The sequence below is a fragment of the Bacillus rossius genome, chromosome 1 (assembly GCF_032445375.1).
Source record: "Bacillus rossius redtenbacheri isolate Brsri chromosome 1, Brsri_v3, whole genome shotgun sequence".
Taxonomy (NCBI): Eukaryota; Metazoa; Arthropoda; class Insecta; order Phasmatodea; family Bacillidae; genus Bacillus; species Bacillus rossius.
Genome location: NC_086330.1, coordinates 109552099 through 110040722, shown reverse-complemented (window position 1 = coordinate 110040722; position 488624 = coordinate 109552099). Strand labels below are relative to the sequence as shown.

Genomic DNA, 488624 nt, shown 5'->3' with positions numbered 1-488624 from the left:
AATAAAAATAAAAATACTCAAAAAAAGATACAAAAAACACACAAAATTAAGCAAACAATTGCTGTTGTCAACATTTGTCATCATTTGTGGGGATTTTTTCGTTCTCTTAGTACATTTTTCTTTGTTTTTTCTTTGTTTGCTGACCATATTCCTGTTTCGGAATATTTTGTGGTGTTCATATCCTTGTTGACAACAGCAATTGTTTGCTTAATTTTGTGTGTTTTTTGTATCTTTTTTTGAGTATTTTTATTTTTATTTTTATTTATTTATTTTATTTATTAGTTTTTCTTCAACAGAAAAAGTTCTTAGCAATGGCGTATGTCCAAAAACTTACATCAAGTCATGCACTCCCATTGCACAAATCTTTTAAAGATAACATCTGAAGTGCATTATTATTAATTAAACCTGGGTGTTAAGTTTTCCTACTTGGACCTAGAGAATTTCTAAAATAGCCATTTCTGTATGAATTTGTATGAATTGGTTTAGATTTCCATTAATGTTATTAGGATGGAGCGAAAGGTACTGACGTCGACCCAAGTGTCTCCTCGACTCCTTCAGGCCATTATGCCTCGTCAACGTCCTCTCTTGCAATACCAGTGCAACCTAAGTACAATGCTACGAGCAGGGACGCACCCGCGTGCGCCCTGGTACGTCAGCAGACGTCACAGTGTATAAATAGTTATGTTTTTATGCCTTTTCTTTAAGTGACCACGAGTCTCCACGAGTGTGTAAATGTTGTGTAAATACTTATTTTGTATTAATTCTTTAACTCATCCAAGTGCTGTATCATATCATGTAGATCGTCAAGCCTGGCCCGCCGCGCGAGTCGCGTCTTCCCCGCCGGCCCGTTTCCCCTTCCTCCCCTCCATAGCCCGCGCGGGCGGGCGGCGGAGCGTCAGTCAGTGGCCAACTGGGAGTCGCACGGAGCGGACCTCCTTCGCTCCGCTCCGCGAGAGGTAGTACAGGGTCCGGGTCGCAGCGTGGAAGAAACGTTCGTCTACCGACGTGGTCGTCCAGGCTGTGACAGGATTCCTCGCGATAAGCCTCGTTAACAAGATCGCGTCTTCGTAACTCCGCAACTCATTCCGCTCGAGATGCACACAGTGCTCGTCTGACTTTTCTACTTTCTTTATCTGTATATACCGTCATAGAGTCGTCTACGCATACATCACGAGTCGCGTACATGCTACGAAGCACCAGTGAACTTTTCGTAACCGGTACGATTCGCTACGGGACCGCATTCGCTGTTACGCCGGTTCTCATTTTGTCTCCAAGTGTTAGTTTCCGGGAGTCCGGGTCGCGGCAGAGGATGACGCTCGTTTCGCGACGTGCCGGCCAGGCTGCGACAGGCTCTCTGTACGGAAATAAAAGGAGCTCGTGAAAACGGACATCATCGCATTATCCTTACTACCATCTACCATTCCTTCCACATACGCATAGTTCCCTCCTGGTCCCTTACTTTCCGGTCCCGGCCACGTTGGCCTGAACTCACTTCCTCACCGACGAGAGCTACATGGGCAAAACAGGATATTTTCGCAAACAGGAAATCAGGGACCATAGGCCGAGGGACGTCAGTACATTACTAGCAAAAGAGTGAAACCACTTGGCATTGGCATCACCTTCTTGTAAGCGACTTGCTCTATTGGTTTCAAAGCAAAAGACCTGCTCTATAATTGCACACATGTATCATGTAGGCAATAAACCACTATTCAACCTGCTTGAAGACACGTGACAACTTAATTATTTTTTTAAATTTTATATTTCTTTGATTGACATTCTAAACTGAATTATTGGCAAGAAAGTGTTATGTAGAAACCACAGTAGCGGAATATAAATGGAGTAATTGACATTTCGCCAATATTAATTTTCATTAGATCAATCACATCTGACACATTAGTGATGCATCGTGTTACAGCACTTGGTGAGTAGAAAATAGGGATGCTAAAAAAGAGAAAGGACATTGCAAATGTTGAGCGCCATGGGCCTGTCTCCACAAGGCATGTAGAAACATGACGGACGTCACTCGGTAGCACTGCTGCTTGGGTCATTGCCCAGCTCTAGCTCTCTCGGGAAGCGCAATTTCCTGCAGGGATACATTTCGCGGACCGTCCAGCCCGTGTAGCTTACCAAGAGACATAACCATGGGGGAAAATGGTTTTGCGTAAACTAACCTCCAGTAGTCGTCCACATGTTCTGACCCATGGACACACTTCTTTCAGATTGCTTCGTCTCTCTAGTCCTAGGTGATTAACTAGGTCTTTGCGGCCAGTCCCATTACTAAACTAACACACCACTAAAACACGAGTTGAACAGATAGGTACTTATTGGTAAGAAAAACAAGTGACAAAAACTGGCGGTTCGCCTCCCGATCACATCTGGACTCGGCGGTGGCCTGAGAAGGACTAGAGATTTTGGGACGCCACTCCCCAGTGCTGCGGACAGGGCTGAGACCTGGGCTTTAATTTACGATCAAGTAGGTGCAATGTCAGGACCCACACCTCCTTCCCCCACACCTCATCGTCCTGGCAAGAATGGGTCAAGGCCATCCACATATTCACTGCGGACAGCAGAGTCGGATGCACTCTCACATGGCAGTCGTAGGGTCTAGGAGGACTGCCTCTCACATTCCGAACTCAACAGGTTGCCATTCACCAACACGTCCAGCTTTTTGAATTTCTCACAATAGCCGATGACCAGAGATACATCGTTAGTTCCAGGTCAGCTAAAGTTTTCCACTTGTTTATCACTCTTGAAAAAAAGTATTAACTTTTCTACTTTAGTTGGTAAATGAGTTTTATTAGTTTCAGAGACGAAGGATTAAAAAAAATACTTAAGTTCCTAAATTTAAAAGCAAAACCTGTATTAAGAAATGCTTATTTTATGACTAATAATTCCACCATTTAATGCTATATATGTGCATTCAGGTAAAACCTGTGTTGCCTTATAGGGGTTAAATTTATTTGTACTTCAAGAGTATTTATTACAATAAATACTTTTCTAACCTTCAATAATTTAATGTAATGAATGGCTTTCAATTATGTTACCAATGCAGCAAAATTTGTAATAAATTAGTAACTTTGACGTCGTCCCCGCTGCCTGTTTTAGAATTTGTGAATTTGAGCTGTGGAAACTTAGGATGTTACTCGAGGGTGGGTTTCTTTGCCTCGTGGCTGCAGTCAGGGACGTATCGACAGAGGACCCGCCGGGCTGTTTAGGCCACCCAGGATGCCGTAACGATTAAAAGAACACGTGAATATAACTGAATTTATTTGCACGTCACATGGTACATTACGTCACCTGGTACAGGACGCCGTCACGAAACTGGCCGTATCATCGTCAACCTTCTAATCTCCGCACACACAGCCCTCGAATTGCGGCACTGTTTCACGGCTTGCGGAATTCCGCGGAAATACCCCACCGAGGGTTGCAGGTTATCCTGAGACTAGCGATAGTGGAGATGAGGTCGTCTGGAAGCTGTGAGTAAGGATGCGATGGACGGCGAAACAAATGAATGACTCTAACTAACTAATTATAAATTGACCTATGTGAAAACTGGAGTTACAAAATATACGGGCGGCTATCTCCGCACCTAGCGCGCCCTTGGCATAGGTAGGGAACACACGTGGCTGATAGCTGAAGTTAAGACTAGAATTAATACCATAGGATAAAATCTAACAAGGAAGTGTTCCGCAGATCGGGATGAATCTGATATGTAAATACAGTTAAGGTTATGATTAGCATAATTACCAAAAGTCCGTCCTCGTAGTGGCGCGGGCGCGGCAGTACAGGGGCACGGAAAACTCACATGCGACCGCGGCACGTCCCAGGAACTGATTCGTTATTAAATGTCACTGTACGCGTTTATCTCTACGCCACCCCACGTGGGCAAAGTTCAATCTCCTGGCGAAGGTATTACGGCGTGAAGCACGGGCACATCGGTGTGCTGCCCTTAACAATAATAATTACGTATTAAAAGAAACTGCTCATGACTGAGCCACACACAGTTAGTAAAGGACCGCGCGACACTTCGTACGGTCGATTTAGGGCCGGCCGTGGAGCAGATGAAAACAGATTGAAAGATTGACCTATGGAAGCTACATGTTGGTTTTGGCGCGAAGAGTGAAGGCTCCACGTGCGCTGAGCTGCTGGCCCTGATTAGTGCTGGATGGCGACTAACTGCTCTCCCTGGCAACCTGGACAGGGAGAGCTCGATTTCCCGCGGAAAGTTACGGAGCGCGGGAAGATGGTGACGGCCAGTTTTGTGACACAAAAGCATCTAAATCAACATGTATTAATTATTTAGGAATATTAAAGACATAAAATTTGTTATTTCTCTTAATTATAATTGCATGTGCACTATGTTCCGATTGCGCATCGCAACACCCGGCCGGGGCCGTCGCACAACACAGCCGGCCGTGACTAGCGTCAGGCCGTTCGATGCACTGCCCTAACTCACTCTTCCTTGCACGTGCGGGCGTGTTCGTTGCCTTCGTCCTAAACAGGCGTTGAGGACACATAACGGCCTGTGCTCTTAGAGGGAGCACCGACGGGCGGCGTCAACTTGCATTAAGTTACTGAAAAATTTGAATTTATTTCATAGAAATTATGTTTGTTTACCAGTTTCTCAAAAGAAACAAAAGTGTTACATATCCTGCAATTACAAATGTCTGTCACATAAATTCGGCCATCGACTACGAACCAGGGAAACTCCGGGAAGATTTTTCGGGAGGGACTATCGTACAATAAATGATGTGGTTGCAAACCATGACATTAAGTATGTCAGAGATTAGCCTTAACATATTAAAAAAATGTATGGTCTCAAATCGTGAACTTTAGTACTTTCCTATGCGCTTTGATAAAATAAAAGTTTAACACATGAATCGAAGTAGTTAGATAAACACCAATATACCCTCCAAAAAGGAAAAAAAAAAAATGGGCTTGGGAAGAGTTACCGCCTCTACCATCCCCTCTTTAAAACCACACTTGCTATGAACCTTCAATTTCGCTCGGAAATTTACCTACAGCAATTCAAAACCATCTGTCTTTAGTGTGGCTGTTTGAAAATACATTAATACAATTAACTATTCAAACATTCTCATTGGAACGTTGTTTTGTCATGATTTCCCTTTGCATTATTTCATACAAATTATTCCGGAATATATGCATTCTTGTAATTAATATGCTCATATCATTCCACGCATAATGCTTTAAAACGAAAATTAAATGAAAATAACACATTTTACAGTTGGGTTTTCAAACAGGTAACAGGTTCATTAGGAATGCTTGTTTAAAATTTTGTTACTTAGCACATTGTCCGTCAAACATTGCTAACATTTCAATAGATGGATGTGAAAACAAGCTTCCCTAGATGGCTGATGGTGACAGGTTATCTTGATTTCAGCCATTTCTGACTAACGGATTTAGAGGCTCACCCACATGGAGGTATGTTCTTTGTAAGTTAGTCTCCGAAGCTAGAGAGAGAGTTGAGGTCGAAAATAGCATTCAGATCAAGTGGTCTATGGCCTTTACACGCAAGAAACTAAACAGTTCATTTTATCGTGTTGCATGCAACTGTGGTAATCCTGCGCATTCGCAGTATCTCAGGTAAGCAGATATCATAAGCGTGGCTCTCATTTAACCTTAAACATGTCACCTGCACACTGGAGACAAGAGTATGGCTTTGCAGCTACATCTACAACATCGTGGTACTCAATAATCCAAACTATTCGTAAAAATATCTTTAAACTATGCATCTGAAAGTCTCTCTTCACAAGTGACTTTGTAATTGTAATAACAGTGTCATGATTTATATTGCTACTTGTTTGATATAACTCCTCCTGGCCCAAACACATTGATTTATGTGTACATAGATAACAAAAGACAAGTGAAAGTTTATTTTTTAAGGAAATAATTGTCATAGAACTTTTAAGCAAGAAAATTATAGATGTGGTTTCATCATATAAGTTAAGGTCTAAATTAATTAAGTAATGCCAGTAACAGAATAGAATGCACTGGATTGTATTTAACTTCTCGTTTACATAGAGGTCGCTAGAAACATTGACATAAATGCTAATGAAGTAAGTAGTATATAAAAGAGGCTCCGAGTACAGGCGTCAGGCTGTGGTGCCTGGTGCCGAACGCCATCTTGGATTTGTGATGTCACAATGCCCATCTTGGATGACATTGCCTTGACCTTTGACCTTACAAATTTGCCAAAACATCAGCCAAAAACCCGTTTATTGGAAAAACACTACACCAAAAATCTAAAAAGAAAAAAAAAATTCTTTTTTTTTGTGGGAAAAGTTCTCGTTTTCATCCTTAAAAAATGAAAAAATTATGATTTCGAAAAACATCAAATGACGTTTGCCTTAGAAATAACACAAATTCCTAAAAACAAAATGCTTAAGCATACATGTCTACAGCCTTCGATAAGCCGTTTATATGAATTAGGATGCCATGACCGATATCTTGGATTATGATGTCACCATTGCAAATATCGTTAAGACCGCCATCTTGGATTCTATAAATGTTACAAGTTTCATTACGCCTTGCCATTTTGGTTGATTATGACATCGTTGCACTTTTCATTACTGCCAAAATCTTGGAAAACCGTAATTTTTACGCTAGAAATTCGGGAAAATTTTTAAAAATGATAAAAAAATTCAATAATTAAAAATATAATAAAATACTATTTGAAAAATGCACTTAGACTCTGAAGTCCTCTGTTCGAACCAGGTAAGAGCAAAAAAATATATATCGATAGCTCCTTCTTCCATGGAAGGCACCGGCAGAATGACAGCCCACCACTAATCCCAAGGGATGTATATATGTGTGTGTGTATATATATATATATCGCCAGCAAGTATAACATCACATCCGCAATCTTGTTTACGTCTGCTGGATGCTACCATCTCGTTTTCTTTTACTAGAGCATTATACCACTGTATTAGTATAATTCTTACCCTGTAGAGTGCAGTAATTATTTATTATTACTGTGGCACCCATCATCTTGTCATTTAGGTGCCATATTGGACTTGTGTAATTATTTAGCTAGAAATATGGGTTGAATTATAACTTTCATTAAATCAATTTGCAATAAATATACTGATTGAACCGACCGATTCTGTCCCTGGTACAATCCCTGGTCGATACAAAGATAATTAATTTTCTGTAAAATAATAATTTCAATAAGTAATGTTCAAAATTCTTAAAGAGGCTTAAAATCCTCTACTACCAGTCTCTAGCAAGCCGTTATGACCACCATCTTGGAAATTTGTATTTATTGACCTAGAAATTCGGGAATAATTCCAAAAGTCACAGAAAAAATCACTCATTAATTTACATATTGAATCAATGGATTACTGTCCTTGGTTCGATTCTAAGTCTGTGACAAGTATAACTAATTATTAAAAAAAAATATTCGTTTTTCCATTACCATTCGCGGAGTTTATTAATCATTCACTCTACGAAAAACAACTCAACTGTCCGACGAATTAAATACGATGTCGATAAGCCTAACATGAAAGTCTAGTTTTTTGATACTTAGAATAACCTCTAAAATGTTCATGTACAAAACCATAAATTCATATAGCCCAAGCGTCTTCGAACCGCGAGACAGGCTTATGAACAATGTCAGACATATAGACCAGTCATTCCTGGAAGAAGAATCAATCGACATTTTTTTTTGCCCTTTCCGAGTTCTAACCGAAGACTTCAAGGCCTAAGTGCATTTTAAAAATACTATTTTATTATATTCTAAAATCAATTGCAGGTTTTGATAATTTTTGAAATTTTTTCCTAATTTCTAGCATAAAAATTACGGTTTTCCAAGATGGTGGCCGTAACAAAAATTTGCAACGATGACATAATCAACCAAAATGGCAAGGCGTAACGAAACTTGTAACATTTATAGAATCCAAGTTGGCGGTCGTAACGATATTTATAATGGTGGTTTTTAAGTAATTTTTTATTAAAATTTAATTAATTTTTTTATTAATTTTAGAATTTTTTCATTAAAATCGGATAGTAAATCAAAATTTTCAAGATGGCGGCAGTAACGGAAATTGCAAGGATGATGTCATAATCCAAGATGGCGGTCATGGCATACTAATTCCTAGAAACGGCTTATCGAAGGCTGTAGACATGGATGCTTAAGCCGTTTTTAGGAATTGGTATTCTTTCTAAACAAAAGTCTTTTGAGGTTTTTCGAAATCCAATTTGTTGAATTTTTGTGGAATAAAACGATCATTTTTCCTGCGAAAAAAAGAATATATATATAATATATAATTATATATATATATATATATAAGTACTGGAAATTTTTGGCAAATTTTGAAGGTCAAAGGTTAATGTCAATGTCATCCAATATGGCTGTTGTGACGTCACAAATCCTGGATAGCGGTCGGCACCAGGCACCAGGCACCAGGCACGACAGCCTGAAGTCTACGCCCGGAGACCCCTTTTATATATTACTGAAGTAGCATTGAATGCGTTTTTCCTTTTTTAGAGGGAGGGGGGTGGAGTACCTATGGAGAAACCATAATTTTTGCATGAGGAGATTCAAGGTATTTAACTCGTTTTGGATAAAATCTTTGTCCGGTCTACTAGTGTGCTGCACCCCAGCTTGCTGAGGGCACTCCACTACAGTCGCAGTAGGTCATTACTCCCTACTGCCGCACGACCATGTTTCCAGCATGGCTGCATCTATAGCAGCTTTCATCTTAGGATAGCTCGAGTCCGTAGCTGTTTGGCTGGCTTGCTGTTTGTGAGTGATGTGTTTGGTTAGATAGATATGGCAGGAGTCCACGCAGAGCATTTTCTAGTGAAATTGGAGCAAAAAAACCGTACAGTTGCTTATCAACGACTATCTGAACGGTATTTTCAGTACGGAGGTCATACAATTCGCTAAATACCTTATTATTAGCAAAAACAAAAAATATATATTAAATATTGCGCGAAATCTAAATCCCCGTCAGTAGTATTTAATAGCCGGTACTGGCACAGGCCCCAGGCGGTGATGTGTTTTCCACCATTTTATATTGGATTGTCATGGCGGCCATCTTGAATGACCTTGACCTTTGACCTTGACATACAAAAATTGCCAAAAATTGTCCAAAATTTGCTAAAATATGCCTAAAATTCGCAAGTAGTCGCCAAAATTGACATTTTTTTTTTGGAAAAAATTCCGCCAAAAAATCTCAAAAAATTTAAACAGTAAAAAATTTATCTTTTCGAGGGAAAAATCCCCGTTTCGAGGAAAACTGTACCGTTTTTAGTCCTTAAGTGGCAACCGATCCTTCTCTCATGGCAACTGCTGGCAGACTGACCTCCGACTACTTGTCAAGTTATACCTATATATCGTCAGCTAGTATGATGTCATGTCCGCTATCTTGAAAATCTGTAATTTTAATGCTATAAATTCGGAAAATTTTTAAAATCTATAAAAAAATTAATTAAATTTTAATAAAAAGTTATTTAAAAATACAGTTGCACATATCGTTACGACCACCATCTTGGATTCTAGAAATTTTCTATGTTACATTATGCCTGCCATCTTGGTTGATTATGATGTCAACGTTACACTTTACGTTACATCCGCCATATTGGATTCTAGATCGTTTCACTTTCTGTTACGGCCGCCATCTTGAATAACGGTAATTTTTATGCTATAAATTCGGGAAAGATTCCAAAATTCATTAAATAAATTTGCAATTAATATACACATTGATACGACCGATTCCTGTGTTTGGTTCAATCCCTGGACGATTCAAAAAATAATAATTTTATGTAAAAAATATTAACTTCAATAAATCATGTTCAAAATCCTAAAAGAGGCTTAAAATCCTCTACTACCAGCCTCCAGTAAGCCATTATGACCGCCATCTTGAAAATTTGTATTTATTGACCTGGAAATTCGGGAAAACATTTCAAAATCCACCGAAAAAATTCACTCATTAATTTACATATTGAATCGATGGATTCCTGTCCTCGGTTTGATTCTTGACCAGTGTTAAGTGTAACTAAATATGAAATAAATTTTATATTATGTTTTCCATTACCTTTTGCGGAGTTTATTAATCATTCACTCTTCGAAAAACAACTAAAGACAATATATTTGTCCGACGAATTAAATACATTGTCTATAAGCCTTAAACGAAAGTCTAATTTTTCGATACTTAGAAAAACATCTAAAACGTTCATGTACAAAGCCATACATACATACATACATATAGAACAAGAGTCTTCGGACCGCGACCGGGTCATAAACAATGGCAGACATATAGACCAGTCTTTTCCGAACCGCATGACCTTCTTCGACGTCAGCTAATTATATTCAATTAAACCATCGAACATGTTTTACCTTACAAGATGACCAAGATTCCGTGAAAAATGATTTATCAAGACAAAGAGGTTTTGGACTAGTAAACATTCAGAGATACTACAGATCTAAATACGCGCATTTAACGAAACGTCACACATTCAACAAAAGAATGCACTGAAAATACAGTACATACAATACACACAGGAAACGGAATGAACACACAGTACACACCGGAAACGGAATGAACACACAGTACACACAGAAAACGGAATGGACATACAGAGGCTATAGACATGGATGCTTAAGCCACAATATGGACATTTCTAGCCGCTGCTATTTTTAAGGACTAAAAACGGTAAATTTTCCCTTGAAACGAGAATTTTTCCCCCGAAAAGATAATTTTTTTGGCGGAATTTGTTTTCAAAAAACTGGAAATGTTGGCGAATTTGGGGCAAAATTTGAAAGTCAAGGTCAAGGGTCAAGGTCATCAAGTGGCCGTCGTGATATCACAATCCAAGATGGCGGGAAACACAACACCACCGCCTGGCGCCTGTAAATAAAGTTTCAATATGGCGGCCGAAACGGAAATTGCAATGGTGACGTCAGAATTCAAAATGGCGGAATTCAAAATGTTGAAATGTTCGAGAAAACAAAATTACGTCATCCAAGATGGCGCATCCAAGATGGCGCATCCAAGATGGCAGATCCAAGATAGCCGCCGGGGTCAAGGTCAAGGGTCAAGGTCAAAATAATCCTAGATTGCCGCCGTCACGTCACAATCCAAGATAGCGGAAAACACCACAACACCACCGCCTGGCGCCTGTGCCAGTACCGGCTATTACATACTACCTTTGAATATATATACTGTATAGAAGTCGCGAGTGGATAGGATTTACTCTACGTTTTTCAAAAGCGTATGATGAGCAGCTTGGGAACTTCACCGCTGCAGTGCGCTGCCGTAACGCCCTGTATTGTCTTAATTGTTATTTACACGTTAGAGCGCAGCTCTGTCGCCCGCTGTCATTCCCCGCACCCCTCATCCATCATTCACTGCAGCTCAACGTCGTTCAACGGGAGGGGGAAGGGGTGTTTGAAGAGTTCGAAACTTGACCGCTAGGGACCACCACAAGTCGATGCCCTAGCGATGGTGGCGATTGCAGCGGTGAATTAACCAACTACCTCAAAACCGTATTAGAAATGTTAACCTGGGCTGGCGACTTCTATACAGTATATATATTCAAAGATACTACGCCCGTCCTCTTGACTCAGACCCCCTTCCCGGACCAAAATCCAGCTTAATGCATCCCCCCCCCCCCCCCTGATTTTCCACCCGTATAAAGCGTGAACACTTACATTTCTTCCACTCGATTGTTTGCAACGAAATTTCATAAGCCTATTTGTTTTTTTAGCTTCTAGATGTATTTTTCATACATTGTCTAAATTGGTTTGTAAACACTGGCACTTTACTAAGGCCCTAAATAACCAACTCTCCATTAGGGGAAGGCGGGGTAACTGGACGCAGTGGGTAATGGTACGCACGTCAGTATCTGGCTAAAGAAGAGAGACGCACGCGGGAGCGCTGGTGCTACCATGCTGAGAAAGGCGTAACTTCGTTCTAGTCGAGTTGCAATGGCGTGCGGCTGAAGTTGTGTCGGATATACGTGTTTTTTTAAATCGGAGATTTTTCCAATAAAATACTGCATTCATTGCATTCGAGGTAAGGGAAAACTGTGTACTTTTGTAGAATTTTAGATGTTTATAAATAATTAGTGGTGTTTCTGCTATAATTTAACGCGGTAAGGGCTTGTACTTTGTGATCGTTTCAACTGTGACTGTCAGTAAACTGACATGGCGTCGTTTGGGGTATCCGTACGCAGGGATGCGTACCAGTTCCCCATCTGCGTTTCATTCACCCGTGCGAAATTTGGTAACTGTTATGTTCAAATGGATCATATCAATGGTTTTGTACATTATTAAAATAACAAACAAATATGTATACTAATTTTCCCAGTGTGGTGATATTGGTTTTAACCTCTTAGCAACCTCTTAGCAACCTCTTTGTGTGAACATTGTTTAACCTTCAATATTACCTCTTATTCAAATCTATGTATTAATTCATGTAAATATCTAAGTCATGTTTTGTGCTTAATAAAGCCTTAGTTTCTGAATATAAGGTTTATTATGTCACCCAGTTACAAAACCATCGACATCAAGGACTGCAGGGACCAGGAAGGCGCCGACACGAAAACGGCGTTCAGAAATTCTAACAGCCACTCCAAGAAAAAATAGTGCTGGAAGAAGTGGAAACAAAGATGAAAAATAAAAGGAAACACAAGCTGAACATGATACAGGGAAGCTAAAAAAATGAAAAAGAAGAAAACAAAGTAAAAAAGTATCAGCGATTCGTCCGTTTCTTCTAGCAAAAACAAAGGAAATACAAAAGATCTTTGTCAAGATGATGACATTGAAGATTTGGATATAGTGGCTTCATCTTTCCAACAAAAATAGTACTAATGAGATCTGTATGTTTTGTGGCGAGTTTGTTAAGGACAGAGAACTGTGGTACCGCTGTGGCAGGTGTTCGGGCTGGGTCCATTCAAACTGTAGTGCTGCAGAAAATCATTCAAATTTTGTATGCGATTTTCGTCAAGTGAAAGTATAATTATTTCAATAACTTTATGCTGAAATAGTCTACTACTTTGTCAAATAAAAACTGTGATTAGTTATTTTTATGAAAATTTAATTTTTCCATATATTTGCAACTATGGTTTGTCAGTGTGTAAGTGTGTTGTTTTGTGTTAGCTCTCCCTATTTGTTCATTAACAATGCAAATAATGAGTAAGCTACTTTATAAACTATATATAATTTCATTCAAGTACCTACAAAAATATTTTAAAAATACTTAACTGCAAGTTTGAATTAGAAGCTATGAAAAATTAAAAAAAAAACTGTAGATTAAATCATGTATGTATTTAATTTCAAAACTAATAAATTTTTATGTCCTCAGTATAGTACGAAAAGTGTATTTTGTTATTTAGGTACATTGTCGTATTTAAAAAAATAATATTCCCATTCAGGGAATATTCGGGAACATTTTTATGCACCAGAATTGGCATAGAGGGTAATAGTACGCAACATAAATTTAGTGCGTACGATTACCCACTCAAGTCGGGTAATCGTACGCAATACATATTTTAATAGTTTAAGTAAAAAAACACACTTCCCTTCTAAACAATGTACTAATACTCATTTAAACTGACTTAATGTCGCTTTGCTACAAATTAATTACATAGCTTTTTAAACTTTGTTAACAGAAATATAATGTGTTAAAGTTAAGTGCGTGCATTTTCCCCGCCTTCCCCTAACTCGCAAACTGTGCATTGTAAAAAATGTTTGTTTTTTTGTTATACGTTTTTAAATAGAGGTCACTGGAATTTCATACTTTGGCATTTTTAAGCTTCTAGATTTGACTCGGTAACATTTGGCTAATTAATAATAGCACTTAACTTATTATTACACAATTTGAAATATTGCCAAAACATTAGTTGCGTCAAAAGTGTTTTTAAGCAAAAAGAAAATAGTAGTATATAATAGGGGCTACGAGATCAGGCGCCAGGCGCTGGTGCTTGGTGCCGACCGCCATCTTGGATTGTGACGTCACGGCGGCCATCTTGGATTGTGACGTCACGGGGGCCATCTTGTATAAGCGTAACGTGACACTTTTTCGTGCGTATCGCCAACGTAACGGGACACAGCGTAACGGGACACAGTGTAACGGGACATAACGTAACGGGACATAACGTAACGGGACAAGAATATCACGGCGTCCATCTTGAATCCGCCATTTTGTATGACGTCATTGTGTGTTCTCGAAAATTCCGGTGATGTGTTTTCCGCCATTTTGAATTATGACGTCACCGTTGCAATTTTCGTTACGGCCGCCATCTTTAACTTTTTTATTATCCGATTTTAAAGATTTTTTTTAAATTTATAAAAAAATTCACTTAATATAAATTTAATAAATTATTTATAAAAAAATTACATAAACGACACGGAGTTCGGAGTCCTCGGTTCGAACCCGACAGAGGCAAAAAAAAAATAAAAATGGCGACCGATCCAACCCTCACAGTGGACGCAGGCAGACTGACCCCCACCACTTATGTCAATGCACATATACCATCAGGTAGTATGACATCATGTCCGCCATCTTGAAATTCGGACGCCATCTTGAAAATCTTTATTTATTATCCGATTTTAATGAAAAAAATTCCAAAATTCATCAAAAAATTAACGTATTTGAATTCTGTTTGATTATATCGATGCACGTCCTTGGTTCGATTCCCGACGAGAGTAAACAGTCGATCCTTCCTCCATGAAAGCTACCTAGACTGATCTACCACCACCAATACCAAAGTATATACCGTCAACTGGTATGACATCATGTCCGCCATCTTGTCTTCATCTGCTGGAGACCGCCATCTTGTTTTGGTATGCTAGAGTGTGCCGATACCATGTAGTATAATTATCTGGTCACCACACCTTTGACCTTGACCTTGAAATTTGACCTTGACCTTGAAATTTGACCTTGACCTTGAAATTTGACCTTGACCTTGAAATTTGACCTTGACCTTGAAATTTGACCTTGACCTTGAAATTTGACCTTGACCTTGAAATTTGACCTTGGCCTTGGAATTTGACCTTGACCTTGAAATTTGACCTTGACCTTGAAATTTGACATTGACCTTAAAATTTGACCTTCACCTTGAAATTTGACCTTGACCTTGAAATTTGACTTTAACCTTGAAATTTTACTTTGTCCTTGTCGACCATCATGGACCCGGCATTTAATGTTCAGTACATGCTACCAGGAGCGACCAACTGCTGGAGTACGTCATCTTGTGTGTGTACTCATATTATAGAGTACATTTACATCTGTTTAATTTTATTTTAACCTGCTACAGTGCAGTAATCATTTATTACCGAGGTGCCCACCACCATCTTGAAATTCGGACGCCATCTTGAAATCATGTAATAATGTAGCTAGAAAAGCGGGAAAAAATCCAAAATTCATCAAAAAAATCACTCATTAACTTACAAATCGAATCGATGGATCCCTGTCCACGGTTCGATTCTTGACCAGAGACAGTTGTAACTAATTATTAAATAAATGTTAGGTTCTGTTTTCCATTACCTTTCGCGGAGTTTATTAATCATTCACTCTACGAAAATCAACTCAAGTCAATATACCGGACCAACGAATTAAATCAGTGCCGATTAGCCTATTATGAAAGTCTAATTTTTCATTAATCTGAATAACATATAAGCCGTTCATGTACAAAGCCACACATATAGATCAATTGCCTTCAGTCCATGAGACCGAGTCATGTCATTATCAGACGTATAGGCTAGTCATTTCAGGACCACATGACCTTCGTAATCCATCGTGACATTTTTATACATTCTAAAGGACCAAGTAACCTTGTAAAATATTTTAGTAACACCAAGAGGTGATAAACTAGTAAATATTCAATCACTACATTTTGTACTACGCGCAATCAACAAAAAAGGAAGCACCAACAACGAAAAGACAGCACCACCAACGAAAAGGCAACACATTTGGAAGCACCGACTACGAAAAGGCAGCACATTTGGAAGCACCGACAACGAAAAGGCAGCACCGACAACGAAAAGGCAGCACCGACAACGAAAAGGCAGCACATTTGGAAGCACCGACAACGAAAAGGCAGCACCGACAACGAAAAGACAGCACATTTGGAAGCACCGACAACGAAAAGGCAGCAGCGACAACGAAAAGGCAGCACATTTGGAAGCACCGACAACGAAAAGGCAGCACCGACAACGAAAAGGCAGCACATTTGGAAGCACCGACAACGAAAAGGCAGCACCGACAACGAAAAGGCAGCACATTTGGAAGCACCGACAAAGAAAAGGCAGCACCGCCAACGAAAAGGAAGCACATTTGGAAGCACCGACAAAGAAAAGGCAGCACCGCCAACGAAAAGGAAGCACATTTGGAAGCACCGACAACGAAAAGGCAGCAGCGACAACGAAAAGGCAGCACATTTGGAAGCACCGACAACGAAAAGGCAGCACCGACAACGAAAAGGCAGCACATTTGGAAGCACCGACAACGAAAAGGCAGCACATTTGGAAGCACCGACAAAGAAAAGGCAGCACCGCCAACGAAAAGGAAGCACATTTGGAAGCACCGACAAAGAAAAGGCAGCACCGCCAACGAAAAGGAAGCACATTTGGAAGCACCGACAACGAAAAGGCAGCACCGCCAAAGAAAAGACAGCACATTTGGAAGCACCGACAACGAAAAGGAAGCACCATCAACGAAAAGGCCGCACCGCCAACGAAAAGGAAGCACATTTGGAAGCACCGGCAAAGAAAAGGCAGCACCGCCCACGAAAAGGAAGCACATTTGTAAGCACCGATAAAGAAAAGGCAGCACCGCCAACGAAAAGGAAGCACATTTGGAAGCACCGACAACGAAAAGGCAGCACCATCGACGAAAAGGAAGCACATTAATTTGTCATTGACTGCAATATTCATTGGTTCCAATATTCATTGGCTCCAATATTCATTGGCTCCAATATTCAATGGCTCCAATATTCATTGGCTCCATCAGTCATTGACACCTACAGTCTTTTGGTTCCAAAAGTCTTTTGGCCCCAAATATATTAGGCTAGAATTCTTCGAGCCATGAGGTTACGAGACTACGTGACTACGAATCTTCAAGTTTACGAGACTACGTGACTACGAATCTTCAAGTTTACGAGACTGCGAGGCTACAGAGCTACGAAGTTTCTAGTACACAGGTTTACATGACTGCGAGGATACAGGACTACAAGTCTGCAAGAGTACTTGACTACGAAGGTACTCGTCTACATGACTCCAGTTACCGCATCTGTCTTCGACAGAATTTTCTCTTTTGCTCCAACTGCTTCATCAGCATTATGTTATAAGATTACAAGCCCTCTTGCTTACGTAGCTTCAAGTCTACGAGCCTCCAATGCATCATGACTACGAGACTACGAGCCATGAGGTTACGAGTCTATGCGATTGCGAGTCTTCTAGGTTACGTGATCGCGAGGCTATAGGACTACGAAGCTTCCAGAACGCATGGTTACGAGACTGCGAGGCTACAATTCTACGAGGTCCCAAGACATCCTGGCTACGCGACTACGAGCCATGAGGTTACGAGACTACGTGACTACGAATCTTCAAGTTTACGAGACTGCGAGGCTACAGAGCTACGAAGCCTCTAGTACACAGGTTTACGTGACTGTGAGGATACAGGACTACCAGTCTGCATGAGTACTTGACTACGAAGCTACTCGTCTACAAGGCTACAATTACAGCATCTGTTTTCGTCAGAATTTTCTCTTTTGCTCCAACTGCACCACCAGCATTATGTTATAAGATTACAAGGCCGCTTGCTTATGTAGCTTCAAGTCTACGAGGATACTTGGATACGTAGCTTCAATTCTACGAGGTCCTAAGACTTCATGACTACGCGACTTCGAGCCATGAGGTTACGAGATTACGTGACTACGAATCTTCATGTTTACGAGACTGTGAGGCTACAGAGCTACGAAGCCTCTAGAAAACGAGTTTACGTGACTGCGTGGATACAGGAATACAAGTTTGCATGAGTTCTTGACTACGAAGCTACTCGTCTACAAGGCTCCAATTGACACATCTGTCTTCGATGGAATTTTCTCTTTTGCTACATCTACGCCATCAGCATTATGTTATAAGATTACAAAGCTACTTGCTTACATAGCTTCAAGTCTACGAGGCTCCAATACATCATGACTAAGAGACTACGAGCCATGAGGTTACGAGACTATGCGATTGCAAGTCTTCAAGGTTACGTCATCGCGAGGCTATAGGACTACGAAGCTTCCAGAACGCATGGTTACGAGAATGCATGACTAATTGGCCGCATGGCTACGAAACTTTATGTCTCTAACTGACTACAATAGCACTATTCAGTGGTGAGAGTTAATTTATTTCATGCAAAGGTACTTGCTGCAAGCAGTTCCGCTTTTCAACATCAGATGACGTCACGTTTTGCTTGCAGGTAAAATAATATTTATTTATTTTATGCGGGATGCGGGTTGTTCACTATCGATCGCATAAGAAGAATGGCATCGATAGTCTTCAAGGAGAAGGAAGTTCGTCCTTCCTGCTAGTGCTTCTCAGATTTCTCACGGTCCGCCATATTGGATTGCGACGTCACGGCTGCCATCTTGGATGGGTGTGACTTTGACCTTTGACCGAAACCGCAGGAATGATCGCAAGCACTCGGATTAATCATCAAAATATTGATAAGAATAATCAGGAGCACACGGAGAAAACCATCATAATATTGGCAAGAATAATCAGGAGCACACAGAGAAAAACGACACACGATTTCTTTGATATCATAAAATTACAGAAAAAAATATTTAAAAATAAAAATAAATTAATAAAAAATTTAAAATAAAAACAAAAAATACATAAAATTCTGGCTTGTACTAGAACTCTATCTTTGCTCAACAATGATAAGTTTACAAGCTAGCAGAATCTGTTTATGTATTTTTTGTTTTTATTTTAAATTTTTTATTAATTTATTTTTATTTTTAAATATTTTTTTCTGTAATTTTATGATATCAAAGAAATCGTGTGTCGTTTTTCTCTGTGTGCTCCTGATTATTCTTGCCAATATTATGATGGTTTTCTCCGTGTGCTCCTGATTATTCTTATCAATATTTTGATGATTAATCCGAGTGCTTGCGATCATTCCTGCGGTTTCGGTCAAAGGTCAAAGTCACACCCATCCAAGATGGCAGCCGTGACGTCGCAATCCAATATGGCGGACCGTGAGAAATCTGAGAAGCACTAGCAGGAAGGACGAACTTCCTTCTCCTTGAAGACTATCGATGCCATTCTTCTTATGCGATCGATAGTGAACAACCCGCATCCCGCATAAAATAAATAAATATTATTTTACCTGCAAGCAAAACGTGACGTCATCTGATGTTGAAAAGCGGAACTGCTTGCAGCAAGTACCTTTGCATGAAATAAATTAACTCTCACCACTGAATAGTGCTATTGTAGTCAGTTAGAGACATAAAGTTTCGTAGCCATGCGGCCAATTAGTCATGCATTCTCGTAACCATGCGTTCTGGAAGCTTCGTAGTCCTATAGCCTCGCGATGACGTAACCTTGAAGACTTGCAATCGCATAGTCTCGTAACCTCATGGCTCGTAGTCTCTTAGTCATGATGTATTGGAGCCTCGTAGACTTGAAGCTACGTAAGCAAGTAGCTTTGTAATCTTATAACACAATGCTGATGGCGTAGATGTAGCAAAAGAGAAAATTCCATCGAAGACAGATGTGTCAATTGGAGCCTTGTAGACGAGTAGCTTCGTAGTCAAGAACTCATGCAAACTTGTATTCCTGTATCCACGCAGTCACGTAAACTCGTTTTCTAGAGGCTTCGTAGCTCTGTAGCCTCACAGTCTCGTAAACATGAAGATTCGTAGTCACGTAATCTCGTAACCTCATGGCTCGAAGTCGCGTAGTCATGAAGTCTTAGGACCTCGTAGAATTGAAGCTACGTATCCAAGTATCCTCGTAGACTTGAAGCTACATAAGCAAGCGGCCTTGTAATCTTATAACATAATGCTGGTGGTGCAGTTGGAGCAAAAGAGAAAATTCTGACGAAAACAGATGCTGTAATTGTAGCCTTGTAGACGAGTAGCTTCGTAGTCAAGTACTCATGCAGACTGGTAGTCCTGTATCCTCACAGTCACGTAAACCTGTGTACTAGAGGCTTCGTAGCTCTGTAGCCTCGCAGTCTCGTAAACTTGAAGATTCGTAGTCACGTAGTCTCGTAACCTCATGGCTCGTAGTCGCGTAGCCAGGATGTCTTGGGACCTCGTAGAATTGTAGCCTCGCAGTCTCGTAACCATGCGTTCTGGAAGCTTCGTAGTCCTATAGCCTCGCGATCACGTAACCTAGAAGACTCGCAATCGCATAGACTCGTAACCTCATGGCTCGTAGTCTCGTAGTCATGATGCATTGGAGGCTCGTAGACTTGAAGCTACGTAAGCAAGAGGCCTTGTAATCTTATAACATAATGCTGATGGAGCAGTTGGAGCAAAAGAGAAAATTCTGTCGAAGACAGATGCGGTAACTGGAGTCATGTAGACGAGTACCTTCGTAGTCAAGTACTCTTGCAGACTTGTAGTCCTGTATCCTCGCAGTCATGTAAACCTGTGTACTAGAAACTTCGTAGCTCTGTAGCCTCGCAGTCTCGTAAACTTGAAGATTCGTAGTCACGTAGTCTCGTAACCTCATGGCTCGAAGAATTCTAGCCTAATATATTTGGGGCCAAAAGACTTTTGGAACCAAAAGACTGTAGGTGTCAATGACTGATGGAGCCAATGAATATTGGAGCCATTGAATATTGGAGCCAATGAATATTGGAGCCAATGAATATTGGAACCAATGAATATTGCAGTCAATGACAAATTAATGTGCTTCCTTTTCGTCGATGGTGCTGCCTTTTCGTTGTCGGTGCTTCCAAATGTGCTTCCTTTTCGTTGGCGGTGCTGCCTTTTCTTTATCGGTGCTTACAAATGTGCTTCCTTTTCGTGGGCGGTGCTGCCTTTTCTTTGCCGGTGCTTCCAAATGTGCTTCCTTTTCGTTGGCGGTGCGGCCTTTTCGTTGATGGTGCTTCCTTTTCGTTGTCGGTGCTTCCAAATGTGCTGTCTTTTCTTTGGCGGTGCTGCCTTTTCGTTGTCGGTGCTTCCAAATGTGCTTCCTTTTCGTTGGCGGTGCTGCCTTTTCTTTGTCGGTGCTACCAAATGTGCTTCCTTTTCGTTGGCGGTGCTGCCTTTTCTTTGTCGGTGCTTCCAAATGTGCTGCCTTTTCGTTGTCGGTGCTGCCTTTTCGTTGTCGGTGCTTCCAAATGTGCTGCCTTTTCGTTGTCGGTGCTGCCTTTTCGTTGTCGGTGCTTCCAAATGTGCTGACTTTTCGTTGTCGCTGCTGCCTTTTCGTTGTCGGTGCTTCCAAATGTGCTTCCTTTTCGTTGGCGGTGCTGCCTTTTCTTTGTCGGTGCTTCCAAATGTGCTTCCTTTTCGTTGGCGGTGCTGCCTTTTCTTTGTCGGTGCTTCCAAATGTGCTGCCTTTTCGTTGTCGGTGCTGCCTTTTCGTTGTCGGTGCTTCCAAATGTGCTGCCTTTTCGTTGTCGGTGCTGCCTTTTCGTTGTCGGTGCTTCCAAATGTGCTGCCTTTTCGTTGTCGCTGCTGCCTTTTCGTTGTCGGTGCTTCCAAATGTGCTGTCTTTTCGTTGTCGGTGCTGCCTTTTCGTTGTCGGTGCTTCCAAATGTGCTGCCTTTTCGTTGTCGGTGCTGCCTTTTCGTTGTCGGTGCTGCCTTTTCGTTGTCGGTGCTTCCAAATGTGCTGCCTTTTCGTTGTCGGTGCTTCCAAATGTGCTGCCTTTTCGTAGTCGGTGCTTCCAAATGTGTTGCCTTTTCGTTGGTGGTGCTGTCTTTTCGTTGTTGGTGCTTCCTTTTTTGTTGATTGCGCGTAGTACAAAATGTAGTGATTGAATATTTACTAGTTTATCACCTCTTGGTGTTACTAAAATATTTTACAAGGTTACTTGGTCCTTTAGAATGTATAAAAATGTCACGATGGATTACGAAGGTCATGTGGTCCTGAAATGACTAGCCTATACGTCTGATAATGACATGACTCGGTCTCATGGACTGAAGGCAATTGATCTATATGTGTGGCTTTGTACATGAACGGCTTATATGTTATTCAGATTAATGAAAAATTAGACTTTCATAATAGGCTAATCGGCACTGATTTAATTCGTTGGTCCGGTATATTGACTTGAGTTGATTTTCGTAGAGTGAATGATTAATAAACTCCGCGAAAGGTAATGGAAAACAGAACCTAACATTTATTTAATAATTAGTTACAACTGTCTCTGGTCAAGAATCGAACCGTGGACAGGGATCCATCGATTCGATTTGTAAGTTAATGAGTGATTTTTTTGATGAATTTTGGATTTTTTCCCGCTTTTCTAGCTACATTATTACATGATTTCAAGATGGCGTCCGAATTTCAAGATGGTGGTGGGCACCTCGGTAATAAATGATTACTGCACTGTAGCAGGTTAAAATAAAATCAAACAGATGTAAATGTACTCTATAATATGAGTACACACACAAGATGACGTACTCCAGCAGTTGGTCGCTCCTGGTAGCATGTACTGAACATTAAATGCCGGGTCCATGATGGTCGACAAGGACAAAGTAAAATTTCAAGGTTAAAGTCAAATTTCAAGGTCAAGGTCAAATTTCAAGGTGAAGGTCAAATTTTAAGGTCAAGGTCAAATTTCAAGGTCAAGGTCAAATTTCAAGGTCAAGGTCAAATTCCAAGGCCAAGGTCAAATTTCAAGGTCAAGGTCAAATTTCAAGGTCAAGGTCAAATTTCAAGGTCAAGGTCAAATTTCAAGGTCAAGGTCAAATTTCAAGGTCAAGGTCAAAGGTGTGGTGACCAGATAATTATACTACATGGTATGGGCACACTCTAGCATACGAAAACAAGATGGCGGTCTCCAGCAGATGAAGACAAGATGGCGGACATGATGTCATACCAGTTGACGGTATATACTTTGGTATTGGTGGTGGTAGATCAGTCTAGGTAGCTTTCATGGAGGATGGATCGACTGTTTACTCTCGTCGGGAATCGAACCAAGGACGTGCATCGATATAATCAAACAGAATTCAAATACGTTTATTTTTTGATGAATTTTGGAATTTTTTTCATTAAAATCGGATAATAAATAAAGATTTTCAAGATGGCGTCCGAATTTCAAGATGGCGGACATGATGTCATACTACCTGATGGTATATGTGCATTGACATAAGTGGTGGGGGTCAGTCTGCCTGCGTCCACTGTGAGGGTTGGATCGGTCGCCATTTTTATTTTTTTTTTGCCTCTGTCGGGTTCGAACCGAGGACTCCGAACTCCGTGTCGTTTATGTAATTTTTTTATAAATAATTTATTAAATTTATATTAAGTGAATTTTTTTATAAATTTAAAAAAAATCTTTAAAATCGGATAATAAAAAAGTTAAAGATGGCGGCCGTAACGAAAATTGCAACTGTGACGTCATAATTCAAAATGGCGGAAAACACATCACCGGAATTTTCGAGAACACACAATGACGTCATACAAAATGGCGGATTCAAGATGGACGCCGTGATATTCTTGTCCCGTTACGTTATGTCCCGTTACGTTATGTCCCGTTACGCTGTGTCCCGTTACGCTGGCTGCACGCAAGAAAAAGTGTCACGTTACGCTTATCCAAGATGGCCGCCGTGACGTCACAATCCAAGATGGCCGCCGTGACGTCACAATCCAAGATGGCGGTCGGCACCAAGCACCAGCGCCTGGCGCCTGATCTCGTAGCCCCTATTATATACTACTGAAAATATTTTTGGGTAACTAAAAAAATAATCGACATTATTTATATCTATAATTTGAACTAATTTTCTTACTATGGTAACATATGTATTGCATTTTAATACTTTAAGTTCTCCAATTTCAATGAAATGTAGTATTTAATATTTTTAAAGTATATTCAATAAACCTATTTTTATAACAGTGGCTTTTAAACACTAGAACTATACTCAGCGATATATACCATAATTATAAATACGTCGAAAAATATTCATTGTTTTAATAATTGTTTCAATTTTTAAAATGTTATTCCTTTATTTGAATTTGATACTTTAACTTTCCGGTGTATTGTCAAACATAAATAATTTTATTCAAATAAAATTAACTGTTAACAGGGCTTTATTTTACTAAAACAATAAACACAGTTAATCTAGAAATACGTGGTGGATGAAATCAATTTGAAGAACAAAACAACTCTAACTAGTTTTCATTAATATTTTAGCGTTAACCATTTATTGAGGAATGAAAATGTTTTACCCAATTTCGATTAAATTGGTTGATTTTAATAAAGAGTAATATTATAATTGTTAAAATATATCTTGTTAGATAAAAATAAGTGTCGCTGAATGTTTGAAAATAATTAGCACTTTGACTAGATCAAAAGTTAAAAATTTTATCCAATCATATATTTAAACATGTATACCAGCTAGGCAATGTAAGAATATCAAATGTGCATCAAGGTTCAAATATCAAATCGAAGTTTACTAAATATTGTTAAATATAACAATTTTCGCAATGGTCTTTTATGTTTTCAGGCTGCTGTCTATCGCAATGCCCCTTAGTCTTAATGGTTATAATACTTGAACATCATCGTGTATATATACGAATGGCTGTACCATTTAATACAATTTATTTTCAAATAAACATATAATATGTGGTCACAAACATTTTTATATATTTTTTCATTTTAGTCCTAATTAACATAATTCTTACAAATAATTTGTGAATCACAGGTCATGATCAAAGATAATTTGTTTTTAAAATTCTGTAAAATAAGTTTGTAAAAACGTATTGCCTGTTTGTAAAAAAACGTTCTGGCAGATGTTTCAGTCTATTTTTCAACAAACATCTATTTTATATTCTTCTAATTTCCATGTGTGGTGAGCGAATTGAATGGGCCTATACATTTGGTCAGATAATATTTCAGATTGGTTGGTGAATTGTGTTATATAGAAGGCTAATTTAAAAAACTCAATCTTTAGAATGGATGGTATTGTAAAAGGATGAAAAACGCTTGGGTTGGGTTTATATAATTCTGTGCATATTGTTTTACAATAATAGTGATATTTTGTGGGTATCAAAATTGTGAAAAAATAATATGTGTATGTGTTTATGCGTGCTTGTATTTCTTACGACGAACGAGTTCTGTTTGGCAGCAAATTATAAACGTAATATCTGGTAAGTAGTTTATTTTATTGTTTATAATTAGATTTAAAATTTTTTCGTAAGATTAGAACAATGCAACATTTAAAAATTATTAATTAAATTTTAAATGTCGTATTTATTGTCGTATTGAAATACACACAAATTATTTCTAAATCCATATACAAACAAACGCTATGATGTAAAATACCATTTATAAATCCTTCTGTATAGAAGCCACTATTGGTTCAATGGTTCATTGGTTAGAGTATGCAGATTTAACAATGTTCGGAAATACTGAGATTTCAAACCCCCGTTCAATAAATTATTATCAACTAAATAAAAAAAAATTACAAAAAATATTTTCTTCATTCGTAACCTCCAATGTACGAATTCTTTCTAACCGTGCTAAAACAATGCTAAAACCATTAAATGTATTTTAACTGCGAAAGTGTTTTACCTATGTTTAAACAAATTTGTTAATAATTTTACACACAAGCTCATTAATTTCCTGAGCTTTTTTATACCACACTTGAATATCATGTACATATTGTAATTTAAATTTAAGATGGTAATCTTATCGTAACGCGTTGGTGATAAAGTGTTCCAATAAGATTTCAACCAAAACTAGGCATGCCATTTCTTACCCAGGATTCTAACCAAATGCCAACACCCTTGCACATAAGTTTCCAATTCAATTACTTGCAACAAAGACGTCAACTACTGATTATAAATATATAAGTATTTCTAATGTTAGTCATCTAACATTTGGTCTTATTCCCATTAATTGAAAACATTTTTCAAATGACTAGAGTTATAAGTTAATTAAAATATGCCAAGTTGTTTGGTTTTATTTCATTATTTATCGAAACAGAATACAGTGTTCAAATCAGGAACAAATATTTAGAATAATGCTTATTATAGGTTAAATTATATAATTTTCTATTATATTTTGATGCTTTAAGTACGTTACTTTATCGCCGATTACGTAATTTATGTCCAAATTAAAATTATGCTAGACAAACAAGTAAAATTTCTCATAAGCATTTATTCCTTAGGAAATTATCTAACAACCTAGAGCATTTTTTGAGACGGTTTTTCTGAAGCAATTACCATTGTGTAAGTGCGAGCGCGCGCGGAACCTGAAAACATACAAGACGATTCTGAGCGAACGGCTATGTCCACCAAACTAGTAAACATCTTTGTGATATTTGGTCTTTAATGAACATTTTATATTATTACATTACATTTCTAGTATCTACAGGAAAGAAATATATTTCAATAACGAACATTGTACCAAATCACCTGCCAAATTTTAAAATTACTGTGAGAGGTTTTTTTCTGCCGTATTACAGTGAATTAGGTATTAAAAACGTAACCATTAGAAGCTTCGTACATTAAGGAATAGAACCTAAAAAAAATATTTATTTTGGCTGCTTAGTGTCTTCTCGATGACGAGTTTATTTTATCGCGGCGTACTGCTGCGTCAGCCGGGCACTTCCAGCCCGTACACCATCCTCCAAGTGACGTGGGACGCCTTCCGCCAGTGAATGCGTAGTGAGTGAGGATGGTATTGTTGCGGTTTGAAATTTTTCAGGGTTTTTGAAATCAAATTTGGGGACTATACTGATGGGACGCTGGGCGCGGCACAAGTGGCGTGACCGGTAGTTGGGGCGCGCTGCTGGCTTGCAGACTGCACACTCTTCTGTAGTTTGTTTGTTTGTTTGTCTGCCGCGCGCTGGCGCAGCCGCTGGCCGCGGTCACTGGGGCAAAAGGCCGCGCGGTGTGGCCGCACCTGCTCAGCTGTCCTGGTTAGTTGTCTGTGCATTTGGTTTCAACAACCCAGGATTGTTCTGGTAGGCGCGGTGCGCGGAAGGTGTGGTCGGTCGGTGCTCACTTTGGGGGGGGGGGGGGGGGAGACTATGCCCCTCCCCAAGGCACGAGTTTGTAGTGTTCACGGTCGGAGATGAAAATTTTAAGGATTACTCTAGAGGAACGCTATTCCTCTCCTCGTCAGTACTGGTTCCAATCGACTTCAAGTTTTGCCTCAGCAGTTGCTCATCATGAAACCCGTGAGTAAGGATCAGTTGTTATTAATTTTAAATAAGAGTTAAGTTTTAAATTTAAGAAAAACATCATAAATGTTAGGGTAAAATTTCGTGATGCTCTCTATAATTTCTAGTTGCACGGTTTTAACCACTATCTAAATCATTGTCTAAGTTTAACAACCGTGAGGCTAATTCTTATGTTTAACTGTAATCCATGTATACATCCTGGTTGAAACAAAAATACTGATTTGTATTAAGTTATTTTAACTCTTTTAAGATAAATGTAAGTTATTTTTGAATTGGTATTAAGCTATTTTTAAATAAGTTCAGCCCTAGATTTTAGAATTGAAACTTCCGTCAGTACCGTCCTGTGAAGGACAACAAAAACTACGATTTGAATAGGTACATTAAATATCTCGCTGGCAGCGGTACTTTTTACCTTTTTAACAATTATATTTAAGCTACGTTTCCCCTTTTGTTGTTTGAAGATGTGAATAGTTGTGCAGAGCTACTCTAAGACAGGATGTCTTAAATTTTTAGTGTAAATGTAACTGAACACTTCTACTTTTAAGTATGGATTTTCGTCCCTGTATTTGGTATTTATTACATTTGATATTTTCGAAATTATTTATTTAAAACCCGCGCGTGACAGTATAATTTAATTACCTTGGAGGTGGGTAAGCACTTCACCCACAATGGCATGAAATGCAGGTTATCCGCATTACCGGAGTGCTTGTCGCATTGCATACCCTGACATATCCAGACTGAGTCAACACCACCACCATCAACTTACTCAGTACTTGAGTCTTCATGCATGAAACGTGAACAAAAACAAGTTACATATGTCCCATTGTTTATTGCAATTGTATCTATTTCTCAGCTTCACATCCGTGTCTACACTGTTAAAAATTACAGTAAATTTACGGATTTTCAAAGAAGAATCACACTCAAATAAACGAAGATTTCTTCGTAATTTCAAAAAAAAATTGAATCTTCTTAAAAAATATTTAGTATTTTGATTTTAGAGTTAATTGTTTAATTCTATATAAAGATAAAATAACACGTGGACAAAAAATATATTAAATGAATTATTAAAATTACTATGAAATCCATCTTTATTGAAAATACATACTATTATGAAATCCGTATATTCAAATAACATTGTAATTCATCTACACTTGTTAATATTCTTTGGGATTCATATTCAAAGAAAGTGATCACAATGTCCGTAAATTTACGAAGATGATAATTTGTAACCAGAGTTCTTTGTTTATGAAGGTGAATATTTAACAGTGTACAACATACCATAGTAACTTTCAAAGGATTGCGTTTCACTGTGTTAGTTTTATAATGAATAAACGCGTAAAGACAATTTTCGTAGTTACAATTGATAACAGAATTTCTTACGTGTACTCTCGAGGAGTATAACACTGTACAAGTTAAATTTCAGTGTAAAACAACATTCATTTGAAGGTAGATTCACGAAGATCTTTGCAATTTTGAAGAGGGTCCGTGCAAGCTGGACTTCAGTACACTTCAGAGGGATGATGGTTACTGCCGTGTTGATAACTGCAGAGTGAAGTGGTGAAGTCTTGTGGGTGCGTGCGGATCATTTTCCTGGCCGGCAAGCAGCGGGTTTGTCACCGCTGATGTATCTGCACACCACGGCCAGGAAATTCGTCAACGAATCCCTCTGGTCTTCTTCAGAATACACCTGAAAAATAGGCGTTCACACAGTATACACATCAACAAGGACTTGTTCACGCATTAATGGGCCCGCTTAGTCAGGGGCGTAACTGTGTCAGTTGAGGCGAGATTATGATAGCCACGCTCGCTGGTGCTTCTAGCGCGGTGTCTCCTCTGAACTGCAGCGCAGTCTTCTCGTCGTGCACAGGACAACTACGATATTTGAGCGGTAATCATAACAATTTATGGCGGGGAAATGAAGATAAAGGTGTAATGCAAGCAAGTCCTTTGAATGCTTTCAAGAATCCGTTCCGGGCGTTTCAAACCTCAGACTTATTCTGAAAACACGCGTTTTAGCCATTTTGTCTTTTTAAAAAATACAGTTCAGAAACGAAATACGGAAGCCATTAAACCAAAGCGTGTCGTGAGCAGTTATCAAAGCACGTGTTTTATTCTTAAGCACTCACTGCACAACGCATGTGTGCCCAGGTAGACGGGGACCTGAGTGCGTTGACAGTAAATAAAATTGTACTTTTACACGGAAAGTCCTTGGAAACTCAGTTGCCAACGATATCACTTGTAAAACTGCTATAATTCGACAAGAAACAAACGAGCCTTCTCCGACGTCCCTGTGCTCCATCTTAGACCTATTTCCGTATATGACTGCTAACAAAAACTTACGCGGCGTATAGCATGAGCAAACGTTTCGTCAACATAAACTACGGTTCTGCCAGCCTTGCGAAATTCACGTATTTGTTCAAGATAGCGCCTTCTCCAAGCAGCTATTTCTAGTTTTTCAATCAAAATCTTTCCTTTTGATTGACACTTTTTCCCGTGGAATCCTACCTTCTTCAACAAGTTTCGCAAGCATTACCTTCTAAACTTCAAAACTCCGACTTCTTGCAAAGCCTTATTCAACTTATTTAATGTGGGAACCTTTTTTCTTATAGTATATATAAAACTCGTGAATTTTTCGCCGCGCAGCACCACATGTAATAAAATCGTCTACTTCGATTATTTTCCTGTGTTCTGTTTTCTTACTTGTTGGTGTCTAAAAAGTCAAACTGGTTTTACTCTTTGCCTTACCCTCTGCTAGAATTCGTTTAACTGTTGATATTGAGTCACCTGTTGCAGCACTTGTTTCAGGGACATTGTATGTAAATTTAAACAAGTTTTTTTTTGGTTCACTGACATGTGTTGCAACATTGTAGTGTATCGCCCAAGCTTGTCTTCGCAGTGGCGTGCCAGTTTAACCCGCGATTTAAATCTCGACTTAGACGCCATAGCGTAGATCGGTTCGTGTAATTAGGACTGCCGGACAGCCGATCGCGATCGCGATCGGTGTTATCAGCCAGGAAGCGGTTGCAATACTAATACCCTCCTCTATTCGACGCTCTTGTCACGTGATCACCCAGAGACCTTGGGATCTGCACAGGTTTTTTTGCTTCTTATCGCACTACAGACATATCTTTGTACATTTTGTAAATTTACAAAGCTCTGCAGTATATAAATGTATATCCGAGCCCTGGCGTCGGAATGAGTAGCCGGAGGCGATGTCCGCCATATTGAATTGTGACGGCATGGCGGCCATCTTGGATGACCTTGACCTTAACCCCCACCACCATCTTGAATTCCGATGTCTTGGATTCCGCCATCTTGAATTTAGCCATTTTCAGTTATGACATCACATCGGCAATTTTGTTTTTTATAAATTTCCGTCATTTTTCATTCTATAAATCTCCATAAATTTTGAATTATGATGTCATCGTTGTAATTTACGTTACGGCCGCCATATTTAAAATCCATAATTATAATCAAAAAAGGAAAAATTAGAATTTAAAAATATTATACCCAAAATTTTAATACAATTTTTTGTTTTCCGCCATGTTGAATTATGACATAACCATTGCAATTATTGGCACGTCCACCATCTTTATAATTCGTAATTATTACCAGAAACTCAGGAAAAATAAGAAAATAAATTATTAAAAAAATTATAAGATTTTAATAAAAATGGCAAATACGTCATGGAGCTCGGAGACTTCGGTTGGAAACCCACGAAAGCAAAAAAAAAAAAAAAAAAAACTATGGATCCTTCCTCCACGGAAGCCACTGGCAGACTGACCTCCCACGATAAATATCAAAGAATATATTATGACAGCTCGTATTTCATGTCTGCTAACTTAAACCACCATCATTTTTTCGTCTGCTGGAGGCCACCATCAGTGATTATGACATAACAGTCACCATCTTGTATTAGTCTGCTGGAGGCCACCATCTTCGATTATTAAATAATAGCTGTAATCTTGTTTTCGTCTACTGCTTTTCAGTAGTTTCTACCAGGATCACTAGTGTCATGTAGTACACACATCATCTGCTAGAGAGTGCTGCTACTATTTTTTTTCGGTACTTGATACAAGGAGTACTAGTGTTATGTAATATACTCGTCGTCTGCCAGAGTGTGCTGCCGCCATATTGATTTACTTTTAACTGCTAGAGTTCAGTATATTTATTTCCGAAGCGCCCACCATATTGTAGGCCGTCTTGGTCACCATATTGGAAATTTGTAATGATCTAGCTAGAAATTCAGTAAAATTTCCAAAGTTCATGAAAAAAATATTCATTATGTATTGACTGATTCCATCTATTCATGTTCTTGGTTCCAGGCCATGTACAATGTCAGGCATATAGACCAAGAGTATCCGAACCGCGAGGCCTAATTGGACGATACTTGTTATTGCTTTCAAACAAATATGACATTTTTCAAGCAGACAAGACAGTCTCCCAACTGTCAGAACTACAGTATGGATAAAATCTATTACAAGGAAATAGGACATATAATTAAGCATGTTTTTACACTTACTATAGAACCAAGAATCCTGAAAAATGTTTTACGCTTACTAAAAGACCAAGCGGTGCTGAAACTAAGACCTTCAGTCCTGACTACGCACATTTTGTACAAACATTCAAATCATAATGATAAGATCTCATCAGAGGGATAAGATCTCATCAGAGGGATAAGATCTCATCAGAGGGATAAGATGTCATCATAGGAATACGAGGGATATGATCATATCACAGGGTTACGATCTCATCACAGGGATACGATCTCGTCACAGGGATACGATCTCGTCACAGGGATACGATCTCGTCACAGGGATATGATCTAATCAAAGGGATTCGATCTCATTAGAGGGATACAATCTGTCTCAGGATACGATAGGATACGATCGGCGGGATACGATATGATGTTACGAGAACTCAGTCTTAGTTAGAAATCAGATTAGAAGAAATAAAAAAATAAATTTTGAAATCTAAATAATGGATTTATTTTTAAATTTTACACAGATGCAAGTAAAACAAGTCATTATAGTATGTAGCCTGCACTTCTTAGTACACATAGTATGGTGACTACTTCTCTGAAGTGTGAATAGTTTCCTTCACTAAGTAAAGCAAATAGAAGTCTTAACCTGTCTGCTAATATGTTAGGATCTTCCCATGACTTGTAATCAATCTCTTCTTCTGCATCTATCTTTTATCATGCATGTTTATTATTTTTAAGATCTCTGAAGTCTTTCGTTTTAACACCAGCCTCAAAGTCACTGTCGTCATCGTCCCAGTGACCATTATTCGAGTGTTTAATTTAGTTTAACGTGTCTTTTACATCGTTTTGGCTTCAGTGCATCATCACAATTTTCTGTCTTGGTAGCTTCAAATTCTACTATATTGCTCTTTTTTTCTGAAAAACTGTTGTTGCTGTAATGGTTTCCAGTAGGTAATATTATTTAATCATTAAGCCCGAGTTGCAGAAAATCCATCAGACAATTCTGGAGAAAGATCAAATCCTTCATGACTCATCTTAGGAAACTTATCACTTCCTTCATGTAGTGCTATATATTGTTTCCGTTCTTTGATGCAAAATTCTCATTACATTTCTATGTAGGCGGTACTGATGTCCAAGTATGATGATTTATGCCAACTTCACATACATTCGGTCCAAACACTAACTTTTTCAAAGTAGACGAAAAAAGTGTACCTTCACAGGTTTTGATGAGATTTTTTTTTTTTTTTTTTAATTTATCACGTCGTCCAAACTGAAAGTAGTAGTTGTCGCAACGTAACATTTGCCGAAAAGGACTCTTTGCACAATTGCTTTTCTCATGACGTCTAGCATTGTCGGTTTTAGTGAACCAAATGCCACAGTACCGACATACACACACACACACACACACACACCTACACGACACACACCTACACCAACAAACACACACATATATATAATGACACTACTGCTTTTGGAACCACACTGACTGTTCTTGATATGTCATCAAAATCGTCTTCCTTAGTCCAAACAGAAAATGTCCAACCAGGGTCTAACACTTTCACTTTCGAAAAATTTCGCCAATATTTCTCTCCTATATGTAGGCATTTAAATATTTCGTCAGCGAGAGTTAATTTATCTCATGCAAGAAAATTGTTGCAAGTAGTTCCTACTCCTGCCAACAGATGTTGCCACGTGTTTTTTGAGGTAAAAAAAAAATATATATATATATATATATATATATATATATATATATATATATATATATTAATGTGGGATGCAGGATGCTCTCTCATGGTCACAGGAGGAGGGATTCACTAGACATCAAGGAAAAGGAAATTCCTCTTACATGGTGGTATTTCTCAACCGTCACAAGGCATAATAATCGACTCAGTAATGAATCTATTTTGTTTGAATTCCACAAAATAAAACATTGTAAGTGTTGTTTTAATAACACGAATTCAACAATTAAACGATATTATGAATACAACTGCATGGCTAATATCGAGAAAAAAATGGATGCAGTGAAATTTTTCAACAGAAATACACGGACAAACCCAATAAAATCTTGCCAGAAATAACCAGGAACACACGTAAAACACCAAAATCAGTCTAGTCAGGTGTAATCAGAAGCAAACAAAGAAAACCAACATAAGTGTGGAAAATCCAGCTCAGTGAACACATTTAGATGAATGCTTGCATATTATATATAATAATATGACTATCATATTTATATGTTTTGTGCTTATGCATGACACATATTTATATATTTTTATGCAAATGTATATTTGTTACAGATATATGTTAAGCATATTATTATGACAGGCATAGGTACTATAACTTTATATTTTTCTGAATATAATTACGGATTTTAAAGATGGCGGAATCTGTTTTTATAATTTTATTAATTAAATTATATTATTTTTCTATTTTTTTCAATACTATTTAGGTATTTTCAAGATGGCGATCATCTGATAATAATTACGGATTTTTAAGATGGCAGGTGTAACAAAATTTGCAACGATGACATCATAATTCAAACTGGCGAAAATTTCTAGAAAACAAAATGGCAGATGTAACGTCAAAATTCAAAATTTGTGGAATCAAGATAATGAAGATGAGGTCAAGGGTCAAGGTCATCCAAGATGGCCGCCGTGACGTCACAATCCAAGATGGCGGACATTGGCTACGGCTCCACACTCCGAATACAGGGCTCGGACATACATTTATATACTACTTCTGGCTTGCAGTTTTACAAGCGATATCGTTGACAACTGACTTTCCAATGATTTTTCTTGTACAAGTACAAAAATTTTTACAGTGTGCAGAAACTGGCTGACAAAAGTAATAATATGGAAGTCGGCTACTGAAATTTGGAATTTCTTTTTCATTGATTGTGCTCGATACATCTGAATACGGGCATAGCGTTATTAATGTGTGTGGTTTTTTTTAAACGTGTGACGCTAAATAAGTATGCGAGTAGCAAATTGAGTGTGGTGATGTAAATAGAGCCGTGAGCAGTGATACGCGTCTAACTGGTGTGCAACAATGAAAGTGAATCATCATACATGCATCAAGCAAAATTGTAAATTTTATGCTTTGTATATATATATATATATATATATATATACACACACATACACACATATATATATACATACGTATATATATATATATATATGTGTGTGTGTGTGTGTGTGTGTTATGTTTATTGTTGCCAGGAACATGGTTTACTTCACATCTTTGCCCCATTATTAATCTTACAGCTTATCATAACCTTAACACAATAAACAGTTAACTTACCCCGTAAACTGCTATAGTTGGTATGAAGGCTATTTTGGGTCGGAATTCGTGTGTTCGGTCGCCCATTTCTGCCAGAAGTGTTTCACCTTCCTGTCCATTGCTGCATTCTTCTATGGGGTCGTACGATATGTTGAGATTGTTTGCACACTGTAATCACACGAAAAACACACATTAGATTCGTCTGTAATGTCAAACAATAAACCAGTTAATTACATCTCGAAACTTGAAACGCGAGTTACAAATAGTAGATCAAGCTGTGGAACAGGATATGATGATTAAGTGTGTGTAACAAGAGAACACCACATATGATTTTACATATTCACAAGAAAAGCCATACAATTTTACAACTAAAACAAAATATAATTTATTAATGACTTAGTCGTGGATTCGGTTTTGGAGGGGCCCTAGCTGTGTAAAGCAAAACAAAGCTTATATAGGCCTATATATATAAATGAGATCGTTAAAAAAATACGTTAACATTGAAGTTCAACGTCATCGAATAAGAACGACTTAAGTAAAAAAAAAAAAAAAAAGTTTTGTTCAGAGCTTCGGAAGAAACCACGCAATTTGAAATCTGTTCAAAGATATCAGACTGGTGTCTGTTGACGAAAAGCATTTAAGAATACGATGTGGGCGGATGGCTAGTTCTGTTTACATATTTAGTTTTTAAACTGAACTATTATGAGAGTGAAAATGACTAAATGGCGTGTTTTCGGAGTAATCTTTAGGCATGAAAAACACAGGTTCTTAAAATGCACTCAAGGGACTTGCCCTGATTTCTCCGCCGTTTAATGTTATGGTTACTGCTCAAATCTCATAGTTGTCCTACCAGACGAGAAGATGCGCGCCAGTTCAGAGCCTTGCGCTATAGAGGTGTTACCGCACTAGAAGCACCAGCGAAAGTCGCACTTGTCATCCTGGCTCTACAACAAAAATACAATCCCGGCTAGGCGGGTCCCTCAGGGTTATTCCATCTTCTTGTAATGACCATTATTTAAGGGATTTTCCAGTCTATTTATTTGGATAGTTGTGTTACTACACTTGCTAGGTCGGAAATGTTTTCATCAAGATATTTAATTTTTATTTCAAGTTGTAATATTTACGCGAATGATGTTAATAATAAAAACTTGCGTTATATTTTCCCCGTTATTAGATAATATCCAGCAAATATTTGTTGAATATATTTTGAGACTTGACATAAAATGCAAAAGAGTTATTGTGATGAATAAAATGAAAATGAAGTAACCAACAACGCGTATTTAATCTTCGGGGAGCGTCCTCGCGCCACTACACCGCAACCAGGGGGAAGCCTACAGTTCACAAGGATGAGTGTCACACCCAGTTCCGAAGTTAACCGATCGCTCGTGGAAAAAAAAAAACATATTGCATGGATTTATATATATTTACGGTCATAGTATATTTTAAATAATGCTAACCTAACCTACTCAACCTTTCATTTCAGTTACTATAACCTAACCTAACCTAACCTCCTGAAAAAAACATATTTATTACACTGATCTAACATAACATAACCTAACATAACCTTTTACTTCAGTAAACTTTGGAACCGTTCGGGTTGTGTGTGTGTTCCCTGTGAACATTAGGTTATGCGTAACCAGGGGGTGGCCACATCTGCTTGATTACATAGCAACCGGATGAAGCCTATTTTTTAAAAAATATAAATTCATGGTCTGTGCTATGTTGGTTGGACGCTCAAGCATAGGCTCAAGTTTGGTGTTTGCATCGTGGAAACAGTTTTAAATCACTTTACTTTACTGTTTAACGACGGAAATTTTAATTCATACTTGCTAAACCTCATCAGAAGTTTTCAAAAACAATTCCCACAATGTTTTTGGGGTTACAGTTTGGTGATGGCGAGGTAAAAAAAAGAAAAAAGTAATCAGTTTTAATTTATCATAAAATATCAAAATAAAGAAAGGAATTGGATATTTTGTGATGCAAAACTGTTATTACATACACACACGTATGTGTATACATGTGTATTTGTGTATAAAAATATGAGATATATTACTCTCGGGAGAAATAATTGTACTGTGCGATATTTAACGTAAAAAAATTAAATTACGTGTTTTTATGCGACACTGTACTACAACAAAATTAAAAATGATTTTGATAATTTGAATTATAAAACTTGTATGTAAACTGGATAAGCAATAATAGCAATTACCAAAAAATAATGACTTAAACTACGTGACAGCATGACAGGCACAATTGCTAAAGCTGGGTTCGCAATTAAAAAAACAAAAACAAGCTGGTACATAGCAGGCCATGCACATAACTGTGCAATGACCTGTGCGAATTGGGTTCACAATTGAAATCTTACTGTTAATTCGCGGTGTGCCATTATAACCAAGAACAATTTTTATTTTTTTTATTTACATTATTTTCTAGTGAATTTTTTTAAAATTAATAGCATTAATTAATTTTTAATACAGGATTAATACTTGATAATTGTAATATCTTGACAATTTCTTGCCACAATATGATTGATACATTATAAAAGGTTTTCTAGTCCAGCCAAAATGACTTGCTAATCTACTCCCGTTGGCTGTTGCGCCATGCGTCCGTAACAGAAATAAAATATCTTAAATTTCTCTTGTATGCACACGACCTGCGAGTCAGCAGGTCCTGTGTGCTCGACCTACTGTCACCCAGCTCGACTGCAGCACGCGCAGACCTTGGGGCCGGCGGCGGGCGGGTAGCCGTCGGCCATGGCGCAGTGCACGAACTCCACTCGCTGCGAGGAGCTGTTCCGCAGCTGGCGTAGCGCGCACGCCTGCACCTCGTTGCCGCGGCACTCGGTGTCGCCGTGCTGGCACGAGAAGCTCCAGCGGCCGTCCGCGGACCTGTGCTGCTGCGGCGGCAGAGACCGGCACCTCTCTCATCCGTCTCTCGCACGTCATCTTCCTTATCATTGCTCTTACCTACGTGTAACATCTTAGCTCTCGGTATACGGCATCTGGTAGGAGCCATGTAAGGAACTGTGTCACGAAGTTGGCGGACCCACGTAAACCCCTATGTAATCACTTTCGTAAACAATATTGGGCACACCAAAAGTATTGTTGCGCCAAACGAAACTTTATGATAGTGAAACTACCCTGGATTATATTTGGTATACTAAAATAGTCATAGTAAAAAGGTAGTCGGAAGTTTTTTAAATACGTAAGAAATCTGGCATTACACTAAGTATAATACAGATTGTCCTAAATTCCCAATACGCTTAGTAGCACAGCGGTAGAGCGCGTGCTTGGTAACCTCAAAGGGCGTGGTTAAAATCTCGTCACTGAAATATTTAAACTCTTTTTAATAACATTATAATTTAATAATAATGTTGAATCAGCTCAATGATGTTAAGGCTCGTTTGTAGGAAGTACTTATATACAGACTGATTTCAGTCCAAGCAAAAACAAATATATATATATATATATGTCATAATATATGTTTTAAAAATTTTTATGTTAATATTTTAGTAATGCCATAGAATTACAACTTCTAACTTTGTAGTATTAACTGCTTATTGCATTTTAACCAGATGGGCAGTATTTTAATAAAATCCCAAGTCGAAAATCAGGTTCAAAGCAGGGTTTTATCGGAGCCTTTTCTAATAGTTTATAATTGCCTGTTGTTTCATGCTGCTAATTGCTATCTGCGTTTGATGATTGTAAGCAACGCTTACGATTCAGGCAGCGAATTCTGGCGGCGGGCGCAGAAATTATGTGTGTGGTATTTAAAAAGTGACTATTCTATTTATCAGTTTATTTATCACGCTCGGCATTATTTTAAAGAATTCTACGTTAAATTTCATGTCCGATTTCCGTTTTTTAAGTTCAATTGCCACATAAAAATCATGGGAACACATGGACTTGTTTGTTACCGAGCTCAGATGGGTTACTCATCATTGGCGAGCATTGAAAGACTCATTCAATTTTTTCTTGTCATTATTATTAATATTTAAGAGCTATTTCTGTAAATTATTTTCTTCATATTCACTATTGTGTAATGAAATTGATGTAAAAATGCGCGCTAGTCTTTGTGATTAACATCACGTTCGCGACTTTTTCCACCCATGATTTTACACTAAGAGAACACCTGTTTAAAATATTCGTGGCGGAACATAAAATGCAAGCGAAATATCTAAACAAAATGTTTAGAAAAATAGCCCTTAAATAAAACTAATGACGAAAAAACAGAAACAATCTCCATGGCGTGTGAGACCGAGAGTAGTATAGGATAGCCGGTCCGGGGACAGGATGCAGTATGTGGTGCCGGTGCCGGTGTCCGCCATCTTGGATTCTAACGTCACGGCGGCCATCTTGAACGAGTGTAACGTGACAATGTGCATAACGTGACACTTTTTCGTGCGTGCAGCAGGCGTAACGGGACACAGCGTAACGGTACACAGCGCAACGGGACATAATGTAACGGGACAAGTAGATCACGGCGGCCATTTTGGATCCGCCATCTTGGATCCGCCATTTTGGATGACGTCATTGTGTTCTAGAAAATTCCGGTGATGTGTTTTCCGCCATTTTGAATGATGACGTCACCGTTGCAATTTTCGTTACGGTCGCCATCTTTAACTTTTTTATTTATTATCCGATTTTAACGAATTTTATTTCTGTTCCACTGGAGGCCGCCATCTTGGATACCGACGACTCTGTTTCTGTTGTTTGTTCCTAGATAGCGCCAACGTCGCTCTTGATTTTTTTCTGTTCCACTGGGGGCCGCCATCTTGGATACCGTCGACTTTGTTTCTGTTGTTTGTTCCTAGATAGCACCAGCGTCGCTCTTGACTTTTTTGTGTTCCACTGAGGGCCGCCATCTTGGATACCGTCGACTTTGTTTCTGTTGTTTGTTCCTAGATAGCGCCAGCGTCGCTCTGTCTCATCACATAAGGTCGATGTTCCATTACCTACCATAGCTATTATGAACCTTATCGACATTTTAAATTTAATTTTTTATGAAAAATATATTGGAAACGCTGTGATTCGAACCATCGCAGCTCTGATCTCTAGGTTGGAAAACATACGCCTTTAACCGCTCGGCCATCGAGACATTGACCAGACCGAAGATTAAATAAGGTATATATAAAAATAACATGCATATTTGGACTTGTAATTTTTTTTAATTTAAAGTAATAATAGCACCACCTGTTCGAGACAGACCTACCATCTTGTCATTTGGCCGCCATCTTGAAAATCCATAATTTTTATGCTAGAGATGCGGGAAAAAGTTCAAAATTCATTAAATAAATTGACAATAAATATAATGATTGATTATATCGATTCCCGTTCTTGGTTCGAAACCGGTGAGGGTAAAAAATAAAAAAAACATCAGATCCTTCCTCCACAGAAGCCACCTACAGACCGATCTACCGTCACCAATACCAAGGTTCATACATCGTCAGCTGATATAACGTCATGTCCGCCATCTTGTCTTCATATGCTGGAGACCACCATCTTGTTTTCGTCGGCTATAGTGTGCCGATACCATGTTAGTATAATTATCTGGTCACCACACCATTGACCTTGACCTTTGACCTTGACCTTGATATTTGACCTTGACCTTGAAATTTGACCTTGACCTCTAAATTTTACCCTGACCTTTAAATTTGACCTTGGCCTTGAACTTTGACCTTGACCTTGAAATATGACCTTGACCTTGAAATTTGACCTTTACCTTGAAATTTGACCTTGACCTTGACCTTTGACCTTGACCCCGACGGCCATCTTGGATCCGCCATCTTGGATGACGTCATTTCGTTTTCTAGAAAATTCCGGCATTGTGTTATCCGACATTTTGAATTATGACGTCACCGTCGCAATTTCCGTTACGGCCGCCATCTTTAAATTTATTATCCGATTTTAATGAAAAAAATTAAAAAATTATGAAAAAAATTTAAATAATATAAATTTAATAAAATATTTATATAAAACAAACATTAACGACACGGAGCTCGGAGTCCTCGGTTCGAACCCGACAGAGGCAAAAAAATTAAAAAATGACGACCGATCCTTCCCCCGCGGTGGACGCAGGCATACTGACTCCCTCCACTTTTTTTTCAAAGCATATATATATCGTCAGGTAGTATGACGTCATGTCCGCCATCTTGTCCTCGTCTGCTGGAAGCCATCATCAGTGTATCGTCGGCGAGAGTGCGCTGACGCCATGTTAGTTTAATTCTTATCCACTAGAGTGCAGTAATCATTTATTATTGCTGTGACACCCGACATCTTGTCATTTGGCCGCCATCTTGAAAATCCATAATTATTTAGCTAGAAATTCGGGAAAAATTCCAAAATTCATTAAATAAATTTGTAATCTATATACTGATCGATTAGGTCGACTAAGGTCCTTGGTACGATCTAGGACGATGCAAAAAAATTAAATATAACATCAATTTAACATAATAGTAACAGGTTCGAGGAATTAAACACCACAAGTTCTTTTACAAACATAATATTTATTACATAATTTCTATTCTACTACATGATCATTTGCGAAAGCCAGCAATCTTATAATCATTTAGTTCCGCAGCGGTGTGAAATGACTAATTCTTAACTCCAATCGGTTTGTACTAGACAGAGTCCAGCCAGAACCTTTACAGACATAGTCCACCTCTTCTTGACAGAGTTTCAGGATACCGTTTTTAACAGTTTGCTTCACATCGTTAGAACTGTAAATTACTGCAGCCGATGTCTTGAATGCACACTTCTTCACTTTGTCATCGAACGGATATGGCTTTCCATATATACAGTCCAACCACAAGTTATATTTCAAAGGTCCGTTTGTTGCTACATCATCAGTAAGCTGATTGATTATCTTCTGTCTGATATCGTCAAGAAAATTACAAATGTCCTTTGACTCACCGAACGTATTTAGATAATAGTAGTCTTTCAACGTTCCACGAAATGCAGACTGCGCCAAGTAGAAGCCATTATCGTTCGCTTGTAATGCTCCGAACACAGTCTTAGGTTTAGTTCCATGTTCAGACGTCATACCAATCGGTTGCTGCACATCGGTTTTTTTGGTTGTACGCTTTCATGTCTCCAATCTAAAGCGAGGAGTCGAAATTTCTGCAGGTAGTTCAGCAGTAGGAGCACAGACTCCACCTTTACATTTTTTCGCATGATGTCGCAAACTGTCAATTCGAGTAAACCATTTAAGGCAATCATCACATCGAAACTTCATGCGAGAAGGATTCTTCGTGCATTTGCTCCGCTCATGTCTTCGTGCATCATGGGAAAATGCGAACGACGTATCACAGTAGCTGCAAGGATACCGTGGTGATGAAGACGATCCTTTCAGACCCGATCCAGATACTGACGTTGCCGCAGTTGCACCATCTCCAGGCATACTCTTATGAACATCAATGCATCGTTGTTGCGCCGAAACCTTTACTTTCTGCCGAACAGCAGGACCTTTGCATGCCTTCATGTGCGTTTTCATATTATCTTTTCTGGCAAACTGCTTATGACATTTCTCACAAACAAGCATTTTACGATATAGGTTCTTGGCACATTCGCTCCTCTCGTGTCGCCGAGCATTGCTGTTGTTTGAGAAAATCTTGTCGCAGTAACAGCACCGATGTTCGCTAGTTGTCAAATCAGCATCCATTGAAGTCTCCATTGATGGCGAACCAGCGTTCGCCGAGTTTCCCTGTGCAGACAGCACTAGCAGCATTAAAGTCTCTTCTGCTGGCGGTACCACGTCTGTTGAAGTCTCCTCCAGTGTTGACATCGACGTTGCCAACGGGATCTGCTCCACCATCGTCGACGCTGACGTCATGGTTCCCGGAGTCGATGGTACAACCTCCATCGAGTTCGTCGTTAAAGTCGGTAAAGATGCCATCGAGTTCGCAAGAACAGGTAATTACGTGATTAATGCACCAGAAGAAACAAACTAGGTGATCCTTACACCGACGACGTCAGTAAAAAACTAAGCATCCTGTTGTCTAGAGCTCACTTATATATACATGCACCGTATGGAACAATACGCTAGTCAAATCAAGAACCATTTACAATAATACTAGAGTCAAAACAACATTAAAAATAGAAGGACCATCAATGAAAAGGCAGCACATTTGGAAGCACCGACAACGAAAAGGCAGCACATTTGGAAGCACCGACAACGAAAAGGCAGCACATTTGGAAGCACCGACAACGAAAAGGCAGCACATTTGGAAGCACCGACAACGAAATGGCAGCACATTTGGAAGCACCGACAACGTAAAGGCAGCACATTTGGAAGCACCGACAACGTAAAGGCAGCACATTTGGAAGCACCGTCATCGAAAAGGCAGCACATTTGGAAGCACCGTCATCGAAAAGGCAGCACATTTGGAAGCATTGTCAACGTAAAGGCAGCACATTTGGAAGCACCCACAACGTAAAGGCAGCACATTTGGAAGCACCGACAACGAAAAGGCAGCACATTTGGAAGCACCGACAACGAAAAGGCAGCACATTTGGAAGCACCGACAACGAAAAGGCAGCACATTTGGAAGCACCGACTACGAAAAGGCAGCACATTTGGAAGCACCGACAACGAAAAGGCAGCACATTTGGAAGCACCGACAACGTAAAGGCAACACATTTGGAAGCACCGACAACGAAAAGGCAGCACATTTGGAAGCACCGACAACGAAAAGGCAGCACATTTGGAAGCACCGACAGCGAAAAGGCAGCACATTTGGAAGCACCGACAACGAAAAGGCAGCACATTTGGAAGCACCGCCAACGAAAAGGCAGCACATTTTGGATGCATCATCGAATAAGGAAGCACATTTGGAAGCTCCATCAACTAAAAAAGGCAAAAAGGAAGCACAAGTTACGAGATCTAAGTCTTAGTAAGAAATCATAATACAAGAAATAAAAACATTACATTCTTATAATTTAAATTATTTATTTTATTGCTTTACATTATACAAATGCAAGTAAAACAAGTCAATATTGTATGTAGCCAGCATTCCTCAGTTCCTTGAGTATGAAGGATATTTCTTTGATGCACGAATAGTTTCCTGCACAAAGCGAACCATGTAGAAGTCTTAGCCGGTCAACCAATATGTTTGGATCTTTCCATGATGTGTAATCATTCTCTTCTACCACCATCTTCCTTGCACCTTTATAATAAATATTATGATCTCTGGTGTCTTCCGTTTTACCACCAACCTCAGGGTTACTTTCATGTTGGAGACGGTGATCATCACAAGCTTGATCAGATTTATTTAATATATCACGTCGTTTCCATCGTTTCGGTCTCAGGACACCGCCACATTCTTCGATCTTGGCAGCTTTAGGTGCTTCATCATAGTCTATGTCTTTGTCAACAGCCTCAGAGTCACTGTAACAATCACCGTAGAAGGAATCGTTTTCACCCAATTTACCGTAATAATTCGATGTTGATGATGTTGAAGTGTCTTCATCGTCTTCATGCTTCCTTTTTAGGAGTCCATCATTTTTACAAAGTAGGAAAGATCTACTTGAATTCGGCTGGAATATATTCTCACTTTTCACGTTAAGGATTCTTCCACTGTCTTCATTCTTCCGTAAATCATCAACCTTCTTCAATTTAAGTTCTTTGTCGAGATCGGAAGAGCCAAGAAAATTATTGTCGTAATGCAGATCACTCTTTCTTAGGCTAGTAGATTCATCGTTGTCCTCTAGCTTGTACGCAGGCTTGGCGCTACAAGTTCTGCCATGTCTTTTTAGGCTCTCTCTCCGCGTAAACGACTTGCTACATCGAACACAACTTATCATATTGCGCAGTGGATTTTTAACACAGTCATTCTTCTCGTGTTGTCTTTTATTCTTTCTCAAGATAAACTCTTTACTGCAAAACTTACACCTATGTTCTTTCGATACAGCGTCAGATCCCAAATCGGAATTCATATTAGTTACTGAGACTAATGCCAGATACCAATTGAGTGTTTTAAATTAGATTCAATACTTAAATAGAAATTTTTTCATATTTCATCAGCGAGAATTAATATATCTCATGCAAAAGTACTTTATGCATATAGTTATGCTTTTCAACAACAGATGTCGCCACATGTTGCTTGCAGGTAAATAATATTTAGTTATTTTATGCGGGATGCGGGATGCTCACTATCGATCGCAAAAGAAGGATTGCTTCGTTAGACTCCAAGGAAAAGGAAGTTCGTCTTGCATGTTGGTGCTCCACAGATGTCTCATGGCGTAATATTAATTTGACTGAGTAATGATATTTGTTGATTCCACCTGATTATTCTTGACAATATTTTGATGGTTTTTCCCGTGTTCTTGCAATCATTCCTGTGGTTTCTTCAAGTGTTTCTGACTATTCTGAGAAACCGCTCTCTGCATGGATTTTTTTTGTTCTAATGAGATATGTCATTTTATTTGGAGTTACATTTAATTCGATAATTTCTGCTACTAAATCAAAACTTGCAATATTTTTATCAAGCTTGTGATGATCACCGTCTCCAACATGAAAGTAACCCTGAGGTTGGTGGTAAAACGGAAGACACCAGAGATCATAATATTTATTATAAAGGTGCAAGGAAGATGGTGGTAGAAGAGAATGATTACACATCATGGAAAGATCCAAACATATTGGTTGACCGGCTAAGACTTCTACATGGTTCGCTTTGTGCAGGAAACTATTCGTGCATCAAAGAAATATCCTTCATACTCAAGGAACTGAGGAATGCTGGCTACATACAATATTGACTTGTTTTACTTGCATTTGTATAATGTAAAGCAATAAAATAAATAATTTAAATTATAAGAATGTAATGTTTTTATTTCTTGTATTATGATTTCTTACTAAGACTTAGATCTCGTAACTTGTGCTTACTTTTTGCCTTTTTTAGTTAATGGAGCTTCCAAATGTGCTTCCTTATTCGATGATGCATCCAAAATGTGCTGCCTTTTCGTTGGCGGTGCTTCCAAATGTGCTGCCTTTTCGTTGTCGGTGCTTCCAAATGTGCTGCCTTTTCGCTGTCGGTGCTTCCAAATGTGCTGCCTTTTCGTTGTCGGTGCTTCCAAATGTGCTGCCTTTTCGTTGTCGGTGCTTCCAAATGTGTTGCCTTTACGTTGTCGGTGCTTCCAAATGTGCTGCCTTTTCGTTGTCGGTGCTTCCAAATGTGCTGCCTTTTCGTAGTCGGTGCTTCCAAATGTGCTGCCTTTTCGTTGTCGGTGCTTCCAAATGTGCTGCCTTTTCGTTGTCGGTGCTTCCAAATGTGCTGCCTTTTCGTTGTCGGTGCTTCCAAATGTGCTGCCTTTACGTTGTGGGTGCTTCCAAATGTGCTGCCTTTACGTTGACAATGCTTCCAAATGTGCTGCCTTTTCGATGACGGTGCTTCCAAATGTGCTGCCTTTTCGTAGTCGGTGCTTCCAAATGTGCTGCCTTTACGTTGTCGGTGCTTCCAAATGTGCTGCCTTTACGTTGTCGGTGCTTCCAAATGTGCTGCCATTTCGTTGTCGGTGCTTCCAAATGTGCTGCCTTTTCGTTGTCGGTGCTTCCAAATGTGCTGCCTTTTCGTTGTCGGTGCTTCTAAATGTGCTGCCTTTTCGTTGATGGTCCTTCTATTTTTAATGTTGTTTTGACTCTAGTATTATTGTAAATGGTTCTTGATTTGACTAGCGTATTGTTCCATACGGTGCATGTATATATAAGTGAGCTCTAGACAACAGGATGCTTAGTTTTTTACTGACGTCGTCGGTGTAAGGATCACCTAGTTTGTTTCTTCTGGTGCATTAATCACGTAATTACCTGTTCTTGCGAACTCGATGGCATCTTTACCGACTTTAACGACGAACTCGATGGAGGTTGTACCATCGACTGCGGGAACCATGACGTCAGCGTCGACGATGGTGGAGCAGATCCCGTTGGCAACGTCGATGTCAACACTGGAGGAGACTTCAACAGACGTGGTACCGCCAGCAGAAGAGACTTTAATGCTGCTAGTGCTGTCTGCACAGGGAAACTCGGCGAACGCTGGTTCGCCATCAATGGAGACTTCAATGGATGCTGATTTGACAACTAGCGAACATCGGTGCTGTTACTGCGACAAGATTTTCTCAAACAACAGCAATGCTCGGCGACACGAGAGGAGCGAATGTGCCAAGAACCTATATCGTAAAATGCTTGTTTGTGAGAAATGTCATAAGCAGTTTGCCAGAAAAGATAATATGAAAACGCACATGAAGGCATGCAAAGATCCTGCTGTTCGGCAGAAAGTAAAGGTTTCGGCGCAAGAACGATGCATTGATGTTCATAAGAGTATGCCTGGAGATGGTGCAACTGCGGCAACGTCAGTATCTGGATCGGGTCTGAAAGGATCGTCTTCATCACCACGGTACCCTTGCAGCTACTGTGATACGTCGTTCGCATTTTCCCATGATGCACGAAGACATGAGCGGAGCAAATGCACGAAGAATCCTTCTCGCATGAAGTTTCGATGTGATGAGTGCCTTAAATGGTTTACTCGAATTGACAGTTTGCGACATCATGCGAAAAAATGTAAAGGTGGAGTCTGTGCTCCTACTGCTGAACTACCTGCAGAAATTTCGACTCCTCGCTTTAGATTGGAGACATGAAAGCGTACAACCAAAAAAACCGATGTGCAGCAACCGATTGGTATGACGTCTGAACATGGAACTAAACCTAAGACTGTGTTCGGAGCATTACAAGTGAACGATAATGGCTTCTACTTGGCGCAGTCTGCATTTCGTGGAACGTTGAAAGACTACTATTATCTAAATACGTTCGGTGAGTCAAAGGACATTTGTAATTTTCTTGACGATATCAGACAGAAGATAATCAATCAGCTTACTGATGATGTAGCAACAAACGGACCTTTGAAATATAACTTGTGGTTGGACTGTATATATGGAAAGCCATATCCGTTCGATGACAAAGTGAAGAAGTGTGCATTCAAGACATCGGCTGCAGTAATTTACAGTTCTAACGATGTGAAGGAAACTGTTAAAAACGGTATCCAGAAACTCTGTCAAGAAGAGGTGGACTATGTCTGTAAAGGTTCTGGCTGGACTCTGTCTAGTACAAACCGATTGGAGCTAAGAATTAGTCATTTCACACCGCTGCGGAACTAAATGATTATAAGATTGCTGGCTTTCGCAAATGATCATGTAGTAGAATAGAAATTATGTAATAAATATTATGTTTGTAAAAGAACTTGTGGTGTTTAATTCCTCGAACCTGTTACTATTATGTTAAATTGATGTTATATTTAATTTTTTTGCATCGTCCTAGATCGTACCAAGGACCTTAGTCGACCTAATCGATCAGTATATAGATTACAAATTTATTTAATGAATTTTGGAATTTTTCCCGAATTTCTAGCTAAATAATTATGGATTTTTAAGATGGCGGCCAAATGACAAGATGTCGGGTGTCACAGCAATAATAAATGATTACTGCACTCTAGTGGATAAGAATTAAACTAACATGGCGTCAGCGCACTCTCGCCGACGATACACTGATGATGGCTTCCAGCAGACGAGGACAAGATGGCGGACCTGACGTCATACTACCTGACGATATATATATGCTTTGAAAAAAAAGTGGAGGGAGTCAGTATGCCTGCGTCCACCGCGGGGGAAGGATCGGTCGTCATTTTTTAATTTTTTTGCCTCTGTCGGGTTCGAACCGAGGACTCCGAGCTCCGTGTCGTTAATGTTTGTTTTTTATAAATATTTTATTAAATTTATATTATTTAAATTTTTTTCATAATTTTTTAATTTTTTTCATTAAAATCGGATAATAAATTTAAATATGGCGGCCGTAACGGTAATTGCGACGGTGACGTCATAATTCAAAATGTCGGATAACACAATGCCGGAATTTTCTAGAAAACGAAATGACGTCATCGAAGATGGCGGATCCAAGATGGCCGTCGGGGTCAAGGTCAAAGGTCAAGGTCAAGGTCAAATTTCAAGGTAAAGGTCAAATTTCAAGGTCAAGGTCAAATTTCAAGGTCAAGGTCAAAGTTCAAGGCCAAGGTCAAATTTAAAGGTCAGGGTAAAATTTAGAGGTCAAGGTCAAATTTCAAGGTCAAGGTCAAATATCAAGGTCAAGGTCAAAGGTCAAGGTCAATGGTGTGGTGACCAGATAATTATACTAACATGGTATCGGCACACTATAGCCGACGAAAACAAGATGGTGGTCTCCAGCATATGAAGACAAGATGGCGGACATGACGTTATATCAGCTGACGATGTATGAACCTTGGTATTGGTGACGGTAGATCGGTCTGTAGGTGGCTTCTGTGGAGGAAGGATCTGATGTTTTTTTTATTTTTTACCCTCACCGGTTTCGAACCAAGAACGGGAATCGATATAATCAATCATTATATTTATTGTCAATTTATTTAATGAATTTTGAACTTTTTCCCGCATCTCTAGCATAAAAATTATGGATTTTCAAGATGGCGGCCAAATGACAAGATGGTAGGTCTGTCTCGAACAGGTGGTGCTATTATTACTTTAAATTAAAAAAAATTACAAGTCCAAATATGCATGTTATTTTTATATATACCTTATTTAATCTTCGGTCTGGTCAATGTCTCGATGGCCGAGCGGTTAAAGGCGTATGTTTTCCAACCTAGAGATCAGAGCTGCGATGGTTCGAATCACAGCGTTTCCAATATATTTTTCATAAAAAATTAAATTTAAAATGTCGATAAGGTTCATAATAGCTATGGTAGGTAATGGAACATCGACCTTATGTGATGAGACAGAGTGACGCTGGCGCTATCTAGGAACAAACAACAGAAACAAAGTCGACGGTATCCAAGATGGCGGCCCTCAGTGGAACACAAAAAAGTCAAGAGCGACGCTGGTGCTATCTAGGAACAAACAACAGAAACAAAGTCGACGGTATCCAAGATGGCGGCCCCCAGTGGAACAGAAAAAAATCAAGAGCGACGTTGGCGCTATCTAGGAACAAACAACAGAAACAGAGTCGTCGGTATCCAAGATGGCGGCCTCCAGTGGAACAGAAAAAAAATTCGTTAAAATCGGATGATAAATAAAAAAGTTAAAGATGGCGACCGTAACGAAAATTGCAACGGTGACGTCATCATTCAAAATGGCGGAAAACACATCACCGGAATTTTCTAGAACACAATGACGTCATTCAAAATGGCGGATCCAAGATGGCGGATCCAAAATGGCCGCCGTGATCTACTTGTCCCGTTACGTTATGTCCCGTTACGCTGTGTACCGTTACGCTGTGTCCCGTTACGCCTGCTGCACGCACGAAAAAGTGTCACGTTATGCACATTGTCACGTTACACTCGTTCAAGATGGCCGCCGTGACGTCAGAATCCAAGATGGCGGATACCGGCACCGGCACCACATCCTGCATCCTGTCCCCGGACCGGCTATCCTATACTACTACTGAGCCTTAAATAACCAGGGCAAAAAAATTACCCCTTAATGATTACATAAAAACTAGTCTTTTCGTTAGCACAATACATTAAATTAAAAATACACACATTTAAGAAGCAAGAATTTTGTTTTGGCGTGAGATTAAATGCTTGTGTGTATGGCCTTCAATGATTGCTGCTCCCATCTCAAACTATTCTATAAAAACATATAATACTCTGTAGGATTTATTTTAAAGTAAAAAATGAATCTATAGAAATATATCATTGGTCCTACTTTAATAAAAGTTACTACCGTAATATTAACAACAAATCTTTAGTTTCAGTTCCGGATAAGCTCAGAGCATGATATGAATTGCGATATAAATTCTTAATTTTAATGCATAATTCCAAAGACCATTCGATCTTTTCTAAGAAAAAGATTACAAGGTATGTATGCTACAGAATAATTCACTTTATACTATTATTAAAACACTTCATAATATTTTTCTATAGTACATAATCTCACTAAAAAAAAACTAATATGGGAAGCTTCATCTCACAAAGCCTTTTCAACACGCCAGAATACTTGCCTTCGCGTAAATTCGGGATTTTCTTTATAATTGAAAAATTGCACGGCTTAAAAGCACCACGATAAAGGGTATCAAGTGACATAAAGATACTTAACCAATTAAAAATAAGAAAATAAACATTCGATAATGGCAGGAAGTATTTTTGTTATGTCACTTGATACCTATCGCTAAAAGATATGTTCTGACTAAGGTCCCCGTCATTATTAATGCAAGCTGTTTGCAAGCACGGTAGGATCTCATTCATGACGGTGCATGCGAAGTTCAAAAAATCCCTAAGTTATTTACACTAAGGTAATTATTGGGGCGTGTTGAAACTTTGTGAATTGCAGGTTTCTCTCTCTCTCTCCCCCCCCCCCCCCCCTTTTTTCCCTCAAATATATTCCAACACATTCTTACACAATAATCTATAGAGGTATTAAGTAACAAATTGAAATCAAAAACAAATAGTTGTCACCCCAATCCCAATAATTTTTAAGTCTTAAAAATACATACATATGTCAACAATTATGTAGTTAATTATTGTAAAACATTTATTATACATCATGCAGAAGTTCGCAAGTCACAGTTATGTGTTTTCGTATTCCACAACCGTCTCAGCTGGCGTCACGGGCCACGGAGAAGTAGCTATCGATGTGGCCCTTACAGGAAGAGGTCCAAAGGTGCTAGTTCCGGTGATGGAAGTGGCACTGCTGAGATGCTGGCTCACGGCTAGCGACACGTCTTCTAACAGCTATGGAAGTTATGTGTTGAAGAAAATGGAGGTAGGCATTACACTGTATTTTTTTTTGTAAACGGGACTGTAATTATCGTGTAAAATTACAGATATTTTTTTACTTGTACATTTTAATGAAAGCAACTGTTTCGCTACAAATAAAAATGTTCGCATTACTACTGTTATCGGATTCTTACCAGGGCATTTATGCTTTGTGTTATCCCAGTTCCTTCATTAGTTCAAGTTATTTGTAAACCCTTCCTTGAATAACATATAATTATTAACTGGGCACATTAATAAGCATGACAAAAAATAAATGTAAATTAATGACAATTCGATTACCTTTCGCATGGTTACAAATATTTATGATTGTATTAAACGTCAATCAATCTTTAATAAGTTTTGTAAGTGCGACTATATATATATATAGAGTATATTTTACCCCCGAAATCGTATTTCATATATGCAAAAATAACCATGGCATTGTCTTGTAAACATTTACAGTAGTTTTCTTGTATTACAAATTATTTCTTGGCCACTGGTTCCCTAAGGAATATGTTGTAAAAGTACAGAAAAAATGTTTTCTATGTACAGTGCACTTCGTTAACCGCGAAATTACATTTATCGCGCGACTGTTGGCACCTGTAACTTTAGGGGTTGCGTTTCCGGACATGTGATCCTTAACAAAACAATGCTTGTTTTAGCATTCCCCTCCAACCATTAAATTCATGTTCAAAATTTTATGAACCGCCTGTTTGAAGTTTTAGAATTTTCATAGCCCAATAAACATTTTTAAAACTGGTTAATTCTACAGTAAAAGCACTCTTCGTTTGTCCCCGTTTGTGTTTATGTTTGTTTAGAACGAAACATACAACTCGGAAGTCGAAATCCGATGTAGTTCCTATGAAGATTAAGTTATTTTAAATGACGAAGCACTATTCCTTTAATTGAGTTAAATTCTTCTTTAAAAAGTCTGTAAATTTAATGTAATATATAACAGTGTACTAATTACATAGTTGCTCTTGACATCAATTTAGATATATGTTTTTACATTGATTAATAAAAGAAAAATCAAACTGATAATAAAATTTCAGCTACCCGTGTGTAGCTAGCTTGTCTGAAAAGCAAGGTTCCAAAGTTTCTTCAAAACTGGTGCACGCGTGAAGAGATTGGTAATTGGTTTTGGCAGCAAGTCATTTATTTTACTGCGCTTAGGCCGGTGTCACACCATGCGGTTGAACCGGAGCGGTTGCCAGTTTATACAAGGTGATCTTCCAGGTCAGTTGTTTACATGTTCGATTCTGACAAATATATTTACCGCATTCTTGAGAGACCTGCATTGTGCACTCTAAGAAAATGTTTTAGCCGCAGCGGCAGAAACGCATCGTGTGATACGGCCTGAAAGAAATGATGCATGACGTCACGGCGTTGAACTCACAGAAGCTTTCCCATATGGAATGAAGTCCACGCTGAGGTATTTCTCGGTCAGATTGGTCCAGGTGGGGTACAGCTGTTCGTCAATGAATCTTATGCTGTCCGGACATAGGCTCTCGTAGAAAACGGACACTTTCACAGCAGTCTGGAAAATGAAAGTCATTTTTGATGCGTGACATCTTAGCTCTCAATATATGGCATTTGGTACGAGTGATTTCGGAATGGAACGGAAGTCGATTAGAACGGAAATGTGTAACCATGGTACTGTCACATGTTCACAAAAGGAAACTTCTTTATTAACTGCTTAATGAATTTTTTCAACATGTACAGCATTTTAGTAAAATCCCTTGTCGAAAATTAGATGCAAAGTCAGGGTTTAGTATAAAGTTTCCTTTTTTCGTTTTTATCGGAGCCGTTTTATTATTTAGTTTAACCTTTTGCTCTGCAAATCGAATCATTCGATAATCGGTGTAGCTGCTTCGCCAACGAATTCTACCGGCGGGTGCGGAAACTAGGTGTGATTCGCGTCATGAAATGTAATTGAAAATACAATTTGCGCATATATTTATCACGATTGGCATTATTTTAAAGAATTCTACGTTAAATTTCATTCCAAATTTTATTTTGTAGGTGTATTTGAAACATGACAACACATGAATTTGCTCGTTACCGAGAATACTGAAAAACTCTCTTACGCGATTATTTTTTATCATCCAGTATCTGAAAACCTCACACGAATGTACTCACACCTAAGTTGATGGATAGGATTGATACAAAATTTGTTGTATTGAATGGCAAAACGAGTGTTGTACTTAAATTGATTGAGGGAGGGACATTCTTTAGGAAATAGGACTTAACGTGTTTCTGATTACGGAATGTAACAAAGGTCCTCAACTCCAGCATCATACATTTCAACAAAAAAACATACGATTTTATTGCAAATTGTCCACTTGAGCGGGTTCTGACAAAGAAACTTTATTCCTTCTGTTAATGTCTACATTAATATTAAAATGGAACACAACAAGAAATTCATAGCTCACAAGTTGAGAGAGAGCATTTATCCCATTTTGACACTGACAGAATATTTATTCCCTATTTTAGGAATTAAATAATATTTTGGATATACAGGTTCTTCACTAGACCTAAAGATAAATATTCACATTAAAATCAATTATAAGTGCATTTTGACCTAATTTCTACGAGAATTTCCTCACGAATGAATTACGCTTAGCATGTGTTAATTCGCTCCAATTTTTTAAAGATTAAAAACACAACTGCCAGTACATTGACATTTTTTTAAAAGTAGTAATGGGTTATGACTACATATAAACTTATATGTACAGAAGCCACACACATTCGGGTATCATCCGGTACTCGCAATCTCTCTCGCACGCCGCGCCGTCTAAGGTGGAATGTATTGTGGCCAACTGCACAGTGGAGGATTGTCCCTGCGCGCGATGGAACACGCGTGTTAGATTTTGACAAGAGCGGCATAAAACGTTTTTTTTTTATAAAAGGCTTATCGTCCTGCATGTATAGCAAATAGTTGACCAGCGTTCGAGGTATCACGGGTTGTGTACATCACGACTGGCTTCGCTGACGTGAATAATGCCACGTGATTCATACTGCCAGTACAAGGAAGGTACGTTGCTTGTAGTTTTCTTGCGAACACCTTTGAGGTCTTTGTCGTATTATCGCACACAACAGGAAACAGCGATTATCTGATGAACACTTTCAGGCAATACAGGCGTACATATCTAGCTGGCATCCGTCAAGGTTATACGAGAACGAGGAAAAGGCCAGGAGCGAGTTGAGTCCGCAGGGTGACACAGGATGACACGGGGTGACACAGGATGACGCAGAGTGCCTCATGGAAGCAGTTACTCCACGCATGGAGAGCGAAAGTTGAGGCGATAGGTATATCGGCACTGCGTGTCTGTGACGTTGTACGTGATCACTGAAATGTACATTAAATCTTTACTAAGTTGAAAATCCGATTTTGATGATCTTCGATAATAAATAATTGGAATTATGTTTTTAACATTTTCTTAATTTGTAGGAGATTAATAACAATACAGCTAGTTTTTCGTCAACTGCAGTATGCCTTCACGCATTGCACCCTACAGCATCTATTGACTTCCTGATGAAAATAATACAATTTAGAAAACTGTTCGTCGGTTAGACGGTAATATTTGTCATATTTTTCATTAAAAACTCATCCTAAGAATGAAATCTATGCGGGTCTTACTTTTCTTGAATTTTTTTTTGGAAGATTTTCATGACATAATTTTGCAATTATGTCGTATCCGAGAGCATCGGAATCGGATTCTGATATTAACAAAGATTCAATTTACATGTCAGTGATCGCGTACAACGTGACACGTGTCGCCTCAACTTCCGCTCTCCCCGCTCTGCGCAGGTCTCGACCTGCACCCGCCTGGCTGCAAGTACGCTCGCTACACGGCCACCAGTAACCAGTTGCAGCTCGCAAGACCTCCGCGTGCTGGCTCGGGTTGTATCCGCGTGCCTGGGCCGCTTCACGACGGGCACTGCTTCAGAAACGAAACAAAAATAAAACTATAAAAATAGTTTTACCAATAATTTATTTTTAATCGTCTGCAGTCTGCTAAGAAAAACTTTCCTTGGCCCTATACGAGTAAGTATGTTTTTTTCGTTAAGTAAACCATTTCTGGACAGTGGAAATGTTTCAAAAGTGTATTTTCTGAAGAGTCAAAATGGCTGAAACAGTAGTTTATCTAGATCGTTTTACTGGCACGAAAAATCATATTTTACCAACCAATCTTAAAATTAAAATCTGTGACATGTTGGTCATTTACCATATTAATGTAGATATAGGAAATTATCTTAGGCATATAATTAAAAGTATCCAGAACGCATGTACTCAATATGCATACAACTTGAATACAAGACAGCATATCACAAAATATTTGCAATGTTCTAAATGGGTATGTATGTGAAATAAGCGACTGCTAGGTAGGTAGCAAAATTAGAATTCATAAGAAGCCTAAATACCTATTCAATAAGCTCTTGCAACTGTCACCTTATCTCGGACATATTACTATGCTAATAGTTAAACAATTTAAGAGTTCCACCGCATAGAGTACAGTTTACAAAAAAAATACGTACTCTGTTATTAAACTGTAGAAAGTCTTACAAATATTTAAGTCCAAACAAAAATTGATTTGAGAGTTATACTTGAGAATTGCTTTATAAATTAAATCTGGGTCATTCATAGTTATTTACATATCCATAATTTTTGAAAACTTATTTTTAAATTATTATTTATAAGATTAGTTATTACGATTAAAAATGTAAAATTTAAGTGTATGAAATACACATGTACCTATGTCGAAAACCGGCTCTTGGCCGATATGTACTTGTGTAAATAAACAAATAAAATACCTGTACCAGTGTATTTACCAATGTAAAGTAACCAGAAAATCCGTATTATCTAGTAATATGTAAAGTTGAGTAGGCTTATGTGCCAAAAAAATCGACCTTACCATTTCACTCAATCACACAGCATACAAACGTCTACACAGTGGTGGCGCAATTGTGTATTACTCTGGTTTCCATAAATAACTAGAGCCCAAAGCATTGTGTTCGTTGCATGTGTCCTTACACAATGTCCAGTTCAGGATGTCGTAGAGATGCGTCAACCTTGATTAAAATATTAATAAAAAAAATGTTATTTTGACGAGGTGGGCCCCTTGACATATGGATCCTATAGCGCATTAATCCAAACTTGATTTAATACTTAGAATATAATATTTATAAGTCTCCTCTGTCCTCAAAAGTGTTGGTGCAACTGCTAATTCCTCACGTCACAAAATTTTAGGTTTATTTATGAAAGGTTGCACAAATATTACATGATTCTGGAATGTACTGCTGTATGAGATTAAGTCTATGTCATTCATTTTTCTCCACTTTGACAGTTATCGATAGTATTTACCTAGGGCAACAATTAAAAAAATTACACATGCAAATCAACATGTGATGTTTGTTTACGAACAATGACAACCACATGAAGTTGTTTACGAATTTTGTTGACAGAACAACAGTGGCGGAAGTAAGAAGTAGTACTTTTGGGAACTGTTAAAATTTCATGACAGATTATGCTACACTGTTGCTGTACGTTGTTAAGCGCAAGTCTCTGAACTGGCGCGCAGTCTTCTCGTCGTGCACAGGTCAACTATGAGATTTTAGCAGACGTCATAACATTTTATGGTGGAGAAATGAAAATACAGATGTAATGCACGACCCTTAAGTGCTTTCAAGAATCTGTACCTGGTGTTTTAAGCCTAAAAAATATTCTGAAAATACGCGTTTTAGCCATTTTCACTCTTCTAAAAATTCAGTTCAAAAACGAAATACATAATCAGGAGTACTGATCCGCCCTCAGCGTATTCTTATTATTATTTTTTTTTTAACAGACGTCACTCGATTGTATTGAGCTGTTTTCAAATCGTGTGGTTTTTCCTGAAGCTCGGCATACTGTGAATGCCCAGATGAGCGGGGCCTTCAAGAACTGAACCGAAGCACAAAAAACGTAACGGCAGTGCTCAGATCAGCTAGGATGCAGCGTTGTTACCTGCGAAGCTACGACCACGTAGCCGAGACTCAGCGCCGCCGACAGCCACAGCATCATCGCGACCACTGACGCGCGCGGCGGCCTCGACTTCCAACGGCCCGCGGCCAGCCACGTGGCCGAAGTGGGGGAATTGGGCGGGGAGATAGGGAGGGCAGCTCAGGACTGCAACCTTGGCGCGCCAATTGATCTGCGTGTAAGCTACAACCGCCGTAGTACCGAGGGGAAAAATAGTATTTGAATAATCGATTACTCAATCGATTGTCGATGAAGAATTCGTGACATATTCGAAATACGAGAACTCGATTTTCTTTTACAACTGTGATGGCCATTTACACGAAGAATATTGAATTTGTATTGTTTTTATCATGCAAAATAATTTTCAAGAAGTCAGTTTCTTCTCGTTTTATGGGTAATCCAAAAATTAAATTTACCTAAAAAAAAATGTTAAAAAAGGTAGGGGTGAGGGGACCATAAACATAATAAAATCTCACTCTTATTTAATTTTAGTTTCATCATACAACTGACACAGTTTTTTGAAAGTAATAGTTTGTAAAAACGTTAATTTGGAGCTAATACTTAAAGCATTTCATATTTTAATAATTTCTAAACTTTTCTAGTGAATAGTGTTTTAGCATGTTAAGAATTCGGTAGTGGCGTTGATTTACTTCTTCATTATTTCAACAAATGTTCGTGTCTGTTGCAGCACCATTTGTAAACAAAAGCACATGTCATTATTTACGTCGTCTAATTCTGACCAATCGTACCTAAATGATATCCCTAAGCGCACTAGACAAGACTCGATCTACATCCATCCGGTCATACTAGTACGATTGTACAGTATGTTCGCACTAATTCAAAAGCTTTTAAAAATGAGTATTTGAATTAAAATAATTACCCCATCTGCATTCAGTTTGGTTTAAGTTGGCAAAATGTTAGAAAGCATTCTTCTACATCTTCACGCCTTATTAGAAATGCTGTTGCTGAATATTTTTCATCGCCTAAACCGCCTCCTTTTTTATTGATTCATTTTCAATAAAGCCGAAAATTCCCAAAACGGTGACAATGGGTGCGGTTACACGGGACCTTGAACTACTTCAGGTAAACATGTTCAACTTTAGCGTGCGGTTACACACAGTCTGAACATGTTTCGTTAGAAGCCATATCTCATTCAACATAAACATGCTGGCAAAGTATTTCAGAATTACATATCTTATACATAAGCCTCTGATTGATGAGTGTTGAGAGCACAAACAGTCTTTGCGATAAACGCAAGATGGAGAATTTTCCTGGCACAAGTTCGTGTAATACTGGTAAATATTTTATTGTTTTAAAATTGATGCTGACAGTGATTCTCTAACAGAGGTATACTTTCTCAAATAAATAAGATCCACTACATATCCCTACGATGGCAGTAGAATATCGGTTTGGAGATGAACACACTTTATACCAACTGCCGTGTATAACCGTACACTTTCGCGTTTGTAAACATGTTCATTGTTCACCTGAACAATGTGAAACCGCGCCTTATGTTTAAGACTTGACTGATTCCATTATCTCACGTGGGTTGGTAGAAGAACGTCCGATCTGTCGACTTGGAGGTTGCTGACCTCCGTAGCGCAGTCGGACGCTCGCCGGCTCTCGGTGCGAGGGATTCAGGGTTCGAATCCCGAGTACAGCATTGGTGTGAATTTGCAAAGTCTAAATACGGTAAAAAGACTTGCCTCTGGTCAAAGTAATATCAATATTTAGTTGAACCATCGAAAACAAATCAATGAAAATTTCTAGCGAGCCAAACCATCTATAAAAGTGGTTAGGTCTTCTGGCTGGTGAGATAAAGCTCCTAAACTCCTTTCTGTGTCGGCCTACAAATTTTGAGACATGAGGAAAATATCCTTCATTGGTTCAGGACTGGGTGCTGCGCTGTCCCTGCGCTCCATTCTGCGGAAGGCAGCGGCGAACCATCTAAAAATTCACCTCGCCTTGTCCGTTCCAGCCCCACCTTGCCACCTTACCGTGGTGACGGCTTTGGGTTTTCAAACCAGCCCCATCATGATGGCGGAACAGCAGATGCTGGCTCCCGGACGCGTTCAGTGAAGAGAGAGCCATCTCTGGCCAGCACCTGCTGTGTCGACTAGGCACAGCTGTGCACACACGCGCGCTGCTCCGCCACCCGGGCCGAGTGGGGCAATATGTCCGCCGCAGCGACGACTCGCGCCGAGCTCCTGAGACGACACTAGGTGCACGACCATTTCACATAGTCCACATTCAGTTTTGACGTGAATATGCAGTTCAGCTCCGTTCCAAATTCCTGCTGGGCAGAGGGGAGGCCAAGGTCATTCCGAAATTTAGGCTCAGCTCCCACGACACAGAGTTAGTAGTTATTTAATTTTATTGCAAATGCCACGGACATGACTAGAAAATTTTCCACCCGGGGCAAAAACTCATCTTGGAACCCCCTCCCGCCATTTTTTTTCAAACCAACCAAACCAAAACCTTTCCCGACAACACCTCATATCGCCACCACATATTAATTCCATTATTACAAACATTTTAAATTCAACTTTAGATAGTAAATAAATATATTTATTTGCAATCATTTCATTTTTTATTCATCGCATTTGGATAGAACGCGAAAAATACCAGTTTTTAAATATTTGACGATAAATTTGTATCTGTATCTTTCAATACAAATAATTCCGTAGACCTGCCCTCCAACTTTTTTTTGTGTTTTTACATTACGATATTCAAGTACTCTCCCAGTTTAGCGCCCCCCGGAAAGCCCTTGACACAAGCCCTTCTCTAGTTACTTCCCTGGTCATTTCAATTGTTAACCCCTTGCTGCCCAGCAATATTAAAATACTTGAAAAAATTTTTTGATGGCATTTTATTTTTCTTTAGCAGCTAATTATTTCATATGAATTTTTGTAATATTTTTGGACTAGTGTTTGTATAGTTTTTAAGTTTGTATCACATGTGATACACTGGGCATTCACTTCATTTTTTTTAATACTTAAATGTTTGTATCAATTTTGGTGCGTTGGGAAAGGAAAGGAAACATATTGTCTTAACAAATGTTACTTGTAAACAAATAATTAATGTAAATCATTACAAGAGCTACACAACAGCCACAAAATTAAATATAAAAACACCTTACAGTATTTACAAATATTCCTTTGAAGTAAAGTTTTCAAATCTGGAATTGATATTTTCTATTGTTGTTATAATATTTCAGTAAAGGCAATCCACATGAATGGTACTTCATACTAAAACTACTCGATACACACTAAAAATAACAAATTTACATACAGCTACTTTATTCTTACTTCTTTAGTTAGAAGTGGGAATTGTACAAACCTGGTCTGTCTTTGTGAACAACATATTATTATCGTACATAAAACAATTCACAAGATTCATTACATTATATGTACTAAAAAGATACAATGTACAAAACAACTATATTCAAGAGCTGAAAACTAACTACAGCCTAATAAAGTTTACAAATTCCTAAGAATTATACAATATTGTTGGAGTCCTACAATGTTGACATTTGAAATGAATAGGTCAATAAGTTTATATTTACATAATATTACACACACTATGCCTACATTATTACATGTGGAATTCCAGTAAGCAGTTTCGTCCCTGTGAAAAACACAAATTTACATTACACTTAGTACATACAACAATTGACAAATTTTTACATGTCGGATGTTTACATCTTTACCTCTTTTCTGAGAAAGATGGCCAGTGCCCAATGCTATCCCGCCTTGTTTCAAAGTTTGGAATTGCAGCTGCTGGTCCCCTCTTGTTTTTGATGTGAAACATTTTGTCAACCTCATTGCCAGATGGTGATGGTCTTCCACGCTTCTTCATGCTTTACCTTCTTTACAGAGCGATTCAGCCACATCTGCCTTGAATTCTAGTAGGTCTGGTACTAACTTCTTGTCAATTCCATGTGCATTGCAGTCTTTTCAATACAACAGTCTTGATTTTGATCATTCTGTGTCTTCATTTTGTCTTCAAATAATGTCTTCGTTTCTCAACAGCTTTGTAGCTAAGCGATTTTTTCGATTTACATTATTCTTTTTCATCACCTCAGGTGTCCATAGGATATCTTTGAATGAAATGTTTAGACTAGGTTCTGTGCCATCACAGGATACAAGAGAAGAGTCACTTGAATCACTTGTTCCTGACGATGAGTCTTCTAAATACCTTAGTTTGTCAACTATTTTTCGAGTTTTCTCTTTTACCTGCCCATGCTTGCTCTCTTGTGGGTTAACTGGGGCTGCAGACTGTGATCCTTGTGCTGTTTCATCTGGGTTTTCTATTCTGGTAAGTTCTGAAGGAGTGTAAGCACTCTCGTGGATAACAGTAAGTAATATTTCTTTGACCTGATCCTAATTCTGTAGTACGGAATAAGGGAATCCAAAAGATTCACACCACCCATGAACTGGTTGTATGTTTTCACTATTCTGGTGCGAGGAACTGTTGTTTCACTTCGTATCTTTGCATCATAGCGTGTCACCATGTCCACAGGCTCAGCAGAGTCAAATGTTGAAACCAGTGTAACTGCTCTGTTATCAAACCACTTGACTGCTCTCAGGTCGATTCCTTCTATTGTTGTCTCCTTCTCCTCAAAACTTCCCCTGCCCTTTTTCTTCAACTCCTTGTCAAGAGTAAACATTAGTCCGCGAAATATATTTAGCTGGACTGTGCCTAGTGCTCCGATTCCTTTTTTTCCTAAGGCAACAAAAAGTGCAGGTGAAGCAAACCAGTTATCAAAAGTACACTAGGTATTTATGGTTACTTGGAATAATTTGAGTCAACTTTAGTACCACATTTGAGCTTGCACCCAAATCTGGAAGATTGGGCACAGGCGAAATTTTACCCGTGTAAATGTCAAAATCATGTAATATTCCATGTGAATCACACAGAGCAAATAGCTTATAGCCCCACTTATGCGGCTTTTGAGAGTGTACTGCTTCAATGAGATTTTACCTTTGAAAGGTATGATTTGCTCATCTACACACAGTTGTTGATCATCCAGAGGTAAGGCATTGAAAGATTGTTTCAAAGAATCAACCAGAGGACGAATTTTAAACAACATGTCACTATTGGGATCATCTCTTGGAGGAATATTAGAGTTATCATTGAAATGGAGTGAGTTTTTCAATTGTTCCCATCGATTTCGTGGCATTACACTCTGAATTTTTTCCACACTTGTTTTTGCAGACCAATACAAACGTGACCTTGGAAGACCACAAATTGACATGTAAATAAAAAGGCCTATAAACTGTTCAATTTCGTTTGGATTTGTATTCAGAGGCTTGTTTGCATCTCTTTGAATGCTGTAAAGATTTGATTGATAAGCAAGGAAAGCAAGAATATTATTATCAGAAAAATATCTGAAGTAATCTATACTTGATAGTAAAGGCTCTGGCTCTACTGGTGTGTGCTCCCAAATGGGTGGAGGATTCTCGCGGTTGTTTCCTTGAACATCATGCCATCGTGTTGCTGGAGAATGCCGACTTCCTAAATCAGGTTGTTGGCTTTGGTAGACTTCATCACTGGAATCATCATCTGAGGAAGATCAAAAACATAATTTATTATATAGAACAAAAAAAAAATGAAAAAGGAAGAACTTCATCTGCCAGTATATCTGGCTGATTCATGATCCTGTTTTGATTACTTGGCAACCAGTCTGGATCATCATCACTATTTTCTAGACCTTCATCTTTACTATCGTGTGGTATTTCACTCATCTGTAAAGAATATTTTATCAGAATAGCATTTTTCGATAATAACAAATAATAAACAATCTGTTTTGATTTTTGTGCTTTTTTAGATTTATTTTTGCTTGTACTGATGTATAATACAGAGGTTTCTAATAAAACTTATTTAGATTACATTATAAATAGAGAAAGACTGAATCTACAAGTTGGGATTTGAAAATTATAATTGTGTTCAATGATTTATTTAGGAAATGTATTTATAACCTAAAAATACTGAAAATTTTGATAGTGCCCAATGTATATCATATGATACATACTTAAATAACCACTGTAATAAATAAATTTCATATAATTATAGTGATTTTTGACTTTCAAGAGCAAAAACATGGTACAAATAATGATACACAACATTTTAAAGCAATAAAAGTAATCTTACCTTGTAACTGATTGTTCAAAGTTGCTAGACTTTCATCACAAGAAAAAAGATGGCTGCTCAAACTTAAACAACCATAGCTGTTATATGACAATCAAAATGTTGTACCACTATGTTGCAAATTATTTTGCAAGGATTCAAGAACATGCAGGGACCAGCATACTAAAATTTATTGGTATGCAATTTTTTTATTAAATATGATACACAAGGCAGTAAGGGGTAACGAGGTTTTCCTGTAAATTTATCACGATAACTCCCTTGCATTTTATGTTATATTTCTTCCTCAGTAGAAATTTACTGAATATTATCTAACAGAGGTAAAAATTCACGCAAATTTCTAGTAAGACTATGAGGCGAAAAATAAAATACATGAACGCTAACGTGATGAATTTACAGAAAAAAAATCCTTAACAAATGTAACAACAGAAAAATGGAATAACCATAATGGCGTGTGAGACCGACCTTTACTTCCATCTTCAAAAGGTTATTACTTTAAGACAAAAGGCCCTGTCAAATTGTCAAATTTTCGCTTCCAACCCCTTCCAATTTGTTGTATCAAATAAAGTTGAAGAGTTATGACGTCACCGAAAACGTCACTAGTGCAGCCATGTTTGTTTGACAAGTTCGATGAAAGTAGTATAGGTATATTGATTCCCTCTGGCACTAGCTTCTGGCTGAGGTGCTGGCTTCTGACGGAGGTGCGGGTCAATGACCGATCGCTCTGTCACGGCAGCCATTTTAGTGTCAAATTTTCTCAAAATATCTCAAAAATTAATTAAAATTCCTAAAACTTTTCACGTTTCGAGGGACATATTCCCGTTTTGAAGGAAAATTTTCCATTTATTCCTAAAAAATTTCATTGACTTGCAAATTCCTAAAAGAGGCTTAGTACTCCAAAATCAAGCCACCCTAAGCCACTGATATCAGGATCTTAACCTCGGGCGCCACCGTTGCAATTCTCGTTACGGTTACCATTTTGAAAATCCGTAAATATTATCTTATGTTAACGGAAAAATATTTAAAATTTATTAAACGTTATTTAGTTAAATTTTAATAAAAACAACCTCCACCATCTTGGATTATAAAATCACGGCCACCATTTTGGATTCTAGAATGTTACCCTTTTCGTTATGAACGCCTTCTTGGATTCTAGAATGCTGCACTTATCGTCAAGGTCGCCATCTTTTATATGTCATCGTTGCATTTTCGTTACGGACGCCATCTTAAAAATTCGTAAATATTATCCAATTTTAACGGGAAAAATTTTAAATTAATAAAAAAAAATATGAAATAAAAATTTAATTAAAAAAAGAATGTAACCCTCAGTTTGAACCCGGTGAGGGTAAAATAAAAATGACGACGAATCCTTCCTTCACGGAAGCAACCTGTAGACTGACCTCCCACCACTAATTCCAAAGCAAATATTATGTCAGCTGTATGATGTCATGGCGGCCATCTTGTTTTATCTGCTGAAAGCCGAAATCTTGGATCCGACATACTGTTCTCATCTGTTAGACGAAAGTGGAGCCACAATAATCTAATTGTTTTACCCTTAGTATTCAATATTATCAGTTCGCCCGCCATCTTGAAAGTCTGTCATTTTTAAGCTAAAAATTCGGAAAAATATCCCAAAATTCATTTAAAAATTCACAATATATTTACTGGCTGAATTGATAGCCTTTGTTCGATCAGTGAATAATGCAAAAAATATATATAATTTAATTAAAACTTACTGACTAATCTCAGCTCCAAACGGATTACCGAAGACAGAGACCAGCCGGATCCTTTTCCTACATAGTCTTTTTCTACATAGTCTTTTTCTTCCCGACCGAGTTTTTCGATGCCGTGTTTAACACACTGCTTCACATCGTAAGAAATGTAAATTGTAGCACCCATTGTCTTGAAAGGGCACTTCTTCTCTTGGTCCTCGAACAGATATGGTTTACCATATACACAGTCCAGCCACAAGTTATATTTTAGAGGTCTATATGATGCTACTTCATCAGTAAGCTGAATTATAATGTTCTGCTTGATATCGTCAAGAACAGAACAAATGTCTTTCGACTCACTAAATGTATTACGATAATAGGAGTCTTTCAATATTCCTTGAAATGCAGATTGCGCCAAGCGTATCCATTATCATTTACCTGTAATGCACCGTGCACAGTCTTGTGTTTAGTTTCATGTCCAGGCGTCATCGCAATTGGTTGCTGTACATCTGCTTGTGTGCTTGTACACAAACGATTCTCCAACCGAAACCGAGGAGTTGAAATGTGTTTAGGTAGTTCCACAGTAGGAGAACGCATGTCATCTCAAAATGTCAATATGCGTGATCTAAACATGACACTTATCGCATCGAAACTTCATACGAGATGTATTATTCGTACATTTATTTCTCCTATGTATTCATGCATCATAATAAAATGCTAACGACATATCGAAGTACCCGCAAGGATGTCTAGTCAACGAAGACGTACATTTCAGACCTGAACCAGATACTGTTGTTGCTGCAGTTGTACCAATTCTCCGTGTACTTTTATGCACATTGATGCATCGTTTTTGCAGCGAAATCTTTACATTCTGCCGTGCAGCACAACCTCTGCATGTCTTCAAGTGAGTTTTCGTATTATATTTTCTGGCTAACTGCTTGACATTTCTCACAGTCAAACAATTTGCGAGGAGACAATTTTTCTCGTGTAGTTTAACATTACTGTTGTTCGAGAATATCTTGTCACAGTAACAGCAATAATTTTTTTTTTTTTTTTTTGGTGAATAACCATCCTTTGAAGTCTCCTTCGCTGACGAAACGTCATTCATCGATGTTTCCTCTGCAGCCTGCAATACAAATATTAATGTCTCTTCTGCTTATGGAACCACACCTGTTGAAGTCTCCTCTAATGTCGTCGGTGGCGATGATACACATTCCATCGAGTTCTGATTCGCCAATTGGCGTGACTTCCTTTAAGGGTGCATGCCACTTGTAGTAAGAAAAAATATGACGTGGGCTGATATTTCTCCCCATTTAGAGTGCATTGTGACTAAAATGATTATTCGGGAAGTTGTCGGCATCTGAATATGAAGACGCCAAAGTAAAAAACAGAATAAGCGGAAGTTAAGTGGGAATTGAAAATAAAAATACTTGCCTAGCCTAATATCGTCATCTCGTGGTGATCGCTGAAGAGTCGGTCAATTACAGACCGATGACAACTTTATGGCAATCATGAGAGTCGAAGTAAATGTATAGTGGATGGCAGAGAGGCAATACATGCCTGCTATGAGTAGCAACGAGAAAATACAACACACATATTTCAGCCACAGTTTCCTTTTACATTGTGGAAACATTTAACTTTTTCAGTCACGTTTCTGACTGTACCTGAGATATTGTGTGCTTAATGTGAGATTTTTCAATTTGTCACTGAATTATGAGATGTTCCAATTGGGATTCCTGTACTTTAATATGATTTTTTTTTATATTCTTCATTGTCTCACAGTTCTTCAGATAATTTGGCCAAATTGCAGAGGAAGCACAAATATACATTTACTGTCTATATTCATGAGCATCAGTTCGTCCCACACAACCGCTCTGTGGCCGTCCTTCGCTAGTAAAAGTTTGTCACCCGGGGTAGCGCTGATTTCGGAACACTTTCCTTTAGCACGTGCTAACGGCGGGACGCTTAAGTGAGATCGCCTCTCCCTGGGGCGGTAAGGGGTGGCAGCTCAGCTGCTTTAGGAGGGTGAGTGAGACGTCCGCTTTGATTGTTTATTGACGTCCCTCGATCGATACCCCGAGAGCCCCCAGGGTGATTGGCGAACATGCGCGCCGGGTGGAGACTCTGTTCTCCGCCGACGTCTCTAGCTTGCGCGGTTTGACTGGCACTGGTTGACTGATGATCACTCGACTACTCTTGGCAAGGTGTCACACAAAACTGTAAGGTATGATCTCTGGTATATTTTAAATCAAATTTCATATTCTTGTATTGATACTAAATGTCGGAAAAATGTAATAAAACGAGACGGTGATAGGCTTATGTACATTATCACATTATCTAAATATACATAAGATGATATTATGCCATATTCACACACAAAGAGTATAGACATTTGGTTATTTAAAATTTATTCGCGTACCAAAATAAATGTCCAAAATGATCAAAAGTTGGCAAGAAATTTTAAATTCCCAACAGAGTTTATATTTTTAGAAGAAAACAGTCTTCGATTAGCTAAAATTTCCAACTTGCATAAAATCTTTCACAGAAATTTTAACATAGCCAATTTCTAAAACGGTCGTGGAAACGGTCAGCGCTCTGCTAAATCTTCCATAGAAATATCTGTACCAGATACCTTGGACACTTACCAGGAACCTTTCATGGAAAATTCCATCGTGGCAATAATCGCTTTAGCATTGGACTCGTTGAGCTGTCAATTTGACATATTTACATAGGAGTCCTCCTAGGCGTCTTAGCTTGGGCACGGGACTTGGTTTGGGAAAAGAGTCTGCCGAAAATTCCTGCCAACGGTGAGAAGAAAAAAACTGTATCGTTGAGCTAACTTACTAAAGCATAGATAGTTATTTTACTCGCAATTGGATTATACATGTTATGAATATGCACGCAATTGTGTTGTTTGTCGTAGCTAATCTCGGTATTTGACATAATGAAACAGAAAAAAACAAGCCAATAATTAATTAGCTTTTATGTGCTAGATATACGTTTGCCTGAAGAAGAGGAACAAGTTCCCAAAACTTATGCTCCTGAATTAGCAATCAATTTGAGTGTACATGCATTCTCCTAACAGCACCTTTAATGGACACAGACATTTTCTTGCCATTAGATGGTCTGAGCTCATTTGTCACATTTGAAGCATACAGCAGCAGCATTGGTGACGACAGCGTCCGCAGCAAGTGCCCCGTCTCTTTGGTGCAAAACAAAGAACCGCGCCACGTGGTCGACGCGCTGCATGCGGATATGGCACTTTGAGCAGCAAAGCTTCGCTTTCTAATACACGCGTCAAAAGACAAAGATTCACTCCGTGTCCCTGGATCACATAGATGTTTTATATAAATACATTTCTTATCCAAACATAAATTTGAAAATATCTCTATTAGCCATTTTAACACTTATAATAAAATATCTTTTAGCGAGCCGTAAGTTAATGAACGTGTTCTGCGCCATTATCGCAATGGTTAGAATGTCTGTCTGGTGGATCAAATGTCTTGAGTTCGATTAAAAGCTTGTGTGATTTTTAGCACCATACAGCGAAGGGCACTGGCAAATCACTGCTTAAACATTTAGTATAGTCTTTCCTTACCACAGCGATGACTGAGAAATCAAACCAGATTCCTGGCTGAACATCACATCATCTCCATCATCATCAACTTCATCATCACCTTCATCATCACCATCATCACCGCCATAGTCATTATTTCCATTATCATCATATTCTTCTCCATTATCATCATTTTACTCTCAATTATCACCTTTTCTTCTTCATCATAAAGAAACTTTCCACATATAGGCGTTTATTACGTGTGTGTTATTACGTGTCAGGCCCAAAGGAATGTTTTCGTAAGATCGGCGTGCCTATTCGTGCCACACTGTCGCACTTGTAGTTATACCGAAAAGTGATAAGATGACCTTGCAGGTATTTAGGACACAGCACAACAAGTCTTGCAACGCAAACGCAGATGACTGGTGCCAACCAATTCAATCTAAAGGTGGCGATTCGGCATTCGCAAACTGCAGAAATCAAATTGGTAGAGGCTAATTATACAGTTTCCCACTCGGAAATGGTAGATGATGTTGAGCTCATGAATGCAAGTCAGTCACGCTCATAACCTCAATCGTGCCGACGATACCCGGAAGTCGGACGCCAACTGTTTGGCCGGTGCCCAATGGCAACGGGAGATGCGGGTTGCCATGGCGACGCCAGACAACAACCGGAGGTGGTCGTGATCAATAAGCACTCGGGGGAGGGGCGGGGAGGTAAACAAGGCAGGTAAGGCGCCGAGGCAGTGTTTTCCGAGTCGCGGCGGAAGAAGCGCACGACCCCCGCTGGTGTGTTTGGCCCCTGCGGGGCGGGAGGGGCCAGGGGTTGCGCCCTCGGAGGTCGCCCTGCCGGCGGGGCGACTGGGCGCTGGACGCCTCTCCGGCGACGCAGGTCAGTGCGCCCCTCGTGCTGTCAGAGTCCCGTCATGGCTGCGGCCCACGTGCCGCAGACCACTCGCCTCCCACCAAGCCGGCCCGGGTTCGATCCCTGGCGGCCAGTTCACTCCGTCAAAGCTGCATTCTCATTTCATCCCTGGTCGTCTCTAACTACCTCACTGTCGACGGCTGGGATCATAAACTACGCAAGGGACACAACCACGCAACACGCAACCAACTCAAGAAAATCACGGCCGTTTACAAAGCACGCAAGTCGCAACACGTCACCAGCCCTACAAACATGAAATTGTACAACAGTAGATAATAAATGTCTTCCCAAAGCTTCTTTTGATATTCCACATTTATCATTAAAACAAAATTAATTGTTAATAATTGGATTTAAAAATGTTCTTTACTTTTCAAGTGTAAACATGATGCGTATAATTAAAATATCACGTCCTTCTACGCGTGTAATTCCTGCGTCTTTATAAGTTTTCGGAATACTTCTCTACAAATATGGTCGTCGGGAACGCAAGTCAAAACGCAAGAAGTTGGAAGTAAGCTGAGCTTGCTTTACATTTCAGCGTTTTTCATAGTTTATAAATGTGTATTTGAAAACTTTATTGAACTTTTTGCCTCATCTCGAAGATTGCAAACTCACCGATGTTTTATCATGAGTTGTTATATTCCTAGCATGTCTTTTTGTTTTGCACAAAGCTGTTTCCGCATTGTAATTTCCAACGACAAGAAGCCACTTTATCGTACACATGTTTTAAACCCCATTAAATAAATCAATTAAATAAAGAGCCTGTTAAAAGGCATATGTGGTTCTTCGCGCACTCTACTGGTAGCCATCTACATGTTCTCACTTATTTCTTCATATGCGACGTCATCTTACGCGCATGTTCCGACCTATGAAGAAACTGCTGTACTTCGACAATCATGTTCTGCTTGGTCTTATATGTTTTATTACATCCAATCACACCGTATATGTCTGATATTTTTTTGGATGAGATGAAGGATGTAACTTGAACTTCACAAAACAATGTTTCTCTTTTCGAAATCTATTGAATAATTATTTTTGCATATTTAAAGAAGAAATCAAAAACACTTCATATCATCGGTCGAGCACGAATACAGGCTGTAAAGATAAGTGTAATACCCAGAGCCGTAAACCGGGCGGGGCAGGAAAGAAAGGAGGGGGGAGTTCCTGTAGGCCCCGGTTGAGTTCAAAAAAAATTTTATGCCTGTGTTTACTCTGATGGGACGAAAATTTAAAATCTATTGTTAATAGAATTCATAGAAAACCGTACAAGTAAAACAATACGCACAGATAACGTTTATATTTATACCCAAAGAAAATTTTGCAGTATTAATTCATATATATATACATATAATATGTATTATATATTATATAAACTGTAAGTTTTCAAAACTTTTACATTAAATATTAGTGAAGGGTCCCAACAAAATTATTTCTCTCGGTGGCCCTGCTTATTACTTAATTGTTTACTCCTTCAGTTCTATTTAAGCTAGCTCATGTCAAGTTTATTCCTTCTTCCAGCTTCGCACAGTATGTTGGTTTATAACCCCGCAGTATTTGAATTTTTATAACCTCAGATCGTTCGAAACAACAATTATTTTGGGACCGCAAATACTGCCAACTAGAAATCCCAAGATCTCGAGACCTGCGTTGAGCATTAGGCACCACATAAGAGTGATTCTAAGGCGCGATCAGATAAAAAAAAGGGCCAAAAATAAATAAGGCCAAAGAACACACTTATAACTAGATGGAAATGGACTCTGTTTGAACTGTAAGTCACTCTGTGAGTAGGTCTCAAGATGTCACCGTCCAAGTCTCCTCGTATCCTGGAACACCAACGCTACTTTTGCTACTGAAACACTACTCCAGAAAGTATCCAGCTTTAACATTTATGCTCGCAGTAGGTTTAAAGATACGCAGATCATAGTGGTGGATGCAGGAACTTTTTCGGGGGATGGCGGGAAGGGAGGAGTTTGAAAAAAATATTAAAATATTTAAAATTTGAACACATGTATTAAAAAACTTAAGTACATTAGGTACTTTTGACACGAACACATTGACATATGGGCCTACAGTAGCAGCCGTAGACGACTTGGTTTCTTACACAGTAACTTACAGTCATCACTGATATTTTGCGATTTTTTTCATAACTTCTTAGAAAGCGGGCACTCCCCCCCCCCCCTTTCCAACATTTATTTCTCGATTGCGTCCATTATTGCGCAGGTGTATAACTTAACTGCAGTGATTTTTCCGGGTGTCTCTCCGACAGAGCTATATTACTTTCACCCCCCCCCCTCCCCCTCCTTTCCGTACCCTTGGGAGAAATTTTTGTTGATGGGTAACATATTAGCTCTCGGTACACGGCATTTGGTTGGAGTAATTTTGTGAATGGAACGGAAGTAGAATGTGAACGGAAGTGAATAAACACGGTGCTGCCATCTGTGGCGGATGGCGTGAACCAAAGTTCACAAAGCCAAAGGGAAACTTTATAGTAGTAACTGTTTAATTAATTTTAACAAGATGGGCAGTATTTTAATAAAATACCTTATCAAATATCTGGTCCAAAGGTGGGGTTTAGTATTTTTTCAAATGTTTTTCGCTTTTATCGGAGCCGTTTTATTACATATTTTATTATTTAGCTCTGCAAGCCGAATGATTCAATAGTCGACGTAACTACTCCAGCAACGAGTTCTAGCAGCGAGTAAGGAAACTACGTGTGATTCACGTCAAGAAATGTAGATGAAAACGTTATTTGCATATAATATATTTATAACGCTTGGCATTATTTTTAAGAATTCTACTTTAAATTTAATGTCTGAGTTTCGTATTATATGTGTATTTGCAACATGAGAACACGTGAATTTGCTCGTTATTGAAGTTAGATGTTAAAAATCTCTTGTGAGTACTGCTAGACACGCTCACAAGTTTTTTTTAAGTGGTCTGATAGTTTTGGATAATCAAAAACAATCCAAAAATTAACTTTCAGAAATATATTTATGACATGTTTATACTTGTATTCAATAAAAACATTACAACTTAAAACTGTTCTTGTTACTTATTTTGAGATACTGCTGAGTGAAATTCAGTCAAATAATGTACCCCTCGGAAAAAACTCTAGGAGAAATAATGTTCGATATCCACCAGCTGCGAAAGAAGCAAATCTGCTGTGTCTGTCTCAATGGGCTCGCTGTCCTAAATATATGTTTGAGTGAATGGGACGAAGTAATAAGGTCAATTTTTTCTAGAGTATAAGATGCGGATTCGGTTATACGATTCCGTGTAGAACAAACTCCGGAATCAAAATACTGTAGTAGTATGTAAATGTCGGTTAGGGACAGGCTTCAAGCTGAGGTGTCGAGGTTTCAGTCGCCATCTTGGATTGTGACTTCACGGTGGTAATCTTTGTGACAAATTTCCTCAAAATTCTTAGTAAGTACACTGTTGCGAACGAAAAATACCAACAGCTTGAAAATTACTAAAAGCGGCTTAATACTCCTAAACGTAAGCCGCCTTAAATCGCTGATATCAGGACCTTGACCTTGAGCATTATCGTTGCCCTTTTAGTTACGATTGCCATCGAGAAAAAAAAATTTTTATAAAAAAATAGGGAAAAATATTAAAATTAATAAAAAAAATAAACAAAATTGTAATATAAAAACTTCCGCCATCCAGAGAATTTTCCGCCATATTTAAAATCCCTAATTTTCTTCCAAAAAATCGAAAAAAAATTAATTAAATATCAATTTAACAATAATCATGGAGTCCCCGGTGAAGTCAATAGATTAAAAATGGTGACTGATCCTTCCTCCACGGAAGCCACCGGCAGACTGACCTCCCACCACTAATTCCAAGTCTGATATTACGTCAGCCAATATGACGACATGACGGCCATCTTGTTTTCGTCTGCTGGAGGCCACCATTTTGGATCCAACATTTTGTTTTCGTCTGCTAGAGGGTACTGTCGCCATATTAGTTTAATTTTTTTACCCGCAAGAGTGCAGTATACATTCATTTTCAGGGCATACACCACCTTGACATTTATCTGCCATCTTGGAAAATCTGTAATTATTAAGCTATAAATTCGGGAACAAAAATTCAAAATGAATAAAAAATATTAAAATAAATATTGACTCGGTCTATTTCCTTTCTTGGTTCTATCCTTGACTTACACAATAAAATCAATTTAAAAATTACCATAACATATGGCAGTTACCAGAAAAAATATTACATATAAAAAATATTACAAATAATTTGTACTCTACTAAAAGATCACTAGCTAAAATTATCAATCTAATAAACATTTAGTTCTGCATTGGTTTGAACTAATTCTCAACTCCAAACAGTTTACGGAAGACAGAGACGAGCCAGATCCTTTTCCTACACAGTGTTTTTCTTCCCGACAGAGTTTCTCGATACCGTGTTTAACACACTGCTTCACATCGTCAGAATTGTAAAGAGCAGTATTCAAGGTCTTGAAAGCGCGCTTCTTTTCTTGGTTGTCGAACGAATTCGGTTTACCATATACGCAGTCCAACCACAAGTTATATTTTAAAAGTCTGTACATTGCTACTTCATCAGTAAGATGATTGATAATTTTCTGCTTGATATCGTCAAGAAAATTACAAATGTCTTTTGACTCACTAAATATATTCAAATAATATAGTAATCTTTCAACATTCGACGAAACGCAGATTTCGCCAAGTGGAATCCATTATCATTTAACTGTAAAACACCGATAACAGTCTTGTATTTAGTTTCATGTCAAGACGTCATCGTAATCGGTTGCTGCCCATCTACTTGTATGCTTGCAGGCGCACTAGTCTCCAACCGAAACCAAGGAAATGTAAGGTCTGCAGATAATTCCACAGTATATGAACGGACTTCATCTTTACAGTTTTTCGTATGTCGCCTCAAACTGTCAATACGTGTGAACCAAACAACACTTATTGCAGCGAAATTTTATAGGAGATGGATTATTCATACATTTCTCTTCTCTCATGTCTTCGTGCATCATGATACAATGCGAACGACATATAACAGTAGCCACAAGGATGTCTAGGTGAAGAAGGCGTATCTTTCAGACCCGAACCAGATACTGCAGTTGCTGCAGTTGTACGGATTCCCGGTGTACTTTTAGGCACATCGGTGCATCATTGTTGCAGCGAAACCTTTAATTTTTGTCGTGCCAGCACTACCTCTGCATTTCTTCAAGTGCGTTTTCATATTAGGTACCTTTTCTGGCAAATTGCTTATGACATTTCTCACAGCCAAACATTTTGCGAGGAGAATTCTTAGGATAATCTCTCTTCTCGTTTCGTCGAGCATTATTGTTGTTCGAAAATATTTTGACACGGTAACGACATCGATGCTCGATAGTTGTTGACGAGTCACCAACCTTTGAAGTCTCCATCGATGGCGAAACGTCGTTCATCGTGGTTTCCTCTGCAGACAGCACTGCAGACATTAAAGTCTCTTCCACTGGTGGAACCACGACTGTTGATGTCCTTTAATGTTGTCGGTGGCGATGATACACATTCCATCGAGTTCTGCGGCGCCATCGGTGTCACTATCATTAAAGGTTCTGTGGTCGCCGGGGAGTCAGCTGCCATCGACGAGGTTCTGCACTACTAGTAGTAAACCATCCATCAAGGTCTTTGTGATTGTCGTCGACGATTCTAATGAGATCTGTGTCGCCGTCGCTACCGTCAGGGTCCCCGCTGTCGTTGGTAGAGTTTCCATCGAGGTCGTCGATTAAGATGGTATATATGCCATCAAGTTCTCAAGAATAGCGGATTTATATGCGAGACGACTCAATCTAAGTAATCCTTACAACGTCGTAGTTAGGAATAAACTGTAAGTCTTTTGCCTGGGAATCGTTCAAACACTTGCGACCGATGGATTGTCAAAAACGATCTATCTTAATTAATAAGCGATTCTAAACAACATTAAAAAAGGAAGCATATCCAAAAATAGGAAGCACATCCAAAAAAAGGAAGCACATTTGGAAGCTCATTTAAGAAGAAGAAAAAAAGAAATACATTGAATGAAAAGGACGCACATTTGGACAAACATTAGACGAACAGGAAGCACATTTAACGAAAAGGATGTACATGTGCACGGATATTCGAATCAGCGGAAATACGATCTGGTCACAGGGATGCGATCTGGTCTCAAGGATACATTCTCGCCACAAGGATACGATCTGATCACAGCTATACTTCTCATCACAGAGATATGTTCTCACCACAGGGATACGATCTGGCCACAGGGATACTCTCTCGTCGCAGGGATACGATCTCTTCGCAGGGATACATTTTTGCCAAAGGGATACGATCTGTTCACATGGAAACTTCTCGTTTCAGGGATACGTTCTTGCCATAGGGATACGTTCTAGTCACAGGAATACGATCGGTTGCAAGATGCAGTATGATACAATGCTTCCAACAGTCTTTGACTCCAAAAGTATTTGGCTCCAACAGTCTTTGGTTCAAACAAAAAATTTCGGCTTGTGCTAGAAATATATCCTTGTTTAATAAAGGAGAAGTTCACAAGCTGGCAGAAACTGTTTTTGTAATTTTTTGTAATTTTTAATATTTTGTGATTTACTGATCTTGATTTATGAAATCATGCGTTAGTTTTCTCCATGTGCTCCTGATAGTCCGGTCGATATACAAAGGTCCGTGCGGTTTTTTTTAGGGGACCTTTTTTTTATGATTGGAAATCATTTTTGGAATGCCAAGGATGAAATTTAGCATGGGAGTCACCTTTGTAATTTTGGCATTTGGCTGCCATTTTGAAAAACCGAAACTAGTGTATGCTATATGATTTTTCAGGTTAATACACCACAGCCTGTGCATTTTTAAACAGGACCTTTATATTAAGTTTGAATTTCATTATTAACATTGAAAGAATGAAATTTAGCATGGGAGTCACCTTTGTAATTTTGGCATTTGGCCGCCATTTTTAAAAACAGAAACTAGTGTATGCAATATGATTTTTCAGATTTATACACCACAGCCTGTGCATTTTTAAACAGGACCTTAATATTTAGATTGAATTTCATTATTAACATTTAGAGAATGAAATTTAGCATGGGAGTCACCTTGGTAATGTTGGCATTTGGCCGCCATTTTGAAAAACAGAAACTAGTGTATGCTATATGATTTTTCAAGTTTATACACCACAGCCTTTGCATTTTTAAACAGGACTTTTTTTTTACATATGGAAACGTCTTGAATATAACATCATACATAGTTAATGTTCACTGTATATGAAAATCATCTCACTGATCTTCTACTGAATCACTATACTCTTCATCTGTATCGCTGGTTTCCAATGATGAGTCATAAAGAATTCCACTGACTTGCTCCTTTTCATCTTCTAATTCATTGTCACACTCCTCTGAAAGGGTTTCATTGGATTGAGGCAATTGGGTTCCAAATGGAAGTGCGGGTATGGTGTGTGTGACAGGTCGCAATCCATCTTTGTGCCTTTCCCACCCGAAGTTAGTAGGGGGCAACTGCTTTAGAAGTCTCGCATTCTTGTATTCATAAGCTTGCAAATGACTTCGGAGACAGTGTTGTCTAAATGAGTCCTCGTCTGGAGGCAACCTGGCAGAATCATAATGTCGTAACTGCCTCCATTTTCGTTCTCGTGCTTTACACAATCGTTGACTCACAGAGTCATTGTAGATAATCCTAATCGTTAACAACTCCAGTTGAATGAACATTTCATGGGATAGTTCTTTGCCGACTCCTAGTTGTAGTACTGTCTGTAGGTATGTCAGATTATTTGATTGGAGAATGCGTTTCATTGCTGTCACTTTGCCACAGCCAAAGAAACCTTCTACCGTGTCACAACCTGTAAATGTGTAGAGACCAAGAGCAGCACATGCTTTGTCTTTTTTAGAGAACAATGAGCGACAGATGTAGAATTCTGCAGAACTTCCCGATTTCCTTTTATACATGTACATATCCTGCTCAGTTATATGACTGATGTATGAAGCAATAACCCATACGTCTGTGTCTTCGAAATCAAGTACAATTGGATGAGGATCATCTAAGTGTGCTGCTTGGAAGAACGCCCTGATATCTGCTTCACATGGCAGTGGTGCTTCGAATCGGGGATCACATTCGTTGGATGTGAGATCATAGCAGAGAAGATCTTTCGTGTAATACCAGTTAGTATTGTGCTTATAGGATTGCCATTCATTGAGAAGGAAGTGTTGAAGTCTTAGTTTATTTGCAGGCTTTGAGAGAAATGAACGCCATGCACTTCCTGTAGGCATTTGCTTGTCAGAAATGGGGTAAATGTTCGGCACGAACCCATACGATATCATACGACGTTTTTGCTCATGATATTTAGTACTGTCAATCAATGTTTCTTCGTTGTAAATATCATTGACTATATGAAATGCTACTGCTTCAGGATGGCGACTAAGTATGAAGTTGTAGAGGTTGTAGGCATAAAGACTCCAAGTCTTGCAAGCTGATATCTTGTTCCAGGCCATTCCGAGATCTACGATAGCATGGTAAAGCGGTGGTGCCATCACAGGGTGCAGATCTAGTAATGTCATGAATTTTGACTTAACTGGTTTATGGAACATACCATCAGCTGTAAACAATGATAAACACACAGTTGTTATTCTATACTGCATGATATCCAGTAGTGTCATGGTCGCAGTTTCTCCACTTGTTAACATATCGACAACTTGCTTTGTTGCAGCATGATCTACCAATGTCCTCAGTGTTTGCCTGCTCTTTGCAGTGGAGACAGTCTTCGTCACAAACGTTTGGCTTTTCCTCTTTGTAATCGGGATGTGGAGTGATGTAGTTTCTGAAGAAAGTCGGTTCAATATTGCTTCTGCCATGGCATTTCCCTCGTCATGAGCTGTGTCCAAACTTTTCACTACATGTTCTGGTGCTGGCTGTCCAGTGCAAAGTGAGCGTAGAGTTGACCAACTTAGGTCCCATGGGTTCGCATCCCATTCCTCTAGAGCAAGTTTCACTTCGTGAATCACTCGCAAGTCTTTCTTCATCCTCGGTGGACCCAATTCTGGGTGGCTGTAAATAGGCTTCTTCATATCTATGGCTTCTTGCAATTGCTCTCTCAAGTACAACACAGCAGGCCTGCTTAAAATGTTAATAGCAATCATGGATAGATTCTTGAAAAATCCCACCCAGCCACCACTTCTACGGTTCTTGGATTGTTTGTTCATAGTCATTTCAATGACCTGGTCAGGAGGCAATTTGCTGTAACTCTTTCCAGTCAATGAAAATGAGTATATTGAAGCCATATGTTTCTTCTCATTATCTGTCAAGTTGGACATTCGCCAATAATAGAGAGAGAGGAAGCGAAGGTAATTTATGTTTCCATATGATGCTAGTAGAGGAAGCATTCTACGACAACTGTTTAAGTATTCATCAAAATTTACTCCACTCCATAGACAGTGGTAGTGCTGAAACAAGACTTCCACATCAATAATATAAGATAGTCAAAATTTTGCCATATCTGAGTTACTGTCAAAGATATTTTGGAACATCAATTGCACGAATTCATTAAATGAGTGTGATGCAACAAATTCATCAAATTCTTTTTCTGTTGAAATATCCACCACCTGTTCTAAGCCTTCAAGTATATCTGGGTGATTTTCAATGTAACTTTGTGTAAGCATATGTATTAAAGCTTCTGCTATCAATTTGTGCAGACGAATTGCCCTGTTGTAATGTTTCCCAGATAATGCTTGACTTAAACTTCCTACAGCTACAACACCTGCAGCAACAGCTAATTCTTCGATACCACTTCCAGAATATCTTTTTCCTACAGCATTAAGGTATGACAATTCTGTGTGAAATCCACCTAACACACCCTTTACGAGAGACCACCTATCCTCATCCTCGCATAGGCATTCTTCAATAAATTTATATATTGCTTGGTCACCAACAAGTTGAATAAGAGGCTTTTTTTTTGTGTTTGGCAACTCGTTGGCACCAATTCAACACATCTTTGACAACTTCCTTACCTGGTGGCTGTGAATAAGATTTGACATTATATGTTTCCCACTTGTCCGTATCACTTGAAAGGTGACAATGGTAACCAGTATATGAAGGCACAGTTCCTTCTTTTTGAATCACACAGTGAAGTGAGTGAGCTACCAGTCTGTGTACTGTTACAGTGTTTTCAGCAGGTTTCAATTGATGTGGTTGTGGGTCGCTATGTATGCCATCATTTTGCAAGTTTTTGGTAACAACAGGGCAAACTAGAGCTCTTCTGGCTTCAGGGGTTGGTATAATTAATGTTGTACTATTCGTCTGTGCATCACAACGAAAAGATTTTGATTGTGCCATTATGACATTCGTGTAATGACTAGTCTCAGAACCGGTAAGTCCGTCTTCTTTAAAATCATCATTATCCATCACTACTGTTCCCGGCTGACCTGATGCTATTTGTTGTGGACATATTAGGATATCTGAACCAGTATTATTAAGTTCTCCGTTGTTGTGTTGCTGTAATGCTAATGCTGACAACTCGTCGAGTACATCATCATATGAAATGCCAATTCTCAATTTTTTGAGAACATTGATAAGCTCCTTGCTGCCTGTCAAGTTGTGTACAGATATTGATAAACTTACTTGCAGTGGTTGGCGTTTTCTTGTAATTAAATACATTACACCTTCAGATAGGAAACGAACAGCTGACTGCAAACGTTCTTCAACAACTGCACGGTCTTCTTCCAATTTAGCATAAGGGTCAGCAAGCAAGGCTATTAAGTTATGGATGTCATTAGGAGTATTATCATTCTTGAGTTCTTCAACCTGGCATGGCCATGGTATTCCAGGCACTTTTCTATGTTTACCATGTAGAATTTTAGCAACGTTCTGTATCCAATTTGAAGTGTTCATGCCCCAACTATTCAAAGCACTTTCCACATATACCCCACCATGCTTAGTAAAAAACACTATTGAAGATTCGTTTCGCTGGTATCTCGGCTGAAATCCAATATTGTTTCCAAAACGTGTTTCCAGTTTTTGGCGAAGGGAACGTAGGGCGTATTTGTCGTCACATGTGTTTCTGATTTCATCATTTCTGATCATCATGTATCTCTGAATTTGCTCATATTCTGACAATAAGTCTCTCAGAGTATAAACCTCTTTGCGGATGTCCAAGTACTCAAAAATATATTCACACAGGCTATTAAATGCTTCAGTTTGTTTTTCTTCCAACCATTTTAATCGCTGTTGCTTATGTTCCTTTTTTATGCCGCTCGCATTCTGGTTCTACACTGGTCTGCAGTATGTCTTCTAACAGTCTTTGTGATATTTAATATCCAACGCAGCTGCTTTCAGTATCCCTCCTTCATTGTCACAGAAAGTAATTATAGCCTGCAGTCTATCCTTAGTTTGTTTATCATCAGCGTACTCGACTGCTTTGGAGAAAGTTTTCCAAGCATCTTGTGTTTCCAGTCTGTGAACCTTCACTGGTGTTCTTCCACCAACATTGTTTCTAACAGTTTTTCCCTCCAAGGTTTCTGTACAGAAAACACAAACAGATTTAGAAACAATGCGGCTGCTTCGTATGCGTTGTTCTTTTGTGTGTTCTGCAGAGGTACCAGCAGCTTCTACCGCATTTTCTTCAGGCATAGATTTTCTATAATATGTATCCTGTGCTCGTAATAGCTTATGACCAACGACTTCAAGCCTGCAGACTTTATGAATTTTCCTAGGCAAAGCATTTACCTGTATCTTTTCGTGAATATCATCAAAGCTCGTCCCTAAATCCTTCCATTCTAGTGCTTTTTCTGCAATTTTGTTCCAGGTGTCCTGATTTGGATTCTGTAGTGGATTTCTTATAGATGTAGTTGATTGCTTACATATCACACAGTCGTCTTCTGCACGTGTTTTCGTTTTCTTGCCAATAGGTTCAGGTGGCGATGCATTCAATAATGCATGTCTTTTTCTTAATTTTGATGCACCAGGATCATCCATTTTCCATTTTCTATTGTACTAACTCACTGCAACAAAGAAAAGAAAATATATACAGACTATAGTACTAACATAACAATCACACATAGGACATTTGAGACTTCCAATTAAAATTGTCATATAGTATATACTGGTTTCTTTTTTTACATTAATAGCACGTAAATGCTAAAATTAAACAAATGTATACCATGCTAACTACATTATATAATGTAATGAATGGAATGTAATTATTAAAAAAAGCCCCGACCTAAAAAAAAGGTAAGTTTGGTGAATATACCAAGAATTATCATGTAAAAGCACTGGGTTTTGTTTTTTCAAAGTGGCGGCCAAATGCCAAAATTTCAGAAATGGCTCCCATGCTTAAATTCCTCTTTAGCATACCAAAAATGGATTGTAATAATAAAAAAAAGGTCCCCCTTTAAAAACGCACGGACTTCAATAATTTCTATTTTTTTAATTTTTATTTATTTTTTGGTATTCTACATGTGATTCTGACTGTCCCTGTCAATATTTTGTTGGTTTCTCCCAGTTCTTCTGGTCATTCATGGTGATGCATCTGTTGGGTTTCTCCGTGTTATCTTGGTTATTCTTGGCGAAACTTCTGCTGATGTTCTCCGAGTGCTTCTGGTTATTTCTTAGAAATATATCTCTGCATGAAAAGTTGTTTACTTAATGAGACATGGAATTTTATTCAGAGTTACATTTAATAAGTTAATTTCTGTTTTTAAATAAGCACTTACAATAATTTTATCAGGCGTAATTCAAACAAAAATCATTACTTAGTCAAATAATATGCCTTAAGACGGCTGAAAATTACTATTATGCTAGACAAACTTCCTTTTCCTTGATGTCTAGCAAAGCCATCCTTCTTTTGCGATCGTGAGTGAGCATCCCACATCCCACATCTCACATAAAAAATAAATAATATTTACCTCAACACAACATGTGGCGCCAACTGATGCAATAATCGTGACTACTTGCAACATGTTATTTGCATGAGATAAATTACTCTCGCTGCTGAATGGAGCTATTGTAGCCAGTTGTAACCTTGTAGTCTCATAGTCCTGTTGCCTCGTAGCCATGTAACCCCGTAGCCATGTAACCTCGTAGCCATGTAACATCGTAGCCATGTAACCTCGTAGCCATTTAGCCACGTAATCTCGTAGTTTCGTAGTCTTGTAGTTTCGTAGTTAATTGGAGCCTCGTAGACTCGTTGTCCCCTAGTCCTGTTGCCACGTAGTCGCGTAGTCTTTGTTGTCATGTATACTTGCAGTCTTGTAGTCTCATAGACTTGTAGCTTTGTAGCCAAGTAGCCTTGTCACCAAATGTTGCTGGAGCAGTTATGCAAAGACAGCTGGAGCCAATGATATTTGGAGTCAATGATCTTTTGAGTCAAAGACTGTTAGAGCCAACGACTATTGGATCCAATGACTATTGGATCCAAAGACAGTTTGAGGCATTATAACATACTACATCTTGCGACGGATCGTATCCCTGTGGAGAGAACTTATCCCTGCGACGAAAACATTCCTGAGACCGGATCATATCCCTGTGGCAAAAAACGTATCCCTGCGACGAAATCGCATATCCTTGTGGTGAGAACGTATCCCTATGACCAGATCGTATCCCTATGTCAGAAACGTATCCCTGCGACGAGATTGTATCCCTGTGACCAGATCGTATCTATGTGGCAAAAACGAAGGAAACATTGTGATAAAATAAATTATTCTGTTAAAGCTTGTGATTATCACTTGGACGATAGTGATATTAAAAATATTTATAATAAACATGCAAGGAAGATGACACCAGCAGAAGAGATCGATTACACATCATGGGAAGAGCCTAACATATTCGTCGATCATCTGAGACTATTGATGGCTTCGCGTAGGGCAGGAAACTATTCGCGCCTCAACGAAGTAAACATCATACTCAAATAATTAAGAAATGCAGGTTGCATATAATTATGATTGTTTTACCTCCTTGTGTATAAAAATGAAAAATTATACCATTATTTGGATTTTTTTTTTTCGTAATCTTATTTCTAAGACTGAGTTTTCGTAGTATCCTACTAGTCGTATCCCTGTGTCGTATCCCTCGATGATATCGTGTCCCTGCGTTAAGATCGTATCCCTGTGCCGTATCCCTGCAACGAGATCGTATCTCTGTGGCCAGATCGTATCCCTGCGACGAGAATGTATCCTACTGAGTTGAATTTTTGACCAAAGCTACATCCTTGTCGTTAAATGTGCATATTTTTTGTCGAATGTGTTTCCAAATGTGCTTCCTTTTTGACGTATGTGCTCCATTTTTGAATGTGCTTTCTTTTTTGAATGTGCTTCCTTTTTTGAATGTGCTTCCTTTTTTTTTCTATGTTCAACGGCAAGAATGAGTCAGATATGATTGACCTCGAGGTTCAGAGATGCCTGGTCTAAACGCCTACATTGAACATGACCTGTTTAAATGTATCGAAGAAAAATACCTCTTGGCTACTGACTGGATGTGCCGCTACCGACTGGGCGTAAATTGCCACCGACTTGAGGTCTTAGCCTAACCAATCGACTGGACGTGCATGTCTGACCAACCTATCTGACGTTCCTAGCCAACCAAATGGACGTGGCTGGCCACCTACTGGACATGCTTTCCTGATCACTAAATAGACATGACTGGCCACCGACTTGGCGTACTTTGCCACCAACTGGACGTGATTTATTTTCCAACCGACTGGTCGTGCGTGTCTGGCCAACCGACTGAGGTGCATGGTCACCGACTGGACGTAGCTGGTTAATCGACTTACTCGTGGAAATGCACTGAAAACACATGTTAAGGCATGCAAGGGCTCGCTTCGTCTTCTAAGAAGATTGTAGACATCGAGAAAGTTAGTACTTTGTTTTTGTACTTGTAGAATTTCCGGAATAAATTTTTTATTTGTAATTTTGCAGTGATTTATTTATCGAACCTGTCACTTATTTTATTATTTTTTATTAAATAATATCTTTACTATAATAAAAAATTTTGCATAAGTATAGGGTTGAATTGAGGTGATATAATAAATCATAATTTTAACAAGTGATTTTTAAAAATGCTTTTTGGAATTTTTCCCGAATTTCTAGTTTAATAATTAGGGCATTTAAAGATGGTCCTCAAATGACAAGATGGTGGTTGCCACAGTAAAAATGATTCCTGCACTCTAGCGGTCAAAATTTTAACTAATATTTCGGTAGCATACTCTAGCAGACGCTCGAGGTCAAGGCCCTGATATCAGCGGCTTAGGGGGGCTTGCGTTTAGGAGTACTAAGCCGCTTTAAGTAATTTTCAAGCTGTTGGCATTTTTCAGGAATAAAATGGGAAATTTTCCCTCAAAACGAGAATTTTTTCATGGAAACAGGGAAATTACTAGGAATTTTAATAAATTATGAGTCATTTCTGAGGAATTTTGAGGAAATTTGATACAAAGTTGGCCGCCGTGACGTCACAATATATGATGGCGGCCGACATTTCGACGTCTCAACCTGAAGCCTGTCCCCGGACTGACATTTGCATACTACTCAAAAGTTTTTTATAATATTTTATAACTGAAAAAATATAATTACAAAGCAATAATTGTTCGCTCCAAATGTGTTGTGGTTTTTTTTATGGTAGGTATACCAAATATTTACTTGCTGCAACAAAATATTTTGTTGGCCCATCCAAATTTCATGTGAAAAATTTTATGTTATAACCTTACAAAATATACAAAATATACAGTTGATTTGATTAAATCATGATGCGGTATCAACGCATTTTTTTATACTCGCATTTCATTTTTTTCTTTTATTCAATTCAATTTATATCACCAAATTTTAAAGAAAATAACTATTTCTCTAGGAATGGCAACTCTTAAATACAATGGGTTTAATGTCTATAGAAAAAATATGTACTTGGTTCTTTTTTTAAATTAGAGAACTTTAACGAAGATCATTTTGTTGTTGTTGTTGTATTCAATTCAGGTTGCTACAGTGTCCCAAAGTCTTTGAAAAGTAAATTATCCCCTAGTAGAACTGGGTGACAGTTTTTGGGACACAAATGCAAACTCATCGAAACTTTTAGGTAGAAAATTCTCCGTGCTCTCAGAATGCTTACTTTCCCCCTGACAGTTTTAGTCGATCAATAAGCACCGCGCGCAGTGGTAATTCGTGCCCACTGGCCTGCTAATTTTCTTTCGAACGAAGATGAAGAGGAATGCGTTTTATGATTGCTTTAAAATTAAGAGGGTGTAATAATCTAACCACCTTGAAAATATTTTTCTTTTGTAGACAACTATGTTGCCTTTTCATGTTTGCAAATAATGGTTGTATTTCTGTAGGGAAATATTCAACACTCACTGCAGCAAAGACGAAAAATCCGGCATTTGGGGTGTCATAAACACGCGGTTCATGGATACCGCACAGACTAAAATGATCATATGTATTCCGATTATTGTCTCTTCTTATGCACGTGGCTTCAGCGTTGGAAAACGATTTGCCAGTAGAGATGTCAAAATCAATGGGTTACTTCATCAGACAAACGGCTCGGTTTAAATTATTAAATGTAAAGTTTTATGTTGATGGTAATTATATTATTATAACAGTTACGAAATACAATAAAAATGAGAGTCCAATAGCGTACACAGAATTTCATTTTGGTAGAAAAAAAGGGGGGGGGGGGGGAGGTTAGCCACTTTTCACGCTGCTTGCTTTCAAATTCTTTCCATTTGTTAATTTGTTTTTGGAAGAGATAGACGTTTTAGGGTCTCCGGGGGGAGTGCATGTATATCCCCCCGCCACCTCCCTCCTTCGTGTGTCCCTGACTGAAACATACTAAGTGTCTGAAATTGTATAACGCATCATTTGCGTCCAACCAAGACATGCATTGTATGGCAGTTCTATTACCATATATGCAGTTCAATTGTGTGGCTACAAAAATTGAAACATTTTTTACCGGTGGTAGGGTAAGTCGAGACAATGACTCATCAGAGCGTAACAAAACGTGCAATGCGCTCGATGATTGAGAAGTGGAGGGTAAATATTGAGTGTCCCACTGCTCACTCTCAAGGAAGCTTTATTGAAGTGATAAAAAGGTGTTGTACCTTTCGTTAGGCTGGAAATGGCAAATAGATTTATTCTTGAATATTCAATTAAATTCAATTAGAATTGTGAAAATGGCGTTAGTGTGGTTTTAAAATGATTTTGTTTTTTTCATTGCTTAGATATATCGTTAAAGTGGATCATTGATGTGTGAAGTTACTCTTCTAATGCGAGTGGCGACCATTGAATAAGTATTCTCTGCACAGCACGCGCTGGTCTGGCTCACCGTTGGTTAACGGCCCAGGGACACGGGCAGTGAAAAGACCTGAACGCTCCAGCAACAGAACGCAATGCATACGACCAGGCACTTTTCACGAAAAAATTTTAAGACCACATGTGCGTTAAAAATTTGTACCATTGTCTTTGTTTCGTAGTTGGCTGGGTTTATTTCAGTTACATGTGGAATGTGAGCTCACCAATCATAGCCATCCAGTGCGGGAGCAAACACGTTCTGAAAGGCCCGGCAAAATGGAGCAATGGCTTTTCTTGCAGACGGCCGCCAATATTACAAAGAAACGATCGCTAGTGCAGGCGTGCGTTTTTGCAGTCTAATGAGAAAAAATAAATTTCGTTAAAAAATACATACCTACCAATACGGGTTCCTCCCTTATCAGAGCTTGTCTGCCAGATATGCCATCGCCTTATTCGGGCCACGCCATTCCGAACTCGTTTTGCTTCCGCTTTGAACGACGGTGACACGTGTCCACCAGTAGACACGTAGTCCCAACTGAAACAAAAAAAAAATACTACTCGAGAAACACAGACGATGCTTCAGTATTTCCGAGAGCAGATTGTCTCGCCCTCTTTTCGTGAAAAGAGAGAAACCGAGGTCTCAGAGGCAAATATTTTTTTACCCATCTCCCTTCACATTATTTAATATACAAATTTACGAAACCTCACAATGAAAAAATCCAAAGACTGTTAACACTTCTGTGGTCATAACTGTAAACGTGGTCTGTGTGTTATGGATTAGACTTGTAAGGTGTTCCTATGAATTCTGTTAACAATACACGTGTGATTTTCGTCATATCGGAGTAAACCAAAGTGTTAAAAAAATAGGCGGAAACTCAACCGGGCCTCCCCCTACCCTGGTGCTCTGCCCCCCTTTTTTGCCATGCTCTCTCTTGACGGCCCTGTCCTTTCGGATCCCGACGCGGCGGTTGTGTGCCAGTTCACACGCTTCCCACAGAGACAACCCGGGTACTATTCCCGGTTGGGGAGGGAGGAGGGTTGTTTGCCAAACCAGGATTTTTCTCGGGGTACTCTGGTTAATTTCCTGAGAGCTGCATCCTCACCTGCGTGTTCCCTGAACGCTGGGCGCAGGTGGGCCGCGATGGCCCGGCCCGTGCGCCAGCTGTCTCTCCAGCAGCAGGCGGCGGCCAGACAGCCGCTGCGCCGCCAGCAGTCCGAGGACCAGGGCGCGCTGCTGCTGAGGGTGACGGCCAGCTCGCTGGGCGGAGGAGCGGCCCCCGCCGCCACCCCCCGCAGGCCGCAGCAGGCGCGGGCCGTGCGGGTGGCGTGGGGCGAGCAGCAGCAGCAGCAGCAGCAGCAGCAGCAGCAGCAGGTGGAGGTGGTGGCCACGCGGTGCGCCGGCAACCAGAGGAAGCCGCCCGCCGCCCGCCCGGGTCGCTGCGGGCCCCGCGCCGCCTCTGGCCTCGGTGCGTACACCAACCAACCACACTACGTTCTTTCAGTGTTGCTTGCGATGTGCTTGTGTACGCTATCACTGGTTTATACTCTATGTCACAGAGAAAACCCGCGAAGGATAGCCAAAGAAAAGAAGAAAAAAAGCACAACACCCAGACAACAAGCCAATATCAGCTTATGTCAAAAATATTAAATGTACTTGCTGAAGTAGCCGGAGTTGCCCGGACTAAAGACATCATGATATAAAGAACATCACTGCCGAGTTTCAAGTCTGCAGGACATTCACTGGAAAAATGGGAAGTTTTTATTTTAAAGTCCAATTTATTGCAAAATCTCGGTGCATTGAGGCTACGCATCAGCAAAACCGGGACGCTAATCTTCAGCTTCATTTTGTGGGAAGGCAGGCAACCCCTAGGCAAGACGTGATAGACGCACCAAAACATAGCGCGTAACACATTCGAGGCAACACCATCTATTGACGAAGTTCCAAACTAAAATGTTATTAGCACCTTTAGTTCATTAAGCGGATGGGTTTCGCCAAGGAGAAGGATATAAAGTTGCCAGACATTATATGACCGTGGGACGGTCATTAAGAAATGACAAAAACTCACTGTTTGTGTGTATGACCTACCTTCTATGATTTTCTATTATAAAGCTGAATGTATCCCCTTTTTCACTCTCTTAGGGATGGTAGTTCATTATTATATGTAGTTCTGTGTCACTCTCCGGCCCATAAACTATCTATACCCAAAATTTTTATCGATACGTTGATGCGTTGCTGTGTGAAAGAAGGACAAACAGACAAACACATTTTCGCATTTATAATATTAGCAGGGATAGGGATAGACAGCACAGATAATTCCGTGAAAGTAATTGGTCGGGGCAATATTACACCACACGCGAACACAGTTGCAAAAAAAAAAAACAGTGAATACTGACAAACAACAACGTTGGACAATACAGCGATAGAGGAACCCAGACAACCAACGACAATACTGTGACTCATACAGTTAAAAAATAATTGTTACCTTAAATTCACCATGAAGACTTGAAAATTCATAAACTAACAGTAGGTACTCAGCAAAACCTTCGAATAATATTTTAAATCCACAGAAAAAAAACACGCTTCGTTATTCTGTGTGCAGTTCCCTGGCTTTCAACGTAAAACTTATTCTGAAATAGGAATTCCGATAATATTCAATTACGAACTCTTCGTATATTCTACGCCTATTCTCTGTTGAGATCTGTAAATGTAGGTAATTAATTAATAATGTGCACTGAGCCTTGGTAATGTTTTATCTATTCTCAAGCAAGGGCATCGAATACCAGTGCAAGGCTTGTATTCCCCAACTAACAACTATGAAACTCCACAGATTTATTTTGCCTTGGTTAAAAGGCAGATTTTATCGTTCGCCAATCTTTCAGATGTAAATAATGTGTCCAGTGTACGCCTTCGGTTTCAGTTTCTCTAAAACCAGACTGCTTTCAGTGGATTGAGCACAGCAAAGTTGCTGGTGAAAACGGCAATTTCACCTGCGAACTGTTGGTTGACTGGATAAAAGCATCATCGTTTAACGTCTCAAATAAATAGAGGTCGTAAGATTGCAAGAACAGATCTGAATGGAGAAAGGTGGCCCCGGAGTTGTCAGAGTATCGGGAGCGGTGGGAGGAGGAAGAGGGACATGGAAGTTCGCGGAGAAAACCAGGCGATGTCCGCCAAGTCTTACATTTACGAAAAATATCTGAACTGGTCGGTAATCGAAACTGTATTGTCTTGGTAGGAGATGTGTGGTTTGGACACATTAAAACATCTTGGTCCTTGATTCGGTGGTTATTTAGTCTCTTGCCGTGGATTATATACCCTTCTAACTTAAAATTAGATTTAGGAAATAAATGTAGAGAATTTTCAAAGTCTACGAGCAAAAACTATTAGAGTTTTTGACAAGTAAATTAATTTAATAATCGCTTCATACAAGTACCACAGTATGGATTCTAAATCATCAACGTATTTATTATTTGGGAAAACAATCAAAAAACACAAATCACTTTTGAATGTGTTAAAATATGAAGAAAAAAATTGCAGATAACAATTAAAAAAAAAAAAACTTTCAAGAAAACTTACAGGCGTAGGTAGATTTCGAATTACCTATTTATTCTGAAAATATTTTGGAAACTTCTGTAAAATCCTGAAACATTTTAAGAACTTAATGTACATGACATATTTATGTTCTCCAACATTACAAAATGATCGAATAAATATTTTCTCATTTTCCATGCAGCAAAATTATTACGAATATTTTTAACTTAACGTATACATTATTGAATAGCTTTGAACGAATTCCATATTGTATGCCAACAAAGGTAATTATTAAGTTTTTTGGCCTTCAAACACTATTTTTCATCCCTTGCACTAATAACGTGGTAGTATAAAAATTAGCTTTGCGCCAAGGTTTAAGATAATATTAAAATGGTTTAAAATAAATTCGAACGAATTTTATACTAAAAAGGATTTGAATTTTTGTTAATTCCAACACTTTTTTTTACAGTTTAATTCGTTTCATCAAAAATTGTTTCAGACAAAGTTTTAGATGAAGTTTAGAATTTTTACAATAAATTATAATGGATTTGATAGTAGCAAAAATCTATTTTAAAGACAATATTTAGAAAGTTAAACAAAAACAAGAATGGATTCGATAGTGAATATGGCAGGGGAATTTTATTTATTTTATTTTTCCAATCCCAGATTTTTTTCAAGCCCATGCAATAATGGTTTGTATTTTCAAAAATATTTTTAGGCAAAGGTTTTAGATAAAAACTAAACGATTGACAAACAATTTGAACGGATTTGATAGTGTGGCTACTAAGGGTCTTATGAATGTCTTTATAATTTAACCCCTGTTTATTCCACCCCTTTCAGTCATGGTAGGTCGTATAAAATAATTATTTCAGAAAAAATTTGTAGATATTAATTCACGGTTTTACAATAAATTAGAACGAATTTTATAGTGAACATGGTACGAAAATCGTGATTTGTTTTAAATTCTACCCTTGTTTTTTCAACCCCCTACAAAAATGACTCATCTTATTAAAAATTATTTCAGACAAAAAGTTTTAAATAATATTCGTATGGTTTATAAACAATTTTAACGGATTTAATAGTGTGCGTATGAAAGGAGTTATGGATTTTTTTGTCTTTCAACCCCTGTTATTTTCCACCCGTTTTACCCCTTGCAGTAATCGTTGGTAATATAAATAGTAATTATGTACGACAGTTGTAGATAATATTTTTAGGTTTAAAGAAAGAATGGATTTAATACAAACTACGGATTTGGAGATCTTTTTAAAATCTCTACCCCATTTTTATCAACCCTTTGCAGCAGTGGTACGTCTAATCAAAAATTGTTTCAGACAAACATTTTAGATAAAAATTATAAGATTTACAAACACTCTGAACGAATTCAGTGGTATGCCTACGAACAGACTTATGACTATATTTTTTTGTCCTCCATCCATTGTTTTTTCCAACCCTTGCAGTTATGGTTAGTCATATCAAAAATGCTTACAGACAAACGTTTTGGTATTACTCCTAAGAGTTATAATACGTTCAAATGGCTGTAATATGCATCATATTATGGGAGTTATAGCGATTTTCGTGATTTTCAAAAACCCATCTCCATTTGTACCCCTTTGGTTGGATGTTGCCTATTAACGAACTCAACCGAGATTTTCCAAGATTATATTTTATGTATAAGTTTGGAAGTGATTTGTGAAAAATTACGGCAGTTATAGTATTCTTAAAAATGTGATATGTAGGTGTGTGTATATATACATATTTTAATTGAGGATGGTTTTGGGGTCTATTGACCATGAAACGAAAAACTATATAATTGTTTTCCGAAAGTAGCACCATGGTAACGCTTTATGTAGTATTTCTTCGAAATCTACCTAAAATGTAAGTGGTGATAAATACATTTTAGACTTGTGGTTTAGCACTGTATACATTTATCTGAGATCTAAATTATCCATACTAATATTATAAATATGAAAGTGTTTGTCTGTTTGTCCTTCTTTCACACAGCAACGGAGCAACGTATGGACATGATTTTTGTGTATACATAGATAGTTTATGGGCCGGAGAATGACATAGACTACATCTAATAATGAAATCCCATCCCTAAGGGAGTGAAAAAGGGGATGAAGTCAGTTTTATAATAGAAAATCATAGGAGGTAGGTCATACGCATAAAAAGTGAGTTTGTGTCATTTCTCTATGTCCTTCCCACGGTCATATAATGCAACGACGTATATACGTCGTTGATATAATGTCTGGCAACTTTCTATCCTTTTCCTTGGTGAAATCCATTCGCTTAGTGAAACTCACGGCTGCTAGCGAACTAAAGGCGCTAAGAACATTTTAGTTTGGAACTTCGTCAATAGATGGTATTTCCTCGAATTCTTATACGCGCTTTTGTTTGGTGCGTCCATCACGTCTTGCCTAGGGGTTACCTGCCTTCCCACAAAATGAAGCTGAAGATTGGCGTCCCGGTTTTGGTTATGCATAGGTTGATGCAACGAGATTTTGCAATCAGTGGGACACTAAAATCAAAATGTTCTTTTTTTCAAGTGTATGTCCTATAGCCTGAAACTCGGTAGTGATGTTCCTTATATTATGATGTGATTAGTCCTGGAAACGTCGGGTACTTAAGGGCGGTGTGCAGAGCTTCAGGAAAATCAACGCGATTTCAAAACTGCTCAAGAATCCGAGTTGGGCCGGTTTCTGAAAAGCATTTTAGAATTCGATGAGGAACGAAAAGTGCAATTGATTGAGGGTTAGGTTTGTAAACTTTATTTTTAGAAGAGTTAAAATGGCTACATGGCGTGTTTTCAGAGTAATTTTTAGGCATAAAATAAACGGTTCAGATTCTTTAAAGCACTCAAGGAACTTGCATTACACCTTTACCTTCACATCTATGCCATGTAATGTTATGGTCACCTCTTATATTTCACAGTTGTTCTATGGACGACGAGAAAACTGCACGCCAGTTCACAGCCTTGCGCTTAGGAGGCTATACCGCGCTAGAAGCACCATCACTAACCCGACTAGACGGGCCCCTTAAGCTAGTATATAAATAGATGAGAGTTTAAAAAGAGTGAAGTGTAATGGCATCGTGTGGTACGTTTTGCATGTCGAACAATGAGACGACTGGTGAATGTGGCGGTCGTGCAGGGCTGGACAAGGACGCCGTGATGTACACGAGGCAGCAGCTGGCCGAGAGGCTGCGCAAGGCGTGGAAGGAGCGAGAGAGGTCGCGGCCCAACCTCAACATCATCCTGTCGCACGTGACCTGCGAGGACAACCTCAGCTCCCCCGCCGCGCCGGACCGGCCGCCCTCGCCCCCGCCGCCCCCGGACATCTCGGTGGTGGTGAGGCCGGCCACGGGGGTGTGCAGGGCGGCGGGCGACCCCCAGCACCAGAGGCTCGTGGTGGAGGTGAGCGTCTCACCCAGGCCGGGCGCGGCGCCCTACAGGGAGATGTCGGCGAGCGCCAAGCGGGTCACCTTCAAGAACAGCTCCGCCAAGGCGGTGTTCAGCAGCTTCAGCCCGGAGCCGGGGCCCGCGCCGCCCCCGCCGCCCCCGCTGCACCGGGCGCTGTCGGCGCCCTCCAGCAGGCGGCTGCCGGCGCGCGCCAGGCCCGCGCCGGACGGCGAGGAGGCGCGCTGGAGGAGCAGGCCGGCGGCCGGCCGCAAGAAGCCCCAGGACCAGCCGCCCTCGAGGCGCGGCGTGCACCGCGGCTCCGACGTGGTCACCATGGTGTCGCTGATGAGCCCGTCCGACAGCGACGACGAGGAGGCCTTCTGCCCCGCGCCGTGCGTCCCGGCCTGGCTCGATGAGAGCCCGGGTCCCCAGGTCAGGGCCGCGGAGAAGCCTGCCCCCGCGACGAGTGTTCCTGTCACCAGGCCCTGCTCCTCCTCGCCGGCCACTAGCACCGCCGTCCCGGCTGCGGCTGCGGCCCGGGCCGCGCCCGTCAGGAGAGCCGCCGGCAAGTCAGGTGAGACCGCCATCTGCTGCTGCATCAGACTGCTGCCATCTAGGGCTCGATATCGTACCAAGACGAGTGAGTCATTTTGCTGTCAAGACACATTTCAATGTATTCACAAAATAAGTAATATGTAAATCAAGGAAACAGTTTTAAATCGACGTTGAGTTGTTAAGTTTAAATTTTAATGACATGGATCTTGACATTGTGGAATTATAATAGCAACGGTATTCTTAAACCTGACACGACAAATGCTGTCAGCGAGAAATGGACTCTCATTGGAAAGGAAACCTCATGGGGACAGCAGTCAGCAGACCGAAAGACATTCGACCAAAATAACGGAGAAACGACTGTTGGTCAAATGACTTTCCGGTTAAATGGCTTCCGCCCAAAACAAAACTTTAGATCGGCTGCCCGTTGGCCAACTTGTTTGTTGCTAGCGTTAACGCATTTCAAGATCGAGACACTTTTTTTTTTTTCTCGTTCAATGGACTGCCTGTCAAATTACTTTTTTTCGGTCTCGTCGGCCCTACTTCGTCTAGCGTTCTACACACTGCTTCCGTGACGTTCCTTTTTTCTCAGCCACCTTTGTATCACAGAGCGTGGGAATTAATATAGTTGGCATGAATTATAGTTCACGAGGGGGAGGGGAAAGATACCGGTAGGGGTTGGTAACCATGTCAAAGGGACAACCCGACGAGGGATCTGGGGGCGAGCATAATCAGTGGTCGCGAAGAAGAGGCGGAGAGAGTTGATGGCGTGTTCGGCGCGCCAATTAAGCTGCCTCAGATAAGGGGGAGAAGTTCAGCACTTGCGGATAAAACACCCTCCTCCCCCCCCCCCGGCACCCTTCCTTCACGCAGGCCACTCGCGTGACCAAGGGGCCGCGAGCTGCGAACTCTCACTCTCCGCTGCTCAGTTGGAGAGCACCTTCTCTGTCCGCCACACCTAACTGTGCACTCCCCCTTCCATCACACACACCTTTTTCCTTCACCAATCCCTTTAGGGAAACAAGTTTAAGAGCTCTGCTTTCTTAATTGCTCTTCTGGTCACCGGCTAAACTTTTCACTATGCTTAGACCCGAAAGCACAAGTTTATAAAACTTAACCACTTAATTTTTTTTTTATTTTTTTTACTTTGGACTCAGCCCCGCACCGCAGTTACATGTTGAACCTTGAAAATATCAAGTGCAACAAAGTAGTAATATTTACGATTTAAAATAAACGCCAAATAACACTGCAAATAATGTCTTGCAAATTCTTAGTTGAAAAAAAATGAAACACCATTAGCCAGGGACCAATTAATTACAACTAAAATATTATGTGTATATTAATTTCCCTGCAGAAGTAAAATAATGGGATAGAAACATAGAGCAGAAAACAGCCAAAGAGCGGATAAAAATGACGACTTCGACCTTGACACTTGTTCATGGCCATGACCTTAGAATTTAAGCAAAGCTTTTGACAATTGCATATAAATTATGAATCTCGAATAAAAATTGAAACTTTGATCACATTTTGTTAAAATAAAAGCACAAATATCTAAGTATAAAAACATTAATTTTAAAACATTAAAAATATATATACAATTAGCTAATGCCCGGCATACGTTGCTATGTTTCTTTCATTTTTTTGTACTTTGTTTGAAGTAGGTACACATATACAAAACATATCTGATCTCTCTATCTCTCTCTACAGCCCTCTAAAAATCTCACTATAATTCAATTCATAAAATCTCTCTATAACTCTATATTTTTCTATAGCTCTCTATATATATTCATATCTCTCCATATTACTCTATATCTCTATGTATCTTTGTTTCTATCTATATCTCAATCGATCTCCCTATCCATATATCTCTACATCTCTATATGTATACATCTATATCTTTATATATTTATCCCTCTCTCTATCTCTCTATATATATTTATCTCAATATGTCTATATCTTCCTATCTGCATCTTTATCTTTACAAAACATAAGACAAACACACAAACATTTATATATTTTTGACGTGACGTCTAATAAATCGATGAACGCCGGCTGCACGCACGAAAAAGTGTCCCACTACGGATGTCCCACTAGGGATGTGTTCTGTTTGCTCATTGTATGCATGCGTGGCATCTCGCTTCATGCTCATTGTACGCATGCGTGACATCTCTCTTCCACTCGATTGGAACAACCATCGATTTGACTTTTCAATCATATTTTTGTCGTTTGAATTATTAATATTATGTAATTTAACGATCGTCCACCGATTTTCAGCACAATCGGTATGGTTATTTTAAGTAATGTTGAATTATCAAATACGTTTTTAACCAACAATGGTGTTTTACAGTTACACATAATAATTCAAATTAAAACCGGGATCTTTTGCACAATGTTTTAAAAAATATTGTAACAACTTATAAATAAGTTTGGTGTATTTGGGATGCGTATTTGTTATAAAATCGAGTTATTAAAACGAAATAATATTATTCCCCTACCGTGAACAAAATTTTTATGAATGTATATATACCATCTGAAACTCGTGGGTGAGCTATCAGCGGCGCTATCTTCTAATTGTAAAGTTGTCGGTTCGAATCCCGGCAGGTGCGAAATTTATTTTTAAACTTGTAAAAATAAATACGGCGCACGTAACATTTCAAAAGTAATAAATATACTTGAAAAATAAACGCAAATAAAAGTAAATTTATTAATTAAATTGTACATTTCATTTCACTCCTTTGTATCCATACAAAATAGTGATAATTCAATAAAAATGATTCAATTTTATTCATAAAAGTATGCAGAGGTAGATTTTATCATACAAAAGATAGAAAAATTAAAAAAAATTTCTTCCTCAAAGAATATAATATTTTTAATGCCTAAATGGTTTGGTTGCAAAAACCTATTACGGCTTAGTCTCAGGCCGAATATGATATTTCCTTTTCTTCTGGATCAATCATTTCATCAATGTTTTGTTATGACGTTGTCACGTTAAACTATCGTCCGTAAACCGACTTTACAGACAACCAATTTTTTACCTATATTTTATCTGTGACAGGTGTGACATAGATAGGCCTATATAAAACACGCCTTATTCGAATGCAACGTTGTGTCAGTATTCCAAGGCAATTGATGAAGAACATCCAGAGTTTTAAGTTTTGATGGAACATTTAAATTTTCAATTATATAGATAGGTTATTTGGTATTCTTTATACTAAAACAATTTAATTATTTATATACCCAAATTGAAATTCGTAATCAGCTTTTTTTTTAAATTTACAACAGATAATTCAAAACTAAAAAAATTTGTATGATTTAAAAGTTGATGATTGTGGCCTCATGTCCTCTAATTTGTGTAACATGTATCTAATGACCTCACTTCCATCGAGATCAATTCAATAATAATGATCCAGACAATGAATTTAACCATCAGTTAAAGTGATATTACCCTTCCCCCTTTCCCTCCAGGAAGATGATACATGTCCGTATTCTCCACACGTATATACTTGTGTGTACTTGTCCCTGAAAGAGACATAATGATGGGCTGTCAAAACTGGAAGTGAAAGAGCAGGTATACGAATGAACTAATCAGCGTTCTTATGGCGTACTTCTAGTGCATGAGCGTAGATCCCAGGAGGGTAGGGGGGGGGGGGGGCAGAAGTCCCGGACCCCTCTGAAATCACAAAGCCCCTTTCTGTGGGGGCACGCTTACGCCTGCAAAATCGTAACGAATGATAAACGTTATCCCCCCCTCGGTAACCTAACAGATTTTCGCCCATGCTACCAGGTAAAGAAACATCACCATTTTGAAAAGAATCTTGTAAAATATATTTAATAGAACATTTAAGTAATTTATTTCTAATAGTAAAATCGTTTTCACTTAATATTTTACTAGGATCAGTTAATTTTATGGAAAAATAAATATTTAAACATGTTTATAAGGAAGTTTTAATAAATACATACACATATGTACTTATCATAACATACGATACAATGATATCTTAAAGTACGTCGTCGTCGTGTGTCATTAAATAAGTGTACCAAGTTCCTTTACTTTACTTGAACATTTTTTTTGAATAAAAAAAATATTTATTGAAAATTAATTCCAACAACTTGTATGGTTGGTTTGCTTATACCGTTTGCAGAGGCCAAAAATTGTACGCGTCCGTACTGGCGTACGGCCTACGTCTGTACCAGAAAAAAATTTCAGAGTGAGCCACCTGAAAATATTATTTGTGGTGGAGCCAACTGTAGAAATTCTAAAAAAAAAAAAGAAAAAAAAACTAACGTCAAAGAAAAAAATTAAGATGCTAATCATATAGATATTTCACTAACTTAGGTTCCGTTAACGTAGCCCATTAGAGAGTTCCAATTTACTTTTGATCTTTTATCCTCTTCAACACAATATCGTTTCTAATTTGACCTACTATTTAGAGTCATTTTCACAAAACGTTTTATTACACAACTCTGACATTTACAAGGAAGTATAAGTCAAAATCACTCACTTTAAAATCAAACATACAGTTCTTTTGCGTGTTTCCTAAAGGAATACCGTCAAGCTAGTTGTATTCACATGTCAATTTTTTTTTTTTTTTATGATTTGTCTCTTTTATCGGAATTTCTTGTTTTCAGTTTGCGTTCCCAAGTCAGCCTTTCCTTTCCTCCCCTTCTGCTCCGCGACGCCTGTCCTCTTGCCGGCGACTGCCTCGTGGCCGGCGGCCATCTTGTTGGCCGGGGCGGCCATCTTGTTGGCCGGGACGTCTCCCGCCTCGCGGTGTCTGAGCGCGCGCGCGTCCGGCCGCAGGGTGGCGGCGGCGGGCCAGGGCGGCGGGCCCCCGGCACTCATCCTCGCCTGCGACCTGCGCCAGTGTGCCTAGAGCTAGCTCGTTCACATTTATCTAGTCGCTGGACCCTTGGAAGCGGGCACGGATCACGTACGCGGATAAGTAAATTACCAGCAATGGCACGCACGCACACACAGGAGCGTGCTGATTAGCTGGCCAATTTCATCTCTCCTGTGTGACAAATAGAAGCTCTGCATTTGGCCTCATTGTTTCACGTGCAATGGTTAAGGGCAATAATATTTTTATCCCTATTGTGATAATATCACGTAACTAAAAAAAAAATTCAGATAAATTAATGTTCCGCAAATCATGATATTCGAGATCATTTTTATAGCTTTCCGCAACTATCATTGTTCCTTCAAACTTAAAATATTTAAAGATTTTTTTATTGCAAGTAAAATTTAAATTTTTTCAACACGCGGGTAGCTATGTTGTAGGTAGTTGTATTGACCACAGTACTCTCTCACTCTCTCACATACATACTCTGTCACAGTACTCTCTTTCAGTACTCTCCAGAGATGTGTTTCATCTAACCTCGGTAACGAGAAAATTCGTGAGTTCTAATATTGCAAACACACTTATAATTCGAAAATCGGACATGAAATATAACATAGAATTATTAAAAATAATGCCGAGCGTGATAAATATTCGCAAATTGTGTTTTCAACTACTTTTCAGGACGCAAATCACACGTAGTTTCCGCACCCACCACTAGAATTCGCTGTCGGAGCAGCTACGTTGACTATCGAAACATTCTATTTGCAGAGTGAAATGTTAAACTATATAATGAAACGAAAAGCTAAAAGATTGAAACGAATACAAAACCTCGGCTTAGGACCTGATTTTCCACAAGAAATTTTATTAAAATACTGCCCATCTTCTTAAAGTTAATTAAAAAGTTAATACTATAAAGTTTCCCTTTGGCTTTGTGAACTCTGGTTTGCACCATCCGCCACAATGGCAGCACCACGGTTGCTACACATTTCCGTTCCAACCTACATCCTTTCCATTCACGAAATCACTCTCATCAAATGCTGTTTACTGAGAGCTAAGATGTTACACATAAAAAAGCATGGTAAACAGTAAATTATGTAGGTGAGATCGTGACTCGAAGCTGTGTCTTCCGGGAATGCGAGTATATAACTCTACCATCGAGCCATCTCGCGGCTCCAAGGCTCCCAGGCAGGACAAGCCCCAGGACCCCACGCCCACCATTTTCTTTTTTTACGGTCCTGTTGCCTAGTTTTTCTGAGGAAAATAACGACATTAACAGGAGAAGGAAAAATTTCATAGTTATTAGCATTTAATATAAAGATCTGATCATTACATTTTGGTTTCAACTGAGTTTTCAAATATTTGACTCTCTCAAAGAATGACGCGATTCCATAGGAATTTTATCGTTAGCATTAATAAAACTAACCCGATTATAACATTTACAAAAAGGAACATCAAATTTTTTTAAGTTAAAACATAGTTTTCAAGTGTGTATTTTTAAAACATCTTGTTCTTTTTATTAGGTGGCTATTCTAAATCCCCCAGGTCCCCCGGTAAGGCCCCTTCTCCGTAGTGTTAGGGCTCTGGGTCTCCCGTAGAGTCTAGGACCACCACTGTGCCTCATAATGTGGTGGACGCCAGGGTAGTGGGAGACTATGAGGGGTGTCGGTATGGTATTGGAGCATTGACGGAATGAACGAGTGGAAATGGAGGAAGGGGTCACAGGAGTACCCCGAGGAAACCCACCGGCCCACAGCAACGACCGCCACGCTGGGAATCCCGATTCGACACCCACCAGCAATCGAACCAGCATCGTCTGGTCGGATTACGAGCAAGCACATCGTCGGCGATTAATGTATTTGCTTACAATCTCCATATTAATGATTCGTATTTGAGGGATGCTAGTTTGTGTTTAGACCACTTCAGCGACGGTGGCAAGTTTTGAGATTTACTTAGGCCCATGACGTTGAAGAGACATTAAAATAAATTATTTTATTCATAAATCAATATAGAGTGACGTTAAAGCTCACAGTCCCCATTTTAAATTGATAATTTAATTTTTACAGCAGTATACACTACTCTAAGGGCTATTTCTGGGAATTTTATCACTATAGCTCTCTTTAGTTTGTTGTTTCGTAGAAACTTTAATCACTTTATATTTATTAAACTTACAAAATCAGTAAATTAGAATTTGAATTTACGAGATAAAATTTAGGCCGCGTGTCTGGAATACCACATCACATAAATAAAATATATAAAAAAAAAAACAGGGAATTTAAGATGCAGCATTGGTTGACGTAACTGCATTGGAAAAACCACCACGGCAGCTGTCAGCAGTGTTTGCCTATACAAACGTGGAAATAAAATAGGCTTAACGCTTGTCCACGAGTGAGGAGTAAGGCCCTTTATATTCCTCCTCCCCTTCTCTGTTATAGCGTGCCCCACTACTTAGCGCTGCACTTTTCTTGACCTCCCAAGAAATCAGCAGTTAGATTCACCCAAACGTCTGTAAATAATTCGAACTAAAACAAAAATAAAAAAAGCGCTACGTAGCGTGTGGTGCTGGAATCACAATAGCGTGAAGGCGGCAACGAGAAGATTTCTAAACAATCACGTAAGATACCTATGACGTCAGCGTGACAAATATATCAATATAGGGCAATGGCCAATTACAAGGGAACAATCGCTAGCGCGAGCATGCTTTATTGCAGTCTAATGATATAACGGTTTTTTTTTCTCGCGAAAAATACAATGTTGTTTGCCGCGCGGGTAAAAACCGTATGTTTACGATAAGGCGTTATTTCGCTGTGGCGCCTCGCCTGCTCACCGGCGGAACTCGGCGCGCACGCGGCTGCAGCTGAACTCCTTGAAGCCGTCCTGCGCGCGGCGCGCCAGTCGCCACGTGGCCTCGCCGTTGGCGGCCTCCAGCGCCCGCAGCTCGGCCAGCGCCGCCCCCAGGCCGCGCTCGGCCTCCAGCCGCGCCGCCTCCGCGCGCGCCGCCCCCAGGCGGCGGTGCTGGTAGCACGCGAGGCAGGCCGCCGCCGCCAGCCCGACGCTCGCCGCCGCCTGCCGTCACACGTGGACCGCCTCGCTCTCGGCTTATGGCGCGCGCTCTTGCCACATCTCTAACGCATTATACGAGGGTTATTTTTTTTTCAACCTCCGATCGGCTGTAATAAAAAAACGGGAATGAATTGGGAAATTATTTTAATGTAAAAAGAAACGTACATCTTTACTCTATTTTTCCACATAATCACCGTGCAGATTGAGGCATTTGTCGTACCGATGCACCAGCTTTCCAATACCCTCTGCATAAAATGATGCCTCCTGCCTATTCAGCCACGTTTTAACAGTGCTCTGCAGTTCATCATTGGTGTTGAAGCGTCGTCCTCCAAGCCACTTTTTCAACGTGGGGAAAAGGTGATAGTCACTCGGTGCCAAATCCGGACTGTAAGGAGGGTGATCAAACACAACTGAGGTGTGAGTTGGCCGCTCCACATGGTTGGTGGAAGGGGGTAAACACTACGAGACGTGTCGATTCGTGTACGAGCGATTAGAGTATCGATTAATGGGCATGCCATGGAGAAATGAAACTGTAATCACACTTCAGGGCATAGTTAAAACATGGCTGAATAGGCAGGAGGCATCATTTTATGCAGAGGGTATTGGAAAGCTGGTGCATCGGTACGACAAATGCCTCAATCTGCACGGTGATTATGTGGAAAAATAGAGTAAAGATGTACGTTTCTTTTAACATTAAAATAATTTCCCAATTCATTCCCGTTTTTTTATTACAGCCGATCGGATGTTGAAAAAAAAATAACCCTCGTAAAATCTCAGGAGATGAGATTTTTTTTAAAATTCTGATTATACAAGGTTTTTAAGAAATCATATCCTAATTTATTATATTTCAAATTAGATATCGCGTTAACACAACTGTGTTGTTCCAAGAGGACGTTTTGAAAGGGAATAGGTGTTAATTAATCATTGCGAAGATTTTGATGAAGTAAAAATGTTTCTATGATCTTCCACAAACGCAGGTAGCTTAATGATCATAGCATGTTCATGTTGTATGAACTGGTTCTAAAATTAGGTACTAAAGTTTTATTTTATGACGGCATCGACTTACGTTTACATTTAGATTTGGTTTGGTCTTTTAAGTAATAATGTTAACCAATTAATATTTATTCATTGTCTTATAAATGCACTGCAATGTAAATTTTCGTAAGTTGAGTTACATATCTGACCCTATGCAGGTAGGTTAAATAGTGTGTACCAGTGTGTGCCATATATTTTTGTTGTATGTTTAATTGAGTCATTTGTATTTTGTAATATTTGTTTATAAACCAAAACACTCTTAAGTAATTCTTAATTTTAAACTTTGATTTATAGTAGCTATAAACAAACACAAAAATACGCATTTCAAAAGAAAGTTTAAATAAAAAATGCGCTCAAATAAAATAAGCTTATTGTAGGATGTTTAATGTGTTTACAGTATTCACTGGAACAGTAGGACCTAATAGGTAGGTTAATTAGTGAGTTTCTAGCTTTGCAAGCTACGAGGACAGAAGCGTAGCTTGGCCGAGCCTTGCAGCGGGCAGTACGGCCACCTTCAGGGAAGGGGGGGAGGGGCCTGAAGTCCAGTGGAGGTTGAGAGGCGGCTGACTGGTAACTGGCATGAACACTGATACGGTCCGGGTACCGCGCGGGACTGCGTGTAGCCGGCCGAACGTCTCCTTCAGGAGGAATCGAATAAACAAACTTAAAAAAAAAAAAAAAAAAAAAAAAAGGTTCGTGGGCGCCACGCGCGTTACAACGAAAACTTCGCATTTCAGTAATCAATTTGAACGATGAAACAAAGTATTAAAAAACGCACTTGAGCGATTAAGTGCGCAACGTGGGGTTCACAATGATTGAAACAATTATTATCTTACAGTTGTCTTGGTCTACTTTAATCCTTATTCCCTTTCCCCTAAAAACCAGCACTCCTTTGCGTTGCACTTTAAGTCACGCTCTGACGCGTCATCGCCTCGGCTTACCTCGGCGGCAGGGTCATCGAGAGAGAGAGAGAGAGAGAGAGAGAGAGGGGGCCCGCTCGGGTTTGCAGTTCACCCTGACAGGACGAAAATTACAAGTCAGGATCTAATAGCAAGGGCGCAAATCTGTAGGATTTGCAAGGGGGTGGGAGTGTTTTGGGCATAGGGTTTATAGCCGACACAAGCCATCTCTGGATAGGGTAAGCAGAAGACTGCGAGCGCAACGCCCCGCGCCGGCGAGCGAGGCGGTGCTGGGGAACGGGGGGAGGGCCGTGCCTGCAGCGCCAGGAAGCCGGCGCTCCGCAGCAGCGCCGTGCAGGCCGCAGCCAGCGCCGGCCAGTGCAGCAGCGCGGCGACCAGCAGCGCCGAGTCCACGGCCAGCAGCAGCAGCTCGCCGGCGTGGTCGCGCAGCGCGTCCCTCGCGGCGCCCGCGAGAAGCTCGCCCCTCGCGGCGCCCGCGCCCGCGAGAAGCTCCCTCAGCATCGCATCTGCTCCCGTGCTACACTCTTCTGTTATTGTTTGGCGGGGGGAAAAACAAAACACTGCCCGGCGACCAGGGATGAAAGCTACAACCACTACCCGAACACTCCCGAACTTTACCGAAGTAGATTAGGTTGGGTTATTCATTTTTTTTATTATATGTACATTTCATTCAGCCTTGATTTTGGATTGATACCACGAGGCTATGGAACACGTCATTTACATTTTTACAGTTTACAAATCCAAAACATGCTGAAGTGAAACATTGATACACTGAAATCTAAAATTACTAGAAAGTAATACGTATATCGCTTGAAAGTTATAATTTTCAGAGTTTTTTTTATTTAGTTTGTAAGATTAACACATATATACCTATACATTTTTTTGTATATACACGTCTGTTATAAATTTTAGCATGCGAGGTTTGGGCAGTGTAATAAACAATAGTTTTTTTTTTTTTATTCCAAGAGGGTAATTTAGGTTAGGTTAACGTTTTAAAATACTATATGACCGTTAAATACAGAATAAGCAAAAATGATCTGTAAACATTAAAAAAACAACATAAACCTAAACGTTCGGCGGATTTGCCTGAAACTTATTTCAGTCAATATAAAATCTCGATTTTTATTTATTTTAACAAATTACAGTGACTCAATATGCGCTCCTCGAGCTACGCGGCAAATATCGAGGCGGTATTCAATCTCGGCCCGCACGTTGTGCAATGTCTCTGCGGTGATGGACTCAACTGCCACTGTGATTCGCTGTAGCAGCGCCTACCGCACGGCAGAAGAGTTGGTGCGTGCTTCAGTTAGCGAAAAGGGAGTCAGTAACTGTTGTGCAACGTGAATATTGTACACATTTTAGCGCGAAACCACCAAGTCCGTCATCCATTTATGCCTTTTTCATCGAAAAATCTGTCACAAGTCAATCTTACCTCGACATTCTTACTTTGTGGCTTCTCTGCCTCAATTGGGAGAAGATTCAAACGACTTTATCTTCCAACAAAATGGTGTACTGCCTTTCTTCCACTTGGCTGTAAGGGAACACCTGAACGCACATCTCCCTGGGAGATGGCTTGGTCGTGCAAGTTCGACGATCCAGTGTGGGGCAGATGGCCATTGCGATCACCAGACTTAACCCCATGTGATTTCTTTCTGAGGGGTTATGTCAAAGACAAAGTGTTTGTGCCACCTCTGCCGCTATCTTTGCCGGATCTGAGACAGCGCATCACAGTGGCAGTTGAGTCCATCACCGCCGACACATTGCACAAAGTGTGGGACTAAGTTTGCCGCGTAACTGGAGGAGCGCATTGTCACTGCAACTTGTAAAATAAAACTTTCAGAGATTCTCTATTGGCTGAAAATGTTTTAGGAAATTTCGTACCACATTTTTTTTTATTAAGTATTCAGACCAGTTGTGCTCACACTACATAAATTTACAAAATGATGTTTCTTTCACGAGCCATAGGCATACTTCGAATAACTGTTCGGTTATGGCTCTCATCTCATCTTGCGACCATATAATTGAAAGACCGAAACTCAAAATTGATTTTTTTTATGAACCCACATACAATCGCAGACTACGCTGCCACATATGAATCTATGAATTAAGTAACGTGGTCGAAAGTGCAAGAAGATAGAATGAATATAAAAAAATCGATTGTCCGACGCGTTTCGAGCTCGAATGGAGGCACTAGATTGCTACTATTAGGTATTATAGTGATGATAATAATAGTAATATCCTGAGGACTTAGTTATTGTCATATATTTACTTGCAGTATCCTAGGTACAATTTTAGTATGCTGAAAGTTATTCTCCTCAATAGAATAAGTGTACTTCCTTGGACTATTTAATTATGGATTTGATAGCACATCCAAATTTCATTTTCCTCAGTTATAGAAACTATCGGCTGGTATCGTGAAATGTATGATTAAATATTAAGTTTAAATTTTTTATTAACATTTATTATTTAAAACATAAATTGAGTTCCGTGATAAACCTTTTAATTGATATTTGTTAGTAAATCCTAATGTTTTTCTATGGATTTACAAAAAGAACTAGTTAACAAATGTAGTGGCGATTTCAAACATTACCTGATTACGTATAGGACTTTGAGTCGCCACCAGCTGCGCGGCCTAGCCTAGCATCTAAGAAGCATTACGTGCCTAAACAAGCCTAGTTATGTTCGTAAAATGATTCGTGCTGGTAGTTGACTCGAACCGATGATCATTGTCACTTGAGTGTGACGCCTAACTGCGATCGCAACCGAGGTCAGGTATAAGCAGCAAGTAGTACACAAATGTTCCCCCGAGCCCTGGCTTCTGGCTGTGGTGCCAACCGCCATCTTGGATTGTGACGTCTCTGTGACCATCTTGAATCCGCCATCTGGGATCCACCATTTTCTTTTCTAGAACTTTCCGCCATATTGGAATCGAATGTTCCACTCCCTAATGTTGCAATATTGAAAATTTCCATATTGAAAATCTGTAATATTTATGCTAGAAATTCGGTAAATAGTTTTAAAATTTATAAAATATTAAGTAGGTAATCAAATTTTAATAAAATATTATTTTAAAAACACCGCTGTAATTTTCTTTGCGGTGGTCATCTTGAAAGTCCGTAATTATTATCAGATTGTAATAGGAAAAATTTTAAAATGTATAAAGAAATTAATCTATAAAATTTTAATAAATTATTATTTTTGAAAAAATGTACTTACGTCATGGAGCTCGGGGTTCTTGATACGAACCCAGTTGGGACAAAAAATTTCAAAATTGTGACCAATCCTTCCTCCACGAAAGCAGCTGGCAGACTGGCCTCCCACCACTAATGTCAAGGCATATATATCACCAGCTAGTATGACGTCACGTCAACCATCTTGTTTTCGTCTTCTTGAGGCCGCCATCTTGTTTTCGTCTGCTTGAGGCCTCCATCTTGTTTTTGTCTGCTAGAGTGCACTGCCGCCATGTTAGTTAAATTTTTATCCACTAGAGTGCATTAATCATTTATTATTACTGTGGCACCCGACATTTTGAAATTTGGATGCCATCTTGGAAACCTGTAACTATTTAGCCATAAATTCAGGAAAAATGCCATAATTCATCAAAAAAATCTGCAATTAATCTACTGCTTGAGTCGGTAGATTCATGTCTTTTGTTCGATACTTGATAGATGCAAAAATAATAATTTTATATAAAAATAATAATTTAAATAAATATGGTAGAAAATCCTAAAATAAGCTTAAATTTCTCTATTGCCAGCTTGTAGTAAGCCATGATGACGTACTGACCGCCATCTTGAAAATTCGTAATAATTAACCTAGAAATTCGGAATAAAATTACAAAAATCATCAAAAATTACTCATTAATTGATTGAATCGATGGATTCCTGTCCTTGCTTCGTTCCTTGGGCAATGCAAGAAAGGTAATTTTATTTTTAAAAATACCATAAATGTGACAGGTTCGAGAAATAAAACAACACGGTTATTTTACAAAAATAAATTTTAAAACTTAAATTCTACATTACTGCAAAAAAAAGCACAAAAAAATTATTTAAAAAGTAGATCCCCTAAACAAAATCTGTTCAATATTTATTTCCGAATCCCTAGCTCCATAATTTTAGTTAGTTTTTTAAATAATAATTGATTAAAATTTGATTGATTAATTTTTTTATAAATTTAAAAAAATTTCCCAGCAAAATATAATAATTACGGATTTTCAAGATGGCAATCAAATGAAATTGAAACGGTGTTTTTTAAATAATGTTTTATTAAAATTTGATTACTTAATATTTTATAAATTTAAAAATTTTTCCCGAATTTCTAGCATAAGAATTACGTATTTTCAATCTCGGCGGCCGTAACGAAAATTGCAACATTAGAGAGTAGGACATTTGATTCCAAGATGGCGGAAAGTTCTAGAAAACAAAATGGTGGATCCAATAATCCGGATCCAAGAAGGCCATCGGGGTAGAGGTCAAAGGTCAAGGTCATCCAAGATGGCAGCCGTGACGTCAAAATCCAACATGACAGTTGGCACCACGGCACCACTGCCAGAAGCCAGGGCTCGGGGGAACATTTATATACTACTGTAGGTGTAGCCAATCACCATCAAAATAATTCCGAGACTTCTAAATGACCAATGAGAGTGACACTTGTTCCCACTACCGCTCAGCCATATATATATACATATAAAATTTCTTTTGAGGTTTTACTCTTCACCCAAGTTTCCAACATTTTAATACTAAACAGACTATAAAGATTAAATATTCTATACATTTCTTATTTTTCTAACCTAATAAATCACGAGTTAAAAAAATGAAACCAAAAATTTTCCTATGTTATAAACAGACAACGTATACTTAGGATTTACAATACATATTTATTACGTTAATTAATATATTATTTTATTTTATGTTTAACCTGCGATATTTAAATCAGTAGCGAGGAATCATGTATTTCAGTGCACCTGCATACAACCAGTTCTAATATGATTGGTGCAGTCACAAACGATGACGAATCATGTGATCCCCTGCTGCTGAATGTCTGCCGGGCACGAAGAAGAAAAATTAAAGATTATATTAAAATTTTAAAATACCCTGGCTTCGCAATTCTCACTTGAAGCTACTATTAGTGATTAAAATGCATTAAACACTATCATTGTATTCTACCATTTTTTGTTTTTGTAGACTGTACCGTACTACACCATCCATACCATACTGAATCAGGTAAAGGTAGCAAGGTTGTTCTTGCAATATCATTGAAGTAACAGGTTACCAAATTTCGAATCGATTAGAACTGTGGAAGTTGTTCATATCTCTTCATCCACTAGAAAAGATCTAATGATCTTCAAACTGCTGAACAGATTTTCTTGAATCATAGCTAAGAACACTCTCGATCAATTCACCTAACAAACAAACAAAACAATCTAAATCGGTTCGTTCGTTTGGGAGCTACGGTGCCACAGACAGATACTAAGATACACACGTTAAACTTACAACATTCCTCTGGGGTAAAAAAATAGTGACGTCACGCCGAACGTGGGTCAGTCATATTAAATAATTGGCTAAACAGCACGTAGCAGCACATCTGAGGGCCGTTCCATTGTAACACGGCCTTTATTTATTCTTTACTATCCTCGGAAACCTAACAGAACACGCAGGTACCTTTTGCGTAGTTGTCCATACACACTACATTCGTAAAGTTTTTCGATGCGATTTAAAAAATGCTCGAAATATCCGAGAAGGGTATGTTGAAGAAAAAACCTTTAAGAACGCTGAGTAGTATTGTTTACATATTTTGATTTTAAACTGTTTTTTTTTTTTTTTTTAATAGGGAGATGGCTAAAACGCGTGTTTTTAAAATAATTTTTAGGCATGTAACTGCCAGTAGAGATTCTTGGAAGCACCCTATGGACTTGCGCTACAACTTTATCTTCATTTCTCCGCCATATAGTGCGCTTAGAGGCGTTGCCGCGCTAGAAGCACCAGCGAACGCCGCACTTATCACCTCGCCTCGCTAGCACGAATACACCCGCGATGACTAGGCGGGGCCTCCTAAGCCCTGTTCTCCACGCGAAACGTCTGTTCGCGCTGAATGTTTAGTTAAACTCGCGGGAGGGCTTCGCGTGTGGGCTAATTAGCATCGCTCCTTCAGACTGCCAAGCGCCTGGCCGCTCCATATGCCACCTGTTCGTTCAAGTTTCCGGGCAGCTTTTGTTTCCACGAAACCCGAGCTCTCTCTCTCTCTCTCTCTCTCTCTCTCTCTCTCTCTCTCTCTCTCTCTCTCTCTCTCTTCGCGCGTCCCTCGCAAACACGCGAGACACACATTTTATCGCCCGTGCTCGTGTTTGCACCTCAGGTTGACGTGCAGTGCCTAAAGTCACGTGACTTAGGAGAATTATCTCCCGCCATCTTGGTTCATGTGGCATTAAACCACAGCTTGCCGCACAACTTCCGTGTTGTGTTTTACGACTGGTCTGACACAAGAGTAGGGCCATGTAATTTACGTGAAAAGATTCCCACGCCAGATGTGCGTTAGAACTTTGTAGCCGTGTCTGTGTTTCGTGGTCGGCTGTGTTTATTCCAGATACACGTCTGCCGTTAGCGCACCAATCACAGCCATCCATTGCGAAAGCAAACGCATTCCGAATGGTCCGGCCAAATAGGGCAATGGCTTCTCTTGCAGACGGCCGACAATTACAAGGGAACATTCGCACCACGGGCATAACTTATTGCAGTCTAATGAGCGATCAGAATATTTCGCGAAAAATACATACCCCTACGCATGAGCAATTATATCATGGGCTAGTGTAATAATCAAAGCAATTGTAAGTTCCCCTGTGGAATATTCTCCCAGTTGTTCCTGACTATTGCGTTAGTTAAGAAACGTGTGATTATTAAAAATATATTTTATATTTGATGATGTATTTGGCTTTGTGCCATAATTCTTTGGCTTATAAAACAAACCCTTCTTTATGGAATTTGTAGCTACCGTCAACACTAAGAAAAGTATTACACTAGGTACTTATAAAATACTGTCAGTAGACTATGTATTTTTTTAAACTATCGTTTTCGTAGCAACGTAACTTTGTAGTATTACGCAGTCAAATGTATAATATATTATTTCTCTAGTCTGTTCTTCTGTCGGTCCGGGAGATCGTCCTTATTCCTTTATCAAATTCCATTATTTACCCCTCATTTTAAAGCTTATTATGCCAGCTAATGATGAAAAATATACCCACGGTCTAAAAATCTACCGCTTCTCTTAAATTTGAGATTTAAAATCATCTAAGAAGTCCTTTAATTTATGCATCGATTTTTCAATATATATGAAATCGGATTCGATAAAAAATATCGAAACGAATATCCACTTGAAACATCAGCGTTTACATATTTATTTTTTTAGATTGCACTTCCGTCATAATAAACATAACTTAAGATAAAGAAATCTTAGAGGATCCTTCAACTTAACCAAAAAATTCCACCCAAAAAACCACTTAACGAAAACTTCTGGCACGTCAAACTTTTCTTATAAGTAAGTACATTTGAAATTACTGTTGATATTTTGTATCACAAACATAACCTACAAACATAACCTCTTACATTTTCTTCTCATACCATCAGTTAGTATTGAAGATACGCACAACCAAAAAGTGAACAATGATCATATCATCACTTCTAACAGTGTATTTAAAGAGGTTTTGTAAACGCGTATATTATTGGTATGTTTGAATGTAATACTTCTGTAAAAAAATGTGTAACAGCTCTTTGTACTTATGCGTTCAATTACATGTCTTCTTTTGTACCAAAACCCGTTTACTGTTTTCTATTCTTCTTCAAAATGTAATTTCTCCCAAATTTTTAAAGAATGTAATGCCACCCAAAACGATTTGGTGCGCACTGCGGAATTCCGCACGGGTCGACTAGTATCTACAGAGACATACATGCATATACATTTATATTAGTAATGGGTCGAATCACAATTTTCTCGAATCCTAATCTCGAAATTGAATTCGAGAGAGTACCTCGATATACCCCTCAAATTTGAATTACTAATACTATTATTATTATTATTATTATTATGGTCTTCGACCCTTAAAATGGTTGGTTGTTTCACAAAAAACGTTTCCAGAACAAATATGTATTGTAATTTTATTTATATAATTACATGTTAAAAGTTTAATATCTTGCGGAATGGAAACAGGATAGGTATGAAGGAAAAAAATTAGACCTAGTAAATTTCAGAAGTTATCAGTTTTAATTTTTTTAATTACTTTATTTCCTCTTTTATTTTTCTTTGAATATTTTCCCTAAAATATCGAATTCTTCGAATACTAATGATCTTATGGTATTCGAGAATTTGAGAATTTGATTGGTTTATTCCTTATATATATTTATTTTTACAGGCTTTCACGACCCTTTTATAAAAACTTATAATGCCATTCGGGATTGAATCGCATCGTAGTGGTATCATTCAACGAGGTTTGGCCTCTTCATTGCAGTAGGCATCTTCAAGGTTAATAATCCAATGATAACTGGATTCACAACCCTGAGGATGCCTACTGAAATGCAGAGCGAAGCGTCGGTGAATACTACCACTAAGACGCCGCTAAACTCCTAGAGCCAAGAAGGCTTATTTTCCGAAGTGGAATTTCTTTACAACCGGTATAATTAAGTCGCGGCGATGACTCATCAGAGTGTAACGAAAATTTCAAAGGTTAGGAGTGGGTTTGGTCGATGCCGGAAACGTAGAGTCAGACCAATATCACACTTTGTAGGTTTTTCGTCGCCATGTCCATGCACAAATGTCCATTGTGCACTTTATTGTTTAATTATATCGTGCAAGTGGATTACTGAAGTGTGAAGTTTGTTTTTTAACGCGCGCGGTGGTCACGCACCTGTACTTTTTTTATGTGTAGCATCTTAGCTCTCCGCATACGACATTTGGTGGTAGTAATTTTTTGAATGGAACGGAAATTGCATGGAACGGAAATGTGTAACCATGGTGTTGCCATCTTTGGAGGATGGTGCGAACCAACGTTCACAAAGCCAAAGGGAACCTTTATAGTATTAACTGTTTAATGAATTTTAACGAGATGAGCAGTAGGCCTAGATATTTTAATAAAATGCCTTATGCCATGTCGTATGTTGTTTCATTATATAGTTTAAAATTTCAGTCTGCCAATCGGATGATTCGATAGTTGACGTAGTTGCTCTGGCAGCGAGTTCTATCGGCAGGTGAGAAAAAATGTGTAGTTCGCATCAATAAATATAGTTGAAAACACAATTTACGTATTTTATCACGCTCGGCATTATTTTGAATAATTCTACTTTAAATTGTGTCCGGTATTATAAGTGTGTTTGCAACATGAGAACATACGAATTTGCTCGTTAACTATGATATACATCTTTGGCGAGTACTGATGAAGTGTTTTTTTTTTTATGTGGCGGTTTTAGTTTTCTAAAAGTAAACGCAATGAGCACACGCAAGGCAACTGCAACGCTTGCGAGAATAAGTTACACTTCTTATGGCACAGAGTAAGTAAACAGTAAACATTGTGTGTTCTCAAGAACGACAGTTGGATCGCCGTTTTCCACGTGCGCAAGCGCGTTTCTGCTACACCCACAAGCCGACCGCTTGTGGCGGCTTTAACCTTTACATGTTCGCTTTCGTAAATCAGGCGTTTCGGTGTGCAAAATATGGTTTTTTTATAGCAAAACTATCATGTAATACACTTCATTAGCTAATATTCACGAAAAGAAAAATCCGCAACTTTAAACCTGTTGTAATCTTGGGATTATTCTATTAATAATTCATATATCTTCGTACTTTTGAAACTTGTCGACTTAGCTCAGTGGTTAACTGCATGCCATCGCAATTCAAAGTTCCTGGTGGGTTCTATTTCAGCCAGTGACCAGAAACTTTTATTTTTACTTAACTTTGTCGTGGAAAATTATTGGACGCGACGAATAAAGCGTTTTTCACGATGTTGCTGGCTGCGGCAGTGTGTTGAAACCCAGAAATTCATCCTCTCCTCCGACGAGCGCCAGTGTTGCCAAGCACAGCCTCTGGCCTGCTTTATTAACTGCGTGGGATCTCTGGATGCAAACTGTTCGGCGTGCCGGTTATTCAACTATACAAGGCGCAATAACGCAACATCGTTGCGTTTTGGCTCGATTTTCCGACGGCCACATTCAAAGATAAGGGTTCCGAAAACTTTTAACGTTATGTGCATGGAACGTTCATTCATGTCCACACTTGACGTAGAAGCTACCGCCTACAACTGGTTGTTTTACGTGCTGCCACTCTGAGCTGACCTTCCGCCGACACGGCACGGGCTCCCTAGAGCCGCAGGGAAACGGATAGTCATTTCAACGAAACCTGCAAGTGTCTGGAGAGGAGCTACACTGAGAGGCTGAGGAAACCCATCCCAGCATCGCCACCACCACTCCCCCTTGACCACTAGGCTAACCTGTGCACTGTTAAAAATTTCCACCTTAAATACACGACGAACGCTGGTTACAAATGATCCAGAGATCTTCGCAAATTTAAGGGTATAAATTTTACTTACTTTGAACTTGAACCCACGAGAATAATCTAAGTACATAAGCAAAACGTTCAAAAACTGGTAGAGACGACTGCAAAAACCACGCTTATTCCTTCCATGTGTGTATTTGCCCTGTTTATATACCGGGAAAAAAAACGAAATTTGTAATGTGCCTTCGAATAACCAGTAATCTGAAATGATGAAGCGGTGAATTGTCCGTTGAAAAGACGGTAAACTGCATGTGGTTGGCGGCAGTGTGCTTCCAGAAGCCGCCGGAGGGGCCGCGGGGCGGGGGAGGCGGCGAGCCCAGCGCGCAGACCCTCGGCAAGCCGCCCCGGCAGGGCGAGGCCCCGGAGCCTGCCCCCCACACCGCCCCCGAGGAAGGGACCCCGCCGTGAGTGGCACTGCAAGTGCAAGCACTTACAACTCCCTCGCAAGTACTCTTCCCAAATATCACAAGTTTACAAGTGATTTGCCCGTAGGCTATCAAACACCAAGGGTTTATGAAGGCCCGTCTACAACAGTCCGAACCTGTGGGCTGTCCGTGTCCTTATCCTAATGTGAATACGTCACATTGTCACACGGAGAACTGCCCTGTCTACAATTGTGATGTCCGAAGTCCTAATATCCTGAATCCTAAAGTATCTATAGACCGCAGTATATGGTTTCAGATTTTTTTTTTCCTTTTGTTTATTGTTTTCATGCATGTTTTTTTCTATCAAAATGGGAACAGGAAACTCAAAATATCGTGAGTGTTATGTTGTTGTTGTATACTACCAAAGGACACAGAATGGAACAATAAGTTTAAGTTGACCAAGGTGTTCGGACCAGGGAGATTCGGACCATCGCCCATATCCCGCATGACGTCAGAGGGTCACGTGGACCAATGAGTATCAGTGTCCGTCGGACACAGTTTAGGACATTGTAATTGTAGACGGGCCTTGAAAGTTGTAGCTTACAAACTTGTAGCTGACTACTAATTTCCTACCTAACGTAAAAGTTTTTTTAGGTTACAATTAATTACGAGTTTACCAATAATATTGTAATAGTTAGTTATTACCCTACTGAGTTAAAATACAAAATACAGATGAACTAGAATATTTTACAAATTTATGCTGAACCTAAATACGAATAACTGTTACCAGCACATTGATTTAAATAAGCTTATGTTGACAAATCTTTGTTTATTTACAAATGTACCAACTAAACAACTTGTCACGTGGAAATGCCTGTTGGTGACAACTTGTGATAACAATGGCTTATTTGTTACTTAGAAGACTTTTTTTTTTTACTTTTGTGAAATGGCCTCCAAGCCGTGCTCCGTGACAACCCTAACCATGCATCAGTAGGGCCACAACTATTCCACGAATTCATTGAAGAGCAAAGAAGGCTTGAGACAGGCATTATTTGCTTCACGTTGATGTTTAGACTACAGAACTCTCGGCACACACTTGACAATCCTGAGCTGGTAATGAGGCAAGATCAGCCCTACCTGCACAGAAATAAATTTTCTGTACTTTTGCAAAAAAATCCTTTGGAAACAATTCCCAAAATTTATAATACTTCAAGAAAGATATTGTAACTTTGTTCAACACATGGCTATGGTTATTTTTTCATATATGAAATACATTTTTTGAGATAATACTGCGTCTTCCTTACGAAAATTGGGGCATATTTTATATTTAAATTCATTTTTCATCCAAACATAATTTTTGACCATGGAAAATATTATCTAATATTCAACAATTTGACTATATTATGTTTTATTATGCTTATTAATGTGCGCAGTTAATACTGGAAAGCTATTCAGGGAACGGTTTTCTAATAACTTTAACTATTGGAGGTACTGGGAAAACACTAAGTATAAATGCCCAGGAAAGAATCCGTACCCAGTATTACTGCGAACTCTATTTTGTAGTGATACAGTTGTTTTAATGTAAATGTACATATTTGCAAATATCTGTAATTTTACATGAATATTTCTGTCCCATTTACAAAAAACAAATTGCAGTGTGGAGTGAAATTAATTCAAGAAGTAATCGTGGTTCTATGTATGTATTAGGCTTATGGTTCGGTATCGCATGCCATGTTGATGATTTCAATTTATTTTTGTACTGCTATACTTCGAGGGCTATTCCCGACACGATAGCTCACTTGCATTATGTCCTGCTCCAAATTGTATCGCCAGCTATAAGTTTTCTCGACGGAATTACGCAATGTTCATAGTTAGGACGATTTTCGTGGTATTTGACAGCTGACGCCTAGCAAACGCGGGATGTCGAACTGTGAGCCCGAACAAAGCAAACACGGGAGGTGAGCGACTCGCCGATGGCCGCGTGACCGCGCGTGGATGGTCAGGATCCTCCAGCAGACCGCTGCTGTTCCACGTGCCGTGTTCACTGGCAAGCACTGCCGTGGAGGCCAGGGTCCGCCGACACGAGCTCCAGAGAGCTACAGGGGAGTGGATACGCCATTTCAACTCGACTTGGAGCTGTTTGAAGAGGAGCTACAACGAGAGGCTTAGACTACCCGTTCTTGCACCGTTGCCAACCGCCTCTAACCTATTTAGGTTGACTCAAAATAAGCCCCACCCCTAGAGTCTCACATATATGGACTCATCATTTCGCGACTGTTGGAGTTCGGGATTCCACGTCTACGATTCGAATACGGACAGCGTTCTCGTGTTTAGCAACACGCCGATAAACTACATCCGTTCTGTGCAAGGCCCGGGCCCGGAAAATGGCGGGTTTCCCCGTAAATTCATCGCAATAGTACTCTTGAATTTTAACATTTGTCTAACATTTTCTTAGCAGATATATACTAAACGATATTGTTACGACATATGTGGGGAGAACTGGGTTCGTAATGCATAGCCCAATTGTTTTATTACATTTTTATTAATTACTAGTATTTACATTAATAATCAATAATTGTACTTAAAAATGTCCGATCACCAATCACTGACCCTTAAAAATGTTTATTCGCAATGTCTGTCAAGTTCCACAGTTTACACTCCTCACTGTAGCTAATATCAATAATGTTTCGCCCCTTTTTTCGCGCCTGTCCACATACACACACAGTCTCGCGCCACTCGGTCGCACTCTCTTGATCCCGTCGCTCTGCGTCGCGCCACTCTCGAGAAGATCGCTCATCCTCTTCACCGATGTCGCACTTCCTTTCACTCGCTGAACTCTCCGAACTCTCGGAACTGTCGCGGAACTCCCGCGGAGACCGACGTCACTGCTTAAGTACCTGTCGCCCTTCTCGAACCGACGAGAGCGCTGAGACATGTCGCGTCATACCAGGCCAACCCGACGCCCGAAACATCGAGAATGGCGATGCTTATTCACGCCACTTCATGTGGTGGCCTCTGTAAGCCCAGAATTTCGAGGCCGCTCAAGGTAATAATAGCCCGAGGCGTGACGTTGCGCGGCGATTGGAGGGGGAGGGGAAATTGACGACCTTTGAAATCCCGCCAGGCACGTATGGCATGCCTTACGTCAGTGGACGACACGTGACACGGCGCGTGATGCCAGTGGCCGTGCAGGGCCGCCAGACAGCTCCGAACCTGGCACGTGTTGCGGTCCTGTCTGCGTTCATAACAATATTTTCGAAATTTTAAATATCAAGCAAGTAATACAATTGTTGTTATGAACACTCTTATGACAATTTACAACTATTAGATAATATATGTTGAAAAATTGGAGTCAGAACATAAGTTTCAAGAGATAAATTTTTAGGAAAAACGAAAATAAAATACTCGACATGGCGTGAGAGACCGAGCCTCAGTCACTGTTTTCAAGGATACCATTACTCTAGTTTCACTACTGACAGAATCCACCATGGTTTTTAATTTTACCTGCAATGGACAAACAGCATTTCGGAGCACATGTAAGAATTAAAAATGATTGATTATCTGTGCCATAAACATGCAAAGAAACATACAGAGAACGACCCAGGAAAAACTTATTCATTTTAGTTTAGTCTCTTTTAATATTTTGGCCTAATTCCTTCTGCAGAATACTTATGTATTTCCGTACACAACTGAACTCGTTAGGATTTTTATCCCAATAATATTACTCTTGTTCTTCTATGTGATGTAAATGCCCTGCAACTTCGTATGCTAATAATTATTCTCTGAATTTGCTGAATCCTTTGCAGTAAACTTTCAAAAATCATTAATATTATTTGTACTATAACACTATCAAGCTAACGTAACGCTCGATAGTGGCTCTCCCTGCCGCTTACCTCTTAACTCGCACCTCTGTCCCGACTCACTGTCTCGCACGACTCACTCGTCCGTGCCGCTACACCAGTCTCCACACACGAAGCCCGTCGCTTGTCGTCAGTTATCGCTCGCCAAGGTGTCACTCGCCCTCCTCACTTCACTCTCCGCTCCACAGGCTAGGAGGCTCGAGTTGCCACTCTTATGCCCCTCAGATTTCCTTCTGGAATGGTGTCGCATCAGGGTCAACCCGACGCCCGAAGCTCTCAGAACAATGGCATCCTAGTTACGCCACTCCAAGTAGCCTCTTGGAGCCCGCAGCAACCTCCATATGGAATGAGAGATCGATGACAACCGCCGTGGGATGAGGGAGCGCGGGAAGAGGGGTAGCGAGGCCGGTTTGCTAATCCGGAAAAGTATGCGCTGCGTTAATGGACCGCGCCCCACCCGGGGGCCAACGGGACAGCAGACCGCTAGAAGGCATACTGGCTCACCTCGCGACTGTGCTACTGGTACACTCCTAACAGTATTTTTCAACTTATATTGACAAAAACCCATTTAAATTACATAAAGTTTCGAAAGAGGTATTCACATTACACATCAATTTATTAGTGTGCACAATGAACGGGAGGATAAGACGCTTCAATAATATCTTAAGGTCTGGGTTTCGTTACTCTGCTAAGTCACTCTGGTTGTTAGAAGTGTGTATTCGAACAATTAAAGTGACAACATTAAAATTCGCTCTGAAGTACACATTTTTCATTAACAGGTACAAGCATATATATGTATATATATATATATATATATATATATATATATATATATATAAGGTTTAAAGTAGTACCATTGAATAAAAATAATTCTTATTTATTTATATAAGTAATTTTATATTCAATGGTAGTGCAAATTAATATGTTCAGTGTTAGTGTAAATTTACTCAACGATGCCGTAAAATTAACTGTCAGTTGTGTTAATAATACACATGTATGCACATGAATTTTTGAGTAAGTTAAAATACAACAGTTATGACATATTTTCCAAACAAAAGAAATTTTACCTTTAAACTTTTGTAGTATTTTTACTTGAGCACAAGAGTAAAACTATACTGATATATGAGTAGGCCAGTTGCAAAGTAAGCCTTGTCCACAAAAATTGAAAAACGAGTTTATGGTGGTTTTGGGTGCACCTTTGTGGTAGGTATCAGTGAAAGTTAAGAAAATGGAACAAAATAATTACTGTTCCTGTTTAAAAGCAGCAGAAAATACCAGTACAGTTTCAAAACATGCCTTGTCCAAATTTGCTACTGTTACAAAACAGGTTATGTCCATCCCGAATACTGTAGCAAAATAGGTCTTGTCCTTTAAAAATCTAGTGTTTTCAAATGCGTGGTGTCAAAACGGGTCTTGTCCATTTAACATTATTTAAACATTAGTACGTGCTGTGAGAGGTTTTATAAATTTACAAATGTTGTGTAAAATAAAAAGGCAAATATTGATGAATATTGTCGTAAATATTATAGTGTCGTAAAACTATTTCACTCATGTAGTTTTGTACTGGGTAGGCATAAAATAAAACGAGTTTTTAAAATATACCAAAGTGATAAATCTAACATCAACTTCAATCATTAATTGCTTACAGGAGTTGTATACTATATTAATTTATTATCACTTCAGCCATAGCATTAATATTGTTACTTAATTTTGGTTTCGTTTTGTTGAAGGTGCACCAAAAGAAAATCGCAGTGGTGATGTTAGATCCAAACAATTTGCCTTAAAAAAACAAGCTGTCAAAACATACATTCAATCACTACAACTACTACAATTGCACTACTGTCGTGGCAAATCAAAACAGCAATATTTGCAGAGTTCTCTTACAATAAAGAAGCTTTGGCGTTCTTTTAACCAAGCTTCAGACATCAGCCTAAGAGTTAAATATGAATACTTTAAAAATATCTTTGTTGAGGACTTCAATATTAGTTTTGGTTGCCCATCAACAGATGCATTTTTATTCTGTATTCGGTTGAAAGAGGAGATTAGTTATACCCATGATCAGGGCAGAAAACAAGATCTAATTACTCAATACAGAGTGCATAAGCTCAAAGCAAAAGTGTTTTATGAACTGCTTAAGAAAGAAGAAGATGGTGTAGTTAGTTTTAGCTTTGATTGCCAAAAAAATCAAGTGCTACCTAAACTACCTGATCAGTCTGCTTACTGCAGCCGACAACTCTATTGCTACAACTTTACGATATGCCAGGGCACGTCATCCTCCAAACAAGATCACCATAGTACTTATGTTTACACGTGGACTGAGCCAGAAAGGTATAAAGGGTCTAATGCTATTGCATCTGCAGTCTACTATCGACTAAGGAACACAAGCCTTGCTGGTGTACATACCGTAAGTCTGTACTGTGATGGCCGTGGTGGCCAGAACAAAAATAGCTCAATGATCGGTATGCTATGCAAATGGTTACAATCATATGCTCCACAAAATGTAAACAGAATTATACTGACGTTTCCGATCCCAGGACATTCATACATCCCTCCCGATAGAGTCTTTGGCCTCATTGAACAAGTGATAAAGAAGAGGGAAACCATAGTTTCTCCTGAAGAATACTATAAACTGTCCAGGGAGCATGACCAGCTATTTAGACCAGTAGAAGATTATAAGTTTTATGATTGGAAGAGTGCAGCTGAAGTAATATTAAAGAAACCTGGTAACTGGCATTTTCAATTTTCTCCGTTCAAGCGGTTCGTAATACATCTTTCAGAAAATGGAACTGTTCTCGTAAGAGGAGAGTCTAACTACAAGGTAGATGCTGGAGCTGCTAAATCAATATGCAGGCGTGGCAAAACCATTTCAAACATAACACCACAAGAATTGAAATTGGGAGTACCAATAAAACCTGAGAAACTAAAAGATGTGGAAAGCCTTTTGTGTAAGCATTATGGAAGTGAATGGAAAGACAATCCCCTTCTTGGCTAATACAGTTCTATCCTTGAAGACACAACAGTAGGTGAGGCAGAAGATGCTGAAGATGACATTATCATGACAGATGATGAACTTAGTATAAAGTATTTAGGACAAACTAAGAAACTCACTATTTGTTCATTGCAAACCTTTAATTTTTTTATTTGCATATGTATGTTAAAATTGTGTTGAAAACAATGGTAAGCAAGTCGGTTTGTTTAGTGTTCTTAACTTACAATTTAAATGACCTGTTTGTTCCAAAGTCTGCATCTGTAGCTAAAATACACAATATAAATTTAATTAGTTATAATGTACATTCCTTTAGCAAAGTGCATCTTGTCCAAACCCAGCAGTTTCAAAATAAGCCATGTCCAGCTGACTGTTGCAAAATAGGCTATGTCCAAACAATTTTATTTAATTTAAGACACCCCAATTGTGCAATTTGTATGATACTTTGTGCCGTGGAAAGAAGACTCACTAGAAGTTTGGTAGTATTTTTTAAATCACTGTTAACGCTTGGTAAATGGCGGCAGCAGTTTTTCCTGCATTACGCAAAATGATTTATGCTGGACAAGGCTTACTTTGCAACTGGCCTACTCATATGTAGGTGTAGAATTACACTAACATCGGTGGGGACTGGTACCACACACATATTGTGTAAAATTACACCATTTTTTAAACAGTGTACGTGAATGCCGCATGAAGTCACTTTTTGTTTAGCTGATAGTATGCGCCATGATTAAGGGACTCACAAAAACATTGAATAAGTGTGTTGTTTTCATTTGTAAACAGTGAAAATAACTGTATTTTATGGCAGTGACTGTTTAGGCTCGTTCTAAAAAGGCACGGAAACGGAGTTTTATCACGTAAACGATCACGGATCTTCCGGAACATTTCACTGTCGCGTCTGCTGCTTCCGCGATGCACGGAAACGTAACGAATGACAACCAAAGAGATTGCAATTCAAGTTTACGAAATATTAATTTAATTAAAACAAAATATAATGCTTCGAAATCATAGCACAGACCGAATTTACATAAATAATAAAAATAAAGAACAAATTAATAAACAAAAGATATTCTTGTACTTGAAACAATACTATCGTATTTAGAACACAAACAAACATGGCTATCACCACAGCCAAGTATTGGTCTCACGGAACAACCAAACAGAAGAGCTCAGCATTTCCGAGCAAATCCGAACGGGTCAGTCTCTTTCTGCGTGTCATTGCAGAAACTCTGTTCCGTGAGACTCGTCTCCGTTTACGTGTCAACTCTCATCCGTACTTACTAACCACCATCTGGTATGGTCAAGCACCATTTACCGCGATGTTTTGTGCGATGCTATATGGTAAAATAGAAGTGACTTCAATTATGTCACAGCATGCCATCTCCTGCAACTTCACGGTACTTCAGCTGATCATTCATGGGCGAATCAGATTCATGCCTTAAAAATCAAGCGATAAAGCGCAGTCTCGTCTACAAAACAGTGTGGGTTCAGTCACTTCCCGCCAGTTTAGAAAAAATACCCCCCCCCCCCCCCCCACTCCAAACACAACCATTCCTCAACCCCCAACAACTCTCCGTGTGCATGACTGCCCGGTCTGGAAAAGAAAGTTGAGTCAGCGACGGTATGTCAGACTATATCAAAAACTAGTAAAAATAAAAGGAGGGAGGGGAATAAGTTATTGATTCAAAGTCCGAGGAAACCAAAATGCAACGAGTAAGTTTGTTTATTGCTGCCCCGCATGGCAGGCAACAAATCAAATTCCGCTCAATACAAACAATCCTCCGCTGCTATTCATTATAAGAGATCTACAAGCCTCCGAAGGTAGTAAATCTGCTCACTTTTTATTGCAGAAGTAAACTAAAACACAAACTAGTTGCCATGACAGAATTGTCTGCAACTTGCAGGAGCTTGAACTAGGTCAAGTTAGTTTCGGAGTAGTTACCTTCTGAGTTAAAAAAATTAAATTTTGTGATGTAGTGGAATTCATTAGTGCTCTCACTTCTGTAAACTTTTAACTGCAGTTGAAACTGCACTTGAGCGGATTCCTATTTCTACGGTCTTGAAAAAACCAAAACCAGAGTAAGGCGCAGTTCGGGTCCGCACCGTAGATTTTTCGTAAAAACTTCGGAATAAAATAATGGCAAGTGTTTCATATTAATATTTAATTTATTTATCAATCTCTGTAAAACAACTAGTTTGTCGCATATAGCAAGGACCTATCATACAACAAACTTTTTTACAGTTTAGAGTTTGTGTTCTGTAACTTGTCTCAATATTGACAGTTATCTAAAGTAGTTCCTATGGTTTACGTATCCTTCTGTCATTGTTGTTCTGTAGACTGTGTTTGTGAATAACATCATGTGATTGTAAGTATTTATAAACAAACATAGTGACATTTGGGAAATGGTGGCACTACTTTGGAGAATTGTCACACTTGAGACATCTGACAAGAGACAGACTTTAACAAAGGAAATAATGCATTTATTTGAGCAATTGTCTAACACATGAGATTAGTAGAATTTTAACACATTAATAATTCCTGGAAGTTAATCTATTATACGTTTTACATATTGACACAAGAAGCAGTATTAACAAATAACGTGTTATTTTTCTAAAGGAACGTTGTATTTTTTATAAATCTCTTTAGATAGTTGAGGCTATTAAATTATTTTCAATTACACAATTGTAAACTTTTAATCTGGCAAATAAAACTTTAATTGATCAACACACAAGCAATGTTAAACACAATCCTTACTATCAATATATATTTGGCGTTTTACCAACATTGATTGAAAGAAGTAGGTCTGAACGTTTAAAAGGTACGTTAAGCAACGACATATTATCCATGACATGTGTATAAATTAAAACGAAGATTTTAATAATTTTCAAAATTTTGGTCAGTCACACTTTGTCGATTCCTAAGACAAACTTAATTTTAATATTTTTTTATTGTAGCAATCCTATTTTTTTGTATTTTATTGTGTGGTAATATCTTACGCTATAATTATAATATTAATGTACAATTATTTTATAATAATTAATAAAAGTAAAATCAAATTTATTTATTTTGTAGCCATAAAGTATGATGTTCACTAGAATGTAGGTACACCTTAATCCACACATTCAAGGTAAGATAGACTACATGTTTCATTGAGATATAAATTGTCCACTTCAGTGGACGAATGGACTGAAAGGATTAACGTTTTGTTGACAGCGAGGTCATTAAATACGGCTACACCCAACACAGATGTGGGACATTAGCAAAAGAATCAACCATGGCCTATAAGTACGGAGACATTCCAAAATTCACCATGGGCTCATTTCACAAAAAGTAATAGTTTGTAACAAACATGTATGATTTTACATGTTTTTTTTTTTAAATATAAAGTTACCTACAAGTGTAAACTTGTAATCACAATTGCGTTTTCACAATTTTGCAATTTATTTACTTGTATGATGCCTAAAAACTCTGGGTTATTGACAATTGTAGCTAATAAACTTGTAATTGATACTTACTGTCAACTTGTAAATCTCTACCTACCTCAAATGGTAGGTAGGTTATAATTATAAGTTTACTAATAGTTGTTCGAGATATATTTTTTTTGCCCTATTGAGTTAGAATGAAAAGTACAGATGAAGTAGAATCATAAACATATTTATGCAGAAACTAAACAATATTATTTGTTAGCAGTATATTAGTAAATGAGGTGCCAAATCTTGTTTTTTTCAAGTGCACCAAATACAACCACATCTCACACACAACTTCAACATTTACCCTACCTGTTAAAGACAACGTCTGAAATTCTATGCGAAGCGCTTGTTCGTAAAAAATTGTGATATCAAGAGCTTTTTTTATTATAAACTTTTTTTAAATTTATTTATTAGTTAAGGTTTTACAGCGCTACGAAACGAATACTATTCTTCAGTATTCATAACTACACATAAATATAAATATTAATGATTTGCCATAATTTTTAATTATCTTGTTATTTTTTATGATAATCATTTTAATTATTGATAATGCAATATTGTTATTAATTATTCATTGACTCTTCCCCACCACCTACGAGGTAGAGTCTGGAGGCGCGTTTTTTTTACGTGGTATCCCCAGTAGGCATAATCCACGCTGATTTTATAAATCACAACTACTTTTTCTCAAAGTTTTATGGATTTTCACTTGTAACTTTTTATTTATGGTTCTACGACTAAAAGTTACTGGACAAAAGTTGTAGATACTTTTATTTGCAACAAAAAATGTTAAATGATATTTTTTTTGTGAGTCATATAGTTTGGCAGATAAACCGTAAAAATCATTTGAACCTCTTTTTCCAAGATGGCGGCCGTAGGACAAGGTTTGCAACCCCACAAACTTGGATTTAACTTTACACTAACCCCCCCCCCCCTTCATATATCTAAAAAATAAAATTGCCTCCTCTGACAAACGCACGCTAAGCCCAAAAAATTGTAACATTTCAATGGACTAGTGCTCGATCGCCTACCGCAGCACTTCAGAACTCGGGAACATCCAACCTTTACAAACAATACTGTTGTACGCCTGAGGTACTGGCCACCGTGTCACAAAATTGGATCTTTTCAGAAGAGCAAGTTTTCTGTTTATTTCATCGTTATTTATTTTCAGGTTTCTTCACTAGTAGTAGAAATTTGATTTATGAAACTTTAACACAGTATTATAAAACTTCTTAGTTATACAAAAAATAATATTTTTAAGATAATAGTTTAAGGGCCCCGCGTACCTGGGCACACACATACGGTGTGCAGAGCTTCAGACAAAAACACGCGATTTGAAAACTGCTCAAGATATTCGAGTGGTGTCTTTTTACGAAAATCATCTAAGAATATGCTGAGGGCGGATAAATAGTTTTGTTTCCATGTCTAATTTTTAAACTGTATTTTTAGAAGAGTGAAAATAGTTAAAATGCGTGTTTTAGGAATTAATTTTAAACATGAAACACCACGTTCAGATGATTGAAAGCACTCAAAGGACTTGCATTAAACAATCTTATTTCTCCGCATATAAGGCGAAGGTTGCCGCTGAGATATTATAGTTGTCCTATGCACGACGAGAAGACTGCGCCAGTCCAGAGCCAGACACCGCGCTAGAAGCACCAGCAAGCGCCGCACTTATCATCCCGCCTCACTGACACAGATACACCCCTAAAAAGGCGTCCCCCGTATTGTTTTCATTTTAAAACTTTTTTTTTGTAGTATGGTGTTGTTAGGTAGAAGATCATGTTTTACAAACAAACGTATGCAGTGATACTCTCACTGGATACGCTGTTGGCAATCATGACAAATGAAATAATTTTCAAAGAAAGACTGCACCACAAATAAACGATTTTTTTTGTAGTTCGATTAAAAATGTCTTCGTAAATGGTACGCCAGGTTACGACTTCCGGATACTGTGTTCTGGTATAGACAGTGTAAATATTCACTCATAAGGAACAAGCGTTTCTTTTCATTTCTTTAAGTTTTACTAACACTCAGAAATAATTCTCGTGAGTTTGTTTACGAAATAAGTAAACTCAGTACCCGTTCATTTACGACGCTACCTTAATACTTTGTAACACCAGAAGTTATTTAAAAAAATTTAGGTGATTTTTTTTACATGTAAAAGGCAAATTAATGACGCCAGTGAACTAAATCTGCATTAGGTATGTTTGTTAAGTACATAAATCAGTTTATTTTATTAATAAGAATAGCGTATTATTTTGGATCACATTCCTCGCAGTAACAGGATTTCGTGGTTTACATGTTATTATTGGAACAATCTTTTGCATAACCAAGCACTTTCCATAGTGATGAAAAGTGCGAAATATTGAACCAGCCACGGTGAGCGAGGCAGAGAACAGCAAATGTTCATCCGCCGTGAAGTCGCTTTCTGCACAGTCGGTAGTCTAGAACATATCTGCGTGCTCGTATCCCTCCGACCTCTGTTACCGCCTGAGCCCTCCCCCCTTCCCCCTTACCAACCCCCAACCACACAACTCCACGGCGAACGACCCTCCTGTATCGATTCGACCGAATATTTTTTTTTTTTTTTTTTTTTATGCGGGGGTGAAACAGTTCTGTCTGGAGAACGAAACTATCAAAATCCGGGAGATATTCTCCTAGAGGTTACGGTATAAACTGGCGCGTTTCAGCTTATAAACGAACATCAAGGTTCGAACAAGTTAACGTGCACATATAAAAAACAATCACTCTTAGATGTGTTGCTGTATGTATATAATTTTCGCCAAGTTACTTAAATTTTTACTGTTACAGTTGTTTTTTATTTGCAAATATCTTAGCTTTCGGTATGCGGAATTTGTTAGGAGCAATTAATTTGTTTTAATCCACTTTGTGTTTCTAACATACTTAATACTAATCACATTAATTAAACTTTAGATTTTAAATAATTAAATTAAATTCAGTTAAAAATCGGACATACTTCATGAAAAGATCAGAATTCAGGTGCTAAATGGGGGTATTAATTTGCTTTTAGGTGTTATACGGTGTAATGATTCACATTTATGAGTTGTTTCGGTTTTATCGCAAATCACCATAAAACGGTAGTGACGTATTGGACTTGAACGACGACATGATGGTCGTTAGAGACTATGACAAAGTTTTCCGGCCCGAAGGCCGGCTCACCCGCCACCTCCCCTCCTATGTCTGCGCCATTTTAGGGTAGAATAGGAGTCGTCTTACAGATATTAATCCAGAGCCCAGCATTTGAATTAGACTTGGAAAACAGGTCCCCTCCGCTCTGCCCAACTTGCGGACCGCCAACTCAAGTCTGTGGACAGAGTTTCACAGGAAGTTAGCCTCAGGTTTCCGCCGCACAGACCCAACCAGTACGTACTGACTTCGGAAACTGGTGACCACCAAGGTCTACCACCAGACAGGCTTCAACTAACTAACTTGTCACCGAACTGAGCAAATCCGGGTTGGAAACCAGAACCGTGCTTCAGAGATGAATGGAACTACGCACCCCCTCCAAGTACACCTTTTAAAGCGGAGGACAAGGATGGTTCTTCAACCAGGGTGATCGGAACAGACACTCCAGAAGCCAGGCATAATTCCCAATGATAGTCAAAATAGAGCACGACTGGACAGAACGGCAGCTACCAAGACCCAGGCACTACACGCCCTCTCCTGGTACACCATTTAAAGCGGAGGACCAGGAAGATCCTTCAATCAGGATGGTTGACACTGGAGTTCCATTTCAGACCACATCTGTACCAGTCAAGGCCCGTCACCGGGCACAACTCCAACACCAGCATAAGCACCTGGGATCCCCGGAGCAAAATACCAAGTCAATCAAAAGTAATTCCATGATCAAGCTGGTGGAAGCGGTTGGTCTGCCGCCTCCAGCTGACATATGACCCCCTTGCAAACTCTCGAAAGAGTAGCCAGCTTTCCTTCCGAGCCACAATGCTCGCGAGGTTAAAGTCACACCCAATCAGACAGACCTTCCATCTCAGCTGTTCGCGAAGGTCCTCAACCTTATTGCAATGGTATAGTACATAATTCACATCGTCCAGAATGTGACAGTACCCACACTCCGGATTCTCTACTAGACCAAATTGGTGGAGTTTGGCCTTAAAATTTCCATGACCAGAGAGAAGCTGTACCAAGGCATGCGTCAACTCAATGTGCTTGTACTGAAGCCAATCTTCCACTCTCGGAAATACCGAGTGAGTTAACCTCCTCTTTTCAGAGGAGTCCCAATTACGCTGCCATTGCTCCAAGGTTCGCTCCCTCTGCAACTTATAGTCCTCAGGTCTGAGACCGCCAGAAGCCTTGAGGGCCGCCAGCTATGACAGGTGACGCGCTGGCGGAACGAATGGGCGGGTGGAGATAGGAGCACCCAGAGAAAAGCAACCGGCACTCGGTGACGTCCAACCCGCCGCCTTCTTGCGGACAGTCCAGGCTTGATCCCGCCAGGAGACCAGAGATACAACCACTTTATTTATTGAGTTTTTGTTGATTTTATATTTTAAAAATGAGTGGCGCACTAGCAGGTTTGACAGTCACCATTGGGCTATCAACACAACCCCCCCCCCCCCCCCAACTGAATGCTATATTATTCATGCAACCCCGAGTTGTTGTGCAAGTGTAGTTGTAATTGTTTGTGTATGGATAGCGCCAAAGAGACTATTAGGACAACACAAATCACATCCATGTCTTACCCGGGATTCTAACCCAGAGCCCCCGCACCGACACCCGGTGAGTTGCCAACTACGCCACAGAGGCCGACTCCCAGCCACCGTGGACCACATCAGCAATGTAATCAGTAGGATTATTTTAGCTGAAACATTCCACTGGGTTGTTGCTGGTTGGTTAGATCACTAACCTTCATTATAAATTCTTGCTTTCGATAGTGGAATTCACTACGAATTCAGTAAACGTCACTGATGGATAAATGATAATTCAGTCACCATAGTGAACTTCAATAATTCGTGAATTCAAGTGGAGTTGTTTTCATAAATTGGCAGTCAAAATTATCTGATTCTTAGCGATCCCCTATATTTTATGTTTAGAAACCTCACGACAGTATAATTATTGTTGCTAACAATTTTGCGGTCAAGAGGGAAGTATCCTAGATTGTTACTGTCCAAGAGGGTAGTATCCTAGATTGTTGCGGTTCAAGAGGGTAGTACCCTAGATTGTTGCGGTTCAATAGGGTAGTATCCTAGATTGTTATGGTCCAAGAGGGTAGTATCCTAGATTGTTATGGTCCAAGAGGGTAGTATCCTAGATTATTTAGTTCAGAAGGGTAGTATCCTAGATTGTTACGGTCCAAGAGGGAAGTATCCTAGATTGTAACCAACAGGGTAGTATCCTAGACCGTTACGCTTCTATAAATTGGAAAAGATAATAGAATATTCAACAATTTGACTTTATTTTGTTTTATTATGCTTAGTAATGCGCGCATTTAATACTGAACACCTATTCAGGGAACGCTTTAAAAATAACTTTAACTATTGGATGTACTGGGACAACACAAAGCATAAATACCCGGGTAGGAATCCGAACCCAGTATTATTAAGAACACTATTTTACAGAGATGCAGTTGTTTTCAAGTAAATGTACAAAATTTATAAAAATCTTTAATTTTACGTGAATATTTCCGGTCTGTGGAGGAATGAAGCACAGATCGCAGGAAGGAGAACCTGAAGAGGGGGGAGGGGTTTCAGAACGCACTGATTGGACCGTGACACAGCCAGTAAGGGAGCGAGGACTCACGGCCGTATCCCGGAATTTGTGAATAAGGGGATCCAGTATAAACATTGTATATATATTTTGTAAGTTTTGTTTATAACTGATTTTTAAAAGAAAATTTAATTTCACACAAAAATCTCAGGCAATAGTATACTTTTATAAATACCCACGTTTACTACACATAGAACTATAAGTAATGATTTTGCTCGATAAAGGAAAACTTAACATTTTATATTTTGGTTTTCATTAAATTATATTTTCCCCTCAAGTTAATTTTTGATGTTTTCGTTAAAAAAAAGTCATAAGTACATACAATATATTAATGTTATCGAATACATGAAACACACATGTAACCCACTAAGGATTATAATAATTCTTGCAAAATAATATCCCTGTAACCTAACATAGCTAAGTTGCTATAATTTTTTTTATTCTGTCTTCGCTTTGTTTTAAATTTTATTTTGAAACCTGGCAGGGAGGGCCCGGAGCCCCTGGCTACATCCTGGAGACTCGACACGCAGTAAAACGTAATTTGTGCAAGTCCTCCCGCCTGGCAGCAGCGAAAAGTAACAAAAGCCTGTCTGAAGTTCGCCTGGTGTGCAATAACTCATCGTCACCTTCTACCGTTCTCAGGACAAAGCTTGGGCTTTAGGGCTTCGTTAACTTAATTAGCATTTCCATCACCATGACAAGATATATATATATATATATTTTTTTTTTGCAGTTTATGTTCACTTTCTCGAAGTTGTTTTGTCATAATAATCACCAAACGTTTTAGTAAATCCCACACGTTAAGGCTGTCTCTTGACATGTAATGATGATGTAATATGGTTAGGTCACGTTTAAGACCCGTTCTACAAAGCACGGAAAAGGAGATGGATCTTACGGAACGGAGTATCTACAATGGCACGCTTGGGGACACGAACCTGCACGGATCTGCTCGGCAATGCTCAACTCTTCTGTTTACGTTCTTTAAATGATTTATGCAATGGGAATTTTTTATTCAATGCAGTTTTTTGGTCATACGTCATCGTTGGTTCTGTTTGTCCGACATCAGCTGATTCAGTCTTGTTTTCTGTGAATTTTGTTTCTTCATATTTTTTGTTTATTTTTTTTTTTTTCGGAATTTTTCCATGACAAACAGTGTAAAACTGCAATGGCGTATGTCCAAAAACTGCATTAAATCTTCCGTTTACGTTACTCCGTCCGACCAATTAAAGCCGAGTAATTGGCCGCGGTGGCATAGCCGAGTTTGTTTACTTTTTTAATACGTGAAAAAATTGTTTCAAGTACAAGAGTTTCTAGTGTTCTATATTTACATTGTAGTTTAATTTTTATTATATATGTAAATTCTGAACGTGTTTTGTTCTTGGATCTCCATTTTTTTTCATTTAAATAAATTTTTTGTAACCGGGAACTTCACTCTCATTGGTTACTGTTTGTTACGTTTCCGTGTATTGTAGAAGCGACCAGATTTGCAGTGTTTGTAGAACTTTGTTCGGTTAGACATTACGCAACGCTTCTTTAAAATTAAATTTAGGGTGACACAATTATTTCCCAAATAGTATACCAAACTCGGGAAGCAATTTACACCCCATAAATTTTAATGAAGTGGAGGAAGAATGTGGTTTCAGTTTATTTTTACTTGATATATCTGCAGCCGAAGTTAGTCGATCGAATTCAGACTCATTCTATATGTACTTTAAATATCCTTCCGCAAAACGTATAAATAACACAGGGATGTGCCTAGTGACAGTACGCATTCGCCGAACAAGTCGTGCAACTAATTTACCTGATGTGCTGCCAAACTTAATTCGAGTGTGTTCAGAACAACTAACGCGGTCATCTATAGACACCTCTTAGTAGTCTAAAGACGGCCATGAGTTATACATTCAGTTTACATTTCATCTAGTGTATTTATATAAGCGTGAGTGGAGTTTAGTTCGATTCCTGTCGTTTTGAATTTCCTTTTTCCGGATGCTAATAGAAAAAAACGTTTTATGCGAGGTATGCCACCGACTAGCAGGGACCTGTAACTGCTTGAATTTCCCTGAAGGTTGGCTATGCCACAATGACGTAATGTACAGTTACAGGAAATATTATTACTTCGAAAAAAAACATTAACCTAAAGCAACCGTTGTCACATTTACCACTATAGAAAGTCCAGATTTTTACCCCGCTTTGGTAGTAATCACACCGTGGCCACTTTTAATGTTGGTAACCGTCGTTAATGTAAAACTCTACAAATAAACTAATACAGTTTAAAATATATAGTTATTACTTCCAATTTTTTTTAGTAAAAATTGAGAGTAAATTAGTAAAATTCTCGTTCCACAACTCACCAATTAAAATTATTTTCAGTTTCCTTCTTTGAATTATTAAGTCATTAAACATATAAATAAAACTCAAGAGTAATTGATTCAAAGATTTCTCGTATAGATTGTATTACTATTCAATGCTAGTATTGAAATAAGATATTTTGAGGTTATTGTGCAAATTTAAACTAGTATCTAAGACTTTATATGGAACCAAAATAACACAAAATTAAGTGGCTCATTACTGATATAACTGTGATTTAACTTACTGCAGCTTTTTTTTAGAGAAAAGAAAGAAAAATTGAAGCAGTAATCTGCCGTAATGCAACAGGAAATTGTTTCATTTACTGCGGTAATTAATTTTCCGGATTCCTGTTGCTTCTATTAGATATAATAAAAGTAACCGAAGCGCATTCGTAGATATATCATACAAATAGCCATCGCACGCGCAGATAATTTGAAATAACGGTAGGCTTCTCGTCTAGTTGTAAGAGAGCACAGGAAATTAACTATCTTTGTAAATTAAAATACTTTCTTTCGGTATATAAAGTTTTGGTGACAAAATGTAGACCTTGCTATCAGTTTGCTGCTAATTACATGTTTCTTAATGTGACTAGCATGCCTGATTTGTATCTCATAACATCGAGCACTAGATGGCGCCATCGACCCGTGCAAGCTATACTTTGGGGAAGGATTTATCACGCGACATTCAGGCTCATACACGATGAAACTGTCGAGGCATCGACAAAAGCTTACATCCTGCTTTTACGGTTCCCCAAAGTTGTGAAGCATAAAGAAGACATTGGATCACATTGCAGTCTTAACTCTCTAATGCAACGCTTGCAGCAAAACATAATTTAATTGGTCTTAGATACATTCATTAACATTTCATACTGTGTGGATAATACAGGAAAATTTAGCATTATAGAAATCACCATGCTGGTGTGCTATTTGTTGTTATTTATGTTGCCAGTGGTATCCTTAAATTCAACGTGGTAATTACTTTCCATTGTTATTGTTTTAGTTCTGCAAGTGATGTGGCTTTCGTTAATTTGACATCACAGTAATCAGCTATCTGGTAATTTTACTGACGATAACGCAGTAACTACGAAACACGCACAGTAGAATGGTGTGTCTGCAAACTGACTGTTATGTGTCAGCTATTTGAGGCAGTGAGCTCAAATGTTTCAAACGATTTTACAAACGATTTTATGAAGAAAAGATTAAAAACTGGGAGTATAGAGCTATAGTTGTATGTAAGTTACATTAGTATCGCATGTTACTTCTTTGAAAGAGTCTTGCAAAGATGAGGATTGATTTGAAATAATTTCATGGACATACATCATTGCTAGAGACCCGGAAATTTCGTGGATTCGTCTGGACGCAGGGTAGAATTCAAAGTCATAGTTGTGTTTAACACATGTTTGCTTTCCAATTGGTTGATTTCTTAGCGAGAACAATTCTGTCCTTGTCAACTGGCACTGTCTGATTTGCTTACTTCTCTCTTGGCTGGGCATCGTTGGCTCACGTTGTTAGAGGGGCGTGTCCAAATAACTGCGTTCCAATCATGAACAAAGGCGAGAGTGTGAAGGTTTGCATGATAACTTGCGACTAAACGAATGCGCGAAATTTCCGTATCTCTAATCATTGCAGTCAGCACAGAAAAAACTCAAGAATGAAAAACAGAGACGAATACATAAACGTACAGAGAACAAGCCAATAGCAGCTGATGTTAAATAATACATACCTAGACAGCACAGGTAATTCTCTTGAATATAGTCAGAAAAAGTTACATTCACACTAACACAGTAGGATGAAAACGAGACAGTAAATTACAAAAAGAAAAAAACATTTGGCCCATACAGCAACGCACAGACGTACCCACTGAAGAAACTTAACATATTCTCACGGTTCAAAATTTTACAGGGTTTTTGAAATCAAATTTGGGGACTTTACTGATGGGACTCTGGGCTAGCTGCTCTGTTCAATCGTGGGCGCAAGTGGCGCTGACAAGTAATTGGGGCACGGGGCTGGCGCGGCACGCTGCTGGCTTGCAGACTGCACACTCTTCTGTAGTTAGTTTGTTCGGCTGCGCGCTGGCGCAGCCACTGGCCGCGGTAACTAGGGCGCGCTGTGAGCCCGCACGTCCTGGGTGGAGGGGGTAGCCTGCTCAGCTGTCCCGGTTATTTGTTTGTGAATTTGGTTTCAATAACCAGGGATTGTTTGGGTAGGCTCGGTGGTGCGCGGAGATTTAAGCGCAGGGTAGAGAGAGATCGTGGCTAACTCTGGCGGAGGCTGTCTCAGTCCCATAGATCGAAATGTAGTCGTGTTTACGCTCACTCTGGCGGAGACTATTCCTCTCGTCAGTGGTAATAACGAGAATTTAAAGTGATGGATTAAGAATTGTTCAGCTTTAGAAACGTGAGTATAAAACTATCTTTTCTTAGTTGTAATAATAAATCATGGTTATTGATGCTCTTCAGTTAACACAGAAATTATCAGGGAAGAGTTTGGTGAGACTCTCTTTCTATCTATTGTATGGTCGTTTAATAGTTATTACGTGAGTCATAACTGACAGATAGTTGTTGTGAATTTTAATTGTAATTTTTTATCATGATGTAACGACTACCTGTTTCTTGAAACTGATTTTGCTTATTTGATGTTTTAAAACAATAATAATAGTCATTTTAAAATTAGTTTTAAGTTATTTTTAAATATCTCCTTTAACTCATCTCTCACTAGACATCTCGTACGGGATGACGGACCTATTCGTTTCGATCCTAGACTAAAAAAACTATTTGATCAAGTTAGGTGGTATTGTAAGAATAAACCTCTTGTTAGTCTAAGCGAGTAAGACCTTTGAGTTACAGTTTTCCCCCCAGCGAAGTTAAAGAAAAGTCATTACATTTTTCGATTCACTGATTTCAGAATAATTTTTTTATTTAATTTAATAAATTGTTATTTGAATTTTAAACACCGCATTACAATATAATCTGGACAACACAACAACAACACAGCTACGCACTTTATTTATTTTTTCTTATAGAAACTTGCAAACAACATCGCAGCAGAATTTTTAATGCAATACTTAAATTACATGCTAGTAAATCTGCTGTAATTGCCATACAACATAAACAAAGCCATGAAAATTAAATATCCCAACATGGCGAGTGGTTAGGGGCCTTAACACGACGGAACCTTTAATAGAAGCCGGGAAACGAGTCAAGCAGCTATGAAACATGCCAAGTCTGGGCCTGAATCCTCGCCGAGTTGAACAGTCAAATGTCTCCCTCTGCGAATTTAGTTCAGAGGTTTGTACATCCCAGATAAACTGCTCGCAAAAAAACTCTCCAATGGCATTTATAGTTACGGAATACATTCAGAGATAAGTAGTATGTAAATGGGCATCCGGAAACAGGCGCCAGGCGCGTGGTGGTGGTGTCGGAGTCCGCCATCTTGGATTGTGACGTCACGGCGGCAAAAATTCCTCAAAATTCCTCAAAAATTCCTCAAAATGCCTCAAAATTTCCCGTTTTAAGAAAAAATATTCCCGTTTTCGAAGGAAAAATTCCCGTTTCGAGGGAAAATTTCCCGTTTTATTCCTTAAAAATCCCAGCGGCTGAAAATTCCTAAAACTGGCTTAAGCATCCTTAACTCAAGCCAACGTTAAGCCATTTATAGGATTATGACGTCACCGCTGCAGTTTCCGTTACGCCCGCCATCTTTAAATTTACTATCCAATTTTAATGAAATAGAAAAATTTTTAAAATTTATAAAAAAATTCAATTAATAAAATTTTAATAAAAAATATTTAAAAAACATACGTTAACGACACGGAGCTCGGAGTCCTCGGTTCGAACCCGGTGAGGGCGAAAAAAAATAAAAATGGCGACCGATCCATCCACCACGGAAGTCACCTACAGACTAACCTACCACCACCAATAACAAGGTCAACTAGTATGATGTCATGTCCGCCATCTTGTCTTCGTCTGCTGGTAGCCATCATCATCTTGTTATCGTCGGCGAGAGTGCGCTGACGCCATGTTAGTTAAATTCTTATCCGCTAGAGTGCAGTAATCATTTATTATTGCTGTGTCACCCGCCATATTGTCATTTGGCCGCCATCTTGGAATCGTGTAATTATTTAGCTAGAAATTCGGGAAAAAGTCCAAAATTCATTAAATAAATCACTCATTAATTTACAGATTGATTCGATCAGTTTCAGTCCTTGGTTCGATACCCGATCGATGCAATAATGTTTAATTTGATGTAAAAAAAATAATAATTTCATTATTCCATGTTCAACATTCTTAAAGAGACATTAAAACCTCTACTGTCATCATCATCCTATAAGCCATCAACACCAACATATTGGTAATTCATAATTTTAATGCTAGAGATTCGGGGAAAAAGTTCAGAAATCATTAAATAAATTTCCAATCAAAGTACTGATTAATTAGATCGACTTAGGTCCTTGGTACGATTCTGGATGATGAAAAAAAAATAACAATTTAACATAATAGTGACAGGTTCGAGAAAAAAACAAAAACAACACAAGTTCTTTCACAAACATAATATTTATTACATAATATATATTCTACTACAGGATCACTTACGAAAGCCAGCAATCTTATAATCATTTAGTTCCGCAGCGGTGTGAAATGACTAATTCTTAGCTCCAATCGGTTTATACTAGACAGAATCCAGCCAGAACCTTTACAGACATAGTCCACCTCTTCTTGACAGAGTTTCTGGATACCGTATTTAACAGTTTGCTTCACATCGTTAGAACTGTAAATTACTGCAGCCGATGTCTTGAATGCACACTTCTTCACTTTGTCATCGAACGGATATGGCTTTCCATATATACAGTCCAACCACAAGTTATATTTCAAAGGTCCGTTTGTTGCTACATCATCAGTAAGCTGATTGATTATCTTCTGTCTGATATCGTCAAGAAAATTACAAATGTCCTTTGACTCACCGAACGTATTTAGATAATAGTAGTCTTTCAACGTTCCACGAAATGCAGACTGCGCCAAGTAGAAGCCATTATCGTTCACTTGTAATGCTCCGAACACAGTCTTAGGTTTAGTTCCATGTTCAGACGTCATAACAATCGGTTGCTGGGCATCTGTTTTTTTGGTTGTACGCTTTCGTGTCTCCAATCTAAAGCGAGGAGTCGAAATGTCGGCAGGTAGTTCAGCAGTAGGAGCACAGACTCCACCTTTACATTTTTTCGCATGATGTCGCAAACTGTCAATTCGAGTAAACCATTTAAGGCACTCATCACATCGAAACTTCATGCGAGAAGGATTCTTCGTGCATTTGCTCCGCTCATGTCTTCGTGCATCATGGGAAAATGCGAACGACGTATCACAGTAGCTGCAAGGATACCGTGGTGATGAAGACGAGCCTTTCAGATCCGATCCAGATACTGATGTTGCTGCAGTTGCACCATCTCCAGGCATACTCTTATGAACATCAATGCATCGTTGTTGCGCCGAAACCTTTACTTTCTGCCGAACAGCAGGACCTTTGCATGCCTTCATGTGCGTTTTCATATTATCTTTTCTGGCAAACTGCTTATGACATTTCTCACAAACAAACATTTTACGATATAGGTTCTTGGCACATTCTCTATTCTCATGTCGACGAGCATTGCTGTTGTTTGAGAAAATCTTGCCGCAGTAACAGCACCGATGTTCGTTAGTTGTTGTCGATTCGGCATCCATTGAAGTCTCCATTGATGGCGAACCAGCGTTCGCCGAGTTTCCCTGTGCAGCCAGCACTAGCGGCATTAAAGTCTCTTCTGCTGGCGGTACCACGTCTGTTGAAGTCTCCTCCAGTATTGACATCGACGTTGCCAACGGGATCTGCTCCACCATCGTCGACGCTGACGTCATGGTTCCCGCAGTCGATGGTACATCCTCCATCGAGTTCGTCGTTAAAGTCGGTAAAGATGCCATCGAAGTCTCAAGAACAGGCAATTACACGACTTATGCACCAGAAGAAACAAACTAGGTGATCCTTACACCGACGACGGCAGTAACAAACTGAGTGTCCTGTTGTCTAGGACTCGTTTATATACATGCACCGTATGGAATAATACGCTAGTCAAATCAAGAACCATTTACAATAATACTATAGTCAAAACAACATTTAAAAAATAGAAGCACCATCAACAAAAAAGGAAGCACATTTGGAAGCACCATCAAAAAAAGGAAAAACAATAGGAAGCACCGTCAACGAAAAGGCAGCACCGCTTACGAAAAGGCAGCACATTTGGAAGCATCGCCAACGAAAAGGCAGCACCATCGACGAAATGGAAGCACCAACTCCGAAAAGGCAGCATATTTGGAAGCACCGACAACGAAAAGGCAGCACATTTGGCAGCACCGACAACGAAAAGGCAGCACATTTGGAAGCACCGACAACGAAAAGGCAGCACATTTGGAAGCACCGAATACGAAAAGGCAGCACATTTGGAAGCACCGAATACGAAAAGGCAGCACATTTGGAAGCACCGTCATCGAAAAGGCAGCACATTTGGAAGCACCGTCATCGAAAAGGCAGCACATTTGGAAGCACCGACAACGAAAAGGCAGCACATTTGGAAGCACCGACTACGAAAAGGCAGCACATTTGGCAGCACCGACTAGGAAAAGGCAGCACATTTGGCAGCACCGACAACGAAAAGGCAGCACATTTGGAAGCACCGACTACGAAAAGGCAGCACATTTGGAAGCACCGACAACGAAAAGGCAGCACATTTGGAAGCACCGACAACGAAAAGGCAGCACATTTGGAAGCACCGACAACGAAAAGGCAGCACATTTGGAAGCACCGACAACGAAAAGGCAGCACATTTGGAAGCACCGACAACGAAAAGGCAGCACATTTGGAAGCACCATCATCGAAAAGGCAGCACATTTGGAAGCTCCATCAACAAAAAAAAAGGCATAAAGGAAGCACCGACAACGAAAAGGCAGCACATTTGGAAGCACCGACAACGAAAAAGCAGCACATTTGGAAGCACCGTCATCGAAAAGGCAGCACATTTGGAAGCACCGCCAACCAAAAGGCAGCACATGTGGAAGCACCGACAACGAAAAGGCAGCACATTTGGAAGCACCGACAACGAAAAGGCAGCACATTTGGAAGCACCGACAATGAAAAAGCAGCACATTTGGAAGCACCGACAACGAAAAAGCAGCACATTTGGAAGCACCGACAACGAAAAGGCAGCACCATCAACGAAAATGCATCACATTTGTCATTGACTCCAATATTCATTGGCTCGAATATTCATTGGCTCCATTAATTCGCTCGCTCCAATATTACATTGACTGCAATATTCATCGGCTCCAATATTAATGGGCTCCAATATTCATTGGCACCATCAGTCATTGACACCAACAGTCTTTTGGTTCCAAAAGTCTTTTGGCTCAAAATATATTTGGCTAGAATTCTTCGAGTCTAATAGACTATTAGACCACATGGCTACGAGTCTTAAATGAATTAGCTGGTTACGAGTTATACATGGCTTGCGAGACTACAGAGCTACGAAGCCTCTAGAAAACGAGTTTACGTGACTGCGAGGATAGAGGTCTACAAGTCTGCATGAGTTCTTGACTACGAAGCTACTCGCCTACAAGGCTCCAATTGCCGCATCTGTCTTCGTCGGAATTTTCTCTTTTGCTACATCTGCACCATCAACATTATGTTATAAGATTACAAGGCTACTTGCTTACGTAGCTTCAATTCTACGAGGCTCCAATGCATAATAACTACGAGACTACGAGCAATGAGGTTACGAGACTATGCGATTGCAAGTCTTCAAGGTTACGTGATCGTGAGGCTATAGGACTACGAAGCTTCCATAACGCATGGTTACGAGAATGCATGAATAATAAAAATGAAAAATACATGAACTGATTCTGGCTTGTACTAGAACTTTTTTATTGCACAACAATGATAAGTTTACAAGCTAGCAGAATTAGTTCATGTATTTTTTTATTTTTTTATTATTTCTATTTTTAAATATTTATTTTTCCCTGTAATTTTATGATATCAAAGAAAACGTTAGTCGTTTTTTTCCGTGTGCTTCTGATTATTCTTGTCAATATTATGGTGGTTTTCTCCGTGTGCTCCTGATTAGTCTTATCAATATTTTGATGGTTAATCCGTGTGCTTGCGATCATTCCTGCGGTTTTTTTGGTCAAAGGTCAAGGTCACACCCATCCAAGATGGCCGCCGTGACGTCGCAATCCAAGATGGTGGACCGTGAGAAATCTGAGAAGCACTAGCAGGAAGGAGGAACTTTTTTCTCCTTGGAGACTATCGAAGCCATCCTTCTTATGCGTTCGATAGTGAGCATCCCGTATCCCGCATAAAAGAAATAAATATTATTTACCTGCAAGTAACACGTGACGTCATCTGATGTTGAAAAGCGGAACTACTTGCAGCAAGTACCTTTGCGTGAGATAAATTAACTCTCACCACTGAATAGTGCTATTGTAGTCAGATAGAGACATGAAGTTTCGTAGCCACGCGGTCAATTATTCATGCAGTCTCGTAACCATGCGTTATGGAAGCTTCGTAGTCCTATAGCCTCACGATCACGTAACCTTGAAGACTTGCAATCGCATAGTCTCGTAACCTCATTGCTCGTAGTCTCGTAGTTATTATGCATTGGAGCCTCGTAGAATTGAAGCTACGTAAGCAAGTAGCCTTGTAATCTTATAACATAATGTTGATGGTGCAGATGTAGCAAAAGAGAAAATTCCGACGAAGACAGATGCGGCAATTGGAGCCTTGTAGGCGAGTAGCTTCGTAGTCAAGAACTCATGCAGACTTGTAGACCTCTATCCTCGCAGTCACGTAAACTCGTTTTCTAGAGGCTTCGTAGCTCTGTAGTCTCGCAAGCCATGTATAACTCGTAACCAGCTAGATCATTTAAGACTCGTAGCCATGTGGTCTAATAGTCTATTAGACTCGAAGAATTCTAGCCAAATATATTTTGAGCCAAAAGACTTTTGGAACCAAAAGACTGTTGGTGTCAATGACTGATGGTGCCAATGAATATTGGAGGCCATTAATATTGGAGCCGATGAATATTGCAGTCAATGTAATATTGGAGCGAGCGAATTAATGGAGCCAATGAATATTCGAGCCAATGAATATTGGAGTCAATGACAAATGTGATGCATTTTCGTTGATGGTGCTGCCTTTTCGTTGTCGGTGCTTCCAAATGTGCTGCTTTTTCGTTGTCGGTGCTTCCAAATGTGCTGCTTTTTCATTGTCGGTGCTTCCAAATGTGCTGCCTTTTCGTTGTCGGTGCTTCCAAATGTGCTGCTTTTTCGTTGTCGGTGCTTCCAAATGTGCTGCTTTTTCATTGTCGGTGCTTCCAAATGTGCTGCCTTTTCGTTGTCGGTGCTTCCAAATGTGCTACCTTTTCGTTGTCGGTGCTTCCACATGTGCTGCCTTTTGGTTGGCGGTCCTTCCAAATGTGCTGCCTTTTCGATGACGGTGCTTCCAAATGTGCTGCTTTTTCGTTGTCGGTGCTTCCAAATGTGCTGCCTTTTCGTTGTCGGTGCTTCCTTTTTGCCTTTTTTTTTTTGTTGATGGAGCTTCCAAATGTGCTGCCTTTTCGATGATGGTGCTTCCAAATGTGCTGCCTTATCGTTGTCGGTGCTTACAAATGTGCTGCCTTTTCGTTGTCGGTGCTTCCAAATGTGCTGCCTTTTCGTAGTCGGTGCTTCCAAATGTGCTGCCTTTTCGTTGTCGGTGCTTCCAAATGTGCTGCCTTTTCGTTGTCGGTGCTTCCAAATGTGCTGCCTTTTCGTAGTCGGTGCTTCCAAATGTGCTGCCTTTTCGTTGTCGGTGCTGCCAAATGTGCTGCCTTTTCGTAGTCGGTGCTGCCAAATGTGCTGCCTTTTCGTAGTCGGTGCTTCCAAATGTGCTGCCTTTTCGTAGTCGGTGCTTCCAAATGTGCTGCCTTTTCGATGACGGTGCTTCCAAATGTGCTGCCTTTTCGTATTCGGTGCTTCCAAATGTGCTGCCTTTTCGTTGTCGGTGCTGCCAAATGTGCTGCCTTTTCGTTGTCGGTGCTTCCAAATGTGCTGCCTTTTCGTTGTCGGTGCTGCCAAATGTGCTGCCTTTTCGTTGTCGGTGCTTCCAAATGTGCTGCCTTTTAATAGTTGGTGCTTCCATTTCGTCGATGGTGCTGCCTTTTCGTTGGCGATGCTTCCAAATGTGCTGCCTTTTCGTAAGCGGTGCTGCCTTTTCGTTGACGGTGCTTCCTATTGTTTTTCCTTTTTTTGATGGTGCTTCTAAATTTGCTTTCTTTTTTGTTGATGGTGCTTCTATTTTTTAAATGTTGTTTTGACTCTAGTATTATTGTAAATGGTTCTTGATTTGACTAGCGTATTATTCCATACGGTGCATGTATATAAACGAGTCCTAGACAACAGGACGCTCAGTTTGTTACTGCCGTCGTCGGTGTAAGTATCACCTAGTTTGTTTCTTCTGGTGCATAAGTCGTGTAATTGCCTGTTCTTGAGACTTCGATGGCATCCTTACCGACTTTAACGACGAACTCGATGGAGAATGTACCATCGACTGCGGGAACCATGACGTCAGCGTCGACGATGGTGGAGCAGATCCCGTTGGCAACGTCGATGTCAATACTGGAGGAGACTTCAACAGACGTTGTACCGCCAGCAGAAGAGACTTTAATGCCGCTAGTGCTGGCTGCACAGGGAAACTCGGCGAACGCTGGTTCGCCATCAATGGAGACTTCAATGGATGCCGAATAGACAACAACTAACGAACATCGGTGCTGTTACTGCGGCAAGATTTTCTCAAACAACAGCAATGCTCGACGACATGAGAATAGAGAATGTGCCAAGAACCTATATCGTAAAATGTTTGTTTGTGAGAAATGTCATAAGCAGTTTGCCAGAAAAGATAATATGAAAACGCACATGAAGGCATGCAAAGGTCCTGCTGTTCGGCAGAAAGTAAAGGTTTCGGCGCAACAACGATGCATTGATGTTCATAAGAGTATGCCTAGAGATGGTGCAACTGCGGCAACATCAGTATCTGGATCGGGTCTGAAAGGCTCGTCTTCATCACCACGGTATCCTTGCAGCTACTGTGATACGTCGTTCGCATTTTCCCATGATGCACGAAGACATGAGCGGAGCAAATGCACGAAGAATCCTTCTCGCATGAAGTTTCGATGTGATGAGTGCCTTAAATGGTTTACTCGAATTGACAGTTTGCGACATCATGCGAAAAAATGTAAAGGTGGAGTCTGTGCTCCTACTGCTGAACTACCTGCCGACATTTCGACTCCTCGCTTTAGATTGGAGACACGAAAGCGTACAACCAAAAAAACAGATGCCCAGCAACCGATTGTTATGACGTCTGAACATGGAACTAAACCTAAGACTGTGTTCGGAGCATTACAAGTGAACGATAATGGCTTCTACTTGGCGCAGTCTGCATTTCGTGGAACGTTGAAAGACTACTATTATCTAAATACGTTCGGTGAGTCAAAGGACATTTGTAATTTTCTTGACGATATCAGACAGAAGATAATCAATCAGCTTACTGATGATGTAGCAACAAACGGACCTTTGAAATATAACTTGTGGTTGGACTGTATATATGGAAAGCCATATCCGTTCGATGACAAAGTGAAGAAGTGTGCATTCAAGACATCGGCTGCAGTAATTTACAGTTCTAACTATGTGAAGCAAACTGTTAAATACGGTATCCAGAAACTCTGTCAAGAAGAGGTGGACTATGTCTGTAAAGGTTCTGGCTGGATTCTGTCTAGTATAAACCGATTGGAGCTAAGAATTAGTCATTTCACACCGCTGCGGAACTAAATGATTATAAGATTGCTGGCTTTCGTAAGTGATCCTGTAGTAGAATATATATTATGTAATAAATATTATGTTTGTGAAAGAACTTGTGTTGTTTTTGTTTTTTTCTCGAACCTGTCACTATTATGTTAAATTGTTATTTTTTTTTAAAAAACCAGAATCGTACCAAGGACCTAAGTCGATCTAATTAATCAGTACATTGATTGGAAATTTATTTAATGATTTCTGAACTTTTTCCTTGAATCTCTAGCATTAAAATTATGAATTACCAATATGTTGGTGTTGATGGCTTATAGGATGATGATGACAGTAGAGGTTTTAATGTCTCTTTAAGAATTTTGAACATGGAATAATGAAATTATTATTTTTTTACATCAAATTAAACATTATTGCATCGATCGGGTATCGAACCAAGGACTGAAACTGATCGAATCAATCTGTAAATTAATGAGTGATTTATTTAATGAATTTTGGACTTTTTCCCGAATTTCTAGCTAAATAATTACACGATTCCAAGATGGCGGCCAAATGACAAGATGGTGGGTGACACAGCAATAATAAATGATTACTGCACTCTAGCGGATAAGAATTTAACTAACATGGCGTCAGCGCACTCTCACCGACGATAACAAGATGATGATGGCTACCAGCAGACGAAGACAAGATGGCGGACATGACATCATACTAGTTGACCTTGTTATTGGTGGTGGTAGGTTAGTCTGTAGGTGACTTCCGTGGTGGAAGGATCGGTCGCCATTTTTATTTTTTTTCCGCCCTCACCGGGTTCGAACCGAGGACTCCGAGCTCCGTGTCGTTAACGTATGTTTTTTAAATATTTTTTATTAAAATTTTATTAATTGAATTTTTTTATAAATTTTAAAAATTTTTCTATTTCATTAAAATTGGATAGTAAATTTAAAGATGGCGGGCGTAACGGAAACTGCAGCGGTGACGTCATAATCCTATAAATGGCTTAACGTTGGCTTGAGTTAAGGATGCTTAAGCCAGTTTTAGGAATTTTCAGCCGCTGGGATTTTTAAGGAATAAAACGGGAAATTTTCCCTCGAAACGGGAATTTTTCCCTCGAAAACGGGAATTTTTTTCTTAAAACGGGAAATTTTGAGGCATTTTGAGGCATTTTTGAGGATTTTTGATGAATTTTTGCCGCCGTGACGTCACAATCCAAGATGGCGGACTCCGACACCACCACCACGCGCCTGGCGCCTGTTTCCGGATGCCCATTTACATACTACTGAGATATTTATTTGGATACTAAGAAAACAAGGCTTTAAATCACACACACATTCACCAATTTTCTTGTTATTAATAGGGACCGGAAAAATTCGCGTGTTCAATGACCTGTAGGATGAACTCCATAGTTCTACGTACACTCGGTCAAATGTCACCCACTCATTATCTGCTGTCTTGTGAGACGTCCCAACGTAGCAGCCTGTGATTCGTATAAAGCTTTGGTTGTGTGTTTCTCATTGGCCCAGAGTCATCCAGGTGAGTTGTGAGCCAATAGCAAAGGCAGCACTGAGGTATAACTATTTATATTTTAGCCTATCGCGAAATGAATTCGCGAATTTTTCCGGTCTCTAGTTATTAATGTTAATTAAATATAACGATATAAGTCTCCGTTCTTTGAAAGATACTTGTAATGACTGATTTAAATTATTATTTTGGACATGCGCCATCGCTAGTTTGCACTGGATTTCATAGAGAAAACCAGAAGAATGGACAAAGAAAAGCGGAATATATAACACTTTAAAAAAAGCTAAAATCAGTCATGTTAAATGTAAAACAGAACAGCAGAGACGTCTACAGTGGGCTTACAACGTCGAGACAGTTGTAAAAAATCAATAAATACAGACAAACAACAACTTTGTACACAACAGCGACATGCATATGAACCAAGCGATGATACCTGGATAGCACACCGACAAAACAGCGACGCACATGCGAACCCAGATGAAATTAAACAGACTCTAACAGACGAATATAGTAAGTTTCCCAAGACGTAATAGTTGCAACGTTTCAGGATCTGTGCTAATTTTATTTAAGCATTTGACATCGGCTGATTTTGATATTCATCTTTCTTTGTACGTTCTGGTTTTCGCTACGACATACAGTGAAAACTAGCAATGGCGTATGTCCAAAATAATGATTTAAATCATACCTATATAAATCTCACTAAAGAATGTTTTCAGCTTTTTTACAGTTAATATTATTTTTTAACCTAAGTCTTACATTGCAGCGCTACTGTAGTTTTTTTTAATGAAAACTTGCAATTGTAAAACATTTTCTCACAGATCATGTTTTCGATCAATCATGCTAGAGTGACTGTTGCTCTGAGTTGGAGCAGGGCCGAGCCAGGTATTGTGAAGGAGCGGTCAAGTATGACATTTATATTATTTATTATGAGTAGGTTTTATTTATAATTGAATTTTTTTTAATGGTTGACACACTAAAGACTTAAGTAATAGTAAACGTTTAGAACTCTGTTTACAGTAAACTGTGCATTTTAGATTTTGGTTTGTTTTTAATGCTTTGTTCTTAAGTTCATTGTTTATTATTTCGTTAAAACAAGTCATAAATACATATATATTAATGTTATTAAATACATGAAACACTCATGTCAACTTTGTATGAAAGACATGCAGTAACACGTGTGCAAACCGGCATTAAATATAAACTATTTTTAAAAAAACAGCAATTCCTGCTGTTTATGTGTATAAAGCATGTCGGGCTATAATGGCGAGGAAATACGTCATTGTAACCCAATAAGGATTAAAATTATCTTCCAAAATAATCTCTCTATCTCTCTCTCTCTCTCTCTCTCTCTCTCTCTCTGGCCTTATATAGCTAAAATGCTGTAATTTTCTCATTCGGTCATGACTTTTTTTTAATTCAGGGAGGGGTCCTAACCACACGGAAATCCCCCCTGGCTACGTCCCTGGTTGGAGCTTCCTTCGATGTGTGCGATGGAGTGTCAGTGGCGTGAGAGCGTCTCGAGGCTGGACAGCAGAGCGATGAGGCAGACGATGTTCATCTGCTTCTAATATTTCGTGCTTTGCACATGATTTTAAATGTATTCATAATATAACCAGTACTTGTGTTTAGTCGCAATTATAAATCAACAGATACGAGGCAGCGGCCGCATGAGCTGCTATTGTAGCAACCGCATCAACCATCTGCTCGCATCGTCACGATCATATACTTCCAGCCAACCTATAAAGACACACCTAACCTTTCCTTGACGCTGTTGCCGCATCATGGGAATGCGAGCGAGCAAAGATCGTGGTAGTCCCAGCAACATCTAGAGGAATATTCCTTGGTTCGTCCTCGGGCTGAGATGATTGGATCTTGAATCGAAGAGCTGAGCTAAATGGTGCAATTTTTTATTCTAACCTAACTAAAACTAAGTGTATTTGGAAGGGGTCCGGTTTAGGGGAGGGACCTAGGTGCGTCTCAGGCCGAAGCCTATACGCCTAATCATGCTGGGATTAACCATGCAAGGAGAGGGTCGCATGCACCGTGTGCTAGGAGGGGATTGGCTGGCCATGGCAGCGATTGATGCCACGACTAACTCCCCTCACTCATAAATCTAGACTATAACTAGAGATAGGTTGGGCCCAGGTAAAACCTGCATAGACACAAGGAAAACCCTGGGCACTGTCATGACCAAGGATGGTCTGGATCAAGAGTTGGTCAGAGTAGAAAAGAGTCTACCCTGCGGGGGGGTTGAGCACTGGACTCGTGGTCCGCTTTGCTTTTTATTCAGGACTGGATTTAGTGACCAGGGACGCAAGCGCCCCTGGTTGTGAGTGGCTACACTGACCACTCACTCCGCTGCCAGTCAGCACCTACAACTAAAGAAGTAAAAGTGGATAACACAAGAAATATGTTACAATAAAATAAACATTCCGCCGCCGTGCAGGGCGAAATCAAATGACTTATTATATTCTAGGAATACCTAGTATTTAATTTTATAATTTTTATTTGGTTTTTATGTATTATTTAAATCTTCTTTTTTTCCTTTTTTCTTCTTTCTTTCTTTTTTCTTAAGGTTATATATCACGCTTACACAGTGCTTATTCTAACATGCCACGCATTGCCACCCTGCAGACCGCCTCCCTAGTGCCGGAGTACGATTTGCCTGTTAACCAGGAGCTCCGCGCAGCATGGTATCTATGCTAGTAACAATGCTTATTCTTATATGTTTATTCTAAAGTACCACGTGGTGCTGCCATGCACACCGCCTCCCTGCAGAATGGTGCAACCGACTAAGAGGAACCTCGGTTTCTAGATGCCCCGGTCGGCGGAGGAGAAAGGAATGCTGACGTCTGTCTGCAGCGTCAATCTCTTCTCGGAAATAACTCGCGAGGCGGGAGCGAAGCGAGGGTGTTATCGGTGATGGTTTGTTGGGGTGAGAGGGGTGCGAAGAGGAAGGGGGGACGTGGAACAGTGCAATGCAGCGGCATCACTCGATATCGACGTTGGAGAGCGGCGGCTCGAGGCTCAGCGCCGTGTCGATTGCCCCGTGAGCTCGCATTGCACGTCGGTACGGCCCGCGCCTACCGCGCACACGCGGCGGGCAGAGCTCCAGAACAAGCCACGATGAAGAGTTCTGTTTCCCCATTTTGTTTTCAAACTTATTTTTTATAAGAGAGAGAGAATGGATAAAAACACGTGTATTCAGAGTAATGTTTAGACATGAAACATCCGGTAAAAATTCTTGAAACCACTCAAGGGGATTCTTTTACACCTTTATCTTCATCTAATATTATATTGGCCGCTCAAATCTCATAGTTGTGCTATGCACGACGAGAAGACCGCGCGCCAGTCCACAGCCAGACACCGCGCTAGAAGCACCAGCGAGCGTCGCCCTTATCATCACGCCTCGCCGACACAGATACACCCCTGATAGGCTCTTCCCAGCCATCGTGCAACTTGCGATGACGTAATGATTTAAATTAACCACTTCAACAACCAAAATTGGTCTTGTGTTTTGTAGTAGTATTATAAAGAAAAAAGTGTTTATTAGTTTTTTTGTAAGATGTAATCTCGAAAACTATACTGGACCTATTTCACACATTATTTCACTGTTACAAAGCTACATTATTCCAGATGTCTATAATCTATGTTTTGTTATAAATTTATTATTCCTTAAGATATAAAAATATTTCTTACTGAAACCGGAGAAAAACGACCAATTGGACTTTTTGGACTGCATTCTTGGATCACACTGATCAAACCGTTACACATATAACAAAATAAAATTGTTGCGTCGGCATAGCCACGCAAGCTGGCACGTGCGTCGAAATATGCTATATTTTATGTCCTTATATAACTTATATATATGCCTCGCAAGTGAACATAATTTTCGTATCTTAATCCAGATTTATGCCCGTTCTACAACGGCACGGAAACGGAGACGGATCTTCCGGAACATTTCACAATCGCATATCATGATTCCACAATGCACGGAAACGTAACAAATGGCAACGAAATGATATTGCATTTCAAGCTTACGAAATATTAATTTAATTAAAATATATATTACGTTTCGAAATCATAACACGGGCAGAATTTATGTAAATATTATTAAAAAAAATAAACCACAAAGTAATAATAGAACAATAGATATACTTATATTTGAAAGATTTTTTTAACGTATTTAGAACATAAACAAACATGGCTATCAAGAACTCGGCTTCTATTGGTCGCACGTAGCAATGTAAACGGAAGAGCTGGGCATTGCCGAGCTAATCCGTACGGGTCCGTCTCCGTCTGCGTGCTGTTGTAGAAACTCTGTTCCGTGATATCCGTCTTCGTTTACGTGTCATTGTACATCCAACCTTACTGATATTATATTTGTATTTGAATTTGAATTCCAGATACGAAAAAAATTAGCACGAATATACGTTAATTAAAATATCATTTTTTATAATGTTTATTAAGATAAAACTTGCTCACTCAAAAACAAAATGTTTTCCACCTGTGGGAAGCCGGGTACCACAGCCAGTGATATATTAAATCCGTGCGGTAAACCACGGTTAATTTACAGAAATTAAAGATGGTGTAACGTGGGTTCGTATGAAACGCGTCATCGCCTCGTTTTGAGTTTGCAGTTAAATGCGAGCTTCCTGGTTCTTTAAATTCCCTACGCACATGCCTCAGGAAACAAATCAAAATTTAAAAAATATTGTGTTACGATCGCGACAGACCAGACTGCGATCCCAGGTTCGGAGCTGGCTGGCGGCCCTGCACGGCCACTGGCGTCACGCGCCGTGTCACGGGCCGCCTCCACTGACGTAAGGCATGCCACGCGCGCCTGGCCAGATTACAAGGATCGTCGCTACCCCCTCCCCCTTACGCAACCGCATTATTCCTCCCTCGGCGCTGTTATCTATCGCTGAGCGGCCTTGGGAATTCCGTGGGCCACCGCGCGGAGCAGCGTGAATTGACGCCACCCTTCTGGACTGTTCGGGCTTCGAGTCGGCCCGAGATGACGCGACTCGCCGCAGCCACTCTCGTCGGTTCGAGAAGGGCAGCGACGCCGGCCTCCGCGACAGTTTGGCGACAGAGTTCCTCGACGAGTTCCGGGTGTGACGCGTGAGTGCCAAATTCCGAGCGGAGCTGATTCCGAGCGAGTTTCGCTACAGTTCCAGAGTTCCGAGTGTTCCACGAGCGAAGGGAAATGTGACATCGGCGAGGAAGGTGAGAGACAACCCCCCCCCCCTCCCACTCCCCCGCGCGACAGGGAGTTCGACTGAACCGTGAGAGTGCGACTGAGTGGCTCGAGACTGTGTGTGTGGACAGGCGCAAGGTAAGGGGTGAACCACTGCTGAGCCTAGCTCCAGTGAGGAGTGCGAACTGCGTAACTTGACAGACATTGACTGACTTGAGAATAAAAATTTTTTAAGTGCCAGTGACTTGTGATCAAACATTTTTAAGTACAACTATTTATTATTAATGTAAATATTAGTAATTAATAAAACTGTGAAACAACCTAATTGGGGTATCCCCTACGAACCCAGATCTCGCCACATTATAGGTCGTAACAACACTGATGTCATAACTAAAATGTACGTAATATTTGATTCCAAGCATTTATGCAGAATATTGCTTCCGACCTGAGGCAGGCTAGACAAAAGTAAACAACAGCAGAATACTTTGGTGGATTATCGGTGTCTTCAATATACGTAAATCTAGGCCTCTAAAACGTGAAAGTATTGAATGTCTTAACTTGATCGTGCGGTCGATTTACGAACTAGAAGGAAGGTTTTGAGCATGGCTTGAAATTAGTGAGGGCATAATATTAATCGCGTCAATACGTTCATCACGTAAAACGATAATGTTATTAGTAACTCAAATACTTCATCAATATTTTGGATTTCAGGGACCATCAAATAAAACTTTACCTACACTTTTAATAAGTCATCAAATAGTTTAACTATATTTCTTAAGTAGTATGTAAATGGGCATACTAGATCAGGCTTCAGGCTGTGGTGCCGGTGCCGGTGTCCGCCATCTTGGATTTGTGACGTCACGGCGGCAAAAATTCCTCAAAATTCCTCAAAAATGCCTCAAAATGACTCAAAATTTCCCGTTTTAAGAAAAAATTTCCCGTTTTCGAGGGAAAAATTCCCGTTTCGAGGGAAAATTTCCCGATTTAGTCCTTAAAAATCTCAGCGGCTAGAAATGTCCTGATAGAGGCTTAAGCATCCTTAACTCAAGCCTCAGTTAAGCCTCTATCAGGATGTGACCTTGACCTTTGACCTTGACCCCGACGGCCATCTTGGATCCACCATCTTGGATGACGTCATTTCGTTTTCTCGAACATTCCGGCATTGTGTTATCGGCCATTTTGAATTATGACGTCACCGTTGCAATTTAAGTTACGGCCGCCATCTTTAAAATTATTATCCGATTTTAATGAAAAAAAATTTAAAAATTATAAAAAAAAATTAAATAATAAAATTTTTAATAAAATATTTAAAAAACAAATATTTACAACACGGAGCTCGGAGTCCTCGGTTCAAACCCGACGAGTGCAAAAAAATAAAAATGGCGACCGATCCTTCCCCCGCGGTGGCTGCAGGCATACTGACTCCCTCCACTTTTTTTTTCAAAGCATATATATATCGTCAGGTAGTATGACATCATGTCCGCCATCTTGTCTTCATCCACTGGAGACCACCATCTTGTTTTCGTCTGCTAGAGTGTGCCGATGCCATGTAGTATAATTATCTGGTCACAATACTTTTGTCCTCAACTGTTGACATTGAACATTGACCTTGGCCTTTGACCTTGACCTTGGCCTTTGACCTTGACCTTGGCCTTTGACCTTGACCTTGGCATTACACCTTGACCTTGAAATTTGACCTTGACCTAGAAATTTGACGTTGACCTTGAACTTTGACCTTGACCTTGAAATTTGACATTGACCTTGAAATTTGACCTTGACCTTGAAATTTGACCTTGACCTAGAAATTTGACTTTGACCTTTAAATTTTACTTTGTCCTTGAAATTTGACTTTGTCCTTGATGTCCATCACAGATCCATCATTTTATGTTCATTACATGCTACCAGGAGCGACCACCTGCTGGAGTACACCATCTTGTGCGTGTACTCGTATTACCATCATGCTAGTTTTATTCTAACATGCTACAGTGCAGTAATCATTAATTATTACTGAGGTACCCACCATCTTGAAATTTGACCGCCATCTTGAAATCATGTAATTATTTAGCTAGAAATGCGGGAAAAATTCCAATAGTCTCCGAAAAAATCATTTATTAATTTACAAATCGAATCGATGGATCCCTGTCCACGGTTCGATTCTTGAACAGAGACAGTTGTAACTAATTATTAAATAAATGTTAGGTTCTGTTTTCCATTACCTTTCGCGGAGTTTATTAATCATTCACTCTACGAAAATCAACTCAAGTCAATATACCGGACCAACGAATTAAATCAGTGCCGATTAGTCTATTATGAAAGTCTAATTTTTCAATAATCTGAATAACATATAAGCCGTTCATGTACAAAGCCACACATATAGATCAATTGCCTTCAGTCCATGAGACCGAGTCATGTCATTATCAGACGTATAGGCTAGTCATTGCAGGACCACATGACCTTCGTAATCCATCGTGACATTTTTATACATTCTAAAGGACCAAGTAACCTTGTAAAATATTTTAGTAACACCAAGAGGTGATAAACTAGTAAATATTCAATCACTACATTTTGTACTACGCGCAATCAACAAAAAAGGAAGCACCAACAACGAAAAGACAGCACCACCAACGAAAAGGCAGCACTTTGGAAGCACCGACTACGAAAAGGCAGCACATTTGGAAGCACCGACAACGAAAAGGCAGCACATTTGGAAGCATCGACTACGAAAAGGCAGCACATTTGGAAGCACCGACTACGAAAAGGCAGTACATTTGGAAGCACCGACAACGAAAAGGCAGCACATTTGGAAGCACCGACAACGAAAAGGCAGCACATTTGGAAGCACCGACAACGAAAAGACAGCACCGCCATCGAAAAGGCAGCACATTTTGGAAGCACCGACTACGAAAAGGCAGCACATTTGGAAGCACCGACTACGAAAAGGCAGCACATTTGGAAGCAACGACAACGAAAAGGCAGCACATTTGTAAGCACCGACAACGAAAATGCAGCACATTTGGAAGCACCGACAACGTAAAGGCAGCACATTTGGAAGCACCGACTACGAAAAGGCAGCACATTTGGAAGCACCGACAACGAAAAGGCAGCACATTTGGAAGCACCGACAACGAAAAGGCAGCACATTTGGAAGCACCGTCATCGAAAAGGCAGCACATTTGGAAGCACCGACAACGAAAAGGCAGCACATTTGGAAGCACCGACAACGAAAAGGCAGCACATTTGGAAGCACCGACAACAAAAAGGCAGCACATTTGGAAGTACCGACTACGAAAAGGCAGCACATTTGGAAGCACCGACAACGAAAAGGCAGCACATTTGGAAGCACCGACAACGTAAAGGCAGCACATTTTGGATGCATCATCGAATAAGGAAGCACATTTGGAAGCTCCATCAACTAAAAAAGGCAAAAAGGAAGCACAAGTTACGAGATCTAAGTCTTAGTAAGAAATCATAATACAAGAAATAAAAAAATTACATTCTTATAATTTAAATTATTTATTTTATTGCTTTACATTATACAAATGCAAGTAAAACAAGTCAATATTGTATGTAGCCAGCATTCCTCAGTTCCTTGAGTATGAAGGATATTTCTTTGATGCACGAATATTTTCCTGCACAAAGCGAACCATGTAGAAGTCTTAGCCGGTCAACCAATATGTTTGGATCTTTCCATGATGTGTAATCATTCTCTTCTACCACCATCTTCCTTGCACCTTTATAATAAATATTATGATCTCTGGTGTCTTCCGTTTTACCACCAACCTCAGGGTAACTTTCATGTTTGAGACGGTGATCATCACAAGCTTGATCAGATTTATTTAATATATCACGTCGTTTCCATCGTTTCGGTCTCAGGACACCGCCACATTCTTCGATCTTGGCAGCTTTAGGTGCTTCATCATAGTCTATGTTTTTGTCAACAGCCTCAGAGTCACTGTAACAATCACCGTAGAAGGAATCGTCTTCACCCAATTTACCGTAATAATTCGATGTTGATGATGTTGAAGTGTCTTCATCGTCTTCGTGCTTCCTTTTTAGGAGTCCATCATTTTTACAAAGTAGGAAAGATCTACTTGAATTCGGCTGGAATATATTCTCACTTTTCACGTTAAGGATTCTTCCATTGTCTTCATTCTTCCGTAAATCATCAACCTTCTTCAATTTAAGTTCTTTGTCGAGATCGGAAGAGCCAAGAAAATTATTGTCGTAATGCAGATCACTCTTCCTTAGGCTAGTAGATTCATCGTTGTCCTCTAGCTTGTACGCAGGCTTAGCGCTACAAGTTCTGCCATGTCTTTTTAGGCTCTCTCTCCGCGTAAACGACTTGCTACATCGAACACAACTTATCATATTGCGCAGTGGATTTTTAACACAGTCATTCTTCTCGTGTTGTCTTTTATTCTTTCTCAAGATAAACTCTTTACTGCAAAACTTACACCTATGTTCTTTCGATACAGCGTCAGATCCCAAATCGGAATTCATATTAGTTACTGAGACTAATGCCAGATACCAATTGAGTGTTTTAAATTAGATTCAATACTTAAATAGAAATTTTTTCATATTTCATCAGCGAGAATTAATATATCTCATGCAAAAGTACTTTATGCATGTAGTTCTGCTTTTCAACAACAGATGTCGCCACATGTTGCTTGCAGGTAAATAATATTTAGTTATTTTATGCGGGATGCGGGATGCTCACTAACGATCGCAAAAGAAGGATGGCTTCGTTAGACTCCAAGGAAAAGGAAGTTCATCTTGCATGTTGGTGCTCCACAGATGTCTCATGGCGTAATATTAATTTGACTGAGTAATGATATTTGTTAATTCCACCTGATAAAAATATTGCAAGTTTTGATTTAGTAGCATAAATTATCGAATTAAATGTAACTCCAAATAAAATGACATGTCTCATTAGAACAAAAAAAAAATCCATGCAGAGAGCGGTTTCTCAGAATAGTCAGAAACACTTGAAGAAACCACAGGAATGATTGCAAGAACACGGGAAAAACCATCAAAATATTAACAAGAATAATCAGGAGCACACTGAGAAAACCACTATAATATTAACAATAATAATCGGAAGCACACGGAGAAAACCATCATAATATTGACCAGATTAATCGGAAGCACACAGAGAAAACCACCACATGTTTTCTTTGATATCATAAAATTACAAGAAAAAATATTTAAAAATAAAAATAAATTAATAAAAAATTTAAAAAAATGCATAAATTTCTGGCTTGTACAAGAACTCTATCTTTGCTCAACAATGATAAGTTTACAAGCCAGAAATTTATGCATTTTTTTTAATTTTTTATTAATTTATTTTTATTTTTAAATATTTTTTCTTGTAATTTTATGATAAAGAAAACATGTGGTGGTTTTCTCTGTGTGCTTCCGATTAATCTGGTCAATATTATGATGGTTTTCTCCGTGTGCTTCTGATTATTATTGTTAATATTATAGTGGTTTTCTCAGTGTGCTCCTGATTATTCTTGTTAATATTTTGATGGTTTTTCCCGTGTTCTTGCAATCATTCCTGTGGTTTCTTCAAGTGTTTCTGACTATTCTGAGAAACCGCTCTCTGCATGGATTTTTTTTTGTTCTAATGAGACATGTCATTTTATTTGGAGTTACATTTAATTCGATAATTTATGCTACTAAATCAAAACTTGCAATATTTTTATCAGGTGGAATTAACAAATATCATTACTCAGTCAAATTAATATTACGCCATGAGACATCTGTGGAGCACCAACATGCAAGATGAACTTCCTTTTCCTTGGAGTCTAACGAAGCCATCCTTCTTTTGCGATCGTTAGTGAGCATCCCGCATCCCGCATAAAATAACTAAATATTATTTACCTGCAAGCAACATGTGGCGACATCTGTTGTTGAAAAGCAGAACTACATGCATAAAGTACTTTTGCATGAGATATATTAATTCTCGCTGATGAAATATGAAAAAATTTCTATTTAAGTATTGAATCTAATTTAAAACACTCAATTGGTATCTGGCATTAGTCTCAGTAACTAATATGAATTCCGATTTGGGATCTGACGCTGTATCGAAAGAACATAGGTGTAAGTTTTGCAGTAAAGAGTTTATCTTGAGAAAGAATAAAAGACAACACGAGAAGAATGACTGTGTTAAAAATCCACTGCGCAATATGATAAGTTGTGTTCGATGTAGCAAGTCGTTTACGCGGAGAGAGAGCCTAAAAAGACATGGCAGAACTTGTAGCGCTAAGCCTGCGTACAAGCTAGAGGACAACGATGAATCTACTAGCCTAAGGAAGAGTGATCTGCATTACGACAATAATTTTCTTGGCTCTTCCGATCTCGACAAAGAACTTAAATTGAAGAAGGTTGATGATTTACGGAAGAATGAAGACAATGGAAGAATCCTTAACGTGAAAAGTGAGAATATATTCCAGCCGAATTCAAGTAGATCTTTCCTACTTTGTAAAAATGATGGACTCCTAAAAAGGAAGCACGAAGACGATGAAGACACTTCAACATCATCAACATCGAATTATTACGGTAAATTGGGTGAAGACGATTCCTTCTACGGTGATTGTTACAGTGACTCTGAGGCTGTTGACAAAAACATAGACTATGATGAAGCACCTAAAGCTGCCAAGATCGAAGAATGTGGCGGTGTCCTGAGACCGAAACGATGGAAACGACGTGATATATTAAATAAATCTGATCAAGCTTGTGATGATCACCGTCTCAAACATGAAAGTTACCCTGAGGTTGGTGGTAAAACGGAAGACACCAGAGATCATAATATTTATTATAAAGGTGCAAGGAAGATGGTGGTAGAAGAGAATGATTACACATCATGGAAAGATCCAAACATATTGGTTGACCGGCTAAGACTTCTACATGGTTCGCTTTGTGCAGGAAAATATTCGTGCATCAAAGAAATATCCTTCATACTCAAGGAACTGAGGAATGCTGGCTACATACAATATTGACTTGTTTTACTTGCATTTGTATAATGTAAAGCAATAAAATAAATAATTTAAATTATAAGAATGTAATTTTTTTATTTCTTGTATTATGATTTCTTACTAAGACTTAGATCTCGTAACTTGTGCTTCCTTTTTGCCTTTTTTAGTTGATGGAGCTTCCAAATGTGCTTCCTTATTCGATGATGCATCCAAAATGTGCTGCCTTTACGTTGTCGGTGCTTCCAAATGTGCTGCCTTTTCGTTGTCGGTGCTTCCAAATGTGCTGCCTTTTCGTAGTCGGTACTTCCAAATGTGCTGCCTTTTCGTTGTCGGTGCTTCCAAATGTGCTGCCTTTTCGTTGTCGGTGCTTCCAAATGTGCTGCCTTTTCGTTGTCGGTGCTTCCAAATGTGCTGCCTTTTCGATGACGGTGCTTCCAAATGTGCTGCCTTTTCGTTGTCGGTGCTTCCAAATGTGCTGTCTTTTCGTTGTCGGTGCTTCCAAATGTGCTGCCTTTTCGTAGTCGGTGCTTCCAAATGTGCTGCCTTTACGTTGTCGGTGCTTCCAAATGTGCTGCCTTTTCGTTGTCGGTGCTTACAAATGTGCTGCCTTTTCGTTGTCGTTGCTTCCAAATGTGCTGCCTTTTCGTAGTCGGTGCTTCCAAATGTGCTGCCTTTTCGTAGTCGGTGCTTCCAAAATGTGCTGCCTTTTCGATGGCGGTGCTGTCTTTTCGTTGTCGGTGCTTCCAAATGTGCTGCCTTTTCGTTGTCGGTGCTTCCAAATGTGCTGCCTTTTCGTTGTCGGTGCTTCCAAATGTGCTGCCTTTTCGTTGTCGGTGCTTCCAAATGTGCTGCCTTTTCGTTGTCGGTGCTTCCAAATGTGCTGCCTTTTCGTAGTCGGTGCTTCCAAATGTGCTTCCTTTTCGTAGTCGGTGCTTCCAAATGTGCTGCCTTTTCGTAGTCGGTGCTTCCAAAATGTGCTGCCTTTTCGATGGCGGTGCTGTCTTTTCGTTGTCGGTGCTTCCAAATGTGCTGCCTTTTCGTTGTCGGTGCTTCCAAATGTGCTGCCTTTTCGTTGTCGGTGCTTCCAAATGTGCTGCCTTTTCGTAGTCGGTGCTTCCAAATGTGCTGCCTTTTCGTAGTCGATGCTTCCAAATGTGCTGCCTTTTCGTTGTCGGTGCTTCCAAATGTGCTGCCTTTTCGTTGTCGGTGCTTCCAAATGTGCTGCCTTTTCGTTGTCGGTGCTTCCAAATGTGCTGCCTTTTCGTAGTCGGTGCTTCCAAATGTGCTGCCTTTTCGTTGGTGGTGCTGTCTTTTCGTTGTTGGTGCTTCCTTTTTTGTTGATTGCGCGTAGTACAAAATGTAGTGATTGAATATTTACTAGTGTATCACCTCTTGGTGTTACTAAAATATTTTACAAGGTTACTTGGTCCTTTAGAATGTATAAAAATGTCACGATGGATTACGAAGGTCATGTGGTCCTGCAATGACTAGCCTATACGTCTGATAATGACATGACTCGGTCTCATGGACTGAAGGCAATTGATCTATATGTGTGGCTTTGTACATGAACGGCTTATATGTTATTCAGATTATTGAAAAATTAGACTTTCATAATAGACTAATCGGCACTGATTTAATTCGTTGGTCCGGTATATTGACTTGAGTTGATTTTCGTAGAGTGAATGATTAATAAACTCCGCGAAAGGTAATGGAAAACAGAACCTAACATTTATTTAATAATTAGTTACAACTGTCTCTGTTCAAGAATCGAACCGTGGACAGGGATCCATCGATTCGATTTGTAAATTAATAAATGATTTTTTCGGAGACTATTGGAATTTTTCCCGCATTTCTAGCTAAATAATTACATGATTTCAAGATGGCGGTCAAATTTCAAGATGGTGGGTACCTCAGTAATAATAAATGATTACTGCACTGTAGCATGTTAGAATAAAACTAGCATGATGGTAATACGAGTACACGCACAAGATGGTGTACTCCAGCAGGTGGTCGCTCCTGGTAGCATGTAATGAACATAAAATGATGGATCTGTGATGGACATCAAGGACAAAGTCAAATTTCAAGGACAAAGTAAAATTTAAAGGTCAAAGTCAAATTTCTAGGTCAAGGTCAAATTTCAAGGTCAAGGTCAAATTTCAAGGTCAAGGTCAAATTTCAAGTTCAAGGTCAAAGTTCAAGGTCAACGTCAAATTACAAGGTCAAGGTCAAATTTCAAGGTCAAGGTCAAAGGCCAAGGTCAAGGTCAAAGGCCAAGGTCAAGGTCAAAGGCCAAGGTCAAGGTCAAAGGCCAAGGTCAATGTTCAATGTCAACAGTTGAGGACAAAAGTATTGTAACCAGATAATTATACTACATGGTATCGGCACACTCTAGCAGACGAAAACAAGATGGTGGTCTCCAGTGGATGAAGACAAGATGGCGGACATGATGTCATACTACCTGACGATATATATATGCTTTGAAAAAAAAGTGGAGGGAGTCAGTATGCCTGCAGCCACCGCGGGGGAAGGATCGGTCGCCATTTTTATTTTTTTGCACTCGTCGGGTTTGAACCGAGGACTCCGAGCTCCGTGTTGTAAATGTTTGTTTTTTAAATATTTTATTAAAAATTTTATTATTTAATTTTTTTTTTATAATTTTTAAATTTTTTTCATTAAAATCGGATAATAAATTTAAAGATGGCGGCCGTAACGTAAATTGCAACGGTGACGTCATAATTCAAAATGGCCGATAACACAATGCCGGAATGTTCGAGAAAACGAAATGACGTCATCCAAGATGGTGGATCCAAGATGGCCGTCGGGGTCAAGGTCAAAGGTCAAGGTCACATCCTGATAGAGGCTTAACTGAGGCTTGAGTTAAGGATGCTTAAGCCTCTATCAGGACATTTCTAGCCGCTGGGATTTTTAAGGACTAAATCGGGAAATTTTCCCTCGAAACGGGAATTTTTCCCTCGAAAACGGGAAATTTTTTCTTAAAACGGGAAATTTTGAGTCATTTTGAGGCATTTTTGAGGAATTTTGAGGAATTTTTGCCGCCGTGACGTCACAAATCCAAGATGGCGGACACCGGCACCGGCACCACAGCCTGAAGCCTGATCTAGTATGCCCATTTACATACTACCTTCTTAGCTTGCAGCCCAACCAACTGGTTGTTTACCGGGTGACGTACGTGTTGATTTATTTAGAGTTCATGGTCAAGCAATTTTTGGCTTGAATTCGATGAACATGGTATGTTTCTCACGGGGGGGTCATGGCAGAATCTTGGCGACACGAAAATAGGATACTTCGAAACGCCCACTACGGCTAAACTGTACACTCGAGGCTAATGATAACTAACCACCGTACAGCCCGCTCTGACGGCGACGGGAAACGCTCCCTTCGCGACCCCCGCAATGACGTCACCGCGCGGCAGCGAGTGCTAAAAGGCGCAGTAGGCGCGGCTGGGAACATAGGTAATAGTTCCTGGTGTCGCTGTCACACGCTCCCGGCCGAGCATATGAGTAAACGGCGGCTAGCGCTCAGTCGCAAGCGAGCTAGCAAAGAGTGTATTTGGTCGATTTGCTCCAAAAAAAACTTATTGTTAACGTTAGAGTGTAAACTACGTTTCGTAAACTACGTTTTGTGTACTATATCTTATGTACGCAAGCAGTAAGGAATAATGCCCAAACCAAAAGTGAAGAACTCGAAGAAGCAACGAGTGACAACCCCGAACTAGCAACCCCCTTTGAAAATTTGAATAGATTTCAAGAAAAAAAAAAAAAAAAAAAAACATCTTTTAAAAGAATGTTTAACTTGAAGTCAAAATGTTCACTCCTCTTTTACGACTTAGCGTACGTGGGAAATAGTACCATGAACACAAATGGTGGTTGCTTTTATCAATATAGCCATTAAGAAATCCTCTCAACGATGTGGCAATCTTATAATAACGTTATGAATAATAATTAGACTACTATAGTTGCCTTCAGCACTTAATTGTTGTTACACAACTTGAGCTAAACAAAAGTGACAACAGGGGTGAACCAAGGTTCGAGTCTTGGGAGGTACGAATGATGGAGGATTTTGGATGGTACGGAATACCTCCCAGGTAAATGAAAAGTCCGAAATTTTGAAACATATAGTAGACCCTAAAAAGTTTTTTTAAATGCATTTCTGACATCTTCAAAACTCATTATCAAAGCTATGAAGTAGCTTATTTGTGGTTCTCCACAGTTTTTTTTTAGTTCACGTGTGTTTTGAGGGATTGGGAGCACTGTCCCCATCTCCCCTCCCATAGGACAGCCACTGAGTGACAATCGCATCTGGAGGGTTTCGCGACGTAACAGGCTTTCAGTCAACAATACTGAATAGGGTGCGATAAACTAAAACGCTTTATCCCACCCGCTTTCTCCCGCGCGCCGCGGTTTATCTACCGCCGCGGCCGGAAGCAAAGAATTGAAAAGCTATCGCGAAGTCTTTTAAAACTTGTGTAATGAGGAGAACTTGGTGACTGGCTACTTCCCCTGTGCAGACGGCTACCCCGACAAGTTTCGGAACTGTTCCTTCACACGAACGTCGGCAAACGTGTTTCCCGCCGGAAATCAACTAATAACTCATGTGCTAATTGAGGGAAACTTTTTATCACGGCCAATTAGCGTCCGTTAAGACCGCAATGATGATCACTTTAATTGTAAAAGCCATTTTAAACAGTAACTTTTAAAGTTGCCAATTTTACGCAAAATAAGTAAAAACGCGTTGATAAATGAATAAACAAACCATAACTGCATTATTAATGTTCTTGTTTAATCAAGAACGCGGAATTTCACAATAAACCTAAACACAGAAAAAAATTCGATTATAGTGCAGTCAGTATAATACGTTTAGTGTTGAACTGTTAGTTTCATGAAGTTGTTTTAACGTAGCAAGGTTATATATATATATATATATATATATATATATATTAGATTTTTAAAAATAATTGTTTCAGTTAAAGCTCCCCACCCCAGCTAAGTTATATTACACAAGTTTGAAAAGACTTCGCGATATCTTTTCAATAGCTTGTCAAGAGACTGTACGATACAGGAGTGGCAGCAGAAGGAATTTCGGAAGGAACTATCGTACAAAAAGGATGCAATTGTAAAAGGTTATATAAATTATTGTTCTCACATTTATTTTGTACATTTTTAATCCAGTTAGAAGCAGGAAGTTTTAATTATTTCCTTCTAGTTACCTTTGGTTTATTTTAATGAGTAAGTAAATATGAAAGGAAAGATAAATACACAACTAATATTAAAAATAATGAAATCACATATTAGGACCGGGAGGTAGCTATCGCCCCTACCACGCCACTCTTGGAGAACCTCTTTCCCCGTTTTGAACAATTACTGGCTCCTTTTATGTAGATGGAATATGGATTGCTATCTTTCAGGTAGAGGACAGATATAGAGTGAATTAATTAAAGTTTTGTAACCATAAAAGCAAAACACGCATATGTTATAATGTTTTACTTTAATAAGGAAATAATTAATGTTTGAAATTGTAACTACCACATTAAATTTTTTAATGGTTTACTACTTTAAAAACTACATTTAAAATTGTATACTTTCATGGAATACCTTGATATTAATAATGACTGAATCTTGCAAATAGTATCTCCTATAAAATAATAACTGTTGTATAGTATTCAGTTATTATTTTTTTCTGTCAGAATGACTACAACTGTAATAATACTGTCAGTAGACAATATTTTATGTTCTTAGAAAAATCAATAACAGAATAAAAATATATATTTAAACGTATTATGGTTAACGATCGCGATGGTAGTAGATAAAAATACCGTGTTATTCTTATGGGACTACGGCTTGATGGCTTGTTGGCTTCCCAATCGTAATGATTCGTTCATGTTCGGGTGTATCCGTCGCTAGATACCTATGATCGGATCCTCGTCAGCCATCTTGGATGACTCTACGTCCGCCATCTTGGAATCCTCAATTTTGAAAATATATAACTTTTTAGCTATAGATTCGGGAAAAATTCCAAAATTCATCAAATAAATTGGCTAACAATTTATTTATTAATTCGAATCCGTGCTTTTTCGATTCTTGATCGATGCAAAAAAATATTTTAAGTAAAAATAAATAAATTACTATACATATGGTGTAAAGTAATAAAAGGAGCTTAAATTCCTACATTTTGACCGCCATCTTGAAAATTCGTAAGAAAATCCAAAAAATCATCAAAAAATCACTCATTAATTTACTTATTGATTCGATCGATTCCCATCTTGGCTTATATGTATAGAATTGTGCATGAACTGGTTGAAGTGTATTTTATGCATAAACAATTAGACTTCAGTGTTAGGTAATGTGACAACATATTTAATTCGTCAGACAGGTATCATGTATATCGTCTTTTTTTCGTAGAGATAATGATTAATTAACTCCATAAAGTTTAATAGGAAACGGAATTTAATTTGATTTTAAGCTTTAGTTTCTCTTATCCCTGCTAGAGAATCTCACTAAGGATGGATATCGATTGAACGAAAAATTATTTTAATAAGTGATTTTTTGATAAATTTTGGAATTTTTTTTTTAGAATGTCTAGGTCAATAAATATAAATTTACAAGATGGTGGGCATATCGGCTTACTGGAGGCTGGTAGTTGAGGAATTTAAGCCGCTTATAGGATTTCGAACATGATTTATTAAATAAGTTGTTATTTCTAAAATATTTTTTTTGCATCGATCAAATTTGAACCAAGGATGGGAATCGATCGAATCAAGCAGTAAATTAATGAGAGATTTTTTGATGATTTTTGGATTTCTTTACGAATTTCCACATTAATAATAACGAATTTTCAAGATGATGGTCGAAATGTAGGAATTTAAGCTCCTTTTAGTACTTTACACCATATTTATTGCAATTTTAATTTTTTTTCTCAAAAATATTTGTTTTTGCATCGATCAAGAATCGAACAAGGACGGATTAAAATAAATAAATAAATTGTCGATTTGTGATGAATTTTGGAATTTTTCCTGAATTTATAGCTAAATAGTAATAGATTTTCAAAATTGAGGATTCCAAGATGGTGGACGTAGAGTCATCCAAGATGACCGACGAGGACCCGATCATAGGCATATAGCGACAGATACTCCCGAACATGAACGAATCCTTACGATTGGGAAGCCAACAAGCCATCAAGCCGTAGTCCCATAAGAATAACATGGGGCCAGAAGTCCGTATTTCCAACTATTGATGGTATACAAAATAAGACCGAATGTTAACAAGTCGTTAGTATGACAGTGCTCGCCATGTGCTGTATGCTGCGAGCTGGGCGCGAGCCAGGCTGTAGCGGGCTGTGTCCGTTCCGCAGGCGGAGCGGGACCCCGGAGGCCGCGCCGCCCGCGCCGCCCGCGCCGCCTCCGCCGCCCCCGCCGCCCCCCAGGCCCAGCTCGCCCGCCGCCGCCCCCGAGGGCGGGCCAGACGTCTGCGAGCCGGTCTTCAGCAGCGCCAAGGAGCGCGAGTGCTGGAGCCTCTACAAGAAGATGGTGGACAAGGGCGTCAGCGTGTCTTTCGAGACGGTGCTGAGGTGCGGTCACTGTTCCTTCTGCCCGCAGCTGAACACACGCGTGCACATTTGCCGAACCAAGAACTGCATCATATTTATGTTACGGGTAGTGCTACACGAAGAAGTAAACCTAGGTCTACCCAAGATAACTTAGCACTATCCAAGTTGGCTGAGTAAGGTCCCAATAATCACTCAAATAAATTTGAATGTGGCGTTCACCTGTGCACACCTATGTCTACCCACCGCTGACTGGGTGATGTTAGGTGTTGCGTTATTTTCTAGCACGTGGAACAAGACGCGCGGGCGCCTACATCCCCCACGCCGCTCGGTGACAGAACAGCGGCCGAACAGAGGGCGCGTACGGCATTCCGTCAACGTTTTAACGTGAAAACGTTATTAAAAAGTTTCCATACTAAGGTCCCACCAGGATTAGCGATAAAACGCTTTTGTTGTCGCCAAAAATTTTAATATGTCTCAAGTGTTGTATATATATTGAAAATAGATCAATGTACGTTGCCTTTTAGTGCGGTTACGCCATCGCTTGCCTACGTCATTGAGCGGGGAGGGTGGGTTGAAAAAGAGCCTCGAAATTCATTCTGCGTGACCAAATAAATAGTCATAACTCCGCAACGGAAAGGGTACCACAAGTTATTTGTGCATCGTCGTGTGGATACTGAGTTGCTCTAAAAGGTTAGCTAAGCAGAAAAAAAAATTAAGTTGTCGAGTTCAAAGGTGTGCCGGGTGACAGTTTACAAAAAGGTTCTAAAGTTGCTTGTTTCAGGTAACGCCGCGCAGTTACAGAAGCATTCAGCGCCAGAGGCGGCGGGACAGGCAGAGCGCTCGGGCCGGTTCGTGCCGAGTCAAAGGAGCGCCAGGACTTATCCTCACCAACAGTGAGGCGCCTCGTGAGCGCCAGACTTGAAGCGCTGGGCGCTGCTGCAGGGCCACCGAGTGCAGAGGCTAGGATGGCTGAAAGCAACTCCAACTATGATGACCCCACACAGATGGACGAAGACGGAGAAAATGAAAGACTTCAAGCTGATACGCGGGGAAATATGGGTCCTCATATTCTTAGGGATTCCGACACAAGTCCACAGCCAAGTGAGCTCATTCCCTACGAGTGTCCGGCTCACAATCGCGCGCTCTGCCAGCCGCTGCTAATCATCTTAGGCGTCAGTTTGTCGAGAAGGAATTCGTGTACGCGTGCAGTCCGATAGACATAAAATGACAGAATACCTAAATAAACACTTCAGACTTGAGCTTACGAACGACCCACGTGAACAGACTTCACTCGCCGGGAGCTGTCTGGATCTGACCTACGCGTGCGACATGCATTTGATTTGCAAACCATACGTCTCGTATTTACCATTTCACTGCCTCGTTTAAAATGTATTTATTTATACTTGATAAATGTAAAATATTATTTTAATATTAACAGGAAAAAAATATAAACATACACATTCATAAACAGGCGAGTTTTATTTCTTTACTCTTAAATTATACCTGATGGCCCACAAAAAATGTTTTCGCGAAAAAAAAAATTCCAGTAGTGTAGCGATACTACCCACCCTGATATTTTTAATAAAAAGTTTCAAGATTTACTGACTGTGAAGGGATCGAAATGCTTTTTCTTTAACAACGAATAGTTTTTTTTATTAATATTAACGAACATGGAACTATCGAAAAAATGTTCTCAAGGAACCAGTTTTCTGTTTATTAGGATAAACTGATTAATATTGAAAATGTATCGCCCGAGAAAAAAAAAAGCTTACAACTTGCGAATGAACAATGGCTTTCAGGAGGTCCAGGCTATAAAAGGTGTAATAATAAAACAAAGTGTGCTACAAAGAAGTGTAAATGCGAGGCTGCAGGAAAATTGTGCAATTGGAGGTGTCACGGCAGTTTGTCTGACTCAAATAAACAACAATTTCTTTCTTATTAATAACAACATAAGTAATATTTTGTAAAAGTGCCATTTTGCGAACATGATTATATTTTTCATTACATTTCATTACGAATTTTCTCATTCAAAATACTTTAAATATGTATGTTTATATAAGGTATTCATGTTTTGTCGATCGCATTACCCAGTCAGCGTTGGATATGCCTAGGTGTACACGGGCAAACGCCGAATTCAAATCTATTTTAGTGAATATTCAGACTTTACCCAACAAACTTGGATTAACACTGAGTAAACCCGGGTAAACCTAGGTTCAATTCTTCTTCTTCTTCTTCTTCTACTTCTAGCATTACTCTTAATATATATGCACACACAAGCATTAACCTGTGTGTCAAAGATGTTATTTTATAAAACGTGAATTTGTTTCGTACCCAAGGGCGACTGAAGGCCCCGCGTCTAGCGGTCCCGGCGCCAACCCGGCTCATTTTCATTGGCGTTGTTGGTCTGATTCTCTATGAAAAATATGAACATTAGTGGAGAAAAAAGGATAGTAATTGTTTCTAACATGCAATTTAAAGTGCTGGTGAATCCATTTTCATTTCAAATGAGTTTTCATGGTTTCGTATTATAAAAAAAAATCTTTCGAAGATTTTTTTCTCGTGCAATGCCACTTTTTCATCGGAATTTGATCATTCACATTTTGATGAAACCTGCCCGAGGGTAACTAACTCATCAGGAAATAATAGCACAATTTCTTAAGTTAAAAAAGCAAAGCCATCGTTGAAAATTGTAGACTTAAAATCGTTGTTTCAAAAACGTTTTTTTTCTTCTTCAAATTTCCCGGGATTTTCCTCTTGGTACCACTCCCTCGGTATGGCTCCTCTCCGAAATATCAGGCCCCCGGAAAAAAAAATGGCCCCGGGGCCTCACAAAGTTTGGGGCCGCCATTGTTCATACCTACAACTGTCGTCTATTTATCGCCATTTTTATCATCCTCTGGAAATATTATAAAAATATCGCTGATAGAATCCTGCAAAATTAAAAAAAAAATCAGAAAAATATTTGCCAAGTATATACCTAATGTTTAAAGTAAGTGTATATTTATTTATATATGTACCTTTTACGACAGATTTGTGACCAAACAGTAATATGGCCTTCTTGTTACCAGAAGAACTGCCTACTTAAGAAACAAATCTTCTACTGTTAGGTGTAACCACGACTTCTGCACAATGGTGCTGCATTTTCGTCAGGTGGTGTGGAAGGTGCTGGAGTTGCGGGTGGGTGGTAATTGCGAATTTGAATGCTGTGTTCTCGTAACGTATCGTCTTGTATTGTGTCATCAAACATTACGTGAGATTTTCAAATATTTAATTTGTAGTCATAAAATGGGGGTAGGGGGGAAATAAATAACAAATAACTGTACAAAATATTTAATTTACAAGTATAATTTTAAAATAACGATATATTCTCAAATACGTATCATAAATGTAACATTCCAATCCTATACTTTCACATATTTCAATACAAATATAATATTCTCCCCCCTTCACCCCCACTAGGGACATGCCACTGGGTGCAGAAGTTGCCAGAGGCACAGCCCACTCGAAGCAGAGCAGCATTGCCGTCACTGCGAGTAGCCCGGGCCTCCGGGGAGGGAGGGGACTGGTTGGAGGCAAGGGGGCGGTACTCGGGGAGTGCGGTCCCAGGCACGCAGCGCCGCCCACTGGCCTCTGATCGTTCGTTATCTCACTTGTTGGTTGCGATAAGAACACTGACCGCGGGCATTGCTGTCGAAGCAGTTTGAATATTGTAAGTGAATGCTGGGTTCGAACCCATGCTCACCTGTTGTCGAAGACGTGATTTTAGAAAGGGGAAGGGGGTAGGGTTGGTGGTATAATGAGTGAGTTTAGGTACATTTGAGTTATATTTCCTGTGGAAGCAATTACAGCATCGCTGCTTACCGGTGCGCCTCGTGTATCACGGACCAAGTCCGGGGGAGCACGGGATGGACAGAGACTTTCACTCGAGAATATTTACACGTTAGCTATATTGACCTTCACTGTAAATGACTAAATAAAAAGTCAATAAAAATCGCCTCAAAAATATGAACCCAATTCGTATTGGAGAAAACAGATCATATTTAAACATACTGAGCACTAGCGGCTTAAACATACCTTTAGATTAAGTTTATGAGATTCGTGAGGAATAATTAGTGTTTTATATTTAGCTAATAAGTTGATCCTCTTGGACTATTTTCATGTACCTATATAAAATTACAATGTAAAAATGTATTCTACTTTAACAAGGATAGTCCTTGGAAACTCAGTTGTCAACGATATCACTAGTAAAATTGCAAGGCAAATATTTTGTACCATTTGCAGTTTTACAAAGCTCTGCCTTGCAGTTTTACAAGTAATATCGTTGGCAACTGAGTTTTCAAGAATTTCCCTTGTAAAAGGTACAAAAAAATTCTTATAGTGTACCATTGGAGCGGTACTACTCTGTAAGTGCATAGTATTGGGAAATACTTTTGGGGACCTAAGTTATGAGGTAGTTAGTGAAATTATAGTAAGCGAGTGTTTAAGAACGAAAATTTGGTATCACATAACCCCAGTGGTTTTAAAACACATGTAAACTAACAAGGGTGAAGAACCCACAACGATTCTCCTGTAAACCTAAATAATTCAGATTCAGAATGAACAGGGGAACCCCCCTTCCCCCCCCCCCCCCCCCGGGTTCCATAAACCATGTAATTTTTGTTTCCAGTACTACTTTGTGTTAGCTTGTCGATAGCTGCAATTTTTATTTTCTTAACCTAACTTAAAACTATAGCGTATTATGCTCGGGAGTTACCGGGTTAGACCCGTTCCACAATGATGAGGAAACGTATGAACGGAAACGGATTCAGACCCGCAAGGTATTTCCGTTTTATTAACTGCCTTCCGCTTCCAAAATGTACTGAAACGTAACAAACGGTAACCAATGCGTGTGAAGTTCGTGGTTACGAAAAAGAAATTCAATTATTGAAAAAAGTTGAGTTACGAGAACATAACACGGTCAGGATAATACAAATAAAGCTCAAAGTAATGATATAACAGTAGATATTTTATAAAGTAAACAAGCATGGCTACCACCGCGACCAGATTCTCGGGTTTCTAGTGGTCTAACGGAGTAACGTAAATGGAAGAGCTGAGCATTGCCGAGCTGATCCGCATGCGTGCCATTGTGGATACTCCGCTCCGTTACATTCGTATCCGTTGACGTGATCCATCTCCGTTTCCGTGCCATTGTAGAGCGGGTGTTTGGAGCTGCTTCTGACAGAGCAGCTGTGTTTGTTGGGCCGAGCCAGCACCAACCAGCCTGCGCGTGTCGTGTGCGCAGGGGCATGCTGACGCCGACGGAGTACCGGCTGCACCGCAGCGCCCACCTGCCGGAAGCGCGGCCACGCGTGCTCGCGACCTGCAGCGCCGACAAGTGACGCGGCACCCGCACGCACTATGTCACACCGTCCAACAGTTGTCTCCAGTTGGACGGGTAGCATTGGACAGAAGGTGGCTTCCAATTTCCTCCATCAAATAAATTTGGACAGATCACCTCAAATATGTTTTAAATCTTGTCATACTATCAAAGTTTAAATTTGGTTTGAGCTAATTCAAACTATTCAAGTTTAAGTTTATTTTGAATTTAAATAATGCATCAAAGGGCTGGCTAGAATTATTTTTGCTAACTTTAATTTTTAATACGTCACCCGTTGCATAGTAAAATGATTGTTCGGTGATTTTTTTAAGTTATGGACACACAATTTCCTATTTACACATAAAATTATTTGTCACAAAATTTTCATATTAATAACATTTTAGTGTTTTCATCTTTATAACCATTTTAATTTACCATTTTCTGCTATTTTAAAGATTCTTCGTGACGGAAACTGACTATTTTTTCTTTTTCGCTAGGCACGATTATGATTAGCTGATTTTATCCAACATCCAACATATTTTAGAACCCGTCCTATGTGCAAAATATTTGATGGAAACAAGCGCTAGTGACATTTTCGGTGACGTCATATTTCTCCAAATTTATTTGACACAGCATTTTGAAAGGTTTTGGAGACGAATCTTTGACAGTGTGACAGGGCATTACCTTTTTCAATACTTATACATGGAGATATGTACCAGACGCACACTGGAAGGTAAAAGAAAAAGCTCTGAACTGAGACGAAAGACATCGTAGTTCCGCAAGGGGAAATTATCGCTTTGCAAAAATCCACAAAACTTAACACATCGGCAAGTCAGATTTGATAAACAGGCCTAAACATTGCATTAAATTGAATATGTAATTTATATGTGGTCGACGGTATTCGTCAACAAAGACACAAGCTGTAGAGTTCCAAGGTGTTAGGGTTCCAGAATATATTTTACTGCCAAACATATACAGTATAATTTTGTAATGTTTTATTTAATATATATATATTGTTTATATAGAACGCACAATGGTAAGACTTTGTTGACGTTTATAGTTTTGAGGTGCATGATACCGCTTAGCAGTTCACATATTCCATTAACTCATAAAACCAAACTTAATTAATAAAGTAAATTTACTAATTGACTCCATCGAAATGTGAAGACAGGAAGCAAGTGGTATTTTACATTAATATATTTTTATAGAGGGCTTAGCAACAAGATACAGTAGGTGCAACTATAATGAGTCAAACATGCATGCTCTGTAGATTGTACGATACTGAAGACACCAATATACACGTTGTATATTGATAATCTTACACCATTATAGTAATAAGTGTGGCAATGGATTCGTGTGCGCATCTGTGGTGACGTAATTGGCGGGACGTAACTGCGATGGAATACTAATCATAAAATGATTTTTACGTGCTTAAAGACACCACGAAATGCTGTTTCGTGCTGCAAATATGAATATTCCCACCATTACATTCCCTTCACCCCATTTTCCCACCCAAACAGGTTTTAAAGACAAGGGGCTTTTATATATATATATATATATATATCAATGTGCTGCATAATATTTTCATTTATCTCTTTTAAAACTGCATGTTAGATTATCCTATGGAAAAAAAATCAAAGTTTATATACAAGTGATGATTGATTCAAACAATTCAAATTTATGAGTAACCAGATTCTAGGCATAATTCAATTTTCAACCTCCTCAAATATTAAGAAGTGGACATATGCAATAATGTATTTTGTTCAAAAGAAAATTTCTTTTGTTCCCTCTTTCGTACCCATTAAAATATCACATTTTTTTATAATAGGTATCAATTTTGTCAAAACATCTTAAGTAATTTTTCAAATGCTTTATGTTAACTAAACCTCAAGTGCCATTATTTCTTGCAGTAAAAATTGTGCTGTTTTTCATCGAGCGTATACAAGTAGGCGACCTGTTAGAAGGAAAAAGTAGATAATCCACCATAAACTGTACAGTTTACTACCATTCCTACTGGAGTCTCAAAATATGTTGCAATGTCACAATTACAAATAACATTTCAGTATATACTTCAATCTTTATTTTGATGAAATATGACCTGTTATACGTTATAGAAGTCATGTAATTGTGTTGTCGTGTGTCACACTGCACCATGTGTTGCGCCAATCTGGTATATAATTTGTTGGCAGATACTTCTAAGTGCGTCTCTCTCTTTCCTCTCTCTTTCCTCTCTCTCTCTCTCTCTCTCTATTATCCCCCCCTTCTCTATCTCTCTACCACCTCCCCCATCCGCCCAATCCTTATTTTCCCTAATTCACATTTATAACACAAACTAATGATTACTTACCTAACACTTTCTGTGTTGTTTAAAAATAACTAGGCCTAGCACTTATGGGTGAAAAACAAAATTAATTTTAATTGTGTTAAACATTTAGCTACAATTATTCAATTCAAAATAAAATATATAGTTATTGATGAATTTGCTATTTTTTTCCCCCTTTTTGTATGGCGCAGATATGTAATGAACACAGTAAAGTCACCCGAAGAATGAGTCATTTTTTCTGTGACGTATATGTGGTTTTACGTCCCGTCAACAGCGATGCTGACAGGTGACGGGGGAAGCAATCAGAAATGGCTCTTGGCGAGACACCGTCCCAGCACTCAACGGCAGTGGCTTCCCTGAACCTCGGATCGGTATCAGAACCAGAGTCCTCCAGAATGCGAGTGCTGCGTATAGTGGAGGCCACACGTCTCGCGAGCTGGGCTTCACAGTTCGGTGGGAACGCGTTGCTCGTTACGGCCCGGCAGAGCCTGATAATAGGCTAAACTCATGGGGTTAGGAGTTATCAGGAGACGGCATGCTGTGACGTAGCAGAAGTCATAATGAGTCAAAATATATTTTGAACAGGTAGAGTACTCGAAGAAATTTTCCGCTCCCACGGAGTTTTACAACCTCATTGCCCGCGCACCACTGATACTTATTCCGTTCCCCTTCCCCTCTTACCATTGACGGTCCCCGCCGACTCACTGACAGCTCGGAAGACGTTTGGCCCGCACTATATTACCCGTGCGCCACTTGCCTTGTAGTTATAGATTTGTCGCTTCCGAGTTGCGCTTACTAAAAACGAAAGGACACGTAAGTGTAAACGTAGAAATCACTGATTTGTACTAAGACTGTAGTGTATTGACTAGGTTATTTTAAGTGGGCTGTGTCTAGTTATAGTTGCGTTTAGTGTCAGCGCTGTTTAGGCTGTGTCAAAATATAAGTAAGATATGAAGTAGGGTTGGACAGATTTGCATCAAAAGAGCTTATTAGGTTCATCATATCTATGAATAAGATGATTAGAGTTGGTTTACTGAAAAAAAAAAAACTATATAATATTGTATAAGTAAGTAATGGTTCGACGAGCGTTACATAAGATCATATTTTGGGGGTACATGAACACTGGAACAAAGGAAAAGTAAATGTATACTAATAAAGGACTACTAAATGTATTTAAAGACATCTGTATGTCATTTACAATATACAGTTATGACAATTTATATGAAATACTAAACAATAATTTTGTAAAATAGCATGTAAGAAGGCTGTTGTTATACCCTCGTAAGGAGAAAATGTTTCTATGCATGCCAATAAAACACATTGATGTATTTTTTAAAAATGCCTTCGTCATTGGTATGCTGCAACCTGCCCTTCTACTATACTTTTACAGCGTTTCTACGGCGGTAACGTAATCTAAGGAGACAGGTAAAGAGGAAGATTGTGAAATGAGAGGCAGATTCAATTGAAATGTCTCCCTGGCGATGGCGTTAGCTGCGGTGCTCTCACTGGTTACCCAGTTGTTAGCAACGATGATGGATTTTGCCAGGAGACCACCCTACAACCGCCGGACTATTTATTTAAATCTGCTCCAACCTTCAAAGGCCGGGCTGGTAGTCTTGAGCGAGAGTTCGGCGCACTTAGACCCCCAGGAAGGTTCAAAATTAAATCAGGTGTCGGCCTTTGGTAGGGCGTGCACCATCGCTGCCAGCAGGCCTCCGAGTCAGTGACAAGGATCCTCTATGGAGCGAGTCACAAGTATCCATACAAATGGTGAAAGCGGTGACTAATTTCTCTTTACTTTTCAGGGAGGTGTACCAATTGAATAGATGCCACAAAGGAAGGTATAACATATACTAACATTATTGTGTATGTTTTGTGTTATTTGTACGAATAAAATAAACATTGATCACAGATTTTACCATTGGTATGGAGACTTATGACTTACTCTTTGCTCGCACAATGCCATTCGGGGAGTCGTCGAAAGGCCCAATGCCTGGTACATATTAGGCATTTTGAAGCGCGCTCTTTGGTAAAGCACATTTTAAGAACCAAGTGGTCCGATGTAGGTATACTCATGGAAACGCGCGCTTCTGGCCAAGCGCGTACCAAACGCGCGTTGTGCGGGCACCAGCTTCATAGGGGTCCCTATTACAAGAATGACACTTTCGTGTACGTAACTGGTAGTGGTTGCTGAATCATTAAGCGCATGAATAGAATGCAGGTTAAGTTGTACTTCGATTCGTGGAAGTTTTTGATGTGTATTGTGCTGTATGAACATAATAACTTGGGTAGGTTTACTTTCGGATGGATCTTTGAGGTTTGCATCATTTACCTTGGACTCAGAGGTTGTGCTGGTGGGCACCATTTTCTCTTTCGAGGAGCCTTCCATGTTATGTTTTCTTTTTTCAGCCTGTTTGCGGCATAATACTGGGCAGTCTTGGTGGAAGTGTTCGGGGCTGTGCCAATACTTCAGCTAGCTTCTGTTCGGGGTTATATTCTTTTTTAATCGTGGTGGTGGGCCTGGTTTACTTACGGTGCCCTGAGTTTCGAAACAATCTCGCTGCATTGCAACGGCTCACAAAAGGAGTTCTGATCGATCCTCGGGAGACAGGTACTGCAAAAATAGCCGAAGTTCGATTCGCACCGGCTCCATTATGGTAGGGAGAAACTCTTTGGCATCTCTTCCTGGTTGAAGCCTTTCGTATAATTACCTTTTCTGTAGCAATAAACTTTCTACATCCTCTACTAGCTTTTGTTTGGTGCCATATAACTGGGCAGTGAGCTTTCCTACCTTTTGTTTGGTTGGTCACCAACCTGGTCACAGGAAACTCCCAGTGAACTCTTCCCAGTTGTTGTACAACCCTTCATGTGTATTCCTTATCTAGCTGCTTGCCTCAAGAGTAATGGGCCTACCATATCTACGCATTCGATTAGGTGGATTGCTAGCTCCTGTAATGCCTGCTCCCATTGTCGGGCAGCTTGCACAGGATCCTCATGATCTTCTCCTCTGAAGGGCTGGGGTGCATTTGCAGATCTGGTACTTAAGGATGTGGAGTGGTATTCTCGACATATGCATATGAATGACATCCCTGTGAATTTGAGCATTGTGTACTCCCAGCCAATACAGGAGAGGTGGTAGTCTCTATGGCATGTCTGGCAAGGAACAAAGACTAGAACAGTCCGAGGGCAGTTCGGCGCAAAGCAATGGCAGGGTAATGGGTTTTTAGACTTCTTCTCTACAAGCTTCTCTCGGCAGGGGTTGCAGATGTGGATCGGTGTCCATTGTAAAATGACTTTTTCATGAGGCCAAGGATTTAGAGGTGGAACTAGGCACTGCAACATGCACAGCCGATGCTCGGTCTTTCTGTAGCTTTTAAGCATGGCACTGCACATGCTTCTGCAGCCATCATGGAGAATAATTTGAGCACCACCAGATTTTTTCCTGCACTTTTGCACTTTTGGAAGTGAACAAGTATACCGGCAATGGTGATGTGGATATATTTAAGTCTCGCTAGACAAGCCACGCACCACGTTGGGCACCAAATTAACTTGTCCCAGTCTCCTTAACTAAGTATAAGCATGGATTTTATAGGCCGATTGTGAGAGGTAGGGGAAAGAGGTGGAGTTTACCTGCAGGCAATTCTCCTTCTGCTAGCAACTTTCCAGAGACTGCGGGCATTTCCATCGTAGGCCACATCCTCCTCCTCATTCCATCCTTCCCCCTTCAAAACACCCATGCAGCATACCTTGTCAAGGTGACCAATACATTGTCCCTACAGAGGCCTGGGACAAGCCAAAGTGTTGACATTAGACCACCTGAGTCATAATGTCTCAGTGATGCACGAGTGTTGTACAAAGTATTGTACGGGAGGTGGGATGTGTTTCCCATGGTGGACCCCTTGAGACGTACCAAAGTGGCGAATAACTACATTCCCACCAAATATGATGGCTCCATTCACAAACATCCAAAGGGCTATAGATTCCACAAAACAATTGGTTGTCTGTAAACAAGTATCGTAGATGTTAAGGTATGGCATGGTAGAGCCCTCAAACAGTGCCTACCTTGCATGTAATGTACTGGCTATGAAGAAAGATGTCTCCCCACGATTATGTGTGGACTTCCTGCCACTGAATGCTGTCACCATTAGTTACCCACCCTCGCAGATCAGCATTGACACCACTGTAGCTGCACTGAGGGACAGGCTCGACCACAAGGTTAGGCTATGTGCTGATTATTTTTTCATGTTTATCAAAATCATGTCCATTTACACCCTAGTTGTCCGATTTAGTACATTAATGAAATTTACCTATTATTCCATTTTGTAAATTTACTGTACACGCATATCTATATAGACATATTTATATATTCATACACACATGAAACTAAAAACTAGGTACCTATATATTTTTTCGAAACTGTGGTGAAAATTATTCTTTCCTTGAAATTTATCTAAAATACTTGAGATACCATATAAGAAATAAAACCGCTTAACAAGCAACAGAGAGTTACCTTACAAAGCGACGAAGTTCCTAGCAGTCAAATAAATCTCGTCTGGTGCTTTTTTGTCGTTTATTTGTGTACGAATTACGGTTTATCATTCTAACTTACTGGCTTGTATAGCACAATTTAAATGTTTTTATTTTTATTCCCAAAAGTAACTGGGGCTATTAACCATTAGGGTTAATTTTTTTCTAGAGATGGGCTAATTTTGTGTGTGACTTCTATGATACCTACTTAGATAAGTAATTTTCGCCATTAATATTATTTTCTTTACATGGCTTGAGAACATTATTCATCAGAGAATTTGTATTCATCCTATTGAAGTTGATAAAAAAAATGCACTTCAAAATCTTGGAATAAAGTATTTTCACCAGTGAGCAACACATTTTAGCTTATTTGAGTCCCGACTTGCTATTCTCAGCACAATTATATCACTGTTGAAGAGCCTATAAAACATTTAGCTAAGAGACAAATTATAAAAACACTGCTATAGTAATTATTTATTTATTTTTTATTTGCTTATCAATATGTTTCCAACTATATAATTAATTTTATTTATATTACTTATAAAGAGGCGATTCATTGCTGCAGGACTCACTTGCCATTGTTAATCATATATGCTAAAGCTCTTCTTTGTTTCAAGTAGAAACCCCTTAAACACAAGTGTCATTGGTGACTGTGATCGCTAATGCTCTTGTGACATGACTCAAATATTTACGAGCACCATATCAGTATCCAAACTGTTTAGGAGTCCACTATAATTTTGGATATCCCATTGCCATTGCCTTAAGTCACTATACATATCAGAGTGCCACTGAAAATGCATTAGTATGAAAGGCAAAAGGCCAATACCCTGAGTTTGGAGATAGAAGGGACCTGCCAGATAAAGGACGAATTTGCATTGGGCCTGAAATGACAAACAATGGGATCGGCCCTACACACCATAACTTCTACCTCCAGCGTTGCTACACAGTGATGAAAATAAGTGGAAGATGTGAACCTAACACTTTGGGCAGTTGTGGTATGGATTTGATTAGATGAACTAGAAATATATGACTACTAAGCTTTGGACAACGTGGAACCTCTTGGTTTGTCGTTTATGTCTTGATTTTGCTTGAATTGCATAAAATAGTAATTAAAGTATTCCACTGTTAGTTTACTACTTGTAGGGAATTCATCTGTTTATGGTTGATTTGTGATTATATCTACATAAATGAATAAAACATAAATGGTTATATATTGAATTTGCAATATGTAAGGGAATGTTGTAAAAGAAAGTACATGTACAGAAGGGCTTGCACACTTTCAATAAGTACTTAATGTGTGGTAAGTACATTGAATGTGGTAAGATCGTGGAACCCTCACCGCCTCCTTTTTTTTTTCTTTTTCATTTTTACAAACTGGAATGGTATGAAAAAATAGCAAAATATCAGTGAAGAGAGTATATTACTGTGTGAGAAGCCATGTTGCCTATGGCTGCTTCCGTAGGCCCATGTGTTTGTGTCAATTGTGACATCGTCCCGAGCATGGCCTCTAAGCCCGTGCTCCGCACTGCTAGTACCAGGTCCCGTTTTCGGAGCGCACCCCTAGCCCAGCGGGAATGAGTCAGGCGAACGCCTCGGGCGTGACTCCACTAGACTCAAATAAACTTAAGGGCACGAAACCCCGGGGGCTCGACCCCTTAAAACAATTAAGGAACAAGGCACTAGGACACAATTATTTATTCACAGGCATTAAACAAGTGCATCGTAGCCACTCCGTGCGAGCACCGCACACACAGAGCAGACAACGAACTTCATTAACAGTCACAGACGCCACTGGCCTTAATTAAAGTGCCCGTGACAATGATCAAGTCAGATTAGGAGAAATCCCACTAATACAGTTCACAGGGAGACAATATGTTAATAAATTTACAGTCTCCAACTTGATGCTACAATTCAAATAATTAAATACTCTAAAACAGTTGTTAAGCCTTAAGCACCCAATTACCAGGTGCTACCTTTTAATTAGGCACCTGGAACGTGTTTTTAGCTTATAATAGAGCAAATTAAGTTAATGTAAGTTTTTGGCGCCGACTCACAAAGGAGGTGAAAGCTTCCCTCCCTTGCGAGGTGGCCATGTTCGGCAGTCTCCAACCACTCTGCGCCGGGTCAATACGTGTGTCCGTGAGCAGCCTTCAATTTTGTTCCACCGATCATTCACTCTGTTCTTGATTTAATATCCAAACCCTTTTACTTCATTGCTGCTCACGTCAACTCGGCATGTATTTCGCAGACCTGGGCTTATCTCGACCATTTCCTTAGTGATTCCGCACAACGTCGCGGACCACGCAATTTACAGCACTGGCCGACTCCAGCCAACTCGCTTTCGCTAAGACCGCCGCGCATATGCCTGCTGGCTGCAACCTTATGTAACTGTAAAATTTAGAATCACGCTTGACGTCGTCTGGCCGACGACCACCCCAGAGCCCGACCTGCACCCGCCAGTATACGCTCCCGCTAACGGAACACACCCCTGGCCATGGCCCACCCGAGTCAGGCGAGCCGAACAGCAATTAAAGGCAAAACCGCGGAAACCTGAGTAGACAAGAGAAGAACCGTACCCATTCCTCCTAAAACATTAAATTAGGATTTTAGCGACAGTAAAATCTCTTCCAGACACACCCGTTTGGAGTCTAGCGTAATGAGGTCACGCCTGGCGCGAGAGAGGCCGAGCCTCCCTCGGACGCCATGCCAGTTCGGCAGTTCAGCGCAGCTCACAGACCGGGGCGGACCTACGTCCCACGGAGAGGCAACATCCTTTGTCTGCATCGAAAGTAACGTCCGGTAAATATAGTCACTAATTAACAGAACCCCTTTTATTACTTAACCTCTCCGTGAGTACCCGGTCCCTTTTTCGGTCCAGGACCTAATCCGACCGCATCAATTTAAAGACACCCCGCACCACACTTGGTCAGCGGGGCTGCTCTTCAGTATACGGCACGGGCCGCCTCCCGCAACTTACAGAACTTTATTTAAGGTCACACGCACGGCGCTGACCACAAACCCGCAAGGGAACTTGGACAAACTTAATTGCGGTGCGTGTTTCACCACAGTGGGCACAACACCCGCGCCGAGACATTTGCATACGGGATTGGCCGTCTCCAATCGTCCGCCCCCTTAATTCAGTGTATTTTTGTGTCCCGTATTTTGTATTGCTAACTTACGTTACCCGAGTAACGAGTGCCACGTAACTTGTGCGCACCCCCTTAATTCAGTGTATTTTTGTGTCCCGTACTTTGTATTGCTAACTTACGTTACCCGAGTAACGAGTGCCACATAACCTGTGCGCGCCCCCTTAATTCAGTGTATTTTGTGTCCCGCCTTTGTGTTACGAAATTACGTTACCTGCGTACCCAGTGAGACGTCTGAGACGTAACAGCGTCCGAGGCCACGTAACGCGGAACACAAACAATACGGCGCCACGGAATAACGAGTAAACCCCCCCCCCCCCCCGGGGACCTCTGTAGAGTGTTGTATTGTGTACGACTCGTTCCTATGAATAAAAGGTACGACACCACCACCTCAACTCCACGTCTCTTATTTAAAATCATCTCACGCAACACCGCCGCCGGCCCTAGTGGGCCACGCAGGGGCACATACATCCACGACCCCAAACTCACGACTAGAACCGAGCTAGTCTGGCGCCCACCCGGACAATACGTAGCAAGAACCGCCTTTTCCCACTAGGAGCCACACCGGGACTCGAGCCCGAGACCCCGGACGACGGCATTTGGCGCCCGCTGCGTGGGGCAGAAAATAACGTGAAAAAATTTTTTTTCCACCTCCTGGACATTTTCGAGATAAATTCACCAACAGGCGACAGCGGAGACACGAAACGGCCATTTTGGACACAGGAAGGGTCGAAAGCCAGACAGACGGGCGCGACGAGGCGAGCGGACAAAGGACACTCCAACCACCCCCACCCCCGCACGTCATCACGGCGAGGCGAGCAACGGAGCGACGTCACCACCCCCACCCCGCACGGACCGTTTTCGCCTCCTCTTTGTGCGGCTGTCCGGGCGCCTGCCCCCACCTCGTTACCCCTCTTCACGCTCTCCGCTTCGGGCAACCATCCTGATACCCCCACCCCGCGCGGACCGTTTTCGCCTCCTCTTTGTGCGGCTATCCGGGCACCTGCCCGCCGCCGATCTCAAACCCGCGCGCTACAACACGCGCTCGGACTACAAACAGCCCGTCACAAACGGCGAACTTGAACATACAACATACAGCTCACCATGCAGGCACCACCTACAGACCTCGTGTGCACGCGTTGCCTATTACCAAGGGAAATAGACCTATTGACGGGATCACTGCCGTGGTATATGACATGCCAATGCGCGAACACCCGGGACGACGTCACCGACCATACCTGGGGCAAGCCCTGGAGCGAGACGTTACTCGGCGAGCCTCACACCCAATTACCGTGGTCATGGGCACCGCTCAAGACGGAGGCACCAGCTAACAACACACTGGTAGGCATACTACCGACTATGGGCCTCACGAGTGCCCGGACCAATTTGGCACCCAAATACATCCCACCACCAAGCGCAATCACCGGACCAAACACGGGGATGCATACACGCAACCCGTGCTACACAGGGAAGTTAGCACTACCTGAGTTCAGCGGAATAGGGCACGAAGTACTTAGAGACTTCCTAACACACTGCGAGGTCAGACTGGCACGGTCCGGAATACCGACCGATGAATGGTCGGGGCGAGCGAGCGAACAGCTGAAGGGGACCGCCCGCCAATGGTGGAACATCTGGGGACGCTTCGGCATGCCCTGGGAGGAGTTTGCCACGTCATTCAACCGCCGATTTGACACGGAACACGCACTGGTCCAATGCACTACGCAGTTCTATGGCGAACGCCAACGCGACGGCGAACCTGTCGAGCAGTTTCTAGCCAAGAAAATGCAGCTGTTCAACCGAGTAGCACCCGGCACCACACCAACCGCCGCGCTCGCAACCATTACCACCCTCCTACACAATGAACTGCAACCGTTCATGCGGTGTTACCGCGCAGAGGAAGTCGAGGACTACGTCCGACAAGCCATAGACACGGAACGGAACATCCGGGGACTGCGGCACTACGACCCCCCGAACACCGACCGGGACCTGGTAAGACGCCCAATGAGTCAGAGAATAGCCAGCGTCCAGAACCGGGAAGCAGGGGGCTACCCACCGACCGCCCGCGACGAGCCATCGAGGACGCACCACCACCTGGTAGGCCCGATGGGACATCGACACAACAGGAACCCCCACTACCGCGATGCCAGTTGGGCTGCCCCGCAGGTACCCGCCACTGGCCTGTCGACTGCCCTTCACGCCGGCAAACACCACCCGTCGCCAACACGTCGGGAAACGCCCACCCGGGGGCGCGGCGGTAAAACCCGCGCCTCCGAGCAACCCGAGCCAACCCACACCCGCCGCGGAAACAGCCACACCGCAGCTAAACCAGCTAGTCCGCCCACACGACGGCCTACTCCGCATCCCAGTGGAAGTCAACGGGCGACCCACGGCGGCCCTGGTAGACACAAGCGCGAGCCACGTGTTCGTGGCCCCCCACCTGGTACCCCCCGGCGCGCTGCAGCCCCACCAAGCCGAATTGCGGTTAGCAACCAGCACACAACCGGGAAGGACAGTGGGGCAAGCCGAACTCGAGGTACGCATTCGGGACGACGTCACCACGGTAACCGCCCTGGTGGTAGAGGACTTACACAAAGGGATAGTACTAGGCCAACCATTGTTAGCGAGACAAGATGCGGTGATCGAAATGAAACCCAGACGAGTTTACATTGGCACCCGCGAGCGGCTCACGGTGTACGCCATAGGCACTACCCCCGAGAGTCAGGGGGAGAAAGTAACCTTAGACAAGTTCCGCCACAACGTCCCCCACGAGTACCGAACAGCAGTGGAACGCGTGTTGGCAGAAAGACAGGACGTCTTCGCGGTAGCCGACCCACTGAAGCGCACCACCATCACCGAACACCACATCCCGACCACCCACGACAACCCAGTACACGAGCCCCCGAGAGGCTACGGGTTCCTGGAGCAGAGGGCCATCCGGGAGCAGGTGGAGGACATGCTTCGCGACGGGGTAGTCGAACCGTCCAACAGTCATTACAATGCTTGCGTCGTATTAGCCCCAAAGAAAGACGGTTCGCTACGCTTCTGCGTCGATTTTCGGCCGCTAAACGCGATCACGATTAGCTCACCCCCACCTCAAATCAGCGTCGACGCCGCCGTAGCCGGACTCGGCCGCGCGAAAGTCTTCAGTACGCTCGACCTGAAGGCTGGGTATTGGCAAGTGCCCATACGAGCGGAAGACAGGGGAAAAACCGCGTTCACGATACCAGACGGGCCGAAGTTTCAATTTCGCGCCATGCCTTTTGGGCTAAAGTGCGCACCGGCCACGTTCCAGGGAATGATGACCCGAGTGTTGGAGGGGTACCTGGGCCAGTTTGCGAACGCGTACCTCGACGACGTGATCGTCTTCTCCGAGACGTGGGAGGACCACGCCAGACACCTGGCGCTGGTCCTAGAACGCTTGGCCACACACCATCTCACGGCCGCACACCACAAGTGTCATATAGGGACCCAGGAGGTCGAATTCCTGGGCCACCTAGTAAGCGCGGCTGGCAACCGACCCCAACCCGTTCACTTGCGCAAGATCGCTGAAGCTGCACCAACGCGGACGTGGAAGCAACTCCAACGGTTTATCCGCCTAGTGAACTGGCTCAGGGGGTACATTCCCGACTTTTCCCGTACCATCGCACCGCTGACCGATCTCCTGTCACCACGGGCACGGTACCATTGGGGCGAACCCGCGAAACGCGCCTTTGAAGAAATAAAAGCCGCCTTCACTCGCTGTCACACCCTCACACGAGTAGACCCCGGACGCCGCCTCTACCTCCAGACCGACGCCAGCGCACTCGGTGTGGGCGCGGTGCTTTTCCACACGGACCCGAACGGGGTCCGCGAGGTCATCGACTACGCTAGCGCGAAGCTCGGACCGGCCGAACGCCGGTATCACAGCAACGAGCAAGAGTGCCTAGCCGTAGTCTGGGCCATGAAAAAGTACCGGCCCCACCTGGAGGGGAAGTGCTTCACACTGAGGACGGACAACAGCTGCCTCACCTGGCTGCGTACGATGCAGGGGCGGAAATGCAAACTCATACGATGGGCGCTATTCCTCCAGTCGTTCGACTTCGACGTCGAGCACGTTCCCGGCACAGAGAACCAGCTCCCCGACTTACTGTCGCGGGAACCCGACGCCCGAACAGAGCTGACGGACGAGGACGACTGGGAGGAGATTCTACCCCCGGACACACCACACAGACACGCATCGCACGACTCGGCATGCGCGCGCATCACGGCCGACGCGGACGGGGACAAAGACCCACCCAACACCGTGGCCGACGTCCAGGACCGGGTACGTCGAGCACAGGAAACGTCAATAACGCGGCAAGACGCCGCCAGCAAGCGACCGCCGGACATGAGGCGTGGCGCGTGCAAGACGGCCTGATTCAGACTCACACACCCGGACACCAGGAAGACTGGAGGACCTACATCCCGACGGAAGCCCGAGAAGCGGTCCTTCGGTTCTTCCACGACCACGACCTCGCTGGACACCCGGGGACCGATCAGACACGACGAGAAGTCACCCGGCACTACCACTGGCCCCGCATCATGTACGACGTACGTACGTACGTGCGCGAATGCGAGATCTGTCAGGCGAGGAAAGCGAGGCGGCGTGACGGCGAGGAGCAACAACGACCCAGGGAACCAACCACCGCCTTCCAAACGATAGCCTTAGACGTAATGGGCCCCTACCCCCGCACGCCGCGCGGCAAATGCTTCCTCCTCGTCGTGACGGACCTCTTCACGCGGTGGACGGAGGCGTATTTATGCGGGAACGTACGCACACCTACCATCATCAGCCTGCTGTCCAGGGAATTCCTGTCACGTTGGGGATACCCCCAGTTGGTGTTGACGGACAACGCCAGTCAGTTCCTGGGGCGACATTGGAAGGGCTGGTGCGACGAACACCAGATCGAGCACCACACGACGCCCGCCTACCATCCGAGAGCGAATCCGACAGAGCGCCGGAACCAGGAACTGAAGGCACAGCTCCGGATCCGGCTGGGGGCGGACCACACGCAGTGGGACCTACACGTGGCTGACGCCCTCTTCTGTGTACGGCGCCGCACCAACGCCGCAACCGGCCGCACACCGGCCGAAATGATACAGGGCCACAACCTGCCCTTACCGGGAGAGTGGGCCACACACGGCACTCCACACCCCGATGAGACGACGGAGGAACGCGACCAACGACGGGTGACTCTGCATGACGAGGCAAGATGTAGGCAGGAGAGGTACGCCAACCGGATCACCCCAACCACAGATCATCCTCCACCCGCCGTGCAGGTCGGCAATCAGGTGTTCGCGCGACTACACCCACTTTCAGCCGCACCCCGCAACTATTGCGCGGGACTGGCCCCGCGCTGGGGCGGGCCATACACGGTACGGCGACGACTAGGCAGGACGACTTACTTAGTCCGCACGGAGGGATGGCGCCTGAAGAAAGTACACAGGGACGACATCCGGCCCACTGCCCTACCTGGGAAGAGGAACCCAGACGGAGACGCAGGACCCCCCACTCCGGACGAAAACGGACGCCATACACCGGAGAGCGACGCCGTCCAGGAAGAGGACGACTTGCCAGAAGCGACCCCCGCTAGAAGCCGACCCGAACCACGCCCATACCGCACCCTGGTGTTCACGAACACCATTTCCGACAGGCCCCGAGACGAAACCGCGGACACGCCCGGAACATCACCCGCAGAGGCCGCGTCAGACGACGTGGCGAGGCCACGACCACGGCGGTGGCGGCGCCCGCCCACGTACCTCGACGATTACGCCCTTAGCACAGCCACGGGGGACACCGGGGGCGACCCCGCCCACGACGTGCCAGATGAACCGGAATAGGTCCACGAGGACGCACCGGAGACGGCAGTGGTACCCTGGGAAGGGAGCGGGGTGTACGAGAGCCCCCCACCGCAATACTACCCACGGGGCGATGAAGCAGAAGCCGTGGAGATCGCCGAGCTGTCACACAGCATAGGTCAATCCGACGTGGGCAACGACGACGGGCCAACGCCGATCGTCACACAACACGGAGAGACCGACCCGGAGATCGCCGCCTCAGCATCAGCCGCCATACCCGTACGGGAACGGACTCCGTACCAATCCACGAACTGTCAACCGCCGCCGAAGGAGGACCTCCGCGGACCGGGACATCGACCGGGGACAAGCGAACCCGCCAGCGAGCCCGCGGAACGACCCCGACGAGCACACAGACCTCCAGCTCACCTAGCCGACTACGACCTGGGACCAGGGCGCAGAGCCTGTCAGCCGCAAGGACATCTCGACGAGTCGACCCCCGGATGTTCGGCGTGGGACGACCCGGGACAGGTGCTCGGACGCTACCAACTGCAGCCACCGCGAGCACCACCCGGGTGGGGCTGTTGCCGGAGCTAGGAGGCGCCACGACGCCGCCCCCGGCACACCTGCCACGACGGCAACCGGGGCGGCGCACACGTTGACCCAGTCGGCCACGATCACCAGGTCCAGTGCGCTGGCCCTACCAGCCGCTGACCCCACAACGGCACCACGACGCCGCCCCCGGCACGCCTGCCACGACGGCAACCGGGGCGGCGCACACGTTGGCCCAGTCGGCCACGATCACCAGGTCCAGTGCGCTGGCCCTACCAGCCGCTGACCCCACACCGGCACCACGCGCCGCCCCCGGCACGCCTGCCAAGACGGCAACCGGGGCGGCGCGCACGCTGGCCCAGTCGGCCACGATCACCAGGTCCAGTACGCGGAGCCAACCAGCTGCTGAGCCGCGAACCACGCCGGGATGGAGCGGCCGGAGCTAGGGGTGGCCCCATGTTAGCGGGACCATTAGCGGCGCAAGGTCGGGCTTCGCAGGGGGGGGGGGGGCGTTTGACGTCGTCTGGCCGACGACCACCCCAGAGCCCGACCTGCACCCGCCAGTGTACGCTCCCGCTAACGGAACACACCCCTGGCCATGGCCCACCCGAGTCAGGCGAGCCGAACAGCAATTAAAGGCAAAACCGCGGAAACCTGAGTAGACAAGAGAAGAACCGTACCCATTCCTCCTGAAACATTAAATTAGGATTTTAGCGACAATAAAATCTCTTCCAGACACACCCGTTTGGAGTCTAGTGTAATGAGGTCACGCCTGGCGCGAGAGAGGCCGAGCCTCCCTCGGACGCCATGCCAGTTCGGCAGTTCAGCGCAGCTCATGGACCGGGGCGGACCTACGTCCCACGGAGAGGCAACATCCTTTGTCTGCATCGAAAGTAACGTCCGGTAAATATAGTCACTAATTAACAGAACCCCTTTTATTACTTAACCTCTCCGTGAGTACCCGGTCCCTTTTTCGGTCCAGGACCTAATCCGACCGCATCAATTTAAAGACACCCCGCACCACACTTGGTCAGCGGGGCTGCTCTTCAGTATACGGCACGGGCCGCCTCCCGCAACTTACAGAACTTTATTTAAGGTCACGCGCATGGCGCTGACCACAAACCCGCAAGGGAACTTGGACAAACTTAATTGCGGTGCGTGTTTCACCACAGTGGGCACAACACCCGCGCCGAGACATTTGCATACGGGATTGGCCGTCTCCAATCGTCCGCCCCCTTAATTCAGTGTATTTTTGTGTCCCGTATTTTGTATTGCTAACTTACGTTACCCGAGTAACGAGTGCCACGTAACTTGTGCGCACCCCCTTAATTCAGTGTATTTTTGTGTCCCGTACTTTGTATTGCTAACTTACGTTACCCGAGTAACGAGTGCCACATAACCTGTGCGCGCCCCCTTAATTCAGTGTATTTTGTGTCCCGCCTTTGTGTTACGAAATTACGTTACCTGCGTACCCAGTGAGACGTCTGAGACGTAACAGCGTCCGAGGCCACGTAACGCGGAACACAAACAATACGGCGCCACGGAATAACGAGTAAACACCCCCCCCCCCCCCCCGGGGACCTCTGTAGAGTGTTGTATTGTGTACGACTCGTTCCTATGAATAAAAGGTACGACACCACCACCTCAACTCCACGTCTCTTATTTAAAATCATCTCACGCAACACCGCCACCGGCCCTAGTGGGCCACGCAGGGGCACATACATCCACGACCCCAAACTCACGAATAGAACCGAGCTAGTCTGGCGCCCACCCGGACAATACGTAGCAAGAACCACCTTTTCCCACTAGGAGCCACACCGGGACTCGAGCCCGAGACCCCGGACGACGGCACGCTCACTGAGCACCCCTAAGACAGTTAACTTTCGGTGCTGGCCGTCTCCAGAGCACTGGTAACCGCGCCCCTGCGAGACTGCCGCGGCAAATTCACAGTGTTGTGTAGTGTCGTGTTTTGTTCTGTAATCAGCGTGTGTTAATGTAACTGTACAACGGCTCAGACACCGCATAGCGCATTCGCATAGTTTTGTAGCAGTTCTGCCACTGCATAGTGTATGTTAAGGGAGTACAGCATACCCATGCATACCACCGGAGAAGTGCAAGGATTAAACACCAATTTAACATAAACTGTGTCGCTTACAATTTTTCCGAACCACTCCGTCCCCCACACGGCCGAGCGGCCTCACAACCAAGTAGGGAAGTTCAGGATAGATTTCAAGCCGTGTACTTGGCATGGCACGCGGGGGCAGAGTACCCACGACCCATCACCAACGGCCTAGTGTCCCACTAGCCTGGAGCCCCCCGGACAACAGCAGCACCGCGACGCCTATAGCGCCCGTCAGGTACTTCCCGGGCCTTCTACAGAGACCGGGTGACGGCAAAAGTAATTTAAAGGGTGATATTCATATTTATGTTTTGAACAATTCCTTCGTTAAGAAATTCTTATATGCATTCTTATTTAAATATTGGGGTACCATAGATGTTGCTTGAGATTGTCTCAAGTGATCGCAAACAAGACAGTCTTGATTAAGACCATCTTATGATAGTCCTATATTTCCTTTTTCTGAGAGGGCATTCTTCTGTATCATAGTCGTTGCTTGAGAACACCATCGCATAAGCATGTTTCATAGTCTCTGAGACTATGCTTAAGAACAAGAATAAGAACATCTTTGCCAAGACTCGTCTCAAGCAATTGTTTGTTCAGATCCTAATGTAGAAAATGGATGTTTCTTGTGGACCTCGTATTTTTTAACTTATATAAATCCTGTATGGAGTGCGGAAGCAATTTTATGTGTGTTTTAAATGATTTTAGTGTTTGTTTGTGAACAGTGGTTACATTTTCAAATGCTACACAGACATGTTTATTTACATATCGATTACAGAACGAGTACAATTGGTGTGGAAGATGATGAGTTTAATTATGGTTGATTATGTTCATATAACCATCAGAAAAAATTAAATCTACATTCGTAATGGCCAGAATCCATTAAAAATAATAAAAAAAACGGTGGTATTACATCAGTTGATAATACATAATCTCCCTCTCAAATTCCTCAGAGCTTCGGTGGTGTAATGGTTAGAGAGTTCGATTTCGGACAAAACATGCCTTCGCAAATATACAATCACCCAGGGCTCTTATCACACATTACAGTCCTTCGTAAAGCGACACAACACCCATCTACACTAATACAAAATATCGTAAAACACAACTTCGGGCAGAGAAACAATTTTACAGGTTTACTAGAGTTTTAAAATAAAGCCAATTCATGTAGGGTACACTGTTCATACCCAGTAAGCATAAGCCTTCAGTAGGAGAATTCTCTGTTGTTTGTTGTATTCGCTGGAGCACTGATGTTAACACACTTTACATAGGCCTTCACCACCCACAAACTATTAACGTCTGTCCCGTTAACAAGCGCTGTGGAGCACAATCGCGAGTGTCGTCGTCTTCTTAATCAGCACACACCATTTTATTTTTCCGTGGGACGGAGCGTCCACCCTAGGCCGCGTTCTGTAGTCTACTGCTTGGCAGCGACGTCGCAAAGCTTTTTCTGTGCGGACCGAGCGAGGGGTGCGTTCTGCCAGCAGGATCTGCTGCTGACGGGGTGGGGACCGGGCTTTACTGCCGCAGGAGGTACGATTTCAGTTGAAAATAAATTTTGGTACGAGCAATCATTACCGCAAAACTTTGTGTGAACAATTTTTGATGAGACGAAATATTACTGCTGGAGATTAAAATACCTAACATTAAAAAATTTCAAATTCCTTCCTACTTGGCCTAAATTATCAGATTCGTTCAAACTTAAATCTTTCTTACTTAATGTTAAAATTTATTTTGCTATGTTGTTAAATATTATATTTTTACTAAACCAACATTTACGGTACCTTATCCTGAAGCTAAAGCAGAGTGACATTTCCACAATAAATTACAAACAGCAGTTTTTGAGTTTTTCACTGCCTGAAATGTTTTTATGAATGTTTTGTGGAGGCACATAGCATTAAAACAAGTAGTTATTTAGTATTAACAGTTATGGAGTTGCTAGTTTAGGGTAGTTATACTTGAAAAGGGGTAAGACCAAGTTAATGGTTGATTAAGTTAAGTTAGCTTCACTAAAAGCTATAGTGGAAATGATTTATTAGTTTAGGTAAGCAACATAAATATTATGATAAAATAGGTTAAACAATTTCTTACACCGTATTACCAAAAAGAACTGTATAAATGCAGCAGATCTATTTTAACAAACATTTTAACCTATTTTATAATACTATTTTGAATATAGGATATTATTAAATAGTTAGTTGCATTATATCTTAACATTAAACTTGCACATGAAATACAAAAAAGTATAGAAAGTTCTTATTTAATTCCTCTCAAGTCATACAAGTTGAAATGTACTAGAAGGTGTGCATCTTTATGGTCGCAAAACACCTCTTTTTCCAGGTGTGATTCAAGAGAATTTAAACAATAAAAAAACTTTCTCACCTCGAATGTAATAATATATACTCACAGAATCTTGCTACTGTAAATAGTCTCAAATGCTCAGTGCTCTGAGTGAAAAGTAGCAGAATTTTTAATGAACGAGTCCAGTCGGCAAGATTCGTATATGCTCGTGTCTTTTCGGCTGTTTGAGTGCTTCGTCAAGCCAGTGCTGACTGGCGGCGGAGTGAGTGGTCAGTGCAGCCACTCACCACCAGGGGCGATTGTATCCCTGGTCACTAAATCCAGTACTGGACAATTAGCAAAGCGGACCACGAGTCCAAGTGCCCAAACCCCGCATGGTAGACTCTTTTCTACTCTGTCCAACACTTCATCCAGACCATCCTCTGTCTCCTGTAAATTCCTACACGTAATGCATGCCAATTTGCATCCCGCATGAATGTGCCCAGGGTTTTCCCTGTGTCTATGCAGGTTTTATCTGGGCCCAACCTATCTCTAGTTATAGTCTAGATTTAATAGTGAGGGGAGTTAGTCATGGCGCCAATCGCTGCCATGGCTGGCCAATCCCCTCCTAGCACATGATGCATGCGACCCTCTCCCTGCATGGCTAATCCCAGCATGACTAGGCGTACAGGCTTCGGTCTGAGATGCCCCTAGGCCCCTCCCTAACCCGGACCCCTCCAAAATACACTTAGTTTTAGTTAGGTTAGGGGAAAAAAAAAATCAAGCCATAGTCGGTGGTTGTCTATCGGGGCGTGTGCATCTCTCTCGCGGGCTGTTGGCTGGGAGTTCCCTACGCCCTATTGGGTAACCGAAGGCTGGCAGTGTGCGGGGGATTTGTGGGCGTACGGGGGGCGGCCTAGCAGTGCCAACTGCTACCGACCGCGTCCCGCGGGTGGCGGATACGGGAGCCCAGCTCGAGAGTTGCAATCTTGCTGGGGTGGCTGTGAATAACCAATAGCAGTCCGCGGACCAATGGCCGGCCTGTGGAGTCGTTATTACGGCTATCGGGGTGAAAGGTAGCCTGAATGTAGCTCGGCGCGTGGCAGGAAGCAGCTTCGTCAGCGAAGGCACCGCAGCAGAGCTCAATGTTCCCTGGATGCGAAGTGTAACGAACTGCGGGCTGGAACTTGCAGAGCTGTGAACTGCTGTGCGCGCAACAGAATTGAAATGCATCGGAACTCTGAAGGAAGACATCAGGGACCTTCAGCTGGGGCTACTGTAGGTCTGGCAGTAGTAGCCTCGAGCGGCGCGACCTTCAACTGTCTCGGGGATTTTGGGTGGCAAGGTTGGTTCCCTCCCCCCACCCTGGCTTGAAAAGTACTCTGCTGTTAACCTGAAGAAGGAAGATGAAGATGGTGCAACGTCAGGCCGCCTTTCGCTCCGTGCGCCTTCAGTTCGAGATGGTTTACTGGCTCGTCTGCCCACTTCTGTTTTAACTGTGGCTGCCTGGGCAGCTGTGGCTGGGCTGACGAGTGAAGTCGCCCGCCCCTGGGGGCGCATGCGCCACTGGTTAATAATAACCCAGGAGTACCCAACCTTAAAACGCGGGCCGCAAGGCCCAAGCACCCAACTCCAGCATGGTTGATTTTTCAGCCCCTCCAACTCTTCTTACCTGGACCCTTCTTCCCTCTTGTCCAGTAGTTACCTGCTTGCTTAATGCATGATATTTGATCCCCGCATGAACCGGCCCAGGGTTTTACCTGTGTCTATGCAGGTTTTACCTGGGTCACATTACCTAGCTTTTAAGCTAGGCAACCAATGGGGCGTCAGTCATTGCACCAATTGCAGCCATGGCTGGCCAGTAAACCCCAATAAGCACACGATGCACGCTCCCTTGTCCTGTATGGTTAAAAACCCGCATGGTAGAGTATATAGGCTTCGGCCTGAGACACACTTAGGTCCTCCCCTAACCTGGACCCTCCCCTACACACTTAGAATTAACTTAGGCTAGGAAAATTAAAAAAAATAACAAAAAATTCAAGCCATAGTCGGTGGTCGTCTCTCGGGGTGTGCGCATCTCTCTCGCGGGCTGTTGGCTGGGAGTTCCCTGTGCCCTATTGGGTAACCAAAGGCTGGCAGTGCATGGGGGATTTGTGGGTGTACGGGAGGCGGCCTAGCAGTGCCAACTGCTACCGACCACGTCCCGTGGGTTGTGGATACGGGATCCCAGTTCAAGAGTTGTAATCTCGCTGGGGTGACTGTGAATAACCAATAGCAGTCCGCGGACCAATGGCCGGCCTGTGGAGTCGTTATCACGCCGATCGGGGTGAAAGGTAGCCTGAATGTAGCTCGGCGCATGGCAGGAAGCAGTTCCGTCGGCGAAGGCACCGTAGGGGATCTCGATGTGCTGAAAAAAATGCGAAGTGTAGATGAACTGCGGCCTGGAACTTGCGGAGCTGTGGACTGCCGCGTGCGCAACGGATCTGAATAGCATCGTAACTCTGAAGGAAGAGATGGCGGCACCTTCAAGTTGGGGCCTGTTGGAGCCAGTGGTAGCCTGGGCGGCGCGACCTTCAACCATCCCGGGAATTTGGAGGACAAAAGGGTCCGACTCGTAAGATAGTTCATTCGCCTGAACGACTTACCCCCACCCTGCCTTGAAAGGTCGTTGGCTGTTGACTGGAAGAAGGAAGATGAAGATGGCACAATGTCAGCCGGCCTTTCGCTCCGTGCGCCCGCAGATCCGCCAGTTTACTGGCTCGTCTGCCCACTTCTGTTTTAACTGTGGCTGCCTGGGCAGCTGGGCTGGGCTGACGAGTGAAGTCGCCCGCCCCTGGGGGCACATGCGCCCCTGGCTAATAATAACCCAGGAGTACCCAACCTTTAAATGCGGGCCGCAAAGCCCAAGCACCTAACTCCAGCATGGTTAGATTTTTTAGCCCCTCCAACTCTTCTTACCTGGACCCTTCTTCCCTCTTGTCCAGTAGTTACCTGCTTGCTTAATGCATGTTAATTGATCCCCGAATGACCCGGCCCAGGGTTTTTCCTGTGTCTATGCAGGTTTTACCTGGGTCACATTACCTAGCTTTTAAGCTAGGCGACCAATGGGGCATCAGTCATGGCACCAATTGCAGCCATGGCTGGCCAGTAAACCCCAATAGCACACGATGTATGCACTTTTGTCCTGCATGGTTAAAAACCCACATGGTAGAGTGTATAGGCCTCGGCCTGAGACACACTTAAGTCCTCCCCTAACCTAAACCCTCCCCTACACACTTAGAATAATTTAGGCTAGGGAAAAAAATTCAAGCCATAAGTATGTCAAACAATCTCTTGCTTGAGCACTCAGTCTTCACGAATCTAATCTTGTTCACGTACTATAAAACATGGCTTTTATTCGCCTCCTTGAGAAACAATTTTGTCTTCGTCAAGATAGTCTCAAGACATTGCTGAAGACGCGGCTATGAATATCAGCCTAATTTTTTAAAAAATACAAATGTTCAACTATCAATTTTTTTTCCTTTAATTTTTTCCGTCAAAATCCGTTCGTTTCACCACCATACTACCCAGAAAATTATTCCTGTATCTGTGACTGCAACTTGTTTTATTTTGCATTCTTTGCACTAATAAAATTTGAGTATCTGAAAGCCACCTTTGGGCCATGTATATAAATATAATGATTTCAAAAGTGGCACATAATTACAAATATATTATACATTTTGACTGGTATTCCGAAAAACAAAAATAAGTGTTTAGTTGTTTAATATGCTTAACCAGTACCCTAAATTAATTTCTAGTTCACAATAGGACACGGCCAGTCCCTTATTTCTAGGGGATGGGTTTCGGTGTCATATACATTGCCGTTCTGTTGCCCAAATTCCGTGTCTGATGGGATTAGCTCTTATATTTTCAATTGTGTGAATATTGGGGGACATAACATAATTATTGGTATGCCAAATAAATTTTTTTGATAACGAAATATCCTGGAATACGTGTCGAACACTTTAATGGTAAAAACATTAATGAATTGCATCTTAAAAAGTACTTTAGACTATTAAAATAACATATAACTAGGACTTGTAAGGTAGAAACAAACAGTTCTTTACTGTCATCTACTCCTTATCTACTCTATAGATTCGTAATCCCCGCTCTATCGTAGTGTTTTTGTTTTGGTGGTAATTGTGTTGATTACATTAAGTTTTAATTTATTTACAAGCGATTTGACAGCAGGAATATCTTAAAAATTCGCCAAATACTAAATTACATGTATTATAGTGAATTCGTTTTTTTTTTGCTTTAACCATAATTAATCTTTGTCAGTTTACGTTTGCAATTTGTATGATGTCATATTATTAGTTAGGAGTGAAGTCCAACAACGCAAAGTGCTTTATGTACTCACGAAGGAATATAATAAAATTTAATTGTTTACAATGCTTCCGGCATTGTTTAGCAAGAAAAAGAAAGAAATTGATTACAAAGCCAAATTAGAGCATAAACTTTATTTGGTGAGTTTAATTGTTTTAACACGACCTACGAGCGAGAATTGCGACCGCAGTATATAATTACTTTGTTTTGTACTGTGTGGACTGCTTTCTCATTTTGTTTCCTTTGAAAGTCTCCGGTATTTCTCCTTTCCCCCTTTTTTTCTTTCCTAAACCTCCCCCTCTCTACATCTGTTAAATAATTTTTTGACTCTTGGTATTAAACATTGTGTGATGTTTTATAAAAGGCATTTAACTCTTACAGTCTCTTAAAACAATATAGTTAAGTGAAGTAGGCTTATTTTCAATGAAAATATCTTGACAGATATTTATAATTATTTTATTTGCAGCTTGCTTTAGATGGTAATGTCTGGTAGAATATTGCCCATAATACTATATAAAACCTGTAAAATTCTAAAATGTTGTGCATTTATTGTAGTGCACAATAAGAGGTGTCTACTTTCTTAAATATAAAAAAATGTATAATTATCATTTAGGTAAATATGTAGAGTAACTGTATTTGCGGAAAATAAATGCTAAAAATCCGAAAATACTTTTATTATATGCTCTTTCACTTCCTCTTTTCAAAACAACCGGCGGAGATAAGAAATTCCAAATACTTTAGGAGATATCGACCTGTGCAACCATTCGACCGAGCAATGTTTGTAATTTTGCCGTGTGTTCGTGAATGCGTAATTAATAAAATGGTTGATTATGTCAGGTCAGTTACATTATTAATACTTTCAAACTAAGCCGACATTAAAAATAATGTGAATTAATTTTAATGGGTGTTTAGTTTTAAAAATTTATAATGTAACTGACCTGACCAAACAAATCGGGACAAAAGATGAACGGTAGGAACTAAAATGGTCGATTAGGTCAGGTCAGTTACATTATACTTTCAAATGAAGCGGACATTAAAAATAATGTGAATTAATTTTAATGGTTGTTTAGTTTTAGTGTATTTATAATGTAACTGACCTGACCAAACAAACCGGGACAAAGGATGAACAGTAGGAACTCACGTAATTTTTTTTTACTAATTACTTGCGCAACAATATTCAAATAACAAAAATAAAACATTAAAATTTGAAACGTTAAAAACTCAACTAAGTTAGAGGCGGGTACAATTTGTTTGCCATTAGTAAAAAAATGATGTAGTAGTTCACCTATGTCGCGAAATTAAAGAGAAAAAAATCATACTCGTAAACAAGAAACAATGGTGGCCGCATGAATGCACAGGCATTGTTATGAAAATTTAAAAAATCAATATCTCCTAAAGTATTTGGAATTTCTTATCTCCGCCTAGTTTAATGAAAAGAGGAAGTTAAAGAGCATAGAATTAAAGTATTTTCGGAATTTAAAATTTTTTTTTAACAAATATCGCCCAACTATGAAAATTAAAAAATTTGATATCTCCTAAAGTATTTGGAATTTCTTATCTCTGCCAGTTGTTTTGAAAAGAGGAAGTGAAAGAGCATATAATAAAAGTATTTTCGGATTTTTAGCATTTTTTTTCGCAAATTCCGCTAATCTACCATCATTTATATTAATTCACATACTAAATTTAAAGTTATATTACAACCTTACTAAAAAATTTTTATGTTCAGGAGCAGACACAAACAATTTATTGGTATCACATACTCAAGAACATAAACACAATATAAAATTGATACGGGGGCCGTGGCCTCGTATCTTTAATAAGCGGGGTTTTCGGTGAATGCTCGGATTTTAAGGGCGCCACCGTGCAACGGGCACGGACCTATGCGAGACTCCTTCCCAGGATCGTGATGTCGCCCATGTGAGGCGTGATTTTAATTTCCCCCTGAAAACAACCTAGCACTAATACCTGCCCACTCTCAGCGTCAGGCACGCTATTCCCTACGCAGTGGGCTCTTAGGCGTCCCACACGCCGTCACACTCCACGTAGTCACACATAGTTAAAAGTATAAAAGAATACGTTTAGATTTACACACCTGATTTATTCGGCCAACTCCGATCATACACGTACACAATTAAACTGCAACAAATGCCCGCGGCACGAATCGATTTAAGTGTAGTGACCAACCACGTGGTCACACCTCGACTTACGTATTTAGTTTGAAAAAAGACTGATACTGGTCGCAAGGTAATTATTTAAGCAGTCCCCCGACAGAGAGACGCTCAGAGGACTAAACGAAAAAGATTTGAAAAATAATTAAAGTTGAACAGAATTACTAAGCGGTGATGAACTAGCGGTGAGGTCCCCGGAGTGCTAAAGCGTCTGTTCTCGGTCGTTGATGGCAGAAGACTGAGGTGAGCTCATGGCTCGGCTAGCCTAACAGGGCGTCCTCCCGCCGAAACAATTGCCGTTAATGGTATTTCTGAATTCGTGCCACGGTAAACTAAAATAACATAAAAAAGATTCTTGAAATATTACATGATAATTACTGAAAATAAAAAAAAAAAAAGATCATAAAATTACAATCATTAAGAATAATATTTAAATATTGTCTGGCTTCGGTTTCTGTCGGTGTGCTTCGGGAATGTCTGGAAACGCCCTTATATTTAATTACACAATTTTAAAATAAAAGTACATAAAGACCCTCCCGGCTGATCTGCCGTCACGTCGCACTCGAGGAACAATAAAAACAATTTACACATTTGAATTTAATTATATTTTAGGGGTGCGGCGCACTGGCTCTACAGCGCCCTCTTGCCGGGCAAACAACACACGCACGCACACGTAAGCGGAAGGTTTGAATGGAGGGTGGGTGGTGTTTGGGCGGTGGCATATCGGACTCAATAGGGGCCGCAGGCCCGGACGATGTCAAAATAAAGACTGGGTTTACTAGATATCTAAACTAGTTCGAATTGGAAGTCAGTCGCATTAGTAGTTTTCATGTGTATCTACGTGCTGTTTTCACATTTATAAAGTGAAGGATAATTTTTCTTGGAAAATTAAACTGTAAATATCTTACTTTAATTTGAAGCAATTGTTTCAGGCGAGGGAAGATCCTGAGCCTGTGTTTGATCTGTCGGACTGTGCGCTGAGACATGTTCCTGCCGGAGTCTACTCACTCTGCAGGGTGTTTAGAAAGGAGATGCTTTACCTTCAGGTTTGTGCCGTTTGCAAAGTATTCACTCTTTTTTTTTTTTCCCCATTAAGTTACACTATTGGAAGCGAAGTAATGCAGTGGCTAGACACTCGACCCTGGTTCTGGTATTGACCATCCTGATACCTATTGGTTTTCCATGGTTAACTGAAATCACTCCAGGTAAACACAGGATTGGTTCATTACCATAGCCCATGGCCGATTCCTGTCCTGATATCTATGGTCTGTGTCATGTGTTACTGTTTTTAAGGTTCTGTCTGATATGCCATGTTGATTTTTTTTTATTTTTTTTTGTCATTACCTTTATTTAATGGCTAGGTATTTCTTAAATTTTAACTGAATACCTCCCTTTCATTTGTTTTCTGCCACAAATATTTTCAACAGATATTTACTTACTGTGTTACTGTAATATCATGGGAGTCTTCTTAATTATCATAATTTGTGCACCTTTTACATCCATGATATTACACTAAGTAAATTTCTGTTGAAAATATTTGTGGCAAACAACAAATTCAATGGAGGTATTGAGATAACATTATAAAAATAGCATTTAAATACAGGTAATGACAAAAAAATCAACATGGCATGCGAGATTGAGCCTTAAAGACTTTTCCCAATAAACTTTTAATAAAATAAAAATTAATTTATATGACATTATTCTTTCAGTCTTAAATAACTACTACCACATCCATAATCAAATGTTGGGGAAAAAATATTTAATAGAGGGAACTATATGGCTTTTGAAACAATTTCTGTAATTTATTTTGTATTTTTCTTAGTTTATTTTGCCTCTAGTTTTTTTTCTTCTCTGTATAATCAATGAACAAATCAAGATGGATGCAATAGGGATACTATAACGATAGAATTAGTTAATTGTGTAGTTCAGTAGCTCTTTTAAAGATGAATGAACAAAATAATATTTTTTGGAGTCTACACAATTAGTGCTCTGTTATTTTCCTTGAGGATTGACATTGGGGCGAATACCTGCAAAAAGTACTGGTTTTGCTTTTAGGAATTCTGAAAAAGGAAAATAACTCTCTCAGGTTCATACATCAAAGAAAGGGGCAAATAATCACTGAAGAACTATTGTGCTGTGAGCAACTTTAGAGTTCTGTCTGATTCTGGACCACTCTTAGAGGACAAGAGCTATAGTTTAAAAGTGTGCGGGGAATCATATAATTCTCAGCTGTCTCTTCTCATAAATATTTAAACTTATAAATATTTCAAGTTGAACTTTTATATATATATAAAAAAAGAACATACTGTAGAGTACATCTGTACCAACTTCCTAATCCCATGCTTGTTGCAGGAGAATCAGCTGACTTCACTAAAGGGTGGTGGCAGTCTGCAAGACCTATCCTTGCTTTGTGTCCTCGATATTCACTTGAATCAGTTTACGCACCTTCCTGAAGACATCCATTTGCTGTCAAATCTTAAGGTTGGTAGCTGTTTTTGTGTTGGAAAGTTATTATTTTTTAAACAATATTGTACAAGTTGCACATACTCGTGTATTTAGAAGACTATGGAGGTTGTAACATGGTGACCCTCAGGGCCGGATTTAGAGGTCTGGAGGCCTCGAGGCAACAGATGAGCGGAGGCCCCCTGGCCTCAAATTATTTTCCAAATAAAATGAACAATTATTTTCTGTTCAGTTTTCCAATAAATAATGTATTGTGAAATCAAGTAGATTCTCTTAGTATTTAAAAAACATACATAAATATATAATCGGAGACAAGAATAATATGAAATTAAATTTTAGTGTTAATGAACGGAACCTTCTGAGCTTTTTTCGCCGAAAAATCGTTGATTTCGCTGAAATCCAATTCCCGGAGTAAATCTCTTTCAATGCTCAGGAGAGAAAGCTTCGAAACGGTTTTGTCCCATCGTGGTTCGGAGCCTATTTTTTATAATTTTCATTTTTGAAAATGAGCGCTCTCCAGTGCAATTTGTAACCATCAAAACCAAATACATTATTGTCAACGCTACGACGGATCGTACAGACAAAAAACGGGGGAAACAGGTATCGTCGTATCTCGTATTGACACGCAAATACTGGGAATAGGCTGACTAGGCATTTAGATATTTTACTGATTGCCTGATTGGAGTGAACAAATAGCCTATAGATAAATTATTTCTGTTAATATTTAACAATAATATAATCATGTATGTACAAAGTACTGTAGGTAAAGGTAAAACAGCGAAAAAGAATATCAAAGGAAAAGATGTTTCCTAGTGTTTACTTGTCGGAATTTGAATGATTTTTTTCCCGGAGTGTCTATTGGGGGGGGGGGGGGGGGGGGCCCTCCGTTTGTGGAGGCCCCGGTTGCCCTCCCCAAAATCCGGCCCTGGTGACCCTCACTCCACCCTTTCTTCTTCAAAGTGATTCCTATTAGCTCTTGGCTACTACTGCCACACATGCTCAGTACCATCTTAAATATTGTTTTGATACTTTGAAACCTCAACTTTATTGATACACTACAGCCTGTTACTAATAAATTTATATTTTAAAAGCTGGAGACAAATTTTCTGATTTTAATGTTAATATTCCAGGTATTGAAATAGCAAAGTGAAACTCTTTAATCCGGCACCAGTTGAGCTGCTCATGTTCAGATATTTTTGGGTGGATTCCAGCTGTTCACTCTGGCCGACAGGTCGCATCGCTGCACTACCTGTATTTTTAGTTCATGTGGAGTTCATTGTAACTGTCAGTTTTTCAATTTCAGTACTGTTTTCCATTTTTCTAGCGGATAACAAATTCACATTTTCAGATTTAGTATTCCCATTAACAGTATATTAACATTATTTTTTTTTGGTGAAGTCACCAATCTGGCATGGCCGTGGTCCCGTACGTGTCTGATTAAAAAAAAAAAAAAAAAGAACCTCCCCGTAGTTGAGTTGTGTGGTTGGCAAGGCCCGAGGTGTATCGGGATGTGTTGGTGCTGACAGGTCCTGAACGCGAGCTGCAACCGGCTGAAGGCACTGCCGGAGGGCGTGGGTCGCCTGGCCGGCCTGGAGCGGCTGGATGTCTCGAGCAACGAGCTGCGGGGACTGCCCGGCTCGCTGGGTGCGCTCGGGCGCCTGCACACCCTGGACCTGCGGGGCAACCCGGGGCTTTCCGCTCTGCCCCCCGCCCTGGGCCGCATACCTGCCCTGCGGCAGCTGCTGCTGGACCCCGGCCTTGCCCGCGCAGGTAGCCAGGCTCGTACTGGGTATAGGTGTTAGGTCAGGGTTCGTACGGTCCTTAGTAGTCCTTAAAAAGTCCTTAATTGTTACTATTCATTTTAAGGGCCCTTATAAGTACTTATTTTGTCTGGTGGTCCTTAAAAGTCCTTATTTTGTTATACTTTATTCATCAAATTCACTTTTTTTTCTTCATTCTTTTCAAGTATTTAAAATAATATTTTGGAATGAGCAGTGTCAATAATGTCTAGAAATTTGCATCGTGTATTTGAAAATGATGTTTTAATTTGTGTACGTGACGTGTGCTGTCGTTGACTCGCTGTGTTGCAAAACGTGCGTACGTTCTTGTAAATGCACCAATATTTATGGTACTCAGGACACTATAATTTAAATCTGGTATCTACCTTGGAGGTTTAATTTGGTGTATGGTACGACAATTATCGCGTCTTTGTTGTACCGTAGGAGACTTTACAAGGTCTGGCAACACTCTGCTGTTGCCAACGTTCTGCGTGTGCGCTCTCCGCTCTGTACTTTGATCCACGTGTGTATGTGCATTTTTACGTAGGCCAAGGTGTAATGTTTGTGCGCTAACATGCCAGGGAAGTGCATTTTTAATAATTTATGGCTTGATAAAGAAAGTTATAAATTGTGGCTGTCCCGGGAAACGACAGACAAGCATAAAGCAAGATGTCGGCCGTGCGGAAAAGTTTTCGATATAGGCCGAATGGGCGAATCGGCCTTGAAAGCACACATGTCAGGTGAGTGTAACATTTTCGTGTATTTATTAATATTTTTAAAATTAATATTATACTTCATTATACATAAGCTTGGTTCACTTATCGACTTTGAACAAACACGTGGTTTTCAATGTTTTAAGAGTATTACTTACGCAAATTATAAAGGCATACAAGACATGATTGCTTGTATCATTAATTTTTGTTAAAAGTAAGAAAACTTTAAAGTATTTTTAATATGAATTACTACTTAAAAAGATTTTCAATATTATTTCTCAGCCGATGTACTTGGCTGAAAGGATAACCTCCGAATTCACTTTACTATTTCAAAACGTTTTGAATATGATTGTCATACAATACTATATTTTTTGTAGGAGCAAAACACTGTTCATTGATGGAGGAGAAGAGTCGGTCACTAGGATTAGGTGATTTTCTCAGTCGGAAAGCAACAGTGCTTGAGAACAAAAGTGATACAACTGCTTCCACCTCAACTGCTACAGCTCCAACTGTTCAAGCATGTGATTTGCCAACCGTACATCTAAGTACTTCTTTGGATTCCTTTGCTTCTAGAAAAGAAGTACTTGATGCAGAAATTTTGTGGACTTTGAAATGTGTTCAGAGTCACTTCTCCTACAAGTCATCTGAGGAGTCTTCAAAGCTTTTTTTCCTTAATGTTCCCAGACAGTTCAATAGCCCAACAGTTTTCTTGTGGTGAAAAAAAAGTTGCATATTTGTGTCATTTTGGTTTGGCACCCCATTTTCAAACACTTCTATTCAAGTATTGTCAAGAAATCAGCCACTACGTGTTATTGTTTGATGAGACATTAAATAGAAGTACTCAGCAGAAACAAATGGACATTCACATTGGGTTCTGGCACACGGACAACACAGTCCGAACACGGTATGTTACATCAGCATTCATTGGACATGCCACAGCGGAAGATTTGCTGAAGAATTTTTACTGTTCCACACAGAAATTGGATTTATCCAAACTGATTCAATTGTCTATGGATGGACCATCTGTAAACTGGAAGTTCTACAAATGTTTGCAGGAAGACCTCAGAAAAGAATATAATTTTGAATGCATGGACATTGGGAGTTGTGGTCTTCACATTTTGAATAATGCATTCAAGAAAGGTGAAACAGCCACAGAGTGGCATATATCTTCTGTTCTTGTCTCCCTTTATTCATTGCTGAAAGATGCCCCAGCAAGAAGAGAAGACTTTTTAAAGGAATCCAAAACACAGAAGATGCCTGTGAAGTTTTGTTGTTGCCGCTGGCTAGAAAATGTTCCTGCAGCTGAAAGGGCATTGCTAATTTGGGAGGATGTTTCACAGTATGTCAAAAAAGTTGAAAAGGGGACTTTGCCAAAAGTGTCATGCAAGTCATTTGGGATCAAGGGCGCCCATATGATAATTTGTAGGGGGGGGCCAGACTTAGGGATCGTCCATTAATCACGTGAGGCTCGAAAAGGGGGGGGGGGGGGGGTGTCGGGAAAAATCACGAAATATCACAATGTTGGAGGGGGGGGGGGGGGGTGTATAGAGATATCACGTGTATTTATTTTTTCGCCCGATTTCTACTAAACCGAAAAGCGATGCGTGACCTTGACTCGCCCTAGCCAGGCAACAATATCCCCGCCCGCCGCAACATGAACCACCCGGCTCGGCTTGCCAGTCGCCAGTAAGACTGTGAATGTGGCGCCGAATACATGGGTAAATCACATATAAGCCTTTCCTTTATTATTTTTATGCTAGTGAGAATAAACCTGCAACCTTAATGTGTGTCTGGACATTTTTATCACTGTGCTTAATTTTAACATACTAGGAAGAAGATAATATTCTGAATTTTTGAAAAATATTTTGTACCAAAAAAATACACGTGATTTATTGTGAGGGGGGGGGGGGGTAGTCTAAAACCTCGCCACAAATCACTAAGGGTGAGGGGGGGTTAAAAATTTGCTTAAAAAAAAACATCACGTGATTAATGGACGACCCCTTAGGGGTATGAAGTATTTTTAATATTTTGGAGGACTTAACTGCGGCTTGTTACTAGCCATAAAATAGTTCCAGTTCTGACCCTATTAAAATTTTTTGTCCAGTTACTAAAATACTAGACCACAGTACTCATTTGCCATAAAAAAATCTATATTAGCTACTTTATTAATTAATTATTAACTATTTTATTGAAACAAATGAATTTTTAGCAACAAAAATGCAGGAATACAGTCCTTATACTTTTACCGCGTCTTGGGTACACGGATATTAAGAATACAGTTCTTCAACTAATTGCTCTCTTTGCCCATAAATAAATATCGCGTACAAATTAAATTAAAATAATTATAAAGTTTAAAACGTGTTGGTCAAAAGATTCAACTTTGGGAGAGAAACGATTTAAATATGTTATCACAGTCAGAAAACAGTTGTTTTTAAATGTAACACCTGTACTACGCTTATAATTATAGTCAATAATTGTTTCACAATTAAATGAATATTACTATGTTTCGATATGAATCATAATTGCTTATCATTTAGAATTAGCACAGATGGATTCAGTTGTCGATGACTATAAGTTTATTTAGTGATAGAAAAGCGCAGAAAAAATTAGTTTATTATTTAACTAGACAATTTAACCAAACAGTATTTAGAGGTTAAGGAATTAAGTGACAACAAAACCAATGAAAATAATCGAAAATTTCTAAATGCTGACATAACTCATGTCAGCTTTCCACAGAAGAGTTTAGTTCAGCGCAATTAATCCACACAAAACAACTGGACACTATGTCGACGCGTATTTTAAGGATATAAGAAGATCCACGTCACAGTATATATTTTTTTTTTCGTGTCGTGTGGTGCGGGCCCCCATTTGTGGTGCGGGCCCATAGGCTACAGCCTAGATAGCCTGATTTTACGGAGCCCGGACTCAACGAAGCCGCGATTTTACGAATACATTTTTCAGGAACCATCTAAAATTCGGAAAATTTGACACCAAAATTTATTTAATAAAAAATTAATAAACACTATGAAAACATATAAAAATATTAATTTTAATGCACAGCGTATTCATATTTTTAAGCTAATACAACATCCATTTACCGTTAGTGAATATTGTATACGTTATTGCGTCATCAAACTCAAAATCGAAAAGAAAAAATGGACTAGGTACACTATTTGTCGCATAGTTCGAAATTTCTTCGATTGAAAAATTATGTCAAGGCCGTAAAAATATTTATTTTACCGCAAATGAACTATACTCAACATTCCTTACCCATTCCAACATTTCCAGCTCGTGAGCATAGCAACTGAGCTTGAAACCTTGTGAAGCGTGAGAGAAAGAAACGATATTGAGTAGCTACTTCCTCTCCTTTCCGCTAATATCCAGCAACCCATGCCATTAGGTATTATCTTGACATGTGTCGCATTCATTACCTTCGCTGCATCGGTTTGCCAGTAAAAAACGCTCAAAAATGGTATAAGTGACGCAGCAAGTAGACGTGACGAGCGGTTTTTTAACTAAGCATTTTTTAACTTACTATACAAACAAATAATTCCCTATGGCTATCACAAATTCAAGGGATGCTCGCACTAAAATGTACTGTGTTTTTAATGAATGTCTGTCGTTACAGAGCAGCGTTTTTCTTCACCAAATAAGCCTATGATTAGAGACCGTAAAAATTCGCGGATTCCTTTCGAGACAGGCTGGAATCCAAACTCGTTTAGCTTAATGCTGCGTCAGTGATTGGACCGCAATTTACCTGAAGGACTCTGAGCCAATGGCAAACACTCAACAAAAGAAGTATCGAATCATAAGAATCGCAATAAACAGGTGTCCCGAGTCGGTAGCCAATAGCCAGGTGATATTTGCCCGAGTACATAGAGAATCGTGGAGTCTATCCTAGTGGTCATTGAAACCGCGAATTTTTCCAATCCCTACCTATGATCACTTTTATGAAACAGTACAGGTGTACACTGAACTGTGTGCTTGTTCTCCTCGATTATGTTACTAAAAGTGCGTTCATTAATATTTTTCAAGCCGATCTGTTAAAGATTAACTGATAAATATGATAAGGTAAAGTCCATAAAAATGCAAGGCAGGGAATTCTTCCAGCTCATCAACCCTACCCTGGATAGTCTCGTCTGTGTTCAGTCGTCTCTGGCAAGGAGTGGACAAGTTTGCAAACTCAAATATAAATTTATTTTAGTAGCACGCGTCTTACGAAAAGGAAAGATATCCAAGAAAGGCATGTCGGACAACCTACTGTCACCACACAAAAGTTAACATGATGCAATGAGTGGTGCAACTGTGTTTAGTCGCTGTGATGTCACTTTTATATCACTCGTGCAATGAGGCAAGTTGTGGAATGTTAAAAAAAATAAGGGAACGCAGGGGAGGGCAGAGGGCAGACGGCAGTCATTGTTTTTACCATTTAATATTATATATATTCCGTTCAATAAATTATAACATCTATCTTCACGGGATGGGGTGTTTAAAATTTTATGAAGATAACGATTTTACGAATGCAATCCAAACGACCGTGAGCGTACGTAAAATCGAGATTCCAGTGTAAATTGCTTCCGAGTCTACTGAAGGTAGCGGAATCCTTATTCCTTTAAACACTTTTGAAGGGAAAAAGTGGTTTTCCTCTAAATTCAAAATTCCAAAATAAATTTTACGTTGTAGACTTTTCTGAAAAATAATTCTTATTTGAGTAACTTTAAAGGTGTTAGCTTACCTTAAAAATTGTTAATATTTTGAGCGGATGTGACGAATGAGGAAAACTAAGAAACATTACATAATAACAATCGTTTTTATCTTTACACTTTTCACTGATTTATTTACACTTAAGTTATTTATACTGACTGAATACACTAAACTAAATCTATACCAGATGCATAAAAATGTAGACCTAAAGACTATTGAAAAATCTCTGTTTTGAGATGTTATTTGTGAACATTCACATTATTATGACGAAAAAGTAGCAAAACATTTCGCCGTCTACAAGTACATGTCAACTGTCGCGTCGTCTAACTCTAACTTGTCTAAATCTGTTGTGTTGTGTTATCGCGTGAGCTTGGGCGGGATTACGAAGGGGAATGACTCGCCATGGGCGTTGCGCTTGAACAGCGTTTTCTCCCTGTTCACAACACCTTATATCGCAGCAGCAGAAACTAATGCTTGAACTAACATTAAAAATGAAGTAGACGTGTAAAAAACGATATACAATAATATCTTCGTGTTGAAACATTTCTACATAATACCGAATTTAAATAATTTTCTTTAAAGTAAAACACCTGACTACACTATATATTTTTCCTTTTCTGAAAGCTAGGGGGGGGCCACGGCCCCCCCCTGCCCCCGGGTATGGGCGCCCTTGTTTGGGATTGTAGCTGAGGCAACAAAAGACAAACTAATGACAGTGAAGTTAAATTTTTTTATCTCATTGGCAAAAATTGTAAAACCATTTTTAGAACAGTACCAAAGTGACAAACCATTGCTGCCTTTCTTTGCTAATGATATTTTACAGCTAGTTAAGAAGTGTACACAGCTGTACAATGTTCTGAAACCTGCACATATTGATGAGTGTGTGTCTACAGTTGATAATTTCTGTAAGTTTGATTTTTCATGCAAGAAATTCCATGCTTCGCCAAGTGATATGAGTTTAGGATTTGTTGCCGACAAATTGTTGAAAGAGAAACTCTTCAAGGAACATGTAAAAGAAAAGCAAGTAGTTGTTTTGAAGCATGAATGTCAAAATTTTATTTTGACTATGCTGAAGAGCTTGATGGCCAAGTGTCCAGTGAATTTCTCTCTTGTGCAAAATGCTTCATGTATAGACCCTTCTCTAATGGCTAAAGATTCTGTTGGCTGCAATAGCAAAATGAAAAGCGTTCTGACGTACTTTGTCCAAAAGAAGAAGATTTTGCCTGAAGATTGTGACGAGATTTTGATTCAGTTTGGAGACTTTATGGAGAATGTTGTCAAACATTCACACTGCGAGTTTTTGAATTTTGACCGGAAAGAAGGCCTAGACACATTTCTTAGTGGCTTCTTTATAGGCGCAGCATACGAAAAGGTTTGGAATGTAATTAAAATGCTGTTGATTTTGTCACATGGACAAGCTTCAGTAGAAAGAGGTTTTTCTGTGAATAAAGCTTCTGAAGTAGAGAACTTGAAAGAAACTTCATTGGTGTCCCGTCGCACAGTTTATGACTACATAATGTATTGTGGTACCATCTATGATGTGCCAATAACAAAAGAGCTTAGGATGTCAGCTTCGTCTGCTCGATCCAGATACATGCAGTACTTAGAGGATCAACGTTCTCAGAAAAATACAGAGAGTGAACAGGAAAAGAGGAAGGTAATGTTTGATCAGCTTGAAAAATTTAAAAGGAAGAAGATATGCTTGGAAAAGGACATAGAAGAATCTGAGAAGTCTATTGATACTCTTGCACAGAAAGCGGAATCTTCCAGAGACATAGGACTTTTCATTAAGTGCAATACAATTAGAAAAGAAATTTCTGAAAAGAAAAGGGAGCTCTCTGATATTGGAACCGAAATAAGTGAACTGTCAAGAGTGGTGAAATAGTGTCAAGTGTTTTAGTCCAGGGTCAAGCCATGGTAATGATGGACATGGACACCAAATTTTAAAATATTACAATGGCTGTGAATTCCATGTGTTTTGTGAAGAAAACACTGTAAACTTTCTTGCAGCAGCATGCTTTAAATATATAACTGCATTCTACCTTCACAGAATAAAGACATAGTCAAGAAACTGGATTTTTAAACGTTACGGAAGGAAATTGGTTTTAATTTTATTTTGATTACACCAAAATAAATAAGTGGTATTTGAATGGTGTTAACAGGGCTTCTGCAACTACATTTACATTTTAGAACAAAAATACATATTCACCAAATTTGATGTGGGAGAAAAAACTCCCCAAAAATCTAAAATTCCTTCCGTTAACATTCTGCAAAGTATTTTTTTATGTGTGGTAGACAATACAGGTTCTATTGAATTAAGTAAAATAATTCTCCTATTTTACATTAAAAGTGAACACATTATCATTAACTTATTCATATACATATAAGCTTTAAAATATATTTTTTCTGATTTTTAAAAATCTGTTACGGAAGGACAATTCTTGTTACGGAAGGAAATTTTCTGTTAGACAAGGACAATTTATGTTATGGAAGGACTATTTTCTTTTGTGAAAAAAAAAAATTGAAACCAAGTGCATGTTCCAGTTTAGTTGGCAGTATTGAAATGTAATACATTATATCTTTGTTTTCCTGCCAATTTATTTTCCCCTCACATTTATTCTACAGGAAGCCATTGTTTACATTCTGTAGGTACTTGAGTTTTTAAACTTAATGATATTTAAATTAATATATAAAATGGTATTCTAAAAAATGGCTAAATCAACTGCTCAGAGAGTAAAAGAGTATAGAGAAAGAAGAAAACTGAATCCATTACTTGTTGAAGAAGACAGAAAGAAAGATAGAGAACGCAAGTCCAAATTGAGGTTAGAATTAACACACACTGGAAGAATTGAAAAACTTAGAAAATATGAAAGACTTCAGAAAAAAAAGCAGAAGCTTAGAAGACAGACAGAACAACAAAAGGCAGAGGTGATAAAAAAAATGTCTCCTTCAGCATTAGGCAAAGCTACATCACGAGTTAAGAGAGCTCTTCCTCATTCACCAAGCAAAACAGTTCAGGTGATAGGAAAACTTGTGATGTCTTTATCTCCAAAGAAAAAAGGTATGGTGATGAATATAGCCAATGAGGGAAAACATTTTAAGCAGCTGATATCAGCAAGAAAAAAGAGAAGTGATGCTGTTTCTGAAGATACTGCTAAATCTGTTAAGGCATTCTTTTTGAGGGATGATATCAGCTGGCAGTGTCCTGGACGAAAGGATGTAAAGTCTGTCAAAACAGAAAATGGACGTGAACAAAGACAAAAGAGGTTGTTGTTAGTAAATCTGCATGAAGCATACAGTATATTCTGTAAGGATTATGATATTCCTCCTTTAAAACTATCGAAATTTAAGGAACTGAAGCCTAAAGAAGTTGTACCCATGAATCTAAAGGATCAAGAGACGTGTGTGTGCGTATATCATGCAAATGCTGAGCTGTTACTGTATTCACTGAATAAAATTGTTCATGATCTACCAAAATCCTTGACTGAAGTGATACAAAATACAGTTTGCTCTCTAGAAAACCAAACTTGTATTGACAGACTTTGTTTACAGTGTGGAGTTAATAAATTAGATACTTACTTTGAAAAACTGTGCCCAGGGCTGGATGTAGTCTATTACAAATGGGGTACTGAGAATGGGTGCATTGTTAAAAGTGAAGTTACTGGAACACTTTTTGAGGCCAAAGAAGATTTTTATGGACAACTGCAAGACATTTCCAGACATGTGTATAATGCTAAGCGCCAGCACTATGAATTAAGACAACTTAAGGAAAATCTTTCTCCCAACGAAATCATTGTGCTACAAGACTTTGCAGAAAACTATACCATCCGGCACCAATCGGAAATCATGCAAGCACACTGGAACTCTCCAAATGTCACATTATTCACTTGTATTGTTTACTACAAAGATGCTGAAGGTGAATTAACACATTTGAACTACTGCATTGTGTCAGATTTCATGCAGCACAACAAAGAGGCAGTTCATGTATTCAATGGAACATTACTGAAAGACTTGTTTAGTCAGAAACTTACTTTCAAGGTGTCTCATGTTCACTATTTCACAGATGGAGCTGCTAGTCAGTTTAAAAACAAGTTTATTTTGAAGGACTTGATGTTTCATAAAGAGGATTATGGTTGCACTGCAGAAAGAAACTATTTTTGTACAGCACATGGAAAAGGTCCTCATGATGGAATTGGTGGCGAGGTTAAAAGAGTAGTATTCAGAGCAGAACTACAGAAGAAAATCTATGTGAATTTTGCAGAGAGGTTTGCTAATGCAACTGCACTTTTAGCACCATCTGTTAACATTATTTACGTACCTAAGACAATTATTCATGAAGAAAATGTGAAAAAACTACAGGCACGTTGGGAAAGCTGTGTAAATATTCTTGGCATAAGGAATTTCCACAGTGCACTGCTACATGATGAAGATTCATTGCTGCTTTTGAAGAATTCCTGCTTTTCATGCAAAGAAAGTGAAGGTCAACTTTTCCAAATTACAACCAAGCAGTCTCTTTCTTTTGACCATTCTCAATTAGTTGAGACTGAGCTTTGTGAAGAAGTGAATTCAAGGGCAGAATGTACACAAAGTATTTCTGAAGACACTTACGTGTTAGCAACATTTTCCTCACAAAACCAGTGCTCACATTATAGATACTTATGCATAGTACAAGAAGTGCTAGAGAATGATGAATACAAGGTTGTGGGACTGAAATGTTTGGACACTAAACAAACTGTATTTAAGTGCAATGAAAACGATGTTTCTGTAATTTCTAAAAGTGATATTGTAAGCATTGTCCCAAAACCCCGAATAATGGGAACAGAACGTGTAAGATATCATTTTGATATTACAGTTGACATAAAGGAAGCTTAGAAGTGTTTGTATTTTTAAATTTTCATCATCTTTGTGTTTAAGGAACAAAAATTTTCTGTTTTTAAGATAAGTGAACATATGTGACATATTGTTCCTTCCGTAACATCCTTCCGTAACGTGGTATGTACGGAAAATCTTTACTTTAATTTGTTTGAATATCAATACAAAATTTCTGTGTTGTGTGTAATATAAGTTTATACATGGATGCATCTTTAGTAAAAATTTTAATCTCTTTGGAATTATAAAAGAGCAGATATTTAACACCGGTTGAACACCTGTTCTTTAAATGTCATTTCTTATTCCTTCCGTAACATAACAGAAAAAAATTAATTACTTGAAATTCTCAGGTGCTACATTTAAGTAAACCATGGTAAGGTAGAGTGTTGATGTAAAGTGTTTTGCTGCATAAATGTCAAAATTCTATTTGTTTTCAGTTTTCTGTAACATTGAGATATACATGGGTGTGTCTTCCTTCCGTAACACATTTAATACCATGGCTTGACCCGCGCCATAATGTTTTATAATTTTTTTTTGCACAAGGAATCTTTTTTTTAACAGTGTTCTACTACTTATGTAAATAATTATTAGGGTACTTTTTTACTTATGATCTCTTTCTACTGATTGGGAACTAAGGAGTTAAATCATCTTCTGTGTGGTAAGTACACAAGATTATATATTTTTTTCAAGTTGTGTGTTTTCGTTGCCCATTTTTTCTGCTGTAAATTTTTTAAATCCCGTAAATAGTTCTTAAAAATGCTTTTAAAAAGTCCTTAGAAGTCCTTAGAAGTCCTTATTTGTCATGCTAGCAATGGAGTACGAACCCTGTAGGTTTATGCAGGGGCACAACAACAGGGGGGGGCAAGGGTATTTTGCCCCCCCTCTGAAACCTTGAAGTGGGGGCAAACGGGGACAAAGAAAGTGCTCTGTAATCAATTTTTAGATAATAAAACTGCCTAAATAGCACCATTTTCCACCTTGAAATACATTTTTTCCCGGGGGAGGACCCCCGGACCCCCCGCTTCAATAGGGAAGATCGATGATTCTTTATAAAAAGATATATTGCCCCCCCCCCCCCCTCCCCTTTTGGAAATTTAGTTGTTGCGCACCTGGGTTTATGCAAATCTTGTTTTTTTTAAATTTCAATCAAATTTCCTTTTCAATGTCAAATTGTCGCCACCTCGCTCTTCACTCATCGCGGAGGGAATAAAGGGCTCAGGTAGGTCAAGATGTAAACAACTAGGTTTTGAGGCAAGATAGATTTAATGTGCTGTTTAAGTATTAAAAAATTCAACAACAACAACAAAGTGTAATTAGAGCTCGTAATAAGCAAAACAGACTAGATATATATATAAAAATCTCCACTAGTTTTAATAACACCGTCATGTTAGCACATATGTAAAAGAAATAAAAAGGAATGTTCAATACAATGAGCTCTGAGACTAGAAACAGTAAAACTCTCACACTTTATTTTTACTCATCAAAAATAATTGTGGAACAACCAAAATAGGGCAGGGGCTGCTACTCAACTGAGCAATCTGCCAGTATTTACCAGAACCTTCTCTCACTGTTTGAGTACACACCCTCCTAGCAAAATAAATTATGCCATGATACAATTACAAATTGAAACCTCAACATATTCACGTACAAAATAAATTTACTGCTACGTAATTTATAATTAACTAGCTGCAGTACCCGGCTTTGCCCGGGCTGAACACCGGGTGATATATTGTCCGCGAGTTACAGCAAAATGGATAGCGATATGTCCAGTGTGTTGGACATTAAGAAATGACACATACAGTAAAACACCGTTTTAACGAACTTCATTAGAGCGAACAATTCATTACTACGAACTATGCCTTTGGTCCCGTCAGACGTCCATATAACATAACGTAAAAAAATTTCACTAGTACGAATTTTCTCGTTCAAATTTTTTAAATATTCTATAAATATTCATTTGAACGAACACTTTTCTGCCCGGCACGGTAAACGACAAACGGATAAAATCGTCGCCATTCACCCACAAACTGCCATCTTATTTATTTTGATATGCGCCATAGATGACTGCAATGGACTAGTGTTGAAATTAATGCACAAAACTAGTGTAGCGACTAAAGCGCTGCATTGTGGTGTTCGCTGACATTACTCTCTGTTCTATGCTCGCACGACGTGTTTAACCGATGCGAAGTGCTACATCATAAAGTATTGCTACACACACATCTCTGGTCGTTTTCTTGTTTATTGTTTGAGAAACGTGCGGTAGCCTACAACTCACATAGTTTCGGTTCCCTAGCACGTTCGTGCAACTTCGGATTTCTCTCAAAAATTGAAATTATAAAAATGGAAGGGTTGTGTTAGGTTAGTCACAACATGCTTGATCTTCTGATTTAGCGGCTGAAGGGGCGTTAATACCAAAACGCAAAACTTCGGAAATCTTTGCAAATTCTTGCAGGGAACCGAAACTACGTGAGTTGTAGGCTTCCCAGAAACGTGGCTATACTACATGTATAACTTATTTTTACATGTGTAGGGTGCATTTGTTTTTATAGTTTAAAAAACCGTACTACTGAACATGTCTTCTAGGAAACGACTTGAAATGTTAAAAGCAGTAGATAAAGAAAATAAAAAGACTGATGTGGCTAAAAAGTTAGGTATCTCCAAATCAACATTATCCACAATTCTCACCCAGCGATCCAGTTTGGAAGACAATAAAATGTAAAAAAAAATTCCTAACTTTTAAATTTTATATTTTTGATTTATTACAGCATTTTTGCAAACAGCTTGTCTTGATTCCAAAGGTAGGCTTACTGCTTTGGCAAAAAAACTTACCTACGTATTTCTGTATTGTACATATACATACTAGTATGTATGTATGTATGTATGTATGTATGTAGTATGTATCTAGATCCCAAAGTATAGCTGTTAAAGTAATTGATGCTTGTACCACTCATATTGGTATTAGATTTTCTACTTTGTTTTTTAACAAGATCGAGTTATGTTCAATACCCCAAAACAGGCAATCATTGTGATTTCGGTATAAAGAACTTCATTATAACAAACTGCCATAATTTTGGTCCCTTCGTGTTCTTTATAATGAAGCTCTACTCTAATTACTGTTTGTGTATCTGTGACCTATGATTTTCTGTTTACCCATGGTGATCGGTTGAAAGGTTTAGAAGTTGATGCGCTACAACGCCATCTAGCGGTGAGTTACAAAAAAAAATGGATAGCATAAAAACCTTCTTTATGATAAAAACACTTTGATGTGCCAACTTTCATGGCGATCGGTCAAACGGTGTAAGAGTTTATCGACGTCATACATGCCAACATCCAATTATATATATTCTTATATTTCGAAATTTTAGGGCTTTCACTTTTGCGGAAAGTGGATGTTCAGGACCTCGAATGGTTTGGAACACTCCATCTCGAAAGAAATGATATTTGAAATTCCTGAAATTTTCGAAATTTTAGGGCTTTGTCCCCAGAGGGGGAGTGGTGATTTTGAGGACCCCGAATGGCTCGTAAACACTCTAAATCGAAAGAGAATAGGTTTTTGGAAATTTTGGGAAATTGTTTAATTATTGGGTCTTTGACTCCTTGTGGGGGGAGGGTAGTTTGAGGACCCCGAATGGCTTAGAAACACTCCAAATAGTAAAAAAGTATTCTTAAATTTAAGAAATTTTTCGAAATTTTGGGGTTTTGCATTCCCCCAATCCCCTTACCACAAATTTGTTGGAGAAGACGTCTTTGGGTAAACGTTCCGCCATCCCCCGGACACTTTAGTTCGTAATGACTTATTTTTAATACAATTTCCTCCAATTTTTAGAAATTTTGTGGCTTTCACTTTTGAGAAAAAGGAGGGGGGGTGGAGGTTCAGGACCTCGAATGGTTCGGAACACTCCATCTCGAAAGAAATGATATTTAAATTCCTGAAATTTTCGAGATTTTGGGGCTTTGTCCTCAGAGGGGGAGGGGTTATTTTGAGGACCCTGAATGGCAGGGAAACACTATAAATCGAAAGAGAATGATTTTTCAAATTTTCTAAATTTTGGGGCTTTGACCCCTGAGAAGGGAAGGGGTGATGTTGAGGACCCCGAATGGCTCGTAAACACTCCAAATCGAAAGAGAATAGGTTTTCGAAATTTTGGGAAATTTTTTTATTATTGGGTCTTTGACTCCTTGTGGGGGGAGGGTAGTTTGAGGACCCTGAATGGCTCGGAAACACTCTAAATAGTAAAAAAAGTATTCTTAAATTTAAGAAATTTTTCGAAATTTTGGGGTATTGCATTTCCCCCCCCACCCTCCCAAATTTGATGGGGAAGTCGACTTTGGGTAAAAGTTCCACCATGCCCCGGACACTTTAGTTCGTAATAACTTAATTTTAATACAATTTCCTCCAATTTTTTGAAATTTGTGGCTTTCACTTTTGTGGAAGGGGGGGGGGGGGGGGGGGGGTTGTAGGTTCAAGACCACGAATGTTTCGGAACACTCCATCTGGAAAGAATAGATATTTGAAATTCCTAAAATTATCGAAATTTTGGGGCTTTTTCCTAGAGGGGGGGCGGTGGGTTCGAGGAGCCTGAATGACTCGAAAACACTTAAAATCGAAAGAGAAAGATTTTAAAAAAAATTTTAAATTTCGAAATTTTGGGGCTTTAAACACCTGGGGGAGGGGGGGGGGGGGGGAGGTGATGTTGAGGACCCCGAATGGCTCGGAAAAACCCTCCTAATCGAAAGAGATATAAAGGAATATAAGAATGTAGGCATTTACTGTACTCCTATCTACCGTAATAACAATATTGACAAATAGAAAAACTTATTACCTACCTATGAATAATTTTCTAAATAAATTAATAAATAACTCTATGTTTAAGAATTTATGTACATACATAATATTAAACTTCAAACTATAAAAATATAAAAAATTAGTAGGCCCTACCAACCTATGAATAAATTTCGAAGAAATTTATAAGTTTAAGAATTTATATACCTACATAATATAAATCTTCAAACTATCCACACAATAAAAACCTAAGAATGTTAGTGTAACTAATTTTTTTATTTGTCATAATACCTAAAATACGTATGTTTACAAAATGAAACAAAGTATAAATAATGACCAATTTGACAAAAAAAATTATACAACTCGAATGACATTGAAAACATACACGTGAAATTTAAAAGAATTATGAGTGCCCTAGGTAGGGAGAAAAAATATATATAGAAGAAATTAAATTTAAAAAATGGGTGCGTGTACTTAGGTACGCGCATGAGAAGTTATACTTCTTTGGCATCATTAAAAAATAGTTTTTAATTGCATGCAAAAATATTGCATTGAGTCCCTCCGCGCGGAAGAAGTGAAACTTCGTAATGTGGAAATGAAAATAGGAAGGGGTAGAAATTGATTTTTAGTAAAATCATATTGTATCAAATCAAACTAAAAAAAATAAAGGAAATAAATTTGTAACAATTCATAGATTGATCTTCAGAGAGAGAGAGAGAGATAGAGATAGATAGAGAGAATGAGATAGATAGAGAGAGATAGAGATAGATAAATTGATAGATAGAGATAGATAAATTGATAGATAGAGAGATAGAGATAGATAGATAGAGATAGACAGAGAGATATAGATAGATAGAGAGATAGAGATAGAGAGAGATAGAGAGAGAGATGGATAGAGAGAGCAATAGAGATAGAGAGAGATATAGAGAGAGATATATAGAGAGAGATATATATAGAGAGATAGAGAGAGATGGATAGATAGAGAGATGGAGAGATGGATATGGATTGAGAAATGGATATGGATGGAGAGATGGATATGGATGGAGAGATGGATATGGATGGAGAGATGGATATGGATGGAGAGTTGGATATGGATGGAGAGATGGATATGGATGGAGAGATGGATATGGATGGAGAGATGGATATGGATGGAGAGATGGATATGGATGGAGAGATGGATATGAATGGAGAGATGGATATGGATGGAGAGATGGATATGGATGGAGAGATGGATATGGATGGAGAGATGGATATGGATGGATAGATGGATAGAGATGGATGGATGGATAGAGATGGATGGAGAGAGATGAATAGAGAGATAGAGATAGATAGATATATATAGATGGATAGAGAGAGAGATATAGAGAGTTATAGATAGAGAGATAGATATAGAGATAGATAGATATAGAGAGAGAGATGGATATAGAGAGAGATAGATAGATATATATAGAGAGATAGTTAGATATAGATAGAGAGATAGATATAGATAGAGAGATAGATATAGATAGAGAGATAGTTAGATATAGATAGAGAGATAGATATAGATAGAGAGATAGATATAGATAGAGAGATTTATAGATGGAGAGATGGATATGGATGGAGAGATGGATATGGATGGAGAGATGGATATGGATGGAGAGATGGATATGGATGGAGAGATGGATGGATAGAGAGAGATAGATAGGGATGGAGATATAGATAGAGAGAGATGGATAGAGAGAGATGGATAGATAGATAGAGAGGGATAGATAGATAGAGAGAAATGGATAGAGAGAGATGGATAGATAGATAGATAGAGATGGATAGACAGATAGAGAGAGATGGATAGAGATAGATGGATTGAGATAGATAGATAGAGATAGATTAATAGATAGATAGAGAGAGATGGATGGATAGATAGAGAGATGGATAGATAGATAGAGAGAGATGGATAGAGAGAGATGGATAGATAGAGAGAGATGGATAGATAGAGAGAGATGGATAGAGATGGATAGATAGATAGAGAGAGATGGATAGAGAGAGATGGATAGAGAGAGATGGATAGAGATGGATAGATAGAGAGAGATGGATAGAGAGAGATGGATGGATAGAGAGTGATGGATAGAGAGAGATAGATAGAGATAGATGGATAGAGATAGATAGATAGAGAGAGATGGATAGAGAGAGTTGGATAGAGAGAGATGGATTGAGAGAGATGGATAGATAGATAGAGAGAGATGGATAGAGATGGATAGATAGAGAGAGATGGATAGAGAGAGATGGATGGATAGAGTGTGATGGATAGAGAGAGATAGATAGAGATAGATGGATAGAGATAGATAGATAGAGAGAGATGGATAGAGAGAGTTGGATAGAGAGAGATGGATAGATAGAGAGAGATGGATAGATAGATAGAGAGAGATGGATAGATAGATAGATAGAGAGAGATGGATTGATAGAGATGGATAGAGAGTGATGGATAGAGAGAGATGGATAGAGAGTGATGGATAGGGAGAGATGGATAGAGAGAGATGGATAGAGATAGATGGATTGAGAGAGATGGATAGAGAGAGATGGATAGAGAGAGATGGATAGAGAGAGATGGATAGATAGATAGATAGATAGATAGATAGAGAGAGATGGATAGAGAGAGATGGATAGATAGATAGATAGAGAGATGGATAGATAGATAGAGAGAGATGGATAGATAGAGAGAGATGGATAGATAGAGAGAGATAGATAGATAGAGAGAGATAGATAGATGGATAGAGAGATGAATAGATAGATAGATAGATTGAGAGAGATGGATAGATAGAGAGAGATGGATAGATAGAGAGAGATGGATAGATAGAGAGAGATGGATAGATAGAGATAGATAGATAGATAAAGAGAAAGATGGATAGATAGATAGATAGAGATAGGTGTAGAGATGTGTAGAAATAGAGACACACACACACACCTATTGAATGTCTATAAAACTTACTTTTTTATGAGAGCAGATTTTCATGAAATAAATCATGTAATCATTCAACGATAAAAGCTGTTTATTTAATTAAGAGGACGGGTTCGCCCGGAGGAGAAAATTGACGCGGCAAGACCTCGTGAACATAGAGAAATGACACACACTCACTATTTATGTGTTTATGAAACATGATTTTTTTCTACAATTTAAATTGTAATATACAAAAACGGTATTGAAATATTGAAACTAATATGGTGACACTACAAACTGTCAAGATCTTTATTTTTTTCTTACTCTCTACTTAGTTCCTTACAATAGAAAAACGTAACGTAATGGCTTGAAAGCTATTGCTCGGCAGGCATAGAGGAATGACACTAACAGTTTGTATATTTATGACACACATTACATAAAATTAAGATATATTTTTTTAACCCGTTTAAAGATTATTTTTTTAGACAGAAGATAGCCTATGTCCATCCCCAGGATATAATATATATCCTTGCCAAATTTCATTACGATCCGTTCAGCCGTTCAGCCGGGAAAAGGTAACAAACAAACAGACATACAGACAGACAGACAGACAGAGTGAGTTACTTTCGCATTTATAATATTAGTATTGATAATAATATCAGACTGTGTTCTGGCCAATGTAAATGGAGACCAAGATTATATTATTTTGCATCATTATTGATAATTGCTTTTACCATCAGGGACGTAACTAGACATTTTTCCACCGACCCGGGCCAACATCTCATCTAGGCACCCCCCCCCCCCCCCCCTTAATTTTTCCCCAAACCAACAAAGAAAAATTTACCGACAACACGTCATCATATTACCACTACATATGAATTCCACAATTCCAAATATGTTATATTAATTAGATAACAAACAAAAGTATTTGTTTACAGCAATTTCATTTTTACTACAAGATAAAATACCCACTTATGTCTAAGCTACTTATTTGACATGTAATCTAAGAGTAGCATGTTTGATATATACTTTCACCATGATTTTTGCAACAAATTCCAAAGAAAATAATTTATAATTTGTTTTCCCCATAAATAAATTTTACTAACATTTTGTGGTACCTGTTAAGTAATTACTTATGAAACAAATGATTATTTACATTTATGTGTGCTGATGTGTCAGGAAAATACTTAAATTAAATACTCTTCCACCTAAAAGCGAAACTTTTGTGGCATACTGTACCATCTGAAAAGACACGAGCAAGCTAAACTCTGCTGTGTAGACGGAAGATAATGAAGCCTTGTAGCGTCACAACTGGTACGAGGACGGAAGGGAGGGAAGCAGGCAGGAACGGGACTATGACCATCAAGTAACATTGACAGTTGACAGGACTAAACACCACCACTCCCGTCACGCTACGTTGCTAAGCTGGCGCGGAGGACTAGGTGACTCACAGGTAGCTGCTGGGACGAGGAAGCGAAGGAAGTGGGCGGGGGACTGGTGACAACATTTCTCTCTCTTTCTCTCCCCCCCTCCCCCCTTTTTTTCCCTCAAGTAAAGGGAAAAAAATCAAGGATGCATGCTATATGCGAGTATATACGGTAAAACTCTTAAAAACCCACCTCGAATCCATATGATTCGGTATATTCGACGAATGCAAGATTCGAAAATCCCATCTCTAATTATGAATAAAAGATTTCACTCAAGTTGTTATCTTGAGAATCATAATTATACATTTGACACAATATCTTAATCTACTGGCTAATTGTGATAAAAAAAATTAATTCACACACAGAAAGCTTGAACTAAAACTTAACTTTATGGGCTCTTTTGGCTGCAAATGTTTTTACAATGCCCTCAAAAGACAGCTTTGAAACTAACTTGTGCTCTATTGATATGATGCTCAGGTTGGTTAGTCGTTACTGACCTGTTAAATTTCTAAGGTAAGTTTTTATGATTTTTAGTTTGCTAAAACTCCTTTCATTAGAGGTGGTTGAGACTGGTATTGTGCAAAAAATTTTCAATGCTGTCATGTTGGGGTATGCATCTTCAAGCCCATTCTTAGATATTAATGGCAGAAGATCTGCTGGTGAAGCTGTTTTCATATTAGGTCTTAAATCCAAGGCATGATACTTAAAACTTTCAACTTCTATCGCCAGCTCATCCCTGTTTAAGTCATCTTTATATGTGGTCGCTAAATCAAGTGCCTGTTTCTTCAATTCTTCTCCATTTAGTGTTTCAAACAGAGCTCCATTGAGGAAACCAAATAAACTATTCATGTTTTGAATTGCTTGAAACCTTTGTCTCAGTTCACTCAGAATCCGATCTATTATTTGTATAATCAACAGTCTGAATTTTTTTTTCTTCTGAGAAATCATAGCTTTCATCTTCACCCTTTTCATCAACCATCCTCTTTTTATTTCTTCCCCTTACTTTTTTTAAATGAGGATAGGTTAAGATTTTCTGCTATTTCTTTCGCTTCTCTGATTGCGTTTGTGGAACTATTTAACCTTTGTGATCCTAATTCTGATATCAGATGGTTAAGGTAAATGTACCAGTAGTCGTCATGCTAAGAAGAGTTTTAGAAAAAAAAATTATGTACATAACCTTGTAGGTGTATTACTGCCCACTTTGTTTTTAACCTCAAACTTTACTCTACAATGCTATCCAACACTCTTCAATAAAAACAAATTATTTTTGTAGATTTATAATTTTGAAAAAAGTGTGAGCCAGTAGTCATGCAAATTTTCGTGTTTGCCAGTGTTTGTCACATGTTTGTGCCAGTAGTCGTCATGTGTGATTTCGGCTGCATTAGTTTTAATTCATAGATCCAGAATGATAGTATTGTACTATTTGGGCTTCAAATTTTATTTAGTACTATATTTTAAACATCAAAATGGCAATTCATAAAGATCGTTTAGTAATATAATGAATAATCCTCATTAAATTTTGAATTTACTTACAGAACTCACGGAACAAAGAGGGACGGCACAACTAACATGAAAATAAGTAGAACTGTAGCAAACCGTATGTATTCGGTACTGAGTAACGGGTGCACCATCTAGTAACGAGTAACGAAACGTTACACACGAAGGCATTTCGTTACTCGCATTTTCCGTGTGTTTTACGCATGCGCGCGCATATTCAATGAATTTACGTTACGAAGAACGATGTTTGTTTATTTTAAGTAAAGTATAATTTGGAAATTCGTCGTCCAAGTTTTTTTTACTGATTATTGAAGATATTGTGTGTGTAGACAAAGTTTGAGATTGGAACAGAAACAACATAAAAAGTATTTTTTACAAATTAGAAATATGTATGTTTTTGTTTTTTACTATCGCGTATTTTCACCTTTTTTTTTGTTCTTATCTTAAAAGAGATAATATAATAAAGCCGCTCTAATGAGATTTAATTGTTTCTTGGTTAACAAAAACGATTAATTATCAAATATTGTTAATTTTTTATATTCTATTTATTATTATTTACGCGACGTCATACTGATACTGTACGTGTACGCATTAGGACTCGATTCGTTGCTGCAACATAACATAGCATGTTATGCGGTATCAGAAGTAACGAGTAACGTAACGATACGATAGTAACGAGTACTAATTGTTATAGAAACGAATACATACGGGTACGCTTTTTTCGTTACTTTTACACCTCTAAAAATAAGTAAAGCTACAATAAATGAAACATGTTTAAATTATACCAACTCTTGCATGCTAACATGAAAAAATATAATTATAGCCGTATTAAGACAATTTAAACATAACAAACGTAAACAGGCATCAAAAGTAAAAAGTAAATACAGTCAAACCTCTCTGAAACGACCCCTCACGGTTCCCAGGAATAGGGTTGTAATAGAGGGGGGGTCATAATAGATGTTTTCCGAAATTTTCAGTTCATTTCTCCCCCCCCCCCCCCCCTCCTCCAAACCGCTACTCGCTAACCAGCCGTACAATGGCAGGATGCTGTCACTCACAATGCTAGATGGCTTTGCTTTAAATCCACTTGAACGTTCATGACAAGTCCATCGCCCTACAGGCCACCTCTAAAGAAAATATGTGTTAATTTACATGTACATTTTCTGCTTTCCTTAGTTAAATACACTAGAACCCCGATGTCACGAACCCCGGATTTAACGAAGCAGTGATTTTACGAATACATTCTCGGGAACCGTCAAAATATTAGACATTTTGACCAAAACGTGAAAATCAGGAAAAAAATTTAAAAAAAAAAAAAAACGAAATGAAAGATCATTAAAATCTGTTAATTTTAACACACAGCGTATTTTTGTGTCGGCTTTAATACTTCCAATAATGTTCATGTAAGAATAACAGAAAAATAATGGGACATTTCCTATATAAATATGGCAGCTGTAGGTTCTGCAACGAAGCTCGCCCGGCTGGCTGGCGGCAGCGGCTTCATGACGCATAAGCTCACCCCTCCCTCCCCTCTCGTTAACATTCTTCAAGGCTAGCTCATCCCTCACAGACACACAAACCATCTAGTGTCCTCCCTTATAACACCCCAACTTCGCTCCCCTTTGAAAAACCTTCAGTGAGAAAATGCTCATTTCACCCTCCCTTCTCCCGTAAAATTGGGCTATAATGATTGGGGTACTAAAGCGGCGAGGGAGGGGTCAAAATATGTCACTTTTCACACCAAGTTCTAGTTCAGTCATCTCTGGAAAGGAATTTACAAGCTTTCAAACTTAAATATAAATGTATTTTAATAGCAAGGGTCCTATGAAAAGGAATATACCGAATAAAATCAAGCTGCTGTCACCAAACAAAGCATAAAACGGCCCAATGCGTGGTCGCTTCGTTATTGCTCGCGCGAGAGGTGAGACGTGGAATGTTAGAAAAAAAATAAATGAGAGGGAGACAGACGGCAGCCAGTGTGTTTCCTGCGTGGGCAATAAGTGGTGTAGCCTTTTTTTTTATGCTGGGTGAAGTGACCTTTTTCTATCAACCCACGGGAAAAGATAATTGCTTGAGCTGTCAAAATAAACATAGCTGCGGCAGTTAAACAAGTCAAGGCAGGCGTGCATCCAGTCGGTCGCTGTGTATTGTCAACCGATAGTAATCAAAATCAAGAGAAATCCAGCAGGTAGCTTTCTTTGCCTTAACTGCGTACCACACTAGACACTCGCAAAAAGCTAAACGTAAACACGCCACAAAAACCTTTATCTGCACCCTGCCGGCAAAGGGACGTGGAATGGGGGTTGTTAAGCGCTGACAGCGGTCGACAGAAAGTGGTATCTATTTTTAGATATGCGCTGCCTACGAAAGTACAGCACTCTGCAAGAGAAACGCAGTAACACACTACTCACTACAAGAAACTTATTTTCTGTCCGATTTTCTTAGGATTTTCGGCAATTTTTCACGGTTCCTCGAAATCGGGTTGTAATAGAGAGGTGGTCGCAATAAATGGGGTCACAACAAAAAGGTTTTACTATATGCCTATTGTACCTATATAACATTATGCTTGAAAAACGTAATTACGAACGACAGTAGGGGAGGTAGGGGAGAGTTGATACACAGGGAGAGTTGATACAATAAAAAAATTTCAAGTAATTATCAATGTTGGTACCAATGAGGTTCTAATAAAAAAACACACAGGTAAATCAAGATGGCAGCTTGAATAGTACACGAAGAAAGAAGCTCACAGTGTTTCTTCCAATGTAAGTTTTTTTTCAAGCCTACTGAATTCTGTTCTATAAAAGTTTTGTACAATGAAAGCCTGTCATAAAACTTTTAAATTCAAAGAATATATACACTCAGTGAACCATAATTGCTTTTATTAGTTTGATTCTAACCTGTATGAGTGCAAGATACTACATATTATGTTTCTTGTATAAGGCACAACAGGGGAGAGTTGATACACCCGAATCAGGGAGACTTGATACAGTGAATCATTTCTCCTAAAAAACATAAGACTATTTTTTTATTTTGTTTTGATAGCCTGTTAGAAGAATCTGTTTGCAGAATTTCTTGATATTATTTTATTTAACTGCTGTAAGCCTTTAAACTATGGTTTATAAATGAATTTAAAAAATATTGCCATATTCTTTCACATTTATTAGGGCTCTGTTTGGATTGTACCTACATTTGGTGTTAAGATTATTGTAACCTTAATACGTATGTTTGTTCTTTTTTAGATGCCATTTTTCTACAAAAAAAAAAGAACTCCAGGACAATCTATGATCTAGGAGAAGTGATTGGACAAGCATTCCCAAAATCATTTACTCCTGCAAACATCCTAGCCGGTTTCAAAAAGGCTGGAATTTGGCCCTTCAACAGAGATTGTTTTACTGATAATGATTTTATGCCATCATTAGTTACAGACTGCCTGCTAAAAAATGCTGCTGAACCTCATGATGCTATTATGAGTCACGAAGAGGCATCAACCAGTTCCAACACAAATAACGGTTGCAACACCATGGTGTCACCTTCAGATATTAGGCCCTTACCTAAAGCTAAAGCTAAGGACAATGTCCATAACACCACTAGGAAACCAAGAAAGAGAACCAAGTCAACAGTGCTGACAGACACGCCAGTGAAAAATCAATTAGAAGAGGAATATGCTGAAAAACAAAAGTCCACAAAAAAAGGCTCTATTTCCTAAAAGTAAAACAAATAAAAACAAAAACCATTATCCTCGACAGTGTGCAACTATTAGTTCCTCTGACAGTTAAGAATACGAGACAGACTCTAAGAATGAAAACATCAGCAGCTCTGAATCGAGTGAAAGTGAAGCAAAGCGTATGCCTAAAAAGGGAGATTGGGTTCTTGTGTCATTCACAACTAAGAAAACAATTGTTTATTTTGTGGGATTAATTGAAAATCTCTTTGATGACAGTGTGTGTAAAATAAAATTTGCCAGGCATGTTTCCAATTCAAAGTTTAAGTGGCCAGAAAAAGAAGACATTACTGTGATAAATGAAAACCAAATAGTGAAAGTTCTTAGTGAACCCACATTTACTCTACGACAGGATTGAAGGATTCAGTTTCAGAGAAGGTTTTCATGGTTATAACATAAGGTAATGCTGTTAAAGAAGTTTTTTTTTTCCTACGAGACTATATCGTTTTTTTCGTGTTCAAAATGATAGGTAATTTTCATGATCTGTAGAAAAAAAATGTAATATAGGCCTATTTTGTAAAGAATGTTACATGTGTAGCAGTAAAGTGTTGTGAAACTGTTGATTCTGTTTTGTTTAGTTTAGTTGAATTTATTTATGGGTATTATTTCAAACTATTTAGTTTCCTACCATTTAATTTGGTAAATCTTCATTTATTAAAACATTTATTTTTATTTAACATACTTTGTTTATGCTTCTGTGCAAATCTTTGAAATCATTATAAATAAACATACTTAACAAGTGTATCAGCTCTCCCTAACATATGTATCATCTCTCCCTAGCATGGGGAGATTTGATACACTATGCAACACTGTGTAATATTATAATTTACAGGCACTCACGCAAACATAATTACTTTATTATTTTTTATTATGTGCTAATAACACCATGGATTAGGCAGACATGAAGATATGAAATATTTGGCTTTTATTGAGCACATAAAAAATATATATATAAAAAGTGTCTCAACTCTCCCCTACCTCCCCTACATTACAAAAATATATTACTCCAACTACAACAATTTATGCTCATCAGTTATTGAAAACACCACTATAGTAAAAAAAAAATACATACATATATATATATATATATATATATATATATATCTATATATATATCTACATATCTCAAAAGTTCGTAAAATTTACATTTATAATATTACAATGTCTTTAGAAAACATAAGTAAACAATCACTTATTCAAACAAAATAATAGTTGTTTTTACAACAAAAATAGATCATTTTAGGGTTGTCTTTTTTTTTTTTACCTAAACAGTATAATTAAAGAGAAAAAATAAATTCAACTATTTTAGATGGATATTGTACGAAAAAAAAAAACACTTTAAGCGCAACTTATATCTCAGCACAAAAATCTAGAAACATCTTACAGTAATTATTTACATTTAAATTAAAGCAATTTACAGCTGATTTTAGATTGTTGGGTCAAGCCATGGTAATGATGGACATGGACACCAAATTTTAAAATATTACAATGGCTGTGAATTCCATGTGTTTTGTGAAGAAAACACTGTAAACTTTCCTGCAGCAGCATGCTTTAAATATATAACTGCATTCTACCTTCACAGAATAAAGACATAGTCAAGAAACTGGATTTTTAAATGTTACGGAAGGAAATTGGTTTTAATTTTATTTTGATTACCCCAAAAATAATTAAGTGGTATTTGAATGGTGTTAACAGGGCTTCTGCAACTACATTTACATTTTAGAACAAAAATACATATTCACCAAATTTGATGTGGGAGAAAAAACTCCCCAAAAATCTAAAATTCCTTCCGTTAACATTCTGCAAAGTATTTATTTATGTGTGGTAGACAATACAGGTTCTATTGAATTAAGTAAAATAATTCTCCTATTTTACATTAAAAGTGAACACATTATCATTAACTTATTCATATATAAGCTTTAAAAGATATTTTTTCTGATTTTTAAAAATCTGTTACGGAAGGACAATTCTTGTTACGGAAGGAAATTTTCTGTTACACAAGGAAAATTTATGTTATGGAAGGACTATTTTCTTTTGTGAAAAAAAAAATTGAAACCAAGTGCATGTTCCAGTTTAGTTGGCATTATTGAAATGTAATACATTATATCTTTGTTTTCCCGCCAATTTATTTTCCCCTCACATTTATTCTACAGGAAGCCATTGTTTACATTCTGTAGATACTTGAGTTTTTAAACTTAATGATATTTAAATTAATGTATAAAATGGTATTCTAAAAAATGGCTAAATCAACTGCTCAGAGAGTAAAAGAGTATAGAGAAAGAAGAAAACTGAATCCATTACTTGTTGAAGAAGACAGAAAGAAAGATAGAGAACGCAAGTCCAAATTGAGGTTAGAATTAACACACACTGGAAGAATTGAAAAACTTAGAAAATATGAAAGACTTCAGAAAAAAAAGCAGAAGCTTAGAAGACAGACAGAACAACAAAAGGCAGAGGTGATAAAAAAAATGTCTCCTTCAGCATTAGGCAAAGCTACATCACGAGTTAAGAGAGCTCTTCCTCATTCACCAAGCAAAACAGTTCAGGTGATAGGAAAACTTGTGATGTCTTTATCTCCAAAGAAAAAAGGTATGGTGATGAATATAGCCAATGAGGGAAAACATTTTAAGCAGCTGATATCAGCAAGAAAAAAGAGAAGTGATGCTGTTTCTGAAGATACTGCTAAATCTGTTAAGGCATTCTTTTTGAGGGATGATATCAGCTGGCAGTGTCCTGGACGAAAGGATGTAAAGTCTGTCAAAACAGAAAATGGACGTGAACAAAGACAAAAGAGGTTGTTGTTAGTAAATCTGCATGAAGCATACAGTATATTCTGTAAGGATTATGATATTCCTCCTTTAAAACTATCGAAATTTAAGGAACTGAAGCCTAAAGAAGTTGTACCCATGAATCTAAAGGATCAAGAGACGTGTGTGTGCGTATATCATGCAAATGCTGAGCTTTTACTGTATTCACTGAATAAAATTGTTCATGATCTACCAAATTCCTTGACTGAAGTGATACAAAATACAGTTTGCTCTCTAGAAAACCAAACTTGTATTGACAGACTTTGTTTACAGTGTGGAGTTAATAAATTAGATACTTACTTTGAAAAACTGTGCCCAGGGCTGGAAGTAGTCTATTACAAATGGGTTACTGAGAATGGGTGCACTGTTAAAAGTGAAGTTACTGGAACACTTTTTGAGGCCAAAGAAGATTTTTATGGACAACTGCAAGACATTTCCAGGCATGTGTATAATGCTAAGCGCCAGCACTATGAATTAAGACAACTGAAGGAAAATCTTTCTCCCAACGAAATCATTGTGCTACAAGACTTTGCAGAAAACTATACCATCCGGCACCAATCGGAAATCATGCAAGCACACTGGAACTCTCCAAATGTCACATTATTCACTTGTATTGTTTACTACAAAGATGCTGAAGGTGAATTAACACATTTGAACTACTGCATTGTGTCAGATTTCATGCAGCACAATAAAGAGGCAGTTCATGTATTCAATGGAACATTACTGAAAGACTTGTTTAGTCATAAACTTACTTTCAAGGTGTCTCATGTTCACTATTTCACAGATGGAGCTGCTAGTCAGTTTAAAAACAAGTTTATTTTGAAGGACTTGATGTTTCATAATAAGGATTATGGTTACACTGCAGAAAGAAACTATTTTTGTACAGCACATGGAAAAAGTCCTCATGATGGAATTGGTGGCGAGGTTAAAAGAGTAGTATTCAGAGCAGAACTACAGAAGAAAATCTATGTGAATTTTGCAGAGAGGTTTGCTAATGCAACTGCACTTTTAGCACCATCTGTTAACATTATTTACGTACCTAAGACAATTATTCATGAAGAAAATGTGACAAAACTACAGGCACATTGGGAAAGCTGTGTAAATATTCTTGGCATAAGGAATTTCCACAGTGCACTGCTACATGATGAAGATTTGTTGCTGCTTTTGAAGAATTTCTGCTTTTCATGCAAAGAAAGCGAAGGTTAACTTTTCCAAATTACAACCAAACAGTCTCTTTCTTTTGACCATTCTCAATTAGTTGAGACTGAGCTTTGTGAAGAAGTGAATTCAAGGGCAGAATGTACACAAAGTATTTCTGAAGACACTTACGTGTTAGCAACATTTTCCTCACAAAACCAGTGCTCACATTATAGATACTTATGCATAGTACAAAAAGTGCTAGAGAATGATGAATACAAGGTTGTGGGACTGAAATGTTTGGACACTAAACAAACTGTATTTAAGTGCAATGAAAACGATGTTTCTGTTATTTCTAAAAGTGATATTGTAAGCATTGTCCCAAAACCCCGAATAATGGGAACAGAACGTGTAAGATATCATTTTGATATTCCAGTTGACATAAAGGAAGCTTAGAAGTATTTGTATTTTTAAATTTTCATCATTTTTGTGTTTAAGGAACAAAAATTTTCTGTTTTTAAGATAAGTGAACATATGTGACATAGTGTTCCTTCCGTAACGTGGTATGTATGGAAAATCTTTACTTTAATTTGTTTGAATATCAATACAAAATTTCTGTGTTGTGTGTAATATAAGTTTATACATGGATGCATCTTTAATAAAAATTTTAATCTCTTTGGAATTATAAAAGAGCAGATATTTAACACCGGTTGAACACCTGTTCTATAAATGTCATTTCTTATTCCTTCCGTAACATAACAGAAAAAAATTAATTACTTGAAATTCTCAGGTGCTACATTTAAGTAAACCATGGTAAGGTAGAGTGTTGATGTAAAGTGTTTTGCTGCATAAATGTCAAAATTCTATTTGTTTTCAGTTTTCTGTAACATTGAGATATACATGGGTGTGTCTTCCTTCCGTAACACATTTAATACCATGGCTTGACCCTGTTACTAAAAAAAAAAAAAAAAAAAGTCATTTAAAACACATCTGAAAACTTAGCACAAAAATCCAGAAATATCTTACAGTGAATCAATTGTCACATTTCAAACACATCAACGGGAGCACTGAAAATGTACCTCTTTCTGGCTCCTTGCTGCACCATTAGTGGTGAAGGTAGAATACCGTGAACTTGGCACACATTAATGTACAAGACATCATCATCTTTTGCTACAAAAGTCTTTTTGGAACTATCTGTAGACTTCGTACCCATTACTTGAAGTTCAGTTCCTTCTACCTTTTGTATGATGCATACATATCTGTATTTAGTCAATTTTCGTTTCACTCCCTGAAATGTGACGAGGGCAAAGAATCCTGGTCGCAAGTTATCATTGTTTGGCTCTTGAACATCAAGAATGCCATCTTCACTGGATTCGCGGCACTCGCCTGATGATTCTAGACATGGAGGATCATCTTCTGATGATGTGTCCTGTTGGGATGATCTCTGAGCCTGAGCTGTAGCGGCCATCATAACTTATTCCATCTTCTTCCGATTTCTTTCAGCAATCCTCTCTTCCTTTTTTTGTTGTGCTTCCTTCTTTTTTTCTTCTTTTCGCATATAATATTCTTGCCATAGTTTTGAACTTGCCACTGTCGGGATTTTTTCTCTTGGTGCTCTTTTACTTTTCTTATGTTGAGGCCCAGGCCAAAATAAAGAGCGCTTGAAAGGAGAGGGGATTATCTTCCCACTTTGAGTCACAGCAGGCAATGGACCTGAGGAAACAGAAGGGCCAGGTACATCAACAGATGTTGTGACTGCCTGATCAATATTTGAAGGACCGGGTTCAGCAACAATTGTTACAACTGTCTGATCAACCTGTAATGGTAACACTGAAGAAGACTCATTAGGTTTTGTAGCTGCCTTTCCATCATGTTCTGGCAAGGCTGAAGGACAAGTTGAAATAAAAGGTGTGGTTGCCTGATCAATATGAATTGGTGAGACTGAAGGATCAGGCAGTAGCGTAGCCAGGATTTGTGTATGGGGGGTGTTAAGAAGCATGCCCCCCCTCCCCCGGGAAAATTTGGATTTTAAGGTGTAAAATAGTGCTATTTTAGCAGTTTTCGGTACTTAAATTTAAATGTTGTAATGGTAAACTTTTTATTAATTTTAATATGAAATTTGTTTGAGTGATGAATAAGAAATTAATTAAAGATTTTAAGGGGGGGGGGGGGGTTAACCCCTAAACCCCCCCCCCCCCCTCCTGGATACGCCCCTGGGATCAGGTACATTATCAGATGAACCTGTCTGAGCACCAAGTGTCAAAGAAAGAAGTGAACTTCCTGCTGCTATGCGATCTTCAAGTGGTGGTGTGTTGGAAGTGGTATTTGCTGGTCACCTTTGTTCGTAATATTTTGTAGATACTTCCAAAATTGGAATAAGGAAGTATCTTCAACCTCCCCAAGCCAGACATCTTCAGTTTCTTTAAACTGATGTAATTTCTCTGCTCCTAGGAAAGTTTCAAGGTGCTGTGAAACTGAACTAGTAGATTCCAACTGTGATGCTTTTGGAATCACCTTAGTGACAGCAACTTTTGGAATCACCTTAGTGACATCAATTGCTGAAGCATCCCATGGAAACAGCCAACATGCTCGAAAAGCACTTTCCAAGTGTTTTGGCTGTATGCATTTGTTGATGGTGTCGTCTAGCAATTTCGCAAAGTCTTTCTTTTGCAGAGTTGTGTCTTCGTTGTTTGAGATTCTTTCTATTCTCCATTCATGAACTGCTTTCTTCCACCCACTCTTCAAAGGTTTAAACACACCAACATCCATTGGTTGAAGAATGTGTGTGGAATTGGGCAATAATGCTACACAAACAATACCGTGTTCTGCACAAAATTTACTAGTGTGTAGAGTCAGTTGCGATGAGTGTCCATCAATGAAAAATAAAACTGGCATAACAATATTTTCCTCTACCAGCCATGAGTAAAATATGTTGCTCATATATTCAAAAAACACCTCTCCCGTCATCCATCCATTGGGAGATTTCCCAATGCCCCAATGTGCAAGCATTGAGGAAACAATGTCTTGAGGAAGACATTCATACTTGAAACAAACTAGAGGGGGACATACTTTTCCTGCTGCATTTCCGGTGATCAAAACGGTGAGGCATTCCTTCTCATCTGTATTTACTTGCTGGTAGATACTTTTGTCACCCTTTTGAGCCAAAACCTTGCTGCCTTTTGGATTTAGAAAAAATGCTGTCTCATCTGCATTAAAAATTCTGTTTGGGTCTAACAATAATGATTGCAGCCCATTTTCATTCACATAACTGTCAACCTCCTGAAACCAAGCCTTTATATTTTCATGGGAAACACTCGCCCGACTTGCTGTTAAATTTTGGGGCGTTCATAATGAGAGGGTAGGATTTCTTTTGATAAAAGAATCACACCATTTCCTTCCTGGGCGGCCTCCTTTAAAAGGAAAGTCTCATTTCAGTTCCTTCACTAGTTGCTGAACACTGTTCTGCAAGTCCTCTCTTGTGACAGGAAAACCTGCTTTAGCAAGTGTAACTGCCCATTCCACTAACAAACCCTCTTCCTCTTTTGTTAAAAATGAATCTGGGCCCATCTTCCTACCCAAGGGCGATTTGCCTTTGTGTTTATCGGACAATGTGTTTCTTGGCACACCGTTTTTTTCCGCTGCTCGTTTTATACTCATACCATTCGCTACATCTTTAAGAGCAGCTTCCATGGCTGACTCTTCATACAACAGTATTTTCCGTTTTGGCATTTTGCCCTGTAATTAAAGAACGAGACACATTATAATGTTTAATTTACTTATTAATGTCAAAATATATATCAAATGACCCCTAAATTAATGTAAACAACAATGCCTACACAATTTTTGCAATCAATAAAGTAAAGTAATTTCCGACCCAGAAGTCGTCATACACATGCATCGGAAGTCGTCATAGGTGACGACTACTGGATCTGATCATAATAATGTACTTTGCCTATCAACAACAAAGAACCAATATTATTTAAGAACTCTAGGGTGTAACTTAGCACAACTTTAAATAAAATATTAAATGTACCAGTGCTCGTCAGGTATGACGAACACTAGCAATACAAGGTTTTTATTGATCCAGTTTTCGTCACCCTAACTAAATCGTACAAAGAAAACAAATTTTTTTAAATAAACACTTTCACTTCTTCAAGAACATTTAACCAACACATTCAGCACAAAACATCACGAATAAACATGAAAATTACAGAATTAGAAGTAAAAATGTGCACTTACCTCCTTATTGTTTTAGTATAGGAATTCCCCTATTTATCTTCACTGCTCTACCAACTTTTGATGGACGGACTTTTTTTGATTGAAAATAGGGTGCGTTCCGAAAACTATTGTGGTAATTTCAGCTAGAAAGTCGACCAAATTTTTATCAATAATTAAGTTGGCAATATATTGAGCTACTTCTCTATTATGTACATTTTAAGTTGCTAGTGACGACCATTGGAGCAGTGACGAGTACCGGTGCACTTACCTTAATATGTTTTGCCGATAGATCGATAGTGATGTCATCTCTTTGTAATAATTTGTTGACGATATCAATACGGCTTAGTTCCCTATACCAAAAACAGGAGAAGACAATGAATTCAAACTTTCTGACATTTCTTAGAAAAGAAGTTGCTCCTGTTTTTGTTTCAGCTGTTGTTATTGGGCTGGTCACGAGATCATTCAAAGCATCTATAATCTTGTCTAGATGCTTATATATTACAGCTACAGCTTCTCTCTTAGTCGACCATCTGGTATTGCTTTGCAGTTTGAGAGATAAGGGAACATGTTGCACTAGAACCTCCCATCTATTGGTGGAGGAAGCAAAGAAATTGTAGAGACAATTAAGTTGGCCATGAATTTAAGGAGGGGGGGGGGATTTATTCTTTAGCTGAGCAGCTGGCCTTAACTGCTCTAGTTTTCTGATTGTTTAGTTTATTTCTAGGTTTGTTTTGTTATTTTTACTTAATTTAGTATGTAGGCACAGGCTGGACATACTTACTGTGTTTAGCTAGGTGTTTTGTACGTCGGGCGAGGTTCCCAAAACCGTGGGCCACTGACACCCTCCCTTTAACGGGACAGGAGCTAGGCCGTCGGAGGGGATAAGACCCTCGACCATGGCTGGCTTGCAGTGTACCTAGGACGGTGCAGTACTGCAGCTAGCATTTCTGTCAACTGCAGCACTGCGCCGCTCGGGATTGGCTGCAGTTCGGGGCGGCCCCAGGCCCTGGGGAGATGCGGCTTGGAGTGTGCCACTTTCGCCGCGAGGTGGGCGCCTCGGATGTTGACGCCGGCCTCCAGAAGACGAGTGGCCTCTTGAATGGTAGCGAAAGCCACCCTGTAGAGGTCGGTGAGGCGCCCTGTAGTTCTGCTGCAGACGCGCCAGCACTTTGCCTGCGTGCAGGAGTCGCATAGCTCTGGTGCGGTGAGTGAGGCTGCCTCACACGCCAGGATAGTCTCGTAGATTTGACACAAGACGTACCTGACGGGATAAGCCATCACTCGTACCACCTGGTTACTGATCTGCAGCTCGCCTGTGCTGTCGCTGTTGCAGATCTACATTAGGCCCCTCATGGCTACAGTGCTTGCCATGGCCACAAGCAAGCTCTGTGAGAAGTTCTGGTTGTGCGCCACTAGGGAGCACTGGAGGCAGCTGCTGCTTTCAAGTAGCTGACGAACTTGCTTTGCTGACTTGGCTCCAGATGCCACATCCGCGCAGTAAACAGACATATCCGCGCGAGGCAGCAGCACGAGTTCATCGTAGTTGAGCTTCAGCTGTTTTTCTTGGAGGGAGTCGTGAGGCTGCTGTATTGCTTTCGCCCTGAAGTTCAGTGGGCCGGCAGGTACTATTGGGGCAGGCTGTACGAAGGTTTTGTACTCCTGTACAAACACTGCCTCATGTTCCTTGGTGAGCTGTGGCTTCGGGGTTTTCTGTTCTGTTAGGCTCCTCGCTGAATTAAATAGCTGGGTCTACTGCCATGCTAGAGTTTGGCGAATATGTGAAAGCCCTTCAGACTTTCTCGAAGCTCCTTTTCTTGTTCAGCATTTTCCTGGTAAGAGTCGAGAACGTGACCACTCTCGCTCGCTGTTAGGGCTCGAATGATGCCCTTACGGCACAGCTCACGCGCTGGCTCACGGGTGCTAAAGGGTGCTGCGACCATATTAGTTTATTATTTAACAGCTAAAGTGCAGTAGTATTTATTATCATGGCATCCACCATTTTGTCGGTCATACTAACCAGTCACTTACATACTCGCGCCGCCCTCGCGAAGACTAAACTTTAAGTCCACAAACAGCAGACGATCCTTCTAAGGTGTCCAGACGAATGAAAAAAAAAAACAAGACACAAAGAAGACACCCTGGTGATAAGCTAGCAGCATTCACCCCTACTAAATTTAGCGAATGTGCTGCACATGGCACAAAATATGCCAAACTATTTACTTCTTTGATTCGAGATTGAACTCCTTTGTACACACCAGCCATGTTTGACCCATTATCATGACTGCCCTCTGCAGTTCTTAATATTTAATCTATAATTTCTGAGTTTTTCTAAAATCTCTTCTGAAAGAGCCAATCCATTTTTTTCACTAACTATTATGAAATCAAGAAAACTTTCCACTATCTCAGGGCCATTTTCGGTGATCTTCACTTAACGAAGAACTTCAGACATTTATTCAATATGGCTTAGATCGGGCGTGCAGTCCAACATAATGGAAAAGTATTTAGAAGCTTTGATGTCATTGACTATATGTTCTCTTATTTTTCCAGCGATAATTTCTAAAAATTAATTTTGGATATAAGGAGAAAAGTAGCTGACCTGGCCCTTTTTATGGCGGAGAATGTGCTCTCTCAGTTGGGGATGATAATGAGATACCAGCTCTATTGTGTTTAAAAACTTGCCACATCTAGGGTCACCAAAGTCTAGGGATTCATCAGAACCTCTTAATGGACTACCTTGTTTTGCTAAATGTATAATATCAATTATTACATACAAAACTCCTCTCCAGTGTGTTTCCTCATGTGCTATTTGATCCTGCAGCTCTTTATCAATACCAGAGCATTTATTTAAGGATAATTCCAATGTTTTCCACGAGTAAAAATACTTTTTGTGGTTAAGTGAATTTTCATGCTCAGGAATCCTTTCACTCAAGGGAAGCCTACGATGTACATTCTGTATTGCACAGACCCGAATATTCACGTTGGCAAGCCTTCTTTCAACAGACGAGAGAGCCAAACGCCCGATCGTGCATCTTCGTTTTTTTTTTTTGTTCATTGTAAATGAATAAATATACAATTCATGATAACTAATGGTCAATTAGGTTAGGTTAGCTACATTATAAATACTTTAAAACATTGTGGACGGTTGATTTGGTTAGGATAGCTACATTAAAGATACTGTGAATTCATGTAAACGGTTTCCTAGCCCTGGATAGCTACATATTAAAAAGTTATTTGCTAAGCAACCATAAAATGATTTTACAGTATTTTTAATGTAGCTATACTTACTTAATATAACCAACCATCCACAATGTTTTAAAGTAGCCTATTTATAATGTAGCTAACCTATCCTAATCGACCGCAAAATTTAATGCCACACCGGTTTATACAATGAGATAGAACGGGGGAAAAAAAGCGAGCATGAACTTCGGGGAACTTCGGGTGTGGCTCTCTCATCTGTGAAAAGATGGCTTCCCAACGTGAGTATTCGGGTCTGTGCAATACAGAATGTACATCATAGGCTTCCCTATCACTCAACTTTTTCCACTGAGTGAAACCTTCCTCCTTGGCCAAAACAGATACTTTTTGTTCAGAGAACATGTAGGAAAAAAGTTTGCATGGCACACAAAACAAGGCATTTTTTGATTGACTGTATGTTAGCCATGTTCAGCGTACCTTTAGACCACCTGCCAATGTTTTGGTGAACCAGTCTTTGGTTAAATTTCTTCCATCTCTTAAGGTGTTACTTAGATCAGGCTCTACCTTCCCCTCGTTCAATAATCCTGATACTATAAACTTATAAAGCATCTTTCTGTATCCGAAAAGGCTGCAGGCCACTTCCCGGGGTGTTTGAAATCAAAATGAATAGCAGGCTCACCCTGGACGAGGTCCTTTGTTGGAATTGTAGAATCCGGAAAAAAATGCCTTTGATGTTCCAACAGTAGTCGTAAAATGCTGCTCAGATACAGTGCATGGTTGGAACTCATCTTCATTGATGACTTGTGTTACTGGAATTTGAAGTTGTTCTTGATGGCTTCTTGCCCGCTCACTTTCTGTTCCAGTTACACATAGCCTACCTCTTGAATTGAATGTTCTTCAGGATTCTTACTGCTACTGCTACCACCTACAAAACCCATTGCTGCAAAGGGTTGAAAAAATAGGGGTGAAATTAAAAAAAAAGAATAAAATTTGTACCATTAACACTATTAAATTCATTACTTTTTATTGTAAAACCTAAAAATATTATCTACAAGCTTCGTCTAAATTTATTTTTTATATGCCCAGCCATTACTGCAAGGGGCGGAAAATAACAGGGGTTGAAAGACAAAAAAAAATCATTACTCCCTTAGTAGGCACACTATTAAATCAGTACAAATTGTTTGAAAATTATAATTTTTATCTGAAACATTTGTATTAAAATTGTTTTGATGATTCAAACCATTATTGCAAGGAGTTGAAAAAACGTGGGGTTGGCGTAAGATAATAAATAATATTTTTCTACCATGTACAATACAAATCCATTCCTATTATTTTTAAAATTTCTAAATATTGTCTAAAACTATTATTAAAATAATTTTTTATCGGACCAAGTATTACTGCAAGTATGTAACATGGTTTGAAATTAAAAAAGAGGCATTATATTTTTTAAATATACCAATATACTATCGAGTCCGTAATAATTTATTTATAAATTCTTAACTTCATCGAAAACTTTGGCTGAAACAATTTTTGATGAAACGAATTACTACCACATACTCAGGTTTTGAAATTTTAAAAAATTCAAAACATCCTTAGTAAGTATCAAATTTGTTCGAATTTATTTTAAACTGTCCAAAAACTTACAAAATAGTACAATAATTGTATACACATAAATATCAAGTTTAATCATACATAATTTTGCTTTACAAAGCGTTGAATTAAACATATATTACCGGCATATAGGCAGATAGACAGACATGCGCAGCAAAGTACTAATGTCCTTTGTTTGCATACGGACTTAAAGTGTTGTTTTAAAATTATGTATTAGATCTAACGGTGGCCCTATTTAAGTTCTAATGCAATACTTTTCTATTACAAAAAATAAAATAAGAAAGTAACATTTAAAAAAAAAATATTGTTACCTTATTTTTTCCAAGTAAGTTAATAACATACCTTCTTCATTAACGTCTTTGACATTAAGCCAAGATGATAAAAAGGACGAAGACTGGCGAGCTTCTTTTTCTCGTTCTTTAGCTCTTCTTTTGAATTCTGCACCAGACTGTTTTTTGGACATGTTTTGAGATTAAACACGATTGTCAAACACAATTGAAACAGTTTACGAAATTGTGTATTCACAAATAGAAAAAGTGACTTAACTGAGAGAACAGAAATGCTACACACATGAAAAGATACTCCTGGGCGAATGACCCTACTGGGTTGTGGTTGTGATCAACTGAAGCTATTTCAGACACCCGATGCCTGACCTGGCCTGGGCGGGGCTGTGGGGGTGAGAAATGTCACGACTTTCCAAAGTCGGGTGGGGATTTCCCTCCATGGTTCCCACAGGGCCACGGCAAAGTTGCCAGACGTACAATCTAGAAGGTATTTGTACCTACAAAAATTCAGTGGTATGTACCTACCAGTTACCACCGTACCATGGCAAGTTAGAATGTACGCGAATAATATCATTTTTACTAGCTTATATATTATATATCTTCCAATATGAATAATTTCGTTAAACAGCCCTCGACTTTTTTTTGTTCTAACTTTACGATATTGAAGCAAATATATATACGTAGTATAAATTACTCTGCCAGTTCAGCACCCCTCCAAATGCGGCGCCCAGGGCACAAGCCGATAAGGTGAGTCATGGCTGAAGTATACTTTTTATTTTATTGTAAGTGTAGTACGACATGGGTATACTCGTTAAATAAATGTAATTATTCTTTGTTGTCTTAAATTTTCCAGAATTATGTTTCGGCCTCACACTCTCCAAATTAGCTTTGGCTTTATTGCAGTTCTTTTCCTGCGGGCCGACGTAAGTTTGTTGTTTAGCTTTGTTTTCAAGCCATGACAAACTTCAGTTCAGAGCCTGAGTTACCACTGAATCGTGTATGGTAATTTTACGGGTTTTCTTCCCATGGCTCTATTCCCCATTTTGCCTGAGTCTTTTCTTGTTAATCGTCTTTTGGATCATTGAGTACTATGACATTTTTTTGTGTATTCCTTGAGTGAACTGTATAACCGCTTGTATAGTACTTGCCATTTATAGGCCTAGATTGTGGCTTCACCTTTTGTATTCTCTTGTCTAACACATCATTTTTAATAGCCTTGAGTTGTATAGCAGCCTTGATCCTTTGGAAGCTAGGGACCATGGCGGGCTATCTCTTATGGGAAAACCGCTTACAGTGTAATTAGTTCGAGGTACACCCACGTGAGTGCATTTGAGCGCTAGTAGTCTGTTTTGTTTACGTTGACTGACATTTTTTCCCGCTTAAATGCTTATGAACTGCGCACAGTTTAGGTTAGCTTATTCCTGTTGATCGTGTAATTTATATTTAGTGTTTTTGTCGTACTTGCGTTATGTCAATATGTACTACACTAAAAACTGTTGTGTGCCGGGTTGTCAAAACAGGACTGAAACCCGTCACAAATTTCCTCGTGTTTGTGACGTGTAAAGATTTCAACACTGGAAAAGTTTGATTGCTTCGCCGAAATTAGCTCTCATTAGTAATAAGCATATTTACAAAGTACCTATAGGATATGCAATAGTCACTTCAGTGCAGATTGTTAATTCTGTACTAATCCTCCTATTGCCAGGTTTGTAATATTAAATTATGCCCTATTATTATCTGTTTTTGTTACTACAAATGCAGAGCTGCCAACCATTACGGATTTTCCGTAATTATTACGGATTTTAACCCCGAATTACGGAATTACGGAACATCGCTGGTTTATTACGGAAACGAGGCTTTGTGCTGCGAGGTAACGGAGAAAATTCCGTTTCTGCTGTGCTTGTTTCGTGAACGCAGTTTGAATACATCGCTTGGTTGCACAAATAACGGAACTAGTAAGTGTGCGCATGTACGATGTACTGTCGAAATAAGTAAATTAATTCTCGTGTTTACAAATAATAATGGGATGGTATTACGTCCGTTGTACGATACAACTAGTACATATTCTCAGACTTATCGTTTGAAGGCTACTTAAATCACGATAATTTTTGTACGGTACTTTGGCTAACCTGTGTTGTTAATTTATTTCTTGAAAGCCATTTTTTTTTTCATCATAGTGTTTTTGTCGTGTCTACAGACGTGAAATTTTTTTATGTTTTTCGATAGTGTTGTGTTCTTCAGTGCCGGTTTTAGAAATGAAGCGTGTGACAGAATAATGTGTATCTGGAAAAAAAAAAACACGCAAGTCTTCAGAGCTTTCGACTTAAATATTCAAAAGAATGGCCATGCTTGTCGTTTTCAAATGTTTGGAACGCCACGGTTTTGTAATGTATGCACGTGTGACTTTTCGATTGCACATGGTGGAAGGGATGACTGTAGACGGCATATTGAATCATAGAAACATGCAGAACATTTTAAAGCCGTGACGAGCAATAAATCTACTATATCTTCGTTTTTTCGCTACATCTGAAGAAACGAAAGTAACGAACGCAGTTATTGTTTACAAGTCCTTGTGTTTGTCTTGTTTGTTTACATGACATTTCTTATCCAACCAGGATAAAAAAAAAGCAAATAAAAAGACAGTTGCTTTAAAGTTTAACTTTGAATTGAAGATTCAAAATATCCAGTAAAATTATTAATATTTCTTACATATTCAGATGATTGTATTGTTCAAATATATTTTTTTTATTCATTAATTTGCATTGTATTCATATTTTTCTTTTTCTTTTGCATATTATTGTCCTTGTTTTATCTTGAGTGTGTGTTATAATGCCCCAGGAAAAATTTATCGTGCATGATTTACGCGTACTTTTTTCATATACCTAATTGCCATTACTGATAGGTGTGATTTGAGGTTGGCAGCTCTGCAAATGTATTCGTTCATGTCGGCATGTTTTTTCAACCCCTTTCAGCAATTATTCGTATTATCAAAAATTGTTTTTGATAAAAGTTTCAGATAAAAATTATAAGAATAATCAAAAACTTGAATCGTTTTGACAGGTTGCCTAATGAGGGAGTTATGAATTTTTTGGTCCAGGAAACCCTGTTTTTCTACCCCTAGCAATCAAGGTTGGTTGTATAAAAAAATTAGTTTGGACAAAAAATAATTGTGTTTTCACAACAATTTATTATATGTTCCATCGGATGTGATATTCATAATATTATGGGAGTTATTGCAATTCTTCTGTTTTTCGAAAACCTTCCCGGTAAATATGTAGCTAAGCGGCATTTGTGAAAAAAAAATTTAAAAATCCGAAAATTATGTTATTATATGCTCTTTAACTTCCTCTTTTCATTTAACCCGGCGGAGATAAGAAATTCCAAATACTTGTTACGTTGTATGTTTTTGCCCGGCTAACAACACATAGAAACGTAACAATACAAAACAAACAATGTTCCTGAGGTTCTGCTTTATTTGGAAATAAAAGAGTTTATTAAATTATCTTTGTTTATTTCTTTAAAAAAATGTTTTTTCTCATCGTTACATGGCTTCAATACACAATTTTACAAATGAATTTAATTAGAAAAACTTCGTTACTTGTACAGTTTTTGTCTTTTCTTATACGAATTTTAACGATATCTTTGAATTTTGATAGGATGAGGTCCAAATACATACCACAGCACCATACATATTGCCGTTGATGGTCGAGGAGTCTTGTCACTCGCCAAAGAAGAGAAAAAAAAAAAAAAAACTTAGTTAATGTCCCTTGGTTAATTACCTAACTCAAGGTACCGTTGATCGCGGACCGAAATCACACGAGTCGGGCCGATGCCGACGCCTAGGGCCTAAATTTCTAATACATAGTCCGAAAAAAAAATGAAATTAGGTTAAAAAACTACGGCGTGGCCCCAGCCCCTAGGCGTTAAATTGTCCCTTAATAATTTTTCATTTGTTTCGTGACTTGCCGACGACGCGACCGAGTTCGGCGACGATCGAGCAACAAGTGACTTGGTCGACGAGATTACCTTCCCTTGTAAAGGTGAAAACAAGGGAGGCAACCCCGTGGGCCAACTGACCAATCACAGTACAGCATTCATCAACATGCCCAAATAAGGAATTTCGGCCGAGCGCATCACACCACGCCAGGACTCGCCCTGATTGGTTGGCTAGTGGTAGCCTCCAGAGACCCTTCCAGACGGTCGCTACAGCTGTGCGTACAACGTGACGCGTAAATCCCAAACACACATTTACAAAGTGAAAAATAGCTTTCTGGCGCCAGAGTGTCGCGCCTGTCCGCTCTTCCTTCTGTACCTTCCAGACTATTCTCAAAATATTACACTAGCAATATCCAATAGAATATAAAATTACCCAAAAAATTCAAATACAATGTTAAAAATTTAGTAAACAAAGTTGAAATTCATATAAAAACTTTTGTTTAAAAATGATGTCCTGTAAAATTATAATCTATACTGCTTTAATTACTGACATTAATTATCAAATGTTAACATTAATTATTATGAACTAGAGTTAACCCTCAAATTTATAATTAAGTATCTCAAGGAAATAAGTATTTTAAGGCTTTCCATGAAATTTAACCAAAGTAATTAATAACAATTCTTAACAGCTCTGAACTGTTCTCTATATCAACAAAAAAAAATATCCTTCACCTCAAACTTATTCTTAATATTCTTATGACCCATTTTGCAATGCTACATAACCCCCCCCTACTTTTTGATTGAATTTGCAAAATTAAATCAAAAAGTACAAAAGTGTAAATTGTTGAAACAAAAGAAATAACATACCATAACAAAAGTGTAAACAAATGTAACAAATTAACATCAACATTAGAAATGCAAATCTTGACACAATAATAGCAAACCATGACTTTTCATATTATAAATCCTTAAAACAAATTTACAAAATTATAACCCAAACATTGAAAAATTAATATAAAACATTTGTTTATATATAAATTCAAAAAACTGTTTCTTAAATATTGCAATATTAATTACTTGTCAAAAAGCCAAAAATTTGAAAACATCTCTCTTACTACAAAGTGTCAACAATTCTTCACAAACGGTTATCTCCCTCTCATCAGTGCAAAATACAAATAGCTTTGAAACTGGTTTCTCTACAAGCTTCAAGCAGACACCCCCTGGTCAACGAAGAATCCTCAATAACAGCAAAAAACTCTGAATAACTTACTTAAACTCCAGGAATTACGTCTCCATGACTACCTCAACGACGATGAATAAACACAAAAACTTCAACATCTTCAAAAACTTCAACATCTTCAAAAACTTCAACCTCAACGACGACGACAAATAACCTCGAAACAAATTATTTCCTTTAACCTCGACGACGACAACAAATCTTCAACTCCAGGAATTACGTCTCCATGACCACCTTAACTACGATAAAAACTTCCAACCTCAACGACGACGACAAATAACCTCCAAACAAATTATTTCCTTTAAAATCCTTTAAAAACCAGTTACCATAATTCTCTGCTGCTTATGGAAAAACTCCTCAAATCCCCTGGAACAACTACTTTGACCCACAAATCCACCAATATCTCCACTCTTCATATCTGCACTAATAAAAACTTGACAACACTATCACTTCAAAACTGTTGACACAAAATTTTCCTATATTTCATCCCAAAGAAACAACTTCTAATGTTACCCTGTCCATTCCCTCTAATATTACTCAGCTTTTCCTCTACTTTTTGATTGAATTTATAAAAAATTAAATCAAAAAGTACACAAGTGTCAATTGAAACAAAAGAGATACTATAACAAATCAACAAAGTGTAAATAAATGCAACAAATTAACCTGACCATGAGTATTGCAATATCTTTTTAACACAACAACATACCATTACTTTTGATATTATTATAACTCCTTAAAACAAATTTATAAAATTATAACCCAAACATTGAAAAATTACATACATAAAATTATTTCAATTCTCCATACCAAATTAAAGTGACCAATCAATCTTTACTAAAAAACACAATTAACACTTGATTATAGATAAAACATAACCTTTAACAGGTTATACTGACACTACAAAACATTTCATTGGAATTTCATGTTCATTTGTCATTTAAAAAATATGCTAAATATTCACTATAGTGAAGTGTCTTTAGTCCAACCTGATAAAATTCTTGATCACAATTTGTTTACAATATCAACATAAACATACTTTACAAAATAATCAAACATCGCATAGCTGATTGTCCATAATAATGTTTCATTGATGTCCACATTGTTTCATTGACTCATACTAAAAAAGTACATACTCAACTTGCTTAAAATGTACCCTTTTTATTTTATACTTAATTAATTTTCCATGGTCTGAGTAAAGAGACGTGCCAATTAGCATCGTTTACTCTGTAAACATTGTGGCCTACCACAGCCTTTATTTCATATGGTTCATCATATAATTTGAAAAACTTGGATATCTTATTATCTATAAGGGATGACAACTTATGTGAAGCAATTAATACTTCATCCCCTTCCTTAAAACTTATTTGTCTGACAGTTCTATCAAATCTGGCCTTCCTTGAATTAGCCTTATGCATTAGTTTTTCTTTTGCCTTATCTAACTTTTCTTTCAAATCTACAGCATCATTTTTAGGAAAGTTAATTCTATTTTGGAGTTTGGTGGTTGGTAACTTTTGTAGCATCAACTCGATAGGTGTAAACCCTGTACTCTCATGCCAACAATTGTTGATCAATTTCTCTACCTGGCCTACAATGCTGGCCCATGTGTTATGTTTCTCATTACAGTAAACCCTAAACAAACGCCCCAATTCTCTCATTACTCTTTCAGCAGGGTTGGCTGCTGGGTGATATACAGCAGTGTATCCTAGTTCGATACCTAAAATACTAGATAAGGTTTTCCAAACTTCACTCCGAAATTGGGGACCATTATCAGAGATTATTTTGTTAGGGATACCTATTTCTTTTACATAAACATCCATTATTTTATTTGTAACAACCTGAGCTGAAGCCTTTTTAATCGGATACAGTTTAACATACTTAGAAAAAATGTCTAAAACTACCAGTATGTTTTTGGTACCACCCCTGCCGCTTGGTAAAGGTCCAAATAGGTCAACACACACAATTTCTAAAGGCTTGGTAGCTAAAACATTTCCCATGTATCCTTGGCATTTCCGATTCATTACTTTGGTTTGTGCACATAGTAAACATGATTTGATATTAACAGCTACCATCCTGTACATATCTTTAAAAACACAAAACTCTTGAATGTATTTAATAGTTTTGGTAACTCCAAAGTGTCCACATTCTATATGCATCAAAGTACATATATCATTTCTCATAGTATTGGGGACGCATAGTACCCACTTGGGTACTCTGCCGGATACATTTTGGAATAAATATTCACCCTCCATTATAAAAGTTTCTCTTATCACATCCCTACAATTTGGAGATCCTAATTCGTGTATCACTTTCTGTAGTCTGGGATCTTTACTTATTTCTTCTGCCAATTTCTTAGAAAACTCCTCTATTCCCTTTTCTACCTCTTGCATTTGTTTTCTTAAATTACGAATTTGGAATTCCTTCGTTCGGGCCGATTGTGAATCTGTTACAACTCTAGACAGTGCATCTGCAACAACCTGTTCTTTTCCTGGTACATATTGTATATCTAAATTATATTCTTGTAAGGATAAAATCCATCTAGTGATTCTGCCATGCAATAGTTTACACGAATCCATGTGGCATAAGGCCTTATGATCTGTTTGCACTGTGGTTTTCTTACCATAAATATAGATTCGAAATTTTGAGCAAGCAAATACAATACTTAGCAGTTCTTTCTCTGTAGTAGTGTAGTTTATTTCGGCAGAATTCAGAGCTCTACTGGCAAAACTTATTGGAATTTGATCTCCTTCCCTATTCACTTGGAAAAGCATGGCACCAACTGCCTCACCTGATGCATCACAAGTAATATAAAATTCCTGATCTAATTTTGGGTGGTGCAATAAAATTTCCTTTTCTAATTCTTGTTTTAGTAGTTCTACTGCTCGCTCCTGTTCCTGTCTCCATTCCCAACACTGGTTTTTTTGTAACAATTTTCTCAATGGACTAGAAATATTGCTAAAATTTGGAATATATTTCCGAAAAAAGTTGAAAAATCCTATCAGCCTTTCTAATTGTTTTCTGTTTGTAGGTGATGGGTATTCCCTAACTGCTTTTAATTTTTCAGGATCGATATAAATTCCCTTAGCATTTACAATATTACCCAATAAGTTAATTTCATCTTTCAAAAACTCAGATTTCTTTAAATTTGCAGTCATGCCTCCTTCTTGTAATTTTCTCAACACTAACTGTACAACTTTACAATGTTCCTCGAAAGTTTTAGTTGCAATCAAAATATCGTCTACATACACAGTTACCAAATTTAATACTTCAGGTCCCAAAACCTGTTCAAGCCCTCTAATGAAATGGCTCACTGATACATTTAATCCGAAAGGCATCCTTTTAAAACAATATGTTTTTCCTTGATATGAAAAAGCAGTGCAAGGTCTAGATTCCACATTTAAAGGGATTTGCCAATAAGAAGCTACTAGATCAATTTTTGAAAAATAGGCACAGCCTTCAAATTTCTGTAAAAGTTCATCCATAGGTTCTGTTGATTCTCTATCAGGAACAATTAACTGATTTAGTTTTCTAGCGTCTACACATAACCTTACCCCCCCATTTTTCTTGTTAACCACAACGAGTGGATTCAAATATTCGGAACTGCACCTTTCAATTATGTCCCCATCAATCATATTCTGTATTTCGTTTTCAACGGCTAGCCTCAAACTATATGCAACTGGGTAAGGTTTCTGTACAAAAGGTTGGTGTTCTTTCAGCTTCAGGCGACATTCGTATTTATTATTGAGCCCAGGGAAATTGGCAAACGCTTTACATTCTTTTTGCAAAATTTGTTTAAATTCATACTGCTGTTCTGTGTTACCACTATGTAATATTATTTGTTCTACTTCAGTTTCTAAAATATGTTCCCTTTCTAAAAAATTACATTCTACTTCAAAACCCATTTCAAAATCATTTCCCATTATAATTCGTAAATTAAATGAGTTGTTTCTAGCATCAGTTTCAGCAAAAGTAATTTGTGTCTCTTTTACATGTATATACTGCTTTGAATAATCAATGATAACCTCATTTGATTGCAACCAATCAGCTCCCAATAGTCCATCAACATTAAGTCCTTTAACTATTAGAAAAACCACCCACATAATTACTTCACCTATTTTGATTTCCATTAAAACTTGTTTTTTCACATTTTTATTTCTTACTCCAGTTGCTCCTATGATCGTAATATTTGAAACTGGTAGCACTGCAACTGCTTCCATTGCTTTACTTCCTAGTGAATTAAAATATTCTTCAGACATTGCGGTTACTTCACTCCCTGAATCAATTAATAATTTAACTTTTGTTTCGGTACCAACAATTTCACCCTGTATTACTGGACATAACCCCAACTTGCCTTGAATGAATTTTGATTTTTCATTGACATTTTGCAAAAGATCCTTCCCTTCGTGTGTAATAGTGGGTTCATTACAGCCCTGTTTTTTCAACACCTTACATGACCCTCCTGCCTCTGCGAAATGAATAGGGAAAGTATCAGAGGCTATATCTTCCCTATCTAAGAGTTTAAATTCCTTGCATTCCCTTGCTCATCATGTCTCTGCCTATCCTGTCTTTCCCTGACCCTCTCTTCCCTTGGATGTTCCTGCTGAGGTCTCTGTCCCTCCCATTGTGGCCTTACGTTACCTTGCAACTCTTGTCGATGGGGTCGCTGAACCTGTTCCCTCGGCATGCCCTCTGGAGGATGAAATCTCTCTCTGGGTTGTCCTCGCTGCCTTCCTGGGAGCTCTGGTTCCCTTCCCCTCAATCCTTCCTCTCGCTCGTTCCTCCTGTCCAATGTTTCAAGCAATGCAATGACCTCTTCAACACTCTTAGTCCTAGCCCCCAAAATGCAGTTTTGAACTTGCTGGTAAAAATGGTGAACAATGTGGGAAATAAATCTTTCATCAGTAATTGGATTATTCAAAAACTTTGACTGTAAATACAACCTTTGAACATAAGGGGCCATGGGGCCGTCTCTTGCTCGGTGTTTTCCTGAAAATAAATATTGTAGGAAATCATCTTGAACGTATATACCCCAATATTTGTTCAAAAATGCTACCTTTGCCTCTTTAAATGTTTTCCATTCATTCTCTTTATGCATTGCCCATTGTAATGCAACACCATCCAATTTAGTGATGAACAATTCTACCTGTTGCTCATCCGAACCCCTAAGATAGCCGAATACCTTCTCACATTTGGTGATGAACTGTATTGGAGTAGCTCCTCGATCATCCCCAAAAAATTTAGGCACTGTTTTTTCGAAAGTGTTTACTTCGTCTACAGTTAAAACTGAACTTCTAATATTACCCTGTCCATCCCCTCGAATCTTACTCAACTTTTCCTCCATTTTTTGTAAACACTCTCTACCCACATCATCCCTGAAATTCTCTAACTGGTTATTTATTTTTGAATTTTCTGTAAATATTCGTTCAACATTAGCCTCAAAATTCTCCTTGACTTCCCGAATTTTCTTTTCATTGTAATAGATATTTTGGGAATTCTCAGTTACTTTTAACTGCAAATTTGTGATATCCCCTTGATTTTTGGTTATTTTGTTTTGTATACTTTCATTATGTTGTACGAGTTCTGAAATTTTATTACTATGTTCCTGAACTGTGTTACCTGTTTGCGTCAAATTTTCCTGAACTTGGCCCACTATATTTTCACAAGTGTTTAACCTAGACTGTACCGCCTCTATCTGCACTTCACAATTATTTACTTTGCATATACAGGAAGAGATCTGTTCATTAAGATCATTCCTAAGTGCATCAAATCGGCTCTCAAATGTATTGGTTAATTTTTTTTCAGTGGCATCTAATTTTTGTTCAGTGGCATCTAATTTTTTTTCAGTGGCATCAAATTTTTGTTCCATTATATACCTGAATTCAGTCTGACCTTGTGACATGTTATCCATCATTATCATTAATTTTTCTAACATTTGATTAGACATACCTGACCCCCCCATAACCTCTACTGGACTACCATTTGCAGGCTGTTCCATGTTTTCCGACTGCTCCTGCACTAGTTCAATATTCAAATTAGGATCGGACATTCCTGAAGTTTCAGGAAAACCCGCAAGGTCATCCTGACTGTCTGTACTCATTTTTCTTTTGTTTTTACTATTATAAATTACCAGAAAACGTAAACAACTCTTTAAAAACACACTTTAAAAAAAACTTTAAACAATGATAACCACAAATACAAAATTTAGACCATAAGAATGTAAGTTTCTGTCCAATTTAGACTTGCTGTTTCCGGCGATTCATCCCTCGTCCCGCGAAGTACCGATTCCTCCCTCATTGTCCCGCGAAGTACCGAGATGATCTATGTTGCTGGAATCGTGTCCCACGATGTTCTGTGAAGCGCTGTTCTACGATGTCCTAAAATGTAGTTCTCGTCGCATTCCTTTCCCACGATGTCCCGCGATGTTCTTATACGGTGAATGCTGGCTTCTCACGCTCGTTTTCGTTTGTTGATGTTTACAAGTACGACGCGAAGATCACACGATCCACACACGAATCACTCGTTCACAAGTTATAATTTTGCCGATGTTCCAAAAGGTATTACCACAGTTAATTTAGACATGATTGGCTTTTATTTGATAAGTTTTTTCCGAATGTTTATTTTATTATCATCAGGCAGTGTCTAAATTCGTGCCCCGCGGCTGGGCAGCCATGTTTTTACGTTGTATGTTTTTGCCCGGCTAACAACACATAGAAACGTAACAATACAAAACAAACAATGTTCCTGAGGTTCTGCTTTATTTGGAAATAAAAGAGTTTATTAAATTATCTTTGTTTATTTCTTTAAAAAAATGTTTTTTCTCATCGTTACATGGCTTCAATACACAATTTTACAAATGAATTTAATTAGAAAAACTTCGTTACTTGTACAGTTTTTGTCTTTTCTTATACAAATTTTAACGATATCTTTGAATTTTGATAGGATGAGGTCCAAATACATACCACAGCACCATACATATTGCCGTTGATGGTCGAGGAGTCTTGTCACTCGCCAAAGAAGAGAAAAAAAAAAAAAAACTTAGTTAATGTCCCTTGGTTAATTACCTAACTCAAGGTACCGTTGATCGCGGACCGAAATCACACGAGTCGGGCCGATGCCGACGCCTAGGGCCTAAATTTCTAATACATAGTCCGAAAAAAAAATGAAATTAGGTTAAAAAACTACGGCGTGGCCCCAGCCCCTAGGCGTTAAATTGTCCCTTAATAATTTTTAATTTGTTTCGTGACTTGCCGACGACGCGACCGAGTTCGGCGACGATCGAGCAACAAGTGACTTGGTCGACGAGATTACCTTCCCTTGTAAAGGTGAAAACAAGGGAGGCAACCCCGTGGGCCAACTGACCAATCACAGTACAGCATTCATCAACATGCCCAAATAAGGAATTTCGGCCGAGCGCATCACACCACGCCAGGACTCGCCCTGATTGGTTGGCTAGTGGTAGCCTCCAGAGACCCTTCCAGACGGTCGCTACAGCTGTGCGTACAACGTGACGCGTAAATCCCAAACACACATTTACAAAGTGAAAAATAGCTTTCTGGCGCCAGAGTGTCGCGCCTGTCCGCTCTTCCTTCTGTACCTTCCAGACTATTCTCAAAATATTACACTAGCAATATCCAATAGAATATAAAATTACCCAAAAAATTCAAATACAATGTTAAAAATTTAGTAAACAAAGTTGAAATTCATATAAAAACTTTTGTTTAAAAATGATGTCCTGTAAAATTATAATCTATACTGCTTTAATTACTGACATTAATTATCAAATGTTAACATTAATTATTATGAACTAGAGTTAACCCTCAAATTTATAATTAAGTATCTCAAGGAAATAAGTATTTTAAGGCTTTCCATGAAATTTAACCAAAGTAATTAATAACAATTCTTAACAGCTCTGAACTGTTCTCTATATCAACAAAAAAAAATATCCTTCACCTCAAACTTATTCTTAATATTCTTATGACCCATTTTGCAATGCTACATACTTTAGGAGATATCGCCATTCTTATTTTGTAATACAAGACCTGTCCAATCATTCGACCGTCGCAATTTTTTATTTTGCCGAGTGTTTGTGAATGCCTAATTAATTAAAATGGTCGATTAGGTCAGGTCAGTTACATTATAAATACTTTCAAACTAAGCAGACATTAAAAATAATGTGAATTAATTTTAATGGTGGATTAGTTTTAAAGTATTTATAATGTAACTGACCTGACGTAACAAACCGGGACAAAGGATGAACAGTAAGAACTCGCATATTTTTTTTTTTTTACTATTTGCAACAATATCCAAATAACAAATAAAACATTAAAATTCAGTACAATCACTGTTTCTTGATAGAATTTGTGCTTTTATGGCACAGTAGGTACATCATATCATTTATAGTGTAGGTACTAACTGTTTTACTATTCTGCAATGTCAATAAATGGTGAATAAATTTTGCCAGTTATATGTACATTCCAATAAATAAATTATATTGTATACAGTTGTCTAGTTGCTGCTTTATACATTTGGCAATATGTTTGCTCTATGTTGTTGCAAATGTACAATCTTAATGCTTTAATAAAGTTATTACAATATTTTATTTCAACTAACAATTTACATGCACACATGTGGTGGGCAGTTCAAAATGCACTGTTAAGGCTTGAAATTCAACTCATAATGTTTTTTTTTTTTTTTTAATTTTGCTTTCCTTCTAACAATTTATGTCAATGTTTATTAAATTTTGCAAACAGGACATTCATTTATGGTGTATACTCGGTAAATGGAATTTATTGTTTGTAAAATTTAATTAATCATTGGCTCTAAGCAAATTCATTGGTGGAGTTGGAATGCAAGTCTCAATAGTGCATTTTGAACTGCCCGCCACAGTAGTTTTTTTGGTTTAGTTTGAGGTCCAGCCACCAGGAGCGCTGTAAGCACTGTCAATGTTTGCTCTATGGAAGATATCCATCTATCCCCTCCCTTATCTATGCTAGGGACTACTAAGCTCTTTAAGTTGAACCACAGGTATCAAAGTTAGGTGGGATGTGTACTTGTGGGATGTGCTCGTGTTTGCGTCATTATGTTCCTAGTTACTGTAACCGAGTTTTGCCCCTAATATCTGGACAGTGATTTTGCATAGGCCACACAAGTTCTTAAAAACGTTAACAAGTTTCCATAAATGTATAAAAAATCTAGTCAGCATAACTGTGACATAAATACTATTGAACCTGTTATTGAGCAATAAATTTTGTAAGTCAATTTGTTAAGATGCAGATTCCTAGATTTAAAGCTTCATTGCAGTCGCGTATTAGAAAGTGGTATTCCTTGTTAGTCATCACTACGAGGTGCTTTACTTGTAATGTGCAGTGTTGTAACCTATTTCTTCCTTTAGGTGAGCCAGTATGTTGCAACATAATTGTGTTTTCATTAATTTATTTTGAATCTGATTCCTTCAGATTCTGTACTCTTTAATGATTGTCAAACTATTCCTGATTTGTTTACTCCAACACAAAAACCAGTTTGTTATGTACGAATGTAATTAAAAATAAATAACATTTATTGTTACTTAAGACAATTGCAATTTGATAAAGACTGGGAACTACAATTTCACATACATAAAATTTCAATACTTTTATTATGACACGGGGGGGGGGGGGGGGGGGTCGATCGGTCGGCTTTACGGTGGATCGTTAGTGGGCGCCACCACGTGGTACGGCACGTGGACCCGGTGAGACTCCTAACTCAGGGCGTGACGTCGCCCATGTGAGACGTGATATTCCCCCTTGAAAACATCTAACACTAATTCCTGCCCGCTCTCAGCGTCGGGCACGCTTTTCCCTACGAAGTGGGCTCTCAAGCGTCCCACACGCCGTCACTCTCCACGTGGTCACACAGATAGAAAATAAAAGAATAATCCGTGAAATTCACACACCTGATTTATTCCACAAATTTCGCTCACACACGTACACGGTTGAAACTATACAAAACGCCCGCGGCACGAATCGGTTTATAGGTGATGAGCCACCACGTGGTCATATATATTGAATTATTTAGTACGCAGAAAATGACCGAGACTGGCCATAAATTTATTAATAAAGCAGTCCCCCGACCGAGAGCTGCTCCGAGGACTAAAAGAAAGCGATTGAAATGAAATTAAAGTTAACAGAATTACTTGGCAGAGAATACAAGCGATGAGGTCCCCGGAGTGCTGATGCGTCTGCTCTCGGTCGTTGATGGCGGAAGACTCGGGTGAGGTCATGGCTTAGGGATGGACGATATACATCAATGTATTTTAAACACTCGATGTATAGTAACGATGCATCTTATTGAACCAATGTATTGTTAACACTTCAGCATCAAATATATATCGATGTTTTTCATTTGATGCATCTAATACGCAAATTAAAACCAAAACAATATGGCCGACCGAGTTTCTGCTGTGTAATAATGGTCCACCTTGTGAACCGTACCTTAAAGTATTTTATTTTATTTATTTTTTTTATTTATTTATTTATTTTTTTTTTAACTTTCAGGTATAATGGGACCTAAGAAAAAAAGTTCAGTTTGGCAGTTCTTTAATAAAATTGATGATAAGAAATCGAAATGCAAACTATATCAAAAGGATATCAAGTCTGCTGGAAATACGACGAACTTAATTGGGCATATTCGTAATGTTCATAAGACTGCTTATCTCGAAATTCAGCCGAAACAAAATACATTGAATTCATTTAATAAAACAGAAGAAATATTGAATCCTCCAAATGCCAAGGATATGCCTAATAATAAAATTGATGATGGTGTACATCAATCTAAACCAATTCCTTCTACAAGTGGCAGTGGCAGTCAAAGTTCCTGTAAGCCGTTAAATGAAACCTTAAATGAAACTATTGATTCGGACTTAGACGAAAACGTCATCCCTTTCAAACGCCAAAAAACAATACAGGCCGCCTTTAAAGATATTTCCTCTTACTCCGAATCTGGAGCGAAGATAAGGAAACTGAACAACTGTTTATTATTCATGATTTGCAAAGACCATCAGCCTTTCTCAATTATTGAAAACGAAGGCTTCAGAACTCTAATGAAAACAGTTGCTCCTCAATACAAACTCCCGAGTTGAACAACTCTAAGATGCTGGCTGGACGAAAAATATGAAGCAATTTCAGAAACAATTAAAAAAATGCTGTCCTCTATAGATGACATAACCTTAACAACAGATATTTGGTCGGATATCTTAAACATGAAATGTTTTTTTGGGAATCACAGCGCATTTCGTGATAGACATTGAACTTTATTCGGTCACTTTAGGCGTGTACAAATTGGATGAAAGACATACATCAGATTATCTTGCTGAAATTCTGTTAAAGGCTTGCCAAAACTGGAAAATAGATCAAGAGAATGTGACAGCTGTTGTTACTGGCAACGCAGCGAATATAGTTAAGGCGGTCTACTTAGCGTTCGGTAGAAGGAAACATATCCCATGTTTCGTTCATACTTTTAATTTGGTGGCTGAGAGCACAATGATATGTACTGAGTGGAGAAACATTGTTTCTAAAGTAAAAACAATAGTAACTTGGTTCAAACAGAGTTGCATTGCTAGTGATGAGTTGCGTAAAGATACTGCTGTGACTGTGGAGTCTCCTTCTGGGACAAAATTAATAAAAAGCGTAGACACTCGTTGGAACAGTACATATTACATGTTACAAAGATTTTTATAACTCCGTAGTGTTATAAATGATATTCTCTTCCGCGACCCTAGAGCACCTGCAATGCTCAGTGCATCAGAAATATCTACTGTATCATCTGTCATCGTGGTACTGCGACCCTTGGAGGCGGCTACAAAAGAAATTTCGGGTAATAAATACTGCACAAGTAGTAAAATTATTCCCTTAGTTCGCTGCATGCTCTCTTAAATAACTTCAGCCGTTATAGAATATCCCGTAGCGAAAGAGGTGCAGAAACTTGCTATTAATGAAATAAATAAAAGAATGGGTCCAATAGAACATGTGACTTCTCTTGCTATCGCAAGTATTTTAGATCTACGGTTTAAAAAGATGCACTTCAATGATGCGATAGCTTGTTCGATTGCTGTATCGAAAATTAAAGTTTTAATGAAAAAGAATTTGCAAAGCAGTGAATAAACTGAATCCGATTCTGACAAGTCCAATAAAAATGAACAGACCTTTTTATTATGGAGTGATCACCATAAGTTAGTGCATCATAACTGGAAAGTTAACAGATCTGAAGATGTTTTGTCTGACGAACTTTCAGTTTATCTCAGAACTCCTGTTGGAAGACTGAACGAAAATCCGTTAGAAATCTGGAGGGATTATAAAATACAATTCTCAAAGCTGTACAAAATAGATATTAAGTATTTAACAATTGTTGGCACATCTGTCCCTTCAGAAAGACTCATTTCACAGGCAGGGCTAGTTTTGACTGAGCAAAGAAACCTATTAAAGGGAAAAAAATTATAAGTAAACTTTTTTTTTTACATAGTATTGAAAAAAAATATTGGAATATGTAAAGAAAATAAAGCTGTGTTGGCTGTGTGATTGTGAATTTTTATACATATTTTTCCTTGTACTTACCTCTAGTTTTCTTTAAGGCCTAAACATGTCATAGAGAAAACAATCGATGTTTTAGAAACATCGATGTATGTATTTCTCAATACATCGTATTAACATCGATGCAACTGATCGATGCATTACATCGGAAAAAACATCGATGTATATTTTAAATGTCCATCCCTATCATGGCTTGCTCGACTAACATGGCGTCCTCCCGCCGAAACAATTGCCGTTAAAAGATATTAGCGAATTCGTGCCACGGGAAACTAAATTAACATGACAAGAATGCGTTGAAAATTATGTAACAATTTTTGAATGAATTGAAAAGATTGTACAAATTATAATTATTAAGATTTAAATTTAATTATTGTCTGGCTTCGTGTTTCCTCGGGAATGTCCGGAAATGCTATGATATTTTAATATATAAGTTAAAAAATAAAAGTACATTAAACCCTCCCGGCCGATCTGCCGTCACGTTGCACTTAGGGAATATAAAAACAAACAACACAATTACCTATACTTATGTTTTTAGGGGTACGGCGCACTGGCTCGACAGCGCCCTCTTGCCGGGCGAGCACACACGCACGCACACGTACGCACAGGTAGGCGGGAGGTTTGAATGGAGGGTGGATGGTGTTTGGGCGGTGGCATATCGGACTTACAGGGGCCGTAGGCCCGAACGATGTCAATTGACCCCCCCCCCCCCCCCCCCCCCCCGAAAGTAGGCCGATGTGACAGATGGTTGAGAGGCGTGGCCTGCAATGTTTACCTCGCGCACGTGGCAATGTTATTGTTTACGTCCGTACGAGCAGGTGGCAATGTTGACGTGATGGGCGAGCACTGTTTACACGATGACGGGCGATGATGTTGAAATGATGGCGGGCGAGTAATATTTACATGACAGACAATACACACGGGCAGAATGGGTGCTGGCTGACTAACCTTGGGTGTGGAGACCCACCAGTTGCTCCGGCTCCAAATCTGCGGCGGCTGCGGCTGCGGCGGCTGTTGCGTCTCGCAGCGCGCGGCGGCGCGGCGGTGGCCAGGGTGCCGGGCGACAGGGGCAGCGGCGATCAAGGTCAGGCGGCTCGTGGCAGGCGGGCAGCAAGCGCGGACGGCGCTGGACACGGCCTGGTTCAGCGTCGGCGACATGCGGGCGCTTCGCGGCCCGTGGTGACAGACGGGTGACAGGTGCACGGGTGGTTGTCACGTTCGGTGATGGGACGGTCGGGCGTCCAGGTGTCGTGGCGTCGACCTGCATTGCGTCAGGCGGATGTAGGGAGCTCAGACGACCCCGTAGCTGCGGTGACTTGAAGGTGCGGTGACTTGAAGGTGCGGCGTCTCAATGTTGCCAACTTGCGGCATGCGCGTGGCGTCTCGGGCGGCGAGGCACTTGATCGGCGTACCGATACTGCGGCGCTCGGCGTCGGAATCGGGCGTCGTGGCATCTCGGACGTTCCTGGCGTCGCGTCAGGTGTGCACGAGGGTGGCGTCGGCGTCGCGCGCGTCTGTCTCGGTCGGTCAGGTTCATCCGTCTGTGCCTCGAAGCCAGGCGGGCACAGAGGAGCGAATCCAGGTGGGCACAGAGGAGCGAATCCAGGTGGGCACAGAGGAGCGAATCCAGGTGGTGGGGCGGCGCTCAGGCCTCTCGGCGTCATGATTCTGTACATCTTGTCGCAAAGCGTCCCGTTTGCGACCGAGCACTCGGGTGGCGGTGACGAAGGCATGATGACGTCGAAGCCAGGTGGAGGCGGCAGTACGGCGCGAAGTGTCGGCGCTGAGTCTGGCAGCGTCCGTGGCGAGTCGTGTGGCGGAGACGATGCGGGTTTCACCGGAATGGACCTTGGTGTCGTCGGGACGGCGGTTCGGTGCGGTGGCGAGGTCATTCCGGCGTCGGGAGGTGTCTCCGACACGAGGCGGGTTCTGGACGGCATAGCAGACTGCGGCGGGACGGTCGTCGTCGTGCATCGCTCAGTTAGCTTCGGCAAGTCAAGCGTCATCACAGTGGGGATGAGTGGCGTCGGGTCGGCGAAACGTGGTCTTGCGTATGATGACGTAATCGGACCAGTGTCGGGAGACGTCAGGTCAACGAGAGGTTTCGAGGCTGTCGGCTCCGGGACAGGAGGTGGCGGGAGCGGAATTGGCGTCGGGACGGTGAGCGTCGGTGTCGAAATGAGTGGCGTCGGGTCAACAAAACGGGGTCTTGCTGGTAGTGGCGGGATCGGACTTGCGTCGGGAGGCGTCGAGTCGATGAATTTCGGCGTTGGCACGACGGGCGTCGGCGTCGGGACGACGGGCGTCGGCGTCAGGGCGGTAGGCGTCGGAACACGTGACGGTACGGGTGACGTCGGGACGTACCTTTGTGATGTTGGTGTCGGCGTCGGCGTCGTTGGCACGTGGTGCGTCGGCGAGTCGATCTGCGTCATTTTCGGCTTGAGCGGCGTCGGTGTGAGCGGCGTCGGCGTCGAGGCGTGTCGTGGAAAATAAATTTTCGGCGCCTCTGCCTGGTACTGCGCCTGGGAGGCTAGGTAGGCGGTACATCGTGCGCACGTGAAGGTGAAAAACTTCCGCAGTATGGTCCTTTCACGCTCGCTGATACAGCTACGATGCCACAGGCTGGCACTTTCTCCCTGTTACACGTCAGTCCGTGGGACGCAAGGCGCTCTAGTACAAAGGCAAGGTGGTGGGCGTGGTCCTCCCAGGTCTGCGACCACACTATGATATCGTCTAAGTACGCCGCCGCAAACTTCCCTGAATAATTGTCCAACACGCGCGTCATCATGTTTTGAAACGTGGCAGGGGCGTCCTGGAGACCAAAGGGCATGGATCTGAATTGAAATCGTCTCCCGTCGGGGGTAGTGGAAGCGGTCTTCGGTCTGTCCGCTGGCCGTATTGGCACCTGCCAATATCCAGATTTCAAGTCCAATGACGAGAACACTTTTGCGTTGCCGAGTCCGGCGATCTTGTCGGCCATGTTTAACAAGGGTGGGAGGGAGGGGGCATTTACTGTCACCTTGTTTATAGGTTTGAAATTTACACAGAATCGGGATGTGCCATCTTTTTTCTCCGCTAAGACTATCTGGAAGTTATAGGGACTCTCACTCGGCTCTATAATCCCGTCCCTGAGCATCTCATTAACCTGCGTCAGAATGGTCTGTTTGCCTGTATGTCCGTAACTGCCGGGTGGGAGGAACATAGGAACATGAGGATGAGTAGGGATGGTATGTTCGGTGACGGTAGTGCGTTTGAGGGGGTCTGCAGTCGCGAACACGGAACACTGTTGGTCAAGCACACTCTGGATGACAGCACGGAGTTGGGGGGGAACTCCGTGTTTGAACTCGTCGAGACTGACCTTTACATCCGGTGTCGGCGGCGTCCTTCCCAACCCGTAGACGGTGCGACGGCCCTGGATTCCCACGTGCACCCGGCCGTCTCGTACCTCGATCCGGGCGTCCTGTTGATAGAGCCATGGTTGCCCCAGTATGACGTCGTCGCGGAGTCCGGCGATCACTACAGCTGTCGTGGTCGACTGCTGGTCTCGTATCTCGATGTGGAGCGTCGTGACGCCCTGCGTCTGGCAGGTGTCTCCGGCGGTGGCCAGCTGCAGCTGTCCCGCTTGAAGCTCGTACTGGTCGTCGGCAAGTAGTCGCGTCGCCACTCAGTTGTGACTAGCGGCCGTGTCCACCAGGGCGTTCACTGCGCGCCCGTTGACTATGATCGGGATGCGTAGGAGTTCACCTTCCTCGGCGCTGATGTGACCCAGGAAGGGTCCTGTTGGCGGGCGCTCGTGTCCTCCGGCTGATGTTGAGGGGGGGAGGGGTGGTAGAGCAACTACGCCGCCCCCCCTTGGCCGTTTCCCGTCTGCGGCGGGTCCCTGTTGTCCGGCCGGTAGCGGTTACGCACCGGGCAGTTGAGATGCCAGTGGTAGACGCCAGCGGGGCACGTATGGCACTGTGGTGGTGGTCCGTTGCCAATGGCGCGCTGGCGCCATGCCCAAGGGCGCCCATATGATAATTTGTAGGGGGGGGCCAGACTTATGGGTATGAAGTATTTTTAATATTTTGGAAGACTTAACTGCAGCTTGTTACTAGCCATAAAATAGTTCCAGTTCTGACCCTGTTAAAATTTTTTTGTCCTGTTACTAAAATACTAGACCACAGTACTCATTCGCCATAAAAAAAATCTTTATTGGCTACTTTATTAATTAAATATTAACTATTTTATTGAAACAAATGAATTTTTAGCAACACAAATGCAGGAATACAGTCCTTATACTTTTGCAGCGTCTCGGGTACACGGATATCAAGAATACAGTCCTTCAACTAATTGCTCTCTTTACCCCTAAATAAATATCGCGTACAAATTAAATTAAAATAATTATAAAGTTTAAAACGTGTTGGTCAAAAGATTCAACTTTGGGAGAGAAACGATTTAAATATGTTATCACAGTCAGAAAACAGTTGTTTTTAAATGTAACACCTGGACTACGCTTATAATTATAGTCAAAAATTGTTTCACAATTAAATGAATATTACTATGTTTCGATATGAATCATAATTGCTTATCATTTAGAATTAGCACAGATGGATTCAGTAGTCGAGGACTATAAGTTTATTTAGTGATAGTAAAGCGCAGAAAAAATTAGTTTATTATTAAACTGGACAATTTAACCAAACATTATTTAGATGTTAAGGAATTAAGTGACACCAAAACCAATGAAAATAATCGAAAATTTCTAAATGCTGACACAACTCATATATCAGCTTTCCACAGAAGAGTTTAGTTCGGCGCAATTAATCCACACAAAGCAACTGGACACTATGTCGACGCGTATTTTAAGAATATAAGAAGATCCACATCGCACTATAATTTTTTTTTTTTTTCGTGTCGTGTGGTGCGGGCCCCCATTTGTGGTGCGGGCCCATAGGCTACAGCCTAGATAGCCTGCGCGTAAATACGGCTCTAATAAACCCTCAAATAACATGTTCAGTACTTAACTTCAGAATTAAGAGTACATTAGAACCTCGATTTTACGGAGCCCGGACTCAACGAAGCCGCGATTTTACGAATATATTTTTCAGGAACCATCTAAAATTCGGAAAATTTGACACCAAAATATATTAATTAAATAACACTATAAAAACATATAAAAATATTTATTTTTAATGCACAGCGTATTCATATTTTAAAGCTAATACAACAGCCATTTACCGTTAGTGAATATTGTATAAGTTACTGCGGCTTCAAACTCAAAATCGAGAAGAAAAAAATGGACTAGGTACACTTTATTTGTCGCAAAGTTTGAAATTTCTTCGATTATAAAATTATGTCAAGGTCGTAAAAATATTTATTTTACCGCAAATGAACTATACTCGACATTCCTTACCCATTCCAACATTTCCAGCTTCAGAGCATAGCAACTGAGCTTGAAACCTTGTGAAGCGTGAGAGTAAGAAATGATATTGAGTAGCTACTTCCTCTCCTTTACGCTAATATCCAGCAACCCATGCCATTAGGCATTATCTTGACATGTGTCGCATTCATTACCTTCTCTGCATCGGTTTCCCAGTAAAAAACGCTCAAAAATGGTACAAGTGACGCAGCAAGTAGACGTGACGAGCGGATTTTCAACTAAGCTTTTTTTAACTTACTATACAAACAAATAATTCCCTATGGCTATCACAAATTCAAGGGCTTCTCGCACTAAAATGTACTGTGTTTTTAATGAATGTCTGTCGTTACAGAGCAGCGATTTTCCTTCACCAAATAAGCCTATGATTAGAGACCGTAAAAATTCGCGGATTCCTTTCGAGACAGGCTGGAATCCAAACTCGTTTAGCTTAATGCTGCGTCAGTGATTGGACCGCAATTTACCTGAACGACTTTGAGCCAATGGCAAACACTCAATAGAAGAATTATCGAATCATAAGAATCGCAGTAAACAGTTCTCCCGAGTCGGTAGCCAATGACTAGGTGATAGTTGCCCGAGTAAATAGGAGCATTGTGGAGTCTATCATAGTGGTCATTGAAACCGCGAATTTTTCCAGTCTCTACCTATGATCACTTTTATGAAACAGTACAGGTGTACACTGAACTGTGTGCTTGTTCTCCTCGATTATGTTACTAAAAGTGCGTTCATTAATATTTTTCAAGCCGATCTGTTAAAGATTAACTGATAAATATGATAAGGTGAAGTCCATAAAAATGCAAGGCCGGGAATTCTTCCAGCTCATCAACCCGACCCTGGATAGTCTCGTCTGTGTTCAGTCGTCTCTGGCAAGGAGTGGACAAGTTTACAAACTCAAATATAAATTTATTTTAGTAGCACGCGTCTTACGAAAAGGAAAGATATCCAAGAAAGGCATGTCGGACAACCTACTGTCACCACACGAAAGTTAACATTATGCAATGCGTGGTGCAACTGTGTTTAGTCGCTTGATGTCACTTTTATATCACTCGTGAAATGAGGCAAGTCGTGGAATATTAAAAAAAAAAATAAGGGGAACGCAGGGGATGGCAGAGGGCAGTCATTGTTTTTACTATTTAATATTATATATTCCGTTCAATAAATTATAACCTGTATCTTCACGGGGTGGGGTGATTAAAATTTTATGAAGATAACGATTTTACGAATGCAATCCAAGCGACCGTGAGCGTACGTAAAATCGAGATTCCAGTGTAAATTGCTTCCGAGTCTACTGAAGGTAGCGGAATCCTTATCCTTTTAAACTCTTTATAAGGGAAAAAGTGGTTTTCCTCTAAATTCAAAATTCCAAAATAAATTTTATGTTGTAGACTTTTCTGAACAATAATTCTTATTTGTGTAACTTTAAAAATTGCGAATATTCTGAGCGGATGTGACGAATGAGGAAAACTAAGAAACACTACATAATAACAATGGTTTTTATCTTTACACTTTTCACTTATTTATTTACACTTTAGTTATTTATCCTGACTGAATACACTAAACTAAATCTAGACCAGATGCATAAAACTGTAGGTAGACCTAAAGACTATTAAAAAATCTCTGTTTTGAGACGTTATTTGTGAACATACACATTATTATGACGAAAAAGTAGCAAAACATTTCGCCGTCTACAAGTACATGTCAACTTACGCGTCATCTAACTCTGACTGGTCTAAATCTGTTGTGTTGTGTTATCGCGTGAGCTTGGGCAGGATTACGAAGGGGAAATACTCGCCACGGGCGTTGCGCTTGAACAGCGTTTTCTCCCTGTACACAACACCTTATATCGCAGCATGAGAAACTAATGCTTGAACTAACATAAAAAATGAAGTAAACATGTAAAAAACGATATACAATAATATCTTCGTGTTGAACCACTTCTACACAATACCGAATTTAAATAATTTTCTTTAAACCCCTGACTACACTATATATTTTTTTCCTTCCCTGAAAGCTAGGGGGGGGCCACGGCCCCCCCCTGCCCCCGGGTATGGGCGCCCTTGGCCATGCCAGTGGTGATTGGCTGCCGGGTCGGGCGCCGGTGTGGCGGTCGGCTGTTTGTGGCGCGACGTAAGGCACCACCGCCTGAGTTGTTATTGTAGTTGGTTCAGTCCGCGTTGGTGTTCTGGCGCTTGCGCGGAGCGTTTTCACGGCACCCAGGTCCTGCTCCACAATCCTAGCGAGCTGCACGAATTCTTCTGCGGAGTAGCGTACCGCGTGGCGCATGTACGGACACCTCAGGGCGCATGAGTTCTATAACGGGCCCTAAAACTTCCTCCGGTGCTTGCGTCGGGAATAGGCGTCTGTGAAGGCGTATCTTCATCAGCACGAACGCTTCGGCCGCCTCCGCGTGTCCTTGCTCCGTGCAAAATAGTTCCGTCCTCACCCTCAGCTCTGTTCGGGCGTCCGCGAACCGGAATTCGAACCTCCTGACAAACTCCGGCCATGGCATATCAAACTCACGAATGATGGTCGACCACTTTTTTGCGTCGGCACGTAGCACACCGCCTACTCTCTCCGCCCACTCTATCTCCGGTACTCCGTAGCGACTCAACCGTCCACGACACGCAGTTAAGAATTGCCTAGGATCATCGCTGGTCCGCCCCGCAAACTCCGGAAGTTCTATGGGTCCTACCGGAACTACGCGCCACCTCTCCCACGTGACGTCACGGTGCTCCCGCTCTGCCGCCTCATGTTTCACGTGCGCCACACTTTCGCATTCCGTACAGAGATACCAGTTACCCTCTGTGCTGCCTGCCTCGCCCCTGGTTAGGCATTTCCGGTGTTTGAATGCCCTGCACTGCTTGCACCACGTGCCTTCGCTTGCCTGTCCGTCACACGCCGTGTTCGTGCACCTAAGATAGTCCGGTGTCCTAGCAGGTGTTACTAGCGGTAGGTTACCCACGCACGACTCTAAACACACACACGTGTCCGCCCACGTCGTTCCCAGTACACCGCACACGTGTTTGGGTCGCGCACATTTCACACAGTACATCCCGTTCACATTGTACAGTACCTCGGTTTTCACTGCGCCTGCACTGCTGCCCCTTTGCGCGCTGTCCGCCATGATGGTGTGTGGTGGTAAGGCCGGTGTACTGCCTTGCTTCTCCTCGCCACGCGGCCCGGAAGGCGGACCACTCACACACTCACCCTGCGAGCTGTCTGCACACAGCTGTCCGCGCCCGGGATGTGTTTGTGTGCGAATTCCTGGAAGCGTGCTCGCTTGGCTGGCCACGTGGCCGGCACGCCAGAGTCCAGCTATGTGCTCCGCGCGAACAATAGTTCCAGCGCGAACTTTAGTTCCGCGCGCTCCGCGTAACAACCGCCTATCTCACGCGCTCCGCATAACAACCGTCTATCTCACGCGCTTGTACAGGTCTCGGTACAAGACGTCTTCTATCACGCCCCACGCTCTTGGGAGCCACTTGACACGGGGGGGGGGGGGGGGGGGGGGGGTCGATCGGTCGGCTTTACGGTGGATCGTTAGTGGGCGACACCACGTGGTACGGCACGTGGACCCGGTGAGACTCCTAACTCAGGGCGTGACGTCGCCCATGTGAGACGTGATATTCCCCCTTGAAAACATCTAACACTAATTCCTGCCCGCTCTCAGCGTCGGGCACGCTTTTCCCTACGAAGTGGGCTCTCAGGCGTCCCACACGCCGTCACTCTCCACGTGGTCACACAGATAGAAAATAAAAGAATAATCCGTGAAATTCACACACCTGATTTATTCCACAAATTTCGCTCACACACGTACACGGTTGAAACTATACAAAACGCCCGCGGCACGAATCGGTTTATAGGTGAGCCACCACGTGGTCATATATATTGAATTACGTAGTACGCAGAAAAAGACCGAGACTGGCCATAAATTAATTAATAAAGCAGTCCCCCGACCGAGAGCTGCTCCGAGGACTAAAAGAAAGCGATTGAAATGAAATTAAAGTTAACAGAATTACTTGGCAGAGAATACAAGCGGTGAGGTCCCCGGAGTGCTGATGCGTCTGCTCTCGGTCGTTGATTGCGGAAGACTCGGGTGAGGTCATAGATAAGGGAGGGGATAGATGGATATCTTCCATAGAGCAAACATTGACGGTGCTTACAGCGCTCCTGGTGGCTGGAGCTCGAACTAAACCAAAAAAAACTACTGTGGCGGGCATTTCAAAATGCACTATTGAGACTTGCATTCCAACTCCACCAATGAATTTGCTTAACTGTAAGAGCCAATGATTAATTAAATTTTACAAACAATAAATTCCATTTACCGAGTATACACCATAAATGAAAGTTCTGTTTGCAAAATTTAATAAACATTGACATAAATTGTTAGAAGGAAAGCAAAATTAAAAAAAAAAAAAAAAAAAAAACATTATGAGTTGAATTTCAAGCCTTAACAGTGCATTTTGAACTGCCCACCACATGTGTGCATGTAAATTGTTAGTTGAAATAAAATATTGTAATAACTTTATTAAAGCATTAAGATTGTACATTTGCAACAACATAGAGCAAACATATTGCCAAATGTATAAAGCAGCAACTAGACAACTGTATACAATATAATTTATTTATTGGAATGTACATATAACTGGCAAAATTTATTCACCATTTATTGACATTGCAGAATAGTAAAACAGTTAGTACCTACACTATAAATGATATGATGTACCTACTGTGCCATAAAAGCACAAATTCTATCAAGAAACAGTGATTGTACTGAATTTTAATGTTTTATTTGTTATTTGGATATTGTTGCAAATAGTAAAAAAAAAAAAAATATGCGAGTTCTTACTGTTCATCCTTTGTCCCGGTTTGTTACGTCAGGTCAGTTACATTATAAATACTTTAAAACTAATCCACCATTAAAATTAATTCACATTATTTTTAATGTCTACTTAGTTTGAAAGTATTTATAATGTAACTGACCTGACCTAATCGACCATTTTAATTAATTAGGCATTCACAAACACTCGGCAAAATAAAAAATTGCGACGGTCGAATGATTGGACAGGTCTTGTATTACAAAATAAGAATGGCAATATCTCCTAAAGTATTTGGAATTTCTTATCTCCGCCGGGTTAAATGAAAAGAGGAAGTTAAAGAGCATATAATAACATAAATTTCGGATTTTTAATTTTTTTTTTTCACAAATGCCGCTTAACTACATATTTACCGGGAAGGTTTTCGAAAAACAGAAGAATTGCAATAACTCCCATAATATTATGAATATCACATCCGATGGAACATATAATAAATTGTTGTGAAAACACAATTATTTTTTGTCCAAACTAATTTTTTTATACAACCAACCTTGATTGCTAGGGGTAGAAAAACAGGGTTTCCTGTACCAAAAAATTCATAACTCCCTCATTAGGCAACCTGTCAAAACGATTCAAGTTTTTGATTATTCTTATAATTTTTATCTGAAACTTTTATCAAAAACAATTTTTGATAATTCGAAACATTGCAGAAAGAGGTTTAAAAAACTGGTTTTGAAAATAAAAGAAGTTCAGAACTATGTAAGATTTTAAATACAATCTTATTTATTGTTAAACATTGAATTATTGTGTACAACTTTCATCTGAAACAGTTTTTTTATTCGGCCAAATGTATTGCAAAGGGAGAAAAAAACAGGGGTTCAAGAACAAAAAAATTCATAACTCCCTCATTAGGCACACTATCAAAACCGTTCGAATTGTTTTATAAATCTTATAATTTGTATCTAAAACTGTTACATGAAACAATTTTTGATAATACGAATAATTGCTGAAAGGGGTTGAAAAAACATGCCGACATGAACGAATACATTTGTAGTAACAAAAACAGATAATAATAGGGCATAATTTGATATTACAAACCTGGCAATTGGAGGGTTAGTACAGAATTAACAATCTGCACTGAAGTGACTATTGCATATCCTATAGGTACTTTGTAAATATGCTTATTACTAATGAGAGCTAATTTCGGCGAAGCAATCAAACTTTTCCAGTGTTGAAATCTTTACACGTCACAAACACGAGGAAATTTGTGACGGGTTTCAGTCCTGTTTTGACAACCCGGCACACAACAGTTTTTAGTGTAGTACATATTGACATAACGCAAGTACGACAAAAACACTAAATATAAATTACACGATCAACAGGAATAAGCTAACCTAAACTGTGCGCAGTTCATAAGCATTTAAGCGGGAAAAAATGTCAGTCAACGTAAACAAAACAGACTACTAGCGCTCAAATGCACTCACGTGGGTGTACCTCGAACTAATTACACTGTAAGCGGTTTTCCCATAAGAGATAGCCCGCCATGGTCCCTAGCTTCCAAAGGATCAAGGCTGCTATACAACTCAAGGCTATTAAAAATGATGTGTTAGACAAGAGAATACAAAAGGTGAAGCCACAATCTAGGCCTATAAATGGCAAGTACTATACAAGCGGTTATACAGTTCACTCAAGGAATACACAAAAAAATGTCATAGTACTCAATGATCCAAAAGACGATTAACAAGAAAAGACTCAGGCAAAATGGGGAATAGAGCCATGGGAAGAAAACCCGTAAAATTACCATACACGATTCAGTGGTAACTCAGGCTCTGAACTGAAGTTTGTCATGGCTTGAAAACAAAGCTAAACAACAAACTTATGTCGGCCCGCAGGAAAAGAACTGCAATAAAGCCAAATCTAATTTGGAGAGTGTGAGGCCGAAACATAATTCTGGAAAATTTAAGACAACAAAGAATAATTACATTTATTTAACGAGTATACCCATGTCGTACTACACTTACAATAAAATAAAAAGTATACTTCAGCCATGACTCACCTTATCGGCCCATGCAGCACCCAACTACTAACTCTGGGAATAAGAGACTAGAACAAGAGCGAAACCCAAGGGAACAGGCATATTTAAGCCCTAACCTAGTTTGGGTGCGCATGCGTGGAAACTGCGGTGGGGAAGGGAGGAGAAAGAGCGGGAGCTGGATTTCGGGGGGAAGGGGAAGGATCACTAGGGGAAGGCAGGGACACCACCGAGAACACTTCTTCGTGTCTTCAATGTCTGCACTTAGTGCAGAGAGTATCAAAACTGAAATCATAATCAGTATATTTTTGAATTGACCCAACTCTGAATTTTTCTCAGCTCTGATGATAAAAATAATTGGAAACATCTTACGTTCATTCAAAGGCTTTAAAAAAAATTTTTTTCGTTTGTTTTACATAAATTCAGACATGCTGTGTTTTTGTTATGTTTGTGTGTCTTCAGACATTACCTATTCTGTGTAATTCTTATAGACATAGTTTATTTTTATTCTGTCATTGATATGCTATCTTGCTTCATTAGGTATTCCATTGAAATGGTTTGTAGTGTTTGTTTTTAACAGAGATGAAACACACGTGTGTCAACAGCTCGTGCTTCTCTGTGCAGAACTGGGAGTCCAACACATGCTGCAGGAGACGTGCTCAAGCATGTCCGCTTCTGACAACACTGTGCCGGAGCAAGACACTCATCTTGAGGTATCTCTCTTCATCCTCCACATGTTCAATGACTTCTTTGTTTATGAAGTTTATTTCATTAAGAATGCAGTCAATTAGTAGACTTCCACAAGTATTCGTTTTGGACAAAGACACACCAGCTTTATTACTGCAGAATCGTTTGGTAATGGTTGTTAGTGCTTTCTGGTTAGACATAAGCATGTTTGAAGCATAAAAAAAACTCCTAATAGTACATACTTACAAAGTTACAAGAAAAGGTTTATGTTTGTCACAAACATATGATCATTTATGATTGTGTGGATAAACTTACTTTGTATTATCATGGTAATTTTTATTTATTTATAGGAAAAAGTTGAAACATGTAGCTAACAATGAAGGCTGTGTTTAGGAAGTGATACAAGGAGCATAATGTCCCTTCCTTCCCCTCAGAAGGCAGTGCCGGAAATCTTAACAAATTCCACTCTGAATAATCGAAGCTAGCCACAAAAGATACAAAATTTTAAGAGTATAATGTTTCAAAATTCAATAGATTATATTAATTTGTAGCAGAAGACAAAAATTCAGTTTTTTTATTATTTTAGTTGTAGGAACAAATAAACATTAAAGTGCTGACTTTATAGGTCCCAACCAACACAAAATAAAACAATTCAGTCTTAGATCTAGACCTTCTGGATACTTGACTTTAAACTTTTATTTTGTATAATATAAAATCAAAATTTTTAGTTTTGCAACTAGTTAAAAACCCAACTTGAATACTTCACAAAACCTGTTTATTTCCTCTTTCGGGCTATAACATCCAATGTTTTGTTTTAAATGTTCATAAGAAAAATAATTTCTTGTATATATTTTGAAGAAGTAGCATTATGTCACCTCACCACAGTTGTGTTTTATGTAGGGAAATAGTGTTACCAAGAATCATTTTACACTTTCTGTTGTATCACAGTGTATATATGCTGTATTGGTTAAGAAATATTGGTTTATGTTAGTGTGACTAGTATTTTCAAACAAGTGATTCCATAGCATTATGTCAAGAGCTCTGCACAATCTTTTTAATAAATATTTTGTGTAGTTACCTAGTAGTGAAGATAATTATATGGTGAATTGTGATAAAACTGAAATAGGTAATACTGAAAAGCATGTCTATGCACTATTAAACACTGAAATGCATGTTTGTTAATACATTATAATGCATCAAAATTCTACTAAAATCAAGAAATTAATCTGCATTTTAGAAATTCTATACTTAAATCGTAAAAATTTAAATTTTAATATTAAATTCAATGAATTTAATTTTGTCAGCATTAAGTTTGTACCAAAATGTATCTAAGTAGATTGTAAAAAATTAATTTTACCTTGATTGAGCTTGCATCTCCTATCAGTTACTCATTTTGTTTTTTTACATTACTGACATCTGCTCTTGACATTTTCCAAACACACAATTACTTGCAGATTTATTTTTATTCCCAATAATTCTGCCCAATTATTAGAGATTACATTATTGATATTAGAGATTAGTTTATAGTAAAAGTGAACCATATTTAAGTCAAAAAGGCACTATTTTGGTGAAATTTGTATTAAGAAATATCCGAGTACATATATTATTTGTTGGAAAAAACAGTTTCTTTATGGAAAAAGTGAATTTATAAAAATAACAACACAGAAATCTCCTGTTTTAAAAATGAAATTGTCTTAAAAATAAAACAATAAAATCTTGTCCCTAGATTACGAAGAATTCAATATGCATGTGGGTTTTCACTTAGAAAATGAATTTTGTTTTCGATGTGCTTCAGATAGTTGAATTTTTAACTAATAATTTATTTATCAATATTATTTTTATCCACTTACCATTAGACTATTAAAGTAATGTAACACAAATGGTATCATACACATCACACATTAGTATTTTTTACAATTACAATTGGATGTTAATATTATAGGTAAATCACCATCAGCATTTTTCTGTAAAGGCTGATTTGCTACTGGGTTATGTTAAGTGGATAATAATAAATTAAACTAAAAAAAAATACCTACTGTTGTTAAATTGATGTTTGGAGTGCAGAAACGTCTGGTATTTAAAACATGCATAATGAAAGTTTACGGTATCTATAATAGGTACTCAACAATGCCATTTATTCATAATTGCTTATAAAGGTTAATAATACATATACATTGTGTGTACATGTTAACAATTAAGTCATGATTTTTATTTGAATGTGTAAATACAAAGAATTCTTTTAGATGTATTTTTAGATCTGCTGTCTCATTTTTATGTAAATTAATTGATTTTGTGGTTGTCTTTTTTTATTTTGGTTTTTTCACTCACTCTCCTAAACTAAACATTTTTGTAGTTTTATCGTACTTACAATTTTCATACTCATATGTGATTTTGACTTTTTAATACATATAATGTGACATCATTGAGTTAAATAATAAAACCGAACTTTGATCGACCGTACCTCAAACTCCTGAATGTTTAGCTTATTATAATATATAAATAAAATTTATAAATTTGAAATTTTTTGTTTATTACTATGTTCTCAAGGAACTTAAAACAAAACGTTAGCCTACCCACTCTGAGTTTAAATGTTTAAATTATTTTCTCTCCAATCTCATATATCTTGTGTATCATATACTGAACAATATTTTTTAACTCTTCATGGTAACTTTTTTTTATTTATTTTTGCCCCATTTTCCTTTCACTGTTAGAACTGCGATTGCATAACTTATACTTGATATTCAAAAATTGCTGGGTATAAATTTAATGGGTGGTAAGGTGTATCAAAACACATTTCCTTTAAGAAATGTACGACTGAAAAAGCAATCCTGCAAAGTTACAGGCACATACAGTAGTCCACAACTTCATAGTTAACGTGCAACTAGGCACCACTCTATTTGCAGAAAGGATGTGCCATGCTTTTTAAATGCTCCGTGAGAAGCAGGTGACAAGCGGGGAATTTGATAGTTTGCAATACGTATGAGCAACGAGCTTTCTAGTGAAAATCATCCTTTGTGATTTGTAACTTCCAGGTTCAGGCCTTCACTGGTTAATACGTGAGAATATCTTCCTATCTGGTACAGGTGCAAGCACCCTCAGTAAAGGCGAACTGCTTCTGTTGCAATTCTTTGTGCCTTCCCTCCCGTACACCACATGCATGTTGGTGAATATTGAAAACTGCAGTGCCGTTATTGTTTGTAAATTCTTTAATCACAGCACCGTACTCACTGAAAAGTCAACACTGCACTGATCGCCCAAAGCCAAATGGGTAGGGACAAGATTATATGGTGAATTGCTGTAAAACTGAAATAACACAGCAAAGCAAATCAATACAACACATAACACCAAAATGTAAGTTAATACATCATTTTAGCACCAAAATATAAGTTAATACATCATTTAGCACCAAAATATAAGTTAATACACCATTTAAAACCAAAATATAAGTTAATACATCATTTAGTACCAAAATGAAATTTAAAAATTCAAATCAACGAGCAATTTGACATACTTAACTCAAACCATAAAAATGTTAACCTTTATCATCGTAAATTCGTTGAATGTAATTATTTAGCATGAATTTTGTACCAAAATATATAAACGAATTGGAAAAAATTAACATTTTTGGTTGATTTTGCATTTCTTATTAGTTATGTATTTTTACATTAATCATGTCGGCACATTTTTCAAACACTCGAAAATATGCTGATTTATTTTTATTTTTCTGAGTTCGTAGTTCTTTTTGAGACATCCTTATTATTTATTATTTTATTGTATAAGTGCATCATGTGTCAGTCAAAACGAGACTACAGTAGACTCCCGATTATCCAGATGCAGGTTATCCGGTTTGCGGATTAACCGTGCCATATTTCACTTTCATGAACCATAAAAACAAAAATAATTTTTGACTCTTTATTTTCGTGCATGGACAATGGCAATGGCTCTTGTGCAGCTTTAAATATAAAATGCAATGAATTAGTAATGTAACAAATCAATTAACAATATTTTGCTTTTCCTAAATAGCTATTCGCTTCCTCATTGCATCATTATTTCAGACGCCACCCAAGTTTTGAGAAAACATTATATTCAGCCATCCTGTATGTCAACAGCATCTCAGGAGAGAAAAGCCAGAAGCTTTCAGGGCTAGTTTACAGTAAGCCACTAGGATGCTCTAGTTGCAAATTATGGCTGACACACAAATTAGTAAACAACAGAGTCGGGAATTACGTTAACATGTTATAATCTTTCTAATGATAGAAAATGTTTAGTTTATGGTTTTTTTTTTTTTTTTTTTTTAATTTTTATTAGAACTTAAATATATCTTTTCATCAATAACATTATTAATTTGTAACTCAAAAATGTTGGTAGTGCCTACGTAGGAAAAAATAATGTTATAATCAAGCTCTATTATGTAAACAATGTAGTAAGTGAATTTTTAAATTTAATTTTAGTTTATTTAATCTCTGAATGTTACTCAACACATATTTCAATCAATGTATTTCAAATGTATTTAGATGTGTATTAATACTGTAAATTAATTTTAAGGGGAGTAGTTTCTTTATTAAATTGGTAGTCAGCAATCACACTTACCTATTTGGAAAATCAATTATTTTGATTAAAAGACTCTCTTATAAAAAAAAAGTACCTATGTGACTAGAACTGTTTTGATTAGCACTCTGTTTTACTGGAACAAATTAGGGCGTTACTTTGAGTGACAAGTGTTAAAGTTTTTGTCTAGGTAGTCGGGATAAAAAAATTTCAATTACTTTTTTTGACATTGCTTTAACTGTGTTTTTCGGTTATCCGTGGACCCTTTGCCTGTCATTACCTTGGATAATCTGGATTCTACTGAATTTTGGTGAAATAAGTATTTAGAAATTTGTTAATTTCATATTTATTACATAATACACCATTTCTATGAATAAACACAGTGTATATGAATGAAAACAATAACACAGAAATCTTGTGTTTTAAAAACGAAATTGACCTAAATATAAAAACCAAATAATCTTGTCTGTACAAATGGGTAAATGTACCACAACCAACCATCCACGCGGAATTCAGATTTGAGCTGTTCTGTTTAGTCTCATAACTGTGTAGCAGTGTGTGTCCAGCTGTATGTTTCTTAACAAAAATTGCTTGTTTTGGCGTTCCTTACCACCAATTAAATTTACGCCCCGCGATTAATGAACATTTTTTATATTGCACCCGTTGTCTTGTGTGCTTTATTTGTTAGTTTGGCATGCAGTGTATTTATGTTTTAGGTATGTACAGGTACTACTGCTTTATGCTTTGATGATATTCCTAATGTGTACATATGCTGTTATTAAAAACAATGATCCAGCATGAATTCGAAAAATGGGTGGAATTTTTTCCCAGTTAGTAAGCCATCTTTGTACTTTATGTCGTAGGATAAAATGACTACGCTGTCGTACTCAATTCCAATTTTAATTGGGCGGTTTATTAAATAATTAAGAAAAGAGGTCAGTGAATGATAATTTAACTATAATGTTGTAGGAAAAAAGAAAAAGTGATGTGTTTAAGAATTTCAAACAGTTCAACATACAACTTGGATTTTTGTCATGAAAATAGTTTATAATGAATAACAACACAAGAATATGCCAAAAAAAATTATCAAGATTTTGCGGCTTGTGGCTTTTCTTCAGACAAGACACAGAATGCAAAATAAAAGTCACAGTAACTGGAAAAAGAGGATTAAACACAAGTTCTTCTGAAACTGTTGCTTATTATGTGTTCATATTTAAATGTGATAACAAGAGAAGGTTTTCATTTCAAACCTCTGTGCGTTGACATAGTTCATTTTTGTTGTTTCTGTTTATTTTGTACTTAAGATGGAACATTTTTAAAGATTATTTACATAACTCTGATTTATGAATTAGGTGTACAATATTGTTTTCTCTAAGAACATTTATCATATAATAATGCACACAGAGAGGGCTGGATTAAAAACTAACATCTGATTAGACCAACTACAGGTGCTAGAAACTTTGGCTGAGGGATGAATCTATGTTGGGTTGGGTTCCGTCGCATCCACTTACCAATGATGTGAGTTAGTTATGAATCAGAGCATGTTGACGGTGGAGAAAAATCCAAATTGGGAAAACTGTATCTAGACACAAAAATATTTACATAACTTACATAACAATCTTAATTAAAAGTTTTGTTGGTGGGAAACTATTTCTACACTATGCTACTTCAAAATTTTTTGCTTGCTTAATCTTGAGGTTGGTTTACAGAATAAAGTTGACTAATGACCACCTGGAGAAGTGTAGCAGGATCAGTGGGAAGATGTGTAATTATCGCATGGGCCAAAGGTCGAGCGGAGGGATATGAACATGGCTTCCTGCGGGGACTACTTTTGCGAGCGGAGATGGACCAAGTGAGGATATACTGGGTAGGAAGATGAGGGGGAATGTCATGATGAAAAGGCAGGGGGACGGAGAGGGGAAGAAAATGCTAGAGTGGCTTGGAACCGTGCCATCTAAAAATGCAAGACGAGATCTGTGAGGCGGCACTGCAGCAGTGCAGTGTGCAAGGCAATAAAAGTGAGACTCATGTGATGGCACAGTTCTATGCACAAGGCACGCTGGGCTAGGCTCACAGTATGTGTGACAGGAGTTGCACGGGTTGATGCTCTTATAACTGAATGTGAGGCCTGGAAAAAAGTTATTTAAAGTGGAACTGCATCTTAAACTCAACCAATTTTATTTAAAAAATAATAACTAAACAAATATATACATTTGTCTTATAATCAATAGTGTCTTAGATTCTAGCAGATACTTTTAAAGCCCACTACTATGTTGCAAGTCAGATGGGACGTGGTTCTTTAAATGTGATGTAATATCAGTTTTATCTATGTTCTTTAATTCCCTCAATTCTATTTTTCTATTCCCATCAGGATTATAAGTTAAAACCAATATTAATGACAAAGTAATAGAAATAGTGAATGTGTAAGCCAAATGTTGTTTTAGAAAACATAGAAGAAAACATGTGGCTTGTATTCTAATGAGTTCATTTTTTCACCTAGTGGAAACAGTTGATCTTTTTTTTTTGTTGCAATTCTTGAGAACCAGCCGAAAGTTTAACTCACGTAAAATTTTAAATACAGAATTAATGAACTACTTCACAATATGTTAGGAAATGAAAGTAGTTAACATGATCTTTTTTGTTATTAAGTACTGTTAAGTGATGCTTTATGCAATTTATTTTGTTTTTATTTTTTGTGACATAGCTTAAAGGCAAGATAGAATGGTATTATTTTTATAAATATACATTGCAACATTTATAAATCTTGCCTATTAGTAATTTTAAATTGTTTTATATGTAGCAATTTTATCCAAAAAAATTATTTAAGCTGTATAAACATACATCGTCTTGTAATGCTGGAAAAAAATTTTTGATTTTAATTTGCTGCTTTAACACTGTAAAGTTTTGCAGAGAATTTAATTTTTTCTCTCTGTCAATGTATTGTTTTAATTTTCTATACAAATTAGCAGAATTTATATTCCATGTTGCAAACCAAACTGCGTATGTGTACTACATGTTCATGTCAATTTTTACCTGATATACTTTAGCCCCACCCCTACAGGAAAGGTTCACAAGAAACTTAAAACATTCACAAGAAACTTAAAATGTTAGCTAGAGTGATGTACAAAGTTTTAAGGCACAATTTTTTTATCAATCAAAATTGAGTAACAATTTTTGGGGACATCCTATAACACTCATGACATCCTCGTAGCAATGCATATAGCTGGTCTTCATTACAGGGAGTCATCTCAGATTAACCCGACTCAGTGAACAAATAATTACATGGGATTATTGAAGTGCCTTAATGCAGGTGAACACAACACCCTTACTCCTGCTCAGCCAAAACCGTGTCTGAACTAGCTGTTGTGCAAGGCAGCACCCTATGCTATCAAAAACAAACAATATATATGACACTATAAATCCCAAACACAAAATATTTATATAAAAGCATCACAAGACAAATATATTATATTAAGTGTTACATTAGCCCTGGTGAATAAACATTACAATATTGGCTGGGCGGTTTATCAACAACAATATGATTAATGCTGAATGGTACCAACACACAAGAATATAGGAGATTGTTATTTACAACTGGTACCATTAATTTTAATGTCCTCTTAGAAGTAGATACAAGATCATTACAATCTAATGAGTTTATCATTTATCACCCAGATATCAAAACTAACCGCTAGGTGCGGACTAAATATTAACGTCTTACAAAAATTTGTTTCTTGTTTACATATTTGCCCCACGGCAATTGCAGCTCGAGGATAAAACTTCCAGACAATTACGTTATGACATTTATAAATTAATTCCCAGCTGAATGAAGCAGGACACAATGCCGCAGTTACTTGCCTTCAACGCCAGTCCGCAACTTGCAGTGACGACAGCTGTTCCTCAGACTGTTGCTCACTCCTCCAACTCGTTTGGCCTCGTAGAGAAGACCAGGGCTGCGACTTGTCCCTTGGCGTACAGGTACCAGCTACCAGACACAGATTTCAGCAGCACTCCTCGGGTCATACAGGCATCTCGTTAATCCTCGTTTGGCCCCCCAATGGTAAAGGGGCACCCCAATAGAAAAGTGTCGCGGGCCACAAACGCTGCAACTCCTTGGTCGTTACAAGTCAATGAACAGCCAATACTTACTTAACGAAGCGAGGTTGTTCGTTTCCAGTTACTACTCGCTCTGGTCTCAAGTGAGAAATACTTACGTGTGTATTGGCTCTTCGCAAACAAAGTGTCTCCGCCGATATTAGCAGTCCGTGGTAATCGTGCCACAGCGAAATATAGTCAGTTTCACGACACAGCACTAACTGCTACACACACCGTCACTGCTATTCGTACTACAACTTCTGGCCTCTGCCCCTGCACACGCTTGTCTCCTAGCCCAATTGTGAAGACAACTTACTCGAAATACTACAGCCTGAGTTTCACAATGCCTCCAGTATTCTTCTATCTTGTCGCCACAACAATTACTTGGCATCGGTGACAATTTAAGTCTGTTTGTACGTAATGTGTAGCTCACCAATATCCAACTTCTCAACTTGACAGGCGGCAGTTTGACGGGTGTAGACGGCGGATCTTTGGCAGTGTGACGTGTCCTTCAGATGTTGTCGCTCGGTGGTCTGCTTCTGATCAAAGGGGGCTATTTACCTATACTCAATTCTCCAACGGTCAAAACTGTAGAGAACTCTCCAGTAAATATGGTGGTGGTGGTGGAAAAGCATAGTGGAATTCCGCCCTGGTTCAGTGCGGACCCAACAGCCAACAACCTCCGAAGTCTGCCGAACCACTAGAATTGAACACAGTTGAATAGCATGTGCCGCCCATAGTGTTGCAGGCGGTATCACCACCCACATTAGGGGCAGAGGGCCCAAATACTTCTGGGTACTTGGGTACCCGTTACAATATTTAGAAATATCTGTTGTAAAATATTATTGCCATCAAATTACATATTATTTTTTTTGTCCTTGCTATCTTTTAGTATTACAAGGTGGGAGCTAAATGAGCTGAAATATATACATATATATATATATATATTTTTTTTCCCAGCCTGTTATTGATTAATTTACTGTTAAAAAGCCAGATTAATAATATATCATTTATTTGATAATTTATTGAAAAAAAAAATTACTACAATATTTAAATTTTGTATTTTGACTAGATTATGAACTTGCATTTTGATTAGTAATATTTTTCAGTTACAATAATAATATTATTCACCATATAATCTTGCCTTTAAGCTTAGGGCATATATTATGTTAATTGGTGTTCACTTTTTTTTTACATTCTAGGCGAAACTGCAGCTGCTAGAGAGAGAAAAGGCATGTTGAAGCTAAGCCTAATATTATTTTTATTTGGTTTTTTTTTTTCCCTTGCTCACTAGAAGTTAAATTTTTGCTAAGCTGTCAATTTTAATTGCTTGACCTTTGCATGAATTTTTTTTTCATGTAACAGAAGAAAGTCTATAATGTTATTTTATAAACTTTTAGTTTATGTAAACCTTATCATAACTCATTCAGGTTTTTCGTTTCCAGTATTTTGTGCTAATTAAGACAAGGCAAAGCAACATAATTCTAATAGTCCATTTTTTAAAGCTATATGTACAGAATTGTTTAGCACAAAACTGACAGCTTGTTAATTTCTTTAGTTTTTTTTTTTTTTTTTTTTTTCAGCTTTACATTTGCATTTTGTTTTTTCTAAACTTTTTTATTTTATCAGAAAATTATTGTGTCCAATTTGGCCAGCATGCTTGCTACTGTGTGTGTGTTTCTTCGCAATATTCTGTAGATTAGAACCAAATATTTAATCATTATCTTAAAACTTTAAACATATTTCTTGACATTAAATTTGTAATATTAAATGGGTAGTTTATAGTTGATTAAATTCCAGAAGTTATAAAGTGTATATGTTAATTTTTACTATTCAAGTTTATATTCTATATTGCTCATTGGCGACATTTCTGGTTGTGCATAAGTTCAGCTTTTGCATGTTTATTTATTTATTTTTTATTTATCTTTTTTTTTGCTGTTTTATTTCTAAGAATTGGTTATACAGTAAGTCCACATTATGGACTATCAGGGGAAAGTCAGGGAAGTTGTAATTGGTCAGGAAAGGTCAGGGAATACACCTATCCCTTACTTAGCACGTCTTCAGATTGCGCGGATTCATTTAGCGCGATGTGAATTTTACTGCCCCAGTCTTGAATAGCACGTCTGCAAATTTCAGTTAGCACGAAATCTCGGCAGGCAAAAAAAAAAGTCAAGCATGACGCCACGAAGTCTGTTTCAACTTCTGTAAACAACAGATGTGCTGTGGGATACAGTTAGCCAAACAAGGGAGGAAGAGATGTGCCCGCAGGTTTGACTACGCTATAGGCTGTCGTACAAGCATCAGCTATGGCAAGTTAAATTGCGGCTATGAAGAGTAAAGGACCAAATGTTTTACGTCCGCGCGTATGCCGCCGTGCCGTATCGTTGTCGCCTGGCCACAAACCGGTCCGTGAACTCAGTCTAGCCAGTGGCAGGGAATTTCACTCAGACAAAAGAAACGTCTGCCCATTCAGCTTCCGGTAACTGAACGTGCTTGATCACTCATAATTAGAGACCGGAAAAATTCGTGGATTCCTTTCGAGACAGGCTGGAATCCAAAAATGTTTAGCTTAATGCTGCGTCGGTGATTGGACCGCAATTTACCTGAAGGACTCTGAGCCAATGGCAAACACTCAACAAAAGAAGTATCGAATCATAAGAATCGCAGTAAACAGGTGTCCCGAGTCGGTAGCCTATGACCAGGTGATAGTTGCCCGAGTAGGAGAGAATCGTGGAGTCTATCCTAGTGGTCATTGAAACCGCGAAATTTTCCAGTCCCTACTCATAATGCACCGTGTTCAAGTATTTGAGACAAAACTAGAAGTATTACGGCGCGCAGATTGTCATGAAGGCCATGCTTATGTTGGTCGCACTTTAGTTTTAAGCAAGTCAACTGTGCACACAATCGTACGAAATAAGGACTCTTATCAAAAGTTTACATAAGTCTGATGCTGTTGTTTGTACTAGCGGGAATATATTTGGCATTAGATACCGGAACAGAAATGAACAGATGCTTCACGCGGAAAAAGTTGTTAAATGAATGTCGCAAAGAAAAAAATAATCATTGGCCTGAGAGGATTGGTGTGAACCAGGTGGTGATACGCGAATAAGTAGGTACTGTAATTTTTGAAAAATTAAAATGTAATTATCCGGAAAGTAATATCGGTTGCACTTGTCAGTAAAGGATGGTTTGGAAAGATACGCGACGTGAGTTGAAGGTCACGCCCGGGCGGGCAAGTCAGCCAGCCGACTGACGATAAAGTACATAACCACGTACCCTATCTCCCGTTACGCTGTGTCGTATTTGTCAAACAAAGTGCGATGGGAGGCATATAAAGATAAATGGTGTGACATATTAATAGTTGAGTGTTATTCAACGCATTTATATTACGTAAAGTATATTTTCCTACACAATTTTAGAACACATTAAATAAATAAGCCTTGTTATTTATGGAAACTAATGCTTCAGAATACGCAATTTCGAATAACACGAGCATTTTTAGGAACGAATTAGTCGTGCTAAGTGAGGGATAGGTGTACTGGAAAAGTCAGAAGAAAATGTCATGCTCCAGTTTGCCTTTGCCATCACCCAGACTGTGAAATATTATAAAATGGTGTATTCAAGGTTCTTTTTGAATAAAGGAAGTGGAGGCTGACTTTGGGGATGGTGGAGGCTGGATTTTATTTATTTCTTTCATAAAATTGCAAAATAGGTAAATTATTTTTAAAAAAAAATTACTCAGGCAAGTTGGAAAGATTAATCTGGAAAATTTCATTACATGTTTGTGTGGACATCGATGTCCACACATGTGTGTGTTTGTGTGTGTGTGTATATATATATTGTTAGTATAGCTTTAGTATTAATAATCCATTATTTAAAGCTAAGATTGTAATTGTCAATAAAGGGCCAGAAACAGAGAAAAGTTTAACATCAATATGAAATGCATTTATGTCATGTAAGGAGAAATCACAAAATTAAAAATTACAATGTTCACTGGATTAACTTAAAAAATAACTGTTTACTGTTCATCAGTAGGTTATGCACACTGCAATTTTTTTTTTCTTTTCTCTTTCCTCACACACATCAAGTGAGGTGATGCAACTGCAAAACATTGGCCACAAATTCAGGAGGACCACATTTAAATTACAGTCCATCCATCCTTATGTCTGTTTTCCACGGATTCGTGAAATTGTTCCTTGCTATTGGGTCTCTCAGCATCCCGGTTCTGTGCCATCATGTGCTACCGTCTCTCGTGATCTCGTTTCAGAGATGCAAAACCTAATCACCTACCTAATTTTACTTCCGACTGTAAATCAGTGGTTCTCAAATTTTTTGAAATCGGCACATTTAAAATCCTGCAAATAATTGTAGGTAGGTACTTCATATACAAATTACCGATAAATATGTTATAATAATAAACATGTTACAAATGTATACAGAAGGTCAACAGGAGACTTGTTTACAAACAGTGAAGAGTGACTACAATGACTACAGTGCCGTACTGAACTGATTCGCTGTTCAAGCTAAACCTGTAGAGTCGTTCAAACAACACATAACAAAAAAGAGCAGTATATCCATAATATGGCTATAATATAGTAACTATATGTATTTGGTATATTTCTCTGGAATACCACAGAATGCACCAGAAAATTTTCTGTGCACCACTGGTTTACAGATTATAGAGTATGAATGTATGGCTAGGTCAATTAAAAATTTACTTATATTAATTATTTTTGTGAGTACTTATTGGATGGTAAAAAAAACTTTACACAGTGGATAATAAGGACTTTTTTTTCTCAAGTAATGCCCTTCAGTCTAGGTGAAAATAAATCCTACTGTGTTTGTCACCGAGATATACAGACCATATCCTAAAGTCTTAGAGAATTAAAGAGTTATAAAGTTTATGAAAATCTGATAATCATTATAAAGTGGTCAGAGCAGTAGACTTGTGTTACAGTAGTATATAGTTCATTTAATTTCTAAACGGCTCTGATTCTGCATAGACTTTCTGTACTTTATAAAACACTTTTCATTTGCCAGGCATTTCACAATAGCAGCATGATAGTGTTATGAAAGTCAAATGAAATACAATTGTAGCATTCATTTCTCTTTGTTTATCATTTGTGTAATCAAAGGGGTACATCATTGATGGTGTTTATATATATTATTTTGTTGTAATATAAAATTTCCATGCATTTTTGGCAGTGGGCGCACTTTAGTCTGCCTTTTTTTTTGGCATTTGAAATTCCATGGAAAAAAGGGGAGGGGGGAAAAAACATGAAAATTGATAGAACATATTTTTGATAGCTAAAATGGGTCTGCAGGTATTAGAAAAAATATTTAATATTCATGAATACATAATTTTATATTCAATATTTAACATTGAATATTTTTTTGATTATTCTTTACCAATAGATATAGTAAATGGAACTCATTCACAAATATTTTAATGAAAATTATGTGATATGTATGATATCAAGAAGATTATTATGAGAAATTTGTATTTGTTTTCTGAAACATTTATACCTACTTCATTTTTATATGTAACAAATAATCTGGGATTATAATTTAAAATTATCAAAAATACTGTATTTTTATGTTTATATAATTTGGATCTACAAAGCAATTTTCAAAATTTTAATTTTACTGGTTTAAGAAAATGCATTGCCAAGTTTTTTTATTCCCTTTTAATTTTACACCATTGTATTATGGTTACATATATATTGCTCTCTTTTTATTTTACTGTATTTTACATCAATTTTTCTTGAACACTTAACAAATGTTAAAAATAAGGTTTAACTGTATATTTAAATTTGATTAGAAAAATATTCAATATTTGTGAATTTGAAAATTGATATGAATAAAAACAATGTTAAAGCCTAGTAGCTTAAAACAATTAATTTTAGCAGTTGTACTGTCACAGCACTTAATCTATGTGCTCCAGTTCATTAAAAATCCTTATTGAAACTTATTTGATTTTTGGTGGTTTAGAATGACTCAGTAACACAACTCATGGTGCCACCTGCTTAGAATGTGCAGCACAAAGACTTCTTTGTTGTACACCTGCCTCTCTCTTCCCCTGCTATAGTAGTAGTAGAGATATAGTATGTAGTAGTGTAGTATATATTAGAGATGACTTGCAGTATCACTAGCTTATATCACTTCACATGTAAGGCTACTTTGAGTTGCTATAACCATGCGAGGCCCACTCCAAATGCTTGGCAGCACACTTATCAAAAAACTTATTCAGGCACAGCTTGGTTTAAACTTATTTTGTACACCTGATGAGGTCTGTATTTGCTCTTTTGCGGTATAATTTTATTGCTAAGATGTTTATCTACTGGCAGCACACTTTTTATCTCCATAAAATATTCTTTGACTTTTTTGTAAGAGACCATAAATTTTAAACTTTGTGTTCACATAGTTAAAACTTATGCCTTACTCAGTAACGTGAGTAAGGAGACTTAAAATGTTACCATCTTTGGTAAAATTGTTCAGAAGTCATGTTAACAAAATTATCTTATGTTTTAATAGTAAAACTACTAATTTATCTAGCAGTGAACCACTAAAAATGCATTTTATGCTGGCCGCTTTCTAAAAGTCCAACACAACTCCGTGCTTATACTTCTTTTGGCAATGTATTAATTTATTTGGAAGAATTGCCACTGTGTTGAAAGAAATTTTTTCAATAACAAATCGTCCAAGCAGTGGTTTCTTAAGAAACCATATAACATTCTTAATCTTGGGAAATTGCTAGTTAAGCATGGCTGTAGTCCCGAATGTGACGGATCAACAAGCTTTTACTTGTTATGTTGTTTTGATTGTTTTTGATTATGTTTTAATATAAATCCCTAATCAAAGTAGAATAAAGGAACTACATAAAAAAGTAAGTGTAGATGGGAATACTGGAAAAGTTAGTGGTGTGTATTTGTTAAATTTATTATTTACAAATTTCCTTGTAAGACTTTTGTTTTGTTTGAATTTTTAAAATTCATTTTGTATCAAGTAACATACTAAAAATATATAATATGATGAACAGATGTGATACTACATACAGATGAAATTTATTTAGGTTGTACAGATGTTTTTTAAAGCATAATTTTTCGTGGTGTTTATTGATACCTACACTAAAAAAGCATGCATGATTTGGAGCTTAAGTATATTTTTTATCTGTGTTCATATTGTATCAGTTTTCCGATTTTAAATGCAGGCTGTAGCACTTGGAATAGTCTATTTTTATGGCCAAAATATTTTTGTATCCTTTGCTTGCTTTAGTTCGCCTTTACATTTTTTGATTCTTCCTTTTTCAGTCATTTGCATGTTTTCAGTTTGGGGAACTCACAAGTCATGTCTGGTGTTATTATAGTAAGATCAATAAAAGTGTGTAAACGACGACCAGTCTTTATGTCCCCTCGTTTCAATAAAAACCTCCGTTGAGGACTTTGTGCATGCATGCTTTACAAACTTTGCATTGAAAACATTTTGGCATGTTTTCTTCTTTATTTTCAGTGGATCCCATCTAGAGTGTTTGAGAAAAGTGTAATTGAATTGGGGAAGTTGTTTCCAGGAACAAAGACAGAAGGAGAGACTGTTGGTGGAACAACAGCTGGAGGAACTTCGCAGGAAGGAGGTTGAGTTTCAGAATACAATGAAACTGAACAAAGATAAAGTGAGTGTGTGAAAATAAATTCAAGAACCCATGTTCTCAACAAACTGTTTTTACTATCAGTTTTGAAGCCTGGGTTTGCTATTCTGCTTGCCTTTTCCATGTTTTTAAGATGAACAGGGAAATCTCATTACGACATACGTGAAAAACCCCATATTTTTGGTACTTAATAATGAAAGAACTTTATACTGAACTTTTACTAAATGTAAAACATTTGGTTGGTACCTGAAGATATATACTTTAAAGTGAGAAATCCTTTATAGTGATGTACTGTATAATTAGGTTTCACTGTATTCTTTAGGTTAAAGACGGACCTTTATGGATTTTTATTTTCTGAAAATGTAGTTTGCCATATGCATTTTAATTTTTTTTTTTATAAAAGTATGGCAAAATAGAAGATAATGTATTCCATAGTATTTTAACAAAACATAATATTGGTTATTTTATCTGTGATCCAAAATTATATCTTCAAATGAAATAATTATATGGCAAATGCTTGTTTGGGTTGTAGTTGTATTTACTCAGAGCAGTGAAATTACTTAGCAAGCAAGTGTACGTTTTAAGATAATATCAGTTTCATTAATGTACACATGATTTACTAAGAGTCGCATGAATAAATAGGGATTCCTGTGAATTTATAAAATTAACTAAATTTCCTAATTATTGTTACAAAGCATGAATTTATAAATGTTTGGTTCTGTAAAGATCAAACTTTTTGTATACATAAGTTTGGATTTTTTATAATTTTGTCTTTGTTATGTGCTCTAACTTACATTTCTGTGTCATGACATTTCTTACATGCATTTTGGTGTTTCTCAATTTACCATAAAATGATATTGTGTACTAGATTTTACAACTCAAACTGTAGGCAGAATTGTGTGTACAATGTACAATAATAAAAAAAGTAATTTTGTGTGGATTATTGGTGGGGTATGCATTCAGTTAGAATAGGGTGGTGTTTTTTTTCTTCTGATTGAAGTGGCACAGTGTAAGACTGACCTTCTACTTGTAGGACTCAGGTTCAAATCCCAGTTTTAATTATTTTCTCCAAATGCACTCCAGGAAAATGCTGGGAGGGAGGATTCTGTTCAATAGGTCATAGCCAATTCATTTTTGTGAATTTCCTTGAACTGTGAAGTTTTGTGTATCTGTCTCTCAAGTGTGGTCTCACGTGCCATGTTGGTTTTGTCATTTTATCATCTTTACTATTATTTAAGATTTATTTCTGAAATTTCAACATTACACCTCCCTTTTATTTTTTGTCCTGTCAATAATATTTCAGATATTCAATTAATGTTATGTCATGGGTGTAAAAATTGGCGCAAATGATAATTACGAAAACTTGTTCGCAAAAACTGTCACAATTAATAATAATTACAAACACTTGCTTGGTTTATATAACCCATTATATTGCACTTAGTGGATATCCGTTGAAAATATTAGTGACTGAATAACAAATGCAAGGGAGGTATAGTGCTAAAATTTTAGAAATAGCCCTTAAACAACAGTACAGACAATAAAACAAAATAAAAAACAACATGGCATGTGAGACTCAGCCTTAATGACCTCAGTGTCGTAAAGACATAAAGCAAAACTTAAACAAAAAGTTGTTTCGGAATACAGTCATGGAACAGGGGACTAGGTAGCCGCACGTATATCACTTGACAGTGTGATGCCGTCGGTGGAACAGAGCTAGAGCTAGATCAAGGTGTTTAAAAATACCTGGTAAATCAATTTCACGAATTTTGCATAACCTTACAACACAGGGTAATTTTTTATTAGTAATAAGGAAAATTGAATGTATCTACTACTCACAGTAATGTCTCAATTTTTGTGTGGGAAGGCTAAAATATTTTCAGGGATAATCTCCACATAATTTAAGGGAACAGTTTCATATATTTTTGCTCACTGAACGGCTCTAAACTAAAGTGAGGCATAAAAAATCCTATTGAAAGCTAGCAAAAGGCTGCTTTGTGACTTCCAGCACTGCTACTGTTTATTTTGTTCTTTTTCCCTGTACACGGGCTGTGCGTGTGTGTTGCGAGCACAGTTGCTGGAGTGCCTCGCAACTCAGCAGAGCCAGCTCGAGAGGGAGCTGCAGAGGCTGCAGCTGGACCGTGAGGCCAGCAGGGCCCAGCTGGTAGAGCAGCTGCAGCAGGGTGAGTCATGGCACCTGCTCATTGGCTGCTCGGTTGAGATGTGGTGGGTTTTCTTGGGATACCTCATTCTTCCCCTTCCCGCCAAATCTGCATTCATTTGACGCTGACCCTCAATGTCTCCTTGGGGCAGTAAGGCCGTCAATGGGTTGGAGAACAGTCGCGGAGATCCAAGATGGATGGTCGATCCTACCACCAACCTTCTTCCCCTAGCGGCCACCTCACCCAAAGGGACTGTGTGCGCGACGGTTGCGTGTAGAGTTGTGCGAGGTTATTTTGTGCTGTGGAGTTAGCGACGTTCCTGGGTGTCCTCGCCAGGCAAAGACCATTCTGCCTCCAGCACTGCCACTGTGTGTCGCTCTAACAAGTTTGGTCCCCTTTCTGAGTGATCCCAACCCACTGTCAGCCACCCCAGTCATTCCAACACCTCCCTATCCCATGCCCACCAAGGCTGCAGGCATCACATTCTATTAATGCTCCGTCCTCATCACTTCACCTCACATAGTCTCTAATGACCGAGATGTATATCAAATGTAAAGCTGTAATTTATTCATGCGCACACACACACACACTTATGGTAGTAAATGGTTGCAAGACAAGTTTTAAAAAAAAACTACTTTACAGCTTGAAGCTTGGTCTCTGTCAGTGTTTGTAGTCACATTGCACTCAACCGTATTCACAAAGGACAGTTTCTAATGACATGACAAACTGTCATGTGGTTTATTTTTTTATAAAAAGTATTTTTAAGTCATTACTGAAAATTTTATTTCATAAATTTATAAAATTGCTTCATAGAGGAACTTTGCAAAAAAGATTTTTTTTCCCCCCAAATGTTTAACCAAATACAAAATAGTAGCATGTTACTAGTCAGAAATCCGGACAGAAAATTTTTTTAAGAAGATATTGTTGCAGAAATTTAAAAATGCTGAATTTTGCTTTTAACAGCCAAACATCTTTCTCATTATGTAGTTTTTTTTAACCTAAAAAATTAGTACCTTGAAGGATGTTAGTATGGTAAATTGTACTGTAATATATTGTTTTATTTATGTTACATGATTCTTGTATTTTTTATGTCTTAATTTTTTCAATAATGTTATGTCTTAATTTTTTTAATAATGCCTGTTTTATTATTAAGTCATCAGTTTAATTTCTATATGTTCAAATTTATTCCTTCACTTATTTAGAAATTTTTAACTTTGATATTATCTGAACATATGTGTTATGTGTATGCTATATTTATACTCATTAGACTTGTATTTACATGTTAGTTACTCTATACTTTTATCCTTGTTTTCTCCATCTAATATTAAACTATTGTTTAGAAATAAGTAATATAATTTATATTCACTGTAGTTGAATTTACTTTCCTTTTGGTTTTACATGCCTTCTCAAAGATATTTCCTATTGTGATGCCTGCAAAATGTTGATTTTGCCAAGTGTGTATGGAGTTGAGCTTTCAAAAGCTTTGACTACAGTAGTCATTTGTGTTGATTCAATCCCCAAGATTTCATGCAAACAGTTCTCGCAAGTTCCAAACATGAAGCATGCAATATGTCCTGCCATCTCAGAGCTCTCCTGCCATGTCTATCATACCAAGCAAGGTGATGCTAAAGTGAAACGTAAACCTTGCATTTGGGAGGAAATGCAGTTTCAAATCCCAGTCCAATCCATTCTGATTGGGTTTTCCCTGACTGTATTGTATGTGTTTGCATCTAATGGCCTTATCAGTGAGGTGTAAAACCAAACATAAGTAAAAAGATAAGGTCACTAGAGGTGATGACACTTGACAATACAGTTCAGGATTGTTGTGGATGGAATCAGCCATGTCCTGTGGTATGGAACCATCCCAGGTTCTTCCTGAAGCGACACCAAGTTTGAAATCTGGATTGGAACCCGAGTCCTCTGGAATACAAGTACCGTGTCTTACCACTGTGCCGTCTCGCTTGATTTTTAAAAATGTCAATCGTACCTCGGCACCCACGTGGACTTCCCAAGGTGTGCCCTGGTTGTGTCGTGTAGAGGAGCGGTCCACGGACCGCGTCATCTCGCAGCTGCTGTCGCTGTCTGGCAGCTCACGCAGCTCCGCGCAGCTGTGCCACCTGCTGGAGCAGGAACTGAAGGAGGAGGAGAGGCTGCTGAATGCTGCTCAAGACCAGTACCGCACGCTCAGGCGCAGGGAGATACTGGGTGAGTCGCGGGTATTACGAGGGTGATTCAGAAAAAAAACCTCTGTTCGATGATCAATGACAGACACTTGTAGTCTCATACAGGGCACCCACATTCTGGGAAGTCAGCAAAGTTGAAATTGGTCATGGAATTTACTTTAAAACCTGGAATAGTCGTGAAAATTCCTCAGTGATAGTAATTTGAGGAGGGTAAATGTCATGCTTTGAGCACATTGTTTTCCAGATGGTGTTTTAGTGCATAGTTTCACACAATGTAAAAGGGCATATGCAAGGTTCTGTTTGAACTAGTACAGCTATATAGGCGTGGTGAACGCTGGATTGTCTTTATTTCTTTCAGAAAATTGCATGAAGGTATATTGTTAGAAAAAATTTGTTAGGGAAATTTGGAATTTTGGTCATCGAAAAGTCAGGAAAATGTGTACAGATTTTTTTGGATATCCTGTATACAGACATTTTACTATATATTTTTGAAAACTAACACTGTAGTGTACTTTTCAACATAATCACCAACATATTAAGGCATTTGTCATAACATTAAAAAGGTTTTGAATGACCTTCTTTAAAGAAATCTGCCACTTGGAAATGACAGCATCACAAAGTGCATTGTTGTGAAGTAACACGATACTGGAGGTCAGCATGTCCATGCACTTGTTTTGCATAGTTCTGTTGAGTTTTCCTAATGTTTCGTAATGATTGGCAAGATTTTCAATGATATAGTTTGTTCCTACTATGTAGCGGACGAGTCAAATGCAACACAATCTTCTAATTCCACTCCTCAGACATACTGAACACCTGCTCACAGTGCCACAAGAGTGAAGCAAGAGCAATGATAGTAAGAAGTTAAAATTTATATAATCCCGGCTAGGAAGTTTTTTAAAACTTTGACTTATTAACAGGGAAATTTTATTAAAAAAGGAAATTATATGTATCTTTAGTTCCAGTACTAATTTTTTTAACTTATTACATATGTAGGAAATTCTTAATTGGTAGAGACATGCAGTTTTGGGGTTTATTTTATAGCAAAATTCGTTGTTATTTACCCTTAAAAGTGGTGTTATCATACATCAAAAGCGGTGTTATTTTTTAAATAGTTTTAGCACTATAAATTAAAAAAATTAAGCTAAGCATACCTTGAAATTTTGGACACATTCTTGCATTGTACAGTTGCACTAGCAGCAGTAATTTACAATCGAATTTACACATCACTTTTTACATACAGTAATTGAAAATATTTTAGTACCTAAACCAGCAAGAATAAATATGAAGTCTCTAAAATAGTGACATAAACACATGGAACAAAATCCTCAAACTTTAGCTCTCGAAAGCAAAAGTAGCCATGATACACAAATTAGCCTCACTTAAATTTGTCCTGCGGTCTGTTAAGACTGTGTTATATGAGGACAAAAATCGTTCACAGTCAACGTTTGCAGAAGGCATCCAGATGGCTTCAAGGCAGCTGGAAGCAAACAATGGCTGTGACAGCTTTACTACATTCAATGACTTCACTACGTCCACTGAATTGTCTGTTTCCATTTGTTTTGTAACAATGTCCTGAAGCTGACCAAAACCAGCTGTTAATTCTTCAGTGCTTATGGAGTAGAGACTATGGACAGTTTTCAGTTTCTGCACCATTTCTGGGTTTAATTTAGCAAGCAACAAACTTTCCTGACTAAAAATTTGAATTGCTTCAAATCTCTTTCTACTTGGGTCAGTTGTCATGAGAGAGTTCAGTTTGGAAAGGGCTTGTGTTGCTGTTCTTGTGATGGACACTTTAGCTTCAGCAGCTTTAGCGGGGGGCATGTTAGACAAAGCTCTACTGGTTGCCTCAAAATAAATGCCACGAGTGATGTTTTCAAATTTTTTTTTTATACCTTGCAAGTCCCCATATAGTGAATGGGCAGTTGGATACAAAGAACCTTCAAGTTTCTGTATTAGCTCTACAAGGCTCTTGGCATGCTCTTTCACAAAGACAGCTTGACAAAGAATGAGAGAAATGTCATTTTCTGTGAGTGAACACAGAAACTCAACCCCTGAATTTTGTGTTGCCTTTAGTTCATCTGTTTTGCAGAAATCAACAATGTCATGTATGTAGTCTGCTACATAAAAAACGCTGTTGAACCAGGAATTCCATCTAGTAACAACAGGAAGTGGGAACAATGGACGTTTCTCTCCATGCTTTTCTTCAAGAAAGCTAGCATACAGGTGCCTTCTTTTCCTGGTGTTGTTGAACACATTTTTTATTTTGCTCATAGCATTGTTCAACTCAGGCAACTCTTTCACCCAGACATTGCCAACTAGATTTAACTTATGTGCCCAGCACTGGACATGCGTTAACTGGTCTCCAAGGATTACTTCGAGAGTACTAACAGCCTTGGTCATATAACGAGCAGCATCGGTTACTACTGAGAGCACATCACCATACTGTACATTGTACATTTTGAGTGAATCTAAAATTGCCCTCACACAGTTTGTGGCATTAGCAGCTTCAAGAAAGTGAACTCCTGCAACAAATATTTCTGGTTTATCCTGTTGAAGATTCAGAATTCTAAATAAAACAACAAATACACACCTACCCATTTTATCTGTTGTTTCGTCGCACAGTATGTCAATTTTTTTGTCCTTTAATGCAGTTTTGGCATCTTCAATTCTGCATTTGGCTATGTCCCCTACATATTTCTCACGGACTGTTCTCGCAAGTGGCATGTCTCCAGCACCTTCGATGTATTTGTTCAGCCATGCCCTGATATTAGGATCATCAAGCTTTTCAAGGGGTATATTTGCCTTTATAAAGGTCTCTGCTGTTTCCTTTATAAATTCCAACTTTTTGTCTTTTTGGACATTATTTTTTGCTGTCTGAAACGCTGAAGATATTGACGACTGGCGTTCAGACGCACTAGATGAGCCTTGCAATGAAGAGAGACGCTTCTTGTGTTTTTCACTGCCTACATGTTTTTCACATGAGTCTTTCCTATCCCAAGAGACGGTGACATTACAGTGACGACAAAAAAGTGTGGTTGAATCACTAGCATAAAGTCCGTGTTGAGAAAATTCAGAGGCTCGCTGTTTTGCAGTTACCGGCACTTTAGGCATTTTAATAGGCCTAATGTTTTAGCCGACCTTTAAATTGTACACCTTTAATTTATTTCACAGACGTTGAAAACTATCTGTAACAAAATTCGACCCGTTAAACTTTAACTTGCGCACAACAGAATGTTACGAATCGTCACCGTGTTTGCATTTTAAATTTGGTATTTGGTTAATAAAAATGGACGCAATGGACAAACAACGCTAAAGACTATATAAGAGAACAACGCTTCGAGAAACAACCTGCTGTAAACACCGTGATAATCGACTGTCCAGGCGAGCCGAATATCAAAATACAGCAAAACCCCTTATTTGCACTTTTCATGGGGACAAAGTAAAAAAGTGTAAAAAGCGGGAAAGTGTAAATAAAGGGAAAAGTAAGAAATACGTTAAAGTTAATTAAAATACAGTCGCATCCTGCCGCGTTCAGAACGGGCTACATTACACAGTAAAAATAAATAAAAAAGGGGCGCAAATTGATGAAAATTTACCGTCAATTGCGCGCCTTGCGCGGAGAAAGGTCATTGTACTCGATCATCTGTTGTTACAGTGCGGCCCAGTGCGGCGTCTGTTCTCTGAGCTGCGCATGCGCAGTATAACTCATTCAATGCTCCGCCCAGACTCGTGACCTTCCATCAGCAGCCAGCCAATAGAAGCGAGCCTAGCGGAAAAAAATATAAGCTCCACCTCCCGTGTACCAGTTTTGTCCAGTTCTAATACCAGTTTATTGGTATACGCACCCGCTTACTCGCTGCCGTGACATGTTCAAGTTTACGTTCATCTTGATGTCTTGATACCAATAATTAATAATTTACGATCCCCACAAATAAATGGTTAGTTTAAAAAATATGCGTCAACAGTATAATACTTCCGAAATTATATAATACGTATAAAACAGTTACCAAGATTCCACTCATTTTATCTTGTGAAGTTCATGTCTCGTACCAGTATTTCGGCTAAGTTGTGACATAAATACAGTATCAGCACTTACAATGTTACGATCAGCCACGTAATATTTCCGACATTTCCGTTACGTTTCTATATTCGTGAGTTTACGTTTTTCCCTAGTACATTTTAGATTGTCTCCTGCTGTAATTACTCGGACTTTTACACGCCTAGGCTTAAATTGTTACATGTTTAGAAATAAAAGCAACTTTTCATGTTATAAAATACACTGTGTGGGTAGTTATCTTTGGTTTTTTGTTGTTTCACGTTTGTTACTGTATTTACAAATTGAATTGCCGTGTTCGAATGAGGAAAATGTTCTGACTGTTCGCCGTAAATTCAAGGATTTCGCGTTATTATCCAAAATGTGAGAAATTCGCGTTATTCTTAAAAATGTACTCAAATTCGCGTAAAAATTCGTTTTATCGCAATCGCGAAATAATTAGGGATGGGAAAACCGATTCCTAATTTCATCGATACCTACCAATTCTACTTTAATAATCGAGAATCGAGAATTGGTGATAAAAGTAGATTCCCGCATGTAGCAAAAAAAATCATTTCACAACATTGCAAATCTGTCAGATACAATTATTTAACGACTCGTTGAGTGGGGTTATGACTGACTAGACGCATAAATAACACAGTCATATTTCCCCAAATAAACAATATCTAAAACTTGGATCGATGTTATACACAAGTCAAAGTACAAAAATTATCACTGCGTATTAGTAGGGGCCTGTTCTTTTCGCGATCGTGATTAAACAACGATAAATTTGAAATCACCGTCAAATACAGATTTTACGCGAAATAGCCACAACACAGCGTTTTTACACGAAATTTAGTATTATAACGCGAAATTGCAGTGTTTTTACGCGAAATTTGAATACTGGGTAAAAGACTTGTCTCGTCACTGGTAAACAAACACCGCAACATGGCCGCCACTGAACATTAATCATAAATGCACTAAAGCAAACAAAAGCTTACACACGCTCACGTTATAATGTTAAACCCAAAAATATACTGTAAAAATACGCAAAACTACGGTGTTTATTTTGCTTTCCGGCATAATGTTTGGATAGATAAGACAAACAGGCGAAGTTTTAAAGCCTACGCACACCGCTCGGGGCACTGACGTCAGTTTGGAACAGCGACACCGGATTGTAGCCGTGTCTCGCACGCTACAACCAGTGATTCGCTTGCAACAGATGGTTACGGCTCATATATCAGAGCCACAGAGTATAGTGACCGTTGGCCAGGGGAAAAGAAACCCAATAAACAAAACACCCATATAATTCTCCACTCGCCCTCGGCGACATCTCTTTTTATTTTAATTAACACACAAAAGCTCACGCATTCTACAAGGCCTCTCAGATGGGCTAACATAAGGTGATTAAATTATGTTGTCGCATCGCAAACATCATCAACGTTATCACAAGGAATGAGCATAATAAAATAATATGGATTACACGACTAATGAAGGCCTATAATATGAAATGACTAGGATACAAATACGCCAGTTACATGCGTATATAATCTACTACAATACACATATATATATATCACAGTAAGGAATTACGTTTAGACGTCACGGCCACGACAATAAATAATCATACATAGAATCTCAAAAGGCCCATAAGACATTAAGTACAATAAATATAAACGTGGAATAGTCAAATAGGCATGAGGCGTGCGGATCAAGATCAAACGGCCCTACGAAACAAGCCCGCAATCAAAGAACGTTCAAAATTCCCGGAAACCAGAACAAGACGCAAATAGGATACTATATAAGGCAGACATAGCTACGCATAATTACAGAAACAATACGCAACTAACAACTGCTCATGGTAGCAACCGGCAAAACAGCAAGCAATCAAAAGGGCAAATCAAGAGCATCCCACTATAACCAAACGATACTGCAAAAATACTGCCTTACGAAAACGAAACATGAATTTTCCAAAGTGAATTACTACAGGTGGCTGCCGAAACGGAATTTAGTAGAGTAAGCACACAACGATACGTCACCTTAAGACATGGCTAATGGCACGACCACCTCGTGCGACGACAATCCTGAGAATATACCAAAGAATTACCCCTCAGGCCAGCTACTGCCGAGCTCCGCACACCGCATCCTACTGATACTAACTTGTCTAAGAGCAACTAAATAATGAACGAGACCCAGCGCGCGCAGCCGCTTTTAAGACCTCGCAAGTGGCGCTGAGGTCACTAAGGCGCTAGAGGGGAAGGAGGAGTGGAAAGGAGTGGGGAAGAGGGGAAGGTCGCTGAACTGACGCATGCGTGAAAGTCAGGGCTAAGCGCCCGCTTCAGGATAAATACAAAAGCAAGCAGATGATTGGGTGAACGGTGGCGAATGGTGTTTGAAACAGCCTTACATGAGTGGCCATACCACGTCAGCCAGGGGCGCTGGCATATAGTTGGAACAACATCGTAGTATCAAGCAGATTATCGGGCGAACCAGGTACCAGGCTCTGGAAACTCTTAAAGGGGACCTTGGGAACTATCTTTACTTCGTCACCCAGCCGTACGGGGCAGCACAAGCATTTTAAATTGCGCCAAAAAGCGGAAAAATGTTAACAAACATTCATTTTCGAATGGTGTGACGATGATGATTAGTTGGTCAACTGTGTTTTATAGATTTTGTTGGGTCGTTACCACAACGCCGAAATACCATAACGCCGAATGTCAAAATTGACCACAACCCCGAAATAACAATGAATGAATTTGTGTGTGTTTCTTAAATGTAACTTAATGCCGAAATACCATAATCAAAAACAACACTTTCATTTGCTAGTTCTCTACTGTGCCCGGCAGATAACTTGGCGTCTGAGCTCGCTAGTCCTGTCTCTGGTAGAGGGGAGGGAGAAGGGAAAGCGATACCCTATTGTTAAGGTCAGCGGCCAGGTTTGTACTAGCAGAACAAAAAACATTCGGCGCGTGACTTCCTACACTACGTAAGTCTGTATCCACGCCCGTGGGGGCCCCAGGGCGGTAAGGCCTTTTGGCTAAGAGCGCTGGGTTACCAAACCAAAAGTGAGAAATCCTATGAATTGTACTTGTACTACATAAGTGTAACATTGTGTAAATTGCAGTGGTTGTGCTCGAATATTTGTACTCATCTGTCAGGAAAAGTAACAAACTATTATCTAAACCTGCAACGTTTTACTTTGTCCCATCAAATATACTTAGGCCTACTGTGTCTGCTAATTATTATGCTAAACAAAATTAATTGAAATTTTGTTAACTCAGTAACTAGCGAAAACCAGACACAATTTATTTTGGAAAACTAGGTCACTTAGTATGTAAAATAAATTTGAAACTATGCTTCTCAATTCATTGTGTTCTCAAAGTTATTTTTCAAAAAAAAAGTTTCACAAGAAAAAGCAAACGACCAAACCATTACGCAGTTGTAGCTCTCTGCGCCAAAGCTATCTCACAGTTAATGACGCAGGGGCCAGTCTAGCCCTTATCATTCTCCGGTTTTCGTACCTAAAACGTGCCATTTAACACTGGATTTACATTTAAGTAAACATGGAGCTTGTTATGTTATATTTGCTGCTTTAACTTCATGTCAGTCGTTTAGGAAACACCTGACTACCAACGTTAATGGCATTTAAAAAATGCTTGTGTATGTTGTGTGGCTTTATATTTTATTGCACCTTTAATCGATTATTTATTATAAATGTAAATACAATTTGCATTGTACTTCCACTTTAGAATGCATATTATAACCTTCAAAACCTCATGAGTTTTTTAATGTAAGTGTGAAGTTCTCTTTCCATGATAATTGATTGAGCAAACATTTAGTTTTAGCTTCTTCATCACAAAACTGCATCGCTGTTTTTATTATTTCCGCTCTCCGCTATGTATCACTTTACCACGCCTCTGCGAGCTGACACCTTCGCCTTCCATTTTCAGGTATACACTGAAGGGCGATATTTTCCTAACAGCCACTACACGGCTCTCGGCTACGTGTCGCCTGCTTACCCCCTCTTCTTTCTCCGGTCCCGCTGTCCCCGCACCCCGCGCTGAGAGACGCCAAGATAACTGCCGCGCACAGTAGTTGTTGCTTAATTTTGTTACTGTTTCATTTCACAAATTTTTTAGTTAATTTTTACCCTTTTCTAAGTTAGGCAAGTTGTATGAACGAAAATAATTTATACTGCTCAAGGAAAGCCTAAAATATTTTTTTATAGTTTATTCTGTATTATAAAACAAATTTTATATTTGTTTGACCCCTTTGACATATGAGCCATTAACTTCTAATGATGTAAACATTTATATGAGTTAATGTTAATAACTTAGTTGTGTACTCAAATTTGATAAATATGAATTTATGTTGTATGCTACATCATATAGTATTGAAAGATGAAAAAAAACTGTTGCAAATAGAATTTGAATTATTTAATATTAAGTTAACTAGGTGAGTATCGAGTATTGAGAATCGAAGGATTTTTTAAGGAATCGCTAATCGGGTATCAGAATCGAAAATTTTGGAATTGTCCCATCCCTAGTGATAATGTAAATTAAAAAGCAAAAATTCAATTATAAATTAGGCAGTATAGTTTGTGTGACTGAAGCCCACTGCGCATTGTACCTAAATTTCATACTGAGACAGTAATTTTGGTTAGTTTTGATGGGATTTCAAGGAAGTAGTAGTTTTACACAGTGACTCTGAACCATGTGGTAAAGCTAGTTTTAAAGCTAAACTCAGGGTGTTTATGGTTACTGCAGATGCCATGGAATCACTGTTTGAAGAAGAGTGTTGCAGAGAAGCCAAGCTCCGCGAGTACGAGCAAGGGCGTGTGGAAACATCTCGCACTTTGCTCAGCTTGTGAGTACTTTCATCTACCGTCGTGGCTTGGCAAATTATGAAAATTAAACTATAATTTTATAATTTAAAGTCAGTGTTTAATTGCGATGTGTGGCTGAAGAATATTGAAACTAAAATGTGAGCAGTCAAGTGAACCAACTTCAGCGGCTCACCTCAGCGTGAGGGCTTTGTATGCTAGCTTCAGTGGAAAATCTTAAATATGGTATGTTGAGGACCAAGGCTGTTCTGAAGTAGAACTGTATTCGGTAGTCAGTAATGAAACTGGGCTAGGGTAAAGGAGTGCGGCTACAGTACATTATAATTTTGTACACGTTTTATCTAATGTAAAACTATCATTTTATCACATTGAAGATTAAATGTGGTAGAAAAATACTAACACCTAGTTCAAGGCATGGCTTGTATCTGAGTGCATAAATTGGTTATGCATTGTGATAACACAAGTATCTTCCTTTCAGCACTGGCCAAGGATGATTTTCTTAGCGCCAGAATAAATCCACCATAAGCAGGCAAAATAAAAATAACTTAAACCAGTGAGAACATCAGAATTGAAATGGATTGCATTGTGAATATGGGGTGTGAGTTGGGTGGTAAAAATATTAATGTAAAGTAAGGAGAAAGTGCAATTGAACAGAATTTAACATTGTGGTTCTACACAGGGTATATGAAGTCAAAACGTAGGTTACAAAAGATCATTGAAAATAACTTACAGTGATAATCTCTTCAAAACCATTTTTATTTCACAATATAATCTCTACCATAGTTTATGCACTTATAGTTTTGTCAGTGCCCCATATCAGCTGCATAATATTCTTTGGATTGATGTCTGGCCATTGGGACACACTTGCTGTTCTGTTATACAATAATTGAACATCCCCATTTGGAAACTGAGTGATGCATGCAAGCATGCATGCAAATAATGACTAGTCACTATGAAATTAATATCATAAAGCTGGATTTTTATGCAGATTAAAAACATTCTTGGAAAGTACTTGCTATAACTTTAAAAGGAATCATATCAGTTTGTATCTTACTAGTGAGTTTCCCTTGTATATTTCTACACACATTATATATAGGGACAGTATTTTATGGTGAATTGCGATAAAATCAAAATAATATAGAAAAGCATGTAATTTCAACTTATAATAATGTAAGTCATTACAACAAGTAGCACTGAAAAGCTATTAAAATCTCAAAATTTATCAGCAATTTAAAGAACTTAAATCACAAAAATTTAATCTTTCAATTTATTTAATTCAATTAAAGTTACCAAAATGTACAAACCTAATGGCTGGTAAAAAAATTATTTTTCTTTGTTTTATCTTGCATCTCTTGTAATTCACTTTTATATTACTGATGCATGCACGTTTTTCAAACACTCAAATATTTGCATATTAATTTTTATTGTTCTAAGTAATTATTTACCAGACATGGTTATTTCAGATTATTTCTTTGTAAAAATGAAAAGTGTATCACATTCAAAATAACACTATTGTTAAATTAAGTATTATGATACCCGTTAGTATCATATTTATTGAATAATAGATCATTTTTATGAATAAACAGAGTTTATAAAAATAAAAACAACACCAAAATCACCTGTTTTATGAACAAAACTGACCTAAATATAAAACCAGAAAATTTTGTGTGTCTATTCGGTCTTATGCTTAAATTCTACAGAACAAATGGCTCTGATGCCAGAACGATACTACCTGGCTTGTTTACATTAGAATTATTATTTTGCAGACTATCAATAATTATTTAATGCAGTTTTTTGGACATACGCCATTGCAGTTTTGCACTGTTTGTCATGGAAAAATTCAGGAATCTTAATATATATATAAATCCAGTGTCCTGATGTTTGTTTCCAGTGAACTCTTAACCAAGTCAACCAATTTAGATGAATATTGGCATTTATGTGTAATTATTTCCAACTTGAGAGATATGATAGTTTTTATTTCGAATAATGGTCTTAATAATTTATATTTAATAATAAACTGATTATCAATGTTGATTGGTGTTTAAGCCCGGGAAACAGTGGCTACTTCATCTCCATGACAACGTTGCGTGCTCGAGAGTCAGGAAACCATCGGTGCTATTTGTTTTTTCTTCGGTACATTACAAAGCATTGTATTAAGTTTAATTAATTTTCATTTTATTTAATTTATTATAACTGTAAATAAGAGATTTGGTCTCATTTTTCCCCCCATTAATACAACCGTGCGAAGCCAGGTCGGGCAGCTAGTATGTATATAAATAAATAAATAAATAAATAAATAAATAAATAAATAAAAAATATAAAGATAAAAAATCCACAGAAAACAAGACTGAATCAGCTGATGTCGGACAAAAGGAACAAACTATGAAACTAAACAAGTATTATGGACAACACAACGACAGCACAGGCAAAAAAGTTAAATCTCTAAATATCAGACAGCACAAGAATTCCGTTGAAGGAACTTAGTCATGAAAAATAATATAACAACACAGATGAACACAGTGGGCTAACAATGACTAGACATTAAATACAGACAGTCGTCGTTGTGTTGTCCATAATACTTGTTTAGATTCATAGTTGGTTCTATTTGTCCAACGTCAGTTGATTCAGTCTTGTTTTCTGTAAATTTTTTATCTTTCTGTTTTTTATTCATTTTTTTTTTTATTTTCGGGATTTTCCCATGATATACAGTGCAAAACTGCAAAGAAGTATGCCTGAAAAAACTGCATTAAATCAAAATTCCTCTTTGCATGAATCATTTAAAGAACGTATCGATAATTATAATAAGTTTTTATTTTTTTTTTCTATTCGTAGATTTTTCTGGTACCATGAAATAGTGTCTTTTGACAGTATTATTACAGTTGTATGAATTCTTGAATAATAAAAAAATCAATTTTAAACACTAATTATTTTTTCACAGGAGAAACTTTTTGTGGCAGTCAGTCATTATTAATAACAAGGCAGTAATTATGTGCTTTAATCAGAGCCAAAAATTTTAATACTGAAAGAAATAAGAAATTAAATGAAAAAAATATTTGAAACCAAAATTGTGTCTTTCAGTTATGTTTCCTTAGGTGTAAGAATTGAATATGATGGTCATACTGAAATAAAACAAGAAAATGTAATTACAATATTCTCATCCAAATTTTACTTGTAAAAGAATTTTTTAAGTACATTTAAAAGAATTTTCATTGCATTATAAAGTTGTGTCCAAACTTTAGGGCTCTTTGGGTATACACCTATCCCTCACTTAGCATGTCTTCAGATTGTGCTGATTCATTTAGCGCGGATGTTAATTTTACTGCTCCAGTCATGAATAGCACGTCTGTAAATTTCAGTTAGCATGAAATCTCGGCAGGCAAAAAAAAAGTCAAGCACGACGCCATGAAGTCTGTTTCAACTTCTATAAACAACAGATGTGCTGTGGGAAACAGTTAGCCAAACAAGGGGGGAAGAGATGCGCGCGCAGGTCTGTCTACGCTATCGGCTGTTGTACAAACATCAGCTATGGCAAGTTAAATTGCGGCTATGGCGTGTAAAGGACCAAATGTTTTTACGTCCGCGCGTATGCCGCCGTGCCGTACCGTTGTCGCGTGGCCACAGACCGGGCTGTGAACTCAGTCTAGCCAGTGACAGGGAATTTACTCAAAAGCAAGGCCTGCCCATTCAGATGCTGGTACCTGTACGTGCTTGATCACTCATAATGCATTGTGTTCAAGTATTTGAGATAAAACTAGAAGTATTACGGCACACAGATTGTCATGAAGTCCACGCTTATGTTGGTCGCACTTTAGTTTTAAGCAAGTCAATTGTGCGCACAATCGTAAATAATTACTCTTATCAAAAGTTTATATAAGTCTGAACATCTGAAGCTGTTGGTTGTACTAACGGGAATATATTTGACATTAGATACCAGAACAGAAATGAACAGATGATTAATGTCGAAAAGGGTTTTAAATGAATGTTGCAATGAAAAAAATAATAATTGGCTTGGCAGGATTGGTGTGAACCAGGTGGTGATACGCGAATAAGCACTTTAATTTTTAAAAAATGAAATGTAATTATCCGGACAGTAATATAAGTTACACTGTCAGTAAAGGATGGTTTGGAAAGATACGCGACGTGAGTTGAAGGTCACATCCAGGCGGGCAAGTCAGCCAGCCGACTGACGATAGAGTACATAACCACGTATCTTCCGTTACGCGGTGTCGTATTTATCATACAAAGTGCGATGGGATCCATATAAAGATAAATGGTGTGACATATTTTTATAGTTGAGTGTTATTCAACGCATTTATATTACGTAATGTGACGTGCGACATCCCACGCACGTCTGTAATCTCGAAGCCGTCAGCCCCTTTCTTCCTAAACACGTGTGCGAGCCGCCGCCGCCGCCGTCGGCTGCGACAGCTGACACCGCCCAGCCACAGCCATCGCCGGTTGCCAGGGCGACCACTGCCGTGCCTTGGTTGCCAAGACAACCAGTCAAATGCACGCGCACACTCCTCTTACTGGCCGCCACCCCTCGCCTACCCCTCTCTCGCCAGGCCAGCCGAGTGTGCGCGCAGCCTCCCCCTCCTCACCCACCACCCCCTGCCCGACCGCCTCCTCCCGCCTACCCCTCTCCCTCCAAGCCGAGGTCCATCCAAGTCACGTAGGCCGGCTGGAATTCCTGGAAGCGCTCCCGATTCCTGGAACCCCCAGCCCTCCCTACATCACGCCCCGGCCCTCAGGAGGGGTATAAAAGGCCGGCCCTTGGGCCAGGAAGTCAGCTCGCTTGGTAGCTCTCGTGGTGTGCACATCACTGGGGAACAAGCTGACTGCTCTGCCTGGAGGTTCATTGCCTCTGACGGCGCGGAAAGTGCGTGAACCATTTTGTGTACATGGCGAGTGCCGAGAGGCAGCGACTAACTGCAATCGAGCGCGTCCTGTCAGTGGCGAATACAGGGGTCCAGCTGTGATAAGCAGCTGGATTTGTTGGAAATATATAAATACCAACTCGTGGACCATCTGGCGGGAGGGGCAGTTGCTTTCGTGGCTCGCCGAGGATCAAGTGACGGCGGAACTTCAAGTCGGACGGCGCGCTGAGCCTGGAGTGTTGGCACTGCTGGCGATGCAGCAGTAAATCGACGAGGGGGGCGTTACACATACTTCTAAAGCTGCACATCGTCGGCAGGAGGGGCAGAGGAGTAGTGACCCTCAGAACTTCGCGCCGTGCATGAAAGGTTCCGGTGCGTTGGCTGATGGAGAGAGAAACCTGAACGAGAGAATCGGTGAGTGACTGGAGCAACAGTTAGGTTCGGAGGCGGCGCAATCGCACGGGGCACTGGCGGTCTGTGGGAGCGGGCTGACAGAATCCCGCGCGGTTGCCTGCTTACTAACCTCTTTCCCACAGCGGAACTCTACACTCTTCACGATTATATGCCTCCTTGGCGACTGGCCGGGCACATACCTGTTGGGGGGTCACTGTGCTGTCGCGCGCCGCCTTGGAGCTAAACACTACACTCACACAAGATTAACTAGGCCACTTTTGACGCAATACTTTACAAGCCTCTAAATACAGACATCACGACACTTTCATACATCAGTTAGCCAACTAACTGAGGGGGAAAGGGTGACCTTCCCCCCGTCTGAGATCTACACTAAATAAATTACAGCCAAGCACCATAGCGACAGCTACTTTACTTCTTACTCGACCGAGAGCCACCATTAATTTTAAAATTGCACACTTTGCGCCCCGCCGTCATTTCTAATGATTCGAACAAAGTGACCGGGATCGCAATCTTGAATTGACTTCCCACATAGTGAGTTATGGGAACATAATAGTTCCTGGTATCGCTGTCACACGCTCCCGGCCAAGCACATGAAGAAACGGCGGCGGCAGGAAGTCAGTTGGTGTCCTAGAGGCACCACTGGCAGCCGAGCCTCGCTCACCGCGCCACAACCTGCTCATTGCACCTTCACAGACAGCCGAGCCTGCCCGCCGCGCCGTGTCAGCAGCCGCGATCCGGAGTACAACGACCGAGTCCGCGGAGTAGTTTAGAGTGTATAGGGAGACTGTCTGCATAAAAGTCGAGTGTTAGAATAAAGCTCGTACCACGTTTCTGAGAGTGTCCTTTCGGGGTGAGGGAGCTCCTCGGGGACCTACCCAGCCAGCCAGCCAGCCAGCCAGCCAGCAAGCAGGTCAGCCCGTCAGCCCTACTACTGCAGGGAAAGGGAGACCACAGAGCCAAACCAGCCGCAGCAAGTAAGTAGGCATCAGACGAGGGACACTGGGAGCCACTTTCAGGGCATCCCAAGGTGGGGGAAAACCCTACCTACCCCTCCTAGGAACCTCCATTCAGAAGGTACTCGTGCCAGTCAGGCCATACCTTGTTACCCAGGCAGGAACTAAGGATTGATGCTTAAGGCCATTCTGGAAGAGCCAGAGGTGCCAACACGCGACAATTAGTGGCGCCCAACCTGGGGCATCAGCAAAGGTCCAGAAACCGGACCCATAAACACAAGCAGGCAGCCCAGTAAAGATTGGACGCAGAGAGGGGATCCGCTCCAGCAGGACACAACCTCATCCACGCGACTAAAGTATATTTTCCTACACAATTTTGGAACACATTAAATAAATTAGCCTTGATATTTATGGAAACTACTTCTTCAGAATACGCGATTTCTAATAACACGAGCATTTTTAGGAACAAATTAGTCGTGCTAAGTGTGGGATAGGTGTATATGGCAACAAGCACATGGGGAAAAAGGACAGATATTGTGCTTTGGAAATAGAGTACCGTATATACTCGTGTATAGCGCACCCTTTTTTCCCCTCAAGTAAAGGAAAAAAATAAGGATGCGCGCTATACACGGAAAAAAAAGTAAGAGGCGGGGAGGAGGAGTGGAAGTCGTTAACTGCCAGGTAACGGTGATGTTTCTGGCCAGCTCCCACACATACGCACAAGCAACAAGGCCTCTCTTTCACACACACACACACACACACAGAGAGAGAGAGAGAGAGAGAGACTCACAACCTGGTCTCTCGCGCACGCACACGCACACACACACACAGAGATTCACAACCTGGTCTCTCGCACACACGCACACACACACACACGTGCGCGCGCAAGCTCGCACATCATGGTCTCTTGTTTATTTTTAGACCTCTTCCCTTTACAGAAAGCCAGCTCAGAAGCTAGTAAAAAAAAAAGAGAGAGAGAATGTTGTCACCAGTTCACCCCCCCCCCCCCCCCGTCCCGGGCCCACTTTCTTCGCTTCCTCCATTCCTCGTCCCAGCAGCGACCGGTGAGTCATCTAGTTCGGCGACGTAGCGTGGCACCCCTCCCTCCATCCCGTCCATGTACCAGTTGTGACGATACAGCGCTTCATTATCTTCCATCTACACAGCAGAGTTTAAGTATTTTCCTGACGCATCACCACTCATCAATTTAAATAATCAGGTACCACAAAATGTTAGTAAAATTTAATTATGGGATAAAAAATTTCAATTTTTTTTCTTTGGAATTTGTTGCAAAAATCGTGGTGCGCGCTATACACGAGTAAATACGGTAATTGGCATCACCCATCGAAATGCTCATTGCAAACTAAGGGTGAGGCACTGTTTAGCTGTAGGAGTGGGGTCCTTCCTTCTCGCAGGGAGGTGGAGGCAGACAGGCGGCTGGCGGGCCTGCTGCGGAGCCAGACGCACTCGCAGGGGGAGCTGGTGTCGCAGCTGCAGCGGGACGAGCAGCTGCAGCGTGCTGCGGTGGCGGCCCTGCTGGAGAGGGGCGACGCCCGCAGCTGCGCGCTGGTGCACCAGGTGGCGGTCGTGCAGCGCCAGCTCGCCGCGCTCACCGCCATGGAGGTGAAGCGCAGGAAGCTGCACGTTGCCCAGCAGTTGGTAGGTTTGCCTTCAAGGTTCTTTCATCCATTCATGCTGCATCGGAGATTACGGAAATGTACCTGTGAAATTCAACTCGCTATTAAACGAGATACACTGTCCTGAAATGAAAACAGACAAGTAACGATAAACTCAGCGTCTTCTCGGCAGGAATACGCCAGGAAAAATGTAATGCAAACAGCTCGATCGGTTTCGGATTAAAGAATATGGTAAACCATATAATGTCTGATTAAAGTGCGCCCACTTTACTAGGGATTTGGTTTCTATATTGAATTACATCTGAAAAGTTTATGTAAATCTATCACGAGTACTCTATGTTTGCACACATACGTGGAGATTGATCTACCTAGATCAACAAATTCTTACAATGCAAAGTAAAGGCTCTACTGAAAAAGGGGTTTGTAGAATAAGTTTTTACCGTGTTTTATCACACAATTGTCACACCGTTATTTTAGTGCGTCAAAATTTGAAGAAAAAATTGTAGCATAAACGTTGCTTGATTTTTTCGGTCCTGCTGTTAAATTCCGAGCACTTAGTGTAGGTAGTTTTCCCATATAAAACAATGTATTTTAAAGTTTGAATCTAATATTCATTAGGATATTACGCATGCTTATTTAATTAATACGAAGTTGTCTGATGTGTAAATTTTCTTTTTAATATATTTTCAAACTTATTAATTTAAATTATTTGGTGTATTTTTGTATATTGTCAGGGTGGCCACAGACCAGGAAAACCGGAAAAAGTCAGGGAATCCTAATGGGTCAGGGAAATTTTTGAGAAAGCTTGTTTCTGCATCCTAATGATTTCTTCAATGGCGATTTTTGTTATACAAACGTGTATTAAACTGTAGCATTTTTAAATTATTTCTGCAAATTACAGTATTCATCCGAATAATCTGCACATAATGTTCGTAAAATGTGTTTTGAAAAAGCATGGTGTGCAGGTATTCAAAATTTGGCAATGCTGCATAGCACAAGTTCTTTCATGCTTTAATGTTGATTAACCTGTGGTTTAAAAATGGACAACTGACATCTTGTACTTTGGTTTGAACGTATATTTGTATTAGAGATGCAATTATTTTCGAAGGTTTGCGGTTGCTATAAAAAAAACCTGTATGGATTAATAATTATAAAGAAATGAGAAATGTACTATGAGAAGACAGTATGTAGTCGCGGAAAGACGTATACATGACTGGAGAAAAATTTAAGGTATGTTTTTGAAATTAAAAATTTGTCTAAAGGTGAGGAGGATGTGTTGTGTGCTTCTTCAGCTGTTCCCACTTTTTTTCATTTGTAATCTTTGTAATGTAGCATTGATTTTGGTCATTCGTGGCCGAGATGATGTGGCGCTCTTCAGTGGTAAACAAAACAGCCATTTTACATTAATGCTGCTTTTGTTTTTTCCTCGCGTTGTGGTATGTAAATGTGCTATAATTTACAGTTACGCCATAAAATTTATAAAGACATGTATTTGCATGAAACATTTTAATGAAAATGTTAATTCATGCAAGGATTATTTTGGTAAAAACGGACCTGATAATGTGTAGAAATAAATAAAAGGCAATAGAAATTATGAGCACTTTTATGTCACTGGCAATAAATAAGTGAACGAGATATTTGCAACGGTGTATGAATCATACTTATCTACCATGAGCACAGTGGCAGTGTACTTGCTGCATTTATCTATTACTTATTAGTCTCCTAATTTTTTAAAAATGGGTGTTTTTTTTTGTTCATAATGTATACCTATTTTCAGGAAGAGAACAGTATTATTATTGTTGTTGTTATTATTTAGGATGCTATGTATACATTTGTTATTTTGTAGTCTTTATATTTTATTTGTGAAAATGCCTCCTTTTCGCAGGAACACAAGCTTTCAAGAGGATTGGCTAAAATATGTTGAATTTTCTTCATGGTTGGTGCCGGTAAAATTAAACAAAAATGAAGCTAGGTGTTTGTTTTCTCAAAAAACAATTTCATTAAGCAACATTGGGAAGACGTGCCATTGCAAGCCACATGCAAGGTGAAAAGCACAAGAAAGCTGCAAGAAGTAGAAAAGTTTTTTTTTAACTTGGATGGGTTCTTAACTAATTCAGTGAAATCTGAGCAGCTTGAAAAAGTATTACTTAGCTCATCAGCTGCTTCATCTTCCTTGTAGAGTTATTTATCTGTGTTTACATCCATCGTCTGCAAATGTGGTCTGCATAACTGAAAATGATTTAACAAAGAAGTTTGATGGAGTTTTTATGCCAGCACGTAAGGAGTTACATGGAATGAATACATTTTTTCTCGGGAAAAATGTTACACGTACTGAAATAATACGATGTCTTGAGACTGTAATGTCACAAAATTCCCTGCGGTGTGCAGCAAACGATGAGTTAAATGTTTCCTAATTCTGAGATAGCAAGCAAAATGCAGCTCCAGCGAACAAAGTTTGGTTATGTTATTTTGGAAGGGCTCACTCAATATTTTCATTCTGAACTTTAAAAGGAAGTTATGGAATGTTCGGAGTTGGTAGTTGGGTTTGATGAATCTCTGAACAAAGTGGCTCAGCTAGGTCAAATGGATATCATTATGCGATTTTGGAAGGAAAGTGAGCAACGTGTTTCAACTAGATAATTTTCTTCAAAATATCTTAATCATGCTACTTCTGAGTTGTTGGAAGCATTCACACAAGCTTTGTCAGAAATTGACTTTGCCAAGATTTTGCAGGTGTCAATGGATGGCCCAAATCAAATGTAAATATAAAATGCCTTCGTGATCTGTCAGTCAGTTTAGCTGCTAAAGATTCTGACGCCCCTCTGATTTTGGATACTGGTACTGGTGGCTTACACAATATACATGGTGCTTTCAAATCAGGAATAAAGGCAATGGAATGGAAAATTATTAAGTTTTTAAGGTCTTTGTACTCATTATTCAGGGATGTTCCTACTTGACGCAGTGATTTCATCCATTTTTCCAATTCCAAACTTTTTCCATTAAAGTTCTGCAGTGTTGTTGGGTCGAAAATGAAAAAGGGGTGACCAGAACAATTTTGATATTACCTAAGGTGATTCAGTATGTTTATGCTGTAAAAAAATATCCTAATTTGACTCCAAAATGTAAGAGTTTCAGTACATTTTTCCAGGCTCTAGCAAGTGATGTAGAGCCTTTTTTAACAGAATTTCATTCAGATAGTCCAATGGCCCCATTTTTGTATGAATCACTAAAACGTATACTGGGAACTTTGATGTCAATATTTGTCAAAGCAGAAGTAATGAATGCTGCTAGCTCTGTAACAAGTATAGACATCTCAGAATCCAAAAGTCTTCTTACTGCCAAAGAGATGAATTTGAGATTTTCTAGAATGGAAGCCTTGCGAAAAATTAAGACGAAAGTAAGAGGAATTGATATCCTGAAATTTTGTCAAGAATGTAGAACTTGTCTACAGGTTTTATGTAAAAGACTGTTTGACAGGTCTCCATTGAAATATGCACTTACGAAAGGTATTTTATGCGTGGATCCTGAAATAGCTTTGCAGTCAAATGTTAAAGACAAGAGATTAACGTCCACATTGCAGCACTTGGTATAAAAAAGGCATATGACAGGGATGGAAGCTGATGCAGTTCAACACCAATACATGTATATTACAGGAACTGAATTTTTTAAAGAAGAAATGAAGAATTTTTCTAGAGAGCTAGACAGATTGTATGACCTTTGAGTTATAGTTCTTTCCAGATGTAAATGTGATAAAAAAGAACTCTAAAGGTTTGTGAAAAAAATGCTCATTGTTTCTCATAGCAATGTGAGACTTGAGAGAAGATTTTCAGTAAATAAGGAATGTATCGTAGAAAACCAAAAAGAAGAATCTTTAATAGCACAGAGACAGATATACGATATAGAGACAGGTGTTTTCGGTGAAAAAATTTGCACAATTTCGTTACTTTTTACGAGATGATTTCAGTATATTATTCACTATTTTATCATTAGTTTCGTCAAAAATTTTGTTGATTTTAAAACTGCAATATGAGGTTTATTAATATAAGTTCTACATGAATGTGTTTAATATGTCATTTAAGAGTAGAACTACACAGTTTCATACATAATTTTACCAAATATTTGCACAGAACAAGCAACAATTCAACAACTATGCAGAGCATTTCCGTATTCTACTGGCAGACGGAAAGTTCCCAGCGCCTTAAAAAAAAAAAATGAAAAATAGTGGTAGATAATTAAAATGTGATGTAAAATTTTTACTGTTAACATAATTAAATATAACTCTCTCTTATACAAACCAGAAAAATAAATACTTTTATAGACCTATGTATGCCTTTTAAACTCTGTAACCTGTAAGGCCTACCACAATTCCGAGTAGGATAATTCACAAGATATTATTGCACAATTTATACAAACTTTTTTGTCTGCATTGTTCAGGTTTTAAAAAATGCATATATTTACTAGGCCTATACATGTTACAAAGCACAGTACTGGAAACTGTTTTAAAAAATTTACTGACAAAAAAAAGCTCAAGTCCTAACCTAAAAACAAATAAGTTACATCTATTTTTACCTGTGGCTAAGTTATATCAACTTTTTCCAATAAGTGCTGTAAAAACATGACTCGCAGCTATATGAATATTTCAAGAATAGGTAGGCCTAACAAAATTTATTTTCGTAACGTTCTGTTTATCTGCTTAAGAATGCACAAAACTGTTAAAATATCGTACGCCCTACCTGCAATGTACTTGTGCATCCATTGACGAAGTTTCGGGTCATCCAGTTTTTAAATCGGGATTTTCGCTTCTATAAAAGACGAGTTGTTAACATAATGAACTCATTCTTGTCAAATTTTGCTTTTTTTTTTTGCCGTCAACAAGGCTGATTCCAGCGAAACTTGCCTTTTTGCACCGGATTGTTGACTTTCCTTGTTTTTGTTATGCAAGGCACTGTTTTTTTCCTTGTTTTTGTTATGCAAGGCACTGTTTTTTTATGTGTTTCAAGCACGTGTCTTTCCGTTGCCACTCTATTTGTCAAAGATGTAGAATCCTTCGCTCGCAAACTCTGCCGCCCTGTCAAATACTGTCACAACCATTTTAAAATCAACGTTTTACAAAAAGAAACAGAGCAAAAACGTTTGATTACATCCACACTATTTTAACAAACAATGGCGAGTGGCGACTCGATAGCGCGACACAAATACGACTTCCTAGACTATCGAAAGTCGTTAACAATCGATTATAATCGACTACTGTTATAGAGTCATAAAAATACTGATGTTTAGCTATTTTCAGTGTGTTTTTTCTTAATTTTTTTGGTGATTTCTCCAAGTAATTGATAATTTCAAGTTTTTAAGTTTATGTATATTAATTTCGTTAATATTTTGCAATTTCGCGCATCGCGAAAAACACCTGTCTCTTGATATAGTTTTGGCACTTGGTAGTGTAAAAAATGTTACTATAGCGAAACCCATGATACATGCCATACAAAATGCAAGAGCCTGTTATCAGGAGTACTTATAAAAGAGAAGAATTTCAGTAGAAATATATAATAGAAAAGACAAAACAAGCACTTATCGAAAATGCAAAGAAACTGTGCTTCTAGAAGAGGAAATCAAGTCTTTAAAAGATTGCAAGTAATATCCCAAAGCATATGTTTGTTATGTTGGTGAAAGTCTTTGTGTTTATTTATTTATAAAATACACATTAATAACTTCTTGTGGGTAGGTTTACAAGTACTTTTTATTTTCAAATTAGATACTATAGTTGGAACATTAAAACATTAACCCTATTCAACTTAATGGTCTGCAATAATACATTTGGGTGTGTAAATACCTAATCTCATTTAGTTTTCATTCTGTTTTGTATGTAGATAAAAAAAAAAAACTTTAGATTCCTACATTTATTAATTTATCACATATTGCATATACATGGGATACAATTAATATCAATCGTTTTTCACTTATTTATCTGTTGAAGACTTACAGTTTTAAAAAAAAAATTGTTATGATTAATTTTAAAAAAATGAAGTAGCCTAACTGCAAAATCAGGGTCAGGGAAAATTATAATCAGGTAAGGGAAAACCTGGAAATGTCAGGGAATTTCATCTGAGATTTTGTGTGGCCACCCTGACTACTTTTTAAATAAACGTACTTTCCACGAATATAATTTTTTTTTTAAATTTGAATAATTTTACCTAACAAAAAAAGCTTTTTTCGTATAAAAATCACACCCCCTACTTTTCAAATGTGATTTTAATATAAAATGTGTGATGGTTATTTAATAAAACATGGTATTCCTGCTTACTGCCATATTATCATTGCGAGCACACATCAATATGGCAATACCTATTACTGTTGTGATAGCAGCAGTAACAAAACATGTTTGTATTTTATTTACAGTGTTTTAGATAACTTCTGTAACAGTTTGTTCAATAAATTTTTTAATCATGTACCAAGTCCTCAAAATTGTGCTCCCTTTAGATTTGTATTACTGTATTAATTTTTAATATGTTTAAATTCATTCTCATTAAAGAGCTGTATTTTGTTTATAAAGTTTATTAGTATTTAGGATAATGAATAATGCTGTAACAAACTGTGCCTTCTATGTTCCAGGAAGAACTATCTCAGAAGCGTGTGTCTCTGTCGGAAGTGCTGGTTGACCTGTTGTCTCAGCAGGCCAAGAGGCGGAAGCAACTTCTCGACATACTGCAACGGATGGAGCAACAAAGATTGCTTCTTCATCAGGTAGGTATTTGGTTTGCTTTAGCTATTAAATGCTCTTTTTTATAACCGGGTGATTATAAAATATTTGAGAAACTTGTAGGTTATGTTTAAAGTGGCATGGTTATGTGAATAGCCAATCTAATTTACTATTCTGTAATGAAGCAAACTCAAACCAAAAATAATAATTGAAGGAAATAAAAGGTAAACATATTTTTATGTGACGTGTATTTAAAATTGTCGTGCAATAGAGGTGGCAAAACATTAAGATTGCCTTAAATTCGAGACCTTCTTGTATTTTAGGGCATCTAAAATTTAGTTGACTGGGGTGGAAGTGCTGAAGGCTGGAGAGACCAGACATGACAGAAGGGCATGTGAAGGGACAAACATCCTATTGGGGAAGGGAATGGGAGTGTTGGAAAAACTCGGCCAGCCAGCGCTGGAGGAATGAGAGAGACAGTGTAAAGTACCCGTATTGTGGCCTTGGAAGCATTTAGGGGTAGGGCAAGTGAACAGAACAAAGGAAGTTTTTGTTTTGAGTGCTGAAAGACAACTTTAAATCATGGCACTTTATTAATTGATAAGTTTTAAAAGTGTATTGAGCCTGTGTTATTATTCTACAGGTCTACTTTTAGTTTAAATGGTCATTCCTGTCTGCTAGTGAAAAGAGGGACAAAAAAAGGTTGGAATCTCCAATCTCGGCACAAAAACTCTTTTGTTTATATTTGGACACTTCCTCCTGGTGGTTTCTTTCCATGTCGGTGGGTGAGCAGCCAGCAGTGCAAGAGGGTGTAGGGAGGAAGTGGAGCTGCCCCTTTATCAGTGTCGCCTGCAATTTTCAAAGATTTACAAACCATTTACTTGTCACATGGGGCTTGAAGTGAAGTTAAAAGATATGCGTGTTGTGTTGGTCACCGGCAGAATACCAAGGCGTTTTTACTGGGGAAAGTATTACATGCTATGTTTTCCATAGTACCAGCACCGGTTACGACATTATATTTACGGTTCTCTGTGCCAGTTAATTTTCTGAGAATCGGTGAACCGAGAACTGGGACACCCATCCCTAATAATTAGGTAAGTGAAAAACTCTTAAGATCACCTCAGACCTCAGTGTGAGGGCTTTTCATGCTAGCTACAGTGCAAGACCACTGCAATTCCAGATTAGATTAGCGATTTTGCTGGATTATTGAGAAGAGGTTTAATACAAATACTTACCTAATGTGAAGTGTAACGGGCTAGAAAACAGGAAACATCGTTTTGTGACGAAAATCGATACAATAACGATAAACTCCGATGGAACTAAAAATGCCGGCAATGCAGTAATGCAACCTGCTGGCCACAGTCATCAAGGTCGGAAATTCACTGGTAAAAATGTGAACTCGAGCAACTGATTGGTACCAAACCATATAATTGGGGTATTGAAACCAGTGTGACGCTGGTGCACAGAACGATGGTGGTGAGGGACGCGGGGAGGAGGACTTCTGGCTGCGCCAGTACCAGCTGCTGGTGGACTGCCGGCCGTGCAGCCTGGTAGAGCTGGAGCGCAGCCTGGACCCTGCGCTGGCCCACTGCCTCGTCCTGTCCGGGGCCGTGCACTGCCTGCCGTTCCTGTCGGGCTGGCTGCAGTCGCCGGAGCGTCTGCAGCTGCTCACAGAGGACGACCTGCAACAGGTGCGTCTCTGCTCCTAGCTCAAGGGCGAACACTAACAGTTATTTTCACTTTTTCTTTTTAATTTCAATTCAAGCCCAATTTTAGGTATGGTGGATACCCGCTGGATTCGAATGAGTTTAGCGTGAAAAGTATTGTAATAAAAATTTTTTTGCACATTACAGTCTAAGAACTACATGCTCTGCTTCTAAACTGTGTTATAACTGTTGTAACTGTGTTAACTTTTGACTTCCTCAACAGGCACGGGTGTGACAGATGAGGCAGAATAAAATTTTGGAATGCTTGGAAGGGGGGGGGGGGGGGGGATAATGGAGTTTGTTGCAAGTGGGATACCTGCCTCTTCTTTTCTCTCTTCTTCCCAGGATTTACGCACATGCGTTCACTCACAAAGATGTTCCTGTTGGCCTGATAGCATGGAACACAAACAAAGAGGCTAAAAGTGTAGCCTGCATAAAGAGAAAAGCATTTATCAACACAACAAAACATTGCCGAAGTTATCTATAAATTCCAGACTTTTTCCCGGTTATTTCCCAATCGCGTCAACATCCCACCATTCTCCCAGTTTTTCTGGTTTTCAAGGTTGGTAGATACCCTGATTCTATTATCAAGGACGGTCAATCATGTTAATTAATTTGTAGATTTATAGATGGCAGTGTAGTCAGCAATTGTATGTGGGCACAGAAAACAATGATTTTCCAGTCTTTCAGTTGTATGTTTGTTGATTGCAAGTTAATGTGTAAATAAACTCTGGTGTAGTAAGCCAGGAGTAATACTGTCCTGACTGACAAAAGAGTTGTTGACTGGTTCGTGTCTGGCAGGCTGGTGTTAGCTTGCCGCAGGACAGAGCAGCTGTTCTGGAAGCCGTTCACACTTATCTGGACAATGTGAAGGCAGCCAGTGGTCGACCGTCCGCTCCGTGTCTCTCGTACCTGGATGATGAAGTGGCAGCCACGGAATGTGCCATCTGCATGGATAGCTTGGTGAGTTGGCCAATTCGACACAAATAGAAACTTAATCGCCAGGTTTTGGCCCAGCTGACATCAGCTTTATCCTGATGTAGGAACTTATACTTATAAATTATTAATTTAGATTGTAACTGTTGATTTTATGCCAAAATTATTTTCATTTGGCAATATTCCTAGCTAGAAAATTCATGCATATGCAACTGCACAAACATTTGATAAACTTATTTACTGTAACATGTATTAGCACTGACTACTAGAAGAGATAGGTTGGTTTTTAGGGCTTAAAGCCTTCGTCCAATTCTTTCTTTCTTCATTAGGGAAGTACGTGAATCATGCCATGGTACCGATTGCAATTTACAAAACTTTTCCAGCTTTACTTGACTGTAGACCCACCTATGCCTGTTAGATTTTCCTTGTTAATCAAGTTTCAATAAAAATATTTCTAAAAGTAACACTGAGTGATATAAAACTAAAGTCAATTTATGTAACTGCAATGTTCATGTAGGTAGATAATTGTGGATATTTATTTGTTATAAAAAAAAAAAAAAGATTAGAAGCAAAATTATATGGTGAAAACTGAAAAGCGATGAAAACTAATAAACACTGAAATGCATGTCATACGCCGCTTAACACCAAAGTCCAATAATTATGAAATGCACCTAACTTACTTCTTTCTGTCTATAAATCCTAAGTTTAGAATTTATTTAGAAAATTTTAACAATGTGTAATATGTGTTAAAATTAACTAAGTTTTTTTTGAGTGTACTAGAAAAACTGCATGATATTGGTGACATGTTTAAACCATTCGTAAATATAAAAACAATTAAAGAAAAATTTTAAATTCTACAACAAATTTGTTCAAAACTTCAAAGTCAAAACATTAAACCGTAGAATTTAAACTCTAATTGTGATATATGTACATCATTTGTGGTCATTGGTGGAGGGCGAAGGGGCTATACAAAAGGTTTGTATCTGTACATCCACAGAAGGATTTTGGATATTTGCATTTACCACTGTAGTGCTTTAATTGTGTTCATATGTACCGGTACATAGTGTGCAGAGATTTGAATTCTCTTAATGCCGGGCTTCATCCAAATCCAGGCCAACCATAGGATATGCAAAATGCAAATAAATGTAATGCAAAATAAGTGTTCGTGCAATTTTCCACAATTTTTGTGATAGCTGATAGTGGTTTCAAACAGTAACCATATTGTTGATTTTTAAGATCTTTGTCCAACTACACCTTTAAAATTTGTAATTTTTAGTTAAAAAAAAATGGCGATACAGAGTGATTCATTATTCAAAGTAGTAGAGAAGAATCCCAATTATTCAGGGTAATGACTGGCAAGTAGGGTTGTGCGATTCCATGATTTTCAGTTCGATTAGATTCCGATTCTATTCTCACCACAAGAGTTGAAATTCGATGCCGATTTCGATTCTTTGGGTAACTTTATCTACATAGTCATTAGTAGGGAAGGGAATTTTTTGCGGTCGCGAATTATTCGCGAATTCTGAGGAAAAATGCGAAATATAGCATCCTTAGGAAAAATAGCAAAACTTGCACATTATTGTTAATAAAACAGTTTTAAACATACACTTATTACAAACCGTGGTATTTGATGGCAAAAGCAACAGGGTAATAAAATCACAATGCGAACGGTGTGGAAAAACGGGATTATCTACTGTGGAACCTCGCTACTACGAGACCTTAGAAGTTACGACAGTTTTGTACTGCACCGTCAGTTTTGACTACGTAAATCATACTGGTAATTAGGAGTGCTTCTTTGTCGGTCCTCCCGTAAGTACGATGATTTGAATGGCATCTCCAAAGAAAGAAAAAAAATTTCACGGTAGTAAACACAGCCAGCAAGAGGAGCGTTGGGGGGGGGGGGGGGTATTGGGGGGGGTGGCACGTGGTGCATCGCTGCTCTCTCTCCTTGTTCTGTGGTCGCTACGTCGCGTAGGCGGACTGGGACTCTAGCAAGTTGAAGAGGGAGGGGCAAAGAAGGAAATGCGGGGGGGGACTGGTGACAAACAACATGCTCTCTCTCTCTGTTTAGTGCTATCACTTGAAGGCGACAAGTTTACATTCCCTTCGCTTCCCCCCCCCGCAGTTTCTGTCTAGCTTTCGGTAGAGGGGGAAATCTAAAAATAAATGTGTGAGCTGTCCTGACCATATCTCCCCCTCCGACATAAGCAATTTTCTTGTCCATCTTGACAGGTTTTCGTGACACATGAAGCCTATATTCCACTTAGGCCTATTACCTGCATCAACAAAATTGTTTTCCCGTGCGTTATCCCACGCTTTTAATGACAATATTTCATGCATGACACTGCAACCATTTTTCAGCAATTTGTGCATGTATTGTAGCAATCCATCCTTGATTTGTGGAAAATTTCTAGTCTTATCGCAACAGCGTCTGAGCTGTGCCATACTACGACATCCACTACACACGCTGGTATTTCCTTTCAGAAACAGCTTCAGCTTACGCAGCGAGGATAATGGATAGTAGACATCCTTCCCTCCTCCCCTTCCTCTTTCCTCGCCCATTTTTCTCCCATCCACCTCCTCTCCTTGTTCGTGCAGGGCACGGTGATTATTTTAGCTGCGTCTCGGAGCGCGGCCATTACGTCAAACCATTTCATTCTTGATTAAAACATAAACCGTCTTAGATACAAAAATTTTCATGGAAACGTTTTCTATTCATAATTTAATTTGCTACAACTTTTATTTTATCCGATTTTTCACTAAAGTGCACCATTTTCAAGATATGGTGTGAAATTGTAACATTTTTGGAAAGTTCAGGAATCTAACTTAGACTTAAATTTTCTATATTCGGTTATTACGAGTACTCGTAGTTACGAGGATTTCTCTCGCCATTGTCAACTCTCGTAATAGCACTGGAGGGGGGGGGGGGGGTATGATGCAAACTGGCTTGGCCAAGTGTGACTTGATAGAGAAGAGGGCAATAGTGACAAAGAGAGATGCGGGTGGTTGGAATGCAGACAGGATGATGTCACTGTGTTGCTAGGCGAATATCTTTTGGGCTGTTCTACTCTAAAAATAGCTTTCCCTACCTCATAGTCAACACACTTCACTACCCCCTATAGCAACCCATCTCGGAAGTAAAACGACCTTCGCAGTGCACCTGCCCGACAGCAGTCACGGTAAAACTTGCCTAGCGCACGTACGAATGTAGATGTAAATAAACAAATTTTCTTGTACTGCTGGCAAATATCGGTAATTTGATCATGGTGAATTAAAAACATTCCGAAGGTGATTTGAAGTGATAGTAGGTATCGAAAATGCCGAACAATAAATTAAGTGCACGTGACAGGGAATTTCAATATCAGAAAAACGGATTCTATTGCACGGATAGCCGCACCGTAATGTGCAAATTTTGCAAGATTATATAGAAAAACACCTAAAATTTGCCAAGCACATCAGTGCACAAAAAGGTTGCTCAGAAGCAAAATTACAGACTTTGATCGGTACATGCTTCAGTAGTGCGGAAAGGAAGAAAAAACGGCTGAATACCTCGGCAAACGAGTGACGGAAACTTTTCTGAAAGCAAATATTCCTCTAAAAATACTTGAAAATCCACATCTGAAAGATTTCCTGAACGAGTTTGTTGAAGGTGCTGGTGATATTCCTTGTCTAAGAGTACTAAAAGAAAAGCATCTTTCATCAATGTAGCAAGAGAGAGATGATGTAGTAAGAGAAAAGGTGAAAGACAAACTGTTAGTAATTCTGTGTGATAAAACTACGGACTCAAGAGGAAGCTGTGTATTTGTTGTGCTATTTAAAGTAATTGATAGTAGTGACAAAATTAATACTGTTGTTGGTGATGTCCATACTCTGGAAACATCCAATGCCAAAAACTGCTCCAGGGCTATTTTGGATTCCCTAAAGAAGTACAATATTGACTTTGACAACGTGTTAGCGCTTGTTTCGGACTCGGCCAGATACATGGCAAAGTGTTTTGACACACTAAAAGACATCATGGCCGACCATGTGCTTATTGTGCAGTGCTGGGCTTACAAGCTCAATTTAGATGTAAATGAGCTTGGAAAAAAACCTCCCTGAGCTTCAGAAGGCTCTTGCCAAAGTAGTCAGCATTTTTAAACACACACAAGAGAAAACATTTGTTTAAGTTCCTGGATAAAAAGTTCCCAGGTGAGGACATTCCCCTGTTTCCAATGCCAGTGTTGACAAGGTGGTCTTCCTGGTACGACTCCGCTTCCTACCTCGCCGACAATCTTGAGGCCATTGTTGAATTTTTGACCAGTGATGAAATTTCCTGTATATATTACTATTTATTACTTGTATACGTGTTTGTGATTAGTTCTGCGCAAATTATGACAGTTTCAGCTATACATTTTTTCTATTATATGAAACCTGTTAGTTTTTTATTTACCTCGTTATAAAGAAACCTCACTATAAGAAACACACCCAAAATCAGTCCCTTCAAGTTTGTTATACCGAGATTTTACTGTAATAATGATATTGATATAGGAGATATTTTTCAGTTCTATTAAGTATTTTAAATGCATAAACTTAACATTTTCTATTATTAGAAAGATTATTTAACATGTCAACATGATTCCCGACTCTGTTGTTTACTAAAAGTGTGTCTGCCATGATTTGCTACTAGCGCATTTGCCACTAGCGCATCCTAGTGGCATATAGTAAACTAGCCCTGAAAGCTTCTGGCTTTTCTCTCAAGAGATGCTGTTGACATGTAGGTTGGCAGAATATAAATGTTTGCTGAACACTTGGGTGGCGTCAGAAATAATTATGCAGTGAAGAATGTGAATAGCTATTGAGGAAAAGCAAAATATTGTTTGTTGATTCATCATTTTATTAATATGTTGCATTAATAATTCATTGCATTGTGTTTAATGCTACAGGAAGGCCATTTTTATGGTTTATGAAAGTGAAATATGGCACTGTCAATCCGCAAACCGGATAACTTGCACCCAGATGATCGGGAGTCTACTGTATATATTTCTGGCCATTCATTTTTAAATTAGCCTGAACAGTCAAGCAGCTGTCTTTGATGAAGTCAGTGGGGCTGATAAAAACAAAGTCGCTGCATATGAATTTGTAATTGAAACATTGAGGGCATGGGGCAGCTTGCTCGGCTCCGGCATGTGGTAGGGTGCTGGCGGTGCAGGGAGAAGAGGAAGAAGCATGGGGTCGTCAGGCTCGAGGCAGTGTTGCTAGGTCACACCCATCCCTTGCAGCTGAGCGGGAGACACAGAGATGGGCTTGTGGCAACCTCCTTTGCAAAGCAGTGACAGTTCCTGTGTTTACTACGTTTGTCTTCCATTCGTTACAGGACAACAGTTTAAAAAAAAAATTGATTGCTTAAACCCATGTTTGCTATGTACCTCTTTAAGACAGTTTAATTTGTGCTCACATTTTTAATATTCACGAATTATGTTTGTCTATGAGTTTGAATGACTTTTTATGTTCGTACCAGTTTATTTAGTACTAAGGATGATTTTATGTTGCAATATTATACACATTGACCACGACAAGCAAATTTAAAGGATAAAAATTTATGTGTAAACTCAAAGTTTATTCGCTTTTAACATGTTTTGTGGTACAGATCTCAAAGCCCATTCTGAATGCTTGGATTTTTTGTTAAAATATTTAATTTCTTGAATCTTGGATATCAGTCCCTGCTTTAGGTTTACACTTCTGCTGAAATCACAAATGTTTCCCTTAATCCCTGTGCGAATACTTTATGATTGCTTGCTTCCTATTTTGTAGTATTTTCAGTTTAGCTAAACAGATTAAAAATCTAGTGGTTCTAACATTATGTCTTCCCTATATAAATTTTTTAAAGAAAAAAATTAAGAATTACCATGATACATGGCTGGAGGTCATTCACTCTTCTGCAGCCGGATGGCATAAGTGTCCGTAATTCTCACCTGTGTGAGACTAGTTTATCAAGCCTTGGGACACAGTGTGTTGTTTACAACAAATGTGTGATAATGGGTAGCACAGAACTAAAGAAATAGCCACAATTGTCAAGGCAAAAGAAATCTGCAAAAATAAGAATTCTTCTGGTACATACCGCCAAAAGACAGAAGGTATGTGTATGTAGTGTTATGTATTTTACATAAAATGTATTATATATTTATGTGTGACAACATGAAAAATAGGTTTAAAAAATAACACTAAAAAATGCTGTTCAGAGTTTTTTAATTCTTAATTTTGGTGCAGGAGTTTATATTTTCATGGCTTATAATCCATCCCACATAGACTATTGGTTTAATTTTTTTAGTTAAAATAATCCACTCCAGCTTATTAAAGTCTGCAAAAACACTGATGATACATAATAAGTCTGTGCTAATGGCTATGGTTAACGGAAAAGTGCGTATGCAAGCAAATGCTATTTTTATTACAACGTAAATTAGAATTTTATTATCTCTAATGTTGATATTACGTGCTTGCAGTATCAGTAGCGACAGCATTTTATAAAATAGAAACAGAAAAAAATGTTCTAAAAGTATTTGTTTAAAATATGCTTTATGTTACTGTAGTTTTAAATTTTACCATGCATAAATTATTTTGCATTTTATTTCAAATTCATACTTTTCAAGAAAATAAACTGTTACAACAATGTTATAAGAAATTTATTTTTTAGACATACCATTTTTAAATTCAATATTGGGAGCTTTGGTTTGCGACATGCCTACTTTGATATGATGGACTGCTACTGTGAATATATTCTATTCCTATCTTATATGTGATAAAATAGGCCTGATAAAGATTTACACTGGTCATGTGCACACCCTTGAAGCAGACAAAACTTTCTCGCTGGAAGCAAGGAAGCTGTTAAAACCTGTAATTCCTTGCCTTACAGCCGCAGCAAGAGGCACAATTCGACACTGTTATAGGGAAAAAAAGGAAGTGTGGACGAACTAGTCAAGGACTAACTGAATGGGCACTACCAATTTTTTTGGTGACCATTCCAAATGCAAAGAATACTTTTGCAGTAGAAGTGAATTAAATAATATTGTTCCAGTTCTTCGCAAAAATGGAATTTTTCAACAACTACAAAGCCTAGTAAAGAGACTCATTGCAAAGACTCAACGTCTTTTTAAAACAAAACTAAGGATTTGGCAGATTGCTAGATGAGCCTATTTGCCCCAAATTTAGTGGAGCAAAAGAATAAATTACATACAGCGAAGCTATTTTCAGTATTGATATTGATATTACATGGTGGGATGTAAAAATTCCAGAAATGTTTAGCTTGGGAGAAAAGTACTTTCAAAAAATTTCAGGTAAGAGTTCTGGTTGTACACACAAGAAAGTCTTTCGTAAAAAGATTGGACACAGCACAACTAGGCATAAACTGGCTTACCAAGAAGATAGTCGGTTGCAATGAAAAAGGCATGAGTTCCAGTTGACAAAACTAGATGCTATGGACCCTCATCTAAGCAAGTCACTGATGGACAAGGATTTGAGCTTTCCAAAAACTAACTATTCAGTATGTGTGAAAATTACATTGTATCACTGCAAGTAACTTTAGAAGAACAAAATACCATCGTGAAACAAACAACAGTGCAAGCTGATTGTGAACTATGGCACAATATGAGACACGTGCAGTTAACAACCTGTTCATATCTTGTTAAACAGTTACTATACAAGCTCCCGTTTTTGACACTAGAATTTGAGACCGTGTAGGGTCACGAGACATTAATTTAAGATTCTACACACAAACTTTTAAGGACATTGTAACCAGTCCAACTGTTTACAGTTATATTATTATTATTTTTATTATTATTGTAACATTAATTGTATATTTCATGAGCCAATATTATGTATTTAATTGTTTTATTGTAAAGAGGACAACCAAAATATAACAGATATTACACATCTGATTGCCAGAGACAACACACTTTTAACTTCAGGGTCTTCTAAGCATTATTCTTTGGAAACTTTATTCATTTGGTCATAGTTCAATACTCTTACACGCTAACATCCAAGTTTTATTTCACTATGCAGTCTATTCGGTTTGCTGATAGCTATAGCTCCTTGGTTGCTAGGGACTGAAAGTAAATAATTAGAAGGAGGAAGGAGGGAGACGCCATCGCCATCTTGCAGCGGGAAGACGTTTCTCGGGCTGGGGCGAACCAAAGCCTTGGTTGCCGCCCGAGGAATTGAAGATTCGCGTCATTCGCGGTAGTGTACTATCTAGAATTCTCCATTCTACGAGTTGAGAGAATAGTTCTGGACTGAATAAGTCTTAGATAGGGAGTATCAGCGACATCGAGTGCCAACTTCCGCGTCGGTCCCGTTTCGTCCCGTAGTGGTTCCGGACGTCTGATGTCAGCGCCAGCTACGATCGGCCACGACGATTGGTGAGACCAATCCAAATTAAACCAGACTTTTTAGGACAAGAGGGAAGTCGATTCTTCAGCCAGACACCTGGCTACCTCAGATCTTCTGTAGTTCGCCAATTACAGCTTACAGCGTCCAGTGTTCCAGCGTAGCAGCAGACCACCTGGAGGTCCTGGGAAGAGAGCCTCAAGCCTCCGACAGCGTATAGCTAGACCCGGCATGGTATTCAATGTGTTCCAGTGACGTCATTTGCATCTAATTACCGACACCTAGGTGTGAACAGAAGTTAACATACAAAATATATTATTTTGGTTGTCCTCGCTTAATTACATGTTAACAGTAACTTCACGCCCATATTCAAGAACCCATTAAAATCATATGTTTTCCGGCTATTACTATTTCATTTATAACAAACGTCAGTTAATTATAAAAATGACCTGGACATAAGTAATGCAAATTTCCACTAGTCACACAACAATACCAAATTTCCTTTTAATAATTACTCTCTGGACAGTAACACAGTGCAGTGATGTGCTAGCTGGTTTATCAGTCTGGTAGTCAATCCAGTAGCTGCGTTCCTGATATCTACTGCGAAGAGAATAGGCGCCAAAACCCTGCAAGAACACACCAAATAAGTTAGAGAGTGGTGAGAACACACCATATTTAGTTAGAGTGGCTACCACAATGTGGGGCCAACAACGTATACTACAGAAGCAGTATTTAGTTAGAGTGGCACCACAACGTGGGGCCAACACACATACTACGAACACCTTATTAGCTAGAGTGGCGATCCAACTTAGGGGCCTCGACCAGGGTCTACGCGCACTGGACCGTCTACCAAAAGTGCATTTGTGTAGTTTGCTGTAGCGTAGCATATCAGTACGTCGGAAGCACAACAAGATGGCCGACGAAGGTATGTATTTCTTGAGGCACAAAAAGACCAGCTCTGACAAGGAGGAAGCAACAGGCGAGGGCCAGAAAGAAATGCTAGGCGTTGTTGGAAACGAAAACAAAGAGTACACACCCACACTAAGCATTGAGGCAGGTCAGGAAATTAGCTTTGCTCCCGAACCCGCGCGCATAGAGGAAAGTAACGGTTCCGAACCAGTTGTGCCGGCAGCTAAAGAAAACACGAATAATATTTCCATGGAGGATTTAATGCGAGCCTTGAATGTGGTTTCTATACAATTAATACTGCGTTAGAATCCCAGCGTATGGAAGTAACCTAACATATGTCTAACGAAATGGCTAGACAAATTAATACTGCGTTAGAATCCCAGCGTGTGGAAGTAACCGAACATATATCTAACGAAATGACAAGGCAGAGGTCAGAAGCGGCAGAACGGGCGGAAGCATTTTCTAACGAAATGGCTAAGCAGAGGTCGGAAGCGGCAGAACAAAACAGGTTACAACACCTTGAATTGATAGACAAAGTAGAAGCTAAAATTGGTGACGTAACCAGACAATTAGCTACACAAATTCGCGACACGCAGGAGGAAGTTCATAACATTCATGAAACGGTAATGAACAGATTTGAGGAAATTGATGCGCAAGTAACCGAGTTACAACAACACGTAATTAACACAGAAACTACGTGCATAGAGGTTGCAAAACGTACTGCAGAGAAACAGGTCAACAATTACGTTCAGCTTAGCGAGACACAATTCGCGAACGTAAACACCGCGCTACGACATGAAGCGAATAGTGCAGACGATTTCCGGACCGTGAACAGAAAATTAATTTAGCTCGAGAACTGCGTGCAGCGTTTGTCATCGTCTGGAGCGGCAGCGCGTACACCGATAAACGTTGAAACAACGAGCGCGTCTGCGGCGGAAATGATGACGTCAGCGCAGCGAGACACGTCCGTGCTGTATCACCAGGCTACGCCTACTTACAGTTCACAAGACGTGATTACTAACACTGCAACCGGACAACAGGTAATAGTAGTGGATACAGCAGCCTTAAATCACCCTGCTAGGCATTGGTCAGATGAAATGCCTGTATTTTCCTCAAAATCCACAGAAAATCCACGTAAATTTATAAAATTATTTGAAGAGTCCGCAGAGAGATTTAATCTTTCGGACACAGAAAAATTGAGGTGTTTGAACAACTGTTTGAAAAGTACCGCGTATTATTGGTGGGAAGTTCACCAAACTTCCATATCGTCATTTGGACAGTTTAAAGCAGCTTTCCTACAACAACACTGGAGCTTAAAAATTCAGGGGAATTTACGCGCTCAGTTACACGGCAAAAAATACGATCCAAAGAAAAACAAAACGCTCGAGGCTCATTTAAGCGACATGTTCGAGCGTACACGTTATCTAGACGTCATGAGCGACAATGAATTCGTGGCAATGATTCTAGGCCAACTTCCGATGCGTTATCAATTACATCTGACAGGTAGAAGCTTTGACGGGATAGCAGATTTCAGGGAACAGCTGCTCGCATATGACAGGCTCGACCGTCAGAATAGAAATAGCCAGCGAGAGGAATCGGAAAAATCACCGGTAAACAGACAACCACCACTGTATCAGCCCTGGAATCAGCGGCGTAATGACAATTATGTGGACAACAAACAACGTAAACAGCCTCACGTGAACAGTCTAATTTGGGGCAAGAATAAGCCAGCTCATAGACGAAACACTTGGTATTCAAGCCGTAACAACAACGATGTTTACCATAGAGGTTCGAAGTCACGTGAGTTTGAACACCCAAAGCACAACCGCTCGTGGCGTAACAGCGAGGAACCGGGGAATACAGACGCGGAGGGATTATTTATGATTCAACGCCTAGGCGAGAAGGTAGGGGCGAACAGTCTAGAACCCCGCCTACCTCACCGAGACGGCCACCCAGGTCGCCGCGCTATAAGGACGACAGACATTCGCCCAAATATTCGAGTAAAAACTACGACAACTCGAAACATTATTATGAAAATCGAGGAGAGGCGAAGTCATCCGGTAGTCCGCGGAACCGACAGCCACACAAAACAAACTCCCTTAGCAAGTTATCGGTTAACCAACTGAGAAGTGAAGCCGCCGGTAATGAAGCTATTCAATTCTCACAAAACACATTCCAGAATCAACCTTCATCTTCATCGCAGTACGCAGGGTATTTTGCGAGAAAAGAACCCGTCAATCCTATCATTTACTATGCAAATCCACTAGGCATAGAACCGATACTGGCTAAGTATGTAGTAATATACAATTTTTTTCACTGTATGTTGATTTCAATTGTTGTGAGGTCTTGAACCCAATATTTGTTTTTTTCATTTTACTGTTTTGTATGATGTATATAATACTAAACTAGTTTATTTCACTATTATAATTTTTTAATGGTAAATTTTTTAAAAAAAAAATAAAGCATTACATTTTCAAACTTGGTGTGTTTCAAGTTTGATTCATATTTTGAAACTAAGAAATGGTAATTCTCTGTAATAATTAATTGTAGTGCTAAGAACTATTTTAGTAAATAATACATGTTTGCCAATATGTGTACAATCATTAGTCTTAAATTTATTAACAGTAGGTAGATGAGATTTTTAAAATAATAATTTATCAGATATTTAGTCATTCAAATTTATTTACATTTTTCACAATACCAATTGTCGTGGTTGACACCCCCTGTGTTACACCACCACAAGTCAGACACCCGTCTGGGAACAGCCTTAAACACTCCACGTTTCAAATTATTATTTTGCGCGCTGCTCCAATAAACGAGTGCCCCAAAATTCTTAAGTAAATTATTCAAAGACCTTTTGGAAAAGGAAGAGAACAGAGTAATAGTATTTAAAACGAAAAACACGTAATTACTTGCAATGCCAACAACTTTAATGGGACTACTTGCGCATGAACATGGCAGGCAATTTAATTGAAAACAAAATCTCAAAAAGATTACAATAATGCCTATAACCTTTTGCCCTATAGTGCTACAGAGGCTTTTAATAGAGCCACGTTTTAGTATATATCAATAAATAATTACTGTAATAAAATCAAACATTGATGACAAGCAGCTCCAAAAAAAAAATATATATATATATATATATATGTGTATATAAATAATGAATTACAATTCTTTTTAAATAAAAGTTAATAAAAATAAATGTCACTCTAAAATGTCTTAATTACACCCGGGTGATTTTTAATTTACGACGCTTCGCGGCAAGCATGATACAAGGTTCGTTAAAAATGGGTACCACGATGGAACATACACTCGAAGTTGTGGGCAGGGTCTTTTGGCAGAAGTTATTTTTCGGATTATTCACTCTTATTTTGGCAAAGTCCAAATCAACGCCCCGGGGTCACAGGGGCAAAAGTTCGGAGCCGGAATCACTTACTGGATGAACGATGTACGTCGAATCACACCCCGGACCTCCTGGCCCGGAGTTTAGCGGGCTGTAATTTAGCAGAGGTGCTAAATTCTTCATATTAGCTCTGCATTCAACGGAAAATGTAGCGTGAACTCTTCTTCTTCTTGGCAGCACCCGTGACAACGTAAGTATTCCCCAATGCTCCATACACGTCAGCTGATTTTATTTAAAAAGTATTCGCGAGCTTCCCCCGGCCCAATACCACGAGCCATCATCGCGCCCATTACGCCCGAAGCGCACACGCGCCACACGGCGATCAGCTGACGACTCCCGCACAGCTCATTCTGTCCTTCCTTGACGTATTTCCCCCACCACCTTATAGCCTTGGAACAGTCCATTTGCATGCTCACAGCGGGGAAGCGTCGCACACAGTATTTTAATTAAAAGTCCAAAGCGTTATTATTAAATATTAAGAAACTAAACCATTAACGTAAAAAATAAAATAATATAAAAACATATTTAAAAATAAGATTTACAAAACTTATAACAAACCAATACTTTCTTTTAAAAAAAGGAAAGGGGCAAATATTAAAACTAAAATTACGTAACAGCCATAATTCAAAATTACTTAAAATAAATATAAAATCAAGTGGCCATGCTGCCTATGGCCACACAATGTTTTGAGCTTTATAATAGACATATCCTCTGATAATTTTACTCAACTATTACCTCATGTTACTACATTATAAAACAGTTTATAAACATATGCCTTTGCCATCCAGAAATTTTATAGCTATATTTTATTATTAAGAAATTATGTTAATCTCACAGAATCAATACCCTTTATAATTTTACAAAAAAAAAATACTGATAAAGGTTTCTGTAAAATAGGCCTACACAGCTTGTAAACTTGCGGAACTATATTTGTTTCTCAAATACTTAACCGACAACTTAAATGTTCTGTCAAAATATTGAATAACAAAAAATAGGTAATATATTCAAACAGCTTTTATTTTTGTGTAATTTAAATCTTGATGTACAGAAATATACCTATGCTGTCCGTAGGTTGTTTGTCCAGAAACGCTTAAACACTTTTTCTTTGGTGATGAAAAACATAAAAGAAAAAAAATATATATATTTTTTTTAAAGTAGGATTGGCTTGCCACTTCTAGAAAAATTAGGAAATAACACATTCTAACAGGCCCATCTGGAATGACAGTACTGGGTGTGATTTGATTCTCCCCTTTAATGTTCTGTCCCTGTTTCGGTTAAAAGAAAATCAAACAATTTAGGGTTTTGTACTCAACTTTTTTTTTTGTGTAAACTGGTCATCTATCAATCTGGTATTTACTTCTAGTTCGTGTGTGTGTGTGTGTGTGTGTGTGTGTGTGTGTGTGTGTGTGTGTGTGTGTGTGTGTGTGTGTGTGTGTGTGTGATATATAATCCAGTGCTCTCTGCAATTTTAGGTATGTAAATCTTCTTGACAGAATGCATATGTATGCATACCCAAGACTGAACCCACTTCCTGATTTAAACATGTGGGGAAGAGAACAAGTATGTTCTAGAATAATTTATTAAAGAAATTGTAGGTCATCAGCATAATATTGTCTGAATTTAGCTGCTAAAAAAAAGTACAGTGCTGAAACTCGGCCAAGTGACTGTAAGCTTGCTTGCTTGCTTGATGGCTCTGTTGGAACAGAGCTAGCAACACTGAATGACCATGTGGTCACGCCAGCATTCCCTTTCCAAAAAATACCATTGACCCACCCTGTCTTGGCCATCTCTCCTCCTCAGCAATCTCTCCTCCTCCCCCCCCCCCCCCTCTTTCCCGCTCCACCCAAGCACTACCTGGCGACCATGATTCACAACCGTGACCTTGAAGCTTGCCCATAACTTGCAGTTTGCTTTGTTCCAGTGCGAGGTGATCTTCGTGCCTTGCGGCCACATGTGCTGCTGCACCAAGTGCTCTGAAGTGCTTCAGCAGTGCCCTCTGTGCCGAACCAGCATCGACCAAAAAGTGCGAGTGATCAGGTCGTAGCACCGCACCAAGAAAGTGTGCACTTCGCACTCATCTGTGTGCCAGAACTAAAAAATAAGTGTGTCTTATTGAATTTTTGGGTCTTCTGTCACTTGAATACTCTCAATATTTAGATGTTCATGATCAGAGTTTAATTGCTGTACCCTTTTTTTACTTCAATAAATCTTAGTCCAATGCAGGTAAGTTCAAAAAGAGGAGATACATTTATAGGAAATCATTAGCTTTGTATGGGACCACAGGAAATGAGAAAATCAGAAAGAAATTAGAAGCAAAAAGGGGTCGGTTCATGTATTTTGTAATAACTTAATTGTGAACGTCTTATATTGGTTCTTTTTTCTCGCTAAGTCCTTGTAAAAGTACACGTACTCTGATCTTGAACTTGGTTAAATATTTCAAGTTTAAACTTAGTGGTTAGTAGAAAAAGTTACCAGGTATTTTATAACAAAATTTATGTATTGTTTTATGTTCAGTCTGGCCACAGGCCGTAAACTGCTGTGGATGGTAATGCCGTACGAATCTTTTAACATGTTTGTGTGGCTTAAGGTAGGAGACCCTGTTAATTCTCCAGTGATTCATCGCTGACCTCCCACCTCTAGTTCTTATAGTCACTGAGCCATGATTCATAGCTTTATACCGCAAGGTGGCAAGGAGCCAATTCCATTTATTGTTAAGCCTCCTGTCATCAATGTTGACTTTTTTCTCTGGCAAACATGCGTAAGTTTTTTATGTTATTGAAGGACAAAATGTTTTCAAAGATTTAACAGTGTTTGTCATAAAGTAGTTTGAAAAAGTCTTTGAACTGAAATATTTTTAACGTTTTGGTTAATAGGGACAAAAGTATATACTTTGATAAAAGAAATACAAATTGTTAATGGATTTAAAAGGAAACTGCATGCTGACCTTGAATAAGGCTGTGTAAATGTTAATAACATTTTAGAATCAGTAGTAGTATTATTATGTCTAGGGTGCACACAGCTTGAAAATTAGTAGTAATTATTATATATATATATATATATATATATATATATATATATATATATATAAATAAATTAATTTATAATCTGGTGACTTCAAAAATGAAATCATAAGGATGAATTACATACAATGACATTGAGACAGATATGATGTTTCTAGGCTGAAATTTTTAAAATCATCACTTAATTTCTTTAACCTATTTATAATTTTGCAATTCGTAATTTGTCACATTTGAATTTGAATGCATCCAGCATCCACTTGTCCTTATTTAGCTAAGTTGCACCACCTGTCAAAAGAGGTTATACAGAATGCAATTTTTTTTGTGTGCATACTGTTGGTCCAAACCAGGATTTTCAACTTGTGGGTCGTGACCCCCAGGAGGGTGCCGGTAAATGAAAAAGGCAAGTGTTTGTAGGGTCTACTATTCAATAAAAAAAAAAGTACAATTTTGGTGAGAAGACTGTGACTGTTTATTTTTTAATAATTTGACGAAATGTGGTTCTACTTTTGAGATACAAATAACTTAATCATTTTCTAATTAAAGCCTATTTCTCTTTTTAGTTTTTATACCCACCATTGAAGAGAACGTTAATTCGCAAAGATAAGAAGTGGTGAATAGCACTAATAATTTTAAAGCGTCCCTTGCCAGTTCTAGATATTCTTGTTTTTTCATCCAGAAGACGTAAATATTTTGAGAATGGTATTCCATTTTAAGCATGCCGTCAGCAGCTAAATTTATAATATTTTCTTTCATCTTCATGGTTAGGTCAGCCAGTTGTAATGACATATCCACCTATTCCCATTGTCAGTTTTGCAGGGCTCTCACGATTTCTTTGCACAGTACAATTGGTTTTACGATTGATATTTTGGTCTCAACAGAAAGAAAATCAAGTACGTAGTTTTTAAAATCACTGACATAGTTTTAATATGACCCTTGGGGATCGCCATAATTTTACTTGTAAAGGAGTCGCATATTCAAGAAGACTGAAAAACACGGGTCTAAACTATGTTACTTCCTGAAGACAAATTTTTACAGGAAAAAAATTTCCATCATTACTATTGGTTGAAACTGACCACTATGCATATCTTGTAATGCCTTTATTTTACTTTTTATTGTGAATATTATTATATTAATAGTTGGTAAAATAAGAACTTACTTATGACTGTTCAATGTAAAATAATACTAACATAGACTTTTTAACACTAGGAATCCAAACTCAAATTCAAAACTCTAATTGGCAATCCTTGGTTCTATTAAGTTAGTCAGTCAGAGTTAATAGTTGTGTTAAAATGAAAATTGTCACTCATAGAATTATTTTATGGCTATCACTGTACTATGTGGCTTGGAGAAGAACATGCACAAAAACGTTAATATTGATATAAAGTGGCATTATAAGGTTTGATAATAGGCGTGTGATTGTTAAATTTAATACAAATAAGAAACCAGGGTAAAAAATGGTGAAACAACAGAGTATTGTGTGTCAGCTTCTGCATGATGTCACTGCATTTTCCAGAATCATTAAATATTACGTTTACTGCAGTGTATTTCTCCAGGTAAGCGTGTCATGCCACTCTCATCTGCTGACTACCATAGGGCAGATGAATGTTTGCAATAATTTGTAAATGCTGCCGCAGTTATGAATCATCTTAACTTAAAAGAAAACTTGTTTTAAATTACTTATTATACAGAATTTTAGGTAGTGAAGACTCCAAAGCATTCATAAACCTATTCTAATATAAGTAAACACTTTAAATGAACCAACTTTGTGTTACTTGGTGTTCGCTCTACTTGGTCCGGCTGTTACATGCATAAACACTTGAAGAAATTACTGGGGGCCAAGAATAATACAAGTTCCTTAGAATACTACTTTTTGAGGTTAATTCTGTTCACCTTGAAGATTATCTTGCACAAATAAAAGAATTCACAAATAAATTCCCATTACCAAACACTAAACATGGTCACCATTTTATGATGCAGTAACATTTACATAAAGAAAACAAAAACTTCTAAATAAAAAAAACTGTTCATCACTTAGGCACGATTTTTACCAAAGATTTGTTGGGGAAATACCATGATTGATTACGAAGTATGGTACAACCATTGTCTGCTCAGTGTGACCACCAATTTACTTAAACTGTGCTGCCACCTGTGGTTGGATCTCGTAATAATCAAAACAATGTCCTAAAAAAATGTTTGACAGCACGGCCCGGACTATAGACGTGAAATTTTACATTACATAAAATGATTAAATTTTGGCGACCCACCACTCAATACATCTACTCTTGCAGGTGCCTAAGTAACAACTAACGAGCATGGCCACCCATCTTCCTTAGGGATGACCAAGGGTCCTCATGTGCCATAATTTCCAACCTATCACAAAATTACACATTTAAAAACCAGCGACTCCTAGGCACACCCATAGCAACAGAATCTCAACCAAAACACAAGTCTCTCGTGCTTATAGCATCCCACTTTCAGACAAAGAACCCTAGCAAATAATACAAAAGAAAATTATGCGAACACACACTAAATCTTAACCAACCAAGCGAGAAAAAAAAAAGTAAAAATATCTTTAAGCAGCTTTGTTAAATTGAAGTAACCAAACTATCAGAAATCATACGAGTACAATACTAACTTAACAAAAACATCTGAAATAAGCAAACAGCTGTTGTTTACATGATATCAAAAAACCTAACCAAGTACTGAATATGATCAGAAAAATAATAATAAATCTGTAGTAAACTTATTTAGAGAATGGGGAGGGCAGTTGCCTAGGTTGGAACAGAGGTTACTTTTAAGTGTGTGAGTCATGGCTAGAAAAAGTACCAACATGCAGTTCCTTTATGATTAAATAAAAATGTAATATAATGTCTCTTTAAGTTTTATTTATTTTAAGACAATGGAATCTAACATTTAAAACATTTTATACTAAAAAATGTAATAAACATAAAATAGACTGTATTTAACTCTAGATAATTACTAACAAGCACTTCACAAACTTCTCTGAATATCAATGTACTGTCTTGCATTCATATTTTAAGTTCATATTTTTTGTGTTGAAAGTGGGATCCAAAAATTGTAATGTACACTAGAACCTCGATAATCCGAGCTGGATGGGACCGGGGCCAACTCGGATTATCAGAACCTCGGATTATTGGCAATACGAATAAAAACACGCAAAATCAATTTCTAATACATATGTCGATGTATTATAAAAAGAAAATACAAACATATTGAAAGGCAGAATAGAAATATATACATACGTAATTATTATTTTTTAAAATAATCTATTATTGTTTTTTGTTTTTTTAATGCTCCTCGCTTCTCAGCCGCTCGTGTGCTCCACTTCTTAAAAAACATTACGTCATTTGGCGTGACGTCATCTTGCTGCTCCACGTATTCGAGTGCCTTTTCTAAGCGTAGAAACCCATCTGCATGACTAATTTTTTTGTTGGTTTCTTCTTCCTCTTGTTCGTCTTTTTCGGTGTCCTCATCCCGGTTGTTGACCATTTCAATAATTTTCTCATCCGTCAATTCTTCAATTTCATCACTGTCTAACCACTTCTTAACCTCTTCAGCACTGGATTCCATTTCGCAGCCAGGGATTGCCACCATTAAATTCAATAGAGTCATATTATCACAGTCATCTTGAACTGTTTCTTCTTCTTCACTTTGTGAAAATCTCGGTTTTATAAGTTTTGACCAGGATTTCTGTATAGTTTCCTGTTTAATTTCTGACCACGCATCAACTAACCAATAGATAACGTCTTTTATATTAACTGTTTTTAGCATATCTACTAATGAAATTTCTTCTTCTTGCAAAATATATGTCAGAAGCATGCGTCTGTATTTTTTCTTTATTGTCGCAATGACGCCTTGGTCCATAGGTTGAATGAGGCTAGTCACATTTGGGGGCAGGAAAACAGTTTTAATTTCATCACTTGAAAGCTCTTCTACGTTTGGATGGGATGGAGCGTTGTCAATAACCAACAGTGCTTTTCTGGGTAATTGTCGTTCTTTTAAAAAAGTTTCTACTGAAGGAACAAATTCCTCGAAGAACCAATTTTTAAAAATGGTCGTATTCATCCACGAGTTCTTTTGATTTTTGTATGCGACGGGTAGTGTGTTCATATTTACATTTTTAAAAGCTCTACGTTTTTTTGACTTTCCTATCACCAAGGGACGAAGCTTATGTGTCCCAGAGGCATTGGAACATGGTAGAACAGTAATTCGTTCCTTGCTCTTTTTATGCCCAGGAGCGGAAATTTCGTCTTTGGATGCTAGACTCTTGTCGGGTAGCATTTTAAAATTTAACCCAGTCTCGTCACAGTTATATAATTGATCATGTGTGTAGCCCCCTTCTTCGATCATGCTTTGAAATTTTTGAACGTAGTTTTCAGCACCAGCAGCATCAGTTGAAAGCTTTTCTCCTGTGATATGCAATTGCCGCACACCGTATCTTTTTTTCCATTTATCCAGCCATCCTTTACTGGCATTAAAATTGCTTTCACCTTCTTGTAATTTATTACGAAAATACTGCGCTTTTTCTTGTAATATAGGCCCAGAAAGAGGGACACCTTTTTGCCGCTGTGCTAAAAACCATGAAAACAAAGCTTCACTTGTTTTTTCGTACTCACTTTTTTTCATACGAGATCTGGATGTTGTAGCCTGAAAAAGATTTTTTTGTGTTTGCCATAACTCCAATTTCTGTCTGTTGCGCCTCCAGTCACCCACAGTAACAGCACTCACTCCTAAATCACGCGCAATTGTTTTTAGCGGCTCACCTTTATCAACCCGCGTCAGTGCTTCTAATTTATCACTTAATGATATTTCAGTATGTTTTCTTTTACTCATACTGGTTCGTAATAGAACTGGAACGTAACTACATAGATGTGCTCACAGCGAAGAACTTATGGGAACTAAAAATTGCCCTCTGGAGGGAACGCGGGGAAGTGACGAGGGGGCGGAGGATCTAGGCCGACGGAGAAAAGGGGTTTCCCCCAATGTTCTAAAAATAGATTCTTGCGACTTCTGACAGGGGTGGGCGGCTACCTGCTATGTACAGTCACTTACCCAACTCACCCCATCGGGCCTTCCTCCTCAACGTAGCCCTGGCCGTCCCTACGTGTATGCGTGTTTGCAAAATTCGTATTTTTTTTCTTCTCATAACCCCCGATACTGACTCGGATTATTGGGAACTCGGATTATCGGAGCTCGGATTATCGAGACCCTAGTGTATTTCGAGTACTAATTACAAACTTTAACTTGATGTAAGTTTTTGGACATACGCCATTGCTAAGAACTTTTTCTGTTGAAGAAAAACTAATAAATAAAATAAATAAATAAAAATAAAAATAAAAATACTCAAAAAAAGATACAAAAAACACACAAAATTAAGCAAACAATTGCTGTTGTCAACAAGGATATGAACACCACAAAATATTCCGAAACAGGAATATGGTCAGCAAACAAAGAAAAAACAAAGAAAAATGTACTAAGAGAACGAAAAAATCCCCACAAATGATGACAACACAAAAATATTGAAACCCAAAATAATTCAGCACAACAGTTGAAGCGAGACAAAAAACATGACAAAACGAAAAAACAAACAAATACAATAGTTTTACCTAAACAGAAACAAGCGACGTTTCGGGAACTGCTATCTGCTCCCGTCCTCAGGCAGAGACGCACATGGTACGGAAACACAGGTGCGACAACATACAAACTTTAAGCAGCACATTTTCTTAATACATTGTGAAAAGTTTCATTTTACAAGATACATTTATATTAACCACTGCCAGTTTTATATAGTCATTGATAATGGTAGCAATAATAATTATGAATTTATATTTAAGAAAAAGTTGAAAGAAAAAAAAAGCATTGATATAACCTGAAGATGAAATCAAATGTTTAAATTATCGTAATTTAGGGTTACCACAAACTAGTCAACTTTCCCTTTGTTTTCCCTGTACAATCAAACACAATTAACTACTTGATAGGGGCTGTAAAAATATGCATCTATTTTTTCTTTAAAATTAGCATATATTAATTTATAAGTTATATATTATTCTGAAATTAGCTTTTTTAATGCAACTTATTTAAAATTTTATATTTACATTCCAAATGTTTATAAACTAAATATTCATATTGGTATCCAAACACCTATATTAATTTTGTAAAAAAAAAAAAGTTTTATGTCTTTCTAGAACAAAAACACAAAAAAAGTTTTAATTCTTATTTTACTTAAAAGTTTGATAAATTTTAAATGCTGACTTTACTTAAAAATTTGGTAGTGCAATAAGTTAAACATTTGTAAGAACGACAAGTTCCTGCAGTATTGCTGTGGCTTGCTTCACACTCCCGCTAAAGCAAAATGCAAGAGAGTGCACTACAAATTATGAATATGAGTCAGGTCACTGAAAGTGTACAAGTTTACTAGTGTGAAACGGTCAATTTTGTACAAAAATTTAAAAACCATTAAAATAATGGCATAGTTATGTGGCATTTTATAAAGGATATTATGTTTTTCAAGGAAATCATTTTTACTAGCTTAAAAAAAAAAATAATAAACGAATTTATTTAGAAAATTAGGTAAAGTAGCATTTATGTTGGAAATTAGCAACAAAAAAAATCCACACATCTAAAGTATAATTTAGAAAGATGCTAATTTTTCTGGCCCCTACTCGCTGAGAAACTTTCAGCATCACCTTAACATGTTAGATTGAGTGAAATATGTTCCAGCTATGCAATGCAACACAAACAATGCTGCCAGTATGTAATGTAAAAACACTATATTTGTTTAATCAGTCTTTGTAACAATACATTTGCATATTATCTGGTTTTGAAAACAGATTTTTAAATAATTTGAGCTTTCCCAGTTTTTTAGATATTTCCTGTCTGCAGAAAACTTGTGTACTGGCACAAGTCTTTTTTTAAGTTGTTTACATTAAAAATACCATCATGGATATCATGTTGCTTGTTTCAACAAATTTGAAATATATGCCTTGGTTTATAAACCATATCAATTTATGTAAAACAATGTGTATTTTAAGTTGTTAAATTGTCATGGTCTTGGAAATGTTAATGATAGTTAAATATGTGTATATTAATTTTTGGTGGTAATCAGTAAACTGATTTTAAGTAAAGCCTTGCAAAATTTTATTCAAAGCTAATGACAAATGTTCTAAATATTTTTGAATATTTAACTACATAATGCACATTGTTGAACAGCCACTATGTTGTATGGAGCCATGGCCTAAGTGCATAACTTTGTTACTGTTGCCACACTTCTGTATAGAAAAAAAAAATTAATTCTTAAAGTATGAGTATTTTTTACTTACAGTTGTAGTCAGTGCTAGATGTATTTTTAGTTGCAATCTTTGTGCGCTGGGTCACAGTTTTGTCTCCCTAATGTTGCATAGTAGAAGTTATATTCTTAAGTGTATTACACATTAAATTTTAAAAATGCATGCAACTTTTATAAAGTGATAAGTCTGAAAGTTGATTTTAGTGACATTCCATTCATTGGTCTGAATATGCAAAGTTGATTTTAAAGTGTGTGCCTTTACTAAAAATATTCCTGTGCTATTTGGTATTTTCTCCTTGTGCTATAGAAACACTGTGCAGTAGCGATGCAGTCACTAAATGGATTATTTCATCTGTATTATGTATCAATTATTATGGCTAGATTGCCATCTGTTGTAAATAAGCAATATATATTTGAAATTGTTTATTATTGTTTTTATTAGACCCTGAACCTTTTTAAGTCTACATAAAGTTTAGATAACATTTAATTCATCAACATTTACTGTTCTGTAATTTTTTAGTACTGCCAATCAAGATAACTTTCCTACCAATCTCGAGCAGAAATCTTGAAATCCATTTTAATGTGCAGTGTGCTGTAATAACATTACACTAAACAGTCTAGAAATAGAAAGACTTGAATTCTAGGGATCAATGTAATTCTTGTACAGCCCAAGTACACATAACCAGATAGTGGATTTGCACTATCAACAAATGAAAAATTACTAGAAATGAAAAATACTATATCTTTTTTTAATGTATGCTAACAACCCACATGAAGATAAAATTAATCTTACACACTTGATATGAGTATCAGTACTTTTATTTCATTATTGATGTGTACATCGGTACTTCAATTTTGTTATAAAAAGTAAATTACGTATTCTGTAATTCCAACATAAAACAAACAACGCTATCAATTATCATCCACAGTTACTAAATTTTCAGATTCTTTGGTAGGTTGCTTACGCTTGGAATCCTTTTTAACTTTCTTGACTTTCTTGTAAGCTGCAAAAAGAAGCATAATATAGCTATGAGTATGCATCATTAAAATACAAAAATCACTAACAGTATAATTTTGCTATATGCAAATGAGGGTGTAGATTTTAGTAAAAGTCCAATTTAATGTGTTTTTTTTTTTTGGGGGGGGGGGGGGGGGGGGGATGTGATAAGCACCCTTGTCTGGTTTTATAGGAGAGGAAAAACAGCCACATCATTAAAAATACATTAGAACTGTTTGAACTAGGGATGGGCATTTAAATTCTTCGGTGGTTCGATTCCACCTGGAATTGGAACGCTGTGAGGAGGAAGAAGTGTCAATAATGTGGAAGCAAGATATATTAACATAATTTATTCTTGCTACAATTGCCATATTTTCCAGCCAGTAAGCTGGCAAGTCTACACAACTTGTCTAGCACTAATATACAAAAGAAACTATAAATTATTTTAAGGTTAGATCACAACCGCAATCATCTATATTTATCCATAACACTGTAGTAACCAAAGATAGATTTCTGTACTTGCGGGGAAAACATTGTAATCACATTTCACAACTTTATTTCATAAATACAACATTAACATAACTTTTCTCTCCATTCATAAAAATTATATATTTCACTTCCAACATAAACAAGCAATCAAGATACCATGCAGAAGTAAATAATTTAAAGCAGACTGGTCACCCATGTTATTCTTAAACATTTTAGTGTTATTTTGTTCAGTTTTTCGTATACTAAAGCTAATTTCTGGTTCTATTACATAAATGTTTTCCGCTTAAAAACGGTTAGTTAAAAATTTGATTTATGTTTACTTTAAGTCATTAAATTGAATTCCAAAGATTCATTTTTTGTGCAGAACATGTTTTATTTTGCCATGATAGCTTACGTTGTTATTAAATCTATTGTGAATTTGAATCACGATAAACAGAAAATATATCAAGATCAGTTGTTTAATGTCAATTTAATCGTTCATGGACATAAGTCAATTGAATACATACAATCAGGACTTAATATCATGGCAAGAGAGAGGAATTTCACAAGAACACAAAACCATGGAATTTTGATAAGTTTTAATTATGTATATCACACATATTTATTGATGGTGAACCACGGTGGGTAAACAGATACTAAAATAATTATTAGTTGCAGGCTAAACAAATACTAAAATGAATCAATATTTGCAAGATTTTCCAATAGGTAAATTTTCGGAAAATGTACATATATTTAGACTTTTTAAGTGTTATTCTTTAACCTTCTGCTTGAATTTCCAGAGTTTCATTAAAAAAGAAAGTAAAATTGGGAATTAGAATCAGGATCGAACCTGGAATCAAGGGAAATTGTGGAATCAGAGTCGAAGAAAAGTAGAATCTACCCATTCCTAGTTTGAACACTGATAAGGATGAATGTGTGTTTGTGAAGCAGCCTAAAACACAGGTGTGAAAATTACAGTTTTAAGATCCCATTATTACAGTTTTTGGGAGAATGAAAGGTTTTATGAGGTTTATATTTTTAGCTTAAACTTTTCTTATCTGTCTCATGCTTAAATTGAAATTCAGAGTAAATGGTACCAACTGTTACCAGATAGATACTACCTGGTTTGTTAACATTAAAATTCTTATTTGGTATACCATTGATTTCAATGATTTAGCAATTTTTCACATTTGTGTTCAGAGTGAAACATAAGTATACACACTTTAAATTTTTTATTTTTTCATCAATTGAAAATGTTTTCCATCTTTTACAAGCTACCATCTCAATAACAAATTACAGATAAAAATTCAGATAATTACTCAGTAAAAGACAAAATTTATATGCATATTAACATTTTAATTTGTTACAAATTTATTTTTAAGGGATGTTGACAAAGTAAATACCATAAATATAAACTAATTAATACTGTATGTATAAGTTGATAATGGACATTGGGGATTTCTACAAACTGTAGCACGCATCGCGAGCTAACATTTTCTCAAAGCCTACCATTATTAGGCAGGTAAAAATCATTTTCACATTGAAAAATCCAGGAGCTACGGGCTAGTGTTCCCAACAGCATTTTGGATTTGATTTGGTATTTACATCAAAGTGTTATCTTCATATGATTAAGGAATTTACTTAGGTATAGCATAAACAAACAGCAGATTGTAGGTGCATTGTTATCAACAGAAATTTATTGCATTGCGTAACATGATGTTAAAATGGAACATAAATAAAATTTTAAAATGGAAAACGTAAAAAGCGGTAATGTAAACTCAGGGTTCTACTGTAGATGGGTCATTCTCCAAATAAGGTGCTTTTTCTAAATACATATTTTTTTAATATCACAAAGGCACATTGTGATATATAGTATGAAATACTAATGTACCTTTGCAATGTTTCCAAGCTCAAAGATAAATAGTTAAAAAAGAAAGTTAAAAAAGAAAGTTAAATAGAAAGTTTGATATGTCTACGGATGTGACAGTCTTGTCCACGGATGTGACAGCCTTGCCCATGGATATGACAGCCCTGTTTAAGTGACAATCTCTTAAGTAACAAAGAATTTATGAACCAGCTAGCTTGGGTTATTTTAAAATACAAGGTTAATGAGTACTGTCAGAATAAGAAGAGAATCTTTATTAAATTAAAATAAAATATGTGAAACCTAAGTTCAGTGTGAATGAACATAATCTAAAATTGCAATAATATGCCCAGCTATTCATAAACCAAATAGAAAAACTATACACACGTAAAATTTTAATTTTTTACATAATTTTAATGTGCCCACAGAAGTAACATAACATAATAATATGACAAGACTCTTAAGAGAGACAAGATTTAATGTCAAATTCGGACCTATAGTACACCACAGATGTATATAGTGCAATTTGATTTCTTGAGCCACCGAAGTGTACTTACTGACTGCACTTCCTCCGAGTATTTACACGAATAATTTTCTGAGAAATCGCAATGTAAGAAAATTTTGTCAACTGCCATATTTACACGAATAATTTTCTGAGAAATCGCAATGTAAGGAAATTTCGTCAACTGCCAGATCACTTTTAATTTTCATGGTTGTGTTGTACTGATGCCTGATATTGCATACATGCTGCATAAATTTTGGAATCAATTCCAAAACTTTAAAACTTATTCTCTCTTTGAGCAACAAACTTTGTCCTTTAGAGTTTTTTGACATAACTTAGATGAGCCTTTTCCTTCAACTTCTACATTTCTTGTTGTCCACTGCAAGTACTTGATTTCACTATCTTCAAAAATCATTATTTCAATGGTCTTTGAGGCACACTGTGCACAAGTTTTCTCTAAACACTTCTCTTGCAGTTTGCCATCACAGGTGAGGTTTTCTACAACTTCATTACAATTTCTTTCTTGTATTATTCCCACACTATTCGACTTGCTCGCAAGAAATGAAAAATTAGCATGAAGCTTACACAAACACGTGTATCTAGCTTTGTAATCGGGTCTCATAATCCATACTTGTCGAAATTTGCAAAAAGCACTATAGGAAATCTCTTTGTGCTGTGGAAATTCAGAAATGAAGTCCTTGTGAATGTTTTTCATTTTATTATTTAACAGACACTTTTTTCTTTTCTTTTTTCTTCTTGTAATAGTTTCTTTTTTGCCAGCGCACAACCTGCTATTCTTGTCCATTTCAAGAAAATCTCTTATAGCATTCCTACGTACAGTAGCACGTTTGTAGGATTTGTTACCTACTGTCTGATCAGAGGTGACCAACATTTTGCAAGAAGTGAGGGAACTAACACGGTTCAATAGTTTATATTTTTTAACTATTTTACCACTGATAACTGTCATAAAGTTCCTTTTCTTTTTTGTACTTGTTTCTTGCTTATAATTTGAGGTTATCTGCTTTTGAATTACTTCACTAAAAATAAGCTCCTTTTGATCATGTGCAGAACACTTTTTTCCCTTCAACAGAGATTTAAAATTTTTCTCTGGAGTTGCAATGCATGATTTTTTTGCACGATAGTACCTCTTTTTGTATTTCTCACTTTTACTTTCAACTTCTTGTTGTCTTCTTTCAACTTCTTAATTTCCATTTTTAGCAAGTTCCTATTTTTCCGCCATGTTTTCTCACCACTGTCCTTCCTTGAACTTCCTGCTTTGTTACACTTTGGAGTTTCTTGCATTTGTAGTACTGGTGTAGGGCTTTGAGACGGTGTGAGAAGATTTTGTATTGCTTTTTTTAATTGCTTTTTCTTCTCTCTACTCTTTCTGGTCCTCTCCTTCCACCCTTTTCTAATACATCTTTTTTTCCCTTTCAGACGAATCGGAAATCTTTTTTCTCTGTGCTCTTTTCCTTTCTGTCTTTTCTCTTATGTTCTTCATATTTATGTACATGGTTTTTTAGTTGTTCTCTTGCCTTTCTCATGCTCATTTTTTTAACTTTCTCTCCTCTTATCTAATTTGCTCATTGAGGCAAAATATACCCTGAAAAAAATTGTTTATTCAATAATTTATCAGTTTTGCACATAACATACCAATGAGATTGTTTCCTAAATCTATGAATTTTACTGATACAATCCTTTACTTAACAGAAAATAAGCCTATGACTAAGAAGAATGCAAGATTATTCAATAGTCATATGTCTGTGTATTAATTTTCACGTCCGGGGATAAAATGTCACGTCAATGGTCAAGGTATGACTACGGATGTGACATCCATGGACGTGACATAATCAGTAACAAAGTGATCTAAACAAACACAATTTAGGTTATGGACAAAGTTAGTGTCATGGCAAAGAAAAATTACTGAGTTTTTTTATACATGCTATATAAAATTAATGTTTTTTTGCCATACTTAGCAGATATTTGATGGTCACAGATGTGACACAATGATCTCAACATTCATTAAATCTTTTACTTCAACACAGTGTAACTCGCTAGTAAAGAAACAACTCACTGACAATGCCCCCACAAACAAAATGGCTGACTGGCAGTTAATTAAGTAAATAGAAAGCAACAGTGCTGCCCCTAGGGGTATTTCATATGAAATAACAGAAATGTCCATGGACATGACAGTTTTTCATGGGACTGACTTTTTATCTGATGGAAAATATTTAATTTCAGTTCCTTTAGTAATTAATCACTTGAAAATTATTTTCAACATATTAAGGTTGCAGAAAATAAATTAATGTGTTTCTTTAGTTGCACATTTTAGCTTCAGAAGTCTAAGAAAGTTAATTAAGAAGAGAATGGGACAGTCCACAGACGTGACATTTCACAGTCTATGGCATTATTTGTTACTAATATTTACATTCAGAACTGATATTTAATGCCTTTGTTAAATATTTCTAACTGTATGTATAGTATTAAAAAACAAATATTCAGTACTTTAAAACAATTTTTTTGTTAAAACCAATTCGGACATAAAAAACACTTTTTTTGGAGAATGACCCAGATAGATTAGGCTATGCTGATTTCACACACAGTTAAATAACTGCTTAGCCATATATATATATATATATATATATATATATATATATATATATATATATATATATATATATATATATATATATATATATAGTAAACTCTCGATTATCCTGGCCTGGATTATCCGGTTTTCGGGTTATCCGTGCTTGATTTTTTTATGAAGTTGTAAAAAAAAATGACAGGTGTAGCTACGCCGGGACTGCGCAGAGTTTTTTTTTTTTTCTTTTTTTTTTTTTTTTACTGCTGACCCTTCAGACCCTCGTTCCCCCGCCACCTTCATCCGTCAATTTGTCACATTTTAAACCAAAAAGGAATGCCTTGACTGCTGCTTCCTGCTCAACTCCCCCCCCCCCCCCCCCTTTTCATTTTCTTTTCAAGCGTTCTTTTCAAAGCGCACCGCCACGCTAAAAAAAAAAAAAAAAAAAAGGTCCCTCTCTTTTACCTTCCCACACTCCTGACGGCTGGAAGAGGCATTTTTCACGCAGTTATTTACATCAGTTCTCCCAGGCACATTTGTTTTTGTAATCATGTCTGGTAAAAGGAAACGTAAAGTGCTGACAATAGCAGAGAAGTTAGAAGTTGTGGACAGGTTAAGAAAAGGAGAAACTGCCGCGAAATTAGCACAGGAATATGAAATTGTAATCCAAACCGTGTGAGACATTAATAAAAATGAAGAAAAACTTTTGCAGTTTGCTAGTAGATCAGACAGTGTGGCAGGGCCTTCTAAACGTAATGACGACAGTCGTCGTGCCCTCATAGACTTAGAGGCCGTTTCTGCCCACCGCCGGGTACCTGAGGGGGGCTATTTCCCCCTAACCCCTCTGTGCAGTGCAGTGAGTGCTCCGTGCTAGGGACGCACCCGCGTGCGCCCTAACTTCGCTGCTGGACCGCTCAAGGACGGACATCTTTGTATAATTATTTGTAAAAACTTAACGTGTAATTGTGTATTCAAATAGGGTAGTTATGTGTTTTGTTTGAATCGTGTAGCTTTGTACAGGGGCCGCGCCTGGCCCGCAGTGGACACGCGACCCTCCGTGCCGCTTTCCCCCCTTCCCCCCCTCCTCCTCTCGCGCGGCGCTGCGGCCGCGCGGGGCGGAGAGTCGTCAGTCGCCGCAGGGGGGTGACAGTAGATAGGACAAACTGAATCCTTAAAAATGAGATCATACCATGTTTCACCAACATCGGAAAAAAAAAATTACAAGTTTTGATCTCTTTAGTTTATTACATATCCAGTTATTATAATTATATACGGCCATCTTTGTATTGTCTCAATGGGATTTGAAAGTAAAAGTATATATTTTTTAAATGTCACTGAAAACTAGATGCTGCGTGGCATATTGCCGAAACCGAAAATTAGAGCACGTTGGCCTGTCGTTCTCCATATTACCTGCTAGGGCTGCTACTGTAGTTTTTGGAGTTGAAAATTAAAAAAAAATTAAAAATGGAATGGAAAATAAATATAATAAACAGAAATAAAATTAATTACTAAACGATCATCAGTTTCAATCTGACTGTATATAATTAATTTGGACTTTACTAGTGCAGAAAAATATTGTATAAGTGCATACACTTGTTTAATCTAATCCAAGATAGATTGGTGGTCTTGTGGGTAAAGGCGTCGTAACTCGAAACTGACAATTGAGAGTTCGAAACTACTTAAGTTCAAAGTTTTTTTTTTTCTTTTGCGGAAATAGTTTAACGTCCTATTATAAGGACTAACATAAAGCAATTTTACAATATCAGTAGCCTTTATCGAAAAAATATAAAATATGACGACTACAACGGTGCCAACTATCACACGCTAAACCTTTCTCAGGTTGTATCTGGCTGTAATTTTTTCGTTGTCAAGTTGCAAAGAAATGGTATGATCGCAAGGGTTTTGTTTACAAATTTAAGCAAACGATCATTACTATGGGAGTGGCGCCTCTCCCTTTACTTACTCTATGAGTCGCCGCTTGGCTGCCGTCAAGGGAGGTCCTGTATCGCTGCGCTCCGCGAGTCCGTAGGCCCTCTGCCACGCGCGTTGCTAGCGTCGCTACCGTCGTTTCGGTTAGCTCCCACGTTCGACATCTTCAGTCGCGGAGTAGTGCACCTTCGTGGTTGACCTGCAATTTGCGTTCGCTCCCGGCGCGGCGGGGGACGTGTCCCGTAACATCGTTGTGGGTCAGGCGCGCTCAGGGAAAAGGACTAAATAAAACATCTTGTAGACTAACAGCGGACGTTTCCTGGTTCGATCTCCACTCCCATACTCCTGCCCTGTTCATCACCTCCCCCTCTCCCCAGCTCCCGGTCCCGGCCACAGTAGGCACGAACCCCCACCTCTCACTGAGTTAGTCGGCAACAATAATTCCAACCTAAATTCATAGTCGCACGTCGGGGATCGGGAAGGAGACGCGGCCTGGGGACGACAGTAAAAGCATGAAAACATCTACCCACGCACACGCACGCAACGAGGTCTCACACACGCACAAAAGGAACAAGGCTCTCGTACACAGGTACACACACAGGGGGTGGTTTAGGAATTTCCCCTCTACCGGCCGAAGCAGCCAGTAACACAAGCGAGAGAGAGAGACAGAGCGAGAAAGGGAGTATGTTGTTCTCCACCAGACACCCCTTCCTCTCCCAAAAACCCCCACCCAACAACAGCCCCGGCGCCAGCATAGCCACGGCCCCCTCTCGCTTTGCAGCCTTTGTTTACTGCATGAACCTTTTTTTCCTTCCAACTAACGGTATTTTTCCTTGTTTGAAGATGCCATTTAAATCACTCTTTCTTACGAAAGAGCCAACAAGGAATCATTCGTAATAACCAGATTAGTTTAGGATTACTATTTACGGAGTCAAACTGACGGTGCATTTTAAAACTCTCGTAACTTCGAAGGTCTCGTAGTATCCCATACTCGTAGTTATGACTGTAAAGTGCATCCTAATTTTAATAGGCGGAATTAACAAGAAACAATATCTTGCCGCGCGAGGTAGAAAAATAAAATGCAATAGCTAGAAGGGGGAAAAAAAAGGTGTATAATATTGTGCTGTGGTTCAGACACTTATTTTGTAGTGACCCCGGATAATAGGTCGTTAAAAGGGTGGAGGGAGATGCTGAGTTGGGACTGTCGCCGCTCTCCCTCCCGTAGCAATAAAGGGGACAGGAGAAGGATGGCGGCAACACAGTGCCAGTATTGTTTACGGTCCAATAAGCTGGGACACGGTATACAAAGCCTTTGCTTGTACTCATAGAATTCGACTGAACAGACACTCTTTGCCAGTAAATACACCATTTTTAAGTGGTGAAACGGATTATCCGGGTTTTCTTATGGGCATTCAATTATCCGGGCATCGGAAGGTCCCAATTAACACGGATAATCGAGAGTTTACTGGATATATATATATATATTACATACTTGCAGCTTAAATTAAAAATTACTCTGCAACACTTGCTCCAATGAGTGTAAAACCTAACTAGGTGGTGCCAAGGTAAAGCACTGGAAAAGTCTGGTTCAAATTCTGATTACTGTTAATCAAATACTATATGTATAGGCCTAAGTTATTAAAGTTAAGCTCAGCACTGTAGTGTCTGAACAAAGTTAAGTAATAATGTAAAAAAACACTAATCAAAATATAAGGTTAAAGACAGAATGTATAAAGGAATGTGGTTTATAGATTAAAAATTTCATGATTATTTTATATCTGAACAATATTACACAGTTTTTATAATACGTAATTTTATTTTCAAAATGTGTTAATCTTGTGTACTGAAATTTAGATTCATTTGTAAATTTTATTTATTTATTTTATATATACATATATATATATATATATATATATATATATATATATATATATATATAAACTGCAAACAAAACTGTAGGAGTCAGAGTGGAATATTTTCAAGAAAGTATTTGCAGTCAATTTTAGATTTACAGCAGTTACGAACAAGAAGTGAATCTAATAATCTGTGTTCAACAAGGGAAACTACCTAGTTTTGGTGTTTGGAATTTTTTTTAAATTTATAATTAAAGAATTGCCAAGAATATTTTATAAATTGTCATTGCAATGACCACATCAACAAGATTCAAAACTTGAAAATAATAACATTAACTGCAGCTTAACAAACATTACCTTCGAGTGCCTTCTGCAGTGGCTCGGCAAATGCTTCGAACTCCGCTTCTTCGAGTGCCTGGAGAACGTCTGTGCCACTCACTGTCTTGTGGTTACTAGCGTGAGCAATCTTGTTCGCAGATGATGTTACGTACAGTACGAATATGGAAGCCACTTTGGCCAGTGCTGTCCGAGCATCTTTCGCAATGTTGACGCCATCTGGTAGCGCCTCCTTGGCTATCCTCGTCACCACAGCGTTGGGTAAGTTCAGATCCTCAATACGCTCTGCCATCGAAACCAGTGCAGAAAAACTTTGGGGAAAAAAAAAAATCAACTTTAATCCACGTTACGTACTACTAATAGTCTTTTAAATCATAAACTAAGTCTTAGCATCAGTGTTCAATCAGTCTTATTTCAGTTCATTTCCCGGTTTTCCCTATCCCATATAACATTTTTCCAGTCTCATCTGTCTAAATAGCAGCTACATTAAAATAACAATTTTGTCAAAGTACATTTCAACAAACATACATATCAAATTTTAACCATATTTTTTTTTTTGCTGCACAATATGAGGTTTGTTTTATTCGCTGTCTCTTTTGCTCCCTGGGAGTTGTAAGAGTTAGAAACCTACCTATGTCATAATAAGTTGGTAAATTTCATAAAGGCAAAAAGAACTGGAGTTTTTTTTTTTTACCTGGCACAAAAGCAGAAATTTTGAAAAAAAAAATGTTATTACGGATTAAGATTTGTCTGAAAACTGCTTAGGCAATACCTAATATGCCACAAATGATGAGAGCTTATTCAAATTATGCTACACGTGTTTTAATATAAGACTGTCATTTCTAATATACTCCACATAACCTGTTGCAATTCAATTAATACACATCATGAGATAAATAAATTATCATCATTGTGATTTGTAATGTGATACATAAGTTATTAATAGTCCTAGAAATCACAACACACTGAACTCATGAACAACATAGCAGTAGATGATCGTGCTGAAACAACCAACAGACGACTCGCCCCCGCAACTCTTCCTCGGGAGGAGTGGAAACGAGGGCACGACCTGAATGAACTGAGAGCATCTTGCTCCTATGAGTGAAACTGCCATCCGCCTACTGTTTCCAGCAAGTAAAACACACAACGGTGCCCAAAGAGTTAAAAGGTAAAAAAAAAACCTACCTACACAGTTTGAACTGTTACCATTTTGATCTACACTAAATAACCAACACTGCTAGTCTTAAAGATTACAAATACATTTGTTTGATCAAAATTTTAAATGATACTAAAGACTCATAATGTTCGCAGGCTGAATTAGCTTGGCTTCTGGGTTGTAGCTGTGTCCTTGGCAAATAATTCACCGACGTTTGCATTCGCCATCATCAGGGAGCAGTTACCTACTGAGGTTCTTACCAGTTATCCTGCCTTTATATACTCTCGCCTGAGGGGAAGGTGCTTCCTGATTGGCTGCAGCTGTGGGCCTTCCTTTCTTCTGTTTGGCTGGGCTGTTTTGCCAATCAGGGGTGATTTGTCTGATGTTGGATGTGGAGTTATGTTTTGAGGATTTCTAAAGAGTGGGTTCCAAATTAAGCAAGTTCACACCACCCTCCATCTCGGAAGAGAATAGTAATTAATCTCAACTTTGGTAAACAGAGCTTGAGCCATTTGTGAAGAAGACATAATTGGGGAAGAAATGAAACACCTTACAAGTGCTCTTCAAGAGAATTGTTATTCAAAGTCAGAAATCAAGAAAGCCATGAAACCACCTCAACAGAAAAAGAACATCTTCCTAATAAAGCCTTCATTCCTTATGTCAAAGGAATTTCTGACCGAGTGGCAAGAATTCTTAGGAAGCATGAAATTCATAGTTCTCAAACCCATAAACAAGATTGAGGGGTCTCTGACATCGGTGAAAGAAAAAACTCCTGCCGAAAGCCTAGCCGGTGTGTACAAGATTCCATGTCCTGTGGCAAGGTATATATAGGACAAACTGGCAGACGAATAATCACAACAGTGTTAAAGAACACATCAGTGACTACAAACATGAAAACCCATGATAAGCTATAGCAGAACACTCCACGGAAACCAGACACAGCATTCATTTCGACCAATTCCACACTATATCCAACATCCGACAATACAAGAAAAGATACATTCGAGAATAAGTAGAAACATTAATAGAGAAGATGGCTACAAATTAAGCAAAATATGGAACCCACTCTTTAGAAATCCTCAAAACATAGCTCCACATCCAACATCAGACAGGTCACCCCTGATTGGCCCATAGCTGCAGCCAATCAGGAAGCACCTTCCTCTCAGGCGAGAGTATATAAAGGCAGGATAACTGGTAAGAACCTCAGTAGGTAACTGCTCCCTGATGATGGCGTCTGCAATGTCGACAGAATCGTCGGTGAATCATTCGCCAAGGACACGGCTACAACGCAGAAGCCAAGCTACTTCATACTAAAGACTCAACCTATATAATTTTAGTTATGTTTTAAATGAATATAAAATAAAGTTGTTTTTATCTCCCTTGCACTTAATTAATGTTAGTGAAAATGGATGTGGATTACTAACAGCAAAGGAATTTAAGATTATAAATACATTCAGTTCTAAGAAATTAAGATACTGTGTAGTATGAAAAATTACTGATGCTATTTTATTTACCAGGTTTTTAAACAATTTTTCAATTGAAGTAGCTTAGCTTCTGGGTTGTAGCCACGTTCAAGGCAAATATATCACCAACATTTTGGTCGACATAGCAGTTGCCATCAGGGTAGAGTTACCTAATGAGGTTACAATGACGGCGCAAAAGGGGAGTGAAATGCATTGTGTAGGCCGGGGAAACAGAGGCAGCGACTTTTTGCAACCGAGCATGTCCCACGGGTGGCGGATTGCAGGGCCCCTGCTGTGATGAGCAGTTGGGATAGTCAGGAATATAAAATTCTGACTCGTGGACCAGACCAGCAGTAGTCTTCGTAGCTTGGGCGCTGTCGTGTCTACTAACAGGCTGACCAGCATACCGCCTCTCATTGTCCTCAGTGCACCGAGGCAGTCATGTTTGTGTGAACCTTCGCGCCAAAGAAGGTCTTAGTGCCAGTCCCATCGGCCTGAAGTCGCTGCGGCCCAGTGGCTGAAGGCACCACTTCCCATCACCACTCTCCGATTTCTTCCAGGCCTCAGGCGAGTTCTAGTTGTGATTAACTCCGGGCAGCAGGTTTCCTCCAGTGTGTCGCTGGTTCACTGCTGCATCCCTACTTTGCTACATCCCTTTGGCTGCCGGGGTGCTAACTGACTCACTCCTGCAGCTTGCTTGTGCCAGACGCACATCACCAGCTACTTCCCCCTGCCCCCAGGAGAGGAAAGAGAGCAATGGCAGTTTTCAGATTTTCAACTTAAGCGTATAGGTTTAACCTGGCACGCATCACTTCCCTCAAGTCAAAATCACTCCCATTTTTTCTAAGGCCCACAAACATTTTGGCTGTGTGGGAGTGACTTTAGTGTGGAGGGGCTGTAGGGTTTTTTTTTTTAAACCTCAGTAGGTAACTGTACTCTGATGATGGCAACTGTAATGTCGACCAAAACATCAGTGTACTGAGTTTTCCCTGTTTTTCATATTTTTCATAACTGCAGAAACTCTGAGCATTGTTTTATCTCAACAAAAAATCCGTTATACCCTTACGAACCTCCATAAAATCACCTTATTCTTAAGTTCTATCTCCAATTCACACTAAAATGTTGGGAAACTGTTTCGCTCCTATTATACAGAAACACACTTGTCAAATGACACTTCCATTAATTCACTTGTGTATATCATAAAGTTTGCAGTGGAAATTGTATCTATGGTTAAAAATTTTTAAATAAAAATTTCTGGTAATGTGTACAGTCAAAACAAAGTAAAAAAAAAAATTACATTTTAACATTTGCCTGTATGCATAGTAATTAACTCATAAAGTACTGAAAATATACTTTCATTTTTTTTGTTCATTATTTTAGACTATCTAAGGATTAATATAATACATTTAAATCTAACACAAAATGTAGTTTGATCTTAAATAATATTTATTTTATTAACTTAGTAAAATATTTTAATAACATAATTATTAATTACAAAAATCATATTACTATTCAGTTAATTTTTTTATGCCATTAATAAAACAGCACCAAGTAGGAGGGTATATTTTGAAATCATGGTTTCATGGATAAGCCTAAATGAAAAATAAAATATTAAAATATATATATTTTTTCCGTAGGAAGAAATTTACCTGTGTTTAAAAATTGTAAAAAACATTTTCCATGCATATTATTCCTCTTCCTTATATTATTTATTTACTCGCACAAGGAATTTAAAATATTTTGGTATAACTTCAATTACAAGACACTACCACAAGTATCAGTAGTAATTTTCATAATAAGTATTATAGACAATAAAAAATAATTCAATTTGCAGTTAAGTGAAAGAGAGTGCTATTCATTTTTAATTTGTCAACTAAGGACACACAGTGAGTAAGCAATGTGAATGTGTTGGAGAAGGACACAGCCAAAAAGATTTCCACACAATAATTACCAGTAACTCCCCACCAGTTGTTCATACTAGATACTGGTACACTCTAAATGGCACCTCTTGTGTTTTAAGTCACTCCTAGTAAGATTCTGAGTGGTCAAGGTAAACTTTCAATCAACTCCAATCCATCTTAGTGATGGAATTGAATTAAACTCATTCCAGTCCTGGTTCGGTATGATAGTGTATGTTCAAGGAAGAATTCCCAATTGGCATTCACTCCACTCAGATTTCAATTCAAATTATGATGTACCACAAATGAAGTCAGTCATACACCATTAAAAACAGGTCAAGATTTTGATTGGCTTTTATTTCACAAACAAAACTAAACTAAATCTCAAATTTCATTGTTTAATTTTTTTTTTTCTTTTTTTAATTTTCTTGAAGGGTTCATAATGATTTCACAATCAAGAAAAACTTGAAACTTAAAGAGCCTTTGTATACTAAGTAGCAGGACAGGAAGCATACTTTCTTTCTTTGTTACTAAACTGATAGGAATCATGGTGGCTACAAATATACCAGGTGAACCAATTTCAGGACTTTTTTGGGAACTTACAATTTTATTACAACTATTATGTTGCAATGTAATTTGTATACATAAGAAAAATAAACATAATACCAAATAGATATACTATTCGTAAAAACATGCCTATTTTTGTTAAAATATGAAATCTTTTCAGATATAATTTCCACATGATGAAGTAAACAGTCTTCAACTATTTATATTAAGGGTGTATATTCTCATTCCATGTCATTTTATTATTACGTTTAACATGGTTAAAATTGTAAAAATTTGTGTGGCCAAACTTTAACAAAATGAAGATTCTACACAGCTAGATGCTAAACGAACCAGCCAGAAATTCACATGTAGGCCTAGTTGCAAGCACTCTTAAAATAATACAAGAGTAGATTACAAAGTACCATGTAACTTGGTTCAACAATGGGCATAACAAATTCAAAATAGGTAGACCTAATACAAATAGTTATAAAATGCTTATCTCTTACATAATGCTATTGTATAACTCTATAATCGTTGGGATTATTTTATCAGGTATGAAGGAATACTTTTTTGTTAGTAAAATTGACTTTGAACCTAAAAAGTTCTACTTTTATATTCCATTTCCTTCTTCTTATCCATACCGCACAAAAATGTTCAAAATGCAAATCTGCCAGCTAATAATGTAAAAAGTATGTGATATAAGGTTTTTTTTTTTTTTTGTGGAAGTTCAGCCACTTAAACAGTCTGCAAGTTTAACAGTGTGGAACGTAAATATAGAATAATGTCCTGGAATGGGACAACCTAAATGAAGTGCTAAAGAAAAAACAATGCACATTAACTAAAGGCTGCCGAAAGTTACGTTTTTCTGACTTTCTTCATTGTTGCTTTTTATAAAGGGACTTTTTCGTGACTTTCGTAACCCGTTCACCAGTTTCATTACGTTTTCATTATTTTCGTAATTTTTGTAACCAGTAGACACCTTGGGAATGATGCTTTAGGTGTTGTAAGGCAAATCTCAAAATCCTGCACACCAGCTCAACAATGCCTTGCAAGAAGTGGCAAGTGGGCTTTTGATACATATGACAGTTTACCTCTGTTATCACCCCAAGCCCTTTATTCTACAACCACCTTTCGAGACCTGGTACCTAAATGTATCACAGCCCCAGCTACATTGTAATACTAATTAAAATAGTAAAATACTCAACAAAACAAATTTGCTAATCACTCTAGTATATTTGGGATTATAAAGCTCCTATCATATTACATGTATGCTGAGTAAAGTACTTACATTGCTTAACAATACAACATTCAAAAATTAGAAAAATTACCTAGACACAGATTAACTTCAAATTACAATTAGTCTCTCACTAATGCTTTGGTTCTTCATAAGCACACAAATGTAGTGAGAATAAAGCACAAAATATTAAATTTGGGAGGCCTCACATAAATTCGGTTTCTGACTATAACCATAGCAATAATTTTATTTGATGTTCAGAAAATAAATAATTCCAATAATGAACACACATTCTTAATATACAGATAAACTGTAAGTCTCAAGTATGATTGAACAAATTCAATAATGATACATACCTAATTAGTACTTAGGTACATATACAAAAGATTGGCTACCACAAACCTAAAACATTAAAATATTATAAATAATTTCAACATTCAAAGAGAACAGAAAATAACACATCACCAAAATGATTCTACAAATGAATTCACACTTTAATTTTATCCATTTTAAAACAATTTATCAATACTGTCTGTTCCTTGTTCCTTGTAAAACTTGTCAAACAAACCATATCAAGCACTAATCAGATTTGCTCTGATGATACATGTTATCTGTTGGAGGGCCCAATATTTCCATTAACTCAGTTTCAACATTACTTAAAGCCCATTGATGATCATATATTTCCAAAGCTTCCCATTCTGCTTTGAATGCTGCTTTAGGGTCAGGAGGCATAGCCATTGCTGCTCCAGACATCTGATCTTGAAGGTGTCTAGCTTGGTCAGCTGCATTATTCTCGCCGAGTACCAAAGTGTATATACTCCGCAAACCAAACACGTTCAGAAAATACCATGATGCTGATGAAACCCACGACGCATCGAGTGATGCCAACTCAATTCCTCTTTGAAGCATTGGTTTGAATCTCAAAGTCAGTGGAAACGGAACTTTAGTTGTCACAAACCCGGAAAACATCCAGTTTATCCACCCACCAATCATTATCATTGGCACGACATTTGTAACATTTCCTTTAAGCATATCCGTCATTAAACTCGGATCTGTGATGGGATTTTGTGAAACAGGAGGTCGTCGTTGCGTTTTGAAATAACCGGTTTCTTCATTATTAAAGAAATGTCTCCTCATCAGAAATGACTGCTTCGGAAGATACTTGCCATTTTCTCTCAAGCATCGAGACCTTATCATGACCTGACTGTCCTGCACTTGTTGGAGTTCCACCTTCTTTTGGGACGAAAGCAATATAGACACATAATGACGGACAACACCAACTAAAAATGTTATAACAACGATAGGCAAAAATACCCACACACGTATGTGTGAGTCTAATAACAATTCCGCCATTTTTGTACAGAATTGTTCGCGTGCGCAGATTGGTCAAGACCAGGAATACGAAAGCCTCTTTCAATTGTTCATTAGGAAGATCAGAAAAACCACTAGTTTTATTTCATAAAAGACACATTCATAAAATAACTAAAACAATTGGGTCCTTACCTTCTGTATGACAAAATAAAAACACAGTATTTGTAAGTGTGAATTATAAAAACAAAACACACTTCCAAGCAAATTCGGCGGGTTGTACAAACGTAGTACGTGTTACCAACTATAGTGAGAGAAAATATTAAACCATCCGTCCTATGCGTAGCCTTGGTATTTAAATAAGTCAAATAATTGTCATGAGATGAGGGATTTTTTTTGAGAGAGCCTAATTCAACTATATTTTTTTAGTAAAAATAATACATAATTTTTATTTCAACATACATGCTAGAAAAATGATAACAGTACTAAAACATTTTTTTCACACTAGTATGCAGTTTAGGTTTTTGTGTGTATGGGTACGCCACATGCAGGGTATTCACAAAAATAATATTAATTCCTATATAGCAACAAATAAAAATATATTATAATGTATAAATATTTATACAGGTGATGGATTAGGGCTTGGCTTCCATAGAGGGGGGTTAGGCAGTTCGCAAAAGGGTCTTATAAATCGTCAAAATATATTCTAAGACTTTTTGGATTTTGCGATAAAAACATAAAAACATACGAGATACGAAGTATATATATCCACATGCTAGAGGTAAATGTTTGCTAATACATTAAGCTTAAAAAAAATAGTTTTATTAATTCATTTTCAGCAAGGAAACTTGCAAAAATCATATTTGAAATTTTTTCATATTTTAACCAGATAAGGTATTCAATTAATTTTTGTTCATTGCAACCAGCAAACCTTTTGAATATATACAATTTTAAACAATACATGTATCCTGAAACACCAATTTTTATACTTACACACTTTTGTCACGCTAAACATTGCAAAGTGTTAATAAGGTTATGTATTTATTAATACGTATATTAAAGAGGGCTCGTCTTGACGTACTTACCCAGCGAGGGGGGAGGGTTGATTTATCTACCCGACATATTTAAAAAAAAAATCTATCATTCCCATAAACAAATTGAAAGAATTAGTGGACAAAGTGTTTACATCTCATCACCGAAATGAATTTCTGCTTACGTTCCGGTCTAGTGTTGAATAATAGTAGGAAGCAAAGAATGAACTAGACAGGTTTTTAAGAAAAAGAAGCAGTATGTGGAAGGCATACACCACAGCTCATACATTTATGTTATCAGTTATGTATTTACAACATACCTATTGCAGAAATGTAATCACACCTTATGAAAACATTGAAAAGGATATATTTTATTTTCAAAGTACAAATTAAGTTTTTATTTAAAATTTTAAGGGTACATAGAGAACAGTTTTCTATGAAATTTTTACTTAATGCGATATTGTAGACATGAACTGTTAAGTGACTACATACTTTATTATCTAATGTTTGTTATCCTGTTGTTTTGCTTTATCCTGCTTCCATCTTGCGGTGAAATGAACAACTAAATAATCGACAACGAAGTGTCAAATATGGCGAAACGTATGTTCGTATGATTATAAAAATTTGTAATGGCAGTTACAGTTCTAGGTGATAAATGATTGGAAAATGGAATCATTTCCAGATGTACGGGACATGCTAAAAGCGATGTTATCATGTTTGGTTAGAAGTGTGTGAAACGTCAGTTCATTGTGGCTCGGCGCGGTGTGCCAAAGGCCGACTGGGGTATGGTTGGTCTCAAACCATGGGCGCTCAGCAAGCCAAAGAACGTGCAGGATCTACTGGAGCATTGGCTGTCAGAAGTACGATAAGAAATAAACCTAGGAACCCTAAGGATGGGCGTCACCAAGGGTCCAATATCTTTACGGAACATAGTGGTGAGTGCAGACATCTTGTATTATTTACATGGATATTTTGTTGTAAGTTCTCCAAGGCCAGGTTGTGTATGCATTCATATTATGCATAAATTTTTGTCTCGTTTAATACATGTATTAGCTTCAAAGAATTTTTTTCATGGAATTTCTGTGTGGGTACATATGTAGATAACCACTTAACCATGATATTGAAAGCTTCAGTTTCCCTACTAGTTTACTATACATACATGAAAGATTATAGAAAATCTTGGGTAAGCCATTATTGGTTTTAGGTGGAATTGGGTAATAGTGATTGCTAGGTGCAAATTGGTAAATGTTAATTCACAAAGTGGTAATGCTTTATTAATGTATAATGTAGTGTTATAATTTTAAGGAGAGGATTAATTTACTAAAAACTGTATATGTGAGAGGACTGTAATAATAATCTGTACATTTATAACAGTAAAAGTTCCATATCATGTATCCAAATTCATCCCTTCATCCTGGTGGCATGATCCTGAATACATAGATTCTGTGGTACGTGATGCTTGTTGTTAATTTAGTGCATTGAAAGGTCCTCGACATAATAAAGCCTTCTAATAGGCCTATAACAATGAATTATGATCGTAAATGAACAAAAATTCCACAAGACGTGACATTTTGTTTGTATTGCGATATCTCGAGTTATATTTGTCAGGATCTTTCAATATATTAAATTAAAACAAAAGCATCATGTATTACAGGATCAGTGTATACAGGATCATGTTATTATGGTCAAGGCATAATATTGGATATGTGATACGAAACAATTACAATTATAATGTTGCTGCATTTCAGTGAAAAAAAATTCTGAATGTTGTAATTGTCCAATTTAGGGGCACCACTCTAAAAAAAAAAAGGCAAATACCTTAAATTGGATTTATTTCATTTAAAATGACATTGAGGCATGGTCAGATACTTTAAGAACTTCACATAGTAATTTTTGAATGTCATAGCTTTTTAGAACAAAAAATAAATTTAAAAAAATGGTTTTCACACACTACACACATCCCTAAATTTACCCTGAAGGAATTGTTTCTTAATTCCAACTGGTTTGGGAAAAATAACAGTTTAAAGCTTACATTAAAATACCTATGTTTTCACACTGCTGCTACCAGTCATTGTTTATCTATGATCAAGTATCTCTTTGTTTAGCATATTTGTAGCCAACTATGGAGAATCAAAAACATGCTTATTATTCTGTTTCATATATTGAAGTTTATCCCTACATCCTGAAGGCTTGATTCTGATGGCATGATTCTGTTTGCTTGACACTGTGGTACATGATGCTTGCTGTTTTAGTTCATTACATCGAAAGATCCTGATGGCATGATCCTGTGGTACATGATGCTTGCTGTTTTAGTTTAATGCGTCGGAAGATCCTGCACATGAAAGTAATTGCAAAATAGTAAAGAATTATGATTGTAGGTTGAAAAAATAAATCCTTTTTATTATATGTATGATTATAATTCTTTATTATATGACAACATTTTTATGTACAGGATCTTCTGATGTATTGAATTAAAACAACAAGCATCATGTACCACAGAATCAAGCCAACAGGATCATGCCATCAGAATCTTTCGGTGTACTGAATTAAAACAGCAAGCATCATATACCACAAGATCAAGCCAACATGATTATGCCATCAGGATCAAGTCTTTAGGATCCAGGGATAAATTTGGATACATGAAACACCAGCCATATCAAACACAGAATATACAACGGCTGTAATCAAAGTATTCCCTGAAATGACTGCAAAATTCAATGTGTCAGTTGGGCAGTTCCATGAAAAGGTCAACCATGGTAGCAAATATTAAAATTAACATAACCTAGAAATGTTTTATATCATTGGAAAGCTAACATATTTCTCTACCAGAAACTAGGCCTTAGATTAGTCTTTAACTTTGTGATGTAATTAATAATGATGAACAAACCTAATAAAAATTATTCTTTTAGTAGTTTCAATTGTACGCAAATTGCTTTCTTGGCTGATCTTGATGACATACTAATACTTTATTAGATTGGTTTCTAAGCCATTCAATTTGTGTGGCCTAATGCTACACGTAGAAACTATAATTAAGAAGACTAAATCATATAACTGTTCTATAAACCTCCCTCAAAGCAGGTGTTTTTTTAGTTTTACGTCAGACACCAAAATGTGTATTCAGTTTTATACAGCCCACAAGGCTAGTGATATAATTCTAACAACCCACATACAAAGTAGGTTTGTACTGATCTTTACTTTCTATACATAACAAAAGATTGCTATGAATTAACTTTTTATATAACTGGGGGGTCGGACGTAAAAATAATTTTACGTCCGACACCAAATTTAATAATATTTACATTTAATACCAAATTATATTTTCAGTGATTTTATGAAGTAATTAACCGCCTATATTGTAAATATCTTTATTTATATTTGTAGAACATAATTTTTGTTTTGTAAGTTGTCACACCTGCACTTGTGCATTTTGGTTATTCACATGTCACCCATGCTGGCCTTCACAGTCCTTTCTATTGTTGAAACTGCAGTATTTTTGTAGTGAAATACATTCTTCAACAGATAAAGAAAGCTACACCAACAGCAGTGTAAGTAATTTATGTTCATTATTGTAGGCAGTTATTTGTTTACTATGATGTATACTGTAAACACATCTGTTTACAATACTCCCATATTATATAGAGTAACTCCTAACCTAAAAATTAATGTTTATAATACTTTCATGGGAAAAGTTAATAAGCCAAAGTTTAATGGAACTTATTTGAGGAATAAATGTTATGTCTGAAATTAACAGTTAGTCTTTTTGCTTCCTAAGGGCCTACGCCCTTTTATAATATATCTGAAGCACTCTCTTCATTACTTATCTTTCTATAGTTTATTTAATTTTTCTTTTCTTTTTAGGTCATGGCAAAGATCAGCAACAAAGAAAAGATGGCACGTCGCAGAGCAAGAATTAAGGGTGGTGATCCAGTAAAAAGAGCAGAATTATTAGAGAAAGATCGATTAAGGAAAGCTAAATATAGAAAACAACAGAAGGAAAGTATGTCTGAGCCAGAACTGAAGAAGTTACGTGCAAAGGAAAGTGAAAGAGTGAAATGTTGGTATCATAACAAAAAAGGTGAGCCAGCAACAATTGAAAAAAACAGTGACATACCTTTGTGTTCAACTCCATTTAAAACAAAACAGTCTTTAGGAAAGGCTATGAAAAAAATTCAGCGTAATTTGCCACAGTCTCCACGAAAAAGGCAACATGTTGTGCAATGTCTAGCTAACCAATGTGGCTTTAAAGTAACTCCTCCAATAGGAAGAACCAGACAAAATGAAGTTTCAGAAAAGTTAAGAAAATGGGTTCATATATTTTATCAGAATGATGATGTCAGTTGGCAAGCACCAGGAAAGAAAGACAGAGTAATATACAAAGATGTAGACAAGGATGGAAATAAAGTGAAACGTGAAGTCCAGGCTCGTTATCTCTTGGTGTCACTAGGTGAGGCGTATAAGGTATTTGTAGAGAAACACCCACAGGTTACAATTTGTCGAGCAAAATTTTGTGCACTTCGTCCTAAACACTGTAAACTTTTTTCTCAAATTCCACATTTTGTGTGTGTATGTTCCTATCATGAGAATGTCAGATTGTTGCTACTGGCACTGAAAGACTTTACAGACTTGCCAACAGATTTTTATTCCTTCATTACTACTCTAGTGTGTGATGCTTCATCCAAAGATTGTATGACCAACCGTTGTGAATCTTGTACTAACAGTATAAGTCAACATACACCTAAAGATGAAGATCTGAGAAAGCCACTTTCAGTGGCAAAACAATGATGGACATTCAGAGAAGATGGAGATACTGAGTAGTGTGCAAGAAACATTTGAAGATTTGAAAAGCAAGTTGAAAGACTTTTTAGTTCATACCTATATCAAACGCATTCAAGCAAAGACATTTGAAACCATTAAATCAAATGTTAATGGCAGTGAAATTGTGATTCAAGTTGATTTTGCAGAAAATGCATCTCTGGTGAACCAAAATGAAATACAATCAGCTCACTGGAGCCATGGACAATCAACTTTATTTACAATTTATGCATGGATTAATAAAAACCTAACTGAAGGGTGTGTAATAGTATCTGATGATCTTGAACACACCAAATTACAAGTTTTTTGTTACATTAATCATATTCTTACGTATTTGAAAACTTCCTACCCAGATATTAGTACAGTAAATATATTCTCAGATGGTGCTTCGTCACAGTTCAAAAATCGTTTTATTTTTTCAGTACTTGCCAAACTGGAAGAAATTCACACCATAAAACTTAAATGGCATTTCTTTGCGACTTCGCATGGAAAAGGTGTTGTTGACGGTATTGGGGGAACAATTAAAAGAAGTGTCTGGAACCATGTCAAGGCAAGTAGAAGCATTGTAAACACACCAGAAAAGTTTGCAAGAATTGCAGCAGAGCGAAATCCCAACATCACTGTGTGTTACATCACAGCAGAAGAGAACAGAAGCAAGAACAACACAGTAGCTGAGATATGGGCCAAAGCATTGCCAGTTGCAAACACACACAGTGTTCACTGCGTTACTCCTGTTGGAAACAAGTACATTTTAGTTGGTGGTACCAGTGACAGTAATGAAGTATTTAGGAAAGTGAAAATAAGCAGAGATGAGGGCAGTAACAGTGAAGGAGACATCATGAGTAATAGCACTAAATGTAACCACGTGAATCTAGACAACTGGGTTATAGTTAAGTATGATGGCAAACTGTTTCCAGGGCTGGTGAAAAAATTAAGGCCAGATTATGTTGATGTATCTGTTATGCATCTCTCAGACACTGGTAGTTACTACAAGTGGCCTTCACAAGAAGACTGCATTTCATATTTATTTAGTGATGTGGTAAAAAAAATTGATGCCCCTATTGTGACTGGGAGTAGAGGCCAGTTTCAGTTCACTAGCAAAATATGTGAAAATTAAGATTCAACCAATTTCAATTCATGTTCATTTCGTGATTGCCAACATTTCCTGCTCCTAGTTTGTTATCCATATAGAGTAGGCCTAATGTTAGCATTTTTGTTAGTGGTAATACAGTGAAAGAAATGTATTTCAAGGAAAGTGAGAATAAGAAGAGAGAAAGACTGTGACAGTGACACTTAAGAAGAAACATCAGTTATAGTGATAAATGTAACCACCGAAGCCATATACTGGATAATAAGTTAAGTTCCTTTAGTATTTTTAGTTAAGCTTTGTGAACCAAGTATTTTTTTGTCATACATTTTACGTCCGACCCCATCATTTTACGTCCGACACCAAAGTTTAAAAATGTATACATTTATGATAACTAAACAGTATGATTCATCTAATATATGCACATTCTTTGTTATTATTCAGGCAAGCTGAAAAAAATTATAACATAATTTAATAATTTCATTTTTCACAGACATTAGTTACTTTAGCCCCTGATGTGCCAAATGTTTTGTTTTCTGTTTTACGTCCGACACCAAAAATAAAAAACAAATTGTTGCCTTGCATGTTAGCAAATTCGAACCATTCCATGTCAGGATGTACCCTATAATCTCTCTTTTTTTACTCAAGCATTAATATTAATGATACATGGAAAAGAATAGTAATACGAAGAAGATTACTCAACAAATTTGTTTCCAAATTTTACGTCCGACACCGTGGAACTGCCCAGTTACTTAAGTGCACAGCACGTATTTCTCACAGGAAATGAATCACGTTAACAATTCAATTCAAATTTTGCCTCCTATTAGAGTCGTTTGTTACAACGTGACTCAAAACAGTACGTACATTAAATACAATGTAACAAAACAAATATTCACAATTAACAATTAAATTCAAATTTTGCCTCCTATTAGAGTCCTTTTGGGTTACTTATTCTAATAAAACAAATATTAAATGTAAACATTAAATGTTCCTTTCAATTGCAATACATTCGTTACTTAAACAGATTTAATTATTACAACAGCACCTACATTGACTAAAGTTCTTTAAAAAATTAAAAAATAACCACAGGGGTAAACAATGAATGTCGGCAAATGCATGACTACATAGGTATTGTAATGTAAGCTGTAAACTGTTATTTTTTCACAAACCAGTAGGAATTAAGAAACCTTACTTTCAGGGTTAATACAAGAACGTCTCTATTATATGGAAAATAATTATTCCTATTTATCGCAGTTACACAATGAATGGCGGCGGCAGTGTAAAAGCACACATATTATAATGTAACACATAAAATTTTAATTTTTTCACAAACTAATAGGAATTACGTAACCATCCCTTCGGAGAAAATTGAGGGACGTGTGTAATGTGTAAAACCATGTTTGCTAATTTTTTATTCTATACGTTCTAAAAAGCAGCGACGTCCGATAATTACCTTGAATACTACTATTCCAGCCATATGTAAAAAAACAACTGTGTTTTAAGGTTAAAGGGTGGTGTAAAATTATTATATATTACCTGTAATGTAAACGTAGTAATGTAAAGTTTATTTGTACTTAATAATCATTGCCAAGACTGTCGCTGCCCTACTGTTCACTTGATATTAGCTGCAGCAAGGTCCTGTAGTTTTCCAGAGATCCTTAAGAATACATTGTGTAGCCGAGATTCTTTAAAAAGGACAGGGATGTTAATGGTTTTGCACCCTAATACTGCACAATTAGGTTGGAAAACAGATTTGGGCTGAAAAAATTCTGGGTCCCAGCCATAATGTACGTACCTACATTAAATATCCTGTCTTTTAGAAAACAGTTTCGGCTACACTATATTCTTAAGGATCTCTAGAGAACCACAGGATCAAGTTTTACAGCTATAATCAAGGTAATAGTTGGGTGTTATTGACAATGTAGGTATGCCAGGTTATTACATTTGATACACTTAAAAAGTCAGTGCTTGTTGCCTCCATTATGCTAAAAAAAAATCCCTGTTGAGGGTTAACGCATAGGTTTTATGCATAGTAGGGACTCAAGTATTTTTTTATTAAATTCTATTTACCTTCCACTGCATCACAAAATCTAAATATGTAATATACACATACTTATATATTGAGAGCCACAGAATAAATTTGCTGCACTAAAACATAGTGATAAAAAAAATGGCAGCAGCCACATCATTGCACAAGTTTTGTAATGTAAGCTATAAACAGTGATTTCTTATAAATCAGTTGGATTTTAGAAACACTGTTTTTAGGCTAAATATAGAAACGTCTCCATTGTTTGAAAATTATATTTTTGGAATATTATTATTACTTCATGGAAAAGCAGCACTGTAATAATATTACAGAGGAATCTCTCGTGTAAACATTTACAGTTGTGCTATTAAAGCACAACATGGGGTGACTGCTTCACTACACAGGCTATCTAATGTAATGTAATTTACTAGAAAACCTAAGATTTTTGACACACTCTTTTCAGTTTAAATTGAGGAATGTCTGTAGTATCAAAAAACATATTCAGAATTTTACTAACGGAAATTGTCTTAAGGATCTGTTTAGTAGAGACTTAAATCATCATAATAATTTTTGGGTAAATTGTAAGAGATTCTGCTTTTCCATAAAAATAAATTATAAAATTATTATGTGTTTTTGAGCACTACAGACATTCCTATATTTACTCTGACAGTGTTTTAAAATTCCTACTGGTTTCTGAGATATTACCAATTATAGGTTAAATACATTAGGTAGCCTGTGGAGTGACTTGGTCACTGCCATTGTGCTTTAGTGTAGCCGAGACTATTTTACACGAGAGATTCCTCTGATTAACACTGTCCCACTGCTTACTTGACACTAGCTCTAACTTGATCCTGTGGTTCTCTAGAGATTCTTAGGAATATAGCGCATCCAAGGCTGTAATAAAAAATACAGAAATGGGTAATATCATTATGTTATGGATGGGGCAGGACTTTTATCCACCCTCATTTTTTCTACCTTAATTAGGCACAATTAGAGGGGAAAAGTTTTTAACCCGGCCGTAGCGATTTGACATTAAAAATCCATGTCTTTTTGAAAACAGCTTCAGCTACGCTATATTTATGAGGATCTCTGGAGAACCACAGAATAAAGTTGGAGATAGTATCAAAAATAGTTGGGCGGTGATAACAATCAGAGTAATCTCTCGTGTAAAACAGTCTCGGCTACACTATTAAAGCACAACATGGTGGCGACCGCTTCACTGCACAGACTACCTAAATGAACCTAACTATAGTTTCTCAGAATCCAATAGGAATTTTCAAACGCTGTTTTCAGGGTAAATAGAGGAACGTCTATAGTGTTCTAAACAATTTTTGGAATTTAAAGCTTTTTTTTATGAAAAAGTTGCAACGCTTACAATGTACTCACCTAACTAGCTTGAGGTGAGGAGAAACTTAGGAAGATCCTGAAAACATCAATATTAAAAATGTATGTTTGCCATTGCTGTGAGCCTATATTTTCTCTGGGTGCTCTCAGTTAAGTTGCTCCTCCAGTCTATAATATCTTAACTGTCACAAGACCCCTAATTCGTGCATTCACACAATTTTCCTTTTTTTCTGAGGATTGTAACCTATTGAACCTAATCCATTATCAAATATTTGAGACAATTATTGGTATTCAGCAGAATAACTCATCTCTTATAATTTCATACTATTTTAAATGACACCAACCTAACCAACTGTTCATACCATTTTACAACTTTTTAGCTGTCCTTGACCTCACATAACCAACTATTGACATAATTAGACAGTAGTTTTAAAAGTAGCTTTGTAACCAACCTTTTGCTACCTATACATGCAAAAATAATTGAAATAAATTACGTAGTTAATAAAAACTTAACTGTGTCAGAGGTGGTTACATTTTTTTGCTGAAAGCTAAAACAGACATTCACAATTGTCCAGAACCTGTGGAGAAACATGGATTCTGAGAGACACTCAACATAATGACTAGTTCAGTGATGAAACTGAGATACATTCTGTGTCACATCATGCTACACACACTTATCCTTTGGGGTTTGTTCCTGTATCAGAACCAACAAAATTCATGTTATGATTCACCAGGTGCTCATAATTATGATGTAAAATACTGTTACAAGCTAGTCAACAAACACCCATAATGGTCATTCCAGGTAAAATAAATTCCTTGATCACGCACTACAGAGTTCTGCTAGTGTGATCTTAGACTCAAATGAAAAAAAAAAAAATGTTTATTACCTACAGTTTCAATTCCACCATAAATCCACTACCCATGGATGATGCACTCTTTATTTTTCTTCCTTGTACTAGTTTTGCATTATACATAACTCACCACCTAATTTAGCTACCGACTCATTTATGCTGAATTCGACCATTGTATCTCAACAGAGAGACAACCACAACCAATATGTGAGTTTGAGAACTAACATGACATTGCTTCCGAATGCAACAGTTTCATGGATATCCTCTTGTTAAAAAGCTTTAGAATAATGTGAATCGAAAGATTGCTTTATGAAAACCATGTGTCATTCCAAAAATATTTTCTGAAGTTACAGTTCACTCTTTCAATGGGTGACAAGTGTCTTGTCACCCATTGACATTGAAAAAATCCACTTTCTTTACCCAACTAAGTAACTGCCCTACATTTTCAGCACTTCATCTTACATAACAGCACCCCATGGTCAATTAAAAATTCAAAAAAATGCCAAGAAACAGTCACTTAAACAAATTATAATTCATCTTGTTAACACCCACCACTCACCATTGTAACGTTGCAAGACCCTGTCCTCCTAGCTAAATACTTTACCGTTTATATGTACTTAGTTAAGGGTTGATATTTGCACTTGCTGTGTGTTTTAAGAATGTACTTTATATTTTAACAAACATTTTAAATCATTACTATTTTATTATGTAATTGTTCACAAATAAGTCGTACTGGATTTTTGCCTGTGTTGGCCTACTTTTTAAGGTTTTTTCTAAATAAGTTTAATTTTGTCAAGTAATTTGTATTAGGATTGCTGTTACCTAATGTTCTAGAACAATAGACTTGGTGTGGGATGTATTAGAAAGAGGCAGGTATATGAGACCTATGAGTGCGAGTGAGATAGAAACAGTGATTCCCCACCAAGAGAGAGACAGAAACAATATCTCTTCGGAGGGTGGGAAACCAAGGTCAGAAGTTTTTGATAAAATTAAGAAAGGACGGAGAATGGGAAGTCCCTGTCGAGCGTGTGATTGGTCGGTGAGGTCATGTGACTTCTCCTTCCTGCGTGATGAAGAAAGTGGCATGACTTCACCAGTCGTCTGTCGATCGCTGCACGAGGAAGGCGCATTCGGTGGCTTCTCACAAAATATGTAGTAATTGAGGAGAATAAATTTAACGTCGGTAGCTAGAGCCATGCTGAAGATAGTAAATTAATCATTTGTTGTTTTTGGAACTTTTTGGACATTTTTAACTAGAAATTGCGGCTGCTGACGTCAGCGTCTGGCTCATGGCGAAATTCGTTTTCGGTAGGTGCAGCCATGTTTGAGGCAGCACTGATTTCGTGTACTTACAGTAAAATGTTACTGAAGGACTTAACCTACATTATTTTTCGTTAATTCTCATCTCCCGAGCTGCGAGCAGTTCTCGACATGCGGATGTATGAGTTGAATGAGTGAGAAAAATTTTGAAAATGATTGGATTCGTCTGTGCAGCATTCTATTTCTAAAATAAAACAAAAATTACAATTGGCGCTTAACATCTTTTTTTTATTTATTATTTTATATAACGAACCGTTATACCATGTAGCTGATACGCAACCTCAGAAGCTTTCCCAGGAACAGAAGCCATTCAGATTGTATAAAATATCATGGTACAATAATATGAACACAAAATTATAATGGACAAAGAACTCCATTTGAAACTGATAAAAATTCAAAATCCCAAATATTTCTGAACAGTTTCAGAGTTAGCCCTCAATAATAAAAAATAATTTTTGCAGAATTCCCCAAAAAATTTCCTGAAATTTTAAACATAGCTAACTCTCTGTAACACATTTCACGCTCGTAGTTTTCAACTTAGCATGTAGTAAAAAAAAATACTTATCAAAATTTTTACAATTAGTCAAATTAATAAATTTATACATTCTCCTATTATGGTTTACCCAATGGGTAAAAACTCTGGCAGGCAAATATATCTCGAATGTCAACCAGGCCCTACAGGTGTCCGGGTCCCGGGGAATTGGTTCCCCTGCCCCTCCCTCCTGATGGCCCTATCTATACAATCTGTTTTCTAAAAATAAAGAGCTCATTTTTCTCCTGATTTCAGTTGCTGATGCATGTAGCGTGAACTGTATTCATGCATCATAACTGCATTCAATGAAATCTTGCCTTTTTATTCTGAATTGAATTCCTGTTGTTCCAAACATTGCCAACAATCTCTTAAGTTGTAAACATCAGTGGGTTGAGAGTTGTAAATATTTGTAAAAAAAATTTTTGTAGAATGTAAAACATCAAAGAGCATTCTGAAAACACATTGTTTATATTATTGTCAGATACTATGTGGCAAATGTTGAAGGATACAACTTTTTTTGGGGGGGATAAGAAAATGGTATTTTTTGAGTACTACTACTAATTTTTCTGTAAATTCCTGCTGGATTCTACAGACTTGATAGTGGGGAAGGCGATGGAGTTCAGGGGGTAATAATGTGGTAAATATAATTAAAAAAAGATAATTTAAATGCAAAAATCTCAATATTGCTGTAAGAATTTAATTGCAGCATTTTCCAAAAAAATAATTAATTAGTTTCAGATTCGTATACGAAATGTAAAATTTTTCTTGTTTAAAATTTTGGTAATTTTTTTGTGTGAATATTGATTCTTGATTGAACATATAATGGAATTTTAGAAGTGCTAGTTTATAGTGTAGTGAGTTTGTTTTTCCATTGTCTATCATCTTTTGGGTTTTTTATGTTGCCCCTCTCACTATTGAACATTGGTAAAGATCGTAAGCTTTCGCGGTCAATGTCTGGAGTTCATTGGCAAAGATATCTTTGCCTTCGACCCTTCGACGCTGCTACAACCCAGAAGCTAAGCAACTCCTATTGAACATTGCATATGCATTTTTTTCTCTCTCCAATTCCAGTGCATTCACTGAACATTTTAAAATCAACGTATTGTTACGATTTTAAAAATAATCGTTGAGTGGGAAGAAATGGATTCTTATAGGGATAGCCCAATCATTTTTTTATTGCACAATATTTACAACACTAATAAATAATCGTACTTAAAATGCCTACTAATCAGTTACTCTCACTCAATATCTCAAGTCCTTGCACACCGCACACCTCGCTGGGCCGCACCCCTCGCGCATCTCTCGCGCATCTCTCCTCGTGGACCTCCGTCGCCGAACTCTCGTCGCACTCCGTCGCCGCCGTAGCACTTCCCTTCACCGAGGATCCGCTCGACGCTTCGCTCGGGACTCCCGCCACCCAAAGACTCTCCTCGCCGAGGAGCTCACTCCAATTCGCCGAGCCACTCCTGCGGAGGCCGGCGTCCATGATTATTTAGACCCTGGCGCCCTTCGAGAAGTCACGATTGCGGCTGGGGCCAATCGCGTCATCCTGTGCCGACCCGACGCCCGAAGAGTCGAGAAGGGCATCGGCAGCTCGCGTGATGGCCCGCGGAATTCCCAAAGGCTGTCCGGCGCCGAGGCAGGGCGTCACGCGGTGAGTGTTTGGTGGGGTGGGGGGTGAAGCGACGACCCTTGTAATCCGGCCAGGAATGCGTGGCCTGTCCCACGTCAGTGGGGACTACTTGATACGCGCCTGACGCCAGCCGGCACCGAACCCGGCGCGCGTCGCTGCCCTGCCTGCGCTTGTAAAAGTATTGACAATTTAATTTTACAATCACACCCAATTTGACTTGGACGTAGCATACTTTGCATTTTTCTTCCATCTATTAGCATGTTGGAACAAACTGCATACTGTAAAACCTTTCTCGGTGGTGGAGCCAGGGGCTCGTGAAATCATGTTAGTTAGGAAAGTTCAGTTATAATTGTTTTTCATCTTAAACCTCCCTAGCGCATTGGTGTCTTCTCTGATCTTACAGACCGAAAGGAAATACTTGATAATGTTTTTAAAGTGTTCTGATTTATTGGAATCTATTATATATTTTTTCTTATCTAAGAGAAACATCAATGTTATGAGCAGGTAATATAAAGTTTGAAGGATAGCCCAAATTCACTAACATTTTCACAATTCTCTTGTTTGATTACCTTTCTCTGCTTCACGCTAAATTCAGTCTGAAATGGAAAATGAACCTAATAACTTTGCTTTTACACATGTTGCTGGTGGCGACTCAACAGTAACTCACTTGATGGTACTGTTCCTGACTTACTCTCTCAACACAGACCACTTGCGCTCCGCGTCGCAAACGCCACATACTCTTCGGCCTCGGAGCCTCCCGTGCCAGTCGAGCAGTCGCTCGTCACCTCCAGACCGCACCGCATTATTATGTATCAAAAGACAACCGGCGCCGTCAGCCCCGTGCAGCGAGATAAGAGACTCGATCGCTCAGCGAACACCTGCAGCAGATTTGTGCACCTGCTACATCTGGAAATTTCTTCCCGTATCAATATTTATTGGACACGGGTGCAAATAACATCTAGTGTGGTCTAGCTGGGTAGCGGGATCTGGAGGCTGTGTCTCGGGAAGACTGGGAACTCTGGCCGGTATTCCAAGACACAAATATCAGGGTTAGGTGTTGAATATGCGATAGGACACGGCCGGTCCCTTATGTTTAGAGGACGGAGTTTCGTGTCCTATACATTGCCGATCTGTTGTCCAAATTGCGCGCATGCGCAGAGCTCACTTTTTCGTTGATTTCGTCCAGATGGCGGGCCCGCGTCTGGCGCCATTTACTCATGTATAGTAATTTTTGCGTTAATTGAGGGACGTACCAAGTGTGTTGGTGTGTCAAATGAAACTTTATTTTAGCGAAACCATTGTGAAATACATTCTGCACACTTTTAAGTCAAACCAAGAAATAATCGCAACTTAAAAAAATATGCTATAAACTAGAAAGGCATTCAATTGTAGTGCAATGGTGCTGCTATCTCCAGTATTTTTGCCGTAACAGTTGTATCGATGGTTGTGAAACGTCCGCTAGGATGTGTTAAAACCAGTTTCTAGCCTCGTGCATGTCAACGTTTATTAAAACGGCTGCCGATTTTTTTCCTTACAGGTATTCATTTTGGACACGTTCTGGAATACGTCTCGCGAGTTAGGTTACGTTTGTATCTCAACAAGGTAGTGCTTATTCGCTACCTTACCCGAGCGTCCTGGAATACCGGCCTTAGAGGTTCTCCCACCCGCTCGCCCAGATCAGCGCGTGACTGTCGACTCTACTGCGGCTCGTGGTCGTGTCTTCGCTCGGCAGGCGCCGCCTTCGCGGACACACGGGCGCTCGGTCGGACGATTGTCGAGGCTCGCTGACTCGGCGATGATCACGACTCTACCTGCTTTGTCTATACCTAATGCTGGTCTTTAATCATGCATTTTATCGTTCGGCGCTCACATTTCTTTCGGGTGTATTCCAGCTGTTAACCTTGGCCGCCGGGTAGCCGGCGTGTATAGTTCTCTCGGAGTGTATCGTTACAGCCAGTCTTCATTTCAATAGGGTTTTTCTTGTAGAGCACGCTACATCTCGCGTTTTCACATTTGGTTCTACCGTTTAAATTACACCGTAGTCGGTGATCGGAAAAAACCGCTATGCGTTTGTCATTGCGTGGCAAGGGTAGTGTAAATAAAGTTTCAATTTATTTTTAATTTCATTTTTTTGTTTAAAACCAAGATTTGCAAATATAACACCAAAAAAAAACTAAAGTCTTTTAACATTAAAGCGTACATGAAACTTTCACAATACACATACTTAGACAGGAATATTTTTATTTCATAGCGTTCCTCGTTTAATCAAGTATCGGATAATATTAAGTTATATGACCTCCACCCACCTAAACAAGTGGTTAAGTTACTCTCGCTGTCGTGGTAGTGAAGATGCTTTCTTATAAATCTGCACTACTTGCGGAGTTCGTAGTTGCAGTGTCTTAATATTATATAAAATTAATCACTTCATTACCTCGTGATCTTTGCAGTGTGCTAGAGACGGCTATTACTGAGAAAAAAAACAAATTCTAATTCGGTTATCCCCCCTTCCCTTTTCTTCGCTATCCAGAATCACCGTAAGTATCTCTCAATGAAAATTGTACAGCTGGTCCTTGTGTTGTATTGTGAAAATAATAATGTTCTTTTTTTAATGCATAAACTATATTTTAACAAAAACCATTGTCTAAGCCTACAGTGGTCGAGTAGTCATATCACTCGACTTTCACCAAGGCATTCCTGTTTCAATTATTCTTTTTTCGCGAGTGTTGAACGGCGGACAATCTCGGGGTACTCCCGTTTCCGCCGGCCATCATTCCCTCAATGCTCCGTCCTAATTCCGCCCCAGACTAGAATCAAGTGGCCTTTATATAAACAATCCTTTCTAGAATGCCTAGTGGGTCAACAAAGTCACGTTATTTTGCGGGTTGCGCGTGATTGGGTGACCACCATGTAGGTAATACATCTCCAAGTTATAAGAACGTTATTAGTAGTAAAGTAACTTTCAACTTTTAAAGTTATATACCACAGATTTAGATAAATGGAAAAATAAAACTATCATGAAAAATTAAGACTTTGGCCAGTCAATAAAACAAAATAGAGATGTAATTACATTTATCAAATCAGGAATATTTACTTGTTAAGTTAAGTTAATAAGTACCTGACAAAGAAGATAAATTGATTTTAAAATCTTTATTTTATATAATTATTACGTGTTTGTAATATACTGTTACGATTTACTGCGGGGTCGTAAAGGATAGGCCAATTAAAAATTTTTATCACACACAGTTTTATTTATTGCCACTATTAACATTACTAGCTAATAATCTAAAAATGCCAATTAATCAATTGTACTTAAAAAAAAATGTTGCTTCCTCCAGTCACTCGTTTCTCACAATCCACACGCCTTGCTGGGCCACACCTCTGGCGCAACTCTCGCCGCAGCACCCCTCGTGGTCCTCCGTCGCCGCACTCCGCCGCCGCCGTCGCAGTCGCAGTCCTCCTTCGCCGAGATCCCACTCGACGCCTCGCTCGGAACTCCGCCGCGCCCGCGACACTATCACCCGGAACTGAACTCTTCGCCCTGGAACCTGCGTCCAGGGACTTCGTCACTCTATCGCCCGGAAACTCCGCCGCGTGAAAACTCCCGACTTGACTCTGAACTCCACTGACTCCCCTGCCCTGACGTACTCGGGCATATATATAGGCCCCCGCGCAATTCCAGAACTCACGAGAGCGGCCAGGGCCAGTCGCGTCATTTCGAGCCGTCCCGACGACAAACATCTCTCGAAAACATGTGTCGGCGGCTCGCGTAACTCCGCAGCTGTCAGGTTTCGGATGTCAAACTAACAGTGCCGCGCGGGGAGTGTGGAGGGCTGGAGGGAGATAAAGCGGCGACCCAGGTGCGCACGGCACATCTCATGTTACGACGTGCACCTGCACGTGACGCGGCCTTGCTCACGTTCGTAACAATACGTTTACAACGCACTTACAAGATCTCAATCACGTACCTTTGACTAATACTACAACACACGTACACTGAATATTTATACATAATTATCATTGGTTGCTATTGATGTTAGGATTTAACAAGATTGATAAGAGTACGTCTTTGTTTTAAGTTTTAAATAGAAACAGTATTAAATTAAAACTTACACGTTATTTTTCTTCATAAGTATATCCATAGAATATGCGAATCTGTTATAATTACCTCAGCTAAATACTCAGTGGCTTTGCAAAGGACCACTGGCAAATGTGGAACTTTCCTAGCTGATATTTCAATAAAATATTATCAGTTTACTTTGGTATCTAAACCATTCAACAGAATGAATTTCGTGAACGAAATCAACATTAAATAATAGGCCTTAAAATTCTGTCAAGTCTATCAGTTTGATTAGGCACAGAAAAGTAAAGATGGTACTGTCTGGATTATGTGGTGCATGACCCAGCTTAGTCCGTAGTTTACCGATAAATATGATAATGATAGTCTTCTAGTGCCAGGACTCCTTTCGCGATGAGGTATTCGCAGGTACCGGCATGGGTGATGAACTTCCTTCTAGTTGTGTCGTATCGAAATTTGCGTGCTGCAGGAACGAGGGTTCGACCTGATCATGCTGTCCCGAAGTCGGTTGTGCTGACATTTCCGTTGGTAGAATCACATCCTTCCTTTGTGGATGATGCTGACGTGGGTTCTTCTCGGTAAATCTCTTGGAGTAACTTCGTGGAATGGCTAAGCACTGCTGTTTGTGAAGTTAATATATTTCGTTTTATATCTCGAAATTGGTTGCTACCTCTTCATATAGCTATGTAGCAACTTCGACGATTTGTTAATATAAGTAGTCTTCCAGTCTTTTACATATATTGATTAATCTTCCGACGAGAATGAAGAACGTAATTAAATATTATTTATTTCAGATTATAAACGCTTCATTATTAATGTAATCACAAAACTTATATTTTTAATAACAGAAAACAGATTTAAACTTCATTATAGTTTTTAACGTCAAAAAAATATTTCTGTTCTTTCTTTTTTTGTTTTTTCAAACAAACTCCGTGCTTAGAGAAAGTAATCCCAGCAAAGCAACTATTGAAAATAATACAATTGCATAGAGAACAAAAGTCTAAATTGTCATGTGACAAGTCAAATTAAGACAGTAAAATTAACATTCAAGTTGAAATATAATAATTCTATGAGGCTGCAGTATGTACCTTTATAACTAATTCTCCTGGTACATAACTGGCTTAGGGACGTAAAAGCACTGTAATCCAATCATCAGCGCGAAGTAGATGTACTTACATGTACCTCAAGTATACTTTGCTGCCCAGTTGGGGTCTTTAATGTACCCGATGTTGATGATACGTAAGAAATTGGATACCACAGTATGCTAAAATACTGGACCAGTTGTAATTTGTTCTGCTGTGATGAGTTCCCGTCGGTTCTGCCTGCATTGGTCAGCGCTGCCCGTGTGTGTGTGTGAGTGTGTGAAAGAGGCGCTATATCTCCATGGAGCGGCGCGGCGGTGATCGGTCCCAGCCCGGATTTCCGCGCGCTGGACATGTGTATGGGAGAGGTTCGGGCGGTTTTCTGAGGCAACTTCCGCTTCCTCCCCCCTTTATCCTTGTTGTTCCCCGTCATCGCTCCGCCTTGCGCCATCATGTAAGGGTTGGCTAGTGCGCGTGTTCCCACCCCGCTTTCCCCCTTTCCCCGCTTCACTCCCGTAGATTAAAGATGCTACTTCTAGATAAAACATATATCGTATATATATTATATCGGTGTTGGCGAACTTCACTCTTTTTGAGGACCAGATATCATTTTTGAAACTAATCCTGAGGCCAGTCGCATTATTTCTGCCCCCCCCCCCCCCCCCCTGAATGCTTTCAAGAATCTTTACCATATATTTCATGCATAAATATTGTTCTGAAAACATGTGTTTTAGCCATTTTCACTCTTCTAATAAAAACAGTTAAAAACAAAAAACGGAAACAGAACTACACATCCGCTCTCAGCGTATTTTTAAACTGATATTTCGCGAGTGGGGAACGTGGCGGACTTCGCCGCGAGCTGGTGTGTTTTTCTCAGGGAACTCATGTTTTTCCTACACATTAATTACGTCAATGCTCCATTCTAATCCTACTCAGGGTGTCTATAGATCACGAAAGTTATCTTAAATTAACAAAACGAAAGGCTGGTTCATACATTAAGAGATTTGCAAAGGCCATAACATAAAGTCTGGTGACAGTAATATATCTATAGTTTCCAAACATTTATTCAGTTCTAAACGCTATTGACTTCACAGGAGAAACTATTTGTTGCAGCCATCACTAGTAACTTAATGCATTCGGCTAAATTATACACCATGCTTTAACGAGCCCAACTTTTGAAAATTAAACGTTAGATATTTGTTTTGGCCTAAAAACTGTTGAAACCACAATTACGTATTTCGGTTTATAACTGAACTTTAGAACCATGTCCGGTAAATAACGTAGCAAGCGTGAAATAAAGCGACACTTGTTATTTTAGTAAATACTTCATTAGCCAAGTAATAATTTTACGCAGGAATAGCTTTTTGATGTCGCCCTTGTTTCTGAGATATACCTCCGTATTAAGTAGGGTAATTATATGTCAAAGGTAATGGTGCAAGCCATAAAGCTTTTTTATTTTTTTATTGTTGAACATGTTCTCCTTTTCGCATTATTTTCTTTAAACTGAGAAATAACTATTTTAAAATAACACCATAGCAGATTAGGCCTTTCTAAAAAAAAAGCACGACAAAAATGTTTTATCACATCTGTTAAAATTATTTAGTTTACATAACAACCATTGGTAATTTTCGTAAAAGAGTCCATGCAGTCCAGGCGTAAATGTTAGTTTCGCGCTCAAAGCAGTGACCTTGAACCTGTTAAATACTCATTCCATGTAGTTAATTTAAACTTGTGTGTGTTTTTGTGCTGGGCTGTTGGAGAAGTGCGCGGTAACCGGCAGAAGCGCAAAGCTAGTGTACGGTTACATGGTACCGCGTACAGCAACATAAGACTACTTATTAATTGTTTTATTATCATATAAGTATTTCTTTATTATTAATAATACTATGATTTTGTTTAACACTTTTATATCATGTATCTGACCTTCAAACTACGGAACTGTCATGCTACAGCTTAGCATTCATAAACATTGAACTGACTATACTACCATCAAACCTAACCTGATTTAATATTTAACTCATTGTTGTAACTTTAATTCTGTTATTTATTGTATTTTTTTGTATCACCACAGATATTTTATATTTAATAGTGTTTCCACTTTGTTTTGATGTGATAGTAATCACGTACATCAGATTACCTGTTCCTGGCTGCAGTGTTTACAGCCGCAGGCTATCCTGTATAATAGCATACCGCCGTGGGCGGAAGTGCGTCCGTAAATTATGATAGAGAAAAAGTAAGAAAAGGCGTCTTTTCGTCTGGGCCTATCCCGACGCCGGCCTTTATAGAAATTGATATAATTAACATAATCTTGTAAGATAATATAAATTCAGTGATTGTAAACTAATTTGTGTTTTGGTGACTAATACCGTGAGTATTTTCAACGGGATCCGGCGGCAAATAGATAAATTATCTGCACATTAGTTAGAGGCTTATAGTCTAAGCTAAAAGTTGCCATATTTTTGCTGGATAGCGTCACTAGCACGGAATTTTACAAGTTAATATTATTGAACTCTATAATTATATTCCAATTAACTACAGATATTTCGGACAATTTTGAACATTATTTATTTTTAATTCGTTTGAACTTTATTACAGATTTGAATGATTATTTCAGAATGATTTATAGTGAATATTCTACTCAGTGGTCTGAAAGCAGAACTTATGTTAACCCTGAGCACTAGCCGAGGTGACAATATTATTTATTGAAGGAATTTCATAATAATTCTTTAGTGTTTGTATATTTTACTTAAACTGATCGACATTAAATTACGGAAATTTGAATACATTAACTATTAAACTGTTTCTCGTATAAGAACTTTTGACAAATGATAATTTCAATATAACGAACTTAAGTATAAATCTGTGCCTACGTATCTCCTGCATTTTTAACCAGTCAACCTAACCAGGAAACCACAATTAACCTGTTTAATTCATAACTTATTTTCTCACTAATAATCTACACAATTTATCACTATTCATAACAACACCATTAAATTCCCACTGTGTGGTAATATAAGTGTTAATGTCGTTGTGTTATTGTTTGTTTAGAATTAATATGGTTCAGTGTATTTGTTATAGTTGTTTGCATGTCTTTTGTCATTAAACTGTGTGTTGTTTACATTGTCATACCCATTCACTCTACACAATTACAGTTTTATTTTTATGATTTTAATTTCATTTGTTTCCATAGTTAATTCACTACGTCCAACATATATAACGGACACTCATTTAACATAGCAACGGCGCCCAATAAATTATAATAACTTTTAATTAGCTATGTTATGCCCATAGAATAATTGAAATTATACGAGAAATAGATACCTCGAGTCGACCAGTCAGAGGGGTGTTACCATCATCCCTATACAAACACAATACATAATAAATATATAGAGAGATAATTAATATATATAAACTAGTTACATAATAATAATATAAAAAAACAAGCTAGTTCATAAGCTATGCGCGCGCACACACACACACACACACACACATACACACACACACACATACATACATATATATATATATATATATATATATATATATATATATATATATATATATATGGAGGTTAGAATTGCTTACTAAAACTTTTACAAAGTCTACTATAACCTAAATTAATGTGTGTGTGTGTGTGTATATATATATATATATAAACTGTTTTCATAGTCTACTGGTCAGCTATCGCGGGATAATTACCAGATAGTTAAAAATATTTATTTATGAACATAACCAATATATGTCGAATTAATCGCCAAATTTAGTTACAATTTGTGCATAACAATTCGATTGTGAAGCGATATAAGTTAATTGCTAGTAACGTTTTGCAGATAATTTGCATGGTTTACTTTCAGAGCAAGAATTACCTGAGCAGTTTAATATTAACAGTTCCCAACTCGCACCAAAATGCCACCCTATTCTCCTCTTATTGACTGCTGCGCCATGCGTCCGTTACATACATAAAATTTATTAATTTCCCTTCTATACGCACTAACTCTCTCCCATGCATACGACCGTACTATGCGTTATGAATCAGTAGGTTCGAAAACATGGCGGTTAACCCTGTGCGCATACCCTATGTTCTGTATTACTGTTATAAATTTCTGAATGGTTCCTTATTACGTGTCCAGTTGTTGTATTTTAACATAAAACATTCAAATTAAAAAAAAGATTTGGATGTGTTTCTGATGCAAAGCTGTGTATGGTTACGAAAACAAATTTGATTTTGAAAATATGTATAAAACTTTGAGTAGGTAACATTGTTTCCTGGAGCAATTGTTCCATGTAAAAAAACTATTTCTATTTCAACTTAAAAAAAAAATAAAAAAAGCCGTTGTATGTGATTGTGATTCCAACTGTACAATTACTAAAATTTATTTGATATAAACTGGATATGTAATAAGGAAAAATTACCAGTGCGACGCTCGCTGGAGCTTCCAGCACGGTATCGCCTCTGAACTGTGGCGCGCAGTCTTCTCGTCGTGCAGGGAACAACTATGAGATTGGAGCGGTAACCATGACATTATAATGCAGAGAAATGAAAATAAAGGTGTAGTGCAAGGCACTTGGGTTCTTTCAAGTATCTCTATCGGGCGTTTCGGGTCTAAAAAATTACTGTGAAAACAAGCGTTTTTACCATTTTTACTCTTCTTCTAAAAATACAGGTCTAAAATGAAATCCGGAAACAGAATTACTTATCCGCCCCCAGCGTATTATTATATGCTTTTCTTGAATAGATACCATTCGAATATATTAAGCAGTTTTCAAATCGCGTTCTTTTTTTTCTCCCTGAAGCTCTGCATGACGTATGTGCCGATAGACAGAGCCCTACTGAACGAAGCCTTCTGCATGGAGACCGCTCCGCTGGCAGTGCCCCCGTTTATCCGGGCGCACTTACGGTGTGCACAGCTTCAGGAGATTTATAAACTGATCAAGATATCCACGAAAAACATTTAAGAATACGCTGAGGGCGGATGAGTAGCCCTGTTTCAGGTTTTTGTTTTAGAAGAGTGAAAATGGCTAAAATAAATTTTTGAGAATATTTTTAGGCATGAAACGCCCGATTCAGATTCTTGAAAGCACTCATGAGACGTGCATTACACTTTTATCTTCATTTCTCCGCCGTGCAGGAGGAGAAGACTGCGAGCCTTGCTATTAGAGGCGGTACCGCGCTAGAAGCACCAGCGAGCCTGAAAACACCCCTGAATACCGCGTGGAAGGCTTCGTGCAGGTAAGCTCGTGAACGAGGGGTTGCGTCCCCCTGCCTGCCGCTGTCACCCCAGCGGCATGATTCAGCTAAGGGAGTGTCCGTACATGTAGTCACCAGCCCTTGGAAGGGGGTGGTGGTTACGGCTGAAAAAGGGAGTCGGGGGTAATTGGCGACAGCAGGAAGTAGCCACGCCGATCACGCCACTGCTACTCCACAACGATCGAAGATGGTTTAGTTCCTGAAAGTTAAATAATCGAACTTACATATGAAACTCTTTAAAATAAAGAAAAAGTTATTAGCAAAGCTGAGCCAGGATATAAACACAAGCGAAGACAGAAGAATAATATAGTTATAGCAACTTAGCAACATACGGTTACAGAGAGATAATTTTGGAAGGATTTTTGTAATCCTTCGTGGGCTAAAATAATGTATTTCGTCCCCATCATAGCCCCACATGCCTCGTATATAAGTGGCAGGAATTGTGTTTCCAAGTACATGAACACGTTACTGTTAGCATGTTTTTCGTATAAACTTGACATGTGCGACGCATATGTTTAATAACATTAATATATTTGTGTTAATTACTTTAAATAAAATCATCGAACAATCAACTTAATAACAAAGTATTAGAAATAAAAATGTTCCGTGTTCTTTTTTCAAGCAAAATACTTACTTAAATATCTATATGTAAACGTATTTCTAAAAGTCTACCATTCCCTGATATTTAAGTGTGACTCTCAATTTTCTTTTAAAATTCAATAATAAAGAAAACTTACTGATAATAACTGATAGATGGGTTAGATTGGACCCCTCCACATTAGACTTGGGCCGATTTCTTCAATATCTGTAGTGAGCTGTTGTGTGGCCGATTTCTTCGATATCTGTAGTGCGCTATTGTGTGGCCGTCTGTTAGCTTGCTGTCGACCAAACCCAAATAAAGTAAAAAGAAAGAAAGAAAATCGTTTTCACGAATTTCCTCGGTAAATAGTTAAAGCTGTCAGTTTACAAGTAGCGCCTTAAACGTACTAGTGTAATTCTGCTGTTAAATTTGTGAAGCGGTTGTGCCCCAGCCGAGACACAGGTGTGTTTAGTCTTTTTTCATTTACCTTCGCTCCCTCTCCTTCCTTTAGGGCCTGTTGAAATATTTGTACCATATCTCCCTTCCGTCGGCCGCTCCTAATATCGTGATCCCCCTACCTATTCACGTAACAAAATTTGGAAGCTCGTTTGGTTCCCCTTTCCATTTTTATTCGCTCTTTACCTCACTAATATTATTTGAAATTCCCTTTGCCCTGTTTTACATCCTGTCTCAGCCATCATTACGATCACACCACCGCAATTTCTTTCTGATGTCGCAGACTGATCTTAAACATAAACTCTTGCCATTTGAAATGAAAATTTACTAAAAACCAGGGGAAATGTTTAATATTTTCTATTTGGTGAAACTTTTTCGTGTATGCTTAACAGCATACAAGAAAGTTGCCTTAATTACCCCGCCTAACTTCTGCACACATACGGTGTGTAGAGCTTCAGAATAACCCGCGCGGTTTAAAACTGCTCAAGATATATGAATGACGGCTGTTCAGGAAAACTATTTAAAAATATTTTGAGGTTTGAATGGTAGTTCATTATTTAATTTTTGAACAGTTTTATTTGGAGAGAGTTTTCCGAATAATATCTATAAACGGTATAAAACGAAGTCGCTATCCTTGTGTGTGTGTTCGCTTAACTTCTTCTAAACTACAAATGGATTTTAATGCGGTTTTCACCATCATCTAGAGATTTCTTCCGGAAGTTTTATGTGTATAATACATTCATATTTAATTTCAAGATAGTTGATCGATCTCGATGTTTTGTAATCAAGTCGTAAAAAGACACTTTTAGGGCGCTTACATGGCTTACACGGCTTACATTGACTTATACACGATTGATAAATCAAATGTACGTACTACTTTATCTTACGTCTTAAAAACATGCAGAAAATTTCGCTATATCATATGTATTATAGGGATAACTCGCATTAACGATTTTTATCATTCAAAATTGGTTAAAAAATAATGAGTTATTTGCGAAGCTATTTTGACAGAAAATTAAATATGTTTAATTACCAGAAAATTTAATTTTGATTGAAATTTACGTACACACCATATAATATGCGATACATAAAACAGTGCTTTTTAGCTTTTGATATTTCAGTACTTGCTTATCAAATCTAAATGACGCCACATTAGTAGAACGCATCCGTGCGAAGCCGGGGTGGGTCTCTAGTTCAGGTATAAAACCTTTAGATGAGATTTATGAAATCATTATAGGGATTTGCAATACGCATTTACATATACAATACATATGTTCATTTCTCAGCGATCTAATGTTATGGTCACCACTCAAATCTTGTAGTTGGCCTATGCACGACGCAAAGACTGCGCGCCAGCTCAGAAGTGATACCGTGCAAGAAGCTCTTATCATTCCGCCTCGCGAGCACACGCGCCTCTCGCTAGGCCTCGTAAATGTCCATAATGGTGATGATGATACTGGCAACGGAATGGAAGCTTGGTGTAATCGCCTCAAATATGCTTGGTTTGGGGTCGGGAAAGGGAGGAGGATGAAGCGACGTGGCGCACTAGACTCCTTGTTCGAGTCCCGGACCGTTCTTCCAGGTTTCGCCTCAGGTAACTGCTGAGACAGTTCCTATTCCCATAGTCCGTGGCCGGCACCTGTCCTTTATAGCGTTTGTCGTGTGTTGGTATAATGATGTGCTCTGGTCTCGCTGCCGGCGAGACTTTAGGCTTGGATTTATACTTTTTTTTTTTTGCTGTAATCTCAATTTTGAGACACAGGGAATAGCTATTACCGCACCAAGCTTGGGAACATCTTGCACAGCCTTGTTTAGCAGGTGGCGTGCCGCGGGCAGAACCGCCGCGCCGGGAGAAAGTACAACTGCCATAATCATTACTCCAGTCCACAGTCGAGTTTGTGTGCCATGTCGAGCTAGGCCAAGTCCCCCTCGACGACGATTCGTTCATACGAGTGTCCGAGGACCGTGGCAACACCTGGTTGGCGATCTTGCGCTGGGTTGCCGTCCTCCGCAGTCTGGGGGTGAAGTGACTGCACAATACCTAGCTCCGCAATCAGGGAGGAAATACTTCACAAGTATTTCCATAAACAATAGAAACTACACACCACATAATGATTTCATGTTTTTTCTGTACATGCTAGGACTGACCCACAAATGTGCCTTTACTATAAAAACCGTCAAGGGATTGCTCAGTAAAAATCCGTACTTTATAAACAATTAAACGTGGTTATATTGCGAATTAATTTAAAATCGTATAGCACGTTTGGGGACACGGCCCTTTACGGCAATTCTCAGCTGTTCCGTTTATGTTGCCCCGTGCAACCAATGCAAGCCGAGTATTATTTCAACGCTGTGGTAGCCGTGTTTGTTTACGCTTAAAATACCTGAATAATTTTTCTGTTATTACTTTGTGGGTTATTTTTATTATATATATAAATCCTAACCGTGTTTTGTTCTCGAACTTCTGTTTTTTTTTTTCTTATTTGTAACCGTGAAGTTCCTTGTCATTGGTTGCCTTTTATTACGTTTACGTGCGTTGTTGAAGCGACAGGCGGATAATGAAAAATAGATATTTTGCGAATCCGGATCGGGATTTACGTTTACGTGTGATTTTTTTGTCGTTTATTGCGACAGCTCTCTTGCGTTTGTTATGAGTCAAATAGTGTCTCGCTAGCTATTTACTAAACGTTATTTTCCAGTTGTAAAACGTAACACAAGTCAGTTAAAACATAATTATGAATATTTTCGTTACTTTTAATCGCTATTTGATAGTATTTACTAAATACTTACTGTTAAAAATTTGAGTCAAAACGTAAAATGCGTGTTGAACTTAACAGGATGGCCCGCCAATAACAGTAACGACGAGGAAATGAAATAACCGTTATGGCGGGCGGAAACTCAAGTAATGGACACGAGCGAGCACCTCCCGCCGGAAGCGAAGCCAAGTGCCTCGCGACCGAGAAGAAAGGCCTAGGTGACGGCCGAGGGCCGGAAATAGCCGGCCACTTCTTTATTCACCAAATGATATAAATAGGGGCGAATACCAGACGCTGCGTGACTCAACGGACACCGGGCAACCCTCGCAACGTCGATTACTCCCTCTTCCGTGTTTTTCTACGGCCGGTAGCGATGGTCAGAAGGGTGAAATATACATAGGCTAAAATGACCTTCTGATCAGGGTCGGTGTGACAGAGAGAGAGAGAGAGAGAGAGAGAGAGAGAGAGATAGATAGATAGATAGATAGATAGATAGATAGAAAGAGACTAGAGGTGCTGAGGGGGAACCCAAACACTAGGGGAACCCGATTAAGATTCGTGATATTTTTTCATGCAATATGTTACACTGATAGAATAGGAAATTATAAATATATTGCTAATAGAATACATTGGAAACCTGAAAAATTATGTGCTACGCTCAGAATGCATTTGCAGCTATGGTCACAGTAACATTTTATTTCTTAATTTTTTTTTGTGAAAGGTTTGAAAAAATTTTCATTATGTAATGGGAAAGTGGTCAGACCAAATTAATTGTCCCTGGGACAATCATTTTTCTTGACAGCCCTGTTCTGAAGTAATATTTGGGCTATTTTTAATTCAGGTAATTATCAAAGACGGATGTATAACTATAAATAACGTAGTCTGGATCTAATATCTATACATTAAGTCCCGTTCCCTTAGTTTGAGAACCGAATATTTCAGACTTCCTATTCTCGGAAGTAAATCACGTGTCCACCCCTGGCGTGTCCAATTGACAGAGAGGCCGCCCTACCGATGTTTAAAGGGGACTGCCCGAGTGGTGTGTCTCAGTCTGTGGCTGGGAGCCCAGTCTTTCCTCTACAAGCTCGAAATGTTACACATGACACCAGAACCACAGGCTTTCATGTATACATGTAGTGTTTATTTAGTGTATTTTGTATTGAGGGATTCATAAATTTGTTTTTGATGTTATTTAATCCATACTAATCTTATAAAGCTGAAGAGTTTGTTTGTTTGTTTGTTTGTTTGTTTGTTTGAACGCGCTAATCTCAGGAACCACTGGTCCGATTTGAACAATTCTTTCAGTGTTGGATACTACATTTATCGAGGAAGGCTATAGGCTATATTATATCAATAACATTAGGGATCCTTACTTAAAGTCCAATTTAGAATCAAATGCGTTGGAGGGGGTTAAATACAACATGCAGTACACGTACGAAGTGTGTGTTGACAATGCCGCAGGCACTAGAAGTTTATTTCCTATTGCCTATTAACATTGTTGCCACACACTAGATGCCTTATCATTCTTAATTTTCCCATACAAGTAAAAAAACACCCGTGTGATATTAACAACGAAGCAATCAGTACCCGCATAAGAGTTCAATTAGTATTTCAATACTTTTTATCACTTTAAATCGCAAACCTAAACTATAGTTGTTTTTTTTTCCTTGCTCTGTGTTGAATTTGTTTTTTTTTCTTTTACTAGAATGACATTTATTTTTTTAATTAATTTTCGTTTTTCGGACCATCAATAATTTTCCTCTCCGTTACAATTCTGACAAGGACTTTTATATATATATGTGTGTGTATATATATGTATATATATGATAAGTGAAATACCACTCACTGACTCACTCATCACGAGATCTCTAAAACTATACACCCGATTGACTTGAAATTTAGCATAGTTACTCATTTTGTGATGTAGACGCTCACTAAGTACGGATTCTGCGGAAATCCGATCCCAAGGGGAGTTTCGGGGGCGTAATATATCAAAATTTCCAGTTTTTGGTAGGAAATCACCATGGCAATGGCTGTTTCTTTGTTGATGCTTCATTCGTCTCTATGGCAACGACTATTTCATTGTTAGTGCAGTCCTCATCACCATTGAAATTTTGCGGGTACTTTAAATATAAAAAATTGCCCTTTTTTTTTCAAGTATATATATATATTTTAAAGACTTGAAACTTCACAGTAATGTTCCTTATGTTACGCAGGATGACATTTTCCGAAAATTAGATCCTATGGGTGGTTAAAACCAGGCAACGGTGGGTACTTTGCATGAGAACAGGATTTTGCATTGTTCATGCCTTCTGCGTCTCCATGGCAATGGGCATTGCGCGTCAGTGGCATACCCACAAGGAGGAGCATGTATAATGAGTGGCGCAAGAGTGATCTGCCTGTAGACTGCCGTAGCGAAGTACGGGTACATCAGTTGTACGTTGCGTGCACGTGTCGGGAAACCATTGGTGCTATTCATTTTCTCTCCGGTACATTATACAGCATTGTAATAAATTTTCACTGAATTTTTTTTATTTACCATTACTGTAAATTTGAGATGTGGCTTAATTTTTTTCCATTAGTATAGCCGTGTGAAGCCGGTTCGGGCAGCTAGTATCTTATAATTATGTAGCCCAATTAGTAATTAAAAAATAATTTTAGTAATGTGTAAATATATGTAACAATATCTTTGTGTAATTGCCCAAATTAAAATAACATATTTGGACAGGCCATTCTGTTGAGCCATTACATGGTTGGCTGAAGCCAGTTTACTAGATGCAGGAAAAGATGCCTGACATTGGCAAGAAATGTGATAATTTAGCTACTCCAAAAAGTTTTTTTAGGCATGATGTATGTTAATTGTTTTTGATCTCTGAATAGTCATTTTAAAGGCAACACTAAAACAAAAACATTTATTTATTTATATATTAAGGTCTGGACAAAATTTAAAATTTATTAAAACTTAATAAATCCACAAATTAAATTTCTGAAAAGCACAAATGTTCAAAAATACCGAAATTATGGTAAAATACCTGATAGCAGAACCTACAATTTACAGTATTGGAAAATGATTCAGGGATTTGCATGTTTAATTAATTAATTTAATACTTTATCCATGATGTGTGTGTATAACATATATATACATAGGTACACACAGACAGATATACATACTGGATATTAGTGTATTGCTGGGCATAGATCTAATGGGTGGTAGGGAATGCTAAAACAAGGAATTTTCGTTCTTGAACATATGTCTGGAAACACCCTGCAAAGTTACAGGTGCGAACATTAGCATGCAAATTTTAATTTTGTGTGCAACTAGGCGCCACTCTAGTGACTAAGAGGATGCACAGTTGTAGGGCCTTGATAGTCAAATGCTCCGCGTAAGCAGTGACACAAATTTTAATCCTGTATTTTTGCATGATTGCATTCTGGATATATGTTTCTTAACAGAAACTGCTTTTTGATATTTCCTGCTACTTATTTAATTTAAGGATAGGAATTTTCAGAACATGTTGTAATTCCACACATACTTTATTAACATAAATTTTAAATACAACTATCTATCTTAATAAAATACACTACAAAATATATTACATGTAATATTGTAAAAATTTCTATGTTAAAAAAGGTAAATCTAATCACATTTAAATTTTCTATATTCGTTTTTTTATAATTTCCAAGTGGGTTTGTGTCGATCAACCTAAAGTAATCAAATACATTTAAAATATTTCTGAAAAATAATTTTTTTGTACTATCTTACTTTGTGTCACCTTTGACTGACAGTGGCAGATACAGGAATTACTTTCAAGGATACTAAAAAGTTTTATTAAAAAATTAGAATTTGTGGATTCAAAAAACTTGCATCAACAAAATGGGGTTTGGATAATTAGGGTAATATTTTCAATATTTCCAAGTGTTGCAACAGCTCACTTTGCATCAACCAAAATAACACCTCACCAGATCTCTCATATTTTTCCATAACTTCAGGAGGGGAGAGGAAATATATCCCTCCCCCTCCAATTGCATCTGCCAGTGCTGACTGTATTTTAATGGCAGCCACAAATGTTATACCCATTTACTTGTACAGGTCTCATCATGGTTTTAGTAACTTGTTTGTTTCTTGTGTGCATATTTAGAGAAGTATTGTGAGTGATGTGAAAATTTCCAGCAAGCTTATACATACATACGTATGTTGTAATTTTAAGCACAGCTTCAGATTTCACATGTTTTCGTTTTTACTTCTGTACTACGCAAGTGTTCTGTATCAAATAAAAAAAATGATGTGTGCATTGTCAAAATTGTATTTATCTTTGTTTATAGAAAGTATGTTCAAACATTTTCAAGTTGTCACTTATGATTTAAAAGTCTTTGGGATAGTAATCACATATTAGTAATAGTGGTAATAATCAACATTTGTACAGGTACTATGATCTGAAAGACATTGATTTCAAATGTTGAGCAAATGTTTTTTGTCAGTCAATCAAAAGTTCACTAAATATTTCCACTGTTTCATTGAGCCATTTGAGTCCAGGTGTGTAACATAGCATTTCCTGCTAGTGCCATGAAAATGCCACCCTCCTATGTTGAATAGCTCTGATCAGCTTTCTGGAGAATCCATTGTCTACTAGGAAACCACTTTTTGCCTCTGGTGTTGACACTCATATTTAGAGAAAGTCAGGTTTCCTTCTGTGCTCATGGGTTTTGTTCCTTTTGGCAGTTAAGTTATGTAATATTCTCTGCGTGCCAGTTTAAGACAAACATTGGAACAAGATTTTACTTTTTTATCATTTTTTTTCTGTTATTTTCTTTGTTGGTTGTTCCTGTCAGTTGTCTGATTAGTTCAGGAGCCCCGCCAGGCATACTAACCTATTAACAGGCTTCCAGACTGGCTAAGTCGAGTTTAATGAGTAATTTAATATAGTTTTCTACTATTAAGTTAGCCAGAGGTTTTCATCGTTTAATCAAACCAAATAAGGGACAATACAGTAGGAAATAAAAACATTACTTGTTATTTTTGGATTATATTGCTGCTGATTACACAGCTTGAATGCTGAAATGAATTAAATCCAAGGGTACAAAAGGAACCCTCTCTCTGCAGAATAAAGTGCCAACGAAAGAGTGGTAGCCATGATAGATTACATCATGATCTTACTACATGAGCTGGAGACAGACTGGAAGATTTGCCACAGCAGAGTGAGCTAGAAGACGATGTGAAGCGAGGAGACGCAGTTCAGTTTTTCATGGTTTCCCAAAATTACCAGGCAGTGTCCATGGCAGATTCCTTACCAGATATCCTTAGTTGGTGTCATTTGTAGGGGTCTGCAAGTGATTGATAAATATTTGATATACAAAAAAAAAACATGTTTGAGACTAAGATGATTTATTGATTAATTTATATTTCTTTACTGCAACATTATTCACACATTGTTTTATAGTCAACAAATAATCAATGATTATGATAATAAAATAAAATAATATATATATATATAAAACCAGATCAACAAAACTATGTACTTTCAAACTTTAATTTTACTGGTTTAATTTTTTTTTAAGTTCCTTTATTTTACACCTCTGTGTTATGGTTCCATGTATATTACTCTCTTTTTTATTTTATTGTATTTTAGATCAATTTTTCTTGTACTCTTATGAAGTGTGGGGAACAAATTTTCAGTGTGTTAAAATTTGGTTAGAAAAATATACGATATTTATGAATATTGTGATTTATTTTATTCAAAATCCACTTTGAATGGGGGGAAAAAAACACTATTCACAGAAGCCTAGTCATTTGTTACAATCTTCAATGTCCTTACTGTTTAATATGTTTAAATAAGTAATTAGAAGATGAAATTTTTGCAACAGTGAACAACTGGCTCGGCTGAATTGTGAGAAAATTTCTATGCACTACATTTTGATTGGGCAGCAATAAAAAAAATGCTAACTAATTTTGAATAGTTAATGTCCTATCAGCTCTTATAGCTTACTACATCAGAGGGTAGTGTACATGCATAGGTCTTTATTTTTTTATCTAAGTTTTTCTATAACACACATCATGAGTAGTTGTACTTGTGCTAAATACTGTTTATTTAAGTAGTGCTGAGTGCCATTTTAGTGTGTGTGTGTGTACGCCATACCAGAAAGCTGCTGTAATCAGCAACAGTTTGGCGTTATGTTGGCACAGAAGCACTGCTGCAGAGCCGGCCACTGCCCCACATCCCAGACCTGTCGGATGGCGACTCGCCGACAGCCTCCGCGGCCGCCGCCCCGGGGCCCGCACCGGGGACCCCCGTCCCCTTGGATGGCGCCAACCGCTGGACATCCAAGGAAAACCTCCTGGCACAGGAAGAGGACGATCCGCAACTGTTTGTTGCACTATATGACTTCCAGGCGGGCGGGGAGAACCAGCTGAGTCTCAGGAAAGGTATGCTCTTTTGGCTTTCTTCACCTCGCTAATATGTGTGGATATCCCTGGATGGGATAAATAAGCATCCATTTTTATCATAAAAACATATTTTACCTATCTTTGCACTATTTGAGTGCATTTGAAGATAAGTCTGAAGTTATTGTCTTTCTATCAGTTTGGCATAAATCCCTTTGTTGTCTGATTACAGCTTGCAAATAATATTCTGTAGAGCTCCAATTCAAGTATTGTACTGTCTTACTAGCTATTTTGTTTGCCAAATACCTCTGCAATAAAAATTATTTTCAAAGTAGTGATATTTTTACACGTGCAACTAGATAATGTAATATATATGTGTGTGTGTATATGTGTGTGTGTATATATATATATATATATATATATATATATATATATATATATATATATATATAACTTTTTTTAATCAAAACTTTGTAAATACATCACACTTAAGAGAAGAAAAATTTTAACAGGGAAATATTGAAAGCTACAGATACTTAAGGCAGTGGGACTTCCTAGATTATATAGACCTTGTAACCACTTGAGTTTTGACTGTGTGTGCATTAATTGATATTTACCAGAGGTTGGGACCAAAGGACATGAGCATGACAACTTAGTAATTCCACCCACAGTGTACACTGATATATGAAAATTTTCCTTTTCATGGGACAGGACTAGATGTCGTGCAATTCTAAGACTGTGGTAAAATACCACAGAACCCTCTTGCCCAGAAACCTCTGGTCCCTTTTGGTTTCCACCACTGCAGCATTACCTGGGGGTCACAAAGTTTTGAACTGAGCAAAGGATATTTATTATTATATTACAGAGAACAGTTAAATATTTATGTACTATACTAATCATTATGAAACATAACTCATTAACATAAGTAATAGGGCCGTAGCCTGGATTTTGTGAAGGAGGGTGTCAGGACAGCCATGATAACAATTTTTTTATAAGTAAGTTTTCTTTATAATTGAATTTTAAAATAAAATTTATTGTAACACAAAATTTTTAGACAATAGTAGACGTTTAGAACTCTATAATTTATATATATAGAAATTTACATTATTATTTTGCTTGAGATGAGAAAACAGAACATTTTATGTTTAGGTTTTTAACAAATTATTTTGAACACTTTGTTCAAATTCAGTTGTTGGTAAATTTTGTTAAAACACATAATAAATACGTTTATAATAATGATATTAAATACATGAAACATGTACGTCATGTTTGTATGAAAGATATGCTTACAATAACACATGTGTAAATCAGCATTAAATATAACTAAGTACTTGGAAAAACAGTTCTGCCACGTCTGTGTGAGGTATGTGGGGCTATAATGGGGTGGGAAACATTATTGTAGACCACTAAGGATTACAATAATCCTCCTAAAATAAACTCTTTGTTAACTTACGAATCTAAATCCCTATACTTTTTTCTTCTGTCTCCACTTTTGTGTGTGGGTTTTCCCCCCCACTTTTAAATCCTCAAAGGGTGGGATCCCCCACAGATCTTCGCCATGACTACGCCCTTGTAAGTAATTATTAGTGTATTTTTAAGAGCGAAAAAAAATGGGAGCCATAAAGGTCATATTTGTATCTTACCATAGAAATTATTTTTTAAGAACATTGTGTGGGAGTATGGTGAGTGTTGAGTGAGCGGAGGCTCCGTGTCGCCAGGCGAGCAGGTCCGCATCTTGAGCTACAACAAGAGCGGGGAGTGGTGTGAGGCACACTCGGCGTCGGGCCAGGTGGGCTGGGTGCCGTCCAACTACGTGACACCGGTCAACTCTCTGGAGAAGCACTCGTGGTACCACGGCCCTATTTCGCGCAACGCGGCCGAGTACCTGCTCAGCTCGGGCATCAACGGCAGCTTCCTGGTGCGTGAGTCGGAGAGCAGCCCTGGCCAGCGGAGCATCTCTCTGCGCTACGAGGGCCGCGTCTACCACTACCGCATCAACGAGGATGCCGACGGCAAGGTGGGCCAACCCTTTCCCATAGTTCACTCATTCTGAATGTCTGCATCTTTCACCTGTCAATGTCTGCCGGCAATATGTGTGATGGTTTTAAAAATTCTCAATCAATATTTTGACTTTGAGATGTCAGCCTTGATGTACTGATACCGACATGTCAGACTCACCAAGAAAAGTTAATTTTTATGGTTTTTCTACTTCTCACAGTTTATTCAAATAATATATTATGAAAATAGTATCTTTAAACACCAGCATTTTTTAACTCTCTTTATTTTGCTTCTGAATTATTTTAAAAGATACATAATTTAAAATACATATAAATGGCATCTGCATCACAATTTTGACTTTGCCATGTTAGACTCAACACATTTTGTGTTGACCTTGTAATTTGAGATGTCTTGAATTTGTGGTGTCGACCTAGACATGCAAGACAAATTCTAAAATAATACTTACACATCAACATGCCTAACATGTTAATATTGAAATTTACATGTGCACAGCCTTAGCCAATGGTTGAATGGTTTCCTCAAGATACTCCTATTTTCCCAACCTATGTATTCCATCACTGCAGCATTATAGAGCCACATCAAGTCACCATTGAAACTGCATTTGCAATCAGAAATTAAATTTTAGTAATTTTCACGATATTATTAATTTTCACTTTTTTTTCCTCTCCTGTTTAAGGGTCTTGGTTTTTTTTTTTCTTCTTTTTTTTTTCTTTCTGTTATGGTTAGTAAAATTTTGGTTTTGAAATTTAGTCTCGTAGAATATGGGGTTGATAGAAATAATTTTTTGTATAGTGTGCTGCACTTTTCTGGCAGATTACATACATATTGTTTTTTTTTTTTTATTGTTTTTTTATTTTATAACTAAACCCTATTATTATTTGGTTTATAATTTGTTACAAATAATATTGAATAGATTTAACTAAACAAGGTAATGGCATGTGCCAAATAGTTTATATTAGAAGTTCAACTATAATTTTCAGATAGTGTGGTTGAGCTGAAACTATTTTTTGTAATTGTTTAGTTACAGTTCTTTTTATTAATTTTCTAACATTCCTTTCAGTTTAGAAGATAAGGTTAATAATATTTAAGCTTTTTGCTTCGTAATTTAGTTAGATGATGTAGTACCACATAAAGAGTACACAGTATCAAGGAAACTTTCCTTACATTTGGTTTTTGTATCAAGAGAGGTAAAATACTTTGTTTTAAAGCTTTTTAATGTCAGTTTCATGTAAATAACTTTATTAATAATGGACTCCATAAATTGTCTACTTCACTTCAATATATAATTTATATTTACTTATTTGCATTAATCTGTCATGAGGGGGGGTTCCGAATCGGTGTACGTGTATACCTTGGGCGCCACCGCGATTAATCTAAAACGCTCCGGGGAGCTTTAATTAATTAAGTTAAACAGTCTGCCGCCGGGGTTGGCCTCGAAGGTTGATTAAAAAAGGTTTAAAAAATAGTTACGATGGCAGATGTTAATGGATTGGTTACAAGCAAAAGTTGAAGTCAACGAGGTGCTGAGATGCGTCCTACCCCGCATGGCGAACGGAAGATACTGCCCCGTACCCCTGGTGTCATGGCAGCAGGAAGTGCTGAACTTACCTTTAGTACTTAAATATTAAAGACAGTTAAACATAACTATTAAAACCTTTTAAAAATTACAAGTTAATTAAGATTCAAGGATTACATATTACAGATATTTAAGAATTACATTATTTAAAAAACATACAGTCTCAACAACTCCAGTTAGGGTGGGCGCTGAAAAGGTTCGCGCAGTGCGACCAGACACACGCACACACGCACTTGTTGGCGGGAGTTTTCAAACAGAGTGCGTCGGTGGGAGGAGAGGGGGTCGGCAGTGGCGTGAGGCACATCGGACTTAGGGAGGGCGTAGCCCTGGTCGACGTAAAATCTTTCAAATATGAGTGTTTTATTTTGTCATTTGTGTCACCAATGATGAAATGTTTACAAATATTGTCAATATCCAGGGAATCTCTATCTCTCTCTTTAAACAAATGGAAAAGAACACTTATTTACAGAAGTCTCTATTAAATGAGGTTTTTTATTATCCAAGCTGGCCTAAAGCACCATTACCAGTAAACAACTCACTGTTGGATGTTATGCTTGAGGACCTAAAAAAACGATCTGCCGTTGAAAGCTTAAAGAAAATTAACCTCAAAAATGCCATTTACTGACTGGACGAATAATGGAGTGACGTGAAAGAGTCTACACTGAAGAAAAGCTTGAAAAACATCACTTCGGAAAATGATATATAACTACCTTTGTGTGTACTGAAAAACAAGATTATTTTCTAATTTTATCTGTGTTATCCGAAATTTTGCTTATCCGAGGTGGGATCCTCACATAACCTAGAAATTGTGTTACAACTTAGAACAGTCATAACTTAGAATTCATGAAAAATCCACATAACTTAAAGCTGTCATAAGTTAGAACTATCATAACTTAGAAACATAATGTGGAAACACAACTTTAAAATGTCGTAGCTTAGAAAAGCATAACTTTGAAACCACTGTGATATTACATCAGATCACAGAACACTGAAACTTTAATTTAAAATAATTTATTTATGTTTTCAGTATTTGTTTATTTGTCACAAATTTATATATCTTTCAGGTTAATTAACTTCTATATTTGTTTTGGATAATTGCTTTGAACTTCACAACCTTTCTCTATGTTAATAATGTTAAATGTAATATTTTTTTTAAATGCTTAATTCAAGGCCGGTGATTGGCCGATAGATCGGCAGACTTTTTAAAGACATTGTTGGTTATAGACGCTATTAATTTTAGAGAAAAAGAGAAAGTGCCATCTTGTGGGTATTGTCACGTCGGGCCTTGCCGACGTGATATTTTAATTAATATATAGCATCAATACGTCTCTCAAATTGGCAAGGAAAATACGCCCGAGCTTCGGCAAAGCTCCGAGAGTAATAGTTTTATTGGTGGGTTATCTAAAACCATATATCATCAAGTTTTCAGGTTTGACTATATGCTATGTTGAATCCTGAGCAGTCGCGTCACCGAATCATAGCACTATTTGAAATAGCGATCATCTGCTGTTTGATTATCAAATTATTTTAAATCTATCGCCTTGGGATAATCCTAAAGCCTCTAGTTTTCGTGGAATTATGGCACGATTAATATGTTGTACGACTTCACTCAGAAGTCTTGAAGTATAGGAATTTCATGCGATCCGACGAATACTGAACTAGCTAAATTTATTTTTATCTCCTAACAAATGAACTTTTGTATCTGTTGTGCCCAACGTAATTTTATTATCTACTTAATAGGTTATTTTCTTTTTATTCGAATGTGTAAGCAACCGTCTTTGTCATGTTATATTTTTTTACCATAAACAATAAAAGTATTATAATTATTATTAAATTTATTTTCTATCTAGTAAATTATTAAGTTGGGTACCTACGGGTACTGGCGCCCATTAAGGATTCAGAAGCGCATGAAAGGGAGAATTTATTAATCTGTAACTGTGAAAGGGCTCATTTACTGTAACAGTAAATGGTGTACTAAGCAGGGGGCATTACAGATTAAGAGTGACACACGCAACGTGGGGCTCGATTATTTGTTGTACAACATTATCGTATAATTACTAGACATGAACACTAGAGGGAGGAGTAAAAACAAAGGCAACAATAGTTCTAGGGACAGCAGCATGTCCAAAGACGACACTATCTCCATTCCTGTAGCACATAACCTAGACGATGTTGAAAATAGCCAGCCCACGGAACAGTTAGAAAATACAGGTTTAGTTCCTACAACCAGTGGCAACATGGATGTAGCTACTATGTTTCAGTGCCTTGTGTCTAGACTAGATACTATGAGTGCTGACACCGCAAAGTTAAGCGCGGATCTAAAGTCTAACACTGCACAAATGAACGCCAGGTTTGATTCTAACACTGCACAATTGAGCGCAGATTTCAATTCCAGGTTAGATTCTAACACTGCACAAATGAACGCCAGGTTTGATTCTAACCACTTAGCTTAGAATCATCATAACTTTGGAAAACACAACTTAGATTTATTATAAATTAAAAACATGACTTAGAACTATCTTAACGTAGAAAGACACAATTAGAAATGTAACCTAGAAAACACAGCTTAGAACAAGCATAACTAGACAATTCTATCTTGTGTATTTCTAAGTTGATATGTTTCTAAGTTATGACCACCCTATCCCAGGTCATCACAGTCCACGTTAACTCAGTTAATCGAGACTTTACTATAGCTTTGCATGTTCAGCTTGAGGTGCTGTAAATAGTGCCAGCCTGTGGATTGAGTGCCGACTCCCCAACAGGTGTACGTCACTACGGAGAGCAAGTTCAACACCCTGGCGGAGCTGGTGCACCACCACTCAATGCACTCGGATGGCCTCATCACCCAGCTTCTGTACCCGGCGCCCAAGCACAACAAGCCGACTGTGTTCGCCCTCAGTCCAGGTGAGTGTAGGCAGAGCCTCTGTCGGGACGTGGACCGCGATGAAGCCAGCCGCAGATCTGTGGGTCTCGTTCAAGTTGATTTCAACAGTTTTTTCTTCTTCTTCTTACATGTGGGGCCTGAACAAATTGTCATCTGGCTATATAGATGCAAGTGATGGGTAAAAATGGATGCTGATCCAACTACCGATACATTTCTTTTCTAACAGATATGATAACTGATACACAACAGATTCTATACTTTTTGTAAATGAACACAGTGCAAGTCACCAGAAATTATATGTCTTTAAGTAATAAGTCAGTAGAAGCTTAATAAGATTATTTATTAGAAGAATTTATAGGTAGATGATAACAAAGTATTTTACTGCATAAAATTTGTGCATAGCACAATGCACATTATGCCTTTGACTAATTAACTAACACAACATTCAAATGTAGCCTTAAATCAAGAAAAAATATGAGTAAAATATCCTACCGAACTATAAACAGGTAAATAGAAAATATAGGTGATAATTGAATGTATGAAGTTATTGTACTTTTCATGGGTATCAGTTTTTTTTAAGTATTGGTTGAAAATTCTTATATTGGCTTTCCATAAAATTGGAAATGTCAGCGATACAGATACTAAAAATATTATTTTGGTACATTACTAATAGATGTTATTTATTTTGCTAACCAACACTTTAAATGTTATATTTTTCTCATTTCTGACATACCTATTTTAGCTAATTTTCAAAATAAATCCCCCCCCCCCCCCTTACACACACACACACACACACACACACACACACACACACACACAGTTTGTGTCATTTATTTGTAAAACATTCTGTATAAAATGCCAATAAAATTTCACTTTTACTGAAGGTTTTCAAAATTGTGTTACAAAATTGATTTTTTTTTTATAAAAAGAAATAACTGTGTTAACTTTTAGTGATCTGACTCACCTTATATTCATCATTGCAATTTATCTGGGACACGTGCATTTATAATTAAATTCTTTGAATACAGGTTTGCCACAGAAGACTTCCTAGCAAATCAGTTTATACACAAAAACAACTCAACCACTATCTATGCTCCAGATTTTCTCGTGTCACATGGATCTAACCCAATTAATCTGATTGATTTGTAATTTACTATTTCAATTAAACTGTCAACTTAATGTTTGCTTGCATATTTTACACACAAGTTTTTTTTTAATTAAAATAAATATTAGAACTTTTTGCTTTTTTAATCTAAAAAGGCATGATCACTTTTTTTTTTTTTTTGTTAAAACTAAAATGTTTTTTGCACGTGTGAATGTTTTCAAATATCTATAACTACTAATAATAAAACTGTTTGAGGAAAAAAGTCTTTACATTGAATTAAATGAAGAAAATGCTATTGGGAATAGCTATCTACATTAATTAGAACTCAAAAATATACATAGTTCTTAAAAATTTTGTCGGTTTGTTCAAGCATTAAACGAAACTACTTGACTGATTTTGATGAACATTTTTTATTTGAAGGGTATTGGCTAAATTGGAAACTATGCTATATATAATTACAGAATTCCACCCCTAAATATGGTTTTAATGTAATTAATTATATCTCTGAAACTAATCAAGCTAAATAAAAGGTATTTGGTACAAATAATTAACATACAAAACGATCCAAACAAAAAATTTAAATTTTACAGGAAAAAACCCCTTAGGGGTGAAAAAGGGATAAATATGTTTAAATAATGAATAATATTATCTCTGAATTTAATTAAGCATAGTAAATGATATTGGGTACCAATAATAAAAAATACAAATACAAATATCCACAATTTTTATATTTTGTAAAATTCAACCCCTAAAGGGTGAAAAAGGGGTAGGTTTTTTTTTTTTAAGATCCATGATTATATCTCTGAATGTAAATAGTAAGTGTAACAAATGATATTGGGTACTAATAATAAACCTACAAAAAGTACCAACCACAATTTTTCTATTTTGCAAAATTTATTCTCTAAGGGGTGAAAAAGGGCTAAGATTAATAATTATATCTCAGAATTTAATTAAGGTTCTAAATTATATTTGGTACTAATAATAAACATACAAAAATTACCAATTACAATTTTTATATTTTTCGAAATACAGCTCCTAAGGGGTGCACTAGATTCATATGGTTTTAAGATTAATAATTATATCTCTGAATAAAATTAAGCACAATATATTATTTTTGTTACCAATAATAAAAATAAGAAAACTTCTAACCACAAGTTTACCATTTCGTGAAATTAAAACCCTAAGGTTTGTAAAAGGGGTAGGTATGTTATTTTTAAAAAAACTAACTTAAAATTCAATTATAATAAGTAAGATACTATTGATTATTTTTTGCATTTATTAAAATATGGCTTTCTGATGGTGAAAATGGGATAAGTTTTATCATATTTATAAAAAACTAGCAGACCCGGCCACACGTTGCTGTGGCTGAGTGATTTAGAAAGGATTTAAAAGACAAAATTTAACACAGATTAACATAACGTTTTCAATTCTATTTTATTATTAAATACTCTGATTACCTTTACTTATAATAAATCACAGTTCATTTTATTAATAAATACTCTGATTAGTTCTAATCGATGAATCTGGAATTTCGGCTGAAATGATTTGATCAATTTTTTCTGAACGAATTTTAACTTCAAGCCAAATTAGAATGTGAGCATGAGGTAAGCCTCGCTTTTGCCACTCAATTGAATACAGCCAACAACACGTCTTGCCATAAACCGAATATTTTACAATAAAATCAATCAACGATTTTAACTTTTGTTTAAACACTCGTGCAGTAATGTCGTGACGATGTATCGATTGTTGACCTGGTAATAGTAAAGATTGTATTTCCTCCCAATTTGGATTGCACATAAATGTTATAAACAAATCTGGACGACCGTAATGACGTACGTAAGTCATTGCATCCTGTATATATTCTTGCATGTTTCGTGGACTACCTATGTAGCCAAAATGAGAAAATAAAAAGCAAGCACTTAATACATAGATATTTTTGTAAATTTTATAAACTTATATTATAAAATTTGCAGGAAAGGTATAATTAATTAATACTTACAAATTTGATGAACTCTGATTCTCTAGCTAATATTATTTGTTTTATTATTATATCTGTAGATTGACAGCTGAAGATAGATATCAATACGTAATTTTAAACACGTGAGAATAAAATCAAAAATAATACAAAAAAAGCGAGGTTACGTAGTATATTGATCAACGAAAATGTGCACAACGTGGAGAAAAATAAAATTTGAATTGAAACGTAGCGCCATCTATGAGATATTTATGTCAGACAGTACAACACTTGTCTGTAAAAAACTGATTTAAGGCGCCATCTGTTTGAGACTTATGAAACTTACGATTAATAACACCAATCAACATTGATAATCAGTTTATTATTAATTATAAATTATTAAGACCATTAATCGAAATAAAAACTATCCTATCTCTCAAGTTGGAAAAAATTACACATAAATGCCAATTTTCATCGAAATCGGTTGACTTGGTGAAGAGTTCACTGGAAACAAACATCAGGACACTGGATTTATATATACCTATTATGATAATAAAATATTAAATTACACAGGCCAACAATAGTTTTGATGCCGGTGTATTTGGAGCTTAGTTCATATGAATTTGGTGCCCTGAATTCAAATATGGCATTAGTTTTTGCCTAGGTGGTCAAATTTGAAAGATATAATGTTTTAGTGAAATGTAGGTTAAATCCATGAATCAAATCTAAAAATTAAACATGAAATTTTTATCAAATTGCACAAATATTATATTATACAAATATCATTATATTATACAAAAATCTTTATATTATACAAATATTATTATGTACTATTATTATATATACAAAGAAAATACCAAGTCATTGATGGAACCAACTAGTCACTCAACACTTCGGAAGCTTCTTTTTCGTGAACTTCTTGAATATATTTTGGAACAGTTCCTTTTTAAACTCCAGCAATAATCTGCCATTACATGCGTATCCCATCTTCTTTGATATTGGTCCTCCATAATTTTGATATCTTGATGAAATCTTCACCTTGTTCCTCACTGCTGTCTCATCAATTTTCAGGAAAACGGTCCAGATGGCTGTGTAAATAGTGCACCTTAATACTTATGTTGCTCCAAAGGGATTTAAAATTTTTAAGCATATTATTTACCAGTTCAATATGGTTTTCCGCTTTTCGTTGGCCCAGAAATTTTCTGACAACTGTGTAATACCCCAAGTGTCTTAAAGAATAATTAAATAATAAGGTTAAAAGATTTGGAAGCTTTGATTACTGAGGCCCTCAATTAATAACTATAAAAGTCAACAACAGAGGCGACACTAGAAGTAAACAAAGAAAATTTAGGGACTCCCTACAAATACTTGGGAGTAAAAGGATCGTTATTATATATTAAATAAATAAAAACAACTGTTACGTCTATAGACTTCCTTATTTTATTAATCATTGTTCTTTTTTTTTTGATAGATTAAATTTTCCTTAGTAAAGACTGTTTTTCATTGATAAGTGATCTTATTTACATAACTCACAATTACACTTATTATCTGATATTCCTTAACGTTATTTACGATAGGACCGGCCCTTAATGTATAACAAAAATTAAAATATTTAAAAACAAGAATGAAATTAACATTAGTAACTTTAAAGATTGTACATATAGTCCTTCCAAAACATAATATAAATTTCTTCTCCTCGAACTGCCTTTTACTGTCCGCTGTCTTAACTGGGTTACACTAATCTTGGGTTCGTGAATAAAAAGATAGAATTATGCGGGTATCACCCGGGGCTGTAGGTAGACGGTGATCAAGGTAGTAGGCCTAATGATGTTGGATTCTGCGCAGGAACCGACTCCAGAGGTTCTGGCAGAGGATTTTGGTTGCCCCAAACTTGGAACCCTGTCTGAAACAAAAGTCCAAATTCCAAAGAATAGACCTGTTTCCAGACAGTATACTTAAATGGCGCAAAAGGCCAATAGAGGGAAATAAAAGGGGGGGGGGGGGGGGATGACGTCAAGACTTATCAAAACAGGGTGTTGGTCCTGGCGCTCAGGAGAGGGCGTCTCGTCTCCGCAAACTCGAACCACGATTCGCGGTAGCCACGGAAGTCATCATGATTAATTTAAAAAATTATTAATATAAAAATACTAAGTTTCTCTACTTTCAACTAAACTACTGACTGGTTAATAATTTTAGCTAGGGACTCCATCCCTTTAGTCTGAGAAGACTACATAATATACAATGTCGATGATTCGCAGAAGATCGCAGATACAAACGGTACCAGTCAGTCAGGAGGCGCGCACCGAAGTAAGTTCAGAGCGGGATCTCACCAGGATATCATAAGCGCGGGGTCTCTAGAGAATGGGAGGGGGGTAGGCTCTGAGCCGAAAATTACCGAGTCCACCCGAAGGTGTCCGGCATAAAAAAAATTAGATCTTACTGGAGTGACTGCGCGACTGAGGCGCTATCTTTTGGTGGCGAGAGGAAGTACTAATAAATCGACTTGTGACCGACGAGAGTGTCAAGCTAGGGGGTTAATGGAGTAACCAGTGGTGCCACCTAGCGGCCTGAGACATAAGGAGGGGAGAGAGGTTGTCGTTACCTCCGCGCGAGCGCGGTAGTGTCGGCGCTGCCGACGCCTCACCAGTGGCATTAGTTACCACAGCCGTCGCTAGGTGTCGTTAAGGTGCAGAATCGTAACTGCGGCTGTGAAGCCTGAGATGGCCTTGAATTCGGTTAACGCACTCGAGCGGTCGTCGCTCCTAGCCACTTCTGAGAAGAGAGGGTGGGTGAGCAGGCGGGGGGGTGGCTTCAAAAAACGCATGGTCTGTGGGACACAAGGCCCACGGGATCCTCCTGTCGTGTCTTGCTGCTAGTGAACCTTATACCGATTCGTGACAGAGTTAGCAGGGCTCAGCACTGCTTCACAAGCTGCTCTTAGCAAAAGGTGACCCGCGAAGAAATAACGTTACCGGCTCCGACGTGCCTGGAGGCGGGAGAAATATTAGCCAGAATGCTAGCCTAGCATGAGGCTGGGAAAGAAAAACAGCTCGCCTCTGAGAACAGAGGCTGAGGGCTTGGCCGTAAAGCAAATAAGATGAGAGAGAAAAAAAAAAAAATATTTCCAAGATATTTCAGATTACAAAATTTTAAATAAACGTGCCTAAACCTCTAATTTACGGCACAACTGCAGCAAATGAAGTCCAGGATTTTCGCTCGGCCTCATTCATGGAATTTATGAAGGCTTGGTCCTTAATGAATTTTATTATTTGTGGGCCATTAAATATTCCTGCTTTAATTTTTTCTTTACTCAAGCGAGGCATTTTCCCCCCTATAAAAGTAAAGTATGAATCGTCATTATCAAGAGCCTTTACAAACTGCTTCATAAGGCTCAGCTTGATATGCAGTGGAGGAAAGATGGTTTTCTCTCGTTCAACCAAGGGTTTGTTAATAACATTTTTTTCTCCAGCAACCATGTCTTCTCTCTTAGGCCACTTAGAATGTTGGTTATATGGACAACACTCGTTCTCAGAAAGCTCTGGAAGCTGGTGAAATACTGGGATCGGTACTTCTTCTGAGTGAGGGAACAGGCGTCTTGCAGAGACTATATTAGGATAAGTCCACTTGCTACTGTTGTTTCGATTGGTTCCTATAATACTTACGAGACAGAAATAACAGTCATCGATGTGGTTTTTGTGTGCTCTCCAAACAATCGGTACACCGAATTTCAAACATTTTTCTTTTTCTTTTCCCGCTAGTCCACTGGCATAAATGTATGTACAAGTTTTACAAATCTGATGCAGTGCCCAGGATTTATCCTGATCACCGAGCTTAACACAAAATACCCATGACAAGCTCTCTTTACACAAGGTCACTAACAGTCTTTCTGTTATCTTTTAATGTGTATTCTCCGCATATATAGCAAAACACAACTTCTTCTACTGGAACTCATTTTTTTATCCACTTTGATCTATCCTGCACGACTAAAACTCACAAACTGACCTTAAATTTAGTTGAAGTGTTGAAGTGAAGGATGGGATTCCCAGCCTGGGGTATCCCTGTGATGAAGTGGCTTGAGTCAAGCAGGCGGTTTTACTTTTTTTTACACACTTATGTCAAAAAAAAAATCTGATAGAAAAAAAAACTCATTTTATATTTAGATTCAGTGCCCCAAATATAGCTAAAATCAGTTCAAAATCCTAGGCACCAAACAATTTTTTTTTCTTGTTGGCTTGTGTTGTTGTTTAACTTATTTGCAAGATTCCGCCCCTAAGGAGTGCAACGGGGTAATGTTTGGTTTAAAAGGGAAAAAAATGCATTTTCCTAATCGACTAGATCTAAAGATTAGAAAATATGAATGAACATTAAGTATATAGAGTTACAAATGTATTTTTTGAGTTTTCCGGATTTCATCTTTTAGTAGTGTGAAAGGGGATTAAGTTATGTTTTTTCATAAACAATTCATATCTCCTTAGCAAATAAAGTTGGAAGTAAGAAAATAAGCTCAACGTAAATAATTAATTAGAGGTGGGACGATACCACATTTTCGATACTAGATTCTTTATTGTTTTTTCAGTTCGATACTTTCGATACTCCAGGGAAAAATATTTTCCCATTAAGTAACAATTATTACAAATAACATAAATTAGTTTAAAACTATTCAAATTCCCTCTTTATTACAAAAATACAAACTGCAAACAACTTTAAAGACTTGAGTATAAAAATCAATATAAAAAATAGAAGTAAAATACAAAATGAGAAACAGTGGCCTTACAAAATGTTATGAAGTCCTTTCTTGGAGGGATGGAAAAGTCACCAAGCCTAAAATATAAATTTAAAAAAATTAGGCTATTCTAAATAGAAAATCAGAAATTTTTGCTTGTTTGTATTCATTTTACAAACAACTATATGCAACAGAACAATTTTCAATAAAATTTTAACTTGAGAAACGTAAATTACAAAACAATCAGATCGTAAGAAAACAATAACAAACGGGTACATTCAGTTCAAAGATTAATGAATGCACAAAATATGAGATCCGTGCCTTGGTAAAGCACGTGCAACATTTTCATAATCATTGCTAGTTTGCGCCACTAGTCTCGCTTGGTGCTGGCCATAGATGCTACTAGCGAAGTGCACAGTCTTCCTGATACTATCCATATCTATGGTGTGATAAAGTTATTTTCTTACGTTTGCAAAGGTAAACAATGAACGTTTATCAAAATAAAATCATTAATTAAAACGTAATTTATCAGGAGGAATACATCTAACAAAATAATTTGTGAATTTTAGGGCTTTTCCGCTTCGTAAAAACGTATGTCACGGGAAATTAATAATTTTATAAGTGTATGTTCCGGGAGTAAACCATTGTAAATATAGTTCTTTCGGCGGGACTAAAATTAATCGGCGTATGACATGGGAAAATGTATGAAACGGGAACTTATCAATGAGGTTCTACTGTAGTGGTATTTTGTACGATGGCGACTCAAAACTTAATTCAATACAAATGAACAAGCATTCCGGTATCGAAAAAATGTATCGAACTTACAGTTTCGATACTCGATACTTTGCGATACCGTCAAGTATCGAAGGTATCGAAGTATCGAAAATCCCATCACTTAATTAATTACTTAAGTCCGGGCTACATTCGCAATAGCACGCAAACAGCACAGACGCACAGAAGTTCAACATACACTATTAGATATGAGCTGCCACATTGGCAAATAGCACGCGCACAGAAAAATAGCACAGGATCGGCGTACAGAAAGTTCATTAACTTTAAATTTTAGGTTATTTTCTGTGCGCGACCCTGGTGGTAGCCAATCAGCAAACAGTTTAAGTACTACTCTAGTGGGCTTATAAAAGAACAATTGTCACGAAAGTATTGGTGCTGTTGAGTTGAGTAGTTTGTTATTGTTTTCAAACATGCGATAACATAAAAATGGAAGGCACATTTGATAGCTTTTTGATAGCTGTAATAGAAAGTAAAAATATTTTGTATGACAGGGGATCCGCAGGATACAAAAATGAAGAAGCTAAATTAAATGCTTGGAAGTCCATGTCTGAATGTGTTAAAGAAGCCGGATTTGAAATAAACAGTGATATACATTTTTGAATGCTCATTGTGTTTTGTATGTAAATTTTGAAGTATTTAAAATATTTCTGGGTTTAACGAAAACCGTACCACAATAACAACACACAAATCTAAACAAACGTCATGTATGCCAACTTCAGTGACCAAAATTGTTAACGGAAGTTTTACATTTAAAAAACTTTTTTGAATGCTTCCGGTATTATTTTGTGTTGTGATGTGCGTGAATGTAGCATCAAGCTCTGTGCTATCTGTGTGCTGTTTGCGTGCTATTGCGAATGTAGCCCGGCCTTTAGAGTACTTTTACCATTTTTCTATATTCGACCCCACAAGCAGTTTAACCGGAGGGGGGAGGGGGGGGGGATGTTCGTTTTTATAGTAATAAATCATAAATCCAAGAAAATTAAGATGTAGGTAAGGTAACTGAGAAAGAATAATGTACAAAATTATGATTTAATATAATGTTTTAACCTCCTTTAAAATGTTTTCATATTCAACTACAAAAGGGGTGAAAATGTAGTAAATATTTTTTATTATACAAGTCTTCCATATATCTGATGCTAATCAAGCAGACTGTAAGTTATGTGGTATGATTTATGAACAAGCAAAATCTATTAACTCTTTTTTTTACAATTTTAAGAAGTTATATTTTTTAAAAGGTGAAATATTGTAAATATAGTTTTAACATTAAAAAATGTCTTATCAAATCAAACTTAACTTAAGATATTGGAAATGATAAATAAATATATATTCAACTACTTTCTCATATTCAATGTTCTCCAAAATATCCCTTCTTAATTTGTAAGAGAAATTAATATTATTTCAAAAATAAAAATAAAGTTATGAAATTCATTAAATGAGTATTTTTCAAGATGAATTTAAACATAATATAAATATAAGTTTATTGTAATGATTTTAGAATTCACATGTGCTGTAAAATGAAAAAAAAAAAAATTAGATTAGTTTGGTTAAAGTTAATTTCCATATTTACTTAATACTGAAATTGTGCCAGTGAAGCCACAGATTTTAAGCTAGTTTTGAATATAAATATTAAGATTTAAATAAGTTGCATAAAAAATGCTAATTCCACAATATTTGATGTTAATTTAAGAAATCATAGCTGCTAATTTTGGAAAAAATATATATTAATTTTTAAGCCTCTACATATTGTACTGTTGGGAAAGCACTCACGTAGAAGTTGAATGCTTTTTTCTGACGGGTAATTTCATTGTTATTAATTTTACAACTGAAAGTAAATATTCTTCCATGATTTCTGAAAGAAAAAAATACTGGTAAATTGTTTTCTAGCCTAGTTCTTAGGAAGAAAAAAAAACTTTAATGTTATTTTATTTTGTAGAATTTATCTGGAATGACAGCACAGTGTCTCATGCATGAACATGTATTCATTCATCAGTTTGTGTATATTCTCTGTGGAGTTTGTAATAATTTAGAGGATTTGTGCGTAGTATTTGTTTTGTGATTACCTTCTACCAGCTGTCATTTCTTTCATTACAGTATGTTTCATGTTATTTTTTAAAAATATATATAAAAAAGGAATTGCCACATTTGCACTCAAGGGTTCAATCCCAACTCCCAGTATGTCTCATTTGGTCAGCTCTGCTTGTAGCCAAGTGGTTCGTAGCCATCTATAATCTTGGAGGTCCAGTGTTTATAAGTGTCTCGTGTTTAACTGTGCATCATAAGATCCTGCTTTTACTTTGAAGAGTTGAGACATTATGCAAACATTACAGAACTAAACCTTTTCTTGAAGAATATTTAAAAATTAAGTATAACATTCTCCCAATTATAAGTTTAATTTTAAACTACCATCCATAAAAATTTTAATTGTCAATATGGCAGAAATTTATATATTTTTTCTTCCCTAATTTTAAACTCATTAGCATACAATAATGAGGCCAGTTACAATAGAAATAACTTTATATTTATTGATCATGTATGTGTTGCTAATGTTGTGTGATACTTTATTGTAAATAAGAGTGCAGTCTTATTCATATTGCTACTGAGGCGTGACGTTCAATTCCTAGTCTTTTAGATACAAGGTAGAATTTTTTTTTTTTTGTTTGGCAGTACATTAATGTGTAGTTATAGCCTTTGTAAATGAGTCACAAGCTCTATGTGTGTTGTGAAGTAGAAAATAAACTTATTAATTGTAAAACGTGTTAATTGTGTCCAAATGATAAATAGGGAGTGTTAAAAAAAGGTTTGGTTTACTAAGCCAAAACAGTAATAGTAAAAAACTGTCAGCACATATTTTATTAATTTAAATTATACATTAAATAAAATAAATAAGTTTTGAATAATTTTTACAGAAAATGTCTATTTGCCCACATTTATTATTTTGCTTTTGTGGATATGGAGAAAGGTGTTTAATTCATCATTAAATGGCTTGGTACATTCTGTAAACCAACACCAATCTAGCGGCTTGCATTCAGATATTTTTGAGTGGATTCTGACTGTCGATCTTGGTAGCCAGGTAGCATTACTTTACTGCTGCCAGCGCTTTTAGTTTGCTCAGAGTTTATTGTTAATGTCACTTTTCATTTCGGTACTGTTTCGACTGTTTTATAGTGGGTTACAATTCACATTTTGTATTACCATTGATGTTTAATAAACCGGCATAGCTGTGTTCATCTTTGGGGAAAATTAAATACATTTTGCTATTATAATTGGATTGCCATTATCAGTATTATCAGCAAACAAAATTATGATTGTTATCTATTTTGGACTAATTTCTCGATCAAAGTAGAAATAGTCCAGTGCGTACTAACTGGCAGGAACAAAGCCTGTGCGAGTGTGGATGTCATGTGAGTGGCGGGCAGTGCAGGTGCCTGTGTTGAGTGGTCTGGTGGCATGTTGGCCAGAGCCAGACGAGTGGGAGATCAATCGCACGGACATAGTGATGAGGCACAAGCTGGGTGGCGGCCAGTACGGGGATGTGTACGAGGCTGTGTGGAAGAGGTACAATGTCACCGTCGCTGTCAAGACCCTCAAGGCAAGTTTCTTCCACCTTCTCACTTCCTCTCGGCGATCAACCACTTGCAGGGTGCCCGCAGACAGGAAAAACTATATCTTGCAGTATCAGTATTTTTTCATATTATGTATTATCTTAATGGTTAACACCCAGTAGGTAATTTTACGAGGGTTATTTTTTTTTCAACCTCCGATCGGCTGTAATAAAAAAAGGGAATGATTTGGGAAATTATTTTAATGTCAAAAGAAACGTACATCTTTACTCTATTTTTCCACATAATCACCGTGCAGATTGAGGCATTTGTCGTACCGAAGCACCAGCTTTCCAATACCCTCTGCATAAAATGATGCCTCCTGCCTATTCAGCCACGTTTTAACAGTGCCCTGCAGTGTGATTACAGTTTCATTTCTCCATGGCATGCCCATTAATCGATACCCTAATCGCTCGTACACGAATCGACACGTCTCGTAGTGTTTACCCCTTTCCACCAACCATGTGGAGCGGCCAACTCACACCTCAGCTGTGTTTGATCACCCTCCTTACAGTCCGGATTTGGCACCGAGTGACTATCACCTTTTCCCCATGTTGAAAAAGTGGCTTGGAGGACGACGCTTCAACACCAATGATGAACTGCAGAGCACTGTTAAAACGTGGCTGAATAGGCAGGAGGCATCATTTTATGCAGAGGGTATTGGAAAGCTGGTGCATCGGTACGACAAATGCCTCAATCTGCACTGTGATTATGTGGAAAAATAGAGTAAAAATGTACGTTTCTTTTGACATTAAAATAATTTCCCAATTCATTCCCGTTTTTTTATTACAGCCGATCGGAAGTTAAAAAAAAAAAAAAACCTTGTATCATAAATATGTGTGCCATTTATAATCTGCTTTTGGTATTTGCTAAAATTAATGAATAAAGGATGCAAACATATCAACAACATCCTCCTCCTCCTCCTCCTCCTCCTCCTCCTCATCATCATCAACCTTCTCCTCCTCCTCATCCTCCTCCTCATCCTCCTCTTCCTCCTCCCCCCCCCCCTACTCCTCCACCTTCTCCTACTCCTCATCCTTCTCCCACTCTTCCTCCTCCTCTCTTCCTCCTCCTCCTCTCTTCATCCTCCTCCTCTCTTCCTCCTCATCATCATCATCAGCAGCAGCCTCATCTTCCTCCTTTACTCTGTTCCATTCTTCTCCTCTCTTCAGTAATCTTTAACTAATTGCTCTTCCAACCTCCTCCTTGGTCTCTTTGGGGTCTTCTTCCAGTTTTATTTAACTCCATCATTTTTCTAGGTAGCCTTTCTTCTCCCATTGTCTGGACATGACCATACCTAGAGTCAAGATTTTGTGGTGTTCTTTTAAGACAAATTTCGGTGTAAAGAAATAAAGATTTCGGTGTTATATGGTTTTATTTTTTTGCTCAAAATACCCACGGCAAAATTTTCTTGCTTTTCTGTACGACATGCAAATTTATTAAAACAAATATTAATAAACACTTAAACCTCATGATCTAATTACAATTAAGTTCATTTGCAAATTCATAGATAATTAAGTTCATTTGCAAATTCATAAATTCAAACTTTTAAATAACTACTAAAAATTTTACGACTTAATAACAATCACATACACTACAAAATTACACAATTAAGCACTTCCAAAGTTACTATTGAGACGGTTTTATTGAAATGCTATCATAGTAAAATTTTTCGCATTTTCTGGACTGAGACGTTGTCTTCTGTCAATAACTACCAGTGAGTACCTGGAAAATGAACGTTCTGCATCAACATTTGATGTTGGGAACCAGATTGCCCTTAAACTGGCTTGAGCAAATTTACTGTAGTCCCCTTTAAGGGAGCAAAGTACCTTTGCAACATCAATTTGGCTTGTTTCTGGCAATGAAAGTTCATCCTCAATTAGTTTTTTGAAAGCAACATAGCCATGTATGAATGTATCAATGGGAAGATGGGAAACAGAAGGCAAGTTATGCAGAGACTTCTGTAGGTTTGCATCTTCTATGCTAACCCTACTCACATGTCTTGGGTTGAACAGCAAATTAATGGCATTAAAGACTCTTAAGACAAGGATGTCGTTTAACAGATGAGTTTTGTCTCAAACGCTTATGTTTCTCACTCGCGACATGTTTCACAAGCGTATCGCGTCTCTCGTAGTCTAGCCTGCAGTTACAGAATTTGCACATTAAAATTTTATCACTGAAATAAAATCCTTCGCTGGAAAATTCTTTCGATCGGTCACTGGCAGAAACCTTCGTTTTAGGCATTATCAAAAAAAATTTTAATCACATAGGAAGAATTTAACCTCTTAATACGTAAAAACTTGCCATGCTGGAAAGATCAAAACAATGGAGAACAGATGCAAATACAAACGCATACCGAATACCAACATACGTACGTGAAAATAAATACCGACATAAACATGTACTATTTATTATTTACAATCGTTACGTTAAGCAGGGTTAATATTATTTTCGTACCCTACGTAATTTATTTTAAATAAACAGTAAAAGCAATGCGCTTTAGTGTGTAATATTTTAATGATTAAAAACGTAATCTTAGAAAAACATATTTTGGACCTTTGTTATTTTTGTTTTTACAGAAAGTGAACGGCGGCCATTGTATCATAGTTATCAACATCTTAAAATATTATGGTACACAAGATTACAGTTTAATGAAAATATTACGTTAATTCCGAGACTTCATTTTAAAATCTATAATGAATCACCGTCGCATATAATATATATGGCTGCTAGTTACTGTCAGAAATATTTGATTGTGCTGAAGATAGTGAATTGTCCTTACAGAATGGAAAAAAAAAAAACGTAAATAATCAGGATAGACGAAATTTCGTGACATATCGCGGATTTCGCACAATTTCGTTTTATTTCGTGTTTTCAAGCGGTTTTCGGTGTTATTTCGTTTTATCGCGCATTACCATATAATCGTGCCTCTAACCATACCATTTCATTCTTGCTTATTCTATGATCTCATTGAAATCCTGTGCACCTACCAACAACTGACAATTGCCAATAACAAACAACTATGTATTAATTTTAAGCACATTACTTCACCTGATCACAATCAATAATTTTTTTATTATTATTTTTTTTTTCTTTCCAAAATTTGATCCAACATTTTTGCTAGTTTTATTTTTTGTACTGGCAGTGTTGGTTACTTGGTATTGTTCAAAATAATAACAGTACAAATTTGCATTGTTCAGAATCACATTTTAGATCAAATATACATACTGTATGTTTTTTTTTTTAATTTTTTTGGTAATAATGTATAAAAAAAATATATTTTTAGAACATTGACACAGGAGAAACATTTTTGTTGGAAGAGGAAAAATAGAGAAAACTCAGTGAAATTGATTGAAGTAATAGTGTAGAAACTCTGAGGTTTTTTTTTTTCTTTTTTCTTCTTCTTCTTTATTCTTGTTTGCAAGACTGGTAAGTAAAGAAAGAGCTTTAGTTAGAAAGTCAGCTAATTTTTCAGGAGATTTCATTTGTTTCAAAACTTTGCAGTTGTAACAGATGAAGAATAAAGAATATTAATGCAATCTAATTAGAAAGTGATCTGTTGGGACTTTGGGGCCTAGAGAAAATACTGTTGTATAAATAAAAGAACCATTAATTAAAATTTAGATAAATGAGTTGCTAGATGCTAGTCATTCTATATTGCTAAGGTGGTAGTCAGTTTATCGACTGACATAAGTGTAATGTTTTTCTCTGTCGTAATACATTATTCTTAGCAGTGTTTGTACTTCATTTTTCAGGAAGACACGATGGCCTTGAAAGATTTCCTGGAAGAGGCAGCGATCATGAAAGAGATGAAACATCCAAATCTCGTCCAACTTCTAGGTATTTATAGTCTGACATTTTGGTCAAGCAGTTTTTAATTTAAAATATTTTCCTCAAACACATGCACATGCAGATGATGTAATTTGTAAATACTGGAGATAATAGTATGTTACTAAATTGAAATATAAAGTTGTGATACTATGGTTATTATGTCAACACCAGAAACAAAGAAATCTAATGCTCCAATCAATTTTTTTTTCCCATTGCTAAAATTTGTAGTATGTGGGTTAGTAGATCCAATAACACAGTTTCTTGTTTTGATAACATATATTTTGATAATGTATCGAGTAATTTCATATACATGATCATAAAAAATCATTGCTAGGTTTATAAATACGTACTAAGGTAATTATAAAACCTAAAACATTTATTTTTCGTTAATAGATAAGAATCCCGGCAATCATTCTCAATGATTCTGTAAAATAAGTTTTTAACAGATAAAATATATGTTGGCATCTTAAATTGTTTTTATATATATACTTATTAGAGGTGGGACGATACCACACTTTCGATACTCGATTCTATATTGTTTTTTCAGTTCGATACTTTCGATACTCCAGGGAAAAATATTTTCCCATTAAGTAACAATTATTACAAATAACAATAAATTAGTTGTAAACTATATAAATTCAATCTATCATACCAGCACAATGTCAGATTAAACTTAAAAACATAATGTGTAAATAATTGCATTATATTAATGAAAGATATGAATTCATCATTATATATGCATATAATAAAACCACCAGAAATGTAAAATACAGTCCATAATCAAGTAAAGCTGACATGAGAAACAGTGGCCTTACAAAATGTTTGAAGTCCTTTCTTGGAGGGATGGAAAAGTCACCAAGCCTAAATTAGAAATAAAAAATTAGGCTATTGTAAAAAGAAAATCAGAAATTTTTGCTTGTTTGTTTCATTTTACAAACAACTTTATGCAACAGAACAATTTTCAATAAAATTTTAACTTGAGAAACGTAAAATACAAAACAATCCGATCGTAAGAAAACAATAACAAATTCAGTTCAAAGATTAATGAATGCACAAAATATGAGATCCGTGCCTTGGTAAAGCGCGTGCACCATTTTCATAATCATTGCTTGTTTGCGCCACTAGTCTCGCTTGGTGCTGGCCATAGATGCTACTAGCGAAGTGCACAGTCTTCCTGATACTATCCATATCTATGGTGCGATAAAGTTATTTTCTTACGTCTGCAAAGGTAAACAATGAACGTTTATCAAAATAAATCATTAATTAAAACGTAATTTATCAGGAGGAATATATCTAACAAAATAATTTGTGAATTTTAGGGCTTTTCCGCTTCGTAAAAACGTATGTCACGGGAAATTAATAATTTTATAAGTGTTTGTTTCGGGAAAGTAAACCATTGTAAATATAGTACTTTCGGCGGGACCAAAATTAATCGGCGTATGACACGGGAAAATGTATGAAACTGGAAAATATCATCGAGGTTCTACTGTAGTTGTATTTTGTACGATGGCGACTCAAAATTTAATTCAATACAAATGAACAAGCATTCCGGTATCGAAAAAATTTATCGAACTTACAGTTTTGATACTCGATACTTTGCGATACTGTCAAGTATCGAAGGTATCGAGGTATCGAAGTATCGAAAATCGCATCACTAGAGATGGTAATTTATAGCATTTAAAATAATAACATTTAGCATTTTGAATTTGAAATTTAGCATTTTTTAGCATTTTTAAAAACAAAATTTAGCCAATTCTCTCATTTTACATTACCGAAGAAAAGTATATTTTTAAAAAGCATTAAATAATACACATATTAATTATTAACAACCACAAAATTAAAGATCTAGCACAACTACAAAAATAGCCTATCTTGGCAGGTTTCCAAACAACTTTTTAGCACTTATGAGTGCAATAAATTGAATACTTAAAATTACAATAAATATATTTTAGGCGTGTTCATGGCCATAGTTGATGTAGAGTGCACAAATAATGTTATTGAAACTCGTTTTTTTCAATTTTTTTTCTTTCGTTTTTTTCAATTTTCGCCTTCTTATGGTTTTCGATCATGCCAGAAACCGTTGCTTGCCGTTTTACAGACTTTTTTACTTCATCCGATTTCTCGGTGAATCTTTTTTTTTTTGCAGCCTGATGTCCCTCAGATTTAATGTACTTTTCAAGTACATCTTTTTTTTTTCCACTCCAGACGGCGATTACATAAATTATGCATTAAAATATTCATATCACTTTTGTAGAACTGTTCACTTTTGTATTCATTTATGCAATCGCGAATGGAAATTATGTTTCATCCCATTTTTACCACGAGAAATAACAGTATACAAAACATTCACGAGTATGCACTTATTTGTAAACACATCACCTTCCACAGACTACACAAGAACGCGGCTTTCACGTGAAATACAGCCAGAAAATGGGAAAGGTTAGCGCGGCGAAGCAGAGATGTCGCAATATGGCGGCCTAAAAACTTGTACTCTGCAAGATTACGGACACTCTTCCAGCTAGTTGTTCTTTGCTTTGTTAACAATCACGAGGCACGGATGGCCATTTTTCATTCAATATTTACGAACAATAGTGTTGTGAATGACGTGACAATAAGATACTTGTGCTGAATATGCCATAAAATGATGGTTTCTTTTGATACTGAACTGAAACGAAATACAATCTGTAAATAGTGTAGAGTGAAGACTAATCTACGTTTTTTTACCTTGATTTCGCATTTATCTCGGAATAGTCTAGATTTCGCATTTTATAGTGGAAAAAATATAATTTAGCATATTTTCGCATCTATTTTGCGAAAACGAAAAATCACCATCCCTACCCATCACTAATACTTATATATATTTATATACAGTAGAACCTCTGTAAGTCGAACTCGAAGGGAGATGCCAAAAATTCAAGTTATAGAGTTTTCGACTTATGGATAGGGAAGGGAATTTTTCGCGGTCGTGAATTATTCGCGAATTCACGCAAATTCTGAGGCAAAATATGAAATATAGCATAGTCACGAAAAATAGCAAGACTTGCACATTATTGTTAATAAAACAGTTTTAAACATGCACTTAATTACAAACCGTGGTATTTGATGGCAAATTCAACAGGGTAATAAAATCACAATGCGAACGGTGTGGAAAAACAGGATTATCTACTGTGGAACCTCGTTACTACCGAGACCTTCGAAGTTACGACAGTTTTGTATTGCACCGTCAGTTTTGACAACATAAATCATGCTGGTAATTAGGAGTGCTTCTTTGTCAGTCCTCTCGTAAGTAGGATGATTTGAATAGCATCTGCAAGGAAAGAAAGAAAAATTTCACGGTAGTAAACACAGCCAGCAAAAGGAGCGATTTGAAGAGGATGGGGTGAAGAAGGAAGTGCGCGGGAGTGGGGGGGAGAGACTGGTGACAAACAACACGCTCTCTCTCTGTTTAACGCTATCACTTGAAGGCGACAAGTTTCACTTCCCCATCGCTTCCCCCCCCCCCCTCCCCCCCGGACAGTTTCTGTTTAGCTTTCGGTAGAAGGGGAATTCTAAAAATAAACCTGTGAGCTGTCGTGACCATTTCTCCCCCTCCGACATAGCAATTTTCTTGTCCATCTTGACAGGTTTTCGTGACGCATGAAGCTTATATTCCACTTAGGCCTACTACCTGCATCAACAAAATTGTTTTCCCGTGCGTTATCCCACGCTTTTAATGACAATATTTCATGCATGACACTGCAACCATTTTTCAGCAATTTGTGCATGTATTGTAGCAATCCATCCTTGAATAATGGAAAATTTCTAGTCTTATCGCAACAGCGTCTGAGCTGTGCCATACTACAACATCCACTATGCACGCTGGTATTTCCTTTCAGAAACAGGTTCAGCTTACGCAGTGAGGATAATGGATAGTAGACATCCTTCCCTCCTCCCCTCCACCCCTCCTCCCCTCCACCCCTCCTCCCCTCCACCCCTCCTCCCCTCCACCCCTCCTCCCTCTTTCCCCTCCCATTTTTCTCCCATCCACCTCCTCTCCTTTGTAACGCCCCTCGTGCCTCAAAATTAAATTATTTTAAATCAATTAAAAAGAGCCTTGGAAATTGCTGGGTAAGAAAAATAAGAAAAATTAAGTTATTGACCAGAGGTGGCACGAGGTGGAGAACAAGATAATTTGGATCTCCCTGACACAAGCAACTTGGGAGCTGGTGGATCTTTTAAGGGAAGAAGGTATATCATAAATAAATTAACACTACGCAAGTAGCTTGGTCTATAGGTTCCCTGGTTTATTATTAAGGAATTTTGTGTTCGTATTATTCAAACCTGACAATAAAAATCTTAGTAATTAACAAAGTTAAAGGGGGCACCCCAGGATTATTTAAAACAATACATATTACATCTTAACAAAAAATTATTACATAATAAAAAATTTAAAATTTGCACCAAATTTGAATGTCCCAACAATTACATATATATATATAAGTTTCCTCGATTTTACAGATTCTTGAGGGTGACGTCCTTAAAACACTGCTCGCTGGTATCTTTGTTTTAGTTCCTTCTATTTAAGTAAAAAAATATATACAGCAAAACCCCTTATTTGCACTTTTCATGGGGACAAAGTAAAAAAGTGTAAAAAGCGGGAAAGTGTAAATAAAGGGAAAAGTATAAAAAGGAGTACAGTTTACCTTATTTAGAATTTTTTTCCTTTTGTTAAATAGCACATACTACAATGCAGGTACAAACACACTAACAACAAATTTTACTTTAGTATTTAATCCATTATAATTTACCACATTTGACAAAAATAAAAAAAAAGAATGAAAGCCAAAATGTTTTTCTGATTACTTCCTAAAAATAAATTTGAAATTTTCTTCTGCTTGCTTTTTTGGCTGTTCAAGATTATTTGCCTCTCCAAATTATAAATACAGTTGCAACCGGCAGGGTTTATAACAAATACGGGCTACATACACATTGCTCACAGTAAAAAATTTTTTAAGAAAAGGCCGCAAATTGTTGAATATTTACCGTCAATAGCGCGCCAAACGCGGAGAAAGGTCATTGTACTCGGTCAGCTGCTGTAACGACGCGGCGGCGCATGCGCACTCTATGCTCCGCCCAGACTCATGACGCCATCAGCCGCCAACCAATAGATGCGAGCTTAGCGGAAAAAAATATAAGCTCCACCTCCCGTGTACCAATTTTATCCAGTTCTAATACCAGTTTATTGGTATACGCACCAGTTTTCTCGCTGCCGTGACATGTTCAAGTTTACGTTTATCATGATGTCTTGGAACCAATAATTAATTATTTACGATCCCCAGAAATAAATGGTTAGTTTAAAAAATATGGCGTCAACTGTACAACACTTCCCAAATTATAAAAGACGTATAAAACAGTTACCAAGACACCGCTCATTTTATCTTGTGAAGTTTATGTCTCGTACCAGTATTTCGGCTAAGTTGTGACATAAATACAGTATCAGAACTTACAAGCAGCCATGTTTGTACATTCATGAGTTTACGTTTTTCCCTCGTGCATTTTAGATTGTCTCCTGCTATAATTACTCGTACTTTTACACGCCTAGGCTTAAATTATTACATGTTTAGAAATAAAAGCAACTTTTCATGTTATAAAATATGTATATTTTGCTATTTAAAATGTTCATTGCCTACTAGCTCCACGGTATTTTCTGGTTGTTTATGGTTGTTACGTGACGTAAATAGCGGGATTGATTCGATTTTTGAGACGTAATTCGCGGGAAAGTATTGTATTGGACTATATGGGAACCAAACGGGACCTGAAGAATATAGTGCAAATAACGGGAAAACGTAAATAACGGTAACGTAAATAAGGGGTTTCGCTGTATATATCATATCACCCGGGTCTTTCCAGGATGACCTCGGACAGCGGGCCAAACTCTTCTAACAATGGGGGGGGGGGGGGGGGGGGGGGATCAGCTGGAGGTCCCGAAGATTATGAGAGGGCAATTTCTCCCTCCGTAACTTCGACCCTGTCTGAAACAGAGCCCAAATTCAAAACGAATTAGACTTGCTTCCAGACAGTGCTACACCGTCAGCGCAAAAGGCCAACAAACGGGAATGGGGGGGAAAAGGCCGGATTACTCACCAACCAGGGTGTAGAGTTCGGAGCTCACTAGGTGTCTCGCGCCGACATCAGGATGCCGCGGACCGAGAAGTCAGGATGCGCGGACGAAACCAGAATTTTTTTAGAATTAAATAAGAATAAATAAAAATTTAACTACGCATGACTTTTCTAAAAACTACCTCTGCCTGGCTCCTGTACAAACGGGATCACATCCCTTAAGCAAGCTGACTACATTCTTGTTCACACGAAAATCACCGTTCCCGCAAAAAGCCTCTTAGCGCAGAGGACGTAGAGGAGACGTGGTCAGTAGCCGAGGTCAGAGGGCTAAGTGCCCCGCAATCGGACAAAGCACCTAATTAAATCGGGCGGTAAGGCCCCGGGTCAAAGGAGGGGATAGGTTCGGTTCAAGGCCGAAAATTTCCGAAGGAGTCCGAGGCGGGCGTGACAACAACACGACATGCGCACTCTCTACCGGACCGAAACAAAAGCAACGAACAATCGACTTCTCCGGGCCGCGAGAGGAAAGCATAGTGCCTTATGGCACCGCGACGCTGCTTTCTAGCGGCGTAAGGGGGAACTACTTGAGGTGGTGAGCAGACTTGCCACCAGGTGTCATGAGGGTAAGCTCTGCACGCTGGCGACCAGGCCCGCGGTTACTTTTTCCTCCGCTAGATGTCGGGGATGTGTCTGTCGGACCCGGATGTGTCTGAGAAGGTTTTTGCATCAGGTCATCGTCCCGTCCGGTCACTGCTCCTAGCTTAATTTCTCAGAACTAAAGTGAGGAGGAGAGAGAGGAAGGGGGGGCAGAAATAGCCACTAAGGTGGGAACGCAGCTCCACTGGAGACTGCTTCGTGACGAGACATGCTTTTCTCAGCAGGCCTCTACAAGGTAGCAGCTTGCAGCCCAGGAGCTGCTCAAAGCAGTTTTGGTCATGCAGGGAATTAAAATTACAAACTCGGGACGTGACTGCAGGCGAGAGAAATTTCAACCGGGCTGACCATGTCCACATTAGACAGCAAAATATCAGATTGGCCCCCTGGGAAGGGGCTTCGGTCCACTGGCACAAAGTTTAAATCCGTGGCGTGCACCGGCCTAACAAAAAGTTAATCACCCCCATTAACAACCAGATAAATTTAAAAAAATAGAAACCCCAAAAAATTTTAAATTTATAAAAAAATTAAAAAAAGTGACGAAATGCCTAATTTCCGGCACACCTTGTTCATGCAGGGCACGTGATTATTTTAGCTGCGTCTCGGAGCGCGGCCATTACGTCGAACCATTTCATTCGTGATTAAAACAAAAACCGTCGTAGATACAAAATTTTCATGGCGACCTTTTCTATTCGTAATTTAATTTGCTACAACTTTTATTCCATCCGATTTTTCACTAAAGTTCACCGTTCTCGAGATATGGTGTGAAATTGAAACATTTTTGGAAAGTTCAGCAATCTAACTTAGACTTAAATTTTCTATGTTCGGTTATTACGAGTACTAGTAGTTAAAAGGATTTCTCTCGCCATTGTCAACTCTCGTAATCGCATGTTTTCACTGTAGTTATGTAACGGCCCCGGGGAGGGGGGGGATTATGCAGACTGGCTTGGCCAAGCATGACTTGATAGAGAATAGGGCAATAGTGACAAAGAGAGATGCGGGTGGTTGGAATGCAGACAGGATGACGTCACTGTGTTGCTAGGCGAATATCTTTTGGGCTGCTCTACTCTAAAACTAGCTTTCCCTCCCTCATAGTCAACACACTTCACTACCCCTTTCGCAACCCATCTCGGAAGTAAAACGACCTTCGCAGTGCGCACCTGCCCGACAGCAGTCACGGTAAAACTTGCCTAGCGCACGTACGTATGTAGATGTAAATAAACAAATTGTCTTGTACTGCTGGCAAATATCGGTAATTTGATCATGGTAAATTAAAAACATTCCGAAGGTGATTTGAAGTGAGAGTAGGTATCGAAAATGCCAAACAATAAATTAAGTGCTCGCGACAGGGCATTTCAATATCAGAAAAACGGATTCTATTGCTCGGATAGCCGCACCGTAATGTGCAAATTTTGCAAGTGTCAGGTTGCGTGGGAGCGTAAAGATTCTATAGAAAAACACCTAACATCTGCCAAGCACATCAGTGCACAAAAAGGTTGCTCTGAAGCAAAATTACAGACTTCGATCGCTACATGCTTCAGTAGTGCGGAAAGAAAGAAAAAAAAGGCTGAATACCTCGGCAAACGAGTGACGGAAACTTTTCTGAAAGCAAATATTCCTCTAAAAAAACTTGAAAATCCGCATCTGAAAGATTTCCTGAATGAGTTTGTTGAAGGTGCTGGTGATATTCCTTGTCTAAGAGTACTAAAAGAAAAGCATCTTCCAACAGTGCAGCAAGAGAGAGATGATGTAGTAAGAGAAAAGGTGAAAGACAAACTGTTAGTAATTCTGTGTGATGAAACTACGGACTCAAGAGGAAGCTGTGTATTTGTTGTGCTATTTAAAGTACCGTATTGGTCCGAACATAGGCCGACTCCTTCTACAGCACACTCAAAATCAGGGAAAAATAAATTTTAACTAACTAAAATGATTATCAGCAGCATATTACCACAGTAACACTTCAACTAAGTTAGTATTTATTGAACGGACAAAATGTGTTATTCTTACTTACCAAAATATATAAATATATATAAGCTGTGTTTCCGTTTATCTTCACATTCTTTTGTATTGGTGCCAACATTTTATACGGAAATGGCTACATTTTCTAAGTTCATAGAAATTGTGACGTAAAAACATTTACCAGTACGTTTAATTTTGACGTAAAAAACCCAAAATGGTTTCATGTAAAACGTGTATGAATCAATCATAAAACAGCCAATATTGCAAATAGGTTTTATTGTTCTTGTTACTGTTGGTATGTACTGGTATTTGTTTATTCGTGTCGCAACTACAAGTTGCCAACACTGGTGCCATTTTGATTTTCCTTTGTTAAAAGAGAGTAAATAGAGCATACGGCAAAATTGCTGTTTTTACTAATTGTTTACTGTAAATACCACATTTTACAAGCAAATAAAATTACCGCAGCCTTTTAAATACAGTTCAAAAATAACCAGACCGAGCTTTTAAAACTATGTGCTACAAGTGACCACATCTGTGTACTTAACTTAAAATATCATACGTTATTGGGGTTAAGTGTGTACTAAATTTCTAAGTTGGAAAAATTACTTATTCCACGTAAGTACGGCATAATTTTAGGTCAATGAATTGTATATCTGATATCATTTTTATGCCATAAGTGATTCTCCTTGAAATGTATGTATTTAATTATACTATTTTGGCTAGTGCCCCATTATAGGCTGACTCTAGATTTCAAGGTTGACAAAACTGGCAAAAAAGGTCGGCCTATTTTCGGACCAATACGGTAATTCATAGCAGTGACAAAATTGATACTGTTGTTGGTGATGTCCATACTCTGGAAACAGCCAATGCCAAAAACTGCTCCAGGGCTATTTTGAATTCCCTAAAGAAGTACAATATTGACTTTGACAACGTGTTAGCGTTTGTTTCGGACTCGACCAGATACATGGCAAAGTGTTTTGAGTGTTTTGACACACTAAAAGACATCATGGCCGACCATGTGCTTATTGTGCAGTGCTGGGCTCACATGCTCAATTTAGAAGTAAATGAGCTTTAAAAAAAACCTCCCTGAGCTTCAGAAGGCTCTTGCCAAAGTAGTCAGCATTTTTAAACACACACAAGAGAAAACATTTGTTTAAGTTCCTGGATAAAAAGTTCCCATGTGAGGACATTCCCCTGTTTCCAATGCCAGTGTTGACAAGGTGGTCTTCCTGGTACGACTCCGCCTCCTACCTCGCCGACAATCTTGAGGCCATTGTTGAATTTTTGACCAGTGATGAAATTTCCTGTATCAACAACACTGAAGTAGAGTACTTCTCTGCTGCATCAAGGGATGATGTTAAGTGTGTGAAAATCCAGGCAGTTTTTGTAAAAGAAGTGTGTGAGGCTACTGTACACCTTATCAAGAAACTGGAAGGGTCATCATATCCCTGCAGTCACACACTCAGTGGTGAAATCCGCAAAATAGAGCAGGTTTTGCAGCTTGCTACAAGTGGAAACTTTGGGCAGAAAGTAAATGAGATCTTGATTGCTTGTGAAAAAAATGATCTTCAAAGGGAAAATCACATCTGCCTTGGTGACAGCAGCATCACATGCATCAACAAAACTCCTGTCATTAAAGGCAGGTGATCCTTCTCAGAAATTTTATCAAAATGTTGCTGTATTTGATCCCTCAGAAATTGTACTCGAAAGCATCTCTCCCGAACTTGGCATAAAGTTGAAAAAGCGGTTCTTGCTCTCCAAGCTCTGTGAAGACATTTTACTTCAGGGGTACAAGGAACTGCAGTTCCTTGTGCAAACAAAGTTGAGTGAAAACCAAACTGTTGACATTGTTTCACTCCTTATGGCGGTTTCCATGAACCATCCTGACTTTGTTCGTGCTGCTTTGCAGTCTGTTTGGGTACCATGTGCTAACGTTGACTGTGAAAGGTTTTTTTCTAACTACAACAACATTCTAAGTGATAAGCATCATCGTTTGAAACAAGAAAATGTTGAAATGTTCACTGAAATTTATTTTGAAAGTTAAACTTCGCTGTTTCCTCAGACATAGACATTATGTTAAAGATAAAGTATTATTCACCAAGTGTTTCAGTGAATTACATTGTTTTTACAAGTATTTGCTAAGGGTTGTCTGTGTATTTTTTAAACCTTTTTTTTTTAGTAATTATTTGCAATAACTGAAATGTTACTATACTATTTGCTAAGTTTTCCTCAGTTAAAAAAAACTCTTCCCCATTTATTAATTCACTTAATTGGAAGCATCAGAAGGTTAAAATTGTTTATACATCACGAGAAAACCATTGCGGAATCATTAAAACACTTAATATGAAATTGAAAACACAGATTTTCCCTTCCTTAAAGTACCGCTTTCTGGGTTTGAAAATACCGCTTTATGCCACTTGAAAGTACCGATAAATTCCCTTCCCTACTTATGGAGGGTTTCGACTTAAGCGGATTTTGATTCAACATAAAAAGGTTGAGATTCATTCTTATACATTTTGAGTTAGAGAGGTAAAATAAATAAAAATTCATGTTGCATAGGTGACAAACATATTTTTATTTATTATAAATCAACATTATTTCAAAACATCCTTAAAATAATAATAATAATATATGGCATTAAAAAAAGTCAATTTTTTTTTATTTATATAATTTGGTTGTTCTCTATCTATAGCATTGTCTAAGGTATAAAGAGCAGAAAATTCTTGTTCTTCAGAGTTGCTGGTTTGCTCTATAATATTCCGTAAAGTATTCAATGCGGTTCTTGCCTCTTTGATCGAAACCCATGGAGTGCATGTAGTATTGTTTGAGTCTTCTATGTCATCTAAATAATTAGGATGGGTTTTCTCAGCTACTGAATCAATAATTTTGTCATCAGATAATGTCCCAGCAGTCATAACTCCATCATCGCACTTAACAAAGTCCTCAAAGGATATTCCTGATTCAGACACCACTATATTCCATTCTGCAGGAGGTGAAATTGAAAAATCTTCTGTTTCAGCTTCTTCTGTTGACTACGATGAAAAGACACAGTGTACATAACATTTTTTTATGGTAGTCGCAGTTACATTTCGCCAAGCTTTATCAACCATTCTCATGGCTTGCAATACATCTATAGTAGAATTCTTTTTTTCTTCCATATTATCCAACCTGTTCCTGACAACTTCTTTCCGATATAATGACTTGAAGTTTTTAATGATACCTTGATCCATAGGCACACAACATTTTTTCGAGAGTGCATCAGGTTTAAATTAAAATTAAGATATTTTTGTAAAATAAGTACATATTAAGAAATATTTTTGTTTCATATTTGTTGAATGATACACTTTTTATTCTTGAATAAAGAAAATATATTAAAACAATAACACTGAAAACTCCTGTTTAAAAAAAATGAATTTCTCCTAAAACTAATACCACAAAATACTGTACGTAGTAATAAAAAGCATATCAAATGGTTTTCAGAATGATATGGCAAAACCTATTAAAGTATTTATCACATAATTGCAGTGTTATTTTAATAACATAAAATAAATAGGCTACAGAAGTGTCATTTTGTGTTGTCCTCCAGGGGTGTGCACTCGGGAACCCCCGTTCTACATCATCACAGAATTCATGAGCAAAGGCAACTTGCTGGACTACTTACGGAATGGCAACAAAGAGCTCATAAACGCTGTTGTGCTCATGTACATTGCCACACAGATTGCTAGCGGAATGAGCTACTTGGAGAGCCGCAATTTCATACACAGGTAGTTAGACGTTTTATTACATGTCACTTTTATTTGAACTTACAGTGTTTCTTCATTTTTTGTTCACTGAAGCTACTAATTTGGAGGATGTTCCTAAAATTCAAAAGCTTCTAGTGCTTTTTAGTACTTTTTATTTTATTTTATTTCAATTTACTAGTTATTAATTTGATTTATGTCTAAATAATTTTTTTGAACATTGTGGTAGTGTTAAGAATGGTTCTGTTACCCAGGGATCTAGCTGCTCGCAACTGCCTGGTGGGAGAGAACCACTTGGTGAAAGTGGCAGACTTTGGTCTGGCTCGCCTCATGCGGGACGACACCTACACGGCCCACGCTGGTGCCAAGTTTCCTATAAAGTGGACTGCTCCAGAAGGACTGGCTTACAACAAGTTCTCCACGAAGGTATCCCTCTGGTATTCATTAGTCTGGCCACTGTGACATCTGAAGTGCCCCTAGCAACAGCTAATTGCAATATACCCAGAGATAATATTGTATGGTATCATTTTTGGGCCAATTTTGTTTTTAAAATGGGAGATTTCTGTGTTATTGTTTTTATTTTTATAGTTACATTTTATTTATAAAGAGATCATATTATTGAACAAATATGACACCATACGTCACCTACTTATTTCACCAAGGAGGTGCAGAGGTTGAGTGATATGAACACTTGTCCCCCACCAAGACATCCAGGGAAACGTGGCGGACATTGCCGGGGGCTGTGGTTTTTCTCGGGGTAGTCCCATTTCCTCTCGTCCAGTCATTTAGTCAGCTGCTCCATACCCCATATCGCCTCATTTCACGTATTCTTTAAGCTGACCAGAATGACAAGTCTGTTTCTCAGGACGCCTCAGCTCCTTTGAGTGTACATGTACATCATGCCACAGGCGGGAAACTACATGTTGATTTTCATTTCACTCATTTCACCAAAAATATCATTTTGACTAGTGCAGGATGCACTTTTACGATATAATTAGTAATAAGCAAGTCTAGGACAGAACTACTTGGAACACTAAAACTAAATTGGCAAGTATTTGTGTGTTTGAAAAATGTAATAACATTGTAATTACAACAATTATATGGTGTGTTGACATTCTTTCATCACAGCTAATAACAATTGACATGGTTTTTTTTCACAAGTAACCATATAAACTTGTCCTTAGTTATACCACCACCTAGCCTCTGGGAAACCCATAATTCAATTCCTATGAAACCTTATCAAGTAATGGATATTCTGTCCAAAGTGTCTATGTGATTGACAGAAATTGCAGAAAGCTACCATATGGCAGATATATTGTAATGAAATCAATATCAAATAATCTGGTTCATACTTCAAGCTGCAAATGCTGATAGACAGTACATATTCAGATGGTATTCAACCATGCAGCAACCATGAATTGTGAGTCTGAGGCATGAGGTTTTTTTTTTTTTTGCCCTTTGTATTTTTTGTGCGTTTTTAATGAAAGTTGATCTGTGTCGTTTTTTACAGTCTGATGTGTGGGCGTTTGGCATTCTGTTGTGGGAAATAGCAACGTATGGTATGTCACCATATCCTGGGGTGGAGCTAACCGATGTGTATCATATGCTTGAAAAAGGTTACAGGCAAGTGCACTCCTCATTTTAGAATTTTTTTGTATTGCTTTGATTTTGGAGTGTTTCAACATGACAATATTTTTCATTTATTGTATATTATTTTATTTTTACCCTTACACCTAGATTCGTATTCAAAGCGTACATTTGAGATACTCTCTCTGATTCAAATTCAGATTTAAGAAAATCAGGAACTAACAGACCTTCCAACTCTCCCGATTTTGGCCGGAGACTCCGGATTTTGTAGGTTATCTCCCGCCCTCCGGAGCTTTCATATAAATCTCCGGACTTTTGACTTATCCGCGATGTATTTCAATATTTTTGTTAGGTCAAATCATGCATCAAACTGTAAAAATAATCGCGATTATTGTAAAGTACGTTCGGCGAACTACGTGTATTATCGATTATCGCAGGTAGTTAGTTCTGTGGACTCAATATGCTACTATTATCGTGTCATGTGAACGAATCGAAATAGTTTTGTCAGCCATTATTCTATTGTAGCCCAGTAATTATTCACGAACACTTCAGTTGATTTCTATGTGAAATGCGTTGTTCGAAATTTAAAAAAATTTCTAGAAAATATGAAACTGTTTACCAACATGCATTTTCAGAAGAGTATCCGTGTATCAAAGAATTCCGGAAAGGTGCTACATATGCTTTCTGTTGCTTGTGTAGGTGTGATTTTTCTGTGGCACATGGCGGTAGATGCTATGTTATCAAAGATGTGGAAACAAAAAAACACAAAGAAAGTGCAGTGTGCGTTGAAAGTAATCGCAAGTTGAATTTTTTTGTTCAAGAAAATGATTGTGAAAGTGTTACATGTGCGGAGTGTTTGTTTACTTCGTTTATCATCGAACATAACCTCCCATTTAGCTGTGCTGATCATGCCGGGCCGTTGTTTAGGATTATGTTCTCGGACAGCCAGATAGTCAAAAAATACGGGTGTGCCCGAACGAAAACATCAGGAATTTTGTGTGAATTAGGCATTAACGGAAAAAAGACAACTGTCAAAATTCTTAAAAATACATCGTTTTCTGTCTCTACAGACGGTAGCAACAAAAGTGATGCTTAACTGTACCCTATTGTAGTCACTTTTTACAGCAAAGACTCTCAACATATTGAAAACTTTGTACTGTCTGTCCCTTCATTAGAAGGTGATGCGACTGATAAAAACTTTATATTGTGACAAGGACAATTGCAGGATGGTAAATTTCTAGCGTTTACAGTTTTTGTTTTTTTTCCTCCATTGTCAACTTCTTTGATAATTTTAGTTTTAACTTTTAATGTAATATTGTTACGTTTACATTTTGCAGTCATGTTACAAAACAACGTGCACACAAAATTCAAATTATGGAACACGTGCAAACAAAAGAAAATACCCGAACTTGTAACCATAGATTCTCTAAACTTCTTCATGTACGAACTTCCAGTAACTAGTAATATAAATACGGTATAGAGTACCTTCCTTTTAGTTTCTAGTTTAGTTATTAACATTGCCACTAGAGTTAAACTTTTCGTCTTGATTTCAACCATTTTGTGGTGTAAGATACATACATTAATCTTTGGAGAAACATTTGTTTACTTGATGGTTATGAAAACATGATTATTTATTTTGAACTTTGGTAGTGAAATTCTTATTAACCGTTTACTTATACATGTAAACAGCAACTTGAGGGATCAAAACAACTTCGTATTTCATATTAACCGTATTTCATAATAAAAGTACTGAATAACATAGGGAAGCATACTTCATTTTCTAAGTCTGTGAAAGTACTTCACATAAACAGGAATTTCGTACTTAGTGGATTTGTATGGAGGAGCTTTGACTGTACTAGGTTTGTTTTACTTGTAGCCTCTTTTTGACCTTTGAACTCTCGGGGCGCCCTTGCATATTTTACTTGCTGGAAACAGTAGAGAGGCTGGCCTTTTTACTCAAAGGGGCAAGAGGCTCTCAGGCCAGTCAGGTCATGCCCTTGATCCTCTCGAGGAATAGTAGCGAGGGCGAGCCGTCACTTGTTGTTTCAGCTCGATTATTTGCTTCTGTGTTGTTCATAATGTTCGGTGTATTATGATTTTTAGGACAATAAATACGTAACTTATTTATCACCTTAGGTATAACAATGATGATCATACAGTCAATTTTTATATATATGATGATATTTTGAATAAAGTATTTTTGAGAACATGTATTTCTTAAAATATTACAGGTTATATGGTGTATATTCTTATTGATGATCTGATGTTCAAACACATACATCATAATTTAATTCAGCTCTTATCACTTGTATGTATTAAGTATTACCCAAGCAGTTTCACCTACCGACAGATTTTAATTTGCACTTGCATTTTTTAAGACATCTGCTTTTGTGCCAGGTTTGAAATAAAATAAAAACTTAAGTAGTTATCTTCATCTTCATGAGAGTTACCAACTCTTTTTTACGTTGGTTTATTTGCATCTATCTCCAACTCCTAGGGAGCAAAAAATACATACCAATTAAAACAAACATACTGAGATGTAAAAACAAATCTGAAGCATACTATGTTTGATAAATACTGTGTTAGTGTGTACACACAAAAAGTATTAAATCAAACTCAATTGTGGTAATTTTTTACCTAATGTATCCTTTTTAACATGGTTGTTCTTTTATTTGAGGTGCTCTTATATTCAAGTCATCCCATAATCCATGTTACATTGTAATAATTTAGAAATGTCTTGTATGTGAGATGCCATATGTTCATTGTAATCTTTTGTTTATAGTAATTTACTATTTTGGATTTTATATTTGAGGTGACATTATAATCACATCTGTTTTATTGATATTTTTTTTAAACCTGGGTTATATTTTTGAGAAGACATTTAATAATTGGAATTAAGTGCCTAAAATTTGGTTTCTTATATCCAAATCTGGATTGAATAATCGTAATCAAAAAATTGTCTCTATCAATTAATATTAAAATACAGTTTTTGAACCAGAAGCTAGTATAATTTACTATAATTTCATCCATGCAAGTTGTGAGTGGAAGGTAAGGGTTTCAGCACAAATTCCTTCCTTGGACCTGCTTCTGCTGAAATACCATGACTTTTGAGATGTAGTATTTGTGACTTTGTCAGCCTTCCAAAGTTTTGAATATAGAAAGATTTCATTCAACAGGAAAATCTAAAATGGCAGATTTTACTTAGCTGCATCTTTATAAATCAAAGTAACAGTTTCAATTTTTCAAATGCTGAACCATTTTGAGGCAGTTTTTTGGTGCATTTTGATGTCTGTAAAGTAACTTCAGTGGTAACTGGGATGTTATATTGTTGTGTTGTCCGGGGGAGAATTTATGGAGGGGTAATGTTTCAGGATGGAGTGTCCACCGGGCTGTCCCCCTAAGATTTATGACCTGATGCGCCAGTGCTGGCTGTGGAACGTGGGTGACAGGCCAAGTTTCCAGGAAATACATCATGCCCTGGAGAACATGTTCCAGGAATCAAGCATAACAGAGGGTCAGTACCTGCAAATTATATTACTGTGAGAAAGTTGCTGTTGCCGAGTTGGAGTTTTGTAAAAATAAAGGATATTATGTTGCACAACAATACCACTATGTTTGTGCGGATTTCTTTACTGTTCAATTTATGTGATCATTAGTATGAACCCATGCAATTTCTATGCCAGTGAAGCTACTCAAGTTTTTTATTGCAGGTACACCATTTTAAATTACTTAAAAATGTGTTGTTGTGCCATAGAATAAATACCCTGATAAGCTATGAACCATCCACAGTTTTGTATGCAAGATCTTGTGATAACACTAATACAAACAGAAACAATATAGAGGTAAGACATTAAAAAAACACAACAAACACAAAATAAACCGTGTTTTATTACATAATCGTTGCACATTTTATTCTCAAATCAAGTTTGAAAAGTAGGGGTGAGACGTTTATGTGAGAGAAAAAAGTTTTTAGATAAAGTCATTCATGAAAACAAAACCCATTCATGGAAAGTATGTTTATTTAAAAGTGAAGTATAAGAGAGCACGCCAAACAATTTAAATTAATAAGTCATGAAACAAAAACCTTTCTTCAACTTTAAATAGAAAAACAAAATGTGAATGCGAGCCTGAACAAACGCGTAACTATCGTAGTACACACTTACCACAAAAGATTGCGGGTAATCTGATGTAGTTAACTCGGCACTTGATAGAGAGCGCACTTTGCATTCAATCGGCGAGATATCAATATTCGACTACGTGTGCGCATTCTATAAAAGAAGCAACATAACCAAACACAAATGTTGCCTACTAGCGCTGGCTACATTTTTGTAAATGGTACACCGCGGCGACGCAAATGAACAGATAAAGGTTGTAATGTTTAAAAACGTCTTTAAGAGAAAATTTATACATCAACTTCGTATTTCCAATAATTAAATAAGTAAGTGGTAATGTCCAAATAAGTATTAGATTTCTACTTTAAAATACTTCGTTTTATACGGATAAAAAATACCCACACAAAGCACCCTGAATCTAATAGCGGGACCAAAAACATCATGCAATGTTTACGCGAGAGGTTTTTTTATCCAAATCTTGATGCCCTAAAATATAGGTGCGAAGATTATGAGTGTGCGATGATTATGCGAGAAAAGAGGGTATGCTAATTTTTAGCCACAGGGTAGCCTTTATTAGCACTATAAGACTCTTCTAAACTAGTAAACATTTGATGTTCATTTGACGTTTGATTCAAGTATGGTGGTGCAGGTTTTGTCATATGTCATTGCAATGAAACACCCAGTCTTGTCCCCAGTGACTGACACTAGAGAATGTTGCCATGTTGCAGAGGTAGAAAAGCAACTCCAAGGCAGTGGAACTCCTCAGCTGTCGTACAAGAAACCTCACGCAGGCAGCACTGGTAACATCCATGGACTGGTCATCATGTCGGAACAGGCGGCCTCAGCAGGACTTGTGTCAGGTTAGTGTTCGGTATCGTTGTGTGCATCCCCTCTCACATATACTGTGAGTTTGGTAATTTTGTGCACCTCACTCACATATACAGTAAAATTACCTTAAGACGTTCCCGTATAGTATGTTTTCCGTTTTATAACATTTAAATAATTCAGTAAAATCTTGTTATAACAAAGTCTTATAAATAGGGATGGGATTTTCGAATCTTGGATTCGTCGAATATACCGAATCCTATGGATTCGAGGATTCGTAGGATCCGAGGTGGGATTCGAGGTAGGATTCGAGGTGGGTTTTTAAGAGTTTTAGGTAGTAATTGAAAATTGTAGTGCTGGGCGAAGTTAGAAAACTTCGAACCGAACCATTACGTTTGGTTTGGTTCGAAACCTCTTAAAATATATTCGTAAAACCGAACGTTCGTTTAAAAAAAATTACGTTTTTCTAATTTTCTAACCCCCATTTGAGACCATTCACAAAACAGCACAACAAAATTCCATTACTTGTAATATTCTGACTTTTATCGCATTATTGTCGCCTCAACAGTTTCAATCGCAGACAAAATAAAATAAAAATTTATTAATCGTCGCATAACTCCCATAGCATTTTTTCATATAGGTGCGCTTTGTTTTTTGTTTAATTTAGAGAATTTTGTATGCATTTCTCGTACTACGTAATATAAACTATCGTACAAATGCCAAAGGTATTGTATATTATACCTTCAACTATAGTGCGTGTACGAGAAGTGTTGTAAAATCACCAAAGATTGCGTACCCCATACGTTAAACTAAAGCGCATGTACGAGAACTCTCGTATTTTGGCAAAACTAACGTGATCAAGTTACAAGACAAATGCGGTAGGAAATGATTACGTAAATTACGTATTTTAAATTACTGGGATGTATTTATTTTCTTTGGCCTTTTTGGTTATAACTAGCAGGTACTGAAAATATTAATTTAATCTTCTGTTTTAAAAGTACTGGTCCAGTAAATTTTACAGTAGGGTACTAAGTTGACTAGCGTAGTCGCGGCAGCCATCATTATTTCTCGTGTTTTCTTTTTTCCGACGCAAATTTCTATAACCACACTTCTTACGTTACGTTTACAATATTATTGTTCTTGAGGTGATTTGCGATGAGCAGGCTTACGTCGTTTAAGTTTTCCAATTGAAGAAAAGATAATAACGACCCAGATGACCCAGAACCACCCCAAAACATGTCTAAAGTTTCTTCTGACGAGCAGCATTCTTCCAAGAAAACAGCAACTGCAGTCAGCGGGTTTTGTAACGTAGATAGGTAACTTAATTCACATTCGACTTTTTTTTAATGTCCTATTAAAAAGTTTTACTTATTAAAAATGTTAGGTTATGTCAACCACAAAAATATGTTATGTGGCCTTATGCTGAATGTTCGTCATCTTTATAATATTATATTTTTTTAAATGAAGGTTAGTGTACACTGAAAAAGGAAGATAGTCTTTTTTTAATTTAGATGGAACTTCTTCATGAATTAAAAGTGTGTGTGTGTATAATTAAATGCAAAATGATTTTCTCTAAATTGTTTTCTTTCCTTCATTATTTATTGCATAAACTTAACTTATAAAATGTATTTGCAATGTTTTAATAAAGCTAAGTAAGCTATATAATGTTTTAATTTTACATATGGCTGGAGAACATTTATTTCTCACCATTCTGTTAAAGACCAAAATGCTGGTTTCGGTTCATTTTAATTCAAAACAATTATTTTTGTATGAGGTTCGGTTCGGCTATGGTTCGGTTATGGTTCGATACCAGAGAACTGAGGTTCGTCCAGCTCTAGAAAATTGTATACCTAAACTATATTATAAAGGTAATGGAAATAGCACAAACATAAGATAAACTATGCTGCATTTTGTCAATTAGCATAACTACTCGATCATTTCCAACCTTCAATAATATAACATTTTGCAGAAAAAAAGTAACTTTTTTTAAATGGTGTCTGTTATACAAACATATTTTATTGAAAACATAGGAAGGATAAATTTAACAGTGAATTAGACAGATGCAAACTTACGTGTGTGGTTTTTGAGGTTATTTGTCTCTATTTTATATCAGGTGTATACACTATGCACTTATTTTATAATTTTATAAATACACATGTGATTTTTTTAATACATAGGCCTATGTAATGTACAGTACACTCCCTATTTAACGCGGTTGTCGGGGGACATAACTTTTACCCGCGTTGTTGCATAACCGCGATGTTTCGATGTGACCAAGGTCAAAAGGCATAAAACACCGCCTGTGTTCTAATAGGTCGGCAAGCACGCACAGTATAGACGGCCCGCCGTTGTGCGGACTTTGTATCCGCAGTTTTCACTAAACGCGGGTGAAAAAATAAAAATAATAAATTTTAAAGATAAATATTAAATGTTGAATTGTTTTTATTTTTCCGTGTGCCGCGCACAGTTTGTCGCACGGCCTACGAGCGCGCCAAACGCCGCCAAACACACGTGCGGCACACAAGCTGCTGCCAGTCTCGTTTTGTCAGCCACAGTATCTGCTTCGTCTGAGTGTCCGTAACAAAGTAAGTGCAGTGTGTGCGGTTACACACGATTCTGTGGTCGAAGTCTTCTAAAAAGAAAGGCCGTAGTGATACTTCAAACCGAATATGAATCGCAAAGTACCGAGTTTGATTGACAAAATAAAAATTCTATATTTACTTACAGATAGCTTGTCTTTTGCAGAAGTAGGCCGCAGATACAGGAAAAAACGATTCTAGCATTCGTACAATAAAAAATAAAGAATCGTCTATCGTGTAAAGTGGTTAGTTAAACTTTGTTATCCATGCTTACAGTAAATTATAAATGGTCACATGTGGGATACAAAAATTGCGCCAAAATAATTTTAGCGCAATCAGTGGCCCCGTATTAAAAAGTCTGTTAAACGTTGTCTTTACTTATTCCATCAAACGCTGTGTCGAGTTGCTGAGTGTGTGTGGCTCGCATCGGCAAGTGTTATATTCCCCAGCCTCTGGTTAAAGGTCGGGAGACCGCTACACACAAACATTTCCGGGGCTTGTTTACTACCTCACGGCAAAAGTGGTACAGTATGGTTCACGTAAGTATTGGACCACTGGGAATTCCTCGGCAAAGATTAAAAATACGCTAGCTGATTTACTTTACTATTTAATGTTAAAACATTATACAAAAGTAAAAAGATGAACGTGTATAATACAACGAATAATATTACGTCTGTAGGTTCAAGTTGTAACAAAACATTTATATGTCTCCGCTTGTCAACACACGTGACCACGAGAAGTGTGCAGAAGGAAATGAGTGAACTACTCAAGGTCACCAGACTTCCCCCCTCTCATCACTGGCGCTTATATTCCACTCCTCCCGTCTACCCGGGTGTCTTGGTCGCATATTCTCGGCTCGCCTCTCCCCTCCCAGCGCTTGCCGTCAACCAAACCTATCCAAAATCAATCCCCAGCCGAGTCACGCTGGATAATGTCGCTGGACGGTGGGCTTTATCGGGCCCCCTGTCCGATGCTTTATTTGTGGGTTAAAAAAAATGTTAAGAACTAGTGTTTTTGAAAATAACACTGGGCTGGATTGGAGCATAATTTGAAAACACTACAAGATAGAGGAATAATGTATGGAGATATCTTGTTTAGAATTTAACTGCGGACATTTTCTACGCCTAGGCTTTTTTCTGCCCGATGCTTAGTTTCTGAGTTACAACGCAAAATTATCCTAATCGGCTGTCAACCATTTATTCCATTATTATTACAGTAGAAACTCGTTAATCCGTGACGCGCTAATTCGGGAATCGGATAATCCGGGACGATTTAAAAGTGCAGAAAAAAAAGAGAAGTAAAAATAGTCAGCGCTTAAAATTAACGTCACGCGGGCCGGCGGCCGGCAAACACTGCAAGCCTTCGCATGGGCCGCCAAACTCTGCAACGCTGTTTGTACCGACCCTTTGTGTCGTCCCCCTTTCAGCTGTCACATTTGTCACTCTTTAAACTTGAGGGGGATTAAACTTGAGGGGGATGTCCTGACTTCTGCTTCCAGTCTCCCTTTGTTTCCGCCCGCCAACGCACGGCAGGCGCCTGGCGAGTGACGTGTCTGGCTGGCATTCGGCTGTACGATGGGGGAGGGGGGAGGGTGCAAGGTCAGCACGATCTTATCTTTCTCTCTTCGGCTGTTGTAAATGACCGTGAACTAATGGCTAGGCAGTGCCGTATTTTTTTAAGCCGAGACTAATTCGAAGACGGTCCTTACAGTGAACGGATTATCCGGGTTTATTACTTTTTTTTTACAGGATTTTAATTATCCGGGCATCGGCGGGGTCCCAATTAACACGAATAATGGAGAGTTTACTATTTTTTATCCATCTGCTGCCAAGGCGCAGTAAGCCTCGGTAGATGTTACGTCACATGACCTTGGCCTACCCAGCTGCACGCCGGTGTCTGAGAAGCTTGACAAGACCTTCCGGGCTTTTAATCGCTAGACCGTGAAATTCGGTAATCCGTGATTATCTCGTTCCCGACCATCACGAGAACGAGGTTCTACTGTGTTATTATTATTCATTTCTGATTGGGGGACATGGTTTGACCCGCGATATACCCGATTCCGCGATCTATCGGGGCGCGGTATACCGGGAGTTTACTGTATTTAAATAAATGTGTGATTTTTTTTAATAACATGTGGTGAAGTTTAGTGTGGGACTGGGATTCGAGATTCGATGACAAACACTGAGGATTCGAACAAGGATTCGGATTCGACCAAAATGTGGATTCGTCCCATCCCTACTTATAAAGCAAGAGATTTTGTTCGTTATACTGAAATTTCTTTAAACTGAAGTATCCCAACGTACTTATACTATTCCCATACTACAGAATGCAATGGCAAAACAAAATGGAACTATGTATGTACCTACCCTATAATCATCAATTATTTGAGCTGCATTATGCTACAGGGTTAGTGGTTTACTTTGAGAAAAACTAAAACATTAAATAATTTCAATCTCTGTAAAAGAATATTCTTTTGCAGTTGGAACTGAGCGATGATTGTTCATACATCTTCACAATCTTCCCCTGTTCTTTCAGTATTGTAGAGAGTGTAGAGGGTGCCAAACCAAACTGTTTGGTCACGTGTGATTTTTTTGTGCCTTTGTTTACTTCCTTCAAGATTTCAATTTTTTCTTTTAAAGAATACTGTTTCCGTTTTTTTTATCTTCCATGATGATAAAAATTAAACTGAAACTTGGTTATAAAAATAATAAATGCATAAATAAATACAGCACGTCACTGAAAATCACTGATGGCAACAAAATGTAAACAATCAATAATGGAAACAGAAACCGAACAGACCAAAGACTGAACGATATGTGTAGAAGATGGAAACAATTGAGTCGCTGATATTGCCAATTTTAGCGGCATCTAGTTTTCCAGTGAGTTAACTTTGTGTAAGTTTTTCATAAATGTTGCAGCTACGGAAAAGCTGTTGGCCATATCTCGCCACAAATAAAACAAGTGAAGTGCGCACATCTAAACAAACAGTTCCTACTACTAGTAGTGTATTTTTTAAGTCTATGGCCATGAGTAAAAGCAGTTGGCCATATCTTGAGTAGAAGAAAAAAAAAGAACAAATGCACATCAAACTTTGCAATGCCGTTTTCAATGTAAATAGTCAACAAAATAAAGCCGTTGAATGCTTGAATCATTGAAATTATGCCAAGAGAACGACTGTAAGTAAATATTTTGACACGCATAGACTAAATATCTTGTAAATTCGCATGATATTGACGAAGAAAACCGGTAAAATGCTTTTGTTGTAACGAAAATCTATTTCGTAAATTTTAAATATTTTATCTTTGTATGTGTACATTCATTGGAGGGGAATTTCAAATCATTCGTTAAAGTGAAATTTTCGTTAATGTGAAGTTCGTTATATCGGTATTTTACTGTATTTCCTTGATCACTTCCATATATTTCTATGTTAATTTTTCCCATTCAAAACGTTTTCCTTTATAAATGCTTCCCGCATATAACTTTCATCATTTCAGGAATAAAATAATGTAATAAAGGTTATCTTTACAGTCTTAAACTTTATTTATAATTAAACCTATAGAACGTTGTTTCAAAACAATAACAAACATAACCGCCAAACCCTTTGCTGCACGCAGCACGCTGTTGCGATATATTTTTCAACCAATTACCGTATTTACTCGTGTATAGCGCGCCCTCGTGTATAGTGCGCACCACGATTTTTGCAACAAATTCCAAAGAATAAAAAAATTTTCCCATAAATAAATTTTACTAACATTTTGTGGTACCTGTACGTGTGAAACAAATGATAATTTAAATTGATGTGTGGTGATGCGTCAGGAAAATACTTAAACTCTGCTGTGTAGACTGAATATAATGAAGCGCTGTATCGTCACAACTGGTACGTGGAGGGAGGGAGGGAGGCAGGCAGGAACGTGACGCGGAGGACTAGATGACTCACCGGTAGCAGCTGCGACGAAGCGAAGGAAGTGGGAGGGGGAATGGCGACAACATTCTTTCTCTCTCTTTTATTTTACTAGCTGCGCTGGCTTTCTGTAGAGGGGGAGGTCTAAAAATAAACAAGAGACGTGCTAGCTTGCACGGCACGTGTGTGTGTGTGCTGTGAGCGTGTGTGTGCGAGAGACCAGGTTGCGTGCGTGCGTGCGTGCGTGCGTGCGTGCGGGTGTGGGTGTGTGAAAGAGAGGCCTTGTTGCTTGTGCGTATGTGTGGGGGCTGGCCAGAAACGTCACCCGTCACCCGGCAGTTAACGACTTCCACTCCTCCCCGCCACACCCCCCCCCTTTTTTTTTTCTCCGTGTATAGCACGCATCCTTATTTTTTTTCCTTTACTTGAGGGGAAAAAAGGGCGCGCTATACACGAGTATATACGGTATCTGCTTGCATTCGTATCCTTTGTGAGGCTGTTCCATCTGTACACTATTTTCCTCATTCAAGGTATAATGTAGACAAATACAAAACAAAAACAAACCACTAACTATTGATTGACCTAATTGCATGGAATGTGATGCATCTGTTACAGCAATATGAATAGCTAATTCAGTTTCATTGTTTGTTGAGAACTGTGGTAAAAATTTTATTTGGGGGATGTAATGAATATATTTTTGCGTTTTTGGTAGTGCTGGGTCGAACCCATTTTTATCTCTCGAACCAAACTCAAACATATTGAATAACAGTTTCTCCGAATCCGAACTTGAACCGAACCTTTAACATTCATCACGAACCGAATTCGAACCGAACACTAGTCCAATTCATTGAACTCGAACCGAACTCGAACCGAACTCTGAAATACAGTAGTTGGACGTTTTAGAGAATAGAATGAAGTTATTTTCGGATTTTTTAGACTTTTCTTTTTGACCGGCCGCTCAAATACATATTTACCTTATGTTGAAATAATGCAAGTTTTGCACACATAATTGATGTACGAAAATGTTGCGCTCCCTTTGTTGTGCAGTTCTTTATTGCGCCCAATTTCCTAATAAATGAAATACACCCAACAATAATTGCCATGCAGCCAAGAAATATCAAGACTTTTCGTTTATCCATTCTATTTTCGTAGGGGAAGTATTTCCAAATGGAGCAGAATGACAAATCACCTGTTTGTGTTTATTTAATTACGTCTTTATTTATTTCACGTGAGCCAATGTCGCGACCCTTATAACATGCAAATATATCGAGCGAATCAAAGTCGTTTTTAATTGGATCAAAATAATGCATGGAAACGAGTATTGTACACAAACTAAATTAGATACCCGAAATGTTTTAAACCCGACATGGAAACGTGGTAAATACTATCTGGACAAAATAAAAGTATCAGCATTTATTTTTCTCGTTTTGGTGGATCCTGAATACGATCCGATACACAAAAATATCGCCAATATCGGTACCTGCCGATCCAGATCGGCACAGCTCTAGTTAATATAAAGAAACACAATTTTACTGTAGGAAGCTACTTAAAAATGCTCTTACCTGTAGGTACACAATGAAAACGTAACAACACAATATTTTTGTAAGGAAATAAAAAATAAATAACACAGTTTTCAATGTCGGGCTGTTGAGAATAATAAATAAACGTAGTCCTTTTACAAAGCGATTTCTTAATTCCAGCATGCACCACGCACCAACCATGAGCAAAACGCAAAACAAACAATGAAGTCAAAGAAACGGATGAACGAAAGATAATGTACGTATGTTGCGACGATTACAACTAAATAACTACGCGTGCTGTGTTAAAGAATCTATGACATCCGATGAATCTTTACATGCAAAGATGACAGACAACGCCATTTTTTTTCTGCTTACAACTATCGATAAATAATTGATTTTAACCGTAATCATTATGTGACCGATGTTGGCAACAGTAGGTAGTTCAACTTATGTTTTACCAAACAAATACAAGCTGTGGATGTAAGATATTTTTTGTGTGGGTTCGCTTTAAAGTTCGTTAATTACGTTCAATTTCGAACCAAATACGAACTCTTTGTCAGTATTTCGAACTGAACTTGAACTGAACATTTGTTATGAAATTTTATCCGAACCGAACCGAACCTAACCCTAAAGTTCGGGTTCGGTTCGAAATTCGAACGTCGACCCAGCACTAGATTTTGGCCTGACTTAATACCATATTTACCCGTAAATTGTGCACAATTTTTCATAAAACGCGTGTTAAAACATCATGGTACGAAATTTATTCATTACTTGACAATGCCGCATGGCAATGCTGCATAATGCACAGGTTTCTTCTAGCTTCAAGGTTGGTTAACCTGCTACTGCTTAAAGGAACGACGGACATCTTGCATGTTGATTGTGCTTTGTGATTTTGTTTTTCTGTAAAACGTTGCAATGATTGCCGAATATGTAGCGATTATCCACGCATACTGAAAAAAAAAGCAACAACATTAAATGATTTAAAAGAGTTCAGGTAGAAAAAAGTCACGGAAAATTGTATACCAGTTTGTTGGGGTGGGTAAGGGGGGGGGGATGATTGGTTTTGAGTGAGGGTGTTTTTGCATTAAAACGTTCATTAAAAGGTGAGAACTTGTAGTGTGTGATTTCTCAGCAATTTTCAAAATATTTTATTTATAATCTTTCTAACATGGCATTAATTTCGGTCATCCGTGACTGAGATCTTTATGGCTCTACACTGATGTAAACAAAACAGCTGAAATCAGTAGCCATTACATTCATGATGATTTTTTTCAGACCATCACGGTAAATAAGTTATTCGGAGTTAATCCATAAATAATAAAATATTTATTACCCAGTATATTTGGATACATGTATTTACAACACAGAACTGTACTGAAAATATTTATTAATTGTGTAATACCCTTGAAGCAAAATTAAAGACTGCTGCAAAAACATAACGGCAGAGGTTATCACCAGTACCAAGAATGCTAACTTCTCTGAAGTTAGCTCTAACTGCTGTGTTTTTTTACCACCCAGTGTGTCATTGTAGAGAGAGCTTGGGACATCATCCTACGCCTTTCCACGCAACTATGGCAAATTCTGTCACAGTTTTTATTTTTTTACATAAAAATGTTTAATGATGCTGATAGAATTAAGGAATTTCCTACAGGTATCTAACTAGAATTTAAAAATAAAATTCAGGAGTCAACCACAATACAGATAGCATTATGCTCTGAGAGCTCCAATGTGTGGTTTTCAAGGTATCTGTCACAAACATTAAATTTTCCCCACCCACTTTGGCCTTTGGTAATGTTAGAGCTAATACATAAGGGCCTTCCTACATGTGTCTACTACCAATTTAAAATCTAATTAGAGAGGCAAACACGGTACAGGTTGCGCCAGGGCCTATGAGGGTGTGCAATGTGTGGTTTTCATGGTAACTTAAAAGGTAATTCAATACTTTAAATAATTATTTAATTCAATAATAAACATTTAAAAGTAATGTGAGGATTTTAACCAACTACGAATATTTGTGGTAATGGAATCCCCACAAATGGCCTAATTTTAAAAAATAAACCTGAACAAACGGTGCATAACCTAAGTATGTCATTTTAATGATTTTTTTTTTTTGATGTAGCAACTGTTCCGTACTATTTCCCCTTTAAGAAGTTTTCCCTGTTAAAAATTTTTTATCATCCAGTCCCTTGAAAAATGTTTCAACAGGGTTTTCCTGTACTTGTGACTTGCTTGAAGTTACAACTTACCTGTTTATATTTAATTTTTGACCTCTTTTCTGATTTTTAGAAAATAATGTGTGATATATCTGTTCATTGTTTGTTGTTTCTTGGCTTAAAATTTAATCTAACTGCAACTGCATAATAGGAACTATTATACTTAATGTGTAACATAGTAATATATTGATGTTCCTTGCTATTTTTAAGGCCTTTTTAACCCATTTATGGACATCTTATTTCATTATATATTTGATGAGAGTATGGCATTGAATGTCTACTTATTTCTGTGTTTGAACTTGTTCACTTTTAGATGGGTTGACTAACAAGATGAGCACGTTTGTAGGTAGCTCGAGTAAGAACAGCAGTCTGGTCCAGATGCGCCGGCCGACAAATAGGAAAGGCAAGCAAGCCCCAGCGCCACCCAAGCGCACCAGGTATGCATGAAACCCTTTCATCTGCAAAGGCACATTTTTTGTTTGAAGGTCATAACATAATTTTACAACCAAATTTAAAATAATTGGATATCATATATAACACATGGATCAAAACTTTTACTTTTTCTACCATTACAGCCTCTTCTCCGTGAAAAACGTACTAATATTTTTAATGTATTAAATGCTTGTAATTTTAGTATAATTTTTAAATATTTTATTTTGTCCTGATTTCTTTCCATATTATATTAAAAAAAAATTTTATAGTCCAAACTTATTCATATTTCCAAATTTAATTTTGTATTAACTTTTAAATACCAATAGGTTTATGTGTTTTAGTTATTAAAATTCAAATGAAAAGACAGCAAATATATGTGCTGCTATTTTGTTATTAGAGCATCAACCATTTTTTTCGCAGAGTCACAATCGATTGTAGCAACTCATATCGTTTCAGCCCACCAATAGAAATGCACCTAACATTTCTTCGACACTGCTTCTTCCTGTTGTCGCAGATTGGAAATGTCTGAACTATAGTTCACGCAAGCTAAGATATTATAGTCTCAGTATGTGTTGGCACAATGTATAGAAGAATGATCTTTAGATCATTTTTGGGTTAAGATTAGTGTTGGGCCGATTCCTAAAATATACCGATTCCGATTCCATTTTTGATTCTTAAATTAAAGGGTCGATTCTTCGAATCCGATTCCGATTCCTTAATTTTTATCTGACAATGTTCAACTGAGTAATATCCTCAGAAAAAAAAAAAGTTGCTTATGATTTTAAAAATGTAATTGCGTTGTTTTTCATTTTCTGTGCAGAAATTAACATTATATACAGCTTATATAATGTTAAAAAATATGTTCATTACCATCAAGTTACGCTACCTTGAATTTCTAGCACAATTTGGCCTTTTAACCTTGCATATAGTTAGACGAAACACGTGTTCAAACACTGCCAATAATCAAAGATGTCTTATGTCGTAAATTGTAAATAATGTTATAACTTAACCAACTTTAGATACCTTACATTATAAACTCATTTAATTAATTGTAAAAAAAGAGGTTTGTACGGTTAGGTTAAGAATTTTATTTTCAACCACAACTAAATAATGATCCAAATAAAATGACAATATAACCTCGTTTATACATATTTCAAGGGGCCAGGGCAAAAAATAAATAAAAAGAGGGAAATGTAAAAATAAAACTGTATTATTTCTTTATGATGGAAATGACTAGAAAAAAATATGCACCACACTAAAATAAAATGTCAGCGATGCTTACGTTTTAATATATTAACTAGAACTTAATTATCTCACTTGGTAAAAAGAAAAAAATCCATCCAGTCTTGCAGTTCTTCACAACCGTAAACAGAAAATATATTTTCGGTTCTTGAGTAAGAAAGTTCTGTGCATGTTTTAGCATCTCAAAATTTCCACATTTTATGGTGAGATTTTCTTACACAAAATATTTAAACTCTTCAAATAATCGCGTGTTAACATTTAATTCATTTCAGAAATTTATGGGAACCAATTCTGTTAAACTAACACAACTACTTTCAAAAGATTATTTATGTTTGGTAATAAAAATTTACTAACGTTTCAGCAGCAATGTTTGGAAATTCAGATTAGCCAACTGCCTTTCCAAAATATATCTCACATAAAACGAGCATCGTTGAACACGCACAAGAACGCCGATTTACAGCATTTTGGTTATGTTGCTTATAAACTCATTTTGATATGGTCGTAGTAATCCACTGTGAATTTGGGTAAAATCTCATTAAAAATTATTTCATTTTAATTCTTTAAAGTTTAAAGTGCAGAGATGTGAAACATCTTAATTTTCACGTTCACGTCACCAAAGATTTGGTTCATGGCCATATGGTTTACCATGGCATGTAGCACAAACAAAAAATTAGGTTGTTTACAATGGCAAATGTAGCTGCCATGATCAAATAGTTAACGTTTACATTATTTTACTTGCCGTTTACATTTACATAATTTTCTTTAAACATTTATGGTTTTGTCTAATTATTTTTGTAGGTTTACTATTAAATGCAGTGCTGCTGCAACGTAATTTCCGAAAAATGCTTTCGCTTTTAAAGCGGGAAAGTAGATACTGCATTTGTACTGTAGGGAAAATGGCGGTGCAAGTAAATAAATACGTTAATCACCGTAATTCGTAAATCCGTTCGTAAAAAAAGATTGTATTATGTAGATTAAAAATTATATTTGCATGCATTTTAATATTTTCTTACGTTGCGTAGGAGATGTATTTTGCAAACTAAAAACAATGCAGGAATCGGTCATGGTCGATTCCAAAACCATTGTATTCTGAATCCCACGATTATACTGGAATCGGTGGAACCGACCGATTCCGGAATCGGAATTGACCCATCACTAGTTAAGATTATTGGATCGCAGATCAAAGAGCAGAATGGTCAACTGGCCATAAAAGGTTCTTTTTCTGTGCATAATTAAGGAGGATTAGACTCCACCATTTTGGATTTCTAAATATTTGGTTGCAGCTAGAAATACAGATTTCATATTAAATTGGCACTTGATAAAGACATCACTCAGGGACATCAGAAGACTAATTACCTTATTTACTCAGATAAGGATCAGCCCTGTGTAGGAGTTACACCTATAATTTGGGGCATAAAAATGTAACATTTTTACCATACTGGTTGCTAGGGTTGTGCGATTGATTCCATGATTTTCAGTTCGATTCGATTCCGATTCGATTCTCACTTCAAGAGTTGAAATTCGATTCCGATTTCGATTCTTTGGGTAACTTTATCTACATAGTCATTAGTCTGGTAGGGCTAACTAAAAAAAAATTGCATTTATTTTGAACCATATGTATTTAACTAAAATGAATAAGAAATACATTTCTGGAAGATGACTGCGGCCCTTGAACTGGCCACAATTTTCATCCATTACTTATTTTTTTATTTAATCACTTCACCACTGTTTAAAGATGTCAAATGTTACCAACGGTAAAGTCAGCTGCCTCATTGGAGTCACCGAGATAGTGCGATGCGTGCTGCGCTAAGAAGTATAATTTATTAATTAACCTACATTTGCACATTACGTATGCAGCATGGCCTAACCAGTAGGTTTATTTAAATTAAAACCAATAAGTAACATATTTTTCTTTGTTTATTTCAACAAGATCTGTTCCCCTAAAAACGGAAAAAATACGTAAATATGATTAATTTATTAACTTCACGAAGTTAAACCACACAACAATGATCAGCTTTAATTAAGTTTTGTAAAAGGCAAAAGCTTAAAAAGTAAACAGTACTTAGATACTGACAGAATGTTACGATTCAGTGATTCGATTCCTTTGTGTCGGCACGCGCGATCTTTGATAAATGGTGGCCTGTCACGGTAGCCTACAACTCACGTAGTTTCGGTTCCCTACCACGTTCGTGCAACTTCGTATTTCTCTCAAAAATTGAAATTTAAAAAAATCTAAGGGTTGGGTTAGGTTAGGTCAGGTCAGTCACAACATGCTTGTTTTCATTGGAAACTTCTGATATAGTGGCTGAAGTGGCGTTAATACCAAAACGCAAAACTTCGGAAATCTTCGGAAATTCTTGCAGGCAACCGAAACTATGTGAGTTGTAGGCTTCCCGGCATGTCAACTGGACTACACGTCCGGCACCGCTAAAATATTTTTATGTCGTGAATGTTTTAATGTTGGTTATTCTGTTAACAGAAGACTGTCACAGAATGGCGATCTTTGTAAATGTATCTATGGTTGAACAAGGAACTATTTTAACTTTACTGTTAACAGAAAATTGTGCGTTGATGGTTGTAAAATTCATTTTTAATGTGTGTTATTTATTTTTCAAAACAAATAAACCAACAATATTTTTTTACCGTGCAACGTGAGAAATGGTCATGAGTAATATGCCGTAAGTAGGAAGAAATAAAAATGTTTGAGTAGATTGTTAAACTATTTCATAAACAAGCAGTTTTGTAAGGTATTTATCTTTGCAAGCCAAAACAGTTAGTGGTTCTGAACGTGTAAATTATATCATACACGATCTTTGAAAAAAAATTAATGTTCGGCCTAACCTATATTTCAAAACGTTATGAAATTTGCTTGAGTGAAAGTGCGCGGCAATTTTACGAGTTACATTAATGATAATTGACGAATAAATTTATTTCTAGCAATCAGTTAAACGGTAACCGTCAATTTCTTTCTTCGATTTTTTTACTTTTGAAAAATTTGCCAGAATTTTTTGATTCCAAATTTTAGTTTCGGTTCCGGGTTCAAATAGTTGAGGAATCGAATCGAAGTTGAAATTATCGAGTACCCGCACATCCCTACTGGTTGCCCTTAAATATGAATTGCTCCATATGTGTATCAATTTATTGGCAATTAAGAAATACTGCAGTGGTGTTGATCCTCAGTTTTGTCTTCTTTTTGTTCTACTTTATTACTTTTTGAGAAGATGAGGTGGTGTACTGTGCCCACCCCCTCCCCCTTCATTTTTACCATCCCTCCTAACCCCACACTACCTAACAAAAGACAAAGGAGAAGGATAATTTTTTTATACCATTGTTTCTTTTCGCTGCAGCTTTTTTTTTTTATTATAAAAAAACCTGTCCCGTTCCCGAAGGAAGAAAACTCGGCAAGCTACTCTTTCTTGTGAGTTCCTTCTATAAAAACTAGCAATCAGCGACAAACTTGTGAAAGGCTGGAGAAATACCACATAAACCTGAATAGAGGCCAACCTTGAATTGAGGCCGACCCCTACTTTGGATGTCCCCTTCACTGAAAAGTAATAAATTTAATCTTCTCCTACATTAGAATCACTTTAACCAAATCATTTTTGTACCTTCTTTGCCACTGCATATTCTCATAGAATCCGTATTGGCGTACTGCTGCAAAGTTGTTGGTCTGACATATGTACAACTTTGAGGTTGTAATTACTATTATAGGTGTTTCTTCCTTGTTTTGGAACATGATATGCAGATATGACACATTTTTTGACACAATCACAAATAAAAGGTGGATACAGTAGAATACTGGAACAATGTACCTCACTATAACGTATTTCTCACTTTATCGTGTGTTTCACTTTAATGTATTTTATTGAAATTTCCAACGAAAATCATATTATTTCAATGCAAAATTGTTTTAGTTTAAAGTATCATAATTTTCACTATAACGTATAAATTCCACTACTAGCGTGGCATTGCTACTCCAAAATTTACTTAAACTGGTAAATAAATTTCCAACTAAATGATTAATGTTATAGAACAAACAAACAGTAATCAATCATACCACTGCTATGTAATTTCTAACCTCTAAAACCTCAAAACAAACAAACGTTTGCGCGTACTACCATAGATTAACTACTTAATATGAGACGTGAACAACATAACGCCATTTGATACATCGAAACACGAAGTTCGAGAGAAAAATGTATCAGGTCAGAGGAAAGTGTCATGCTAATGTATGTAGTTTGAAGTCTGTGCCATGATTGTTTTTGTTTTGAATTTATTTTCACGTTACGTTTTTTAGACACCTAATTGTATTGTGCTACAAAATGAGTGATCCTGGAGATAAAAAAAAAATCAATTCACGCTTAAGGAAAAAAGTGGAAATACTCCGAGAACTGGACAAAAGGAAAAAGCTGGTTGCAGTTGTGAAGACATATGCATTGCGGTGATGACCATAAGACCATTGTTAAAGACTGGGAAAAAAATAAAAAATATATATGAAAAATCCTTGTTTAGTTTGTGACTGTAAAAGGCTTCGTTCTGGAGATCTCCAAGGTCTGGAAGATGCTTTGAGCAAATGGTTGAAAGAAGTATGATCAAAAAATGTTCCAGTAACTGGCCCAATATTACACATTAAAGCAAAACAGTTTGCATTCTTCATGGACATCAAAGTCTTCCAAGCCAGTTCAGGGTGGTTGCACCGCTTCCGAGAACGAAATGGTATATCATAGAAGGTTGTATAAAGGTTCTATAAAGATGTAGACACAGAGGCAGCAAACCAATAGAAGGTAGAAAAGCTGGAGAGTATTTTTAAGTTGTACTCATTAGACACAATATTTTCAATGCTGATGAAACTGCTTTTTTTACAAGCTTCTGCCTAACAGGACAATGGCACGTAAAGGTGAAAAATGCACTGGAGGAAAAAAGCAAAGGAAAGGTTGTCTCTGTTGTGTTGTTGAAATGCCACAGGAACAGAAAAATTGAGGCCATAAATCATTGGTAAACACAAGACTCCCAGGTGCTTCAAGGGAGTTTCTTACATGCATGCATGGGATGACGAGATAACTCTTCTCAAATTGGCTGGTGAAATAAGGCTATGAAAAAAGAAGAAAGAAAAATTATTTTGTTAATAGACAGCTGCGCAGCACACAGTGTTGATGTTAGACTGGAAAACTTAAAACTGATGTTTCTACCACCGAACTGCACATCTCAGTTGCAGTCCCTTGGTCAAGGCATTATTCAGAATGCCAAGGTACATTTTCGAAAAGGTTGAAAGTGCCCACCAACATCAATGTTCGTCAGGCATTTGAGATGATCACAGGTGGATGGTGAAATGTTCAACAAGAAACTATTGCCAACTGCTGGAGAAAGTCTGGCATTGTAAACTGTAATGCTGACAAGGTCACTGCAACTTCATCAGACCAGGATGCAAGCCACACTACAGCACAAACATGCGAAAGCAATGACATTGACCCTGAAGTATGGCAAGAAATGTCAGCCTCCATGCAGTTTAATGCTGTTTCATTTAGACTATGTCTCTCTGTGTATAATGAAATAGAAACACCACCAGTGTTGACCGACTACTACATCATTAATGAAATCATTTGATCACAGTTATCAAAACCTGAATCAGATGATGATTCTGACTGTGAAGAGCCACCTGTGACAGCTATGTAAGCTATTCTGAGCTTAAAAAAACTGAACAAATTCATCTCTAAACACGAAAAGGTTTCAGAAGAGATCAGGACTTAGATCATTTTGTTCAAAAGACCATCATTCAAACTCAAAAACAAACTCAAATAATTTTTAAAAAAATAAGTAAACATAAGTTATGCAGAAACACCAATATTTAAACTGATGTCAGATGTTCACCAAATGATAATGTTGTATCTTATAATAACACAATTTTTGATTTATTTTATGATTTCTCTCTTTGTAATGATGATATGCATTTTTTTTCATTACTAAGTAAAAAAAACTTGATGTCCCTCTAAGTGCTTAATAATGAAATTCTACTGTAATTGTATATCCTATGAAAAACCAAAACATAAAATTCCTTTTCGCACGTGTCTAACATTCAGTTGAGGTTAACGTTAGAAGAAAAATATTTTGGACTGTAAACAAGCACACTAACATGAGAAATACATATTCATACGATGTGTATCTCTTTAACTTACATGTACGAATTGTAGGTACTTTTTTTTTTTTTCCCAGACTTACAGGCAGTTATAAGCATTGGTATACACCCTGTGCCATATTTTCTTTGTAGGTTGGTTATCCTGCAACCAAATATTCTATTTACATTTGTTCCCCATTTGTTGAAGGAGATAAAATATGTGCATACAGAAATTGATTTTACTGCAATATATTAAAGAAAGGTAATCAAGATACATAGTAATGCAATGTAAGAAATGATTTTAATCCTGTTTTATAGACTGTCAAGATTATTTATCATCAGGGGCGGAGCCAGGGTGGGGGGGGGGGGGGTATTTAGGGGTTCAACCCCCCTCCCCCTCCCCCTTATCACCAAATCTTTAAATTATTTCTTATTCATCACTCAAACAAATTTCATATTAAAATTAATAAAAATTTTACCATTACAATATTTAAATTTAAGTACTGAAAACTGCTAAAATAGCACTATTTTACACCTTAAAATCCAAATTTTCCCGGGGGAGGACCCCTGGACCCCCCGCTTTAATACGGGGGAGCCATGCTTCTTAACACCCCCCCATACACAAATCCTGGCTACGCCACTGTTTACCATATTGTGTGTTTTTTTTTTCTACTTGAATTTTTGGGGTGCAAATTTAAGCTGACATTGATTTTAGTGAGTGGTTTTTTGTGAATAAAAACCTCAGTCTCTATTTGGGTTTATACAGTATAACACCGGCACTTCAAAACATCAACGATGGCTGCAGTTTTGTCAAGTGATGTTGCAGTTAAAAGCATGGGAAATCTCATGCAAAACCAATAATGTTAGGGCACAGTTGGGTCATTAAAACCTGTCAAGATATACACGTGAAGATTTAGACGGTGCCCATTTACACCCATTTACAGCGATGAGAGAGGAAGGTATAATAACTATTAATACTCTTACATGGCCAAATGCACTCACACAAAGAAGTCTGGCTTATTTAATTTTAGATTTTCTCCTCTATCTGAATGCGAGCACAGCATCGAGTCACGTCACTTGCTGGAGTCGGCAGGGTTGGCTGGCTAGCGGGCAGCAGAAGTAGCATAACAGGGGTGCAGTTCATGGTGCTTTACATACACTGCTAGGATACTTCAACTAAACAATTTTTACTTACTCGTGATGTTATATTTAATAATAAATAAAAACGGAGAATTACTTACCCACCTTATTCTTACTCCGCAATGTTAATTTTTTTTTATTTACCTAAAGTGAAAAAATTGCATAAGGGTAGCACTGGTTTTTTTAAACTAAACAATCTGTATAAAATGTGCTACCAATGCACTGATAAACACGGTATTGTAGTTGCCTCTGTAAAATAATCAGTTATGTATTTCTAACTGGCCTGTTTTTAAATACCCAATTGGAACCTGATTTAAAAGCTTGTGAAGGTATGATTTATGCCTTGTCATCCCAAAAATGTAGGAAAAATTGACAAATCCAAAATAAAGGTTTAGTTTCCCTTAAATAATTGTTTCCTTGACCTTCAAACACACATGATTTCACCTTTCAAAAGGTTATATTGGTTTATAATAGTATCTGCAGGTATTTAAAAAATAATTGATATGCATGAATAATTTAAATTTGATTTGACATTAAAATTAAAATCGTTTATATATATGTGTGTGTGTATATATATGTGTGTGTGTGTATATATTTGTTACCCACAGATACAAAAAATTTCATTGAAGCCAAGAATAATTTATTCAGTAATTTGGATTTTTGTGCAAATATACATGTAACAAATAATCTGTTGTTATGATTAAGAATTGTTAAAAACTGCTCCATTTTTGTGTATGTAATCAGTTGGATCAACCAAACAGCAGTAAAACTTTCTTAAGAAAATCCCACTTAATAAAATTTCCTGCATAATAATTTTAAAAATTCATATAATTTAACCCTTTTAATTAGTCTTAATTTTTGCTTACCTGGAGAAACAAGTCTTTAGCAGGGATTCACTGAATTTTCAAACTTAAAATTTTACTGTTTCAAGTGAACACATTGGCAGGGTTTTTTTTTTGTCTTCTTGCATGTTATAATTTTATATGAATTTCTCTCTTTTTTCCTCTTCATAATACTTAATTTTTCCTATAATCCTGTGAAGTACATAAAAGGTTCACTGTACCTAATGTTTTAATTTGATTAGAAAAATATTTAATATTCGTGAATATTTTGATATTCAATTCAATATTTCATTTTTAAAAATAATTAGCAGAATCCTAGTTGATGGATTAGATTTTGAAGTACCTTCAAAAACTTTATAAACTGAGTTTTACTATGTTGATATATTTTAAAACCTTCTGACAAACTGTTTGTAAAATGTAATGGATGCAGGTAGTGTGCGAGGCGGTACTGACCGCGCGCAGTCTGCTCTCTTCTTGCAGCTCGTTCCGGGACAGCCAGTACGGCGGCGGGGAGGGGGACGGGGGAGCGGCCGGGGACCAGCCCGACTGCGACGCGGCCTCCTCAGATCTAAATGGTATTGATAAGATATTTGAAGGTACACCCACTCCCGTCCACAGTTTCTCTCTCGCTCGGTGTTGTGCGTCGTGTCTGATGGCTGGACAGCTGCATGCCCTGCCTGCCCTGCCTGCCTTGCGCTTCTGCATCGTGTGTTTGTTTCTGTTGCACTCCGTAGATTGCTCATGAGCGTTCTGTCAAAAGTCATTCGTTTGTCTGCTTCATTTGCTTTTGTGATTTCCTATGATTTCTCTCTCTGTCTCCCTCCCCTCCCCTTCCCTTCCCTTCTCTTCCCTTCCCTTCCCTCCCCTCCCCTTCCCTTCCCTTCCCTTCCCTCTTCCTCTCTCCCTCCCCCATATATATATTTTTGTTAATACAGGAAAGCACCAGTACAACGAACTTCAGTTAAACGAACACTTCACTTAACCGAACTTATTGTTTGGTCCCGCCAAAAACGTACATAATAACCTTGAATTTTATTTCATCTTAACGAATTTTACAATGGTCTGTTTCTTCCTGAAACAAAAATATTCACTTGAACGAACAACCTTGAGGCAAATTTTGAAAAAAAAAATTACCATCCAAAAACTTGTACTTTATTTTTAATTTTCTTTTTCAAACGTAACAGCGTGTACGTAAACAAAAACATAACCTACAACGTGTCTCCTGACCATAGACAAAGCATCAGCAGAGAGTATGTGAACAGGTTCTTCAAGCGGCCATAGACTAATGACTGAGATACTGTACTGTACGATTCTATCGAAGCTGTGTATCGATAGGTCCGACTACTAAACTTTACGATCTGAAAGTTGACGCATCTTTTTTAGTTTTGTTTTAAAATTCATACAATCTAAAATAACTTTATGTAATTGAATTTACAGTTAAAGTTCGTTGAATTTACACTTGTAGCAAAACTAAATTTCTCTTGTAGACAATTTTTATACAGCGAAACCCCTTATTTACGTTTTCCCGTTATTTGTACTATATTCTTCAGGTCCCGTTTAGTTCCCATTTAGTCCAATACAATACTTTCACGCGAATTACGTCTCAAAAATCGAATCCATCCAGCTATTTACGTCACGTAACAACCATAAACAACCAGAAAATACAGTGGGTACTTTAAGAGTAGATAAGATTAGCTAGTGGGCCTAAAAACATCGTGAAAAACGTAACGTTTATAGTCGGCAATGAACATTTTAAATCGCAAAATATACATATTTTATAACATGAAAAGTTGCTTTTATTTCTAAACACGTAATAATTTAAGCCTAAGCGTGTAAAAGTCCGAGTAATTATAGCAGGAGACAATCTAAACTGCACGAGGGAAAAACGTAAAATCACGAATGTATAAATGTGGCTGATTGTTAAGTTCTGATACTGTATTTATGTCACAACTAGCCGAAATACTGGTACGAGACAAACTTCACAAAATAAAATGAGCGGAGTCTTGGTAACTGTTTATACTTATTTTATAATTTCGGAAGTATTGTACAGTTTACGCATATTTTTTAAACTAACAATTTATTTCTGGGGATCGTAAATAATTAATTATTGGTATTAAGACATCAAGATGAACGTAAACTTGAACACGTCACGGCAGCGAGAAAACTGGGGCGTATACCAATAAACTGGTATTAGAACTGGACAAAACTGGTACACGGGAGGTGGAGCTTGTATATTTTTCCGCTAAGCTCGCATATATTGGCTGGCTGCTGATGGGAGGTCACGAGTCTGGGCGGAGCATTGAGTGAGTTATACTGCGCATGCGCAACTCAGAGAACAGAGAGAGCCAGCCGGCGGCTACGCCGCGCCGTAACAACAGCTGATCGAGTACAATGACCTTTCTCCGCGCACTGCACGCTATTGACGGTAAATTTCCATCAATTTGCGGCCCTTTTTTTTTAAAAAAAAATTTTTACTGTGGTGCAATGCGTATGTGTAATTCAGTCCGTATTTGTTCTGAACGCTGCAGAATGCGACTGTTTTTTAATTAACTTTACCGTATTTCTTACTTTTCCCTTTATTTACATTCCCGCTTTTTACACTTTTTTAGTTTGTCCCCATGAAAAGTGCAAATAAGGGGTTTTGCTGTAGCGACAAATATTTTTGTGCGAGTTGGCTGCAGTATGATACATAACCGGAAAAGCGTTATACTGTAGTAGTTCCGGCTGTATTGTTTTCCGAGAGAACACGTTTACGTTATCTCATAACCTTTTGTGCTTGTGGTACAGACTAAAAATTCGTTTTTTTTTTTTTTTGTATTCTTAGCAAAATGTCTGGTGCTTGTAAAAGAAAAGCAATAGACCTGAAAACAAAACAACAGATTCTGCATGCTGTAGATAGGGGTGAAAAAAGAACCGACATCACGGAAAAATTTGGAATCGCAAAATCAACTCTGTCTACTATTCTTTCAAAGCGGGTTACATATGAAAACCAAGATCTTGCGTTGCCTGATAGCCGGAAGAGAGTTTGTACGGCACCAAACGAAGGCCTGAAGAACAATCTTTTCGACTGGCTTATGCATTCCAGAGCTTCAAATATTCCTGTCTCTGGAATTGTTCTACAAGAAAAAGCTCGTGAGTTAGCTCTTAAGATGGGCATTGAAGATTTTCAGGCGTCAGGGGGTTGGCTGCCTATATTCAAAGCCCGATGGAACCTTAGTATACTTAAGGTGTGTGGTTGTTACGTTGTATGTTTTTGCCCGGCTAAGCACACATAGAAACGTAACAAAACAAAACAAACAATGTTCCTGAGGAATTTTTCATTACTATGGTTCTACGTTATTTGGAAATAAAAGAGTTTATTAAATTATCTTTGTTTATTTCTTTAAAAAAAAATGTTTTTTTCTCATTGTTACATGGCCTCAATACACAATTTTACAAATGAATTTAATTAGAAAAACTTCGTTACTTGTACAGTTTTTGTCTTTTCTTATACGAATTTTAACGATATCTTTGAATTTTGATAGGATGAGGTCCAAATACATACCACAGCACCATATATATTGCCGTTGATGGTCGAGGAGTCTTGTCACTCGCCGATGAAAAAAAAAAAAAAAAAAAATACTTAGTAATGTCCCTTGGTTAATTACCTAACTCAAGGTACCGTTGATCGCGGACCGAAATCACACGAAGTCGGGCCGATGCCGACGCCTAGGGCCTAAATTTCTAGTTACATAGTCCGAAAAAAAAAATGAACTTAGGTTAAAAAACTACGGCGTGGCCCCAGCCCCTAGGCGTTAAATTGTCCCTTAATATTTTTTCATTTGTCTGGCGACTTGCCGACGACGCGACCGAGTTCGGCGACGATCGAGCAACAAGTGACTTGGTCGACGAGATTACCTTCCCTTGTAAAGGTGAAAACAAGGGAGGCAACCCCGTGGGCCAACTGACCAATCAGCGCACATAATTCCAAAACATGACCATATAAGGAAATTCGTACGGGCACATCACTTGACGCCAGGGCTTGCCCTGATTGGCTGGCTAGTGGTAGCCTCCAGAGACCCTTCCAGACGGTCGCTATAGCTGTGCGTACAACGTGACGCGTAAATCCCAAACACGCATTTACAAAGTGAAAAATAGCTTTCTGGCGCCAGAGTGTCGCGCCTGTCCGCTCTTCCTTCTGTACCTTCCAGACTATTCTCAAAATATTACACTAGCAATATCCAATAGAATATAAAATTACCCAAAAAATTCAAATACAATGTTAAAAATTTAGTAAACAAAGTTGAAATTCATATAAAAACTTTTGTTTAAAAATGATGTCCTGTAAAATTATAATCTATACTGCTTTAATTACTGACATTAATTATCAAATATCAACATTAATTATTATGAACTAGAGTTAACCCTCAAATTAATAATTAAGTATCTCAAGGAAATAAGTATTTTAAGGCTTTCCATGAAATTTAACCAAAGTAATTAATAACAATTTTTTAACATATCTGAACTGTTTTCGATATCAACAAAAAAAAATATCCTTCACCTCAAACTTATTCTTAATATTCTTATGACCCATTTTGCAATGCTACATGGTGAGGAAGGTTCAGTAGACCCGAAAATTCAAGATGACTGGATTGAACGCTTGGCAGACATTACTTCAGGTTATGATAAAAAAGACATATTTAATGCTGACGAGGCTGGCTTGTTTTTTAATCTTCTGCCTGACAGGACATTAGGAGTGAAATGTGAGACTTGCCATGGAGGTAAGAAGAGTAAGGACAGGCTAAGTGTGCTATTCTGTGCAAATAGTGATGGCACACAAAAACTGGACTTGCTTGTTATTGGTAAATTTGCCAAGCCCAGGTGTTTTAGGAATATTAAACACTTGCCCTGTACCTACAGGAACAATACCAATTCCTGGATGACATCGTCTATATTTCAGACCTGGCTAAATTCACTTCATTCTCGTATGGGTCTTAAATACAGAAAATTTTTGTTGTTTTTGGACAGATGCCCAGCACACAATGTTGAAAGCTCTAAACGAAAAAATGTAAAAGTTGTGTTCCCCCCCCCCCCCCCCCCCCCCCCAATTGCACCAGCAAGTTGCAGCCCATGGACCAGGGTGTCATAGCCCAGGTAAAACACCATTACAGGAAGCAACTGGTCCAGTACCCTCTGCGGCAGATGGACAACGAAGAAAGTGGATCAGTTGTCCCAAAATGGAACATCCTGCAAGCAATGCACAGGTGCTGCTTTTCATGAAACAGCATTTCTCCATCTGTTATTGCTAACTGCTTTTGTAAAGCAGGCTTTCGCTCTAGCAGCCCTCCACCTGCTAGTGCTGAAAATACTGAAGTGCAAGTGACCCACTGTGAATCTCTATGGGCACAAATCAGCCAAACATCATCAGAGGTAACCTTCGAAGAGTTTGCTGTGATTGACGATAATCTCGCAACCTGCCCACCCCAATCGGACGAAACTACGTGTGAAGAAATATGTGAATCAGAGGTGGATGAACCTGAAGCGGCTGAAGAGGACAAACTCATTCACCCAGATAAGAAAGAAGTAAGCAATGCTATATCTGTGCTTGAAAGACTTTTTATGACATGTGATGAACTTGTGCATCATATGCCTAAGCTTCAAGAAATCGAAAAGGACGTGTTAACATACATGAACAATAATTTCAAAAAACAAAAAGTGATTGAAATTTTTTTTTTTTTTTTTTTTTCAAAAAAATAGTTTTTTCCTTCATGGATGGATTGGTATGTACATATGTATATGTACTTTACAGCTCTTTGTTTTCTGTATTTATTGGTTTGAAATTGTGATCAACAATGTGTTATGTACTTCTTTTAAGTTCATATACATCCTAGCAATGTTGTTTCATGTGTTTATCGGTATACATATTTATAACAATGCTTATTTTCAGTATAAAGAACTTCAGTATAACAAACTCAACTATTTTTTGGTCCCTTCATGTTCTTTATAGTGAAGCTTTCCTGTACTTAACTTCTCTTTTCTACTATGACATTTTAATTTCTAGTACAGTACTCTGTTTCCACACACACACACACACACACACACATATATATACATATATATATATATATATATCTTATATCAAGGCCAAGTATAAGTTACATCCTGTCAGCCACCTAGTAACTTAATAAGGAAGGTTCAAAACTCAACTAGAAAAAAGGACACCTCCAAGCAGCAATAAAAACAATAACAGTAAAACAATATTTCTGAGGGTGAGCAAAATGCTCATAGCGCAACCAATGACGAGTTAAGGTGGAACATTATAATAGGGTTCTACTATACTTCTGGTCCAGTTATTTACACCTTTATTATTAATATAAATATGTATAATTTCCATATAGTTAAACTCTAATTTTGGCATAAGTATCTATTAATTTTGATGTTGAAGATTATTGTGCAAGAGATAATTGAGTTTTTTTGTGCTTGGGTAGAATAGACAGTTTTCTATTGTATAAATAAATGTTAGCATTAGGTATTATACTTTTTTTTTTTTACAAGTTAATACCATGCACATGTTTTCCATTAAGCATGTAAAATTATATGTTGTATGTAAAGTGTTTGCTTTAAAGTTAAAGTATGGTAGTTATTCAAAACATATGTAGATGTTTTGATTTTGCATGACTCAGAAATTATATCCAAATAGTCTTCAAGTGGTGTGCAGTTTTGTTTTGGCGATCACTGTACTGTACTTGTAAATATATATATATTAACATAATATTAGCTAGGTTCAGCATGGCTAAAAATATTACATACTGACTTTTCTGTGAAGCTTTGTTTTGATTGCATGGTACTGTAATACGTTGTATGAATAAAATTTATTTGCATAATGAACAAGAAAGAGATGAAAATAAGTGTAACGAATATCTTCACATAAGCTATTTTGTGATTATATAGTGTGCAAATTACATCTAAATTTTTATTTGGTGAAGTGAAATTAGATATAAATACAATTATTTTATCACTAATGAAATAAAAACTCTGTGGTCATCTCAATAAAACCTTTAGTAGTGAAGTGTTTTCAGAATTTTCCCTTTTCTTCTGTTATTTTTCAGACAGCTCCAAGGATGAGCGACCAAAATTTCAAAAGGGTGTGCCACCGTTGGGTGATCAAAAATTCTATAAGTATTTTCAGAATTACTCTATGGAGTATATTTCCTAAAATGCCAATATCTATAATGTAAAATGTGGTCTAGTTGGGCGCCGTGAAAACTCTATAAAGTACTAGTGCCGTGATTGTGTATGTAGCACAACTACTAACCTCTACAGAATATTAACTAAAATATGTCTTGTTATGTTGATAGTGAAAATAAATTATTCTCAAGTTGTATGTACTGGTGTAGTTTGACTCAGTGTGAATACCAAACAATAAAATGTCGTATAATTTCTTAGCAGTATGTCTCCTTCTCTTTGGTGTAAGTATTCTGACCTTAAAATCAACAAATATAAGTAGTGTGTTTAAAAGCATTAACTTCTCTATGACTGCTGATCTCAGTGTAATAAAAACTAATTATTCTTTCAAGACAATCCAAGCTAAATATTTCTGTCTATCTGGTTTAACATACACATGATATGTAAGTATGGTTATCAATCGGAAAAATAAAATATAATGAAAATTTAACTTTTTACTAGGGTCAAAATCATGGTTGTATGGGTGACAATACTCTTTTGCAACATATCCAACTGTAACATGAAAAGTGACAGAGTCAATGATTAGCAAGCAACATACAAATACCTTTGAGACAATTATTCATGTTTAAATAGGTTTTTCATTAAACAAAATTTCAATATCCGTTATACTTAAATGTCTTTCAGAACTAATTACGTTTTACGTAATTGTATCACTGAATAATAGTTTGGTTATCAGTCAATATTTTAAATATTATTGAAACACATTTTAACTGGCAAATTAGTCTTTTCTTTGTTTTTACTAGCTCAGTCTCTTTCGGTAGATCAAACTGTCTCAAGACTTCTGGACCTGGGGCTATTCTTTAAACATTCAAGACAATTAATGACTTTAACAGATTTTAACTTTGATATCGTACATATTACTGATCAATGTCAGTTAACCAGGTCCAGTATGTACAAGCTACAAGTCTTTACGTAGTTAAGTAGTATTAAGTTGTTTTTGCGAGTTTCAAATTAGGTCTTGATCGTAAACATCATAGTTTAAGATATCTTGCCATTAAAATAGGACAGGTAACTTCTCGCTGTTCTTGTTAATTCGGGGATGGGGCAAACAAACCTCGTCGCGTCGTTACAATACCAAGAGGCTGTGGAAAACCTCTCCGAACCCCTGTCTCTCCTCCGATGTTGCTGGTTAGATCTCACTCTCCTCCGATGTCGCTGGTTGGGTCTCCGTCTCGATGCACCTCCTCTCGTGCTGCTGGTACTCCAGCAGGACTGGCGTCGGTCACCTGGAATCGTCTAGAAGGATGATGTCCTCCGGTACACCGTCTACGATGCCGTCTACCGCTGTCGAACTCCTTCCATCTCGAAGATTGATAGTCCTTTTCTTCTTTTCTTCTTAATTCGTCGTTGATCCAGTTCTATTTATGCTGTTAGTCAAAACTTATCGTCGTCGTCGATTCTTTAGTAGAGCTTCGAACATCGGTAACTACCTCTTCTTCATTGTGTAGTTCCGGTATTTATTATAAAATCATCAATTTCACGTAGATTCTAGCTATTCAGTCGTCGTACCAATGTTTTACGTGATATTCTTACATTCATTTATGACTAAATCACGGAGCTCTTTCTCTCTAATCCTTCTCCCATGATAGTAGAACAGAAACTCCAGTTCCAATTTGTTTCAAACCGTCAAAGCTTTCTCTATTGAACACTCTCCGAAATCACACTGGAAATACTAAATTCTTTAAATAAAATATATGCGCAGTCGAGCGTCCAATCACATATACTCTTTCCTCAGTAATGACCCAAAAACAATATTAAAAGGTGTAAGCTCATTTCCTATTCGTCGCCGTTTAACAAATGTTTGCAAAGACATTTCATAAAATTATTACTTAGATAAAACATGAAAATACTTAAAGAGTAAAACCAAATTGACCTGACCATAGAGATACAATACTGGTAAATATAATTCATAACAGGACTAAGACAAAGTCATAGAGGTAAAAAGTAAAATAATAAACATAAAATTCATTTCTATTTAGGGCTTCTCAAATACCTCTATAGAATAGTCCCCTTCAGAAATGTGACTAACGAACTATACTCTGATATAGGTCTTAGGACCATTTCTCATCATACAAACATCTCATCTATATTCTAATTATTTGCAGAAAATTTACATTTCATATTATTGACCTTATTTACATACTTACTTGCAAACATAGAGTATTGTCACCGATATATGTCTTCAAACGGACATATGTGTAACAGTGTATACTATTCTACAGGAGTGTAATATTTCCTCAACTGCGTTATATTATAGTGTCCTATTACTTGTTTCGTTTTAATGTCAGACAGTTCGTAACAGTTACTTCTAATAATCTTCGTGATCATATATGGTCCATCGAAGAGTAGAAATAGCTTCTTAGTAACGTACTTCCAAAATTGGCTTACTGGATTCGTTCTCTTGAGTACTAAATCTCCACAATTAAAACTCATCTTGCTGGAATCTTTCTGGTATTTTCTCCGAAGATCCGCCGTGGATGTCAACTTGGCTGCGACCAACTCTTCAGTTTCCTTCTGTATCTCGACTAATTCTTTATCTTCTGCGGCCAGAGCTTCATCGTGATGTCTCGGTAGTAACGATGACGGTATTATCAATGATCTTTTTCCTGTTAACGCTTCATATGGAGTAACACTGGTAGAACTGTGTACAGTATTATTCAAAATGCATTTTTCCGAAACTTCCCAATTTTCAGTAGTTTTCGTATTTTCTGTGTCATCCATAGCAGTTACCATCCAACTTGCAAAATTCAAAATTATTTTATGGCTAGTTAGAAAGTCTACCCCGAAAATTACTGGTTTGGCCAATCCTTTTACGATTAATACATTAATGTACTTGGTGCTACCTAACCCTTCTACTTCCAATAAGGTCTGACGATTAATGATGGGACTAGCCCTTGATGTAACCCCTAGAATCTTTAAACTCGGTACTGGCATTCTCGGTAATGATATTCCGGTGCTCTCTATCATGGCTACGCAGTCTTCGCTGATGCAGGATATCTCTGCGCCGCTGTCTAATAGTACAGGCACTTTAACTCCGTTTAAAGTTAACGATATCTCCGGACATAGTGCTTGTTTCGCTTGAACTTCGGTTTCTGTGGGCTCGCTGAGTAAAAATTCACGCTCGTTTTCTTTGAACATAATGGTGTGTATGCTTCGACAATTATTCTTGTCATTTGCGTCGGGATCCAATTTTATACTAGCCCCGTCTAACTTACAATTAGGGACTGACGTGCGGAGCGGGTTTTCGCCATCCCTAATTAGTTTACCGCACTGTCCTTAAATCCTCTAATTTGCTCTTGTGACAAATTAGCAAATCCATTATTTGCATTCGGTGAAATCAAAAATGTGTTATTACCTCCTTGGTTTGTATCTGAGCTTCTGCTAGATTGCATGCGCGGCCATTCCGTGTTGCTTTGCTCGTGACTTGGCGCTATAGAATATGAATTTCTTTCTCCTTGTCGCGCGTCGTGAATGGTGGTGCTAAAGCTGTTCCCTTTTTCAGACGGTACAAACGTTTGTGCATTTATGCTGTACTGACCTCCGGAATGATTATTGTAATTTGCCGATCGTTCTTTCGTTGTTCGATTTTCGCCTGAATTCTCTCTGAAATTAACTGTCCCCTCCTGACGTTTATTCTCCCACTGTGATTCATTTTCGCGTCTGTCTTGTCGCTTCTCGTTTCTACGACGATAGTACTGTGGTTTATAAAATCCGTTACCATATCGCTGACCTCGATATCTATTGTGATACCAATTACTTCCGCAGTTTTCAACGTTCAGTGTGTGAATTTGAGGTTGTTTGTGTCCGCTGTTCTGCCCTTCATTTCGGTTACGCCAGTTATTGTATAACGGTGTCTGTTGGTTCGTGTTCTTGCGCTCGTTAGTTTCTTTGTGCGTTACCATTTTATCGAGCTTAACGAGTCGTTCATACGTTAACAGTTGTTCCTTGAAATCTACAATATTACTGTATTGCCGTCCACTAAGTTGTAATTGATAATTGAGTGGTAATTGCGAAATTATCATGGCAATAAACTCTTCGTCTTCCATACGGCAATCAAGATAACGAGTTCTCTCGTACATATCGCTGATATGCGCCTCTAAATTTTGAAATTTACGATTTTCGAATTTTTCAGAATGCAACTGTATTCGCAAATTGCTTTGGATACGAGTATTCCAAAATTGGGATATGAAAGCTTTCTGAAACGATTCGTATGCGTGTACCGAATCTTTCGCCAACTCCCACCAATAATATGCCGTGTTTTTCAAGCAGTGGCTAACGCATTTCAATTTTTCTGCGTCTGTTAACTTAAATGTGTGGCAATATTCTCCAAACTGATTTAAGAATCTTCGAGGGTTTTCATTACTTTTCCCTGAATATGTTGGAACGTCATCCAACCATTTCTTAGAAGGGTGGTGTAGTGTAAGTACCGGATCTGCTGACATAATTGCAGTACTAATATTCGCGGGATTTCGCTCGGCTTCTATCGTTATCGATTTGTTTACCGGCGTGTCTTCCTTGTCGGTATTACATTCGCTAGTGTGGTGAGTCGTTAGTTGGGGCGAGAATGTTGCGATGTGTCTGGATTCTCTTTCTATTTCCCCTATTTTCGCCTCTACCATATCTAACCTTCCTGTTAGACGCTCGCTTAAGTGTACTACTTTATCGTCAGTGCGTTTACTGAATATTTCTACACCTTCAATACGAGAGTGTACACTGGAAAACTTCTGTTGCATCTCGTGCTGTGTTTCAGTTAAGTCATGCCTGATTTCTGCTGTTTCATCTGCAATCCTGCCTAAAGTGTTATTTAAGACTTGCACTAAATTGTCTAGTCTTTCGGCGTTTTCTCGCTCCTTTTGTTCCCTTTCTAACTTCTCCTCCTGTTCTATACGCTCCCGTTCTTGTTTCTCCCGTTCCCGTTCTAGTTTCTCCTCCTGTTCTTTACGCTCCCGTTCTTGTTTCTCCTCCTGTTCTTTACGCTCCCGTTCTAATTTCTCCTTATTCATGAACTGGAACAGTGCATCTAGGGTAACAGTTGGTGTCGGCGGCGAATGACCCAACTCCATTTCCTGCTGTGACTCCATACCAGTAGTCTCGATGTGCTGTTCTGGTACTACTTCTCTAGGTTCTCGTTCAGGACTAGAGTCAGAAGTGTCATTGCTACCTCTCAAAAAATATGACTTCCTACCTGTGTCTGTCATCTTGACAAAATAAAATTACTGTCTGTATTTTTCAAAGTGTCTTGAGTTGTTCAAAAAAAAATCATAAAATAGTCCCTAACGTTGGCTTACACGTTGTGCGCCAAAAATTCTGAAGTGTTTCAGAATTTTCCCTTTTCTTCTGTTATTTTTCAGACAGCTCCAAGGATGAGCGACCAAAATTTCAAAAGGGTGTGCCACCGTTGGGTGATCAAAAATTCTATAAGTATTTTCAGAATTACTCTATGGAGTATATTTCCTAAAATGCCAATATCTATAATGTAAAATGTGGTCTAGTTGGGCGCCGTGAAAACTCTATAAAGTACTAGTGCCGTGATTGTGTATGTAGCACAACTACTAACCTCTACAGAATATTAACTAAAATATGTCTTGTTATGTTGATAGTGAAAATAAATTATTCTCAAGTTGTATGTACTGGTGTAGTTTGACTCAGTGTGAATACCAAACAATAAAATGTCGTATAATTTCTTAGCAGTATGTCTCCTTCTCTTTGGTGTAAGTATTCTGACCTTAAAATCAACAAATATAAGTAGTGTGTTTAAAAGCATTAACTTCTCTATGACTGCTGATCTCAGTGTAATAAAAACTAATTATTCTTTCAAGACAATCCAAGCTAAATATTTCTGTCTATCTGGTTTAACATACACATGATATGTAAGTATGGTTATCAATCGGAAAAATAAAATATAATGAAAATTTAACTTTTTACTAGGGTCAAAATCATGGTTGTATGGGTGACAATACTCTTTTGCAACATATCCAACTGTAACATGAAAAGTGACAGAGTCAATGATTAGCAAGCAACATACAAATACCTTTGAGACAATTATTCATGTTTAAATAGGTTTTTCATTAAACAAAATTTCAATATCCGTTATACTTAAATGTCTTTCAGAACTAATTACGTTTTACGTAATTGTATCACTGAATAATAGTTTGGTTATCAGTCAATATTTTAAATATTATTGAAACACATTTTAACTGGCAAATTAGTCTTTTCTTTGTTTTTACTAGCTCAGTCTCTTTCGGTAGATCAAACTGTCTCAAGACTTCTGGACCTGGGGCTATTCTTTAAACATTCAAGACAATTAATGACTTTAACAGATTTTAACTTTGATATCGTACATATTACTGATCAATGTCAGTTAACCAGGTCCAGTATGTACAAGCTACAAGTCTTTACGTAGTTAAGTAGTATTAAGTTGTTTTTGCGAGTTTCAAATTAGGTCTTGATCGTAAACATCATAGTTTAAGATATCTTGCCATTAAAATAGGACAGGTAACTTCTCGCTGTTCTTGTTAATTCGGGGATGGGGCAAACAAACCTCGTCGCGTCGTTACAATACCAAGAGGCTGTGGAAAACCTCTCCGAACCCCTGTCTCTCCTCCGATGTTGCTGGTTAGATCTCACTCTCCTCCGATGTCGCTGGTTGGGTCTCCGTCTCGATGCACCTCCTCTCGTGCTGCTGGTACTCCAGCAGGACTGGCGTCGGTCACCTGGAATCGTCTAGAAGGATGATGTCCTCCGGTACACCGTCTACGATGCCGTCTACCGCTGTCGAACTCCTTCCATCTCGAAGATTGATAGTCCTTTTCTTCTTTTCTTCTTAATTCGTCGTTGATCCAGTTCTATTTATGCTGTTAGTCAAAACTTATCGTCGTCGTCGATTCTTTAGTAGAGCTTCGAACATCGGTAACTACCTCTTCTTCATTGTGTAGTTCCGGTATTTATTATAAAATCATCAATTTCACGTAGATTCTAGCTATTCAGTCGTCGTACCAATGTTTTACGTGATATTCTTACATTCATTTATGACTAAATCACGGAGCTCTTTCTCTCTAATCCTTCTCCCATGATAGTAGAACAGAAACTCCAGTTCCAATTTGTTTCAAACCGTCAAAGCTTTCTCTATTGAACACTCTCCGAAATCACACTGGAAATACTAAATTCTTTAAATAAAATATATGCGCAGTCGAGCGTCCAATCACATATACTCTTTCCTCAGTAATGACCCAAAAACAATATTAAAAGGTGTAAGCTCATTTCCTATTCGTCGCCGTTTAACAAATGTTTGCAAAGACATTTCATAAAATTATTACTTAGATAAAACATGAAAATACTTAAAGAGTAAAACCAAATTGACCTGACCATAGAGATACAATACTGGTAAATATAATTCATAACAGGACTAAGACAAAGTCATAGAGGTAAAAAGTAAAATAATAAACATAAAATTCATTTCTATTGAGGGCTTCTCAAATACCTCTATAGTAGCCTTCACATATGTTCCCAGTTCATTTCAGTATGTACGTTTTCACTTCATTGACAAATTCTAATATTAGTGAAGAGTTTGACAACATAATATGTACCTGGAGTTTGAATTATACTCTATACTATTTGTAAAATTATAAATACTATATGCATGCCCAGCTAGAGGCATGGTCAGCATGGATGTGAAGAGAGTAGGCTGATTTTTAGTGCGGCTGGTGTTCTGCCTGAGGGGCAGGATTGTTGTTACTGGCTAGCCAGAGGATTAGAGAATGTGAGATGGAAGTGATGTTGTAGCAGCGATGTAATGACAGGTACGGGGACAGAAAACCTCTCAGAATGGCAATCTCTGCCACATCCCAATCACAAAATTTCTAGGTCACTGGTACAATCATGTATTCCAAGGTAACTCTGGCAATGTTGAAATTGACATACGGTGATTAATCCAACACGTATGGATAAGCACATCCTTTAATCCAACGCCAATATTAAGTCGTTCACGTACAGATTTTTTTGGGTGATAGTTTATTGTCGGTTTTTATTTCAGTACAGTATTTCCTGTTTACTAATGGCTTACATTTCTCATTTTCACATTTGGTATTCCTGTTTAAATTTTATAACTATGTTGGCTTGTCATACTCCTGTGAAATTGCTATTCCAGTATGGCCATGATTCCAAGCGTGACAGATTTAGGACCTTTCTCTGGGCTTTAAATTATAATCAGCAGTGGCATTATCATGTTTGTGTGAATCTAACTGTTCTTTGTTTTTTATTATTTCCATCCAAATATGTTTCATACATTTGTCTGTCTCTTTCCATCGTTTTTAGTTTCTCTCTTCTATGCTGTCCCTCTGGTGTAAAAGTATCATGTTTTAAGTGTTCATGTAGTAAAGAGGTTAGTTCATGTGGCCCTCCATCAGCTAGTTCTGAAATTTAATTTTGATTTCAAAGTTTACATGATGATTTAAAATAGTAACTTTTTTAATATATATATATATTCACGTATCTGTTTAATTTAATATATATGTGCATTATGTTTCGTTGTGAAGAAACCTGAAGGAAATAAAGTTCTGCATGCACCCGAATGCAAGACGAGGATTTTTCACAAGCTTACAGCATATAAATTCAATTTTTTCTGCAGTGTGATGCAAAGATGAGCTTCACACCATTTATTTCTGTCACATCAACTGTAACTGCAGAATATTTAAATAAAGTAAACTTCACATGTGTTTTAAAACAAGTAATTCAGTATGGTACATTAGCATCACACATAACTTGCATTAGCTGTAGTGTTTGTTTCATCAAATTCCCATGTAATATAACTCAAATAAATTTTTTCTTAGTGAAAGAGAAAAATGTAGGCATTGTTTTGCATCTGGATGAATATTATTTTTATTTGTCATTATTCTAAATTTGTATACATTCAAATTTTTTGTATTATTGTATCTTAGGTTACTTTACTTGGCTTAAAGTAATGGAGCTATTAATGAACTATAATTCACCTAACCATTTGCAGCGTGAACTGGGAAGAATGTTGCAGCAGCCATTGAGCAAATTTCACAGACTTCATTGAGTATGTCCAGGCTTTTGGACTGGAGCTTGTGATAGTAAATGTCATTACTCATTACTTAGTAGCCTGTCATTCATATCAACAGTCCCTGTGTTAGTCCCTAACCTTGGCAGGTATAAAAAAAAATTTGTAAGTAAGTTTGTTTCATCTCCAATGTCTTCAATGTAATATTAGCCTTTTTCCTTACCATCTTCATGCCCTTCAGCGTAGAAGGAACTTATTTAGCCAATAAAAGTGTGGCTGATCAAACCTTTAAAGATTAACTTGTATGTAACATCGTTAGTGTATGTACTTGTCATAAACTACATCAGTGAAATCATATTAATTATACCATTTTTTTTTAATTAAATAGGTTAAGTTATAAATTTTTTTTATTTTAAAAGTTAACACCATCATTGTTCTGCAGGAATAACCCGTGACCTTCAAAGCCTTGCAGCCAGCAACAAGGGAGACAGTGAAAGTGATGTTCAAGATCAAACTCCAGACACAGACGATTCAGGGGCCCATTCCTATCCAGAGGCCCCGACAGGTACGTTCACCTCTTTCAAGAGAATGCCAGTCATGGGTCACCGTGGATTGGAGCAACGTGGCAAGAAATCACGCACGTATCCTCCCAAAGAGAGTGCTCAGAAGGCAGTTCAAGTAGTCGCGCTGGAGGTGCAGAACGTGAAGCGTGCCATCAACTGGTATGGCACGTTACCCAAAGAGAAGAGGATCGGTGCCTACCTCGAGTCTTTACGTCAGAGTGGTCTCACGCACGGAGAAACTGTTGATCCGGGTGCAGAAACTATAGATGTCCCAATGACACGTACCAATATCCGGACGCAACCTCAGATGATTCGCAGTAACTCTTCGGGTGGAGCATTTCACCCTCACCCCCCTCCTTCTTCGCCTCGTCCGAGGACCGCCATTTCACGGAATGCGAGCATCGACGTAGCAGGGGGCAGCTTGCGGACGTTCCGGCCAGCCAACAGCGCTGTGTCCACCTTCAGGGGTGGCAGCCCCTCACGTGCGCTGCAGCCAAGCTTGGCCGACCTGGAGTTCCCCCCACCTCCTACAGATCTCCCTCCACCACCTGAAGAGTTTGACTGTTCAGGTCCGTGCCCGCAGGAACCTGCAACGACTACGTCATCTAGGTTTGGTGTTAGTCTGCGTCACCGCGAGCCTAGTCCGCCTCCTTCCGTCAACTCGCCGAGCCTCTCCCCACCACCTTCTCCACCTGAAACCGATGATCGTACACCTCCACCACCACCTCCACCCCCTCCCCCACCACCGGCTCCAGCACTGGAGGAAAGACTTACTGGCTCAGTTTCTAAAGTATCACCTTTGACTGATGCCAGTCCATCCCCCAAAGAAGATAAGATGTCGGTAGTGTGCAAAATGGGGAAGGGAATGCTGACCAGCATGAAAGAAATGCTAGAGTTGAAGCTCGTGGCAGAAATAAAGGAGCGAGCTGACCAGAAAAACCGTGTTGCAATCAGAGAATCTCCTCAAACAGACAAACGGGCAGTATCAACGTCCATAGATCCTGCAGTTCAGTTGGTGTCTGAGATTTCAGAAGGTGTTCAAGATGGTATAGTAGAAACTATGCAGTGTCCCATCTCGCCATTGGATTTTAAAGCAAATCTACGAAGAGTGAGTAGGGAAAGTTTGGTGGACGGCATTGCAAATAAGCAAGCACCAGGAGTAATGAGTTTTAAAACACAGCTGAAGAAGTTTGAATCTCGCAAGTCAGATGGTCGGGAAGAAGGTGAGGAGGCAATGGGGAACATCATTGATTTCAAGTCGAGGCTCAGAAAGGTGGAAAGTGTGCAGAGCAAGAAGTCTGAGGAAGAAGACTCCACATGTGGGACTGAAGAAGAAAAAAATGAAGTGGATGATGAAGGGAAGAAACGGGAGAGTGTGGGGGAGGAAGGAGATGACAAGAGACGTAGTACAGGTAGCATAAGCAGTTTAAAAAAGTTGTGGGAAAGCAAAGAGGTAGCTGACCCACCTAGTCCCAAACTGGGGCTCAAAACCAGTCGACCAGAGACGGAAGGTCACAGTTCACCAGAAGAAGGTCATGGAAGGAGGGTGTGGCCACCATCGGATGAAAAACCTGCGGTGCCTGTTAAACCTGTCATGAGAGCGGTGAAGCCGACGATGTCCATGTCCAAGTTACCATCTGGTCCAGCGATCTATGCTACGCCTGGTGTACTAAAGCTTCCGGGAATATCTCAAACAGAGAGTGGTGGAGACGGCAGCACTGCGAAGACAGAAAAGGAAAATGTGTTGGAGATATCACAAGCTCTAGAAACATCTCTTTCCTCGCTTAGAACAGCCACGAATGTCTCAACCGGCTCGTGGCTGCAACTATCGGACAAAGTTGGACTGTTCCATTCCTCGTGTGTTGGTTATGCGGATCGAATCGTACCATCACATGCACGCTTTCATTTTCGTGAACTTCTGACACGTTTAGAGAGCCAGGCTCGGCTGTTACGCTCTGCCGGTGCGCGCAACAGTGCAGACAATACAAAGCTCTTTACTGAAGTTCAAAACACTGTGAAAGATGTTATTAATGCAGTGCAAAGATAAAAGTGCTTATAGAGTTGTACCCCATGTTCACATTTGCGCACTGTCTTTAGTAACCATTAAGAATTGTTTCACAATTCACCTTGGGTACAGTATTTATGAAAGTGTAACTTGACGTTCAAGTTATCATTTTATTATTATCATTTCAGTAATACTGTTAAGTTGTTCATGTCTTATACACGTTTATTATTTTTGCAAACATATGTTGTTGCAGTGTTTTGCTAAAAAAATCAAATTTTTTTTCCCAACATGTTAATTGTTTTATGCTAGTCATTCAGTGCTGAAGGGAAAAAAAAAAATCCTTTTAACTTTTGATTCACCTCTGCCTGCAGGTGGTTTTATTTTGACATAATGGTTTCAGATTGTGATACATCATACCCATCTAATAATAATCAGAGCTCAAATGTCTGTATTGATGTTTTCATATTGATGTTGAAAATCTGAAGTTTTAGTGGAAACAGCTAAACATCACCAAGCATTCTAAAATTAATTTTAATCTCCTAATTTATGGATTACAGGTTTGAGTATAAAAAGGATTTTTTTCGTGAAGCTTACTTGAAAAGCATGTATGTAGAGGGATTTGAAAGTAAACTGTTTTAAGCATAGCTTATCTGTGTGTGTGTCTGGAAATTTTCTTCAGGATGAAACCAACTGAAATAAAATTTTAGTACATACTGTCATTGCCAAAGATAGTGAAGGTTTTTTTAAGTCCATGCTCTTCCATAGGTATTCAGTGGTTAGTTCTTGTATTGATGATTCCTGCTATACAAGCAGAATTATGTATTTCTTTGTTTGAGCTTTTAATTGTTATAATTTTTGTCATTTTGACAGAATAATGAAAAACAGTGCCCAACTTAATTGGCATACTTTAATTTGACCATTTTATTTTTTGAGTGGCATTCCAGTTGCTATACTGTTTTGTAATTTTTTATTCACAAAAATACACTTATTTATTGGGACCAGTTTCACATTGGTACGGTGTGGTTTCTGATATGAATTTTTAAAAGTACTTTAGTGGGTGTGAAAATCTGCATTCTGGCAGTGGATGATAGAAAATACTCGTGAAATGTTGACTATTAGTGTGGAGGATGCAAATTACAATTTGTGTTATGCTAGTCTTTGTATAGTATAGAATAATGGATTATGAATACAGTTATATGTATGTAGATATAAGTAAGGAAGTATTTTGTTAGCTCCAAAGATAAAAACTCATTTATAATGTTGTTCAATATCCAAAAATTGTGTAAAATATTTTATTTCTATGCTTTCCTGAACTCGGGTCTTTTGTTTGGTTTTTATTTCCTTCTGCTAGATGGAGAACAACGAAAAAATAGTTTACTGTGCTGGACCTGCATAATGTTTATGCAGTTGACATCATTTACAATCATCTGTTCATAAAGTAGGATAGTAATAGTTGAAATGTTATGTTGTTCACGCATTCTCCTAATTTAAATTATCTACCTGTATTCTGCTACAGTTAAGAGGCTGATGGATGTGTTTTCTTTAGAAAAGAGCATTAATTATATAGAAGATAAACAAGGACCTGTGTTAACCTGAGTTGCTGTAGGCCTTAACATGAAAATACGTGAGAGACTAAACCCAAATTTATATCTACTCAATCTGTTTGTAGTGTGTTTGAAAGGTCATAATGCTCTAATTGTGTACCTAGTACAAGAACAGACATAAAATCACTTATCTCTCAAGAACTACATATCTTTGTTTACAGTTTTCAATAGTTTAGTGTAAATTTCTCAAAACATGTTTTCCAGCCTCAGGTAGTGGGACATACAAGAAATTTGTATCACTGGATACTTAAGTGCATATATGGTGCCATTACAGAAAGGCTTTTTAAGTCTTACTCTAATGGGTAATGAAATTGTATCTCATTAGTTAATGCAGGGTCCAATTATTAATTTTAACAATTGTACACTGCATAATGATTTTATGGCATCATAGAGTTTTATATTATAGTATGTGATAACATGCAGCATTGGTAATTTTTCCTTGCAGTTTAATCGTTCACATCAACTGATGTTGTTGACAGACTTTTGTATTAGCTTTATGTTGATTAACGATGGCTCAAGTATTGTTCACTATATGTATTTATGTCTTCGTAAAATATATAAATCTTTGTACTTTAGACAAAGATTAAAAATTTTAAAACTGCATTTTTATTCATGTATTTTTTCTTGAATGACTGCGCCGCTGATGTATATTTAATTTTTCTTTGTATATTAATGCATGCATTTTGTACAGAGGTGTAATGTTTAAGATTGTGTCCTATATAAATGTAGATGACTGTGTGATATTATGTTTGTACAATTGACTCAAATAAAGAACTGAATATGTAGGTACGTAAGATATGGTTTCCTTATTTTTAAAAAAAATTTCTGGTTGCTTATCTTTTTGATTTAGAACATTCTGTGTTCTGCATCCGTATTCGGGATAAGCCGACCCCTTTTTTGACACCTGACACTGCCATCTTGACACAGTCGTGACTCTCTTGACAAACCTGTATCAGAATTGCACTACTGAATTCTGTGACAATATTAGCCAATTAATTTCATTCCATGGCCCTCTTCAGGAGATCTGCCAAATCCACCGAACTGCTTGTCTCAGAGAATCCCAATAATACCTTTTATATACCTTCCCCCTAAATTTCACCAAAAAAAATAACCACCTTTTCATCTCTAGATATGGCACCCCCAAAGAGAGAAAATCTGGGAACTAATCGATGACAACTATTGCGACAAAATATTATGTTGTATATGGATATTGCTACTTTCTGGAATGTCCTCCTAGAAACCAAGGCAGCATCGCTCCTAATGCATATATGGTGACCACTGACTTTGAATTTCTGTTCACACATATACTTCACTCAACAGGACTATACTCAGTAAAACAAAGATCTTCACTAATAACAGATTTGTGTTTGGGACAAACCCTACTTCCAAATGGAAGGATGAGCCATGCATATTCACACTGTCATCTATGGCAATCTTATTTCCTGTATAACCCACCACTCCATTCCAGTTGATCGCACTGGATGTGATGGGGATTATTTTTCTGCACATCCTTAAAGTGAGAGATTCCTAGTGGTAATAACAGACTAGTTCCCACATTGGCCTCAGTGCCTTCCCTTTCCACAGTGTTATGGACCAGCACAAGTGTAAAAATTCTTTCTCTGCTAGGGGTATTTCAAGCATGTGATGAAGAGACGTTGAATCAATGGTGAGAACTGTTTGCTGCATTGCATATTGAACCTAATAGCTTAAACAGATTGGGCTACAACCCCATACAGTTCTGCATACTGTTGATTACTGAATGCTACCACTGGGATAATTTTCACTGAGGTAGTGCAGGTCTAAAATCGGTCGGAACAGGGGGGGGGGGGGGGGGGGGGGGCAGCAGGTGCGAGTCGCCCCCGTGCTGTTATGCATGGGGAGGGGGGGGGGCGAGAGTAGCATTTCGCCCCCCTCCTTTTGCCAGAATAAATGTTTGGTCCTAGTAGTATTTTTCTCAACCAGTAGTTACAAATGTTGCATTGGTGATCACATTGATTAGAAATAATATGTTCAAGCTACCAATGTTCACAGGTTAAGGAACCAAAAAAATATATATTGACATTAAATTCCTAGACCGAAGCTAAGGGGTAGATCACATGGGTTAGGTTATTTGTCACCCACAACCCACAATATTTTAATCCATATTTAATACATATGTACTACGTCATCAAATTCTTGGAATGGTATATTTAATATTTTGGTTCGGAAACTCATTAAATAGCACAATTTTGCATCTAAAATTCCAAATTTTTTCGGCGGAGGGCCCTCGGACTCCCCGCTCTAGGACTGAGGTAAGTGTGATACATCTTTTCACCCCCCCCCCCCCCCCCCCCCCCCCCCCCCCGCACTCATGAAAACGTTCCGACGTCCCTGAATACAGGTATAGTGGATGTCTCATACCGTGCCCAATAAAGGAGAAGATTCAGCAGATCAGCACCGTTGACTTGAGGCGGAACTTTCGGCAGCATGGGAATATCAACACGGTAGATATAGAAACCCCCATCCATTGGATCATTTAACCATGAACACATATATATGCACACCTGAATCATTTTCTGTGGGACTTATACCCCCAGTGAGTCAAGTCACACCCAGTATTTAGGAAAGTAAGCTGGAGCACTTACCTGGTGTATTTGAAGGGCAGTAACAATCCTATGAGAGGAGCAACGGGGGTGATGTTTTCACCCTATAACTTAAAAGATAAACTAAGATGAAAATTTTATCCAAACTGGTTGGGACCTAATGTTAAGTTAGTTCAATTTTGTTTTTAATAAAAGTTTTTTTTTAAGGCTTTGGTTCTATGTATTCTTTTAACATACTTTTAGAAATTATATAATAACACAATAGTTTTATAGTGACTTTAAATTATAGTAATGTGTTAAAACAGCAGTTTAAAGGGATATTACTTTAAACAATTTTGGACTTTAATTTAACTAGTGATATCCCTACTTATCAAAATCCTCCAGTCATTTGTCCTTGATCATTGCTTAAGGAACACTGAATGAGGTAGATACACTGTAACTATGTTTTAAGAACAAAACTTCCAGAGGAAATGAGAATTCTATGCCAAAAGAGGGAGGTGAACCGCTGCCTGCAGAACCAACTGGCACTACACTCGTGCATTATAACATGTGCAACGTCTCCACTAACCCATGATTCAGACCCTGGAGCCTGTGGACTAGCACAACTTCACTGGAATGTCCATATGGCAGTTTTGGGAAACTGCAGCTATGGAGTATCCATGTGTTCCTCTGCCATGCCAGGTTGGTATAAATCCTCTAAATGTCACTAAACTTTATAATGTTTTCCTTGATTTTTAATTATTAAAATCTCATCAACACTTGACCTTAATGAGTTAGGATTATTCATGTGCGAATAGGCTATAAAAAACAGCCCGAGTTGTTTCCGTGCTCTGTGTACTTTGCACGGGAAAAGCTGCCTCCATCGATGCGGAGCTGCTGGAGGCGTGCCAGTCATCGCTGGCCCGGCTCGGAGGCCAGTCGCATCTACACTCCATGGGGCCCTCAACGCTTTGTATTCACTGCCTGTAACCGCCATAACGAAAGTCTTTTCTAATCCTTTTGCATCGGCTCCGTGGCCAACCTCACCTCGGTGTAGTTTTAAAGAGCTCACCATTTAACTTAAATCTTACATCCGCAACCGCGCATGCGTGCCCATCCTGAGGCAGTAAGCTGCACTTGTGAACTTTTCCATCTTTCGCCTGCACTGGTCCATCAACGGACAAAATGCGTAGAACCTAAACATAATTTACTACGTAATAAGTTAATTTTCCATGGGATTTTGCTGTAGGTTGTGACTTTACACATGAGAAACGTGAACATGGGAGCCTTCGCCAGTGCTTAAACACCAATACCCACCATATCTAATGTACCTAACATCATTATCGTAGTGAATCTCAATGTAACGAACTGGTCTACATTTTTCGCGATATGTCTCAGATGAATAATACCTGTGCACGTCCTCTGAACCAAGTGTTCGTGTATTTCTAGTGCTTTGCTATGTTGATTATTCAGTTGTTTGTCATCCTAACATGTTCCACCTCGTTATCTGTGTTCGCCGAATATCACATCACAGACTTAACATGTTAAATATTCTGTATCCCTATACCGCCCAGTACATGTTCATTCCGCACCATCTACGAACTGTTCAGCATCCCAGATTCTACCAGAACGCACGGCCGTGCTCTGGCACCAAGAACGCAATGGGCTGGACGTTGTGGTAGCACCATGTAAAAAGTGACCATTATTTAATCAATCTGCATATTTCTGCATTCTGTCCTGTTTTCATTCACTTGCTGTCTCCCGGAACCCTCTTTGAGATCTCACCGGGCATAGAATTCACTTTTCCTTATTACGAGACAGCCCAGACAACGTCAAATCTTCATAAGTCCTTGTTGAGAGATGACTGGCTGTAAATCCACAAGGTTAGCAGAATGCCTCCAAACCATTATCATAATAAGTTACATGCTAGTGACTTTCTGGGAGTCCCCCCATTCTTCATGCATGTGCAAATGATTCTGGTTCACCTAATCTGAACTGGCTTTGACTCTACTTGGGTACTTCGTAATGGTGCACCGCATGCATAATGTATATTTTCGTGTAGGCATTATTTAACTTACTGTCAAAATAGACCCCTGATCTCTTCTGTCAAAAGCTACCTTGCTGGCAAAACACACATGCTCAACCCGCAGCTGATTCCGGCATGACCTTTTTAAGATAAAAAATTAGCCCCCTTTTAAGGAGTAATTGTATTTATAAATGTTTTCGCACTTTGTCATAATGCCCAATGTCAACTGGCAAGCCTGCCAACAGATCTCAATGTAGGTAGTGTGAAAGTACCCCTTAATTGTGCCTTTAATCGGAACTTAACTTCTCTGTGAAGCCTTAAACCAACAATGTGTCACCAAAAAAACTCAACCACGATGTATTTTGACGTCGTCCGACCGAAGGCCACCCTAAAGCCCGACCTGCAACCGCCAGTATTCAACCCCGCTAACGGAACGCGCCCCTAGCCATGGCCCACCCGAGTCAGGCGAGCCACCAGCAACCAAGGTAGAACCCGGCCCCCTAATAAACAGACCGACATTACAGCCGACCACGTTGCAAAAACAAACACAGAATATTAAACGATATTATGTATACGTTAAAAGTTGATTAACGAAAGTGCGACGTAGGAGTGCCCGGGCACTCACGTGTGTAAATACGTCGATACATGTGTGAGTGTCCCCCTGGCGGCCTTCTGCCTAGATTAGTTAATTAACCATGTGACATAATTATTAAACCCTTGTGTTCGTTATTAACCCCCACCAGAGCAGTCCGGCAAGAGACGAACAGTCGCTGGTGTGACGTATATTTAGAGGACATAATTCGTAAACATACTAACTCCAATTCGTAGAAGGGCCGAGTGATGTTAATTTAGCCTTAATAATTAATGTAGGAATTTAGCGCCCTTAAAAATCTCTTATTAACGTGTCACATTAGAAACTAACGTAATGAGGTCAACACTGGCGCGAGGGCCACTGAGCCTCGGCCGGGCGCCATGACATCACGCCAGTACAGCGCGACTCGTGAGCCAGGGCGGACGCACGTCCCACGGAGAGACATCATCCATTGTCTGCATTGAACTCACTTCTGGTAATTATAGTCACTTCTTCGAAACCCCTTTTTAATTATCTCTCCGTGCGCACCCGGTCCAATTTTCGGTCCAGGACTTAATCCGGCCGCATAACTTTTAAAAACCCCTGCACCACACTTGGTCTGCGGGGTAGTTTCAGCATACGGCACGGGCCGCTTCCCGAAGAACAGAACTTTAATTAAAACCAGTCGCTCCGGCACTGACACCACCCCGTAAGGGAACTTTGAGCGAATTTAGCTGCGGTCCGCGCCCCACTACAGTGGAAGCGAACACCGCCTCGAGATGTTGATATACGGGATTGGCCGCCTCCAATCACCCTCACCCCTCTTTTGAGTAGCCAGGCTCGGAACCGCCTAGTGCCACGCTAATACGTAATATTTAGTAACTTTGTGCGACGCCTTGAATCTAGAACGTTTTCTTTTGTAAACTTGTGCGACGCGTCACCGCGTAACATTCAATGAACTTGTGCCACGTCTTATTACATAACTTTCAAACTAACTTTGTGTAATTGTGTAACTTCTGTATTGTGACGTCACCCTCTGTGCGACGTGGCGTGTAATCAACAGTATTACACCAAAACCACAGTCGCATGATTAAACGACACACGTCATTTGTTGCATCCCTTCAGCGTCTGATTAATTAACCATACGACTCCCAACCACCGCCAAGTAGGGAATTCCTCATAACCCACGCAACACCGCCGACGGTCCTAGTGGGCCACGCAGGGCAATCGACCCCACGACCCACCTATCGACTAGAAACAGAGCTAGTCTGGCGCCCACCTGGAAACATTACATCCACAACAGCCATTCCCGCTAGGAGCCGCACCGGGACTCGAGCCCGAGGCCCCGGACGACGGCAATATAATATGACACATAATATTTACTCTTGACAAGACACTTATATTAATACAGCAACAACTACAATCTTTCAATTGACTCATTTAACAAAATCTATACATATTACAACATAGAGACAGCATAAAATGAAAATCACATTAACACCTTGCCGGGGTAATATGTTGATGAGCTGGGCACCAAGTGGAAGGGTTCAGGGAGCTGTGTGCTAGACTGTGAGCTGTGCTATCGGGCATGATTTTACCATGTGGCTACAAGGCAGTAAGTGGAGGCACAGCCAAAAATATCCCAGGGTGTCAGCCCCCGCCTCACTCGTGATGTTATATACTAATGATGATGGAATCGAAGAGATGGTTTGGGAAAGGTGCACTTTATTGCATAGAGCACTCATTGAGATGTTACTCTCGGACATGCCCTGAACTGATTCTGGAGCGAATAGGTACTGGTTATGTCATGTTCTAATTTGCACTCTAGGGTGTTACCTGATATGGAAGGCATTATGACCAATGCCCTCGCCACGTGGTCATATGCTCAAAGCAAAAAGAACTGAAATGCAGATGGTTATGCACTGTATTGGAAGCCAAAGTCTATTGCCCGCATGACTGATCGAAATATTGTTCTAATTTGCACACTCATGTAATAACATACTACAAATTGATTACATGCCAAGGTATGCGCCTGCGAATCATAACTATTCATCACACAAAACCTGACATACAGCTATCACTGAAAATGTCTGAGAGCCGAAGGCTATTGGGTACAAACAACCACGTGGATCACACAAAGAAAGAATTCCCCAAAAGTCCGCGGATCTTAACCAAAATATATTAACGCACTGGTGCTGTACGGGCGGCCCTGTGCGGGCAAAGCTGAGAACAGTTTTGCAAAACTTAGAATAATAATGAAGCCTGGGCCGCGAGCTGCTCTAAAGCAGTCAAATTACGTATGACGAAGACAGGTCCCACAAGGGGCACAAATAATGGCTGGCGAGTTTGGGCCAGCTATTGGGCTAGCTGTAGAACCTAATAATTAGAGTTTAAAGAAAAAAGTAATATTCCTGTAAAGGTCTGCCGTCCACCGCGGTCTTGTGTTCGAGGTCGGGCGCAGGTCCTAGCGGGGTGGCTGGCTTTCTTAGAGATTTCTGTTCCGGGAGGGCGCCAGGCTATCTCGGTGGCTAACCGTGTGATGGTCGTGGGTTCGTTGCCCCAGCGTGGCCCGCTAGAACCGTCGGCGGTGATGGAATTTGTTTCCTGATTAGGTTGGGTTGTTTAGGTTAATTTACATACACTGTTCTGGTTGTTCTACGGGTCACACGTCGCGCACGAGAGGTGCGGGGTGGACGTTTTATTGTTCACGATTTACACTGGTTCATTACATTGGGCGCGAGGTCTACTCGGCGGTACATGACTGCCAGTGAGGCGTCGGAACACGTAGAAGTTTTGATTACACTATTATTACAATTACACTTGACAAAATGGCACCATGTGGTGCTCTTACGTACACGATTACACTCCACACGTTATCTGAGAGGGACACCTGCGTGCCTCTACGTGTGTTTACTTATTAAGCCCTCACGCCAGTCGCAGTTGAGGGAGAGCGTTCGATTAGAGTCGGCTAATCTCGTAATCGGTAACTTGCGACGCGCGGGCCCACCTGTGTGGACCGCGGCTCGCCACTAAATTAAAAACACGTTTAAGCTTGGATGTAGCCTGTGCCTGTGCACTGGGCGATTAACTAAAGTTATGGGGTGGTGGGAGACGGCCCGTACCGTATACTGCACGGCCTCACGTAATGCTTTGTGTGGGGCGTGTTAAATTAACGCGGCTGGGTTAGGCCCTACACCGGAAAAGGACCGGGCGCACACGGGGAGTATTTAAAAAAAGGTTTTGGTTGTGACTATAATTACCAGATGGACGTTCGGTGAAACAAAGAGATGCTGGCTCCCCGTGGGACGTGCGTCCGTCCCGGTCCGCGAGTCGCGCTGTACTAGCATATGGCCCTGGCGCGAAGGGAGGGGTGAGCTCCCTGTCGCGCCAGAGTTTCTAAAGTTCCGTTATTCGTAAAAAATTACATTAATAATAAAAGCAAGTGGTTCTAAATTCATACAATAAAACTTAATGATTAACTTAATATATATATATATGTTTTAGAATTGACATTTAATAAGTTTGTCTAAAATAAGTTTGAATATTAGAGTCAAGCGGGAGACTGTCTGTTTCTTGATAACTACTCCAGTGGCGAATGATAATACTAATTTGGGGCGGTTTGCGTTACGTCACACGTTTCACTACTGAATTTAGGCTGAAGGCCGCAAGGGTTGCACTCACAGCTGTTTTAGTAGAAGCTGCACGTGAGTGACCCGGGCACTCCTACGTCGCACTCTATTAATTAGGGGCTTTTGTTTGTTTCTGATTACTTTATTATTGTGTGGGGAATTTTGTAGACACGGGAGTGCGTTGCATGCGTAATTAAAATGGTTTGCTATTCTCTACCTTGGGCTGCGGTCCGCTCACTTGACTCAGGTGGGCCATGGCTAGGGGTGCTTTCCGTTAGCGAAGCCGAGTACTGGCGGGTGCAGGTCGGGCTTTGAATTTAGGATGTGGAATTTTAACTCGAGGGTGGGGTTCTCGGCCTCGTGGCTGCAGGCAGGGACGCGTCGACAAAAGGCTCCCCGGGCTGTTTAGGCCACCCAGGACGCCGTGATGATTAAGAGCCAACACTTGAGTATAACTGAAATTATTAACACATCACATGGTACATGGCGCCGTCATGCTACTGGCCGTATCATCTTCTACCTTTTAATCTCCGCACACGCAGCTCTCGAATGGCATCACTGATTTTCGTTGGCGTCGTCTGGGTTCTCGTGTTCGAGACCGGGCGCGTATCCTAACAGGAAAGTGGCTCTTATTGAAATTACATTCCGGGAGGCCATCAGGCTAGCTCTGCGTCTAACCAAATTTGGGTTCTGTAATTGTGTGCCCCTGCGTGGCCCGCTAAGACCATCGGCGACGTGTGTGGTTGGAGGGATCCCTGGCTGTTAAAACATCACAGGCCCTGTGCAGCATAACACACTGATTCCTAGCTGGAATAGGAAGACTCAACACCTTAACGTAAGCGGATTCGTACTTTATACTGTCGGTGACACGTCGCGCACAGAGTGTGCAGAGTGGACGTTTAATCAGCTTAACAGTTACAATTACAGTTTACACTTAAACGGCATACATTTAATTACCCTACGGAATTCAATTGAATTAACAATGAGTGCTTTGACACACTGTCACTAATTTAAGCCCTCGTGCCAGTCGAGGATAAGGGGGAGGTTAATTGGAGACTGCCAATCCCGAAAATTGTTAGTGTGGCAGCACCCAGGTCCACCTGTGTGGACCGCTGTCCACAGTTAAATTAGATGCAAGTTCTATGCGTAGCAGTCGTCGGTGCCTGTGCACTCGACGTTTAACAAAAAGTCACTTGTAGCGGGAGTCGGCCCATGCCGTATATTGAACTTCCCTCCGTAATGTCTAGTACGGCGAGTTTATCATTAAGCGGCTGGGTTAGGCCCAACACCGTAAAAGGACCGGGGAAGCACAGGGAGTTTACGCAACGAAAAAATATTCGGTTTAAATGATTATAGTTACCAGCAATAATGTTCAGGGGAGACAAAGGGTGATGACTCCCCGTGGAACGCACATCCGCCCCGGTCCGCGAGTCGCTGGTATGTACTGGTGTTTGCCTTGGCTTGAGGAAAGGTCTCAGCGTTCTCTCGCGCCAAAGTTTCTAAAGTTCCGTTATTCGGAAATTATTATTTTAATAACAAGAAACTGAGAGTGGCTCTAAATTCGTACATTATAATTATTAATGATCAATCTAATTGGCAGATGCTCTTTAAGAATAATGGTTAGCAAATTTACATAAATTAAGTTTAAATAATGATGCCGACCGCCAATGCTCCTCTATGTCGCATAGAACGCTATGCCTCATCAACGTCTCACAAACGCGTGTGCACCGAACGCGCTCGTGCGCGCAACAAAGTGTAGTTTGTGCAACGAGGTGAACGCAAGGCAACGAGTGCTACGTCGGTGGAAGGATCCAGCCGGGTGTGGCATATCCCTCTGCCGAACTACAACAAATGTAATAATGTATATTTTTCCACAGGTTTTTATTAGACATTATTTTCATCAATTAATATTTCAGTCCCTTCAAAATCATGTTTCACCATGCGCCTTGTCCCGAACCTGGCCGATTCAGTTTCCCGCGAAATTCACACGTTTCCGGGGGAGGGCCGGCGGGGGGAAGGGGGGTCGCACGCGGCGATACCGGCAGTGTTCTTCAGGAACTCGGATAGGCCGGCAGCCTTCGCGCAACGCGGAACTATCAACTGTGGCTTTCACCGATATGTAGCTTCAATAGTTTAAATCTTTCTTAATCGTTTATGTACAGTTCCGCGGTCGGCCTCAATTTACCATGAGGTATTTCACTTAAATAAATCAGTGCTCCAAGATGGGTGTTCAACGTATTACGTAAGTA

The 488624-nt window shown here is 38.4% G+C and overlaps 6 protein-coding genes across 19 annotated transcripts; 3 read left to right on the top strand and 3 right to left on the bottom strand.

Annotated features, from left to right (window-relative positions):
- Nucleotides 1-28131: 28131 nt before the first annotated feature.
- On the bottom strand, nt 28132-57961 carry LOC134542026 (GILT-like protein 1). Of its 2 annotated transcripts, none has more exons than XM_063385874.1 (5): nt 57843-57961; nt 53235-53375; nt 37799-37975; nt 35101-35247; nt 28132-29004 (listed from the first exon to the last, which is right to left on the bottom strand). In XM_063385874.1, exons 1-5 carry the CDS (start codon nt 57897-57899, stop codon nt 28900-28902), a joined length of 627 nt encoding a protein of 208 aa, XP_063241944.1. In that variant the 5' UTR covers nt 57900-57961; the 3' UTR covers nt 28132-28899. The 2 variants fall into 2 exon arrangements, with proteins under 2 accessions (XP_063241944.1, XP_063241951.1); XM_063385881.1 differs by having other exon boundaries at nt 37799-37972.
- A 30645-nt stretch (nt 57962-88606) lies between these two features.
- LOC134533770 (mucin-1-like) lies at nt 88607-95777 on the top strand. The gene is made up of 3 exons (XM_063371454.1): nt 88607-88931; nt 94147-94968; nt 95737-95777. Exons 1-3 carry the CDS (start codon nt 88607-88609, stop codon nt 95775-95777), a joined length of 1188 nt encoding a protein of 395 aa, XP_063227524.1.
- A 101711-nt stretch (nt 95778-197488) lies between these two features.
- On the top strand, nt 197489-342805 carry LOC134542014 (E3 ubiquitin-protein ligase LRSAM1-like). Of its 4 annotated transcripts, none has more exons than XM_063385821.1 (15): nt 197495-197833; nt 200794-200907; nt 202214-202342; nt 203851-204094; nt 272599-272687; nt 282507-282536; nt 288872-288973; nt 291021-291129; nt 293146-293313; nt 302091-302190; nt 309827-310070; nt 316658-316789; nt 318212-318436; nt 319274-319414; nt 333979-342805. In XM_063385821.1, the coding sequence occupies exons 1-15, from the start codon at nt 197759-197761 to the stop codon at nt 334099-334101; spliced, it is 2025 nt and encodes a 674-aa protein (XP_063241891.1). In that variant the 5' UTR covers nt 197495-197758; the 3' UTR covers nt 334102-342805. The 4 variants fall into 4 exon arrangements, with proteins under 4 accessions (XP_063241902.1, XP_063241891.1, XP_063241883.1 ...); XM_063385813.1 differs by having other exon boundaries at nt 319253-319414; XM_063385832.1 differs by lacking the exon at nt 282507-282536 and having other exon boundaries at nt 197489-197833; nt 319253-319414.
- A 490-nt stretch (nt 342806-343295) lies between these two features.
- Nucleotides 343296-353208, bottom strand: LOC134533713 (DNA polymerase epsilon subunit 3). The gene is made up of 2 exons (XM_063371329.1): nt 352938-353208; nt 343296-343387 (listed from the first exon to the last, which is right to left on the bottom strand). Exons 1-2 carry the CDS (start codon nt 353206-353208, stop codon nt 343296-343298), a joined length of 363 nt encoding a protein of 120 aa, XP_063227399.1.
- A 6721-nt stretch (nt 353209-359929) lies between these two features.
- On the bottom strand, nt 359930-360685 carry LOC134542025 (ER membrane protein complex subunit 3). Its single transcript, XM_063385859.1, is given in 2 exon segments — nt 359930-360127; nt 360129-360685. Coding segments are annotated over 2 exon segments (516 nt in total). The 5' UTR covers nt 360567-360685; the 3' UTR covers nt 359930-360049.
- A 1408-nt stretch (nt 360686-362093) lies between these two features.
- On the top strand, nt 362094-478382 carry LOC134541963 (tyrosine-protein kinase Abl). Of its 10 annotated transcripts, none has more exons than XM_063385794.1 (14): nt 362094-362487; nt 395536-395775; nt 397452-397750; nt 402091-402232; nt 414245-414375; nt 418141-418225; nt 430515-430692; nt 430923-431094; nt 432179-432291; nt 435627-435769; nt 437096-437227; nt 447752-447842; nt 457636-457769; nt 473859-478382. In XM_063385794.1, exons 1-14 carry the CDS (start codon nt 362355-362357, stop codon nt 476024-476026), a joined length of 4161 nt encoding a protein of 1386 aa, XP_063241864.1. In that variant the 5' UTR covers nt 362094-362354; the 3' UTR covers nt 476027-478382. The 10 variants fall into 10 exon arrangements, with proteins under 10 accessions (XP_063241864.1, XP_063241855.1, XP_063241831.1 ...); XM_063385785.1 differs by having other exon boundaries at nt 447719-447842; nt 457636-457748; XM_063385761.1 differs by having other exon boundaries at nt 447719-447842.
- The last annotated feature ends 10242 nt before the right edge of the window (nt 478383-488624 follow it).

Coding starts and splice junctions, on each gene's coding strand:
- LOC134542026 (XM_063385874.1), bottom strand. CDS start 57,899: ATGATGCTGTGGCTGTCGGCGGCGCTGAGTCTCGGCTACGTGGTCGTA. Junction 53,376..57,842: donor ACGTGGTCGTAGCTTCGCAG/GTAACAACGCTG, acceptor TTCATTTTCCAG/ACTGCTGTGAAAGTGTCCGT. Junction 35,248..37,798: donor CGCCCGCCGCCGGCCCCAAG/GTCTGCGCGTGC, acceptor GTGTGATTACAG/TGTGCAAACAATCTCAACAT.
- LOC134533770 (XM_063371454.1), top strand. CDS start 88,607: ATGGCCCGGCCCGTGCGCCAGCTGTCTCTCCAGCAGCAGGCGGCGGCC. Junction 88,932..94,146: donor CCGCGCCGCCTCTGGCCTCG/GTGCGTACACCA, acceptor GCGGTCGTGCAG/GGCTGGACAAGGACGCCGTG. Junction 94,969..95,736: donor GAGAGCCGCCGGCAAGTCAG/GTGAGACCGCCA, acceptor GCGCCAATTAAG/CTGCCTCAGATAAGGGGGAG.
- LOC134542014 (XM_063385813.1), top strand. CDS start 197,759: ATGCTTCCGGCATTGTTTAGCAAGAAAAAGAAAGAAATTGATTACAAA. Junction 200,908..202,213: donor AGGAGATGCTTTACCTTCAG/GTTTGTGCCGTT, acceptor TGCTTGTTGCAG/GAGAATCAGCTGACTTCACT. Junction 288,974..291,020: donor TGAAACTGAACAAAGATAAA/GTGAGTGTGTGA, acceptor TTGCGAGCACAG/TTGCTGGAGTGCCTCGCAAC.
- LOC134533713 (XM_063371329.1), bottom strand. CDS start 353,208: ATGGCAGAGCGTATTGAGGATCTGAACTTACCCAACGCTGTGGTGACG. Junction 343,388..352,937: donor ACTGCAGAAGGCACTCGAAG/GTAATGTTTGTT, acceptor TTCTTTTTGCAG/CTTACAAGAAAGTCAAGAAA.
- LOC134541963 (XM_063385729.1), top strand. CDS start 362,355: ATGGGCGCTCAGCAAGCCAAAGAACGTGCAGGATCTACTGGAGCATTG. Junction 362,488..395,514: donor TATCTTTACGGAACATAGTG/GTGAGTGCAGAC, acceptor AATCAGCAACAG/TTTGGCGTTATGTTGGCACA. Junction 437,228..447,718: donor CTCAGCAGGACTTGTGTCAG/GTTAGTGTTCGG, acceptor GTTCACTTTTAG/ATGGGTTGACTAACAAGATG.